This window comes from Stenella coeruleoalba (genome assembly GCF_951394435.1).
Source record: "Stenella coeruleoalba genome assembly, chromosome: 4".
In the NCBI taxonomy this organism is placed as follows: Eukaryota; Metazoa; Chordata; class Mammalia; order Artiodactyla; family Delphinidae; genus Stenella; species Stenella coeruleoalba.
Window position 1 is genome coordinate 59,762,863 of NC_137149.1, and position 554,125 is coordinate 60,316,987.

At 34.7% G+C, this 554,125-nt stretch overlaps 1 protein-coding gene, 1 long non-coding RNA gene and 2 pseudogenes across 4 annotated transcripts; 3 read left to right on the forward strand and 1 right to left on the reverse strand.

Moving 5' to 3' along the window:
• The first annotated feature begins 23,697 nt into the window (after positions 1–23,697).
• LOC307185963 lies at positions 23,698–468,853 on the forward strand. The gene is made up of 4 exons (XR_013828218.1): positions 23,698–23,842; positions 27,492–27,650; positions 380,559–380,630; positions 467,588–468,853. It is a non-coding gene; the product is annotated as an uncharacterized lncRNA (long non-coding RNA).
• Positions 354,153–355,541, forward strand: LOC307185893 (elongation factor 1-alpha 1-like; annotated as a pseudogene). Its single transcript has one exon. The product of its transcript is annotated as an elongation factor 1-alpha 1-like (transcript).
• On the forward strand, positions 431,129–432,526 carry LOC307185813 (short/branched chain specific acyl-CoA dehydrogenase, mitochondrial-like; annotated as a pseudogene). Its single transcript has one exon. The product of its transcript is annotated as a short/branched chain specific acyl-CoA dehydrogenase, mitochondrial-like (transcript).
• On the reverse strand, positions 435,733–437,590 carry LOC307186005 (NF-kappa-B-activating protein-like; the record flags this gene model as incomplete). The annotated part of the gene is made up of 1 exon (XM_079920648.1): positions 435,733–437,590. One exon carries the CDS (start codon positions 437,588–437,590, stop codon positions 436,346–436,348), a length of 1,245 nt encoding a protein of 414 aa, XP_079776774.1. The 3' UTR covers positions 435,733–436,345.
• Positions 468,854–554,125: the final 85,272 nt, after the last annotated feature.

A 554,125-nucleotide genomic window follows, 5' to 3' on the forward strand; every position in this document is an offset into this window, starting at 1 on the left:
TCCCTAGAACCTAACAGCAATTCTCCTATAAATAACAGGAACTCAAGTATATGTTGTATATCTGAGGGGCATATCATTATTTTTTTTGAGTAAACTGAGAGATAAATGAAAAATAAATAAAACATGATCTCCTGGGTTGGATCCTTTTTCTCTAAAGGATTTATTAGGGCAATCAACAGAACAACAGACAAAGGAATAATCTCCAAAATACACAAACAGCTCATGGAGTTCAATATCAAAAAAACAAACAACCCAATTAAAACATGGGTGGAAGACCTAAATAGACATTTCACCAAAGAAGATATACAGATGGCCAAGATGCTCAACATCACTAATTATTAGAGAAATGCAAGTCAAAACTACAATGAGGTATCACCTCACACTAGTAGGAATGGCCATTATCAAAAAATACAGAAACAATAAATGCTGGAGAACGTGTGGTGAAAAGGGAACCCTCCTGCACTGTTGGTGGGAATGTAAACTGATATAACCACTATGGAGAACAGTATGGAGGTTCCTTAAAAAATCTAAAAACAGAATTACTGTATGACCCAGAAATCCCACTACTGGGCATATACCCTGAGAAAAACATAATTCAAAAAGAGACATGTACCACAATGTTCACTGCAGCACTATTTACAACAGCCAGGACACAGAAGCAACCTAAATGTCCACAGACAGATGAATGGATAAAGAATATGTGGCACCTATATACAATGGAATATTACTCAGCCATAAAAAGAAACAAAATTGAGTTATTTGTAGTGAGGTGGATGGACCTGAAATCTGTCATACAGAGTGAAGTAAGTCAGAAAGAGGAAAACAAATACCGTATGCTAATGCATACATATGGAACCTAAAAAGAAAAAATGGTACTGATGAACTTAGTGGCAGGGCAGGAATAAAGACATAGACATAGAGAATGGACTTGAGGACATGGAGAGGGGAGGGGGAAACTGGGGCGAAGTGAGAGTAGCATCGACGTATATACACTACCAAATGTAAAATAGATAGCTAGTGGGAAGCAGCAGCATAGCACAGGGAGACAGGTCGGTGCTTTGTGATGACCCAGAGGGCTGGGATAGGGAGGGTGGAGGGAGGCTCAAGAGGGAGGGAATATGGGGGTATATGTATTCATATGGCTGATTCACTTTGTTGTACAACAGAAACTAACAAAGCATTGTGAAGCAATTATACTTCAATAAAGATGTATTAAAAAAACTTGATGAGGTTTGAGCATTTGATAATAATTTATCAATGTTATTTCTTATTATTTTGGCTGGCCATTATGTCAGCAACTTATCTGCAAATGTTCAGGAAAATAAAGAGTTACTTTAAAAATTCTCATAACTATTCTGTATACTTGAAGTTATTTCAAAGTACAAAGAAAACTGACCAGGGAATATTGAGTTAAGTTTAAAAACTAACAGCATAATCATCTGTATGTCAATCTATCTATCTAATAAACAAAATTTTAGCCTTAAATCTAATCATTGACATGGTTGAATCAATGTTGTAACGTTAAAGATACATTTTTAAAAATGCTACAGAAGATTTCATTCCTGTTAGGGAAATCATTTCTAATTATCTTTAAAAAAAATTAACCTGAAGTATTTAATCCTATCAGAAATTAATAAAATCTATTTGAATGGCTGTCTGACAGCAGATGAAAAATATAATCCTAGAAAACATCTCTCTTACTATGGGGCACTCACTATTCTAAATACCATATATAATTAAATTATTTCATTATCATTAATGCCCTAAGTTATTGATCCCAATTTTACAGATGAGGAAACTTTAAGGCCCAAAGCAGTAGATAAGGGATCTCCAACTTCTATAACAGGCCAATGTCTTTTAAGTTGGACCAATTATGGTCAAAGAAAAAGAAGAGGGTAGGGAACATATCTTGCTATTTGCCAATTTCTTGGTCCTTTTACTTCATATTTGAATCAGTTGAGAAAGTTCAAAAAGACTATTTGTGTTCCATCAACATCTGCTCAGCATTCTTGAATTAAGTACCAAATTATAGCTAATAGAGAAGTTTTGACACTTTAATAAGCATATCATCTCATTCTTAGAATGACATAAGAAAAATGACTATAAATCAATTGTATTTATTTTAAATAACCTCATTTATTACATTCTTTTTACAAGCATTATAGTTAGAGTACTAAGTTAATACAGAATTCTGCCTTAAGTTACCATGAAGAACAAACATTACATTTGGGTTAAGGAATTTCCTATCAGTATTTTTTAATGCAAGTTTAAGTTCTTAGAACCAACAGAAACATATGCTCTTCCTTAAAGATAAATTAGGCACTTTGGGTGGATACATATCACATATTGCATTTTCAATATTTATGCATATAGATTGTTTTCTAAAAAGTATCATTAGGCTAGATAACATTATTATAAGCATATTTTGTGAGACAATTTATATTCTGTTGAATATTAGTGAACTTTACATATATATTAAATGAAATAAATGAATATAATATTCCTAACTTCTGTAACAATACATGAATAATCACACATGACTATGCCCTCTAAGGCATAATAACAGAACCATACAAGAACTTCTGTAAATGATCTGACCTTTAAACGTGAGGAAATGTCATCTTTGTCTCCCTACAGTCTCCCTCCTACAGTCAACATCTAGCATTATATTTGTGCATAATATTTGAGGAATATATGAGAAAATATATTAAACCAGCATGGTTTTCAATAATGAGGTAAAACTAAAATGGCTATGTAAATTGGTATATAGAAAAAATAGAAACAAAACAAAACAAAACCTCTACCCAACATGTTTTATTAATTGTTTTGTTTGGAATGGTTCAATAGTGGCTTAGCTGCTATTTATCTATGCATTTATTTACTCAACACATGGTTTATGAATATCCTGAATTAAAAATAAAACAAAAATCAAATATTGTAAACCAAAGCATGTCAAGGTTCTCTTGACCTCAAAAGAGCAAAACCTCTACTCTGATCTTTTCCTAATTTTTTTCTGAATTGTATGATTTTAAAACTGATTTAACCTCTATTTTGGGGACAGTGGAGCTGGGAAGTGTAGATGAATATATACATATTTATTCATACATACATATTCATATGAGATAGATGGGAGTTTTATAGACTAGCCTAATAAATCAATCACCCCTCAGTAGTATTTCTATAAAATGTATCCCACTGTTTTTTAAACTAACTTACCAGCTGATTTTGTAGGGAAAAAAACTGTTCTAAATTGGAGATAGGCTTGGAATAATTTTGTTTGTTTGTTTCAGGACAGTAACAAAACAAAACCGGCATTCAAGATACCCTGATTATGAAAAGATTAGGCAGAACACCAGAGCACAGATGAGTTTTAGGGCAATGAAAATACTCTGTATGATACTATTACGATGGATACATGTCATTATACGTTTGTCTAAACCTATAGTATGTACAACACCAAGAGCGAAACCTAAAGTCAATTATGGAACTTTGGATGATAATACATCAAGGTAGGTTCATCAATTGTAATGAAAGTACCACTCTGGCAGGGGGTGGTGTGTGTTGATAACAGGGAAGGCTGTATGTATACGGGAAAAGGAGGTATATGGGACATCTCTGTACATTCCTCACAATTCTGTCAACCTAAGACTCCTCTAAAAAACAAAGTGTATTAAAAATGAATATAAAAAATCTTGAATAACCAGACTTGAATCTCTATGTCTGCAGTACTTCTCTAAGAACACAGTTTTTTATTTTTCATACTACATAGTCTGAGCTATAGTATTTATTATGTGACATGGCTAAGAGTAAAAGTAAAATCTTGACAATACCATGTGCTCTAAATTTGGTAGAGTTTTGAAAATCTATATCGTACACAAAAAATTATAATAGATCACCTCACTTTAGTCAGTACCACAGTTTAAACTGTTTTTAGTGAGATGGTAGATATTTTTTTCCAAATTTCTATTAATCATAGGAGAGAAATTCATCTAATCTCTTCTGAATCTTAATTTTATGTCATCCAAGTCTGAGACTTCAGTAGTTGTCACTTTTTTAAAAAATTTCCTCATACGTGCCCTGTCATTACCTTTCATTACTACTGGGATTCTGTTTTTTTTTTTTTTTTTTTTGCGGTACGTGGGCCTCTCACCGTTGCGGCCTCTCCCGCTGCGGAGCACAGGCTCTGGACGCGCAGGCTCAGTGGCCATGGCTCACGGGCCTAGTCGCTCCGCGGCATGTGGGATCTTCCCGGACCGGGGCACGAACCCGTGTGCCCTGCATCGGCACGCGGACTCTCAACCACTGCGCCACCAGGAAGCCCACTTCTGGGATTCTTAATCACTATTTGAAGTTCTCCCTGGGACATTTCCTTTCTAAACAGTACAGAATTTGCTAGTCAAAGTGCTCTTTAATTTGCAACCTCTGAGATATTCACAAAAACTGCTAATTCAAAGCAGGTGAAGATACTCTGACTCACAGGTGCAGCTGGATTGAGCTGTGTAGGAGGGTAGTATAGATAATCGTTTGCTAATGTCTTAATTTACTTTTAATGGAGAAAGTGAAATCTTTATGTTTGTTTTTTTCTCTTTAATTACTTGTACCAAATTTTCACGTTTTAAAACTAAACTTTGGGGCTTCCCTGGTGGCGCAGTGGTTGAGAGTCCGCCTGCCAATGCAGGGGACACGGGTTCGTGCCCCGGTCCGGTAAGATCCCATATGCCGCGGAGCGGCTGGGCCCGTGAGCCATGGCCGCTGAGCCTGCGCGTCTGGAGCCTGCGCTCCGCAACGGGAGAGGCCACAATACTGAGAGGCCCGCGTACCACAAAAAAAACCAAAAAACCCAAAAAAACTAAACTTTGCACAATTATATAAAAAATTACATGTTGTTTAATGTTATTAAATTCTTAGATTCTACAATAACTAATCACCTTAATGAATACAGTTTGGGGATCTTCAAAGACTCAAATCATTGTCTGCTGTACAAGCAGTGATGATGGTAAACTCTATAAAAATGTGAAAAAAAGTAGTTCCCGAGTAGAGCTATTTATTTATCACATAATTATCTCTCATTAATAGAAAACAACAATATTATAAATGAAAGAAAAAAGTCATAATCCTCTAAGCATTCTTTTCCAGCTTAATATTAAAATGTATGAAATTTTAACTCCCAGCAACGATAATACAATTTTAATTAACAGTTAAATCTGTACTGTGCATACAATATATATAACACAGTTATAAGAAGATTATTCATCATATTGGCTAGATATGTGTTTTATAAATATGAACAAGGTTATATTTTATATTTTTCTTCTGAATATTACATGAATTCATATGACACTTTACTATTTATAAGTCACTGAATTTATCTCCTCATATTTATTTCTATATTATTTTAGCTCTCTTACTTGTTGGAGTGGCTATTTTTAATATCTGTGGCTTGAGGTATCTTATAAGGAGAGCATAATAGATTGGACTGAAAAAATTTTTATCAGTGTGTCCAGTTTTACCTTGGTTAGCCTATACTGAGAATGTTTCCAACAAAAAAGTTATTGGGAAGCCTGAGTGGTTACCAAATTATTAAATCCTAAGGTCATATTAACCTTGTTGAATTCAGCATTGCCATGAGTTTGGTTCTACGTCCAGATGAGTTAGGATCTTAATTTCTTCTGTATCAGAGTGACTGAAAACATATTCACAAAATATTTAACACAGTAATATGTAACCCACAATGTCAACATGTTAAAGTACACTTATTCCAAAGTAAATAAAGAACTGAACTGTCTATGTGCCTGTCAAACACATTTTCTCCTTTTGAGTAAGTGACATGCTGAATACAATTACCAAAATGCTTTGAGCATGGTATTAACAAAAGGAGATATAGATATTGTTAAAGGTATGGGCCTCTGGGATACTTACAAGCCATGATTTAAATAGTTCAATGTTTGATTAATGTCCTACTTGAGAAGCATATTTCTACAATGACAACAAAATTCTAACAAAAATCTTTTTAAAAAGTTGTGCTTGCTATTCTAGTCACTATACTGGGAGAAATATAGATTATAGCAACAATATTTCTTAAAGCCTTCTCCTGTCCATCTCCCAAGCGAGATCCCTAGTCAAAGACTCTCCTCATGCCCTCAGACTTTTCAGGCTCCAAAAAACTTGGAAGATCAAGAGATTATGTACTCCTTGGGCAGAGAGTTCCTTGAGAAATAGTTTTTGTTCTGTTTTCACTACTTTTTTATCATTAATTTGAGGATTCTGATGTTGCTGCTGCTGTTGATAATGATGACAATGATGCTGAAACCCACCACTGTGGCTCTTGTTATCCCGCTACCTGTTTCTCTTCCACTGCACACATCCCACATACCTATGACTAAAGACTTATTTCCCTTAGTTTAATTTCAAGAAACTTCAGGCCAGGTGGCTTTAAAAATTGACAAATTTCCATGATTAATTAGAAGCAATTCCAGAATTCAAATTCTATCTTTCTCTAAATCTAGGGTTTTTAATCATCATAATAATAACAGGTCTCCAGAATATCCACCAGAAGTTTTATTCCACTGATTTTTTTATTCTGTTGGTTTTGTCTACTCAACTTCTTGACTCTGCAGTCAATTGACTTGTACAGATTAGGTTATATAACTCTAGCTATGGTGGCACCCTTTGCTGAATTCTAAGCAGTTCTGAGTTACAAGAACTCTGAATATAAGTAGGCATGCATCTCATTGGCTTAGAATCAGGACTACATTATTGATATTCCTATTCTGAATTTATATTTGACCTATATTTTGTTCTCTTTTCTGTATACCAGTCTTTTCAGACCCAAGGACACAAACTATATTTAGAGTAGCTATATCTTTGATACTTATGTCTGGATCTTCTTCAAAACCCTTATTTATGTACTTGTATCAGTCACGGTACAATGAGGAGAGAGAAATCATAGAGTAATTTGAACAGGGAAAGTTTAATATATAAATTAATTAATGTTAACAGAGAGGAATAATAAGGAATGAAAGACAACTGTACAGAAATAGATACAAGGAGTTCAAGAAAGAGTCCCCTCTTGACCCTCAAAGGATGAGTTTCAGAGATTTTTGTAAATGGAACCAGTGTCACTCATTGGGAGAAAATGTGATATGGCACCACATCAGGGGAACTTGATGACTTGTTGAAAATCTGCCACTTGGAAATTTCTATAAATCTACCACTTAAGAGTGTTGGACAAATCAAAAGACTTGCATTTCATATATATTTTTTTACTTCTTTATTGCCATCCATATAACTTGGTGTAAATTAACCTTGAGTTTCATTCTTACCTATAATGAGCAACCCCATCATATTCAGTCAATAAAAACAGCTAAGAGCCTTATAAATTATGAAACTAACAAATAAAAACATTACTGATTGAAAGCATCAGAAAGCAACTAAGGTACCAGGACTTGATAGTAAAGACCCTATCTATAGAGGTTCACCAAGATTGAATTCAGAGTAGCCTTCTCCCTGAAAAGCTATTATTTGCTCTCCTTATCTTTAGTTGTAGAGCCTGATCAGAGAGTACGATCAGGAAGGAACTTGTGTTGTTTCCACTGAACTGGTGCAACAGATAGTGAAGTTCATGGATGCCAGAGCAACCAGGAATTAAGAGGACAGAACAGCAGAAAAATGGAAGGATGGAAGTCAATCCAGGCCTTCTATATACAATCCCTCAAAAGGCATTTACCAGTTCCTAAGTTGGACATGCCTAGAGTAAAAAGTCAAAAACAACAAAGAAAAACGGCTACTGAGAAAAACAACAAAACTATACCAAGGTCCTGGCAGTCTCAGAGTTCTAAGGCAAACACTGATATAGTTGAAGTCCTAAAAAGGAAGTCAGACCCTGCAATCACTCCAGGTTTATAGTTCATAGTTCTAAAGGGCTATGCCCTAAAAGAAAGGACATGTAAGAAATAGATGAACCTTCACAACTTTAAAGCTTCAAGCATTCACAGTCATTGCTGTAGTAAGGTGATTTGTTTGTGTGCTCTCAGTAGAGAAAAAGATAGTCTTTTTTGGAGGATGATAATATTATCCAGAGACTTCACAACTTTTCACTTAAAGTATCCAAGATAATACCAAGCATGCCAGCAAATAAAACTCGATGAAAAAAAAAAAAATAGAAAGACCAAACATAAGCCAGGTATAGAAGACTGATTAAATTATAAGAAAAATAGAAAAGATGAGTGTGGTTGAGTTACACTCTCTGATCAGCCTCTTAATCTGAATCACATGGACTTAAAAAAAATAGAATTGCTAGAACTTCAGAATGCCAAATCACTTGAATTACATTAACAAATAGTTTCAATACAAGAGAAAATGATGGCCTTCTTAATAAACGGTATCAGAATAATTGTCCCATATGGAAAAAAAATTATGACTTCTAGTTCACACCACATACAAAATCAATTCTAAATGGATCATAAATAATCTGAAAGGTGAAACAATAAATTTTCTGCCACATTGCGTAGAAGAGTGACATTTAAAAAGCATACTATTTCCTCAACATTACACAATATTTACTATGAAAGAAAAGAATGATAAATTGAACTTTATTAAAATTAAGAAATTCTTAATTCATTAGAAAACAATTTTGAAAGAATGTGTAAATGGCACTCCACAGATTAGAGTGAGATGTTTGCAACACACATAACCAATTAAAGATTCATAGAAATACATAAAAAATAAGTACAAATCAATAATGAAGAGATAAACAACTACATCTAAAATAAAAATGAGCAAATCAATTGAACAGGCACTTTAACAAGATGTTATCCAAAGGTAAGCTTATAAAAATATGCCTAACATACTTAGTTATTAGCAAAACACAGATAAAACTATAATAAAATATCATTATAAAAGAATTAGAATGATTACAACTAAATAAAAAACAGCAATGCCAAGTGATAGTAGGGCTATAGAGTAACAGGAACTCTCAGACACTTCTAGTGAAAGTGTAAATTGTTACAAACACTTTGAACTGTTTAGCAGTATCTACCAAATCTGAACATATGTATACTTATGAATCAATTAAATTCTTAGATATATTTTAGAAATTTATGTATACACTTCACAGAAATCTGTGTATGTTACCAACGTGCAAGAATATTTAAGGAAGCACTATTCGTAGCATCCCCAGACTAGAAATTACCAAAATTATCACAACAGTAAAATAGGTAAAGTAGGATGAAAAACTTCAGAATTACTACTAAAATGGAATATTATACATTAATAGGAACAAGCTATAACTATGTACAACAACACAGATGAACCTCACAGTGTTTAGTAAAAATGAAATCCATAGAAAGAATAGTGAACACCAATTATGTTTGAGAACATGCAGGGCCTTTTTACGGTAGTAGATATTAGTAGAGTGATTACACTTTTGGAAGGGCTAGTAACTAAGTAAAGTCATAAGGGAATATGTTGGAGGCTGGTAATATTCTAGATCTTGATATATTTGATATTTATACAGGAATGCTTAGTTTTAAAAATACAGTGATCTATATGCTTAAAAGTTATTCATTTTAATTTGTGGGGTTATACTGCAATTAAAAAGCAAAGGATAAAAACAGTTTACTATGTTTAGATCTTACCTCATTTACTAAGAAGTGGCTGAACTTAAATATCAAAATGAGTGTACAAATTTCTATGATTTTGCAATAAATTTGAGATAGTTAAACTCCTTTTGTATTTTGGGCTACATTTATAATAGATTGCAAATCACTCTATTCCCAGATGACTTACTTTACTCAGAGCATTTATGTACCATGTTATCTTATTTCACACATCTAATGTTTTGTGTCTGATACAAAATCCTGTCTATGGACAAAATTTTGAAAGTACCAATATGAGTGTTTAATTCCCCTATGAAAATCCATTTGCTGAGGGTTAAACTGAAAAAAACATAGCAAGGGATAATGTAGGGGAAATTGTGCTTAGTTTTTTTCATATTCAGTATATTATGTTGCTAGGAAAAATGTGTGTGTGTGTGTGTGTGTGTGTGTGTGTGTGTGTGTGTGTGTTTTAATAATTGGGTTCTCCATTAATCTTATTTAAAAGGGAAAGATTTATATGTTCCAAGAAAGTTTTAATGGACTATGAAAATCACTGATTTCAGAGGACACAGTATGGCTAAAGTCTGAGAGAGATTGGAAGATAAAATGTCACATTAAAAACAAAAGAAAAAAATTATTAACTTTTCTATTTTCTCTACTTGGCCCTATCTTGAAATGTAAATGAAGATCTGATAGCCTATATTGATAGATGTGTACAGATCCACATGCTTTATCAACTGGGTTGGAGCTTTATTTATTTATTCTTTTTATTTACCAAATATTATTTTACTGTATAACATGTGCCCATCCCTTAGGGTGACAGAAAGGTTTGACCTGCTCCCCTTTCTAATTATAAAGCCCCACTACCTACTTATAGGTGTTTGACAAGTACAATTGCCAGACACAGTCTTTCCCCTAAATACTGTTTGGAGTCTAATCCAACACAAAGTAGCAAAGTCAATTGAGGCTTCAAATTTCTGTGCTATAATATATGAACATATTTTTAACTGGTATTATTACTTAACCAAAATTTGTAAAAGTCTAATTTATCATCAAAATTTATTACATTACTTTATAAAAGCCTTTTTAAAAAAAAGAAGCAGGCACAAGAATTAAGCAGTCAAAAAGAATTGAATGAAATTTGGATTGTTCTGGTGATATCGATCAGTGGTTTACTATCTATAAATATACCTTTAAACAACATGTCTTTTTCTTATTCAGAATAAAGACACTTTCAACCTTTTAGTCTCCAAGTTAGGATCACACTTCTCAGGGACTGCTAATATTTTCAAATAATACTGGTTCATTCTTACTGCGTTTTTACTATGTACTGGATATTTTGCATAGATTAACTCCTATGTGGAATTATCTACGGTCCAGTCATTCTGTGTGTTATAGAAAGTTGAAGTATCAGGTGTACCATTATCTCATCAATTGACTGAAATTGTTACTAAGAAGCCTATCAACTTGTCAAAGTTAAAAGTACCACTTATTAGCACTGATACCAGACATGTGTGTTACATTTAACTTTCATAATTAAATTCTAAGAGTGCTAATAGTATTTGTTTCACACATGACTTACCTCAATGCTTTGTTGTGATATATATCAATGTGGTGAGGGAAAAGAAACACATGTCAAAGGAGTGACTTTTTTAGATAAGAGACCATATATTCTTCAAACACTGGAAAGGTTCCTAACCAGGAAATTGTAAATTTAAAGGATTCCAAATTTATAATTTTGTTTTTTCTTAAGCTGTGTCCAATTAACAGGCACATTATGCAATCACATTCATTTAAATTCAAATGGAAGTCCTTTAGAACATTTTATAAGTTATCCACTGTATTTATTGGTTGTGCTATAATCAACATATTAAAGTTCAATCATTCTAAAAGTAAATTTAAAAAAAATATTGAGGATTTCTGTTTTTCAGTTACAGATGTAAGGAGCCTGGAAGCTAGCACTTCAAACTAACAACAAGTAAAAAACCAGAGAGACCGGAAAAAAAAAACAACAAAACTCTTCTTGGATCAGTAAGAGAGGAGAGGATGCAGAGCAAAACACTGACCCCAATATTAGAGACAGAGTAGTGAACATGGGGAGTCACGACTTACCAGAGCAGAGACTCAAGAGTGAAACTGCCACAGGAACCGGTGCCAGGATAGGAAAACTGAAAATGTAGTCAACAAACTGCTGAAGGCTCAGTGTGGACAACTCTGAGAGTTAAAAACTTCATGAAGAACCAGTCGGCAGTGGAGGGGGTACCCCACAATAATGGGAGATTTGCTTCCAGGAGCTTGGCCAGGTTCCCACAGTAAATATTGGAGAAAAATCCCCTCCTGCTTCCTGCAAGAAGGGAAAAGGAACCATTTTGAAATACGCCAGGGCACTCTGCTCTTCTTAACAAGGCCTGCGCTCAGGTGAAACTAGTAACCAGAACCTAACTTGCTGTATTGTTAGAGCCTAACTGACATAGGGAAGGGAAATAACACAACTCCAGCCCATGTGAGCCAGCTTATCCCATTTAAAGATTGAGAAAAAATCCAGAAATTCTTGTGAAGCTCACAGTCCAGAGGCATAGGCTGATACCTAATCATTGGACCACAGAACACTTCCACTCTCCCCGCACCTTACCTGCACATTATTAAAGAACTATTTATAGCAGTCTCTTTTGCCCAGTTCATCATGTTTAGTTATCAAGAAAAAAATGCAAGCCATACCAAAAGATTTAAAAAATACAATTTAAGAGGCAGAGCAAGCATCAGAACAAGAAATGGTAGCAATGTTGAATTATCAGACTGGGAATTTAAAATAACTATGATTAATATGGTAAGGGTGTTAATGGATAAAATAGCATGCAAAAGCAGATGGGCAATGTAGGCAGAGAGATGTAAATGCTAAGAAAGAATCAAAAAGAAATACTAGAAATCAAAAACACTGCAACAGAAATGAATAATTACTTTGATGAGCTTATTAGTACATTGGACACAGCTGGGGAAAGACTCTCTAAGCTTGAGGATATTTCAACAGAAACATCCAAACCTGAAAAGTAAAGAGAAAAAAGACTGAAAAAAAAGAACAGAATATCCAAGAACTATGAGACAACTACAAAATGTGTAACATTAATATAATGGGAATATCAAAAGGAGAAAAAAAAGCAGAAGAAATATTAGAAATATTAATAACTGGTAAGTTCCTCAAATTAATGTTAGGCACCAAACCACAGATCCAGGAAGCTCTGAGAGTACAAAATAGAATAAATACCAAAAATTCTACACAGAGGCACATAATTTTCAAACTACAGAAAATTAAAGATAAAGAAAAAAATCTGAAATAAACCAAAGGGGGAAAAATGCATTGCCTATAGAGGAACAAATATAAGAATTACATACTTCTACTCGAGAAACTATGCAAGGAAAAGAGAGTGGACTGAAATGTTGAAAGTATTGAAAGGAAAACAAACAAACCCCCCCCCACCAAACCAGAATTCTGTACCTAAGAAACTATCCTTCAAAAGTGAGGGAGAAATAAAGACTTTCCCAGAGAAAGAAAAATTGGTGGAATTTGTTGGTAGTAGACCTGCTTTGCAAGAAATGTTAAAAGAAATACTTTAAATAGAAAGAAAATGATATTTTTTAAAACTTTTAATTGGTCTAACAGATAACAGTTTGTTTAAAATAATTAATAGTAACAATATATTTGATTATGCTTATGTATATAGTGTGTATATATATATATATATATATATATACAGACACACATATATATGCTTATATAATGAAGTGAATTACAGCAATAAGACAAGGGATGGGGAGAAAAATTAGGATTATGTTGTTATTATAAGGTACCCCCACCACCTGTGAGGTATGGGGGCGTGATTTGAAAGTAAACTTGGATTAGCTATAAATGTATGTTGCAAACTCTAGGGCAACCACAAATAAAGTAAAAAAGAAGTATAGCTGATTTTCTAAGAAAGGAAAGAAAATGGAATCATATGCAGTGCTCAATTATAATCTAAAAAAGCAGAAAAAAGAATGGAAGATAAAAATTAGGAACAAAAAATAAGGACAACAAGTAGAACATAATAACATTACACGGCTATTTAAATGACAAAAATCCATAGCACTGATAATACTAAATGCTGATAAAGGTGTGGAGCAACAGAAACTCTTTTTTATTCATTGCTGATGAGAATGTAAAATGATACAGATATTGTGGAAGACAGTTTGACAGTTTGCAAAATTAAATATACTTTCATCATATGAGCCAGCAATCACACTTCTTGGTATTTGCCCAAAGGAGATAAAAACTTACACGCACACAAAAACCTGCACACAAATGTTTATAGCATATTTATTCATAATTGCCAAAACTTGGAAGCAACCACAATGTCCTTTGGGAGGTGAATGGAAACATAAACTGTGGTACGTCTATACTATGGGATATTATTCAGCGATAAGAAGAAATGAGCTATAAAGCCATGAAACGACATGTAGGATCCTTAAATGCATATTACTAAGTGAAAGAAGCCAATCTGAAAAGTGTACATACTGTATGATCCAACCATATAACATTCTAAGAAAGGCAAAAGTACTGAGACAGCAAAAAGATCTCAGTGGTCACCAGGAGTTGGGGAGGCAGTGGGATAAACAGGCTGAGCACAGAGTCTATCTGGGGCAGTGAAACTGCTCTGTATGCACTATATGATACTATAATGATGGAGACCCATCATTACACATTTGTCAAAGTCACAGAACGAATGGACAACACCAAGAATGAGCCCTAATGTAAACTATGGACTTTGGATGATAATGATCTATCAGTACAGTTTCACTGATTCTAACAAATGTACCACTCGGTGGAGAATGCTGACAATGTGTGAGGGCTGGGAGTATATAGGAAGTACTCTTAATTTTGCTGTAAACCTAAATTTTCTCTAAAAAAAAATAAAAGCTACAAATAAATAAAAAAATTGTTTCCACAATTTTTTCATTTTCTAATTAGAAACAAATTTTATGGTAGTAAACATGACATAGATTTCTAACACTAGTTTCCCAATGTTTTACCGGTATAACTCAAGGTATTAATTTGAACACATATAGATCACATAGATTCCTTAGTAACTAAAACAGATCAGCACAAATGTCATAATGAATTATCTGCCAGTTTTAGGTGGAGGGAATTTGAAAGTGTCAACTATTAGATCATTTATTAATTTATTTGCTCACATTTTTTCTTTCCCTTGAGGTTCTGCTCAATATAATACTTCTGTGTAGAAATTCAAATCCATGAAAAAGTATGACTATATGAAAATGACTCTTCTCCCCAAATTAATCTAACAAATCAATGAATTAAAAAAAACTTTCAATGGGATGTTTGATGGGTTCGACAAGCTAACTACATACTGAAAAATATCAACTAATATATTTACACAGGAAAATATGCAAGAATATCAAATGAATATGAAGAAGGACTTGTTACATGAGGTAACATAGTAAACTGTAAAGCTGTAAAAATTCAGAGTAAGTTACTGATGCAGGTAAGAGAACATTATCGTGGGTAGAGTGAGGACAGTACTTTCACTCTTTATCCTTATATGTGTCAGTATTCCTTTTCTTATTACAAGAGAATGCATTTGTATATTATTTGTACAATTTAAAAATTTAAGAGGAATAGCACTACTTGCTAACATTTTCGAGAGCTATGTGCTATGTATGAATTGTTCCAGGTGTTTTCACAGGTCTTGCTGAATTCTCACAGCAGCCTTATTGTCCCTATGTTTCAGAAGAGAAAACTGACACTAGAAAAATTAATTTGCCTAAAGTTGCACAACATGGAAGTGTCAAAGCTGGGATTTGAATCAGGCAGCCTGGCTCCACATGCTGCACTGTTAACCACCATATAATGCATAGAGTTCCCTGAGCTAAGAAGGCAATATATCCAGTTTATATTAAGAAGATAATTAAGACAAGTTAAAGAAAAATGTGTATGTTAAATTTTCAAAATAATAGGGATATATATACACACGCATGTGTAAACATAAATTATATTTACACTGCATAATGTATAATATTATATATTTAACATATTCAATTTCCATGAATATAGAGGATTCAAGATAATCTATTTATAATAAAATATAAATAGTGTGTATCAGTTCGCTGCTGCCTAACAAATTACCACAGACAGTAGCTTAAAGTAACACCTATTTATCAGCTTATAATTCTCTAGGTCAGAGTCCAGCAAGGCATGACTGGGTTCTTTGCTCAGGTTATCACAAGATAGGGTTTTTATGTTGCAGCACTGAAGAGTGAGACAGGCTGTTCTCATCTGGAGGCTTGGAGGAAGATTCTGCTTGAGAGCTCATTCAGATTGTTGGCAGAATTCATTGCCCTATGGTTGTAGAACTGAGGTCTCCATTTTCTTGCTGTCAGCTGGAGCATTTGGTGCCTAGGGGCCTAGGGGCCAGGCCACCTGCCCTCTTGCCATGGGCCTCATTCTTCTTCAAAGCCAGCAATGGAAAATTTCTCATGGCTCAAATGCCATTCATGATTTAAACATATCATACTTCCTTTTTTGACCACTTAACCCAGATTTAACAGCCTCATGTAATTATGTCAGGCTTACCCCAATATTCACCCTATCTTAGGATCAGCTGATTTAGGATCTTAATTGCATCTTCAAAATCCATTACAGTAGTGCCTAGATTAGTGTGTGGATTAATTTTCTTAATTTTAAGCTTTGGTGCCCAGTTGCTCAGTCAAACACTAGTCTAGATGTTGCTGTGAAGGTATTTTTAAGATGTGATTAACATTTACAATCTGTAACTTTAAGTAAAGCAAATTATGCCCCATAATGTGAATGGGCCTCATTCAATCATTTCGAGCAAGGCCTTAAGAGCAAAAGACTGAAGTTTCCTGAAGAAGGAGAAATTCTGCATCAAGGTTGCAACACTGAAACCCTGCCTGAGCTTTCAGCCCTTTGGCCTGTCCTAACAAGACCACAACATTATCTCCTACATGAATTTCCAGCCGGCTGGCTTGCCCTGTAGATTTTGCACTGTTAGCTTCCTTAATTGTGTGAGCCAATTCCTTAAAGGCTCTCAGTCTCATTCTTAACTCCTGACACTTACTTTCCACACATTCTTGTTTAATCTTTTTAGTCACTGATTTTTAACAGCAGGACTTAGTAAAAAAAATCATAGATATAAAGAGGATTTTTCTCTGAGATAGGGTTGCTATATTTAGGAAATAAAAATAGACAATACACAGTTAAATTTGAAAATCAGATACAGAATGGATAATGTTTTAGTATAAATATCTCCATAATACTTATACTAAATACTTACACTAAAAAACAATCCATTATTTATCTTAAATTCGAATTTAGCTGGTGCCCTGTATTTTATCTGGCAACCCTACACTGAGAACATTTTTTAATCTTGAGATTTCAATGAATCTCCCTGCTTTTCTTTTTGTTTGCTTATTTAAAATTTGGAAAGAAATTGTTTAAATATTTAGGATGATACTTGTATATGTAATGGTTTCAGCAGTCAGCATATAATTAAACCAGTTGTGTTTTAGATTGTAAATACTTTCAAAGGCAATAATACAGAAGCTCATGCTGTTTTGAAGCCATTTTAAAAAAACGGATACATATTTATGTATATGGAGCTTGCAGAAAGTTTAAAGATTCTGTGAGGTATTCTGAGACTTTCAAAACAAATGGCACATATTGCTAAGTACACATTAGTTAGCAAGCACTGCAATTCACTTGTGTAATAATAAGCTGTTCAAACAACAGTATTATGTACTCCTCTCCTTTCCCAAGTTCACTGAAGACACTAGCTCTGCTCTTGAACTTCCTATTAATGAAGATGGAAGCAGTGTGAGAAGGCAGGTTCACTTGTCCTGGGCTTAGGAAATACAGATCACAATCATGATTGGGGTGTACCACCATTTGTCCAAGAATCTTTCAGAATGAACGTTGATCCATTTTTCAAATACAGAAAACAGCAACAACTTCAGATAAAACAGAATCAACTTCAAATGGATTACTGTCAGGATTAAGTGAGAATATATTTGTGAAAATATTTTATAAAAACTGTACATTATTGTGAATGTTATTGTGATGCAGTAATGATTCATTTGTTCTTCAGTTGAACTATAATCTCAACTCACTGATTTAAAAAATGTTTCTTATGAAAATTAGCACATATTTAATTTTAACTTTTGTCAAGTAATATTCTCAAAAAAGATTACTGACATTGCAGACATTCTATAGAAATCTAGTTATTATCCTGTTACTGACCAATAGGTTTATTTAAATAAACATTGTACTTGAGGTTAAATGAATAAACAGTTCTTTTTGTAGCATGATCATTTGTATAGGCACTGTGTATTTTATTTTTTTTAATTAACAGACTTTCTTTTTAGAGTGGCTAAAGATTTACAGAAAAACTGAGCAGAAAGTACAGAGAGTTCTAATATATTCCCTTCTCCTTGCCCCATCAAAATCCTCTAATATTAGTCTTTTACACTGATGTGTACTTTTGTTACAATTGATGAACCAATATTGATACATTATTAAAAAACTATAGTGTATTTTGGAATCCACTATGGGTTTTGTCAAATGCATACTGTCATATATTCACAACTACAGGATCATACAGAATAATTTCACTGCCTGCAAATTTCCCTGTGCTCAACCTATTCTTTCCTCCCTTCTTCCTCCCAACCCCTGGCAACCACTGATCTTTTTACTAACTTGGTAGTAATGCCTTTTCTAGAATGTCCTGTAGTTGAAATCATACAGTATGCAGGCTTTTCAGACTGACTTCTTTCATTTAGCAATCTGCATTTAAAGTTCCTCTGTGTCTTTTCACAGCTTGAGAGATCATTTCTTTTAGTGCTGAATAATATTTCATTGTACGGATGTACCACGGTTTGTTTTTCCATTCACCTATTGAAGGATATCTTGGTTGTTTCCATGTTTTGGAGATTATGAATAAACTATAATACAAACATTTGTGTGCAGGTTCTCACGTGTACATAAGTTTTCAACTCATTTCAGCAAGTGCCTAGGACTGCAACTGCTGGATTATAGGCAAGGGTATGTTTAGCTTTGTAAGAAACTACCAAACTGTCTTCCAGAGTGGATATTTAATTCTATCTTTCCACCAGCAATGAATGAGCTCTTATTGCTCCACCCTCACCAGCATTTGGTATTCTTAGTGTTTTGGGTTTTAGCTTAATAGGGGCATAGTCGTATTGGATTGAAGGTGTGCTAAGACCAGGTTGACTGTTCCTGGTCACAGGCCACAAGATAAAGACAGCAATAACTGAAAAACTCAGCACCGGAAACATTCTGACAACTTTTGTGTATACTATCACACATGGCAGAAAGCATGAGAAACCAGAGCAAAAAGTTTTAGCTAGATCAATAATCATTCTGTACCAACAGTACGAGCTCACCATAGGCTAGCCAGACTGAACTTTACGTAAAAAACAATGTTTTCAAAATTTACTTTTCCCCAAACATGGTCTTTGTGAAACAGCAATATGGCCAAGGAAATTTATGTGCCAAGGGGAGTCACTATAAACAAGTTCCTGGAGCTGCTGCTTGCTGCATTTAGCAGAGAGTTGGAATTTGATCTTAGGGATGTCACTTACGCAGCTGGGAATGAGTTTCTGATTTACAAAGATGTTTGGTTGAATTTTCCTAAATTCTGATCTTGTAATATTTTTATTATGTAATATGTTTTAGAAATTCTTCTCCAAGAGATTTAGGCAGTTATGGGGTTTTGTATCACATGCTCTCTATTATCCAAACACAGTGATGTCTGGGTGGGAAGAGGCTGTCGCTGGGTACCAGGCACAGTATGAAATGACCTGTGCATTTGCAATATGGATACTCTAAATCTAAAAACCGTATTTCTCAAACTTACTTGCTGCCAGGATTCTAGATGTGTAGAAGATGGAACACACACATGAGACCGGAAAGCAGAAAATTTAAAATGTTCACAATAAATTGATTTATCTTTCTAGCATGGTTGGAGTAGTTTTATCTGGAACAAATCAGGCAGACATTATAGTGTTCAATCCCTATTTACTTATTCATCTCCTATTTCACAAGCTTTTAGCTAATGCTTGATGAGTATCAGATGTTTTTAATATTCATTCATTTAATCTTCATGACAACATTAGAAGACAGGCACTATTACTTTTTTGTAGATGGAGGGAACTGAAGCACAGCTGATATCCTAACAAGGCCAAGGTCACAGGGTTAATGAATGGTGAAAGCAAGATTTGAATTTAGCTAGTCCTGCTCCAGAGTCCACGCTCTAAACCACTATGCTAGGCTACCTTTTCTGTTATCTTTCCTAGCCTCCCTAGAATCTCAGATATTGAGTAATGTGGTGGTGCATCAATGGAATTTCCAGAAGAATCTTTAGAAGAAATATTTAGAAAAGTATTATAGTGTATCTCATTGTTATTTATAACTAGAAAAACAAATATATATATATACATATTCCGAGCTATGCAGTACTTAAACTTTGCCTATTTGGGAGATTCTGAAAATTATTTAATATGACCCTTTCTTCATAAATTAGCATGCGTATTATTGCCTGAAACTAAAGAATTATAAGCAATACGGTAATTGGTTACAAAGGTGCTTGCAAAAAAAGACACTCTCAGGGATATTTAGGATTAGTGATTTCACAAGGTTGAGATTAAGTCAGTGAGGAGTCAATTAACACAAAAAAGCAAGACACTAATAATCCATGGCATGCAGTGGCAAAATACTTAGTTTAAATATTACCTAAGGTTGCCTGAAATGAATTGCCTATTGAGAGCTAAGCTTTAAGAGATGTAGTGGTATTAGGACAGATGATCATGACAATGTTCTCACAGGGCAGTAGGGTTGAGGGAGGGAGGGAGGGCTGGCAGCTTCTACTATGCTACAAAGATGGTGACCAGCTCAAGATTTAAATTCTCACCTCAAAGCCTGGTGAGAACACCAGGATTTTCTTTTTCAATAAAGTAATCATTTATCGTTAACGGCAAGGTTCACATAGGCATAAATTCAAAACTAAAATCTAACCCTTCAGTTTGGTGAATTATGGCACTGCATTAGTTTCCTAGGGTTGCCCTAACGAAGTCCTAAAAAACGGTAGCTTAAGACAACTGAAGTTTACTGTATCCCAGTTCTGGAGGCTAGAAGTACAAAATTAAGGTGTCAGGAGAGTCATGTTCTCTCTGACCGCTCGGGAGCAGAATCCTTCCTTGCCTCTTCTGGTTTCTATTATTTGCTAGCAATCCTCGGCGTTCCTTGGCTTGTAGATGCATCATTCCAGTCACACGACTGAATTCTCCCTGTGTGTCTTCACAATGCCTTCCCTCTGTTGCATGCCTGTCTCTGTGTCCAAATTTCCCCCTTTTTATAAGGACCCCTGTCACATTAAATTAAATTAGGGCCCACCCTAATAAGCTCATTTTAACTTTATTCTCTCTGTAAAGTATACCTATTTCCAAATAAGGGAATATTCTGAGGTACTGAGAGTTATGGCTTCAACATATATTTTTTGAGTTACACAATTCAATCCATAATAAGTGTAGATTGAACATGTAGCCTTTTCAAATATGTTAAAAATTAGAACACCTATTAAGTGAAAGTGGGATAGTGAAATTTGGAAACAGGTCATTTGATAGGATTTGAGTGACAGGAACATGATTCTAAAACCTCTCCAAAAACCTCTGGCAAAATATGATAAGGCTTTCTAGCCTTTTTTCAAACAAATATAATGAATCCACATGAGGAAATAGCATTGATGAGAATGCAAATTCCCCTCATACTCCTTTCTTATCTTCTTTTATTGCCACCAGATCTACAATATACATCACACTCAAGATGTTCCAAGAGAGAAACTGCAAAGCCAAAACTTGTATAAAATGGTTTATACACCAACATAATTGCAAGATTTGGCTCATACATTCAGGCCAGGAACCTAGGAGTTATGTGTGGATATTTTTAGATTGCTAGATGGAGAAGAAAATAATAGTATATTAGGCCAAATTTATTAATGTGGAACACTTGCCAGAAATTTCTGAATCAATCTACTAGTTTGAAAAGCTAGGAGTGGTTTCAACTGCTGATTCATTTCTTGGCTTAATCTGGAAGTTATTAGTGGTTTATTTTATTGGAAGTTGATTCCATGATAAAATACAGAGGAAGATATCCAAACACTTAGAGAATTGAAATGTTGGAGTTAATGAATTATATGTGATACAACATTCACCTCCTACCTATGTCCCTGAGAGAATTCAGAGAACACTGTATTTTCCAAAGCACTGAGAAATACACTGATGAGTAGAATATCAGCCTTACAGTCCCTTAAAACGGTTCTATTGTTATAGAAGAAATGCTACCACTGAAGTAGATTCTCTATTTGGAATCGATTGATGGATTCCTGGAGTGGCAGAAACAAAGCAGTAACACAAAATTGCTAAAGCAACGCTGTCTTGGTTTCTCTAACAGCCAACTACTTGCATTTGTAATCAGAACATCAACTTCATGAATCTTTGGCCAACCAGTGGTATGAGGCCTAGGACTAAGTCTCACCAAGATCTTCTTTGATTAACTTAACTGGAGTTGGGGAGAGGGGGAAGGAGGGAGCCCTCTAATTCTGGAGACTAATTTGAATTTCCTTAAATGGCCCTGATGTAATTCCCAGCCCTGAGGCAATTCATAGATACAGAATTTCTTCAAAGAAGCTGAGGCTGGGTTTCATTTTGAAAGAATCCTGAGAGAACTCCATAAGTACATCTTCCTTCCAGTGTTCCCCGATGGACTTGCAGTCATTTATCAGAGAAAATGTTCACTGGGGAAAGCACATTTTGGAAGAATTTTGGAAATGTTCTCTGAGCTGACACTTACGTCCCTGGGAACAGAAAATTCTACCATTGTCCACAAGCCAGAAGGGGCTTATCTTGATAAATGATTCATAAAGAGCTCAGTAGCCCTGGGAAACTGTTTTATAGTGATTTCCTCAGTTCCAGATTTATAACTTTTTAGACTTATTTTATTATAAAATAATTGAAGGTTTACAGAAAGATGCAAAGACAGTACAGATAGGGCCAATAAACTCTTTACCCATTTCTCCCAATGGTGACATATTACATAATTATAACCAGGAATTTGATGCTGGCACAATATGTGTGTATAGTTCTATGACATTCATTACGTACAATTAAGGGCATCCAAAATACAAAACTATTCCATTAAAAAAAACAAGTTCTCCCTTATGCTACCTCTGTAGTCACATCCACCTCCATACCCCTAATGTGGAAGCACTAATGTGCTTTCCACCTCTATCATCTGTAATTTTGACATTTTGAGAATGTTATACAATTGAATTTAAACTATCGGCCCATAAACAGATCCAGTATATTTTGCTGAAATAACCAGGTGCGAAACAACTTAGAGGATTCCCTTAAAAGTTCTTGAAGGGCAGTTCCCTCTCCAAGGGAACTTGGAGGAACTCTTCCTTCCTCCAGCGAACATGGAAGGAGCTTTTTCTTCCCTTTCCTTCCTTCTCTTTCTTTTTTTTTTAACAATATATGCTTCCCTAAAATTGTTATTTTATTGAAACAGAGTACTTATTATTTTGTAACTTTTTAACAGACAATTTAAATGTACCCAGGTTGGGGTTTTGATCATTCAGATCACAGTGTTCCCCCACTGCTCTGCCACCCTACCGTCCCTGAATGTGAGCTGCTCCTTTTTACTTCTTGTTCCCCAGTCAGAGACACCACCTGCGTTCTCCACCTGCCCCAACCCTCCCATTCTTCAGATCTCAACACACAGACCTCATTTCGTCTCACGGTTTTCTGGTTTTCTCTGCTTTCTCAACTTATACACGTCCCTTTGTGCGCCGAGGGCTGACAACAGGTTACACCGCGGTGCCGCCTTGAACCTGCGTGGTGCGTGCGGGTGCGCGGCGCGGACGGTGCGTGGTGCGCGGTCGGTGCGTGGTGCGCGGTCGTGAGCGTGGTGGGCGTGGTGAGCGTGGTGCGCATGCGTGGGAAAGAGCCGCGGCGTTCGTAAAGCTCCGCGAGCAGTCGTCTCAGTCCCGCCAAGTGTTCACCCCACAGGCCGGTACCCCAAGGCGACTCAGCTGACATGTCGTTAGATCCGTGGGGCTGGAAGAGCTGACCGCCCTCTGACTGATGGAGTAACTTGTAAACAGGTAGGGAAGAGAGAGGTGGGGGTCCAGCCTTGGGCCTGTATGTCTGGGGTGAGGGGCAGAGTTTCCTCACCTAAGTCAGAACGCTGCCGCTTAAAATATGGGAGGGGGACAGCAGCAGCAGCATCTCCTGGACATGTGTTTGAGATGCAGGATCTAAGTCAGAATCTGCAAGTGAATTTGCATGTTGCAGTGTGAGAAGCACAGGCTAGTCGTCTTTCTGGTTCATGTGCGCATTAAAGTTTGAGAAGCTCTGGCATGGGAGTCTCCCAGGATTCCAAGTAGAAGTCAGAACACCAACAACTAGCATGAATGATCGTAATAGGGTGGAGGTCAAATCCTTACTGAGTGTTCTGGAGCCACAGGTGATTCCCAAAACAAAAGAGATCTCTCTGATAGTGTAACATTTGAGCTGAGCACCAGAATAAGCGAAGCCGTAGCCAAAACGGTATCCAGACAATAAGCGGCAAGTATAAAGGCCCTGGAGTGGAATGTGCTCGGTGTGTGTGAAAAAACAAGGAGCCTGTGTGTCTGGGGCAGAGTGAGGGAGACTGTGATAGGAGATAGTGGGGATGGATTTTATTGACCTTGTAGATCATGGTAAGGGCTTGGGGTAGTATCATGAGTGTAATGGGATGCCATTGGAGGATTTTGGGTAGAGAAGTCACATGATCTGACTTTTAACAGGTATCTCTCTAAGTGATGTGCTGAGAATAGTCTGAGGGGGAAAGACAGGGAAGGCAGGTCAGAGGCAACTGCACCCTGGAGAGAGATGAACAAGGTGGCTTGGAACAGGGTGGAAGCAATGGAGGTAAGGAGACACGCTTAGAACCTGGTCATATTTTGAAAGTAGAACTGGCAGGACTTGCTGATGATTGATTGATAGTGTGTGGGAACAAGAGAAGAATCTCCCCAGGGCTATTGGGTACAGCTGGTTAGATCAGCCTTCTCCGAAGGCTTCATATATCCCCTTCTGAGGCTGCCACACACTGGGGAAGTTGTCTCTCTAACAGGAAAAGAAAAAAAAAAAGTTCAGGAAAGTTATCTCACAAAATGATAGAAATTATGAGGGTAATTTTTAAAGTTTTATTATTTGGCAAAATGGAAGGTTGGCAACACCTAAGATTTTGTTATTGTTGTAATGGTAAGGGTCAATAAAATTCAAAATCTGGGGACCTCTGAAATAGAGGCTGGTTTGTGAGGTCTGTAGCGTTTTTTTGGGTTTTTTTTTTTGCCATGCTGCGCCTCCTGCTTCTCGTTTATATATTGCCTTGTACTGAGGTTACATGTCTACAAGTCAATTCTCCTCTGCCGTTTTGGACAGTGACTTTTTTTCTTCTGGTACCTTGTTCGGTAACTACTTGCTGAATAAATTAATGAATGAGTGGATGACTTTCAGGAGCTAAGAATGTGGGCTAGATGAAAAATCATTTTTGCATGGTGTTTAAGAATCATATTTTCATTAATCATAGTATAGTATATAATTAAGTCTAGGCACAGATCCTATCCAAATCTGCATTTTAATAAGGACTTATGCATTGTGAGTGTCTAACAGGAGCTTCATAATGATGATCGTTCTGTGAACACCATGGTTATCTTCCTTAACTTGGCTTTATAAGACTTGTCCTGTGAGAAGTATGCAGGAGGACCTCATCCCACAATCAGCCTTGTGCGGGAGGTGGTCTTGCACAGTTCTGAAGAGGTGTTTCAGAAATTCCCTCATCCATGAGAGGGGTTTGGGCATCAGAGGGCTACTCCAGATAAAGCTGGAGGAGAAGATAATGCTTCTTTATGCAACTATTTAAAGAAACCGTTATTTTTCACTAAGAGGGAGAGCAGGGTGATTGTCATGTGCTGAAGCGGGGTGGGTGTTGATACCACTACCAGCTAGTTCTGATTCCATTGTGAGAATGTGTTAACCAGGGCTAGGAGGGCTTTAGAGCAACATCACTTCCCAACAGTTTCTTGTTTCATTGTCCAAACCTTCCATCTTTTAATTTTATTGTTTTAATGACCAAACCTTGCATCTCCAGCTTAGACATTTCTTGTGAGCTTTCAGACTCATAAATCCAAATGACTATTCAACAACTCTTTATTCATATTATTCAAAGTCATCTTAAAACACTAAATATTTGGGCTTCCCTGGTGGCGCAGTGGTTGAGAGTCCGCCTGCCGATGCAGGGGACACGGGTTCGTGCCCCAGGCCGGGAAGAACCCACATGCCGCGGAGCGGCTGCGCCCGTGAGCCATGGCCGCTGAGCCTGCGCGTCCGGAACCTGTGCTCCGCAACGGGAGAGGCCACAACAGTGAGAGGCCCGCATACCGCAAAAAACAAAACAAACAAACAAAAAAAACACTAAATATTTTCAGGTCTTATGCCCTCAAAAATTCACAGAGCCTCTTCTTGATGTCTCCAATTCCCATGGTTGGCAGGAATAATTACCTCATTCCTTGCTCAAGCTGGGAATCCTTCTTAACTCTCTTGTTCATTTTTCACATCCAGGGTAGTAAGAAGAATTGTAGGCTTTGTCTCCTAAATGTCTCTTGAATCTCTCAGATTGTCAGCAGCTTCACTGCCAAACCTTTAATCCCCCTCTAACTCAGCTATCATCTCTTGGTGGTTCTCCCATGATAGCTGGTCTTCCCAAACAACCCTGGTCTCCTGCAATCCCGTCTCCATGCTCTTAGACTTTAGGTTTGAGCAGCAAGGACTTCCTTGACCAGAGTATCCAAAAGGGCCACATAGCCCACCCCATATAACCCTATATTCTGCTATATAAGTTTCCTGTAGCTGTTGTAACAAATTACCACAAACTTGGTGGCCTGAAACAACAGAAATTTGTTTTCTCATCATTCTGGAGATCAGAAGCCCAAAATCAGTATCACAGGACCAAAATCAAAATGTTCGCAGGGTCACACTCCCTCTGCATGCTCTAGGGGAGAATCCATTCTTTGCTTCCTACATCGTCTGGTGGCTGTCAGCATTCCTTGGCTTATGTTCACATCACTCCAGTCTCCAAGGTCAGAATCTTCAAATCTCTCTCTGCTCCGTCTTCATATTACCTATTCCTGTGTGTATGTCAAATCGCTCTCTATCTTCCTCTTTTAAGGTTACACTTAATTGCCTTTATTACCAGCTTGCTTAGATAATCCAGGATAATCTCCCCATTTCAAGATCCTTAATCACATCATTAAAGACTTCCCCTCTCCTTTTTTGACCATAAAAGTTAACATTCAGGCCTACAAAAATGGAATCAGGCAGCCACTGAGGTCCTGGGATCAGACACATTCCTGCACCACTGAGGACATGAACTTTCTTTGAACTGTACCAAACCCAAGGACACCACATGCCATATTCAGGATGACATCTATAAGCTGCAGCCTTATGGTCTCAAGGTTCCCCCTTGTAACTATGCAGTCATTTCAGACTCCATCCAACTGTTGCTTAACAAGAACCCTCACTTCTTGCCAGCTCCAATTATAATTATTGACAAACAACTTATGAAACAAACTATGGCATTGCAGCTTTTGCCTTTATAGCTTCCTCCATTTTGTAGTCTGGGAGAACACAATTTAAGTGCTTCTTGAATCTGTGTCTCTGGGGCAGCAGTCCTAACAAGTCCCCCAATAAACACCTCTTTATTTTAATCAGGTCTCCGTTTCTGAAATTTTGGTGAACACAGCTGGCGTAGTTGGCAGGATCTGGAGTGACCCCCCACTCAGCCGTCCAGCACCTTTTCTGACTCTACGTATGGTACCTACACGAACCCATTGTGTCCAGCCTTCTCTTCAATTGCATCAGAACTGCAGGGTGAGTGCTCCTGGATCCGAACCTCCCATTTGGTTGAGGTTCAGGTCTTTATTTGAGGATTTCTTTTAGGTTTTTCTATCTCAAGATTCGGGTTCAAGGTTTTTCCATCTTGTGATTTAGGTTTTCTGTCTTCACCGATTGGTAAGAGATTTGGGTTTCAGGATTTCTTTCTACTTTTCGTGAGTTCTCAGAATAATGAGAAGTTCTTACAGGAAGAATTTAAAGGAAGATGCACCCTCCCCCCACCCCCCACCAAGGAACCTCTGCCAGCTTTATATTTAACACCTGTGGATCCCCGTCCTGTAACTATTTATCTAAATGGGTCCATTTAACCTGGGACTACTTAAATTTACATTGTCCAAGGTGGAGAGTTCTCAAAATTCCCAAATTAATCTATCTTCGTACACCACTAGAAAAAATATCAGAGTTAGACAAAATGAGTGGGAAGCCTATTTTAATTGGTATCGAGAGGACTCTAAGCTTAACATTGAGAAAATTACTTCCCTCCCAACTGTAGATGAAAAGTTGACTCAGGCTGTTTCTAAACTTAAGAAATCAAGTGAACTTCCTCACCCTCTCCAGTCTTCTCCCAAATTCTGCACCTTCTGCATCCCTTTACTTACCTCTTTCCAATGAAGGGTACCTTGATTGTGAACAAGCAGTCTGTAGGGTTTTGAAGGCAGGAGACCATATTATTAGATATAGTTTAATGCCAGTGAAGTCTTGTTTTGGGAGGTGGATTAGAGGGTAGTTATTATATTGTTAAAAATACTTACATATATACATGGAATATGTATGCTATGCAGGGATCAGTGATGAGCTTGTGAGACTGTACCATGAACTAAGGAGTATATTTATGCAGTTCTGAGCAATTGAGATTAAAAACAAGGATACTCTAAACTGCATTTGTATATACATACACTCACATACATATGTACACACACCCCCACATACAATACACACATACATTCACTATTATGTAGCATTTGAATATAAAAATTTAAAAATACCTTTTACAATAGCATCCCAAAACATGAAATACTGAGGGATAAATTTAACAAAACGTAAGACTTCCATAGTGAAAACTATGAAACATTGCTGAGAGAAATAAAAGAAAAACCTAAATAAATAGAAATATATATGGTATAGATTGAAATTCAATACTGTGAAAATGTCAGTTCTCTTCAGATTTATCTATCAGTGCAATGCAACCCCAATCTAAATCTCTAGGTTTTTGAAAATATAAATTTACAAGCTGATTCTGAAATTTTTATAGAAATTCAAAGGATCTATAGTTAGAAGTAAAATTGATTAGATATTAGGTATATGGATTTTTAACCTCATTAGGTAATAAATAAATGATAATTATTTTCCAAAGTTATAGCAATTTACACTTTCACCAACAGTAAGGAGAGTCCCCACTGCTTGGAACTTTCTTGCTAATTCATGATGTCAAACTTTTAAATTTTTTGCCAATCTGATAGATATATAATAGTATCTCTTTGTAATTTAAATTTGAATTCCTCTGATTTCTAATATTACACATCCTTTTTAGCTTATTGGCCATTAGACTTCTTTTTCGGGGGTTCTTTCACTTTTTTCTTTGTAATAGATACAAAGAAACTCCTAAAATCTTTGATTACTTAGTGTTCTGTCAGTTATATGTGTCATCAGTTATTATTGTAATAATAATGTTGCATAACAAACAAAAATCAGTCTTTAATGGCATACAAAATAAACATATATTTACCCCATCAACTTGAGACTTGGATACCTAGGCTCGGCACCCTGGCACTTTCTGTGTTTTTGCTAGGTTCATCTACACATCTACACATCTAGTCTGACAGGATTTGGCTGATCTATTAATTATAAAATAATCCATGTATTAATATATTATTTAATTAATCACTCTTTTATTTAATACTTAGTTTAGTTTCTAATTGTTTTCTATTAGCAGAGCTATAATGAATATTCTTAGAAATTTTGCACATGTCTGAATTATAAGTTCTTTTTTTTTTAACCAGGGTAATTGATTTTGTTTAATTCATCTATGCATCCAGCAGAAATTATGTATTTTGAATCTATTATATATCAGTAGAGAAAATGAGGAACATAAAAAATTATGCATGTCAAAATCCTTGCCTAGAAGAAGAGATATATAGGATATATATTAAGTATATGCTCCAGAGAAACTCTTGTACATATATAATAGAATGTTCATAACAGCATTGTTAATAATAACAAACACTGGAATCCAACAAAAGGCCTGTTGATACTATATTACACTGATCTATTGTAGTATAGCTATTTATCAGAATACTATACAACAGTGAAAATGACCAAACTACAGAAAGATGAGTCATAATGGTTAAATTGCACAAATAAATTGTTTAGTATAATAACAGTCGTAAAAGAATGAAAAAGAGTGTTTTGATTTAAATAAAATTTTAAAATATGAAAATTTAATGTACTTGATGAGTTCATACATAGGTTTAAAAAAAACATAAAGAAAAAGCATAAGAATAATCATCTCAAAATTCACAATAGTGGCAGTAGATAGGGAAATGCTGTGGAATGGGCCATGTCGAGTGGCTCTAAGTTACTGCAATGCATATTTCTTGAGTCATATATAATTTATAGATAACCAGAAAGAAAAGAAAGTAGGTAGTTACTGACATTCCTTTACTATATAGAATCGTAGAGGAAAATTGCATTTCAGGAAGGGTAAAAAAAAAAAAAATTCAAAGAATATAGATTAGATTATTTAAAAAGAAAAGCAAATTTTGTGTACTTGACTTCAAAATTTTATATAAAGCTAGAGAGATGAAGACATACTGTATTTATGTAAGAATAGACAAATCAGTGGAACAAAGTGGAAGTTCCATAAATAAATTGACACATATATGATGAAATGATTTTTCAGCAAAATGCCAAAGCAATTCAATGGGAAAATAATTTTTGTTTTTCTAAAATTGGTGTGGTAATAAGTGGATATCCATATGACAGGGAAAGACAGAATCTCGGCTCACACCTCATATCACACAAAAAAGTTATTTCAAGATCAATCATAGACCTCATCATAAAAACTAAAAATGTAAGTCTTATAGGAAAAAAACTAGGAAAATATTTTCATGGCTTTGTGGTTACACATAAATTTGTTAGAGAAACCATAGAAGGCACTAACCATGAAAAGGTTGTTGATAAATTGGACCTTATCAAAAGTTAAAACTTTGACTCATTAAAAGACATTGTGAAACTTAGTATGTCAGCCATAGATAATGAGAAAATATTCAACTATATCATCAAGGGAATGGTTTCAAGAAACAAACATACAGAAAACCCTGCTAAAATTCAATAATAAAAAGACAGCCTAATTTAAAAGTAAAAGCCTTGAACAGATACTTTACAAACTAAGATCTATGGCCAATAAGTTAATGAAAAGATGCCCAGCATCATTAACCATTAGGGAAATTCAGATTAAAACCATTATGAGATATGACCACATAATTACTAGAGTGGCTAAAATGAAAAAAAAAATGGTGACCATATCAAGTATTGCAGAGGTTGTAGAGCAACTGGAACCCTCATACATTACTGGTGGGGGTCTAAAATGATATAACCACCCTGGAAACCATTTGGTAGTTTCTTAAAAATTTAAACTTATGTATAGCCTGTGCCTCACAACTCAATTCCTAGAGAGAGATGAGATATATGTCCACAGTAGCCTTACACAGAACTATTTATTGCAACTTTAATCATACTAATCCAAAGCTAGAAACAACTAAAATGTCCATAAGCATGTGAAAGGATAACCAAATTGTAGTATTTCCATTCAGTGGAATACTATCAATACTTAGGACAAGGTACCCAGATATTTGTTAAACACTAGCATAGATGTTGCTGCAAAGGTATTTTATAGATGAGATTAATATTTAAATCAGTAGACTTTGAGTAAAGCATATGTAAAGCATATGTTCCACCACAATGTGGGTTGGTCTCATCCAATCAGTTGAAGGCCTTAAGAGAAAAAACTGACAACTCCCAGGAAAAGGTAATTTTTCCTGCAGTCTGTCTTGGGATTTGAGCTGCAACATCAACTTTTCCCTGGATCTCCAGCCTGCTAGCCCACAACTGCATGAGCTGATTTGTTAAAATACAGCTTTATCTTAGATCTAAGTATCTATCTATTAGGCACACAATTTTATATATAATTATTATCATTATTATATACACTCATCATGTTGGTTCTCCAGTTTCTGTTGAGTCTAATACAGATTTTGGTACCAGAAGTGGTTCCAGAGGAACAGAATCTTAAGGATGAGTTTTCTGAATTCGTTCTGGAGATTCTGGAATTGTTTCTGTGATCTGTTAGATTTAAAGACACTAACACTATTTGCAGTAGTAAAAAGAGCACTGATAGTCCATAGTGTGACGTGGCAATAGACACATGCAAAATATCACCATTGGATACTCCAAATACTTTATAAGAGGTAAGCATCTAGGTGACCATATATATGATACCTTTGGACATTTTTGTCAAACAAACATGTCTAATGAGAATGGCTTGTTGCTCCTAACTTCACTAGGCAAAGTGGGGAAAGAAAAGGATGAGTGTAGGAATTCAAATTCCCAGCTCAAGTGCTACATATGTGACCTGAAAGCGTCTTATGTTTTCCCTGAAAGAGTCCCTTATCTCCTATAGCCAGGTAGGTGAGATTGCTGAAAGCCAAACCCAGAGTCTTTTCCTGCAAGTAGCTGAATTACAATCAAATTGAAATCACAACCTTTCAGGGTGCCTAATGTTAAAGTGAATCCGTTGATTAGGAAGGAATGGGATCCTTAAAACTGAAATGGGGACACATGAAAAGATCCTGATGAGGTTGAGGATGTCGAAGCCTTAAATTCCGATGTGTCTTCTTCACGTATAGGATTAGACAAAGCACTGCTGTCTGAGGGTATTAACTCTGCTTTGCCTGAGAAAACTTGAATGGCCTCCCCTGAGGTATTTGCCTTGCAAGACCCAGCCGGTTCTCCTCAGGACCCACCCCCACTACTCTTCTTTTCTTCTAGGCCAAAAACTAGACTCAAATCCCAGCAGGCCCCTAAGTGTATGATAAAAAGTGTGACCCATGAGGAAGGATGCTACACTCCAAAATAACTGCATGATTTTTCCAATGTGTTATAGACAGAAAGCCAGGGAATAGCTATAGGAACGAATATTAAGGGTATGTGATAATGGTGGAAGGAACTTAAAGTTGTATCAGGTTGAATATGAGCCCATTAAGCAGAGATTCTGGGTTTAATGTTGCAGCTAAGGGTGTTAGAAAGATCTCTAACGTTTTGTTAGGCTGAATTGATTGAAACAAACACCAAAAGATGACCCACACTAAATAAATTAAAATGCCAGACCTCCCTTGGTAATTGTAGAGGAAGGGATTCAACGGCTTAGCAAGATTGTAATGTTAGAATGGATTCATCATTTAAGATCCACCCTGGGAGAGTCTCGAGGACATACCTTTTACCTTGACAGTGAAAATAAATTTGTGAAGGGTGCCTCAGTGTCACGGAGCTTCAGCTCTGATTGCTCTTCTTGTATGTCACAAATTACAGCAAGAATTGCTGCCACTGAATTGAGAAGCATGAATGAAATGGAGTAATTGGATCCCAGGGTGGGAGGAGCCAGGTGGCAGCACTCAATTGCCAGAATTAAAAGAAGTGGGAGGGCTTCCCTGGTGGCACAGTGGTTGAGAGTCCGCCTGCCGATGCAGGGGACATGGGTTCGTGCCCTGGTCTGGGAAGATCCCACATGCCGCAGAGCGGCTGGGTCCGTGAGCCATGGCCGCTGAGCCTGCACATCCGGAGCCTGTGCTCCGCAACGGAAGAGGCCACAACAGTGAAAGGCTCGCGTACCGCAAAAAAAAAAAAAAAAAAAAAGAAAAGAAAAGAAAAAAAGAAGTGGGATTACCATAATGGACAATAGAGTCAACACAGCAACCTGAATAATCTGACATGCAGAGAGCTATGGTCTTGGCAAGTTGATCAAAGTGTTTCTAGGAGTGAAATAGATAGGAAGCCTAAGTTCTTACTTGCACTATATAAGGGGAAGGGTTCTAGGTCAAATAAACAAAGTTCTAACTTGAATTATAAAAAGAAAGTCATGGTCTGTCAATAAATTCCCACATTAGAGCAAGTTTGTAGATCCAAAATTTCTTGAATAAAATGGAGAAACCAAGTGCCCCTGAAGAACTCTGCTACACTGCCAAAAATTTATACCATTATTCTTTCTCCCATCCTTCAGCAAAGGGACCTATGACCTTTTACCAGGGTAACTGTGCATTGGAGAAAAGGAAATCATCAGAAATTTCAGAGATTACTGGACATTGGTTCTGACTGGCACTAATTCCAGGAGACCCAAAACATCCTTGTGGTCCACCAGTCAAAGTATGCCCTTATGGAGGTCAGGTAATCGATGGAGTTTGAGCTCAAGACCATTCCACAGTGGTGCTGGTAGGTTCCTGATCCTGTCTTGCAGTTATCTCCCCAGTGCTGGAATGCATCATTAGCATAGACATAAATAGCAACTGGCAGAATCCCCACATTGGTTCCCTGAGCTGTGGATTGAGGACAATTATGGTGGGAAAGCCCAAAGGAAACCATTAGAACTGCTTCAACATATAAAAAATAGTAAGCCAAAAGCAATACCAAATCCTGGAAGGATTGCAGAAATCAGTGCCACCATCAAAGACTCAAAGAATGCAGGGATGGTTACTGCATCCCCATTCAATTCGCCTATTTGGCCATGAAGAAGACAGATGGATCTGAGAGCATGGCAGTGGATTATTGTAAGCTTAATCAGGTGGTGATTCTAAATGCACCTGCTGTAACAGATGTGATTTAATTGCTTGAGCAAATTAACACATCCCCTGGTACTTGGTATGTAGCTATTGCTCTACCACACGCCTTTTTTTCCATTCGTCTGTAAGGCTCATCAGAAGCATTTTGTTTTCAGATAGTAAGGCTAGCAATACACCTTCACTGTTCTACCTCAAGAGTGTATCAGTTCTCCTGCCCTATGTCATAATTTATATCACAGGGATCTTGACTGCCTTTCCCTTCCACAAGATAGCACACTTGTCCATTAAATTGACAACATTTATGCTGATTGAACCTACTGAGCAAGAAGTAGCAAGTACTCTAGACTTATCATTAAAATATTTGTATGTCAGAGGGAGGGAAATAAATCTGAAAAAAAATTCAGGGGCCTTATACCTCAATGCAAATCTGGGAATTCCCTGGCAGTCCAGTGGTTAGCACTAGGCACTTTCACTGCCTTGGCCCTGGGTTCGATCCCTGGTCAGGGAACTAAGATCCCACAAGCCAAAAAAAAAGAAAATTTGAGGAGCCCAGTGATGTGGGGCATGTTTAGATATCCCTTCTAAGGTGAAGCATGAGTTATTGCATCTGGCCTCTACTACAGCCAGGAGGGAAGCACAACACTTAGTGGGCCTCTTTGGATTTTGGAGGCTACATGTTCCTTATCTGGGTGGGCTACTCTGATCTATTTACTGAGTGATCCAAAAATCTGCCAGTTTTGAGTGGGGCCAAGAACTAAGGCTCTACAACAGGTTCAGATGGTTGTGCAAGCTTCTCTATCACTTAGATTACAAGATCCACCAAATCCTGTGGTGCCTGAAGTGACAGTGGCAGATAGGGAAGCTGTTAGGAGCCTTTGGCGGGCCCCTATGAGTAAATAGTAGCACAGGCCCTTAGGATTTTGGAGCAAAGCTCTGCCATCCTCTGCAGATAACTACTATCTTTTTGAGAAACAGCTCTTGACCTTTTACTGGGCCTTAGTAAAAGACTGAAGCCTTATCCATGGGCACCAAATTACTTTCCAACCTGAGCTATCAAGAATCGGGTGTTTTCTGACACACCAAGTCATAAAGTTGGGCATACACAGCAGCACCCCATCATCGAATGGAAGGGGTATGTATGAAATCAAGCTCAAGCAGGTGCTAAAGTCCCAAGTAATTTACATTAAGTAAATTAATTTACTTAATTACATTAAGTAATTACAATTACATTAAGTAATTACAAGTAATTTACATTAAGAAGTGGCTCAAACGTCAATGATCCTCACTCCTGCTACACTACGTTCTCTCTCCTAATCTGCACCTAGGGCTTCATGGGGTATCCCCTACAATCAGTTGATGGAAAAGTATAGAAAAGTCATGCCTGGTTTACAGATTTTTCTATGTGAAATGTAGGCACCACCCAGAAATGGACAGCTGTAGCACTATATCCCCTTTCTGGAATGTTCCTAAAAGACAATTGAAAGGAAATCCTTTCAGTGGGCAGAACTTTTTTTTTTTTTTTTAATTTTCCTTTTTTTTTTTTCCTTGCGGTATGCGGGCCTCTCACTGCTGTGGCCTCTCCCGCCGCAGAGCACAGGCTCCGGATGCGCAGGCCCAGCCGCTCCGTGGCATGCGGGATCCTCCCAGACCGGGGCACGAACCCGCATCCCCTGCATTGGCAGGTGGACTCCCAACCACTGCGCCACCAGGGAAGCCCCAATGGGCAGAACTTTAAGGACTGCTCCTGGTTGTTCATTTTGCTTAAAAGTAGAAATGGCCAGGCAGACATTTATATACTGATTTATGGGATACGGACAATGATTTGACTTGGAAGAAACATATTTGGAAAATTGATAACAAGGAGGTGTCGGGAAGAGGTATATGGATAGAGCTCTCTGAATGGGCAAAGTATGTGAAATATTTGTGTCCCATGTGAATGCTTACTAAATGATGACTCCAGAAAAAAATGATTTTGATAATGGAGTGGATAGGATGATCTGTTTTTTGGATGTCAGTCTCTTTCTGAAGGTACTCTTGTCATTGCCCAATAAGCTCATGAACAGAGTGGTTAGTTGGAAGAGATGGGAGTTATACATGGGCTCAGCAACATGGGATTCCCACTTGCCAAGGCCAGCCTGGCTACAGCCACTGTTGAGTACCGATCTGCTAGTAGAAACTGACACTGAGTCTCTGGTATGGCACCATGAACAAGGGTTATCAGTCAGCTGCCAGGTGACAGGTTGCTTACATTGAATGACTTCCATCATAGAAGGGACAGCATTTTGTTCTTGCTAAAATAGATACTTACTCTGGACATGTATTTTTTTCTTCTGCCTGCAAAACTGCTGTCTGTTGACTTATAGAATGCTTTATCCTCTGTCATGGTATTCTATGCAACATTGTTTCTGATCAAGGAACTCACTTCACAACGAATAGTATCACAATGGGTCCAAACTCATGGAATTCACTGGTCTTACCATGTTCCCTACCATTCTGAAGAAACTGGATTTAATGTAATGGTGTAATAAATTTCGAAGAATCACTTACAACACCAAGTAGGTGGCAATATCAGGGCAGGGCAATGTCTTCCTGAAGGCCGTATACACTCTAAATCAGTATAGCCACAATGCATGGGTCCAGAAACCGAGGGGTGGAAATTGGAGTGGCAGTACCCACTCTTACCCGTAGTAACTCACCCATAAAATAAATCACTTCCTGTTCCTGTAGTCTTATGATTTACTGAACTAGAGGTCTTAGTTCCAAGGTGAAGGAGACCTCTATCAGGAGGCACAACAATGATTCCATTAAACTGGAAGTTAAAATTGCCACCTAGACACTTTGGGCTCCTCATGCCTCTGAATCAACAGACAGAAAAGAGTATTACTGTACTGGCTGAAGTAATTAATTCTGACTCCCAAGAGGTAATTGGATTGCTACTACACAATAAGAATAAGGAAGAGGATGTCAAGAATACAGAGATCCCTTAGGGTACCTGTTAGTATTACCTTGCCCTGTGATTAAAGTCAATGGATAACTATTACAACAACCCAATTCAGGCAGGACTACTAATGACCCAGACACTTTAGGAATGTAGGTTTGGGTAAAGAAACATGATCAGTTGAGGACGAAGAGAATACAGAATGGGTAGTGGAAAAATTTATAAATACCAGCTACAATCATGTAACAAGTTACAGAAATGATGACTATAATAGTTACGAGTATTTTTCCTTATTTTATTATGAAAATTTCTTATGTGTATACACACATACATATACATATATAGATATATCTTTGCTTTCTTCTTATTCTGCTACCATATAAAATAGAATATATTAACTTTATATCACAGTATTTAAGTATCATTAATTTTATAACACAGTATTTAAGTTATTACAGGATATCAAGAATAAAAGTAATGAACTAAGGACTTTGCATCCTCTTCTGGGGAAAAAGTAGCGCATTTTCACAGTTTGCAGGATAGTTGTATCATGCTTGGCGGAAGCATAAACTTGTTTTTGTCTTTATTTGGAGATTAGGTGTGGTTAATGTAATGTGCACAGGTTCCAAGCTAATAAAGAGTGGAATTGTGTTGGTTACTTTTATGTGTCAACTTTGCTATACCATGGTATTCAGATATTTGACCAAACGTGTTTGGATATTGCTGTGAAACTATTTTTTGGATTAGACTGACATTGAAATGAGTAAACTGAGTAAAGCAGATTAACTTCCATAAGATGAGTGGGCCTTATCCAGTCAGGTAAAGGGCTTAAGAGAAAGATCAACCTCTCCTGAGAAGGAGGGAGTTCTTCCAGCCAACTCCTTTAGGACTCAAGCTGTAATACCAAGAATGTCTGAGTCAGTCCAACAAGTACAGCGTCCTGACTATTGGAGTTGCTGGATGAAGACAAGGATAAATGGAGGGATAAGGTAAGGAGAAAATTATAAATATTATTGCCTTGGGACTTATTTCAGAAAGAAGAAATGTAGGTGCTAGTTAAATGTGTTATTTCATTTGTTATGTGCATATTTATATTTATTAATTTTCCCTTTCCCTCTTCTCTCTTTCTTCTGTAACTGTATTCAGAGGATGAATCTTGTTATTAAATATATAATTTAGTCCTTATTTACAGTGTCACAGGATTGTAACTGAATTTAGGGAGGAATGAACATTAGCCAGAGAAAGATACAGTGACTATTGAAACATTACCTCTTACCTTTAGGTGAAAGGGCAAGTGGATTTCATTTTTATGAAGTAAAATGGTGTTTCGTTAGACAAGGATATATTGGGTTGGCCAAAAAGTTCGTTTGGGTTTTTCCATAACATCTTACGGGAAAACCCAAATGAACTTTTTGGCCAACCCAGCAGTTTTGTCATTGTTGTCTTCCATATGGTGACTAAGTACATGGATGTTGAGCACTCAAAATAGTGAAAGTAAAGTGTATTCTATGCATTAGCTTACTCTGTATCTATTCTTCTTCAACATTTTCTTTCAGTAAAACAATATTTCTCAGGCTTCCTTTTCACTAGGGTAGGGTTCTAGATATGGTCTAGGTTAGGCCAAGCAGTAGCCCCAACATACAACCTGGAAAGAAGACATGAGCAACGTGGAACACTGCATGTTAATGGGAGATGTGTATTTCTTCTAGGCATACTGCTAGAACTATTTGGTTCTTTTCACTTCCAGTGAAGGGTCACTATTTGGTCTATAGCATCATAAATGGCAAGAGAAATAGCATGGCAGTAGTGGTTTTCTGATAGAATAGTCTTGTAGTATGGAAGAATATTGTTGGCTGCAATGGATTTTTCAAAGACTACTTAAACTAATACATCTGTTTCTGCTAAAACCATCGAGAAAGGTGAGGATATCTGTAACTCAGAAACTTAAGCAACATAGAGTGAATCAATTTTCTATATTATATGTTTTCTATATTATAATAACTGAGAATCTTTATTTAAGAAGCATACTAATCAGAAATGCAAACCAAAACCACAATGAGATATCACCTCACCCCTGTGAGGATGGCTATTATCAAAAAGATAAAAGATAACAACTGTTGGTGAGGATGTAGAGAAAAGCATACCCTTGTGCACAGTTGGTAGAAATATAAGTTGATGCAGCCACGATGGAAAACAGTATGGATGGTCATCAGAGAATTAAAAAGAGTACTACTGTACTCTAAATCCCACTTCTGTATATTTATATGAAGGAAACAAAATCAGTATCTAGAAGAGATCTCTGCACACCAAATGTTCATTACAGCATTATTGACAATAGCCAAGGTATGGAAACAACCTAAGTGTCCTTCAATGGATGGATGGATGGAGAAGATGCAGTTTGTATGTATGTGTATATGTATACATACATACATACAATTAAATATTATTCAGCCTTGATAAAGAATGAAATACTGACATTTGTGACATCATAGATGAACCTGGAGGGCGTTATGCTTAGTGAAGTAAACCAGATAAAGACGATACTATGTGGTCTCCAAAAACAAAAACAAAAACTGATTTCATAGGTACAGAGAATAGAATGGTAATTTTTATGGGGCTTACGGGGAGAGGAAATGGGGAGATGTAAGTCAATCAGTATAAACTTACAGTTATAAGATGAATAAGTTCTAAGGATCTAATGTATAGCATGGTGACTATAGTTAATAATATGGCATTGTATTTTTAACATTCACTGAGAGTGGATCTTAAACATTCTCACCAAAAAAAAAAAAGTTAGCTATGTGAAGCAATAGATGTGTTAATTATTTTGATCTTAGTAATCATTTCACAATGTATATGTATATCAAATCATAATGTACACTTAAATATATACAATTATATTGGTCAGTTATTCCTTAGTAAAGCTGGAGGGGGGAAGAAACATCAAAGGACAAAGCATGTTTTAAGACTATTGTAGTCCATGTACATGTTCCTTTTATTTTGTTGACTTTTAAATTTAGTCATCTTCATAAACCTTTTAAGCTAACTTTCTCATGACTTAAATTCACCTGGCAGCCAATTTCCAAAAAGCAATCACATAGCAGCATTTCATTTTTACCAATGGAGAAATCACAGGAGCAATTTCTTTCATTTTTCCAAACAAGTATAGCTATTCTTACTAGAACCACTCCAGTTAAAGATCACTTGCTATTTCGGTTAGAATGCCTCTTTTCGGAGGTATATTTCTCAGCCATTTAAATTTACTTTAAATGTGCAGTTGATATCTTTGGGTACAATTATTTTATTGGAAAATTACATAAGTTTATTTTCATGGCATGTACAAAAAATAGAATCTGTTTTAAAGGGTAACACTCAGTATCTATCATTCCATGAGAATTTGTGGGTTTTTTATTTGTAAATTATATATTTTAATAAAAATGGGTCAATAATATCTACTGATTTTAATGAAATTCTTAGAATATAGGTATCATTTCAGATCGAACTCTTCTAATGCAAGTTTAACCAGCCCATATGGGCCTAAGGTTTTATTTTTGAAATGAGTTTTAATAACAGATTAAACTATTTAAATAGATATTAGCTATTTCAGATTATCTCTTACTCTCATTTTAAAGTTGATTATTTTATAAAAACATTTAATCAAAATTTTCAAATTTATTGCTGTAAAATTGTTTCTATTTTTTTAAATAATATTTAATGTCTTCTTGATCTATAGTAATTCCCCTTATTTAATTGTCAGTATTAAGTTTGTTCTGTCTCTTTTTCATCAGTCTAGTAGCTAGGACTTTGCAAATTGGCTTAATAGTTTCAAAAACTCAACTTTTGTCTTTGTTGATTTCCTCAGTTCTATATCTGCTTTCTATTTTATGCTTGTTTTTATCTGTGTTAGTTTCTTCTGTTTTTTACTTTGCTTTTTGTTGTCTTGCTTTAAGATTTATTTATCTTCTAGAAATAATCTCTGGAAGTAAATAATAAAATTTATATAATATGGAATTTAGGTTTCATGTTCAATTTCTTTTGTTCTTATGAACACTTTAAGTTGCCTTAAAAATAAATTTTTTAAATGTGTACAAAGTGTGCCTAACAAAATGCTGGAGTAGATAATTTCTTGATGTGACAATACTGTAACTTCCACAGAGGAATAAGTACAGACGAGATAATATATTGGAATAAAATTGGTGGTAGGATCTCTTCAATAAGCTCCACTTAATTGACACACACCAGCATGCTTACCTCAGCAAACACTGACTCTTTTCACCATGCTCTGAGCTACTAACACCAATTGAACTGAAGGCTTATTGAATGTTGTTTGTACTTGTTCCCAAATATGGTTATACAAGTAGAATTTTACATTTTAATTACATATTTTAATAAAATATTTGATGGGCAGTTGGAATCAGAGTCTGTAAGTGAAGAGAATGTTTCATTAAATACTAAATGAAACTAAATAACTAAATATTGGGGGAAGTCCAAGACAGTTAAGTTGTTAATAAGAATGGTATCAAATTAAATGCTGGCCAACACTATGAAATAAAATCCAGAAATAAAGTAATACAATTTAGATTAATTATTCTGTCAGTGTGTTGTTAAATGTCTTTAAGATGTAACTCTCGAAAGAAAACTAAAACTAGAAATGATAAAAGATTCATCATGGTTATGATACCACAGGACAATCAGTAAGACAGATTCAGTGGAAAGACAACAACAAATAAAAAACCCTTAGACTTACTGAAGTGTTTGGCAAATAGAGAACATTGAACATCTACTAAAGATAATATTAGCTTATTTGTGGCTTTAATCAACATGTCATGGGCTGTTGACTCTATGAACAGGAACAAGTGTATCTGTTTTGGAGTAGGCTACTTTCCTAATTACAGATATTTCTATGGAAAGTATATCAGTAGGACATCCAGTGTCAGACCAACGAGAGTGAAAACATGTTTTAGTGGTTACATGTTACCAGTGTTGAAAAGCAGAATTTGTGCATACAGCTGTTGCAACATCTCTTTAAAATTTTCTTTAACAAACAATAAATGCTGGAGAGGGTGTGGAGAAAAGGGAACGCTCTTACACTGTTGGTGGGAATGTAAATTGATACAGCCACTATGGAGAACAATATGGAGGTTCCTTAAAAAACTAAAAATAGAACTACCATATGACCCAGAAATCCCACCCCTGGACATATACCCGGAGAAAACCATAATTCAAAAAGATACATGCACCCCACTGTTCACTGCAGCACTATTTACAGTAGCTAGGACATGGAAGCAACCTAAATGTCCATCAGCAGAAGAATGGATAAAGAAGATGTGATACGTATATAAAATGGAATATCACTCAGCTATAAAAAGGAACAAAATTGTGCAATTTGCCGAGACGTGGATGGACCTAGAGACTGTCATAGAGAGTGAAGTAAGTCAGAAAGAGGAAAACAAATATCGTATAATATTGCTTATATGTGGAATCTAGAAGAATGATACAGATGACTTTATTTGCAAAGCAGAAATAGAGACTTAGACATAGAGAATGGATGTATGGATTCCATGGGGGGAGGGGGGTGGGATGAACTGGGAGATTGGGATTGACATATACACACTATTGATACTATGTATGAAATAGGTAACTAATGAGAACCTGTTGTACAGCACAGGGAACTCAGTGCTCTGTGGTGACCTAAATGGGAAGGAAATCCAAAAAAGAGGGTTACGTGTATACATATAGCTGATTCACTTTGCTGTACAGCAGAAACTAACACAACGTTGTAAAGCAACTATACTCCAATGGAAATTAATTAAAAGTTTTCTTAATCATCTTAACATATAAATAGGATATCATGAGCACATAATACACCCTATGAGCTAATTTTTGTTATGTTATATCCTTGGTAGAAGTCCTACCAACTTTTTTTTTTTTTAGGTACAGAGATTTCCCATATACTTTCCCCACCCCACTCCACCCCCACAGCCTCCCTCAGCATCAACATCCTGTGCCAGCATATAGTACACTTACTACAAGCAATGGCCCTGCACTGATAAACATCATTATCCCCCAAAGTCCACAGTTTACCTTAGGCTTCCCGCTTGGCGTGGTACCTTCTGTTGTTTTTGTCAGTTGGATAAAGACATGTATTCACCTTTGTAGCAGCATACAAGTTGGTTTCACTACCCTGAAAATCCATGCTTTGTCTATTCACCCCTCCACCTCTAAGCCTGGCAACCACTCATCTTTTGTCTCCATAGTTTTACCTTTTCCAGAATGTCAAATAGATGGAGTCATACAGGATTTAGATTTTCAGATTGACTTCTTTCACTTTTTGATATGTATTTGTGATTGCTTCATGTCTATTCATGTTGTGATAGCTCATCAGTTTTTAGCACTGAATAATATTCCGTTGTCTGGATGTAACACAGTTTGTTTATGTATTCACCTACTGAAGGAGATCTTGGTTGCTTCCAAGGTTTGGCAATTATGAACAGAGCTGCTGTAAGCATTGTGTGTACATTTTCAATTCCTTTAGGTAAATACCAAGGAGCACAATTGCTGGATCATATGGAAGATTATGCTTAATTTTGTATGAAACTGCGAAAGTCTTTTTCAAAGTGACTGTACAATTTTACATTTCCACCAGCAATAATGAATGCCCTTGTTGAACCATATCCTCAACAGCATTTGGTGTTGTCAGATTGGGATTGACACATATACACTAATATGTATAAAATGGATAACTAATAAGAACCTACTGTATAAAAAAATAAATAAAATAAAATTCAAAAATTCAAGAAAAAAGTGTTTTGGACTTTGACCATTCTAATAGGTATAGTATATCATTGTTATTTTAATTTGCAGTTTCCTAATAACATGATGTTGAGCATCTTATTATATGCTTATTTGCTATATCTTGTTGGTGAAGTGTTAGTTCGAACGTTTTACCCATTTTAAATTAGGTGCTTATTTTCTTACTGAGTTCTAGGAGTTTTGTGTATATTTTGGGTAACTATTCTTTATCAGATATGTCTTTGCAAATATTTTCTCCAAGTCTGTGGCTTGATATATAGTCTTGCACTGTGCATTTTGGTCTATAATCCATTTTGAGTTAATTTTTGTGAATGGTATGAGGTCTGTGTCTAGATTCTTTATTTTTTCTTTAGTTTTTATTTATTTATTTATTTATTTATTTATTTGCATGTGGATATTCAGTTGTTCTAGCACCATTTGTTGAAAATATTATCTTTGCTCCATTGTATTACCTTTGCTCCTTTGGCAAAGATCAGTTGACTGTATCTCTGTGGGTCTACTTCTGGGTTCTCTCTTCTGTTCCATTGGTTTATTTGTGTATTCTTTTGCCAATACCACACTTTCTTGATTACTGTAGTTTTAGTAAGTTTTGACATTGAGTAGTGTCGGTCCTCCAACTTTGTTCTTCCTCAATATTGTGTTGGTTATTCTGGGTCTTTTGCCTCTGCATATAAACTTTAGAATCAGTTTCTAAATTTCTATAAAATAATCTTCTGGGATTTTGATTTGGATTACGTTTAATCTGTAGATCAATTTGGGAAGAACTAATTTGACAGTATTGAATCTTCCTATTTATGAACATGTACTACCTCTCCATTTATTGAGTTGTTCAATTTCTTTCATCAGAATTTTGTATTTTCTTCATATATATCTTGTGCATATTTTGTTAGTTTATACCTAGGTATTTGACTTTTTGGTATGCTAATTAAAATGGTATTATGTATGAAATTTCAACTTCTACCTATTCATTCTTGGCATGTAGGAAGGCAATTGATTTTTGTTCATTAACTTTGTATCCTGCAACCTTGCTACAATTACTTATTACTTCCAGAAGATTTTGTTTGTTTGTTTTGTTTCTTCCATATTTTCTACATAGACAGTCATGTCATCTGTGAACAACTCAATAAATGGAGAGGTAGTTTATTTCTTCTTTGCCACTCTACCTTTTTATTTGCTTTTCTTGACCTTTTGTATTAGCTGGAACTTTTGGCACAATGTTGAAAAGGAGTGGTGAGAGGAAACTTCCTTTCCTTTTCCCTAATCTTAGTGTGGGAAACTTTGAGTTTCTCACTATGAAGTATGTTAGGTTTAGGCTTTTGTAGATGTTTTTTTTATCAAGTTGATGATATCCCCTCTAATCCTAGTTTCCTGGCAGTTTCTATTATCAATGAGTATTGGAGCCTCCTCCCCCACCAAATTTAACTTTATACATAATAATCTCACTTAACAGGTTACTTCACTACATGCTAGTGCAATTTTTGTTTTGTCAAAAGAATACAGAAGTAACGTTATTTTAAGCTAACTCTATCATGGATTTGTTGGTGAGATTTTACAAAATGTCGACTAATATCTACCCTGATGTTATATTAGGGTAAACTACTGTGGGAAACAGAATAATGCCTCTTCTCCCCAAAATGCCCATGTCCTTATCCCTGGAACTATGAATTTGTTACCTTACATGGCAAGAAGATTTTTCTCATGTGATAAAGGTTAAAGATCTTGAGATGGAGAGATTATCTTGAATTACCTGGATGGGCCTAGTATAATCATTAGAGTACTTAGAAGGATGTAGATAGTCAGAATTAGAGTAGAAAATGTGATAACACAAACAGAGGATACAGATATTAAACTGCTGCCTTCAAGGATGGAGGAAGGGGCCGTGTACCAATGCATCCAGGTGACCTATAGAAGTTAAAACAGGCAAGGAAACAGTTTCCCCCCTACAGTCTCCAAAAGGAATACAGAACTGCTTACTATTTTGGCCTTTGGACCAACAGAATTGTATAACAAAATAAATTGGTATTGCTTTAAGTCATTTGATTTGTGATGTTTGTCATGGAAGGAATAGGAAATTTAAACTACCACTTTTCATTATACTATTGTGAGATGAGTTTGGGAAAACTGGTCATTTGTTTGACTTGGAGAAAATTTACATAATTTAAAGCAAATCCTGGCTGTTCTATCAGTTCATCACAGAGAATTGCTTTTTATTTAAAGAAATGACCTCTTTTTTGTCACCTGTGCTTACTATAGGGTTTATCTGTTTATACAAAACTAAGTCTTGGTGTTACATGGCTGTATTCAATAAGCAAATCGACTAGCTGTTACATCCAACCCAGTATTTATCAAAAGTTCAGCTGAGAAAATAAGTAAAACTATTGGGAAAAACACTTAATTTCTTTTCATTTGTGCTATAAAGATACCAAGATTCAGTAATATTAGCTGGTATTCAGGTTCCTATAACAGTATTGCTTTTTTCTACCCATATTCCAGTCTTCCTTTCCATTGTCTCATGAATAACTGTCCTTGTTTAATAAAGGCTCTGTTGAGTCATTCCTGAATGATGTTAGATCCTGGTGGATAAATTGTTTCTTTTATATTTTGTGGATGTTTTAGACATAAGATTTCCTTTTTGAGTAATCTTTTAAAAGCTTTAGAGACAAGCTTGCATTTAATTCATGGGAAGAAAACTATATCCAACTTTGAAATAGTCATTTTATCCTCATTCTTAACTCTAGTTATTCTCATCCCTATTTTTATATCTTATATATTATATTTAATTTATTAATTTTATCATATTTTATGAACTCTTCTTATAGGCCAGTTTAAAAGGTTTAGGTACATAACTAATTAATTAAATAAAATTGGTGAAAATACATAATAGCAAACCTATATTTTTGAAAGTTGGGTATAATGATGACAAAGTAACAGGATTCATTTGTATTGGTAAAATTTTCCAGCAGCACAATTGAGTTAATTACTCCTATTTTCTTACCGGAAGCATTATTTATTATAATTTCCTGTGAGTTTCTTTGAATAATGTTAGAATTTTCCTTGATCCCCTGGTATTCAGAGAGTTGAATGATCAATTTTTTTTTGGAAACTTACTGAGTCCATTAATTATTATTTTATATTTTGATTTCACTTGTTCTGTTTTACTGAAACATTTTTGTTTTACAATAAAATTTGAGCTTATGAAGGCAAAAGCTATTTCTATTTATTTCATTTTTTTAAGTCTCTCATTATGACTTTCTTGCTTACATTTTTGTTGCTTTCTCTGGGGGTTAGCACAATTAATAAGCCAAGTTATGAGAACAGAATTTGCTCTAAGCATTCTCAGTATAAAAGGCTTAATATAGGAATTAAAAGTTAGATGACTATCAGAAAAGCTGAGGGCAGAGTAAAAGTCAAGAGAGCTTCTGAAAAGTTCAGAAAGTTGCCAACCAAGATCAAGGAAGCACATATGGAAGTTCTCCCTTGAGATAACAAATTAAGGATGTCAGAATCACACTGTAAACTGCTCAGAGTCTCCCTATTACTCAACCAATCCCTAACTTGAATATAACAAATACATGCAGCTGTGAATCCAATTTGCATCCTGATTTATCCACATGGAGAATCAAACTTTACAGTTTCTGTTCAGCAGTCTCAACCAACAAGTTGTGTGTGTGTGTGGGTGTGGGTGTGTAGAGGGAGAGAGGGATGGGGGGAAGGAGAGAGAGAAAGAGAAATAAGCTATTTTTAAAAATTGGCTCATGCAATTGTGAAAGCTTGGGAAGTCCAAAATGTGCAAAATGGGTCAGCAGACTGGAGATGAGGGAAGAGTTGAACTTCAAGTCCAAAGGCAGTGTACTGGCAGAATTTCTTCTTCCTTAAAAGAGGCTAGTCTTTGTGCTATTAAGGTCTTGAATTTATCGGATGAACCCCACCCACATTATGGAGGTCACTCTGATTTTCTCTAAGTTCACCAATATAAATGTTAATCTCATCCAAAAAACTCACCTTCACAGAAACATCCAGAACAAAGTTTGACCAAATATCTGGGCATCATGACTCAGCCAAGTTGACACATAAAACTAACCATCACAGCCATACTACAAGCTTTCAGTTTCTTTGTTTATTTCTTGTTCTCAGAACTTAAAACCATGAGTTTAATGCTTTATTTATCCAAGTTTTCCAGTGTGGTAAGGAGTTATCTCATATTATAACCTCTTTGTTTTATTTTCATCTGTAAGATTCTGTTATTACTAAAATGTACTACAATCTCAAATCTCACTCTTCTTTAGGCCCTTGAATACATGCAAATAGAATTTATGTAACTATTTTGGCCCTTTTCTACCAGGACCTCATTTAATATTGGTAATGAAATCATTACTACCTTTTATTTCTAATCAGATCAAAGAACTTATTCCAGAGCCCCATGTTTAAGGTTCTATTCTTTTGAGACCATTTTCAGTATCTTAAATTGAATTTATACAGTAAAATGTATGCCAGTTAATATATTCCGAGTATAAAATATTTAATATAGGAATTATGGACTTACATAATAAAGGCAAAGCTGAATAGTGAAGGACAGGGATGCAGGTGCTAGAAGTCAGAGAAGCTGAGTCTGAAGATCTGATCCTACAACACCAAGGAGTGTATTTCTCTCAGTCTCCCAATAAAGCTGTTGCAATCTTCAGGAATTAATGCCCAACTATACAGGAAATGTGTTTTGAAGAAATATAAATGCAAGATTCTCTTCTGCAGTTCAGAAGAGACCTTTGCGAGGGATGGCAGTGTTGCCAAGTTTATAACAGTCACCCATAAGTTCTGGGCTTATCAGCTAGTGCCCAAAACAAAGCACATTAGTTTTTAAGAATCAAGTCATTCCTCTGATCAAAAAGTTTAGCGTCTTAGAATGCTTTCCAGATTCCTAGAGAATCTTAACACATCTATCATGGTCCTGCATAATCTTGCCATTGCCTGTGTCCAGAACTTAATTTTCTGTCACTGGCTTTATTAATATACTGCAGCCATACCAGCTTGCTTTCTCTTCCTCAAAATTGCCAAGCTCATTACTGTCTCAGACCTTGGCATAGGCTGCTTTCTCTGTGTGGAATTAATGCCCTTGGAACTGACCATGTCTGACTTTGCATAATCATTCAGATCTCAGCTCAAATAGACAATTCTCAGAGAGGCTCTTCCTGACACATATATCTTGCCTCTTCCCAGTAATTCCCTCTAGATCAGTCCCCTGTTTTATATCTCAACTACCATTTATATCTGAAATTATCTCAATTATTTAACATTTATGATCGCTTCTTCTCTATTAAATATCAGGGATGCAGTTTGTTTAGTGTTGCTTTCTTGGTGCCTGGATCAGTTTCTAGAGCAATCTGTGTGTATTTGTGTGTGTGGATGTGTGGTTATCTACATATACACAGAATAAACACAGATGTAATTAATCAATTAAATCTCTGTATCTTAACTCTTTTCACATAAAACTGAAGACCCACTGGAGACTTTTTTAATTTGGCAAAATCTCTGTCAGATTCTGGAAGCCACCCAAAGAAGACATACTATCTAACCAAAAGCAGTGTGCTTGCTTTTAAATGTAACAAGGGAAACCCCAGTACCTAGATATTTCTTCCAACTGTATTACAGATGCTGGCCTTTTTGATGTAGAATTCTTAGAACTGCTATAGTCTACAGATGCTCAAATTGCTTAGTGAATCTCCATCTTTGTACTTATGGTAAATGGCTCCAGTTCCCCAAATCTGACCTATAGCCTTCTGTTGACTAAGCTAGCTGTCTGGCCACCTTCTGATTTCTGTGGGATTGTTTCTCCTCAGTTGCATGTTTTCCTAATGTCTTTGACCCAAATGTGAACACAGAAATGCCTATTCATTGCCCACAAGGACAGTGGCTGCACCTTCAGCAGTACTTTAATTAAAGTCAGGAATGGCCCAAGGGAAACAGATGAATATAGAGACACATTTACAAATGCTATTAAGTGGAGCTTCTCTAATAGGCCTTGGACCCACAGACCCAGAGACTACTGCTGATCTCTGTCATCCTAGGAAGATGCCTCCCTACCCATTCCCAAGACCATGCTATGTGACAGCATCTGGCTTTCCTTCTCCTCACAGAAGTATCTTTGAATATGCCTCGGAAATTACTGGAGCAAACTTTTTTTAAAGGTGTTTTCAAGGTCTAATTGACATGCAACAAACAACACATTTAAAGTACAATTTGATGAATTTTGACATAGCTAGACTCCCCTGAAACCATCAGCATAATCAAGATTTCTTTGACTCATGAGTTATTCAGAAGTTTATTTAAACTTTAGATATTTGGGGATTTCTCAGTTTTTCTATTATGGATATCTGATTTATTTCTGTTGTGATCAGAGAATATGTATTACTTGAATCATTTTAAATTTATTGAGACTTTTTTATGGCCCGTATATAGTCTATTTTGATAAATTTTCCATGTGATCTTGAAAAGAATTTATATTCTAATGTTACTGGAAAAATTACATCAATTTAGTTGATAATATCTTTTAAGTCTTCCATATGCCTAGCAATTTTCTGTAAGAGGTGAAATTTTTACTACAATTGGAAAAATGTCTATTATGGACAGATCTTGAAGATTACCAGATTTTGTTTCATATTGTCTGAAAATATGCATTTAGGTACATAAATATGATTGGTTAATTGATTATCATTATAAAACAGATCTCTGAACCCCAGTATTATTTTTTTTTAACATTTTTATTGGATTATAATTGCTTTACAATGGTGTGTTAGTTTCTGCTTTATAACAAAGTAAATCAGCTATACATATACATATATCCCTATATCTCTCCCTCTTGCGTCTCCCTCCTGCCCTCCCTATCCCACCCCTCTAGGTGGTCAAAAAGCACCGAGCTGATCTCCCTGTGCTATGCAGCTGCTTCCCACTAGCTATCTGTTTTACATTTGGTAGTATATATAAGTCCATGCCACTCTCTAACTTCGTCCCAGTTTACCCTTCCCCTCCCCATGTCTTCGAGTCCATTCTCTATGTCTGCATCTTTATTCCTCTCCTGCCCGTAGGTTCTTCATAACCTTTTTTTTTATTTTTTAGATTATATATATATATATATATATATATATATTAACATACAGTATTTGTTTTCCTCTTTCTGACTTACTTCACTCTGTATGACAGACTCTAAGACCATCCACCTCACTACAGATAACTCAATTTTGTTTCTTTTTATGGCTCAGTAATATTCCATTGTATATATGTGCCACATATTCTTTATCCATTCCTCTGTTGATGGACAATTAGGTTCTTGCCATGCCCTGACTACTGTAAATAGTGCTGCAGTGAACACTGTGGTACATGACTCTTTTTGAATTATGGTTTTCTCATGGTATATGCCCAGTAGTGGGATTGCTAAGTCGTATGGTAGTTCTGTTTTGAGTTTTTTAAGGAACCTCCATACTGTTCTCCATAGTGGCTGTATCAGTTTACATTCCCACCAACAGTGAAAGAGGGTTCCCTTTTCTCCACACCCTCTCCAGCATTTATTGTTTGTAGACTTTTTGATGATGGCCATTCTGACAGGTGTGAGGTGATACCTCATTGTAGTTTTGTTTTGCATTTCTCTAATGATTTGTGATGTTGAGCATTCTTTCATGTGTTTGTTGGCAATCTGTATGTCGTCTTTGGAGAAAAGTCTATTTAGGTCTTCTGCCCATTTTTGGATTGGGTTGTTTGTTTTTTTGATATTGAGCTGCATGAGTTGCTTGTAAATTTTGGAGATAAATCTATTGTCAGTAGCTTCATTTGCAAATATTTTCTCCCATTCTGAGAGTTGTCCTTTCATCTTATTTATGGTTTCCTTTGCTATGAAAAAGCTTTTAAGTTTCATTTGGTCCCATTTGTTTATTTTTCTTTTTATTTCCATTTCTCTAGGAGGTGGGTCAAAAAAGATCTTGCTGTGATTTATGCTATAGAGTGTTCTGCCTATGTTTTCCTCTTAAGAGTTTTATAGTGTCTGGCCTTACATTTAGATCTTTAATCTTTTTCGAGTTTATTTTTGTGTATGGTGTTAGGGAGTGTTCTAATTTCATTCTCTTACATGTAGTTGTCCAGTTTTCCCAGCACCACTTATTGAAGAGGTTGTGTTTTCTCCATTGTATATTCTTGCCTCCTTTATCAAAAATAAGGTGACCATATGTGCATGGGTTTATCTCTGGGCTTTCTATCCTGTTCCATTAATCTATATTTCTGTTTTTGTGCCAGTACCATACTGTCTTGATTACTGTAGCTTTGTAGTATAGTCTGAAGTCAGGGAGCCTGATTAAGTAACAAAGATACAATAATCCACTAATATTGGTTCAAAATGTATTAGTTAATTACATTAGTATGGTATAATGTAGCTTGAATTCATCTAAAATTTTATTCATAGCAGTTATAGTCACAGAGCTAAACTAAAAGAAGCAGGACAGTAAGCATTATTTTTGTCAAGGGTTCTTGAAGAATGTACTACTATTAAAACTTCATTGACATCCACCAGCATAAGTTTCTTTGGATTATGTCAATTTTTTCAGAAATAGTATGAGTCAGAAAATCATTGTCACCTTTCATGGAATAACTTGAAAGTGATGTGATCTTCTTTCAGAGCCTAACTTGATGACATGTTCTAAAAATGTGTTTTCTAGAAATCTCGTTATATTCTGTTTTTCAGTGTATCTCCTATGTGCTTTTATGTATTTTTAATTGTGTTTAATTCTGGACACTGACATTTATTTTGATTGATGTCCTGTTATTTGTCATGAAATATAATAAACCTTTGGAATTATTTACACTTTTCAATAGCTGTGTCCCTCTGGTAATTCCAGGCATTCTTCATCATAAAACCTGACTTTAAGACTTACTATAAAGCTACAGTATTCAAGAGAGGGTGGTATTGGCATGAAAACAGACCAATCAGTAGAAAAAAATAGAGAACCCGGAAATAGCCCTGAACATATATGTAATACAATTTTTGACAAAGTTGTCAAGGCAATTGGAAGGGGAAAACATAAAGTTTAACAAAAATGGGGCTATGACAACTTGATATCCATATGCAAAGGAACCATACCTTGCACTATATGCAAAAATTAATTCAAAATGAATCATAGACCTAAATATAAACCCTAAAATTGTAAGGCTTCTAGAAGAAAATATCAGGAAAGTTCTTTGTGACCTTGTGTTAGGCAAAGACGCCTTAGGTGCAACACCAATAACATGACCCGTAAAGAAAACGTTGATACTTTTGACTTGATCAAATTCAGAAAGTGTTCTAAAGACACTGCTAAATTAATAAGAGGTAAAACATACTCTTAAATATTACCCAGCTTTTTCAATCCTGGGTATTTTCCCAAGAGAAATGAAAGCATGTCCTTAGAAATTTTGTACCCCAATTTTTTATAGCTGTTTGTGTTAATCAAAAACTGGAAATAACATAAATATCCTTTAATACATAAAAGAATATACGTGTTTCATATTTATACAATAGAATACTACTAAACTATAAAAAGAATAAACTATTTACTCACATAACAAGGATGAATTCCTTTATCCCTTAAAATATTTGCTCTGACCCATTTTCTCTGATCTCTTCTTTTGGACTCTTGAGTCCACATATTTTAGACTGTTGGATTTTTGTCACCGATATCCTGGATATTCATGTGTATTGTCAGTGTTGTATTTCCTATAGAGAGAAGACTGTGGGACATGCATATATTTGGTGGGTATTCACATCATGTTAATCACAATATTGGATGGGTGTGTGTGATACATATGTTCACTCCCACTGAAGAGACAACATACATAGAAACACATGTTCACACACAAACACATATTCTTACACAGACACACCCTTTCGGTAGTATATTACTGTGCCTTAGAGAAAGTGTGTACTTAAATGATAAAAATATAATGAAATACATTTAAAACAATCATTTTCTTCTTTTATATTCTACTTACATTCCTCCTTTGCCTTATCTTCCCTCTGTAAAATGATGAAATACCTAAAGACTATAGCAATTAGGTGAAATACAAATATATTGAACACACAGAATGAAAGGAGTTTCATTTGTGTGCTATACTAGCTTAAATATAAGCCATCTTATAAGTGTTTGATATTCTGTTTCTATTCTGACACAGAAAACTCATTTTCAACTTAAGGTATCCACAACAAAAAAACCCAATCTGAAGAGTGACAATAGTAACATTGCTGTTTGTAATGGTGTATCTAGAAAGTTGCATGCTTATGGCATTTATTTCTTTAAAAAGCACTATGTTTAATAGTAATTTATACTTTAAATTACTATGTTTTGGTGAATTTATACACTGTTACAATTTTTTGAAACGTTATTTTGCTCGTTCTTGTTTATTTGGTTGAACACTTGCCTTGACAGTATGTTCACTGTTTCACGGTAATTTAATTAATAAGTCCTTTGGCATAATGTAAAACTTATGCAAAATGTAGATATAAATCTTTTGTAGTAGAGTGAGCTTAATGAGAGAAGAATTAGGTGTGACAATCCAGTTGCTTCTTTCAAGAAGGGATAGCTAGAAAGCCAGTTGACCACCATTTAAATCTAGTTTCTCTGTATAAGCAGTATGTGATGTTCTGCTTATCTCTAATGTCTCATAGCCTCAGTTTCTCCAATGTAAAATGAATATAATGATGCTTAATTCAAAAATTTGTAGGGATTAAACTAGAGATTACTTATAACTTTCTTGTCATACTGCAAACATCAGTATATGAAAGCTATTCTGTTGCTCAGATCTTGTTGATCTGAGACGTCACAAAGTAGTTCATTTCCTAGGAAAAAGAGATGAAGTAGTCCCTTCTATTCTTCTGAACTTCTTTTCACATTCTGTGATTACAGCATTTCGGATGAAATATGCATTAGGTGAAACTGAACACAAACACACACACCCACATTCAGGCGCAGTAGGGTGACATAAAACGTCCAAGTTTACAAGGTCTTATTGAAAAGAGGAGAGCAGAAGAGCAGAAGAGATTGCATGTGACAGAATATACAGTAGCTTAGCAGTCGGATGTTAGTGGCATTATCTGAACAAGGTAAACCCAATACGTTGGCAGAGTTTAATTATTGACTTAATACTGCATTTTTGTCAAAATTTACATTATCTTTCCAGAAGTATGTGGACTCCTTTTAAGTGAATGTTGACAAATACTGAGTTCTGAGAAACACCCAGTCACATTCTCTGCTGAAGGGAGGAAGGACAATTAGTGGTGTCATGATTTTGACAATATTTCAGCCTCCATATTTCTATCTTCCTGGAAAAACTTATCTGCATAATAAATGATACATCAAATTCTGTTTTATAATGTTTTAATTATTCCCTGTGTCATCTTATCACTTAGATTTGAAGTAACTGTATGGAAGAATTCTTATTTTTTTTCCATTGTGTAGATTCAGTAAATGTACGATTTTTGATGCTTTTATTTTCAAGTGAATTTTCAATGCAGATTATATCTACCAAAAGAGAATTCCAAGTGTAAATAAATATATTTTGATTAACATCATTAAATATATTATACCTATAAACATTAAAACTAGATTGTTTAAATGTGAAATGATCACAGGCTTAAATGTTTAGAATTCATTGTTCCATATTATTTAAAATATAAGACATTTCATTTAAATTTTTTCATTTATTTTTTATATATTTCCCTTAATATACAAATTAAATTTGTAAATATCAAATGTGGTTCAGTTTCTATAAGAGCACCTTATTCTTATTGGATATCTTCTTTATTTTAATATTTTTGATAACTTCATCCGTTTACCTACCATATGGATTATATAATTTTAATAGAATTCTACTTTGACAGAACCAAAATTAGAGCGTTTTTGAAAACCCATAACCTGTAAATTTCAGAGGGTAACTATAGAGAATAGTCAAATTATCTACCAAAACCTAAACCTTCAATGCTAAGAAAATATGTCATTGGCCAGATTGTTAAATATCCAGAAAGTTTACTCAAATGGCAGTTGAGCTCTTTTACAAAAACAGTATTTTATTATGCCATCAATTTTGCTTATATAAATCTCTGGATTATGTTTGTTCTTGAGTTCTATTGCTATTACAAATGAGCATTTGGTATTCATAGTACAGGAAAACGTATGAAGAATGGTTGGAAGTTAATTTATTTTCATATTCTTAAAAGCATGTGCAAACAGGAAAAATAACTGCTTCAGAATTGTCTATTATGCACATTATAATTTCATAGTTGTTTCTCGCATCGCTTACATCATGACTGCTAATAAAAAAATAATAATTCTAGCATAACTCTAACAGTGACTGAACTGCCAAAAATATCACTGCCAATGAATTAAATCATGTTGTTTACAATAATTTGCTGATTTTTAATCTGAAGAAAGTACACTGTGGAACTAATACTGATGCTAATTCTGCATTTTTATGCTCTGAAATGACAATGATATTATGAAAAATGAATCTCGTTTTAGTGTGCATTTTGGATACAAAGCACAAAGACATTACAAAAGACATCTTGATAGAAGTCTGTTAAAAAGTAAAGTTTTTAGAAAACCTAAATATTTCTTCTTATTTATATACAGCTTATTGAAGTCTGTTAAAAAGTAAAGTTTTTAGAAAACCTAAATTATTATTCTTATTTATACCCTACACTGTCAATTTTGTGTGTGTGTGGGGGGAGGGTGGAACATATAATAAGTGGTACAGAAAGAAAGAAATATTTATTTTTTATGGCTATATACTGAAATATATGTCAGAATGTATAGAACACTAACAATAAAAAATGTGTGATAGAACATTAAAATGTGAAACTTAATTTTACAAGGTAAATATAATACTACAATTTGTAGCATTTTAGCAATAACACCATTTGCCCTTGATTATTTAGTAACTAGTTGTTAATTTACTTGATTTTATAGCTCTTTGACCCTTGCTATCAGTCCTTTTGGATACTTTTTAGCATATGAAAGGCATGGAAAGAAAGAACACCAAACTTAAATTATCTAAGATTATTATTATCATTATTATTATCTTCATTTGTGAACAATTCTATCATTATGCTTAGTGACAAAGCTGAGTAAAATAAGATCTGGAGAAAATCTCCCAAATGAAAATTAGCATGTTCACAAATGTCAAAGGAAATCAAGATTAGAATGATCTTTAAACAGTTTTCTACTAGTAAGGTTTCATGGGTTTCTCAGTTGGAGATTTACAATTACTTTTCAAAATGGATAAATCATTTGGTTCAACTGTAAACTTCGTCCAAAACTTGAAAATGTCTTAACACAGTTAAATTCAAATTCTATAACTTGTAAAGATCCTCAAAAGGTATGTGCTTTCTTAAACTCTATATTATTTCACTTGATTTATTCAATACTCTTAAATGCAAAAATGAATGATATAACTTGATTTCTCAAATAGATGTTCTTTCGGTATCTCTTTGTTTTTGAAATGATCTAACGCCAACATGTAAAAATTACGTAACTTAATAAAATCATAAATATTTTAAATTTAGAACATGCATGGTATCCAATAGTGAACTTTTTTGTTAATTATGTATTCCCCATTTAAATCTGCATTGCTTAATATACATGTTTAGTTTATTCAAAATGAAACTAAGAAATTCCTATTGCCCACAATATAACACAGATATCAATAGAAATTAAATGATAAAACCTGATTAGTGGGCTTCCCTGGTGGCGCAGTGGTTGAGAGTCCGCCTGCCAATGCAGGGGACACAGGTTCGTGCCCCGGTCTGGGAAGATCCCACATGCCGCAGAGCGGCTGGGCCCGTGAGCCATGGCCACTGAGCCTGTGCGTCTGGAGCCTGTGCATCCGGAGCCTGTGCTCCGCAACGGGAGAGGCCACAACAGTGAGAGGCCCGCGTACCACAAAAAAAAAAAAAAAAAAACAAAACCTGATTAGTACCTAGGATTCTGTACACATATAATCATGTTGTATATAAGTAAATAAACACTGTTTTATTTTATTCCCTTCTAAATGTATGGTTTTATCTATTTTTTGGCCATTTGTAACGTTTAGGACCTGCACATTCTTGTTGTGTCGTGAGTCTTGGGGGGGGGAATATGGTTGTTCTTTCACCATTTAATATGATTTTATTAGTTTTTTACTCTTGTGTTACAAATTACCAAGAACTTGGCAGGTTAAATCAGTATACTTTTATTATCTTATACTTTCTGTTGGTCATGAGTGGGGCATGAGTCTTTTGATCAGGGTTAGGGTGAACTCAGTTTGTCAACCGGCTGTTTTCTGATCTGGAGGCGTCAGTGGGGAAGAATTTGCTTTCAGCTTATTTCAGTTTGTTGGAGAATTCATTTCTTTGTTAATATCATAGTAATCGTTCATATAATTGTAGTGTTGTTTTCATGAAACAATTTGAAAAGTATTACCTCTTAATTTTTCAAAGAGCTGGTGGGACATGAATATTGTTTATTTCTTAAATATCTGATAGAATTTATTGGTAAGTGTCCATCCTTATTGCTGGTAATGTTTCTTTTTCCTCAGTCTACTTGTCTAATATGCACATAGTCACTCAAGATTTCTTTTGGTGAAACATTTTATGGTGTATAATTTTTCACCTGCTTTTTTTATCTTTCTGTTTAAAGTGTATTTCTGTAGACAGTATATGATTTGTATTTTTTTCTATTGTTACAATCTCTGTTTTCAATGGGAGTTATTAGATTACTTACTTTTAATATAAATGTGTTGCTGTTGTTTTTCTACTGTCTAAATGTCATATAGGAGGAGTTTCAAGGAAGCGGGCTCAACCAAGCAGGTGGGGGGCTGAGAGAGAATAATGACCTAAGGGAAAGTGCCTTTATTCGGGGTCAAGGTGGAATGCACAGTAAAAGTCATGAGGGGACTTCACTGGTACATTTAAATATCACTATGTCACAGTCAGGGGAGGGTAAGGAGGGGAGCTGGTGGCAGGGACCAGACATATCACACTGGTGCACTTGATCACCCAGGCAGGGTGCTCACAGCCTGTTTGTGGGGATGTCGAGGCATCAGGAAAACATCAAATTTAAAACATTTACAATGTAAATTTACAAATTGTAAATTTGTAAAATTTGATGTGATTGTCAACATCGTAAACAATACTAATTGGGATGGATAACACTTGTCACCTTGGTTGTGGAGATGTTAAAGATGAGTGGGACAACTTGAAAAAGTGGGCCAACTCTGACAAAAGTAACAGCTAGGAAGAGTCCTATTGGGCATACGAGGAAGGTTTGAAACCTAATTCACAACCAGGCATATCACTTTGCATGATCACCAAGAGAATTTGTCAAGTATCTCTGATTTTAAGGAAATCTGATAGAAAACTTTGGCTATGTTATAAAGGTTCTTTACCTTTTGGCCTATTTCTCATAATTTTGCCTGTACCTATTCAGAGCTAATAATGAACATACAGCAGGATGTATGGGACAAATCATTTTTTCCTGGCTAGTAAGTAGTCAAGAGCTAGTATGTCATCTTTTACTATTTGAGCTGGAGACTTATAGGCTTGTTGCATACGGAACAATATTTCATGCACTGTTTGAATGTGACGTAAAGGGCCACTGAAAAGTGTTAGTTGACAGTTATGATTTGATTTTGTTGACAAAGCCTGCTTTACTGGTGTCAATAGTAGTGGCTACTGTGACTCTGGCAAGTCCTATTAAGATAGGAATAAATAGTCTTCATTTTACCTGGCGTCCTTTGGTTGATGGAAACAGGGAGGTGTCTGGTGGATAAAAAACTATGGAAATCCCCAGCATAGCAACTGCACAATGGAGTATGGCTTCATTAGGGTAACCCTGCTGGGGAGTTGGCAAGGAAAAATATAAAAGGTGCTGTGCCTGTGAATTTGGGCCACAGTAGAATCTGAAGTTATAATTATTCATAACATAATGTAACTGAGAGAATGTGGTGTTGTGTTTAACCAAGGGGAAAAACTGGTTGTGTAGTGGTCATGATTGGAGGTGCAAGGCAAGAGAGAGTTGTGGAAAGCTGGAAAAGGATAGTAGGAAAAGGCATCAGGAAGTGGGTGGTCCTCTCTTCAGGGAGTGAAGGGGTTGACTAATATGAAGCAGGTGCCTCATGGGGAAAGCAATAATCTCCATTAATTTTAGTAACCTCTACCAGAGGTTAGGCCTTCCCTTTAGGGGAAGGTTAGGCCTTCCCTTTAGGCCTTGTAGTGTAGGGATGAAAGTTTTAGCTGAAAGCAAAGAATATACCAAGATGACAGCCTAAGCAGACAGTGAACTTAGAAACATAATAAAATCCCTAATATCAAAGGATCAAAAGCAAAAATGTCCTATGACTTTAAGGCAGTCTGTGGACATTGCTTGGGCAGAGACCTCAGTGTCCAAGTGAAATTGTCCCTGGCACAGGGGATGAAGTCATCTGAGGCAATGTCATCTACAGTGGTGAGCTCCTGCGTTACGTAGTGTCATCTGGTACGTGGCGCTGGAGTATCCTTTCCAGGTGAGTATCCACTTGAATTGATGTGGGTTTCTGGATTGTAAGCCAATGGAAGCACCCAGACCAGCAGTAATAAGACCAACAGTCAACAGAATGGTATGCAGATGTACTTGACATGGTTTTTGTTTTTGTTTTGGTAGAAATCTAGGTTCAAATGGATCCCGTATCAAATGAGTAGCTGACCAGCCTGCAATGAGATCTATAGTTAATAAGCCCCAGGAGATTATGTGCCCAGGATCTGGGGGGGGGGAAGAGCTAAAATGTATAAAATTAGGTTAAGACCTGAGAAAGATAGAGAACTCTAGGGGGTTATTTGCTATATTGGAATTTGAAAAGAAGTTCTTCAAGGAGAATAATATGTCTCCCAATTAAACTAGTTATATGGGAACTATCAGGCACGTGAAAGTTCTACTGAATATTTCTTTCAAGAGTCCAATGTCTGTGAGTGTATTTATGGTTACCAAAGGGGAAAGAGGGAGGAGAGATAACTTAGGAGTTTGGGATTAACAGATACATACTACTATATATAAAATAGGTAAACAAGAACATATTGTGTAGCACAGGGAACTATATTCCATATCTTGTAATAACTTACAATGGAAAAGAATCTAAAAAAGAGCATATATATATGTATGTATGTGTGTGTGTATATATATATATATACATATATAACTGAATCAGTTTGCTGTGCACCTGAAATTAACACAACATTGTAAATAAACTATACTTCAATTAAAAAAAATAGTCCAGCATTAGTATTTTGAAAAGAGAAAATGTACATTTTGGTTGCTACCAGTAATGGCTGTAATTCCAAAGAGGATAAGGAGTGTCCTGGCAAGGCCTTGTTTTACAACCTTAGTATATGTAGAAACATGTGATTTTGATTTATATTTTGGGTAACTGGGGGGGAAGAGTCTCCCAGTGTTTTTTGTTTGTTTGTTTGTTTGTTTTAACCCTTAAAGAAGCCATTTTTAGGCAGTGATTCAGTAGTTTATAATAAATGTTAAGATGGGGTCCTTGTTGGCCAAGGCATATGGCACTAAGATGATTGACTGAAGTTTGGCCACGTATATTGTTTCTTGGGTCCCATCCTTTATCAAAGACATTCTAGCTAAGGGATCAAAAGCAGCAATATTCCACAAAGCTTCATCACGTGTAATGGTTATTCCACTAACTCCCATTGCTGTTCTCTCAATTAATCCTAAGCAGTCACCAGGTAGCCAAGGAGTCTGGAGGAAGGATGACCTGGGGAATCTGGTAATGTACTGAGTATGGAGGAATGCATTCTCTCCTGAATGTGGAATATACCAGAGAGTCCAGGTTTGACTTCATCCTGTCTTAAGGAGCCTCAGTAGCAGTGCTGAGATTGTGAAGTGCTGTTTTCATGACCCAAGGTAAAGAAGCATCTGGGTATGGAGGGTCATAGGCTAATGGACTGTGAGAGCCTCTATTTCCAGGAGAGTCCACTAGGTAGCCAGTCATTTGTTGCTTTAATGGTTTATAGCCCAAAGCAGTTTCTTACATTAGAAGCCCTGGGGCAACTAATGGCCATAGGTTATCCAGGGACCCTAGTAGGCATGGGAAGAAGTTGCCAAAGCATCTACCGTGAAAGAGTTTCTGATGACACTATCATCAGTGCTTGTTGATTTTAATTTGTAAGTAAAATTTGTAAATGAGGAATATGTTGGCAACCAAAAAGGACTAAAAGATGTTGGACTCACATGTTATTAATAGGTGTGTCAAATTAATCTCTTTGGAAGAGGATGTTATCAATGTAATGTCATACCTGTGTTCTTGGAGAAAGGTGGATGTAGTGAAAATATTGTCTGCAAAGATTGTGTGTGATGGCAAAGCCCCTGAGGTACTCCATGGGTAGTCTGGAAAAGGTGTATCATGTCCCTTCAGAGGCAAAAGCAAACTGCAGTTGCGAGGCTGGTGAAATAGGCACTGAATAGAATGTGTTAACCAAATCTATATCAGCAAATTATGTACTGGTTATTGATTGAATGGAATCAATAATTTTAATAATACTGTATATTAGGTATGCAGGTCTTGATGGATGGGAACACAGGCCTTTATGGATGGGAACGTAGTTGTAGTAATCCACCAAAAAGTTTGCTTTATTTTTCCCAGATTTAAGAATGGGCAAAATTGGGCTGCCAAATAAAGAAGCCATGGAGATAATCACCCCTTTGTTGATTAGGTTTCATATAATAAGTTTTAATCTTTAAAAGCTCTATTTTAATTTAGTTTGCACCATATTAGCTGGGTGGTCCTTGGGGTTCCATTTATCAAGTCAATTTGTAAGTGTCAAACACTTTAATTTTAATTTATTATTCATTGTGTTAGAGCTCAATATGGAATATTTTAGGGTTCCATGGGTACTAGAACTATGAGAAATTTAGGCAAGTCTACAGTGAGGCATGTCAGTTTTTCCTCTATTTGTATTTAATTAACTTTTTTAAGATTATAGGAGGCACTGTGTCTAAATTTAGTAGAATCCCCAGGTATAATTATAATTTGAGCCCTGGTATAAATTAAATCTATGAAGTTTTGTCAACTGATGCATTTTAGCTAATGTTAAAGTTAATTGAGAACCTATGTTGTATAGGCACAAAGTCTAATCTCTGTCCTCTTTACCTTTTGTTACACAAATTCTTTATATAGATTTTATATATAAATTTTGGATTTCCAATTGGATCAAATTATTAAACTTTGTTTTAATTTTGTTTTTTATATATATATACACATGTATACACATATGATGTATTATATATTTTATAAAAATATATATAAATGTTTAATTACATTATTTAATTACATTTTATTTTCTCCCCCTATATCTAGGAATTTTTAAATTGATACAGTTGACACATTCTGTTAGTTTCAGGTGTACAGCAATGATTCTATATTGTACATGTTGTGCAATGATCACCACAGTAAGTCTAGTTGGCATCTATCACCTCACATAGTTACAAATATTTTTTCATGTGGTGATAATTTTAAGATCTACTCTCTTAGCAACTTTCAAATATGCAATTCAGTATTATTAACTACAGTCACCATGCTGTATATTATTATCCCCATGACATTTAAAAAAAATCTTTACTGGAGTATAATTGCTTCACAATGCTGTGTTAGTTTCTGTTGTACAACAAAGTGAATCAGTCATATGCATACATATATCCCTATATCCCCTCCCTCTTGAGCTTCCCTCCCACCCTCCCTATCCCACCTTTCTAGGTCATCACAAAGCACTGAGCTGATCTCCCTGTGCTATGCAGCTGCTTCCCACTAGCTAACTATTTTACATTCGGTAGTGTATATATGTCAATGCTACTCTCTCACTTCGCCCCAGCTTCCCCCTCCCCACCCCCGTGTCCTCAAGTCCATTCTCTATGTCTGCGTCTTTATTCCTCCCCTGTCACTAGGTTCATCAGTACCATTTTTTTTTTTTTTTAGATTCCATATATATGCGTTAGCGTACAGTATTTGTTTTTCTCTTTCTGACTTACTTCACTCTGTATGACAGACTCCAGGTCCATCCACCTCACTACAAATAACTCAATTTTGTTTCTTTTTATGGCTGAGTAATATTCCATTGTATATATGTGCCACATCTTCTTTATCCATTCATCTGTTGATGGACATTTAGGTTGGTTCCATGTCCTGCCTGCAGTAGTGCTGCAGTGAACATTGTGGTACATGTCTCTTTTTGAATTATGGTTTCCTCAGGGTGCAAATATTTTCTCCTATTCTGAGCGCTGTCTTTTCATCTTGTTTATGGTTTCCTTAGCTGTGCAAAAGCTTTTAAATTTAATTAGATCGCATTTGTTTATTTTTGTTTTTATTTCCATTACTCTAGGAGGTGGGTCAAGAAAGATCTTGCTGTGGTTTATGTCAAAGAATGTTTTTTCTGTGTTTTCCTCTAAGAGTTTAATAGTGTCTGGCCTTACATTTAGGTCTTTAATCCATTTGGAGTTTATTTTTGTGTATGGCGTTAGGGAGTGTTCTAATTTCATTCTTTTACATGTAGCTGTCCAGTTTTCCCAGCACCACTTATTGAAGAAACCATCTTTTCTCCATTGTACATTCTTGCCTCCTTTATCAAAGATAAGGTGACCATATATGTGTGGGTTTATCTCTGGGCTTTCTATCCTGTACCATTGATCTATATTTCTGTTTTTGTGAAAGTACCATACTGTCTTGATTACTGTAGCCTGTGGTATAGTCTGAAGTCCGGGAGCCTGATTCCTCCAGCTCCGTTTTTCTTTCTCAGTTTGCTTTGGCTATTCAGGGTCTTTTGTGTTTCCATATGAATTGCAAGATTTTTTTGTTCTAGTTCTGTGAAGAATGCCATTGGTAGTTTGATAGGGATTGCATTGAATCTGTAGATTGCTTTGGACAGTATAGTCATTTTCCCAATGTTGATTCTTCCAATCCAAGAACATTTTTATAACTGGAACTTTGAACCTTTTGACTCCCTTCACCTATTTACCCACCATCCACCTCCTGCCTCTGGCAACCACCATTCTGTTCTCTAGAACGGTGAGTTCAGTTTTTGTTTGTTTCAAGATTCCACTGTAAAAGAGATCATACAGTATTCTTTCTCTGTGTGACTTATTTCACTTAGTGTAATACCCTCCAGGTCCATCCATATTGTTGCAAATGACAAGATTTTCTTCTTTTTTAATGGCTGATTAATAGTCCATTATATGTATAGGTAGATAGATAGATACAGATATCTATTATAGATATCTATATATATCACATTTTCTTTATCCATTCATCCATTGATGAACACTTAGGTTGCTTCCATGTCTTGACTATTGTGAATAATGTTGCAGTGAACATGGAGGTGCATATATCTTTTTTGAGTTAGTGTTTTCATTTCTGTTGGATAAGTACCCAAAAGTGGAAACACTAAGTGGTAGCTCTATAGGGGTTTGTTTTTAAATCAATAAGTTATCTAGGGCTAGCATTATGTTTGCTAGACATGGCATTTGCTAAATATGTTGTTTGTTTCCTTTTTCTTTTTTCTCCTTTCTTTTTTTTTTTTTCCTGCTTTAGTCTTTTAGCTTCCTGAAACCTGAGTCATTAGTTTCTGACTCTGTCTTGTAAGAGGAAAAGAGGGAAAGTGGAAGAGCCCAGGTAAACCTCTTGGCAACATTTCCCTGGGATGACCCCTGTCTGCCGGAGAATGTTTCCCCCTTCCCACCTCCTCTTCTTATTTTCTTAAGCAAAATCTTTTTGTAATTATTACTTGTGTATCTTGGTGGTTATAAGTATTTTCTCTCTCTTTAGATGTTTGGCAGGGGGTGGGGCCTCTTTAGGATGATCCAGTCAACCTCCAAGGGGCTGAGGTATATACATTTAGGAGAACAGTAGTAACCTCAGCTTTGTCTCTTATTTTCTTTTTTTTGTGACAATTTAATTTTAAGGAGGAGATTCTTAGCATGTCAAATGATAGCCATGCCAAAGCAGATTGACTGGGAGATCTGTAATCACAACTGATCTCAAGAAAAATTATGATTTTATACATTATCAAAAAAATTGTCATTAGAGTAGGGACAATATTTTCTTGAAACTTTCTACATCCTAACCAAACAAACTCCTCAAAGGTTGGCTTTAATCTTTGTTAAATTAGATTCAGTGAACTCACTAAAGGTGGATGTCCCCCTACTACTAGTACATGGCTATGCAAGAGTTGTCACTGATGTCACTCCATGCTGATTGGCTCTTTGGAAACTGAACAGCTTCTAGAATTTTGAAACTTCTGTAGTATATGTTCAGCTCAGAGCTCCCTATACCTTTTCTCTCACAATCTACAGAGTTTTGTCCTTCCTATGCAGAGATTATTACTTAGACAATTCAAGAAATCCCTATTTATATTTAAGGACTTCCTCCTCTTTGGTACCCTGACCTACAAATTTTCAGCAGCCTCTGCATCCCCAACTCTTATCTCCATGGCGGCCATCATATTTCTGTACTCCAGCTTCCTACATTACAATCTTGAAGGTGCCTATAAAAGGAAAGCTGAGCAATTGTGTGTTTCATTTCATATTTTTCCCTTCCCACAGAATTTGCATTTTTGTATTGGATGTTGTCCAACATCTAAAAACATTTGCTTTATATATTTTGTTCAGTCTTCTAACTGTTTATGCATGGAGGGTACTCTAAAATGATTAGTCTGTTACGATCTCAAGATGACGTTGACCTTTATTAATTTTAATGATAATGTTATGAGGAACTTTAACAGTTAAACAGAATCTGACACATATATATATAGGCATTATGTAGGTCATTTCTGTATTTTTTGCCACTATAAAACCTATTTTAAAATAAAAGTAATATGCCCCACATTGAAAGTGAGGACTAAGACCCTTTCAACCTATTCAACATTTTCTTTCATCCATATATTCTGGACAACATATTAACACAAAACAAAACAACAACAATTTTTTAAAAACACAGGAAGTTACCATAGAAGCCAGTATCCCACCACAGAACCCAAGAATTTAGAGCACAGTGGAACTTAGTGATAATTTTGGTAAACTCTTAATTTTATAGAAATTGAAGCCTAAATAAAAAAAATACTTAAGTTCATAACAGAAAATTACTAATGGCTTTTGCTATCAGACCCAGGATTTAGATTAATGGAATTTAGGTGTAGATACTGTTGAACTCTTCCCATTCCAAGCCCAAAATTTAAAATATTTTATATAAGTAAAAACAAGAAAAAGTAAAGAATTTAAGTAAAATGTTATAGGTTTTTTTTTGGATTCGAAATAGCTTTAATTAATTTGTTTTTACAGAATAAAGTTTTTAAATACTCAGCTGAATAAATATTTGGTAAGCATATCTGTATTATTATCATAGCTTAATTGAGAATAAAAAGGTTATTATGGCTCAAATTATCATTACATTCATAAATAATATTTCAACATTTTATCATAAATTGCTTAAACTTGATTTTGGGGGGTTTATGCCAACATTTCAAGCCATAAACATATTTAATTTTTCATGGAACATGAGGAGCATAATAAATTAGGTAAGTGACAGAATGCTCAGTTAAAATAACTTATGACTGGGAAGATGGAGAGAATTCTGTTATAGCCTCTACAACTATGTGTGTGATTATTGGCTAATTCTGAAACACTATTCAATCATTCCACAAATATTTATTGAACTCTTCCTATGTCCGTGGCTCTGGAGCTACAGAATGATAGAAAAATGCCCTCATGAGGCTTATACTCTACCAGAAAACAGACAATTTGATAGTTTTTTTACACCAACTTGTACAGAATGTGTTATTATATGTATGTGTGTATTCTTCAAAATTAGCACTTAGTATGGGGAAATAAAACTATATACAGAAATATAGACCAAGGAAGACCCCTTGATAAAAGGATGTTTAAGTTGCAGCCTGAAAAACATTCATGAATGATCCTTAAAAAGATATTTTGCCCTAGAGAGAATAGAATATATGAAGTCCAGGAGAGGAAGAGAAGTTTGCTATTTTTTTTTTTGATAAATGATTATTTAGCATATATATGCCAAGCAGTATATCAGGCTGAGGGAGTTGGTAAAGGTATATAGTATACAAAAAGCTACATTTGAGGTAACACTAATGAAGGCTGAAATGGAAACCAAGTCATCTTGATATATACCAAAGAGCTCAACTCCCTCATCTTCTTATATACAGATCAGCCAAGACATTGATATGAATATAAGGAGGCTTCTATGTATTGAGCCTAAGAAGAAGGTCGTCTCTCCATTCCATTCCAGATCACTCCAGATAAGTGATCATGAAAAGGTCAGGCTCTTCTTTAAAAACTAAAGTTTAAGTTGAAGAAAGAAATAGAGAATTAGTAAGTGCTCCCTCTAAAAAACATAAGTCTACTTAGAGTAAACATTCCAAAATAAGAAACTTCTGTTCAATATGTAAGGTGTATGTAAATCTTTTTCTGGAAATGACTTTATTTTGTGTATGCCAGGAAATCAGCATTTGAAACCTTTAAGAATAAGGAGTTTATATACTATGGAGAGTTTACTAGGTTGATAATGCCTCAGGAATTCTCTTGAGAAAGAGCCAACTGGAATTCCTTAGAATATCCCAGTGTTTTGTTGTTTACATGACATTTCTTGCCAAAGTTTATACAATGCTTTTATTCATGACAAAGCAGCCTGTGGAAATATTAATATAAAATTGTATCTGACAGTTGTAGGCTAATCAGTTGAAGAGCAGCAGTGTTGTTATACATACTGAGAACAACGGATAATTTACCTTAGGAATTTTGCAAGAAAAATATTCCATGTGATACTAAAACTTTATCATTATTATTAATAATATAAATTTTCTTGATAAGTGTCTTTTCTGTGAGGGTAACAGGTTATTAACTATTTTTACCACCAACAGTGTTTTCCTAGGATTGTATACATTCAATTTACATAGAATAAAATCTAATTTTTACAAGTACCCTTTGTATATTATTCTCTGAATAGCAGAACCATCAATAAAGTGTTCTTGCCGAATGATTTCCTAGTGTTCTGCAAATTTTATAGAATTTATGATTATAGGTTTTGAAGAACTATGCATAAAAACATGATTACATATATAAAATTCAGAACTCCTCCCCTCCCATTTGACTTTGAAATTTTGATCGTTTATTTGAGAAATGAAAGCATAAGTACAAGAGAGAGGAGAAAACATTCTATGGCTGGCTCAGAATAGCCTTTATCCCGCTAGTCTTCAACTTAGAATCATTAACTTCTTAAAATGTCCATGTTTACTAATCGCAAGTGTTCTCATCAACATTGTTCCTAATTATAATACTCTGGTTTCCAAATCCCACAGAACTTTATACTTCAGTTGTTTAATAAAAGAAAAGAAAAGAAAAGAAAAACATTTCCTGACTCTCTTCATTGATGTCTCCCATTGATAAATTTATGGGATCATCTTCACTGGTAACCAGAAAATAATATAACATCAAATACTTTGGCTACTTGAGTGCTAATGGAATTAGCAAATACAACAAATGATTTTATAACATTAACACCAAATAAGGGAGTCTGAAGTAAGGCATAGAACTTTTTATTTTATTTTTAATTTTTACTTTATTTCATTTATTGAAGTATAATTGACTTACTATATTATGAAAGTTTATAGTATACAACATATTTTTTCATTATTTTATACATTATGAAATAATCAGCACGATAAATCTAGTTACTATCTGTCAACATATAAATTTATAACAATATTACTGACTGTTATTCCCTGTGCTATAGATAACATCTTCATGACTTACATATTTTATAACTGGAAATTTTTCCGTGTTAATCCCCTTCACTTATTTCTCACATCACTCCCCTCCACTCTGGCCGTCACCAGTTTGTTTTCTGAATCTGTGAGTCTGTTTCTGCTTTTTGTTTTTCCATTTGTTTTGTTTTTTGTTTTTTGACTCTCAAAAACAAAACAAATGGAATGTGTCTTTCTCTGTCAGACTTATTTCATTTAGCACGACACCCTCAAGGTCCATCCATGTTGTTGTAAATGGCAAGACTTCATTCTTCTTTATTTCATTGTACATATATACCACATCTTCTTTATCCATTCATCCACAGATGGGCACAGGTTGTTTCCATATCTTGGATATTTTAAATAATGATGCAGTGAACATAGAGGTGCATATATCTTTTAAAATCAGTGCTTTTATTTTCTTCAGATAAATAGAATTTCTGGATAATATGGTTTTATTTTTAATTTTGTGAGTAACCACCATACTGTTTTCCACAGTGTCTCTACCAATTTACCTTCCCAAAAACTGTGCACAAGAGTTCCCTTTTCTCCACATCTTTGCCAACATTTGTTATTTGTTGTCTTTTTGATAATAGCCATTCTGACAGGTGTGAGTTGACATCTCATTTTGGTTTTGATTTACATTTCCCTTATGATTAGCGATGTTGAAAATCTTTTCATGTGCCTGTTGGCCATCTGTAGGTTTTCACTAAAAAAATACCTACTCAGGACATCTGCTCATTTTTAGTCATATTCTTTCTTTCTTTCTTTCTTTGGATATTGAGCTGTATGTTTTCATTGTATATTTTAGATATTAACCCTTTACCAGATTTATCATTTACAAATATATTCCCCCATTAAGTAAGTTGCCTTTACCTTTTGTTGATGGTTTCCATTGATGTACAAAAGCTGTTTAGCTTGATGAGGTCTGTTTTTAAATTTGTTTGTCCTTGCCTAAGGAGATAGATCCAAAAAATAATGCTAAGACCCATGTCAAAGAACATGTTGCCTATATTTACATCTAAGAGTTTTATGGCTTCTGTTCTTAGATGTAGGTCTTTAATCCTTTTTGAATTATTTTTGTTAATATGATGTAAAAATTAGTCTAGTTTTATTCTCTTATATGTAGCTATCCAGCTTTCCAAATATCTTCATATCTATTGAAGATGCTTTCTTTTCCCCATTGTATATTCTTACCTCCTTTGTCATAGATTAGTTGACCATGTAAGTGTGGTTTTATTTCTGGGCTCTTGATTCTGTTCCATTGATCTATGTGTCTGTTTTTGTGGCAATGTTACACTGTTTTGATTACTATAGCTTTGAAATATAGTTTGAAGTCAGAGAGTTTGATACCTACGGCTTTGTTCTTCTTTCTTAAGAATGCTTTGACTATTTTGGGGCTTTTGTGGTTTCATAAAAATTAAGGATTGTTTGTTCTTGTTCTTTGAAAAAATTCCATTGGTATTTTGATAGGGATTATGCTGAAACTGTAGAATACTTGAGTAGTATTGATTTTTAACAATAGCAATTCTTCCTGTCCATGAGCACAATATATCTTGCTATTTATTTGTTCCGTCTTCAATTTTTTCATCAGTGTCTTAATAGCTTTCAAATTACAGGTCTTTCACCTCTTTGGATAAATTTATTCTTAGGTATTTTATTCTTTTTGATGCAATTGTAAATGGAATTGATTTCTTAATTTTTGTTTCTGATAGTTTGTTAATAGTGTATAGAAATGCAACTGATTTATGTATATTTATTCTGTATCCTTCAACTTTACTATAGTAATTTATTAATTCTAAAAGCTCTCTTGTAGAGTCTTTAGTGGTTTCTGTATATAAGAAGTTATTTGCAAATAATGACAGTTTTACTTCTTTCTTTCCAGTTTAGTTGCTTTTTCTTGTATGATTGCTATTGCTAGGATTTCCAATATTATGTTGAATAAAAGTGGCAAGAGCAAGCATCCTTGTCTTCTTTCTTATCCAAGAGGAGAAGCTCTGAACTTTTCACTGTTGAGTACGAGGTTAGCTGTAAGCCTGTCATATATGACCTTTATTATGTTAAAGTATATCCCCTCTCTACCTTTGTTGAGAGTTTTTATTATAAATGGATGTTGAATTTTGTCAAATGCTTTTTCTGTGTCTATTGAATTGATTGTGTGGTTTTTATCTTTCATTTATTAAAGTGATATATTGCATTGATTGACTTGCAGATATTAAACCATCCTTGTATCTCTGGAATAAACCCTAATTATTCATGGTGTATGATCCTTTTAATGAATTGTTGAATTTGGTTTGCTAATATTTTCTGGAGGATGTTTGCATCTATATTCATCAGGGATATTGGTCATAGTTTTCTTTTGTGTAGCACTTTTGTCTTGTTTTGGTATCAGAGTAATGCCGAATTAATAGAATAAACTTGGAAGTGTTACTTTCTCTTCAGTTATTGGAATAATTTGAGAAGGATAGGCATTAAATCATTTGTAAATGTTTAGTAGAATTTATCTGGGAAGTTGTCTAGCCCTGAACTTTTTTTTGTTGGGAATTTATAGAGTATGCTTTCAATTGCATTACTAGTAATTAGTCTGGTCAGATTTTCTTTTTCAAATTATTTATTGGAATGTAGTGGTTTTACAATGCTGTGTTAGAGTTTTATGTGTACAGCAAAGTGATTCAGTTAAACTATCTATCTATATCTATTCTTTTTTAGATTCTTTTCCATTATAGGTTATTATAAGATATTGAGTACAGTTCCCTGTGCTATACAGTAGGTCCTTGTTGGTTATCTATTTTATACACAGTAATGTCTATATTTTAATCCCAAACTCCTAAGTTATCCCTCCCCCCTTTCCCCTTTGGATGAATTTCCAAAGTATACAAACAGCTCATAAAACTCAATATCAAAAATAAAACAAACAAATGCAAAAGAACCCAATCAAAAAATGGGTAGAAGATCTAAATAGACATTTCTCCAAGGAAGACATACAAATGGCCAAAAGGCACATGAAAAGATGTTCAGCATTGCTAATCATTGGAGAAATGCAGATCAAAACTACAGTAGGGTATCACCTCATACTGGTCAGAATGGCCATCATCAATAAATCTACAAATAATAAATGTTGGAGAGGGTGTTGAGAAAAAGGAACCCTCCTACACTGTTGGTGGGAATGTAAATTGGTACAGCCACTATGGAGAAGAGTAGGGAGGTTCCTTAAAAAACTAAAAATAGAGCTACCAGATGATCCAGCAATCCCACTCCTAGGCATATATCTGGAGAAAACCGCAATTCAAAAAGATATATGCACCCCACTGTTCACTGCAGCACTATTTACAATAGCTAAGACATGGAAGCAACCTAAGTGTCCATCAACAGATAAATGTATAAAGAAGATGTGGTATTGCTTATATGTAGAATCTAAAAAAAAAAAAAAAAGATACAAATGAACCTATTTACAAAACAGAAATAGAGTCACAGAGGTAGAAAACAAGCTTATGGTTACCAAGGGGGAAAGAGGGGAGGGATAAATTGGGAGATTGGGATTGACATATACACACTACTATATATAAAATAGATAACTAATAAGAACCTACTGCATAGCACAGGGAACTCTACTCAGTATTCTGTAATGACCTATATGAGAATAGAACCTAAAAAAGAGTGGATATATATGTATGTATAACTGATTCACTTTGCTGTACAACAGAAGCTAACACAACATTGTAAATCAACTATACTTCAATAAAAATTTAAAAAAATGAAGATGTGGTATGTATACACAGTGGAATGTTACTTAGCCATAAAAAAGAATGAAATAATGCCATTTGCAGCAACGTGGATGGACATAGAGATTATCATACTAAGTGAAGTAAGCCAGACAAAGACAAATATCATATGATATTGCTTATATATGGAATCTAAAATAAATGATACAAATGAACTTATTTACAGAATAGAAATAGACCCACAGACAGAAAATAAACTTATGCTTACCAAAGGTGAAAGGGGAGGAGGGATAAATTAGGAGTTTGGCACTGACATATACACACTACTGTATATAAAATAGATAACCAGCGAGGACCTGCTGTATAGCTCAGGAAACTATACTCTATTTTGTAATAACCTATAAGGGAAAAAAATCTGAAAAAGTACATATATATATATGTATAACTGAATCACTTTGCTGTACACCTGAAACAGACACAACATTGTAAATCAACTATACTTTAATAAAAAAGTGAAAAAAAATAAAATGCTTGGGGTTGATAATTCTCCAGAGTGGCATTGAGAAGACATGTAGTTATATCTTTGTATTATTTTTAAGTTTAGATTTTTTTTTAGCAAGTTGAGTTGGAAACAGTCTTGATATATAATCCACCATGATTTGGATCTATTATCATAGTTCAAAGTATGGGACAGATCTTTCCACTGTAATGTTTATCCTGTACAAGTAATGCTGGTAAACTGGACCTGATTTAGACTTTTTACAATTCATAGATAAGAGGAAAAATGTAAAGAAGTAGTAACTAAAGAAGTAGACGTGCTATCTTGCTCTGTGAAGGGAAGCCTCCTGTAGGAGATGCTATAAGCTCAAAATCCAAGCAAGCTTGGATTTCTTCACTAGGTCACCAAAGGGAATGTGAAGCCATGTGCTGAGGCACAGCTTCAATTGCCTAGACGTGAGGAACAATTTTTCCCCATGTAGATACAAAACATTAATATACAGTGATGATAGGATACTGTAACAAGCATCCAATATTAAACTATTGATGTGGCAGTTGCTTTAGGAAATATTTAAAGGAATAAATAAGTTTTGTTTTGAGAAATGATGGCTTACACAGAGCACAAACATACTTTTCGTATGGATGTGATGAGTGAATAGAAAAAGCTGCGTTTGTATTTTATCTAAAATTAATATTACAGAATAAATGAGAATCTTAGGATTTACAAAAGACAGGAGCTGAGGTGAATTTGAGGCAGTATAGACCCCTTTGGGGATTAATTGGAATTAGTGCTAACAATTAAGAAATGTTCATTGGAGGGGTTGATACACTGTAACACTTTGTATAATAGATTGACCTGGTTATTACATATAAAGCAGAATGAAACTTGGGAATTACAGTTGATCGCAGGGGAGTCCATGAAGGCATTCCTCCACTGGCATGATACCTGAGGTAAAATATGTTAAGCAGGCTGAGCATAATCAAACTTGCTAATACCTTTTCTGGTTCAATCTCAGAGACTAGCTAGGGGACTACATGTGGAATGAAATGCATTATTAGTCATCTGTCACTGCGTGGCAGATTACCTGTCAAATTAGCACTTGTTAAGTGGAGCACAGGATGTTGGATGGTGAGCCATGGTTCCACAGAAGACCGCAAAGGAAAGTGAAATATAGAAATTTATTATTCACAGTTCCTAGAAGTACCTGGCACACCTTGTGGGACCCCATGGGGAGGCTAAGGCAACGTGCAGACAAAGAGAAAGGAACTGGGGAACATGGCTTTATTAGATAAAGTGTTTTGGAGTTCCCAGATTAAGACCAAATTGGTGAATTCAAACCAAAAGAGCAGGCTTTCCCCATGGGTGGGTGGGGGGGATCTTATCAAAGGGTTACATAAGGTGAGTGCATTGGGAAGTAGAGAAGACTGTTGATTGCAAGGGCTGTTGAAGAAGTCATATCAGGGACTTATATTTGCTTGTGACTCTGGGCTTCTATCTAGGGCATATGCTTACTTGAGGTTTAAGGATCCTGCAGGCCACGTGGCCAAGTAAAATGGATACAGAGGCAAAAACACTATGGAATACCTTAGCTACTCTTGACATTGCCCCCAAAAGTTAGTGTGTTAAAACAACAAGTAAAACATTATCTTACAGTTTCAGGGGAACAAGAATTCAGGAGTAATTTACATTAGTGAATTTTACATGTGGTTGCAGTCAGCATGTCAGCAGGAGCATTGTTAATATGAAGTCTAATCTGTGGCTGAATGATGTAGTTCCAAAATAGCTCTCCTACAGGTTTGTGGGCAGAAGCCCTTGATTCCTCACCATGTGGGCTTCTGCTCATGAGATGGTACCTGACTTTCCCCAGAGCAAGTGAGCCTCAAGAGAAAACAAGGAAGAGACTGTGGATGTATTTTATGACCTAGTTTCTATCTCCAAAACCACCCACCACTATTTGCACTTCATTCCATTTGTTAGAAATAAGTTATTGAGTCCATCCCACAGTCAAGGAAAGAATTAGGTTCCAGCTATTCTAGGAAAGGGATATCAAAGAATTAGTGAACATGTTCTTTTTTTTTTTTTATGTTTTAACTTTATCGAGGACTAATTGGCAAATAAATTAAATATATTTGGGCTTCCCTGGTGGCGCAGCGGTTGAGAGTCTGCCTGCCGATGCGGGGGACACGGGTTCGTGCCCCGGTCTGGGGGGATCCCACATGCCGCGGAGCGGCTAGGCCTGTGAGCTATGGCCGCTGGGCCTGCGCGTCCGGAGCCTGTGCACTGCAACGGGAGAGGCCACAACAGTGAGAGGCCCGCGTACCGCAAAAAAAATAAATAAATAAATATATTTGAAGTGTACAACATGATGATTAGATATGCATGAACATTGTAAAACAATTACTAACATAAAGATAATTTAACACATCCTTAGCCTCACATAATTAACCTAGTGAAGATGTTTTAAAGCCATCACAGATGCAGTATATCTTCATGTGGTGCCAACAGGTTATGTTAATTTTCTTGAAAATGGGACAAAATCAGGAAATATCTGATTGTGATAACCAGCACCTGTATTATAATTAATTTCCTTATGGTAAAATATTAGCAGAAAGTCATAGACAAGTAGTTTGTGATATGAAGAAGTTATTATAACACATGGCATTCTGAGATTGACTGGTCAGTCCAGCCAAAGTGAGAATGACATACGTTTAGGCTACTCAGATATTGCCAAACAATGACAACAAAACCACGAAAACCAAGAACGACAAGAACAAATATGTAGCAATAAAATCTCTGCTATCTCAGAAACAAATACCCTATGCTAACGCACATATATGGAATCTAAAAAAAGGTACTGATGAACCTACTGGCAGGGCAGGAATAAAGTCCCAGACATAGAGAATGGACTGGAGGACACGGAGGGGGAAGGGGAAGCTGATATGAAGTGAGAGAGTAGCATTGACATATATACACTACCAAATGTAAAATAGATGGCTAGTGGGAAGCTGTTGCATAGCACAGGGAGATCAGCTCAGTGCTTTGTGACCACCTAGAGGGCTGGGATAGGGAGCGTGGGAGGATGGCTCAAGAGGGAGGAGATAAGGGGATATATGTATACTTATATCTGATTCACTTTGTTGTACAGCAGAAACTAACACAACATTGTAAAGCAATGATACTCCAATAAAGATATTTTAAAAATCTCTATTATTTCTTATCTCACATCAAGATGAATAAATAATTAAGGATTATTATTACTTGCACTTTAGAGGAATTGTATTTCAAACTTGGGTGTGCTTATGATATCCATGTAACAAGTGGCATGTAAAAATACCTTTTTTTTTTTTTTTTTTTTGCGGTACGCAAGCCTCTCATTGTTGTAGCCTCTCCCGTTGTGGAGCACAGGCTCACGGGCCCAGCCGCTCCGTGGCATGTGGGATCCTCCTGGACTGGGTCATGAACCCGTGTCCCCTGCATCGGTAGGCGAACTCTCAACCACTGCACCACCAGGGAAGCCCCAAAACATACCATCTTTAAATGAGGAAGAGAGAAGCAGCAGGATGAACTAACTGAACTTGGAAAAAAAAAAACTGTAGCATGGTTAGGTCCTTTAAGAATAGTTCTTACTCTAATCTACTTATTATGTTAAAAGAATCTGGTAGAGGATCTAATTCTGTCTGGAGATTCTAGCAGAAGTCAGTGAAGAACATTACTACTTGGGCATAGCATAACAAACTATACTTTTTAAATACATTTAAGTCCATCATCTTTCTGTAGTGTGCATGCATAGCTAGGAAATGGCTTCCTACTTAGGGACTTCCTTTTCTGGCTCTTATGCAATTAGGCATGCCATGTGAGTAGTTCTTGCCAATGCATGTAGGTAGAAGTGAACATACAAAATCTGGGTCAAGGTTTATAGAAGCAGGTACAAAATATCCAGTTTCAAAGCATTATATCTAAACCTGAAATATATCCCGTGAAGATCCTGGAATTTAGCATATATGGTACGAATGGTTGGAACTATAGGTTCCATCTCCCCTTGTCCGTCTCTGACCTTGCAGTGGGTGTGGCATGAATGTATTCTATCTGTGGAAATAAGTGTGTGCACAGATATTTCATGTGCTGCATTTTGCCAAAACCTTATTCTCTCCTTTATAATATACAGTTATAGCTAGAATGCACCTGCAGAGCTAGGTACTGCATTTCCCAGTCCTGTTTGTACTTTGTTATGATCACGTGAATAGTTTTGCTGATGAAAAGTGAGTAGAATTTTTGTGCCACTTCTGGTAAAAAGATTACTGAATAATTGGTGTACTTCCTCCATACTCTCTTTCCCTTCCAACATCTGAATAAAATGACAATAACATTGTGAGGGTACAAGTGACACAAATAATTATGTGGAAGAGAGTCATCCATCAATCAGGGACATCTACCTTAGACTCTTATGTGAGCAAGAAAAAAAAAGTCTATTGTTTTTGAGCTTTACTTATCTTTAGTTTGGTTTTTATAGAAGTTTAGTATACCTTAACTAATACAAAGTGCCATTGGGTCTTAAAACTGAAAATATTCTAACACAGCTACAATACTGCAAGGCTAGCTAACACTGGCTGAGAGTGAACAAGATGACTTGAAAAGTCTCAAATAGCTCGGGGACCAGATGTTTCAATGAAAATCTTTTTCTGTTATGAAATAATAATCCAAAAACATTTTTGGAGCTTCTTTTATGCCAGTCACTCTTATAGATTCCAGGGATGCAGTTAAGGTAAACATATACAGAAAATAGTTTGTACACTACATCACTCAGGGGAGTTGCATTTGGAATAGTGCAGTGTACTTGTCATGGAGCAATTCTCATAGATTAAAGTGGTAATTGTGACCCTAGCCTAGAATTATTGGTACTTGGGGAATTACATACAGTAGTGAATCAAGTGGACAGTCTTCTTGCTTTCATAAAATTTACAATCTAGAGTGAGAAATAGGCAATAATTTAACTATAAAGTAAACTATAAATCTCTGTAGTGTTTTGAATAAAAGTTGAGCTTAAGAACAGACTAATCATGGTAAAAGATGGTAATTTATATAGGGATATCAGGAAAGGCCTCATAGTGTGAGTAATATTTGAATACCACTTGATATGAGATACTACTAACCTATATATGTGGCTATTTGAGGGAAAAACATATCAGGCAGAGGGAAACACAAGTACAAAAGTTTTGATAATGGTATATGCTTAGTATATTCCATGAACAGCAAGAAAGACAGTGTGGAGAGAAAGTAGTGAGAAAAGTGGACAGTATTAGAAAATGAGTTTGAAATTCTACACATGTGCTAGATCATGGAGGACTTTGTGGTCCTCAAGGCCTTAAGAATTTGTTTTAATTTTAATGGGAAATTAACAGTGAGAGAAGCTCTCCCATAATACAAATAAAATATTTAAAGAAATAAATACTATTCACATTTTTCCAATGCTCCCAAAAGGTAATAAAAGTTATTCTTGGACTCCAACTTCCTGGATCATCATCTTGAAAGTGTCTATAGGAGGGAAGCTGAGCAATTGTGTGTTTCACACAATTAGCTCACTGACATTTTCTTTTGAGATGAAATTTGTCTATGAGAATAGGAGGGAGTCCATCATCAAGTAGCAGCTATTCTGACACCATCCAAGCCAGACCATCTTTATATTATATTTTGTTTATGGCTTTTTACATTGGAAACTTTAAATTCCAAAGAAAAAGATCGTTTGCTTTTTACTGGGAATATCATCTTATTGACTGAGAAGGGTTATGGTTGGATGTCTTGAATCATTCATCCAGTTCAGAAAATGATTCTCAAAGAAAGAAAGTCTAATCTGTCTAATGGACTGGTTTTTATGTAGTATGCTTGGCATACCAAACCCAGATACAGAAACATCCAATTGTGCTCCAAGGATTTATGTTGACTCTGGCTGTCTGTTCCAACAGATAGACTAGAAAGAGGTGTTGAAACATTTCTGTTTAGGGATAAAATTGTGAAAATGTGTATAGGCTTTTGAGTTGTAAATGTAGGTTGTTGGAGGAGTGAAATGCTGTAATATGAAGGCAGAAATTTTGGCATAGGCTTTAAAGATGACAAATTGGGTCTGTGCAAAAGTGGGTTCATGAAGTGAGTTATGTAAGCAGTAGGTTCAAGACAATATTTTTCTAGGTACCCCTGAGGCTGTTTATGTTTGTCAGGATTGCCCGTCTTGCCAACAGCACAGAGCAGGTTTTGCTTGGTTTGGCAGACATAAGTTTGAATAGGATACTTAATAAGTGTCAGCTCTTTTCCAAGGGCCATGAGCAAAATTTTACCAGAAAACACAACTATTGAAACTCAGTACAAGACATGTGAACATAGTTTTATGTGTTGGCATCAGTCAGAATGATGACATGCCAAGGGCCTAGGTACAGTAGATTATAGCTGGAAGCTACTTGTCAGATGTGGATGAACATGTTTGTGCCCCAGCAAGAGATCATTAATTTGTTCAACAAGTATTCACTGAAATGCTGCTAAAGGTCAAGCTCAGTTCTAACTGCTAGAGATTCAGAATAACCCATATTGTTCTAAATATGGTACCCAAACTATTTCTGGCTTTCACATGGCTATATCTATGTTTATCTATCTATCTATCTATCTATCTATCTATCTATCTATCTATCTATCTATCTATCTATCTATCTATGACTACAGATGGATTCTTATTTGCCAAAAGAGAAAGAGGAGTGCTCAATAGGAACTTTATCTATAAGTTCAATGTTGGATGTGCTGGCAGCTGGAACTAAATGTAGTGTAGGGTGCATCCTCATGGTACTTACAATATACTTGGTGCAATTGACTTATAAAAACATAATTAGGGAACGATTTTAGTCTATGTATGATTGAGTGCTAAAATTGGGCTAAGAAAAATTAATGCTGAGGAACCAAACCTCATGGGTGAACAATGCACCACGAAGCAAAAATCAGGTTAAGAAAATAAAGATTAGCTTACAGTGGAAGGGTGAAAAATAAATAGCAAATATTTTAACTTGCAAATAAATGTGTTCAAAAGTTCTCTAATTTTGTACTATGAAAACTTAAGCCCCAAATAAAGTTACCATTGAGAGTTAAAGAGAATATCATTTATTAAATATATAGAAATTCACATAACATACCTAAATATATAGCTTTGTTCTCCAGAAGCAGTCACTCCCCAGTAGTAACAAGCACACCTAGTATCCAGATGTTGGTCTTAATACCATTTTCTAGTAAAAAGAACCAAAGCTCCTTGGAGAAATGACTCATTCTAGGACTTGGTCAGAAAATATACAGAATGAGCCTGGAGCATCTGGTAGTGTCCGAAAGCAAGGAAGTGCTAAGGAAAAGAATGATGGGGGTAGGACAAAGGGACACAGAAAACTGTCAGGACAAGTCAAAGAGCTCTCAGTGGCTAAAGTTGGAACATTTTGAGCCATATAAAAATATAATAATAGTATTGGATTATACCCAAAATATAAAATAAATATCCATATGCCCATACTGATATAAATGACTGAATTCATACATAAATGGGGGAGGATAGATAAATCTCCAGTGTGTAAGAATGCCAAATAAAGTAACGCTTAGGGAGGTAAAGCCTGACTCCCACTCCTTAAGTGTGGAACACACATGGAGTTCCTTCCAAAGCATACTCTATGGAAATCGCAAAAAAAAGAGTAACTTTAGTGTAGAAACCTGGAAACACTACCTCAGCCAGAAAATCAAGGTAAATCAGCAGTGATAAGTAGTGTTCAGTGGTATGTAACCTTGACATGTTATATTGAAAATAGCACTTATCCTCTGTAGTGTTTCTCCCCCAAACCAGTAACCTAGGTCTAATAAAGAAAAACACATCAGGCATATCCAAATTTAGAGACATTCTTTAGAATACCTGACCAGGACTTCTCAAAAATGATAAGGGCAATAAAAACAAGGAAAATCTGAGTAACTGTCACAGCCAAGAGGAACCTAAGGAAATGTGTCAACTCAATATAATGTAGTATCCTGGATGGAATTCTGAAGTAGAAAATGGATACTAGGTAAAACTAAGAAAATCTGAATAATATAAGGACCTAAGTTAAATAATAATTTATCAGCATTTATTCATTAATTGTGATGTGTACCATACTGATGTAAGATATTACTAATGGGGAAACGATGTGGGGTATATGGGAACTCTCTCTACTATCTTCCCTATTTTTCTATAAGTCTATAATTAAAGTAAAAAGTTAAAAAAAAGCAACTTAGGCAAACCATAGACCTGGAGACAATATTTGTAAAATATGCATGTGATAAAAATATGTACTTAGAATATATAATTTTTACAACTCATTAAGAAGAGGAGAATTAACTCAATTTTTGAGAAAACTTTGGGGAACTATAGAAAAATTATCTTGATTGAGGTTATGTTACAAGACTGTATACATTTGTCAAAACTCATTGAACTCTATAATTTTTTTGATGAATTTCATTAAAGAGTATAGCTCAATAAACCTGTTTTTAGAAAAACGGAATAAAAATTTATTTAATTATTCAAAATGGCAGAAAAATTGAATTAAAAAAAACCCTCGGGCTTCCCTGGTGGCACAGTGGTTAAGAATCTGCCTGCCAGTGCAGGGGACATGGGTTTGAGCCCTGGTCTGGGAAGATCCCACATGCCACGGAGCAACTAAGCCTGTGCGCCGCAACTACTGAAGCCTGCGCACCTATAGTCCATGCTACGCAACAAGAGAAGCCACTGCAATGAGAAGCCCGCACACCGCAACAAAGAGTAGACCCCGCTCGCTGCAACTAGAGAAAGCCCTCACGCAGCGACGAAGACCCAATGCAGCCAAAAATAAATAAATTAATTAATTAAAACAAACAACAAAATTCATGGGGCAAATAGAAATACCAACATAAATATCAATAACCACATCAAATCGAAGTGGTATAAAAACACCAATTAAGAGGCAAAAATTGGGCTTCCCTGGTGGCGCAGTGGTTGAGAGTCCACCTGCCGATGCAGGGGACACGGATTCATGCCCCGGTCTGGGAAGATCCCACATACCGTGGAGCGGCTGGGCCCATGAGCCATGGCCACTGAGCCTGCGCGTCCGGAGCCTGTGCTCTGCAACGGGAGAGGCCACAACAGTGAGAGGCCCGCGTACCGCAAAAAAAAAAAAAAAAAGCAAAAATTCTCAGATTGGATAAAAAAGCAAGACTCAAATATATACCGTCTATAAATACTGCTTCAAATATAAAGACATAAAATTTTTAAAAGTAAAATAATAGAAAAGCATACAGTACTAAACTTCAGTAAAAATAAAATTGGAATGTTTATATAAACATCAAAGTGGATTTTATAATAAAATGTTAACCAGAGATAAAAAGATTATTTTCATGATAATGAATGGTTCAGTTTAACAAGAAAGCATAAAAATTTTTATGTCTATGTACCTAATAACATGAAAAAAATTCTCAAAATAATTTCTGTTGAATGACAAAAAGGACAAAAATAGTATTTATCGCATGTTTCCATTTATATAAAATGCTTGAAGGCACAGAATAGTCTATAGTTACAGAAAGCCTATCTGTGTTTTCCTGGGCATGGTGGTACGAGAGTAAATTGAGAGGAAAAATGATAAAATGGCAGAGCAAACTTTGCAGTGAGGGATATTTTTGTTGTCTTAATTGTGATGATGGCTTCATGGTTGCATATATATGTCAAAATGTATCCAGTTATACATTTTAATCATATATGTTGTAAACCACTTATTACTCAATAAAACTCTAAAAGTAAGAAGTAAAAATAAATTTTAAAATCAATACGCAAACATATCCTTCTTCTCAAAACATTTAAATGGGTTCCCATCATACTCAGAACATAATCTAAAAATATTGCCTTAGTAAAGTTCTGAAAGGATTTTCCTTCTGCCAAAGCCTCTAATCGCTTCTCTGGCCTTTCTTCCAATGCCTCATTCTCTCTAGCCTCACAAGACTTGTTTTCTTGTGAACACAGCATGTCAATTCTAATTTCATGAAATTTATCATTGCTGTGTTCTCTGTCCATTATACTTCTCCTTTTATTACTCTTTTAAATTTTCTTTGATTTTCTAAATATGCCATTATATAAAAACTATTGTTTATCAATATTGATTTTTTCTTTCCAGTGGTTAAGGATTTGCATGTTTTCTGCTCTACAGATTTAGATAAAAACTTCCAAAAATATAATAGTTTTAATAGTCTTAGTTCTGTTTTTTATACATACGAATCTACTCTTTCACTCTTAATGAACTATAAATGTTGATTTAATGTTATATCATTCTTACCTTTATTTGAAAATAATCTTCAGATATTTCTAGAATTAACCAAAGGCAAGTATTAATATTTATAGACAATATTTCATTATTTTACATATTAATAAATAGTCAAATACTGAATCTTTGTGTTACTTAATTCTGTATTATATGTGTAAGATGTTATTTATGTTTGGATTCTAAAATTTATTTGGATAATTGTGTCAGAATTTTAAAAATAATGACTCCTTATGTTTATTGTATTCTTTTTATCTTTTTCTTCTATAAGCATTATTCAATTTTCACAAAAATTAGTATTCCATCTTCTTCAGTTTTTTTAGAGTATTTCAGAAGAATAGATACTACCTCTTCTTTGTATGTTTGGTATAATTCCCCTGTGAAGCTATCTAGTCCTGTACTTTGTTTGCTGGAAATATTATTATTTCATTTTCACTACTACTGATCGGTCTGTTCACATTGTATATTTCTTCTTGATTCTGTCTTGGGAGGTTGCATGTTTCTAGAAATTTGTCCATTTCTTCAAGGTTGTCCAATCTGTTGGTATATAACTGTTCATCGTATTTCCTTATGATTTTTTGTATTTCTGTGGTATTAGTTGTTATTTCTCCTTTTCCATTTCTTATTTTGTTTATTTGTATCCTCTCTTCTTGTTGATGAGCCTGACTAAAGGTTTATCAATTTTGTTTATCTTTTCAAAGAACCAGCTTTTGATTTTATTAATCTTTATAATTTTTGTCTCTATTTTATTCACTTCCTCTCTTATCTTCATTATATCCTTCCTTCTGCTGACATTGGGATTTGTTTTTTTTCTTTTTCTAGTTCTTTTAAATGGATGGTTAAGTTGTTTGAGATTTTTCCTGTTTATTGAGGAAGGCCTGTATTGCTGTGAACTTCTCTCTTAGAACTACTTTTGCTGTATCCAGTAGAATTTGGAAATTTGTATTTCCATTTTCATTTGTCTTGAGGTGTTTTTTTTTGATTTACTCTTTGATTTCTTCACTGACTAATTAGTTTTTTTAGTAGCATGTTCATTAGTCTCCACGTTTTTGTGATTTCCCCTTTTTTCCCCCTGTAATTAACTTCTAGTTTTATACCATTATGTTCAGAAAAAATGCTTGACATAATTTCTATCTTCTTTGTTGAGACTTGTTCTGTGGCTTAGTATAAGATTTGTTGTCAAGAATGCTCCATGTGCACTTGAAAAGATATGTATTCTGCTGCTTTGGGATGGAATGTCCTGTAGATATCTATTAAATATAACTGGTCTATTGTGTCATTTAAGACCACTGTTCCCTTATTGATTTTCTGTCTGGAAGATCTGTCCATTGATGTAAGTTGGGTTTTAAAGTCCTCACTAGTATTGTGTTGTTGTCAATTTTTCCTTTTATATTTGTTAATATTTGCTCTATATATTTAGGTGCTCTTGTATTGTGTACATATATGTTGATGAGTATAATATCCTCTTCTTGTGTTGATCCTTTTATCATTATATAATGCCTTTCTTTTTCTTTTGTTTTAGACTTTGTTTATAAATCAATTTTGTCTTATGAGTATTGCTACCCTCACTTTGTGTGTCCATTTGCACAGAATATCTTTTTTCATCCCCTCATATTCAGTCTGTGCATTTTTAGTTCTGAAGTGAGTTTCTTGTAGGCAGCATATAGATGAGTCTTGTTTTTCATCCAGTCAGCCACCCTATGTCTTTTGATTGGAGCTTTTAGTCCATTGACATTTAAAGTAATTATTGATAGGTATGTACTTATTGTCATTTTCCTTATTGTCATTTTATTACTTGTTTTCCAGTTGTTTTTGTAGTTCTTCTCTGTTGTTTTTCTTTCTTTTTTTCTTTTTATTATTTTTTATGTATTTTGCCTTAGATGACCCAGATGTAGGAAGAGAGTTTTTCTTATTCCCAAATCATGAAAATATTTATCTATATTTTCCTCTAAAAACTGTGTCATTTAAACTTTTACGTTGAGGTTTATGAGCCATCTAAATTTAGTCTTTGTGTATAATGTGATATGAGGCTAAGTTTTTGGGGTTTTTTCATGTGAATACCCAGTTAATCCAGCACCATTTATTGAAAATACAGTTCTTTTCCCATTAGCTTGTTGTGGAATATTTGTCAGAAATTACTGTACATATGTGATTTTGTTTATGAAGGAGATTGCTGTGTACTTTTCTTCTTGCTCTCACTTTTTTTTAATAGAATGTCTTTTTTAGGATTTAGTATTAAAGATGTGCTGATTCATACAAAGAGTTGGAAAGTGTTCTTTCTTTATTTCCTGATGCAGCTTATGTAAGAGTTAAGTATTAAATAGAATTTAATACTTAACTTAAGTATTACTTACTTAATACTTACTTAAGTATTAAATAGAATTCACCAGTGAAACAATTCTGTGCCTGGAATTTTATTTGATGGAAAGTTTTTAGTTTTAGTTTTAGTTTTTAAAATTTATTTTTTTTTAAATTTATTTTATTTTTGGCTGTGTTGGGTCTTCGTTGCTGCTCGCGGGCTTTTCTCTGTGGTGAGCAGGACTATTCGTTGTGGTGGGCAGACTTCTCATTGTGGTAGCTTCTCTTGTTGCGGAGCGTGGGCTCTAGGTGCGTGGGCTTCAGTAGTTGTGGCACGCGGGCTCAGTAGTTGTGGCTCGTGGGCTCTAGAGTGCAGGCTCAGTAGTTGCAGTGCATGAGCTTAGTTGCTCCGCAGCATGTAGGATCTTCCCAGACCAGAGCTTGAACCCATGTCCCCTGCATTGGCAGGTGGATTCTTAACCACTGCGAAATCAGGGAAACCCAGAAAGTTTTTAAATAAAAATTCAATGTATTTAATAGATATCATGCTATGAATATTTTCTATTTCATCTTGTGTCATTTTTGCTACATTGTATTTTTAATGGGTATATCTTCTAATTTTTTAAAAAAATTGTTGTCATAAAAGTGGTTCATAATAGACCTTTATTAATGTTATGTCTATCAGACCCATGAAGGTATATCTTTACATGCACATCTCTTGAATTCTTGATATTGGTAAATTCCATACTCTAATTTATTTGTTCTGTCTCCCTAGAGGTTTACTTTGCTTTTAACCTTGTGTTTAGTGTTTCAAAGAGTCAACATTTGGCTATATTAACTTTATTGTTTGTCTCTTTCTTCCAATTTTTGGCTCACCTCCAGAGCCTTACGGCTTCTATTCACTTTGAAGTGCCATAAGGTCATTCAATTTTTTTATTTTCTCAAGAATTTATAGTCATTATAGATGCTGTATCAGAATTGGAAGCCAGATACTGGCATTTTGAAATTTAAAGAATAATCTATGTCATATGTAAAAGTGTGCAGTGAAATCTACATGTCATAGCATTTTGTCTCCATCATAATACATGAAAAAGTACTCAAGAAAAATTATATTAGTTTGTATTCTTCCAAGCATAATTCTCTTAGAGCACATGCAGTAGTGCACAAATGATTAATTACAATGAATGAACTTTAACATATAATTATGAAAGAAAATATTTTTGGAATGCATTAAATAATCAGAAAAATAAAAGTATTATATTTACTCTTCTCTATTTAGCTCACATATGTGAATGAATAATATTAGTAGAATGAGGAAAGGTTAACTATCAGTTATATTCATTAATTTGGTATGTTTGGATACAAATACTAAGAAATCTTATTAACATAATTAAGTAGATTGGAACTGAAGTATCTTGTTATGGTGTTTATCCTTTTTTTCTTTTAAATCTTTCTGTTGTAAGCACAATTGTATAGAATATAAAAGATTTTTTGGTCCTATTTAAATTTTGTTTAAATTCCTAATTGTATATTCTCCAAGTTTCACAATATTTTATTACTGAGGCATTGATACAAAGTTATTTACTTCCTCATATTTCAAAGGCATGTGTAAGAAGAGATATAGTAAAACATTATCCAATGAATGGCTACTTATTAGACATTACCCTTTAAATTAGAGACATCTTGTATAACCTAAAAATGCTGTGAAAATTAAAATATTGTTTTAAATACTCCATTGTCAATATATTTTTGATAAAATGTCTTTATCTTATTAAATACATTCTTTCTATATATGTATTTTTTAAAATACATCTTTATTGAAGTATAATTGCTTCACAGTGCCATGTTAGTTTCTGTTGCACAACAAAGAGAATGAGCCATATGCATACACATGTCCCCATATCCCCTCCCTCTTGAGCCTCACTTCCATCCTCCCTATCCCACCACTCTAGGTCATCGCAAATCACTGAGCCATTCTCCCTGTGCTATTCTGCTGCTTCCCACCAGCCAACTGTTTTACATTTGGTAGTGTATATATGTCGATGCTACTCTCACTTCACCCCAGCTTCCCCACCCCCACCCCCGTGTCCTCAAGTCCATTCTCTATGTCTGTGTCTTTATTCCTGCCCTGCCACCAGGTTTATCAGTACCTTTTATTTTTTTTTTTAAGATTTCATATATATGCGATGGCATATGGTTTTGTTTTTCTCTTTCTGGCTTACTTCACTTTGTATGACAGACTCTAGGTCCATCCACCTCACTACAAATAACGTAAATTTGTTTCTTTTTATGGCTGAGTAATATTCCATTGTATATATGTGCCACATCTTCTTTATCCATTCATCTGTCGATGCACATTTAGGTTGGTTCCATGTCCTGGCTATTGTAAATAGTGCTGCAGTGAACATTGTGTTGCATGTCTCTTTTTAAATTACGGTTTTCTCAGGGTATATGCCCACTAGTAGGATTGCTGGGTCATATGGTAGTTCTGTTTTTAGTTTTTTAAGGAACCTTCATACTGTTTTCCATAGTGGTTGTATCAATTTACATTCCCACCAACAGTGTAGGAGGGTTCCCTTTTCACCATACCCTTTTGAGCATTTGTTGTTTCTAGCTTTTTTGATAATGGCCATTCTGACTGGTGTGAGGTGATACCTCATTGTAGTTTTGATTTGCATTTCTCTAATAACTAGTGATGTTGAGCATCTTTTCATGTGCCTCTTGACCATCTGTATGTCTTCCTTGGTAAAATGTCTATTTAGGTCTTGCACCCATTTTTTAAGTGGATTGTTTGTTTTTTTTTGATATTGAGCTCCATGAGCTGTTTGTATATTTTGGAGATTAATCCTTTGTGTGTTGTTTCATTTGCAAATATTTTCTCCCATTCTGAGGGTTGTCTTTTTGTCTTGCTTATGGTTTCCTTTGCTGTGCAAAAGCTTTTAAGTTTAATTAAGTCCCATTTGTTTATTTTTATTTCCTTTACTCTAGGAGGTGGGTCAAAAAAGATCTTGCTGTGGTTTATGTCAAAGAGTGTGTTTTTCCTATGTTTGCCTCTGAAAGTTTTATAGTGTCTGGTCTTACATTTAAGTCATTAATCCATTTGGAGTTTATTTTTGTGTATGGTGTAAGGTAGTGTTCTAATTTCATTCTTTTACATGTAGCTGTCCAGTTTTCCCAGCACCACTTATTGAAGAGGCTGTCTTTTCTCTGTTGTATGTTCTTGCCTCCTTTGTCGTAAATTAAGTGACCATATGTACGTGGGTTTATCTATGGGCGTTCTGTCTTGTACCATTGATCTATATTTCTGTTTTTGTGCCAGTACCATACTGTCTTGATTACTGTAGCATTGTGGTATAGTTTGAAGTTGGGGAGCCTGATTCCTTCAACTCCATTTTTCTTTCTCAATATTGCTTTGGCTATTCGGAGTCTTTTGTGTTTCCATACGAATTATTTATATTTTTAAATATTGTGGTTGTAATTAGTTTGTTTAGTTCATAAAAGCCACTTGTAAAAGGCAATTTTTTTTTTTTTACCAAACAAGCAAAAAATTTGCCTTATTTTCCATTAGAAAGTATTAGATTTCATTATTAATTTTGAAAAATATTTTAACATTCATCTTTTTGATATACATTTTATTTCTGAATTCTAGCTCTAGTAATATATGGCCATGAATTTGACACTTAAGTAATAATTTTTTCCATGGGCCAGTATGTCTTGACTCTAGTATGAGGCTTAGTCTTTAGAAATGGAAAAGGTAAAAAAAGAAGTCCTTCAGATTGTATGCACTTCTTGATTAAAGGAGTCTTTGCTCATGTCAATATTTTACTTTCAAACTTGCTTCTTTGTTTGGGTACTTAGGACAATAGGGCAACACATTACAGTAAAATTCATTTAATTGAGATATATATATCTTTCTTCTACATAGTGAGGTTAGGTGGTTGTGAACAGTGAGGTGTAGGGAAGGAGATTGTGCACTGTCCCTCAGTTACATACACGTCCTCAAGCATGTGAATTTTAGGGGGGTTGTAGCTTGGAATCAGTAATCTTAGAAATCCATTGCCTTAAACAGTCCATGTCCTGTGCTCCTTGAAAAGTATTGTACTCTGGATCACATACCCTAATTGAAAGGCATACCTGGTCTTGATGAAATTAGCATAGCTGAGGCGTCTCAGCTTGTATAAATGTGGAGGTGATAGAAAGGCAATAAATGAGAAAGGGACAGGACTAAATTATAATTAAGGAGACATTTTTGGACATATCACAAAAGTGCATATGTATAAAATAACTGATATTCTTTCCTTTACAGCTGTTTATTGTTCATTTAGAAAGCTTCTAAAGCTAAAGTGTGATTTTTGCCCTTTTTTCTATTCAGTTTTTTTGTCTTATTAATTTATAGGAGTGCTTTATGTATTCTGGATAGAAGCCTTTTGAGAGTGATATATGTTGGAAATATTTTACACCACATTTGGTCACTTCTCTTTTTATCACTGAAGGAAGAAGAACTCTCTTACAATATTTTCCATCCATGTCAAGCCAGGGCAAATATTTTACTTTTTATCTTTTTGGCTATTAAATTAATCCTTTGACAAAAAGGGCACAAATAAGGCAACTGACTCTTTTATATGCAGTTTTTTATATTATTATCTTCCATTTTCTTATTTGGTTCTACAGGTCTATTAGGCAGGACTTCATTTCTTCTACAGCTAAAATTGTGAAACTCTTGCCAGCCATTTAGTATACAAGAAAGGGCCATTGCATATATTCTAACATCTTATATTTATATTAATGAAAGTATTCCCAGATATAAGACAAACGTACCAATCATTTTTGTTTTTACTGAAGTAGCGTTCTTTTACCATGACAGATAAACTGCATATTAAAAATCCAGACACGCTTTGTAATAGTTCTTTGTGTTTCAAATTTTCCATGACACATGAAAAGGAATATTTAAAATTAAGTTGAATTTATTGGAAAGGAGTCAATGAGTCAGAGCAAATGTTGAATTTTTCACTTAAATCTTCTCTGCACGTCCACTTAAACAATTCTCTCTTCCTCCAAATAGATTCATAATAATGACTGAAGTTTAATTCCAATAAATTAAATTGGTTTGTTGTTCGGTAAATGTACACTATAACTGCAGAACTAAAAATATATCTAGCTAATCACAACATTTACCAGTGTCAATGAGATTAAAATATTACATTATTATTATCATGAAGTTGAGAATTATTCTTAAGAAAAAGGCACATCCTCAAAACAAATGAGGAAAATTACAAATCCAGCACTAGCCTAAATTGAATGGATTCTTGTTTTTTGTTGTTGTTTTTTTGTTTTTGCGGTACGCGGGCCTCTCACTGCTGTGGCCTCTCCCATTGCAGAGCACAGGCTCCGGACGCGCAGGCTCAGCGGCCATGGCTCACGGGCCCAGCCGCTCCGCGGCATGTGGGATCTTCCCGGACTGGGGCACGAACCTGTGTCCCCTGCATCGGCAGGCGGACTCTCAACCACTGCGCCACCAGGGACGCCCTGAATGGATTCTTGATGTGACAATCTAAAAATCCCTTTCCAATTAAAATTTTAATTTTAATTTAGTTCAATTAAGACCTGTCCTCATAAAAGTGTTAGATTATTGTCACTCTTAGCAAGAAGTAGATTAGAGTTCTGTCCTTTAGATGAAACAATATGAGTAGTAGAACTCCCTTAAAGTCATATGCCGAACATGCTTTTAGAGATATAATGCAATGCTAAAGAAGAAATGTATTCTGTCGTAAGAATATAAGAATATGGTTGTATAGAACTTAAGAAGAAACTTCTTTGCCTAGAAAAACTTACAGTCACATTATTTTCACATTTGCCTTCCTTCTAAATAACTCAGGGTTTTACAGGTGTGTTCGTATGTGTGTGTGTGTGTGTGTGTGCGCGCGTGCACGTGCTACTGAAAGAGTTATGGCATATCATTTTTAATTAAATTTAAGCAGTATTTGTAGTCAACATCCAAAAACAACACCTAACAGAAAAGAAATTTTAAATTAAACTATGGGGTTTTGTAATATTCATGCTACTGGCTAGGTATGTGGAATCATTTTATTGAATATATGTGACTAATACAGCAATCATGTTGACTTACTGGGGAGATGTATCATTACCAAAAGAGAGAATTCAACTCATTTTAATTACTTGATTTATAAAATATAAAAAAGAAAAAATAAAATCTCTAAGCATGATTTAACAAAAAAATTATATGTCTCATGCAAGTATATATATACACACACACACAAACACAACTTGAATATCTTATAAATCCATATTTTGGGGAAAAAATAGTTTTCTGTAAAAATATTAAATATCACTTAAAATTTGAGAATAATTTTGATAATAAACCTGAATGGTGATAAATTATTTGAGATGTCAGGACTTCCCTGGTGGTTCAGCAGTAAAGAATCCTTACAATGCAGGGGACACAAGTTCGATCCCTGGAGGGGAAACTAGGATCCCACATGCTGCGGGGCAACTAGGCCTGTGCGCCACAACCGCTGAGCTCGCACGCCTCAACTAGAGGGCCTGCCTGCTGCAAACTACAGAGCCCATGTGCTCTGGAACCCACACGCCACAACTACTAAGCCCACATCCCCTGGAGCCTGCACACCACAACTAGAGAAGAGAAAAAACCCGCACGTCATAACTAGAGAGAAGCCCATGTGCTGCAACAAAAGATGCCGCAGCGAAAGATCCCACATGCCTCAATAAAGATCCCACGTGCCGCAACTAAGACCTGATGCAGCCAAAAATAAAATATAAATAAATAAATAAATAATAAATCTTAAAAAAATAATTAAAAAATTTGAGGAGGTTTCTATGCAATGTAAACTTCATTGTTTTTTGCTATTGGATTCCCCTATGTTTTTATTAATGTTGTTTTAAGTAGACTGGGAAGAAATTATACAGTATTTACTAATCAATTTTCTGATTCTGTAAGTTCTATATTTAAAAATTAGTGTCTATTTTTTTCCAGAAATCTGAGCCCTATGAACAATTCCAGGCATGTCTCACGTTTCTGGAGAAGAGGGCTTGAATTTTCATTTTACTTACCTATTCTTTATTCTTCCTTTTATGTTTCTGTCCATCTCATATAAACACATATACACAGAAAGAACAATCAAGAACTGAAAATTTCTGTGTCTATCCCTTCAAATTTTTCCTTTATTCCTTGAGCTTGGATTTAACACAGAACTTAATGAATGTATAAGAGTGGAATATAATTTGTTGAGTGCTATAGAAATCTGTAATGGTGCAGAATTCCATGGTTCTAGATTTTCTACTAAATTAAAAAGTGTCTAGTATGAAAATAGACCTACTACTAGGTTGTGATTTTCAACTGTGTTCTCAGTAATGTGATTCAAGAGGATGGTACAATATATCATGTGAATAAAAATACCTGTGGTTATATAAATATGGAACATATTGGATTTAACACACTTAAGCAGATTTTTTAAATTGGAAGACTTCTCGGAAAAGCCATCTCATAAAGTGTACTGAAATGCTTTATACATCCATACAGGCCTCATCTATTTGCAGAAAATCTCTGGAGGCAGGTGTGCAATACGGGAACATACTTTAGGGAAAAAAACAAACTATACTACCTATGAGAATAAAGTGTGTAGGCTGCTTGACTTAACTTTCTCACCATTACTTAAAAATCCAATGAATGCCTTAATTGTATACCACAACGATTGTCTTGTTCAACCATCCATTTATTTCAGAGATTCCTTACCATATTTCTAAATATTTTCCTATTTTTTATTTAAACTATGGACATTACAAAGAAGCATAATATAAATAAAACGATAATTTAAAATATTTTTAATTAAAAGTCAGCAAAATCCCAAATGTTTTCTTGAAATTGTTACATAATATATTGTATTTATGACATTTTATAGTTTACAAAACACTACCGCACATATTCATTTTATATCGCAAAATAATTCTTTATAATTATATTTATTTTGTAGATGAAGAAGCTAAGACTCAGAGAGTAAAATTATTTTACTTTGACATTTTACAAACATGTTAGCATTTATTAAGAACTTTTTCCTTCTTTTCTTTCTCTGCTTCTTTCAAAGTATATAAACTGCATCAGGATTCCTTCAACTATAAATGAGAGAAAATCAAGGTAAATTATTTTAGCGAAAAGGAGATTTAGTGGCCTCAAGCAACTGAGATCAGAAGTAGATATGGCTTCAGACATTGATACAACAAAAATATAATGATGTATTAGCCAGGTTCTCCAGAAAAATAGAACCAGCAGGGTGTGTGGAAACTCAGGAAAGAGTTGAAATTCAAGTCCAAAGGCAGTCTGCTAGCAGAATTCCTTCTTGTGCAGGAGTTGTCAATCTTTGTTCTATTAAGGCTATCAACTGATTTGATGAGGCCCACCCACATAATGGAGGTAATCTACTTTACTCACAGTCAGATGATATAAATGTTGATACCAAAATACACTTTCGCAGAAACTTCCAGAATAATGCTTGACCAAGTAACTGGGCACCATAGCCTAGCCAAGTTGACACATAAAATTAACCATCACAAGTGATGATCTTTTTTTTCTTCATCTCTTTACGTATCTCTCTCTCTCTTTATCTCTCTTAATCTCTTTCTGCATCTCTGTCTTACCTCTCTCTCTCTCTCTCTCTCTCTCTCTCTCCCAATGAGCACAGAAATGCCAGTCTCTCCTTACAAGTTAAAGAATATTAAGAAAATGAGTGAATTTCTTTTCTGGTTGTTTTAACATATTCTCAAAATCTTTGGACTTACTTAGTCCAACACCTTTTACAAATCATTGTGGCTATAAAGATGCAAAGTCTGATGATACTGGGTCTGAACCAGATCGCTAAGTATAAACATTGTAATCTCTTGGTAGAACAACAGAGGTACCCAATGAAAAGCCTAAATTATATCACTCCCATTTTATTAATCATGAAACTTTTAATTTAAAATAAACCATTTTATGTAAAATGTTAAGGTAGCTATTTTTTAAGTTAAACTAAAGCTTAATGAATAATGATCTTACTGAAATATTCTCATTCAGATGGAGTATATTGAAGAGAGGATCATAATAATAAATTGGTGTTAAGCTTCCCCAGCTGTTCTTTCTTGCCACAATGATGAAAATCTTTCTTCAAAATGGGAGCAAATAAAACATTTACAGTGAACCGAAGAGACAATATTTTATGTGTAAGAGCAAAAATTTGAATGAAAAGTGTATATTTCAATGTTTAAAGCTTGTGAATACTTTGATATTAATGGATTATTATAATTATTCAGTCTGCTTTATACTTCTTTTTGTTTAAAATACTCAATATGAAATTATCACATATTTTCAATGCCCTGAAATGAATTGGAAATAAACAGACACTAAGAGAAAACTGATTTCTAGTTTGTGCCAGTAAAAGTTAATATTCAGTTAGAAAATTATCCAATCTTTTTAAGTTGAACATAGCATTTATTTCCCGATGCATGCAGACATAAACATTCAAAGATATGTTCGAATGTCTCTAAACTTGTTAGACTTTTTTTTGTAATCTTTAACATTAGTTCTTAATTCCACTTGGCATCCTTCCCCTGTACGTTTTAGTCCCAAGCTTTAGAATAGTTTCTTTAAATGGAATGCCATATTTTCCTATTTGGCCCTTTTCTGCTTTTCAAATGCCTTTAGTCTTACTGCAAAATATGATCTGAAGACTTAGATACTATTTTTTTGCTTAACTGTTATATAAAATAATGCATGTTTTCAAGAACCCAGGCTTCACACTTCCAATATTATGATACACGCCTATCTCATCAGCCCAATTATATGCGGTGGTGAATTGTCTCTATGTAGATAAAATTCATACATTCCTCTTAATAGATCTTAGCATTACTTATCAAACTTATAATAACATTCTTCAAATTTCAGAGATGAGCATCTCTAAGTCAAAAACGACAAGGAAATTGTTGGAGTGTCACATCATAATTCCTGGATGATATTTTGAAAGGCCATCAATATAAATGGTGTGCATTTATTTCTGAATCTGCTTGAGCTGTTCATATATCTTTAGACCATTATGCGTGGAGTACCATGTAATTTGACTGTGTTGTGTGATAAACCTTTAGGATGATTTATAGATTTAAAACGACAATTAATTCTATAATGGGTGAACCAAGTAATGTCAGAATGAATCCATAGTGACCATTTAAAATGGAATTCAAGAAAAAGAACACTTTATTTGCTGCATAAAAGCCTGTGAGGCTTTGCTATTGAATAACGTAAGCAGAATGCAGCCATATAAATCTTCTTAATTTACATCTTGGGCTTCATTATGCATATTTGATAGCACTCTGCAGAACTTTAATTTATAGACTTTTGGAATTTTACCAATCCCGAAAGCAGTGCTAAACATGCCTGTTGGAACATTTAACTGAAGTAAGTCACTGGAGAGTTCCTCAATGAGTGTAGAATTATCAGTTATTTGCATTCCTTGTAGATTTAAAGCAATAGGGCCTATTAACAAAATAATGGCAAATGCTTTTTGAATGCAAGTATTGCTTGAGCCATTTACTATCATGCACACCTCAGAGTATATGTTTTCAAGTGTGCATTGAAATTGAGTTAGTTTGTTCACCTCATCTAAATAGGTGGCATGATACAGTCACATGTTGAAATGTGTGCCAATGAACCAACTTAAAAGAACCACCTGATATGATCTAGAGACCAAATCTTGAGTGTGAATTGGTCTTATCACTTACCATGTACATAATTGATTAGAATATACAAAATAAAATTGTAGTAACTTCTATTAAAGTGTTTTCAGTAAATCAAATTATTCCAACCTCAACAAGGTTGAATTATAACTATTTTTCATCTTTTTAAGAAGGTTCTGGTTCAGGAAGCTTAGCACTGAATGTGTACATTACCCTTTTATAAAACACAAGTGTTAGCTGTTTGTTTTTCTCACAACACTAACTACATTATGATTCATAAATGCGAGAGAAGTAGGCTGATGATGTAAAATTATAAAACTGACATTCCTTGAAAGAGAAACATTTATCTGTGATTACTTCACCTTGCCTTCATTTTTTCCTTCTAACAGCCTAAATATCTGCCTACCCATGTGTATAGTGGAATGATGAGTTTAATCTTAGACCACACATAATAGGGTAATTGATTTCTATTATGAGGCATATAATACATTTGCCATAGTAAAATAGCAATGCTAAATAAACCCTTGAAATTAGGATGCATTAGATGTTACCATGCTCTATAGGGAATTAGCCAGAGTTCTAAGCCTTGCCAAACACATAGTCGCTTTTTAATTCCATCAGGCAGAGGAATGTTTCTTTTGTTAAAAAATGTAAGTAATATATGTCTCTTGAGTCTGAGACACTGCCCTGTTAATATTAAGAAGCATTTGATGTGGAATTTGTGAGAACTAATATCATAATATTATTGACTTTTTAATTATAACTCAAAATTATTGTCATTTTGCTTGGGGTCCATTTTTAAATTCCAAAATTCTTACTTGACTCCTATGGATGGATAACTCTTCAGTAATTTAATATCAACATCTCTAAAATGGACATAATCATAAATGGTACTTCCTAGGGCAAAAAGTACCTTCACCTAGTAAGCTTTTGAAAATGAGGGAATAAGATTGAGAACTTGACTCTACACTCTGAATTATCATATAACGGAGAAGAATAGAGATGGGTGAAGACCAGTGTATAATGTGAATGACATAGCACATGTAGACCATTATGTATGAAATATATGAAATGATATTTAAGTATGTGGTTATACAATTATATGCATGTATGAGTCATTGTGGATGGTGTTGCTCAGCAAACAAAGAATAGGAGAGTCACCTATACACGTTGGCACCACTATCCAGACTCCACCTGGGACAGGGTATCTATTAGGGTTAATTTGGATATCTTATCTTCCCGGTAGGCAAATCCCAATCACATAGAATTGTATGGTAGGCTAACAAAGCCTGATATTGCTCATGTGTCATGTAGCTAAATCAGTTTGCACCACTTCCATGCTCACTGAGAAAAATTCCAATTGTAATTTGGCTTTGCTTAAAGCCTGTTCAAAATGAGAGAATGATGGTAAAGCTGATCTAATTCTGAGAATTATATTTCTCCTTATAAAAAACGAATTGACATCGTGGCAATGTGTACCCTTCTCTCATAAGCTTTGGTTATTATGAATTAGAACTCTTAAATTTGATTACTTTGGGGACACAGGTAATATCAAGTTTCTGTGCCTTGAAGACGGAGAGTTAAAACTACACTTGCCAAAGTCACACAGCTCAAAGCCATCTGGTGAGGATCTCTTTGGGCAACCTGTCAGTTACCCCTGGTAATGACCCTCTCATAATTATGATACAGAATATTCTATTTTCAACTGTATTCTCCAAGATATAACAACATATTACTTGTCTTGTTTTGCAAATATCAGTTGCAATGCTTCTAATAAAGCCTTCTAATGATACACACTAGTTGGGTTCAAATTTTGCTCCAATTCTTACTAGCTGAAGGATTTATGGCAAAGTACTTAGCTATTTTTTGCCTCAGTTTCTTCACTTCTGTAATGGTTAATAATGGTACATTCCTTTTAGGGTTTTAAGATGATTAAATGGCTGAAAGTTTGTAAGACAAGGCCTGCTACAGACTCTTACAGGCTTTTGTTAATGTAATTAACTATCCTTGGATCACTTTCTGCACATAAAATAGGTTGGCAAATTTTGTAATTCTGTCATTATAATGCCACTTAAAGCAGCAGTTCTTGCTTCTGGGAATGTATCCCTACTGACTTGATTTCATTCTTTAAACTCACATGTAAACTATTTTAATATTTTCCAGAATTCTCAGCCTGCCTAAAATATTTTACCATTCTGATTCCATACTGCCTCTACAGTTACCTTCTTTAAGACATTCATCTGATTATTAAACTTCTCCTCATATTTAACAGTCACTGAGTATTGCTTATAGAGTGAATTCTGAACTCTGCAGCAAGGCATGCTAGGCCATCCACAATCTGTTCCTAATCTCACGCTTCAGCCTCATTTCACATTATGTCCTTCAGAATCACTGAAGTCTAATTATACTCTTCTGCTGGTCCCCAAATGTGTCAACCAAGTTTTCAGGGGGGGAGTAACTACTATTCTGTTGTTAAGAGCTTGAGCAGTGAAGTCAGACTTCCTTAGGCTCAATTCCCAGTGATATCACTTATTTGGTTATGGCCTTTGGCAAATCCTTTAATCTCTTTATATTTCAATTTCCTGGAAAAATAAGACCAAGCTCATAGAATTAAATGAGATAATACATGACTCTTAGCACTCCTGTTTGATACTCATTATGTAATTGGTAGAAGACATCTGTCATTTTTTGGTTACCTTTGTTGTTCCCTCAGCCCAAAACGCTTCTACCATTTTCTTTAACAATCTCTTACCGTTATGCAAAAACCAAATTAAATACTAGTAGTATGTCAAATATGTCCTGTTCCTCCAAATACAACATAAGGTATTTCTGTTGTGGAAACCATGCATTGTGTTATTTTTACTTATGTTTAGAATTCAGAATTGTTTGTTTATATGTCTTTTTCTCAGACTAGACAGTGAATTCATTGAAGGAGGAGACCATGTCTTATTAATCTGTTTCCTCCAGCCCTTTCCCATCAAAAATGCTGCCTTAAAATATTAGACCTTCCAAAGAAAAGTACCCCTTACTCAAAACAAATTGAGGAAGGAAGACAAGTCAGGCCTCATGTCTCATATTTTGTTACATTTTCTACTTCACATTCAACCCACTGCTCTTCCTACATGGTTAGCTAGCTCTTTGACTTTGAGGAAATTACTTGTTCCATTTAAGACTCAGTTTCTTCCTCTGCATTGCACTCATAATGAGTGTACCTATTTGAAAGGCTGTCATGAGGATTAAATAAGATGATTCAAGCAGCACTGATTGTCCCCGTAGTGAGTGCTCAGCCATTCTTATGAATTGTTGCTATCATTATTACTTTTTGACTGAATTATGGTTTGGGATGAGAAAGAAGTGAGGCTAGAAAACATAATAATTTCTTCTTTTTAAAATTTATTTATTCATTTATTTAATTTTTGGCTGCATTGGGTCTTCACTGCTGCATGTGGGTTTTCTCTAGCTGCTGAGAGCAGAGACTACTCTTCATTGCGGTGCGTGGGTTTCTCATTGCGGTGGCTTCTCTTGTTGCAGAGCACAGGCTCTAGGCACATGGGCTTCAGTAGTTGTGGCTCACGGGCTCTAGAGCGCAGGCTCAGTAGTTGTGGCACACGGGCTTAGTTGCTTCACGGCATGTGGGATCTTCCCGGACCAGGGCTCGAACCTGTGTCCCCTGCATTGGCAGGCGGATTCTTAACCACTGTGCCACCAGGGAAGCCCGAAAACATAATAATTTCTTATTTCCATGTCTAATATAGGAAGAAAGGTATGTGTTTTGTGACTCTTATCACTACAGTTGCAAAATGGACACTGGGGAAACTGAGATTTCACCATATGAATGCAAAAAATGTTAATTGCAAATGTGTTTTCCTCAAGACAACTTAGAAAAAAGCAACATTCCTTGTTATTTATTCTTGGTTAAATCCTAGAAATCTTTCAGAAACTAAATACAGTACAATCAAATAAAACTAGTTCAAAAAAAAAGCAACCCTCTAATAAAACAGCATATGTCTACTCTTAAAGTATATAGGCAAGATGGTATGTCATTCCCCTTGCTACCTTTATTAGATTATCTTTGATTTGTAACATTGTTAGGTGAAATGCAGTCTTAGAACTATCTCTTGATATTTTAACATTAGGATGTTTTTATAATGATGTATAGGTAACATAGGTATCTGATCCAAGGAACAAACTTCATTAATTCCACTTATGCCACTTTTGTGATTAGTCCCTTTTCCCCCTAATATAAGCCCTATAACAAATGATATCTATGCATTTTAAGAAAAAAAATTACTTTGTTGATTTTTGATGCTGTTTTCTCTTTCCCTGTTACATGCTGAAGTGATTAGCAGAGGTTTTCAAAGTGAGATCTAAGATTCACATGGTGTGCTCAGTAAAAATGCAGGGATTTTGTTCCATTCCAAACCTGCTAATCCACATTTCTTGGAGTGAGGAGGCTTGAAGTCTAAATTTTATCTGGTTTCCTAGATGACGTTTATGCACATCAAAAAGTGAGAACCAACAAATTAGATGGATGCTATTTAGAAAAATGTATTTATGGATATTTTCCAGTTTTCAAACTGATTTATAAGAGAACATAAATACATTTTACAAGTTTTTCCCCCTACCATTTACTGTGGTCCTCACAGTTTTTAGAATTTTAGTATTAGGTTGTTTCTGAGGCCAGGTTGTGTTAACAACCAATTTGGTACTGTTTCATTCTGTAAAGTATTGCTTAGCTTTATACTGAATTCACAGTGCTGCCTCAGCAGTTTGAACTACTCTACAAAGCGATGACAGATTTCCTTGCTTTCAGAGTGTCCTTTGAAAACTAAAGCCCTTCTCTATAATTAGAGGTTTCTGTTATAAGTACCTTTGTAAATACACTCAATTCCCTTGTAGTCTGGCCTTTTACTGTATCTGATGTTGTCAGTACATGCAACAGGGATTACATTTTACTCATCCTTAACAACAGCAATAGTTCATTCATTTACCTTTCTTTTACTCCATTTTTAATTTTTTTTTTCTTTTTTTGAGGGCTTGGAGCCTGATTTTTGTTTGTTTGTCTGTTTTTTTTGTTTTAAGGCATAGTTCTATCACCCATTAAAATCTCCAAGTAATTTCATTAGGTCAGAGACTCATCTGATACCTGAACAAATACTACTTGCTTGTCTACATATTCAGTAGGTTGAAATTTAATTACTTAATTATCGTTCGGTGAATTAGGTCAATGGAAGCAGTCAATCCCTTCTCAAACTCCTTGTAACTCACAAACAAAACGCCATACCTATACCCAACAGCTCTGGTGTGTTTTGTAGCTCCAGAAATTTAACTTAAAAATAATGCATTTTAAAATTTCATCTGATTATTGGTCAAGTGTTCTTAGGAATGGAGAATGAATTAAAGAATGAAATCCAGGTTTCAATAATTTCTATATTCCATATACTATTATTCCAATGAATTAGGTGTAGTATATATATTTCACCATATATATACTTAATAAAAAATTATTTATTAAGTATATATATACTTAAAAATCAATTAAGTATATATATAATTTACTTTTTATTTATAACTAATTGAATAATTAGTTAACATCCTAATTAGTTAGTTCTATCTGATTAATCTTATGTTGTTACATAAGAAAATTGAATCATATGATCTAAATTTGGAAAAAATATGGTTTATATTGAAGTTGAAATTCATAATTTATATTATCTGTAAGGGAAAGAGGAAACTAATATTGACATTTTGGGCTTGTTCTTTCACATTTGGAATTAAAATATCAAGACCACTGATCCTTAAACAACTAAAATAAGAAAGAAAAGCACCCCATGTAAGAAAAGAAAGATAAGGACCACAAAAATATTCAGTAAAGCAATGAGTGGGGATATAGTTTTTCCTTGGCCCACATACTATCAGTTGATTGGAACATATAGTGTCAGCAGATCCTTCTGAAAATAAATGTTTGTGGTATTTACTTATTAAGATCCAGAGATGGAAAGGAAACTTATGAGGACCAACTCTGAAACTTCATGAGTGTGAAAATCAGTGCAACGAGGACACCAAATAAAGAGATACATCTTTAAGTTTGATTAGGTCCCATTTGTTTATTTTTGCTTTTATCTGTTTTACCTTGGGAGACTGATCAAAGGAAATATTGCTATGATTTATGTCTGAGAAGGTTTTGCCTATGTTCTCTTCTAGGATTTTTATGGTGTCATGTTTTATATTCAGGTCTTTAAACAATTTTGAGTTTATTTTTGTACATGGTATGAGGGAGTATTCTAATTTCATTGATTGACATGTAGCTGTCCACCTTTCCTAACACCACTTGCTAAAGAGACTGTCTTTTCTCCATTGTATAGTCTTGCCTCCTTTGTCATAAATTAATTGACCGTAGGTTTATTTATGGTTGCTCTATTCTGTTCCATTAATCTGTATGTCTGTTTTTGTGCCCATACCATGCTGTTTTGATTACCATAGTTTTATAGTATTGTCTGAAGTCTGGAAGGGTTATGCCTCCATCTTCGTTCTTTTTCCTCGGGATTGCTTTGGCAATTCTGAGTTTTGTGGTTACATATAAATTTCAGCATTATTTGTTTTAGTTCAGTGAAAAATGTCACAGGTGTTTTGATAGGGATTGCATTAAATCTGAGGTTGATTTGGGTAGTATGGCCATTTTAAAAACATTAGTTCCTCCGATCCAGGAGCATGGGATATCTTTCCATTTCTTTGAATCATCTTCAGTTTCCTTTATTAGTGTTTTCTAGTTTCCAGCATATAGGTGTTTCACTTCCTTGGTTAAGTTTACTTTTAATTTTGGGGCTTTTTTTGACACAGTTTTAAATGGTATCTAAAAAATAATACAAATGAATCTATATACAAAAAAGAAACAGACTCACAGACATAGAAAACAAATTTATGGTTACCAAAGGTGAAAGAAAGGAGGAAGGGATAAATTAGGAGTATAGTATTAACAGATACAAACTATTGTACATAAAGTAGAGGAGCAACAAGAATTTACTGTACAGCACAAGGAACTATATTAAATATCTTATAATAACCTATAATGTAAGATAATCTGAAAAAAAAATATATAGGCAAAAAAAGAGATACATCTTACTCCAGAGCATGTGCAGAGCATATGTAGAGGACATATTAAATGAGACTAGATGAGTGGACATTAGTAGGAAATCCAACCAGAGGTGGATGCATTGACCAGCAACAAGTGGTGTATCTATTGAGTTATCCATCCTGTAACCTTTTCAGGGAGCCCATATTCCTGAATGAGTGCAGAGGAGGGTAGAGGGATGAGTGTCTAATTTTAACTGGTGGATGCTTTTCATAGTCTTCCGGTTTTCTGGCTATAATCGTGCTATTCATAGCTTTGTCTGTGAAAATACTTGTGGTACTGACTTCAATCTGAACTTAAGACTAAATTGAAAAAAATATAGATTTTCTTTTTTGTTTTCATTCACTTTTTTTCTGTGATTCATTCTTAAGACTTATTGCTAAATAACCAAGAATGTTTTTAGCAATGCAAAGACATGCTTCCAAAGTAAGATTCTCTTGTTCCATAATTGTTTTTACTCTTCCCCAAGGAAAGTTAATTGTGATTAGAAACTAATAGTAACTAATTTGATGTAATTAGTATCAGTTTTTTGTGATTGATTCTTTTTTTTATGATATCACTTATAGGTGGAATCCAAAAAGTAAAACAAACTAGTGAATAAATAAAAAGGAAACAGACTCACAAATACGGAGAACAAACCAGTGGTCACCAGTGGGGAGAGGGAAGGGAGGAAAGTCAGGACAGGGGTAGGGAATTAAGAGGTGCAAACTATTATGTATAAAATGAATAAGATACAGGGATATATTGAACAACACAAGGAATCTAGCCAGTATTTTATAATAACTATAAATAGAGTATAACCTTCAAAAATTGTGAATCACTATGTTGTACACACGTAAATTACAGGATATTTTACATCAGTATGTCTTAATTAAGAATAAAATAAAATCCACAGCAACATTTAGATTAAAGAGTTTCATAGGAACACATATGCTGCTACAACACTGGTATCCATAGGAAATGGTGTCTCCTTCCTAGACCTTCCCTAGAAAGCGCTGCTGCCTGCCTTGAATATGGCAGAAGCTTTCCCCACTCTGGCAGACCCCACTGGCATTGACTCATTAACACTCATTAACATTCTAGAGTGGTACCCACGGCTTGATGAATGTGCTGAAGACTGGGTGTGATTTTCAGTGATTGGCTTGCAGCTGGGAGGAACCACATGTGCCTCTAGGCACAGGGTCTGCACTAAGCGCAAATGGCTCTCCCTTTACTCCCAGGGATAGACTGTGCTTTCTTTGCTCTGCACAACTTACAGGAAATTGAATGACATCCCATATCTTATACTGTGGCATTCCAGGAAATTGGTAAACAGACCCTATGTCAGTCAACAGCCCCTTAACTGAGAACCATGGTGCAGAGTGTCCTGGGACAAGGCCAAACAGTTACCAATTTCTTAAAAGTTTAGTTGATTGCTTATTTTTTAAAAATGCAGTCTTAGAGACATTCAAACTCCAATAATTAAAAAAATGTAACTCTTAAAATAGAGTTTTTAATATATTCCACAATATTGACAAATATAAACCATCCAAATATTTGCTAGATTTCTCTAGATTAATTTTTCTGGTAATCAAGTGTATAAAAAACAAATGGTTTGCTCTTTAAAATACTTTTTATATTATCCTTTATTTTGAAGTTTTTACATGGCTTGCAGATGTAATACTAAAATGCTTGTGTTTTCAAATGACTGATTACTTCCATCTGCTCTTAACCACATTTCTCCTATCTCTTTTACAGTTATCCAAAGGCATTCAAAGTTTTTTCTTAATCAATTTCATAAGTTTTATAGACATTTCATGAAGGCAAAAGTTCAAACAATAACTTTGGCTTTGACACATGATATTTTATATTTTGCTTTTCTCCTTAAGGTCTTTAGGGTGGTTTACAAAATCCAAACCTTTCAACAAATATACATAAAACATGCTTTTTTACATGCATATGCATAGGGAAATTAGCAATAAATTAAGGACAGAAAAGGTTAAGATAAAATCTGAGAAGAGGTTGGAATCTCAAAATGAGGAATTATAAGCTTAGAGGAGCAATACAATTTATGCCCAGATTGTGAGTGATGTCCAGAAAGGAAAATGAGAGAAAAAAAATCCAAGCCTTGTGTCTGCGTATTAGCTTCTACAAGAAAATCTGGTAAGAGGATCTGTTCAGTATCTGTTTGCACTGAAGAAAAGCATATAAATGACCCAAACATATTAGGGAGTTGTTTGAAATTACCCACTAAATACATATGTAGATTCGATAAAAACCATCCATACCTGCTTTCATTTCCAATATTCACATATTTGGCACCTATGAGACAACAGGCTCGAGGAGACTATAAGTGATATTTTAGTCATAATTTGATAAATGTGTGAATCATTTTTAAAAAATCAGAAATAGAAAAAATATTTCTTTGTATGTATGTCATTCAGTTTAAGCTAGATTGTGCTATAGAATAAAACAGTCCCAAATTAGTCTATGAGTTAATTCACATCCACTCTCACATTCACATGTAGGTTTGTGAGTGTCTATCTATACACTCAGTCAACAGTCACTACATCACTGCAGACCTAGGAGCCCTTTCAGAGCATCTGTCCTTCAAGGTATGGCTCAGCTGCCTAGCCTGTTTTATACGTATGGCTTATCCATCTCACCCTGAGCGCTTCTTTGCCACCAGAGCAGAAGATGACATAAAGGTATTTCTGTCTATCTATAACTATATCTAAATACCTATCTATCTATCTGTCTATCTCATCTGTCTTTGATTTATGTATATATGTATGCATTTATTAATGGAAAACCATAACTTTAAAGATAAGAGAGGGAGTATTGGAAATGGCATTTTTTTCCTGTTAAGTATTAATGAACATCATTTTCTTTACTGTCTTAAAAGAGTTCTGTCCATCACTGTTGACATGGCATATCTAATGCATTCCATCAATTTAATGCATTTGGCATGATTTACACATATTTGTAGTTTATGTTTCAGTGTAAAGTCTCAACAAATAATCTATTGGCTAGAATTTTGTCATTAATTATGCACCATAAAAAACTTTCCACAGCATTCACATTGCTCTGTGACATGCTTTTTGGACAACAAAACTATATTCTGTTATAGGGGCCATTTTATCTTTAAATTACTTTATCAACAAACATTTATTGACCACTGACTATGGCATGAACTAAAATAAATATTTCAGTAACTAGGTAGAATAGTATTCTATTATATTAGAAGATATATGATGGATCAGTTAATACTATCAGGATTTTAGAAATAATTATATTCTAAAGAATGTGATTTTTTTATTTTTAGTGATTTCTGAGTAGCTTGTACTACGCCTCAAAACTCATTAATAAGTTCCAAGTTGTCAAAACATCACTTGAAAGTATAGAGATATACAATCAGATTATTAGGAATATATTATTCTTTAAAGGAAACTTCCAGGAAAAAAATTGAGTGGAATTGTTTTTGAGATACCTGTATAAGGATATGGGCCCATTGACCATGGTTAACTAAATAATAAACCACTGTATTTTTTGCTACTGAGAATATGTACTGTTCCTTTTTCAAGAGCATTTTTTTCCTCCTGTTTTATAGAGCATTTCGGAAACAATGAATTTATGTGATTTGTTTTACCTCTAAAGAGCTTTCTCATGTATTTAATTGAACTACTTTTTTTTTATTTTTATTATGATAAATATATATAACATAAAATTTGCCATTTTAATGTGTACAATTCAGTGGTGTTAATTACATTCACAATGTCATGCAACCATCACTACTATGTAAAATATTTCTATCACCCCAAACAGAAGCTCTGTAACGCTTATGCAATAAATCCCCATACCCCTTCACCCCAGCCCATGGCAATCCTGAAACAACTGCCTTTCTCTATGAATTTGCCAATTCTAGATTTTTCATATATTATTCCACTTAGCATAATATTTTCAAGGGTTATCCCCTTTGTAGGAAGTATCATACATTCCTTTCTGAAGCTGAATATTATTCCATTGTATGTATTGGGTGGGCCAAACAGTGCCTTCGGTTTTTTAAGTAAAAATAAAAAACATTTTTCACTTTCACCAAGGACTTTATTGAACAACATATTCACCCTTCCGTTCACTACCTTCTGCCATTTATCAGTCAGCTTCATAATTCCATCTTCCCAAAACTTTTTATCTTTTTGAGCAAAGAACTGTTCCAGGTGCTTTTTACAGTGTTCCAGGGAATTGAAATTTTTTCCATTAAGAGAATTTTATAAAGACCAAAAGATGGAAATCCGAAGGTGCAATGTATGGTGAATATGGGGGATGAATCAGAACTTCCCAGCGAAGCTGTAACCATTTTTGCCTGGTCATCAAAGAAACATGTGGTCTTGTGTTATCCTGATTGAAGATTATGCATTTTCTGTTGACTAATTCCGGACACTTTTTATGGAGTGCTGCTTTCAGTTGGTCTAATTGGGAGCAGTACTTGTTGGAATTAATCATTTGGTTTTCCAGAAGGAGCTCATAATAGAGGACTCCCTTCCAATCCGACCATATACACAACATCACCTGCTTTGGATGAAGACAGGGCTTTGGTGTGGTTTGTGGTGTTTCATTTAGCTTGCCCCACAATCTCTTCTGTTCCACATTATTGTACAGTATCCACTTTTCATTTACTGTCACAATTTGTTTTAAAAACGGAACGTTTTCATTACGTTTCAGTAGAGAATCACATGCGGAAATACAGTCAAGAAGGTTTTTTTCACTTAACCTACATGGAACCTAAACATCAAAGTGATGAACATAACTAAGCTGGTGCAAATAACTTTCAGCACTTGATTTGGATATTTTGAGTATGTCAGCTATCTCCTGCGTGGTATAACATTGATTGTTCTCAGTCATTGTTTCAATTTGATCGCTGTCAACTTCAACTGGTCTACCCAACCGTGGAGCATCGTCCAGCGAGAAATCTCCAGCACGAAACTTTGCAAACCACTTTTGACATGTTCGATCAGTCACAGCACCTTCTCCATACACTGCACAAATCTTTTTTTTGCGTTTCAGTTGCATTTTTATATTTCTTGAAATAAAGTATAATATGCCGAAAATGTTGAGTTTTTTTCTTCCATCTTCAATATTAAAATAGCTACACAAAATTCACCAGTTTTGATGTCTTTTTTTAAATGCACGCTGATGTGACAGCTGTCAATACAATCTAACGAAATTGTTTCGAATGAAGTTAAAGACAACTAAGTGCTGCTGGAGCCATCTTACAGAAAAAAAAAAAACGAACGAACCTTGTAGCCAACCCAATATATACTACACATTTCATTTATTCATATACCTCTGTATGGACACTTGGATCATTTCCACCTTTTGACTATTGTAAATAATACTACAATAAACGCTGTTATAAAAATATCTGAGTCCGTCTTTTTATTTCTTTTGGGTATGTACAGTTGACTCTTGAACACTATAGGTTTGAAATGTGCAGGTCCACTTATATGTGGATTTTTTTCAATAAGTACTTACTATAGTAATACACAATCTGGCTGGTTGAATCCAGCTGTGGGTTCGAAGGATTATAAAGTTATACCTGGATTTTTGACTGTGTGAGGGGTCAGTGCCCCTAAATCCTGAGTTATTCAAGGGTCAACTGTACTTAGAAGTGGAATTGTTGGTCATGTGGTAATTCTATGTTTAACTTTTTGAGGAACCATCCAACTGTGTTCCACGGGGGTGCACAATTTTACATTACATCAGTGATGCATAAGGATTCCATGTTTCCCACATTTTTGTTATTTGTGGTTTTTTTCTAGTTAAAATATTATTTATTATAGCCATCCTAATGAGTATGATTGTGGTATTGATTTCTGTTCCCTACTGATTGATGATGTTATGCATCTTTTCATGTGCTCATTAGCCATTTGTGTATCTCCTTTGGAGAAATATCAACTCAAGTCCTTTGCCCACTTTTTAAATTGGATTTTGTTGTTGTTGAGTTGTAGGAATTCTTTACATATTTGATATATTAAACCCTTGTCAAATATATGTTTTGTAAATACTTTCTTCATTCTGTAGATTCACTTTTCACTCTCCTAATAATTTTCTTTGATTCACAAGTTTTTAATGTTTAAAAGTTCTAAGATCATGAACTTACACCTATGTGTTCTTCTAAAAGTTTATTATTTTAGCTCTTCTAATTAGCTCTTTGGTCTATTTTGAGTTAATTTTCATATATGGTATGAATTAGAGGTTTAACTTCATTCTTTTGCCTTTGAGAATCCAGTTGTCCCAGCACTATTTGTTGCAGAGACTTTTCTTGAATGGACTTGTCTCTCCTGTGTACAGTCAACTGGCCATACATGTCTAAATTTATTTGTGGATCTTAGTTCAATTCCAGTGGCCTGTGTATCTATCTTTATGCCAGTATCATTCTGTTTTGATAACTATAGTTTTGTAGTTAGTTTTGAAAACAGGAAGTGTGACTCATCTGATTTTGCTCTGCTTTTTCAAGATCATTTTGATGATTTGAGGTCCTTCGAAATTCCTTCTGAATTTGAGGATTGACTTTTCTATTTCTTGAATACTTTTTAATCATTTATATTCTTAAAAATATAATTACTGGTAAACCTTCCAGAGAAACAAAATTAAGTCACATTTTCCCATATTTTAAAGAAAGGTCAGCACTGAGGTATGTGCATTTAGATCCCTATCTTTTTCACCTTACTATGGCTTTTTTTCTCTGTCATGTTAGTGTCATAGTCTTCAGATTGTCTTGTTCACTCTTTCTAAACTTCTCTTTATCCAGTGCTCTTTGCAGAGTCTGAAGTAGTTAGGTATATAGAATACAGTAGATGGTATGGCACTCTGTCAGATCATTTTCTTTGCAACTGCCTAGGAGACAATAAATAATATGTTACACAGTTCTTCTTCCCCTTCCATTTTACCCTTCTGTTACTGTATTTTTTTTCTTTTTTAATGTTACAGGAAGTGAAGTTACAATGATTTCATGATCAATAATCAATAAGCTTTTACATTGATTGTTATTAAATATACCTGGTATATTGTGCAATTAAAAAAAAAAGCCTACCTAACTAGTGAGTGAAAACTAAAACAGACTAAAAACTGTAAGTCAAATGATTATATAAGATCAGGGAGAAAAGGTGATAGGAGTTAAACACTGACTTATTATATAACAGATACTGAGTTATTAAATAAATGTTAATCTATTTTAATAAATTAGTATTTTATTTTAATATATTTTATATTTATTATACATTGTACATTATAATTTTAATAAGCTGAAATAAAATAGATTATTAAAATTACTTAATAATCTATTTCATTGTTTAATTCCCCACAACAAAGGGAATACTAGCACTGTCTCCTGGAAACCATTATCAAATATAAGTCTTAGAGTGGATTTATCTAAAATTCACAGTTACTCAGAATATATTTGCTTGCCTTCAAAGTCCTTGAGCTTTTCATTTTACCCATTGTCAATAGAGGTTATCATAACATTTTACCATGCACTTCTTTAATAAACTGTAAAATTTGGAAAATCAGAAATCAGGACAATATGACTTAAGATCCTAGACATGTTTCAGTTACTAAGTTGTCTCTCACCTCAAAAGTTAAAACTAATATCATACAATAATAGTTTTGTACAAAATACTATATTTAATATTCTTTTTTATTTGTCTGTTATCTTAATAATATAAACATTAAAATAAAATGAGGAAACATCTGTCTCTCCTTAGGCAAATCTACATTTTTTAGTGAATAGGCGTATCAAGAATTCTACCTAATCACAGTTGGGAGAAAACCAACAAATTAAAAAAAAAAAAAAGACATATTTACAGGCAATGACAATACTTTTAAACTTAATTAATTTTGGTGAAACACTATATTAACTAGCAATTTAAACTGGCAATATCTTCTGCTCACAATAATGTATTAAATAAGTGATTCTTTCACCACAGCCTTGAAATTTTTGACCTTCAAAGGTCTTACACAAAGATAAACACATCTACTGTGATACCTAGGTTGCGCCCACCTGCTTTCTGTGGTGATAAATAGTCTTTCTTCTACATCTGTAGTGATTACGTTTTTCTGTGAAGCATGAAATATAATTACAGTGAGATTAGAGAGCATTACCTACATGTGTTATAATTGCCCATGAAATTAGCAGTTTTCTGCTAAATAATACCTACAGTGTTTAGTACTTTTTTTATTCATCTTGCTGAACTAGAAAGAGTTATGGTTTGTTGTTTACATTAAATGATTAAAAAACCTAATTTTTAGAAATCTCACTTTATTGCTCTATAGTTTTACTTTTTTACTAAAGAAAATTAACTGTAAGATGCCATGTTTGTTTCAATTTGTATTCATTAAAATCCAGTTTGAAATCCCTAGCTGAAGCTTTGCTAAAATGTCATCTGTCCTAATGAATATGTATAAAATAAAGTACAGGATAAACCTGAGAATTTTTTTTTTTCTAAGTACTCTGGGCTCTTTTGGAATTGAATGCTCTTGTACTAACTACATAATCAAAAACACAGTGTGCATGGTATCAAATTGTTTATTTAAACGGATAAATCCAGAGGGCGAACAGCTGTTGTGTAGAACAAGCACAGTGGTAAGTTTTAGGTAATAGGAATTTAGAGTTTAGTTATACGTTGTCCTTACACTGTTCACAATGGAATATTTTACTTTATGTATTAGAAACCTAATAACAATCGGCTTTTACATGGACCCAATTAATTCAACATCCACATGAAAAAGAATGGAAGGAAATTATCTTCATTCTCACTGCCTCTACCTTAATTGCAGGCCTTTATCACTTGCCAACTGGGCCATGACAATCACATGCTAAACACTCCCTTTCTCCAGGTTATCTCCATCCTAACTATTCTCTACACTACTGTCAGTGAGGTAAAATATGTTCATGCTCAGGTGACATTCCTCATTAAAATGTGTCAATTGGAAATTTGTTCCTACCGTCCTCTTTACCATGCCAGACAGTCAGGGAGAAGGCACTTCTCATAAGCAAATGAAAACTGGAAGTAGTTAGAATTAACTAGAAAGGAAGCACCCGAGGGATTCTGAAGACTAAAGCTATATAACCTAAAGGAAGTCTGGACTACTCAAATCAAAATAATGAATTTAAGTAATACCTACATGGTGAACCCTCCTTTCCCCATTGAAATCTGAGATAAATATTTATGTCTTTTAGGTTGGAAATCTGATTATTCTTTCTAGAGAAATTTAGAGGCACAGAAATCTAGTATTTCTGAGAGTTGTAATTTCCCCCCTAAACTCTTAGAGTAAATGAGTCATTATATTGAGATTCATCAGTTAACAAGTTTCTTCCTTTTTATACATAGCTTCTAGTTAGCTTTTTTTGTGTGTGTCCTACACTTAACTATAAGTGAACAGCATAGGTTCACTTGATATTTAAAGAACATTTTCAATGAAAAACTGAGACCAAAACAATGAAAGTATAAAATAAATTATAGGGAATGACAATTCTAGAAAAATAAAATTCAGAATCCTTTTTAGAATCCTCAGAGTGTTAAATAAGTTAGTATATTAATGATAATACCAGAATGCTATGGGAAAAAATGACATCTTGAGAGTGAAAATATGCTCTTCAGTAGAAATTATTGTATATGCTTCCTTTTGGATAATGGGGCTCAATTTATATTGTCACTGCAATTAAAGAATATTTTTTCCAATGTTCTCGCGTGGACAGGTATGCCCATGTGAATAACTTTTTATGACAAAGATGTAGGTAGAGGTGTTGCTTTGAGATTTAGGAGGAAGTTGCTTTAAATAACTAACTGAAGTATTAAAAAGTATAGTATGGGCCTTCCCTGGTGGCGCAGTGGTTGAGAGTCCGCCTGCCGATGTAGGGGACACGGGTTCATGCCCCAGTCCAGGAGGATCCCACATGCCGTGGAGCGGCTGGGCCCATGAGCCATGGCCGCTGAGCCTGCACATCCGGAGCCTGTGCTCCGCAACGGCAGAGGCCACAACAGTGAGATTTCCCTTTGCCTTGTGTGTAAAAAGAACCCTCTGGGAAATTAATACAAGCTATTTTGTCCTGTTGGGAGATGTTGTCATTTAAATAAGATTTAAATATTATTGTCCCAAAAATATGAAAGCATATTTTTTTAAATATTATAAAAGAATAAAATAGGCAAAAAGATTACTTGGAATTGTTTCTGTGAAATGAGTACAGTGTCTAGTAGACCCTTAAGGGGTGTCTTATTCTGTAGAGGTCTTTTCATTTCATAGATTTAGTCTATTTTGGAACTATGTAGAGATAGAATTTAACTTATGGAGAAATTGGTGGCCCATGTTTTCTTATTGAGGTAATGTAAATGGTTCCATACTGAATTGTCTTTTAAACAAACGTTAATATCTTACTGGAGCTGTCGTTAGTTAATTATATAAATAATATCTTTAAAATATATTCGTTTTATATTTGTATGAAAGAAATGATTTTACCTCTTCTTTTCTTTAATTGTATTTTAATGTGTTAGGATGTTGTCAGGAAAAAAAAATGACACTATATTTCCTGGGAACTAGAGTGACCCAAGATCAACTTAACTGATACTCCTGTGTGTCCATTTATTATGGAAAGAGTACAGAATTTGAAATCACCACCTCAACTTTTAAATACAGGCATGAGTCTGTTTAGAATTCAGTCCACAGAAGGTTTCATTTTAGTTTGCTGCTCACTTGAAATGAGTTGAAATAGGTTAAAGAAACTAAAACGGTTTTAATAGGATTTATTTTTCTATTATTAAGACTATTAAAGTTTTCATCAATAATTTGAGAAACAAAATTTTTTAAAATAGTAAAGTCAGATTGTAATCACTGAATTTAAATATGTATGCATGTATATTTATATATATACACATATATACATGCATATATTGTGTATACTTATATGTATATATGTGTGTATGTGTATACATACGATACACACAAATATGCATGTATGTATATGTGCATATATATATATATTATATATAATAGCCTCCAAACAAAATAGAAATTTAGTGAGTTTTGAAAATACTCATCAACTCAGTTGTTAAAACTGCATGCACATACAGGAGGAAAGAATAAGTGTAGAACTTTGAAGAGTTATTTAACTTTAGTCTTTATATCATGCCTAATGGTATAAAATGAGCGAATTCTTTACTGTTTAGACCTGAACTGCTTCTAAAATCTCGAAATCATGCTTACTCTTTTCTATGATTTCATTTATACTAGAACATACTTTCTCTCATTCCCATTTTTCCAATGGAACTGTATTCTTGTTTGAGTAAGTTCAGAAATCACCATTCTTCAAGTAATTCTCCCAAATAAACTCTAAAAAGTGAATTGCTTTCTTATTTATGCCAACTCATCCTTGTACACATTTTTAATGTTTTGCTTTTCATATACTATTGCATTTATTTTACATCTGTTACCACTGAAATATTCTTTGTTGGCAGAAATTGTTTTACTTGTATTTATTACTATTATTAACATATTACGTAGCACATATTGAGAGGTAGTCAATGGCTACCACAAATATCTCCCAAAGATTAAGGCTAATAAGAAGATAGGTTTATTATTTTCTTTTTTCATAGTTTTTTTTTAATACAGTCTTTTTATCCTAGTAAAGGAAGTTTATTTATTTATTTTTTTCATAATGATATTATTTGGATCTCCATGAAAGCAGCATAAGTATTTGGAAATTATATAGACCAGAAATCAAAAACAAGCTGCTAAATCTTTTAGAGTTCCTTTACTCCTGGTTCGGAATGCTTACTACAGCTGCAGATGGTCAGGAAAGAGGTGAGGAAGTTGGAAGGATTCACTTTGGGCTGTGGCCTCTGCAAAGAAGTAGATGAAGCAGTGATTTTCAAGGACCAAGACTGTTCTTAAGCCTAAAGCAAAAACATTAGTCAAATAAGCAGCAAGATTTGAGAAGTATCAGCAGACAGATGCAGACATCGTACAAGTAGGAGTAAAAGAACACTCACCTTACCAGGTGGCTTCTGGACTTGGATATCCAACCAAGACTTTCAGGGTAAAAAAAATATATGATGTCAGTGATCTAAGAATAGTACTAAGTACAGTCTTCAGTCTAACTACTTATAAAGTTTTCAGCAATTAAAAATTTTATTTTTAATTTTTACTTTGTTTAATTTAGCTTGTCCCTGAGGCAGTTAATGAGAGCTAAAGACAGCTGCTGATTCATTGAGAAACATGCTAGAGTTTAACTGTTTCCTTTAGGCAGAGTTGGCACTTGGTTTGTTGGGTGGGGATAGTCCCTCTATAGCTTCAATGAATTTTGAATATTCTGTGTCATTTAAAAGTTCTTACTACTTACAGCAGCATGCTACAAATGGAAAACAACAGCATTTAGCACAAGACATCCTTCTGTCCAGATCCTGGCTCTGTTACTCACACTGTCTATATTAATGAGCAAGAGAATCTGAATTTCAGTTTCTTCATTGGCATAGTGAGCAAGGTAACATGTCCTACCTCACAGGAGTTTTGTGATTTTACATAAGATAAGGCATGCAAAGTCCACAGATATAGCAGTTTTAAAACTGGTAATTCATCTTTTCTCTAAAGTTACTCAGTCTGCCTAACGTGTTAGATTCTGTTCTGCCCACTATTATCATATAAATTGTGTATCCAGTAACAACAGAGATACCTAGCAAAATAGGTTCTTGTGGAAGATTTTGCGGCAATGACTTTTAATGAAACGTTATTGAGAAATGATAAGACAAGATACAAGAAGAGACTTTTAAAGAGCTTGCACATTGGAACTTGGCCTCTCTTGCTACTCTGTGAATCCTGAAGCCATCATTGAACCAGCCTGGGCTAGGCATGGTGAATGGTGAGAAAGAGGTGACCCAATAATTTCTGTCTTCCATGCTGACAGCCAGAAAGCAGCCAGACATATGAGTGAGGTCGCCTGGGACTGGACAACCTGCATCCGGACTGTCAACTGACTGCAGGAACATGAGTTACCCAAGCTGAGTCAGGCCCAGATTAGGAGAAGCACACAGCTGAGTCCAGACCAGTGCCAACCTGCAGAACCATGAGATACATAAATGGTTGATCTTTTAGCTATCACAGTTTTCTGGTTTGTTACACAGGGACAGATAACTGATGTATCTCTTAGCATATTTCTGAAAAATAAGTTAATTGACTGAAGACAAAAATGTGGAGAAAAAAGAGGAAGAGAAGAAGGATTATAAATGCCAGATGCATTAATTTAGGGGAGTAGAGGTGATCACTGGGGGAGAAAAAAACTCTCCAAGAGCACCTTGGAAAGGCTTTTGTATTAAATACACCAAGAACATGAATTAACATTTAAGAGCATTTTATTATCATTAATTAGCATAGATAACTTACTCCATCCATCTAAGAACTCATTGGCAAAACTGAATGTCACAGTAATAATGAAAAGAGCAGTATGCCAATTTGGTACAATATTAATCTTGAAGAGAGCAGGGAAATTTGAATAGGAAAGATGATCTGTAGTGAGACTGTAGTGTATACATATTCCTGAATTAATAGTTGACATATTTCAACCTTTTCCAGGGTAACGTGGTGTTATAGAAGAATAATAGGAGATTCATATAGCTCCATAGTATGTTTTATAAGCAATTGGTTATTCTTTCTTCACACCAGCAAAACTATGTTTTCTGGCTTTAAGATACAGTCTCAAATTTGGTGCAATGTGCCTTGGTAAACTAAAAGAAAAACTGAGAATGGCAGTTTGTAGTCAAAATGAAAAATTGCAAACCACAGAAACTATAAATTTTTAATGGTGGCTTTTCTCTTGGGAAAATTGGTCATTGTAGATGGAGCTCGATCACATTTGTAGCACTTGGCTCTTGTCTCTCACAGTCCTAGCCTCATTCTGAAAAAAAATGTTATTCAAAATTTTGTTCACAAAATGTGAACATATACAATTATGTCTAAAAATTAACTTTTCAACAAACGTGATAGAATTTACACTGTTAAATTAGTATCTGCTATTTGAATGGTTACATCAAGAAGCTATGTAATTACTTTAATAATGTTGCTCTTATTTATAATATAAGTTATTTAGAATTGTTTCTGGAGCCTCAGGTTCAAGTTCTGTATTATTTATTTATTTGCTAGAGAAATCAAGCTTCTGTACTCCCATGTCAGTGAACATGTGCTATCCATATTGATGGCACTAATGTTCAAAGAAACTGCAGTTATCTCTACCATACATTAAACAGGCCCTTCAGGCACTAGAATATGTGGTTTGCCTCAGGGACAGGCTTTGAGATGCTTTCAACCTGTAGTAGAAAGTGATTCTCACACTGCATATCCACGATCCTATTCATCTATGTCCATCACCCCAATCAAAAGCACTGATAGTGGTGAGAGTTTCTTTCTGACAATAAGCCATCACTTAGGTTCCACACAGTTTCTACTCGTATCCTTTGTATTTGAGCTCAGATTTATCTGATTCCTTCCCCTCCATGTCCCACGTTCACTGTGCTTTACCAACTGCACAAAATACAAAGAGGAGATGAAAATAAATCTCCTTGTCCCTACAATCGGAGATAAAATGGAAGGAGCATGAGTTTTGGAATCAAACAAAACAACCTTCAAACCCTATATTAGGCACCTGCTTCATGATTTCACACCTACCTTGCTATGCTATATGGTCAGGCCACTCAAAATGGCAGTTCTCTTGCTCTCTGTCCATCCCCCACCCGACCAGTGCCTGCTTCACCTATACCCTACTCACTTGACTGACCTTCCTACGTACCTGCCCCAGGCCCTAGCTAGTGATAGCTGTTCTAAGGGGTGGTGAGGGGTATGCCCCCGGCTGATTTCCCTGATAACTAATGAGCCGAACTGATGTAATTCCCCCTATAACTGGCAAGCTCCCTTTCCCCTCAGGAGCGAAGCCTGCCAACATGTCCTGCCCACCGTCCACCATACGTGGTGGAGCGTTGCTCCATGACCTTGCCTCAGACATGTAAGCTCCCCCATCCACTAAACCACTGATGTCTCTGTTACTGACTCTGGGCTCTTTTCTTCGGTCTAAAAGTTGGGCAAGTGCAGGCCTTTGTAGGCCTGCGGGGTGCAGCCCAACACTTGCAGTGTTGCTGTGAGCATTAGAAACTGTGTATGCAATGGACACATGGGCTTTGTGACCAAATGGCCTTATAATTTCATATTTAAGGAAACCTCTCCATTCTAAACACAAAATTATGATCAATAAAATTAGAATAGAGATAATTGAAAGTACACTAAAAATTATAACTATCTCTAGATACAAAACAGAAAGCTAAAATGTTAATTAGAAGTGAAGTCACAAGTATATTGAACTCCTCACACAAAAGCAGGCAGGGGAATCTAGAAGCTTTTATCATGAGGGAAAGTTATGACTAGTAATGCTCCAACAGATTGCAGTATTAATTTATTTCACCAGGAGTAAATTTATCACTTTTTTTCCCATTATGTTGCCTGCCTTTCTTAGTATAGTATTTCTTTATCATTTTATTATTTTTTTTAATTTTGTCAGAACGTCTAAACAAGGAATTTATGTGAAACAAGTGTCTGGATTTCATCCTATTATATGATTAAGGTGTGGGTTAGAGTTTCCTCAACCATAAAATGAGGCTAAGGGGGAAAAATGTCTGAGTTATGCCTGTGCTCTTTTTTTTCCTCAGTCTGATTATTAAGAGAAGCAGAAAGAAACAGATGCAGTAAACTAATCATAATCTGTGCCATGAATGAGCCTACTGGCTCAGTGGCCGGATCTTTGATGTCTCTGTATTTCTACAGAATGGGAGGCACTACTGCCAATAAAAGTCATGATGTGGAGGGGCTTGGAGGAAGTAACTTGAAAACAACAAAGTACAGTTAAAGAAGAAAGAACACACAAACTCCCACTCAAAATGAACCTACAAAATAAAAAGAAAAGGAATACTGATACTAAAGAAGACAGCCCACACACACACACACACACACACACACTCACACTCACACTCATATGCATTGCACCACAAGTTTACTCCCAGTAAAATATAAATAACAATAACAGTTTGATTACATGAACATTCACATGTTCATATCTAATCTCTAAAAAAGGAACCATAGGTAAGAAACCAAAATAAACCTTAAAATACATATAATAAGGAAAAGAGCAATCTATTAAACATGGAATGGAAAACCATAGATACTGAAATTTGTAAAAATTGGCATATACAAAACGTATAGGTTGGACAGTGTTCAAAAATTAGTAAATTGGGAGTGAATAATATGAAGTTTACCAAGAATTCAAAATAGAGTTAGGATAAAAATAATTTTTAAGATATACAAGTCTTCTATACAAATATTGTTTAATTATAAAGGATTAAATAGTGATGTCATCATAATGAACCAGAAAACCAAAAAAAAAAAAAAAATCCTTAATGATAATAGTAATAACACAACAGCAACAATGACAGTATTATTGAATGCTTACCGTATACCAGGCCTTGTTCTAAGTGCCTTACACATTTTTATTAAAAAAAAAAAAAAAAACAAGCTTACATTATATACTACCATTATACTTGTTTTAAAAGTGAGAAAACTGATGCAGAGATATGTCATTTACACAGCTAGTAAGTGGTAGAATTTGCATAAACGTTTGCTAGTATTCTTGATCTTAGTAGTATGCCATACCACCCCCTTATAAATATGGCAAGATTTTTCCAAATTCACTTATGTATTAATTAAATTATAATACAAAATTATTCTTTGCTTTTTTAAAATGTACTTAGTGAACTTGACAATTGACTTCTAAATTTCACATAAAGGAATCGAGCTAAATTTAAAAGCAAAGGCAATTTGTATAAGAAAGACTAAGAAAGGGTGATGGTTTAACATTATCTTATATGAGGATTTATTTTATATTGGAATTTATTTTGCCCACCATTTATTTGCACTGATAAATTAAACCCTATTTCCCAGGCCACCTTACCTACTGGCTTCAGGCTGGCTTCAGGATGGATGGTACTACAGAAGACTAAAGAGTGGGAGTCAGGTAGAAGATGGATTATTTCTGTTCCTTTCTCTCTACTTCCAGGCAGCATCTCTGGCAGTGACTGCATCTTCCCCAAGGTTCTAGCTACACCCAGGCCAAATTGTTCCTACCATCTTAACCACAGGACCTTGCAAATACCAGCTCTTCCATGGCTCCTTCCATTCTTGGGGGTTGTAATGCCTTTCTGCTGTTGCCAAACTCTGGGTTGCCTCTCCATTCCCTGTCAGTTCTGCCACCTTTACAAATAATTCCCATTTGGCATGGTTTCTGTTGGCTTGATCAAATCCTGGGTAATACTGCAATATTAATTAAAACAGTATGATATCGACATAGATATAAAAAAATTGACAGAAAAGAACCACATATGTGTGAATATTTGTGACAGAATTAGCTTTATAAATTAGTCCAAAAACCTTTATTATATAATAACTTCCTTTGGGAGCAATTAATTCATCACATGCAGAAGGAAAAGTATGAAATTAGCTCTTCACCTCTCACTGTACATAAATATTTTTCTTAGTTCTTGACCTCACACTGTACATAATATATTTCTCAAATACTAAAGACAGAAAAATAAAATAAAACTTTAACATTGTTAAAAATATAGAGAGAAATGTATATGTTAAGTAAAAATGAGTTTCTTCAATAAGACACTCAATTCAAAAAATTAAAAAGGGAATTAATAAAATTGCTAATGTTAACATTTCATTTTGACAAAAGATAACATAAAGTTAAAAAAGTAAAATGAAAGAAACAAAGATTTTAGTATCAATAATGTATAAAGAATGTCTAAAATTCATTAAAAAAGACAATTCAATAGAAAAAAGCGAAAAACTTACATGCAGTCAGTTCACAAAATGTGTGATTTGAATGGCTAATAAATATGTGAGATGATGTTTCCTTCTACCAATAATCTAGAGTATATAAACTAAAAGAATAATAAAATACCTTTTCAAATTTAACAAAATTATACAAGATGTTTTTAAACATTTTCTTAGCATATGCTATGGGCAAAATAAGAGGAGATGCAAAATAGGCTACTTGCATTTTTGCTGATGAGATGCAAATTGTTAGAGCACTTTGGGAAGGTCTTCAGCAATAATTAACAAAATTAAAGACATACATATCCTAAGAGTTGGGAATTCTGCGTTAGGCATGAAATCCAAAGAAAATTTTTCACACTTACACAAGAAAACATGCAAAATTTCTTTTTGGCGAGGTTGTAATGGAGGATTGGAAGCATCTTGTATTTATACCACCAGAACAATGGAAATAGGTTTAGTGGGGTGGTGTGTGTGTGTTTTATATAACAGTAAAAAGTAATGACTAAATCTATATGAACCTGGGTTGATATTTTTAAAAAATGAATACAAAAGGCAAAGTACAAAATATATATTCAGATGATAACACTAAGGGAAATTTTAAGAAGACAATACAGTATATTTTTACACTGTACATGGATAGTAAATACATAACAACAATGTTAGGAAGGCATATATGTTAAATTTAAAATTCTGCTAAACGTTAGGTTGGAAAGAGAAGAAATGGGATAATGACCAGAACAAAGAGGACTCTTTTGTATGAATATTATTTCTTTAAAAAATATATATATTGGGAAACACGGAAATTTTAATACTTTAACAATATAGATGATGTTTGCATGTATTACATATAATAAAATTTAACTTACCTATATTATAGAAACAAAAGTAGAAAAATCAAAATTTCTTTGCATGTTAAAAAATAAATTTCTGGGTAAAGTGATTATGAGTAATATTAACTTATTAGTTTATGCTTCACTATAGTTTATAATAGCATTTTTTTATAATAAACAGTGATCCATTTTACAAACAACATATAAGTTAATTATCTCAAATGGCATCAATGGGTATTTGAAACTGTTTTTACACTAAATAATAATCATAGTAACATAATTTGCTCTCTATGTATTTTAATATATCTTCAAATTATATCTCTAATGTAATCTATATGTGTATTTTACATATAAGAAACTGTTTAAATGGTATTATAAACCTCTCTTGATTTTCCTTTTTTTTTTAACTTTTTATTTTATACTGGAGTACAGTTGATTAAATGCTGTGTTAGTTTCAGGTGTACAGCAACAACAAAAAATGATACAAATGAACTTACTTACAAAATAGAAACAGACTCACAGACTTAGAGAACATATTACCAGGGGGAATGGTGGGAGGGAGGGATAGTTAGAGAGTTTGGGATTGACATATACACACTGCTATATACAAAATGAATAAACAAAAAGGACCTACTGTATAGCACATGGAACTCTGCTTAATATTCCATAACAACCTAATTGGGAAAATAATTTGAAAAAGAATAGATACGTGTATATGTATAATTGAATCACTTGATTTTTCTTTTGTACAAATCAATAGATTAATTTAAAGAATAGTTCTTTGCTAAAATGGTGGATAACAAAGATGATCAAATACAGTAGCACATTCAAATTGAATCATTAATCTACCTCCCTCTCAATACAATATTTTCTTCTTATATATATATTTTACATAATGACACTTTGATAACAGTATTAAAATATAACACTTGGTAGATGTTTGCAAATTAGATACTTTTAACTATTGTGTGACTATGAATAGAGTTACAAAACTCCTTTACAGATAAAAGTAACATGTTTGTAGGACTAATAAATGTATTTTTATTATGCTGGGGGCTATGACAAAAATATGTGTCAGTCTAAATTATTTAGTGTCTCTTTACCCTCTAGGTTTAATAAATTCTCTTAACAGCACAGAGCATATTTTCACTTTTGTAGTATTTTTGAAAATAAATCTATTTCTAACATTTCTGAATTAATTTAAATAGATTTTGTGCTGAGGAAATAATTCTGCATTGAAATGAGTTGCATTGAATGATAATACCACATACAGATGCCCTCTCTAAATATAGTATTTTTCTCTAGAATCTTAGTTCAACAAGGTCTCCTGTTGAGTTTAAAGCAATTGCCCAGGTAACATTTGTATCTTTTTTTTTTTTTCCTATTAGTGTTAATGAGAAAGTTTCTTTGGTCTTTCCTTTCATTGTTTGGAGCTAATCAGTTTAAAAATCACTGCCCAAATGTTTGTTTTTGGCCTGGTAAACTGAAACTTAAATATTTATTTTGAACCTATCATCACTACTTCTTCTGGTTTCCACTTCTTGTATCAGATGAGCAGACAAGTGACACAGAGCAAAATATAAATAAGATTTGATTTCCCAGAAAGTAGACTTAAAATGCTTCTTCTAGTCAGATACTCTGCTAGAAACTGTGGAGTCAGAAAAGAATATATAGACATGGTTCCTGCCTTGCGATTCTAGTGGTGCTACTAGTCTAGTGGATGCTGCCTGTTTTTAAATATACTGAAAAAGAATTTAAAACAAAATGTTTTCTTCTCTTCCTAGAAATGGATTTCAAAACTTTAAGTCTGTCATTTGAAATTATTAATAGAAAAAACTGAAATGAGAGACGGTATTTTAAAACCAACTTATCAATTATTTCTCAAAAATAAACTCAAAAATTTTATTTGAGCTTTTTCATCTTTACTATGCGATGATTACATGTTGGGTGGTTTACAGTAATGCTGAGATTAAAATCAGCAAATGTGCATATATTATATATTAATGACTAAATTAAATGGTTCATATCTGTATTATACACACAATAGGGCTATATATGTATATTTATAAATGGGTAGATAGAGTTAGATAGATAGGTAACTAGCTAGCTATCTTCATATCATTTTGATAAGTGATTATTCTCCAAAAGGAGAACGAACTAAGAATATTTTTTGTAATAGTAATCTTGAGGTGGATATGTGAATGAAGCTGATATTCAGATGTTCAAACTCCTGACAATAGACATGTGATCGGGTTAACATTTAGAATGAAGAGTGCAGTATAGCTTCAGTGTGAAATGTTCTAGTTATCAAAACACTCTAAGCCTTCATTTCTTTGCCTGTAATGTGTAGATAATAAACTAAATTTTCTCTCGAATGTAAAATCTATGTGTGAAGTACTTTGTTTTATTCAGTACTGCAGCCCAGACCTAGAACGTAGCCTTGCATATAAGAAATTGAATACACATTGTTGAGTAAATAGCAATCTGTGAATCAGTCAATCAATGGATGCCTTTCACAGAGAAGTTTTGAGTTGACCTTAGGCACTTTGCATAGTACCTACCATATAAGCACCCACTAAATAAAATGTCTATTATAATTCTTACTATCATCATTAATAATATAGCTTTTCTAGGTTTATATCATAATTATCATAGAGTGTATAAAATTGGAGGTCATGCCCTTTCCCTTTATAAGATTTGAGTTGTTTTCCATTTTAAATTGCTTTGGGGTTATAGTCACGATAAAGATTAATATAAATACAGAATTTTATTTGACAGTGTATGGAGGCACAATCGAAGTGACAATGTGAATGAGTACAGGCAGAAAACAAAATAAAAGGTAAAACATGTTTATAAAAGCTAGCTTTCTTGTTTTAAACATCATTTAGGATAAAATGATGAATCTGTACACGTAAGTCTGCACAAAACATTTTCTAATGGCAAGTTAAGGAGTCTAGACTTGGTATCATATAATCAGTAGTGATTCTTAAGCCGGTGGCAATATGATAAATATGTTAGAGTAACAAGAATAATATGGTGCAAAAGTAATAAAAAATGATTTCAGCTTTTAAAGCAATTTGACATCTTCTGTCAGAATTTTGGTATTTGTTTTGTTTTTTGCCTCAACAATTTCACTTCAAGAACTTAAACTTTGGACATCATCTGTTCAAATTTAAATTGTTAGATATAGTCAAAGCATTGCTTATATTGCTGAATCATTTAAATCACCTAATAATGAGAGAGTTATTAAACATATTATGGTAAGTGCATTAGGTAGACTAATTTGTAGTCATTAAAAAGAAATGAGGGAGGGTGTTTAATGTAAAAAAGAATTGGGAATGTGGGGGGGAATTACAAAGGATTGCCTTTATTGCTTCTATAATTTCTATGAAAAATGTGTTCCTATCTAGTCATAGCACAAAGTTTCATAAAAGAGAGTTTGGAGATACTAATGCACATGTAAGAAATTTGTCTATACTTTTTAGATTTTCTGTTTCAAATATTCTTTGCTTTTATAATAATTTTTTTTAAAAGTCATTTTAAAAGGAAGTATCAGGCAGCAGTATGCAGGGTGGAATCTAATAAGGCAAAAATTGAACTGGATGCTGGAACAAACTGAAGATGAATGTGACAAGGATGTGGCTTTGATAAGGTTCTGAGTTCTATTGACCTACTAGTGAGTTGCTAAGTTGAGACGTAGGATGCTGTAGAAATTCAAGAAATGGTTTTATTGTTGTTTTTACAGTTATTCTTTATGTTATTTGGGTCAAAGATTCTTAAGTGAAGTTTAAATTTGAAATGACAGATGAATATTTAATTAAACCTTATGTGTGGAGCAAAACATATTTTCTCATTTATACAAATTAACACATATTTATATCTTAGGTTTCTAGAACAGACAGTTTATTTGTATGTATTCTCGGTTCAGAAAGACATAGGGTGAATATAGAGACACATAGGATATAATATAACATTGTTGAAATAACAAAGATAAGTAATAGTAAGATAGGGCCATATCATGTCATTAGCAATAAGGGTAATACAGTACAATGCAAACCTATTACATGAGATGGTTAGGGCACCAATTTTGTTTTTATTATTCCACGAATCCCATCAGTGAAAAGAATTCAGGTTAATTGCAAAGTAGCTAATGCCTATGATATCAAAAGGCCAGTTACTTTACAGACTTAATATTAGAATTTTTTTTACCTTTGAGAAATCATAAAAATCAAACTACATAATATAATTAACATCATCCTCAACAATATTTCTTACAGTGGACCAAACAAGAATTTTGCTCGTATGTTTCCTACAGCACTTTTTAAAAGGGGCATATGCATCAGTGTGCAATTCAATAACATTGACTCATTTTGTGTGTGTTGCAGGGATTGTGGTGACAGAGCAAAAATAGAATATTAAAAGGTCCACATATACATTTCCTGCTAATGTGGATTGCAGTGTTAATTTTGGAGAATTGAGTGGAATAGGCTTTCTCTCATATGTCGTTTCTTAAATTATACTTTTGAAGGTGGGTAGTTTTGAGATTGTACCTAGATGGAAACTATTATGCATTGCTCATTAAAAACAGACCCAAACACCTTAGCAGCACTGAATAAAACATAAAACTCTGACATATTTTGAAAAGCAGAGTGAGGAAAATCTATTAGAAAATAACCAATTTATTACCTACCTTGCTTTATTACTTGGTAACTTGGCCATTTCAATTCCTGGTATCATGACTATTATCAGTCAGTATTTCATTAGATACTTCATATTCAGGTGATTGAAATGTAGTGTGAAAGGAATAATTATTTAAATGTTTGCACAGTGATAACAAAAATATTATATATTTTAGAGATGGTAAAAAAGAAGAGACAATAAATGCAAGAGCTTTAATTATTAATATAGTCTCTAGGAATTAATAAGTTCCTTTCTATATTTTAAGTTTCATAAATACATTTACATATTTAAATATATTTTATTTGTTTATTTTTATGCCATTCCTCTGATGTGAACAATATTAATATTTTAGTAGAACTCCGGTCTTAATTACAGAGAGGATAATCTGAAGCCCATTATCTTAATTTCAAGAAGCAGTGTATTAAACTATACTCCTTATAGCTCTATACGATTTTCGGTAGGAGAAATTTTGTCCCCTAGGGCACATTTGGTAATATGTGGCAACATTTTTGGTTTTCATAACTGTGGAAGATCATGGCATCTAGTGGGTAAATCTAGGGGTGCTGCTAAAAATCCTGTAGTACACAGGAAAGGCCCCCAGACAACAAACAGTTCTCTGGCCCAAAATATTAAAAATGTCAAAGTTGAGAAACTCTGCTCTATATTTTACTTATTTATTTTACATATCCTCTATCTTTTCATAGACTCTAGGATCTTTAGGAAAAGTATCTCTTGTATCCTCAGTTGCTAGGAGAGTGCCTGACACACAACAGACAGTCAAAAGCTAGTAGTTACAAGAATGTTAAAATTAATGAAATGGGAAGTTTTAAAATTCACACATAGTGGATGGACCTAGAGTCTGTCATACAGGGTGAAGTAAACCAGAAAAAGAAAAACAAATATTGTATATTAATGCATATATGTGGAATCTAGAAAAATGGTACAGATGAACCTATTTGCAGGGCAGGAATAGAGACGCAGACGTAGAGAACAGACACGTGGACACGAGTTGGTGAAGGAGAGGGTGGGACGAATTGAGAGATTAGGAATGACATGTATACACTACCATGCGTAAAATAGATAGCTAGTGGGAACATGCTGTAAAGCACAGGAAGCTCAGCTCGGTGCTCTGTGATGACATAGGTGGGTGGGATCAGGGTGGGGGGTGGGAGGAAGGTCCAAGAGGGAGGGGATATATGTATACATATAAATGACTCACTTCATTGTACAGCAGAAACTAACACAACATTGTAAAGCAATTATACTCCAATTTAAAAAAAAATTTAATAAAAAATAAAAATAAAATTCACACAGATATTCCTAGATAATTTTACTTTTTCCCATAAACTGTTCTAAATATATTACAAATAAAACCAAACAAAAATTGTATTTATAAAACCTTTTCAAGAATATTTTAAGAAATAAGTTTATACTTTTTTCAGAAGGAAAATCTTTAAAAATCATGATATTTATGACAAAATGTAAATGAGTAAAAGAGCTATATTAGCCACAATTAAGATACTGCAGTGGAAATTTTGTATTCAGTTATTCCTGAACCTAGCTCGTTTATCGCTTTGATAAAGACTTGTCCAAATAACCCTCATCTCTTTCTTCTCTGAACCTCTCTATCACTTTTAGACACTGCCACCCATGTTAACCTTTAATAGTATTAGGATATATCTATGTCTTAAAGAATGGCAGCAAGTTTCATTAACACAGATACTCATTGGAAGGCTATTGGACAGAATTTCTGACAATGTACTAAAAACAAAACATCATACCAACAACTCAGTATTAGTATGACTCCTTTTAATTTTCTATAAAGCACATATACTTTAAATTTGATCATCTTTTAGAATTACACTGAGGTTTGCAAGCTTAATGTGAGAATCCCATTTCAGCTGCATTCAGTATTTTCAATTCAGAAGGAATTGATTATTCATCTTAACTTAGAAGCATAAAGCATGAGAGAAAATATATTTATTGCCATAAAACCAAAGAAGTGTATGGGAACATACTGAAAGCTTGATGAAAATTAAGAGAAATTTTGAAGCATTAGTAACTGCTTTGACACTGAAAGGCATCGTTTTGGAATCTATTGCTCATTTATTCGCTATGGGTATAGTGAGTTCTAAAGTTGGCTTTGTTCTTTTTGTGGTATTTCATGTACTATAACAATTAATTAACTAATTAATTAGACTGTGAGTTATTGAACAATTATTTTTTTTTAATCCTTGTGATAGCTTCTTGGCAGAGGTGATAGATTTGACAAAATAAATGAAAGAAGCTCCCCATGCAAAAGAGCTTTTATCCTAATGAGAAAAGCAAACACAGATGATAACACAGGACAGCATGTGGATTCTTAGATAATCACGTTTATTTTCAAACTTGGTCCTACAAATTAATTCTGATCATTACTTACATTTTCTATTACTAGGGAATAAATTGAATAAAAGGCCAGTGTTTCTGAGTAGTTTTATCCTAATTACTATGACCTATATATTTTAAATATATTCGATATATATAGGTTGACTTTAATTTCTAGTTTTGGCCAAATACCTGATTTTAAATATTTCTTTTTGAACTTATATCTGTTTTCAATCCCAATTTTCTTTGACTTATTTCTATATCTGCTCCTACATTTGAACTGTCATGCCTTCGTTAGATTATGTAATCTTAGGAAAAATTATTAAAACAGGAAAAAATGTCCTCGAGGCAAGTCAGAACAAATAGTTGAATAAGTAAGAATGAATGGAAACGTACTTGGAAATATTATATTGTAAAAGCAGTCAGTTTCTGGAAAATATAATTAATACTGTAATTAAAATTTATATGAGTAAAATAGGTATCAAAAGCTTAGCTCAATGAGAAAGAAGTGTGAAGGACAATTTATACTCTTTAAATTAAAAATCACTGATGTTAAAGAAAACTTTTTTTATAAATGGTAAAAGCACAGATGCAATAGGGAGATGCAAAATTGACTATAGTCAGAGTAATAGAGTGAAGAAAATAAATGAGTATATCACAAAAAGTGGAAATTAGGTCATGTCTCATGCTAAAAGTCACAGAACTGGTCAATTGTGTATCAGGAGAGAAGTAGTATATAAGAGATAGGAAAGTAATAGAAAACCATTTTTTAGTTATGTAACACCAACAGGTCATGAAAGGAAATTTTGTCATCGCAATATAATATAAGACAATATAGATAACAGAAAGATGAAGTGTATTTATTGTTTTCTAACTTTGTAATTATTTCTATTCTTACTAAATATTAACCGGGATGTGAGATTGAAAATAGAGAATTAGAAAGAAAAATGCTTTAGATTACTATCAACGCATACCCCATTGTGATCTATTTCATTTAATCCAGTATTCTTAGTCCTTAAAATTTTGCCTCATTACCCTATGATCATCATCATCCAAACTGACTTTTTTCCTACTATGTGTGCTGGACTGTTTTTATATCAATAAGGTTATTTGGATTTATGTTTCCCAGGTTCCCATTCCAGAAAACAGTTAGACAAAATTGAAAATATGCAATATTTAGGAGATAAAAATAAAGCAGCAGCCATTTTTCTCTGAAGGTTGCTGTTGATGAAAGGAAATGAGAGGCTGAAACAGATGTGCTAGTGGGGTGCAGTTCTTGCTCTTTCTTGCGTCGCTAAGAGCTCTCCTTTCTGATTGCTTGCCCTGCTGATATAACAGTCACTCTTGCCTCAAAAGTAGACTTTTTTTTCCCCCCAAACTCAGGAAGCCAGTAGCCATAAAAAGAACACAAAGCCAGGATCAATAAAATTAAAACAGAGATAATTAAAAGAATAGAGTGCACTAAACAATAATAACCATCTTTAGAAACGTAACAGAAACCTACTATGTTAACAAGGGGTGAAGTTACAGGCATGAATGAATTTTTCATACAGAACAGGCAGGAGAATCTGTAAACTATTATCTTGAGGGGAAATTTTTGAAAACAGTGCTCCAACAGATTGTAGTATTGACTTATTTCACCAGGAGTAAATTTGTCTCTCTCTTTTTTGTCATTATTTTGACTGCCTTTCTAGTACTTCTTTTTTTTATTTTTTTAATTTTATTTGTAAGCACATTTAGACAGAGAATTTATGTGAAGCAAGGGGCTGGATCTCATTAAACTGAGGATGGCAGTTGCCACAAAGAGACAACATCCTGCCATAGGCTTGTACACCATGTCTCTATCATGCTCCTTCTCTAGAAGCTGGATGAACCTAGCCTCTAGAATTTCCTGGAAACCCCAACTATATCACCTACACAGGGATGGGTTACTGACCTATCTTTGATCTTTATAGCCCCCTTTTTAGATCTTTAATTTCCTTGCTCCTCCAAAATTGTGTAAAGAGGAATTCCTTATTTCTTTATACCCACAGTGCTCATGCTTCGCTAACTGAACTCTGACTAACACAAGTAAGCATCATATTCTAAGTTCTATCACGTACAGCTTCTTATTCTATTATAACTACCCTTTCACCATTTTCTGTTTTAATTGAGTTGCACTATGAAAATAATTTTCTTTCTAATTAGCTAAGCCTAGTTTTGAAAAAAAAAACCATCAAGCATATCTCTGCTTTCCAAATCAAGCTATTCATTTAAATCACTTGGACAACTTTCTGAAAAATACAGATACTTGGACCCTATTCCAGACCTTTAAAATCAGAATTATTTGATGTAGATCCCAGGAAACTGTATTTTAAAAGACTCATCATTGAGGTTAAGGTATCAGCTGTGTTTACAAACTACAATGATATAGAATTATAATTAAATTTGTTATTTTAATAATAATAATATGGATTTGAATCCTGGTTCATCCACTATGTAACTTGTGAAAGTTTCTTAATCTCTCTAAACATTATTTTCCTCATATTCAAATAGAATTATAATACTATGTAACAGATTAGTAACAAAGTAGATTACAAAGTTACTGTTTAATTACTAATGATTAATTATGATTAGATAAGCTAATGATTATAAAAATGATTTCATTATAATAATAAAATTATTGAATAACAGAATCAGTCTAAAACACCATATGATCAATTCTCAACTTAAATACTTCCAAATTATCTCACTGTTACACTAACAAAAACAAGTCACAAATGTGACTTATATCCTGTAAAAAAAAAAGTATAGTTATCCTAGTAATCCTTTGCTACCTATTCAGGCAATCTTGAGGCCATCCTAGAATTTTTCTTTTCATTATAGTAAACACTTTTTCTGAATGAAACTTTTATTTTAGTGGGGAAAAGAGAAGAAAATGAACAAAATAATTAAGAAACAATATAATAGGTAGAAAGTGATCATTGTTAAAGAGAAATATAAAGGAGAGAAATATAGAAAGAGTATCAACTTTGCTGAGGACAGAGTCAGATGTAAGAACAAAGTGGATGCCTGTTGGATATAGTCAGAAGGACCATGAAAAATATTATAGGCAATTTTTATAACTCATATATACAGGAGAGTTCATACTACCACTTTATTCTACCACAATACCAAAAGTTTTCTTGAGAAATGTATTATAAAAATACTAAAAAATAGCTAATTCATAGACTAATTTTTTTTAATTGACAATGTCATTCACAAAAAAAATCCTAATTTTTTTCCCCTGTGGATTATAGATGTAGGCATTTGCCAGCATTAAACTAGGATTCTAAAGAGGTATTGTTAAAATAATTACATTTTAATACTCTACAATATCTAACCACTTTCTAAAAATGAAGAAGGTGCAAAAAAATACTATGAAACAATAAAATTTAGTCCCTGTTTTTGATAAAAGTATTTATCAAATTAGGAATAGACAGGGATTTGCCATAGTTAATAAAGGGTATCTTCAGAAAAGAAAAAAATATCATAAAACAACATATTTAAAGGTGATATGCTAGACCTTACTCTTTGATATTGGAAATTAGATAATAATGCTTATTTATAAATGCTTCCATTCAACAGTTTACTGGAAGTTCTAGCCTCAGGTAAAGGAAAAAGAAAATAAGAGAAATTGAAGAAATAAAACTACATCCTCAAGTGACATGATTATAAAAGCAGAAAATCTTAAAAAATCTACAAATAAATTATTAGAACATTTATTTTTTAAATTTATTTATTTTATTTATTTATTTTTGGCTGTGTTGAGTCTTTGTTAATGTGCACGGGCTCTCTCTAGTTGCAGTGAACGGGGGCTACTCTTCGTTGTGGTGCATGGGCTTCTCATTGCAGTGGATTCTCTTGTTGTGGAGCACAGGCTCTAGGCGCATGGGTTTCAGTAGTTGTGGCACTCAGGCTTAGTAGTTGTGGCACGTGGGCTCTAGAGTGCAGGCTCAGTAGTTGTGGTGCACAGGCTTAGTTGCTCCGTGGCATGTGGGATCTTCCCAGTCCACGGCTCAAACCCGTGTCCCCTGCATTGGCAGGCAGATTCTTAACCACTGAACCACCAGGGAAGCCCCTAGAATGTTTATAAGTTAGTGAATTTATGAGAATGGCTGGATACAAGGTTAAAGTACAAAAATTTGCATGTTACACATGCTAAATAAACAATTAGAAAATAAAATAGGAAAATAAAACCATTTAAAGTGACATCGAAAAGCATCAGATACATAGGAATAAATCTACCCAGAAAAACATACAGTGCCATTAAGCGATATAAAAACCTAAATAAATGTAAAGCTATACCATATTTATCTATTGATAAGTTTAACGGTATAAAGATAGCATCATCCTCAAATAAATTGTTTAATGCAATCTAAGGTTTTTTTTTGCTTTATTTTTTTAAATTACTGTTAGGATACTGACAAACTCATTTTGAAATTTGTATGGTGATTCAAAGAGCAAAGAATAGCCAAGACAATCTTGAAGGCAAATAACAAGAGGGTGGGACTGTTTTACTCTCTTAAATATAAGTATTTAGTATAAAGCCATATTAATTAAAATACTGGGCTTTTAAAAAAAATTTTCATTGGAGTATAGTTGCTTTACAATGTTGCATAAGTTTCTACTGTACAGTAAAGTGCATCTTATATTCCCTCTTTTTTGGATTTCCTTCCCATTTAGGTTACCACAGAGCATCGAGTAGAGTTCCCTGTGCTTTACAGTACGTTCTCATTAGTGATCTATTTTATACATAGTATCAATAGTGTTTATATGTCAATCCAAATCTTCCAATTCCTCCCACCACCACCCCCTTCCCCCTTGGTATCTATACATTTGTTCTCTATGTCTGTGTCTCTGCTTCTGCTTTGCAAGTAAGGTCATCTATACCATTTCTCTAGATTCCACATATATGTGTTAATATACGATATTTGTTTTTCTCTTTCTGAATTACTTAACTCTGTATGACAGTTTCTAGGTCCATCCATGTCTCTACAAATGACCCAATTTTGTTCCTTTCTATGGCTGAGTAATATTTCATTGTATATATGTACCACATCTTCTTTATCCATTCCTCTATTAATGGACATTTAGGTTGCTTCCATATCCTGGCTATTGTAAATAGTGCTGCAGTGAACATTTGGGTGCATGTGTATTTTTGAATTACGGTTTTTCTCTGCATATATGCCCAGTAATGGGATTGCTGGGTCATATGGTAGTTCTATTTTTAGTTTTCTAAGGAACCTCCATACTGTTCTCCATAGTGGCTGTATCAATTTACATTCCCACCAGTAATGCAAGAGGGTTCCCTTTTCTCCACACCCTCTCCAGCATTTATTATTTGTAGATTTTTTGATGATGGCCATTCTGACCCGTGTGAGGTAATACCTCATTGTAGTTTCGATTTGCATTTCTCTAATAATTAGTGTTGTTGAGCATCTTTTCATGTTTGTTGGCCATCTGAATGTCTTCTTTGGAGCAATGTCTATTTAGGTCTTCTGCCCATTTTTTGATTGGGTTTTTGTTTTTTTGATATTGAGCTCCATGAGCTGTTTGTATATTTTGGAGATTAATCCTTTGTCTTTTGCTTCATTTGCAATATTTTCTCACATTCTGAGGATTGTCTTTTCATCTTGTTTATGGTTTCCTTTGCTGTGCAAAAGCTTTTAAGCTTCATTAGGTCTCCTTAGTTTTGTTTTTATTTCCATTACTCTCGGAGGTGGGTCAAGAAAGATCTTTCTGTGATTTATGTCAAAGAGTGTTCTTCCTATGTTTTCCTCTAAGAGTTTTATAGTGTCTGGCCTTACATTTAGGTCTTTAATCCATTTTATTTTTGTGTATGGTGTTAGGGAGTGTTCTCATTTCACTCTTTTACATGTAGCTGTCCAGTTTTCCTGGCACCACTTATTGAAGAGGCTGTCTTTTCTCCATTGAATATTCTTGCCTCCTTTGTCATGGATTAGGTGTCTGTAGGTGCATGGGTTTATCTCTGGCCTTTCTATCCTTTTCCACTGAGTTATATTTCTGTTTTTGTGCCAGTACCATACTGTTTGATTACTGAAGTCAGGGAGTCTGATTCCTCCAGCTCTGTTTTTCTTTCTCTAGATTGCTTTGGCTATTCGGGGTCTTTTGTGTTTCCATAAAAATTGTAAATTTTTTAATTCTAGTTCTGTGAAAAATGTCATTGGTAATTTGATAGCGATTGCACTTAGTCTGTAGATTGCTTTGGGTAGTATAGTCATTTTCAAAATATTGATTTTTTTCAATGTAAGAACATGGTATATCTCTCCATCCATTTTATGGGTAGTAAGATAGAAAAATAGATCAATGGCAAAGAGTAATGTTTAGAAACAGATCAACACATGGGTGGACAATTGATTTTTGACAACAATAATATAGTAGAGTGCTGAGGAAACCTAATAAACTTCAATAAATGTTACATATAGAAAAAAATGGTATCTGACAGTTATTCCACACCATATACAAATAAATTCCAGGTCCTATATATATATGTAAATTTGAACATACAATAGAAAAAAAATAGTCTCTTCAATAAATGGTGCTGGAAAACCTGGACAGCCACCTGAAAAAAAAAAGAAAAGAAAGGAAAATAGATCATTCTCTCACACAATACAGGAAAATAAACTAAAAATGGATTAAAGACTTGAATGTAAGACCTAAAACCATGAAACTCCTACAAGAGAGCATAGGCATTATGCTTTTTGTGCCCTGGTCAGCAGTTGGGAATTGGTTTTTGGACATGAGTCCACCTTCCCCGCAGGTTGCCAGCCTCCTGAATAAAGCAACTTTTCCTTTCCTACCAACATTTGTCTCTCCAGTATTGGCTTTCAAGCAGTGAGCAGCTAAACCTGAGTTGGGTTAGAATATTGGTGGGGATGTGGACAAAAGGAACCCTTGTGCACTTTTAATGGGAATGTAAATTGGTATAGCCATTATGGAAAATGGTATGAAAGTCCCTCAAAAAATTAAAAATAGAGCTACCATTTGGACCAGCAATTTTACTACTGAGTATATACCCAAATGAAATGAAACTGTACCTCAAAGAGATATCTATCTACACTCTGCATGAACTACATGTCCATTGTAGCATTTTTCAAAATAGTCAAGATACAGAAGAAACCTGTGACCATTGGTGGATGAATGGATAAAGAGATTGTGAGATACACACACACATATATGTACATACACATATATATATGTGTATATATATGTACATATACACTCATACATATACATACACACAAATAGAATGTTATTCAGCCTTAAAAAAGGAGATTCTACCATTTGCAACAACCTGATGAACCTGGAGGACATTATGCTGAGTACGATAAGTCAGAAAGAAAAATACTGCATGATCCTACTCACATACAGAATCTAAAAAAGTAAAATACATAGAATCAGACAGTAGAATGGAGGTTACCAGGAGCAGAGAGATTGATCAAAGTGCATAAAATTACCATTATATAGGATGAATAATTCTATAAATCTAACATAAAGCATGATGACTACAGTTAATAATACTATATTGAATACTGGAAATTTGCTGAAAGGGTAAATTTCAGGTGCTCTCACTTCACATACAAAAATGGTAGCTATGTGAGGAGATAGATATGTTGATTAGTTTGACTGTAGTAATTGTTTCACTATATGTATGGTGAAATATATATTCATCATGTTGTACACCTAAAAGATAATTTTCATTTGTAAATTTTAGTTAAAAAAAGGAAAAAAAGAAGAAATACAGTTTAGAAGACAGATGTTGAATGAATGAATGAAAGTCACTTCACATTTCATGGTTTGTTATAAATGCCTAATGCATGATATCTGTTACTATCCCATATAATTTAATGGCCATGTACTTTTAATTCCTATAGACACACATAGTCTGAAAGAACAGAAATAAAACAAAATAAGAAGAGCCCTAAATGAAAGAGAAGAGGGGAATCATACAGCAGATAACTTGTAATGCCCATTGCTTTTATTTTTTTACTTTTTCAAAGTAGTGTTAAATTCACTTATTTTAATAAATAGTAGAAATGTGCATGATGTAGACAGTGGAAAATTAAATGAATTCCTTACAGCCCATATTTTTAAAGAATGCACAGGGATGAAATAACGATGGTAGGAAGGATTATATAGAAAATGATTTGGAATAATTTCCTAATTTATATTAATAATTCTATCTATGTCCGCTCTTAGAGGAAAATGGGGAATTAACTAAATGCTCTCTTCCACAGAGAACAGTAACAATTTTATTCATTATTCTACATTTTAACAACATCTATGACTTTCTATCCAGAATTCTTGAACCAAGCACTTCCTGAGTGATTTTATAAAGTTGTTGGCAGGTCATACGAGAGAAGAAACAGAAATCATTGTTTATTAAGTATGAATAGCTTTTTGCAAAGTGCTGCATCTTTATCTTAGTTAATCTTCTAACTGATCTTTCTTGCAAGGTAAATTTATATTCCCCACTTTATGAATAGACAGGCTATATTATCTGCCTGAGTTCAAACTGAAAATGTATGGTAGAGCCTGCAGTTGAACCCATGCTACAGAATTCCACATCAACAGCCCTTTCTGCTCTGCCACACAGCCATTTATATAACATGTAGAAATTAATGGTATCAAGTGTAGGAGAAAGAGAGCAGGAGGAACTTTCAAGTAATGTAACCTCTTGTGGAACAATGGGGTGGCCTTGAAGGAAAGGACAATTTTAAACTTGATTTGGAAGAAAATGATTGTTGAAAGTGGAACATTATTCTCTAGGGCATTCATCCTTCTAGATTCCTAGATTCTGTACTCATACATGTAATATAGTATTTATAGCATAATTAATAGGTATTTTCAAGGTATGGAAATTTAGCCTTACAGAAAAATGCATTGATTTGTGCTTAAGTGGTTTTTAGGAAATTCAAGTTTGTTTTTTTTAAGATGTTTTTAAAAGTTTAACAGAAGTGTTTTAAAGGCAATTTAAAGAAAGAGAAAGCAAATGTAACTGTATCAATTTGTGTTTAAAAGCAGTGTTCCTTCTTAGACCTCAGATAATTATGTACTTTATGTTATAGATGCAGAGAAGCATCTCGTTTCTCTCAAGCAAAATATATAGGTTAATATAATTTAATGATTAAAAATTTAGATGTTGTTAAATCAAATCAATGTGAACTTAGGAAAGAGAGACTTTTTTAAAAGGACTATTGCAATAAGGGAAAAGAGACTATTGCAATATGGATATAGAAAACAATCTCATGGGCAGGCAGAAGAAGATTGTATATTATAGGGAAAGGAAGTAAGTCTAGAAAGAATAGGCATAGGCTGTGGGTGGCATGACTAGAGGACAGTTCATCATGGACTGTTTTTCCTTGTGTTCAGCAGGTTCTCAGGAGAGGACATTAAGGAGTGATTACATACTAAGGGTCGGTCAAAATTCAGGACCTGGAAAAAGGAAAAAAGCTTAACTAAAGTTTAGTCAAATTAGTTAACAAGCACTTTTTTTTTTGAGCAGTGGCCGGCAGCTGTTCAGCTAATCTTTTATGAGGCAAATAATGGTTATTTGGACAATCCGAGTCTGACCTTGTCATATGTAAATGAGGGGGATATTCATGAGTCTTATGGAGACTCATGGAGAAAGAATGGTTCTTTGCAGTAAGCTGTTTCCTGAACAGAAAAGGAGGGGATTCCTTAACCTTGGCTGATTCCAGGAGCATAGAACTCAGGCTAACAGTTTTACATTGTCAATGTCAATCATTTTTCCCCTGTGCTATTTTTCACAAAACAAAGTCAAAACCTCTAGCCAACTTATAACATACTTGCAAACAATTAAGACATGAAAATAATATAAGGTCTGTTAAATCAATTAATCAAGGAGGCCATTAGACTGAAGTGGCTCTAAAACCCTGGTAGCCTTATGTAAGCAAACCAAAATCTAAGCCAGTAAATGTCTCCAGATTATTGTTAATGCAAGTTGTGTGCCCAATGCACAGTGAAGCCAAACTGAAACGTAAGCATTTGGAGCAGAGAAAGGTTTATTGCAAGGCCATGCAAGGAGACTCATGCCCTGAAAGGCCTCAAGCTCCCCAAACGGTTTCAGCAAAGCATTTTTAAAGGCCGGAGTGAGGGGTGTGGGTCTCAGGGTACGTGATCAGCTTGTGCACAATTCTCTGACTGGCTGTTGGTGAGGCAGCAGGAAGATGTCACAGGGGTTAACATTATCAGTCCTTATTAGATGTGAAACTGAGTGGATGGTAGTGCTGACAATATATAAAGTATGAAACAAAAACAAAAGCCTATAGGGAAAACTTGGATTTTCATAGTTTAAATTTGGGATTCCAGAGTCAGTGAGATGTTTCCATAATCATGGAGGTCATCTAGGAGGGAGATATAAACTTAAGAATTATTAGCACTTAGTTATTAGATTTTGGCATAGACTTAGTTGAGATCACCTAGGGAGCTGGCAGAATGAAAAATCATTTGACTTTGGATGGCATTCTATAAAACAAAAATATAGATGGTGGGCCAAAATGTAGTACATGCAGCAAAGAAGAGTTAGTTAGAAAAAAATTTACAATATGTTATAAGCAAGGGAAGTAGAGGGTCTCAGAAAGAAAGAGTGAGCAAAGGTGTCAAATGAAGCAGAAAATTAAGGCCTAAAAATATCCTTGGTATTTGACATTCACTTCTTTGGTAGATATACACTGAAGATCTACTGTGTGCTATGCATTACCAACACAGAGGTGAAAAAAATAGACACACCCTTTTTCATCATGGAGATTACAGTCTAGTGGGGAAGAAAATCATAAAAGAAAAATTATTACCCTAAATCATGATGAGTACTTATTAGAAAACGAAGAGTGGGAACAGAGAAAAAGGAGTTCCCTAATTTATATTTGAAAGTTAAGACAGGCTTCTCCGAGTAAGTGACATTTAAATTGAGATCTGAACGATGGCAGCTTAAAAGTGACCCTAGGGATTATATTTTCAAGGAAACTTAGGGTAATACTCAGATTGCAGTGGGTTGAAAAATTAATGTTACATGAGAATTCAATTCAATTTAAAGAACAGTGAAAAGAAGAAAAGTGAAACTTGGTAAAGGTGATCTGGTATGTTAAGGATTCTTGGAGGAAGAATTTCTAGACAAGGGGACTATTTTCAACTAAAGCTATCAAAGCATATGTTGGAAGAACCCCATGGAGGTGAATACAGCTAGAGCATAGATAGTGAGGAGGGAAGTAGAGAGAGATAAGGTCAAAGAGGCAGTGATTCAAGGAGGAGTGGGAAATAAGTCAGTGCTTTATAAATCATTATAAGGACCTTGGATTTTACTTTGAGGAAATGAGAAGTCTTTGCAGGTTTTGAGCAAAGTGGAATAATCTGATTTACAGTGAGGAAGAGCATCTTGGCTGCTATTTTGGGGATAGGCTGTAGAGGGAAAGGGTAGAAGGGAGAAGACCTTTTAGGAAGCTAGGTAAAAGATGGTTAATAACTTGTACTAGAACAATAGTAGAGGAGATGGTGAGAAGTGATCATAGTCTTCATACATTTTGAAGACAGGTTCAACAAAATTTTCTGATATAGAGGATTTGAGAAAGAGAAGAATTAAAAATAATTCCAAACTTTTAGACCTGAGCAATTAGAAGAATGTAGTTGCCATTAAATGAAACGAGGGATGAAGAATTAGAATTCAGGTTTAAACATGTTAGCCTTAAGATATCTATTAAACATGATCTTTTATATATGAGACTTGAGCTTGAAAAAGAGATGTAGGCTAGAAACATAAATTTGGTTGTGGTAAACAAAGAGATGCCACTTAAATGGATGGAGCAGGATGAGATCTTCTAGGGAGAATGTTTGGCTAGAAAAGAGAAGAAAACTTGGGGTGGAACCTAGGGTATCCCCAACACCTAAGAGACCATTGACAGTTAACTGAAACCAAGCAACTATTGAGGTGAGGGAAATAATAAAAATAGCAACAGAAAGCCAAAAGAAAATATATCTAGGAGGAGGAGATAACACTTTGTCAAATGCTGCTTGTAAGTCTAGGAGGATGAGGACCAAAAGTTGAGCTTTAGATTCTGCTGCACAGAAGTCACTGATGATCTTGATGGGAGAAGTTTCAGTGGGGTGATGGGGGCAAAATCTTTCCTGGAGTGAATTTAAGAGAGAATGGTACAAAAGGAACTAGAGACAGCAAATTTAGAAAAATGTCAGAGTCATGAGATAGTAATCATCAGGGAGGTGGAGTCAATAGTATTTTTATGTGTTTTTAAACATGAGAGAAATAGCAGCATTTTGTCTGTTGACATCAATGATCTAAGAGAAATAATAATTGAAAAAATGCCATGTGACAGAGAATTATTGGATGAATGTCTCTGAGAAAGCCAGAGGAAGGAATCCAGTGAACAAGTAGAGAGTCTCGTTTTAAAAGGACTATGTATACTTCATTTGGTTTACATAGTGGACATAGTTTAAATGCTGGGAAGGTGACATAAAGTATGAGGAATAAAATACTTTATGCTGATAGAAGGAAGTGAGTTCAGTAAGTACATAGACCAGGGCTTGCCAAACTACATCCTGTGTGTCAAACCAGCCCTCCACCTAGTTTTATAAATAAAATATTATTGGAACAAAGCCAAGTCTGTACATTTACATATTGTGTTTTGCTGCTTTCACATAATAAGGGAAGACTTGCGTAGTTGTGGTAGAGACTGTATAGACTCTAATGCCTAAATACTTACTCTCTGGCTCTTTACTTAAAAACGTGTGCTGACCCCTAGTATAGACTATTCTTTCTGGAAGATTACTTTGCTGTGGGAAAAGAAATTTGATACTAAGTAGGGATGATACAAGGTCCAGGGATTTTTTTTTGCTTTTGTTAATTGTTTTTAAAGGACAAGGTATCATGTTTATGGGTCGAAAAAAGGAGGAAGTGAAAGGAATAAATTGAAATGATACAGAGAGAATTAATGACAAAAAAGAAAGAAAAAACACTCTAGAGGAGTCCACAGAGACTAGGTTTTTAAAGGAGAAATATCAGCAGCAGATAGACTTAAAACAATAAAGGGAAGGAAACCCATGAATGCCTCAGTGAAGGTGTAGGTTTTCCCTCATGTCTTGTAAGGTCATTTCCACCATAAATATCTGGCAGATTTTTTCCATTGATTTCTTTATTGTTTTAAAGCTGAGTATTTATTAGTGTGGTTCATTAGGGTAAAAAATATATTTGTTTTACCTAGTTGTGTGCATATTTGAAATGATCCTCATCTTTCAGCCTCATTTTTTGAGGAAACTAATTCAATACGTAATATCTGTCAGCTTTAAATAACTTCTTTATAGGCTCAATATAGAATTGATCAGAAATTTGAATAGAAAAATTGCTCATTTGTTAAAAGAAAGTGTCCAGAAAACAGAAAAAAATGAGCAAATTTCCAAAAATCATATTTATTTCCAAGTAGAAAAACACAGAATTTCTTTGATGCAGCCAGATTGAATGACACTGCTTCCCTCCTGAGAAGCAATACCTGTTCTTTCATCTCCAGTGGTTACCTCTGACACTGGATTACCCCTTCTTGGACCTTTGTCAACGTGCTGATAGATTTTTGACCCTTTGGCCACTCAGCATCTCCAACTCTCATGTTCACTGAAAACAGATATCTGGCTTCCCATTGTCTTTTTGGACTCTCCTCTGACCTGCTTTCTATGTAGTGTCAGTGCTCTGACATTACTTATCACACTGTAGTGTGTTGCTTCTTTCACCTTAGACCCTGACTGGCATGACCTGTGTACATATACTGGCAGATCACAAAGGTCAGAGAACACCTGATTTTAAAATAATAATAATGTTTGCAGTACTTTAAGCAGAGTGGAAAATGCTGAACTGAGGGTTTGCTGCTGTTACAGTAAGAAGGGTATTTAATAACATTAGAATAACAAGTTATGAGGGAGAAAGAAAGACAGAGGTTTGTGCAAGCAAGAAATTGTAAATCGTATTTGTCACCTTCTTTTCCTTTTTACTAATTATTTTCTTACGTTAGGCTGTCTCTTCTTAGCTGGTCTCCTTTGTGTGCCATTCTGTTCTGAACCATGTTCTTATACTCTTCATCTGCTTCATTGTCATAGTACTTCTAGGATAGAAGACTCTTTAGTTTGATTTACTCTCTCTCATTCAACCATTATACTAAACTCCAACTAAGGTCCCTAAATTGTGCCAGTTGGACTTTTCTTCACCAAAAGCTATGTCCAAAAGATGTCCAAAATTCCTATGAATATTAGTTGAAAATTCTACTTTATCTAAATTGTAGGTTTTATATTCAAGTTTGAATTCTACAACTGACCATCTTAGAAAAGGTTCACTGCCTAATTATTTTGTTATTTTCTTTAAGATTTTTTTAAAGAAATATATAGAGTTATTTCAGAAGTTTACATTAATTCTGATATAATGACATTTTTCATAGGTGCATTTTGTTTGAGTCATAATGGGTTTGGATTTATGGTTCTTATTATGACTCCTTTTAATTATTAGCCTACTTTTTAATCAGAATACTGCATGTTAAATACAGATTTATGATTTGTCTTGAAAACATGTCCAATCGTCATCATAGGGCTCACAGTCCTTCTCAGAAACACTAAGGTAAAGCAAGAGTGACTGCCCACTTTAGATTCTTGTGTCCTTAGAGTGCCCAGCAATGTGTATTTTTTAATCCACTCATCTAAAATTTCATTTACATTATCTCCCTGGTTCCTACACAACTTCTTTGGCTTAGCAAACATACAGTAATCTGAGTATTAAAACTTATGAAGAAAATGTTTTGGAAATAATCTCGTGCCTTGTGCAATGGTTAATGATAATTATATCTGAAGATTTGTGGCAAATATTTTATATATTAGAACACAGGGAAATAAGAGTAAATCATCCAATACTGGTTTAATTTTCTTTCATAAACTGTTTGGAAGTAAAAATATAAGACAGAGAAATTCATAGTCATAAGTGTACATGTTGATGAATTACTACAAAGTGAGCACAACCGTGAACCATCACCTAGATCTGGAAATCAAGCATTACCATTATCCTATAAGCTGCTTTTTTTATTTTTTACATCTTTATTGGAGTATAATTGCTTTACAATGGTGTGCTAGTTTCTGCTTTATAACAAAGTGAATCCGTTATACATATACATATGTTCCCCTCTCTCTTCCCTCTTGCATCTCCCTCCCTCACACCCTCCCTACCCCACCCCTCTAGGTGGTCACAAAGCACCGAGTTGATCTCCCTTGCTATGCAGCTGCTTCCCACTAGCTATCTATTTTATGTTTGGTAGTGTATATATGTCCATGCCACTCTATCGCTTTGTCACAGCTTACCCTTCCCCCTTCCCATATCCTCAAGTCCATTCTCTAGTAGGTCTGTGTCTTTATTCCTATCTTACCCCTAGGTTCTTCATGACATTTTTTTTTCTTAAATTCCATATATATGAGTTAGCATATGGTATTTGTCTTTCTCTTTCTGACTTACTTCACTCTGTATGACAGACTCTAGGTCCATCCACCTCATTACAAAAAGCTCAATTTCGTTTCTTTTTATGGCTGAGTAATATTCCGTTGTATATATGTGCCACATCTTCTTTATCCATTCATACGATGATGGACACTTAGGTTGTTTCCATCTCCGGGCTATTGTAAATAGAGCTGCAATGAACATTTTGGTACATGACTCTTTTTGAATTATGGTTTTCTCAGGGTACATGCCCAGTAGTGGGATTGCTGGGTCATATGGTAGTTCTATTTGTAGTTTTTTAAGGAACCTCCATACTGTTCTCCATAGTGGCTGTACCAATTCACATTCCCACCAGCAGTGCAAGAGTGTTCCCTTTTCTCTACACCCTTTCCAGCATTTATTGTTTCTAGATTTTTTGATGAGGGCCATTCTGACTGGGGTGAGATGATATCTCATTGTAGTTTTGATTTGCGTTTCTCCAGTGATTAATGATGTTGAGCATTCTTTCATGTGTTTGTTGGCAGTCTGTATATCTTCTTTGGAGAAATATCTATTTAGGTCTTCTGCCCATTTTTGGATTGGGTTGTTTGTTTTTTTTTTTGTTATTGAGCTGCATGAGTTGCTTGTAAATTTTGGAGATTAATCCTTTGTCAGTTGCTTCATTTGCAAATATTTTCTCACATTCTGAGGGTTGTCTTTTGCTTTTTGCCACTTTCCCAGCCACTAGCTTCTTGTTTGCTTCTTTGAACTTTATATAAATTCAGTCTTTTGTGTCCAGCTGCTTTCTCTCAATATCATGTTCATGAGATCCATTATGGCATTGTGTTGTAGCTGCATTTCATTCATTTTCTATTCCTGTGTATACTATCCCATTGTTTAAATATACCAGAAGTCATTTTAATTATGCTATTGTTTGATATTTGGATGTTTCTTATTTTTTGGACATTACCAGTATCTCTGCTGTGAACATTCTTGAACAAGTATTGTGGTGAACATATCTGCACGTGCTTATTGGGTACATACCAGGAGTGGATTTTCTGGGACATATGCTATGCCTAGTGCCAACTTTAGTATCCACTGCGCCAAATTCTCTAAATCAGTGTTGTCAACTGACACTCCCAAAATAATTGTATGAAAGTTCTAATTGTTCCACATCATTAGTAAAATGTAGTGTTATCAATCCTTTAAACATTTAACCATTTTATCATCTGTGTAGTGATATGTTTTATAAGCACTAATTTTTTTTTTGGATAAGATGACTTTTATTTATTTATTTATTTTTAACTTCTTTATTGGAGTAATTGCTTTACAATAGTGTGATAGTTTCTGCTGTATAACAAAGTGAATCAGCCACACACATACATATATCCCCATATCTTCCTCCCTCTTGCATCTCCTTCCCACCCTCCCTACCCCACCCCTCTAGGTGGTAACAAAGCCCCAAGATGATCTCCCTGTGCTATGCAGCTGCTTCCCATTAGCTATCTGTTTTATATTTGGTAGTGTATATATGTCCATGCCACTCTCTCATTTCATTCCAGCTTACCCTTTCCCCTCCCCATGTCCTCAAGTCCATTCTCTACATCTGCATCTTTATTCCTGTCCTGCCCCTAGGTTCTTCAGGACCTTTTTTTTTTTTTTTTAGATTCCATATATATGTGTTAGCATATGGTGTTTATTTTTCTCTTTCTGACTTACTTTACTCTGTATGACAGACTCTACATCCATCCACCTCACTACAAATAACTCAATTTCGTTTCTTTTTATGGCTGAGTAATATTCCATTGTATATATGTGCCACATCTTCTTTATCCATTCATCTGTCAATGGAAACTTAGGTTGCTTCCACACACACAAAAATAAACTCAAAATGAATTAAAGACCTAAATGTAAGCCAAGGTACTATCAAACTCTTAGAGGAAAACATAGGCAGAACGCTCTATGACATAAATCACAGCAAGATCCTTTTTGACCCACCTCCTAAAGAAATGGAAATAAAAACAAAAATAAACAAATGGAACCTAATGAGACTTAAAAGCTTTTGCACAGCAAAGGAAAACATAAACAAGACGAAAAGACACTCCTCAGAATGGCAGAAAATATTTGCAAATGAAGCAACTGACAAAGGATTAATCTCCAAAATTTATAAGCACTAATCTTTTTACTGGAATTATCTACATGTTTTTGACTTTCATCAAGTTTAAGAGTTCTGGTCATATGGGTTAATTCATTCTTGTAGTTCATAGATTAAAGACCATTTCTGAGTTATTTTTAAGAATATGCTAAAACATTTCTAAGAAAATGTAGAGGCTATTAGAAGTAAGAGTCAGAATTGATATTTCTAAAATATTCCCCACTTAAAAAGAAAAATAAGAAGAATAGCTGAAGTATTCTTGTGTTCAATCTCAAAGCCTGAGTACTAAATGCCCAGTAAGGAAAAAAACTGGTCAAAACTGGGGAATGGCTGTCAAAGAACTGAGAGTCACAGTAATTTGGGCAAGTCAGAATGAAAGACCAGAGAATCCACCACCTAAGGAAAGAAGAGGTGGTCAGGAAAAACAAGCAAACAAACATATGTAAGTAAGCAAGGGTTTATTTGAGGAAACTAAGCAAAGATGGAAACGACTAAGAAAAGAATGCTAACAAACAAAAGGCCTAGAACCTAAGACAGAATTTTGGTATCCAAGGGTCAGAGTAACCATAAAAATGACATTTAAAACTTTGACCCTGAACTACCACTGAACCTGGTTAACCTCTAGGTGTGAAGGTGCAAATGTTGGCAAGTGTATTCATCTTATTTGAGTTGAGGGTGCTAGGGAAGGAGTCTGACAACAGGTGTACTCAGGCACTAATCAAAATACAGGCATGAATAGCAATGTTGTGGATACATACCACTTTAGAAATAAGCGATGACTTAATCATCAAGGGTAGAATTCCATTTCTTCTGCAAATTTATAGAATTCTAATTCCCAGCAGGCTCATTATTGCCCTCCTTCAAGTTAAGGAGTCAATTTGAAGGTTTAACTTTGCAGAAAGCCAAAACCTTAGCAAAACCTTAACCTCCATTTTAACTATATTGAGTTGCCCTTGAAAGTTTTCTACTAACATAAAAATAGTGTCTCATTCATGGGAATTATAGCAGTGAATGATTTTTAATAAGCAGTAACAAAGTAAACAGTGGCAGGTAGGAAAAGGCTTTATTCTACTTTCACTAACATGTCCAGTGGGGTAAATTTGAAATTCTTTTATAGCAAGATTCCTGCTTCAGATAATAGAACTAAACTGAATGTTTAGTTTCAAAAGGTTTCTACAGCATCTCACAAGTCAGTTCTTAAAAGCCCTCTTCAAAAACTCAAGGAGAGTGCTTCCCTGGTGGCGCGGTGGTTGGGAGTCCGCCTGCCGACGCAGGGGGCATGGGTTCGTGCCCCGGTTCGGGAGGATCCCGCATGCCGCGGAACGGCTGGGTCCGTGGGCCAAGGCCGCTGGGCCCGCGCGTCCAGAGCTTGTGCTCCACGGCGGGAGAGGCCACGGCAGTGAGAGGCCCGCATACCGCAAAAAAAAAAAAAAAAAAACTCAAGGAGAATTTTAAAGTTTAGAAGGTTTAAATCTATATATATAGATAGATTTTAAAATCCTTTGAATATTACCTTTGCATAAAGAATATAATGACAACTGAGTATTTTAATTGTCTAAAAATTTTTTAAAAACCTAATGCCTACAGAAAATCATGCCATTCATGGCAAATAGTCACATTTGTATACCAGTTTATAATGCTAAATGACAACTGTATAGATTAAAAATATAATTAAAAAAGTATTTGGGAATTTTGCAGTTATTTATCCCTATTTTTTATTTCAATAAGAGCATATATATGCATTTATGTATACAAACACAGTAAGTATACATGTGTGTATGTATATATTTGTATTTCTCACAATATTTTCAAAAAAGATAATCCTTGGTTACTTTATATATTAAAAAGCAATGTTTTATATTTTCATTGTGTATAGATAGGTTTTAATTTAAGCTATGACAGAACCCCAAGATAGATATTTACTTCTCTCCAACGTAAAAGTTGAGATACATAGTCCAGAGCTGGTGTTTGCTCTACAGTGTCAGGGACTCACGTTCTTTCAATTTCATTTTGCCTTTTTGTGCAGCCTCCATTCCCATGTGATTCAAAATGGCTTTTCCAGTTCCAGTTACTAAAATTCCTCTTGATGTTGACAAGAAGATAATATAGAAGGAAGGCACATGCTTGCTAAGAGAGTTCTTAAAGTTAGCACTCACAGTTTCTACTGCCATTCTTCTTGTCACAATGTAAACTTATGATTGTGTCCTAAAGAAGAGGCTGAAAATACAGTCTTTGTTCTGAGTGGCCATAGGTACAGGTAAGTGTGCTATTAATATGAAAGAGGGTCATTGAGGAACATTTTGCAGTCTGTGTTCACCACCTGCTATCAACAGTGGTGATGTTGGCAGATGTATCTATATATATTTTAGTATGATATTATACTAGGAGCATGTGAAAAATATATATATTATATATCACCCAAAGTAGAAAATAAGCATTGTTCTGTTGTTGAAGGTATTGAATTAGAAGACTGATGCGTCAATTGATTATATTAGAAATGTATTTTTATGAATGCACTTGGGGCAAAAGTAACACTAAGAAAATTTTTTTAAAGCACCATTAATCCTTTAAAGCCAACCTTAAAAGGGAAAAATTAGCGACATTTAAATGACACTCCAGAGTCTAACACTGTTTCAATGTCACTTTCAATGTTGACATAGCTTCAGATGAAGATATAACTTTTAAGAGTCATTTGGGTATTATAATGAGAAAAAGACAAGTAAAGCTCTATAAAATCCTCTAAATACTCAATTAAGAATATTAGGAGAGAAGAAACCATTATTGTTTTCTCAATAAAAATTGAGATTAAAGCCAAAAATATTTTTTCACAAAAATTTGATCCAGAAGTTACACTCACATGAATGTAAGCACCAAGATAGAGTCACCACCATACCCCTATAGCACTTTATAGTACCAAAACGTTTACAGTAGCTTAAAGGATCAATAACAGTCAACTGATTGAATAAATTATAGTTCATCTGAAAATAGAATATTAACCATTAAAATGAAGTTGTTAATGTATATCCATTGGTATAGAAATATATTTAGGCTATAATACTGTGTGACTAAAAAAAGTACAAAACATTATATGCAATATGATCCAGATTTGCAATACATGTGTATAATATAATATGGATTCACATGCATTAACATGTCTAGAAAAAATAAATCAAATGTTGACAGCAGTTAGCTCTATGTAGTGGAATTTTGATAATCAAAATTTTGTATTTTTTTCAAATTGTGAGACTGACATGCTGCCTGCTGTGCTAAAAAGATAGTAATATTTTCTATTTTTCAACACATGTATTATCTGAAAATTATTACAAAAAGCATAAGATATAATCAGTAGTATAATTTTAATGAAGTAGAAAATATTTGAGATATTTACTTAGGTGAAAGGCAGATTATATACTAATATGCATGTGTGAACCCTCTTTAGTAAAAATAATGTAATATGCATTATGATAAATCAGTAGTATGTACAGCAGACATTATCTGTGGTCAGTGTTGTGATTAAGACTCGTAGATGATTTTTATAATAAAATTAATACTGTATATTTTTAGATGTAGCCATATTATTAAGCATTATTTTATCATTGTCAAGATGTATGACTTTTACAGAGTTTTGGCTAGAATAAAAAATATAAGTCCATTGCATGTTCCTTCTAGTTCTTACCATCTGTTCCTATACTTGACCATGAGAGCCTAAGAGAAGGCTGTTTCTGCCACAAAAGTATCTAACTGCTGACAGGAAAATCCTAGGTAATTGGCCTTCAGTAGTCTTGACTATACTAATAGAGGTAACACCTGAAAATACTTCTATTCAAAATGTTCTGATGGAATTACATCAATTATTGTGAATCAACTGAGCCTGAAAAGCATGTCTAGTGGCAGGAGCCAGCATGATGCTACTTCATCACTGGAGGCTGTGCAGGCTCATCAGCCCCTCCAGAGGGCCCGTACTATCTCCCCCTTACCCCACACATGCAATTGCTAAGATGGGTCAAAACCTTCTCTTTACAGTAGTACGGTTTAGCCAGGAGCCTAGGTACAGATTCCAGTAGCCACTAGAAGTTGGTTTCTGTCTATTGACTTGTTAACTATAAAATCATTTATATTTGGAAATTTTATTTTGAAGTGATACTGCATTAGTATTTGTCAAGAGCTGGTTGTGGAACCCTAACTAAAAAGTGAAAGGGAAATTTTTGGTTCATCTGGTCAAAAAATGGGAAGTGCCTAGGCAGAACTTGTTTCAGGGACCTGTGGATTCACATCTAAAATGACCGATCTCTGTTTCTCTGTCATTCTGTCTATCTCCCTTTTTCTCCAATTTTTCCCTCCCTACTTCCCCCTATTTCTGGTTGGTGCTATTTAGTTTTCTCCAACTGTTAGTAAAATTTCACCACATCCATAGGATCCTTTCAAAACCTTTCTCTCAGCTTTGATGTGTACCATATAAAATGTCTGAGGAGAATGTACTTTACATATCCACAGCCTCACACATCCCACATGTGAATTTTATCTTCCAAACAACTCCTGAACATGTCAATCTCTGTGTACTTCTAGCATGTCCACTTAGGCCAGCTGATGTTGTCCCTTGCCTGGATTTCTGTAGTAGTTTCTAAATGTTCAACGTCCTGCATGCCCCTCCCCCCATCACACACTGCTAAATAATTCTCCAGACTTGAAGTAACTTCCCAAGATTTCCCCCCAGGACACATAACCATTCTCCAGAATGAAATTAGAGAAATATTTTCAAATTGAAAGTCTAATCATGTCCCATTCTCATAGTCTTATATTAAAATGCATCCATGGTCTCCCAGAATCCTGACCTTGGCCTGAACTGCCCTTTGGTAAATGGCTACCCCTTCCCACTCCAATTTCTTCTTTCAGAATGCATCCCTTATCTTCCCAGTGACTTTTCTTTTTCTATTCTTCTTAAGTGGACACGCTTGCTAAAGGATCTTCTCCCTCTGCATAGACTTTTCCTTATTATTTGAAAAATTGATTCTAATTTTCTTAGATCTTAGATAAATGTATTTGTTTCCTGTTGCTACTTAACATTACCACAAACATAGTGGTTTAAAACAACATAGATATATTACCTTACAATTCTGCAGGGCAGAGGTCCATATCAATCTCATGGGGTTAATATTAAGATGTTCCTGCTGGAGGCTTGGGAAGGATCCATTTTGTTGGCTTTTCCAGTTTTAGACATAGCCCGGCTTCCTGGGTTCATGGCCCCTTCTCCATCTTCAAAGCCTACAGTGTAGCATCCTCAAATCTCTCTCTCTGACTCTGACCCTCTGCTTCTGTCATCCCATTGTCTCCTATGAATTTGATTCTTCTGCCACTTTTTTTGGCAACTTTTGCAGTTATATTGTGCATACCCAGATTATCCAAGATAATCTCCCCATCTCAAAATTCTTAATTTAATGACATCTGTAAAGTCCTTTTTGCCATATAAGGTACCATATTGATAACTGCTGGAGATTAGGAAATGGTCATCTTTGGGAGAGCATTATTCTATCTACTTCACTAACATCATTTCTTTCTATGGAAAGTGTCTCAGAACTCATTTTTTAGATGAAAACTCCCTAATATGTTCTATCAATCTTCATTTACTTGTATCCTTCCCAAACCTAGACTCTTGGTGAACAAATGAATTTTTCCACTTAATGTTCCCTTAATATTTGATCTTATCAGCTTAGACACAGAGATGTAGCATTATGATTGGCTCATCGTAAGTCACATGTCCATGTATGTAGTCAGGTGCATTGAATCTGTTACCAGAAGAAGGATGAGGAGGTGGTTGGCATTCACAAACATAAGCTACTATATTGCCATTTTCTATCCTGTCTTCTAATTTTCCGGCATTAACACAACTCTCTTAGATTCAAATAAGGCCAACAGTACTGAAAAAGTGAAACTGAAAGTTGACTTACCAGTAAGTATGGACTAGAAATTTCAGGAGTTATTCTAGCTTTAGGAAAATTCTTAGAAGTTCTTCTGGGGGGGTAATACATATAGGAATACTAGTTGGCAGTTTTTAGACACAATTTGATCAAATATTCAAAACTATACTGTTTCTGGGGACTGAACTTGGGAGTGTCAGTGTTGGGTACAGCCAGGTAGAATATGGAATTACAGGCAGAATGACAGATAGGTCCTAAATTCCTAGGATAAAAGGGTGCATTTTAAATCAGAGTTTCAGTGTCCCAATAATTATTGATAAAACAAAGGCAAGACCACACTCTTAAGAGAATACGAAGGAAATAGACAGGTCAGTCGATAAAGTCTCTAATTAAAGGCTGTGGCATTTCAGGAACGCTATAAATCAGAAACATACGCACACACACACAATTTTCATCAGTTCCTAAATAAATTAGTTTTTAAAAATCTATTGAAAGTAAGGTCGAAAAAGATACCCTGGTGGGTCTATTTGCAAGGTAGAATTCTGCTGTGTGTGAGAAAAACAACAAATACTTAATACAGGTCTATACTCAGAGCCAGAGGCAAATTCACCGTGAAGCTAAATAAGCTTAAATATCAGATCAGAGCTCCTCACTTTTTGGATGTCTTCCAGGCACCTTGCAGGGACCTTAGCAAAGTGTCCATATGGTCATACTTTTGTATAAAATAGGCAAAATCAGGATTGTTTTTTATTGCAGTTGGTTAAAACAACACTCCAACTTAATCTTTATTATTTTTTTTTTTTCTTATTTACCCTTGTGCTAGTTACATTAGAATTGCTGAGAACATTTTGGGGGAACCAGTTAACAGGAAGTTGAGTTGGGATTTCAATTCATTTGCTTTTCCTGTATATATTTGTATGACTTATAGTTGCCTTTGTCAGCATTTACATCACTACCAGATGTCTGATGTAGGAATGACTTCCAGGGATACTCCTGACCAATTCTACTGATACTCCCACGTTATTACATGAAGATTCATGGCCAGAAGTTGTATGACAATAAAAATATGTCCCTTGACAATCAGCACTGGCATGTAGGTAGTACTGGTATGTAGGTAGAGAAATAGAAACAAACTATGTATAGTATAGAGACAGAAGCTACTCTTTCCTTTTTTTATTGAAGTGTAGTTTATTTACAATAATGTGTTAGTTTCAGGTATACAGCAAGGTGATTCAGTCCTATTTTTTTTTTTTAGATCACTTTCCATTATGGATTATTACAAGATATTGAATATAGTTCCCTGTACTATACAATAAATCCTTGTTGCTTATCTGTTTCATGTATAGTAGTTTTTATCTGTTAATTCCAACCTCCTAATTTATCTTTCCCCCCAACTCCCTTTCCCCTTTAGTAACCATAAGTTTGTTTTCTATGTGTGTAAGTCTCTTTCTGTTTTGTATACAGATAAATTTGCATTACTTTTCAGATTCCACATATAAGTTATATAATATTTGTCTTTCTCTGTCTGACTTACTTCACTCAGTATTATAATCTCTAGGTCCATCCATGTTGCTGTAGATGACAATATTTTCATTCTTTTTTATGGCTGAGTGGTATTCCAATTGTGTGTGTGTGTGTGTGTGTGTGTGTGTGTGTGTATTTCACATCTTCTTAAACCTATCATCTTTTGACAGGCACTTGGGTTGTTTACATGTCTTGGCTACTGTAAATAGTATTGCTATAAATATCATGGTGCATGTATCTTTTCAAATTACAGTTTTCATCTTTTCTGGATATATGCCCTAGAGTGGGATTGCTGGATCATATGGTAGCTCTATTTTTAGGTGTTTTTTTTCTTTTTTTAAGGAATCTCCATACTGTTTTGCATAGCGGCTGCACCAGTTTACATTCTTACCAACATGTAGGAGGGCTCCCTTTTCTCCGCACCCTCTATAGCATTTATTGTTTGTAGACTTTTGTATGATAGCCATTCTGATCGTTGTGAGGTGATACCTCATTGTGGTTTTCATTTGTGTTTCTCTAATAATTAATGATGTTGAGCATCTTTTCATGTGCCTGTTGGCCTTCTGTATGTCTTCTTTATAGATGTTTCTATTTAGGTCTTCTGCCTATTTTTTGATTGGGTTGTTTGGTTTTTTGTTATTGAGTTGTATGAGCGGTTTCTGTATTTTGGATATTAACCCATTGTCAATCACATTGTTTGCAAATATTTTCTCCTATCCCCTAGATTGTCTTTTTGTTTTGTTGATGGTTTACTTTGCTGTGCAAAAGCTTTTAAGTTTGATAGGTTCCATTTGTTTAATTTTGCTTTTGTTTCTTTTGCATTGGGAGACTGATATAAGAAAATATTGTTATAATTTATGTCTGAGAATGTTCTCTCTAGGAGTTATATAGTGTCATGTCTCATATTTAGGTCTTTAAGTAATTTCGAGTTTATTTTTGTACATGGTATGAGGGAGTATTCTAATTTCATTGATTTACATTGTAGCTGTTCAGCATTCCCAACACCACTTGCTAAAGAGACTGTCTTTTCATCATTGTATATTCTTCCCTCCTTTGTTGTAGATGAATTGACCATAAGTGTGTGGTTTTATTTCTGACCTCTATATTCTGTTTCATTGATCTATATATCAGTTTTTTGTGCCAATACCATGCTGTTTTGATTACTGTCGCTTTATAGTATTATCTAAAGTCTGGAAGTGCTATGCCTCCAGGCTTTGTTCTTGTTCCTCAGAATTGCTTTGCTCACATGCCCGCAGAAGTAACACTACTTCTAGCTGTGTGGTGTTGGAGAAAACCCGTTTCTCAAAATACCCATTGTTTACCTTATTACTCTGCCTCAAACATATTTAACCTAAATGGTTATGTCACTTAATTTATACCAAGAAACAAATAAATTCCAAATGGAATTAAAGTAAAATCTGTGACACTTCAAACACAGATGACTCATTTTGGAGAACAAGTGTTAACCACTTTTATCTTTGGAAGAACTGTCCCACACAAGATGTAAGTTTATCCTGAAGGTGGTGATGGTGTCACCCCTGATTATAGGGACAAGAGATGAGCTACCACATTATTAGTTTAACTCAGGGCCAATCAGAGCTTGGGGCCAGTTGAATCATTCAACGCATACTTCACATCCAATAAAGATCTCAAATTTAGACTTATCAAGTTATATATAAATGAGTTTTACATATGTAGTCACAGACTATTGAATATAAATAGGGTGTTTCTCATACAACTTTAAATTTATATACCATTACTAGATTTACCACCTAAAGCCACAATGAATTAATTTTATTTAAAAATTAAATTCAATAATTATCTAGTTAAGGGAAAATTGTAGTGCATTTTGTAGCGAGAAACATATTTCTAACTGCATACATTCATAAAGACATTAGAGAAACCCTAGTTTAAGATAATAATGCTCACTTCTACATAGAAAAGGACATTAGGGAAGACTAAGACACTCTCAAGCAGAACTGGCCCAGTAACTGAAAAGAGAAAGAAAAATTGAGAGACAGAGAGAGAAAAAGAGAGAGGGAGAACCCTTCCATTTACAGATATAATTCGTGGGAAAACATAAAGGGAGAAGAAAACACAGCATAAACACAACACCTTAAGAGTGTCCTGGACAAAGGAGAATTTGAGCTTCGACTTGGATTTATGTTGTAAAGATTAAGTGTGAAATCCCAGGCATATAGAGAGCCAAAAAGGTCAGAAAGATTTTAGACTGCATTGATGTAATTATAATAATAATTTTAGAGAATTTGTGAAAAGACAGGTGGAATAAGTAAGGTCAGGTGTTAAAAGGCATGCTAAGAGAAAACTAAGAGAAAAAAGGTGAAACTTATGGGATAAAGAGAAATAGAGGCTAAGAAGTTTCAAAATCTAAAAACAAAAAAAGGAACTTCCAAAATATGACAGTGAGACCTGACAGTGGGTACATTTTATGAATCTGTACAAGCAAACATGAAATACAGATTGTAATCCCCAGACTCCTAGGACAATTTGGTAAAACTTTACTTTTTTGCATTTAATTATTATGGTAAAAAAATAACATAAAATTTACCTTCTTAACCATTTTTAAATGTGCAGTTCAGTATTATTAGTATATTCACATTGTTGTGAAACGTCTCCAGAACTTTTTCATCATGCAGAACTGAAACTCTATATCTATTAAACAACTCCCTTTTCCCTCCCTAACCTCAGCTGCTGGCAACCATCATTCACTCTCTGTTTCTGTGAATTTGACTACTTTAGTACTTCATGTAAGTGAAATTATACAGTATTTGTCTTTTTGTTACTGGTTTATTCCACTTAGCACAAAATGTGTTTTACACATACAATAGAATATCATTCAACCTTGAAAAGGAAGGAAATCCTGTCATATGCTGTCATAGTAAGCCTTTACTTTTATATTAAAATGTCAATTTCTTGACTTCATGCTTGTAAATTTGCTATTTTGTACTGGCTTAAATGGTCATCTCAGTAAATACATTTTAAAAGAAAAAAACATAGGAAAACCTTATCTGAAATTCAGTATCCCTAATAACCTGTATAAGTCATCCACACTGTTTGTCATATACTGCCACATATAGAACAAAGCATAGGTAGATAGGTAGGTAGGTAGGTAGATAGAAAGATAGATAGATAGATAGATAGATAGATAGATAGATAGATAGATAGATAGATAGATAGATAGGCAGGCTGACTCATCACTGGATCACTGGTTTGGACATTTTATAGAGGGTAAAGATGATACCCTGCATTGCTTTTCAGTCACCTTCAGAAGTTAGCAGTGTTCTTGAGACATTAAATACAAATGCAGTGGATCAAGTATCATTCCAACAACCTAACTTCATTACATTTGCGTGTATAAAACTGGAGGATGTTGAACCTAGAAGTAGACAAAGTGACGCCAATGATGATATATGTTTTAGTGGAAATGCAATTTATGCACTTGAGCACAGCCCCACTTGGTGAAAGTCATTTTGGGAAATGAACTTTAGGATATGCTACTTCAAAACCACTGTGTTTAGTTGATAGTCCATAAATTCTCTATTGGAGATATTATGGTCTACAGTGGATTCTGCTTAATTGGCATATCTCAGTGGAAATTGAAATGCCAATTAGACAATGATTGTCTCATTTAAATACATAATTGCTCATATGAACTATCAGATACATTTGAAATTTAGAAAGGATTTTTGAAATGCAAAACACTGACCAAACTGTATATGTACATAATTAAGACAAATTAGAAATGCAGATGTTGGGCATGATAAAAAGCATTATCATCAAGGCATAGTCCCATTTTTTTTTCAGCAGTTTAATGAATATTATAATCCATCTGGTCAACACAAACCCAAAATATACCTAATAACCCGAGTCAAAAACTGAATTTAAATCTGTTTTGATATTATATGCTAATATTTTAGAAATCCACCAAAATATGCAGAATTTCTGCTTTTTAATACTTAAAACTTTTTTTTTTTTTTTTTTTTTTCGGTACGCGGGCCTCTCACTGTTGTGGCCTCTCCCGTTGCGGAGCCCAGGCCCTGGACGTGCAGGCTCAGCCGCCATGGCTCACGAGCCTAGCCGCTCCGCAGCATGTGGGATCTTCCCAGACCGGGGCACGAACCCTAGCATCAGCAGGCGGACTCTCAACCACTGAGCCACCAGGGAAGCCCTTAAATGTTCTTAATTAAAGCATTGATTTAGGGCGAATTAATTTCTTATTCCAGGGACAAATAATATTTTTAAATTTCAAAAGAATTTTTACATTTAGAGTGTAAGTCAATAGGATGCCCCTTTCATATAGGAATCTGTGTACTAAGATAATTAATATGGGCAACTGTATTTCATGAAAAAAATTCCTATTCGCTAAAATGAATCTTTACAACCTGGAGAGCATCAAGAAATTCATGAAGGATGATATATTGAGAGTTTTCCCTACTTGTTAGTAAGGCATTAATAATGATTTACTAAGAATTTTGCCCTTAATTCACTCCACAACTTAAAAATTTTCGTGGATATATATATATATATACACATATATATGTATATATATATACATATATATATACACACACACAGTCTATAAGTATACATACATATATATGTATACTCATAGAGTACTTTTAGTTATGCTAAGTGAAAGGACAAAGTCTCATTTTTTCTGCTAGTATTAGTCAAATATTTAAAATAGTGAAAAAGTGATTTTCATTACTGTGTGGTACTAAAACTCTGTATAATCAATCACATATCCTACAACAGTCTCATTTTTTCAATCTTATTTTATATTTTATAAAACACTTCAATGAGTTTCACAGCAGATTATTTCTTCAGAATAGATCTTAAATGTAAAGTTATTGATCACACGATATGAAAAATTCGAGTTTTGATACAAATTTACTTACAGATTTTTTAATCAATTTATGATCCATAAAAAGTGAATAAATATTCCTGTTTTCCTAATCCCTGATAATTGCTATAGGCAAATTTCCAAAATGGCCCAGAACAACCCTGCCCCCTGGTGTTCAACTCTTGTATAACATGGACACTCTGGGGCCCCGGGAGCCTGTGGCTATGCGGGGATTGTGGCTCCATTGACTAGGTTATATTATAAGGCAAATGGTGATAGGATAGTCATTCCTGTGATCACATTCCATCAGGCAAGACTCTGTTGTAGCTGACTGGAGATGAAGAAGTCAGAGAGAAGGGATCCTGCTGGCCCAGGAAAAAGCAAATAGTCATTTTGTAAACTGCCCATGGGGGTGGGAGCCACATGGCAAAGAACTTAGGGTAAACTTTGAGAGATAAAAGTGGCCCCCAACTGATAGCTAGCATGAAAACAGGTATTTCAGGCCTACATCTGCAGGAAACTAAATTCTGCCAAGAACCACATGAATTTGAAAGGCGGCCCTGTCCCACCCCCGACCCCGGGCTCCAGAAAAGAACAGAGGCCAAGCAATCCTTGATTTCAGCTTTATGAGATCCCAAGCAGAGAACCCAGCTAATCAGTGCCCGTCATCTTTCCATCTAGCCCAATTGCTCATGTACTTTCATTCAGGCCAGAGTTAACTGCAGAAATTTGTTGCATAAAAATATCACTGTGTTTGACCACAGTGCACTCAGTTTGTACACTTTAGTGACTATTCTTTAATTTCATACAGACATACAGTACATTAACCCCTTCAGCTATATCTTGTCAGCCTGCTCCTGCCTTTACTTTTCTCCTTATTTAACTCAGACTCAAAGTTTAATACTTTAATAACACCTATAAAGGCTGTTTTCATTTTCCATCGCTGTATCATAAATTACCAGAAACTTAGAAGCTTAAAAAGAAACACGTTTATTATCTCACCATGTCCAGGAGCCCAGGCACGGTTTATATGGGTCCTTTGCTCAGGCTGTCATGAGGCTGCAGTCGGTTTTCTGACTTCATCTGAAGCCGAGGCTCCTCTCCCCAGATCCTGAAATTATTGTCAGAATTCATTTTCTTGCATCTATAGAATTCATAGTATCTTGCATCTTCAAGGCTAACAGGAAAATATCTTTGAATTCAGGGAAGGCCTAAGTCCTCCTTTATAGAGATAAACAGATTGAGCAAGTAGGACTTGCTTAAGTCCTACCCAGGTTAATCTACATTTAACTCAGTGTCAAACCAATTAAGGCCTTAATTACACCTGCAGAAACCCTCAATCTTTGCCACATAGTGCATCCTAATCACAGCTGTACCAGCAGTGGGAATCTTGGGAGCTGTCTTAAAATGTTGCTTACCATAAAATTGCTAGGCAATAATATATACATATTCCTTGACCCTCTGTCCTTTCCATTTTACCTCACTAACAAAAGAACAACCCTGAGTGAACCCAAAGTCTTCTTTCTTCACTTAAAAGCTGGGTCACGGGAACTTGGCTACATCACATTACAAATCTTCAACCCAGATATCTCTTTTGGGTCATATATACAATCACCTTTTTATAGCTCTTCCTAAACGTCTTAGTGACACTTTATATTCAACATGTATATATCTAATTCGTGTTCACTCTTTTAACACCTGATCCAACTCTAGTCCCCCCTCACATAAAGAGCATTGTAAAACACCCCAGTGCTCAAGCCAGAAATCGGGTAGTCAATCCCAAAATATCATAGTCCCTCAGTCCCACGTCCTCTCAACCATCAAGATCTAGTAATATTACCTCATTAGTATATGTTAAGACTATCCATTCTGTCCAGGGACTGCTACTTTGGGCTGTTGTATGAGCAGGAGATAAACTTTTGATGTGTAAAGCATAAACATTTGGAACGATTAATACACTAGTTAATATACCATGAGCAATGCAGATGTAGGTTCCTTAAGTAGGGTGTTGCAATAATAAAAATAAATATATATAAATAAATTAATATATTTATAGATATAAATAAATATATATAATAAATAAATAAAAATAAGTTATATAACATTGGCTTAGCAGACAAGTTGTAGTTGGACAAAGAAACTAACATAGGAAGTTTGAATTGGGGGATAATATTATGCTATGGTAATCTTTAGTAAAAATCAAAACCCCCAAATAAACCAAATTGGTTGCTTATAATTACTTAAAATTAATTATAGAAGAGGCTGCAAAAGAGAATCATAGATGTGTGTGTTTGGTCATCCCTGGCTATATTTAATAAGGTACTAGAAGAAAGTGATGAGCTCATGAAAAGACTAGATGTTCTGAAAAGAGAAATGCAAGAAAAGAATAATAGAATTTAAAGATGGAGGCTTGTGTACTTGGTAAAGCTTCTGCCTCTTGATTCCAAATAATCTGAAATAGGATTGAAAAACTTTTAAGTGTAATACAAAGGTCCATTAAGATTGACTTTGCTAGCAAAGACCAAATTAAGCTTGTAGTTTTTCCACCCAAGCAATGCTATTAAATAGTGTATGTGGTGGGCGGGCAGGGGGGGGAAATTGAGGCTAAAAAAATAAGTTAATCACTACTGAGAATTATATGTAGCTAATGAGTTTGGTGTAATAATTTGTATGTTACTGACTGGAGGCAGATGGATCAGAAACACTCATATATAGATTCTCTGACCTTGAGGAGGTGGAGCATAGCTCTTTACTCCTTAAGTATGGGATGCCCATAGTCACTTACTTCTGAAGAGTATGAAGGGGGATGGGGGGGACAGTAAAGTTAAGGTGGAGAAACCTAACACTTCTTCAGCCATGTAATTAAGGTCAATAGCAGTGATAAGTCATGTTGACTGTATGTACCCTTGATACATTGTGATCAAAGTGGCATTTAACGTTGGTGGTCTTTCTCCCTAAAACTCAAAACCACAGTTTAATCATGAGGAAAACATCAGCAAAATCCCTATTAACAAGTCTACAACAATATACCTAACTGGAACTTAAAACTCAAGACCCTTAAAAGCAAGGAAAGTCTGAGAAACTGTCACAGCTTAGAGAAGAGTTCACAGCTAAGAGAGACTACTTGAGCTCTTTCCTTGCTCTATACATATATAAAATAGGACTTTTTTCCCCCTTTCACAATACTGGTGCCTATAAATGTGAGATGATTCTGTAGTTTTGATGATCATGTGGGGAAAAGACTACCATGTTTTTCCATTATGAAGAAACTATCTTTAACTTTGGTGATCCGGTAGATTTTTTTCTTTCTTTTTTCTTTTTCTTTTTTTGATATCTGCTGTGTCCTTAATTCAGGGGAATCCAGTTTTTCTAAAGAATGGAGTCTCTTGAAAACATACACGTTTTGAAATACTTTTTTTTAATAAGTTTTCTTTAGAAATGGAGACCCACTGAGATGTATAGTGGGACTCACACCCATGCCCTGACTAAACTGTGTTGCCCAAGAAGTACACCTAGTATATCTCCGGAATCCAGACCTAACAAGTTATATGAGTCAATAATTTCCCATCATTGTATAGGCTAGAATGCATTATGTTTTCCGTCATTTTCCACTGACATAGACCTAACTGATAGACTAATAACAAATATTGCATCTTTAATGACAACATTTTCTCGGTGTTTAAATAAATGTTTATTAAGGTGATTCAAAATAATAGGTATAGTTTATACCTGAGATTTAAATCCATAAGGTCATTTGCAAGCATAAAATATATTGTTATTTTCCACTGAGAATACTATATTAGAATGCAGAATTTAAAACAAGCTCTTTGGAAAGAATGATTATTTTCAAAATGGCAGCTTTCCCCCATTAATCTAAGCTGAATTAATTAATCTAAGTTGAATGTCAGGATAAAACAAGAAGAAAAGTGCTACAGATTGTAGATTTGAAGCTGTATCATTTTAAGGGGTTTTAGAGCAATACAAATATCTGAAATTTCTTTGTGCTTTTCCACTGGTAAATCATATAAGTATTTCACTTTTTTTTAATTACCTTCAGATCTCTAAGTTATTTTAAATTTAACAAAAATGTATGGAAATATTTTCATCATATCTGCAGAGGTAACTATGCTAAAATAGATGAGGCATTGCTTAATTATTCCTTTATGTCTTAAATTAGGTTAAGTTCTCAAGTGAAGTGGGTAGGTGGGAGGATTAGTGTCTTTGTTTTAGCTGCAGAAGTACAAGCTAATTTGCTGCAATTCAACTGAGTATGAGATAGAAGGGGAAATTCTGTTTTTAAATAGGTTGTGAGGTCAAAATATTCTAATAATGAGATATATAGAGTTAAAGTTTACCAAAATTATTAAATCATGAATTTATTTAAGACAGTCAGGAATTAATATAGTGAGCATTGTATTATAGTATTCTCTTCTTTAACTCAGCAAATTTCTAAATTAATCTTCATATAAGGCATGGCTTATTCTTTGGCTGTCTTGATATAGTTTAGCAATTAAGATGTTAGTATAAGTTAACTTTTTAACTATATTTTAATAGTCAGACCATCTGATTAGTAATAGATGCTTTCATTTCCTGATCTATTTGTTCACGGTAAAAAGCTTGGAATCATCTTTGATCCTTCTGTCTTTTTCAATCCCCATGTTCAATCCTCAACTCCCATTGACTCTATTCAAAACTTATCTAGAATACACTTACTTATATTCACATCTACTGTCATCATCCTGCCACCATCCACAATCATGCAGGCTCCAACATGGTGTCCCTGCTTTCATTTTTGCCATTCATAAACCATCCATAATTTGACAGCCAAAGTAATCCTTTTAACATATAAGCAAAGTCATATGATTTTTCCACTCAACCTCAATGGCTTCCCATCTCACAATCAAAGCCAAAGTTCCTACAGTCGTGTAAAATGTCCTGTGTGATGACCTGCACCCTTGTTATCTCTTGGCCTTCAACTCACCCTCTGTAATTCCCCTCCTGCCATTCAGTCGTATAGCTGCTTCTGAAATATGCTGGTGATTTTACAGCTCAGAAATGTTCTGTTTTATCTTTATATTTTTCCCTAACACATATACACACAGTTTACTCCCTGACCACATTCAAGTCATTGTGTTTATGTCATCTTATGCACAAATGAATATTCTATTTGAAACTTAACCCTCTCCCAGCTATCATCCCATTCCTTTCTGACTTATTTGTTCTCCATGGTGCTTACCATATAAAACACTACGTCTTACTTTTTTGTTTATTAACTTCCTCTCCTGCTAGAACGTCTTCTTCAAGATGGCTGTATTTCCTGTGTATTTTGTTTACTGTATCCCAGCATGTAGAACCTGCCATGTAATATATGCTTATTTGGTATTTTTGAAGGTGTTGGTAAACATAAGTCTAGCTAATGTAATGATTTTTTCAACTATAAGACTAAAACCAATTTAATACGTAATAAATTGTCCTTAGGCTGTACCTTTCATATATTGCCTACGGTTTCTAATTAAACCCATATAAATAATGTAAACTAGAGTTCAGGGGATCTTACTATTAATTGTGCTTTTAAAAGCCAGTAAAAGAAGGTAATAAAATTTAAAAAAAAAAAAGTCAGAGCCAAGTAATTATTCCAGTCAATTAATTGGTATATATCAAATGCATGAATTATCTACTAATGAAATTCTCTTCATTATGCTCATCATTAGAATTTTCTTTAATCCTAAAGGGCACTAGCCCAATATCCTCTTTTCTCTTCATACTTTTACACAATCTCCCCGTGTCATGCATAGAAGGTCACCAAGTTAATTGGCTGTTGAGTACTTAAAGTAGCTAATTCCAGTTTATAAGTTATCTGATTTTTAATTTTAAAGTTCTTTGGTCAAGGTTACAAGATTAGCATAACCTCAAATCAAGAACATGTTTCTGGGCAGGGCAATGCTTCCCTAGTCAGTAGCTCAGTGAAACTATTGATGTTGATGTAATTGCATAAAAATCCATTTGGATTTACTCAAATAGGAGAGTATGATATATGCTTTTCCTTATAATTTTTATGTTAGTCTTGAAACATTTTTCAGGGTGTTGTGACTGGGGAGTGAGAAATCAAAGGGTAGTGATAAGTAAATATCATAAGTCTGAAGTCTTTCAGCACTTACTTTACATTAGTAAATAAGCATATTTGGTTAGTCATTTTGGCTTGTTAAGAAATAGTCCTTTCCGTTTTTACATTCTAAATACAGTTTGTTCAGAATATATTTACTTGTTTAATTCTCATGCGAACGTTTGAAATGTAATGTTTTATCCTCATCGTACAGATTAGATTAGGACTCCAAAATTCTGAGTATCATATGATTTTTGTTAGGGATCAGGAATCAAATAATTCTGACCTTGGTGCCTTTACTCTTTCTTCTACACAGGTTGCAAACTCATACTGGTAATCAGGTAACAGTAAATCAGTGAATCATACAGGTGTATCAAAATAGGAAGATGAAGAAGTTGGCAATTCAAGAGTGCAGGCTAAATCCATAAGGACAGCCAAAACTTAAATTCAGTTCATTGTTGCCTTGCTGCACACTCAGAATTGCAGGGCGTTCTATTTTAAGCTTGATTGTAGGTTTTTAAATAGACCGCACTCATTTTTTAAATGCTGTATTATATTTCTGACTAGGTGAACTTTGATTAAGAACTGCGGGGTTGGGCTTCCCTGGTGGCGCAGTGGTTGGGAGTCTGCCTGCCGATGCAGGGGACACAGGCCAGTGCCGCAGTCCGGGAAGATCCCACATGCCGCGGGGCGGCTGGGCCCGTGAGCCATGGCCGCTGAGCCTAAGCGTCTGGAGCCTGTGCTCCGCAACAGGAGAGGCCACAACAGTGAGAGGCCCGCGTACCGCAAAAAAAGAAAAAAAAAAAAGAACTGCGGGGTTTAAGTGTTTCACTATACCATATTCTTATCACTAATTTAAATGTATAGTGGACAATGTTCTTCTTAATGCTGTCAGTTCCCAAAGAATCATTATCATCATAACTCATTAAATTCTGTTCTCTTGAGCTCCTCCAGATGAATGGTTTCCAAACTGAGTCCTACTCAATTCTAGGCTCCACAGAAGCAGCTAAAGAATCACTGTAGCTAGTGAGAGAAATGCTGAGTATTCAAGTTGGTGACTCCCTGATCTTACTACAGACGGTGTAGGTTTTCATTTCTTTGTTTTGGGAAATAATGACTTAAAGTATTCTTCAGATAAATGTTTGGAAAGTTAATGTTCAAAGTTGTGCTTCACGGCGTCTTAATTCCAACTGAAATAAAAATTATTAAAGGCATTGGTGACTTTCTTTTTCTAATCTAAAAATTGTTATCATGGGGCTTCCCTGGTGGCACGGTGGTTAAGAGTCCGCCTGCCAATGCAGGGGACACAGGTTCAAGCCCTGGTCTGGGAGGATCCCGCAGGCCGCGGAGCAACTAAGCCCGCGCACGCCACAGTTACTGAAGCCCACGCACCTAGAGCCCGTGCTCCACAACAAGAGAAGCCACCGCAATGAGAAGCCTGCACACCACAACGAAGAGTAGCCCCCGCTTGCCGCAACTAGAGAAAGCCCGCGCACAGCAACAAAGACACAACACAGCCAAAAATAAATAAATAAAATAAATAAAGTTATATAAAAAAGTTGGCATCATGTGATTCCAAGGATTTTAATGAGAATCCTGGAAGTAGCTCTCTAGCTGCTTTTCCTACAATGCCGTATAATGGGGTCAGAATGTCTGACATGTAGAGGCTGCTTGATTCCATTTTGCTCAGTTGATTGACCGACCCTCTATGTGAGGCAAGGTGGAGTTTTCCCAGGAAGAATAAACCAGTTCAAAGGTGTTTGACTTTCCTACTAGTTAAGCTTTCTTCAGAGTGGAGTGTCTGGTCATATAGCAAGTTGTATTACTTGTCTTAATGCTTATATGCTTTCCTATAAACAATTTGTATGTTTTGGTGTTCCCTCCCACCCTTTTGTCTTAGTCTTAAGACCCACAGCTGCTTTATTACATGATATGAAGTCCCCTTCTCTTGACTACTTTTTCATGGCTGAGAAGTGTGTATTTTTTCTTAGCTTAAAATACTGTAGCTTCTAATTTTACTTCATTTATACATTTACTTTATTTAATGAAGTTGCCAGTAATTTATTTGTAATTTTATATTTATCCAAGGAAATCATTAATCATTTCAATATCTAAATAAATATTAAAGGGCCATCTCTATAATTAAGCTGTTCTGTAATTTTGGAGTTGACAGTTTAGCTAGATGTTACAGTAATGTAATAAGAAGTGTCAGTTTGGCATATTAATTGAAAGCAAGGTACTAAGGAAAACTTGACATAACAGTTTGGCCAGAAAATGATAAGATAAAGAGATTTAAAAAGTAACATCATTAAAAAAAAGACTCAAGAATGTTTTCAAAAATGGAGAAAAAAATGGGAGATTCTTTCCTTTCCTTTCTGTTAAAAAAAATGGAAATTACCTAATTTTGCCCACTTTTCCTTTATTCATTAAGACAAATGGGTATCCCTACATCATGTCCCAGTTGACGTTAAGATGAATCTAACAGTATTCCCCAAAACTGCCTGTCCTACATATTCCTTATCTATTCTGTATTTAACTCAGTTGTCACTGACTAACAATAGAATTTTTGTTCTTTGCATTTTCTATTCACACTCATCGTCTCAGTTGTTAGATCTCATGCTCTCCTAATAGTCTTCTCCAATTATCTTTTAGCATATTCTTTTTTTTTTTTTTTTTTTTTTTTTTTTGCGGTACACGGGCCTCTCACTGTTGTGGCCTCTCCCGTTGCGAAGCACAGGCTCCGGACGCGCAGGCTCAGCGGCCATGGCTCATGGGCCTAGCCGCTCTGCAGCATGTGGGATCCTCCCGGACCGGGGCATGAACCCACGTCCCCTGCATCGGCAGGCGGACTCTCAACCACTGTGCCACCAGGGAAGCCCTTTTAGTATATTCTTGCTGATGCTGCACATCTGTATTGTACACCCCCCTTTATTAAAGAGGAAACTTCACCCTTATCTGAGCTTTATGAAACCTACACTTTCACCCTTTGCATTTAATCCGCATCTGTTCTGAGTTAGCTTCAATTCTGCAGGGGAGAGACAAATTTAGATAACTTGATGCAAATCCATTATTGTGTCCTACCTGACAAGAGGAAAGTCAGAACAACTCTTATTGACTGGACTTGGAAATATGGTAAATGCCATGGAAATTCCGCTTTCGGACGATAGGTGTCTACTTTTGGTAGCCAGTGATCAGAGTTGAGGTTTAATCTGGACTTTCACTTTTTATCTCTAGATACAGTCTTTCTCTATTCTCTAGAAAAGAAATTACCCTTTAAATACTTGGCCTTTTCCAGCTGCTATAACCTATTTATGGACTGTGCTAGCTATTATGTTGTGGAAAAACCTGAGAAGACAATATTTCTAGAATGCTGTTTGACTGGGCTGCCAGCAAGTTTAAAAGCACTAGTCCGAAAACAACAATCCTCTTCAGGGGAGACTATAGCAGATTACCCGGCACCCTTTCCCCTACTGCTTTATTTTTTTCCCCATAGCATATTCTAATCTCTGATACTCTGTATGATATATATATGTATATGTATATATATATATATATATATATATATATATATATATATGTCGCTTCTTCTCCCGACACCACCACACTTGAATAGAATTCCATGGGGCAGGATATTGTTAATTTTATTCAATGCAATCTCCTCAGTACCTAGAACAGTCCTACTATAGAGTAGGCACTGAGAAAATTTTTACAGAATGGATTAATGAATTCCTAGAACTTATTCAGGTATGCTAAAGAGCTCTGATTATACTGATGTAGTGAAGACTGCCATTGAACTTGACCTGCAACATCAACTCTTCTCATGATCTCCAGCTAGCTGGGCTGCCCTGTGGATTTTGGACTTGAGAGCCCCTTTCTCTCTGTCCTTCTCCACACACACACACACACACACACACACACACACACACACACACACACACACACACACACACACACACACACTCTGTTAGTGCTTCTCTGGAAACCCTGGCTAATAGATCTCTGGATATTAAGATACTCTAACTGATTTTATTAACTTACAACACAGTGAGTTCTTGCTCCTGCTCCGTATGTTGTTGGATTAGTGGAGTTTCAATTATGGGAATTCAACTTGAACATCATCGAAGTCATTATTGAGAACCCCAAACCTTCCAATAGTGAAGAAAATAATTGGATTCTATTATGAAACCAGCCTCACCCCATCCCCAGAAAAATAAAAACAATAACAACAACATAGACCAGTCACTCTGAGGTATACACTGGATTCTCATTGAGATAAAGGTGGGCAATATTTGTCTCAGTGATAGTGCCATGAAAAATTTGTAATTAAACCATTACCTCCATTACCTGCATGTGTGAACCCAGTAAGAGGTGCTCACATTCTAGTGACAAAACAACAAATATCAATCAAAAAACGTCACCTTTGTGAAACCATAAACCAAGAATGACTCAGTCTCTGGTGCTTTTCATCAGCCTCAGCCACAGCATTTCAGGAATTCATGACCCAGTATAGCCTTGATTCTATGTGTTATAATCTTACCACACCCACCCCTGACCCCTTCCAAAACACGATGACCAACAGTCTTCATAGCATGACCTTAGCTGATATAAGAACCACTGACCCTATGACTACTTAAGCATGCTGTTCACAGCAGAAGTCAGTTATATAGTGGGACCAGAACCCATTAATCAGTGACTGATTTAATATGTGGTGACTTTACTTTATGAGAGTCCATTACCTCATTTCTTTAACATCTGAACCTTCAAACTGGAAACAACATAAGCAAAGGAGAAATCTCGGACTTATGAAGTGAATACATTTTTTTGTGTGTGCATTTTGTACAAATTCTATCTTCAGTAGGGATCACAAAAGGAAGACCCTTGAACCAGATGTCTTTTCATTCAAGCAGAATGTCAATAAAAAGAATATGAAGAGCTCATCACTCTTGAAAATTTGTATTTTTTAAGCCATAGCTGAAGATATCTATATTGTGTAGCCAAAATAAAACAGTAACTACACATACAAGCCTCTGGATTAAGATGCAGAATGGGCCTGTTCATGGCCCATCACATACATGTCTGTCACTGACTTACTTATAAGAGCTCTACATCTTTCATGACCCCATCTCTGAGATCAACATAATTTATTAAAAATGTTAAATGTGCTTTGCTAAGTCTTTTTATGGTTCTGTGTATAGAATAAATATATCCACATCCTGCCTTAAGCATGTCGTAGACATAGATAGTTTCAAAAATTACCATTCACTGACATACTGAGTGTCCTGTGACATCACAGTGACATTTATAATCAATCTAATCCCACTCACAATTTCTGTTAGGACATGGTCTCTTGAATAATATCCCTATCATCTCTTTGGTTTGCCTCAGCAAATTTATCTCATTTTATCAAAGAAATTTTCTGTCTCATAAAATGATTTTAACACCAACAGTCATCATAGGTTTTATTAGGATATTGAAAAATGTTGTTCAAAACTGTCCCTCTCTATAGCTGCCTGTCCATTAGCCATCACTCATAGTCCAATTGCTGCATAGAAATATCAAGTAGACCTTGGGAAAATGTCTACACCATCACAACTTTATGAGAATGAAATTGAAAACTACCAACCTCACATCTTCTCTGGCCATGACTACGTTTTCCTATAGTAATTCACTGCATATGCTTCTACTCTTAAAACACCACTCCAAAATAAATGTACCTTCCATCCTGCCACTTTTCTATAACAAGATTGCAACAAAACATCAATGTTTAATCAGTACCCAGGTGATACTGAGTAAGAGTAGGACACACAGGAAGAGCAATAGGACACCCGACAACATGTCAAGAGAGTTACCTATTATATGCTGATAGAAATTGAATTTTCAAAGATCAAATGTGATTTCCAAATCCCACCTGGCCTTCCATCTGACACATTCATACCACCTGCTTCTGATGAAAATTGAAAGATTGTGTGCTAGGGCTGGTCAAATATTATCAAGTCAATCAAATACACCACCTCCTATCTTCAGTTGCCTTGAAAATACAAACTCTTTTTAGCTTCCTTGATTCCATGCTACTCCTAACTCCCCTAGATCCTGTGCTGCCTTCCATTTTCATCTATTAAAGCTAATGTGGACGTAGTAATATGGAAGTTTGACCATAAAAAACCTACTGAGATTGAAGTAGTTTTCAAGGATGCCCCACTCCTATCCTTGTTGCAGCTTGTTTGCCATCAATCTATTTTTTTTAAGCTAACATTCAAATACTTGGCTGTATGACTCTGATGTTAACTTCACCTTTAGCAATTTGGAATTGTTTGCATTAGATCTCAATTGGCATCTGAGTTTTAATTTGGCCTAATTGATTCTGACTTTGCTTATGGATCTTTTCTAAGTTTAAAACAGTGGGATATGTCCCTGTTTTTCTGAACCTTATTTGGGGTAAAAAGAGAGGCAATATCGTAAATGATTGAGCCTTTCATGGACTATAGCAAGAATAAATATGATTCTTACACTTAGGCCTTGGGAAGATCACCTTAGAAGTGGTACTGTCACTTTAGCCATGTGTATGAGTTATAGACAAATAAAGGATTCTATTCGTGGTGTCTCTAGGAATATGATATTTAATTTCCATGTTCAGAATTGGTTGTATTAAGTTTTATACCTTAACTTCAGACCTACCTGTCTTTTTCAGCAATTTACAAAAGTGCTTGAGGGGCGATAAGAATGTGGGAAACATGCTAGCAATGGCAGTTTTCCATGATTGCCTGGGGAGTTTTTAGAAGAGGGCTTGATGAAGATTTTGATATTGAAAGTAATCTATTAGTCTGGTAAGGCAGATGAAGAAAGGAGGATTAGAGCACTGTATTCAGTCAACTTGTGCTCTCATCTGTATTGACTAGACTTGTTGCTGAAGAGATCGAATTAACTAGAATGTAATATCTGTACATCAGTTTATATGTTTTGCAGACACAAGCATTTATATTTGTGCCCAACAAACATTAGTGATAATTATATATCTCTATATATAATTACCTACGTAGATAATTATATATATATATGTAACCTATATGATCAAAATATAAGGACATTATCAGTCTCTGTTTATTTCTATCTATATGTATTTTTCCTAGGAATTCCTGAAGCAAATGACCATATATGCAAATTCATAAAGATCAGATGAAAATAAATTTGCTAATTACTCGAGCCTCTCAGGGTGTGAAAACAGCCTTATCTTCTTTTTCTCCTAAGTTTTAGAGCTGATTAAATTGAATAGTTCTCCAAGGTGGCTTTACCTAATAATTAATGCAATGATTTTTAAAGTATTTACCTCCAGGTTAACGCCTGCTCTGTAAGCTTTGGGATACCTGTGTCTTATTTTGTAGATAAATGTTTAGAGCAGAAATCCAATAAGACTAATCAAACCTGAGGCATTGTTGCAGGACATTAATTTACCTGAACCTATTAATTCTTGTCTGCTTTCAAACGATATTTACTTATACAAGGGTCTGGAAACTGAGATAAAACCAGTGCAAAATGCATATAAAATGGCAAATAACATCATATAGATGGGTGTGTGTGTGTGTGTGTGTACATATATACGTAAGTATATGTGTGTGTACAAATATTTATTAGGAATTCAAATCAAATATAATACAGATTTACCCACATATAAATGTTAAAAAATATTTTATTATGATCTCAGAAATTTATAGTATTTTTTTAATCCATTAAATGTACATTTGCTCTAAATGTACAATGAGGATTTGAGAAATTTGTTCATTGTTAATGGTGTAAGTGCCACCTAAAAACAATGTGTACTACTTAAGGTCCGGTAATTCTCTGTAACATTCATTTGCATACTAAATATGAAATCAGAAAGTCAGCATTTCCCAGATACATTAAGAGCAGGGATGGGCCTGCAAATGATACATATATTTTATTTACTTAACCATTAGTATACAATCAATGTCAGTTGAATCTGATTTTAGTTCTTGAATTTCTTTTTGAGTATTTACAGCTCTTTGTTAGCATTGGTATTTTAGTATTTTTTATTCTTAGAGATTTTCCTAAAACAAACAAAGAACAAATTTTAAATAGAACATAAAATGTATTCTACATTACAATTGCCACCATTGGGTGATTTTGTAAATATAAAATACATTATAAATTTTTGTAATAATATTATTTCTATGTATTAAAAATTTGATGTTTAATCATCATAGGAATTGTTTACTTATTACTCAGCAATTATCCCAACTATGCTAAAAGAAAGGCTACAATATTATGAAAAGAAAGGAAAGAGAATTGCCCAAAGGTAATACAATGTTGAAATAAATTATCACTTTTTCATTATCCTTAATTTTTCTTTATTGCCAAAAATTTTACATCAGCTTTCAAAAAAGGTATAAAAGAACTCTGGAGACATTTTTTGTAGTAGTATTTAATTTTTTTAGGCTTCATTAAACACATATGAGAATTCAGATTTTCATTTTCTTCCATAATAGCAAAGAGAAGAAAATTGACAGAGGAAGATTTATCACAGTTATTAGACAAATTATAAGATGACTGCAAAGGGACAGAGAGCTGTACCCTAACCTCTAATGATGACAGTGAAATTGATCATATAAGCACAATCTCAGAGTATGACTCTTCATATGATATTATCTTAATTGAATTTTTATACTCAAGAATTAGTAATTAAACAATGCACTTCTAAGAAAAAAAACTTAGTAAGTTACGCAATAGGAAGACCTTCATAACATTTATAGAATGAATCTGGATGGTTCTATTGTGCCAAAAGCATGTGACAAAATTAACTTTTATGATAACTGAAATCTACTTAATATTCAGAAGAGGGCAAATGCTGAAGGTGGGTGTGTGTACAAAAGTGATTGGAAATAAATACACAACGTATAAGTGAAAGAAATAATTGGATAGATAATTAAAACTGGTTTTATAAATATGAAATAAAATAAAATATGAAATATTTTTGGAATTATAGAGCAAAGGAGCTGGCCATTCTCTCTTCAACAAAATTATGAGCCGTTAAAGTTTTAAATTACATTGCATTTTTATGCTGTAAGTGCAAGAAGAACCCAAAGTAAGGATAAGCTGGAGCATATTAGAGCTGTACTGGCTCTAATATGGAATCAGTATTTACAAGATGGCTACATTTGCAGGCTTATGGATGAGAGTTGATGAGAAGTTAGTTGTATTCAAAGGATGTTGCCCATTTCAGGTATTTATACTTTCAAACCCAAGAAATTATGAAGTGTAATTTATGTTTAGTACATTTAAGTTCTCATTAAAATTTCTAATAAATTTGCTTGTCATTACTGTTTTACTTTTGTAAATTACACATAAAATGACTTTTAAAATCTAATCTTCTTATAATATGTGTAATGAACTCTACCATACATGACCAAATAATTGCAAGTTTTAAATAACTCTGCAATTTAGGAAAAAAATGCAATTTAGGAAAAAGGACCACTAATAACAAAGTTAATATCTGGGATTTAATTTAACTTATGTTCGTAGTCACTATCACCTTATGTTGTTTAAATATTTTATGGCGTATATGAATGCATTACTTTACAGTGATAAGAGTGGATTAAAATGATAATTTGAACAACCATACAAACCAGAGTAATTCAAATAAATTTATGTTAGATGCTAAAACTAAAATTCAAAGAACTTTAATGATTAGTTCATAATTAACCAGAGTACTCAGCCATCTCTGTTTCATTCATTGTATTTTTACTATTCTTCCATTTTCATGTCATAATGCAATTTTTAAATAATCTTAACATTGAAAATAACTTCAGTAAAAGGAAAAAAATGCAGTTGCATGGAAAAATAATATTTTAAGAAATTGTCTTTTCGATACTCACTGACTGACCTCATGCCCTAATCAGCTCCCAAAGGTCCCACCTCCAAATATCATTACACTGGGGATTAGGTTTCAACATATGAATTTGAGGGGCTATCCCTTATGCATGTGAAGTTACAGCAAAAAGATGACTATGATTTAAGAAGTAGGCTCTCATCAGACACCGAATCTGCTGGCCCCTTGATCTTGGACTTCCTAGCCTTCAGAATTGTAAGAAATAAGTTTCTGTTGTTTATAAGCCACCATTCTATAGTATTTTATTATAATGGGGCAAATAGACTAAGACAGAGTAAAATCAATTTTTTATATGGAAAAAAACAATAAGGTATGGGATAGGCAGGATAGGTCTCCCCGAAACTGTGCATCCCAGAACCTGTGAATATGTGACTTTATATGGTAAAAAGTACTTTGCAGATATGATGAAGGTTATGGATATTGAGATAGGGAGATTATCCTAGATTATCTAGGTGGATGAAGTGTAATCAAAACACTGTGTTCAAAGGGAATTGTGGCTGCAGAAGAGAGACACAAAAAGTGCAACATTATTGACCTTGAAAATGGAGGAAAGGGGCCATGAGCCTAGGCTCCTCAGTAGGCTCTAGAAAATGGAAAAGGCAGGGAAGTAGTTTCTCCCCTACAGCCACCAGAAAGAGAAGCAGGACCTTCAACACATTAGTTTTAACCAAATGAGTGAGTTGTTTTAAGCCATTGTGTTTGTGGCAATTTGTTATGCAACAGTAAAATGTGAATGCAATATGTGAAGGTGATTTCCCCCAAACATGTACCTCCATGTTCTGGAGTCTAGTAAAACTGAGACTTTATTGACATGAGAAGAGACGGTGAACAGCCAGGGCAAAACAATCGGAAGAAAATGATTAGGACAATATTCTCCTTCCTTAACATAATAACACACCACAACTTTATGTCTGATTTAATGATTCCTTAAACAATACTTAGCTCTAAACTGCATTACATATGGACCATTAACTATCTTATACTATCTGCTTTTCAGATAGTTTCCCAAATCCATCTGCCCTCTTTTAAATCCATCTAAAGCATGGTCTTTCAGTGAAGTCTTTGTGAATCACATCAGGAAACAAATTAATGGCATTTTGTGTTTATGCCTATTTTTATAAATGTACTTTGTTTAAATAATGTAAGCATAATTCATCATTAATTAACCTTAGAACATGATATTTGCTGTATTTCCTTTATATCTAGGCTATTATTCCAATTGTACAGCACTAGTTTCTTCAAGTATTTAAAGAAGAAAACCAATGTTGAGTTTCTCTGTGGAAAAGTATATAGCCAACCCTTCAATCAGAATCAGTAATCACTTGAAGATAAATATCTGAAGAAAACTTGTTGATAATCAGATTCATGTGTAAGGGTGATTCATTATGGAAGAAGCTGAGAAAAAATAATTATATTTGTCAATACCTTCAATTCTATGTGATAAGAAGAAAATTATTTGTTTTTCTGTTAATTGAACAAATATATTTTAAGTGCCTACAGTATTTGAAGCACAAGTGATATGCTCAGGGATGCATAATGATCTAGAGGGACCTGGTTCTGACCTGGGAGAGCTGTACTAAGAGATATTTAATTAAGTTTTATACTTGTATTAACCTCTTATAGACAGTATACATTGTATCGGGATTCTAAGATCTGAAATTTGATTTTATGGATCCAAAGCACTGTCCTTGAACAATTATTTCACTATTAAACACCAGTTCCCTCATTAAAAAACAAACAAACAACCAACAACGTAATTTTAACTGTACTTACCTAGCAGGAAGGAGGAGGTAAGGTTCAGAGGTCACAGTGTTCTTCAAATATGTAGCACAAACCTGATTGATCTAATATTCTGCACAAGTGTCTCCCTATCTTTGTGTGTTGGAAAAACTCAAACTTGCCAATTAGTGTCCCAGTTTCCTTTGAGTTACCACACATACCTTCTAAGAAGTTCTCAGTTTTTGAGAGATAGTAATGGTGGTGGAGACCATCTGGGCTGAAGATGTGACTGAACCCAGTTAAGGCCTTTATATAAGCTTTTAAGATTCTAGCAGGCAGGTGCCAAGATGTAGTCATCTACATACCAGACAAGCCTGGTATGTAAGTTTCCTGGCTTGTTAACTCTGCTGCTGACCAGTCTGTAGTGATCTGCCTCTTTCTTTGGTCTTTCCTTGCCCTCCATGTACAGAGACCAGTTTCAGATTTCAGCCTGGGAAGCTGCTTTGGTTGCAAACCAACAACTGGCAAGCCAGACTGAAAAATGAAATGGATCTTGGGAAAGAGGCATTTGTAGGGGAAACTTCCAGTTAACTATCTGCTTCTAGGTGGGCAGGGTTGGCCTGTATGTTAGATGCTTGTGGACCACTGTGTGAGTACTGGGATGCCCAGAAAAAGCAGGCTGCTTTGATGCACTAGTTTGAGGAACTGTGCAGAGTGCTCTGTGGCAAAGAAGGGAGATGAATGCTAGGCAGCAGGCTGGCCTCTACTGTGGGTAGGTCTGGCTCTCCACCCATGCCCAACCAGAGGCTGAAGCTCAAGTTAGATTAGTTGCATGAAGAGCTGAGGTTAGAGAAGGACATGTGGGTGTCTGCTGCTCTGTAGCTTCAGGCTTGCAGACATGGTTGGAGAGCAAGATAATGAATTGGAAACCCTAGCATGTTGTTTTGCAGAGCAACGAGTATTACAGACCTTCCTGAGTAGGTCCCCCGCAAGAGTCCTTTGGCCTGGAGTCATTCAAGCCAATAGAACAAGACCGAGTTCAGTTCAGAAGCAAAGAAAAGCTTTATTCTTCGATCAAATAATGGAGATGTGTGAGCTCCTGCTATAGATTCCACAGTCTCTTGGACAGGTGGTAGGCAGGACTGCTTTACAGGGATTCCGTCAGTGGGGTAGGGGTGGAATTCTCACGGGGCTGGCACAGCTGTGTTGCTTAAGGCTCCAGATTGCATTGCTAGACTCAGCGTCTCTGCACATGGCCCACTACCGTCTTAAATTGTGGTGTTGTGCACAGTGCTTCTGCACACACAGCCTGCCAAGCTGTGATGTTGGTGCAGCAGTTTAGTACCAGGAACTCTGGTCTGAGGCACGGGGCTCTGCATGCAGCCCTCTGTGAGCAAGTGAAACTAGGCTAACCACAAAGGAATAGTTAAAAAAGGTTACATTTCATTTCATTACCCAAATTCTATTTTTATTTTCTGGGAATTGTTAATGGGCTTTGGCGGTGATGAACCTTCATCTGTTTTTGTTCTTATTCTTAAGGGGCGTGGAGGGACAGTGGTCTGTCTTCTGTAACCACTTCCTCTTGAATTTCAGCATTGTCATAGCCTGGGTGGAGGAGCAGAACTTCTCTGCAGCAGCCCTTGGATATGGTTGATTGTCACCAGGCCTCAGCCCTGACTGTTCGTATCCCTGAGCAACCATCGGGGATCTAACCCTTTGGAGACAAAGGATACCAGGCAATTGAAGATACATGGCCCAAATGTTAGCAAGAGAATAATGGTCACATGTGAATTTTTTTTCTAAAAATGAAGGCATCTACGTCTTTGGCCTGTAGGCAAAAGTGTGCCCTAATATTGAGGCTCTGCTGTAGCCTGAATATCCCTGGTCATACTTTGGTGTTTTTTCACAAGAGAAGCTTCAGGCCAGAGAGAGATTCACACGAGTAGTCAAGGGGATCCATTGCCCCAGGTTGTTTCCAGAGGTTGGGGCTCGGGGGCCCTCTTCACTGTGTGTGACATCCGCACAGTGATCCCTGCAACCTGAGGACAGAATGAGTGGTTAGGATCACCAGGTGAGGTTCGTTCCACTTATGAGTGAGCTCACCTTGCGGGCTGCCGGTTTTCCAGGTTTTTAGGCGTACCCATTCTCCTGGCTGAAAGGGGTGGAGGGCTGGTCAGTGGGTGTGGCAGCACCTGTTTACCGTATTCCACCAGAGCTTTCATGGTTTCTCTACCTGGAGAGCACATTTGAGTTGTTCCATTTCGAGGGGGCTAATGGCTTCTCTCTGGCTTGGGGAGTGGGTCTATCATAGATGAGTTCAGATGCATTTAAACTTAACCCTTGGGGCTAAACACACGTGGAGCAGGGCAGTTGGAGTTTCCAGACGTAGCTTGGCTAAGGCCTGTTTCGAGGTCTGATTGGATCTCTCTACTTTCCCCCATTGGGATCTCCAGGCTTAGTGCAAGGTCCATTTTATTTCCAGTGCACTAATTATCGCCTTTGTCATCTGAGACACAAATGCTGGACCATTATCACTTTGTAGGGATCCTGGGAGCCCAAACCTGGGGATTATTTCTTTTAGTACTATCTTAGCCACTTCAGCTGCCTACCTGAAATTGCCCAGTACTTTTGGCATGACAGTGAAATCAATCTGTCAGTATTCTCTAGGATATATTACTCTAGTCTAAACGGGATTTATCTGGGGAGTTTTGGGTGGTCTGGTGTTGGAGTTGTTCATTGTGTAGATGGGGCATGTCTCAACTATCCTACTGATTATCCTTTTCATACCAGGAGTTACCATGACCTCAACTAACCAATTGATTAGGGCTTTCTTCCCATAGTGAGTTCCTTGATGAGCCTCCCTGACGTCTTGACAAGGTACAGTTTGGAGAAAGAAGTATTGCCCATGTTCGTTAACTAGCCACCCATGACCTCCTACATCTCCTAGACTGGGACTTGTCAAATTCTTCCTTTATATAGATTGGGAAATATCTGGATGGATCTGGCCTTTGAGGTATGAGGAGTTGTTGCCAAGTTACTGGTTCTAAGGCCTCCCTTTTGGCAGTTGCATCTGCATTGTCTCCCGTTATTATTTCTGCACCCCCCTTTTGGTGACCCCTACAATGAATCACTGCCACCTTTTTTTGGAAGCCGTACTGCTTCTAAGAGCTTCAATTTGCTTAAGCCATGTTTTGCCTGTTTATTCTCCACGGTAAGTATACCTCTTTCCTTCCAAATAGCCTCCTGTGCATGTAGGATGGCATACGCATACCGGGAATCGGTGTAAACCTTTAAGATCGTATCTGTCCTGAGCTGTAAGGCTCAGGTGAGGGCTATCAGCTCCACCTTTTGTGCAGAAGTCCCTGGGAGTAGGCTTCTGGCTTCTATGACCAGGGTCTGGTAGGCTACTACATATCCGGGCAGCCTTTTTCCTTCTCTCATAAAACTTCTCCCATCTGGGAATGATTCCTCTTCAGTGTTTGGGAGAGGCTCACTTCTAAGGTCAGGGTGACTAGATCATGTCTACGGTCTCTATACAATCATGGTCCAGGGGCCCCATTTCTGTGGGTAGCAGGGTGGTAGCGTTTAGCATTTGGCAGGTTTTTATGGTAGCCATGAGTTGCCTAAAAGTGTAGACTGAACTTGAATTGACTTTCCTGAGGATAGCCATTCTGTTTCCTTAGAACTTACTAAAGCCTGAACCTGGTGTGGGGTCCATATAGTGGCTGGCTGACCAGACATTAACTTTTCAGCCTCCTTTAGCAGGATTGTAGTAGCCGCTACTGCCAGTAGGCAAGGAGGTCATCCCTTAGTGGTTTGATCTAATTATTTAGATAAATAAGCACCCTCCCAAATAAGGTGTCCCAGTTTTTGACCTAATATCCCAAGGGTAATTCCCCTTCTCTCAGGAATGTAAAGCTTAAAGGGTTTAGCTAAATCTGGGAGGGCCAGAGCAGAGACCTGAAGTAATTGCTTTTTCAATTCTTCACACATTCTGAATTCCATTCAAAAGGATCATCATCCTTTCCTTTCACTTTTCATGTACAGGCCTAGCTATTAGACCAGAGCTAGGGATCCAGATGCCGCAAAACCCAGCCATTCCCAGGAAATCCCTAAGCTGTCTTCTACTTTTCAGAGGGGCGAGGCTGTAAATGGCTTCTTTCTTTTCCTAGGGTAGGCTTCTCTGACCTGTGAGAATGAATCCTAGGAAGGTCACCCTAATCTGTGATATTTGAGACTTTTTCTTGGATACCTTACCTCCTTTATGGGCTAGGTGGTTCAGGGTGATTACAGTATCTTGTCAGAGGCCTCCTTAGTAGGGCTGGTGATCAGAATATCATCTACATACTGGACGAGGAGGATGTGCCTAATTCAAAGTATCTAAACCTGTAATCTAATCTGTACATGTCCTCTTAACTGTTAGTTGTGTTATTGATGATTTTATCTTGCTTGAAGATTGATTCATCCTTTTTAGTTTGATAGAAATAAAGTTTTTTTTTCCTGCTTAAAAAAAAAAAAAAAAAAAAAGAGGATTCCCTCCTCCAGTATGTGGATCTTTCAGATCTTTAGCTAAAGTTTCTCCAAAGATAGTGGGGGAATTTTTGAACCCTTTGGGCAGGACTGTCCAACAGTATTGTTTTTGTGGTGTGTTTTGGTCCTGCCACTCAAAAGCAAAGATTTCTTGTGAGTCTGAAGCTAGTGGGATACAGAAGAAGGCACCTTTTAAATATAATACTGAATTCCAGGCCCTGGTGGACGGTAGAGTGGCCAGCAGGGCGTCAGGATTAGGGACTACTGGATGTGCATCCTCAGTGGCTTCATTAACTTCCCTGAGGTCCTGTACCATCAGGTGTTCCTCATTTGGTTTCTTTATGAGGAGAATGGGAGGTGTTGCAAGCTAACTGGCATGGTCTACTAAGGCCATGGTCAATTAGGCCCCATGCAATAGGAACAGTGCCCAACAAGGCCTCCTGACAGTGAGGATACAGTTTTCTACCAGGACATGTATGTCAGGGTTTTAGATGGCCCATAATGGGACTGGTTCCTACAGATTGTCCCGCCCATCCCTGGGCCCAGACCTCAGAATTTACTCTGGGGAGATCAACTTGCTCTATTCGAGGAGGTTTGTCCTCAGCCTTTAACATTATCATATTGTGCCCTTTGTCTACGGGGATGCCGATCTCCAATTTATGTGATAACTTTTTCTATCAGGGGTGTAGGACATTCGGGGACATAGAAAGTAATGAATGAGCATGTGTTTGTCTAATTTATATTATGATGGCTCTATGAATTCCTGTTCTTGGGCCTTCCCTGATAACCCCATAATTTTACAGCTCTGTTTGTCTAATTTATATTATGATGGCTCTATGAATTCCTGTTCTTGGGCCTTCCCTGATACCCCCATAATTTTACAACTCTTGTGACTTTGTCTGATCTTGTATTCAGAGCCGAGTAAGTGGCACCGGTGTCAACCAAGAATTCAACAGGCTTTCCCCATTTGTCCAGTGTCAGCCAGAGTTCCTTGGGGGTCAATTGAAGTGCCAGCTTAGGAGCCCCCTGGCCCTGTCATTCTTCATCTATTTGGACTATCTGCCTTTGAGGGTGGTGGCTGGAACCTACCATTACCTTCCCCCTTCAGGGGTGGTGAGGGCATTCTCCCTTCCAGTGACTCTCTTATTTATTTATGGTGCACTGTTTGGGTCTTAGTGTTCTTGGCTTGCTGTCCCTCTGTGAGGGCCGGGAGTCTCTCACCAAAGTTGACAATCTCCGTGGGTGGTGAGTCCAGATTCCCATGCTGACCTGTTGACATTGGAGGGCAACAGCCAGCAGGTGGGCTTGCCTGTGGGCTTTTTTATCCTCTGACTTTTCCTCCTCTTATATCTTGGTTATTGAACAGCAAGGCAACCTCAACTAGGGGAGAGGTAGGGGTATCTTGTTCTATTTTCAGCTTCTGAAGTTTACACCTAATGTCGGGGGAACTTTGGGAAGTGAAATATGACCCCAGGATTGCATTACCTTCCACTGAATCAAGGTGTCAGTGGTAGTATAGATTAAGAGGCATTCCCTTAGGTATTCTAGGAATGCCAAAAAGTTTTCTGTTGGCTCCTGATTGATTTCCTTTATCTTATTCCAACCTACAGGTTTCTTTTCTGCTACCTGAATTCCCTTTAGCATCATATTTTTATAATGGGTCAGTCTCTGTCTTCTACCCCCTTCTCCATTGTCTCCGTGGTGCCAGTTGGATTCATTATCTGGGACTTCTTGAGTCCCTGGTCTGAAAGTAGCATGACCTGCATTGTTTCTGTTCTCTTTGCCTCCTTCCTCTTGGGCTTTTGAAGACTGTGGCCTTTTCTTCCCCTGTTACGAGTACATTGAGGAGTCTCTGGATGTCAGCCCTTGTGGGTCATGGGTCTGAAAGATTGCCCTAATCAGATTTAGGAATCCATCTAGATCTTCCCTCAGCCCCTTACTATGACTTTTCTAGTTATGCAGATCGGAAGTAGTAAATAGGATGTGTACCTGCATGAGCCCTTCTTCTCCATCAGGGACCTGCCTCAAAGGGAGCACTTTTCTTGGGAGGCATGTACTTGCCGGACTGTGTTCTGGAGGAGGGGCTGGTATGGAGGGGATCCCTCCAGCCTGTGGCCCAACTCAGGATACATGAAGGAAAGGGGTACGGAGGAGAGGTAGGAGGTGGCTTAGGGAGGAGATCAAGAAGACCCTCTAGGGGAGGGCCAAGGACTGGTAGAAGGCTCTTAATCTCCTTTGGTATCACCTCAGTGGAGGAGAGCCCACATCCCTTTTGAAGGCCTTTGTTCTGATATAAGGCCATAAAAACCTGGACATAGGGAGTTTCATCCCATTTATTTTGTCTCTGGCATAGCAGGTCCAATTGTAAAATGTTGTTGTAATTCAGAGACCCATTGATGGGCCAGTTTTCCCCATCTCTCGGCCAGTATCAGGGCCAAGTTATATTATATAGGGAAATTAAATGTTTCGGGGTCAGGGAGTGAAACCTGAAAAACTTCCAGTTCTGTAGAATACACCGTAATGGGATATCCTTCAGTATGGTGGACGTTTGGTTCCCCATACCTTAGATGGTCTGTTTTGGATTTGTTTCCAACCACCAAGTGGTGTGGGGGTGGTTGGAGTGATTTGTTGGCACCCAGAGGCCACATTTGACCCAAATAAGGTTTCTGTTTTGGGAAATTTGGAACCAACACCAAGTTGTTAATGGATCCCTCAAAAGACCAAAATAGGAGTCATCCAAATGGTGTGGACTCTGATATAACTGGGGGTTCCCCTTGAATTTGTAACAGCCCAGGCTCGAGATTGTCCATCCTCAGTCAGAATATCCCACAGGAGGTTACAGGAGACTTCCTCTGGGCCAGAGCAGCTTAGCCACGTTAGTTCCTGACCAACTTGGTCCCTCAGGGAGTGGCACAGCTGTCTGAGGCAGCGGGGATGGGGTGGAGTCTTCTCTTTCTTGCTTTTGGGTGAAAAGGAGGAGTTTTTGGACTTCCCACTGGGTAAGAACTAAAATCATGAGGGATTCCTGTAGGGTACTCACCAGATCACTGGGGCAGCTGGTATTCTGTGCTGATACAGGGAGGAGAGCCTGTGGAACCTTCATTGATAAAGCATCGCCCGAGGTTCACCTCACAAGCAGAGTGGGGAGGAGGGGTCTCCAGTTGTGGGTGTTCCCTGTTCTTGCCAGCAGCTCTCAGGGCTTCTCAATAATGGGGTTTATGTCACTGGTCTCATATATACCTTGGGACCCTTTCACCCATGGGCATCCCCAGTGCCTTTTCCTGAGCTTGGATACAGCATCCTTGTTCTCTTTTGTCAGGTCCTTATTACCTGGGCCTTTTCTCCTCCCTTGGCTCATGGGGCTGGCCACTTTCCTTTACCAAACCAAAAATGACTGGAGAATGCTACTGTTGACCCCTGGAAGTCAGTGAGGAGAGCAGAAAGCCCTGGTGTAGCCTCCACTGCCTTGTACAGTGGTCAAGAGGACAGCATTACTGGTGAGACAGTGGACAAGACTGCCTTCACTCCCTCTTGTCCACAGGTCCCCAACATCCCTGGGTGTCCAATACCACAGGAAAGCCAGCCAGAGGCAGCGGGTAGGCACGCATGAGTTTCAGTCTCCCATCCCCAGCAATGCCACAGTATGACCCCCTCAAGGGGGCACAGTCCAGATTACTCTGGGGGCTACCCTGTGTGTGTACCACACCCGGGAAATCAGGTTGCTGGGCAGGGTTGCTCTGAATTTGGCTGCCACCATCCTACTTCGTCAGAGTGAACTTAAAGACCAGAGTCAGTTATCCTCACGCAAACCTCCCAAAGCCTCTACTGTCCCGTTGGAGCCAAGGTAAGCCCAGAGCTTAGTGGATAGGTGCAGATGAAAAGGCCATGGTACATCCCATCTGGTCACCAACATTTTATTACCAACTCTTCTGAGTTGGTCTCCAGCCTTTGTTTCCTTCTGCCCTTCTTTTGTTTCCTTCTTCCTTGTTTGAGCCAGTAGAACCAGACTGAGTTTGGTTCAGAAGCAAAGGAAAGCTTTATTCTTTGATCAAAGAATGGAGAGGTGAGAGCTCGCAATGTAAAGTGCACGCTCTTCCCAGAAAGTCCTAGGCAGGGCTGCTTTAGGGTTCTTGTTGGTGGAGGGTGGGTCTGGTGCAACTGTGCTGCTTACGGCACTCCAGATCAAAGTGCTGGGCTCAGCATCTCTGCACAAGGTGCACTGTCGCCTTCTTGAATTGAAGTGTCCTATGCAGTGATTCTGTACAAGGCCTGCCAAGCTGAAGTGTCGGGGCAGCTATTTCATACTAGGAACTCTGGTCTGAAGTGCCAGGGGCAAGGCCACTGCACAGGACACCCCTATGAGCAAGTGAAACTAGACTAAGCATGAAGGAAAAGGAAAAAAAGAAAGGTTAGACTATTTTATTACCCAGATTCCATTTTTTTTCCTGGGAATTCTCAATGGGCTTTGTGAGTGACAGGACACAGCTGCTGTAGATTAAGGTCCCAGCACTTATGACAGAGCCCGACTGAGACACTAAGAGGTAGAATCCCTGTGAAAGTGAGGAGAGCTGATAGAAGAATGTTGTGGTGATTGACAGTGAAATGAAATGCATGAAACACAGGTGCCCTCGACCCCAAATACAAAGGAAAACAGAAGTACAGCAACAACCCTAGCCAGTGGTGCAGCCCCCAATTCAGGAAACATTCATGATGAGAGAATCTTTATTGATATAGCTGCCAAGTTCCAGCACTAGGCTAGGGACAGTTTCCAAGCATGGTTAGTGCTGCTGTGGGATGGAGGGGGCAGTGGCATTTCTCTGAAAGCAGGAAACAGAGAAATGAGCATTGTCATCATACATCCTGCCTGCTGGCAGTGCCTGCATGGTGCTTGGGGGTTCAAGATACCTACTCTCTTTTAGATTGAATTATACTAGCCTGCAGGGAGGCTTAGCCCAGTGAGGCAGACCCTGGAAATCTATAGAGGAGATTCAACAAATTCTTAGGGAGTTGAAAATGAAACAGGCCATCTACACCCCTGTCTTTGAAGGCCCTTACTGGGCCACATTCACTATAGGAATGAAAGCCAAGATATTCCAGTCAGCCCCCAGCACCTGGTATGGGATGCTGATATCCATGACCAGTCATGGGACAAGACATTTATGATGATGACATTTATTATGATGTTAGGCAATCCATTGCTGATCTGGGAGAAATTACACATCTGTTGAATGGGCACAGGCTGTGGGAAAGATCTGAGACAGAGAGGAAGCTCAAGAAGTCAAAAGGCTATACCAACAACTGTTAAAGTGTCCAGTAAAAGTGACCCAGAAGTGAATATGGTTTGACCTCATCGCTGCCGGGACCCCAACAGCAGGTCACTCTGGCTGATCAAGTCTTGGACCAACGAAACAAAACTTATTCTTTCAAGTCCCTGAACAGCTGGTACCCAATGGAAGACACTGTTGACATCTTTCGATGCTGTAACAAGGCTGGCTGTGGCATTCCAGGAGGCTGTCCCACCTAGTGAGACAGTGACACACGTCTGCTTCCCATGGTCACAGGCACATGACAGAAGAAGTGGATGCCACAATGGGGCCATTGACTTTCCTGGGAATGGCTAGTGATCATGATATGGAGGGTCAAGCTCTTCTCATACCTCTCTGGACTTGGTATCCCTGACTCTGGCTGCCTTTTTCCTGAGTCTCACCAGGAGGCATCATGCTGCTTCCCACCCTGTGATGTACCTGTATCTGCTTCCCATTAAAACACAATGTTCTGGGGCTTCGCTGGTGGCACAGTGGTTGAGAGTCCGCCTGCTGATGCAGGGGACACAGGTTCGTGCCCCGGTCCGGGAAGATCCCACATGCCGCGGAGCAGCTGGGCTCTTGAGCCATGGCCGCTGAGCCTGCGCGTCCGGAGCCTGTGCTCCGCAACGGGAGAGGTCACAACAGTGAGAGGCCCATGTACCGTAAAAAAAAAACAAAAACAAAAACGCAATGCTCTGTTGCCCCATGGAAGGACTTAAAACCTAAACAACTGTTCAGCTTGCCCCTACCATCCATGATGGCCCACTTCTCAAGCAGAGGCCTCAGCAGTACAATTCTGTTCAGGGCAGGTATAGGAGGCAGACTAAGATTTTTCTCCCATGAAGAAATGCCTGGTATAGGAGGAAGACTAAGATTTTTCTCTAGGTGAGGGCCACTGGAAGCCATTGGAATAAAATGGGCCCATTACATTGATGGTATAATGTTAACAAGACTTGCCTCTTCTGCAGAACAGTCTGTAAACTTTGCTGGAACATCTGTGAGGGAGAGGATGGGCAGTAAACCCACAGAAAATTCAAGGCCCAGGTACCACTATAAAGTTTTGGGTAGTCGTTTGGTGGGGAAGACATGCATTGTTGCAGAAGGGTGGTTGATAAAGTGTCAGCCTATCCAACCCCTAAGAACGTGAAAGACATTTAACCCTTTGTAGGGATTTTGAGAGTTTTGAGAACTTATTTGCAATCTGGCACAGTGTCTACAACCCTTAAAGTGCCTATCTTGGTAAGGACTTCCCTTCATGTGAAGGGATTGGGTTGAGAGTATGTTCTATAAACCCACCTCTGCCATGGTTCAAACTGCCACTTTCACTAAGTGGCAGCCTATTTCCAGAGGAAGAACACTCTGTCTGCCAGCACACTGTCTCTAGAAATGCAGATACTACTAGGCCCTGTAGAGTATGTAGATCCTCCAAACGCCCTGCCCCTATTCCTCTGGTGGCCCCTATGACCTATAGAAAGTGAAGGAGATTCCCGCTGATCCCTGGTGTATAAATGGACCCAGTTTGGGGCAACCCTTCCTCGAAAACTGTAGGTACTATTCAGCCCAACACTGACACCATCTGGATTGAAACAGGAATGAACTATAGCAGCCAGTGGGCCGAATGTTTGGTTGCTCCTTACTCATGACAGTTGGGCTGCTCTAAAGGGATTAACCCTATGGCTTACATAATGGGAAGCCAAGGAGTGGATGATCATGAATAAGCCCTTGTGGGGTTGGGATATGTGGAAAGACATTTGAGTTTGCCTGCAAGTGCCTGAGGCAGTCTTGGCTTCTCTGCCCTGGCTCATAAGGCACAGACACCCCCTGGCGATTAGTAAGTTGATGCCCTAGACCGGGTACAAGCCCTAGCAACTGACCCCTCAGTAGATACGGCAGATTGGGTACATAGAAAGAAGGGCCCCCATAGGGCCTACGTGTGATGGCATATTGCCAAGGATGCCGGATTGCCTTTGAAATACAGTGACTTGGTTAAGGCAGTAACAGCACATGCTCTGTGTTCTAAACAATGCCCAGGGTAACGGCCAAAGGCCACCCACTGGAGTTCCCAACTGGTGAGGGATTGTATAGTTGATTATATTGGCCCCCTTCTTCTGAGTGAGGGTTCCAAATACTCGTATGCCTAGGTTTTTGTGGACACTGCATATGTCCTAACCCAAGCTTCCCCCTGTTGCTACCCAAATCAGGCTGCCACCATCAGGAAGTCAGAGAAGCTGGATACCATGTACAGGTGCCCTCATCAAGCACATAGTGATTGGGGGTCACATATCAAAGGTCATGGCGTGCAAGACTGGGCAACAGAACATGACATTGAATGGAGGTTCCATCTCACCTATGACCCACAAATAGCAGGATTGATAGAAAAGAAGAATGGAATATTAAAGTAGCAGATTAAATTACTAACAGCTAAAACCAGATTGAATGGGTGAACTAAAGTACTATCTCAGCCTTTAATACATTTGAATGACCAAACAGTAGGTCTGTTGCCCCAAATGCCAGACTGGAGACCCCTGCGGAGACACCCAACATCATAAAGGTATGGAAGTCTCAGGAAACAGCCATTGCCCTGAGTCTCAGCATGGCTCAACATGCTATGCTGCTGAGAACACCAAGCCTCATGGCTCCTGGGAAAGGCATTATCTACTGGAATTTGCAATTTGATGTCCTACCGGGAAGGATGAACTACTTTGCACCCCTGGTTGAGGGGGGACTACTCAATCTTCCCTGGGATCCCGTTGTTCTACTGCAAGCTGGATCTGTGGAAATGCACTGTATCTGGAATGGAACATGCACCATTGAAAGAGGGGAGAAAGTGGGACTTCTTTTTTGTTTTGTTTTGTTTTGTTTTTGCCTCTGAGTCTTTGTGGGATTTTTTTTTTTAAACTCAAACAGAAAGTCACAAAAATTATAATCATCCTCATCAGTTCACTCAGTTCTATGTAATTAATTTTTTTTTTCATCTTGATCTTTTGTTAGCACTTTTATGAATTCATCAGTTTTCCATTAGAGTTCTGAAAATGCTTATTCATTCAGTTCTGCAGTATAGTCAGTTACCAAAACCTGTACTTCTCAGAGTCTTTTCCATGAATTCCTTGAAGATGAAACCCTTTTATAGGAACATTTTGCAAAAGCATCAGAGTACACCCAGAACTGTCTATAAATGACAAAAGATTTAAAAATGACCACGGTTAAAGATTTGATGAAAGTTCATAATAATGCAGTTGACAAGGAAATTTAGTTATTTCTGAGATATACATTTTAAAATAATAACTAGAATTATGACTTATAACATTATACGAGAACATATAAGATTTTTAGAAATTTCATGTAATGTTGGAAACATTTATGTTAACATATTTCCATAAAATAACCCAAAGAAAGTTTAGTATTAGTTGTTTTTTTGTTTGTTTGTTTCTTTTTTATACTGCAGGTTCTTATTAGTCATCAATTTTATACACATCAGTGTATACATGTCAATCCTAATCGCCCAGTTCAGCACAACACCATCCCCACCCCACCACAGTTTTCCCCCCTTGGTGTCCATACGTTTGTTCTCTACATCTGTGTCTCAATTTCTGCCCTGCAAACCGGTTCATCTGTACCATTTTTCTCGGTTCCACATACATGTGTTAATATATGATATTTGTTTTTCTCTTTCTGACTTACTTCACTCTGTATGACAGTCTTTAGATCCATCCACGTCTCAACAAATGACTCAATTTCGTTCCTTTTTATTGCTGAGTAATATTCCATTGTATATATGTGCCACATCTTCTTTATCCATTTGTCTGTTGATGGGCATTTAGGTTGCTTCCATGACCTGGCTATTGTAAATAGTGCTGCAATGAACATTGGGGTGCATGTGTCTTTTGAATTATGGTTTTCTCTGGGTATATGCCCAGTAAAGGGATTGCTGGATCATATGGTAATTCTATTTTTAGTTTTTTAAGGTGCCTCCATACTGTTCTCCATAGTGGCTGTATCACTTTACATCCCCACCAAGAGTGCAAGAGGGTTCCCTTTTCTTCACACCCTCTCCAGCATTTGTTGTTTGTAGATTTTCTGATGATGCCCATTGTAACTGGTGTGAGGTGATACCTCATTGTAGTTTTGACTTGCATTTCTCTAATAATTAGTGATGTTGAGCAGCTTTTCATGTGCTTCTTGGCCATCTGTATGTCTTCTTTAGAGAAATGTCTATTTAGGATTTCTGCCCATGTTTGGATTGGGTTGTTTGTTTCTTTAATATTGAGCTGCATGAGCTGTTTATATATTTTGGAGATTAATCCTTTGTCCATTGATTCGTTTGCAAAATATTTTCTCCCATTCTGAGGGTTGTCTTTTTGTCTTGTTTATGGTTTCCTTTGCTGTGCAAAAGCTTTGAAGTTTCATAAGGTCCCATTTGTTTATTTTTGTTTTTATTTCCATTACTCTAGGAAGTGGATCAAAAAAGATCTTGTTGTGATTTATGTCAAACAGTGTTTTTCCTATGTTTTCCTCTAAGAATTTAATAGTGTCTGGTATTACATCTAGGTTTCGAATCCATTTTGAGTTTATTTTTGTGTATGGTGTTAGGGAGTGTTTTAATTTCATTCTTTTACATGGAGCTGTCCAGTATTCCCAGAACCATTTATTGAAGAGACTGTCTTTTCTCCATTGTATATCTTTGCCTCCTTTGCCATAGATTAGTTGACCATAGGTGCATGGGTTTATCTCTGGACTTTCTATCTTTTTCCATTAATCTATGTTTCTGTTTTTGTGCCAGTACCGTACTGTCTTGATTACTGTAGCTTTGTAGTATAGTCTGAAATCAGGGAGCCTGATTCTTCCAGCTCCGTTTTTTTCCCTCAAGACTGCTTTGGCTATTTGGGGTCTTTTGTGTCTCCGTACAAATTTTAAGATGATTTGTTCAGGTTCTGTAAAAAATGCCATTGGTAATTTGATAGGGATTGCATTGAATCTTTAGATTGCTTTGGGTAGTATAGTCATTTTCACAATATTGACTCTACCAGTCCAAGAATATGGTATATCTCTCCATCTGTTGGTATCATCTTTAATTTCTTTCATCAGTGTCTTATAGTTTTCTGCATATAGGTCTTTTGTCTCCCTAGGTAGGTTTATTCCAGGGTATTTTATTCTTTTTGTTGCAATGGTAGATGGGAGGGTTTCCATAATTTCTCTTTCAGATTTTTCATCATTAGTGTATAGGAATGCAAGAGATTTCTATACATTAATTTTGTATCCTGCAACTTTACCAAATTCATTGATTAGCTCTAGTCGTTTTCTGGTGGCATTTTTAGGATTCACTATGTATAGTATCATGTCATCTGCAAACAGTGACAGTGTTACTTCTTCTTTTCCAATTTGTATTCCTTTTATTTCTTTTTCTTCTCTGATTGCTGTGGCTAGGACTTCCAAAACTATGTTGAATACTAGTGGTGAGAGTGGACATCCTTGTCTTGTTCCTGATCTTAGAGGAAATGCTTTTAGTTTTTCACCATTGAGAATGATGTTTGCTGTGGGTTTGTCATATATAGCCTTTATTATGTTGACGTAGGTTCCCTCTATGCCCACTCTCTGGAGAGTTTTTATCATAAATTGGTGTTGAATTTTGTCAAAAGCTTTTTCTGCATCTGCTGAGATGATCATATGGTTTTTATTCTTCAGTTTGTTAATATGGTGTATCACATTGATTGATTTGAGTATATTGAAGAATCCTTGCATCCCTGGGATAAATCCCACTTGATCATGGTGTATGATCCTTTTAATGTGTTGTTGGATTCTGTTTGCTAGTATTTTGTTGAGGATTTTTGCATTTATATTCATCAATGATACTGGTCTGTAATTTTCTTTTTTTGTAGTATCTTTGTCTGGTTTTGGTATCAGGGTGATGATGGCCTCATAGAATGAGTTTGGGAGTGTTCCTTCGTCTGAAGTTTTTTGGAAGAGTTTGGGAAGGATGGATGTTAGCTCTTCTCTAAATGTTTTATAGAATTCACCTGTGAAGCCATCTGGTCCTGGACTTGTTTGTTGGAAGAATTTTAATCACAGTTTCAATTTCATTACTTGTGATTGGTCTGTTCATATTTTCTGTTTCTTCCTGGTTCAGTCTTGGAAGGTTATACCTTTCTAAGAATTTGTCCATTTTTTCCAGGTTGTCCATTTTATTGGCATAGAGTTGCTTGTAGTAGTCTCTTAGGATCCATTGTATTTCTGTGGTGTCTGTTGTAACTTCTCCTTTTTCATTTCTAATTTAATTGATTTGAGTCCTCTCCCTCTTTTTCTTGATGAGTCTGGGTAATGGTTTATCAATTTTGTTTATCTTCTCAAAGAACCAGCTTTTAGTTTTATTGATCTTTGCTATTGTTTTCTTTGTTTCTATATCATTTATTTCTGCTCTGATCTTTATGATTTCTTTCCTTCTGCTGACTTTGGGTTTTGTTTGTTCTTCTTTCTCTAGTTCCTTTAGGTGTAAAGTTAGAGTGTTTATTTGTGATTTTTCTTGTTTCTTGAGGTAAGCTTGTATAGCTATAAACTTCCCTCTTAGAACTGCTTTTGCTGCATCCCATAGGTTTTAGATCATCGTGTTCTCATTGTCATTTGTGTCTAGGTATTTTTTGATTTCCTCTTTGATTTCTTCAGTGATCTCTTGGTTATTTAGTAACGTATTGTTTAGCCTCCATGTGTTTGTGTTTCTTACGTTTTTTTCCCTGTAATTCATTTCTAATCTCATAGCATTGTGGTCAGAAAAGATGCTTGATATGATTTCAATTTTCTTAAATTTACTGAAGTTTGATTTGTGACCCAATATGTGATTTATCCTGGAGAATGTTCCATGCACACTTGAGAAGAAAGTGTAATCTTCTGTTTTTGGATGGAATGTCCTATAAATATCAATTAACTCTATCTGGTCTATTGTGTTATTTAAAGCTTGTGTTTCCTAATTCATTTTCATTTTGGATGATCTGTCCATTGGTGTAAGTGAGGTGCTAAAGTCCCCCACTATTATTGTGTTACTGTCGATTTCCTCTTTTATAGCTGTTAGCGGTTGAGGTACTCCTATGTTGTGTGCATATATATTTATAATTGTTATATCTTCTTCTTGGATTGATCCCTTGATCATTATGTAGTTTCCTTCCTTGTCTTTTGTAACATTCTTTATTTTAAAGTCTATTTTGTCTGATATGAGTATAGCTACTCCAGCTTTCTTTTGATTTCCATTTGCACGGAATATCTTTTTCCATCCCCTCGCTTTCAGTCTGTATGTGTCTCTAGGTCTGAAGTGGGTCTCTTGTAGACAGCATATATATGGGTATTGGTTTTGTATCCATTCAGCAAGCCTGTGTCTTTTGGTTGGAGCATTTAATCCATTCACGTTTAAGGTAATTATCAATATGTATGTTCCTATGACCATTTTCTGAATTGTTTTGGGTTTGTTTTTGTAGGTCCTTTTCTTCTCTTGTGTTTCCCACTTAGAGAAGTTCCTTTAGCATTTGTTGTAGAGCTGGTTTGGTGGTGCTGAATTCTCTTAGCTTTTGCTTGTCTGTAAAGCTTTTGATTTCTCCATCGAATCTGAATGAGATCCTTGCCAGGTAGAGTAATCTTGGTTGTAGGTTCTTCCCTTTCATCACTTTAAGTATATCATGCCACTCCCTTCTGGCTTGTAGAGTTTCTGCTGAGAAATCAGCTGTTAACCTTATGGGAGTTCCCTTGTATGTTATTTTTCATTTTTACCTTGCTGCTTTCAGTAATTTTTCTTTGTCTTTAATTTTTGCCAATTTGATTACTATGTGTCTTGGCGTGTTTCTCCTTGGGTTTATCCTGTATGGGACTCTCTGCGCTTCCTGGACTTGGGTGGCTATTTCCTTTCCCATGTTAGGGAAGTTTTCGACTATAATCTCTTCAAATATTTTCTCTGGTCCTTTCTCTCTCTCTTCTCCTTCTGGGACCCCTATAATGCAAATGTTGTTGCATTTAATGTTGTCCCAGAGGTCTCTTAGGCTGTCTTCATTTCTTTTCATTCTTTTTTCTTTATTCTATTCTGCAGTAGTGAATTCCACCATTCTGTCTTCCAGGTCACTTGTCCGTTCTTCTGCTCAGTTATTCTGCTATTGATTCCTTCTAGTGTAGTTTTTGTTTCACTTATTGTATTGTTCATCTCTGTTTGTTTGTTCTTTAATTCTTCTAGGTCTTTGTTAAACATTTCTTGCATCTTCTCGATCTTTGCCTCCATTCTTTTTCCGAGGTCCTGGATCATCTTCACTATCACTATTCTGAATTCTTTTTCTGGAAGGTTGCCTATCTCCACTTCATTTAGTTGTTTTTCTGGGGTTTTATCTTGTTCCTTCATCTGGTATATAGCCCTCTTCCTTTTCATCTTGTCTATCTTTCTGTGAATGTGGTTTTTGTTCCACAGGCTGCAGGATTGTAGTTCTTCTTGCTTCTGCTGTCTCCCCTCTGGTGGATGAGGCTATTTAAGAGGGTTGATGGGAGGGACTGGTGGTGGGTAGAGCTGGAAAGTGGGACTTCTGATCTCACATATGCCATCCCCAGTCCACCTACTCACCCCTGACAGTGCTGCCTCCCCTGGCCAACATGCATGTTATGCACAATCAGGTCAAGATCCTAAAGCTATAGCCACAGCAACATCTAAGGATCAGGCTACATGTGTAATTATTACAGAAGAAGTTGACCTTTCCATGTGATCCCTACTAAATACCTGTCATTTTGACCTTAGACCTTAGACTTCTGCTGCTGCTCCTGTGGTGTCTGGTTATAGGATAGGCACATTCTCTTTAACACTGGTACACTGATTTGTCTGCTGTTTTTGTCCCCTCCATTGTCCTGGAAGACATTATAGCACATATAGAAGCCCTTACTAAATTCATCCAACAAGCCTTAAATGATAGCCAACAAAGCCTGTCCTTACTGAGCACTAAAATATCTCTAATGAGAAAAGTTGTCCTCCAAAATAGGATTTCTGCTTCACAAGAAGGCACCTGAGCCATTATCCAAACAGAATGTTATGTGTTCATATCTGATGAGTCGATGTGTTATCTTTATTAAATCACTTGAGGACACAAGTGAACACCGTCAGTGATCTTGTCCTGAACCTAGGAGGCTTAGTAAATCAATGGTTTGAATCATAGGGCTTCTGTTGGAAAAAACTGTTACTTATTTTGGGAATCCTTATCTTAACCTATGTTTCTCTTACATGTGCCTGTATTGTTGCTATGGCATCTGCCTCCAGTGTGGCCAGATAGCTGTCAAATGAGCCACCTCCATGCTCGTAAAACTCCTTATTGGCCTCTCAGGGCACACTGTGGAAGAGGCAGAACATATAACATTGGAAGATCCAGTCAGGAGGGGTGAGGTGTTGAAGGAAGTTATGGAGAGGATGTGACCACAAGTTGACCTTTGAGCTGGACTGGGCAATCAGAGGCTCCTCTCACCCCTCCCCTGTCCTTGGAATGTACGTTCTGCCCACCAGTCCCACAGAGGGAGTTGTTTTCAAGGATGCAGCCTTGATTCTGGTGGACAGTCGGGGAGATCTACTCATCTTGTGGCCATCCAAGACAAGCCTTTGTCAATAAGACCCCTTGCTTAGTAACCCTGCAACCTACAAATCAGGAGTGGTTTGTCTCTTTCTCTGTCTCTCCTCGCTCTCCATATACAGGGGTCAGTTTCAGATCATACCTGGGAAACTCCCGAGATTTCAAACCAACAGCATATTATATGTATATGCATGTATATGTATATTATGTTCCTTAAGCCAAACAATTATTACTCTAGTTTTATAAATGAGTGATATTAGGGGACAGTGCTCCGTGAATAGTTAGACATTTCTGCAAGCTTGGGCATTTTTTGAACAAAGAGCATTGGCATCAAATTTATGAGAAGGAATGAAAAATATACAAGTTTTAGCAAAATGCAAGCACAAATTACTTCAGGTGAAAAGAGACTATGCTCGTTTGAGAAACAGGAAGATAGCTGATGTGGCTGAAGAATAATGATCTCTAGGAAGGTTATGAGATGAAGACAGAGGTAGGCAGACAACGCATGGCTGAGAGACGTGGCAACAAAATGAAATTGTGTTGTTAGTGCAGTGAGTAGCCATTTGATGTTAAGCAAGAAGGAAATATGGTTCAATTTGTTGTATAAAGAGCTCCCTGGTTACTGTGTGGATATGGTTAGAAGGAGAGAAATATGGAAGCGGGAAAAAACAATTAGAAGACTTTTTGAATTACTTCAGGTTAGAAAGTTTGTAAATTGTCCTATTTATCCTGTTAAATATTTTGTAACTTTTGTGAGCAAATTTACATTTGCAAAGTTTTTTGAAGTAAAATAATTCTATATGATTTTTCTACAAGAAGATTGCTGCTTCTGTCTCCTTTTTATCCCTCCAATACACTGCTGTTCTTTTATGTGATGTTCCCAATTTAAATACAATCTATAATTTGGAATATGAGGATTTGGTGCACTTTCCACATCCTGGTTTTTCTTTTTCTTCTCACCTAGCACTAAAACAAGATTTCATGCTTTCCACTACCCAGATTTACAACAAAACAGACTAGAAATTGAAACTCAAATGCAAAGAAAGCAACTGTATATTCTTCCTTTTTACTTCACTTGAGTTCATTTTCTTCTTAAGCATGTTTGTTTGTTTTGGTGTAAATATTTTCTTTCTGATAAACAAATATTGAAATTATCACAATTTCAAACTGCTCTAAAACTAAAGCATTCATACGAGAGAGATGTTTCTTTGTCATATAATATTTGTGCTGCGTTCATAATTACTTCATTATTTTGTATTTATTTTAGTATAACTTGTTAAATAATTATTTTATTTATGTCTCTCTTGGTAAAACTCCTTTATAAAATGACATGGGTAAAATGTAGACTCACTTTCTATGCAGTTTATTTAAAGTCAAATACGTAAGCCAATCTATATGTATAAAAAGTTGTAATCACTTCTTACTAATGTCACATATCATCAGGAAACACTGAGTTTTCTAATATGGAATCAGATTGTGATATTTCCTTACATACAAATCTTCACTGATGTCTCTTGCTCATGTGTTGATGTCAACATCTTATGCCAATGGGGCAGGAAGGGAAGAAACCTTCCATCACTTGTCTTGTACCTGAATCTTTAAAATTATCATAAACAATTTCCACTGTGCTCCTACTACTAATGGATTTAATTTTCAGAATATGCCATGATGTATTTAATCCATGTTTTTGTGTATACAAAGCATGTTTTATCAAACGCTATTCTCCATTTTTCGAATGGTGAATATCTATCGAAATATGAAACCGTTACTAAGCATTTTTTGACCTGTAAAGCTTTTGATAATATTTTATAAAAAAAAATTGGAGTTTTCATACAATCATATATCTCCTAAATGACCCATTGTAGCACTTATAACAACTATTGTAATTGATGTTTCATCTCTTTGTCTGCATCTCATGACTGAATTCCTAAAGGGCAGTTATGACTATAGTTCATTCACTTTTATATGCCCAAGTCTTAACTCTGACAAAGACTTGGTTTCAGGGAGAAAATGATTAATGATTAACTGACTAAATAAGTTGATTAAACAATGTTGATCCTGTGTAGGATTACATCTTGTGTAATAATCTACTATGCTTCAGAGAAGTAACCATATTTAACAAGTTAGTAAGAAAACTTAAATATAGAATAGAAATATATATATATATATATATATATATATTTTTTTTTTTTTTTTTTTTTTTTTTTTTTTTTGCGGTACTTGGGCCTCTCACTGTGTGGCCTCTCCTGTTGCGGAGCACAGGCTCCGGACGCGCAGGCTCAGCGGCCATGGCTCACGGGCCCAGCCACTCCGCGGCATGTGGGATCTTCCTGGACCGGGGCATGAACCCGTGTCCCCTGCATCGGCAGGCGGATTCTCAACCACTATGCCACCAGGGAAACCCGAATAGAAAGATTTTTGAAGAGACAAGTTTATTTGATGGATGTACTTAATTTGTAACTTTATCTTTTTTCCTTATTTCTTTTTATGTATGTATGTGTATTTTCCACTTAGCAAATTTTAAAAAAAAACATGAAAATCAGATTTTATTTCATTCATCTTTTTGACAAATTGCTTACTTTAAAAAATTTTGTTTCTGAGATGGGATTTTGTTTTATATATGAAAAGTGCAACATTTGCATTGTCTGACTAACCTCAAGTAGACAGTGAAATATAAAGAAGCAAAGACTTTACTTTTATTCCTTTGTCTTCCTTGCCTTTGCTTTTGTACCCTTTCATGGATTAATCACTTTGAGGTCAATTGTGTAGTCATTACTCCTCTTGGCAAACTTCTAACTGAAGTCAATTAATGAATCAGCTGAGAAAGCAGTAGCTTTACTAATTCTTAGTGCTTAATCAGAAGAAAAATCTGCTTTAATTTTATTTTATTTTGTCAGGGGTTAGAATCCATGCAAATATACCAATCTCTGGCCAGTTTCTGAATCAAATAACTATTAACCTGAATTAATAAAATAATTAAATCAGAGAAGAATATTAACTAGAAAAATGAATAACGTTGCTTTAGTAAAAGGTTTCACAATCGAGAAAAAGCATCCTTCCTGGAGCTGGTTAAAGGCTGGAATTCTTCCTTAAGTGTCTATTATGTATTAGGCCCTGAGCTAGACACTATGATTTTTCACTTTAAATTCCTTAACTCTCTGTCAAAGAGAAAACTAAGATTTCTGATGAGAGGTTAAGAAGTTTAAATGCAAACAGAAAAAATAAAGCATGATATTACTATATGTGAAGTTCATTTTAAAAGAATCTTACATAATTTACAACCTCATAAATAATTACGGAACATGTTATGCCCATCAGAAATCACATTTCCAAACATTACTAATTAAGTTCAAATGTCACATCCTCTACTATCAAGTATCTAATGGTGTAATAAATCACCCCAAAAGTTAAAATGTTAGCCATTAATTTACCTCACATGCTAATGGTTGGCTGTTAGGCTGGGTTCAGCTGGATGGTTTTGTTAACCTGGATCACACTTGGCTGATACCAGCTGGTCTCTTTGTGTGGCTACAGTCAGCTACAGGATAGCAAAACTGTGCTATTTTAGGGCAGTTGGCTCACTAAATCTGGGTGTAGCAGGTTTAAGATTAGATGAAGTCTCATCATCTGGCAGGCTAGCCAGACTTGTTCACAAGGTAGTTTGACTTGAAATCAAGAAAGAGTATGATAGTATGCAAGATATCTTGAGTTCTGCACTCAAGATCAGAATAGTATTGCTTCTGCCACATTTGATTGACCAAATTTAAGTGGTAGAGAAAGGTGTTGCAAAATCACATGTAATAAAAGGGCATGCACAGAAGGAGAAGTTAAGATTTGTGGCCATTTTCACAATCTACAAAATCCTCCTTAAAGTTTTTGATAATTTCCAAGATTTATTGTTTTCTGCCTCTTAGTTTCCATATGACTCATGACATTAGAATCCACATGATGCCTTTATAAAAATGAAAAACATAATGATATTATAGTATTTTGTATTAAAATCTTTTGCAAAGAGGTGTTATTTTCTCCTATTAGGCAATTATATAGAGTGCATAGACTTCATTTTATGCATTGTGTCCATCAGGGTTCACCAGAGAAATGGAAGTAGTAGGGTGTGTGTATGAGAGAGAGAGATTCATTTCAAGGATTTGGCTCACATTATTGTGGAAGCTAGCAGGATGGAGACACAGGAAAGAGTTGCTGCTGTAGCTCAAGTCTGAAGCAGACTGCAGGTAGAATTCTCTGAGGAGTCAGTCTTTTTCTTCTTAAGGCCTTCAAACCTTCAACTGATTGGATGAGGCCCATGCACATCATGGAGGGTAATCTGCTTTACTCAGAATCTACTAATTCAAATATTAATCTCATCTAAAAATACCTTCACAGCAACATCTGGACTAGCATTTGACCAAATATCTGAGTACCATGACCTACCCAAGTTGACACGTAAAATTAACCTTCACAATTATCATCTACTGTTCTCCACAAAATCTTTCAAATGTTAACATTTTAACTAAAAATAATATTTCTAATAAATACTTAAGTAAAGCAATAAGTGAATGAATGAAAAGAATATCTAAGCAAATAAGAAAAACTTCCAATTCTGTGGAGGTAGAGTTAAGAAGCACTTCCCTTCCTCTTTTGTATATTATACCTAAATAGAAAGTTTGGTGAGAAATGCAAACTTAATCTCCATCTTCAATGATAATGTAAACCATGATATATCAGAAAGGGCTGCCAAATGCAGTTAAGATCAAACCAGGGTGACAAAAAAATGCCTAGAGAGGACATCTGCTTTGCAAATCTTAAGCAAAGACAGTAGAGCTCAGTTCTCCAAAGCAGGTGCCACACCAAGCAGGGGGGAAATCCAACAATCTCTTATTTGGAACCACAGGAAAGGGGTACACAAGTTGGCATCAGGATTCTCTTGGACCCTGTCACTAATGAGTAGAATGGAAGACACATCAAAAGAAGAAGAATAGACATCCCATCTTTGCCAGAAGCAATCTGTCCATGAAACTGAGTAAAGTTAAGCAGGGGCAGGGTCGGGGGAGAGGAAGAGAGAGGGAGATAGAGAGAGATTGAGATTACTTTTTAAGTAACCAGTCAACTACTAACGCCTGTTTGCTGAGGAGTAAAAGTAAACACACACACACACACACACACACACACACACACAGAGGTCTGTTTGTTGAGGAGCTTAAATGAGAACAGGCGAATTTTTCCAGCAAGAGATTGTGTTGGTTCCTTTATTCACTTTAGACATTCTACAAGTGGCTTGGCAAGAAAAAAAAAATTACCTTAGTCACTCCAAATTAAGGTAAATAAGAATAAAAGGATGCAACATGATATCTATAAGAAGAAAATATAAAATAGCAGATTATGATCACTCACTGAAAAATAATGCTGCCCCTGAGCAGATAATAATTATGACCCAACGTATTGCCATGAAATCAGGGAAATAAATGAATAAGCAATGTGATTTCAGCCTACCTGCTTTCACAACAGTGTGAGCCAATTTCCTGGAAGCAATCTCTAAGATAAATAGATAGAGTCAACTATCCCTACTGCTATAATAAAGCATCATGTCCATGGAAAACCATAGAATTGCAAACAAATTCCAAGGCTATTTAAAATATTCCAGATCATACAAAAGCAAGAAAATAACCGTAATAAAACCCTTTTATAAAGATATAGAAACCTGACCCGACTCAGATGTCATGAAAAATAACCCTCTGACCAAATCACATGTAATAATTTTTAAAAATCTAAATGAATTTTTAGCAATAAGAATCCAGTAAGTCATTAAAATCCAGTAAGTCACATGGTTTGGATTTATACCGGGAACAAAATGACTAGGAATCGTAATTGGCAAAAAGGATATAACCTTATGATTGAAATTATAGATGTTGAATTTTTTAAAAAGTTTTTAAATAGAGGAATTAGAAAATAAGAGATAAAATTACTATTGTAGGCAGAAGAATAAGAATATTAAATATCAAAGGCATGATTTGTTTTACTTGCAAATAAACATTGCTACCATGAAGATGTCAACTTTCCATAAATGATTTCTATACAATCTTAATAAAAATACCAATAGGATTAGGTTTTTTGGTGTTTCTTCACTTTGAGAACTAGATACATTGATTCTAGAGTTGATACAAAAATATTGGGAAAATTGTCCATGAAAATTCTGAAAAATTGAATTAGTGAAAGGTGACTAGACCTAATATATAATTATTTCCATGTAAATGAATCGAAGCCATGTGATAGTAGCCCAAGAAGAGAGAAACCAATCAATGAAATAATAGACATTATTACATTATCTTGTATTATATATTGTTTTGTCTTGTATCATTTTATATCAATAAGTAAATGATTCATTTTCCAGTAGCATTTGGAAAACTTAGATAGTAGCATTTTCCCACTTGGGGGGAAAAAAAAGGAAATAAATTCAGAATTACTTCTTAGAGAAATAAATTCAGAAAAGATAGAAGTTTTGAACATTAAAAATAAAATCCCAGAAGGATTAGTAGAAAATATGTGAGAATTTTGATGTACTGTATTAGTGGGAACGATTTTCTGAGGATGTGTTTAATTTCATAAGCCAAAAAAGAAACCATTAATCAATGTACATACACACATACATGGACATATATATATATATATATGCATATTTATATACATGTATATATGTATATAAATATATATAATTTCTAGCAAAACACTAAAAACCATGTTCAAAATATTTTCATGGCAAAACCAACAAAAAATAATGCAAAAGATTAATATAGAAAAAATATATTTTCTTAAAATATAAAAATATACATTTATACTTGTACATGTTTGCTCACAGTATATATGATAAATGTAATTTAAATATATATATATATATAATATGTAATTATATATAATTCCATCATGTATCAGCATACGGGTACATTCTATTTCATATTAAAGGAATCTATAGGATTAAAAACTAACTTAAATATTAAGTGACTTAATTTTTTAGATCTGTAAAATATTCTCTCGTAAATATTGCCTATTAAAGTTTACCAGAGAAATAATTTTATCTAACACTTACAAAACCATAGGAAGTAACTTAATTGATTGCTATAAAAATTTTTTTTTCCAATTTGTTATTTTCACATAGGAAACAATTTATACAAATGTTTATATCTTTAGATATTTTATGACTCCTTAATCATCATATGCATTTGGAAAGATTAAAATCAAATTAATTTGTCTTGATTAATGAGGTAGCATTTTTTACTTTATAAAAGTCATTTCTATTTTAATTCATCTTTGCACCAGTTTGATAATTTGGCCCTGATGTGGTGTTATGAACTATGAACAGAACCTTCTGATTAAGTGCTATCCTGTGAACCTGATTTTGTTGTAATAAACTGTAAAGGCTGATAGCTCTTTAAGTATCTAATTAAATTTTTAAATGATTGATCTACTGAAAAAACAAATTAGGAAACATATCTTTCTAGCAACGAAGAACTAATTAAAATAATTTTTACATTGTTATCTTTGTTTTCTTTCTGTTGCTCCTCACATGAAGATTTTCTTTTAACAACAAATCCTCTTTATCATTAGCCATAACCTCTCTTTGTTTTCTCATCAACAAAATAGTATTAAAAATAAACAAATACAATGAATATACCTTGGCCTCTTTCATTCTTGACTCAATTTTGTTATGTGTTAATTGGAAATACAAATCTAAAATAGCCTCCTAAATTGAAAGATAATCTCTTTTTGATTGTTTTACTGAGAAGATAATCTGTAGAGTAAAATATATTCAGGTCTAACCCTGATCAAATATATATCTGTACAAAAGAAAAATTAATGTAATGGGAAGATTTTCAAACTGCATATGGCTGCTCTTTGTAATATGACCTTTCAGCATACAACATACTTTTATCTCTCAGGAATATATTATTTTTGTGTTGTTAGCATTGACCTAAGTCATACATTTTTGGTTTAGGTTGATTAGATGTTCATACTGTGGTTTTGTGGGCTTTTATGGAATTGTAGTTAACTGGGTTCAGATTCTGTTTTATCACTGATTAGTTAAGTGACTTTGATTAAGTGATTATGTAAACAGTCACATGAGATTTCTGTCCAATATTTTCTAATTCAATATATTTATAAAGCTTTTTAAATTTCTTCTTTTGCCTTAGTTTTTGTTTCAGCTATTATGTTTTACAGTATTCTTTTTTGTTACCATAGATACTTTCAGAAACAAAATGGGAAATAACAAGAAGCATAGAAAGGAAAGAATGATGTAAGAGAAACAGGAGGAGAAAAAAAGGAAAAAGACAGGGAGGATGGAGAGGAAGTTAATTTGTTTATGTTATTTTCTGTTTGATTTCTGGACATTTGGGCTAATTTGCTAGATCCACATATCTCATCATTCACCATGGTAGATTCTAAATTTAAAAATTACTAATGAAACCAAATAATTTCTTACAGAAAACTTCTCCTTTATATTTTGGGAGGAGAGACTAGTTTTGTAACAATGACTCAAAATCTTGAGGGAATAGCAAGTTTGAGGGGACAAATTTGAGTGCATTAAAAATGTGTTGGATAGTGATATATATCGTGTATGTAAGTACATATGTGTTTACCTTTGCAAATTATATCATAGGTGAGAGTCAAGCAGATCTAGTGTAGAGAGTGCCCCAAGTCAATTAAAAAGAGCAAAAAACTTATGGAAGAACAGACAAATGAGCACAGTTCACAGAAAATGAAATTAATATGGTTACATGTCTCTTAAACTTATGAAAAATATTCAATCTCATTCATATAAGTGTAAATATAATTTAAATTTAAAATGAAACTGAGATCTCAATTTTGGTTTAGCTTTATAAACTAAAAGATTTGAAAATATCCCAAAGTTTAACAACATATACCATTTTGAGGCTGCTAGGATTCATACACTCTTAGACTGGATGCAAATGGGTGCCTCTATAATGGAGACAAAAACAGCAATATCTAACAAAACTACATGTAAACTAAAACTTTGACTCACCAATTATCTTCTAGCATTGCATCTCAATTATGAACCAGTAAATATGTAAACTGACATATGCATAAAATATTATTTTTAATTATAAATGACTAGAAAGAACTGAAATGTCCTAAAATTGTGTATTGGTTGAATAAACTATGAAATGCACAATGAAAATCAAATGCAACCCTAGTAACTCTCGCACTTCCAAAATGTTTCTTTGTGAATCATAATTTATGTAACTTACCTATTTATTAGTAGTTAACCCTCATTAGGAAAATAGTGACCCCAAAAGTGTATATGTCACTTGTTTTTTTCTGCACTATTTTTAGGTAAATTAAAGATCATATAAAGGAAGTCTTTAGGGGAGAACCTGGGCTTTGAGCTGAATACTAAGGGATGATAGTATTTGGGAAAATGAAAAGTACAAAGAGGTAAATACACATAAATGAAAGGTACAAGCCATTTTTAGGGGAGAGAAAGCTCAGTAATTTCCAAATGATCATTTCAAAGGTTTGTGGAGTGGAGGGCAGACACTCATATATATTCAATTCTAGAGAAGCTGTTAAAAATGAAATGACCACTAGCAAATTAAATTGTGTTGGGCACAAAGTATATTCACTTGCCATGTTGCAAGCACTGTAAAATCGTTCACTGAATTTTCATAGCAATATTTATCCCCAAATTACATTTGTGGTGAAGGAAAATTGATGTGAAATCAAAGCCTACCCTGGTCATGACTGCTAGTGGCTTAGCGTACTACTTTATTTTGCTCTTAGGGCTACATTTCAAACTGTTTTATTTGTTGGGGGAAATAGTGAAATCAATAAGAATACTCTCAAAGTCTATAAATGACTTACTGTGAATGAAAAGAATGGGGTTAAAGTTCCTTTATCTGAACAGCATCAAAAGAAATACAAAACAAGTTAAACAAACCAAAAGAGCATCTATAGATCCATTATTTATAACATCAGTTTTGCAAAATAGAAAACTGATTCCAAAGTACTTTCTGTCATTCTGAACGAAATATATCTTTGTGACGTGTTTTGAACTCTAATCCACATTACCATTACAAAATCTATAGAAATCATCTAGCTAGGCAGTTATGTCAGAATTTTTATTGGAAATGTAAAACAGTGAAGATTAAAAAAACTTTGGATCAAGTGCCTGAAATTTTTGGAAACCAATTGTGGTTTTCCAATTGGCAGAGGGTTTGCATGGAATTTCCTAGTTTTTCCAAAAATTGGCTAAGATAGTATACTCATAGATCAGCTCCCAGATATCCTTTCAGCCACATTCAGTGCTGAGAGTTTTAATTCCTGGATTATTTGAAGTATTTGTGCATTTAGATTATAGCAAATTGTAGATACTTGCTGTTGTGGTTAACTTTATGTATCAATTTGACTGGGTTAAGGGATGCCCAGAGAGCTGGTAAAACATTATTTCTGGGTGAGGGTATCTCTGGAAGAGATTAAAAGAGAGAAAATAATTATGAAAGAAGAAAAATTAACATTGACTATATTTAGACTTCATTATTAAATGTGCTTTTATTTAAATATATTATTAATGTAGGAATTCTTTCAATAATGATATTTGAGAATTATGTTCCAGATTCTTTTTTAGGTTCTGCAATTGCAAGAAAAATTTGTTCTTACTTTAGTATAGTTTACAATGTATTAATGAAAACTTTGTATTACTGAAACTGTTGGAGATAGTTTTGATTCCTATAGTATTAATAAATTATGTTTTTGTAAGTAAAAGGAATCATTGAGCCAATAATAATTTAAATACCACTTTTTTAAACATCTTTTTTGGAGTATAATTGCTTTACAATGTTGTATTAGTTTCTGCTGTACGACAAAGTGAATCAGTTACACGTATACATATATCCTCACATCCCCTCCTTCTTGCGTCTCCCTCCCACCCTCCCTATCCCACCCCTCTAGGTGGTCACAAAGCAGCGAGCTGATCTCCTTGTGCTATGCAGCTGCTTCCCACTAGCTATCTATTTTACATTTAAAAAACCCTTTTCTTATTTAACCAGGTATTAGGGGAAATTAAGCTTCCTGCTTCTGATGTAACATGTTTGGAGAAAAATGACTCCTGAGAAGCGGGTCTGGATAATTTGATAATTTGCAGTAATAAGGAAAATTGATAATTTACAGTAATAAGGAAAGTACTGTCAAGGTCTCAGCATCGGTATACATGAAACTGTTGTATAGTAGTTTCAGCTCTTCCCGAGTAGGTTAAAAGACAAGTACACTGCACTTTTAAAGAGGAACTTTATGACATTTCCTGTCAGTCATATTTACTCCACGTGAAAGAACATCATGAGCTTGATAGTACTCTCTCCCAAGAACAGAGATTAGTTTGGATTGAGTGAGTTAGTTTCTGCCAGTTCTTTTTTTGCTCTCTATAAGCATTTATTATATTTTAGTGTATGGTGTGAATAATCTCTAATTTGAAACATGCTTTCAAGGCTAATGAAAATTTTAATAAACTGCTCCAAAAGTCATTTGAAACTGTTTATCTCAATGTCATTAAATAAAATGACATCAAATGGAATATATTGTTTTGTAACTGAAAACTTAGAGAATTAGAAAGCCTGTGTATTTAGTAAGAGGAGTCAGGGGTAAAGAGTAAAGGAAAAAAAACTGTCTCTCTAGGACTCATCAATAGAAACTTTGATATGATTGAAAAATAGAAGTAGCCCCTTAATTTACAGGAAGTTCAGTGTGAAAGAAGGGAGGACAAAATAGTACTCATGGATGAGGGTGTTTCTGGCTTTTCAGTTAGAGAATTTACATGATTTGAGATGTTCATCATAAAACTTCAAAACATTTTTTTTCCTTTTTCACTTCTCAAAATTAGCAGTTGGTTCACATATTCAATTTAAGAAATTACAATATTAGTGATGAAATTTCTTGAAATACAACAGTTTTAAATGAAGAACTTGCACATATTGTGTTACAAAACTCATGGTCAGAAAATGACATTGCATTTCTCCTTATTCAAGAAGAAATTATCTGATAATTGACAAAATGACTTTTTAGAGATTTTAATATATGCTAGATACCAAAATTATAAAACTTAAGCTTCAATTCATTATGAATTTATTCCTTGAGCAAATATATAGTCTGTTCAAATATAGCTACTGCCAAAATGCAATCATTTATGAATTGTTTTTAACTTCGTAAAATGTCTAAAGTAAGTAATTGAAAATTGAAAAGTTTAAGGCTAACACTAAAAGCAGAACTAATTAACAACTATTTTTTTCTTAATTTAGAACCTGTGAAAGCATACATAGGAAAATTACATTGCTATATACTGAAGCTTTCAAATTAATTTCACCTGGAATGTTAGGAGCACGAAAGGACTGAGATTAAAAGACTCACTTTTCCTTTATTAAATATGTTCATAAATATAAAAATTTCATGATTCTAATTTTTAAATTCTAATTCAGTAATGAATTTTTAGATGTGTCATTTTTTAACGGAGTTTATTTACCAACAGTTTACTCAGAAAGTAAACATGCCTAGTTAATTTTAATTGATATTATATGAAAAATAATAATTTATGTATGTTATATTGGATCTCTGAATTAGTACCTTTTTTGTTATTTCTTGCCTTTCTTTATTGAATCTCTTTTATACCTAGGAAAATTTCCCCCTAAGAATGTGAAATTATGTCATAAGCGTTTCATGTGTTTAATACATGGTGATATAGATTTGGTGTTTACATCTTATTGAAATATATGAATAGGCATATAATGCCTTGTTCTAAACAATAAACTCATCTTTAAGTGAAGACGTCATTGCTTTGCTGAGTTACAAGGAATTGCATGCGTCAATTTGTCCTGATGTACTAGAGAAGAGTTTTTATTTTGTTTTGTTTTTGTTGTCTCCTTCAAATACCTTTAACAGCCCCAGATTTTTTTTAAAGGAAACTACTTCATCCAGTCTGCTGTTGAAAAAATAGCCTAGCAGTTCTTTATGCATTGGTTACTATATTGTTGCCATGTAAATCATCTCCCTAGTCACAGTTGAGTAGATTACAGGATGGATATCAGCCAATAAGGGAAAAAAAATCCTCCTAAAGAGTATCAGTAGTTATTTGGGCCAAATCATATTCTTTATGAATAAAGGAACTGACACTGGAGGATATACATACAGAAAAGACAATACACACATATCATGGACAATACAAGGCATGATGAACAAAGTTACATATTATCAAAAGTTATGATTAATGAGCAGATATGAGGGAGTGAAATGGAATAAAAAATGAGGTTGTTTGTGGCCAGATTAGAAGAGCAAAAATAGAGAGGATCTGAGTTATCAGGGTGGAAGTCCAAGAACACCAGCTGTTCAGCCACCAGTAAGATTACCTGATTATATTATATAGCATGTTGGAAACATATGCATGCTTGGAAGAAAAGAGTTTCTATCAGAAACTTAAAACAATTGTATAAATTTGGCTTAAAAATTCAAATTTTATGTATTATATAGTCTCCATGGAACATCACTGATCTAGGAAACTAGACTGTATTTCTAATTAATTAAAAACATTAGGGCTTCCTTGGTGGCGCAGTGGTTGAGAGTCCGCCTGCCGATGCAGGGGACACGGGTTCGTGCCCCGGCCCGGGAAGATCCCACATGCTGCGGAGTGGCTGGGCCCGTGAGCCATGGCCACTGAGCCTGCGCATCCGGAGCCTGTGCTCCGCAACGGGATAGGCCACAACAGTGAGAGGCCCGCATACCGCAAAAAACAAAAAACAAAAAAATAAAAACATTATTTTATTAAGCACCAAGTATATTTTATATACTTGACATGTTAAATATAACAGCATGAATTTTCTTTATAACCATGTTGAAAATGAAAAAAGAACAGTGGCTTTACATTTTGTTGCTCATTTGGATTAATTTAGCAGAGTGGATCTCACAATCTGATGTATACCGGAAGAACTGAGGAACTTGTTAAACAATGGCTGTGACTGGCTTATTTCACTCATTAACGTCTTCCAGGTTCATCCACGTTGTCACAAATGGCAGCATTTCCTTCTTTTCATAAGGCTGAATAATATCCCATTTTCTTTACCATTCATCAGTCAGTGGATACATGGGTTGTTTTCACATCTTGACTATTGTGAATAATGTTGCAATGAACATGGGAGTGCAGATGGCTCCTCGATATTCTTTTGGATATAAACCCATTGATTCCACTTACTTGGGAATCTAAAGTAGTCAAACTCATAGAAGCAGAGAATACAGTACTGGTTGGCAGTGATAAGGTGTTGGAGGAAATGGGGAGTTGTTGTTTTTCCATGGGTATAAAGTTTCAGTTATACTAGATGGATAATTTCTAGAGATCCACTATACAACATGACGCCTGTAGTTACAGTATGGTATTGTGCACTTCAGAATTTAAGAGGGTAGCTCTTATGCTGTGTTCTTACCCAGAAAAAAACAACAAAAAGCTAAGGACACAGGAAACTCTGGGAGGTGCAGATATATCTATTACCTTTATTTTGATGATGGTAACATGGGTGTTGCATATTTCCAAATTCGTCAAGTTGTACAACTTAAATATGTGCATTTCTTCTTATATAACAATTATACCTCAATAAAGCTGTTAAAAATAAATTATTGATATGGCTGGGCTCTAACACAGAACCACTTAATCAGTCTAAAAATGTAGATCTGTGTTTGTTAAATATGCTACATTGTAATTCATATACATGGGCAACCTAAATTAAAGACGATCTCATTAATCTTTCTTTAGGGTTTGACTTAATAATTAAACTTAAAATATATTTGTTGATATATATTCATGGAAATAAAAATTTTAATTTATAAAAATGGCATCATGTGAATTATAACATATTTATTTAATTTTAGAATCAGCATTTTGAGATATTACTTAATTCTTCTGAATCATAACTTATATTCAGAATTCTTACATTTCTTGAATCTAGAATGTCCAGTACCAAATTAATTGTTTCTGTCGTATCAATTTGTTGGAAGATAAATTGTATGTGCTTATTTTGCAGAGAAAGATAAATAGGTATTATGGCACTCTTTCAGACATTAACAAATCAAATCAAATAAGCAATCAAATCAAATCAAATAAGCAATCAAATCAAATTAACAATCAAATCAAATCGAATAAGCTACTTACATTTCAACTACATTGTAAATCAGTAGGACATAAGATTTAAGACTCAGGTTCTGCCCTTAAAATATTTTTGCACTGGGGGAAGATCAACGAACTAACAATTGAAATTTTTGCCTCTTCTTCCAGAGTTAACAGAAACCTCCCTATTTTTATTTTTAGTGTATACTTCTTTTCTTTAGTTAACTTCTCAACAACATTTAATACAGTTTATCAACCCCCTTAACTTGGAAAGACTTTTCCTTTTCTTGATACTTTCTTGGTTTTTTCTCTTATATCACTGGCCATTTATATTCATTTTTTTGTTTGTTTGTTTTCATTCCTCCTCCTAAGATGTTAGAGCTTTAGAAGTTCTTCTCAATCTGTTTTCTCTCCCAAGATGATTGCAAACAGTCTATACATTTAAAATATAATACATGCATGGCATACACACACATATACATTTTACATTTCCTGTTCATATCTCAAATCAAATTCATAGGAGTCACAGCCCTAGTCTCTCTCTCACCTTTCATACACAGTCTGTTTTCAATATGACCTCTTCTACCTCTAGCACATGGCCCTTATTTGCCTGTAACTCATTTTCATTCCCAGGATTCTAGACAAAATCTCCCAGCCATGTACTATGAAACACTGTGCTCCATGGAAAACAACAAAGTTGTGAGTAAATAATTTTTAGGAAATGCTGCTCTGATTTAGAATATATTAGCATATTGAGTCACATTAGCACTATAAAATATCAAGCACATTAGCATATTGAAGATTCCAGAGGAGGGACCTTCAAGATGGTGGAGGAGTAAGACATGGGGATCACCTTCCTGCCCACAGATACATCAAAACTACATCTACATGTGGAACAACTCCTACAGAACACCTACTGAATGCAGACTTCCCAAAAGGCAAGAAAATCCCCATGTACCTGGGTAAGGCAAAAGAAAAAAGAAAAAACAGAGACAAAAGAATAAGGACAGGACCTGCACCTCTGGGAGGGAGCTGTGAAGGAGGAAAAGTTTCAATACACTAGGAAGCCCCTTCAGTGGTGAGGAAGCTGGGGAGGGAAGCTTCGGAGCCACGGAGGAGAGCAGAGCAACAGGGCTGCAGAGGGCAAAGCGGAGAGATTCCCGCACAGAGGATCGTGCCGACCAGCACTCACCAGCCTGAGAGGCTTGTCTGCTCACCCACCAGGGCAGATGAGGGCTGGGAGCTGAGGCTCGGGCTTCGGTTGGATCGCAAGGAGAGGACTGGGGTAGACTGCGTGAACACAGCCTGAAGGAGGCTAGTGTGCCACAGCTATCCAGGATTGAGTCAGGGGAAAAGTCTGGAACTGCCTAAGAGTCAAGAGACCATTGTTTCGGGGTGCATGAGGAGAGGGGATTCAAGCACTGCCTAAAGGAGCTCCAGAGATGGGCACGAACTGCGGCTATCAGCGCAGACACTAGAGACGGGCAAGAAACGTTAACACTGCTGCTGCAGCCACCAAGAATCCTGTGTGCAAGCACAGGTAACTATCTACACCTCCCCTCCTAGGAGCCTGTGCAACCCACCACTGCTAAGGTCCCGTGATCCAGGGACAACTTCCCCAGGAGAACACATGGTGTGCCTCAGGCTGTTGCAACATCAGATTGGCCTCTGCTGCCACAGGCTTGCCCTGAATTCTGTACCCGTCCCTCCCACTGACCTGAGTGAGCCAGAGCCACATAATTAGCCACTCCTTTCACCCCTCCTCTCTGAGTGAAAAAAAGAAGCCAGAGGGTGACCTACATGCAGAGGCGGGGCCAAACCCAAAGCTGAACCCCAGCAGCTGTGCGAACAAAAAAGAGAAAGGGAAATTTCTCCATTCAGCCCAGCAGTAGCAGATTAAATCTCCACAATCAACTTGATGTACCCTGCATCTGTGGAATACCTGAATAGACAACGAATCATCCCAAAACTGAGGCAGTGGACTTTGGGAGCAACTGTAGACTTGGGGTTTGCTGTATGCGACTATTTTCTGATTTTTATGTTTACCTTACTATAGTTTTTAGTGCTTTTTATCATTGGTGGATTTGTTTATTGGTTTGGTTGCTCTCTTCTTTTTTTGTTTTTTAATTACTTTTTTTGTTTTTTAATTACTTTTTTTGTTTTTTAATTACTTTTTTGTTTTTCTATTTTAATAATTTATTTTATTTTTATAACTATTTTATTTTACTTTATTTATTTATTTATTTTCTCCCTTTTCTTCTGAGTCATGTGGCTGACAGGGTCTTGGTGCTCTGGCCGGGTATCAGGCCTGAGCCTTTGAGGTGGGAGAGCTATGTTCAGGACATTGGTCCACCAGACACCTCCTGTCCCTACGTAATACCAAATGGCGACAGCTCTCCCAGAGATTTCCATCTCAACACTAAGACCAGTTCTACCCAACTGCCAGCAAGCTCCAGTGCTGAACACCTCATGCCAAACAACTAGCAAGACGGGAACACAAACCCACCCATTAGCAGAGAGGCTGCCTAAAATCATAATAAGTTCACAGACACCCCAAAACACAGCACAGGACGTGGTCCTGCCCACGAGAAGACAAGATCCAGCCATATCCTCCAGGACACAGGCACCAGTTCCCTCCTCCAGGAAGCCTACACAACCCATTGAACCAACCTTAACCATTGGGGGCAGACACCAAAAACAACGGGAACTATGAACCTGCAGTCTGCGAAAAGGAGACCCCAAACACAGTTACTTAAGCAAAATGAGAAGACACAGAAATACACAGCAGATGAAGGAGCAAGGTAAAAACCCACCAGACCAAACAAATGAAGAGGAAACAGGCAGTCTACCTGAAAAAGAATTCAGAGTAATGATAGTCAGGATGATCCAAAATCTTGGAAATACAATGGAGAAAATACAAGAAATGTTTAACAGGGACCTAGAAGAACTAAAGAGCAAACAAACAACGGTGAACAACACAATAAATAAAATTTAAAATTCTCTAGAAGGAATCAACAGCAGAATAACAGAGGCAGAAGAATGGATAAGTGATCTGGAAGATAAAATAGTGGAAATAACTACTGCAGAGCAGAATAAAGAAAAAAAGAATGAGAAGAACTGAGGACAGTCTCAGAGACCTCTGGGACAACATTAAACGCACCAATATTTGAATTATAGGAGTCCCAGAAGAAGAAGAGAAAAAGAAAGGGAGTGAGAAAATATTTGAAGAGATTATAGTTGAAAACTTCCCTAATATGGAAAGGAAATAGTTATTCAAGTCCATGAAGCGCAGAGAGTCCCATACAGGATAAATCCAAGGAGAAACATGCCCAGGCACATATTAACCAACTATCAAAAACTATCAAAAATTAAATACAAAGAAAACATATTTAAAAAGAGACCTGTTTGCAGAAAACTGTAAGACACTGATGAAAGAAATTAAAGATGATACAAACAGATGGAGCGCTATACCATGTTCTTGGATTGGAAGAATCAACATTGTGAAAATGACTATACTACCCAAAGCAATCTACAGATTCAGTGCAATCCCTATGAAACTACCAATGGCATATTTCACAGAACAAGAACAAAAAATTTCACAATTTGTATGGAAACACAAAATACCCCGAATAGACAAAGCAATCTTGAGAAAGAAAACCGGAGATGGAGGAATCAGGCTCCCTCACTTCAGACTATACTACAAAGCTACAGTAATCAAGACAGTATGGTACTGGCACAAAAACAGAAATATAGATCAATGGAACAGGATAGAAAACCCAGAGATAAACCCATGCACATATGGTCACCTTATTTTTGATAAAGGAAGCAAGAATATACAATGGAGAAAACACAACCTCTTCAATAAGTGGTGCTGGGAAAATTGGACAGCTACATGTAAAGAAATGAAGTTAGAACACTCCCTAACACCATACACAAAAATAAACTCAAAATGGATTAAAGACCTAATTTCAAGGCCAGACACTATAAAAGTCTTAGAAGAGAACATAGGCGTAACACTCTATGACATGAATCACAGCAAGATCCTTTTTGACCCACCTCTTACAGAAATGGAAATAAACACAAAAATAAACAAATGGGACCTAATGAAACTTAAAAGCTTTTGCACACCAAAGGAAACCATGAACAAGATGAAAAAACAACCCTCAAAATGGGAGAAAATATTTGCAAATGAAGCAACTGACAGAGGATCAATCTCTAAAATATACAAGCAGCTCATGCAGCTCAGTACAAAAAAAAAAAAAAATCCAATCCAAAATTGGGCAGAAGACCTAAATAGACATTTCTCCAAAGAAGATATGCAGATGACCATCAGACACTTAAAAGGATGCTCAACATGACTAATCATTTAGATAAATGCCAATCAAAACTACAATGAGGGGCTTCCCTGGTGGCGCAGTGGTTGAGAGTCTGCCTGCAGGTGCAGGGGACATGGGTTCATGCCCTGGTCCAGGAGGATCCCATGTGCCGCGGAGCAGCCGGGCCTGTGGGCCGTGGCCGCTGGGCCTGCGTGTCCAGAGCCTGTGCTCCCCAGCGGGAGAGGCCACGGCAGTGAGAGGCCCACATACCGCAAAAAAAAAAAAAAAAAAAAAAAACTACAATGAGGTATCACCTCACACCATTCAGAATGGCCATCATCAAAAAATCTACAAACAACAAATGCTGGAGAGCGTGTGGAGAAAAGGGAACCCTCTTGCACTGTTGGTGGGAATGTAAATTGATACAGCCACTATGGAGAATGGTATGGAGGTTCCTTAAAAAACTAAAAGTAGAACTACCATATGACCCAGCAATCCCACTACTCACATATACCATGAGAAAATCATAATTCAAAAAGAGTCATGTACCACAATGTTCATTGCAGCACTATTTACAATAGCCAGGACATGGAAACAACCTAAGTGTCCATTGACAGATGAATGGATAAAGAAGATGTGGCACATATATACAATAGAATATTACTCAGCCATAAAAAGAAATGAAATTGAGTTATTTGTAGTGAGGTGTATGGACCTAGCGACTGTCATACAGAGTGAAGTAAGTCAGAAAGAGAAAAACAAATACCGTACGCTAACACATATATATGGAATCTAAAAAAAAAAAATTGTTCTGAAGAACCTAGGGGCAGTACAAGAATAAAGACACAGATGTAGAGGGTGGAATTAAAGACATGGGGAGGGGGAAGTGTAAGCTGAGACGCAGTGAGTGACATTGATATATATACACTATTAAATATAAAATAGATAGCTAGTGGGAAACAGCTGCATAGCACAGGGAGATCAGCTTGGTGCTTTTTGACCACCTAGAGGGGTGGGATAGGGAGGGTGGCAGGGAGACGCAAGAGGGAGGGAATATGGGAATATATGTGTACGTATAGCTGATTCACTTTGTTTTACAGCAGAAACTAACACAACACTGTTAAGTAATTATACTCCAATAAAGATGTTAAAAAAAAATTCCAAAAAGATTTTCAGTAAATGCGGATTTATAAATTTATGTATCCCAATGTTTCATCACTGTTTTTGACCATGGAACCATTTCATTCTACATAGTAATATTAATATAGTTGAAACTGGTGACCTTGAAACACTAGACCATTCAAAAATCTAAAGGTATTCTTGTAAATTATATTTGGCTATAGCCATCATATACAACAGGATAAGATTGAAGGATTCTGCCTTTGTTTTTATTAACCATGAATAGTATCAATATCTTAAAAATATTTTCCAACTGCCTCTACATACCATTCATAAATAAAAACATTTTCTTAAATTCTATATTTACTGGCTTAGTTCCTTTGGCCTAGTTCCATAGCCAAAGGAACTATGTCTCAGCCCTGAAATTTGTTTAAAAAATTAAAAACAATCAGTTCTGGATGGTTTAGACATTGACCTCTTACAAATGAGGAAACAAGGGAAAGAAAAAAACTCATTATGATTTCAGTGCAGTGCCATGACTTTTTTCGCCACAAATATGAGGCTCATGGAAGTCAGTGATAAATAACATTGATTTGGAAGCTTAGAAAGGCTTCTGAATTTCTGATTCTTAAAATTTGATAATTTTATGATCTCAGCTCAGTAAATTAACTTCTCTCTGTGTCAATTGCCTCATCTGCCAAATGGGATTTTTAGTAGTATATTTCCTAGAATTGTGAAAACTGAGTCCATTAAATTTTCTTGGAACAATGCCTAGTACATAGTAAGCACTCAATAGATATTACATTATGATAATGAAGGTTAATTTGAAAAATTTACTAGATGTTTATTAATTTAAATATTTATTGAAATAAGACTGGAAATTATAATTTTATTTTTACTTTAACATATACGTAGTGAACAACATCACTTTCCATGAATAAACTGACAAATGTATTCCAAATAAGTTCTTAATTACAGCTGTCATTTCTGGGCTCAGAGTGAGAGTAACAGCCACCTGCTCTAAAAGTGACACTAGCCATATTAGAACTCAGTGCAAGAGACTGTAAGGCATTTACCAATCCACTTTAATTCAATGTTAAGTTTAATAAGACAAGAATTTAATACTCCGTCTTTCAGTAGAAATGATATAATGGCACTGGATGTATGTCTTTCAATATATCTAATGCCTTCATCATATAAAAACAGGTTATGTATAGAAATAATCTGTAACATAAAATATTAAAATAATAAATAAAATATTACTCCTTCCGTCAAGAAACAATATCACTGTTAAAATAATTGGGATACTTAAGCTTTGAACATAAATGTAGCGTGCATTGGTATGCAGCTGAGGATTACAAGTTTAGCAAAGAGAAGATTTAAATCAAGATAATTCTGCTTGGAAACTTCTATTGTATCTTTTTCTACATTGATAATCAGGTTACATGATTCATCATCATTAACAGTTTTCTTCTGAGAGAAATATTATACAATACTTTGAAACTAATCTATATACCCTGAGGATTTTGTTTGTTTGTTGTTTGCTTGCTTGCTTTATAATACTATAAATACCCAAATCAAAACACTACTGCAGATACATTGTGTATAACAACCAGGTTTGTCACAGTGGTACACTGGAGAGGACTACCTTAGGACTGAGTGGAGAAATCACTTTCCTTTTCCATTTTCCAATAAGTAAATGAGTGGTTGTTAAAAGGCAGGTATGATTAATAGTTCATATATGGTTTCAGGAGCTTCTAACAGCATAAGAGTGAAATCAGTTATCAACAAAATATAATAGCTATTTTGCAGAGTGAGTGGGATAACATATAGCTTGAGAGACTTTTGCTTGTGTTAAGAGGTCAATTCTTTCCAGTTTGAAAGAAAATATGTTATTGGATTAGACGGACTAAAATAAATAAAATAGGCATAAATAAAGATCAAAGAATCAGCAGGGTTATTTATTTTCCCCCAGCCGTATGAATATTCTTGCCCTTATGATGGACACCTTTTAGTATTTTTGGATCTCAAACAATAGTGTAAGTTGTAAATACTTTTGTAGTTGTTTTACAGATACAGATTTGAGGACTCCACTGTCAGAGATTCCTATTAGTAGGTCTTGATTGGGGTCAAGATATCTGATGTGTTTTAAGAGCTGCATAAGAATATGATGCTAACTAGCCCAAGGTTTAGATGCAGGTAATATCACTAGTAAACAGAGGGTACAGAAAATAAACCTGATAGATTCCAAAAGTATCCCCAGAAAAGAAGCCACTACAAGCAATGGAAACACTTCTCTGCTGGAAACACATGTATTATGGAGCCTTGCTACTCAAAGTGGCATCAGATAAAAAGACCAATAACATCTGCTCACCAGGAAGTATTTTGGAAATGCCCAGTCTTAAGCCCAACACCTGTCTTACTGAACCCAAATCTGAATTTCAATAAGATTCTCAGGTAACACATTAATGTTTAGGAAATAATGAAATAAAAGGAACAGAAGAGGTACATCTGCTCTGTCATTCTACTTTTGATCTGGAAAATATGTGGTCCTATAATGTGATTTCTGCATAGAAATAAATCCTGCCATTGTATGTGTGCCATTTGGTTTTTGCTTGTTTGTTTTATTGGCAACATATTTTCTTCCTGAAACATTATTTAACATTTATTAATGTGACTACATCGGAAAATAATTCACATTTATCTTCAGGTGAAGAAAAATAAAATATGCTTATCAGTAAAAGGACAGGCTATCAAAATTCGTAAAACCTCAGGGAAAAACTAAACTCCTGCTCCCTAGATACTAATTTTTCATTTAGTAACTCAGTGCACTAAATGGTAAAAATCCATTGTTTTTAAAATCTATCAGATTTAAATTAGAACTCATGTAGCGTTAATGTGTAGATCAGAAAGGTGGTAGACTGACTTGTTGAGAAGCTAAGGCCTAGAAATAGTAATAGATTGCTCTTTTGGATTTTTTAGGCCTTTAGCTATATATTCCACTCACAGAAAAATTAACTTCCTAGAGAATTCTATCGTGTTAGAAAATGCCATTAACTCCTGATAGTCATAAACACATTAAATAATAACCGTTGATGTTGCTTTGACAGCTCTAAAGAATTTGTATGCAGTTTTAATGATGGAGAACCTCACTCATCATAATTTCTGAGTGTGGAATTGATCCTTGGAAGAGAGGCTGATAATTTGATTGTTCTATAATGTGCTAGTGCGTAATTTCAGAAAGAGAAATCATTTTATGAAGAAACGAATTACATGCAAATGACTCTTCACAAGATGTTAATAAAATTAGAAATACTTTTCAAAAATGAAGAAAAAAATAGTGTGAAGTAAAATGCCTTAAAAGGGTAGATGGTTAAAGAATACTATAGATATACTGTTATCCTGGGAAAGTGCATGAAGGAATCTATATCAGGGAAAGGAAACTTGTGCTGTTTCATTTTTTTTTTTACTGTATCAAGAATATCTTATTGTCCTTTACTTAACCTTCTGAAACCTAAATGACAATATGAATTGTGAAAATTTCAGTTCATATTGGAATTAAATTGGTCTTTGTGGGAGACATATCACAAAGTCTCTCCAAATAGAAAAAAGAATTCATACTTTACTTAATAAGAGAGCAGTGAAAGAAACATTCCCATCTTACAATGCATATTTATATCTTGTTAAAAAGCATTATCAAAAATAAGCCAATATCGTCTAGAATGTTAGAAATGATTTTAAAGAAAAATAAGTTGGGCTTGATTTAACTGTAGTAAAATAATATTTTATCTTAATTATCATTGCTTTTCCTTTTTTTCTATATGCTCTCTTTTCTTCTCTTTCTGAATTACTGAAGCCTTACTTTGAATAAAGAAATTGAGGTGGACTGAAGGTGATCAGGTTTAGTCTTCTAAACTGTGTAGTCCTGTTATTTATCTCAGACATCAAAAAATTGTCATGTGAATATTCAAAGATGTGAAAATCAAAGCCAATTCCCCCCCCCAAAAAAAATCCACTTAGGAATCCTTACTTTGCAATTAAAAGCATATATATTTTTGTTGAGTAATTAATTAATTAATTTTATTCTTAGTTTTCTCATTAGAAAAACAGGATTCTTTCATATATACTATCATAATGTTGCTTTCAATAGCTTCCCATGTTTATTTCTCATCTGCTTTCACAGAATCCTATCCTTTCTTGACTTTCTATACTCCCATGCTGATTTTTTTTCTCTTTAATCTCTTTCTAAAAAATTTTGCAAATATTTCTTAAAAATTTTAGAAAATCCCAAAATGCCTAAGTCATAGAAAATGTTCAGTAAATATATTTTTTAATTAACTAAGCTTGCTTCAATACCATTTTTCTCTGTTTCTTCCTTTCTATGCAGATTTACATGCCTGTCTCTTTCTCTCTCTTTCAGAACTAATTTCCTGGACCACACACACACACACACACACACAATTCCAAGTCTGGTAAATATTATTAAGAAGTTCATATTGCTATTCAACCTGTTTTAGGGACATTTGTCTTTATAAATTAGGTCAGGTGATGCTTCCCTAAGAAATGGGACTTGTAGATATGATTAGGCAAGTATCAGAGATGCCACTTGGAAAATCTCAATAAAAAGATTAAGAAGAGTGAGTGTTGACTATTAAATTTAGTAAGAGAGAAGTTATTTATGGCTTTGACCAATAGGTTTACCAGAGAGTAGGGAGAAGCACATGTGTGATTGATTGGAATAAAGAGATGATAAAACATGGGAATTTAAGTCTTACATTTATGTAGCTCCTATTAGGAGTTTTGCTGTGGAAGCGTTCATGAAGATTTGGGGGAATGGATGGAGGAATACATAAGATCAAGGAATGAGTTTTTCTTTTGTCTATCAGTGTGTTTTAAAATGGTGGTTCCTGAAGCATGTTCATTTGATATTAGGAGTGATACAATATAAAGGGAACAAATCCTGACACCAGTGGGCAGGAGAATTTTGTGGGTTTAAAGGATAGTGAATGTGGTTCGATTTTTTTTTTTTTTAAAGTGGAGTGGCCTCAGCTAGATATGGAGAAGAATTCATTTACTAAAATGGAATAGATTGTATATGGGTACAGTTGCAAATATAAGTATTTGATGGTGGAAAGAATCAATGGAAGAAGTGCTTTTCATTTGATGAATTTATTTGCTCAATGAAACATGATTTAATATCTCTAAGATTGAAGAGTGTTGAAAGACTGAGGAGAAAAAACAGTAAAACAAAATCACTGCAGGAAGTTAATACTATTGAGGGAGAATTTGGAAGCAGGTGAGGAGTAGGGAGAGCCTTGGAGTTAAATCAGGTTTGGAATTTTCCAGATGACCTCACTGAGAAAGATAAAGGAAAGGGAATTAAATTTGTAAACTGGTAAGCATTTCCACTTATTGACAAAGTAATCTAAGCATGGTAAATAAAGAATTAAAAACATAACAGAAATAATAGAGAACATAAAAAGTGATGGTGTCAGTATATCACTGAGATACCTCAGTGAGTCAAAGGATTTTTGAACTGGCAGTCCTAGAATAAATAAAGTAGAATGATTCTGGGTGATAGTCAAAGAGTGGATGGTTTGAAATAAATAAATACTATGAAGGGGAAGTGACTTTGGTTTTAACTAGATTTTGTATTACCAATGTTTTTAACATTTCACTGCCTTCCAGGTAGGTTTTAGATATAGACTAAACTCCTTATCTTTCCCTACAACTAACTTCCTGTTTTAGTCTGACACATCCCTACTTTTCCAACCCTGTTTAGATGGAAAAAGAAATTATTTTACAAGATTCTCCTATTAAATCCTACTTCTGCTTTATATCCCAGGTACTCTCAGCTTTAAGCTTGTTTCTGACATGCAAAAATTAACCAGACAACCAGAGAACAGATTAGGGATGCTGGTTCTGTGCCTTCTCCATGCCCTTTTTTACCTTAAATTACCATATATTACCTAAAATTCCAATTGTCTCTCTTACATGTCTTTGTGCCTTTGAGTTTCTTTCACTATCATATAACCGTACTTGGAGTACCAAACACAGTGGGGAGAACATAACATGCTACACATAATTTGTTTTTTTCAGAAACACATGCTTAAACTTGCTAAACAACAAACATCTTCCTTTCTCTTGACTTGCTATGTAGCATAGGTTTGTACCCTGAGTAATCAGAAATTTCGCTGGTGAAACTAAATTTGAGAGACTTCCAGATCCTCTTATCTTCATTAAAAATACATGGTATTTTATAAGAGCTAATTATTGTTTCATATATTTGTTTGTTCTTAGCCCAAGGGACAAACAGATGACAGGGCTGCTTTAGAAGGTATTATTTTAATTTAATAGAACATAAATTAGAGATAGGTTGATTCCAAGTATATTTGAAACTACATAGAATTCTAAGTATTCTATGAAATCAAAGAAATGTCATAAGTTGGGATGCTGAGAAAATGATTCTCTCTCTCTATACACATGCACACAAACATGTATATAAGGGTCATGGAGATTTTTATTATAAATGCACATATACGTATGTCTGTGTGTAGTACCAAATATCTGTGCAGCACAGATGGACATTTTAAAGATTCCTATTTTTAAAAAATTATGTTTAGACAATATACAAATTGTTGATTTCTGTTTTTATAGGGCTTTAATAACAGAAGTTAATTTTCTCTATGTATATTGATGTCTTAACTGGTGTTAACACAACACATATTTTAAGCAAGTAAATCAGTTATTTTTTTCCTAATTTCTGAAAATGCATCCATGCATCATGAAAGCCAAAGAATTAAATGACATATAAGAAACTTCCTTAAAAAATGATCCATTTTTAATCCTATGTAATGCAATATCTAGATTCATGTTGGTTTCTTTATGGAAATTTTTTTAAGTAAATGTATTTTCTAGGTATATTCTTAGCACATCTCTTGGCAGAAGAAAAAAAATGATATTTAGAACTAATGGTATTTATTTTTGATGAGATAGGCTATTACTAAATATCCTGGGGTTCATATTTAAAATACAAGGTCCATGTATTCCAGGCACATATAGAATTCATGGAATATGATATGCACATTTCTCTGGTCTCCAAAGATTCTACTGTATTAGAAGCCAAGAAGAGTATAAGCACATGTTTTGTATATTTTCTAACTCATGTCACCTCCTTGCCCTCTTAGATTTTGTGACCTTCTTTCAAATAAGAGAGATTTTTGGAGGAAGTTTCGTACGATCTAAGTAGTTTCATCAGTCTTTCCCAATACACAACCAACCTTGAATTTTTATTAGATTGCATTATTTTTATATTTTAATGGCCCTGGAAAACTGAAAGAAAAAAACATAGACATGCAAACCACTTTTATAGGCTGCCTTAACTCACATAAAAAGTATTATTGAATTTTTCAAGACTATTTGCAACCTGGATAGATACAATATTGTAATCTGGTTGATTTAGCTATATTTAAGGAAAGTCATTTGCTCACTTATCACATAAGTAATAAATTAAATCATGCCCACATAAAGAAATGAAACAATGCCTCACTACATTAAATGGGTGGTATAATTTGCACCCTAATTTCAAGGAGGGTAATAGGGAAGGCAATGGTAATACTCTTCCATTCCTTATCATATCATGTATGTATCTTATTTTGTTGAGAAACATTCAAGATGATATAAATAAAATAGAAAAATTTGTGAATAATATATTTTACTATTGAAATTTGTTCTTAAAATGCCAAGTAATATCTTACTACAGGTAAAGAATTCAGATATTTTTGTATTTTCAGGATCTTCTTAATGTCAATAAATATTTAAATAAGAGTCTCTAATATGAAAATGTGATTAGAAAGAAATAAAATAATTCAATTGCAGAAAAAAATAGATGTATAAAAATATAAGTGGGCAAACAAGCCAGCACATGCTAAATAACATGTGAATTAGATGGACATATTGTGTCTTAGGAGTCCAGAGCTGTCAATCTCCATTTCTGCTACCATTTTTCCAGCCTTTTTTTTTGCATTTAATATCTTGTATATTTAATTGTTTACTACTCCTTTCTCCACTAAACTGTCAGATTCTCTATTTTGTTTGTTTTACATTTCATCTGGCTCACTTCTGTACCTACAGTGACTAGTCAAATGCATAGTACCTAGTATTTTTTCAATCAGTGTGTGTAGAAGACATCAATTCAGAAGTGAGAGATGAGAAAAATTTAATGAATATTAGAGGCCCATTGGTTTATGTTTTTCAAAAAGAAGAGAGATGGAGCACATTTGAGGCCCATAGTAGTATCTGTGTTGGGAATGGGATGACAGGTGGGCAGACAGGCATATATATCAGTTGGCTTAAAGGTGAGATTCATGTATAGATTACCAGGAGATAAACTGGAAGTGCCTTGTTAAACCAGTGTAGGTCACTGTGAATCTAGGTTATGGGGTTTGGATTATATCCAGCAATAATAAATATACAGATAAGGAAAAATATATCTGACATGAATAATACACTGTTTCCAATGTAAACTATCCTATTAAAGATACATTTCCAGGACTTCCCTGGTGGCGCAGTGGTTGAGAGTCCGCCTGCCGATGCAGGGGACGTGGGTTCGTGTCCCACATGCCGTGGAGCGGCTCGGCCCGTGAGCCATGGCCGCTGGACCTGCGCGTCCGGAGCCTGTGCTCCGCAACGGGAGAGGCCACAACAGTGAGAGGCCCGCGTACCGCAATAAAAAAAAAAAAAAGATATATTTCCAACAAAAATATAAAAATTTGAATTATGTTGGAAGTAAACAAATTGGTAGTACAATGATTTGTTATGGCTGAGCTTATGACTAAGCTAGTTTTTGTTTACTTCTTGTTTTACTTTTTTTTTAAATCTAACTCCCTGGCTAAGCATCCTATTTAGATTTGCTTATACAGCTAACTATTACTGTGAATAACTTCCAGAATGGCAAATTAGCCTGGCTAAATTAACCACCAGAATTCTAGTCTAATCCTGTAGATGTATTCCTGATAATTAACAATCTGTGAGCAGCTGCATTGTCCGATATCCAATATACAGCACAAGGAAAATGATATTTGTACGTTGTGGGTTTCGTGGATTAAATGAAGAGCACTTTTTTTTTAATTAATAGCTACACTTTTCATAAATTTTATGAGTTAATAGGGTTCAATTAATGTTGCCAAGTGGTGTGCTTCATGCATATGTCTCTGGGGTTTTGCGAAGTTGAGAAGAATGTATAATGAATGGTTGAGCAGTTATATTGGTACCCTAGTAATTAGAGAACGAGTAATTAATGTGCATCTGTGTTAGGCTCCTGGGTACTGTCAACGACCCTGTAGTGTGAAAAAAAAAGAGAAATTATGTGCTTGGCAAGGGAATACAGCTTTTCTCTTTTTCTTAAATTTTAGATCTACATCTGTGTTTAATTAGAAGAAGAAATGAATTCCCATTAACACCATTAGGCAGCACGCTGTGATTGGTTAAAGCCTACATGGACTGTGAAACTGATCTAGACAGCCAGGAGATTATAATGGAATTTTTTTTTTAATCTCAGAAGAATTGTTTTTTAATAAAATAAGGATGCTGAATAGTCCCCACCTGGCTCTCTGTAGAACACCTTCTGCTTTTTACTTTTGGCTGCTTTCTAAAACTATGAGTGATTTAAGCAAAAATCTTCTGAGCAAAAGTGACTTACCATACCAACCAGTGGATTTTTTTTTTCTAACTATAAGGGGCGAGGTGCAATAGCATCACCTTGTAATAGGCTCAGTATACAAAAATGTCACATATATTAATGACAGCATAAAATAGTTTACTAAAAGACAATAGTCATGGATGTTACAGATGACTAGCTGTGCTGATGCTTTAGTTTCCAGAGAGATTCAAATTAAATTGCTTTTATCTCCTGAAGCAGAATAACATTTCATATTCCACATGATAATAAAATGTATCCTTAGGGCAAGTAGTGTGCCTGTGCTTTTAAAATGAAAAAGGCATGATTTAATTAGTATGCAAGAACATAGAGATTTTAAGAGAAAGATGATTCTCTTGAGTGTTCTTGTTCAGTGGCCCTCTATAATTCTGCTTTTTGAGAGACTCCTGAGTGGCTGTATTTGTGATTAAACATTGCCTTTACTTGAAGTTTTGGTAATATTCTGCCAAATATCCCACTGGGATATTAACTTGAAATGATGACATTCACTCTTTCATATATAATTATGCTAGAAACTTGCTATGCACTATTGACTATAAAGTTAAAATTTTGGGGAAAAAAAGTTCAGTATTGGACATCAACAAACAAATTATATAAGTAGGTTAATGGTGGATAATTTTACCCACAGGAAAGTTCAATGTTTGCATTTAGATGTTAGTTTTGAAGGAAGATACAAAGTATTTGCTACATCTTATTTAAAGCTATAATGTTTAAGGAACATATATCATAAATTTGAATAATTTCTCCAAAAATATTATTAAAGTAGAAAAACATATAATCAAGTACATAGTACAAATTATTAAGATAATTTAAAATTATAATCTCTATTTTCTTCTTGCTTTAATATTTGATGATTCACTCAAGATTTGAAAAGTATTTTTTGACTGAAATACTGGAATGAGTTGCATTTTAGGTTTCTAAATTTTTTAAGAATTGCATTTTATAAGCTCTGTAATCAACAAGTCCAAGACAAAACTTGCCTGTCTGCTTACTAGGTGATATGACCTTATATTAAGCCACTTGGCTTCTATCATTTTCCTTCCTTATTTAGAAAAACTGAAAATAATGTCTATATCACAAAGGTCATTACAATGTGGAATGATGGTAAACATGTATAGTGATGATGACTATGATGACAGAAGCAAGAACTACTGTTGGTAGATTATTACATGGCAGTTTCATCACAAGTGAAGTAGATTGAAGATGGCCTTAAACTACTTGCTACTCTTCCCATTGACAAGTGAAGTTGAATTCACCTCTGCTTATATGTAGACCGGCCTTTGTAAATTGTCTGACCAATGAAATACAGCGAAACTGGAGTTCTAGGACTACTGAGGTAGGGTCAGAAGAAGCCTTGAAGCTTCCATCAGGCCTCTTGGAAGGGTACTCACTCGCAAGAGGTTCCCTTATGAAGTCCATCTGCCCTTCCCATGCTACATGGAGAAGCTGTGTATAGTCATTTTGTTTGGAAAGACCAAATGAGGAGAATGCCTTGGTGGTCCCGTGGTTAGGACTCTGCTCTCACTGCCGAGGGCCCAGGTTCGATCCCTGGTCGGGGAACTAAAATTCCATAAGCTGTGTGGTGTGGCCAAAAAAAACCCCAAAAGAACCAAAAAAGCAAATGGGCCTCAGATGATAGTCAGCACCAACTATTACCACTGGATGTGGTCATTTTGCAAGTCTAGCCCCTTCAAGACTTCAGATGGCTGCAGCCCCACCTGACACTTGACTTTAACAGCATAAGTGACTCCACATGATAACCATCCAGTTGAGCCTATTCAATATATAGACCAGCAAGAGATAATAATGAATTATCATTTTAAGATTTACACAGCAACAGCTAACGAAAACAAGAATACCATTAGGTAAGCATTTTAGTATGCTATTTTGCTTATTATGAAATTGAGTCTTAATAAAGTCCAGTAATTTCCCTCAGTTTACACAATAAAAAGAAAATAATAATTTTTTTTAGCATTTACTATATGTCAAACACTGTTCAATGAATTTTGCATATTTTAACTCATTCAGTCACCATAAGGTTAGTTCTTTTACCCTGATTATCTGCTTCATTTTCTAGATAAGGAAATTGGGATGCAAAAAGCTTAAGTAACTTGGCCAAGAAATAATAGAACTGGTATATTAATCTAGGCAGATTAGTGTGAGTTGCTCTCTACAACTACTGTACTCTCTCTCAAATAGTTGAGGTTGGATTTGAACCCATCTGTGATTGCTTTTAAACCCCACTAAATGCTTTGTTTATATCATGGTTTCCCTATCTCTCATACACCTTCTAGGATCACAGTCTATGTTAGCTAATCTAGATGAACCCTGTATAGGTCTGACCCTACAACCTGAGCTACCATCTGGGTTTTGTTTTTTTACTTTTGTTTCCTCCATTAGGACTACAAGATCCATAAGCACAGAAACTATCTCTCACTTTCTCACCTTTGAATCTCCAGTGCCTAACAAATTGCCTGGCATAGACAAGGTGTTCAATAAGGATTATTGGAATGAATGACCACAGGGAGATCTTGGCTACCTAAGAGATGCTGAACATATGAAGACTGAGCTATTCTTGAAGGGTCAATCCTGAAGCCAGATCAGCTTTTCCAGTTCCTATCCTGGCTTCCTTATATGCCTCCTTCTCTACTCCCCCTGCATCCTAAACAAGAGTGCCAGAGAAAGCATTCCTGCATTATTATCAACCTAATAAAACAATCCATTCTCATAATATTAATATATGAAAATTTTTACTTGAAAATGATGATAATGATCGATAGCTATCAGAGGCAGTTTGAATTATTTTTTGTGTACTGATAAAATAACAAAGCTTAAGTGCCAAGGCTTCATCAATTCAGTTTTGAACATTATTGGCACAGAGTCTTTCAAAAAAAATTTGGATGTATGCATTTTGTATTGAAAACAAGAGAGGTTACTTGACTATTAAATCGCAGTCATCTTTAACTTTTCTCATCCCTTTCCATCTAAGATATTTAAAGCTAAATAAATTAGGGGAAGTTAAATTATTAAACTATTTGCTCCAAACAAAACACAGGCATTTCTAGGCAAACATAACTTGTATGCTGGTTTTGAGTTGTTACTCAGATCTCCAGAAGCCAAGATGGTCAGTTCATTTTTTTTCTCTCTTGTGCCCGTGGAAACCACAGTTTCCTCTTGCTATATTTTGTTTCATTTTAAAATTATTACACAAAATTGAAAAAGACCCAGACAAATTGTAGTCAAATAATTCTGTGCACTTGCTTCATATCAAGGGATAAATAAGTTAATAAAAAAGTTATTATTTATATATGGCATCATAGTATCTGCAGCATTCTGAAATTTGATTTAATGAAGGTCAGCATTATAATGAAATTACAAATTTTTAAGTTTTTCAACAATACTTCATGGATGATAAAAATCATCATAAGCTCTGAATCTGCTTTGCTACTGCTGGAGCTGAATTTGTAAATTCTACAGAAGTCAGTTTGTCTGTGTCTGTGATAAATTAAGAGGGTAAAATATAGTGAACATTCTAAAAGAACTTCATTGTGCCAAAAAGATACTTAATTTTTAATCTTCAAGGAGTTTTAAATGCCTTGCTCAGAAAGATATAGAAGCAAAAGTAATTTTTGAAGTATACCTTTACAGAAAATTCCATAATCAGATGGATATATGCTTTTGTTAATATACTATTGTATTCCCATTTTAGGATAAGTTAGCTATCATATTTTATGTGTCTGATAATAGTTGCTTCTCTCAGCAATGTGTATTAATTTATTTTTAGTCACAGGAGTTTTTTTTTTAATTTCAAATAATTTTAAAGACCACAATTAGATTTTATATTCATTAAAGAGAGCACAGGTTTTAAAAGGTTGAAAAAGACCATTTTGAAAAAAGAAACCACAGGGGAGATCTCATGCCAACTATCATATTTTAATTTAGTACTTGACTATGTGCCCAGAAATAATGTAGTCAAAAGATGAAAACAATAGGAAGTCAAAAAAAAAAGCTATACATTGAATTAGTTCCTATTTTCTAAGCAGTGTCTGCCAATGACTTAATAAAGAAAAAATTTCTAAGTATATCTGAAGGCTTGAGACCTTGATTTTCACATACCCTACTATAATCCCCTGTGTCCAAAATTCTTTGTCATGTATTCTGTTTCTCACAATTTAGGATCTATTCGTTCTCCTCCTCTGTGTTCTACTCCATTTACCCTCAAGTTGGAGTTTCCCTGTAATATTATTATTCTTAAAATAGAGAAGGGAGATTTTTAAATTATTTCTTGCATGACTTACATATGTTCTTATTGCCCTATTGAAGCTTTGAACTATGTAGTCAATCTAAAATCATTATATACCTATTTCAATGAAGTACTATCCAACCACTAAAGAAAAATTCTCAAAATATTATATGTTCATTTACATTGTTAAAGCAAAAGCTAGTCCCTAAAGACAATCTTAAAATCTCCTTTTCTCTCCCATTTATTTTTCCTTTATATGTTCTAAAGCCTTTCTTACCAATTCCCAACTCCCAAAGTCTTAAGCCATTGATAGTACTTGGTATGTTTTTTGTTTGTTTGTTTGTTATATTTTCCTCAGTCTTTACTTCTGTACATTTCTCTACCTCTTTTAGATTTACCAGGGTACAAAGAAGCAGTGAGACAGGGTGTGAAAGGAGGTAAATAAACTGAACTAGCAAATCCAAAGTCTTATTTACTGGAAAGGAAAAGAGGCCAGGATGCATGCTCTCATGCCCTTCCAAATTGTAATGGTGGTTGTGTTTATCTCCTAGATTCAAGAGCAGTGAGTCTCCTCAAATTATCCGTACAGTATATCTATGTAGGTAACTTAAAATCAGAAACATGCCATAAGACTCTAAGGACTTGAGTTGTAAAACATTCAATTATCATGAAGAGTAAAAGCATATCTAAAGCATTTGAGGCTACTGATATTTTCTTCCCAAAATGATCTTTTGTCCATTAAAAATGGAAAACAGTTCTGAGTGCTTTTAGATAAGTTTCTCTAATGCAACCTAATTAACACCTCCCTATCAATGTATCACATGTATTTAATTATATCTTTTTATGGAGGATTTTAAAGCAGAATATTACAAAAACATGTTTTTGCTGTAAGGTGAAAAAACATTTCATGGTAACATATTTTTTGGCAAGTTTGATTCTGGTGTTGATATTTTCTCCATGAATTTAGTCAGATGCGAGATCTTTGCAAATGTTTCACTTACCTGTCAACCATTAAATGCTTTTCCCTAAGGGAATGAACATATTTATCATTTTTGTAGTGAGTAGTAACTAAAGACAAAAGTCACTGAATCAGGGTATTCATATTATTCTTCATTAAATGGTAAAGCTCTACCTGGGTAGAATTCTTGATACAAATTATTAAGACAAAGAGGAAAAAAAAAAGAACTAAACATCTTTCTCTTTCGTATTGCTTTCAGATTGTTAAAGAGTGAAAATAAAATCTTACTTCTTAGTATGTTAAAATTCATAAATTTGCTAAGATAAAACTATATTGGATGTTCAATAACAAGAAATGTTCTTTGTGTAGCACTTACTATGTTTTGAACATTGTGTTAAGTGTTTTATGAACATGGTGTTTCATATTTAGAGTTAGGAACTGCATCTTTATTTTAGAGAAGAAATTAGTGAATTTCAGAAAGGTTAAATTAAATTTCCATGATTACACAATTCTTAAGGGTAGAAGATGAGATAAGCATTTAAATTTCGACTTCTATTTAAATCACACATTTTCCAATGATTTGATACATATATATATCGTGAAATGATTACCATAAGATTAGTTAGTTAACACATCTACCAGGTCATTTAATTATCTTTCTTTTTTTTGGTAGGTAGTGAGAACATTTAAGATCCACTCCTTTAGCAGCTTTCAAGTGTATTATATTGTTAAATATAGTCATCATGCTGTACTTGATTCCCTAGAACTTGTTCATCTTATAAATGGAAGTTTGTACCCTTTGACCAACCTCTCCGCTTTCCCCCTAACCCCTAGCCCCTGACAACCACCATTCTACTCTCTGTTTCTATGAGTTTGGCTTTTTGGATTTCACATATAAGTGAGATCATACAGTATTTGTCTTTCTCTGTTTTACTTAGCATGATTCCCTCAAGGTCCATGCATATTATCACAAATGGCAGTATTTCCTTCTGTATTATGGTCAAATAATATTATATATTATTATATAATGGTATATATAATAATACAAATATCTCACATTTTCTTTATCCATTCATCCATTGATGGACACTTAGGTTGTTTCTGTGTCCTGGCTATTGTGAATAATGCTGCAATGAACATTAACATTCAGGTATCTCTACAAAGTAGTGATTTTAATTACTTTGGATTATATACCCAGAAGTGGGAGTGCTGGGTCATATGGCAGTTCTACTTTTAATTTCCAAACGAACCTCCATGTTATTTTCACTAGTGGCTGCACCAATTTACATTCCCACCAACAATGCTCAAGAGTTCCCTTTTATCCACATCCTCATCAACACTTGTGATCTTTTGTCTTATTTATAATAGCCATTCTGACAGGTGTAAGGTGATATCTCATTGTGGTTTTGATTTGCATTTCCTTGATAACGAGTGATGCTTGAGCACCTTTCCATGTGCCTGTTGGCTGTTGTGTGTATTCCTTGAAAAAAATGTTCAAAGAGATTGAGTCAGTAATCAAAAACCTCCCCCTAAAAAAGTGTCAGAACCAGATGCCTTCATTAGGAAATTCTATGAAATATTTAAAGAAAAATTAGTGCCAGTTCTTCTCAAACTTTTCCAAAAAACTGAAGATGAGAGACCACTCCCAAACTCATTTTATGAGGCCAGAATTACCCTGACACCCAGACAAAAGAAAAGAAAATTACAGGAAAACATCACTGATGAATATAGATGCAAACATTCTCAACGGCACATTACAAGGATTATATGCATAATCAAGTGGGCTATATCACTGAGACACCAGGATGGTTTAACATCAGCAAATCAATTAACGTGATACAGCACATTAACAAAATGAAGGATAAAAATCATATGATCATCTCAATAGATGTGGAAAAAACATTTGACAAAATTCACATCATTTCATGGTAAAAACTCCCAACATGTTTGATATAGAAGGGACATACTTCAACATAATAAATGCCATGTATGACAAGCTCACAGCTAACATCATATTGAGATGAAAAGCTAAATTTTTTTCCTCTAAGATTAGGAATAAGACAAGAGTGTCCATTCCCATTACTCCTTTTCAACATAGTGCTGCACCTCCTAGCTAAAGTAATTAGGAAAGAAAAAGAAATAAAGCACATCCAAATTGAAAAGGAAGAGGAAAACTTGTCTCTATTTGCAAATGATATGATTTATATGTAGAATATCCTAGACTCCACCAAAAAAACTGTTAGAGCTAACTAACAAATTAGTAAAACTGCAGGATACAATATAAATATACCAAAATTAGTTGTGCTTCTGTACACTAACAGCAAACTATGTGAAAAAGAAATAAAGAAAACAATCCCATTTACAACAGCGTCAAAAAGAATAAAATACTCAGGAATAAATTTAAGGAGATCAAAGATCTGTATACTGAAAACTATAAGACATTGATAAGAGAAGTTGAAAAAGACACAAATAAATAAAAAGATATTCCATGTTCATGCAACAGAAGACTCAATATTATTAAAATGTCCATACTACCCGAAACCATCTACAGATTCAATGAAATCCCTATCAAAATTCCAATGGCATTTTTCACAGAAGTAGAAAAAAAAAATCTCTAAAATTTGTATAGAACTGCAAAAGACCCCAGAGATCCAAAGCAATTCTAAAGAAGAACAAAGCTGTAGGGATAACAGTTCCTGATTGAAGATTATATTATAAAGTTATAGTAATCAAAACAGTGTGGTACTTGCATAAAAACAGACACATAGACCAGTGGAACAGAATCAAGAGCCCAGAAATAAATCCTGCATGTAAAGTCAATTAATATTTGACAAGGCAACCATGAAGACTCAATGGAGAAGGTGTAGTTTCTTCAATAAATGGTGTAAAGGAAACTGTATATTCATATACAAAAGAGCAGAAATCTACTCCTATCTAACACCACTCATAAAAATTAACTTGAAATGGGTGAAAAACGTCAATGTAAGACATGAAGTTGTAAAACTGCTAGAAGAAAACATAGGGAAAAAACTCCTTAACATTGGTCTTGGCAATGATTTTCTTGGATACGACACCAAAAGTACAAGTAACAAAAACAAAAATAAACAAATAGTGCTACATCAAACTAAACAGCTTCTGCACAGCAAAAAAAAAAAATAAATAAATAAATAAAATGAAAAGGCAGCCTATAGAATGGGAGAAAATACTTGCAAATCATATAGCTCTGAAGAAAGTCCTTTCTGGTGAGATGACATTTGAACAGAGATCTTGAGAAAGGCAAGAAATCAGCTAAGAAGATGGCCAAAGGAAAAATAGACCAGGCAGATAGGAAAACAAATGCCTGGGCTCTGAGGAAAGAGCATGCCTTATTTCTTTAAGGTCATAAAACGTGCCATTTTGGGTTGAGAAGAGTGAGCTAGGGCATGGTGTAGCATTTGAAGTTAGAATGATAGTTTGGAGACAGTTGGGTAGAGGCTGGTCAAATACGGTAAGGTATTTGTATTTTATTCCAAGTAAAATGAGAGTTATTAGTGGAATTTAATAAATAATTACATGATCAGACCTACAGTTTACTAGTATCACTCAGGCTGCTCTGTTGGAAAATGACTGGGAAGTGTAAAGAGGAAAGCAAGTAAACTGGGAAGAAGCCTATTGTAACAATTCATGCCTGAAATGATGGTATCTTGGATGTTAGTACTGTTGGTGATAACAAGGTTAAAGTCTGGATTCCACAAGTAGAGCTGAAAGGTTTCTTGACGGATGAGATAAGTAGTAAGTGAGAAATAGAGAAGTCAAAGATGACTCCAAATCTTGTGGACTGAACAAATAAGAGAATGTAGTTGCCATTTAATGACATGGGGTAACATTATAAGAGGGAACTTTTACTTTTAGATATGTCAAGTTTGAGAAGCTTGGTAGATTTAGAAATGGAGATAGCAAATATTCTGTTTGATATCATTCAGGAGTTCACAGAAGGTGTTGAAACAGGAGATAAAGACATTGGAGTCATCAGGGTAAAAATAATGTTTAAAGCCTTAGGAATGGATAAAATCATCTAGGAAGTGAATAAGCAAAGATATGCAAAACCTGAGCCCTAGGCCAGTCTATTATTTTAAAGGAGGAGGAAGATAGCACTAGCAGAAGTGAGAATGAGAGGCAGTGAGGAAAGAGAAGAACTAAATTAGAGAGAAATCAAATGGCTCTAATTAGAGGAGAAGGAGGATGAAAGGGGGGAAGAAGAGAGGAGGGATAAGAAAGGACAAAGAAGAAACATCTAGTGAAAGATAAATGATTCTGATAGTTAAGATAAGGACTGAACATTGAATTAGCAAAGCACAAAGTAAGAAGTTTCTGTAGATTTTCTCAGTAAAATAAGGAGCAAAATTCTCAGCTGAAAATGTGGAAGAAGAAACTGGTGTTAATGTTTTGAGGAGAGAAGAGAGTGAAATGATCCTTTCAAAATTAGGAATGTGAATCATGCAAGGCAAAGTAGAATGAAGGGCAGTTTTCTCTCATTGCTCTTGGCATGACTAAACAATTCCTTCTAAGGCAATCTGCTCATGCTTTCATGAACATGCTTAGCACTTTTGTTAAGGTTATTCACTTCTCTGTCTCTTCTGTTAGACTGTAAGTTCTTTAAAAAAAATGACCATTTTTTAGATTCCTGACAATCCTGTTTTTCATAGAACCATATCAAAGAATTTTCAGTGAAAAAAAGGGTCCAGAGTTAAGTGGCAGCCTCAGGTCAGGCAAAGACTAAAGAAGAGCCGTGAATTTTAGCATCGTCAAATTATAAATACATTAAGAAGTGTCATCAAACATTCAAGAATTTGTGCATGGATATTAGGCAGCACAGAGCTAGAGATTCTACTGCAACTGTGGTTAAAAAAATAGAAATTCATAATGATGTATGTAGAGAACAGCAGATCTTAAAGGGTTTAAGTGGGTGTTAGGATATGAACAACATAGAAGATGTTTTATAATGAATTTACTACCTTCGATAGAATTTTCATCTCATTCTTGCCTAGTTTGAAAATTATTCCAAGAGTGTAAGTGGTCCTAAAGTGGAAGCAAATAAAGTCATCTGATTAAATTGACTCATTCCAGTATAGATTGCCACATGAAACTGACCACTCTAATAATAATATTTTCATTGTTGTCTAAAGCAAAGTGAGAGTATCATAAGAAATACTGAAAAAATTTGACATAATTGATATAGACATCTAAATATAAATTTATTCAAAATAATTAAACCCAGGCTTAAGAATGGGAAATTATGAGAGTGATAGCAGAAATTTTTCATTGATTAGATGTGCTGGATCCTGTTGAGATATTTCCTTGGATTTACTTGACAGTGGTTTTTGCTTGATGCTACTGATGATCTGTCAGGATGATTGTCTGGACTTAGAGAATTCTTATAGGCTATAGATGGAGCTTTATGAGCTTCATCACCAATACATGGTAGTGGACACTTGTTGTGGCAGTGTCTGGTGGTCCTCTATAGCACCTAGCCCTTTTCCTTCACATCACTTATGTAAACAACTGGCCCTGGCTTGGGACATGCTTCCTGCCCCTCTTGTCCCTGAAGCCAGAGACCTGAAGTGTTCACCTACTGCACGTTGCAGCAAACGTTTCATCCCACACCCACCCCACAATGGGACCTGCAAGACTGAAAGACAAAGGAAGGTTGTGAGTGTTGCTGGCACAAGCCTTAGAGACTGCCACTGCTATCTTGAGATCTGGTTTTCCTGGAAACTACCCAAAAAAGAAGAATGCCTGGAAGTGCCTGGATTGACACCTTGTGGAGTAAACTTTGACCAATGGGAGATGCAAGCAAGTAGATAATTAGACTCTCTTTCTGCTCTGAACAAAGTATTCAATAAAACAGTTGGTTATATTAGAAGACATCCTGTAAAACAGAATAATCAGCTGCACTTGTTATAATTTCAGATTAGTGATACAGTCTTATCTTTGCTTCTCTTCTTTCCTTTCCAGGTCAGGACTAAATTCCACTTAGATTCTATTTTTCCTGGAAGCTAGTCTAAAATGAGATTCCTTTATACATGCATTTAAATCATTCTTAGGATAAGGTCTATTTCTTAAAGTCTGTATGAAGAATAAAAGCAAATTTTGTTGCAGTTTTTCTTTATTAAGTCTAAATAAATCTCTTTTAATAATGAGGACTTTTCTTAAAAGTAAAGTATAGGAAACAGTTTATGGGATAAACAGATTGAGTTAAAAAAAGTAGTGTTATTCTAATACGGCACTTAATTCCCAGAGTAGGAAAGAGAGAGAGAGAGAGAGAGAGAGAGAGAGAGAGAGAGAGGGAGGGAGGGAAGGAGGGAGGGGGGGGAGAGAGAGAGAGAGAGAGAGAGAGAGAGAGAGAGAGAAAGGGAGAGGGAGGGAGGGAGGGAGAAAAGAAAAGAAAGAAAGAAGGGAAAGAAGGAAGGGAGTAAGGAAGAAAACTCCTTGGCTATTACCATGAAATCAGAGCACCACAGTAAATACATGAATTTAATTCAGAAAGTCTAATCTCATTACTCCAAAATGATTCACACACTTGTTCCTTTATTTAGTCATTCAATTGACATGTATTTTTGAATGACTATTGTGTGCCGGGTACCATACCAGCTGCTTGCAAACTGTTAATGACTGAAAAAGAAAGGTACCTGCTCTCTTAAAGCTAACATTTTCTTGGGTAAGGTTATGCAATATACATAATTAATAAGCAAATAGATAGTATGTTACAAGATTATAGATTTTACTGGGGGGACAGTAAAGAAGAGAAAGGTGGCTCATTGCAAGCAGTAGTTGGAAGTAGTTGCAGTATTAAATAGAGTGACTGGGATAGGCCTTGCTGAGAAATTGAGATTTGAAGAGAGGCTTGAAGGAGCTAAGTCGAGTAGATGTGTGGGAGAGAAATATTCCAAATGGAGGCATCAGCTCATGCAAAGGCACTGAGGTTTTGTCTGGATATAACCAGGAGGCTCAGTGACCAGACCTTACAGAGTAAAAAGAAAGTAGTGTATATAAAGCTAATGAGGAAAGAGGCAAAATGTGAGATCTTTGGGGAATGATAAGGATGTTGACTTTTCCTCTGAATGGAATAGGCATTGCAGAGTTTTGAGGAGAGAGGCAATATGATCTGCCTTATATATTAAACGTACATTCTGTTGGCTGTATAGGTAACAGGCTGTGAACATGAGATTAGAAGCAGTTAAGAAAGCTATTTTCAGTAATCCAGGTCAAATACGGTGTTGGCATAAGCTAGGGAGATTGCAGTGCAGATGTTGAAAATGTTAAAATTCTGAAAGTAGGGCTAATAGGATTTTCTAAACGGTTATACATGAAGTGTGAGAAAAAGGCAAGAGTCATGATACTCCAAGGACAATTGCAAAAATGTACTTGCTTTTCACTCAGAAGGGAAAAGTGATGGATATTTTGGGTGGGGGAGGTGAAGAGATCAAGAGTGTAGTTTCAGACATAGTGAGTTTAAGGTCTCTGTTAGGTATGCAAATGAAGGTGCTAAGTAATCTGTTGAATATACAAGCCTGCTTTTCAGAAGAACAGTTTGGACTGGAAAGATTATTGGAGAGATTTGAGCACGAAGTTGGCATTGAATATTGTAACACCAGATGACACCAAGAGGAAACTAGGTGTAGATAACAGGGTAAAGATTTTCTAAAGATGAACGATGAAGGGTTGGGGAAGAGAAAACATCAGAGGTGACTGAGAAGGGGTGTGAAGTGAGGGAGGAGAAAAGGCAAAAGTATATGGAATCCTAGGCAAATAAAATGTTGCAAGGAAGCTAATAATCTACCATGTCAAATACTGCTGCTAAATCAATAAAGTGAGAAATTAAAATTTACAATTGAATTTACCAACATGTATGTAATAGGTGACCTTGAAAGGGGCAATTCCATCTAAGTAATGAGTATAATCATGATTAGAGGGGGTTTAAAATAAAATGAGAGAGAAATTAAAGACAGTGAGTAAAGATAAAAATTTCCTGAAGTTTTGTTTTAAAAAGGAACAAATAGGGCTTCCCTGGTGGCGCAGTGGTTGGGGGTCCGCCTGCCGATGCAGGGGACGCGGGTTCGTGCCCCGGTCTGGGAGGATCCCGCATGCCGCGGAGTGGCTGGGCCGGTGAGCCATGACCGCTGGGCCTGCGCGTCCAGAGCCTGTGCTCCGCGGTGGGCTGCGGCAGTGAGAGGCCTGCGTACCGCAAAAAAAAAAAAAAAAAAAAAGGAACAAATATATGGTTTGCTTAGCTGGTAAAAAAATGGATCAAAAAACTTCTTGAATGATGAGTATAGATTCGAGGGTAGATGTGATGTTTTCGATCTGTGACAAATAAACTGATAGCCCACAAATATACCTACATCTGGCAATATATCTGGCATCTATGCCCCTGAAAGTGTGGGCACAACTTGTGATTTGCTTTTAATCAATAGAATATAACAAAGATAATGGGGTGTCGCTTTCATGATTACATTACATAAAATTTTAACTTCGGTCTTGCTAGTAAACTCTATTGATTCTCTTTCTTCCTGGCTTTGATGACATAAGCCATCATATAGCGGTGCTCAGGTGGAAGAACTAAAGGTGCCCTTGGACTGACAGCCAGCAAGGAGCTGAGGCCCCAAGCTGAGAATGCTCAAGAAACTGGATCCTGACAATAACTGTGTAAGACTGGAAGAGGATCTCTCCCCAGTAAAGCCATAGATGACACCCCAGCCCTGACTGACACTGTGAGTGTAGCATCACGAGAGACCCTGAAGTAGATTATCCAGCTAAACCGTGCCCGTATTCCTGACCCACAGAAACCCACAAGCTACTCCAGCTTTCTTTTGATTTCCATTTGCATGGAATATCTTTTTCCATCCCCTCACTTTCAGTCTGTATGTGTCCCTAGGTCTGAAATGGGTCTCTTGTAGACAGCATATGTATGGGTCTTAAAACTTTTTAAAGAGAGTAGGAATGATTTGGGAGTTGGCAGATGATGATATCAGTGAGATAGATATGCTGGATGAGATAATCACATGGCACATGATACAAAACTGGAGGAGAGTAGTGGAAGTGAGAGGAAGAATTGTCTAAAAGAGACAAAAACGAGCAGCAATAGGACCTCTTTCCAGCTTTAGGCTCAGTGATATGAAGACTGAGGAAGAAAAAGCAACCAGCATTTGAGGGAACTGCAGAAGAAGTGCTACACTTGAGGCAACATATGATTTTTTGATTTACTATTCAGCTTAAACGTGAAAAGATGGTTTGGAGAAAATATTGAGGATATAGCAGATGTTGCTTCTTATGGATGTTAAAGTTCAGAGGGCGCTGTCAATACCCTTCAGCCAAAGACCATAAGGAACACACATGTATTGAATAGTTCAGTAAAGTTGGGTTTATTGGCTTGTCAAAACCTGTTGCACCATAATGCAACATTGGGTATTCAGTGAGAGAAGGGTAGAAAGGATTTTTATAGGATTTGGTCTTGTGTTAGATTTTTTTGCAGAAAGTACAAAAAAGGGGAATTTTGCTCTGGACTGGATTGTTTTAAAGAAGTGCAGTAATTCTTTAATTTGGTATTTTATTAACTCCTATCTAGAAAATCAGAAGAAAAGAGGCTACATCTGATTAGGAAAGAAGCACTGGTGACTCCTATTAGCCAGTATAAGAGACTATTTAGTCAATTTGATGTTTAGTATAATGTTCTTCCTTTTGTCTGTGTTCAGACATAATTATGAAGTTGTCTGGGTTTTGTTTTTATCTATCCAGTCACAGTGTTTTTGTCTTACGTTGGTGTTCTGTGCAGTTTTATATTCAGTAGGAGAACACCATGACCTAATTGTGAGCTCTAGGCCATCTCTTGTCTATCAGGAGATGCATTTTCCTTTCCCAGCTAGGAAAATGGCCTTAGAAGTTGGGAAGGAGTGTGATAAGGAACAAATTAACATAGTTATATATACAGGAATTAGTGTATAAATATGAGGGTGAGTATAAGAGTCTAAGGCTTTTTGTGATGACTGTTATGAATAGGGATGATTAAGGTGCATGATTAAGCATAGTATAATATACTAACTCATTCAAGAGAATATTCTGTAACTGTTGATTATGATAATAATAAACATAATCATGTTTTTAGAAGCTATCATCTATTTAGTGCCTTTCATTAAATGTTTTACTAAGTATATTACATATAATTTAATAGTTTATTTAATTATCGCAAGGTAGTTTTATTTTTATTTTTTAATGAGAAAATCAAGACCCAGTAGTTTAAGCCTCAAAATCACATCCTTAATCCTGACTCCAAAGCTCTTAACCACTGTTGTACTGTCAATTCTACTAATGATACAATGTTCAATAAAAATATAGACTAGAGAATTTCAGGTAATCTGAGGTTGCAGCAATATACAATTAATATTTACAAATATAAACAAAATGAAAGAAATCTTGGAAAAAAATAACAAAATGTTTAAGATTGAGTAGTGGAACCAGGAGCAATTTATTTTTATTTCTAATGGTGCTATAATATTTTTGTGCAATTAATAATAATGTGTACCTACAATTACTTGTCAGAATAAAGGTCACTTTTAAAAAAAATTTTAATTTTGGCTGTGATGGGTCTTCATTACTGTGTTTGGGCTTTTCTCTAGTTGTGGTGAGCGTGGGCTACTCTTTTTTGTGGTGCGTGGGCTTCTCATTGCGGTGGCTTCTGTTGTTGCAGAGCATGGGCTCTAGGTGCATGGGCTTCAATATTTGTGGCATGTGGGCTCAGTAGTTGTGGCTCAGAGCTCTAGAGCGCAGGCTCAGTAGTTGTGGTGTATGGGCTTAGTTGCTCTGCAGCATCTTCCCGGACCAGGGATCAAACCCGTGTCCCCTGAATTGGCAGGGAGATACTTAAGCACTGCGCCACCAGGGAAGTCCCTGAAATAAACGTCATTTTAAATAAAAATCTTCCATTGAATTCCCCAAGATTCTGGGCAGTAATAATCCCTTGAGCTAACTGTATTTTATAATATGAATATAATTACATTAGCAGCTAGAATAATTTTCTCCACATTTTACTGGCTGCTGTGAATCATTTCAAGTTAAATCCAGGAGATTATTTTCCAAAAGATTTATCCAAATGTCTAACTACTTATAATTAAGCAGTAAAGAGTATAATGTAATTTCTTTGCTTATCAGATAACTCAATTTAAAGATGAGCATATGCACATATATTTAAATTATTGCAATATATTATTTAATAGGGAATTTAAATGCAGTTGCTGTGTTTTCAGTCATGCTTTTTTTTTCAAGTATATGTTATTGTTTTTGTTTTTGTTTTTTTTAAATAATTGAGAGCCATAGATCTACAGAAAAATACACAAGGACAGACAAAGTATGAGTATTTCAATTAGGGACTCAGTTTTGGAAATTATATATTATATATATTAAGTACAGTTTATAGATTTCATGATAACTATATGCCCTGAAATTAATCAACTACAATTTATAGGGAACTTAGAAGAACAAAAAGTTTATGGTAAAAGTATATGATAAATAACCTAGTTTCTTCATCAAATAAATTACAAGGAAAATTAAAACATGACAAATAGAGGGAAATATATATATATATGAAGAACCTAAAGAGACATCAACTAACAGCAATGTTTAGACTTTATTTTGATCCTGATTCAAATAAAAAAGCTATAAGTGCAAAAACAAGAGAACATTTGACATTTATAAGACAACTGCATATTTGAACAAAAGATATTTTATATTAAGATATTATTACTTTTTAGTTATGACAGTGTTAATGTGGTTACTTTTTTAAACTTCTTAACTTTTAGAGATACCTAATGAAATATTTATGAATGAAATGATATGATATTGGAGGACGTAGCGGGTGGGGTATAGATGAAACTATATTAATCTTGCATTGATGACTGTTAAACCTGAGTAACAGAAATTAGGAAATTATTATACTAGTTTATTTTTATATTGCTTGAAATTTTCCATTCTCAAAATGAATAAGAATAAAACTAAGTCATTACATATAAAAAAATAGCACAAACTTTGACTACATAGAGATCACAGAGGAATTTTTTAAAAATAACTTTATAGATATTTATATTTTTCTTTTATACCAACTATATGACTTATACTGGCTTTATTACTTTTATTAGTTTATTATATTTGTATCTATTTCCATATTTGGTCTAACCTTTCTCCATGTCTAATTAGTTCGTAAGTGTATAATAACTCTAATCACATAATTACTCAACTGACAAACATTTGAATGTCAATATCAAAATATTCCAAAGAAAGCAAACTGAGACCAGAAATCACTTATTAAACTGCTTTCCTTAAAGAAAAAAAAAATTGTTGTGGACCATGACTCTTGTGCTTCCTTTAATTAGCATAGTTATTCAGTTACCCTGGATTTTAATAAAAGCTCAATCAGTCCATATATGAGGGCTGACTATTAGGATGAATGCATAGTGGGATAGGTGGACGGATTACTTAATGGGTGGAATAGCATGGAGGAACATTTTTAAATGGTATGTTTAGTCTGGGAAGCTGAAAACTAAGGAGAGGTATTTTATTTATCTGCAAATATTTGAGGATATCTATTTTAGAATTGAGCGTAGACATGTACTTTTTGCTTTATTTTTTTAAAACTTAATTTGTTTTATTTATTTATTTTTTGCTGTGTTGGGTCTTTGTTGCTGCATGAGGCTTTCTCTAGTTGCGGCGAGTGGGGGCTACTCTTCGTTGAGGTGCGCAGGCTTCTCATTGCAGTAGCTTCTCTTGTTGCGGAGCACAGGCTCTAGGCGTGCGGGCTTCAGTAGTTGTGGCACACGGGTTCAGTAGCTGTGGCTCGCAGGCTCTAGAGCGCAGGCTCAGTAGTTGTGGCATATGGGCTTAGTTGCTCCGCGGCATGTGGGATCTTCCCGGACCAGGGATTGAACCCGCGTCCCCTGCATTGGCATGTGGATTCTTAACCACTGCGCCACCAGGGAAGCCTGTACTTTTTGCTTTAGATAGCAAATGGGAGCTGCTTGTATGAGATTTATAGGACCATAGTTGCTTGAATATAAGGAGAAATTAAATATTTAGGGATGTCTAGCAATGAGTATGCTGCTTCTTAAACTAGCATGTTACACTAAATTATTGACAAAAATTACTTCTGTCAAAGGTGCTATACAGATAATTTACGTTCCTCCATTGAGAAGCCTGATAGAGACAATCTATCTAGAGGCAGAGTTTCAGTTCAACTCTGTGATCCTATATTTTAAATTACTACAAAGAAAAATTATTAAGTATAAATATGTCTTTATTTACTCAAGAAATGACTTAATATTGTTAGATCTTGGATTTAAGTACTGTTTATTTTATAGCTTGTCCTAGAAAATGAGTGACAAAAAAAATCACAGTATAAATGGTAGCACATTTAAAAATTGTCTTCCAAATGTCAATAAAGAACATTAATGTTTGGAACTTGAAACATAAGCTTCCACTGAAGTATAACTAGAAAGCCTCTGATTCTAAGCCATGATATACTGACACCTCACAAACCTCTAAGTTATTGCATGGAGTCCAGTTTTCCATATTTATACCAGACTGTCATTAGGTTGAATACTTTGCATCACACACACTTCTACTCTTTATTGTTTGCTTTCATTGTATTCATTTTTAAACAGACATTAATATATTATTCATATACCATATAATTCATCCATTTAGAGTACAATTCAATGTTTTTTAGTATATTTATAAAGTAGTATCCTATTGCTGCAATCAATTTTAGGGCATTTCATCATGTCGGAAAAAAACTTTGGGCCCAGTAGCACTACTGATTCCACCATTTCCTTCACCCCTAAGTTCAAGGCAACCATTAATATACTTTCTGTCTCTATAGAGTTACTTACAGTAGGTATTTTAGATAAATGGAATCATACAAATGTGATCTTTTATAACTGGCTTGTTTCACTTAAAGTTTTAAAAGTTCACCCATGTTATAGCATGTGTTATATTAATATGCCACATTGTATTAATCCATTCAACAGTTGATGGACATTTTTGCTGTTTCTATTGCTGTTATTATGAATAATGATGCTATGAACATTAACATACAGGTTTTTCTCTGGACATGTTTTCATTTCTCTTAGTTATTTACCTAGGAATACAATTTCTGGATCACATGGTAACTACTATGTTTAACATCTTGCCAAACTATTTTCCAAAGCAAATGGTGTCGCATTGTGACTCTTATTGGCATTTTAATGAAGTGTTAATCATCTTTTCATTTGCTTGTTAGCTATTTGTCTAATTCTTTTGGCAAAATGGCAGTTCAGATCCTTTCCTATTTTTAATAGTCTCCTTTTTATTATTGAGTTGTAAGAATTCTTTACATATTCTGGATATAAGTCCTTTATTGGGTTTAAAATTAGCGAATATTTTTTCTCCCATTCTGATGGTTGTCTTTCACTTTCATAATAGTATCCCTTGTAGTGCAAAAGTTGATCATTTTGATGAAGTTCAATTTATCTATGTTTTCCTTTTGACATTTGTGATTTTATGTCATATTTAAGAAATCTTTGCCTAATCAAGGTTTACTCCTGTCTTCTTCTAAGTATTTTACAGTTTTAGCTCTTACATTTAGATGTATAATTCATTTTGAGGTTTTGTTTTTTTTTTATGTATAGTGTGAGGAAACAGTTTGACGTCACAAAAACTGTGGCTGTACAGTCATTCAAGCACCGTTTGTTGTAAAGATTATTCCCTTTCATTCACTGAATTGTCTTGACCCCCTGGACAGAAATTATAACTCTGTTTTATTTCTGGACTCTCAATTTTGTTCTATTGATCTATCATTATGTCTATATTTCCGATTTCTAAATCATTTTTCTTCTATTTCCAGAATTTACTTTTTCAAACATTTCCCCCTTTCCTATACCTCAGCTAACCAGTTCCATAGCCATACTCTAGATATTGCTCACTCATATCAATACTAACTTCATCACCTCTAAAATCTTAATTTCAATTATGACACTCTGGTCAACATCTCCTAACTCACTTGCCACATCAAAATTCTTCAATTCATCAGGAAATCAGGTTCATTGTCCCTTTCCTTTTTCCATATTACTCCCCTGATATCTTACGTTATCTTCCATTCTAGCTGAGATTCCATTGTTCATCATAACACTCTCACATAGAATGTAACTCATCAACCACTATCTCTCCCCTACTCAATTCTTGAAACCCCAACTCCAGTTATAACTCCCTGTGCATCATTTAAGATGACTGGAAAAAACTATGCTACTTGCTTACTGGATGCTTAGCAATGGTCTATAGGAATCCCACTTTTTTCCCCAGTTAAATTTGTTAAATTCCACTCTCTGAAGTGAGAATTTCAATCTCTCCTAAAAATTCTTCCTCCTCTTCTCTACTGCAGAGGCTTGTTGTTTATTCAGAAAATAGAAGTATTTGGACAAGAACTACACTATCTATTCATTATGCAATCTATCATCTCTCCTTCACATGTATCCATATACCCTGACATCCTTTCTTTACTAAGAGAAGACCTCTTCTGTTCCCCAAGCCATCTCCTGCACTTCTATAATATATCCTGTGAGTTCTACACAATGTAAGCAATGCTTCTGCTGTTAACAGCCTTTTAACTGGAAACTAAGTATGCTAAAACATCTACCATGAAAAAATATCCCTGCAATAACCCACTTCTCACTAGCTGACATCCCATTTCCTTGTTCTTCTTCACAGAAAAGACAAAGTCAAATACATTCTTCATTATTTGCTTTCTCAACTCTTTTCTTCGAAATCCTCTCTATAGCCCACTTCAATCACACATATATCCCCTCCAATCTAATTAAAAACCCTTAAAAACCTCTTCTGTTGAGGTAACTAAGGATTTTCACTTTATCCAATCATGATAAACCATCTTAGTCATTTTATTCAGTCTTTGAGAAGCGTTACTGGCATTCTTTCTTCCTTTGGTTTCGGGAGTATCACATTTTCTTGGTTTTCTTCTATACCTTTATTCACCTGCCATTAACATCTCTCACTTGAATTATTGTGGGAGCTTCTTAACTGGTCTCCTTACTGCTACTTTTGTTCCTTATAGTCTACCCTAATTTTTCTTAAGATTTGTAAAATTCAAAGTATTTTGGTGTAGATCTTGTATATTATTTTCTATAAATTAATAAAAATTTTCATACAAAACAGATTTTAAATTTTATTTTAAAAATTTCCAACCTACCAAAAAAGGTGAAAGAATAGAACATTGAATATCATATGCCCTTTAACTAGAATTACCAATTTTTAATACTTTACCACACTCATTTCCATCATCTCTCTCTTTCTGTATATGTGTGTACATTTTTTTTAATTTTACAAAATTTTGTAAAAATAGTACAATTGAAGTGTGTTAGCCATTAAAAAAATCATATAACAGAGCACTCTGTCAATATATAGGTCATGCTGTGAGACCTCTAGGATTATCCTTTTTTTTTAAACTAAATCTTGTAATTGAGTGTTCTTCTCTATTCATGCTGAAGTATGCCTTTAACATGCAACCAAAGACTTTTTTTAAAAAATAGTTGGTTCTTCTTTGTGTTAACTTTATAAGTCAAATTAATGACAGTATCAGTACCTCTAATTTAGTTTTGCCACAATTTGATCACTATGAAACCAAAGTTGACATAAGAAAATAAATGGGCTCTAGATAGTATATATGTTGTATTGGTGAAAAATGTGTGTGTATATTTATATATCTGTATATTCCAATGTAAATGACCAGGTCTTATAAACTTATGAAATGGCTAAAAACCCAACTTGTTTAACAAATGTAATGTAACCCCTGCCAAAGGTCTGATGGCCACCACAGATTTGCTGTTTGACCCATGTATGCTGTGCCTTTCTGAGGAGGCTAAGAATATACCATTTTTCCATTAAAAAAAAAAAAAAAGAAACTCAACTGCCAAGTGATTGGTGCTTCTGTGGATTCTCACTTCTGTCACCTGGCATGGATCAACACACCCAAGAAACAAGGAGGACTGGGACCCATGAACATTCCCTTGATATCAGACCCCAAACGCACCATTGCTCAGGACTATGGAGTCTTAAAGGCTGATGAAGGCATCTCATTCAGGGGCCTTTTTATTATTGATGATAAAGGTATCCTTCGACAGATCACCATAAATGACCTTCCTGTTGGCCATTCGGTGGATGAGACACTGAGACTAGTTCAGGCCTTCCAGTTTACTGACAAACATGGGGAAGTGTGCCCAGCTGGCTGAAAGCCTGATGTCCAGAAGAGCAAAGAATATTTCTCTAAGCAGAAGTGAACACTGGGCCATTTTAGGGCCAGGCTGCAGTAGGTGGCTATGAGAACAAACCTCTCTTGTACTATTGTCATGCTTAAAACACAAGACCTTATACTCAGCCCAGATGTGGTGTGGGACAGGACAGGCCTTTCCTGCAGGGGTTGGGGAGGCCAGCCTTTCTTTCTCTGGAGGGAATGGCCTGAGCTGTATTATGGGGCAGGAAAATTGATATGTGTAGTAGTAGGGTATCACTTTTGGTCTTTTGTAGTTTTATTAAACTTAAGCTGAGAAAAAAAAAAAAATTCACTATTTACAATAGCCAGGACATGGAAGCACTTTAAGTGTCCATCGACAGATAAAGAAGATGTGGCACGTATATACAATGGAGTATTACTCAGCCTAAGAAGAAACGAAATTGAGTTATTTGCAGTGAGGTGGATGGACCTAGAGACTGTCATACAGAGTGAAGTAGTCAGAAAGAGAAAAACAAATGCCATATGCTAACCCATATATATGGAATCTAAAAAAAAAAAAAACGGACCGGGGCACGAACCCGTGTCCCCTGCATCGGCAGGCGGACTCTCAACCACTGCGCCACCAGGGAAGCCCAAGAAACTTTTCCGTTATTTTTTCTTCTATAAGTTTTACGGTTTCAGATCTTATATTTAAGTCTTCAATATATTTTTAGTCAATTTTTATGTATGGCATAAGGTAGGGGTATTTTTTTTTTTTTTTAATCCCCTCACTTGAATCTGGAAACCGATTCTGCTCAGCTCTGGACTGCCCTTTCCTTTCCTCATCAGGTCAAAGTGCCTTCTCTTCCCTCAGGTGTTTCCCACTGGTTTCACTGTAACTCTTTGTAGTCTTACATTTTTCTCTGACCTCCAGAACATCTCCATGATTGGACTAGGAGCTTGTGCTGGTTTTCCAACTTGTCAGCAATAAGCATCTAAGCACTTACTTTTCATTATGTGATAAGATGTTGCAAAAAATGTGATAAACTTATAGTTGTAAAGCAAAATTAGTCTGTTGGAAAAATGCTCAAGTGATCATTATGTTTTAGCTTTAATGAGGTACTCTATTCTTTGAGACCCAATTGTTTTTACAGCTAGGAAACACCACAGCACATTACTTTCAGTTAATTACAAGAATTTTAGAGATGAATATACCAAAAGGAGAGTTCATAATTATCATAGAAAACTCTCCAGATAATTTAAATAAGATATATTTCTAGCAAAATGTTTCTCTTTAAACTAAAGTTTAGAAATCAATCTTTGATACTGAGAGAAATGTCTGGCTAGGCTTTTATGTAAATACTTTAAAAATATTCTTGATAGAACAAAGTTAACTGTGGGCTCTTAGATCTCTGTGCCATTAACAACAAAATGGGTAGTTAAATTCTGGCTACTCCTAAAATAACTAGTAATAAGTAAAAAGGCTAAAAATTTGGAAAAAAGCAAGAAAGGAAATAATATGACATTTTAAATAATATACCACATTTTGAGATAAATTGTTTTTATGAGCATAATTATATAAAGGAAATACTTGAAATTATATTCAAGCTCTATTTTATAAAATAAACTATGACCGTCAAAATTTACTGTATCAAAGTTTGTAGTTTGTATTTTTATTCAAATGATGGCAGCATATTTAAAATTATACAAAATACTATTCCATAAGTATCAATTAGAGTAAACAATTACAGCATATACATGTATTTAAAAATTTGGGTGATTAGTTCACACTTCACTCTAAGAACTAACTGAATTGTTGGAGAATGCTTCCCATTAAAGATACGTATAGGGCTTCCCTGGTGGCGCATTGGTTGACAGTCCGCCTGCCGATGCAGGAGACACGGGTTCGTGCCCCAGTCCGAGAAGATCCCACAGGCCGTGGAGTGGCTGGGCCCGTGAGCCATGACCGTTGAGCCTGCGTGTCCAGAGCCAGTGCTCCGCAACGGGAGAGGCCACAACAGTGAGAGGCCCACATACAGCAGAAAAAAAAAAAAAAAAAAAAGATACGTATAAATCAACTTTAAATCTTCTTTAAATATAGTGTATTTTAAAAGAATATCTCACCTTTGCAATGCCATTTTCCTTATGATATAAGCTTCTCCTTGTTTTTAAAATTTATATCATTGGCTTGCATTATCTGAGTGTTCAGTTTACACTAGTGAAAGCTGTATGGGGATATATTAGATATATCTTACATCTTAAATTTTATATTTCATTAAGTGATAAACACATGAAAAACTCCCATACATATGTATATATGTATGTCGGTGTATATGTGTGTGTGTGTGTGTATAAAATATGAAAGCAAACTATGAAAAAAAAATTTTCCCTTTTCTTAACTCCATGTTAAACTTGCACATTATTCCTTTCCTTCCCTTCATCTCTGCTTATACAATAGCTATAAAGTAGACTAGCAGAATACCAGATTTCCTCACTGTATGCCTAAAATAAACGAGGACATCTTGTGTCAGGGCTGTTTTGATCAGCACTGTGTAAGCTCTCTGAACAGTTCAACCACAATAAATACAGTTGTGCTAAAATATATCTAGATAAACAAAAGTATAATGTATAATTTCTCTATAGGACTCAATCCTTATCAGAGATTTCTTCGAGTATAGCACATTAGGTAAATGGCACTGGGTCCTATTAACTATGTTCTTTAAATGTCACTCTTCAGAAGTTGAATAAGGAAGCATTATCCCTACAATATCATAAAATAAGCAAATATAGTAACTACTAGATCATACAAATTTTACTCTTTTATTTTTTTAACATCTTTATTGGAGTATAATTGCTTTACAATGTCATGTTAGTTTCTGCTGTATAACATAGTGAATCAGGTATATGAATACATATATCCCCATATCCCCTCCCTCTTGTGTCTCCCTCCCACCCTCCCTATCCCACCCCTCTAGGTGGTCACAAAGCACCGAGCTGATTTCCCTGTGCCATGTGGCTGCTTCCCACTAGCTATCTATTTTACATTTGGTAGTGTATATATGTCCATGCCACTCTTTCACTTCATCCCAGCTTACCCTTCCCCCTCCCCGTGTCCTTAAATCCATTCTCTACATCTGCGTCTTTATTCCTGTCCTGCCCCTAGGTTCCTCAGAACCATTTTTTTTAAATTCCATATATATATGTTAGCATACGGTATTTGTTTTCCTCTTTCTGACTTACTTCACTCTGTAGGACAGACTCTAGGTCCATCCACCTCACTACAAAAAACCCAGTTTCGTTTCTTTTTTGGCTGAGTAATATTCCATTGTATATATGTGCCACATCTTCTTTATCCATTCATCTGTCAATGGACACTTAGGTTGCTTCCAGGTCCTGACTATTGTAAATAGTGCTGCAATAACATTGTGGTACATGACTCTTTTTGAATTATGGTTTTCTCAGGGTATATGCCCAGTAGGGGGATTGCTGGGTCATGTGGTAGTTCTATTTTTAGTTTTCTTAAGGAACCTCCATACTGTTTTCCAGAGTGGCTGTATCAGTTTTCATTCCCACCAACAGTGCAAGAGGGTTCCCTTTTCTCCACACCGTCTCCCACATTTATTGTTTGTAGACTTTTTGATGATGGCCATTCTGACAGGTGTGCGGTGATACCTCATTGTAGTTTTGATTTGCATTTCTCTAATGATTAGTGATGTTGAGCAACCTTTCATGTGTTTGTTGACAATCTGTATATCGTCTTTGGAGAAGTGTCTATTTAGGTCTTCTGCCCATTTTTGGACTGGGTGTTTGTTTTTTGATATTGAGCTGCATGAGCTGCTTGTATATTTTGGAGATTCATCCTTTGTCAGTTGCTTTGTTTGCAAATATTTTCTTCCATTCTGAGGGTTGTCTTTTCATCTTGTTTATGGTTTCCTTTGCTGTGAAAAATTTTTAAGTTTCATTAGGTTCCACTTGTTTATTTTTGTTTTTATTTCCCTTACTCTAGGAGGTGGGTCTAAAAAGATCTTGCTTTGATTTATGTCAAAGAGTGTTTTTCCTATGTTTTTCTCTAAGAGTTTTATAGTGTCTTCTGTTACATTTAGGTCTTTTATCCATTTTGAGTTTGTTTTTGTGTATGGTGTTAGAAAGTGTTCAAATTTCATTCTTTTACATGTAGCTGTCCAGTTTTCCCAGCACCACTTATTGAAGAAGCTGTCTTTTCTCCATTGTATATTCTTGGCTCCATTATCAAAAATGAGGTGACCATATGTGCATGGGTTTATCTCTGGACTTTCTATCCTGTTCCATTGATCTGTATTTCTGTTTTTGTGCCAGTACCATACTGTCTTGATTACTGTAACTATGTAGTTTATTCTGAAGTGAGGGAGCCTGATTCCTCCAACTCCATTTTTCTTTCTCAAGATTGCTTTGGCTACTCGAGGTCTTTACTGTTTCCATACAAATTGTGCAATTTTTTGTTCTAGTTCTGTGAAGTATGTCATTGGTAGTTTGATAGGGATTGCAGTGAATTTGTAGATTGCTTTGGGTAGTATAGTCATTTTCATAATGTTGATTCTTCCAATTCAAGAACATGGTATAGCTCTCTGTTTGTATTTTTAATTTCTTTCATCACTGTCTTACAGTTTTTTGCATACAGGTGTTTTACTTCCTTTGGTAGGTTTATTCCTTGGTGTTTTATTCTTTTTGTTGCAATGGTGAATGGGAATGTTTCCTTAATTTCTCTTTCTGATCTTTCATCATTAGTGTAAAGGAATGCAAGAGATTTCTGTGCATTAATATTGTAGCCTGCTACTTTACCAAATTCATTGATTAGCTCTAGTGGTTTTTTGGTAGTATCTTTAGCATTCTCTATGTATAGTATCATGTCATCTGCAACAGTGACAGTTTTGCTTCTTCTTTTCTGATTAGGATTCCTTTTATTTCTTTTTCTTCTCTGATGGCCATGGCTAAAACTACCACAACTATGTTGAATAATAGTGGTGAGAGTCAGCAACCTTTTCTTGTTCCTGGTCTTAGAAGAAATGGTTTCAGTTTTCACCACTGAGAATGATGTTGACTGTATGTTTGTCATATATGGCCTCTATTATGTTGAGGTAGATTCCCTCCATGCCCCCTTTCTGGAGAGTTTCTATCAGAAATGGGTGTTGAATTTTGTCAAAATCTTTTTGCATCTATTGAGATTATCATATGGTTTTTATCCTTCGATTTGTTATATGATGTATCACATTGACTGATTTCCTATATTAAAAAATCCTTGCATTCCTGGGATAAACCCCACTTGATCATGGTCCATGATCCTTTTAATGTGCCGTTGGATTCTGTTTGCTAGTATTTTGTTGAGGATTTTTTCATCTATGTTCATCATTGATATTGGCCTGTAGTTTTCTTTCTTTGTGACATCTTTGTCTGGTTTTGGAATCAGGGTGATGGTGGCCTAGTAGAATGAGTTTTGAGTGTTCCTCTCTCTGCTGTATTTTGGAAGAGTTTGAGAAGGATAGGTGTTAGCTCTTCTCTAAATGTTTGATAGAATTCGCCTGTGAATCCATCTGGTCCTGGGCTTTTGTTTGTTGGAAGACTTTTAATCACAGTTTCAACTTCAGTGCTTGTGTCTGGTCTCTTTATATTTGCTATTTCTTCCTGGTTCAGTCTTGGAAAGTTGTGCTTTTCTAAGAATTTGTCCATTTCTTCGAGGTTGTGTATTTTATTGGCATATAGTTGCTTGTAGTAGTTTCTCATTATCCTTTGTATTTCTGCAGTGTCAGTAGTTACTTCTTTTTTATTTCTAATTCTATTGATTTGAGTCTTCTCCCTTTTTTTCTTGAGTCTGGCTAGTGGTTTATCAGTTTTGTTTATCTTCTCAAAGAACCAGCTTATAGTTTTATTGATCTTTGCTATTGTTTCCTTCATTTCTTTTTCATTTATTTCTGATCTGATCTTTATGACTTCTTTCCTTCTGCTAACTTTGGATTTTTTTGTGGCTCTTCTTTCCCTAATTTCTTTAGGTGTAAGGTTAAGTTGTTCATTTGACATTTTTCTTATTTCTTGAGGTAGGATCGTATTGCTGTAAACTTCCCTCTTAGAACTGCTTTTGCTGCATCCCATAGGTTTTGTGTTGCCGTGTTTTCATTGTCATTTGTTTCTAGGTAATTTTTGATTTCCTCTTTGCTTTCTTCAGTGATCTCTTGCTTATTTAGTGGCATATTATTTAGCCTCCATATGTTTGTATTTTTTACAGATTTTTTTTCCTGAAATTGATATCTAGTCTCATAGCTTTGTGGTCAGAAAAGATACTTCATACGATTTCAATTTTCTTAAATTTACTGAGGCTTGATTTGTGACCGAAGTAATGATCAGTTCTGGAGAATGTTCCATGAGCACTTGAGAAGAAAGTGTATTCTGTTGTTTTTGGATGGAATGTCTTATAAATATCAATTAACTCCATCTTGTCTAATGTGTCATTGAAAGCTTGTGTTTCCTTATGTATTTTCGTTTTGGTTGATCTGTTCATTGGTGAAAGTCAGGTGTTAAAGTCCCCTACTATTATTGTGTAGCTGTCGATTTCCCCTTTTATGGCTATTAGCATTTACCTTATGTATTGAAGTACTCCTGTGTTGGGGGCGTATATATTTACAATTGTTATATCTTCTTCTTGGATTGATCCCTTGATCATTATGTACTGTCCTTCTTTGTCTCTTGTAACATTCTTTATTTTAAAGTCCATTTTGTCTGATATGAGAATTGCTACTCCAGCTTTCTTTTGATTTCCACTTGAATGGAATATCTTTTTCTATCCCCTCAGTTTCAGCCTGTATATATCCCTAGGTTTGAAGTGGGTCTCTTGTAGACAGCATGTATACGGGTCTTGTTTTTGTATCCATTCAGCCAGTCTGTGTCTTTAGGTTGGAGCATTTAATCCATTTACATTTAAGGTAATTATTGATATTATGTTCCTATTACCATTTTCTGAATTGTTTTGGGTTTGTTTTTGTAGGTCCTTTCCTTCTCTTGTGTTTCCTCCCTAGAGAAGTTCCTTTACATTTGTTGTAAAGCTTGTTTGATGGTGCTGAATTCTCTTAAATTTTGCTTGCCTGTAAAGGTTTTAATTTCTCTGTCGAGTCTGAATTAGATCCTTGCTGGGTAAAGTAATCTTGGTTGTAGGTTTTTCCCTTTCATTGCTTTAAATATATCCTGCCACTTCCTTCTGGCCTGCAGAGTTTCTGCTGAAAGATCAGCTGTTAACCTTATGGGGATTCCCTTGTATGATATTTGTTGCTTTTTTCCCTTGCTGTTTTTAATATTTTTCTTTGTATTTAATTTTTGATAGTTTGATTAATATGTATCTTGGTGTGTTTCTCCTTGGATTTATCCTTTAGGGGACTCTCTGTGCTTCCTGGATTTGATTGACTATTTCCCTTCCCATGTTAGGGTATTGATCAACTATAACCTATTCAAATATTTTCTCAGAACCTTTCTTTTACTCTTCTTCTTCTGGGACACCTGTAATTCGAATGTTATTGTATTTAATGTTGTCCCAAAGGTCTCTGAAAATGTCCTCAATTCTTTTCATTCTTTTTTTTTATTCTGCTCTGTGGCAGTTATTTCCACTCTTTTATCTTTCAGGCCACCTATCCGTTCTTCTGCTTTAGTTATTCTGCTATTGATTCCTTCTAGAGTTTTTTTAATTTTGTTTACTATGTTGTACCTCATTGTTTTTTGCTCTTTAGTTCTAGGTCTTTGTTAAATGCTTCTTATATTTTTTCCATTCTATTTCCAAGATTTTGGATCATCTTCACTATTATTATTCTGAATTCTTTTTCAGTAGACTGACTCTTTCCTCTTCATTTGTTTCATCTGGTGGGTTTTTACCTTGCTCCTTCTTCCACTGCATAGTTCTCTGTCTTCTCATTGTTTAACTTACAGTGTTTTGGGTCTCCTTCTCGCAGGTTGCAGGTTTGTAGTTTCCGTTATTTTTGGTGTCTGACCCCAGTGAGTGAGGTTGGTTCAGTGGCTTGTGTAGCCTTCCTGGTGGAGGTGACTGGTGCCTGTGTTCTGGTGGTTGGGGCTGGATCTTGTCCTTCTGGTGGCAGGTCCGCATCCGGTGGTGTGTTTTGGCGTGTCTGTGAACTTAGTATGACTCTGGGCAGCATCTCTGCTAATGGCTGGGGTTTTGTACCTCTCTTGCTAGGTTTTTGGCAAGGGGCTTACCTCACTGGAGCTTGCTGGCTGTTGGATGGAGCTGGGTCTTAATGTTGAGAGGGAGATATCTGGGAGAGCTCTCGCTGATTGATATTATGAGGCAGGGATGTCTCTGGTGGTCCAGTGTCCTGTAGTTGGCTCTCCCATCTTGGAGGCTCAGGCCCAGCATCCGGCCAGAGCACCAAGACCCTGCAAGCCACACAGCTTGGAAGAAAATGAAGAAAAAAAGAAAAAAAGAAAAACAAATAGAATCCCTAACCAAATGGTAAAAGCAAATCTAAACAGACAAAATCACACGAAGAAACAGACACACACACGCTCATAAAAAGAAACAAAGAGACAACAACAACAACAAAATCTAAAAGAAAAAAAAAAATCAACAGACAGAATCCTAGGACAAATGGTAAAAGCAAACCTAAAGAGACAAAATCACACAAAGAAACGTACATATACACACTCACAAAAAGAAAAAAGGGGAAAAAATTTAAATTTTTTTAAAATTAAAAATAAATAAATAAAAAATAAAAGGAAGAGAGCAGCCCAACCAATAAAGAAATCCACCAATGATAACAAGCACTAAAAACTCAGATAAACATAAAACCAGAAACAAATCAGATGCAGAAAGCAAACCCCAAGTCAACAGTTGCTCCCCAAATCCACTGCCTCAGTTTGGGGAACATTCATTGCCTATTCAGGTATTCCACAGGTGCAGGGTTTATCAAGTTGATTGTGGGGATTTAATCTGTTGCTCCTGAGGCTGCATGGAGAAATTTCCCTTTCTCTTCTTTGTTTGCACTGCTCCTGGGGTTCAGCTCTGGTTTTAGCTCTGCCTCTGCATGTAGGCTGCCCTCAGTCATCTGTTCCCTGCCCAGACAGGAGGCGATTAAAGCAGCAGCTGTTTAGGGTTCTCTTGCTCACTCAGGCTGTGGAGAGGGAGGAGTACGGTAGTCATAATTGGAATGTGGGGCAAGCCTGCGGTGGCAGAGGCCAGTGTGTCATTGCAACAGCTTGAGGTGCACCGTGTGTTCTCCTGGGGAAGTTTTCCCTTGTTCATGGGACCCTGGCAGTGGCGGGCTGCACAGGCTCCAGGGCAGGGAGGTGTGGGTAGTGACCTGCCCTTGCACACAGGATTCTTGGTGGAAGCAGGGGCAGCATTAGCAGTTCATGCCCATCTCTGGGGTCCAAGCTGATAGCCGCGGCTCATGCCCTTCTCTGGAGTTCGTTTAGGTGGTGCTCTGAATCCCCTCTCCTCGCGCACCCCAAAACAATGGTCTCTTGCCTCTTAAGCAGTTCCAAACTTCTTCCCAGACTCCCTCCCAGCTAGCTGTGGTGCACTAGCCCCCTTGAGGCTGTCTTTATGCAGCCAACCCCAGTCCTCTCCCCGGGGTCTGACCTCCAAATCCCAAGCTCAGCTCCCAGCCCCCACCTGCCCCGGTGCGTGAGCAGACAAGCCTCTCGGGCTGGTGAGTGCTGGTCGGCACCGATCCTCTGTGCAGGAATCTCTCCACTTTGCTCTCTGCACCCCTGTTTCTGCACTCACTTCCATGGCTCCAAAGTTTCCCCCCACCCACCCCCCTGTCCCCGCCAGTGAAGGGGCTCCCTAGCATGTGGAAACATTTCCTCCTTCACAGCTCCCTCCCAGAGGTACAGGTCCCATCCCTATTCTTTTGTCTCTGTTTTTTTCTTTTTTCTTTTGCCCTACCCAGGTACCTGAGCAGTTTCTTGCCTTTTGGGAAGTCTGAGGTCTTCTGCCAGCATTCAGTAGGTGTTCTGTAGGAGTTGTTCCACATGTAGATGTATATTTGATGTATTTGTGGGGAGGAAGGTGATCTCCACGTCTTACTCCTCCGCCATCTTGAAGGTCTCCCCCTACTCACTTTTATTGTTAAGGAAAGTCATTTAAAATATGAAATAAGACAAAGGTTAAACAGTATGTCTTTTCAGTATCATACTGGGGCACTGTTTAACAAGCCCTCTAAAGGATTATTTAATTCTGTAGAAGAATATATTTTGATTTACTATTCAATTAGAGCCAAAATACCATAAAGTTACATGTTATGTTGTACGTCTTATATAGTAGAGTTGCAAAGATTTCCTCTCCCGTAGAAGATACCATCGAAGGCTATCTGTTGGGGTTTTTTTTGTTTGTTTTTTGGTGTCCTTGTTTTGTTGTATTTTTTTGTTTGTAATAATTGCTGTGTATAATTGCAAATATGACAAAGGTTTGGATAATTCCTAGGGTTCATGAGACTCTACAGAACATATTCAGGTATTGTAATAAAGGCAAAAAATACAGGACAGCAAAAGAAGGAGAGTTCAGGGCTTCCCTGGTGGCGCGGTGGTTGAGAGTCCACCTGCCGATGCAGGGGACATGGGTTCATGCCCTGGTCCGGGAAGATCCCACACACCGCAGAGCAGCTAGGCCCGTGAGCTATGGCCACTGAGCCTGCGCGTCCGGAGGCTGTGCTCCACAACGGGAGAGGCCACTACAGTGAGAGGCCCGCATAGTGCAAAAAAAAAAACAAAAAAACAAAAAAACAAAAAACAAAGAAGAAGAGTTCAGAAAACTTTGGAGGAGGTCCAAGAGACATCAAGGCTTATGTTTTGTTATTTGCACAAAGATATGCATAGCCTTTGGGATGAACTTTCAAGATTTGTGCAATGAAATTTGGTTTCAGAGAACCCCAGACAGATGTTTTCAGCAGTGTATTTTATGTCTCTCTGGTCACTTAGCCAAGCCAAGTTGTGCAATCTGTTACTCCAGGAGATAGTCATCCATAAATAAACGTTTCTTATACCAGTGAGCTTCAGACTTTAAACAGTACATCACAAAATAGTAAAATAGTAAAGTAGGCCTTATTTTGGCCAAGAATCAAACCAGATATCCCAGTATCTCCAGAGATAAGCATAGAGCTTCCCTCATCTAACTATAAAATAACTCTATCCTGAATAAGAACATTAAACAAGTTATAACCAACCCAGCAATCTTATTTTAACAATTTCTTAATGCCTATAAATACCAGAAACTCAAAATGTTTTTTATAACAGCTTTTTGAAATTGTAGTTTCCTCATTGATGTGCTGATAATCTTTGGTAAGCACTTATTAATATTTTTATGTCACCTACTTAATTTTTAAAGATTATGTATGAAATTATATTTTATTTCATTGCAAAATATTTTTCCTTTGCCTATCACTTCTTTTCCTTCTATTGCTGCTTTTGATTTGTTTTTTTATAGTTGCTTTGTGTTATTTGGCTAAGAGAAAGAAGTTCCCAGACTGTGTGATATGATCCGTGCTCTTAGATCCTTTATGAATGAGGTTCCAAATTATTTTTTATAGAATATACTTATAAGAGAGAACTCAATTTATTAAAGTTACTTGCTTGTCCTTGAGTAATTATGCTTCCATGAGATAGAAAATATTTTCCTCAGCATTATCTAGAAGCAAAATTTATAGGGATTGCATAAAGCACAGTGACAGACTCTCCTGTGATATTTCTGTTTGTAGCTGTTACATTCATTTTCTCTCATCTTCTGTGTTAATCCTTATGCTATTCCAAATGAATGAGTTAAGAACAAGGCAACCATAATCCTTTCTTTCCACTTTAGCTCACCAGCAAAGATGCTTGCAGTGAGGACTTCTTTCTTTAATCAAAATCTCTCAAAGGAACTGGAATTTTTCTTTATTTATTTACTGCTGTTTTCCCACTATTAAGTAGATGGGATATGGAGGTTAGGCACAATGCTTTAAACTGATATGAAATATAGTATATTTATTTGTTACATGAAGTGGGTTTGTTTTTAGACCATTAAAATCTAATCTAATTTTGAATGTGTTTTTTAAGATATGTTGAAAAATGCAAAATACATAAATAGACCATGACTTAGAGGTAATAAATTTTAAAATTAAACAATTTTTAAAGTTGCTCCTACATATAAGCCATTCTTTTAGAGGCTCTGGATATAGTATTGAACAAAACATATAAAACATTTGCTCTCATAAAGCTTACAGCTACATGATAGGAAACAGAAAACACATGATAGGAAACAGAAAACACATAGAGAAATAAATATTTGTTTTTCTTTCAAATAAGGTTTATGAGAAAAAATATTCCAGAGTGAAAAGGATAAAATATGTACATAGGTAGGGAAGGTACTATTTTTTATGGGCTAGTAAATGAAGATCTGTCTCAACAATGTGATATTTGACCAGAGACGTGAAGGAAGGGAAGGTAGGAGCCTTGGAGTTACCTTAGAGAAGAGATTCCACCTATAGGGGAGTGCAAATACCCTGAAGCCAGAGCATATTTGGCATGAGGTATGAGCAAGGAGCGGTAAGGTGGCAAATGACTAAGGTAGAGCAAGCAAACGGGGATCAGATCAGAGGAATAGCAAGGAACAAAACATGTAAAGCCTCATAGGCCAATTTGAGAGATGGAAAGTCATTGAAGAGTATAGAATAGGGGTAACCTGATCTGATTTGAATTTAAATTGCTTTGGCTAACACATGGAGAATGAAGCGAAGAGGATGAGGACAGAAGAAAGGAGACTAGTTTGGGTGTTATTACAATCAATGAGACAAATGGTAGCTTGAACAATAATGCTGTTGGTGTATTTGGTGGGAAGTGATTGGAACAGAAAATATGGAAAGATGGAGCCACGAACATTTGCTGATAATTTGAGCATAGGAAATGAAACAAGGAGACCAGTATAGCAGGATAACTTTAGAGTTTTGTTTTTGAGTAATCTGAAAAATTAAGCTGCCATTTACTGAGATTCATGGAGAAAATTTGAGCAAGTAGAGGGTGGATCAGAAGTATGCTTATATATAAGTATTAATCAGATTTATATCTCAGTTATATATATCTTAAATTTTTTACTTCAGTTCATTATTTCAGAGAAGTGAAGAAAAAAGGAGAGAAGAAGAGTGGGAGAGAAGGAAGTAAGAGAGAGAAAGAGTCATTGCTGAAAATAGGGATTCATGAAATAAATAATTAAAAATAGCAGGATGATTTATGTCAGTAAAAATTATCTTACATCAATATTTCTGTATAATCATGGGAAATTAGTTGATTTATTTGATTCGTAAAGAGACTTTTTTTTTTACAGCACTGAATACATTTTTACAATGTTTGGAGAGGCAATATATTTAGGATCCATTTGGCTATTCTAATTTAATAACACACTGCATGGATAAAAAGAAATTTGGAAAAATCCATTTGATACTTACAATGGTAGCCTGGCTTTGTCTCAGATTTCATTTTGTGAGCTTATCTTTGTTTTGGGTAAAACTCATTTTCAGAAGAGAAGTGGTGGTAAGGAGCCAGTAATACATATATATATTTCCCATAAACTTCTATGGATATCTTCATTGTTATTGATGAAAATACAGCTCTGATATTTGAGGTTATGAGTTTCTGAATGTATACACCAGGAAACTAATCTCCAATGAACTACATTTTTACTAACATCCTTTGCAAAAACACACACATTTACATAAAGGATTCCAGCTGCTTTGCTGAATTTTCAAACATCAGCTAAGTCAAGCACCCCACTAGTCACAGGTGACAAATAATGCTCGAACATCTGCTTGCTAACAATATAATCTGGCTCATTTACTATCACCAGTTTCCTGGTATTGTGCCCACAGGAGATGTTCAATAAATACTGAATGAAATGCTTCTACCTGTTGAGAAGAATAAATAAACCTGTGGGGTGGGGGAGTAATAATGCCACGGCCTTTTTTTTCCCTTTTAGAAATAAGAGTGCAGACCTCGTGAAATTTGTGAAATATAGTGGACATCATTGTGTTTTGATAGCATGGTCTGAGTTTAGGATGAAGTCTAGTGCAGGAAATCTAACATAGGTCACTGCCCCTGAGAATGTTTCTTGGGTTTGGGAGGATGATAATTTCAATTTCTGCTCAGTTTGTTTCCAGAGTAAGCAGTGATCCCAATGATTAAACTTCTACCACTGGGGATAGTTAGAATTCAGAGTTTCAGCTAGCTGTGAATGAGTCAACAAATTGCAAGCCGTTTGGAGTATTGCCCATAAGAACAGTTAGTTGTAAATGTTCTTAGATAAGCCACTGAAAATACAATGAAATAAGGCATATTATTTTTTCAAGGATAGAACATATTTTTCATTAAAATGTGTAATCTTAAAGTATTATCGGCCATATTTCAACACTTTATTTTGCATTATCTAATATAAGTGTTTATTTGAAAATCCAGCAAAATATTTTAATTATTTGCATTTTAATTTAAAAATGTAGATAAAGATTACAGTTACATACTATGCACTTCTTTTCCAACCTTTTTCCAGTGTACCTTTAACATACAATAACTTCTCTCAGGCAGGCATTTCATAACTTTCCTTTCTCTAACATGCCACGCACATACATACACTCCTTCTCTCTCTCTCTCTCTCTCTCTGTGTGTGTGTGTGTGTGTGTGTGTGTAACTCTCTCTCTGAGGATTATCTTGCTTCTTATTTAACTGAGAAAGTAAAAGCTAACAGAAGTGAACTTTCGTATTCTTCCGTTATATTATGTAATAACCTACCTACATCTGTACCCATAATCTCTGCTTTCCCTCCTCTCAGTCTTACTGCTCCTTAGTGCAATAGCCAACATCCATGTCATCATGTCATCAGTGTCTTTGATTTAACAATGATCCACTCTTTCATTCATTATCAATAGTTCTCAATAAGAATAAGAACATGTTGTAATATAAAAAATCCTTCCTAGATTGCTCTCATCACCCATTCCAACACAATCTCATCATCCGTTTTTTAGAGTAAAACTGTACAAAATATCTGCCTACATGTTTTCTGTCTTGAGCACATTCCTCTCTGCTTTTGCCTTCATCACTCTTTTGAAATTTTTCTTACTGGGATCACCAGTAACATATTAGGACAACTAAGAGTCAGTTCTTGGTCTTTATTTTACTCAACTTTTCAGCAGAATTTTATATAATTGACTTTCCCTTTCATCTTTAAATACTTTACATACTGTGGTGTCTGGGACATAACAATTTCTTGGTTTTCCTTTTTCCTCACTTTTCTGTTTTGACCTGCAAATAGATATTGGAATAAATTTTGGAGAGACCTTCTATAGGTGACAACTTAAACTTTAGAAAAGATGAGATTCTTTAATGATTCTGCGTATGTGAAAAGAGGGTTCTAGAAATAAGTTCAGTAATAAAATAAAATTTAAACAATTTGAGATATGGACTGAAGATTTGCATTGGATCTTAAAATTAGATCATTAATTGAGAACTTGGGGAACCCTGATACAGAAGATTGATTATTATGGAATTTAGGGTGCTGAGGGAGAAACTTCAATCAGTAGGCTGTCTAATAGTTCCAAACATTAATGTGCATATGAATTACCATAGGACATAGTTAAAATAAAGATTTTGATTCCATGGGTCTGTATGTGCCTCCAGAATGAACATTTCTGAGAAGCTCCCAGGTGATGATGATGCTGTGCCTAGGAGTAGCAACTATGAGTAGCAAGAGCCTAGATCTCTTTCAGGAAGTTTTGTCATTAAAATAAAATAGAGAGGAAGCCAGAGGGTCTTAGAGACATGTAGACATGTATAACTATTTTTAATGAGAAGTGGGTGGAACATTTTTTTAATCAATGTAGGATGACTTTTGTGGAAAATGGAAGATATGAAGATACAGGACAGAAAAAGGAGTGGGGGTATGTAACTCAGGGCTTGATGAGAGAACCAGTAGATTTTATATACATATATAGGAGAAGGTATATATTTACATGTAATAATGATATTTTATAATTATATAAATTATATTTATAAATTATTTAGTGTATTATATATTATTTAATATAATTATATATCTATATAATATAATGTACAATATATGTTTTGTAGTATAATACATAATATATTAATTTTGTATATTAAATATATATATATATATTTAAAGAGATTTGTTACTACAAATTAGCTTACATGGTTGTGGCAACAGGCTAGGCAAATTTGAAATCTATAGAGCAAGCTATGAATAAGGAAGAGTAGGAGGGAAACTCTTGGGAAGGGGTTATGCTATAGTCCAGAGACAGAATTTTCTCTTTAGAAAAACTTCAGTTCTGCTCTTACATCATTTCAAATGATTGGATTAGTCTCACTCAGATTATCCAGTATAATCTACTTTGCTTAGAGTCAGCTAATTGTAAATGCTAATCACATCTACAAAATACCTGCACAGCAATACCTAGGTTTGTGTTTGAGTGCATGCCTGTTGGTTCTAATGTGTTTTGTGTGTGTGTGTGTGTGTGTGTGTGTGTGTGTGTGTGTGTGTGACATAAATGAAAGTTACCTGCTGAGCATAAAGTATGTGAAAATGGAGAAAGAAACTTAGAGGGAAATATTTGTCTTATGTATAGAATCTAATTTTTGAAATTAAAATAACTAGTTGGCAGACACTTCTCCAGTGCCATTGGAAAACAACATGCACTGATTAGAATGTTGCTGGCCAAATATTCTCCTGTTTTTAAATTTCCCAATCTTCTCTTTATTATGCTATCCAGAAAAATATACTTTGGGATTGGTGTTATCTATATTTTGCTTGATCTCATGTAAAGATATTTTAGTTTTTAAAAGTAGTTTGAACAAAATAAAATTCAGGTGGTTGAAATAGATAATGAAGTATTAAACACTCTTCTAGTTATTGTTTGTTTGTTTGTTTTCCTTTATGGAGATGCTTAAAAATAAGTAGCATACAATTTCAGATTTATAATGTTATTACGCTCCTAGAGGAAAAGTTTCCATTCTGAGCTGAAATTTTTCAAATGGTTAAAGATTGGTTTATAATCCCTTTATGCAGCAATATTGGTAATTCTTTTGAGTGTATTTTTGATATGTCATAGTCTGCAAAACAAAACTTTCACTGGAAATATTTATTCTTTATGGTCTTTGTTCTTTGCTAATAAATGGAAATTCTCTAATAGACTCTTTTAAAAATAAGTAATGTATTTTAAAAGATAAGTATGATCTATGTTGAGTGTCCAAATCTTTGCTTAAAATGTTAATTTAAAAATTAATTTGTTAACTAGCAAGAAGAATATCCATTTAAACATTCTACTTCACTTTGAAGATTTTTGAAGAGCACTCAAATAGATATACAAAATTACAATAACAATTAGTTGATCCAGAATGCAGATCTATATAGTGTTTGGCTTGGTAGCTATCCTAGCAATTAAAATATTTTCCAGTATTTTCAAATTGTAACACTGTTACTGGATTATCTTAGTTTGAATACATCTGAATAATAGTCTTCTAATAGCCAGTATCAAATTATTAAAGATTGTGCTAAAAATAATTATTCATCAAGCATTGTGAAGTATCAATCATTATGAAGAATATAATTAAATATATTTGAAAGAGACGTGTCTATAATATTTTAGAATATAAAGATCTTTTGTTATTAAGTTATCTAAGATAGAAAACCAAATACAACATATATTTTCTCTTATAGATAACCTGATTAAGACAATATAGCTGACATTTATTTATAATAAAATCATCTTTCTTTCTTAGAAATTCTAATATATCAAGGATAATTTCAATGAACAGTTACAGCCAAATTTCTTGAACGTTTTTTAATAAGAAACCAGAAATTCAATAAAAAGCAAGCTAATACTACAGATAAAATAAATGAATGCTTTTAATGTTTGTAGAGGACTGTAATCAATAGATGAAATAATATATTTCTAAAATGTTCTCTAACTTCTGGTTATAGCATATCTCTCTTGCTAAAATTTACTTCCTAATTAGATAGTTTCTTTCTGCATTCTTCCTCATACTTCTATCTCTGTGACTTTCACTTCCAATTAATTCCCCCAAATGTTGCCAGTTATATTTCCAAAACTTAGATGTTATCAAAATTCACCTAGCTGTAAATATTCAGTAGCAATATATGTGAAAAGATAATGGTTTAATCACCAAGGTCAAAAACAAATAGCAAAATGTCAAGTATCAAAATATTTTAAAGCTATAAAATCATCTTAGATTTATTTAATTAATTACTACATAAAACGTGACATAAATAAGCATTTTATTCTAAAAGAGACTTAGTCAAAAGAAAAAAATATAACAAATTAACTAGATAATAATAACTGTAAAACATATTTAGCTACATTTAAATTTACTATAATTTAAAGTTATATTTACTACATTCTAGGAATAATTCTAGGTTCTTTTAAATGCATTAACTCATTTCATCTTTGCAACAACCTATTCTAGTAAACAGTATGTCTATCACAAGTATATAGATGAGGACACAAAGACAAAGGTTTACGAAGTTACCGGACTTCATCCAAAAGTAAGTGGTCTGGACAGTTTGGCTCTAGAATCTTGTTCTATTGGAATATGAATAAGGGTTTCAATTCAATGAAACCATTATATCTTATTGTTACTAGTAAGATAAATGAGCAGTAATATTCTGAAAATTCAATCAGGAAAACAAAATAAAAGAAACAGATATGGAAAACATAGATGAAAATATATATTAAGGTATAAGAACATTTGATAGACCCAGATATTAGAACATCATTAATTCATGACTAAATAAGAGAAAGTGATTTCCAAATACAGGAAGACCAAGTTAAATGAAGTGCTATTGTAAAAAACAGAAGAACACAAAAAACAAAAACTACAACATGCAGGGTGCAATTTTCAGAAGTGGTTAAAAAGGTGAGAGAGATTGTCCACAGAATTTCAGTTAAAACTACTAAATATAGGGGAGTATTCTTATATAATTTTTAAAAATCTAACAGAAAGAAAAAGAAATGTGGAGGCTTCCAATCCAAGAGGAAAGAACATGACATAACCAAGTTTCCATTAAAAAAAATTACTGAGTTATAATTGTACAAAAGTCATGAAAGTTGTATGTGAAGTCGTACAAAAGTTGAGTTATGGAGAGTTATGGAGAATGGTTAGGAGGCCATTTAGAAGTAGAGGTAAGGAAGTCCTAAAATAAGGCAGAAAAATAAGTTATAATTTTAAGATAGCTGTGTAATCCAGGACAATCTTTTTCTATCAAGTTGGCATTCCTATATAATTCCTTCAACTTTGCCAGAGGCCTAGGAAAGTTACTCAAAAGGAAGGACCTCTGAAGACAAAGGATTGTCAAACAGAGATATTTAAAATATGCAAATACCATTGAGTTTAAGTGCTTTGAAAAGCAACACAAAAATGGGAAGAATTTTAGCTCCAGAGTCTGATTCAGCCTTTTTTAATGCTTATCCTAAGCGACATTATATCCAGAATGTCAGTTGTTACATGGAAAATAAAAATCTTGTTGCCTCAATATTTGGGGAAATGTTGCCCACCCCCCATCCCCTGAAACACAAACAGGTTCAGAACTGCTCATAGGCTAAAGTGTTTTGTGAACCTCCAAGTAGAAAACCTTACTATAAATGTTTCTCATAATCATCTGCTCTTCTTGATTTTTTTTCCTGAGTTAATCCAGGCCTGGTTCTTTTTGGACTGCAACAGAAAAAGAGTGTAATTGTGGGAAACAAAATAAACCAAAAATAAAAAGAAGAAAGCTGAGCACACAGAAAAAAAGTGCCTTGGAATCTCATAATGATCTGAAAATTGAAGAATATGGGAGAAAGTATAGGACTAAACTACAGAGTTTGGTATCTCCCTTAAGGAAGTTCGAAGCTACTGTTGTTGGTTAGAAAGATCTGTAGGTATATAGGTGGAATGATTACATCACCATACCTTATCTTCCAAATCTATACAGTAAATGAAAAAAGTGGAGCAATAGTTGTTGAGCCTGTCAAAAATATGCAAAGGTGCTTAGTGCTCTCTATCAAATGAGACAGATACATGTGTGTGTATATATTTAATATATATATATTTAAATCTATAACTCTGACTATCTGTCTATAAAGAGGCTGAAATTCTACTCTAATTAGCACTGCCATGTATTCACATATCTCATACTTTATAGATGTCCTCATTTTTAACTTATCCTTAACTAGAAGACCATTTCAAATACATTACTATAACTTTGGAAATGATTTTAATGCACATCTTCAAATAATTCTGATTTTTATAGTTGTTATTTTTATTTATTTGAATTTGTATTGATACCTCACAGTGATTACACTTTTGAATTCCTATAAATCTAATAACATCTAACAAACAGGTGAACAGTCAGTGAATAAATTTAAACTGTTTTCAAATAATTCCTGAAGAATTTCCATAGTTCTCAGTAGTAAAATAATAAATAGTAGAGGATTAATATGTAGAACTGCTCAATGAGATACACTTTGGGTATGCTTACCTCCTGAAAACAATTTCTAAAATGGGTTCAGAATTTTAACCAAAATGAACCTCCATACCTCTCCTGTCACCAAACCCTCACCCCTTGCCCCTGTACACTATTCGTTTTCTATTGCTTCCTAATAAATTAGCACTAACTTAGAGCCTGAAACAACACCTGTTTATTATCTTGTGGTTTTCGTATGTTAGAAGTCCAGGCACAACTGAACAGAGTTCTTTGCATCAGGTCTTACAAACTTGAAATCAAGGTGTCAACTGACCTGCCCTTTCTGGAGCCCAGGGTCCTTTTTCAAGCTCATGTAGTTATTGACAGAATTTACTCCTTGCTGCTGTAAAACTGAGGCCCTGTTTTCTTTTTGACTGTCATCCAGAGACTGATCTTAACCTGTGTGCTTCTCCCCTCAGCGACTTGCCAGGTGGCCCCCTCCACAGGCCCTCTCACACTTCCAATCTCTGACTTTTCCAACCTTCTTTTTAAAAAGGCATACCTGCTTAGTCCAGGTATCCTCAGGCAATCTTCCTTTTGATTAATTCAAAGTTGACTGATTAGAATCTAATCAAGTGAATGATAGCCCATCTTATTTATTACACCTGGGCACTGGAGTCTCGGGCGCTGTCTTAGACCTTGCTTACCACAGTAGAAATACCTTTGCTATTTTGTTTGTACCTTTATTGTTGCCATGTTTGTGCCATTATATACTGCAGGTTTGAGGTAATATTAACTTCAGCAACGATAACATATTAAAATAATTGTTTTGATTACATTAAACTGTTAATTTCTTTTGCGGTGTTGATTTGTATAAACTCTCAAAAACATCACAAGATGAATGTATTTAAAGCAGAGCCATTACCTGAGTTTCTTTGAAGTGTCTTAATGTTTCTCACAGGTGATTACTTTAAAAGTCACCAGTTTTAATCATATTGTAAGGATGCTCTTAACCTTTGCAACACTAGACGTTGATGTTTTTGTCTACAATATATTCATATTCCTTTCTTAAAGGGATACTAACGACAAGCTGATATTCTTTTGTACATTCATAATATGGTCAAAACCAATAATTGTCTTTTTAAGGGTCATCGTTTTCTTTTTAAAGTCAGATGAACAAAAATATCTTAAAGGGTTATGACAAATGAGTCAGATTCCCTCATTACATCCTTCTCTGGGTTTCTAGAGAATTTTATATGTCAAAACAGATGGCATTTGGCAAGCAAGTGCCTGAAACTTAGATGTGTTCACCAGAGGTTATCTTGGAAATATTTCTGTGAGTGCAGAGGTAAAGTCACTTGTTCTTGACAGCTTTTCCACCACGAGACCATGTTAGGCAGCAAGTCGTACATAAAGGGTACTAATGAGGTTAATAACAAGAATGTTTACAAACTTCCCACTAAGGAATATACCTAGAAAAATAAGAAAGGCAGTGTACCTGGAATTTCAAAAGACTGAAAGGAGAATTAGTTACCATGTTTTGAATTGCAAGCAATTATTTTAAAGTAATCCATTTGTTCCTATCTGATTTTCCTTTAAATCCATATACCTTCTGCTTTTACCCTCTAGAATTGTTATTTACCCTCATATACTTTTGCAAAATCTGCATTGGCCCAAAGTGACATTTAATGAAAATGAAAATACTCATAAGGATTTTCTGTTGGACCATGCCTAAGTCAGTCAATATAGGTCTATTCTCAAAATACAAATACTGTATGTTGATGAGAAGAGCAGTACTGAAGAGTATATTAATTCTGACATTCAGTACTAGAAAAAAATTTTGTAAGACAAACTAAAGAGTAATGATAATTTTAATATGTTTACAGTACTTAATTTACGTAGAATACTCCCAAGCATAATTTAAATAATCTCATATAATTCTCTAGGTCCCTTTCAAATTCAGAGATTCAAATAATGGAAATTATAGTACAATTTGTAATTTCAATGATTCATGACATTTAGACACATTATTTGATCTCCAAACAAAAGTGCATCTGTATAAAAAACCAGAACATTTCTTTGACCAGATGCTCATTAATACTACTGATGTTCGGGCTTCCCTGGTGGCGCAGTGGTTGAGAGTCCGCCTGCCAATGCAGGGGACACGGGTTTGTGCCTCGGTCCGGGAAGATCCCACATGCCGCGGAGCGTCTGGGCCCGTGAGCCAGGGCCGCTGAGCCTGCGCGTCCGGAGCCTGTGCTCCGCAACGGGAGAGGCCACAACAGTGAGAGGCCCGCGTACCGCAAAAAAAAAAAAAAAAAAATACTACTGATGTTGAAAAGTACAGGTCAAACAGAAAATTAATCTTAATAATACTTTAATTCTAATTAATTAATAACCTCAGTGATTTGTTTAGCCATAAGGTGTATGTTTTCTTTAAGAAGGATTCTAGAAGTAACGTAAAAATGTTAAAATCTGATATTTCCAAGAATAGTTACATATATCTATGTCTTTGTATCTGTATCTTATATAACTAATTATATGTTAATTTTATTTATGATACTGTTATACTGAATTAGATGGCAGTTTAAAGAAAGAACAATATTTAAGAATCATACTACTCTTTTACAAAAATTATTTGTCATATGGCATCAATATTCTTTGCAAAATTCCTAGCATGAGGGACAAGATACCAATAAGTCAAACTTACAGAATTTACTGTTAGTTTTTGAGAGAATGTTTTTGTTCCAGTTCTCAGCTAATGATATGCATTTGATACCATGAGGTTTCTACATGGCAGGTCAAGAGAGATGGTTGAACAAATCCAGTCCTTATCATGCTCTGAACACATAGCATCTGACATAGAATGCTAAGGACTATTTCCTGAATGTAAATTGCTTCTAAATGTAGAAAAGTACTATTTTTTCCTAGATGAACAACTTTTCATTTCCAGACTTTGGCTAACTGGGCTTCTGTTATCACGTATAGTTTTTCAAATAGAGTATAAAAATCATAATTTAAATTTCTAACAAAATCTGGAAATTGGAAGATTCAAAGTTAAGGACATAAATATTGACCAATACAAAGTCCATTTTATTGAAAATGTAAGTAAATATTAGAAAAATAAATTTAAGTGGAAAGTCTGTAGAAAATTCTGCTGTCATTAATAACAGATACTGTTTATGTAGCATTTACTCTTTGCCCGTCTCCAAGTATTTAACACAGATTAACTCAAGAATCCTTTGCAAGTCTGTGAAATAAACACTGTGATATACTCATTTTATAGATGAAGGGATTGAGACACAAAGAGGTAAAGTAATTCAGGTAAAGGCAAAGCTAGATTTTAGTCACTCTGCAGGCTCTTAGATATTATCATAAGAATTGCTATTATTGTTTAGTATTATCATCATCATCATCATCATCATTATTTTGCCTTAAGACAGCAAAAGAAATATCTCGTTTGTAACAGGAAGGATTTTTTTTTTTTTTCCCAAATATGGGTTGCTTCTGGGTAAAGAGATCAAAGATCAGGGACAGTTTTGCAGATCTGTTGCTTTACTGTCTGTCAGAGCAGGATCCAGTTTAATCAATGTAATTTATTGTGTTACATATTTTTAGAAGTCCACTGGTACAATAAAAATAAACATATTTTTTTTCCTTTGGAGACTTGCATAGCTCTTTGTACAACAGCTGCTTAAGGAACAGATCAGTCTTCAAGCCACTTAGAATATTACAAGACACTTCATAAATTTGTTCCAGCCATTTCTCACAACATGCCTTCATATATGCACTGATCTCCAGGTCTATTAACTATTTAATATCTAGCAAATGTGCAAACATACTCTTGTGCTCCTCCTCCGGTCTACGTGAGATGGTGCCTGTTCTTGGGAAGGTTCTTCCAACATTTCTGTGTTTTAGAACTTTTCTATAACATATGAGATCATAGAGGTGTCCTTCTGTCTCTAACTTGGTGGTGCCATTTTTCATATGGTATTACCATTAATTCAACTGATATTCATTGTGTCATTAACCTAGTCTGGGTGCTGGAGATAAAGTTAAAAGACATAAATCCATTTCTTAAAGAAACTTAAAATCTAATAGGGCAGATAAGGAAGTAAGCAGACCATTTCAGGTTAAATGAATAGTCTAGTTAACTTGACATTTATATGATTCACAGGGTGATGGATCCATTAAGCTGTCAAAGATTGATTAGTAACGTAGTAAATCACCCAACTAACTCCTTTTATTCAGACTACTACTCTGGTGTCATGATACAGTTTTCTCTGATGTACATTAATCAGTCCCCTAATTAAAACTGACCTTTTATTTAGTCTTTAATATATGAAGCTAATGTACCGATTTAATAACAGCAGAGTTAGGAGAACTTACCCAGCAGGTGTGGGCCAAGTACAGAGGTAAAGTGAAGTCATTTAACTTGATATTTGTCAAAAATAAGATGATATTCTATTATTCCTCAAATTATTCAGGACCTGGATGAGGAAGAGGGATGTTAAGAGGTCCTAACACTAAAGAAAGAGAAATTAAAATGAGCTGCTTGTTTTTGTAGGTGGTCATGCTGATAAAGTTTTAGAGGAAAAAGAAATGTGTAGATAGGGTTTTAATGAGGTTGGCTATTTGACCCTGAAACTTGGACTTCTGTAGGACAGTGAGGCCTTTTCACCTTGGTAGAGTGTAAAGATCAGGTTGACTGGGTTTTTACAATTGAATTGAGGCATAGGAAAGAGATTTTAAACCTTAGGGTACCTAGTATATTGACCTTGGCTTTATCCACAGCTGAGTGGTTGTTTTTGTAGAGCAGTGGTTCCCTAGATTAGCAGCATTAGTATCACCTGGACATTCTCAATTTTTGGTTTCAATTAGGGTCACCTGGGGGCAGCCCATACAGACTTGTTGAGGGTAGGCCCCAGGTGTCAGTAGTGTCCTAAAACTCAAGGGGTGATTCCAAGGTGCAGACAAGATTGGGAACCTTTAAGCAAAGATGAGGACCTCTGGCAATTTGCAAACATTGGCAGCCTCAGCAAAATCAAAGATGCCTGTGTGTGGGCAGCAGCATCAAGAAGCATAAATGAAGGCAAGAAGAACATGTCAGTTACAAGCTGTTGGGTTCTAAGTGCAATAGACTGGATGTTTCTGTCCTCCTCCAAGTCATATGTTGAAATCCCAATCCCCAGTGTAATGGTATTTGGAGGTGGGGCCATTGGGAGGTAATTAGTTTAGGAAGGTGGAGCCCTCTTGAATGGGATTAGCTCCCTTATAAAAAGGGCCCCAGGGAGCTCTCTTGCTTTCTTTCCACTGTGAGGGATTTGTGGAGACATTGACAATCTGCAACCTGGAGGAGGACTCTCACCAGAACCTGACTGTGCTGACACTAATCTCAGACTTTGACCCTCCAGAACTGTAAGAAATACATTCTTGTTGTTTATAGCCAGTTTACAGTATTTTGTTGTAGTCCAATTGAGACAGTTAAATAGGGACTGCTGGGGCATATATTCAGTACAGGCAGCATATTAAGTTTAGCAAATAAACATACAATATGCCATTTACTTTTGAATACTAGTTAAAGATAAATACTATTTTAGTATAGGTAAATAAGTATGTGTCCCAAATATTGCATGGGACTTATACTAAAAAAGTATCTGTCTGAATTTCAAATTTAACCAGGCCTCCTGTTTTTTATCTAACAACCCTATATTAGTGTGATACAATAGGCATTTTAGGCCTATGTTTGTAAAATTACATCAGCTGTTCCAAATTATTTTCTGTATTAAGGGCCGAGGGGGGATTGAAGGAAATTGTTTAATGTAGCTTGTCTATGAAATTAGGTCCTTGAAAATATTCAAAGAATTGCTCAGTGAGCTTAAGGCAGGCAGGTTTGTAGATACTGCTTGGTCCTGAAGAAAATATATTTAAGAAATTTGTGGAATTCTAAAAGTGTTTTGCCTAGCACATGACTGAGGTGTAGATCCACACTAGGCCTCCAGTGACAAATATAGCATTAGAAATTTTAATTCAAGAATCTGAGTGATTTTCCAGCTGAAGTGAATGTGGAATGGTAAGCATAACTTACAAAATGCAAAATCATGACATTCGTACAAGTATAAAGTGAATGTATTTCAGTCATGTAAGTTAACTCATTAATGAGGAAAACATTAAGATATTAAAACTAACTCAAAATATGAACACACTCACACACATATATAAAGAAAGTTGAAATAAATTTGCTAAAGATGCAAAGCTAGTAAATATCATATACATAGGGCAATAAAATTTAATATTTGGGCTTATATTTTCTACAGAGCAAAAATCAATTTTATTTCTGTAAACAAAATTTATATGCATTTATATTTACATTATTATCAATTTTTCACCACTTAACTTCTACGCCTAAGAGTTGTGAAATAGAATAATCAATAGAAAGACAATAAAAGTACAAAACCCTATACAATCAGATAATCCTCAGAGGCGCACTAATCAGTACCCAGCAGTGACTGAAAAGATACCCAGTAATATCTTTGGTCAAGTTCTAAGTCTTTGAAAAACTCTCCTGACAATGGTAAGGCAAAAACTTTCCTGAGCAGGCATATTCCTCAGACTCTGGGACTTTGAAAATGCCCTTCTCACAGAGTTAAGGATGCTCTGTCACCAGATAGAATCCTCATTCAACCCTCATTACCTCCAATTTTAGGCTGAAATGATTGCATCTCTCAGTGTTATAATTGTTCCTGTTTCTTCTCTGCTTTCTTGCACTATAATTTTTGGTTTTGCTTTATTTTCCCCTATGTGGACTATGATATTTTCAAGCTCTTTACTCAGATTTGCAATAGATGTAACTGCCTTTATTTTTCAATATTTCAACCTTATCTCTATCTTGATTTTATTTTGTATAGTAGTGGGAACAATCTATGAAATCTGAAGAAATTTCTGCAATTCAATCATTAAGTTACATTTTTACTGTATTTTCTGCCATCAGTCAGTACTCTACTCTCCAAACCCTACATCTAAATTATATCTAATGTATTAGCGTGGCTTTGGGGAAAGACATTTGTGCGTGTTCAACATGCATCTCCATTGAGATATACTTTAAACCTCATTGAACATGACCATTCCTGCACACTGGAATTTCTGAGGCATGACCTTTCCCAAATGGTTTCCAACCAAACAATCTGTGACTTATTTATTGATGGTATCACTTTGTCAAAGCTTCAAGCTCTTTCTACGTTAGCCTGGTCTTAGTATTGTATTTATGTCAGATTTTTGACCACATAAGTAGAGTTTGGGAGCAAACTCCCAGCAAACTTTTGGGAGTTCTAAGGAATTCTATAAGGCTGCCTGTAACGCATCAACCTAGGCATACCAAATCTCAAAGTCTAGTCTCCTTTGCCATGGAAACAAAGAATTTTGGGAGCTTGTGCCTACCATGGACTTACAGTGGAAGTAGTGCTTAGCTTCTCTCTGGTTTAGAACTCAGACCCATCAGAAGGGTCTCTCTCCACCCCCATGCCACTGCACTGTGCTCAGCTAGTGACAGAAGTAGAATATATATCCACAGCAGCACCTCAGTCTTTGTTGATTTCCCTTTAGACATTCCTTCTTATGCTAAGCAATGGTATCTTCCTCTGGTCTGGGCAAATGGGAAAACTCTCCCTTTGTGATATATATTGGAGTCTTTCAAGAGCCTTCTTTTGTAAAAACAAAGTCCTGGATTTTGTAAAGCAAAAAACTTTGTCATGGGACTATATTCCTCAATGTCAATTTGAAAGTCAGAAACTGAAAATTGCTTTTTTTCCACCTCCATGTCTCTGCAATAACCATTGTAGTACATTCTAGATGGTAAGCCTTGGGTTTCCTAGCTACCTCTCCTAGGGAGAAGTACAGAGAAAAAATTGCAACCGTGTGAAAATACGCATGGGGGAGATAAATTAAGGAGGTAGCCTATTTTGTTTTCTGAACATATAATCAAGAAAGTCTAAACCCTGTAGTGAATGCTGTGATGCACTCTCCCCATCCCCCAGATTCCAAATTTAGGACCAAGGCATTCCTTCCCCTGGTTGCCTGGAGAGTTGCTAGCCAAAGCTTTCTCTCAGCTTAAAAAGCCACATCATCTAAGGTTAGACCAGCCCCCAGGAGCAGTCTGTATTTAAGGACAAGTAGGAGAACAAAGGCCCAGCCCTTTGCCTCAGTAAAGCACTTCTGAAAGACCATTCCAACTCCAGAGCTTCCTCAGGGAGCTGCTGAGGTCTTTGTTACAAATGTATTTGTACTTCATCCTTTCCCTCTGATGACACTGATTCCCTCACTTCTTTCGTGTTATTCTGAAGAGCACTCCCCAATAAACCTTCTGCATGTGCATCTCTATTTTGGGGAAATATGTCTAAAAACTCCCTAAATTAAAAATGATATACTTGTATGTATAATCTTCTAGCTGACCAATAATTATTTGTCATAAAAGAATGGATCAAGAGACAATAGTCCACAGTTTAAAAACTCCTCCTCTTCCTTGCTTCCACCCAACCTTCTTTTCTTTATTCCTTCTGCCTTAACTGTTCTTGGACACTCTGATGTGTAAGTCTGATCTGCCTCGGAGAAGAGGAGTTTGAATGGGCCCGAGAGCCCCATTTTATTTGTTTCCTCTTTTACCTTCCAAGGACAACTTTACAGAACTCCAAGGAATCCCAAGGCTTTAGGAAACACCTTTACAATATCCCCTGATTCAGCTACTTTAGGAAACAGAGATCTTGCCATCCTCCCAGAGCAATGGTTCAGATATTAAATTGTTATATCCACGTATGCATGTTGTTTCAACAGTTTTAAGCACATGTTTTTATTTTAATAAATGTTTATTAACTTAGTGAATTTATAATGTTTTCCAATCACTTTAATTTTATTTAAGTACCTCTCTAATTCTATTAGTAGTTATAAGATCAAAATAATTATAGAACATTGCTGTTAGAGCCAAAACATAATCCTGTGCATTTGGTTAAATGTAAATATTTTAATCAAACCCTTTTGAGAAAAGGAAAAAATGAGTTGATGTTGGAATGAATTACTATTATTTGTTGGCCATCTCTCTGGAATTAAGGGGGAAAAATCCCTAACCACCCAACAGACATATTTATGCAAAGATAAATGTGTTATACCCTGTTCTTAACTTTTCATTATTGTACAAAAAGGATTCTGGAGAGAATCTCGAATTCAAGAAGTCAGAAATGTTGACTGACTTTCTGGGGGTAGTTTGATTTTTATAATAAGAAATATGAATAAACTGAGATATTGATAATCATGTTATTAAGACACTCATATCTTGTCACAGTCTGTGGCTTCCACATTTAAACTGTGGTAGACACAATTGTTGGCTACTTAGCAGCCATATACAAATCTTTCTTGCCAACAGAAACCCAGTCTGTTCACCACCATTCAGCTGAAACTGTCCTTCAGGAGAGAAGAGGACAGTGCCCTCCTGCCTAGCCCCATGGAGGGAATCTTGATGGGTTTAGGCCATACCTGTTAACCTCATTCTCATGGCCAATAATTAGTTAAGGCATAGGCATGTGATAAAATACTGGCCAAAAAGAAATGAGTGATAATTTGTTCTGGGTGGATTATGGGATATTTCTCTTCAAGCGTGAGCGCACGCATGCGCGCGCGCACACACACACACACACACACACACGTGCATGTGCAAACACAACCCTAGAATCTACTCCCTGGACATCTTGAATGAAGACATGATACTTAGAACTACTATGTCCATCTTGCAACAATAAAGGTAAAAGCCAGTGAAATTTTATAGAATTTGAAAGGTCTGATACCACTGAGCCACTAAAAACCCAACCCTGGCAATACTATCCCATGGAAAAAAGACTTAACTAATGAAAGCCATATTCATTTCTATAAACCCACTTTAGTTTGGTATTCTGTATCCAAAACCAAGAATATCCTAACATATATTTCACAAACATAGACGTTGAGGGCAATTTGAATCTCCTCTTTATATGATACCTGGATTTCTCCCACTGACTTGAGAATTCTTAATATATCCAGCCAACTTTGTACTTTTGTGAGCTTATCCCATGTTCAGCAGACATTTGTGTACATATCATATGTATGTTACACCATTTAGTGCTGTTGCTCGTACAGTTGTAAGCCTCTGTAGCATTTTAAACAAGGGAATACATTAGTGTCCTAAGGCTGCTGTAATAAATTACCATGAGCTAGGTGGCTTAAAATGACAGAAATATATTCCCTCACAACTCTGGAGGCTATAAGTCTGATATCAAGTTGTCAGCAGAGCCATACTCCCTATGAAGATGCTAGGAACATATCTTCCCTTGCATCCTCCTAGCTTTTGGTGGCTGCTTGCAATCCTTGGCATTCCTTGGCTTGTAACTGTATTACTCCAATTTATGCCTTTGTCTTCACAAAGGCCATCTTTTCTCTGTGTCTCTGTGTCTATAAGTAGCCCTCTCATTATAAGGATACAGGTCAGTGGCTCTATGGCCCACCTAATCAGTATGACCTCCTCTTAACTTGATTGCATCTGCAAATACCTATTTCCAAATAAGGTCACACTCACAAGTTCTGGGTGGACAAGAAGTTTGGGGGAACACTATTCAACCCAGAATAGGGAGTAACGTGACCTAATAATACCTGTTTCAAAAGATTGCACTTGTTGCAAAGTGTACCACCTTCCTGTTTCTCTAATATTCTGCATTTCTAACTTGATATAGGGATGGAAATCTGATCACTAAATAAATTAGAGTTATATGTAATTAATAAGTCCTATGAGAAAGACAAAGCTCTTCCTCAGTACTCAAAAACAATTTGCATTAGATAATATATCTATGCCTTTTTTAGGTTATTTTGTGGCTACTGTGTCTTTATTTTCAGATTTTACCTATTTTCTGGTTAGGTGAAGTTATCCATGTGTTTTTCAGATGAGCTATTGCTGATTATATGCAATTCATGTGTTTATTATACCAGTATTCATTCAAAAAAAGCTTATCTCCAGGTAGTATTATTGGCTCTGGGAATACAGCAATAAATAAAAATAACAACAGAAGTAAGAAAATAAAGTTCTTGCTTATATGGAGCTTAAATTCTAAAGGGAAAATGAGAAAGTTGGACATTAAACAAATATCTAAAATATAGATAAATAAAATAGTAGTAAGCAATGCCAACCAAGAAAGATAAAGGAGGACAATAAAGAACTAGAGGGTCTTTCATTTTGGATCAGGTGGTCAGGGAAGACATCTCTAAAGAAGTGACATTTGGTAGAAATGTTAATGATATGAGAGCTAAAAGCCATTAATGACCCCACATTTTCCTCAGGATAAAATAAAATTTCACATTCTTGGAAAGGCCTTTTGAGATCTCTTCATTGATTAACTCCCCAGCTTCATCTCTTTCACTGGATAACATAATTAAGAGATTTTTTTTAAAAAGAACTTCTTACTAGGATCAACATGTTTTCCATCAGTAAATTTCGGAATGTGACTTATGCTCACAGAGTTAAAGCAATTTAACTTTAAACTTTAGAACACAGACATGTACACATAGTATTTTATTTAATGTTCTCATGTAATGAAAACATCAAATTTCAAATTATGAGAAACTTCTAAAGCCTGATATTTAAAATGTATCTTTCATGCAAACATGTAATTCTGTTTGGCCTTTTTACATATGTAATTTATAAATTTGTATTTAGTTATTCTTAATAACCAAATTCATTTAAGCTATTGAATTCGAATTAATATTTTGAAGTTCTGTGCCTTTTTATTTTTCTCACTTCTCCTAATACAGTTATAAACCATGGTTAGTATTTTAACTTTTTCAAATCCCAAGAGAGTTCAAATCCTTCTTCATTCAGTGGTAAGTGATGATACAGATAACAATGATAAAAATCTTATATGGAGGAACTGTGAAAATCTGTCAATATATTCCAACTGGAAACAGAATGTCTAAGATAGCAATTAGACAAAATAACATATCCTTCTAGACAAGGGTCTTAAAAATCAATTAAGTTAAAATGTTTCTAAAGAATAGTTAAGTCTAGTCACTTCTTAGGCACATGTTCTCAATTATTTGAGACAAAATTTAGCAAGGATAGAAGTAGTGTACTTAAGTCAAACTCTGCTGACAAAGCAAATGCAGAAACTTATCAAATGTAGAAACTATCAAATATCTTCAATAGCACCATCTTAAATTACAAAAGTACATGACTTTAATGGGGGTAAACTACTAGCAGAGGGGTGGGTTTTAACAACCACTTTAGTATTAATTTAAGTTTGAAACAAATAGGAGCCCTGAACACATGCCAAACAGAATATAATTAATATGAGGCTTACATGAGAGTCAATTTGGTCAATCACAGGTGCGGTAAGGATTAAAATATTGAATTACAATGTGTGTCATCATTGGGGAATAGTATATAATTGCAGTCTGTTAAATTATTTAATATTTCTAGTGCATGTGATTCATCTAGCACACAGAACTTGTTCTCTAATTCTAGTTTGGAAATTGGAGCACACATTTTGGAGTATATGGGTGTTGTGGGGTGGGAGGTATGGGGCTGAGAGTGTTACAGGTATTTTAATGATATCAGATGTGGAAAACTGTCTCTAGCTTAAAAGCCCTTGGATGGACAGGGAGGCTGTACCACAGAGCTGAGGAAGGCATATTGTGTGTCCTCTTACACACAAACGCACAAAGAAATGCTCAGCATTTTATGGGCTCAGACCCTGGCTATGGAGGACCCAAGGATATTGAAAATTTATTGTGTCGGATATACATGTGTGGAGACTTCATTCCTTAGATACGTTTCACGTTCTTTCCTTATTGGAAAGTTGTCCTTTTGTAGTGTTGGCAAGGGCAAGTGGAGGCCCTTTTGACTCCTTGTGATAAGGTCTATGCAAAGGGAAACAGTACATTGTATCCTTGTTAACAGGGTACACACATAAACATACCTTGATGGTGTGGCATGGTGACCCTCCTCTCTTTCCCCTCCTCTTCCTGCGAGGCCAAGGAGCCTCCCTCCAGCTCCCCAGCTCCCCTTCCTCTGCTTATTCCCTCCTGTGAGCCGGAACAGTTAGCTTTGAGGAGAGCCCTTGCGTGTTGACTCTGTCTGTCAATAATCACTACTTCAACTCTTTGGTATATTTCCTTTTTTCCCCTTTGTTTTACTCTGGTTTAACAACAGAGCCTCAGCCAACAACTGCCTCCGTGTGTGGAACCAACTGTTTGCTGAATTGGTCTGTGCAAGGCACACAGCTATCTCATTCCCTGGATGGGGTCAGGCCAAAAAAGGTCAGACTCCTGGGTCCAGCAACTAGCTCTGTATATGTCCACACGCTTCTAGTTTTCTCATGGCTTCCTCCCCATCTGGTGTGAGTATTCTTCACCCTCACTGTAGACATGTAAACAGTGTCCAGATTAGAAGATCCTGACTAATGGTAGAGGAAAAAGGAGAGTGAAAGATGAGGGAAAACACGGAGGGCAGTGGGAAGACTAAGACGGAAGGCAGTGACTTCAGTGTCCTTTGGCATCTACCACATACTCAGTCACTAATGGTGTCATTTAATGAATAAATCTTTGAAGAGATTAATACAGTTCCTTATCGTGTTGACATATTGATAGCTATATCACACAGAAGGGTCACCTCACAACTTCTATAAATCAACGGATGACTAAAAATTTCTAGAATATATTGATTTGTGCCACAGCTTAAGTCACATGTTAAACACTTTCTAAAAATCTAGTTTAAGTTGATTTCAATAACAAAGGTTATGGTGGTTTTATGCTGATTCACAGATTTATATTGATTATTCAATATTCTGAGTATTATCCATGTACCTAAATGAGTGTTTAAAGAAGGAGTTTCTGACTTGGACCTAGGTCTGTTAACAAGTTCTGAAGGTGTAGATAAAATTGAAATGGCTGGAAGTGTCTCAGTTACTGTGTATAAATTTGAAATTTCCAAAAATCTTAGAATGGCCAGGTTATGAGTGAACTAATCTTCTTTAACGATATAATGAGTTTCTTTATAACTAATTTCCAGTTTACTCTGTAACAGATGATAATAACTTAGTCATATATTTTTCTTTATGAAATGACATATGAGCATCAGTATTTTTATTGATGTCAACTGAATTTATAAAAATGATTTTCTGAAGACAGAGCACATAATCAACAGATCTTAATATCTTTAGATGATGGGAAAGATATGTATAAACAAAAAATGAAAGTAATTTGTCACTAGCTTTGGTTTTGTTTACTCTTTTTATATTGTATTTTGTTGTTCTAATTTCTGGCTTATATGGTAGATTTTAAAACTGAAAGAGAGAGGAAGATAAATTGATATAGCTGTAACCAGGTGTGGAAAGTCTATTATCTAGAGAGTTTTAGGATGGGCTGTTACTTGCATTTATCTGTGTCTCCATTTTTCTTTTAACCTCAAAGTTTCATATTGGTGTATGCTCAAGGGAAAGGTCAATTCTTGATTGAATACTTTTCTGAAATGGGTTGGTCTAAGGTCATCCATTTTTCAAGGATTCCTAGAGAATTTATTCTTGTCTGATATGAAGTCTTGTTCTCTTTTTTATGGTCAAGGCACCACATTTCATCTCACAGCACACTAGGCTAGCTTTCCTGGACTAATCCCTTACCCCATAGATGTTGCTTCTTGCCACCTTTATCTCAAGACTATAAACCCAGCATTCCCCAGATGGGCTTTCTTGGTAACAGACCGCTTCATGCTCTCTACCTCTCACTTAAAGAAAAATTTCACTCTCCTGAACTTTCCCTGAGTTTCAAAACATCTGGATCAAGGGTTAATGATAAGAGGAATGAGAATAGCAGTCAGGCAGAATTGGCAACAATTTAAACAACAGTTCGGCCATATAGCAGAGTCACTGGACCTTTAGTCCTTCCCTGAAGGACATAGATAGCACTGTCCGATGCACAATCCTAAATTGTTTTTACAGAAACCAGACTCTTGTTTCTAGTACTGACCCCTTAGAAACTAGTGCAAATTATAAGTCACGATTTATTATACACACACACAGATTCATATGCAATACAAATCTGATTCTATTTTTTATTTAGCCAAAATGGATGGATTATATACAATTATAAAATAAAAAGATTATTTTCTTGTAACTAGAATTAACTTTATTTCATATAATTATTGGGGATATTACATTTATATAAGCTTTATATTTTAGTTTGAAAACAGAGGGTTTTTTTTTTTTCTTTTGTGGACTCTTAGAACACCTGAACATAAATATTTGTGAGAAGAGATTTGTTTAAGCTACTATACCAGAAGTGCTCAACAGTAGCTGCAGGGATTGAACACAGAAAGCTAGACAGATACGATTCTGGAATAGCCCTTGGCTACAAAGGACTAATTAGTCTGACTGATTACACTCTTCTAAATAGTTTGTTTTGGACCTAACTTATGGGTTACAGATTCTTGTTAAGACATTTCAAAGAAAATTTGTTTTAAGTTTCAAGAAGTGTTTCGTTGATAGCCTGATGATAGCCTAAGAATATTAAAAAAAGTGCAGGTTTCATCTAGGGAGTCATGAAAAGAGATGCGTAGAATTAACTGCAAAGCAGATGTCCCATTAATACAAACAGCTCTCATTCGAGATACTCAGAGACACAAAGACAATTATTTTAGAAACATCAAATTTTGAAATTTGCTCAATCTACAGTAAAGGCAAAAATGAGACACTCATTTGCCAGAGGAAGCCCAGAGCTTGTGAACATTTGTATTTTTATCATTAACTGTAACAGAGAGAGTATCCAAAGCAATGGCAAATGATTCTGAGCAATCTCTCCCTTTGGAAAATAAAAATGCTCATATTGCTCCTATCATTAGGTAAACAAAACCCAGAAACCTTTATTAAGCCCTTTTGCCCTCAGCTAATGTCATATCTTTTACTTCACCTCTAAGCTTTGTAATGGTGTATTGTATTCAAAATTTTTTTTCTTAATCTTCCCATTCCCTCCTAAGTTTATTACTACTGAAGTATTGTTTTTCTAAAATTTCCAGTGATGAACTTATTGTCAAATTCAGTAGATAATTTTGCTCTTTATGTAATTGCTCCCTCTCTGAAATTTTTCATATTAATCCATTTCTTTCTCCTTGAAACTCTCTCTTCGTTATGGTACAACTTTCTTCTGATCATTCTCTTCTCTCTCTTGTTCTCTTTTTCATTATGTCCCTTATTTTACTTTTGCTTCCACAACTTATTAGTACTTCCATAAAAAGCAGTCCTAAAAAAAAAAAAAGCAGTCCTTTATTAATTGTTCTCATTCTACAGTCTCCCAAAGTAAATGCCTCAACTGCCACCCATATTAATCCCCAGATCCTCTTTCTCTGCTGCGATATAGGCTTTTACACAGTATCCACACCCTAATTTAGGCAACTTCAGCCATTTCCCAAATTACATAACCACCATTGTATTCACTCCAGTCCATTTCCATCAGGTCATAAGAGAATTGTTTTGTAAATTGCAAATCACTTGCTCAAAATTCTTTAGAATTTCATAGTTTTCAGGGAAGGATGCAAACTCCTTACGTTTGTATATACAAAGTCCAGCCCTTTTTCTCCAGTTCTGTATAATTTTCTTTACAAACTGTTTAATTAAATCACATGAAAATATTTCCTGGTTATATAACACTATTCAGTCTTGAATTGAGAATCTTCTCTAGGAACTGGACCTACAAAGAGAAATAAAACAAATTCTTCAGTTTGGGAGCTCTCATTCTACTAGAGTGCAGATGCTAAATAAAAAGGTGATTACAATAAAGAGTGATAAGTGTTATAATAATAGAGATATGTACATCTACTTAGGAAAAGAACTTATTTCAGACTGGTCTGGCTTCCAAGAAGAGGAAATGCATGTCTTAAGTCTTAAGGAATTTGAAATATTTAGATAAAAAACAAGGTAAAAATAAGGTACTTAAGGACAGGGATCATTTTTTTAAATGTTTTAAAAATAGCATTTTTTATGCTATTTTTAGCATAAACTTTTATCTCTAACTTTTATCTCTAGCCTAGCACTTCCCCTGAGCTATGACTTTCGTGTTAACTACTTTCTCAATATCTCTACTTGATGTTTAATAGTCATCTAATATTCTCACTAATGTTAAATATTTACTAATATCTAATATTAATCCCTAAAATCAGTGGTCTCTAGATAGTTCTATGTCTTCCTTACAACTTCCTCTTTTCTCACTCTACCCCTTCTCAAAAAATGGAAACTCCATTCTTCTAGTTGCATAGGCCCAAAACTTTTAAATCACCTTGATTCCTTTTCTTCTCTTACATCACATCCAATCTACTTGCTGTTTTCTCCATCTGGAAAGTACTTTCCCCATCTCACTGTTTACTGCCTCACCTTCAGATATTTTGCTCAAATGTCCTTTTTGTCTTTTGAAACTTACCCTAATTATTTGATTTTAAACTGCAAACACTTTCCCAGCCATCTTTGTTCCCCAATTCCTGCTTTATTTACCTTTGCAGCACTTAACACATCATATGATATATATTTACCACTCATTTGTTTATTATACATTTTCTACCACTAACATGCACACTCTATGAGAATAGGAGTTTTTATCTATTTGGTTCACTGCAGTATAGCTAGTGCTTAGGGAGTTCCTGGCACATATTAGGTGTTCACTAAAATATAGACAATAAATATGTGAATTCATTATTGGACCATATTGCTATTTTATGAATGACAGTGCTTTTTGAAAATTTGAAAAGTTAAATGAACTGTACGAAAGTATTTTGCCACTGTACTCTAAAATAACTAAATCAAATCGACAAATAATCCCTCACTGATAAGAGTTCTTTGGGATCTTGTACTTTTTCATTGGAATAAATGATAAATGGTCTTTATCACCATTTTTTTGTGCTTTTTAAATGTTTTAAACAGGCACTCTGCTAAACGTTTTTGATATATCATCATATTTAATTCTTGCAACCAATCTATGAGATAAAGTAAATTATGTGACTCAATTAATATTAAGAGAGTTTAAAAATATGGCTGAATTGGCAGAGTAAAAATTTGAATCCAAGCACTCTTACCCATGAGTACATGTTTAAGCTACTCTCCTTTATATAGTTTGACGGATGTAAAAGAATAAGTGTAATAAATAGAACTTTATTTTTTCTTCATAAAATTAAAACATTTTGGATTCTTCCGAAGTCTCAATTCTGTTATCTTGATAACCATGTATTTTTTAAGATGTTAAGTAGACCTCATATGGCATCAGGGAAAGTGAAGACCAGTTTTATATAGCAAAATCCTCTATATTTTTTGTATATCTACATAAAATATATTTTGTGCATATTCAGTAGAAATGTCTGTATATAAAGTTACATTCCCTTTGCTTTCTTTGTTAATACTGTATAAGAATTTGCTCTTTATCTATTAAAAGATGTAGTTTTCTAATAAGTAAACTATCTCCTTTCAATTTTCCTCAGTAATTTGTACCAGTTCTTTGCTACCACATATGTTATGAATTAAAAATGCCTCTGGTCATGTTCAACCTCTAGATTTTAGTTAAAGAAGTTTTAATGGATTGAATTTAAAAATTACTCTATGAAAATATTCAACATCTTTTTTACACTTTGTCTTTGTACTTCACCTTCAAAAAACACTTTGATAATCTCTGATGGTAAAGTCTATGTAGGTCTATTTATTTCTAACTTTGTTTCAAAGAGCTGAATTGGTAGTCTCCTCTGGCCCAAATTTAATTAAATACAGGTATAATTTTCTAATTTTCCATCAAGTTGGTTTAGCAGTGTTATATTACTCTAGGGCAGTTTGGCTTCTTTTTTGTTTTTGTTGTTATTATTTGACAGCTTGTGTCAAAATTGATTCTGATTCCAAACAGATGGAATTTTCTCCTTTATTCAGTGTCCTTAACTACCCAAAGACCTACAATTGACAAGATGCAGCTAACTCTCCCTTCTGATGATTCTTAGACATTTCAGACATCAAAGTTCCCGCCTGAAAAAATTAGTTTCAGTCACTGTAACCTCTAAGTAAATGGATTTCTCTTCAAATGTGTGGGATCTTTTTTTTCTTCATTGTGAACAGCAGATTAGTCTCCTTTGTACTAAATTACTGTCTGAGGGAAATGAATATCAGAAATTTGGCCCATACAATATTCCATTTGCTTGTCAGTGTCTACCAGGTCTTTTTGGCAGAAACAAAAAGGAATAGCAAGCCAGTTTGAATAAAATGTTCTGTATTAATCAAAGGGAAACACCAACACATTAATTTTGCTTCTACACCATTAAATTATAGGCATGACAAAATATGGACTTAAAACACTGCTTTATAACAACATCTTCAATAGAGCCAGTGCTTTACCAAAATGTTACACACCTCATGTTTGTAATTAAGCTGCCATACTTGCATTGAGTTACTCCAAATTCTTTTTCATTTATAAGCAATACAGACTTTTGAGTAACATCTATTGAGTTTTCCCAAAGAAAAAAACTAAAATGTGCAGGCAGATGGTCAAGCTTATTTTTGAAGCCAGACTAAGAATTCTGAATCTCCCAAATGTTCTGATTTTTTTCCAGCAATTTGTATTGATATATAACACATACTCTGGTGGGAGGACAGGTTCATCATCTTGTGGACTAGCTCCATTTTTCTAATGCAAAGACAAGTATTGGGGGAGGGGGGATTTTCAGGGGGGATTTTCACTTCACTTGTTCTCACTGTTATTTCAGTTTAAGGTATCTTTTGAAGGTTTTAATCTGTTGAAAAAGGGGTTGTCTTTTCAAGGTAGATAAGAAGGATTGAACAAACCTTGAGGCAACCAGTGCAGAAAACTGTCAATAAAATGCCCTCAACTTATGCATTTAACATAAATTCTGAACATAGTTAATGAATGATTGCACACTTGAATGGAAATAGAAAGACTTCCTGATTTGGCTCATCTTCTATTCTCTCTTTATCAGTTAGCTTTTGAGACACAAAACCACACCAAATCTTAGTAGCTTAAAACCATACACGTTCAGATTACAACTCTGAGAGTCAGTAATTTGGGCTGGGCTTACCTGGGTGGTTCACATGTTCTCCATTTGGTTCACTCAGTTTTGTACAGTCAGTCACCAGTCCTTTTCATCTGGGATAACCTAATCTAGAATGACCTCCCTCTTCCTCCTGGATGTTCATACAAATGGGTGGTTTGTTTACCTAACAATTGGGTTATCAAGCAAAAAGTGTAAGCACCAAGGCACACAGTCTTCAAGCTTAGGGTTAGATCATGTTTGCCAATGTCTCCATGGCCAAAGAAAGTCCTATGGCCAACTGATAGGAATATGAGCATTTCTATAATCTGTCACTGACTCCCTGGCTTTATCAATGCACTATAATCAGCTAGACTGTCAATTAATTGAAACCTTGCTGTTCTCCATGAGAAATATTTATCAGTTCCTTCAAAGATAATCCTATGACTAACTCTAGTCCTCCAAATCCTATAAGTATCCTTTTCTAACCACCTTTTTTTTTTGATATGCCCCATAGTTATCCTGAAGTGCATTCTAATAAAGCTAATAAAATTTAGCTGGTATGGCTAATAATATATTTCTTGTGGTCTTTGTGATCAGTGGGCTTTATTAACACATGTTGAGCCTCTATTAAGTGTTAGACTATGTGCTAGATGATAGCATACAAACATGCATAAGGAATGGTCTCCATCGTTGAGGATTTGATAGTCTAGTTAGCAAGAATATCCTAAAATTTAAATTATGAATAACATAGATAAGATGCTTTTGTGGTCCATAAATATGTGCTTTATAGGAATTATTATTTAGCCCTTAGCCAGAGAATTTTTAATGAAGATCTGATCCCTTCCTTATGAAGAAAGAGTCCAAACATGACATGGAATCAAGGAGCAGTTTTACTTAAAAAAAAAAAGTATTGTCTACCGTTTCCTCCAGGTAGTATGATTTTACCTAAGAATCTACTGTGGGACGTTTCCAATTTTAGTGGATCCTCTCCCAAAAACATTACTAGATCCATATAGTGCAATTTAAAGTCTCTCAGTGCAGTAAGCAATAGCCAGAAGAAGACAATTTAATATTCCAAGACTGAAAGCTTCTACCATTTTCTATCAAGAAATGGCATTTTAAAATATGGTAGAGCTGGCACTGGAGGGGGGGCTCCCGCCAGAGCGACGGCACATGCCCCAATAGTTGCCGCCTTGTCCCCCTCATGCCTGAGCAAGACCCAGTCCGTCACCACCTCCTACTGGCTCCTACTGCCACAGGCACTGGAGGAGGATCCCAGCTGAGCGAGCATGCACACCCCAGTGATTGCCTCCTTACACCTAATGCCTTACGCCTCACAACCTAACCTGACACCTAAAGCAACTAGAGAAAGAAGAACAAACAAAACCCAAAGTTAGTAGAAGGAAAGAAATCATTAAGACCAGAGATCAATGAAACTAAAAGCTGGTTTTTCGAGAAGATAAACAAAACTGATAAACCAGACTGATCAAGAAAAAAAGGGAGAGCACTCAAATCAATAAAATTAGAAATGAAAAAGGAGAAGTTACAATGGACACCACAGGAATACAAAAGATCATAAAAAACTACTATAAGCAACTCTATGCCAATAAAATGGAAAACCTGGAAGAAATGGACAAATTCTTACAAAGATACAATCTCCCAAGACTGAATCAGGAAAATAGAAATATGAACAGAAAATCAAAAGTACTCAAATTGAAACTGTGATTAAAACTCTTCCAACAAACAAAAGTGCAGGACCAGATGGCTTCACAGGCGAATTCTATCAAACATTTAGAGAAGAGTTAACACCTACCTTTCTGAAGCTCTCCCAAAAAACTGCATAGGAAGGAACACTCCCAAGCTCATTCTACAAGGCCATCATCACCCTGACACCAAAACTAGACAAAGATATCACAAAAAAAGAAAATTACAGGCCAATATGACTGATGAACATAGACAAAAAAATCCTCAACAAAATACTAGCAAACTGAATCCAACAAAACATTAAAAGGATCATATATCATGATCAAGTGCGATTTATCCCAGGGATGCAAGGATTTTTCAATATCTGCAAATCAAACAGTGCAATACACCACATCAACAAATTGAAGGATAAAAACCATATGATCATCTCAATAGATGCAGAAAAAGCTTTTGACAAAATTCAATACCCATTTATGATAATAACTCTCCAGAAAGTGGGCATAGAGGGAACCTGCCTCAACATAATAAACACAATATACAACAAACCCACAGCAAATATCATTCTCAGTGGTGAAAAACTGAAAGCATTTCCTCTAAGATCAGGAACAAGAAAAGGATTTTCACTCTCACTGCTATTACTCAAAACAGTTTTGGAAAGTCCTAGCCTTGGCAATCAGAGAAGAAAAAGAAATAAAAGGAATACAAATTGGGAAAGAAGAAGTAAAACTTCCACTGTTTGCAGATGACATGCTACTATACATAGAAATCCCTAAAGATGCTACCGGAAAACTAGTAGAGCTCATCAATGAATTTGGTAAAGATGCAGGATACAAAATTAATGCATAGAAATCTCTTGCATTCCTACACACTAACAATGAAAGATCAGAAAGAGAAATTAAGGAAGCAATCCCATTTACTATCACAACAAAAAGAATACAATACCTAGGAATAAACTTACCTAAAGAGGCCAAAGACCTCTACTCAGAAAACTATAAGATATTGATAAAAGTGATAAAAGATGACACAGATGAAGTGATATACCATGTTCTTGGATTGGAAGAATCAATATTGTGAAAATGATTTTACTACCCAAAGCAATTTACAGACTCAATGCAATCCCTATCAAATTACCAATGGCATTTTTCACAGAATTAGAACAAAAAATCTTAAAATTTGTATGGAAACACAAAAGACACTGAATAGCCAAAGCAACCTTGAGAAAGAAAAATGGAGCTGGAGGAATCAAGCTCCCTGACTTCAGACTATACTACACAAAGCTATGGTCATCAAAACAGTATGGTACTGGCACAAAAACAGAAATATAGATCAATGGAACAGGATAGAAAGTCCAGAGATAAACCCATGCACCTATGGTCACCTAATCTATGGCAAAGGAGGCAAGAATATTCAATGGAGAAAAGATAGTCTCTTCAATAAGTGGTACTGGGAACACTGGACAGCTACATGTAAAAGAATGCAATTAGATCACTCCCTAACACCATACACAAAAATAAACTCAAAATGGATTAAAGATCTATATGTAAGGCTGGATACTATAAAACTCTTAGAGGAAAAAGTAGACAGAACACTCTCTGACATAAATCGCAGCAAGATCTTTTTCGATTCACCTCCTAGAGTAATGAAAATAAAAACAAAAATAAATGGGACCTAATGAAACTTAAAACCTTTTGCACAACAAAAGAAATCATAAACAAAATGAAAATTCAACCTTCAGAATGGGAGAAAATATTTGCAAATAAAGCAACCAATAAGGGATTAGTATCAAAAATATACAAATGGCTCATGCAGCTCAATATCAAAAAAAACAAACAACCCAATCAAAAAATGGGTGGAAGATCTAAATAGACATTTCTCCAAAGAAGACATACAGATGGTAAAAAAAGCACATGAAAAGATGCTCAACATCACTAATTATTAGAGAAATGCAAATCAAAACTACAATGAGGTATCCCCTCATGCCAGTCAGAATGACCATCATCAAAAAAATCTACAAACAATAAATGCTGGAGAGGGTGTGGAGAAAAGGGTACCCTCCTACACTGTTGGTGGGAATGTAAACTGGTACAGCCACAATGGAGAACAGTATGGAGGTTCCTTAAAGAAGTAAATATAGAGCTACCATATGATCCAGCAATCCTACTCCTGGACATATATCTGGAGAAAACCATAATTCAGAAAGATACACACACCCCAATGTTCACCGCAGCACTATTTACAATAGCCAGGACATGGAAGCAACATATGTCCATCAACATAAGATGTGGTACATATATACAATGCGATATTAACCATAAAAAAAGGAAGAAATAATGCCATTTGCAGCAACGTGAATGGACCTAGAGATTGTCATACTGAGTGAAATAAGTCAGGCAGAGAAAAACAAATATTGTATGATATTGCTTATATGTGGAATCTAAAAAAAGGCTACAAATAAACTTAACCACAACACAGAAGTAGAGTTACAGATGAGGAAAATAAACTTATGGTTACCAGGGGTTAAGGGGTGGGGAGGGATAAATTGGAAGATTGGGATTGACACATACACATTACTATATATAAAATAAATAACTATTAAAAACCTACTATATAACACTGGGAACTCTACTCAATACTCTGTAATGGCCTATATGGGAAAAGAATCTACAAAAAAGTGAATATATGTATATGCATAACGGATTCACTTTACTGTACACCTGAAACACAACATTGTAAATCAACTATACTCCAATAAAAATTAAAAATATAAATAAATAATTTTAAAAATTAAACCATAAAAAATATATTTTTTAATTAAAAAATAAAACATAGTAGATAACCTAATGTTTTAAATACCATCCTTATTTTCAGAATGTCTATTTTCTTGATATAATCTCTCTAAAGTTAATGTTTGGGAATATTAGATAACGCTAAATGAAGATGCCATTAGAGGTTAAACACACTTTAAATTCTATTTTCCGTCACTAAATATGTCTTTATCTACCTCTTTTTTAAAAAGAAATCTTCATTTATATTTTCATTCCTTTCCAGGCCCCAGAATGAGAAAAATTACTCTTTTATTCTAAAACAAAGTCTTCCTTCTCTGTTTCTTCTCTCTTCTCTCTGGATTGTCTTGGGTCATGGTTCATCAATTAGCCCTTTTATTTCTTTGTATTTTCAGTCTTGCCCTGGCTGTGTGGGCCCTTTCCCTTCTGCGACACCCCCCCCCCAAGAAAAACACTCAAAAAACAGACTCTTCTAGGTGTTGATAGCTTTGAGAAATCTTCCCTTTATACTTCCATTTCAAGCTATCATTCTATATTTCTTCTTCCTGTGTTTGATAAAGGCAGTTCTAGTAAGAACAAGCTTCACAAAAATCCTTCTACTACTACGTGTTACATCTTTAAATGTACTACTTAAACTTGCAATGCCCTCACTTCATTAAAAATGGCTAGGACACAAGGTCTTGTTCATTTGGCCCCAGTCCTCAGAAATCACATGCTATTCTGCATTCTTCACTGTTCTCTTTGCTGAGAAGAGAAAGCAGGAGCTGTGGATGATGGTAAGAGTGAGAATTAGTTTATCCTAGTCTCTAGCAGGAGAGGATATCTTTTGTTGTCTTCTCAGGTGATTCTAAGAGTATTCTCATTCATATGAGTGTGGTTGACTTTAAGGGACATACCACCCATTCATTCCTTATATTATGGTACTTTGAATCATTATTTTGTGTGCATTTTTCCTAAATTACTATCTTATATTAAGGAAGGATTCATACTTTACACTAATTTGTTTTTCTAGTACGTCGCACAGGGTCCTAAACCTTTAAGATGATCAGTAATTTTGGTGTCTATTGATAAGTCAGTAATCTCAACATGCTGGTGTGTGGAAAGTTATTTGGAACACAGTATTAAGTGGGAGACAGGCATAGAGATGGGAAAATCGGGTTTGGTAATTTTAATATGGAAGCATTTCCTTATTGTATCTTTTTAGCTTTGTTCTAGAGAGAGACAAACAGCAAATATTTTAGCTCATTCCTTCCATTTTTTCCATTTCCTTCAAAATAACTAAGCTATTTGTAGACTAGCAGTTTGATACATCTACCAAATCGTTACAGAAGCAAATCAGAGACACAAAGGAGGGAAAGATGATGAATTTGAGAAAGTATTCATTTTTCTTGAGTTTCCCAGTTCCTTCCAAGCAACCAAGAGTGTTTACGCTTCCTATTGTTTTCAGTTCTGGCATAGTCAAAGCCAATATGATGTGAATAGAAATGAATATCTTTAATGGAAGAATCAGGTTATGACAAAAAAACAAAACAAAAACAAAAGCAAGGTTGTATTCTAAATAAACTATTTTAGTACCCTTGGTTCCATACTCTGTGACATGTTCTTAAAGCCCTTGGAAAGATTCAGCTAACAATCCAATTTGTATTTCAAAGCAGACACGGTAAAATCCTAAGGGAGAAATTCTGTGACTTACCTTGATTAGTTCTTTAAAATCAAAATAAACATGAAAGAAAGACCAGTTCATGTGAAGAAGAATATAAATAATTTCTATTGCAATAATAATAATATGGTGTAGAGTCAATGCAGAGGTAATACCGGATAATATTTCTTGCTTAAAAAGACTTGTTTCATGTCATAAAACACTTTACATTCAGATACTATTTGAAATTAATTATATATCCTAATCAGGAAAAACTGCAAAGTAAATATAAATTAGTTTAATTTATTAAATGTTGAAAATAAATGCTGTAATAAGAGTTAAATTAATAGGTGCATTCAAAAACATACAGCCCATTCAGCATAAAGTGTGAATCTATGCATGTGTGGCAGAATAGCTGGTGGGTACATCTGACCTGTTATTAGAAATAGCTGGTTTGAAAGCTAATACAAGAGCTTGGTAATGCTCTTTCCTCAAAGCATAATGCAGATTTATCATGCTTTTCCTTTGGGGTAGATGAAGTGCTGACGTAACAATTCATTGCAAAAATCAGTATGTTTAAATCCAAAAGGACAAACTAGTTCAGAAACACTTTGCCTCTTTAAAGGCAATTTTCAGAGCTGCCGCTACCCTAGAACTTTGTCCAAACTGTTTCTTCCTCTTAAAAAGCACTATAAATAAATCTGTTCTGTGACCTTCAATTCTCATCCTCTCCAGCATGTATAGCTTGTTATTAAAAGAGAAAAATATCTCCTTTCTTACTTAAAAATTGTACATATGTACAATTTATACGTTACCTATCTACCTTATTATACTTTCTAATCAGCTGTCTAAATTTGCTTTGCATATGACCTCTTTTTGGAAAACATTCACTTGTCTCTGTGTTCCTTGGAAAAAGTGAGGTTATTTCAAAAGTTTACATGCACGTGTCTCTGTGGGCAAACACACGTGCACGTGCATACACACGCACGCACACACACACACAAGAGTGCTTTAAAAGTTTTCCCTCTGACGTTGTCCCATGCTCATCCAGCATTCCATTTCCCTACACTGAAGCAACTGACTTCAACTTCTTGTTTCATCTTTACCAGCACTTTACTGTCTTGAATCCCCTTAGCCCAGCATTAGATATTCTCATCAAAATCTTATCCAATAGAGGGAGATGCAGGAAGATGGCAGTGTGGGAAGACATGGAGTTAGCATCTCCCCACAACTAGAGCACCTGCCGGCCGCTGGTGGGGGACTCTGATGCCCAAGGAGATGCGAGGAACCCCAAAGTGAACCCGTAGGACGTAGGGGGACTGAGTGGGGAGGAGAACTGGAAGCCAGACAGGATTGGTGCCCCTGAGGCCAGGGAGATCAGGAGAGGCAGGAGGGAGGGACTCTCCAGGAGGAGCAAGAGAGGAGTGGAGGACAATCGACTGGCCCACTCGGGTTGTGGAGCCTGCTGAGCTCCCAAGCCAGTAACCCCCCTCCAAGTCCCCATCCAGGCCATGTGGGTCTTTGGGGGCATAGGAAGGAGGCTGAGGGGAGAATGGGAGAGGCAGGTGGGAGGGACCTTCCGGGAGGAGCAGGAGAGGAGAGGAGGGCATTTGCCCCACGCACTCAAACCCAGGAAGCCTTCTGGGCTCCCAGGTGAGGTCCCCTGCCTTCTGAGATCAGGGGTGGGGGGCACACCTGGGCCCCTTCTGTTCCTTGAGCTTAAGCCCCACCCCCCACATCCCCCAGGGCCTTTTGCAGCCCTGTGGGTCCTAAGCATAGGCCCCACCCACCACCCAAATCTCACCCTTGCTTAGACCCTGCCACAGCCAAGGCCTTCCCCACCCAACTTTTTTTCTTTTCCCTCCTCCTCTTTTTTACTACTGTAGTACTGATGTACCTTCTGGTTGTTGGTTCATCTATATTTTTATTTTTATATTCTTTCTAACATATCTGTTAGTTTCCTAGTCAAATTTTATTTTTTACTTTGTTATTGATTTTTTTTTGATGCCCCACGCTGCTTGCAGGATCTTGGTTCATGAGCTAGGGGTCAGGCTAAAGCTTCTGTGGTGGGAGCTCTGAGTCTGAACCGCTGGACTAAAAGAGAACCTCAGAGCGCAGGGAATATTCATCAGACTGAGGTCTCATGGAGTTCCTCATATCAGCACCAAGACCCAGCTCTACCCAATAGCCTACAAACTCCAGTGTTGGAAGCCTCAGGCCAAACAACCAGTAAGACAGGAACATAATCCAACTCATAAAAAAAAAAAAAAAATGGCAAAAAAATATGTCACAAATGAATGAGCAAGGTGAAAACCTAAAAGACCAAATAAATGAAGAGGAAAAGGCAATCTACCTGAAAAACAATTCAGAGTAATGATAGTAGAGATGATCCAGAATCTCGGAAATAGAATGGAGGCGTGGATTGAGAAAACACATGAAGTGTTTAACAAAGATTTGGAAGAACTAAAGAACAAACAGAGAGATGAGCAACACAATAACTGAAATGAAAAATACACTAGAAGGAATCAATAACAGAATAACTGAGGCAGAAGAACAAATAAGTGAGCTGCAAGACAAAATGGTGGAAATAACTTCTGAGGAGCAGAATAAAGAAAAAAGAATGAAAATAATTGAAGACAATCTTAGAGACCTCTAGGACAACACTAAACGCACCAACATTCGAATTATAGGGGTCCCACAAGAAGAAGAGAAAAAGAAAGGGACTGGGAAAATATTTGAAGAGATTATACTGGAAAACTTCCCTAACATGGGAAAGGAAATAGCCAGCCAAGTCCAGGAAGCACAGAGAGTCGCATACAGGATAAACCCTAGGAAAAACACACCAAGACACATATTAATCAAACTAAGAAAAATTAAATTCAAAGAAAAAATATTAAAAGCAGCAAGGGAAAAACAAAAACTAACAAACATACAAAGGAATTCCCATAAGGTTATCAGCTGATTTTTCAGCATAAAGTCTGCAGGCCAGAATGGGGTGGCTGGATATACTTAAAGTGATGAAAGAGAAAAACCTACAACCCTACAACCAAGATTATGCTACCCAGCAAGGATCTCATTCAGATTCGATGGAGAAATTAAAACCTCTACAGACAAGCAAAAGATAAGAGAATTCAGCACCACCAAACCAGCTTTACAACAAATGCTAAAGAAAATTCTCTAGGTGGGAAACACAAGAGAAGAAAAAGACCCAAAAACAATCCCAAAACAATTAAGAAAATGATAATAGGAACATACATATTGATAATAACCTTGAATGTAAATGGATTAAATGCCCCAACCAAAAGACAGATTGGCTGAATGGATACAAAAAGAAGACCCATAACTATGCTGTCTACAAGAGACCCACTTCAGACCTAGGAACACATACAGACTGAAAGTGAAGGGATGGGAAAAGATATTTCATGCAAATGGAAATCATAAGAAAGCTGGAGTAGCAATACTTATATCAGATAAACTAGACTATAAAATATGAAGACTGTTACAAGAGATAAGGAGGGACACTACATAATGATCAAGGGATCAATCCAAGAAGAAGATATAGTAATTATAAATATTTATGCACCCAGCATAGGAGCACCTCAATACATAAGGCAAATGCTAATAACCATGAAAGGAGAAATCAACAGTAACTCAATAACAGTAGAGTACTTTAACACGCCACTTACACCAATAGACAGATCATCCAAACAGAAAGTAAATAAAGAAACACAAGCTTTAAATGACACAATAGGCCAGATAGATTTAATTGATATTTATAGAACAGTCCATCCAAAAATTCAGAATACACTTTCTTCTCAACTGCACATGGAACATTCTCCAGGATAGATCACATCTTGGGTCACAAATCAAGCCTCAGAAAATTTAAGAAAATTGAAATCATATCAAGCATGTTTTCTGATCACAAAGCTATGAGGTTGGAAATCAGTTGCAAGAAAAAACCTGTAAAAACACAAATACATGGAGGCTAAACAATGCTCTACTAAATAACCTAGAGATCACTGAAGAAATCAAAGAAGAAATAAAAAAAATACATAGAAACAAATGAAAATGAAAACATGATGACTCAAAACCTATGGGATGGGGCTTCCCTGGTGGCACAGTGGTTGAGAATCTGCCTGCTAATGCAGGGGACACGGGTTAGAGCCCTGATCTGGGAGGATCCCACATGCCACAGAGCAACTAGGCCTGACACTATAAAACTGTTAGAGGAAAACATAGGAAAACACTCTTTGACATAAACCACAGCAAGATCTTTTTTGACCCACCTCCTAGACTAAGGGAAATAAAAATAAACAAATGGGACTTAAACTTAAAAGCTTTTGCACAGCTAAGGAAACCATAAAGAAGACCAAAAGACAACCCTCAGAATGGGAGAAAATATTTGCAAATGAAAACAACAGACAAGGATTAATCTCCAAAATATACAGATAGCTCATGGAGCTCAATATCAAAAAAACAAACAATCCAGTTAAAAAATGGGCAGAAGACCTAAATAGACATTTCACCAAGGAAGACATACAGATGGCCAAGAGGCACATGAAAAGATGCTGAACATCACTAGTTATTAGAGAAATGCAAATCAAAACTACAATGAGGTATCACCTCATTCTGGTCAGAATGGCCATCATCAAAAAATCTAGAAACAATAAATGCTGGAAAGGGTGTGTTGAAAAGGGAATCCTCCTACACTGTTGGTGGGAATGTAAATTGATACAACCACTATGGAGAACAGTATAGAGGTTCCTTAAACTAAAAATAGAGCTACCATATGACCCAGCAATCCCACTTCTGGGCATATACCTTGAGAAAACCATAATTCAAAAAGAGACATGTACCACAGTGTTCACTGCAGCACCATTTACAATAGCCAGGATATGGAACCAACCTAAATGTCCATCGACAGATGAATGGATGAAGAAGATGTGGCACATATATACAATGGAATATTACTCAGCCATAAAAAGAAATGAAATTGAGTTATTTGTAGTGAGGTGGGTGGACCTAAGGTCTGTCATACAGAGTGAAGTAAGTCAAAGAGAACAACAAATACCATATGCTAAGACATATATATGTGTGTGTATATATATATATATATATATATATATATATATATATAGAAGCTAAAAAACAAAAATTGTACTGATGAACCTAGTTGCAGTGCAGGAATAAAGAGGTAGACATAGACAATGGACTTGAGGTCTTGAGGGGGAGGGTTAAGCTGGGACAAAGTGAGAGTAGCATCGACATATATACACTACCAAACGTAAAATAATTGGCTGGTGGGAAGCAGCAGCATAGCACAGGGAGATCGGCTCGGTGCTTTGTGATGACCTAGAGGGGTGGGATAGGGAGGATGGGAGGGAGGCTCAAGAGGGAGGGGATATGAGGACATGTGTATGCTTATGGCTGATTCACTTTGTTGTGCAACATAAACTAACACAGTATTGTGAAGCAATTATACGCCAATAAAGATCTATAAAAAAAATCTTATCCAATGGTTATCTTTGTAAAAATATATATCATGAGGGATATTCCTGTTTAGAACCATTTGCTAAGGTAACTACAGTTTCTTACTCTTTAACCTGGCATTAATAAGCCTCCATTTTCCCCACATGTATCTTCTGAAAGGCAATATTGCCTGGTTTTGGAGAGCTCAAGATCCTGGAGCCTAGCTGTCTGCATCAAGGCACAATTCTGATGCTTGCTTATGAGAACCTCAGCAAGCTATTCTGTAGTTTTGGGCCTCAAATTTTTCCATCTCTAAAGTTGGGATAATAATTGCATTTTCCTTGTAGAGTTTTTAAAATAATTAAATGAGTTAATATAGTTGAAACACTTAAATGGTGCCTAGAACATAGAAAATGCTATTTGTATGTCTAATCCTATTTTATACACTATACAAATTCAAATGATTCTGATTGTTCTAATTTCATTATACCTTATTTTCTCCCAGATTTTGACATTTGTGTGTACCTGAGTTTGCAACCTCCTATACTTTCTCTTAACATCTAAAGACATATTTTGCATGTTTCTAAGTATGTTCTGTTCCACATAAAGCCAAGTATGTTTTTTTAATTAATTAATTTAATTTTTATTGAAGTATATAGTTGATTTACAGTGTTGTGCAAGTATGGTTTTAATGTAAGGGCTTCAACTAAGGAAAACCAGACAGGCATGCAGGAAATATTATGAAAACAACACCTCTTGATTATCCAATGCTGACAGTAAATGATAAGAAGAGAGTAACTGTTTATAATGATTGCACCTGGAACTTTACTTCTTTGAAAACATCTTTGAAAATTTTATGTGTTAATACAAATCACATGTTAAATTATTGAAAAATACAAAAATGGTGAAATTTGTAAAAAAAATCTTTTGAAAAACTAATGCATTGATAAAGGAAGATAAAAGGATATAACACCAAAAGAAAGAAAAAGCGCCCTACTAAAAAATGACAAGAAACAAGAGAGCAAACAAATTATAGCAAAGGAGGAGAGTCATGCCTAGTCCTGTAAAATGCACATGATTAGCAAAATATAATCAACTGGGAAAAATGCAACTTTAGAAATATTCATTATACTTTTGAGTATCATAAAGCAATGTCATTAAGAGTAAAAGGCAAGGAACAAATTTATACTTCATTGATAAATAATTTTATGTGATACACTACACTAGGAACCTACCATGGTTTATAGATTGTTTTGAAATGTATTTAATGTATATTATTTAAAGTGTTTGTCTACTTTCATTAGGCTCTGAGTTCCTTGAATATTGCATCTAGCAATTTGTTGATATGAGTGACTTAATGAAGATTTGTTCAATTGAATTGATTTTAGCCTTTTGGTTATAGTATATAAATTGCCACTTAAAAGGGCTAGATAGTGCTACCAAGTTCTTTTAGCCTTATGGTCTTCAAAGATCTCCATTCATAAATGATACGTATGAAATTGAACTGCTATACACTGCTCAACAGAAAAATGTTGGGGCAAAATCTGGATGGGTGTAAAGATATGAATGAGTGGCATTGCCTTTGCAAATTATGTTATATATAAAATCTATTACCATCATTTAAAGAGTGACTGAGCATTATTTTCAAGGTTTTCATTAATTTTGTTACCTTCTGATATTTTGGGAAGGGCTTTTTGATTCTTAAATTGTTAATGCTAAGTTTTTCATTTATCTCTGTAATTTAGTGCTATAACATATGTTAGAGAATGGATATAGGAACTCTTTTTTTTTTTTTTTTTTTTTTTTTTTTTTTTTTGCGGTACGCAGGCCTCTCACTGCTGTGTCCTCTCCGTTGCGGAGCACAGGCTCCCGACGCGCAGGCTCAGCGGCCATGGCTCACGGGCCCAGCCGCTCCTTGGCATGTGCGATCTTCCCGGACCCGGGCACGAACCCACGTCCCCCGCATTAGCAGGCGGACTCTAAACCTGTGCCACCAGGGAAGCCCTGAGGAACTCCTTGTACTCACAGTTAATACCTACTTAACTGTTTTCTCTTTTTTGGAAGGTTCCCTAAAATTTAGTTGTCATAGGATTTCCTATATACTAAAATATCTAGGCACTTCTGGCCTTTGATATTGATGTAACCTAAATAGCCAAATCGATTTTAAAAATAAGTTTGAAGTTTTCCAGCAATTAGACATTTTTCTTAAGACTCTTCATAATGGCATAAATATTAATAAATTTGTTAGAACTGGTTGGTAGTAGGGCAGTGTTTTTAATCTTCTTTGAAGCAACAAGAGACCCAAATCTCCCTGGATTAAAATAATATCTTTTTATTTGTTGGTGGAAAAAGACATTTTTAATGAAATGTTTGATTAGACAATCTCCATTTCTCTTTGAAGGCAATTCTTACATATGAACTCAAAAATCCCTCTTCTATGCCCGTAGAACTGCAGATTGTGCCATGGTTAGATCAAGTTCTCTTTGATTCCCACCTTAGTTGAACACATTCTTTTTCTCTAAATGCGGTGTTTTGAAGCCTAAGGAGTGTTATATTCACAGGCTTTTTATTATACGTATAAGTTTAACATTTTGACAACAGTGTTGAATGTTGGGATAAGTTTAATATGCATGATCTATATAGTTAACAGACATCGAAGTTTTTTTTTAATGTTTTAAAGTCTATACATTATACATAAACATCATTATATAACCAATATCACTTTCTTTTGATTATTGAAACAAAAACTCCTATTACTTGACTGAATCACAGTTTTGTTGTCTGAACTTCTAGAGTCTAAGGATGCCAAATTATCCTATGTAGCAAATCTTTGTTCACAGTTAATTTTTCCATTTTTATAGGCAGTTCTCTACCTTCAAACACCAATGGATATATGATAAAAGTAATTTTTGATGGATGTTTCATTGAGGGTGCAAGCCTTGTCATTACGTTAAATAATCTATGCACATTTTTCTTTTCCATCATTTCTTCTTTGAAATTTAAAAAATATTACAGATATTATGATGTTTCCAAACCATCCTCAGGGATCGCTGTTCTTATTGTCAATCCTTTCTGAAAAGGGAAAAGGAAATTTGTTATAGAAAAGCTTTTCCCGCCGAGTACTGTTATTTTGTCTTCTATGTAGCAGAACATTGAATCTATCATTTCTAAGAGTGCTCTGAGAATTTTATAATTGTAGCACTTAGATTTAAGAGACATAATTTATCATCATTCTCTTGGCAATTGCTGTAGTATTTAAGTCAAATTCAAAAGTACTTTTGGAATTTCATTTCTGAAGGTTATGTTGACCTTTCATTTATGTTGAATAAGTAACCTAAGTTTCTCTTTCATTTGGTAAATCTAGTCTATGTTATAAAGAAAAGTGTTTGTATTTTTATTTCTTTTAAAAATATATTAATATATTGTCGTTGAGAATATATTCTGTTTATTACCCCTTTCGGCATGAGGTCCAACCGTGAAAGAACCACTTCCTATGGTCCTTTTGCCTTAGTATATTTTGGTAACTCTTAAAATACTTTCAAGTTTAACAGAGTTAGATTTTAATACGTTTATGTTATCTGTACTTATCTAAGTAAATGTTTAGTTACACACATGGAAACTGTCTCTATGTCTTTGTACAAGTTAACCTCTGATGCAGAGATTTATAGAGATATTTGTTTCCAGGTGTAGTTAATATTATATTTTCATTGCTGCTTAACATTATAGACCCAGATATGCTTGCAATTGTTGATGGACTAGTTGCCTTTCAAGCAAAAAAAAAAAAAAAGTGATAATGTGTAAGTCCTGTTGTATATTTCTTTTGTTTATGTACAGTCATGCATTATGCTTTTTTAAAATAATGATGTGCTTTATTAGCAAATTTGCATACAGTGTATCCCAATGGATTAAAAAAAAAAGCTTCCAAAACCATTTGGTTATCTACTTTTACTGTTTATCAAATTATTCCTTTTATTTTCAAGTTTTAGCATGCTGATGAGTACCCTTCATAGTTTTAGTTCCCCCCAGGTGAATATCTTCTTTCTTTGCCACTCCAGTGTTTCCTGTAAGATTAGCTATTACGAGTCCTTAAAATTAACTGATCATATGATTACACTATTCAGAGCATTAATATTCATCGATGCCTGCCATTTAAGGAATTCCATATTCTGGTACTGTCCAACTTTGCAAAATTGTAATTCATTTGTTTTCTATATATTCTCTACACCAGTCCCAAAGTGATGGTATCAAAGTGTTTATTACATGTACTTGAGGAGATAAAAAGCTTGCGCCAGAATGTAAATCAAAATACTTTATAGGGCTTCCCTGGTGGCACAGTGGTTGAGAGTCTGCCTGCCGATGCAGGGGACACGGGTTCGTGCCCCAGTCCGGGAAGATCCCACATGCCGTGGAGCGGCTGGACCCGTGAGCCATGGCTGCTGAGCCTGCGCGTCCGGAGCCTGTGCTCTTCAACGGGAGAGGCCACGGTGGTGAGAGTCCCGTGTACTGCAAAACAACAACAACAACAAAAAAAAAAACCTTTATAAAGCATACTCTAGTTAAGCTTCCATTACATTTTCATGGTAAGATTTTCTTGATAAAGGGAGCAGTGTATTGCTTTACCTGCTGAAACAAACTCCTTATTTCTTCATGATGGTTACAAACAATTCTTGGATCATTACTACTCCATGTATGACACTTTTAGTTACTCTGCTTGTACTCTAGATTTACACATGACTACCCAGGGCTTTTCTAACTTCCCTAGGAAAATTCTACCTATATAATTTAGCTGATGCTACTTTCTTATATAAGAAAGATCTATCTCATTCCCTCTATGAGTGATTTACTCATCCTACAATTTCACAGTTTTCCAAGAACACTGCTAAATTCAGGAGATATAGAAATAATTACTATATTTCTCTGGCTGAAAAATTTCACTTGTTTATATCTCTGAGCATGAGTGAGCTTTAAATTTATGAAACCTTAAAATTACCATTAGCCAGTAGAGAAATAGTTTTCATTACTTGGGTGTGCATACAAGTAGTTCTTGAGGACATGACTGGACAATTTTAATATTTTGACATAATGTTCCACATAAGGGTCCCTTGAGGAAGGAATATGAGTGTTTATTATTTTCTAATATCAAGAAAATACCAGAATGAATGTCTAAGGCTTAGAGAAAATCCAAGGGACAAATATGGAACACTGTTTTAAGAAATATGGTATGAACCACAATCATTACTTCACAGAAGATGACATTTTATAATAGAACATGGCCATAAATGATTTTGAAAAGTGATTAAAAGTAGATCTTTGAATGTGAAGAAATTTTAGGAAATCCATAACTATTTATTTCATGAATATTTTTCTTTAAATGCATACAGAATTAAACACTAACTGTATGCCAGAAAGGCATTTTACATAATTTAACTAAATCAGTACCTTTACCATAACCCTGCAAGTTTTACAGGTAAGAATAATGTGAAAATGAATGGATTAATAACTGTGAGGCTCCCAGAACAATGCTTGGCCCATATCAAGTATTATATTATTGCAATTATTTCCAATTCAGAGCTGAGGAGTCTGAAACAGTGAGGTTAGTTAACTCTTTAAGTCATGGCTATCTCATGGAAAACCTGACATTAGAACCCAAAGATTCTAATTTTTAATTTTTATCCTTTACTGCCCTTTAGCCTTGAGTTACACCAATAGTCAATAACTTCCTGTGCAGGGGATGAATAATTCAACAAACATGTACAATCAAACATGTAGACAACAATGTGCTTGGATAGCTTTGATAGAGGTACATAGAACATGCTGTTAAAATTCTAAGAAGCATTACCTTCACCAGACTTTGGTAAATAGCAGGGATGGCTTCTGGTTGGAAGGATTGTCCAAGGCAAATTTTGAAACAGGAATAAAACTTAGGTAAAGACTTGGTGTTGACAATAAAGGAAGAGGTGTTTGCAACAGCAGTCATCCTGTAACATTCTCCCACTTGTTTACCTCATAGAAATAGAATAATACTTTCTATTTCTTCCCTCTTTATTTTTCTCCTTAGTATGTATCACTATATATTTTACTTATTTTGTTAGCCTCTTCCACTAAAGTGTAAATGAATACGGGCAGGTATTTTGTCTCTTCCACAGCAGTATTCCCAGTGAATAATGGAACTGCATGTGGTTCATATTGCTTGATAATTGAAATCTTATCAAGGTCTGTGTGTGTGTGTGTGTGTGTGTGTGTGTGTATTGGGAGTGGGTGGAGATAACTTTAGGCAGGTAGGCAAAGACCATGGTAAGGTATGCTGTATCAAAGTGTTTGGACTCTATATTTTAGGTGATGGATCTTAATTAAGATGGTGATGTAGTCCACTTTTTAGATTAGAAATGTCTATTGAAACCATTTGGAAAATAAATTGGAGAAGTATAAAGAAAGGCTTGGACACCAGTTAGGTAATTAATACTGTAATCTAGGCCATTAAATTGTAACAGTTAATGAGAACTATTGAATTGAGACTCTAGATATTCCTTATAATCCCAGTTGAAACTGATTTCTCATATTGCACAGGAAAGGGAGGGTTATGTTAGAGGAGCAGATATAAGCCCTGTACTATTATCTAGCATCCTTCTCTGACAAGTTTATTTATCTCATGTTTAAGTGACTTGGTTGAACTCTTAGTAAGCAAATTACTTATAGTGATTTCAAGAGTGTGCAATAGGGATTACGGTATTTAACTGTTGACTATTAGGAATAACTATCCTGTTAAAATTGTCACATATTTGGTAGTCACATACTTGATTTTCCAACTGACATTCCCTCTCTCATCCAACTTCCTCACATCATAACTTTTTTTTACTATGTTTTATCCCATTTCTAGAACCACAGGTTTTATCAAAGAGAACAAAGGAACTTTTTCTCCTAAAGAAGAAAATACTCTGTTTTGGGACATTTGTAGCTCTGAACTTTCCAGATTTGTTTTGTTCAATATAATTCACATATAAAGGCAATTACTTCAAAGCATCTTCTGATACTTTCTTAAGATTATTAATGACTTATAAGGTTTTTTTGTATGTAATGAGTTACAATCCAAAATTTAGTGAGGGGAAGCAGTAAACACTGTTGTTTTAGATAATGTGTTATATATTCGAGATATGACATGAAATGTTTTGTACTGCTTGACTGTGCCATCATAAATTTCTTAGCAAATATTAACTTTTTATAATGTTTGCCTGTATGTTGCATGTAAGTATAACATTTAAATCATTTAAGAAGTTCTTGAACATTAACTATCTTTCATTTAATATGGATAATTAAATGATTTACAGCCATAGTCTGTATAGCATTGATACAGGGCTAGGCCAATGAACCAATGATAGAAAGTGAAGAAATACTCCTGTACATGTATGGAAACTTGGTATTTGATAGAAGGGGCAGTGCAAAATGAGTAGACTGTTCATTCTGACTAGTCAATAAATGGTTGTGGGATAATTGACAATTGAGAAAAAAAATTTTCTTTTTCTCTGTTTTTTTAAAATAATTTTACTTCATATGTATGTAATATAAATAGTATGTAGTATTTTATAACTTATGTAGACTAGTGTCTTACTCAGTGGTAAGGAAACATTTCTCCAAATTGATCCCTTGTTAGCTGGGCTCCTGTGAAAGACATTGGCCTTCTGCATAGATGCATAGAGACAAGCAGCCTTAGTTGACTACAAAGTTTGGCCCATAGCCCTTTCCTAGCCAAGTCCCTATCATGAGGGAAGGAATGAGGGACAGAATATCTCCCAACCATAAGCAGAGATAGCAAATAATGCCCCATCAAATAGCTGCAACATCAAATACTAGACCCCAGCCCCTGGATTGTACCACAGGTGGGACTGATGTTGTACTGGCAGAATAGGGCTAGAGCCAAGATTCTGCATGTTATATTTTAGGACCAACCCCTGATGACACCAGAAGTAGGTTCCCTGATCATGCAGCTTCAAAGCCCCTCAGTCAAACGTTGGGGTTCCTTTTTAAGTTCTCTTTAAGTGTGATGTCTGGCCCTGCCAGATAGCTGTGCAATGTCTTCAAGGATGACAGGTATTGGGTGACCTATGCATCTGCTGCTGATACTGCACTGGGAGGTTTCCCCATTCCAGGCTGCACCAACAGACCTGGGCTCAGAACTGCTTAGCTGTTTGCTCCTGTTGGCATGACACATACTATATGTAGGTAATTAAGGATTCATCACTTACCTACTAGACATTACGTTGGAAAGGTATGATAATTGCATGGAAATTTTAATAAAATCATAATGGAAAAGAATATGCTATTTTATGCAAAAAAACCCCACAACAGAACAAGGGCAAATAGAGTTCTACATAAAGAAGAGTTTAGCAGTTTAGCATCTAATTTTTTGTGTGTAAAAATAAATTTCCAGAAAATAGTTCTTCAGCTAAAGTGGAAGTATATCTTAATCTGATATAAGGAAAAATTTTACAAATATAAATTGGTAGAATTGCTTTAAAATAAAGTAAAAATTGTGGGAAACTGAACCTTGTATTCATCTAGTAACATCTAATCAGGAATCCTGATTAAATACATATAAGAAAAAAAATGGATGAGTGAGCAAAAGAATGATAGGCTCAGGGACGAATCATCCAGGTTTCCCTTGCTAGTGTTCAATAGCAAGCTGGAAAAGACATCATTTGGTACCAATAAATTTAGTTTAGCACGGGAACCTATCACTTGGGAAATTTCTCATCTCTTCATGTATTAATTTAGGAGTACTATGTGGAAATGTCAGCATTTTAAACATTTTCCTGTCAAATCTCACCATATTTGTTATTTCCACCCAAATAGCCAGGTACTAGGCAGGTACTATCAAGAGCCAGTTGTGCACCTGTAGTCATTTTCATTTAGCAAATGGTACAAAGCTAGTGTGAAATGGAAAATGCCATCTTTACAAATGTATTCTCACTTGGAAATTTCACATGCTTTATGTGCCCTGCCCCAGCAGTGCTTATATTAATCCCATAATGCAAAAATGTCTAATTAGAACCAATTTGATAAGCAGCCAGTTATCTGCATTAAACATATGTGTTACTATTCGTTGTACAAGTAAACCTATTATTTCCAAGAGAAATCAGAGTCATTAGATCATAAAGGCTTACTGAAATAGAACTCTGCTAAGTAAAATTAGGGATTTCTATTTTAGAAGAAAACATACATATCATTTCAAAGTAAATGACACATTAATAGACATAATTAGCACTATAAGGTGTTCAAGTATCTTGAGAAGATTAATATGAGTATTGAGTTTGAATGTGGTAAATTGCTTCAGAGGCCATCTACATATTCTATTAAGAGGGTTTTAAGCATATTAATGCTTTAAACAGGCTTAGGAAGTAACAGATATTCTTTGAAGCAAGAAACAAGAAAATGAATATAAGAAGAGAATTGAACTCCCCAAAATTATCAGAGATGCCTTACGAACTAAACGTCCTCCTTTTTGATCTTAGTGACAAATTACTGACTCATAGCATCACAAAATAATTCATCATCTGAAACTGAGCTCCATAACCATATCTTGCTGCTTCTCAATTTCATGGGTGCACCATTCTTTCAGTATTGTGCAGGGATTTACATTCCTGATAGTAAGATTTCAATGGAATGATACAGTTTCAATAATAACTAGAGTTCTTATCACACTATTCACACTTCCACTGATAGTTAATGGGTACTATTTCAGCATCTTAATTGCTTCATGAAATAACTATTTTAAGCAATTTATTCTTATGAACTTAAAATAATATTTCATTTTCAGATAATGCAATTGCTGTCCATGAGGCTTTCAGGATAAAGTTCAAACTCATTAGACAAGCTGATACCTAAGATACTTCAGGATCACTGTCTTCATTTGTGTTGTAATTTCTTCTGCCTTTCAGGTTCTCAAGCCCCACCCATTTCAGTTGTGCTGAAATTCTTACAGATCGAGCTGGGGGGTTGCTACTTCTTTGCCTTGTCCTTTCCTCTCCACTTGATTTCTTTCATTCACCCTAAAAGATTCAACTCAGCCAAATTTCCCAATATTTTATTTTGTCAAAGAACTCAAGAGTTTATTAGATGCTATTTCCTTGTTCTGATTTTACTTTCTGCTTATCTAATTATGACACTAATCCTGCCAGTATAATTCCTGATTTACATGTTAGTCTCTACCTCTAGATTTCAAAATCTTCTAAGACCAGGTGGCTGTTTATCTAACTTTGTACACTCAATATGTAACATAGTCTTTGTTTCAATGTAGGTGTGCTGAATTTTTTAAAATGAAACTAAGTCAATATTACCAAATCAATTATACAAAAATGTCAAATGATAACATAGGGGACCAAGCCAATAGAGTACTGATCTTAATTCTCACCTCCTAATTTGAAATAAGTAATGCAGTTCACAACAATGCCAGGATTATTGATTGACTGATTGATTATTCATTCACTCAACAAATATTAACTGAGGGCCTGCTATGTGCCTGGCACTTTGTGTGAGGCATTATATAAATTTGTTAAACAAAGATATCCAGGCTTAGCCAACACACTACTCTAGTCATGTAAATAATAATGAAAAACTAAACCATATAAATAAAAAGTTTGAATATATTGAAATTTCCTATGTGTGAACTGTGTGCTGTCAATATAGACTATGATGTTCCAATAGTATATTAGTAGTGGTAGATTCCAAGAGAAGAATGATAGAACTGGTCTCATGTCTCTGCCAAGACTTTCCATTGATTTAATTGCTTTGTGTATTGTTTCACCATTTCCCTGTAGGCCTTGCTTTCTTCTGTTAGACCATACAACAGTCTTTCTAGCAAGTTATCCTTAAACTTTGCACCAGGTAGTTTTGTTCATTGGTTTCATTCCTCCTCAGGACACAGTTCCTCATCCAGCCAAGCAGAAATTCTACATCCTTTTCTTAAAGGACCTGATATCTTCTCAAGCACTTGAATAGATGTTTTAAATTGCTCATGTTAAAAGAATAATCAGCTCACTAAAATGGAATAAACACTGGTAGGTGGTTGGTAGTGAAGGTACAGATCATCAAGAAATACATATATAGAGAATAAAGATACTAAAAACTTGCACTGTTTTTACCCTGTCCTATTTCCCAGATATTGTAGCTATTATATTATCAAAACCCGTCAAGAAAGGAAAATGTAACATTCCCATAGAAAATATCAGAATCCTTGACTTATATGGAAAAAGAAAGATGAAAAGATTTTTAGTAGGCTAGTTAATAAAGCCAGATATTTAACACAATATCTCATTAATTATTCCTACCTAGGTCCTTCCTAGGTTTGGTAAATTTATTATTTTTTTGAATATGAAACTAAATTATATGTTAAGCTGACCCTCTTTACCCAAATGCAAATTAAGCTTTATTCCCTCCCCCCACTATTGAAGTTATTCTAGTACTTTTCTTAAACTTTTCTACATAAACCAAATCTGAATGACTTCTGTGTCTCCAAATATAACTAGAATTTACTGATGTTATGTTAAATGTCTCATTAATAGTAATAATATCAATCCAAATTTTCAATGTGAAATGTGCCATTGCAAAAAATTAACCATGACAGCTAACAATTTGAATTTTTATTTTTGATTTACTAATTGTTATGCTAAAATATCAGTAAGTCATGCTAAAATATCAGTAAAATGTCAGTAAGCACTTTATCAAAATTTAACTTAAATTGAAACATATTACATGTTACTTAGGTATTTCTGAATTGGGACATGTCAGATAGTTCCTTCAGTAAAGTTGATTTCTTCAGAAAATATTTTCCAGCTAATCTCGAAAAGAACAATTCCCACGAGTGAGGCAAAAAATTAATATTGAAAAGGTTATACTTAATGAAATTGAGGGTAGAACTGGTATTCAAAAATAAGAAAAATTAGCTTGTTTAGGCTTTTCTTTGCACATTCAGAATAAAAATGTGTTACTCTTGGCTGGAACAGTGTTAATCACTTACAAATGTTTTTGTCCATTCTATTTTTCCTAGAAACTTGATCCACTGATTTTTTCCACTTAAAATCTCAATCTAGTTTTTTATCTAATCCTGATTAGGATAATAGAAATATCAACAACTACATCTACTCATATGATGGGGCTTAAAATTTTTAGGTTTTACTCTCAAATTTGGAACTCAGTGACACACTGACAATCAGAGTTATTGTTTTCTAAGTTGCCCTTGATGCCAGTATGTTTACAGTATCTTTTACTAGGGACCACAGCTCTAAAGCCATGTTGTACCAACATCACTGCCTTTTTCTTTTGACTTTTTCAGTCTTTCTCTATGTTGTGCCACCCCTACTGCTATGTTTAATTTATTATTTTGCAATATATACTATATGCCCTGCAAAACACAGCACTATTAAGAACATCAGACCTTTGACAGAGACCCATATTCCTTCTTGTCTTTTTCCTGGATGGGAAATATGTTTCTTCTACTCATAGATAAAAGGGGCCACTGTCTTTCTGATCTCTGGATTCCCTACCACTGTAATCCATTCACCTGAATGGTCATGTGCTATTATGCAAAAGTTATTATGGTATTAAAAGTTATTATGGAGAGTAAGGGATTGTGTAAGAATTAATATCACTATGGCTGAGTGTTTGGCATAGTGTCTTTCACCAGGGAGATGATAAAGGAGAAGGAATTTTCTAGGGAAAATGTTTAATTTACTTTTTGACTTTCTGAATATGAGTAGCCTGTAAGTTAAATGAGCCAAGATTCTTGACAGGCAAGGAGATATGTGGATGGGTATCTCAGAATAGTGATCTGGGCCAATTAAATGATTTAATTACCTTATAGTAGTGATAGAAGTCATGGAAGCACAAGAAAAAGTTGTTTGAGCTGAACATCATCATATGTATTTTGGTGTCATCAGCATAGGAGTAGAATCTAAAATCCCACCGTTGACCAATATTCTAAGGTTATAGTGATTATTTCTGTACAACAAATCATCCCCAAAAGTAGTGGCTTAAGGCAGCAGTCCTTTAGCACAGCATCCTTTTTGTCAGTAATCTGGACAAGGCTCAGCTAGGCAGTTCTGAGTATGGCTGTGTTCACTCATGTGACTACAGTCAACTGTTGAATTGGGTAGAGGCAGGTTGATTTTGGCTGGTCTCATGTGTGATGGTTTATCTCTGCTCTGTGTGGTTTCTCAACTTCTATGAGGCTGGCCTGGGGTATAAGCAATGCAGACAGAAAGCAGAAGAATGAGAGGCCTATGGAAGCCTAGATTCAGAACCTGTACAATTTCATTACTACTCTATCCTGTTGGTTAAAGCAAGTCACAAAGCCAGCCCAGATTCATAACGTGAGGAAATAGACTCCATTTATTGATGGAAGAGACAACAAAATCAAATTGCAAAGGATATGGAAAAGATATTGACATTTTTACAAATAAGCTATCACAAAAGTGAAAGAGTAGAAATACATGGAAGAGGAATACCAGATAATCATATGTGCACTAAAATTGACTAGAAGAATAGATGAAATTCAGAAATTAAGAATTCAAATGAATTGCTAATATTATCATGTATTACCATTCTAAAAATTGACTCTTTTGCTTCTAATAATGTGCAAAGATAAACGGCTGCTAGATAGCAGAGCTGTTTGTAAACAATTCCAAGAAAGTGCTTTTGAGAACAGTTTTCTGTACACTTCACTTTGAGTCCTTTTTTTTTAATATCCTGTGTATAAAGGTTTTTTTTTTTAAAGTTTCTTGAACGTGACTTGTTCTCATTGCATCTTTTCTACTTCACTTTGTTTTCTGGTTTTTTTTAGATGTTGGGGGTAGGAGTTCATTATTTATTTATTTTTGCTGTGTTGGGTCTTCGTTTCTACGGGAGGGCTTTCTCCAGTTGTGGCAAGCGGGGGCCACTCTTCATCGCGGTGCGTGGGCCTCTCACTATCGTGGCCTCTCCTGTTGCGGAGCACAGGCTCCAGATGCGCAGGCTCAGTAGTTGTGGCTCATGGGCCCAGTTGCTCTGCGGCATGTGGGATCCTCCCAGACCAGGGCTTGAACCCGTGTCCCCTGCATTAGCAGGCAGACTCTCAACCACTGCGCCACCAGGGAAGCCCAAGGTTTTAAAATATATATGTAGGCAGTTGTCACTTGAGAGGAAATATTGGGTGGGACTATTTTTATACTGGGTTGATGGCTGAGCTACAGAGGTGATTCCTTATAATACCTGGTTATATGAACATTGACAGCCAGAAAAAATAATAGTTGTATCTGTTCGCTTACTCAGCAGTGGAGTAAAGGTAAAGAAAAAAATTAAAATGAGAAAACAACTCTGTAACAAGAAATATACTTTTCCCAAATGATTTCCAAGAAATGGTTTAATTAAATACGGATGGCCACAATGTCAAAAGTGCATATTATCTATCACAAAACAGGGTTACAGAACTGAGTAACTGAATATATTATCAAGAAGTAATTCAGGGACTTCCCTGGTGGTGCAGTGGTTAAGAATCCGCCTGCCAATGCAGGGGACACAGGTTTGATCCCTGGTCTGGGAAGATCCCACATGCTGCAGAGCAACTAAGCCCATGTGCCACAACTACTGAGCCTGTGCTCTAGAGCCCACGAGCCACAAATACTGAGCCTGCGTGCCACAACTACTGAAGACTGTGCATTCTAGGGCCCGTGCTCCGCAACAAGAGAAGCAACCGCAACAAAGAGTAGCCCCCACTTGCCGCAACTAAAGAAAGTCATGTGCAGCAACAAAGACCCAACACAACCAAAAATAAATAAATAAAATTTTAAAAAAAGAAAAAAAATTAATTCATATCAGCCCCTGATTTTAAGCCACATGAGGGCAGAGATAGTATTTTGTTCACTGTTGTGTATCCAGTGTTTAAAAGTGTACCTTCCAAATAGTAGGCATTCAATAAATATATGTTAAATGAATGAATACATGCAAGAATAAATGAATAGTATAGGCTTGCTCTGATTAGGGCAATTGCATTTGCAAAATATCGTCCATGTGCTAAAAAAGTATATAAACTCCATTGACCCTTGTAGAATTAGTGTGTAGTATGTGAATAGCAGAGAATTTGCTTCTAAATGGCCAGTCAGAAATATGAATATTAGCAGTCTTTGATCTTACAAATATATGTAAATTTATATACTTCATCTGTTTGTTCAGCAATCATTTGTTGAAAGCTTAATTCAACAAAAAGTAGAGGATGTCCTCATATTCTCTCCTGGTCTAGAAGGTTGGCGAGTTGGTCTTGAGCTCCCTGGGTAAGTCATATGTAAGCTGCATATGCAAAGTGCAAAAAAATGCAAATATAAACATATAATAAAATCTAGTTATAGATGAGGAAATTTAGAATCAGTGAAACTGGATTATGAATAAGTTAACTTCCAGAGAGGATGGGCAAGTTGTGTGTTATACAGTTCTAGCAAATGAATTAACATTTTAGCCTTTATGGGACAAAATATCTAGGAGATCAATTTTATTTTGTGGTTTGTAAGTGAAACCTTTTTAATATTCAGTGGCATTTTATTGATTTTAAAGCAAATTTGGACACAGTAGTCAACATCAAGCAAATTCAATAAATAGGAGAACACATTTTCACATTTTATTGAGAAGTATGCAGTTGGGCATTAGCAACAATGATGATTAATACCCAGAGTCATGTGTTATAAAGATTATGATAATTTGGATACTATATATTAAGAAGCTATAGAGAAATTAAGGAGAAATATTTTATGCTAGCGATCATTTTCTTTTATCAAAGGCAATGATATTGCCTTTTGTTTTACACCAAGTTTTATTAAGTACCTACATTTGAAAACTCTAAAGTTGCTTAGTCTAATAATGATGTAGTTCAGGGACTTATTAGTAGAATTTTAAATTGGTGGTTATAATGGCTGTGTTTCAACATACTTTTTTTTTTCATCTACCCACATTCTGTTCCTGTAAGTATGTGTATTGATAACACGTCTTCTTGGTTAGTTGTCACATCATTATATAATGTCCATTGTTATCTCTTGTTAACTTTTTTGACCTGAAGCCTATTTTGTCAGATACGAGTATGGCTACACCCACTTTCTTTCGGCAGCCGTTTGCTTGGAGCATCATGTTCCATTTCTTCACTTCAAGCCGATGTTTATCTTTAGAGCTGAGATGAGTCTCCTCGAAGCAGCCTATAGTTGGGTCTTGTTTTCTAATCCATCCAGCCACAGCATGTCTTTTGATTGTTGAATTCAATCCATTTACATTCAGGGTGATTATAGACAGATATGGATTTGGTACTACCATTTTATCTTTTATTTTCTGGTTGCTCTATAACTCCATTGTTTTTTCTTGTGTTTCTGTCTGCTGTTTTAGCTTTGTGGCTTTCTAAAATTTTCTGTTTCCTCTTTTTATTAAAAAAAAAAACTTTTGTGTCTCTGCTGTAGGTTTATTTTGTGGTTACCATGAGGTTTGTATAAAATGTCTCATAGATAAAATAGTCTGATAGCTGCTAATTTTTATTTGTCTATACGAGATCCATTCTTTTCCTCTTCCCCTTTTATGTTTTTGTTATTTCAAGTTATCCCTTTTTATGTTGTGAGTTTGTTACCACATTGAAATAGCTATAGTTATTTTAACTTATTTTAACTTTAACCTTTATGCTATAATTGTTTAAGAGCCTATTCTGGTTTACAGTTGCAATTTTCCTATTAGTTCTGTCTAGTTATTACCTTACTCACAGATTTGTGTACTTTTGCCTTTTTGTTTCAGGTAGAAAATCTCCTTTCAACATTTCTTGTAAGGTAGATCTAGTGGCAGTGAACCCCTTCAGCCTTTGTTTGTTTAAAAAAGCCTTTATTTCTCCTTCATATCTGACAGGTAACTTTGCTGGATAGAGTGTTCTTGGCTGACAGATTTTATCTTTCAATATTTTTAGTATGTCTTTCCACACTCTCCATCTCTCCTGGCCTGTACAGATTCTGCTGAAAAATGTGTGTTTAGCCTAATTGGGGTTCCCTTGTAGGTTACCATTTTCCCCCCGGCTGCTTTTTAAATTCTTTTTGTCATTGACAATTTTAATATTATGTATCTTGGAGACATCTTTTTGCATTGAGATAATTAGGTGTTCTCTTAGCTTCATGGACTTGTACATTCAGCTCCTTCTCCAGGTTTGAGAGGTTCTCAGCTGTTATTTCTTTAAATAAACTCTCTGTTCCCTTCTCCCTCTCTTCTTCTGAGATACCCATTATCCTTATGTTGCCCTTCCTAATGGAGTAGATAGTTCTTGGAGAATTACTTCACTTTTTAAAAATCTTAGTTCGCTCTCCTCTTCTACCTGAATTATATCTAGATTTCTATCTTTTTAAAAATTTTTTATTGGAGTATAGCTGATTTACAATGTTGTGTTAGTTTCAGGTGCACAGCAAAGTGAATAAGTTATACATATACGTATATCCACTCTTTTTTTAGATTTCTTTTCCCATATAGGCCATTACAGAATACTGAGTAGACTTCCCTGTGCTATACAGTAGGTTCTTATTAGTTATCTATTTTATATATTGTAGTGTGTACATGTCAATGCCAATCTCCCAATTCTCATTGATTCTCTCTTCCAAGTGGTCTGCACTATTTGCAATGCTTCCTAATGCTGCTTTTTTGTTTGCTATACTCACACGGGACTCATGAATGCAAAACAACATTGGCTATCAGAGCTAGGTGATTTGGGGACCCATACCTCAGGTGATAGCCTTAAAGTTAGGCCATTGTGTGTGTAGTCCAAACCTTTCATTCCTCAGAGAGAAGCTGGGAGTTGGGTGTTCCCTTCTGATTTTAAGTCACTGTTCAGGGAATTGGGTTTATAGGAAGAATGTGTCTCAACCTTTCCTATTTGTTTTGATGTGGGTATTTTCACAGTCACCGGGTACGAAAGAGTCACTCAGCTAGTTTCTGAATTTCTCTTAGAGGGAGTTGATCCATGTGTAGCTGTATATTTGGTGTGTTATTAGGAGGAGGGAATGTCAGAAGCCATATGTGTCACCATCTTGATCTCAGGGGTTTTAGAAGCTCTTTTTGTTGATTGAGAGAATCTATGAAGCACACCCATGAATACTTCAGAGAAACGTGTGTGTGTGTGTGTGTGTGTGTGTGTGTGTGTCTGTCTGTCTGTCTGTCTGTCTGAACTGTACTTAGATACCTTCAATATTTAGTGGCATTAAACAAACATTTATTCCTCATAGTTTATGAGAACTTAACAAAAGTTTTAAAAATCACATGGTTGGTCTGCCACATGCTTTGAACTATGGTTTGTTGGCATTGCCCTAAATTTATCTCTGCTCAAAACTGTTTCTTAATTTTAACATCATTTGATATCTGTAGAGGATGAGGATTTTTCAAATCATAAAGTCCTGATTCTTTCATGTTTAAATTCCTTCCTTTAGTGTAATTCTCTCCTCTCATATCTTATTATAAGCAATAAGAAGAAATCAGATGATATTTTCAACATCCTGGCTGGAAATTTCCTTAACAAAATCATCCAGTTCTTTAGGTATTGATTTTTTACTTTCCACATTACTGCAGTTTTATTTATTTGTTTATTTAGCCAAAATCATTGGGGAGGTATGAATAGAGGTTGAAAGTATTATTCTGACAGAAGTACCTCCACATGGAAATATGAAGCCAGGGAAGTAGAGGTTAGCCTTAACATTCCCCAGCTCTCCTTTCACATCCCCTCCCCTATCTTAACATATTGGGCTTAACCAACAAACCTCTGCTTGTTAGAGATGCATCTTGTCCTTGCAGAGGAAAACAGGAGTTTATAAGCACAGGCCAGCTCCTCTTCCTACCTTTATGAGGCAGCTCCAAAAACTAGCATCCTCTGCACTTTGTGGATCCTTCTGAGCTGCTACAGTTTGACTTGGCCCTCAAAAGTCCTGAAGTGACTTTGAATATAATACCAATTTTTCCATCCCAAGAACTTGGAATGCTCCAGGATAGTATTTCACTACTATTCTGTTCCCCATAATACACTGTCAAAAATACCTATTTAAAGGTTATATAATGAAGTAAAATCATATCACAGCTATATTATTATAATATTATGGCAGTAATATATAAATGCCCCCAACATAATCCTTTCAAATTACTAAATAACCAGTGAAATATCAGTCAAAACATACTATTTACTTGGCAATGTATGTTAATAGTCCAATACTCAGATATCTAAATTGATGTCATAAGGAATTAAAATCCATAATTCACCTACACAATTGCTTATAATATTGTAGTTCCAATGGCTATTAACCAAGGGTTCCTACAGTAAGCCAAATAACTGGGACCTATGGCTGCAGTGTGAGTTGTAGCTGTGTAGTACTTCCTGTGAATGAATGTGTATATTTCATTACTAGATTATTGTGGCAGCACATGTATTTCATGCACCCAATCCAGCTTTTATTAGAAATAAAATGTTCCACATCTAACTTATATTTATTCTTTCCCAATTGGTTCTCAACATATATAATGCCAATGTACATGTCTGTGTCACACTTTTCATATATAATTGTGATGGGAATAAGCGCTTTGGGCATTGAATCATTGTTGCTTCTAGTTTTGTGAATTTGCTTTGTCTGAAGGAGTCTTGTCTTCTATTGATGCAGACAACAAGATGAAGTAGACATTCCCTTACAGGTTATCACAATGTCAGAGAATTAGAGACCAACAAATAACCACCTTAATATTTCTCTTTTTAGATCCTGAAAATATTTTAAACTTAATAGAAAGAGGCAAGTCAGATGGTAAGAATTCAAAAACAGATTATATTTATCACTTAAAACCATTTATATGTAGCAAATGAAGTTTCTATGGCTAAGCTCACTACAAATTTATGCTACTTACTTGTAAAATCTGTTTCTCTCATTTATAAAAGACTAGAAAGAATAATAATACATCAATTTCAAAAAGCAAGATCATTCCTATATGTATGGCTTCAATAAGGATGAGATATTAACCTCACTTAGAAGTATATTAATTCATCCAAAGAACACTTAGTAATTTTTATGAATAATTTACTCAGGCAGCTTTTAAAGTCATTCATGACACAAGTTTGCCTCTCCTGTAATCTACAGATGAATATATCTAAGTAATTTAAGCAAACATAACTTATTTTTATTAGTCAGAGATGGCATAAAGTCATGCCATCTACTTACTTATGTGCAGGCTAATGAGTTTTATTCATTGAATAAGTAATCAATACTGCATATTCAATTTGGTTCAGCTTTTCTGGTGAAAATTAAGTAGTGCTATTCAAATTATTTAGCCCTTTTCCTCTCAAAATCTCATTTTCTGTAATAGAAAAGATGTCCATGAGCATGATTTTCACTGCTGCCTATAAGATTATCATCATGAATGATGTGGTAAAAGCTTCAGATTGAGCCATAACTCAGAGATAATGTTTTTCTCTTATTTTGCAATTGATAACTTCTATCTTGAATTTTTGGGGTGTAGGCTTAATGACCAAAGTGTTGTAGAACTATACACATTTCACTGTTATGCCCCTCTACGTTTTTAATGTATGAAATTATTAATCATTTATATCTTTCAGCAAAGTACTCAATACTAGTTAATTCAATGTTAAACTTGAAATTCATCACTTTTTCAGAGATAGCATCTTTCTCATCTTAAAATTATAATTCCTATTTAATAAGCATATTAATTACTGCTTCTGTATTTATAGAATATTTATTTTGCTTTTCTCCCAAATCAACTGAGGAAGCAATGCCTATAAAACTAACCCCCAAAGCCACATCTTTTAAAATTATAAAGTGTTAATAAAAAAAAAGTTTGTCTGGTCATGCAGACTTTTTCTATGTAGAAGGTAACACATAATGTATATCCACCTGCCAATAATTATGCAGCACTTGCTCAAAGTGCACTTGTTATTCATGTGCATTTTCTTTTGCAATTTCAAATAACTTTCTAGCTCATATTCTTTGCACATCAAAATTTACTGTCGGTCCAGCATATAGCCCATTGTGGAAGTTTGCAATAGAAAAAATACATATACTTAATATTCTGGAGATAGGTCTTCTTTTCCTGACACTGTCAGAATAGCATTGTTTTGTGCTTTTCATTCATTTCCAAGAGAGATTTTTTTTCTCTTGAAGTGTAGAATTGATGGTACAGGGAAGCTTAAGTCTTCATTTAAAGGCCCACAGATGCATTGAATCATTACTGGTCTAGTTTATATAAAGTAGTCTGTATTCACAGCATAAAAATATTGGTTAAATAAAATTTAGTTTAAAAATAGCCAAAACAGAAGAAGAAAAGCAATAGACATATATTTCTGAGAGATGTCTTGAATTTGGGTGGATAAGTCTTCAAATATAAAACAGGTTAATAGAATAGAGGTTAGAGTGCCTTTATAGATATAGAATACATAACTAGGATTAATGAAAGGAAGCTACAGAGACAGTAGACCAGTAGTAATAAGAATTCTTTACTTCTGTTGCCATAAAACAGATTAGTTGCTGTGTTCTCTCAATGTCAGAGATGAAGAAACATAAGTGGCAAGGTAGCAATTAATTACAAATCTTATAGACGTGGTTCCAGAATTGGCAGCAGTTAGAAGAGATTCTTGATCAGATTCAATTTATTTTCCAGACTCTTTGATTTTACATTGTCTATATGGCAGAGTCAGTATATTCTAATCTCTAAAGTAAAATGCCATCAAAACACCACTGTAGTTAGAGGCACAGTGATGTGAAAGAGAAGATTCTGGATCCTCACTACCTGGATTCCAAAATGAGCTCTATCACTTACTAAACCTCACATTAGACAAATAAACTGATATTTCTAGGTCTCAATCATCTCACAAAAATTGAATAGGACCTATTTTTGTGAGAATCAAATGATGTTATGTTCATAAAATATTTAACACATACTAGATAGAAAATCAATGTTAATAATTTAACACTAAATTCTGAATAATATTTGCCTCATGGTATCTTCAAATATCAGTTTTAGTGTCACAATTTTCAGTTGAGCTCTTCATAAATTTAGTGGGATATTTAATAAAACCTCTCTACTCCCTTTATTGAAAAACTTACTCAAAGGCTGATGATCTTTAGTCTCTTTCCTCACCTTGTGTTTTTTTTTCTAAAATTAGAATTTAAACTTTTAAATTTACATTTAGGCATAACTTTATCCCCAAATTTTGGTAGGTTGAACTTTTATTTCTATTCAGTTCCACTTATTTTATAACTTTCCTTATGACTTACTTTTTAACCTATAAATTATTTAAAAGTATGTAGCTAAGTTTTCAAATATTTGGGTGGTTTCTAGATTTCTCATTTTTATTGACTTCAATTTTCATTGTATTTTGGTAAAAAGAAAAAAAAAAGAAAAAACAGAAATACCCTGTACCATTTAATCCTGTAAAAATTCATCAAAATTTGCTTTTATGGCTCAATATATGGTATAAATTAGTTTAAAAAAATGAATTTTCAAAAATGTGTATATTTGTAGTCAGTAATAGTGCTATATTAACTATCAATATATCTAGGATAGCTGATAGTTTCCTATCTCTTATGACAATTTTTTAATCTAGTTGTTCTATTATTTTCCTATAGAAGAGTATTGTATTCTCCAATTATGAATCTGAAATTGTAATTAGTCCATGTAATTTACATATTTATGTTAGTTATGTGTCCCTGATAAATTACCCACTTATTACAAAGGATACAACTCAGGAACAGCCAAAAGAAAGAGGTAGGTAGAGTAAGGCATGTGGGAAGGGAGGTGGAGCTTCCATGCTTCTCTGGGCATGCTGTACTCCCAGCACCTTAATGTATTCACCAACCCAGGAGCTCTCTGAACTCCTTTGGTTAGGGCTTTTTATGGAGGCCTTCCTATGTAAGTATGAATGATTAAATTATTATTATTAATAAAAATTATTATTAATTCCACCTTCAGCCCCTTCGCTCCATCACCAGAGGTCAGAGAGAAGGGCTGAAAATTTCAACCCTCTATCCATAGTTGTTTCCCCTGGCAACCAATCCCCATCCTAAGGTTACCCAGAAGCCCCATGCAATCAGTCATCTCATTAGCATGCAAAAATGTACATAACTTGACAGATTACAAGGGTTTTAGGTGCCATCTGCAAGGAAACAGGGGCAAAGATGAAATATACATTTCTTATGTCACAAAGGGACTTTTGAAGACAGTTACAGTGCTAGATAGGTGGCAATACCTTGCAGGACTGTGGCAGGGTTCTCCTGGAGCATCAGCATCGATATATGGTGCTGTTTCTCCCATAGGTGGGATTCATAGGTTCAGGAATCAAGGGATGAAAATGAGAGCAGCATCACTTACTGTTACCCCTAGTGACCCACTAGCCAAATTTTTGCTTCCTGTCCCTGAAACATTATACTCTGCTGGTCTAGTGGTCTTAGTTCGAAAAGGAAGGATGCTTCCACCTGGAGACACAACAATGATTTACTGAACTGGAAGTTAAGACTGCCGTCTAGCCTCTGTTGGGCTCCTCATGCCTAAAAATCAATGGGCAAATAGGGAAGTTATTGTGCTGGCTGGGATGATAAATCCTGACTATCAAGGGGAAATTGGGCTACTACACCACAACAGAGCTAAGGAAGAATTCATGTCCTGAATACAGAAGATCCAAGGAGTCTCTTAGCGTTACCATGCCCTGTGATTAAAGTCAATGAAAAACTGCAACAACCCAAACCAGGCTAGACTACCAATGGCCCAGACCCTTCAGTAGTTAAGTTTTGGGTCCTCTCACCAGGTAAAGAAAAGTGACTAGCTGAGGTGCTTGCTTAAGGCAAAGGGAATATGGAAAGACTATTGGAAAAAGGTATTATAGCTATGAATACCAGCTTTGACTGCATGATCAGTTACAGAAACAAGGAATGTAATTGTCATGAGTATTCCCTCCTTAATTTGTTATGAATATGTTCATGTGTATGTATATATATATATGTCAAATATCTTATCCTCATCATATAACATAAAATACATTGACTTTATATTATAATATACATTTAAGTTATGGGATATCAAGGAGAAGAGTCAACATCTACAAGGAATTTGCTTCCTATTCTAGGGAAGAGCTAGAGTATTTTCAGTTGTATCCAGGATAGTTGTATCATGTCAGGTAGAAGTATAACCTTGTTATTATCCTTATTTGTAGATTAAGTATGGTTTAAGGAGATGTATATGGGTGACAGGTTGACAAGGGGTATACTTGTGATGGATAATTTTATGTGTCAAGTTGACCAGCCTAGCAGTGCTCAGCTATTCGGTCAAGCATTATTCTGGATGTTTCTGTGAGGGTGTTCTCAGATGAGATTAACATTTTGAAAACATCATTAAAATATATATTAAATAGAGATGATAAATAGGTGACATTGAGGATGTAATCAAGCTCTGTAGTAAGGTCTTCAAATACTTAAACAATGCAACAGCTATTTTGGAAAGAATGGTCCCAACAAATGAAGCTTTTATATCAACATTATAAGTTTGAATTATTTTGTTTGTTGGAGCCATCCATGAAATGTCTGGCACTGAGCAGGATTTAAGAAAGATTGGACACTGTCATCTCTCTAAGAAAAAGAGAAAGCCATGGTTCATATTTCCCCTGGCAGCAACTTTTAATCTCCAAAGAAATCTAGATCGTTCAAATTATCCCCCAAATCTTAAGATTTAAATCAATAGAATTTGAGTAAAGCATGTGCCTGCCATAATGTGGGTGAGCCTCATCCAATCAGTTGAAGCTCTGAGTAGAACAAAAAAACAGCATCCTGAGCATTAAAGAAAATTCTCCAGCAGATTGCCTTTAGTTCTTCCTGGTTTTCCAGTAAACTGCCTAGTAAGGAGACAATACATACACATGCATGTATGTAAAATTGATACTGTCTCAATCTAGGGCATGTCATGGGCATGTTGAATGCGTTAGGAGCACTGACCCTCCATGCAGTTGAAAATTCACAAATAACTTTACAGCTGGCCCTCTATACCCACAGTTTTGCATCTTCAGATTCAACCAGTACTGTAGTATGTACTAACTGAAAAATATCTGCCTATAAGTGGACCCACACAGTTCAAATCTGTGTTGCTCAAGGATCAACTGCATATTAGTATTTCTTATCAAAGTAACTAATTTGCCATAAACATCTTGCTTCTCTTAAAACAACAAAATTTATTTTTTCTCTCTGAAGTTGTCCATGCATTTCATGCTTAGGAAAGAAATGTAAATATCTTTGCTAACCGATAATTTACTATAAAAAAAAACTTTACAATCAATTTTCAATAAGAAAAGAGATGGTGAAGTTAATTCTTTGGGCATGTTTTATTAATGAAATCATACTAGTATTCCTTTTATCATAATCCTATGTTTTATCTTTTCAGTTACCTTTTGTAAAATTCTTCCAGAAAAATATAATTGTTATCCAACTTAAGACAATTTTCTCCTAGTAGTAAAGTTCCCCATTTATGGTCTTTTCATGTGCACTCTTGCTAATTCCTTTTCAAAATATTTTTGTAGACATAATCTTTTGAAATTTCTACAGCTTATCAGTTACATGTTAATAATGTAAGTAATTATAATAAAAGCTTATGCTAATCTCTCCTAATACAGTAAAATAATCTATGGTTGGATGTCAAGGCTATTTCAGAGTGGATTAGTTCGTTAGATAAGCCAGCTTATATGTTTTTGCCATGACCCCTGAAACAGCATGGTATGCTCTGAAATCAAATGTTTAAGTGGATTTTGAATTCATTGAAATGAATACCAAAGGAATAGTATATAGGAGATCAATGTAAGCCTAAAGGGAAACAGCTATTTCAAGATAATTTACAATTATTGAATACAGAATTCTGCATCAGCCCTATTTGCCTTCCCGTGCGGGACCACTGACTTTGCAACGGGTGTTTTTGGTATTAGGGGTGTTTTTGGTTTTGTTTTTTGGTTTTTTTGGCAATACTGAGGAAAATAGAGCAATGCAGAAAAGGTTGTAAAAGCACTAGACTACAAGTTATATGCTCCTAAAATATTTGAATCTCAGTTTCTTTATACATAATATGAAAATAATTATGCCTACTCAGCAGATTGTTCTAACGTTTAATGATAAATTATATGCATATCTGCCCCATGTCTATAAACTTGGTTTATATTTAGCATGTAATTTCACGCCATGGAATGTAACTTCACAAATCCTCAAAACAGTAAAATATGACTAGAAACAAACAACAAACTACCCAATGTTCCTTTAGTACGTATCTGACTGCTCTGCTTGGTTAATGAGTAAAAGGGTCAATGAAAAATTGTCCACTTAAATTTGAGTGTTTCACCTATCAAAGGAGTTATATGTTGTCTAATATTCTAAATATTGTGACAGCTACATGTAAAATAATGAAATTAGAACACTCCCTAACACCATACACAAAAATAAACTCAAAATGGATTAAAGACCTAAATGTAAGGCCAGACACTATAAAAGTCTTAGAGGAAAACATAGGCAGAACACTCTATAACATAAATCACAGCAAGATCCTTTTTGACCCACCTCCTAGAGAAATGGAAATAAAAACAAAAATAAACAAATGGGACCTAATGAAACTTAAAAGCTTTTGCACAGCAAAGGAAAACATAAATAAGATGAAAAGACAACCCTCAGAATGGGAGAAAATATTTGTAAATGAAGCAGCTGACAAAGGATTAATCTCCAAAATATACAAGCAGCTCATGCAGCTCAATATTAAACAAAACACAACCCAATCCAAAAATGGGCAGAAGACCTAAATAGACATTTCTCCAAAGAAGATATACGGATTGCCAACAAACACATGAAAGGATACTCAACATCACTAATTAGAGAAATGCAAATCAAAACTACAATGAGGTATCACCTCACACCGGTCAGAATGGCCATCATCAAAAAGTCTACAAACAATAAATGCTGGAGAGGGTGTGGAGAAAAGGGAACACTCTTGCACTGCTGGTGGAAATGTGAATTGGTACAGCCACTATGGAGAAGAGTATGGAGGTTCCTTAAAAAACTAAAAATAGAACTACCATACGACCCAGCAATCCCACTACTGGGCATATGCCCTGAGTAAACCATAATTCAAAGAGTCATGTACCACAAAGTTCATTGCAGCACTATTTACAATAGCCAGGACATGGAATCAACCTAAGTGTCCATCGACAGATGAATGGATAAAGAAGATGTGGCACATATATACAATGTAATATTACTCCGCCATAAAAAGAAACGAAACTGGGTTTTTTGTAGTGAGGTGGATGGACCTAGAGTCTGTCATACAGAGTGAAGTAAGTCAGAAAGAGAAAAACAAATACCATATGCTAACACATATATAAAGAATCTAAAAAAAAAAAAAAAAGGTGAAAAACCTAGGGGCAGGACAGGAATAAAGACACAGATGTAGAGAATGGACTTGAGGACACAGTGGGGGAATGGTAAGCTGTGACGAAGTGAGAAAATGCCATGGACATATATACACTACCAAATGTAAAATAGATAGCTAGTGGGAAGCAGCCACATAGCACAGGGAGATCAGCTCGGTGCTTTGTGACCACCTAGAGGGTTGGAATAGGGAGAGTGGGAGGGAGATGCAAGAGGGAGGAGATATGGGGATATATGTATATGTATAGCTGATGATTCACTTTGTTATAAAGCAGAAACTAACACACCATTGTAAAGCAGTTATACTCCAATAAAGATGTTAAAAAAATAAAATAAAAAATAAATAAAATATTGTGAAAAAAATTTATAAGTAACCTTTTTCCGACTTAGAATAGTCAGATTTAAAAGAAAGCTACGATCAGTAACTTTTGTTCTCTTGCGACACACTGAAGTAGCCAAACTTCAGTGAGAAAAACTAAGGCCCACAAGCAAAGAGAAAGCAAAAAGGAGAGATGGATATGGAATGCCACCAACATCTGATACATTGGTTGTAGTTTTACCAGAGACCCAAATATAATATATCACTGGGATGTATTATGTTTTTACTTTTCTTTGTTTCCCACGAGTAATAATGGATCTTTCTCCAAACTATGAATGCTGATAATAGAAGCAAAAGTAGAATAGAGAAGGAGGATGTATGATCCTGCATAACTGCTCTGCTTGAATGAATCAAGAACATACACATACATGCGCACACACAAACACACACAGAAGTTCGTTTCCCTCTGATGAAAGTACAGGCATTCAGAGACATGATACAGATTTCTCATTTAGGCGTGTGCATGGAAAAGCAGATGATGGATGTTTCCCTGCTAAGTCCACACCATGTTTCCAAGACATTAGTTCTGTCGTGTTGTTGTTTTTGTTTTTGCTTCTCAATTATTTGCCATATTATAGTAGTTCATAAAGAAATATCACATACACTGAATTTCAAACCACTTCAAGTTTGGGGACAGTATCTCTCCACAGTATCTCCAGAACATTAACAGAATGCCAGGCAAATAGTAAGATTTCACAATATAATTACTGAATACATAGTTGAATACCAATATGTGGTACGGAAAGGTGTTAATGCATCAATGGATAGGCAGTGCTTGAGAGGCTGTATGGGGTCTAGAACTAAATTATTTGGTCTTTGATTGTCCTTCCCATTTCCAGAGTGTTTGAATAAATGCATTGGAATCAATGTCTTTCTAGGATTACCTCAATAGTAGCAAACTTATGGTTGCCTCAGATCCTTCTGGTAAGTGGCTACAAAGGTGTTAACAGTCATTCTTTACCCTAAGATGAGCAGTCCTCAAAAAATCAAGCATGTTTGTCATCTGTCTTCCTTGATGACTGAGGAATACCTGATATATAACACTAAGCCTTCGGATAGCATTTAGAGAATCCCCCAGGAAAACATTAATTTCTATTGTTCAATAGTTAAAAGAATGCCTAGGCATTTTGGTAAGCAGAGCTTATTAGTGATTAATTCACACTGAGAAATGTTGTGTAAGTATTCCTTGGGGCACGTGCCATGTGGAACTGATGCATGCTAACTTTATTTTTCTTAAATTTTAATACTGTAACTGTATATTTTATATTATCTCATGCACAGCACACTTGTCACTGACATGTGCAAGGTGCCTCAGCATACCAACATGTTTACTAATGAGGTAACACATGCCACATAAGTAAATATTAAATATGGAATTCACTCTCAGTTAATTGTCTTATGCCAAATGTTTCAAGTAAGTGGTGAATATGCAAGATTTCCATTACATAATCCCAACTTGCACTTATTAGTACATTGTTCATTTGAGGTTTTCTTAAATTCTGGACTGATTTTGAGACCTCAGTCAAGTTCCTGAAATGTCCCCTTATTATCGAAGTTCAAACTGAACCAACTCTTATTTTCAGACCCATATCTTTACTTTTTGCCGTAATTCTTTTCTCCCAACGTTACAATATACACATGGCTTTATTTAATACCTTCATTAATCCAGTAGAGTAGATTATCAACCCATTCTTTTTTTATAGCTTTGTAAATTAACTGAGAGAGCCTGCCTCTGAAATAAACATCTCACATCTTAAATCACTTCTGGAATGTGGTGGAATATACTAAATTTAGAAATTCTGAGCGAATGACCTTTGCTATATACAAAAAAATCGTAATATAATTTGCAAAATTTTGGCCTTTTCTCTAAGTCCTCATGACAAAGTATCTTAGTAAAGGGAGGCATATTAATCGCAAATAACGTCTTGTAAATGATTTTGAGCTTCCCAATACCTATTCTTTCTTTAAGTTTTTATTCAGCTCTCCAAAAAATACACATAATATGTCTCAACATTTATATATTTATCCTGCCAGAGTACCTGAGGATTCTTTAGATTACCGGTCTTATTTTGACAGTTTCTTAAAATTTATCTTTTATGTACCCATTGGCTATCATCAAAATTTCAGGAAATCCAAATGTCAGAGTTGGCTGTGGATTTATTTAGAGTAAGAATAAAGAAAAAGTGATGTGGAGCTGAAAACTATATCAGCTCATGCTTTGTCTGAAGGACATAAGGTAAAAATTAAAGAAAAATATTCACATGGCCTAATACATCTCTGAGCTCAACTGATTGTTGTTGAAAGACAGATCTGCAAGGTTTTCAAGGTATTTTTTTCACTTCTTTAAGGTAGAGGTAGGATCTTTATTTTATTGCATAGGATACTTATTCTGTTCATCTTTTTGTCTTCTTCCAGAAAGTGAGAACTCTCTCTGCACATTTCAGTATTATTTACATGGGAAATACAGAGCCGTACATAGGTAAATAACTTAGATTGTTATCACAAATATACATAGCTCAAAGTATACAACCCACATTCTCCCTGTTCACACATAATAAACACGCTAAAACAATCTTTTATAACACAGAAGTAGTGCATGGATTAGAATATTAAAACAGTCAGTATAGTGAAAAATCAAATATTTGTGTGAACTTGACTTTCTTGGAAGAATCAAAAAATAGAATTTTTATTTTGAGATAGGACAATGATGGAGACATTACTATACTGTCATCCTATCCCTGAAATACATCACGAAAAATAATCAGTAAGAAAGCAGGATTCCCTTTGATGAACTTTTAGGTAAGATGTTTAAGCTGTATGTATCATAGCTTGTACATGTTCTATCTGTTCAACAGAGTTCTGATAAGCATAGCATGAAACAGTGTTTTTAAAAGTACATATTTTAATTTAGGAATATGAAGAAGTATCAGTAAATATATCTGGATCTTACATAGAGTTCATAACCATAGTAGCTTAAAATACTAAGTTTAGTATTACTTTGGTTTGGTAGACACTGTCCCTCTTGTGTGTCATACCAGCTCTTCACTGTCCCCTCAGCTCCTTGTCTCCCACATACATACTGACCTGGCTTCCTTAGGCTCTCTTAGGTTAAACTTAAGGTTTAAGCCCTGATACTCAAGCTTTATTTATTTATCTCTGAATTTTATAGGAATCATTGACACCAAAATCTCTGATTTAATAAGTGATTTTGTGTTTGTATAGACCCAGCTGAATACACTCATATGAGGCCTTTTCAAAAAAATCAGAGCTTCACTCTCTCCCCGCCAACACTAACCCAGCCCTAGTCTCTTTCCCTCATCACCTACATGACTACAGAGATTATTATTTTTTTAATTGCCAACTATGTCTGATTCTTGATCAAAAATAACCATTTTTCTGGGTCATTGGATAAAAAGGAGTCAACCATATCTAACAGAAAGCTTTATATTGTGACTAGACAGATTGTAAATCTCTTTAGAAGCTGAAAAACTATGCTGTCTTGAGAAAAAGCAAGAAGAAAATTTACCTTTTTTTTTAACCAGGATAGAATAATTCTTAACAGTGAAACAATGTTTTTACACTTGCAAATGAGAGCAGAAATTTCAAGTTCGATGTTCGCAAATGAAGGAGAAACTTGTTGCCTTCAGAAAAATAAAGCAAGATTGGAAGGTTATTTAACTCATGAATTCAAACAACTGAAATTGACTGTCATAATAATTGAAAAAACCTCATAATAAACACCAAAGTCTTGGCTACAAGACCTTTGTTACAGTGAATTTTTTTTCATGCATTTACCATTCTTGAAATTAGGATGACATCAACTTCAGTTTCTAAATTATTTTGTTGTATAGCAAATTGTATGGTAATAGAATGAAATTCTGACCTGTACTAGAGAATGAACTATGTCGGTGTACATAAAACTCAGTGTAATTAAGAATTCTGTTACATCTACAGCTTTTCGTATGCCAAGTCAGACTGTAAATTTGAAGAAAACAAGATAGAAAAGTTGGTTAAATAGTATATTAAAATTTGTTGAGTTCTGGTAAGATGCTTATTGTATGAGTAGGTTACATTTTTTCAGTTATTTTGAAAATGTGTTTCAATGATTCCAAATAACCTCTAAGAGTAATAAAAGCCAGTGAAACTGAAGAAATGATGCTGCCGCTTAGTGAAGTTGCTAGCTCTTCAGTACAGGCAAGCCATTCATCAGAAAACAGAAAGGACAGAGGTTAATTAAACCTCTAGTTTAGAAAAAACAGAAGTTATTTACAGTGTTAATATAGTCACCTAGGTTATCTCTTTTGGGATTGGTAGTAAATCCTCAGTCAACTGCTCACAGGAGTCAGAATGATAGTGTCAGGGACAACATTTACTCATTTATTAAAGTGGAGCTAAAATAAAATACCCTCCTGCTGTAGAATTCTAACCTGTAATTCAAAAGAATCTTGTGAGCGGTAAAACAACTTCCTCCTCCATTCAGCTCTTTCCTATTTGTAAGCAAAAAGTTGATGATCAAGGTAAAATAGAATAAAAAACTAGCTTCTGCTGCCCACATTTACTGGAATAATATCAGAAAAAACTAAAAATAAAGATTTTTCCTTAAAATATAAATTGAGGTTGATGAATTTCTGTATAGACTGGCATAAGCAGATTGGGACAGAACCCACAAATTAATTTAAATCTCTGATTTCAGGCTGTTCCTCATCTTCATATTAAAACCAGTGAAAACTCTTGGGATTATAGAATTAAGACCATTTAGCCCAGCCACCAGCCCTGACAAGTGTGAGGTGCTTGCTCGATCCTTTACAATAGCTGCTATCTCCGTGGTTCTGTAGTCAGCTTCCATTCTTACAAAGGACACAGTCTTATGTTTAGCAAGTTCTACCTAAATGTGTTTTTTTTTAATATTTGTCTACTTATATTTACCAACTTTTGATCTAAATTCTGCCCCTGAAGACAGAATAACTTGGTGACAATAATTATAATATGAAATGGAGAGCAATTTCAGAAACACATCAGGTCTCAAAATATCAGTAGAAATATTTTTTTAGTTACTTATGAATTGAGTCCTACATTTAGGAGATTACATAAGCTATATCTTTCTGGCCTAATCTAGCTGATTTTTGGATTTTGGAAACATTCTATAGCACAGTGCAAGTACATAGCAATACTTCATGACTATAGGATTTTGTGAAATTAATGGAGACGATATTGGAGAACTAAAAAGCCAATTGCAATCAATTGGGTAACATTTACAAGCGTGAAGATATGATTGTTTTTCAAAGGAAAATTATTTGAAAATCAAGAGTGAATGAAGCTGGGGGAAATGAGTTAAGATCTTGAAAGTTTGCAAAAGTAGAAATATATGATCATGCTGTGAAACTCAAATTATACTGTGATATAATCTGTATGGAAAACTGTATAAAAATTCAACATGGGGCTTCCCTGGTGGCGCAGTGGTTGAGAGTCCGCCTGCCGATTCAGGGGATACGGGTTCGTGCCCCGGTCCGGGAAGATCCCACATGCCGCAGAGCGGCTGGGCCCGTGAGCCATGGCCGCTGAGCCTGCGCGTCCGGAGCCTGTGCTCTGCAGCGAGAGAGGCCACAACAGTGAGGCCCGCGTACCACACACACACACAAAAAAAAAAAATTCAACATGATTCATTCTGTATTTTAAAGATTTTGCTTAACTCACATTATTACTAATGTTCTCTTCATTTTGTTTGTTTTGTTTTCTAGATAAATTCTGGAACTATTTTTGAAATCAAGCATGAGCACTGTCAGAAATATTTTTATTGACATGCACATTTATTAATTTTATACAGTTACATAGGTATAGAATATTTTTGAATTTTTTATATCTGGGACTTTTAAGATAAAATGTTATATTAAATTCTAATATAACATTTAGGAGGAACTCTTGTTTACAAGCATGTGGCAAAACCTGAATCTTATTATCTTAATCCCTGGGAGCTCATGGCATACAGATTGAAAATAAATTAACAATATTCAATTATGTGAACACAGCATAGTTTATTTAACAGCACTTTTATTTTTGAGTATTTTAAAAATATACTATTTGCAAGGATACAAATGAACACCTTTTGCCATCCAGTAATTCACATTTCTTTCGTTATAGTCTATGCATAAGTTTTAAAAATAGAAAACGATTCTAATAAGGTTTTAAGGCTTCTGATTATATTTGATTCTATTACCAAATTACTTTCTAGTGTATATATTGTGACCATGCCAAACAGCCTGTGTTCTCTTGCTGTTTTACTGCTGCCTGTGTTGGATGAGGGTGTCCATTATTCTCTCTGGAGTAATGCTCTAGAATAGATACCAGTTTAAATATTTTACACATTGTTTGCCACAGACTTATTACATTTTTATATATGTAATAAGGAACCAATATTTGTTATTCCCTATATTTTAATATAATCTTCAAATATATTAGATTTGAAGTTTAAGAAGAAAAGAAAAAAATTCTGGAGACAACAATGAAGGGCTGTGTTTTACATAGTGTTCTCACTATGTAAGATTGAGAGTTTTACTCTCTGGGAGTCTTTTGTTTCTGTGCAAGTTCCAACTGTGGCACTAGATAGCATTCTGTGCTTGGATATTTTACCTATTTCTCTGAGGCTCACTGGCCCTAAATAGTCACCTCTTTGAACCTTTACCTGAAGCACTGAATCAGAATCGATAGCTCCTTCCTTTGCGTCACCTCTTTGAACCTCTACCTGAAGCACTGAATCAGAATCGATAGCTCCTTCATTTGCGTCACCCCTAAAGAGCTTATATGCCTTTTATTGTACCCACTACTGCCGTGCATGCGTTTGCTTGTGTGTGTCACTTATATTAGATTTCTATCTACTTGAAGTTTCATTTATCATAGTGTTCACAGTCCATGGCACAAGTATCTGGCTCATAGTAAAAGTTCTTTTAGTAATACTGATTTGACTTGTTTTAATGACTAAATACTTAAGCTTTTCACATATTAAGTTGATGAGACCTCTATAATTGTATAACTTAATTAAAACATCAGAAACATTGTGAAACATAAGTCACCAAAATTCCTGTACATCTGTTTTTCACTATTCCCATGCTAGTTAGTCTCAAGAATATTAGCAAATTTACAGACACTGACTTTGAAACAAAGCAATCCTCAGAGGTCTACTCTGTTATCAATTCTCTTGGCACTGCACCTGACTTTCTGGTCTTTTTCATTAGTCTATCTCATAAATATCTCTTAACAATAGTGTTACCTTATCTTGATCCTGAAGTATTTTGAAATATATCAGTAATAAAAACAAATAGTTTACTTCCTTGTGAGACATCAAAACAAATTATATCAAGAGAAATGTCTGGTTTCACATGACATCTGATAGTAGTCTATCATGTAGTCTTTCCCAGCTTCTCACTAAAATTCCCATGAAGACAAAAAAGAAAGCTGAAAGTTTAAACATTTAAAGGTATTATATAATTACTTGGAAGATTTCACAAATAAGAAGAACAGAGTCAATTTGGAAAAAAAAAAGTGTATCATCTATAATTTACTTCACTTAAAAGCAGCCCAGTTTACCTAAATATAGATGGATAAAAGACACTTTGGTGCCTCCAGGGGGCACTATTTCCTTTCATATAGAGAGCCATAAGTAAAGAACAGAGCAGGAAAGCTTGTGGGGTCCCCAAAGCTGGTGGATACCACCTTATTCACAGACCAAGATAAGTAAGCCAGGCAAAAACAGAGGCAGGACTAGACCTAGTGTCTCTGGATGTGACTAATGACAGTGTTAGCAGGAAGCAAAAACTTTCAAGTTTCAGAAAACGAGCATGACCTTAAGAGTAGATCCCAGCTTGGGTACAAAAGGACTGCACTTGCTGAATATCCACCAGGCCAGAAGGCGTAAGATCAGGAGTTTAATGAGGTCGCCTGGGTAGCTTTTCAAAATACACATACTTGCATTCCACCCCTATCTCTAATTTTAGAGTACAGTAATTTCCAACTTTTTGTGCATAAGAATCAGAGGAGAACCTATAAAAATTCAGAATTCCAGAATTTGTTTTTTTAGTAAGTCTGAGGTGAGCTTCAGAGTTTTAATCACATGAAATAAAATGTGTTCCAGCCACAGGTGTAACAGTTCTGAGCCCTCATGGAGCCTACATTCTAGCAGGAGGTAAGGTGGAACTCTAGACAATAAAAAAAACAAATTATGTATTGTTAAAAGATAATAAAGGCTCTGGAAAAAATAACTAATAACATGGTAAAGTGGGGCCAGAAAAATCAGAGCAGTAAAAGCTGCAGTAAGAAATGTGGTAGTTATGGTAGCTGTTGAAAAGTGGCCTTTGAGCAATTTGAATAACATAGTCAAGTATTGCTAAGTATAAGTGGTCATGGAAGACCCTCTTTGTGGAGTTGGGAGAGGAGACTATTTTTTTTTTTTAACCAGGAAATTCTCATAAGCCTCTCCTCCCTCCTCCCAACATTTACCTACCTACCTCAGAACTCTGAGGATGTTATTTCATGAGAAAGTAGACCATTGAATAAGTTTACTACAAAAGATAGAGTAAAAACTCCTAACAAAAATGTTTTATATAGAGATTAAGAGGAAATTTTCAGAAAGGTTTTCAAATCCATAGTAAAATATAATGTATAAAAATGTAGCATTTATAAATTAAAAAATATATTTAAGAGATTGAGGAAAAATAATTGGAGAAAAGATAACTCATCATATAAATAAGTACTTGGAGGAAAATAAAATTTTATTAACAAATCTAAAAATATCTAGAAAGCAGAATTGAAGAGTAGTGTAGAAAATAAAGTTGAGATACTTTCAAAGACATTGAAGAAAAGGAAAATGAAATGAAAGTATGAAATATGTGATATAAAATATAGAGCTGTATAATATACTATATCTAATGTAATAGTGTGCAGCTTTTCAAATTTTACAGTAATTTATTACATTTAAAAATACAAATATGTTTTAAAAACACATATAACTTAGAAAATAATGAACATGTGTGAGGTTACAAATCTCAAAAATTAATTACTTCATAGTTTTATTGATAGGTTAAAATAAACTGCTAAAGCAACTAAACTACTAATAAAGCAAATGTAAGAATAAGATACTTGGAAAATCTAAGACAATCAAGTGAAATACACTGAAGCTAATGTAAAGTATATATTTGTTATTTTTTAAGGTAGTTTTATTAAGTTCTAGTAATAAGCAGTTAAAATCATAATGACAAGCAATCTTATTAACAGTCACAATAAAATATAGTAGCTAGGAATAAACTGATTAAAAAATTTTGTGATCTAGATAGATATATACATACATACATATATATATAGAGAGAGAAATACATAGATACATGGATAAATTAGGTAGAGTTCTATTTTTCTATTAAGTTTATGCTTGTTCATAAAATATATCTGTGTGTTTTGTTCTAGACGTATATGGGCATTGATTTGCTATATCATATATACATCTGTGAATTAATAAACTGAATGCCTGTTTTTTCAATCAGGAAATTTCAAATAAGCCATATATTCCCAGAAAAAGAAGAGAACAAACCATAAACATGAAGTATTAATGAACACCAGAAATAAACAACAAATAGTACTCAAACCAGTGTTTCAATATGATAGGTTACACTACCAGAGTTCTCCGGAAGAAAGCTAACTGAGCACAAACTCCAACTCAAGTATTCTGAGATATAAAGACTTCTGAAAGGGCAGATCCTGTTAACTTCTTTCATTCTTCTGTATGGAAGATTAATAGGGTTTTGGCAGAAAATAAATGGCAAATACAAAGGTGTAATTGAGAGTTTAATAAAGATACTCATTATGAAGGTATAAGCAAGTTTAAGAAAATTAACAAAGGAGAGTGATATCCAATATTAATGGGAAAGCATTGTGGGATATGGTTGTGATCAAGTAATTCTCTTTGTAGTCAAACTGTCAGTCATCTATAAAGGCAATATAGAATATTTGTGACAAACGGCTAAAAAACATAGCACATAAAATATAGAAAAAACCCTTGCATATATTTTATAAAACTAAAATTTATTAAAAATAAATATTCAAGGATGAAGAATCCATGACACAAACAGTACAGCTAATTTCACCCAAAATCTAAGAAATTCAAATTAAATTCAAATAAAAAAAGGAATTGCTAAATTTAGCAAGAATATTTTTTAAAGTTCTAAAATATCAGCCATGATATTGTTTGAAGAACTTTTACTACAATTACATAAAAATATTATATATTTTATATAAAGTTTAAAAAGCATTTATTTTTAAGTTTGTATTATAATATACTTGCATATTACTTTTTACTGTATTGTACAATAGTATTTTTCCCTTTTAGTATAATTGTTTCACTGTTCATTAAATATTTTAATCATTCCCATGACCACATAATGTTATTTATATTCTTGAGTTCCTGACTGTTCTATTCTGCTTCATAAGTCTCATTGTCACCAAGATCCTTATTCACTGAAAAATAAAGACTGGATACATAGAAAAATTTGCAAGGACAAATGCCAACAGGATTATGTATTTAAATATGTTTCTCTATGGTGTTTGCATATTTAAAAAATTTTTTTCAGTGTGTGTATTTCATCCCAAACTTTTTAAAAAAATATCTACAAACTATTAGTTATACTACTTTAATAATTGTACCCAATGGTATTTGTAAAATAGAGTGTCTACAAAAGAAAATCTATTTAATAAATGTTCAGATATATCATTCCACTTTTTTTTAAAACCCTCTATGTGCGCTAGTATGGGAACAAGATTCAAACTCTCGCTTATGAACTCCTATACTTCTGTATTGTTCTATTTTAGACTGTGCTGTAATTTTAATAAGTTATGAAAGGTCAGTTTAGTGAGATTCCAAAAAGTTAATGCAAGATCATTGTCAAGTATTGATAACAGGGCTCCTTCACCTCTGTTAAGGAACTCAGGCATTTATTGGCCAAACTTTCCAGATAAACATACAGCTTTTCATCTTATGGATCTCAGCAGCAAGTTCTCTCTCTTTTCACATTAGTATAACATTATCACCCCAGATGCCACACTTGTGTGCCAAGTCCATCAGTTTATTCTTGTTTATGAGTTCCTTATTCATTTGTTCAATTCATATAACTTTGATGAATTAAATCTGTGATCGAACCCTTAGAATATAACTGGAAAATCTTCTCATCTCTAAACCGATAGTGATATTACTAATTAATTTTTATGATACGTTGTAGCATCAGAAATCCTAAGGTATGTAACAAAAGGCACCCCTCAATAATGTCAAAAACAATAAAAATTACAAATCTCTTTCTGCAGAATTATGGTCCTGATTCAAGTGCTAATAAGTATATTAATTTTCACTTTTCATTTTGATCCCAAAATATAATTCCTATTTCTTTAGATGTTAGTAAAAACATATTATTCTCTGAAAACTGAAAACTTCTATACATTGGTGAAATGAGGTGGTTGGCTGTGGCCAGTTCTAACTGGACAGGACTCTGTTGTTTAACATTTGCCATGATGATTGGCATTAATAGGTTCCTTGGCTGGCAGCACTGTCAGACAAAGGAAAAACTATGTGAGATGGATGCATGAACTTCCATTCCTCCCAGAACTGAGCACTTGTATCCAGCACTTAGGAATGTAAGCAGAGCACAGGAAGGAGTCACCTCTGCATTTAACATTTTGCGGGTCCTGTAACTAGAGAGTCAGTTTTCTGTTAGCATTCTCACTTCAGACCTCCAAGTTTGTTTTTGAGAATTGCACAATATTAAGGCTGCTTTCGGATATTTGAAAACATTGTATCTCTCTAATGCAATGAAAAGGGTCACAAATTAGGCAGTGGTAAATATTGATGGATATGCTGTTTCATTAAATAAAAGTTCAGGATTGTTACAGTATATATCATTTTAAAAACACATGCAAGTAGCCCAAGTAAAAGCCACAATTAGAGATAATAATTGTGCCCTGCATATAAGCAATATAAGCACTCTCTATCCTCTTGTAATCTTTTTTCTAGAAAACGGAAATACTCTTGCAGTCATAAATGCAGGTGGTTTGCTGTTTTGTTCAGTGCCTTGCTATGCTTCTCTCTGGGAAATCATCTCTCTGGCCCCATGTTTCCCTCTTGATTTAAACTGAATCATGAAAGCTTATAATAATGTAAAGGTGGAACTGGAAGAAAGGCTAATAATGATCTAAATAATACTATAGTCCATGTTGTAACCATTGACAATTACATTTGACCTGCAACATGAAGTATGTGAGAAAATATAAAATATGGAGGATTTGATGGACTGGAGTTCAAAGGAGATCAAAGAACACGAGAGGGATCTAGAATGATAGGAGGTACTGACCAGAAAATGGAATTAAAAAGATGAAATTAGAGGGAGAACACATGATAATGAGGAGAAATGTTCAAGGAACTGAGAGGAGCTAAAATTATGGGAAATGTCAAGAATAGCACAGTGATCAAATCAATAATGGATGCATAAAGATTTACTTGAGATTTTGCCAAGTCAAGAGGAGGAAGATTCAGTAAGTCACTACTGAAGGTAGAGGTGAGAAAACAATAAAGCTGTAAGGTGATAATCCCCCATTTAATACATTTAAATATTTTATATATTTTAATCTAGATATGCTATATTCTAGATGTAAAAAAAATCAGCTTTTTTTAAACTTCCAATAAAGTGCAGAGCTTCTTATCCTTCAAAAACTAAATTTCTGCCTCAGAGCTCCTGCCACTTTCTTTTCCTTACATAATCGCCTATCTCCTCTGTAATTTTTTTTCTAGTTCTTATTAGTTTTTTTTTTCAGCATCTTTATTGGAGTATAATTGCTTTACAATGGTGTGTTAGTTTCTGCTGTATAACAAAGTGAATCAGCTATACATATGCAATATCCCCATATCCCCACCCTCTTGCATCTCCCTCCCATCCTCCTTATCCCAGCCCTCTAGGTGGACACAAAGCACAGAGCTGATCTCCCTGTGCCATGCGGCTGTGTCTCACTAGCTATTTTACATTTGGTAGTGGATATACATCCATGCCACTATCTCACTTCATCCCAGCTTACCCTTCCCCCTCCCCGTGTCCTCAAGTCCATTCTCTATGTCTGTGTCTTTATTCCTGTCCTGCCCCTAGGTTTTTCACCTTTTTTTTTTTTTAGATTCCTTATATATGTGTTAGCATATGGTATTTGTTTTTCCCTTTCTGACTTACTTCACTCTGTATGACAGACTCTAGGTCCATCCACCTCACTACAGATAACTCACTTTTGTTTCTTTTTATGGCTGAGTAATATTCCATTGTATATATGTGCCACATCTTCTTTATTCATTCATCTGTCGATGGACACTTAGGTTGCTTCCATGTCCTGGGTATTGTAAATAGAGCTGCAAAGAACATTGTGGTACATGTCTCTTTTTGAATGATGGTTTTCTCAGGGTATACGCCCAGTAGTGGGATTACTGGATGATATGGTAGTTCTACTTTTAGTTTTTTAAGGAACCTCCATACTGTTCTCGATAGTGGCTGTATCAGTTTACATTCCCACCAACAATGCAAGAGGGTTCCCTTTTCTCCACACCCTCTCCAGCATTTATTGTTTGTAGATTTTTTGACGATGGCCATTCTGACTGGTGTGAGGTGATACTGCATTGTAGTGTTGATTTGCATTTCTCTAATGATTAGTGATGTTGAGCATCCTTTCATGTGTTTGTTGGCAATCTGTATGTGTCTATTTAGGTCTTCTGCCCATTTTTGGGTTGGGTTGTTTGTATTTTTGATATTGAGCTGCATGAGCTGCTTGTGTATTTTGGAGATTAATCCTTTGCCAGTTGCTTCATTTGCAAATATTTTCTCCCATTCAGAGGGCTGTCTTTTCATCTTGTTTATGTTTTCCTTTGCTGTGCAAAAGCTTTTAAGTTTCATTAGGTCCCATTTGTTTATTTTTGTTTTTATTTCCATTTCTGTAAGAGGTGGGTCAAAAAGGATCTTGCTGTGATTTATGTCATAGAGTGTTCTGCCTACATTTTCCTCTAGAGTTTTATAGTGTCTGGCCTTACATTTGGTCTTCAATCTATTTTGAGTTTATTTTTGTGTATGGTGTTAGGGAGTGCTCTAATTTCATTCATTCATTCCTCTCTGCAATGGGAGAGGCCACAACAGTGAGAGGCCCGCGTACCGCAAAAAAAAAAAAAGAATGAGGTGATATTAGAATTTTATTTATTATAAACTAGTTCTGAAAATTTTTATCTTAATCTATTCATACCACATAATTGTTTCTTGATAACTTTAACAATTTGAAGGGAATAATGGTAAACACCATCGTATATGCTCTAGTATATAACCTCATTGGTTAACATAAAGCATGTCATAAAAATAATGATGATAAATACCAAAAATACTCCTGTTATTACCACTTCTGTAACTACTACCACTATTACTATTATTGTTGCAATTTGTTAAACCCCTACTGTATGCCAACTACTGAAAAGTGGAATTGACTTAAAGTACAATCTCATTTTCAGACTAATCATAAAGTTTAACAAGTAAGTTGTAGAATAACTAATATATTGTTGAAATGACAGTGATGAGAATAAATAAATTTTTTTCAAAATTAAAATGTATATATATATTTAAGAATAAGAATTCAGTTGGTTAAAAATACACCATTTAATAGAGATTTCATCATTTTAATTTATATGATGCCATCAATTTAAATCAAATTATAAAGATCCATAATGATTATCAATGTGGCTGAATCACTGCAGAAGCCAAAGAATGCTAACATTAAACAGTAAATGTCCTTTGCTAACAATATAAATATTTTATGGTTCCTTTATTTTCCTTTATTATAGACAAATAAACCTGTCATTAATTTAATATTCTATTGTAAACTACAGGAAATACCCTAGTTTCCTTATTGGAGACATTAGAGAAGCATAGTATAATTTTGTAGTATTACTCAGTTTTATTTTGTTCATTTTTAGCACTGTTTTTATTCAGTTTTATCTGTTGTAGAAATGGAATTGCTTTACATATTGCATAGTCTGAAATAAAATTAGAGGTGATGTCGTTATTTTTTCCTTATCTCAAAATATTCATGTTATTGTCTTGAAGATGAAGATGGCAGAGTAGAAGGATGTGCACTCACTCCCTCTCACGAGAGTACTGGAATCATAACTAATTGCTGAGCAGTCATCAATAGGAAGACACTGGAGCTCACCAAAAAAGATACCCCGCATCCAGAGACAAAGGAGAAGCCGCAATGAGATGGTGGGAGGGGTGCAATCACAAAAAAATCAAATCCCATAATCACTCGGTGGGTGACTCACAAACTGGAGAACAATTATACCACAGAAGTCCACCCACTGGAAAGAAGGTTCTGAGCCCCACGTCAGGCTTCCCAACCTGGGGGTCTGGCAATGGGAGGAAGAATTCCCAGAGAATCAGACTTTGAAGGCTAGTGGGATTTGATTACAGGACTTTGACAGGACCTGGGAAAACAGAGACTCCACTCCTGGAGGGCACACAAAAAGTAGTGTGCACATCAGGACCCAGGGGGAAGAAGTAGTGACCCCATAGGAGACTGAACCAGACCTACCTGCTACTGTTGGAAGGTCTCCTGCAGAGGCAAGAGGCGGGAGGTGGCTGTGGCTCACTGTGAGGACAAGGACACTGGCAGCAGAAGTTCTGGGAAGTACTCCTTGGCATGAGCCCTTCCGGAGTCTGCCATTAGCCCCACCAAAGAGCCTGTGGGCTCCAGTGCTGGGTCGTCTCAGGCCAAACAACCAAGAGGGAAGGAACTTAACCCCACCCATCAGCAGAAAAGTTGCTTAAAGTTTTACTGAGTCTGCCCACCAGAGCAACACCCAGTTCTATCCACCACCAGTCCCTCCAATCAGGAAGCAAGCACGAGCCTCTTATATAGCCTTTTCCACCAGAGGGCAGACAGCAGAAGCAAGAAGAATTACAATCCTGCAGCCTGTGGAACAAAAACCATATTCACAGAAAGACAGACAAAATGAAAAGGGAGAGGACTGTGTACCAGTTGAAGGAAAAAGATAAAAACCCAGAAAAACAACTAAATAAAGTGGAGATAGGCAACCTTCTGGAGAAAGAATTCAAAATACTGATAGTGAAGATGATCCAGAACCTCGGAAAAAGAATGCAGGCAAAGATCGAGAAGATGCAAGAAATGTTGAACAAAGACCTAGAAGAATTAAAGAACAAACACTTAGAAGGATTAAACAACAAACAGAGATGAACAATACAATAACTGAAATGAAAAATACACTACAAGGAATCAATAGCAGAATAACTGAGACAGAAGAATGGATAAGTGACCTGGAAGACAGAATGGTGGAATTCACTGCCATGGAACAGAATAAAGAAAAAAGAATGAAAAGAAATGAAGAGAGCCTAAGAGACTTCTGGGACAACATTAAAAGCGCCAACATTAGTGTTATAGGAATCCCAGAAGGAGAAGAGAGAGAAAAAGGACCTGAGAAAATATTTGAAGAGATTATAATTGAAAAGTTCCCTAACATGGGGAAGGAAATAGCCACCAAGTCCAGGAAGTGAAGAGAGTCCCAGGCAGGATAAACTCAAGGAGAAACACAGCAAGAAGCATAGGAATTGAATTGACAAAAAATTAAAGACAAAGAAAAATTATTAAAAGCAACAAGGGAAAAATGACAAATAACATGCAAGGAAACCCCCATAAGGTTAACAGCTGATTTCTCAGCAGAAACTCTACAAGCCGGAAGGGAGTGGCATAATATATTTAAAGTGTTTCAAGGGAAGAACCTACAACCAAGATTACTCTACCCAGCAAGGATCTCAATCAGATTCAACAGAGAAATCAAAAGCTTTACACACAAGCAAAAGCTAAGAGAATTCAGTACCACCAAACCAGCTCTACAACAAACACTAAACGAACTTCTCTAAGTGGGAAACACAAGAGAGGAAAAGGACCTACAAAAACAAACCCAAAACAATTAAGAAAGTGGTAATAGGAACATACATATGGATACTTACCTTAAATGTGAATAGATTAAATGCTCCAACCAAAAGACACAGGCTAGCTGAATGGAAACAAAAACAAGACCCATATATATGCTGTCTACAAGAGACCAACTTCAGACCTAGGGACACATACAGACTGAAAGTGAGGGAATGGAAAAAGATATTCCATGCAAATGCAAATCGAAAGAAAGCTGGAGTAGCAATACTCATATCGTATAAAATAGACTTAAAATAAAGAATGTTACAAAAGAGAAGGAAGGATACTACATAATGATCAAGGGATCAATCCAAAAAGAAGATATAACAATTATAAATATATATGCACCCAACATAGGAGCACCTCAATACATAAGGCAAATGCTAACAGCTATAAATGAGGAAATCTACAGTACCACAATAATAGTGAGGGACTTTAACACCTAAGTTACACCAATGGACAGATCATCCAGCATAAAATTAATAAGGAAACACAAGCTTTAAATGACACAATAGACCAGATAGATTTAATTGATATTCATAGGACATTCCATCCAAAAACAGCAGATTACATGTTCTTCTCAAGAGTACATGGAACATTCTCCAAGATAGATCACATTTGGGTCACAAATCAAGCCTCAGTAAATTTAAGAAAATTGAAATCATGTCAAACATTTTTTCTGACCACAACGCTATGAGATACAAATCAATTTCAGGGAAAAAAAAATGTAAAAAACACAAACACAGCAAGGCTAAACAATATGTTACTAAATAACCAAGAGATCACTGAAGAAATCAAAGAGGAAATCAAAAAATACCTGGAGACAAATGACAACGAAAACAGCATGATCCAAAACCTATGGGATTCAGTAAAAGCAGTTCTAAGAGGGAAGCTTATAGCAATACAATCCTACCTCAAGAACCAAGAAAAATCTCAGATAAACAACCTTACCTTACACCTAAAGGAACTAGAGAAAGAAGAACAAACAAAGCCCTAAGTTAGTAGAAGGAAAGAAATCATAAAAATCAGAGCAGAAATAAATGAAATAGAAACAAAGAAAACAGTAGCAAAAATCATTAAAACTAAAAGCTTGTTCTTGGAGAAGATAAACAAAATTGATAAACCTTTAGCCAGACTTATCAAGAAAAAGAGAGGAGTCAAATCAATAAAATTAGAAATGAAAAAGAAGTTACAACAGACACTGCAGAAATACAAAGCATCCTAAGAGACAAGCAACTCTATGCCAATAAAATGGACAACCTGGAAGATATGGACAAATTCTTAGAAAGGTATAACTTTCCAAGACTGAACCAAGAAGAAATAGAAAATATGATCAGACTAGTCACAAGTAATGAAACTGAAACTGTGATTAAAAAATTCCTAACAAATAAAAGTCCAGGACCAGATGGCTTCACAGGTGAATTCCATCAAACACTTAGAGAAGAGCTAACACCTATTCTTCTCAAACTCTTCCAAAAAGTTGCAGAGGAAGGAACACTCCCAAACTCATTCTACGAGGCCACCATCACTCTTGATAACAAAACGAGACAGAGATACTACAATTAAAAGAAAATTACAGGCCAATATCACTGATGAACATAGATGCAAAAATCCTCAACAAAATACTAGCAAACAGAATCCAGCAGCACATTAAAAGGATCATACACCATGATCAAGTGGGATTTATCCCAGGGATGCAAGGATTCTTCAGTATACGCAGATCAATCAATGTGATACACCATATTAACAAACTGAAGAATAAAAACCATATGATCATCTCAATAGCTGCAGAAAAAGCTTTTGACCAAATTCAACACTCATTTATGATAAAAACTCTCCAGAAAGTGGGTATAGAGGGAACCCACCTTAACATAATAAAGGCCATGTATGACAAACCCACAGCAAACATCATTCTGAATGGTGAAAAACTGAAAGCATTTCCTCTAAGATCAGCAGCAAGACAGGGATGTCCACTCTTACCACTCTTATTCAACATAGCTTTGGAAGTCCTAGCCACAACAATCAGAGAAGAAAAAGAAATAAAAGGCATACAAATTGGAAAAGAAGAAGTAAAACTGTCACCGTTTTCAGATGACATGATACTATACATAGATAATCCTAAATATGCCACCAGAAAACTCCTAGAGCTAATCAATGAATTGGTAAAAGTTCCAGGATACAAAATTAAGGCACAGAAATCTCTTGCATTCCTATACAGTAACAATGAAAGATCAGAAAGAGAAATTAAGGAAACAATCCCATTCACCATTGAAACAAAAAGAATAAAATACCTAGGTATAAATCTACCTAAGGAGGTAAAAGACCTGTACTCAGAAAACTATAAGACACTGATGAAAGAAATCAAAGATGACACAGACGATGGAGAGATATAACATGTTCTTGGACTGGAAGAATTAACATTGTGAAAATGACTGTACTACCCAAAGCAATGTACAGATTCAATGCAATCCCTATCAAATTACCAATGGCATTTTTTACAGAACTAGAACAAAACTCTTAAAATTTGTATGGACATACAAAAGACCATGAATAGCCAAAGCAATCTTAAGGGGGAAAAACGGACCTGGAGGAATCAGAGTCCCTGACTTCAGACTATACTACAAAGCTGTAAACAAGACAGTATGGTACTGACACAAAAACACAAATATAGTTCAATGGAACAGTATCAAAGCCCAGAGATAAACCCACACACCTATGGTCAACTAATCTATGACAAAGGAGGCAAGGATATACAATGGAGAAAAGACAGTCTCTTCAACAAGTGTTGCTGGGAAAACTGGACACCTACATGTAAAAGAATGAAATTAGCACACTCCCTAACACCATACACACAAAAAAACTCAAAGTGGATTAAAGACCTAAATGTGATGCCAGACACTATAAAACTCTTAGAGGAAAACATAGGAAGAACACTCTTTGACACAAAATACAGCAAGATCCTTTTTGACCCACCTCCTAGAGTAATGGAAATAAAAACAAAAATGAACAAATGGGACCTAATGAAACTTAAAAGTTTTTGCACAGCAAAGGAAACTCTAAACAAGACAAAAAGACACCCCTCAGATTTGGAGAAAATATTTTCAAGTGAATCAACGGAGAATGGATTAATCTCCAAAATATATAAACAGCTCATGCAGCTCAATATTAAAAAAACAAACAACCCAATCAAAAAATGGGAAGAAGACCTAAATAGACATTTCTCTAAAGAAGACATACAGATGGCCAAGACACACATGAAAAGCTGCTCAACATCATTAATGATTAGAACAGTGCAAATCAAAACTACAAAGAGGTATCTGTCACACTGGTTGGAATGGGCATGGTCAGAAAATCTACAAACAACAAATGCTAGAGAGGGTGTGGAGAAAAGGGAACCCTCTTGCTCTGTTGGTGGGAATGTAAACTGATACAGCCACTATGGAGAACAGTATGGAGTTTCCTTAAAAAAACAAAAATTGAATTACCATATGACACAGCAATTCCACTACTGGGCATATACCCAGAGGAAACCATAATTCAAAAAGACGCATGCACCCCAATGTTCATTATAGCACTATTTACAGTAGCCAGGTCATGGAAGCCATCTAAATGCCTATCGACAGACAAATGGATAAAGAAGATGTAGTACATATATACAATGGAATATTAGTCAACCATAAAATGGAACGAAATTGGGTCATTTGTACAGATGTGGATGGACCTAGAGACTGTCACACAGAGTGAAGTAAGTCAGAAAGAGAAAAACAAATATCGTATATTAATGCATATATGTGGAATCTAGAAATGGTACAGATGAACTGGTTTGCAAGGCAGAAATAGAGACACAGATGTAGAGAACAAACGTATGGACCCCAAGGGGGGAAAGCAGGGGGTGGGTGGTGGGTGGGATGAACTGGTAGATTGGGCTTGACATATATACACTGATATGTATAAAATAGATAACTAATAAGAGCCTGCTGTATAAAAAAATAAATAAGATCCAAAAAAAAAGAATCTGTAATTTTTTTTTGTCATGTACTGATTATAGTCTAAAAAGAAAATAGAAAAGGGGGGGGGAATGTAAAAATTCAGTTTTGTTATTATTTCTCCCATCATTTCAATTGCTGAGTTCAATTACCAAAAGAAATGAATCCATTTAAGTTTGTAAAATAATGAAACATGGCTTTCTATCAATTGATACAATTGACTGTTAGAAAACTATTAAAATACAAGAATATATAGATAACCCTATATGTGCTTGCTACTAGTTGTTTTATAAATATGTACTGGACACTCTTCTAAATTAAGACTTGAAAAATTTACCCATTGTTAAACATTAGTATTTCCTTTAAACACATGGGCATATCTATGTTCATATTCCACATCATTCTGATACTCAATTTTTCTTCTTTCTACATCCCCAGAGAGCACATATGCTATTCTGTCTCATTCTTTTTTGTTCGAGCTTTTAGCACAAGAGCAAACTTGCCACAGAGACAAGGCAAGAGGGGGTGAATGATTCTAACATTTCATCAAGTTCTCAATGTGGATCCATGTACCAAAATCTTTACTGTTATAGGGATGCTAGCATCTTTTTTTTTTCATTTAATATATATTTTTAACATTTTTATTGGAGTGTAATTGCTTTATAATGGTGTGTTAGTTTCTGCTTTATAACAAAGTGAATCAGCTATACATATACATATATCCCCATATCTCTTTTTATTTCGTATATCTATCTAAAATAAATTCAGTATATTTTAGAAAATATATACATCTGAGAAAATTGGAGTATTTCTTTAAATGACTGAATATGCAGTTTCTAATAAGTAATAGCAACTGCACAGTACACCTGTTCAAAGAATAACTGAAGGAATAAATTAATGCTTGAAAGAAATATCACCATGTGTTTCTTATTGCTGTTTTAACAAATTGCCACAAACTGAATGGCTTAAAATGATACAAATTTATTTATTATCTTGCATTTGTGAAGATCAGAATTCCTAAATGAGTCACATTGAGTTAAAATCAAGATATTGACACATCTACATTCTTCCTAGCGTTTCTATGGGAGAGTTTGTTTCCTTGTGTTTTCCAGCATCTAGAGGCTGCCTGTAGTCCTTGATGCATTGTTCAATTCCCTTATCTTCAATGCTACCAATGTCAGTATTTCTCACACTGACGTTTCTCTGGTTCTCTTTTCTCTTTTAATGTAATCACCCTTGTGTCACATTTGCCCCACTGGGATAATATAGGATAATTTCTTTATTTTAAAGTCAGTTAATTAGCAACCTTAATTCCAACTGCAGCTTTAATTTCCTCCTTTGCCATGTAACCTAACATATTCACAAGTTCCAGGAATTAGGACATGGAAATCTTTGGGAGGGTTATTATTTTGCCTACCATACTATGATACTATGTAATTAACTTAAAAGAGAGACAGACCTGGTAAGGAAGAGTTTTGGAGATTATGATAAGAATTTTAGACTATTTTAAATGGAAACAAATTAAAGAATTTAAGCAAGAGAAGCATCAGCAATTCAACTTGTCCTTTTAAAAGATCGCTTGTATGCAGTGTACACAGTTAATAGGAGTTAAGAGTGGATTTTCTAATGAATTTCATGAAAAATGTGAGAAAAAGAAAAATTAACAGAGCACAGATCCTAAGGTGTTTAAATCAAATTTTGGACTCCCACTTAACTAGCTGAGTAGCTTTGGAAAATTCCGTCTCTGTTCCCTTATATGTAAATTGAGGATGACAGTGGTACCAAACTCTTAGTTTTTGTTTTCTTTTCTAATAAAACTAAGGTAATGCATGCAAAGAGCCTAAAGTGTTAGTACATGAATTCCTTAATAAGTGTTAGTTTTACTAATAATTGTTTAGGAGGTAAAACTTACCAAATGACTGAATGTGGATTTAAGGCAAATATTGATAATCACTCCCAAATTTCTGAAAAATCAAGGCTTCTTTTTAACGGTAAAAACTAGAGTTGGAGCATATGTGATTAATGTACTCCACAGATTTCCTTTTTTATTTGATGAACACAAGATGCTTGAGAGATCTCCATCTACAAATGTTGAGGAAAAGTTGCATGTAACTATTGCTCAGATACAGGTTTGGAATTGAGAGGAGAATCAACATATGTTTGCTTATGCCAATTCTGTCTTTCTTCATATAGAAGATGCTATATTTGTAATATGCACCATTATTTTTGTACCACACAGAAAGAAACAATAAATAAAAATTTCCAGTAGAAATATGACATGCAGTTAATCTAAAAGTGAATTACCTTTTTGATGTTAAATATGAAAGAAATTTACAGCTCAGAGTCAATATAATAGAGTTGACTATTTTTGACAACTTGTGGGGAGATTAAATCATCTAGGTGAGCAGTCAGAGTGAAAAATGAAGGTTTGGGGGAAATATGACATGTAAGAGCAGAGGTAGAGGCATGAGAGATGGAGAAATAGAAATTATGGGTATGGTCAGTTTCTCTTTGAACTTAGCTGTCAGTGGAAGGGAGCTGGAAGAGAACATGGTGTCTGATGAATCTTATTTTCCCTTTTTTAAATTTGGGAGCAATCAGCCCATCTTTGAATATTGAATATCGATTAAAAGGAATAGGAAGGCTTTTTCACAGTGGGTTTACCACCAGAACACAGGTTTCATGAAAACCACTGCTAAATCTAAGGCAAAATGGGAAAGGAAATAACTCATATCAACATCATCATCATTGGACATGTAGACTCAGGCAAGTCTACCACTACTGGCCATCTGATCTACAAATGTGGTGGGATCAGCAAAAGAGCCATCAAAAAATTTGAGAAGGAGCCTGCTGATATGGGAAAGAACTCCTTCAAGTATGTCTGGGTCTTAGATAACTGAAAGCTGAAACTGAGCTTGGTATCACTACTGATAGATATCTCCCTGTGGAAATTCAAGACCAACAAGTATTGTGTGACCATCATTGATGCCCCAGGACACAGAGACTTTATCAAAAACATGATTACAGGTACATCTCAGGCTGACTGTGCAGTGTCCTGATTGTTGCTGATGGGTGCTGAATTTGAAGCAGGTATCTCTAAGAATGGGCAGATCTGTGAGCATGCCCCTCTGGCTTACATACTGGGTGTGAAACAACTAATTGTTGGTGTTAACAAGATGGATCCACTGAGCCACCCTACAGCCAGAAGAGATACAAGGAGATCTTTAAGAAGTCAACACTTACATTAAGAAAATTGGCTACAACCCCAACAGAGCAGTATTTGTGCCAATTTCTAGTTGAAATGGTGACAAGAAGCTGGAACCAAGTGTTAACATGCCTTGGTTCAAGGGATTAAAAAGCTACCCAGTAAGGTGGCAGTGCCTGTGGAACCATGCTACTTGAAGCTCTGGATTGCATCCTGCCACCAACTCATACAATTGACAAGCCCTTGTGTCTGCCCTTCTAGGACATCTATAAAATTGTTGCTATAGGTACTATCCATGTGGGCTGAGTGGAGACTGGTGTTCTCAAATCCAGCATGGTGGTCACCTTTGCTCCAGTCAGTGTTACGACTGAAGTAAACTCTATTGAAATGCACCATGAACCTTTGAGTGAAACTCTTCCTGGGGACAACATGGCCTTCAATATCAAGAAAATGTCTGTCAAAGATGTCCATTGTGGCAGTGTGCCTTGTGACACCAAAAGTGACCCACCAATGGAAGCAGCTGGCTTCACAGCCCAGATGATTATCTTGAACAATTCCAGCCAAAGCAGTGCTGAATATGCAGCTGTGCTGTATTGTCACACAGCTTAAATTGCTTGCAAGTTTGCTGAGCTGAATGAGAAGATTGATTGTTGTTCTGGGAAAAAGCTGGAAGATGCTTCCAGATTCTTGAAGTGTGGTGATTCCACCACCATTGATACGGTTCTTGGCAAGCCCATGTGTGTTGAGAGCTTCTGTGACAATCCTCGTCTGGGACACTTTCGTATTGGTGACATGAGATGTGGTTGCTGTGGGTGTCATCAAAACAGTGGACAAGAAGACAGCTAGAGCTGGTAAGGTCACCAAGTCTGCCCCAAAAGCTCAGAAGGTTAAATGAATATTATCCCCAATCCCTGCCACCCATGTCTTAATCAGTGGTAGAAGAACAGTCTCAGAACTTTTTGTCTCAGTTGGCCATTTAAGTTTAATAGTAAAAGACTGGTTAATGATAAAACACATCGTAAAACCTTCAGAAGGAAAGGAGAATGTCTTGTGGGCCATTTACATGTGTGTGCGTGTGTGTTACTATTTTAAGTTATTAGTTTTTAAAATCAGTACTTTCTAATGGAAACAACTTGACCACAAATCTGTCACAGAACTTTGAGACCCATTAAAACAAATTTTAATGAAGAACGTGTGTCTTCTTTTGGTCACCATTGTAACTTCCTATAGTCCTACTTAGGTAAAAGACTTTAATAGGAGTTTCCCAAAGCTTATTTATGGTGTACCATCAGCTGTAACTTCAGAATTTGGTAATTCTGAGTTAACATTTTTTTCTGCATAGGGATTTCGATTTTTTTCACCTTGCCAAAGTGGGAGGAATCACCTGTTTAAGAACATAGTGAAGAACTATGGGAAGAGTCTGTTGGTGCAACATTTCATAGGTTAGGACAGATAAGCAAAGAGTAACTTTGTTTATATGTAAGATGACTTATAAGAAGGACAAATTCTGTAATATTAAAGTTTGAGTGATATATTTAAGCTTCTGTATAATTACATCAATATTGAGTAAACTTGTTGGTATAATGTCAAATTTTAGTTTGCAGTTCTTGGAATGTGCATTCTCGCATTTACAGATATTAAAGTAGTAGAACCTAAAGTGTGAGGCTTCAATAGTATTGAGCACTGCCCTGCTACAGTTAATTGTATCCAGCTTCTAGGAAAAAGAAAAAATACTGGAAGTTGAGAAATAAAAAGGACTAGGAGACAGGAAAAAGTGAATTGTATAAAAGAATGGGGAAGAATAATTGACATTCTGTAGAAGGCAAGTTACATGGAGAGAAGAGGATAGGCTTCAGGACACATGCAGAGTAGTTTTCCCCTGATTGGTAGAGACAATTCTGCCACTATAATGGGAGGGAAGGATAGAGTACCTGCAGAGATGCTGGAGAGAGATGTGGCAGGAGGGTGGAGGTGTTCCATTGGGTGGCTTGAAATCAGTCAGTGAAAGATGAGGAAAGGTCATCCACTGAGAGTAGTGGGGCAGAGATAAGGTTGAGGGATCCCATGAGAGGAAGTATATGGAAATCATTGTAGCAAAGAGTGAATGAATGAATTAAATAAGAGAAATGTACTAAAATGGACAAGTGAAACTGGAAGTTTTGTTGAATGTAGTGATAAAAGACATTTACCTCATAGGGTTATTGTGAAGATTAACTATTTGGCCTGGCATATAGTAAATGCAGCTATTATTAATATTGTCATGTTATAAATTCCAGATTATAAAATATTCTTGAGTGGAATTAAACACTTTAATGCAAAAGAATCACTGAATTGATTTTGGAAAAAATAGCAATGATTTTAGGGAATTTGCCTAAGAAGGAAGATGATTCTGGATAATAGAATTCAAGCGAGGCAAAGAGAAAAGCAAAGGCAAGAGTATATGTCTCACTCTGTCCATGATGATGGACATGCAAATACCTAGGCTAGCAACAGGCATCTGGTTGAAAAGGTAAAGTGTAAACCATGTTCTAAAACCACAATAAACCATGGACTCTCCACAGGAGGCCAATAGGTGGCAATGCCGAAGTTGCACGTACAATTTAATTACAGGAGCTTCAAAGGAGTAGAGTTTATTAAGTTGGAGTAATAATAGCCATTAGGTAGAAGCATGGGTACTGTGACAGTTTAGCAATGCCCATTTGGATTGCAGTACCCATGAGAAAGAGGGAAGGGGGTTAAATGGAACACTTCATGTCTAACCATGGATAGCTTCACATCATGTTTATTCCTTTTGGCAACAAACATGTTTAAGCAATATGCTGATCAATGAGGTAGTCCTAGGAATAATGTGAAGGACAGAAATGGCAAGTCTCTATCCTCAGTCATTTGCCGTGGTAGTGAGAAAAAGAAGCTGGAAAAAAGGGCCACATCAGCCACGAAGGGGACACGCTGTATTTTTTGAGGCCACATAAAGGAAGATCCTGAGACTCTTCGAGACTTAAGAGCACAGTAGATGTCAGCCAAGCATAGACCTCAGGAATAATGTCTTGGGAAAAGGAACCCATATGCAATGGTCATGAACAGAACAGAATGCAGCACGCTTATAAAATTAAAAGACGTTTTGGCCAGAGCGTTGAGAGGGAGAGGAATAAGTGTTGAAAGATGAGACTGGTGATTTAGGCAGTGGTGAAAAGACAAAGTATTGCAGGTTTAGTTAAGAACTTTGACTTCTCTGAAACTAAAACCAGTAAGAAGTATATTATATTACACATGGAAGATATATGATGATATTTCCAGTAAAAAATGTGTATCACACTTGCTGCATTGTGGAGAGTACCCTGGGTGCAGGTGACACACCCTATGGAAGTATATAGTCAGAGAAGTGGTGGAGAGCAAGAGAGGAGGATGAAGTGTGTGTGTGTGTCTGTGTGAATATACATATGAGTTTACACATGGGAAATATCTCTCTCTGTCTTTCTGTCTCTGTCTCTCCTTTTGTTCTTCTCTCTCACACATACAATATAAGCAACAAGATGGTGATGAATTGGAAGTGGGAGAATAGGCTAAAATTGAAACAAATTAGATATTGCAGACATTACCATAACTGGAAGTGCAAAAATATTTATATTTATCCATAATAAGAATAAAATTGAAATCAAGAATCAATGTGTAACTATTTTTGAAAATATAAAGGGCAGCTCTACACAGTTTGATATTAAAATCTAAGGAAAATTCCACCACAAGTATGTGAAAAATTTGGCAGTTCATATGAAAGAGCTAAAAGTAAAGAAGCTGTACGTTATATTTTAGAGACACTCTTCAGTCTCCACTGAAAAAGCAAACAATATAACAATCAAATGTGGCCTTTACAGAACAGGGCTTTGTTAAAACACAGTTACTCTTCTGCATCTCTCTTTACTGGAAGGTTTTAATACATTTCTTTAATACCTTCTAGTTTACTGAAATATATATTTACTAAAATGCCCATAGAGATAACTTTCTTCTCACTTCAGTCCAGCCTCTATCATCATGAGGTACTTCACTTCCAAAATGCATTATGACACTTGTGTCATATCCCCTCAGCCACATTTCTCATGCTTGACAGAGTCTGTTCTCCAAGATTATTGTGACCACAGCTCTAAATTTCATCAGGTGTAATTTTTAAACAATTTTTTTTTTCAGTTTGATCTCACTCTGCACAGCAAATTTTATTCTGAACCTTTCATCCAAATATGTAAAACTGGTTTTCACTAGATTGGTAGACAAATATGATTTAAATTCTTTTTAACAAGAGTTCCCAAACCATATCTTTCATTATTTATGTGTTCCATTCAGATTATAAACTGACACTGAGAATCAAGGATTTAGTTGATACAAACATTTTCGTAAAATGTCAGCAATATAAAATTCCTGTCCTCACCTACTTCAGTATTTTTTCTATAAATTGGTCAGTCAGAATTCAAGTAAAAGTAATTTATTTTCAAAGTTTGAGATTGTATTAATCATACTTTATCTTTTTTGTCACATTTCTTGCCAACATTCCCAAATATTTCAGGCAGTGAGAAAGTATTTTCATTAACTGAGTATAAGAATCAATAGGCTCCATCTTTTAAACTACACCACTTTTATGACTACTGACAGTCAGAAGGGAAAAGAGTGGCAGATTACACTGCTATCAATAATGCCAGTTTAGAACTCTATAAAAGCAAAAAATAAATAAAATAGTCGATGAAAAATTTGTGCTCCCAAGAGGGGGTTTTAAAAGTTTAGAAATGATCTTTGTGATGCCCGTTGAGGAGTTTGATCTTTCTGACATTACAGTAGAGGCTCTTGAAAATAAGTGTACAAGATAGATCTATGTATAAAAGACCTAATCCATTTATAGACTGAAATAGTCCATTTACATTTTGTTTAAAAGGTATGAAGGGGCAATTGAAACAAGTTACAATTGACAAGAGAATGGATTTATGTAGTAGTTCAGATAGCTGTAGGAACTGGTTTTTATCATGGTTGACTGAGTGTGAACCACTACTTTCTCTTTACAAGTACTCTGATTTGAATTCTCATTAAGCTGTGTAAAACATCAGACTTTCAACTTAGTATGTATTCTAGAAATAAAGCTATTAAGTTTTCAGCAGCCATGGAAAGCCTATAATTTATATCTTAGATGATGAGTCTTCAGATGGCTGTAAAACTGATTACATTTACATTTTTTGATTTAATCATTTCTGTTAGCATTACAAAATGATAGCACATTGTTATACAAAGGAAAGCTAATCTTTCTGACTTATGGAAAATAAAAATACTACTAGAAAGTTTCCCTGGTTTATGCTCCATTCTTTGTTTCTGCAAATACCTGATAGTTTATCCTATTTATTTTGAAACTAGCATAATGTTTTTACTCTTTAATTCAGTGCAATGACCATGAGCTTGAGTTCAGCCCTACTCTCATTATAAAGTGCTACTTTGATCTAGTATTCAAAACTAGATGGAACTGAAGGCTGGGAGAGTAATTTATCATTTTGTGAGTATGACCACACAGCTAATAAATGGCATACTTGGTTTCTACATTTTATTAGCTAAATCTACCATATTTCATGTATATAACTCTGCCTCTCCAGGTCATTTGGAGATTAAAATTTACCAAAGTATGGGCCTATACAATCTCTTATAACGAATTATAGATTAACCTATCACTAAGTACAAATTTATCCATTTCAAACTAAATATACTCAGTTGAGGAGATAGGGAGTAGGTGGGAGATCAGAGTTAGTGCCTCTGTTTCTCTTCCTTTAAGAACACATTTGGACTGGGAGGAAGATGTAAGTAAGTTCATTTTCCCAAATCAAATGAACTGTGTCATGGATTTCACCTGGACAATTTTTGTAAACATAATATTTCATGTTTATAAACATTTTAAAACTTATTTATAAACCAAAACAGCTCAAGGAAAATGTTAGTCTCAGCAGAATCAATTTTTTTTTAAGTAACCTGAATTTTTTGTGGTTGTTATCCTCATTATGCTAATTTGTAAGCATAATATAAGTAGTAACCTCATTTTGTAAAAAAAAAAAAAAAAAAATGCAATAACTATAATTTTATACTCTCTGCTAAGCATAAATATAGTAAAACAAGTACCATATGGCTCATCATTATAAAAGTTAGTATTTCCACTTGCTTTGTAAATCTCTTCAATTTTATGGCGCATAGAAAGAAAACTAATTGCTAAGTGAGGTCATAGCATCCTCTTTCTGAAGCACTAAACGTTCATAAGCTCAGTATAAATTTTTTTAGGAGAAAACTAAGCTATATTTGTAAATGAAGACTATTATGATGTAATTATTATTTATTTCTCCAGCTTTTTATGAAATGTATGTTTACTGGGCAACTGTCAAACAAATTTCATTATGGTCCTTTTTAGCCAAATAAGATGAATTTATTAAGAATACAATAATGAGCCTTTTTAGTAATCCAGTGTAAATTAGTTTTCACATGAATGAAGACTTTCACATGGCCAGAATTAAAGTCTTTATGAAACTGATATAAAATGATTTAGTTATGCAAGCATTATATTTTGTCTTAACTTTTTGTTAAATCAGCAATTAGTTTGAATCTTACAAATTGTATTTCTTTTGTAAGATTATTCTTTATTTGCTAATTTCATCAGTATGATAGATATGCTGTATAAAGAAGGAAATAACATCATAGACAGTTTTGGACTTAAGGCAGTAGAAACTGTTTCCATTGCTTACAAACTATTATTAATGTGATTCTGGCTCTAGGTGTGGTCATAATAAACATAAATCAAAATATTTTAGGAAAGTTGCAATATAACTTTTAAATATTTGGCAAATAGACTATTGTTAGCTTCAGGCTTCGGTGGTGGTGATGGTTGTATGTGTGTGTGTATGTGTATTGAACAAAATTGGCAATATACTTTTTTATATATAATTTAATGAGTGACTGTGTTAAAAGAATTTGAAATTATTGTGTGTTTTTAGAAAATGTGACATGTGTCACTTATGTAGAATAGAAAAAATATAGTCATTGACCTTTCATCATTTTATTTTGTATATTTCAAAAGGCTTTCATGGTCTTTGTATTATTTTTGAAGATAAATATGTACATCGTTATTACATCAGTTACATTATAAACATGAAAGAAATTAAAAACCACATACACAGTAATATTAGGTTAACGCTAGATTTTAGATTAACTAGTAGCATACAAGGAAAATCAAATGTTTCTGTGTACTTTGTAAAAAAAATGACACTTAGATATTTTTTTCAGTCCATGCAATTGGTAAAAATGTCATATAGGAAAGATAAACAGCACTAAGAGAAGGTAATAGGAAAATTTGTGATTGGAACACTCCATTTGATCTTAATAAGCCTGATTCAGATTTTCAACATTATATCTTCTCACTATTTTGAATAGTCAGTGCCGTGTTGCTTGCCTTCATGATCTCAGCAGGAGCTGATTTTCTAATCTGACACACTAATTGGATTAAAGTGACTAATTGATTAAAGTATTTATATATGCATTTTCTCAAAAGTATTTCTACAGTAGTAAGAATTTCTATATCACCACTGTAGAGCAACTAGAAAAATGTATGGGTAGAAGGACTATACATTTATAACACTTATAATCACTCAAATTATGTCCATTTAGATTCATACTTTGAACTCCAGGAGGCACCAAAAATTGTTTTTTTGACACTAAAATTATATTTCAATGCAGTTTACAAACCTACTGTATATTAATTAGAATAGTGCTTAGTGAGACAGAAATAATAAATTATTTATATTCAAGACTTACACCTCATAGAACCCTGAAACCACCCTTAGGTGATTCATAGGATCCTGAGAAAATGCCCTGCTGCCAAAAAATACAGATTTAAAGTAGTTCATCACTTTTTCTTACACTACATGTTTGAGTACTTCTCTCTATACAGTTATCAGTTGATCAGAAAAATTTAAAAATCACTTTTATATCTGATAAATTACTGTTATTCTGATTTAGTGATTAAAAGATGGAATTGAATAAGTGATTCATTATTTGATAATCATATGGGATATTTTATCCTTTAAAACATGGATAAAAATAAAGTTAGGATACTGCAATGGGAATATAATGAATGATAAATGTTCAGTGCATAACAGAAAAAAAATTAAGTAGTTTTAAATGTAATTTTTATTTTCCAAGGACCTAAAAACGTAATTTAATAATTTAGTACATAATTTAAGCCCTGAAATTAGAACATTCAAAGATACAAAATCAAATCTTAATATTGTCTTAACCAGTTCCTATCCACCTAGGAAGATTTAATTATTTGCTACTTTTTATTCATCTATTACATGGTAACCAAGTGTATTTTCTAGAAGTACATGTTAAATATGTTTGTATTGGAATAAAATATTGAGTATTAATAAGTATGGCAAATTACAGGTTAATATTTTCCCTTGTTTTATAAAACATTTTTCTATTTTATTTTAACACAAAATATAAGATTTCAGTGCGAAGACTATTTGGATACATGAAAAATAAATTTAGTTTAGTTTATGTAATTGATCTTATTACTTAAGACTCATTTTGAAAAAAATACATCTGAATTAATTAAAATTACTTAATTATAATGTTTATAAATATATACCTTTTTTGGAAAATAAATATGACAATATGTTATATATCAAGAACTCATACTATTTATAATTCCAATTCAGTAACTATTTTTATGAATTTATCCTAGGGGAATTTTATCAAATACTTCTGTTTGAAAACTTAATTAAAACATTATTTTTACTCCACATTATATACATTTATAGAGCCAGAACAATGTTCTAACATGCTTGTACCACCAAAGCTTCATTAAAATAATTGGATAATTTGATATGCAATATCATATTTAATTTTCATTTCCTTTGACACACTTTAATGTTTGATACCCATAGTATCTATTCTCTGAATTTGGGGTTTTCTACTAGTTTCACAGATATTTAGGATGTATTATATGTGTTATAATACCTGGAATTATATATAGTATATTTAATACTTAAAAATTAAATATATAAATATATTTGAAAAATTAAAGGTCTTTAATTACTGACATATTCTATATTTCATTATTCTTATGCTTGAATTTTAAAGAAAAATGCATCTTCATACACAACTTATAAACATATTTGTTATGCTTGTCATATTATTTGTAACATGTATTGTAGTATGATATTTAGCATGAGTAATTTAGAATATGAGAAATACTAAAATTTAAATATTCCCAGACAGATCATCATAAAATCTTAATATGAACAGTATTTTTATAATATCTTCCAACTTAAAATTTGACGAATGTATGGTTTTATAATATAGTTAGAATCAACACAAACTAATGAAATTGGCATCCGGTATCTCTCAAGTTAAAAAAAAAAGAGAGAAATTTCAGAGTTTAAGAATGGAATAGTAGTATTATTTTTTATAAATTTATTTATTTATTTTTGGCTGCATTGGGTCTTTGTTGCTGCATGCGAGCTTTCTCTAGTTGTGGCGAGTGGTCACTACTCTTCATTGCAGTGTGTGGGCTTCTCATAGCGGTGGCTTCTCTTGTTGCAGAGCATGGGCTCTAGGCGCACGGGCTTCAGTAGTTGTGGCACTTGGGCTCAGTAGTTGCTGTACACGGGCTTAATTGCTCTGCGGCATGTGGGATCTTCCCAGACCAGGGCTCGAACCTGTGTCCCCTACACTGGCAGGCGGATTCTTAACCACTGCACCACCAGGGAAGTCCTGGAATATTATTATTTAAACTAAAGCTTGATATTGTTTATTTATAAATACAGAACTAAATCATCATCACCAGAATCTTAATGAATCTTAATGTTCTCTCCATAAACACTTTCATATAATCGAGTTTATTTTGTAAATGAAGATTAGCTAATATATTTACAACATGCCGTGAGAACCCATTTTTAAGCTTTATTGAATTATAACTGGTATACAAAAAAATTGCATACATTTCATGCATACATTTTGATGAGTTTGGATATATGCAAACACCCATGATACCATCACCACAATCAAAATACTAGACATATTCATCACCTCCAAAAATTTCCTCATGTGGTTTGCTTGTTTTTTGTTTTTTATCGTAAGAACACTTAACATGAGATCTAACTTCTTAACATACTTTGACGTGCACAATACAGTATTGTTGACTATTGGCACTATGTTGTACAGCAGATCTCTAGAACTCATTCATCTTGTATAACAGAAACTTTGTACCCTCTGAGCAACTTCCCACTCCCTCCTCACCTCAGCCCCTGGCAACCTCCATTCTACTCTGCTTCTATGAGTTTGACTATTTGAGATACCTTGTATAAGGGGAATTGTGCAGTGTTTGTCCTTCTGTGACCGGCTTATTTGACTTACTGTGACCTCTAGGCTCATCTAGGTTATCACAAATGACAGAATTTCCTTCTTTTTTAAGGCTGGATAATATTCTGTTGTATGTACATACCACATTTTCTTTATCCATTCACCTGGCAGTAGACATTTGGGTTGTTTCCACATCTCAACGATTGTGAATGATGCTATAACAAAAGTGGGGCTGCATATCTCTGAGATCCTGATTTTGAAAACAAAGAGGAGCAACTGATAGCCTTTAGGAAAATAACTAAATTTGCTAAAAAATTTTAAAAGGATTTCTGAGCCATATTTATTTGACGAAGCTTTTATTGTTACTCTTTTTAGGAAAAACATGTTTATATTTTCCAATAATGTTGGTTCCTCATGTTTAGAATTTTCAAGACAATTCTAGTGTGTTAATACAAAAACTAATTTTTCTGATTGCTTAATGTTTCATATCAGTGATTATCTGATATTCTTATTTCTGATAGTAAATGTGTGATAACATAAAGCACTTTCATTTTATGGAAGCTCTGTGTTCCATGCTGAATATTCAGGAAAATTTTGATTATATAATATATAATTTACTATTGTAAGCTTATATCACTTTTTTTTCAGAAAGTTAAAAAGTGAGGAAAGTGCAAATGATTGAAGGATTCATAGATTAAGTAGGCCAAGCATAAATAGGGAATAGTGGGGACTGTGACATTCTGGGAAGTGCATGCTTGTTTCATCTAAAAGGAAGAATCACTACTGAGTTCCACTTAATTGTCACATGGAAATGTGGTACCATCATTGACAGTTATTCTAATTATGTTCTAGAGAAATAGGGCATTTAAATTTTTATTTGAAAGTTTCCATTTTTTAAATATTAGCTATTCACCTTTTAAAAGATATAAGCCTACATGATAGAAACCAAATAAAATGCATCTCAGGTCAGGATGCAACATAAAAGGAAATTTGTAATTACAGTGATTAAACAACTGTAGGAAGTAGAAAGAGAAGTGGTATCACGGCAATTACAATAAAAGATTTCAGTGAATTCTAAGTGGGTGAATATTTAGAAACAATATACGACATAATAATTTCAAAGAATGAAGCAGGAATAAAGAACAAATTGATAGCATGGAAAAAAGAAGCAGTGATATGGAGGATCTACTTGAAAACAATACCTCAGAATGCAGAGAAAAAGGACAAAATTTTGGAGGAAAAGACAGAGACTGTGCAATAGGTGGGACTGGCCAGATATAGCTCACATATGGAAAATTAGTGTGTAAAAATATTTTAATAGATATGCTGCTAAATATAATACAGAAAAAGGAAGATTTATTTTCTACATCTATACATACATTAATAGATATAGATTTTCATATAACTTTAAAGCATGGAAAAGAAAAATCCTTCTAGAATCTAGGCATAAAATTGTTTTTTGCTATCAGGGAAAAATAATAAAAACAAACTCAGTCCACAACCAATCAAATTGTTAAAAGATAATGGAATAAGATGTGCAAAGTTTCGTGGATAAAAGTCATCATAAACATACGAAGTTGATCACACACCCACACTTGCAGCACATGGACACTTACTCCTTCAGTCTCAGGGACCCTTGTGTTCTGCTGTGAGTCATGTACTCCCAAGTCAGGCCTCCTTCCATCTCATTTTTGAGACCATCCTAATGAGGTGTCTCTTAATGCCTGGCTACTACTCAGGGAAGCCTGAAAACAAAATCCCCTGGGTGGAACAAAACTTTGGCTTTCTGTTGTGATGAGGATGCAGCCAGGAATACTTACAGCAGCAACAGCAAATGTAAACTAATTTTTATTGTAGTATCTTTAATTAAATATTACTTTAGGTAGTGTAAATATATAGCCCAAAGCTCCATATACTTGTTGAAAGGCTTTCCACTGTCTTTTCTTTTTCAGTTAACTCCTATTCTATAGTGCCCTGAATATTGAGAAACTAATACAAAGATAATGCTCTAAAAATAGAAATATAATAAAATTTCAATAATCAAACCTTTATTATTTGGGCTAGTTATTATGGCTTAGGAGAATCATTTTTCCAGTTTATGATGTTTTCTTTCTTTCTCTCTCTCTCATCTATTTAACTTCTGAAGTAGATCTTAATAATCTGAGAGAACATATATATACATATATAGCCATATACAATCATTTGCATATATTAGTATGAATTTGTATTGTTCTTTTAAACAAATACGTGCAAGTAAAAAAAATGGAATAATAGTCAACAAATAAGAATCTAACTAAAAGCCTTTGTTTGTGTGCATATGTATGCTTTGCAATGTTTAGGTGAAATAAAATACTATGTATATACTCTGTGATTTTGAAAGTCAACCTGCTTTAAGCTGTCTCTAAAATAACTTTTATGTTCACTATTTTACTTTAAAATGTAAATATCAAACTTCAAATTTGTTGTGACTAATAGATGAATTCAATTACATCTCTTTGAGTGAAAAGAAATATTCATGATGCATTCCAAGATACAAAGTCATAACAGTACAGAAATGTGAGGATATTATTAGACAAATTTTTAAACTTCAGGAAGGGTAGTCTCAAGGAAGATAGTTGCTAAATGTTGATGAATTACAGGTTGCTCACTGCATTAATTCCCTACAGCAGCCATAAAATATTACCTCAAAATAAGTAGCTTAAACAAACACAAATTTATTCTCTCACTGTTTTGGAGACTAGAAGTCTGAAGTTAAAATGTTAGTAGTACTATGCTCCCTATGAAGGCTTCAGGAGAGAATCTTTCCTTGCCTGTTCCTAGTTGGTGGCCCCCTGGAATCTTAGATATTCCATGACTCATAGCTATGTCACTTCTACCTCTGCTTCCATCTTCACAGGGCCTTCTTCTCAGTGTGCCCTCCCTTTTTCCTATAAGGACATCAGTCATTGGATTTAGAAGTCATCTAATCCAGTATCACCTCACCTTAACTTGATTACATCTGCACAGACTCTATTTTCAAATAAAGTCACATTCACAGGTACCAGGAATTAGAACTTGAACATATCTTTTGGGGAGATACAATTCAACCTACTACACTAACTAATATCTAGAGTTCTAAAAGAAAGCAAACTTAGAATTGCCTGTGCCCCAGTATCAGCGGCTTAGGGCTGCATCAGTGAGAAAAAAAAGTCTTCTGCAATTATTCAGAAGCCAATTTTAAGAAGGAAAGGAAGTTGAATCTTCTCCTTGCTACATCCAAACTTTTAAACATCCAAAGGAGGTTTTGTCTCTCTAGAACTCAGTTCAGCCCAGGTAATGGGAGATGCAAGAGGCAAGAGATGTGGGGATATATGTATATGTATAACTGATTCACTTTGTTATAAAGCAGAAACTAACACACCATTATAAAGCAATTATACTCCAATAAAAATGTTAAAAAAATAAAATAAAATAAAAGTGAGCTTTTGTGGAATGGGCTGGCATATTTCAGACTGGATTAGAAATAAACCAATCAGCTGTGGCAAAAGCAGAAGGAGGGCTCAAAGGAATGCTGTCAGGAAATGTAATTTTTAAAAAAAACTATTTCTAGTAAGATATGTATAAAATACTTTTCAAATCTATCAGAAAATAATTACTTTATATTCAGGAGAATAGATAACTGGGGGAGAATATCCTGCCTCGGTTAAGCAGAATGATCCTTTATGAATACCTGTTTGACACCAGAAATTTCATTATTTGACTAATGATTAAATTCTGTCCTTTCAACTTAACTGATAGCACTATCATAGAAGAAATGAGACAATCGATGATGTGGAAACACACACACTCTGATAGTTGGCAAACACTAATCTTGAGGATGTTTCTTCTTCCAAAATAAGTATTTCATTAAAATATATGGATACATTATATAAAATATGTCAAGTAGGGCTTCCCTGGTGGCGCAGTGGTTGAGAGTCCACCTGCCGATGCAGGGGACACGGGTTCGTGCTCCGATCCGGGAAGATCCCGCATGCCGCGGAGCGGCTGGGCCCGTGAGCCATGGCTGCTGAACCTGTGCATCCGGAGCCTGTGCTCTGCAACAGGAGAGGCCACAACAGTGAGAGGCCCGCGTACCGGAAAAAAAAAAAAAAAAAATGTCAAGTAGAAGAAGATCACTGCTCTAAAAATTCAGGAAAAAAGGGTACAATACAAAGTTGGCAGATGTGGAGTTTAATGCATAATCACATGAGTTTTAGAATCAGAGAAACCGCCATTTATATCTCGGCTTTAGCATTTAGCAAGTGTATAACTTTGGACAAGAAATTACTTTGTCATTATAAGCCTCACTTTTGTCATATATACAACTTGAATAATAATACAAATGTTATGGTGGTAGGAAAATAATATGTGTACATGTGTGTGTGTTTACACCAAACAGCCTAAAGCTTAGCCAAATGAAGGTTCAGCAGTTGTTATTTTTGCATTAATATTATATCCATGAGAAATATTTTCTAAAGGAAAGAGGAAGATTTTAATTTTGTCTCACATAGAAAATGCAGGACATGCAAGCTATGATGAAAATGAAGTGGATATATATGCAAGGAATGCAGACAAAATAAAAATTCAGACCTCAGATTAAATGTACAGCACAGATAGTCGGAGCAGAATTGTCAGTGCCAAAAGAAAAATTCATTACATGAAGGTCAAAAATAAATAATGCAGAGGAAGAGGTCACAGAGATAAAAATAATGCTAGGCATGAAGATAGCTGTAAGAGATCTCCATACTCCCATTTTACAAAGAAGAAAATTAAATTTAGAAATATTTTGTGACTTTCCCAAGGTCACCAACAATTGGTAGCTGAAGAAGCAGCTTCATAACCAAATACAATTGCAATATACTATGTCAACCTATAATATCTCATTGAGTATTTAGTATTTCTGAACAGTAACCGTTAAACATTAAAATTTAACTAAACATTATATTTAAGATTAAAGCATTTCAGATATTAAACAGCATTTATTTCAAAATACTTACACAGTATTTCAATTCTTTATTTTATTAGTGTCTAAGTCAGTTTCCCTATTGTTATCTCCTTAGCTATAGTATTAAAGGAAGTGCTACAAACCATTCTTATCAGTTCATTTTCATAATTTTTTTGTTTCTTGATATATTTATATATGACTATGGTATCAGCTAGGACAACAAAATATTATTAAAATATGGTCATTTTGAAATCAGATTAGACCTTTGATCATGCATTTAAAAGCCTTCACATACACAAATGTCTCTTTCCTATGCTTTTCTCCATTTAGAAGACAGGAATATAGTTGGGAAATGGTCTAAAACTAATATAGGATACTGCTAGTTCATATGCATACAGTAATCTTTTGGCATCTAAGATTACTATGGGGAAAATTTTACTATATTGATTAGAAAGCTATTAGTAATGTTTGATGAAGTATTGCTCGCTTATTGAAAAGTAATTGAAAATATAAATGTGAAGTTTCTGATGAAATGAATAATGTTTTACATACTGCATTTTTAAACTAAAATTAATCTCTCAGTTCTAAGCAGAGTTTTCCAGAGATCATTCTTTCTGTCTTCTTACATAAAAAAACATTTACACAAATGTCTTTGGACTTGGGTGCTTTTGCATGGTAAACCACTAAAGAAAATGATTTGGCAGAAATTTAGCCACTTGTTTCCCCAAAGGAAAAGGAATATTCATTAATTTATCATTCAACACATGCATTGAATTTTTGGCAAGCACTATTCTAAGAACTGAATTATAGGGAGAATTACATTATTACATTACATTATTATTCTAAGAACTGAATTATAGGGAGAATTACAGCAGACAAGATCTCTCTCTCCTTTTTTTATTGAACAGTAAACCAATAATTAGATAACATAATTTAAGTTACTGGAAGTTCAGTAAGAAAATAAATAATGTTATACAGTAAGTATCTGGGGCCTATGATTCCTTAGCTTGGTCTGAAAAGGCACTTTTTAAGGCAGTCTATGACCTAAAGCCTAAATAATGAGGTAAAGTCAGTTATGTGACCAATTAGAGCCAGAGTTCTCAAGCCCAGGAATGGCCTTGAAGAAGGCAGGAGCTTGGTCAGAGTGACGTGGACAGTGCCATGAGTAAGGGGAGAGCTGTGGGACCTTGGTTCACAAAGGCCACAGGAGCCAGACTGCACAGGCCTTTAGGGACCTGATAAAAATTTAGATTTATATTTTAAGTATGCAGGGAAGATAGCGGAAGATGTTAAGATAGAGGATAACATGATGTGCTTTACTATTTTTAATAAAGTTACTTTTAGGATGGTTTTCAGTACTTCAGCTGAGGGACAATGGTTTGGACTAAGGAATTATTTGTGAAGATGGACAGAAGTGGTTGACCTCAGAATATATTTTGGCAAGACAGACAATAAGACTTGCTAGAGTCTAGATGTCAAGAGAGGAACAAAGTGGATTCAAGAATGGTTCCCTGGGTTTATCTTGTGCATCTAGGAGCACAGGAGTTGTGAGTGGCTTTACTGAGTTGGGGAGAATGGGGAAAGAAGAGGTTTACTGGGGATGAGGTGTGAGAAGGTATCTAGAAATCTGTTTCTGCCATTTAAATGTCTTGCCATCTATTAGATGTTTAAGTCCACTTAGGCCAATTCTTTGTAAGTATGAAAATGATGAATCACAACTAAAAAAATAGAAGTGTCAAACTCTAATTAATAGCAAAGACTCTTTGATTATTACAGCTCTAACTCCCAGTAATTGACTATTTAACAACGGTCAAATTGGCCTCAACAAAATTAGTCTATTTAACAGCAGTTCATTAATTATGACATCCCTATATACTGTACATTTTAAATACTATTGTAATATTCCTAAAACATTAAAATAATTCATAAAACATTAATCTACCCTATGTGGAACCTTAAAAATATTGATATGAAACCTTAAAATATTGATATTGTTATACAGATGTGACCTCCTTTGTTTTAAATAAATCAATAAGAACACCAAGCTGCCAGTCACATAAGACATATTATATTATATATAATTAAGAACCAGATAAATGTTATTTTATACTAATTTATATTTTTCCAGATATTTTTATTCCTTAAAATCCCTAAGAAATAAAGGCTAGTATTATTCTCATTCTTAAAGTGATACTGATCTGTGGTGTTGACAAGTGCTGTTTTGTAGCCTGTAAATAAAGAGCGAAGACTTCCTGATTTCAGCAGGGTGTAGGCCTGTCTAGGCAGCTAGCCTTCCCATGGATCTTCTTCTCTACATAAACACGTGTGCTTTAAATTTAATACTTCAATTTTCTAAGAATGTTTAGGCTATGCTCAAAAGGAGTCTGAATAAATCATCTTAGATGAGTTATTCAACTACACAAACAACTCTAACACCTTATATTTTTAATATCAAAAATATTTGATATCTAATTTTTTTAAATATCAAAATAATTAATATCAAATCGTTTATATAAATTAATTGATATTTATATTTATTTTTCATTTATTGCATGTTGGCTCGGTTTTATTTCATGTTTTCTTTATCACGGGGCCCAGGCTAAAAAAGGAGCTGCCTTTATTTGGCATATTTTGAGCTGGGAAAGAAAGGAAAAACAATGGTAGAACCAAGCAATGACTTTTAAATTTCTCAAGAGTGACATAAATTGCTTCCACGTATATATCCTTGGCCAAAGCATATAATGTGGAAATGTAAGACTTCACTGGGGCATGTAGCATAATTCTACTTCAGGAAATGGTAAGGAAACTTGAGAAGAAAATATAATCAACCAGTATCTATGATCCAATTCTCTTCCTTAAGTTTGAAAAGATACTTACCCTCTCCTAAGGGTGAAAACCCAACCGTCTAATCCAATAACAACATCAGTCCCAAAGTCCAGAATTGTATGATAGTATCTATTTCTATCTAGTTATGCCTGGCTGCTTTTGATATTGAGACCTATGAACAATAGCAAGAAGCAATCCAAACAACCAACATACAACAAAAAATACAACAACAAGAAAACAAATTATCTGCTCTCTGCTCCTTAATAAAACATGAAATACACAATGATGGAACAGGGACAAGACAAATGCAATAAACATTCCCATTAAAAAGGGAAAGAATGGAAAGCTTAGAGCAGTAATCAGTCAATTGCAATTCTGAAATTTCTCTGGGCAAATATGAGTCTCAACTCTGGAGCTTTGCCAGGCCCCAGTTTTGCTTCCTGGGAAATTTCACCTAGCCTGTTCTTTGCCATGACTTTTGGCTGTGCTATCCAATAAGTCTTTCATTTCCTATTATCCTCCTTGGCCATATATAAATAATTAAATGGGAAATATTTCGGTATTCCAAAGGGCTTCCTACTTGAGGGGGGTTGGAAACCAAAAATTATATTGAATTTCAGACAATTGCGATCGCTTTTAATCCAGGTCGGTAGTCCTTTTGGCCATACACCTCTCTCAAAACCTTCATAACCTGTAAAAAAAAAATTATTTGCTTTCAATAAATTTGACATGCCTATAGCAATAACCATACTGTTATTAAATTTAGCTTAATTACATCTATAGTCAGTTTAATCAGACTTTGTTTGAGAGCTGCATTTATTGTGTTTTCTTTGAGCCATTTAATCCAATAAAGGCGCAGACATAAAGGATGGACTTGAGGACATGGGGAGGGGGAAGGGTAAACTGGGACGAAATGAGCGAGTGGCATGGACATATATATACTACCAAATGTAAAATAGATAGCTAGTGGGAAGCAGCCACGTAGCACAGGGAGATCAGCTCGGTGCTTTGTGACCACCTAGAGGTGTGGGATAGGGAGGGTGGGAGGAAGACACAAGAGGGAGGAGATATGAAGATATATATATATGTATAGCTGATTCACTTTGTTATAAAGCAGAAACTAACACACCATTGTAAAGCAATTATAGTCCAATAAAGATGTAAAAAAAAAAGTACTTAAATGCCATCTTAATCAGAATTTTTTTCTGGGGGTTTTGGGCCACATCCTTGATTTTGTTTTTGGCCATGATGCTGCACTTGAATTATCCTTGCCACTTAGGGGCTTTCGGTTTTTGGTTAACAATGATACTAATTTCATCTTCAAGTTCTGCAAGTCTTGGAATTTCTGGGCTTTATTTTTTTACATTTCTTCTTGCATCTGGCCTATTATTTTCTAAATTCATTGGTTTCTTTAAGTATTTTGTCTAGGAGAGCCAAGAGCAACAATGTCAACTACTAACATTGTTTTCCCTTATTTCCACCTAAAACCGCAAGTTTATTAGATACACGTTTTTTCTTTATATGTTATCACAGGCACCATTTACCAAGCATGCTGCCACTGCACAGCAGCATGGAATGCCATCTCTAACATCCAGTTACAATGCCTCTAACATGAGATGCTGCCTCTTCCCAGGTCAAAGTCACATATCATAGATTTTCTCACATTGGAAGCACCCTACTTCTAATTACTTATTTCTCTATCAGTCAACATGTGATAGTTTTTTAAAAATCTTTGTGGGCTAACACAAAAAATGTTTATTTCTGTCTTATTTTACATGTTCATTGATGATTTCTTTGAATCTGCTCCACATGTCCTTCAGTATAGGACCCTACTGGAAGAATATGCTATCTGAGACATGCCTAAACTTTTTGCAGAGGGAAACATATGAGCCATGGTAGAATCATAGGAGGGATCTCTTAAAATTTCTGCCGAAAGGTGATGAATACCATTTGCTCAAATTTTATCAAAGCAAATCATATCACCAAGCACGACAGCAGTGGAAAGTAAAGTTTAATCCTCCTTCTGGGTGAGACACCACAAGTCACATGGTAAAGTCAGATGTCAATGGAGCAGGTGAATATGAAGCTCCTAAAAAAGGAAAATAGAAACTTGGGAACCATAGTACAACTTACCAAAGTCCCAATACTAAATTCTAGTAGAAAAAAATTTCAAGCCAGAACAAGAGAAAAATATGAGAAAAAAACCAGCATTTCTATCTTCAATTTGGACAATATTTGGAGAACTATTATCTCCAAAATAAATTCATATAGAATAAACATCGATATAGTTAAAATAAAATCTCATCTGAAATCTTATCTGATTTTTATTTATCTTTAATTAAGCAGACTTGCCCTTAAAATTCAAAAAAAAAATCTAAGTACCCATAAACCTGTAAAATAAATGCCAAATCAAATGTAAATATCACCGCAGTACTTTATTAAACAACAGGTATTTTTGTAAATATATATATATAATGTATTTTGCATTTATAATGTGTGATATTTATAATCTGAATCAAATTTGAATTATATTTTTAATTCATAACAATTGGTTTTAATTTTAAAATAGAAAACATAATATTTCAAATACATCTACAATGTGAAAGAGTCCAGGCTAGCCTACGAGATGATGAGAACCAAGTCTCTGTTGTCCCAGCCAAAATCCAGCAAATACAAAACATGTGAATGAGGCCATCCAGTGCAAGCCAGTCTCTAGATAACCTGCCTACTGTAGGGAGCCCATGAGTGAACCTAGCTGGAATCAGCTGAGCTTGACCAAGAGGAGAAACACCACACAGATCATGAACTAAAATAACATTTAAGCCAATACGTTTGAGGATCTTTTGTCATGCAGCAAAATTACCTGGCACTATGTTGTAAGATATTTTAATAGAAGTCAGTCAATTAATAGTTTTCATGTAATTTTCAAAAATATGTAAGAGTCTCTTCTTGCTGCCTTGCTGTGGAGTAGCATAGGCAACATCCAAATGGATTCATGTCTTTCTTTGTCTTATAGACAAAGAAAGATAGAGTACAGTATACTGAATCAATATACAAGTGTTCTTAAGTAATTTTGTTTGATGGTGCATCTGGGTTATGAGTAATTTTTCCCTTAATAATTAAAGGAGTATTTTAAAATATTATTTACAAATATTTTGGGATAAAATGGAGATTAAAGTTCCCCCTCTATCATTTTAGGAAATGAAAGAGGAAAATATAGTTTCACATGAAGTTTTCTATGGTTATAAAACACTGAGAGATAAAGAAAGGAGAGAGAGAAGGGAAAGAGAAGGAGTCAAGTTATATCACACAAGAAGGCACTGATGCTTTGTATATCAATATGCCTTTCAAAACTTCATCGATTTAACATTAATTAACCTAGTTCTTTTATTTTACCTTTAATTATCTTAACATCCTCTACCATATGCAAAACATAGAGAAATTAAAACACAGGTGACCAGTTGAAAAGAAACATATAATCAGCAAGAAATGGCTATGTTTTGGCAAGATTGCATTTTCAAATATATTCTAATGTGCTTGAGCCCTATAGCAGACAAGAAGGATTGAAGTTAGCTTGTGCTTTAAATTACTTTAAGGTTATCTAGGACATTCTTTGAAGGCAACCTAATAGGACACCAAGTGTTTTGTTAGATCTGCAATAAGCAGTTTTATTTTACATCAAACAGAGGTGAGTTTAATAGTTTGACCTAATTTCTTATGAACAGAGCTCTTTGTATAAAAGACTTGAGATTTTGCTCCAGTATACTCAAGGACATTAGGAAAATAGCTCTCTGTTATGGTTTTCCTTTCAGGTTTAAGAATTGAACTAGCCTAAATGACCTGTTCTTCATAAAATGCCCTTTTAATTTGCTGATTTTGCTCCCAAGACATACAAGTCTGCTGATGTACTGATCACTAAGTTCTGTTGGGATAATTATTTCAGAATAATTTTCCTGAGTTGCAAGGCAGGTCAAAAGGGAAACATACTTTAGTGCCTAAAGGAAGGGCACTGATAAATGTTTTCAAATTAATGATGTAGGCAGAATTTAAAAGTTTGGATAACTCCAAATAGTTGCTATGTTAAAATCATTGCTTACTTCTAAATAAATACTTTATTCTGAGCCCCTGAAGGAAATGATCTCAAAAGCATTTAGGATAAAATGTTTTATAAACCAACTTATGTGTAAAAATTGGTGCCAGAGAAAGGTACTTTATCAGTGTGAGAAATCAGAGTTTGGGTTGGATGTGTTCAATCTTAACATATTTTAATAATATTTCTCCTTTCCTGTCAAATGTAATGTAGTTCATAGACATAAGTATTTTATCAAAATAGTAAGATTTAAAGGAGGCTGAATTTCACCATTCTGTCTACAGTTTTGTCTGCAGAGAGATTGAGAGATTTGGTTATTAAAACCCATCACATTCAGAATTTCTATATGTCTTACAGAAAAAGACACAAGAGTTAGCTGTCAGATCTGTCCCATCTTAATGGAATAAGATGCAAGATTTAAATTATTTCTGAAAATAAATAAATACACTTTTGCACACATATGTCATATGATCTTATGCAAATAATCTAGCAATTTTCAGGCCCACTGAATTCAAGTTAAAAGAAAGAGTCTGGACTACTCCATGCCTCTTGTTTTACTACAGTTATTTAGTCTTAACGATACCAAAAAGATAAGAACATATATTCATAGAGATTAAATAAATACTGGAGTATGTATAGAAATGGCCTACATTTAATGAATAATAGTTTTCAGATACCTCTCTAGCCTTCCAAAAAGTCACATATGCTAATAGTCTTGTTCAGATTAAATGATTCATTCAATAATTTGAATTCTTTTTTAAAAGTTCATATATGCTGTCCCCAAACTTTTCATATCAGTAGGGTTTGGCAATTTACTTTTTCTGTAAATGGTCATATGGTAAATATGTCCTGTTTCATGGGGCATACAGTTTCTATAGCAAGTTGGCTGTTGTAGCCCAAAAATATGCACAGAAAATACATTAAAACAACAAAAAAAGGAAATTTGTGTAACTGTTCCAATAAAACTTTATTTACAAAAACAAGCAGCTTGGCCCAGTTTTGCCAATCCCTATTAATGAACATGAGTATCCTGAGAGGCATTAGTTGGATGGTGAAATTTTTCTGTTTTCAAAGAAACCTGGATAGTTCAGCAAACTAAACCCTTTCTTTGAGTTCTATCACTTATTAGCATATCAAAAGTTCTGAGATTAGTTTTAAGGAATCTCTTGAAATTTCTTTAGCACAGAATTTTGTAATGTTATCAATTACTTAACCCTTTTAAAAATTGGACTTTTCAGCTATTACTGAAATATACAAATGAGGTCAATAATTCATGTTATCAAATCAGCAATCATTGATTATACAACTTTAATTGTAATTTTAAAACTATATATTAACTAGAATTCTTATAGAAATCCATCTCAAAACACCTGGGGCAAAAGAAAGGAGAAATTTCTTGAATTATATAATTAAAAATTTTCTTCCTGACTATATGTTTGTACCAAAGTGAAGGAAGAGCTCTGACTAGCAGAACCTAAGACATACATCTTTCCCTAGTGTGGATCAAGGGTGGTGACATCACAGGGACTACAAGGATTGAGTTTCCCCATAGGAAAGACATATTTCTCCAAGAGTAAGAGGGTTAACTAAAGTTATAGTTACTTCATTCCATTCTAAACTCATTTTATATCATCCCAGCAATTTTTCAATAATAATTAATGCTCATCATGTGCTATAATAACTAAGATTAAACTTCTTTCCAAAGGAGTTATATGAAAACCAAAACTTTTTATAAATTTATTTAAGTCCTAAATATAATTGAGTTATTCTATGCTTTCCAAATATACCTGACTGTTAATTCTCCCACAACTTTGTGTTAACAGACACTTTGCTCCTTCTTTTAATAGAAAACCTATAGTTTTTCATTGTAAAAGTAAAATGAATATACTGTATAGACTGAGTCATAAGTAGCAATATTAGGTGAACTAAATGGCTAGGAAATAATTATTTAAAAGGTGGGTTGAGGAGAATTAATTTTATCAAATGGCTTTCAGATATTATTATACAATTTGGTTTAGTTTACATTGGTAATTGAAAACATTCCTAATAATTTTATTATTGTCTTCCTAAAATTAACTTGGTTGTGAATTATCCTTTAAATTATCATTTTTACCAATGAATTAATGGGGTATTTGCCAGTTAATTTTAGAGGATATGGGCATAAGCATATATTTTCCAATAATGGACACATATAACACAATGAAGAGGTGGACTGAGAGTTATTAAATAATCAAGAAATTATTAATAAACAATTGATAGTAATGCAAAGTCTGAAAACATGGGAAATATTAACTTTAAACAAATTTTGATATGCTTTTAAAGTTTAATCAGTTTAATTATGCAAATCAGTCCTTATTTTTATAGCTTCTTCCATATAATTTTTAGAACCAATACCTTACCTATGATAACTTTCAATTTACTGTTAGTTTTTAATAGAGCAAAAGTTAAAGGTAGTTGTTATGCAGAAAAATAATTAAAACTTACGATTTAAATGGACTAAAAGAGACTTCTCAGAGCAAGATGATGTTATACATAATTACATAAACGAAATTAAATAGCATATAGGCCCTGAATTTGTAGCAGACACAAATTACTACAAAGAGAAACTATGAATTTCAATTCGTGCTATCCTTCAAAATCTCCTAGGTAAAGTTTACAGGCTAAAAAAAGTTGTTAATGTGATTAAATATGCCAGAATGTTCAGTAATGAGGCCAGAGATCAAAACTAATCATATGAATTATGAACAGGGAAGAACCTGGAGAACTATGATGATATTGGATATAAAAAATTAAAACTAAAATTACATGAACTGTGGTTTCAAGAATCAAGAAAAATAAGATGAGAAAAGTTTTTAAAAACATATGTAGTCTATCTCCAGCTATTAATATATTTAATTCTTTCTTATTTATTTTATTCATTTAACTAACTCATTGTTATTGGACACTACTATATGTACCTAAAATAACTAAAACACTTAATGAGCCAAATCTTGTAGATAGAAGCTTGAACCAGAAGTTCAAGAAACTCAAGTGACTTAATTTTATTTTGGGTGTGATAATGCTATAGTGGTTATTTTTTGTGAAATCCTTATCTTTTAGAGATACATATTGGAAATTTTAAGGAGTAAATTATATGATCTCTTGATGCTTGCTCCAAAATGATATGGGGTAGGTGAGGGTTGGGTGGGGGTAGAGGTGAAGCACAATTGACTATGAGTTGTTAATCGTTGAAGCTGGGTTAGGTGTATGTGGATTATTACACCATATGCTTATGCACCTGTTTAAAATTGTCCATAATAAAAAGTTAAATGAAATAAAACCTACAAAGTGAAAGAAAAAAAAGAAATATTTTCATCTCCATATATAATTGATTTCCACACTGGTCATGACTGGAAGTTCCTAACTTGCTGATCAGACTTAGGTTGATTTTCATTTCCGTTTTTTAATTAAATCTTGCAATTTCATAACATTTTCATAAATTTTGAAAATTCAAAAATTACACTTTTATCTTCAGAAGTTAGTAAAGTCTCATATTTTTAATGAAAAGAAAAGAAAAAGAAACTCAAGTGAGCTGTTTTTTAACTCAACCCAATTTTTTCCTAAAAAAATGTGTAAAAATTGTATTAGCTTTCTTACTATATCTTTCCTATGCTAATGTTTTTTAGGAACTCCTCCAAGACCATCTCAAGTCTTCAAGCACCTTGTAAGCAAATCTCACATTTTACCTCATTAATCAGGTAATTTTTCCTGAGTTTGCTTCTCCTTTTCCTTCTTAAATAATTTTTCGAGTATCTTTTATATCAATTACTTGTAGCTAGATTACTTTATATTAATAACTCCTATAAACTGCATAATATAAAGGAAGTGATAGTATTTGCCGGAGCTCTCTGAATGCTATACAGTCACATTTTATAAAATACTGAGCTGTCTATGATTTTCATCTGAAGACATCATTGGAAAGAGGAGCTAACTGAATAGACAATGCTTTTTTGCCAAACCCAAAACATCTGATTTAATATGGAATGTCTTCTCTAAATAATATTAGTAGAGGGGAATGTAGGCCACTGCCAGGAATTGTAATACAATAATAGTATTTACTGAGAAAATACTCTGTCCTATTTTTCACACACACAGTTACATTTAATGCCCCAAATAACTAAGCAAACTGATTTTATTATGCTAATTTTCCACATGTGAAATGTGAGGCTAAGAAAGTTTGAGAAACTTGACTTACAGAAAGGAAGCCTGTTCATACATTTAACTATCACAAACTAAAGAAGCATAAAAATATTGGTGATAAATTTAACTCTTGTATTCACTGTAATATTTACCTCCTAATTATATACATTACATAAATTACTATCAAAGATTTCTTCTAATGGTTGTGTTTATCCTAGATGCAGAATTAGGTTAATCCTATTTTCCTCTATACAGCCCTCTGTTATTTTAAAGAGTGAATAGATGACTTAACTTAAAATTTATTATCTATGATCCACATTCAGGAACCTACTTCTCAAACAACTATGAAATTACTTGTTTCTTATATTTCCCATATTCTCTTCCCTCTACCCTGAACCTAGTACCTCCCCAGATGTTTTTCTGTTAGTTAGTTTCATCATTTCCCTCCTACTTAAATTTTTCAACTTTTATTACACATATATGTATGTTCAAATGATACATGATTTAGTTTTGATTGAACATTCTATAATATATTACATTCTTTCTTCTCTACTTCCTTTTTGGCAACTCAGTTTTAAGTTACTAGAATTCATATTGTTGTGTAACTACCCCTAACTTTATGCCATTATGTGAATAGACCACAAATTATGTGTACAATTTTCCTATCAATGGGCATTTGAATTATCTTCAGGTTATTATTTCTATTATAATAATTATTATTATTATAACTACTATTTCTGCTGTAACCATTACTAACAGAACAATAGTATAAATATCATTTTCCTTTTCTTTTGGTTCAAATATGCTAGAATTTATCTTGATTATTCCAAGAAGTGCAATTGTTGAGTAGTAGGGAATGTGACTGGTCAACTTAAAAAAAAGTAAAGCTAATTCATTTTCTAAAGCATTCTATACTCCCCACCCCTTCAAAATGAACAAATAGCCCTATTGATCCATATATTCTCCAACATTGGTGTTATCAGAGTTCTTAATTGCTTCCAGTAGAATGCGTAAAAAATGCGATTTTAAAAGAAATTTCGATGCACATGTCCCTTATCACTAATGAGGTTTAGCTTCTCTTCAAATCTTTTTAGCAACTGGTGGTTCCTCTTCTGTGAACTAACTTTTTAGGATTTTTGTCTATTTTTCATTTGTATTATTTATCTTTTGTATTATTGATTTATAAGAGTTTGTGATTCTTAATATCAATTACTGACATGTTCTGTCAGTTTGAATACATAAAATGTAAATATCAATATGAAATAAAGTATATAAGAGGAATATGGAATTTGTGTGTGTGTGTGTGTGTGTGTGTGTGTGTGTGTGTGTGTGTGAGATAGTTGGGAGGCTAAGGCTAAATAGATCATTCTGTTTGCATCACTTTCTCCGCAACTGTTAGTACTGAACGCAAATATCTAAACATTTAGGTAAACATGTGTTCTTACGGTGAGTCTCAATTTAAAATTTATCCTCAATCTAAAATTACTTACTGCTAGTAGTAAAATAAAAAATATTTGCTCGCTACTCTTTTGATCAACATAATACTTCAGAATTAGAGGAATTTTAATATCATATTACAGTAGGCCACTACCTTCCTATGTTTTTATCAACTGCCATTTGGAAACAATGTTGCCTTCATTTCTATGAGACATCAAGTAGGTTTACTGGGTAATGTCCTAGCCATGCATATCACTTCAATTTTGCATGGGTTAGCAAACAGCATTTTCCTAAACTTTAGAATATAGCTACATCATATTCATATTTTTATTGTCTGGTTAATATAATACGAATTGTTCACCTTTCAAAATGTTTTATGAGTCTCTAAGCCTTTGACCTTTTTATTACATTTTTATTATCACACCATCTAGCTAAATTATATTTCCGTTGCCCTGCTGTCGATGATCTTCCTCACTCTGGTCATAAATCTTTCCCTGTTGAATTCTTCCTGTTACTGCTAACCTAGCATTGGAATTGATTCATAGATATTCATTTTCTCCTGAGCACTTATCAATACTTTCCAGGTTCTCAGTCCTTTAATGAATTAAGATTTCCTTAAAATTCTATTTCCTTTGGTGTCAAAATGATGATCAATTATCTGGTTCACTTTTCCCTTTCAATTTCTGAATTTAAGGATTTTAGTATTTCTCTTTCTGATATTTCAATCAAAGACTGAAATCATTCCATTTTAGAGTAATCCATTTTGGATATTGAAAAAGCGTAACTTGTCCAATTTTCTATGAAGAAGGATTATTTTTGCATTTGAGCAAATTCGTCTCTTGCTTTACCTCATCCGCTTAATACCTTGCCTTGCTGCAATTGCTAGTCACTTCCGCCCCCCACCCAATATACTGCCTACAGAAATGCTGAAATTCTGTTTTGTTTTCTTTTCTCAGGTTCCTTAGTTTTACCACAATCATAATTGTTTCATTAGGGAAAAAACATTTTGGAATATTCAATTTACATGTTATACACTCTATTTTCTCTAGTTTTATAGAAACAGTATGTGTAATATTTGGGAGAAGGGGGCATTGTTTTGCCTAGTTACAACAATCTGCAGCTTTCTAGTGGACATTTACCTCTTTATGGCTCAATGATTCTAGTTAAAATTGGTGTAAAACTATTTGATGGCCCTATATTTCATAATCCTTGAAAGTCTGGGCTCAACCCACCTTTCCAACATTCCCACTCCAGACATTTTCTTATACACTCTAGGATTTTCTCCTCCATGATTCTGGTTAGTTTATTTGTGCATTCCTAGAATTACCTGAGCTGTTCTTAAGATTGATAGGTATTTGTTATGAAACTTAATGCGTATATTTTTGTTAACTCAGCTGAATCTTTCGTTCCTTTTTGAAGATCTTGCCAATTATGCCGTGTAGTCCTACACTTGTCTCTTCTCTCTTTCTGATGGTATGGTTAGAGTCAGAAGTGTGAAATACACACGTGTGCCATACGTGTGAAATACACACATATCATAATCCAGGGTTTTTTTTAATGGATTGAAAGGAGGGAAACCTAGTCCTACGAGGAGCAAACAGTGTTACCTCCACTGTTCATTCTTTTCTTAATACTTTTAGGACTGTGTGAGTTGGCTGTTGAATAGAAGAGGGCTGACTGAATATTTAATATAAAATGTAAACCTATCATTCATTTCCTCTAGTTGTATTTCCTCATGACGTACAAGACAACTGAGAAATACATTTGACTTAGGAGGGCATTTTCAAAGGAGTATGAGGAAGATTTAGTGAGGTAAAATTTGGTGAAGGTCAAATTCTACACAACGTTGTGCAAATTGTATCCCAATTTGTTTTGATGGATTGCACTTGACAATTAATTAGAACATTGTGAATAAAAATTGAAAGGTAGATTTCATTAAAGAAAATATGGTTCAGCCCTAAAAGCTCTATGGCTTTAGAATAATAACATTGATTATGATAGTTTCCAGAAAGTTAACTCAAAAAATATCTCACAAAAGTTCAATGTAAACACATTTTATTTTAACTTCTATATGATAGCTTTTAGATTAAGTTTCAACTGAATACATATGTATATATATCCATATATCTATATATATATGAATGGATATGTATATTCATATGTGTATGATTTCAACCCAGATTCTCAGTTCTTTAGTTTCCTTACCTCCTATAGTATTTTCTTTTATTCTCCTTCCACATTCCACTCCCATAGTTATCTTAAATTTACTATCACTAATAACTACACCATCTCTAAAGATTTAACTTTAATTACTGCACCACTAGGCCACTACTCTTAAGTACTTTTACTCTAGAATCCCTCATTGCAATATTTTTTAAATCTTTTCAAGACTTCCAATCTATTAACATTACTACTTTTATAAAACAAACAAATAATAACAAATAGCATGATGACTTCTCTCATTTAAAATCTATAAATGCACAAACTGCAAATGAGCACTGAGGAGCAAGGGGTTAAAACTGTTGGCATGTATTGTGTTGCTTCCTTGGGAAGGTGGGGAAACTCCTTTGAGGCAAGGGAAGAAAAGAGAACATGCATCTAGGCTAATATCCTTGTCAACTGCACTTCCAGGAAAGTAAATCGAGGGTATTTATTAGAAGGAAGGACATATCTATAGGATGTTCCCTGCCTAAAGTATATCTTATACTAAATAAACCTGAGACATGGCTCACTGGATAAAGTCATGTAGCTATGCAATTGTCTATAATATAAAACAGATATGTTCCATTACGTAAATTCTGCCTGCTGTGTGAGGTGACATGCAGACCTCATTAGAGACTTCATTTATTATTCTGGGCCAGAGAGGGCATGTCTCGTACAGGAATATAGGACCAACATAGCTGTCCTCAACATCCTAGCTCTCTCACTAATTCTTCAGCCCTTCTTAACTGACTAATTACTTGAAATTATTAGCAAATCTTGATCTCTGATTCATGTAATTCTGGTTATGTGTCCTCTGATTTGGCTCATACACTTAATGTTTTACAGGAATCTTCCTTCACGTTAGTGAGTATGTTTACTTCTGTACTTTCCAAAACAACCATTTTGCGTCCTCTCTTCCCTCTTTAAACGTCTAACCCACCAAAGGAAGCTTAAGGCTTTACTCTACACTAGTTTTAGAACAGGGATGTAATCAAGTGAGAATTCCATAATCCTCCATATTCAAATTTACCAACCCGCCGGCAGCAGCAATTAAACCTTCTCCTTTTCCTCTTCCTAAAATGAAGAACACATTTCTGCATTTGTCTAAGCCTAACTCCTCTTTGTGCCCTAGATTCAATATATTCTAATCACTTTAGCATTTTGCTCTGACAAGTTTTCTTTCTTTTCTACATCATCAAATTAACTCTTTCTACTTGTTCATTTTCATTACCTAACAACGTGGTCTATTATTTTCTTAAGGTGTTCTTACATTTTCTATATGACCTCTTCATTTGCTACTAACCAGGTTTCTGCTCTTGTTCTAGATGACCCACTGAAAGAGTTGTCCCAACCAGCTCCCTGTAATCCCCTACCCCGAAGTCTCCCCTTAATCCGGAGCAACCAGACCTCTTACCTCATCATTCCACATCAATCCCTGAAATCTGTGTTGCAAACTATCCTCTATGCTCTTGATGCTTTCCTGTTTAATAGCTTCTCATTGAAGTAATCTTTCACATGTCTTTGAAAAACTTGTTTCATTTGACTTCTGTGACAATACAATCTGTTTTCTGTCTAGACCAGGCTGTCCCTTTTTTATTTCTTTTACTGAATATATTTTCTGTTTAGTCTTATAATTTTGAGTACCCCAAGCCTTGTGCCTGTGCCTCCTTCTTTTCTGTGCTTTCTTCTCCAGATCCTTTCATTCAGTGCCGTCAACAAAATTCACATCATACATACAAAGATGATTTTGCTCCTAAGCTCTACACCTATATTTCAATTGCTGATTCATTTCCACTGGAATATCTGTTAAGATATTATACACTTAACTTGTCCAAGATCAAATTATTGTACTTGATTCCCAACTGGTTCCTCTCTCTTCCCAGTAATCCTTACCAGTACTAATCAACTGCTCAAGCTAGCATCTTTAATCTCTCTCTCTTATCAAGCCCTTTACTCTTGTAGTTCTCTCTGCTTTGAAATCTAACCACCTCCAACAACCCTAATTTCTTAACTCATATGTTAACGCTGTTGAGTGTTTCTCCTGTTAACTCTATTTTACTGTAAGCCTCCTTTCTCGTTACAATTTCTTAAATGATCTCATTTTGTTTTTTTTAGATAATTATCATTGTTGAAATTATCTTGTGTTTATTACCATGTTTATTTTCTCTCTCTCCTTACTAGAATATGTGAAGCATCAGAGAAGGGGCCTTGTCTGTTTTGTTCAGGGATATTATATAGCACATATCTAGCATATGAAAATCACTTACTTAGGAATGAATTGATACATTTCCAGAAAATCTAAGTTTGACTTACAGATCCACCAATCGGTAGGTTCATGACCTTTTAAGGTTACTTAAGCACTGTGAACTTGTTTCCTTATCTGTCAAAATAAAGGTATTAATACAGCTTTGCTGCTTACTTACAGAATGCACGATATAGTACCAAGCACAGTGTCTTATACCTAGGATTAACACACATATTTTCATTTCCTTCCCATTCTTCTTAGGCAAAGTGTACATAATGTAAACCACCTAGTTGAAATATGGATATGGGTAATTCAAATTATTAGCTTATATGTAGAGATCTTTTAACATACTAGGCACTATTCTAAGTGCTTTTCGCATATTAACACATATATTTTCATATAATAACCCTACAATATAAATCCTACTGTTATCCCCATTTTATAGACTAGGAAAATTGTGAGGTTTGATATTATCAAAGTTGACTTAGCTATTAAGGGATAGGTTTCCATTTGAGCAGTCTAGCTCTACAGAAAGTAGAGCTTACATTCAGGATATACTGTTTCCACTTAGAAATGAAGTGTTCATGCATCTTCATGCTCAGTGTGTGTGTTTGCAAATGTGTGTTTGTTTGTAAGAGAGAGATGATAAATAAGATTAAAAATTACCAGATTTGTGTTTCATAAATTTTAAACACATGATTTAGTATTTTTTTACTCCTTTAAATTTTCCAGAAACAAAAATGGTCATTGTTCTATGACCCCTCTTATTTGCAAAGGAAATAGAGAAGTGGTGGAAATAATAAAATTTCCAGTACTGTCAATCAGGAATCACCTGACCAGGTCTTGATATTAGCTGCTATATTCTTATTTAAATGTTTATGTCATTAAACTACACTTCTTTATTTTACTGCATGAGATGAAATTAAGTGGTGCCAAAACTTAGTCACAACATCCAATTATGTGGGGCATTCTTTCTTTAAAACGTTATTCAACTGTTTTAGACTGTGCTTTCTTGGTGAAAATTAAGACTTTTTAAAATACCAATTTTTTTTTTCTTATTGAAACAAAATAATACCTAAGTTGCCTAAGCAGTTTTATAGACATAAGTAGATGTGCAAAGGGCTTTCTGGGGGTGGAACTGTATGATCCCCATTACAGTCAGTGGAGATCATTGACTTTAACGGGAATCATGTAGCGAGAGGCTCATGCAACACATCACAAAACTTGAATTAGGGCCGTTTGATTTAAAAAAAAAAAAGGAGCCATATTGTACTTTCAAAAATATACTTGGATTTTTTGTATTTTTATGTATTCATTTCCTGTATTACATCTTTAGAAAATTTTTAAATGAAGGAAAATACAAAACAATTAATTATGTCCCTTTTTTATAAGTGTATGTCTTTATAATCAGTAAAGATAACAGTGTTGTAAAATCAATTCCTATTGCAACTGATTAGATATCTTTGTAAAAAATAGCACAATAGTATACTTTCTTCCCTGAAAGCAGTCACCCAATACAATAAAATAAACAAAAAGTTAATATAACTACTTAATGAAACAAAAGGTACAACATTTCATGAGAGGAAGCTAAATCAGAATATATATACATATGTGTATGCACACACCCAGCTCTGTGCTAATTGTTTTAATTGCCATAGAAACTAGGGTGTTTTTTAATACATTTTTGCAGTGGAAGAAACAGGAATTTACACAACTAGTTTCATATTACACCAAGTCTTCAGTTGTTCTCTCCAGAAACAGGCTCTGGGATGAAGATTCCTGTGCCAGGGTTTCTAAGTGGTTACAGGGAGAATCAATCAGAAAATGTGCAGAAGAAACAGGACAGGAAAGGGAGAGCACCGAGGTAAGGGTGAGATCTCAGGCAAAGTCCCACAGAAAGACATTTCAGCTTGATTCCTCCATTCTCTCTAGTCATTAATTTGGGACCCGGGGGGCTACAAATTCCCAGTAATGTCTGGGTCTCTCTGGATATGGGCAATGCAGGCTCAAGTTGCTTAAGAGCTGCAGTCTGACTGTTAGAACAAGAAAGCATACTGAAGTGTGTGCTCGAGGGGGAGAGGGAGAGACAGAAAATGGTAATAGGGATCTAGGAAGATCTGATCAGAATACCAATACTGTAAGCCAGGCATAGCCAATAAGCAGAAGAGCCAGGTTCTTAACCCAGGAATTCCATTCTTAGAGCCCAAAGCCTGATTTAAAAAATTAGAAGTGCTAAACTAGCCTTTTAATAATGCAGACAGAGGTTGTGTTCAGGCAACAGAAAAATCTGTGGGACTTTTTCCACACTTCAGAATGGCTGAGGAGGTAGTTGTAATTAACATACATGCCAGTGCTCCATCTTTGCAACAAGTCCACATTATTTTATGTAAATGTATTTCTGGTTGCTGGTCAAAGGGCACAAACTTTCAGTTATTAAATAAACAAATTCTGGGACCTAATGTACAGCATAGTGATTATAGTTAATACTGTATTGTGTACTTGAAATTTGCTAAGAAAGTGGATCTTAAGTGTTCTCACCACACAAAAGTAATTATATGCGGTGATAGATATATTAGTAACTTATTAAATGATAATGGTAATCATTTCATAACATATATGTCTATTAAGTCATCACATTTTTACACCTTAAAAAATCACATGTACAATCTAAGTATATATACAATCTTTTTTGTCAATCATATTTCAATAAAACTGGAAAAATAAATAACAACAAACAAAAAAGTAAATATATTTTTGGAATCTTTATATTTCCTTTATTTACATGATTATTCTTGTGCTAATGACACTTTTAAAATTACTAAAGTCTCACAATACATCTTTATATCAGGTGGACCTACTTAGTCTCATTTGCTCTCAATAACATTGGCTATTCTTGGTCTTGTGAAATTGTGTACAAAAATTAGAATTGACCTTTTCAATTCTATACACATACATGTTAAAATTTTTTCCACAAGATTTTTATCGGGATAACTTTGAATCTAAGGATCTGCTTGGAAATAATGGACATCATGATGGGATTTAATTTCCCAAACCATTAGTATATTGTATTACTACATTTATTTAGTGAATTCCCTATAATTTTTCTATTAATTATTCATTCTTTATGTTTTCCTCTGGACAATATTCCCAATAATTAATTATTTTTCTACCTGTATCTCTCCATTACAGTCATTTTTTGAGTTCTTAATTTTGCTTATTTTATATTTCAGGATTAGAATTTCACTTGATTTTCTTTTATCATGTTTCTCTTTTATAGCACCCATTTCTTTATAGCATCTGTTTCTCTATCTTGCCTTTTAATTCTTTGAACATAGCAAGCAGATATACTACAGTTTATTTAAAGAATTCCAATAACTGGACCCCTGGTTTTCTGTTTCTGTGGTCAGTTTCTTCCCTTACTTTTCATTCATGCTATATTATCTTCTTATATGCCTGGAATTTTTTATTGTGTGCTAGATACTGGGTTTGCAAAATTCTTTCAGTAAATAATTTGACGGCTAGGGTAAGTTTCTCTTCGTCCAGAAAGAATTCTATGTTTGTTTATGGATTTTACTTACCTTGAGGGTGAAGCACTTCAGGATTCCAACCAGGGTGTCAGGTTCTACTGAGCTCCCCCTGCAAATGCTTACCTCTCTGCGCCGTTGTTTGTACCTGGAACCTTGGGCAATGATTTTTTATATAGTTTTATTTCTTACACATCTTCAGTCAAAATATTAGTATTTATTCATTTTGTGTAGTGATCCTCAATGGTAGATTTTAGATAAAATTGAAAAAGAAAATGTGCTATTTTGAATCCTTGAGAAAAAATGGTGTTGGATCAACAAGCTGTATATTGACAAAAAACTTTTAAGGGATATTATTAAAAAATTAAAAATGATGTTATTTCCCACCTGTATTCAACATCTATTTCAAATGGAGCATAGATTTATATTCAGTTATAAAAATTTAAACCTGAAATGTTTTAGAAGAATACAAGAGTGATACAAAGCTAAAATCCCCCACTAAAAAATCAAATATTTATAAATTTCACTATATACAAATTAAAATCTTTCATATGATTAAAACATAAAGCTAAAAATCACTGGAGAAAATATTTGCAAGACATATTAAGAAATACAACATTACTAGCACCCACTCAATCATGGAAAAAGATATTCCATGAAAATGTAAACCAAAAGAAACCTGGAGTAGCAATTCTCATATCAGACGAAATAGACTTTAAAATAAAGACTATTAGAAGAGACAAAGAAGGACACTACATAATAATGAAGGGATCGATCCAAGAAGAAGATATAACAATTGTAAATATTTATGCACCCAACATAGGAGCACCTCAATATATAAGGCAAATACTAACAGCCATAATAGGGGAAATTGACAGTAACACATACATAGTAGGGGACTTTAACACCCCACTTTCACGAATGGACAGATCAACCAAAATGAAAATCAATAAGGAAACACAAGCTTTAAATGATACATTAAACAAGATGGATTTAATTGATATTTATAGGACATTCCATCCAAAAACAACAGAATACACATTTTTCTCAAGTGCTCATGGAACATTCTCCAGGATAGATCATATCTTGGGTCACAAATCAAGCCTTGGTAAATTTAAGAAAATTGAAATTGTATCAAGTATCTTTTCCGACCACAACGCTATGAGACTAGATATCAATTACAGGGAAAGATCTGTAAAAAATAAAAACACATGGAGGCTAAACAATACACTACTTAATAACGAAGTGATCACTGAAGAAATCAAAGAGGAAATCAAAAAATACCTAGAAAAAAATGACAGTGGAGACACGACGACCCAAAACCTATGGGATGAAGCAAAAGCAGTTCTAAGAGTGAAGTTTATAGCAATACAAGCCTACCTTAACAAACAGGGAACATCTCGAATAAACAACCTAACGTTGCACCTCAAGCAATTAGAGAAAGAAGAACCAAAAAACCCCATAGTTAGCAGAAGGAAAGAAATCATAAACATCAGATCAGAAATAAATGAAAAAGAAATAAAGGAAATGATAGCAAATATCAATAAAACTAAAAGGTGGTTCTTTGAGAAGATAAACAAAATTGATAAACCATTAGCCAGACACATCAAGAAAAAAAAGGAGAAGACTCAAATCAATAGAATTAGAAATGAAAAAGAAGAGGTAACAACTGGCACTTCAGAACTACAAAAGATCATGAGAGATTACTACAAGCAACTCTATGCCAATAAAGTGGACAACCTGGAAGAAATGGACAAATTCTTAGAAATGCACAACCTGCCAAGACTGAATCATGAAGAAATAGAAAATATGAACAGACCAATCACAAGCCCTGAAATTGAAACTGTGATTAAAAATCTTCCAACAAACAAAAGCCCAGAACCAGATGGCTTCACAGGCGAATTCTATCAAACATTTAGAGAAGAGCTAACACCTATCCTTCTCAAACTCTTCCAAAATATAGCAGAGGGAGGAACACTCCCAGACTCATTCTACGAGGCCACAATCACCCTGATACCAAAACCAGACAAGGATGTCACAAAGAAAGAAAACTACAGGCCAATGTCACTGATGAACATAGATGCAAAAATTCTCAACAAAATACTAGCAAACAGAATCCAACGGCACATTAAAAGGATCATACACCATGATCAAGTGGGTTTTATTCCAGGATGCAAGATTTCTTCAATATACGCAAATCAATCAACGTAATACACCATATTAACAAATTGGAGGAGAAAAACCATATGGTCATCTCAATAGATGCAGAGAAAGCTTTTGACAAAAATCAACACCCATTTATGATAAAAACTTTCACAAAAGTAGGCATAGAGGGAACTTTCCTCAACATAATAAAGGCCATATATGACAAACCCACAGCCAGCATCGTCCTGAATGGTGAAAAACTGAAAGCATTTCTACTAAGATCAGGAACAAGATAAGGTTGCCCACTCTCACCACTCTTATTCAACATAGTTTTGGAAGTTTTACCCACAGCAATCAGAGAAGAAAAGGAAATAAAAGGAATCCAAATCAGAAAAGAAGAAGTAAAGCTGTCACTGTTTGCAGATGACATGATACTATACATAGAGAATCCTAAGGAGGCTACCAGAAAACTACTAGAGCTAATCAATGAATTTGGTAAAGTAGCAGGATACAAAATTAATGCACAGAAATCTCTTGCATTCCTATACACTAATGATGAAAAATCTGAAAATGAAATCAAGAAAACACTCCCATTTACCATTGCAACAAAAATAATAAAATATCTAGGAATGAACCAACCAAAGGAGACACAAGACCTGTATGCAGAAAATTATAAGACACTGATGAAAGAAATTAAAGATGATACAAATAGATGGAGAGATATACCATGTTCTTGGATTGGAAGAATCAACATTGTGAAAATGACTCTACTACCCAAAGCAATCTACAGATTCAATGCAATCCCTATCAAACTACCACTGGCATTTTTCACAGAACTAGAACAAAAAATTTTACAATTTGTATGGAAACACAAAAGACCCCGAATAGCCAAAGCAATCTTGAGAACGAAAAATGGAGCTGGAGGAATCAGGCTCCCTGACTTCAGACTATACTACAAAGCTACAGTAATCAAGACAGTATGGTACTGGCACCAAAACAGAAAGATATATCAATGGAACAGGATAGAAAGCCCAGAGTTAAACCCATGCACATATGTTCACCTTATCTTTGATAAAGGTGGCAGGAATATACAGTGGAGAAAGGACAGCCTCTTCAATAAGTGGTGCTGGAAAACAGGAATGAGATTAGATCACTCCCTAACACCATACACAAAAATAAGCTCAAAATGGATTAAAGACCTAAATGTAAGGCCAGAAACTTTCAAACTCTTAGAGGAAAACATAGGCAGAACACTCTATGACATAAATCACAGCAAGATCCTTTTTGACCCACCAGCTAGAGAAATGGAAATAAAAACAAAAATAAACAAATGGGACCTAATGAAACTTAAAAGCTTTTGCACAGCAAAGGAAACCATAAACAAGACCAAAAGACAACCCTCAGAATGGGAGAAAATATTTGCAAATGAAGCAACTGACAAAGGATTAATCTCCAAAATTTACAAGCAGCTCATGCAGCTCAATAACATAAAAACAAACAACCCAATCTGAAAATGGGCAGAAGACCTACATAGACATTTCTCCAAAGAAGATATACAGATTGCCAACAAACACATGAAAGAATGCTCAACATCATTAATCATTAGAGAAATGCAACTCAAAACTACAATGAGATATCATCTCACACCAGTCAGAATGGCCATCATCAAAAAATCTAGAAACAAGAAATTCTGGAGAGGGTATGGAGAAAAGGAAACACTCTTGCACTGCTGGTGGGAATGTGAGTTGGTACAGCCACTATGGAGAACAGTATGGAGGTTCCTTAAAAAACTACAAATAGAACTACCATATGACCCAGCAATCGTACTACTGGGCATATACCCTGAGAAAACCATAATTCAAAAAGAGTCATGTACCAAAATGTTCATTGCAGCTCTATTTACAATAGCCCAGAGATGGAAACAACCTAAGTGTCCATCATTAGGTGAATGGATAAAGAAGATGTGGCACATATAGACAATGGAATATTACTCAGCCATAAAATGATATGAAATTGAGCTATTTGTAATGAGGTGGATAGACCTAGAGTCTGTCCTACAGAGTGAAGTAAGTCAGAAAGAGAAAGACAAATGCCATATGCTAACACATATATATGGAATTTAAGAAAAAAAAAATGTCATGAAGAACTTAGGGGTAAGACAGGAATAAAGACACAGACCTACTAGAGAATGGACTTGAGGATATGGGGAGGGGGAAGGGTAAGCTGTGACAAAGCGAGAGAGTGGCATGGACATATATACACTACCAAACGTAAAATAGATAGCTAGTGGGAAGCAGCCACATAGCACAGGGAGATCAGCTCGGTGCTTTGTGACCACCTAGAGGGGTGGGATAGTGAGGGTGTGAGGGAGGGAGATGCAAGAGGGAAGAGAGATGGGAACATATGTATATGTATAATTGATTCACTTTGCTATAAAGCAGAAACTAACATACCTTTGTAAAGACATTATACTCCAATAAACATGTAATAAATATAAAAATAAATAAAATAAAATTTGTATGGAAACACAAAGCTCCCTAAGGAGCCAAAACAATCTTAAGTAATAAGAATAGACTAGAGGAATCACACCTCTTGACTTCAGACTATATTACAAAACTACAGTAATCAAAACAGTATGGTATTGGCACAAAAACAGACACATAAATCAATGGAACAGAATAGAGAGCCCAGAAATAAACCCACACACTTATCGTCAATTAATCTACAGCAAAGGAGGCAAGAACTATACTTTCATAATACAGGAGATAACTCAGACTTACCCAGATAATACAGATTCTCTTCAGTGAGTGAACTAGAAAACACTTGTTCTTCAGAATTAACAGGGAATACTTAATTGACTGTCTTTATCTTGGCTCTAGGTAGAAGGCAAGAAGTATAAGTTCAACAAAAAAGAACAAAATTTCCCTCTGGCCATTCCTAAATAAAGGACACTTTTCTATGAGTTTAAGCTATATTTAATGATATCTTTGCAGTTAAAATATAAACAATAATAAAAAATATCAACAACCATAAAAACAATAATAAAAATATCAACAACCTAGCAACCTAGAAATTTGACTTAAAGTTTAATGTGAAGCCTCAGTGCCTGGCAGAAACAGAAAGCAAATCTCTCTGGAGGAAAACAGTTTAAAGTTATTCCTCAAAAATCTGCCACATGTAATATTAGAGATAGTATGAGCAAATAATTTAAAAATATTACTAAAGACAAAGAGAAACATTGAAGGTTTAATATTATTTGAAATATAACCTCTATATTGTATCTACATATTGAAATTATTAAATAAAAATATAAATGACACATTTCATATGTTCTAAGGAATAAAAGGAGATGAGTGAAGTATAACAAAGGTAAAAGAAACTAACAAATAAAGCAATGTTGGAAAATAATCAATTGGAACTTGAAATATGATATATGACAATAAAAATTAGCACCTCAATGAACAGTGAGGAAAGACTTAGTAAATTGGAGGATAGAGCTGAAGATATTATCCTAAATTCAACAAAGACTATCATAGAACTAGAAAATATAGAAGTAAGTTTAGGAAAAATGGAGAAGAATGTAAAGCCCAACATTGGCCTAATTAGAGTTCCAGGAAAAATACTTTGAAGAACAAAGAAAATGTAATCATTCACAAAATAATAACAAATACATTTCCAGAATTAATCAGTGATACCTATTAAAAGATTCAGATAGTCCAAACTTTTCCAAATAGTAAGGTACAACACATACACACACACACGAACACATACACAACACTCATCTGGGTTATGAAGAGATCTATTTGAAATTATCTACTCATAGTTCAACCAGTGTTCCTTAGGAGTATCTTCTCTAAACCTCGATGTCAGAGCAGTTCTCACTGCTTTAAATTTGATATCATCACATAGCACTTTCGTAATGCTTGCTGCAATTGTATATGCATGTTTTTATTATTTGTTGTTTATTTCTTTTTCTAAACTTTGAGCTACATGAGAACAGACACTGGTTTTATCATCCTTATCATTTTATTCCCAGTGCTTAGCACAGAGCCTGATACATAGTAGGTAATCAAAAACATATGATTAATTAAAAATTGATAAGAAAGATTCTTTGAAAAAATGAGTAATACCTGAAATATTTTAATACTTTTATTACTGCTGTATTTGACACGAAATATGTCCCTACTATGAAACAATCACATGCCCCTGTCATTTAATGCTCTTGAATTAAGTATTATTATCCACATCACATGTATGAGGAAACTCAGAGTTTAAGAACCTTCCAGAACATTAAATAGCCAATATGTGAAAGAAAGATGGCATTTGAACACAGACAAAGCTTGTGCCACCACAGGGTGAACACTAACCTCAGGGGCACCGTACATTATCTGGATGCTGGCTTGTCCACCCAAGGGGGCCATATGTGAACACTGCTCCTGCTGTGTACCTTTAGCTTGCTTTCAGATCTGTCAGCTTGGTAGACTTGGTTCAGCTGGACCTCATATCTGATAGTTTTACTAATAAACTCTCAATATAAGCATACCCTTGATTCAGCTCTTCCACTATGGGAACCTAGCCAAAGGAAATAACTACTAGCAAATAATTAGAAAATCTCTCAATGACCAAAAATGGAGGACTGACTTCATATGCAATCACTGAAATGTGCTGACTGACATGAAAAGATAGTCACAATATATAGTGAAAAAAGGTTAGAAAAGCGTATGATATGAACAAATTCTATTTAAAAGATCAAAATTACATCTGCAGATTTGGAAGAATGTACACCAAATGCTTAATTTGGGCTGTCTCTGTGCACATGAAATTTGGGGTGTTTTGGTTTTTAGCTTATACATGTTTTCTGAGTCTCCTATTATTTCTGTCAGTTGTTTATTGCCACAATGTGAAAGAAACAACAAGAAGAACAAAACTCGTGGTTATACAAATATTGGATTGGCCAAAAAGTTCCTTCAGCTTTTAAGTAAAAATAAAAGACACATTTTTCATTTTCACGAACTTTATTGAAGAACTTATTCACCGTTTTGTTCCACTGCCTTCTGCCATTTTTCAGGCAACTTCATAATTCCATCTTCCCAAAACTTTTAGCCTTTTTGAACAAAGAACTGCATTTTACAGTCTTCTAGGGAATTGAAATTTTTTCCACTAAGAGAATTTTGTAAAGACCCAAATAAATGGAAATCAAAGGTGCAATGTTTTGTGAATACGGCAGATGAATGAGAACTTCCCAGCCAAGCTCTAACAGTTTTTGCCTGGTCATCAAAGAAACATGCGGCCTTGCATCATCCTGATGGAAGATTATGTGTTTTCTGTTGACTAATTCCGGACACTTTTTATGGAGTGCTGCTTTCAGTTGGTCTAATTGGGAGCAGTACTTGTTGTAATTAATCGTTTCGTTTTCCAGGAGGAGCTCGTAATAGAGAACTTCCTTCCAATCTCACCATATACACAACATCACCTTCTTTGGATCAAGACCAGCATTTGATGTGGTTGGTGGTAGTTCGTTTTGCTTGCCCCACAATCTCTTCCGTTCCACATTATCGTACAGTATCCATGTTTCATCGCCTGTCACAATTTGTTTTAAAAACGGAACGTTTTTGTTATGTTTAAGTAGAAAATCGCATGAGGAGATACAGTCAAGAAGGTTTTTTTTGCTAACTTATGTGGAACCCAAACATCAAAGCAATGAACATAACCAAGCTGGTGCAAATGATTTTCAGTGCTTGATTTGGATATTTTGAGTATCTCCCGCGTGATATAATGTTGATTGTTCTCAATTAAGATCACTGTCAACTTCAACTGGTCTACCCGACAGTGGAGCATTATCCAGCGAGGAATCTCCAGCACGAAACTTCACAAACCATTTTGGACATGTTCAATCAGTCAAAGCACCGTCTCCATACACTGCACAAATCTTTTGCATTTCAGTTGTGTTTTTACCTTTCTTGAAATAAGTAAGTATAGTATGCCAAAAATGTTGCTTTTTTTCTTCCATCTTCAACATTAAAATGGCTACACAAATATTCACCAATTTTGATATTTTTTTTTTTTAATGCACGCTGATATGACAGCTGTCACAATACAATCTAACAAAATTGTTTTGAATGAAGTTAAAACAAATGAGCGCTACTAGAGCCATCTTATGGAAAAAACCAAACGAACCTTTTGGCCAATCCAATATAAGCATTTATCTAGCTCTTGTTACCATGGATGGACTGAAAGTCAGCTGATCCAGGATTGGGACATCTGTGGATTGTGCTGATCATAGCTAAATTTGCTCATGCTTTAGGCTAGGAGTGGGCTACTCTTCGGGGTCACCTGGGCATAAGGGCTCTGCTCTGACTATTTATTATCCTCTTTTGAGAACACTGGACTAGTCTAGGTATGTCTTTTTATGATCGTGGCAGAAGCACAAAGCAGCTGAAGGGTAGCAGAATATGCCACCACAAAATATGCTTCTTTGGCATAAAGATTATTTCGAGAAACAGCAGACATAGGAGAAGCTTTGAAAACAGAGTAGAAATTACTCTTTTCTAAGAGACATTTACATTTACAAGGAAAATCTCCATTTGTGAGGGTGTCTCCATCTCTGTACCAGGAAGAGGAGGATGACCAAATCTCTAGAAACTCTTATCAAAGAAGATGGTACCGACTTAAATCTGCATAATAGCAAAATATCCTTGTTTACTGTGTTTTTCCTGTAACCTCCTGAAATCCTTCCCCCCCTCCCAACATCCTCTTATTATCTTTACCTGGAGATGGAATTAAGGTGGAGGCTTGGGCCATTTGGGGGAGTTACTCAGTTTTCCTGGGTATTTTCCATATAAACAGGAGGTATACAAGTTATTAAACTTCTATTTGTTTTTCTCCTGTTAATCTCTCTTTTATTACAGGAGAGTCTTATCCAAGAACCTAGAAGGGTAGGGGGAAAATTATTTTTCCTCTACAATTGTTTTCCAAAGACATTTAGAGTTTGTATTCCAAATTAGGGAATGCTTTCCCCCTTTACTAAGTTTAGTTTTATTTATTTACCATATAGTTTCAAGTTTATAATAATTTACATTCAGAGAAATCTAGATTCTCTAAATATAGAAATAGAACCTGTCTACTTCTCTCTGTTTCCTCCCTCTTATAAATTGAGAGGTGAAACCCCAAATTTGAATGGAATAATGGTCAAAATATGAATGCACAGTTTGATTAAAAGAAATACCAATAGCCTTAAATGTATAAAAGATGCTCAACCCCTTGCTCCTAATAAAATAAATAAAAAATCAGCATATACTGAGATACCATTTCTCACCTATCAGATTGATTAAAATTTAAAACATATTCTGTTGATGAAGTTTGGAGAAATTGGAACTCTTATATCTTGCTTGTGAAGAGACAGAATGATACAAACTCTAGAAAGAGGAATTTGGCAATATCCATTTATCTACCTATTTATCTACCTGCCTACCTTCCTACTTATATACATTACTAAGCATAAATAATATGGAATATATTACAAAAATAGAAAATAATATATGTAAACTGTATTAACTGTGACATACATCTTGGTGATTCATGATTTTGAGCAAACATAAACCCCTAGACACTTTATGAATTTTTAAGGAACTTTAAGAGTCATGGGCTGTTCAGGTTCTGACATTATGTTCTTATCTAAATTAAATATTAGTTAATTATTAACCACATTATTAATTACATTCTCTTTCAATAAGTATATACTTTTGGAAAGACATATAACTCATAATGACAGGTGAATGAACAATAAAACCAAATGAAACAAAAAACTAATTATAAAAACTGTTTCAATTAAAATAATCTTTGAAAAATAACATATATAAAGGAAAAGGAGGGTAAAATGTCATATTTTATTCTTATTGATGCAATATCAACTGGCTTCATGGTATCTCTGTATTACATGATTTTTGGTTACTGTTTGGATTATATAAGAATAGTAATTAATAAATCTTCAGTTGTCTTTAGATATTTTTTAGTTTTATCTCTCTAAAAATCATCAAAATATTAAAAAGCAAAATTATATATGTGTGTGTCTATATGTGTATGTATACATGTGTGTACAGTACCTATAAACTTATAATAACTTAAAAACAGACATAGTTAACTGAGAAAGTAATACTAAGTCAGAAAATAATCAGTAAGATTGAGATCATATTGTGTTTCTATGTTATTATTGTAAGAATATTGAGGTATTGAGTTCTATTAGTTTGAAATGGATGCCCTAACAAATACCACAGACTGGGTGGTGAATAGAAGAAGAATTTTTCTCACAGTTGTAGAGGCTAGTAGTCAAGGTGTTTGGTTTCTTCTGAGCCCTCTTTCCTTGACTTACAGATGGCTGACTTCTTGCTGTGTCCTCATATGGTCGCTCTCTGTTATTTGTGTCCTGATATCCTTTTTCTGATAAGGACACCAGTCCTATTGGATTAGGGCCCACCCAAATGACCTCATTTTACCTTAATTATCTCTTTAAAGGCCCCATCTCCAAATACAGTCACATTCTGAGGTACTGAGGGTTAGAACTTCTTCATATGAATTTGGGGGGAACACTGTTCAGTCCATGATGTAAATAAGTGTTTTTCTCAAAAACACAATTTCTAGAATTTTTTGCTTTCCCACAAAGGTTAATAAAATTGTGTTTATGAAAGGAACTGTGCTTGTTTATTAAATTAAAATTAACTCAAATACTTGAAACAAATGGATTTTAGAAAAAAGTTAAAGCTGTTAGATAAAATGAAGAAACATAGCTGATTTCCTTATTAGTGTATACTTAAATTTATCCCTGTTTTGTCTTTTAAAAGAAATGAGTTTTCAATGAGTGCATATAAAAAGTATAATCTAAATCAGGGGTCCCCAACCCCCAGGCTGTGGACCAGTACCAGTCCGCAGCCTGTTAGGAACCAGGCCGCACAGCAGGAGATGAATCATCAGTCACCTCTGGTCCATGGAAAAATTGTCTTCCATGAAACCGGTCCCTGGTGCCAAAAAGGTTGGAGACTGCTGGTCTAAGTGAATGATATTGAAATTATAAATAACTTAATTTAAGCAGAGAGCACTATATTTTCATATAAAATTACATATTAATACAATGCTATTAGGCACATTTATTTCTCTTACATTTTGAAAAATATTTTACTTTATATATTACAATATCATTAGGTGTATTTATTTCTCTTATTTACTTTAAATGGTTCTAAGACTATAAAATAAATTTAGATAACATAACTTCTGGTGTTTTTCTTTCCTTTCTGTGGATTCAAGTTACCATCTGACATCATTTCAACAATTTTTCCTTAAGAATTTCTTGTATGTAGGTCTGCTTGCAAATTCTCTCTCACTGTTGGTTTGTCTAGAAATGTCTTTATTTCACTTAATTTTTGAAGAATAGTTACAATGTATGAAGAATTTTTGTTTGACAGATTTTGTCTTTCAACATTTGAATATGTCATTCCATTGTTTTCTGGCTTCTGTTATTTCTGATGAAAGCTCAACCATTATTTGATTCATTGTTTTGTGTATGTGAGGTATCATTTTTCTCTTGCAGCATTCAATCTTTTCTCTTTAGCTTTGGCTTTATGCAGTGTTGTTATAATGTGTCTCCATGTGATTTCCTTTGGTTTGATTTTATTTGGAGTTGAATGGACTTCTTGGAGGTATAAGTTAATGTTTTTTCTCAAATTTGAGAAATTTATAGCCATTATTTATGCAGATCTTTTCTCATGAATCTTTATGCTTATTGTCATCTGGATTCATTTAACATTCCTTCTGATCCTTATTATCTATTTAAATTGTGAAATCGGCTACTTTTCTCTTTTAAAATAAACTTTTTAAACTATGGATAACCATAAATGATTTTCTCTATGTGAGCAAATCTTTTCAATCATACTTCCACAATTATGATAAACTTTTTTTCTTTGCTTTAAAAATGAAATAAGGATAAAACTTACATTTAAAAAATGAGACATTGGATTCCTAAACATAGTTCTTAATATTTACCCCAGGATTCAAATAGTTAGGCTTACCATCTCTTTCCATTCTCTCTGTTCGAAACAAATAAAGACATATTTTGCCTAGAGTAAAAATGAAAGTGAAGCTTTTGCTGTAGAATGACAATTATTGTCTAGGATGAGTCATGTAGTTTAAACAGCAAATTCATCCTTTTGGCTGTAGGCATAAATAAACAAGATAATCACACACTATTAAAAAGCAGTAAATTTTTCCTGTGTTCAAGTTGAAGGACAGTTTATTGTAAAATAGATGAAAAGGGAGTTAGAATTATATCGTGGGAAAAAAATCCATGATTTATAAAGTAAAGACATCAATGTAATGACTGATTTAGGTTAATAAATGTGGCTCAAATTTAAATACAAATATTGTGTTTATATTTGCCATGGGACTTAATATCATGAAGATATAATAAATTCTGTCATGGATCACAACTTTTCTGAGCAATTTACTAAGAAATCAGTTAGTTCTCTGTGTAGTTCATTTTTAGATATGTAAACAAATGATTAGTGAATATTCCAGTGTTAAAGAGAGAACATAATTATAATTTTCATATTATAATCATTTTATGTATTTATTTAATGTCCATAAAAATCTATTTCATATTTATTATTATCATACCTTCATGATACAAATACTGAGTCACAGAGAAATTAAGTGACATAAAGAGAAGGTGTCAAGCTAGGATTTAAACTCAGCTTGTTTCCAGACCCTACACTCTCAGGGCTCTCTGCTTTAGTATACAAGAATTTTGAAAATTAATTGTAATATGAGCATGAAGATGTCTTCACAACAACATTAACTCTTGTTAATGCTAATAATGTGTATGATTTTTCATTTTTAATACCAACAACTTATATGTATTCACCAATTATATTTAATTGGTTAATGTAGTTGATAATTCTGTTTTAAAATTGTGAAATGGGAGGAGGACATTCAGGAATCATACATTCAAGCTCACTTTTCACTATTGAATTATTTAAATTTATTCATTTGCAAATGTATTGATTGTGCTAGTCACTGGAGATATAACAGTAATGAGGATTAAAAAATGTTGCCTTTATGAACCTTAAATTCTGATGGCAAAATCAGAATAAAACATGTAAACCTACATGTTTCTTCTACAAAGAAGAAAACTACAGATTTTAATAGAGTCTTTGCAGGATGATTAAAGGGTGATATGAAAGACCACACAGGGGGAGGATGCTAATTTCAACAGAGTAATTTACCTGTGAAATTTCAGCATACAGAAAAAGATCCCCCCTGATCCCCTAGGTTAAGTGTGGCAATAAGCATAGAAGGACATATACCAGTTAGAAGAAACAAGTGAAAAGCCCACAGCTGAGAAAATAGTTGCATATGGTTAAGAAACTGGGAGACCAGAATATCTGCAGAGTGGTGCGACTTGGAAACTATGATACAAAGGTGAGATAGTAGTCAGAAAAAGACTCATGGATATGTATTAGAAGAAACCAGTATGTAATTGCTGGAAAAGTCTGCCGTATTCACAATAATGGCTTCCTCTCATATTCCTGATGTTGGACCTGGTCTCCCAGAACCAATTGATTGGTTCACCTTGAACATTCATATTTACCTTTCTAGGAATTAAGATTAAAAATACAGCGCACAACATTTGGGCATCACAGAGAGCTGAGCCATATCATCAATGGCATCCATTCCATGAGCCTCTTCAGCTGAGAACCCTGGAACAGGTGGAAGTATGATTTTTGGATTTTAGGCATTAAACGGAAGTTAGGAGGAAATAACATGATAATTAATTTCCCTCCCAAAGCCCTCACACTGAAAATATCAAGATAGTTTCCAGTTATATTTTTAAATGAGATTATAATAATCCATAAGGCATCTGAGAATGAGTATATTCTCCCCCTTAAGATTCTTTTTTGGTAACTTCCAGACGTATGGAACGGATGTCTTCTAGATATGATATATTTATGTAAATTAATAGCATTACTTTTACTCTTCTTATAATTTAACTATAATTTTTAGAGTGCTTATGATTCAGGTATTGGCTATTTTGCCATACAAATTATATTGATCACTACTTTTCATCTATTATTACCTTATAACTCATCTCATTTCTTTTACATCATTCTTGTATCACATCACATTTTTAAAAATCATTAGCTACACTCCTTAAACTTATTTCATAGAGTAAGAAGAAATTAATTTTCTACCTTAAGCTGACAACTTTTGTAAAGAACATTTTGTTTCTAAATATCTAGAGATAGAGCAAAGTTAGCTTTGGAGTTAGAATAGTTACACAGCAGGCAAGTTCCCAGGTTTTATACAATGCTTTATACAAGAAAATTTAAATAAAAGGAGGTAAGACCACTGGACTTGGGATAAATCCATTGCCTTCACGTTTTCATGCTCAGGATATATATTTTATTTGTTAATGATTCCAATCCTAAAAATTAGCACAAATGAACAGTCCTGGATAAGGATGATTGATTTTATGTTTGGTATTCTAATTATTATTTCCTTGCCTAGGCATTCAAACTCAATTAAAATATGCTCTTACAAAAAAATAACCAGAGCCCTGTGCATGCATTTATATTAATCTTAAAATAAGAATTCCCAGTACATCAAATGGGCAGTGACTTTATATGTATAGAAAAACCACCATAAAAGTTAACGGTGCCTCATGAAATAATAATAGTACTTATTAAACTATAAACAGAGAATTACACATATTTATATAGTCATTTAAAGCTTTGCTTGTATCGTTTTATTATGGCTGGAGAGAAAACTAAATGTTTTTTTTTTTTTAATTTTTAAACAGTGGCAAGTTTTACAACCTTTCATATTTTAAGTGCACAAATTATTTGACCACATCAATAGTGCAGAAACTATAAGATATACAGTAGCATTTACAATTAGAACTTCAGTCAAGAAATATTTCTTAAACTAGATATTATACTAGGCATGTGATATATAAAGAAAAATTTTAAAATAAGTAATCCTTTTCTCTCAAGGAGTTTTTTTTTTTTTTTTTTTTAAAGATGTTGGGGGTAGGAGTTTATTAATTAATTAATTAATTTTTGTTGTGTTGGGTCTTCGTTTCTGTGCGAGGGCTCTCTCTAGTTGTGGCGAGCGGGGGCCACTCTTCATCGCGGTGCGCGGGCCTCTCGCTGTCGCGGCCTCTCTTGTTGCGGAGCACAGGCTCCAGACGCGCAGGCTCAGTAGTTGTGGCTCACGGGCCTAGTTGCTCCGCGGCATGTGGGATCCTCCCAGACCAGGGCTCGAACCCGTGTCCCCTGTATTAGCAGGCAGATTCTCAACCACTGCGCCACCAGGGAAGCCCCAAGGAGTTTATTATACAACAGAAAGTGTGTGTGGGGGGGATGTATATCATACATAAAGCATATGTATATGATGATATACTTGTTTGATTCAACTCTGCTTAATTTTAAGCACTATTGTTTTCTTAAATAGACATATATATGTATGTATACACACAATTATATATGCAAAAATGGCATCGAATTTTATTTTCTGAATCAGATAATTTAAGTACATTTCTTAGAAAAATTATAAGAAGGAAAATCCCTTTGAGCTGAAAATAGGAATTGATACTAATCATATTTAGCATATTTTTGTAGAATTTCTTCTAGACATAATGCATATTGAATACATGCAGGATGCAGGATTGTATAGTCTTCTTTAGGTGGGGCATAATGAAATATTTCTAACCATTCTGACATGCATAAATATTGTTCAAAGCAAGCCTCATAGTCATATCTGATTTGAGGGGAGTAAAGGAGTGTAATTCTACAATTGCAGAGAAAGAAGCCATAATTATTTAATTGAAACTCTGATGTATATAACATATACACAAGAAATATAAATATAGGTAAGAAGGAAAAAAATGATCATTACTCATCAAAAAAATTATTTGATTTACTAAGCACAAAGCATAGGAAGATGAAAACCACTGGAAAATTCTGAGATTTAGTAAGGTGGTCAGTTGCACCAATAAATGTGAGAGAAGAAATATTTTTCTTAAATTTTAATAGCACATAGCAGTATAATTATTTTTAAATTCCCACTTACATTTTTAAAACATAAAATCTAGAAATATAAACTTCTTTAGAAATGTATAGAACTTATATAAATAAAATTATAAAAGTCTATTTTAAGACCTAGGATAAAATTGGTTTATTTTCTATTTTGTGAAGAATTTTAATGTCTCTAAATGTATCCATATATGTAGTGTAGTCACAATACAAATATCAGAACAATATTTTTTAGAGATGGAAAAATGCTCTAAAAGGTGTAATGAATATAGCTAGGAAATTTTATCTAGAGAAAAATTGAATAATTGTAAAGAATTGGTCTCGTGTACTATCCAAAATACATGGCTTGGGCTTTAGCGTTCTGAGTAGACACAGGAACTAAACCATAAAACTAGAGCAGAGTTCTGGACACTTCCTACCATGCTAAGTTTCAGTCCTCTAATTTTTGGATCACAAGAAAATCTAGAGGTCCTGAGAGAGGAAAACGGAGCATATCAGGACTTGGAGTAGTGACCAACCAGTACAGAAGTATTGAAATTCAACATTTACACAAGTGGTTTAGATGTACAAGACAATAGCTATATACCAGCCCTGACTGTGGTTTTGGTGCCATATCTAAAATGCACAGGAGGAATTTGCTAAAACGTATAGAAACTCATCAAGTTATTTTAAGATGCATGACAAATATGACTTCTTATAATCAGATGGATTATGAAATAACCAACTTCCTAATCAACCCCCCCATCATTATAGTAATAATCGTGAATTGAAAAGGGATCAAAGAATTACCTTGTTCATCAGCCACATACATTCAGTCTATCATTTTAAATCTCTCTGTTGTACTCTCAGATTATATTTTTAATCTATGTTTTTAATCTAATTCACTTTCTCTTCACCTCCCCAATCAGCAAAATTCCAATCAACCACCCATGAAAGCAACTTTTCCCTGCTTATCTTCTGCTGGTTTCATACTCCCTTCTCCATTTAGCACAGAATGACTTTATTTTTAAAATTTTAAATCATATTTCCTTACAAAAAATCCAGTAGATTTTTCTTTCTCATATTTAAAAGTCTAAATTCCATACCATAGAGATAAGGATATTTATGATCTGATCCCTGTTGAGCTTTCCCCTTCATCTCATGCTAGTTTCTCATCATAATCTGGTCACACTGGTCTCTATATATAGTCTGTCTTTGCATAGTTTGTTCATTCTGCGTGGAAAACATTCCATCAAAGTGTAGCAAAGTGACGTTGTCTCATCTTCATATCTGTACTTAAATGTTACGCTCTCCAGGAGGCTGTCTCTGAACATTGCATGAAGGAGGGGCATACCTTTCATAATATTTGTGTATTTCCCCAATGGCATTCATCTCAATATGTACTTAACTTTCTTTTTTAGGGGATCGTTAATGTTTTAGTGACTCTAATTTAAATTTTTCAATTGAGTTATAGTTGACATGCAGTAAACCATGTATATTTAAAATGCACAATTTGATAAATATTTGACATATGTACATGCCAGTGAAACCATTACCACAGTCAAGACAGTAAACATGCATATCTTCCTCAAGAGTTCCACCACACCCCCTTGCAATCCCTCCCTCCTGCATCCGCCACCTCCGGGCAACTATGGCCTGCTGTCTGTGACTCCATCAGTTTGTGTTTTATAGAATTTTGTGCAACTGGAATTTTATAGTATATATATATTTTTTTCCAGTCTGGCTCAGCAACAAAGAGCCAGAGCTAGGGATTCACACAGCAACATGGATGAGTCCCAAAATAAATATAGCGCTTACTTTATACGTTCATGTCTTTTGTATTTATTTGTCTGTGTCTCAAACTGGAATACTAACTGTTGACTGGTAATAATATGTTTAGATTCAAATAAATGAACAAGATAGGGAATAGCTTGGTCAAAGATTCTTTACAGAAGGAAATGTCACCTATTCTGCTTGCTACCTTTTATGCTTAAAATTATGAAAGATTATAAAATGAGACCATAACTATGAACTTATTCATCAATAATGTACCTGGGCGAAAAAATATGATCAGAAAATGAAATATTTGAGATTCCAGTATACTAAATGAGTTTGTATGTTTCCAGTATGAGTACTAGATGGTAGACTGCTAAGCATTGCCATGTTTTATAATGAATATAAGTAGATATCTATATTTTTATATATATGCTCCAATTCAAGTTGAGAAACATGTGTAAACAGTTATGAGAAAAATAATTTCACATGACTGGTTTTGGATTCGACTCTAACTTTGATGACCATTATATACTGGACCAAAAAATAAAATGGTTATTTGATGGAATGACCTAAATCACACAGAATCTGGAAGAGTTCAGTCCTTGAAAGAAGTGAACTGCAGAGAGTGAAGTCCACATTTATGTGGCTTGGCCCCTAACACCACTCTCCAGTTGATTAGCAAGGGGTGGTAAGAGCTCTCTGGGAAATCTTCATTGTCACTGGCTTAAGGTGTCAGAGGGATTCAGAGCTGTCACTGGGGGGAGAAACCTGGAAAGGAAGGTGTCACATAATGTGAATACAAAAGCTCTGAGTATAAACCCCCTCACATCCTTGGCTGGATGTGCACAAGATACTCCAGTGAGCCCAGGGTAGAACAGCTGAGGTCCCACTCCCTGTGCTTTGATCTGGGATTCTTCCAGGCAATAAACTGAGACAGACACTGGGCTCCACTTGCTTATTTTCGCTCTCTCAGTGATCACTGCCTTGTGCTGCTTGTTACCTTGTTTCTAAAAACAATTTTTCCATATATTTTTCCTGGATTTTTAGTTATTTCAGGCAAGAATTGTTACTTCATTGTGGCTGGAAGTGGCAGTCCTCCTCATTATGCCTTTAACATTGCGTAAGAAAGAGTTTTAGGAAGTTTTTGAGTAAATTTCATAATATTCTCCACCTATGTTATAGGTTATTTTAAAACTACATTCAACATATTATACACATACCAGGAGAGTTTATATCATGTAAGCAAAGAAGATGCATACTTTTACAATATCAAAAGTAAAGTGATTTATTTCAAAGTTTTGTTAAAATATGAACTTTTGACTTTTTGGAAACTAGTTTGGGATCATTTCCTAAGTAACACTTTTATATTCTTTTTACTGGAGCCAAACAAATCAACAAGTGGTTATTGTGTAGCATGAAAATTTATCTCTAATTCCCTTCCAAATGACCTTGCTGAGGTTACGGACAAGAATTTACAGAGTACAAGCATATATGAAACTGGGACCATTGAATGGAAGACTGTCAGGTTAAATTACAAAAATATATACATAATAACCTGCCAAAAATGAGTCCAGTGATATTCTTGATGCCTAGGGGATACCTAAATTTTAACATATTTTCTCAGCCCTCAAAGTGAAATAGATTAGAAGGGAAAAAGTCAGAAAAAAGATTATAACATATTCATCTACCACTGGAAATAGATGGAATGAATAGTGCCTCCCCAGGTAGCCTGGAAGGTTCCCCTTTTACCTTTGTTTCTGAGCTGTTTGGAAAGTCCTGACTACCCAGGCAGGCACGCCTTTTGTTCTTTCAGCGTCTTGAAGTGAAAGCTCTGGAAGACTCCCTTAGTTTCTATGGATTACCACAGAATTGAACGCCAAACATCAGAGACACTGGGGATGTGTTTAAGATACACGTTTCAGCTTCTAAGGAATCAGTGATTTCACTTGCTCGAAGTAAAGAGTAAATCAAGGGCTTCACTATCACCTTCCAGGGATCAGCAATTCACAAGAGTCGTGGGCCTTGTCTCTCTCTGAAACATGCAGGAATCGTTCAAAAATTAGTGAAAATAGACTGCATTGCCTCTGAGTTCCCTCTTCTGACAAACAACATTTATTGGCTCTCCAGACCAGTGTTCTAATTTTCTTTTGTTTTCTCTCCTTCTGGGAGGTTGTTTCACATCTTCCAATATTTCTACTAAGTATTAGTTACTGCCATCATACTTTTAACTTCCATTTTTTTTTTGGTAAATAATTATTACAGCATTTTTTTCTTTTATTAGGGATACTCAAAAGGCTAAAAATATTACTGGTGATCTTTTAAGTTTGATTACTCCAGCTTTATCTAAGCTGTTTCCTTCAATTTACATTTGTTTCTTGTTTTTCTTTTGTTTCTGCATTTAATTTTAGATAATTTTCTTAAGATATTTTCCTTAGAATATTTTTTTCTTAAACGTGTGGTGATCCTTACGGGTCACTTTGTATTTGTGATAGAAAACTAAGAATCTGATTGAAAAAGACCACTCCCCATCAATTCAACATACACACACTCCATTAGAATATCTTTCTGAATTTTCTTTTGGGTTCATCACATTTCAGAGAGGAGACTATTCCAATATCATATATGGATTGTAAACCACCTGGTTACCAATTTTGTGCTTAGCACATGGGGAAAGTAAGTAGTGGTCTATACATTCTCTAAACATTCCTTTAATGTCCAGTCTGGGTCCTTCATTGTGCCTGATGTCCAGAAATATTTTCTCTCACCTTCTGCAGAGATTAAATCTCCAGACTTCTCCCAAGGGGTAGAGGAATATTGGGGTTCAACACAGGGTTGTAGAATTAACCTGGTAGATACATTGGTCTTTTTCTTAAAAGACTGCCACATAATCCTATCATGCTTATTCCTCCATCACATCTCCCCACTCATATCTTCTTCAATCTTCTGACGTATTTATGATATGAATTGGTTTTCTTTTTTTGTTTGTTTGTTTTGTTTAGATTAGAGATTTTGGTTCAGGTAAGCCCAGTTTCCATTCATCTAACGTCAAACCAGATCTCAAGATACATACTGCTGTTCTTTCCTTTGTTATGTCTTTGTGGGAAATACCTTTAAAAACTCCATTATGGTCATTTGGGGATTTGCAGACATAGTGGAACTTAATGTTCAATTCACTGATTTTAATCAGAACTTTTACTTTTCTTAAGTACTTTTGATTTTCATGTTACACTAAGTAAAAATAATTCAAATGTGGTAAAAAAAAAAAGAGAAGTGTAACACTTTATAGCTATAGCATAACTACTACACATATGCATATAAAGGAATACATTATGAAAATGACTCTCAGACACCCTATAAGCTCATCCAGCTATAAGAAGCCCGCTAAATGGAAGGTTAAATAGAAAATTCCTTTGTTATTCTTTTCATAGCATATTTTTAGCACAGTGGGTCAATCTGTAGTAGTATCTTACCAGCATAGATTTAAAAATAAAAAGAACAATGTGCAGGGCTTCCCTGGTGGCGCAGTGGTTTAGAGTCCGCCTGCCGATGCAGGGGACACGGGTTCGTGCCCCGCTCCGAGAAGATCCCACATACTGCGGAGCGGCTGGGCCCGTAAGCTATGGCCGCTGAGCCTGCGCGTCCGAAGCCTGTGCTCCGCAGCGGGAGAGGCCACAGCAGTGAGAGGCCCGCGTGCTGCAAAAAAAAAAAAAAAAAAAAAAAAAAAAAAAAAAGGAACAATGTGCTGAAATAGAAAATGGAGATTCCCTATTTATTTTCCAACAATACACAGTAGAAAACTTATTTTAAATGTGTTGTTATATTTTCACTGTTATTATTCTGAGACAATCATTACAAAGAGCCAAAGGATACATATATATTTCTGGAAGTTTACATTTTCTTTGTAAAGAATTGCCCGATTTTATGCTTACCATTTACTAGACACAGGCACTATATCCTGACTCTAGAAGAGAGAACTAATTTATTATTAATAGAGCTTTATACAAACAAGCATTCATGACATCAGTTTGCCCTTTTTAAGTGGACCTCTGGGCACCACGTGACTCGTTTATGAGGTAGCTGTATGTCACACGATTGAAAAGATTGCAAATTTACAAAGTATACCACGGCATACACACACACACACACACACACACACATATTATGTGAATTCCTTTTCGTGAGAAGCAGTTCCTCATTTGTATGAGAATAAGTATTGCCCTATTAATTAGGAAAGGTTTTCCCAGTTAAATAGATTTTAGCCTAATAGCAGGGAGATAATTATATTGAGACATCATGATTGGTTATAGATTGTATTAATGATAAAATACTATAAGAGGCTTAATCTTTAAAAACAAGAAGAATGCTAGCAAAATATCAGATTATCAGACCCGACTATCATATGTCATGGATATAATGGAAAAAATCTGGAAGTATTAAATCAGGCAAGCCATTCTTACCAAATTTAGAACACTAAAAAATACATCAGTGACTACTATCTTGCCTCACCACACAATGTTTATTACACCTGACATAGGAATGCACCTTGTGAAGGAACAGCCACATGTTAATTGTTATAAAAGTTGACTAAATATTAAGAACATATTTTATTTTAGAATTTTGTTTCTTTTTAATTCTATTCATGAACTTCAGATGTATATACAGAGCAAGGCATGTAACAGAATGAATCACACTGCTAGACTTCAGAACTCTGCTCAGCTAAGTCTTAACGTCCTATATTGTTCATAATGTAATCTGGCAAAGTACGATAATGGCAGTAGTAGATAACAGTAATTTAATACTCATTTCTGTCTGCTCTAAATGTGAGATATATTTGCTGTACATGAAAACAATAGTTGTTTAGATTGACTAAATATATAATTAAGTCAATCTACATATCCTATCTACCTCAGAAACTCTTTTTAAAATGTAATTTATCATTGCCAGTAAAAATAAATTTTTCTCATTAGATGTTTGCTGTCTTGAGAGAATATTACAATAATCATTTTTCTAGTTCTTTAGCAGGAGAATAATTTTAATGGAGACATCACAATAAAATGTCTCATGAAAAAATAGAGTGCATTGAAAAAATTAACATTAATAATTCTTAAAATGGGCAAACAATGGCAGAACTATCTTCTAAATGATCCAATGTGAGGAACACTTTTTATGTCTAAGTATTTTCAGACAACTGCATGATACCGTTTATGCTCTAAGTATTCATTGATTTAGAATGTACTTAATTTAATGGAAACAATAGGAATTTACTTTGAAAAAAATGATTAATCACAGCTACCTCTACATATGAAAAATAGCAAAACAAATATCTGTAAGATTATTCAGAACATAGACAAAATTTTACAGTTATATAGCTTAAAAGCATTATAGTAATTCAATGGTCCCCTCGTTGTCCACTGCCCATAAAAGATGTCCCTTTCTTAGCCAATAAAAAATTCAAATTTTTTAGAAAGCGTAATTGACAAAGTTTACCAGGATATTAAAATATGTAATTAATCAATATCATTAGATAATTTAATTAAGCCTATAATTAATACTTTTATGTTTATTAGAAATATAATTCTATAAAAGAAAAAATCATAGCAAATAAAACTACATGCATTAACATATAGTAAAAAATATAAGGGCATTTTTATTTATTTATTTATTTTTGGCTGTGTTGGGTCTTCGTTTATGTGCGAGGGCTTTCTCTAGTTGCTCCGAGCGGGGGCCACTCTCCATCACGGCGCGCGGGCCTCTCACTATTGCGGCCTCTCTTGTTGCGGAGCACAAGCTCCAGACGCACAGGCTCAGTAGTTGTGGCTCACGGGCCCAGTTGCTCCGCAGCAGGTGGGATCCTCCCACACCAGGGCTCGAACCCGTGTCCCCTGCATTAGCAGGCAGACTCTCAACCACTGTGCCACCAGGGAAGCCCAAGGGCATTTTTAAGAGAAATTTATTTTGCATCAACTTTAAGTGAGAGAGATTTGTTTGATTTCTAAATAACGTTTCTGTTCAATTCAGCTTTTAAAATTGACACATTTTAAATATCTAAATTATGCATTAGGGCTTCATTGTTAAGATTGATCAAAAAAAATTGAGCAGGCGGCTTCCCTGGTGGCGCAGTGGTTGAGAGCTGCTTATGGCTAGTTGGGCCAGAGTGGGGTATTATCAGGGAAGTCCCAGCAGCTGCTGAAACTATTCGTTCCTGGGATGCTCCCTGTCTCTCCTCTGCTCAGCACCAGCTGCCCATTTTCACTTTCAGTTGGTGGAGATGGGAACGTGCATTTGGATGAACTGACAAGCTTCAGGACCAGGTTTTCCCATTGGAGCATGCCCAGGCAGCCTCCTTCTATGGCCAGTTGATTCTGATGTGCATCTGCCATTGAGAATCATTTGTGGGCACCAGGCACCATTTGGGTAAGGGGTGCTCTTTTGGGCCAGTTGGTTCTGACGTGCATAAGCCATTGAGAGACACTTGTATTTAAGGGAGTGTCTGATTAGGGCCTCTACTGGTCAACCTGTGATGGCTGTGCATGTGTACTTTGTGTTCTGTGTTGTGACTAAGTTTTTAAAGTGAAGCTATGAGACCTCTAGCTTTGTCTGTTTATATGTCAGTGTACACATTATACATACGCCATGTCTCTACCCCTGGAAAATATTATCAAAATTGAACTTATAAAAGAGCCCTATTTAATTGACTTAAAAATAAGCACTTACAAACTAAACTCTAAAAAATATAGGGGGAACTAGACAGAATGAGTTTCAGGTTTATGTGAACTGGGAAATATTCAATATTAAGTTAATACCTGGTATTAAAGTTAGTTTCTTGATCTAATTAATACAGACATGTCTTTAGAGTCATCACTATTAAATATAATACTTTTATTGTACTTAGGTTTAGTAGAAGTCAAATGAGATCTTTTTATTTCTGTTACAAATTTGTCAGCAAGAAAAATAATTTGGTATGATGAAATTCTTATAAGTAAATTGAATGCAAATGAGATAAGAGCTTTTGGGACAAAATAATATGGATACAGAAAGTGATGGAAGCTTCGAGTTTGGTAACAAATATAATGTTGCAAAAAGAGCCAAAAAGCCTGATTGATTATTCCCCACGTGTTTTACTTTTTTTTTTTTCAAAACATTAAAAGCACAGAAACTAATATTATAGACACAAGTTGTACACAGCACTCAAAATTAATGTGTATTTTTCCCCTGCTCCAGCCCCCATCAGATATTTCCAGGAAAAAAAAAAAAAGTATGTATTGTTCCAGTGCATATTTCTATATATTGAATATATGTATAGCCATAAACTTTATGATGATACTTTTTATGAACATTTGTAATTCACATGAGTTCTGTCCTATTATCCTGCCTCATAGAAATTTGCTGTTTTCATTTAACATAATGAAAACACATCCATGTTGATACTTGTAGATCAAAGAATTTTTCTCTTTTTGCTCCACAGAATCTCATTATATGATTATGAGGAACTCTTCCTTTGATCATTGTTTTTTTTTTTTTCATAAATTGCTTGTCATAATTTTACACTGATTAATTTTATACCCATTTTTATACTCATATGTCTTTTGCTTATTTGAACATTTAGAATGTCTTTTGTTTCACAAAATATTTATTTTTAATATGGTAAAATTTATCAGATCTTTAATATACTTGCTTTTTGCTTTTTAAGATATATATCCATATACCAAGATAAGAAATTTTTCTCTAAGTTTTAACTGTTATCATGTTTATATAATTTTGAGTGATTTGATATCTAATGTGTGCTTTTCATATATTTAGTTTTTCTAACTTTTGGAAAATTTACTAAGTAATCTTTTCTTGATTACTTATAAGGCTTCCTCTCTCAAATTAGAGCAAAATATATGTATATTTTGTCCTCCGACTCTGTAGTCTTGTCCACTAATCTATTTCCATAATTTTGTATAAAACTACTAGATTTTAATTAGTATATTTTATAATATGTCTTGATTTCTAGACAATGTGAAAAACTGCCTTCCATTCTTTGTGTTTCTCATAAGAGACTTAGCTTTGAATACCATTTGTTATAACACTATTGTGTTTTCTTTTGCTTCAAATGAAAATCTACTATGTCTTTCAATCATGGTTTTCAATTTTCTTTCAATTGTGTTTTGTGTAATTTTTGTTAGATTCATTCTTAAATATATTTTAATTTTGTTGCTATTTTAAGTGATGTCTCTACAGTCTTACTTTATTTTGGAATAAGTTAATATTGTTTTTCTTGTATAACTACTTCCTTCTCCCATCCTTTTCTTCCTTCTTATCCTTGCACTATCTCTCTCCCCCTCTGTCTTTCTCTCATCTTATTGCCTCTGAGATTCAATAGTGTAGTGATGGTGGGCAAATTGTCTTGGTGGCAATATTCTTGTGATTGGGATCTCTCTTTTTTTCTTCCTACTTCACCTCACTCGACTCCACACCAAGAGAGTTTACTGTGTTTTAAGAGCTCATGTAATTATATTGGACTCATCTTGATAATCTATGCTCTTCTACCTATTTTAAGAGCCTTAACCTTAATCTCAACTGCAAATTTTTTTTTGCCATGTAAGGTAACATACTCACAGCTTCCAGTGATTAGGGCATTGACAGTTCTAAGGGGAATTCTGCCCACTGCACATAGCATAAGAGAGGGAATCATAGCTCTTGACTCACAATATAAGGTACAGAAGTTTATACTTGAATGTTTCATAAGAGGTTGATAAGGATATGAAAAAATAATGTTACAACACTTAAATAACACTACTGTGAAAGACACTGTTGAAAACATTTCATTTTTAAAAATTACAATTTTGTGAAGTATGATTGGTGTCCCAGTTTTATACATGAGTAAACTGAGGCACAGAGTGTTAACATATACAGCACTAAAAAGGAAGAAAGAGAGAGAAGGAAAGAAGGAAGAAAGGAAGGGAGAAAGAAAGGAAGGGAGGGAGGATGAGGGAGGAAGGGAGAAAAAGAAAGAAAGAGAAAGAAAGAAAGAAAAAGAAGAAAGAAAGAAAAAAAGAAAAAAGAGAAAGGAAGGAAAGAAGAAAAAGTTGGTTTTGATTTTGCTGAAAGAGATGACAAAAATAAATTGTTTCATAAACTGTATGGTTCAGCTCTTTAGTATTTGTCTACCTTCAAGAGACAATATGTCTCAAATTGATATAATTTCTCTAGCAAGGTTACATTTATAATCTCCAGTACTATTCATTTTCATCTATACTGGGTTGCAGACAATTCCCTTTCACCAATGACGCTTATCAATAAAACAGGCAGATGTGGAAGAAATTGCTGTCTTAAATTATAGGAAACTGTCATGAAGGATTATTTTTCACATGCATGAGTCCTCAAAAGGCTGTGCAAGATCATTCTGAGTGACAGGAGACATCCTATCAGACATCCTGTCAGTATGAAATATCACAAAAGCTATGATAAAAACTTTATGCTACAGCAGACTACTGCACTTGAATTAGGTATACAGTGTATCAGAGGGGGGAAATATTATTTAAATATTATATAATTCTTGACTAAATACATTATTTTTAAAACATAAATTCATTACAAAAGTGGAAAATTAGCATAGGAATTTCTAAAGCAGTATCTTTTGAGAATGCAAAGCTAGTCTTTCTTGACTTATATTTTCCGATTTTTCTATCAATGATTCATAGTTGAATTTATTCCTTACAAAGGAATAAATATTAGATAGGAAATTCTCACCACATTTCTTGGTATATTGTATCTAATTTTTCCTTTAATGCTTTTTGGGTCAAAATTAAATTTAACCCTCTAGGTGTTTATACGTTATTTAGAATGACTTCCTCTCTATGTTTGAATTCATTATATATCTGTCTTCCCATCCAAATAGTAAGTTCTTCGGGAATAAGTGTTTTATTATCATTTGCAAAGTGCTGGCACACAGGAGCCATTTAATACATGCTTGTTGGCTGACTGAATAAATCAATGGAAATTTATTACCTTCTGTATTATGAAGAGAAAATGAGACAGAATGAGCAGTTGAGTAGAACAATATTTGGATAAGAAGGTGTCCAAAAGGAAATGGTCAACATTGCTAAATCCTACAAAAATGATTAAGGAGAACAAAGACCAAGAGGATATAGCTGCCAGATTATAATGAGAAAGAGTGTGAAAGCAAGGTAAAGAGAGAGCAGTAGTAGGTGTAAAAAGCAAAATAATATATCTTGTCGAAAAAAGAAGTAAAAAACTGGTTATAGATACAGTGCACAGCAAGGGCAAATAAGTTTGTTTGTGAGAGAGGGACTTAGGTTAATGCAAAAGGAAGGAAATAGTATATATGCAGTCAGCATGGAAATAAATAGAAAGAACTTGTTAAATTTACTTTTATGGCAATTCTGTGAAGTATTCTTATACTTTAATTATATTCTTTATAAAGTGGCATTCTCCTAATTGAATCAATAATTTTATAAAAATTGGCACTGCATATGTTTAAAAAGGAAGGAAAAAACATTTATAAATTAAATTTAGTGATCAATTTTTTGTTTGTTTATTATGCGTCATTTCACAAAGCAATTCAGATGGTCAGCCACAGCTAATAAGGACACATCATATTTCTCTTTATAAAATATTTTACATGAATGATATTTTGATCTAGTGAAAGGTTATCAATGTTAGAAGCAAGTAAAAGAAAACTATTTTGCAAACTGGAAGTCAGTTCAGGGCAGAAAATACATATGGAACATATACTTTTTGATTGCAGACTCTGTGCTAGGTAATATACTACAGAGGTGCCTAAGAATTACTGTCCGGGATAAGCATATACTTTCATGCGAGAGACAAATGAATAAATGGGTCCACTCTAATATAGGCATTAAAATAAAAGCATGTATGGTGTAATATGATGACAAAGAGGGGAAGGGCATTTTAGAGAAATTTTCTCGAGGTGTCGATAATTGATTGGAAGTGGGAGGAGATGAAGAATTACAGGATAGACCCTAGGTTACAGATTCATGTACCTGGGATAAATTTTTGCCATTAAATTAACAGATATATGCCATTAAATATATATATGAAGTTTAAGTGACATCATAATAAGTATTCAGTTATAATTTGAACTGTATAAGCTTAAGACATCTTTGAGACATACAGACCTGACTTATAAGCAGGTAAATAGATGAGTTAGAAATGCAGGTTGAGGGCTAAAGAGAGGCATTGGAAATCATTAGCATATTGATGGAATATTCAGTCAGGAGAGTAAATTAAAACAAAGAGAAAGAAAAAGAAGTACAGTGGACTAGTTTACAACTCCTTCGGAGATTCAGTGTTTAAGGATCAAGTATAAAAGTGGATACAAAGGACTGGGGATGAAAAATCAGACAAAATAGTGTCATTAAACTAGAAGGAACAAAGAGTTTAAAAACTGACCATTAAACAGTATTAGAGAGTCTCAGTAAAATATGCATGCAGGGATCCATGTTAGAAAAACAGCTTTAATAGAGTGGAAGAAATAGAAGCTGTGTTAATATATCTGAGGGTGGGAAATGTATAGTAAAGCAATGAGTGACTGGATAATTTTTACAATACTTGGCTGAGAGAGAAGTCAAAAATCCCAGAAAACCTAAAATAAAAATGTAGGGAGGCTATAAAGAGACAATTTAGACAAGAACCCCAAATGACTCATGTATATAATGGATGCACTGAATGAGTTGACTTTAATGGGGCACAAATAAGCAATGGCTTTATTTTTATTCTACTCCTGTGTTCAGTTAGGCTCTGCCAGTTCTCTCACATCTACTCTTTGATGATCTCAGTGAATCCCAGAGATTTCCTTTTATTTTTGTTTTGCAATTGGTCTAATTTTGGTGGTTGCTATTTATCTTAAGATATTATAAAGTCCTGTCCAATGCTCTGTCAAACTTTAATCTAACAGCAAATACAACAACTTATTTTATTCTGGGCTCACAGTAGAACTGTGGCTTAGCATCCTTCCCAAGAGAAAGTATGGGAGCATGATTTATTCTTCTTTATACGCTTTCAGTCATCTTCCCTTCCCTACCCTGAAGCTTGTGTTTCTTACAGAGTTGTATGATGGGTGTAGTTAATAGAAAATGGGAAAAAGCATTTCATTTATGTGGTGTAAGTAGTAGTTCTTTCTGTGGATATTGATGCTCTTTGTGAACAGGAAATACAATTTCCTGTGTGATACAATTTGAGGGCTCATTCAGATAAGCCTATAAGGTTCAGCAGATAATCAGCTAAGTCTCCTCTCTTCATAGTCATGGCAGACTTCACCAAGGAGCTGTCTCGCAGACCCTGTGCGAGGCTTGCTTGAGTTGCCAGTAGCAAGAACCCTGAGGGGTAGGATCACAAGAAGTCAACTTTCATGAAAATGCACTTCCCACATAAGGTATCTGTCTTTCTATGCCTTAATAAGGCCTCCCAAAAATGTAAATTGAAGAAGGGGATCCTAGAAACAGCAACATTCAAATGCCTGTGATAGAGCTCTCATTGAAGTCTAAATTAAAGTAGTGGCAGTCTTATAAGGATTTTACCTGTTTACATCATCCCTTAACCTTTCATCCCAACTTATAGAAGAGCCACTAGTGCGGGAATGGATGGAGGCGGTGAGAGAGAAGGAATAACGAGAAAGCAGCTTGTGCCTCTCTTCTGCTGCAGGTTCTTGAGCTTAAGATCAAGTTTCAAACTGGATTTGGAAGCTTTGAATTGGATGTGAGATTGATATCTTAAATTGAACTAGACTGAAAGTTTTAATGCTTGAGAATGTACTTAAATTATCAAATGAGACATTTAATAACAGAAAGTGACTAATGGGCTAAATACAGGATCAGACTGTTCAGTCAGTTAAAATCAGAGATCTCACTGGGTGTCAAGCTTTACTAAATAAATTCAAGGACATAGGCAAGCAAGAAGGTGCAGTGAAGCAGAAAGATGTCAGGGAAACTGAGGCAGTTCCCCAGGCCCTCACCTTTCTGTGTCAGATATGCATCTCTGGCACAGGAGAGATGAGGTTCCTAATGAGTTTATAGAGTGCTTGCTTGCTTCACACAGCAAGAATTGCAATTATGACACACCTCCATTTTATATCAGAGATTGCATAGCTTACACAGAATTCTCCAGGGTATCAAGTCTCAGAGAACCTAAGTTCTACTTAGTACAGGTTATTCTTAGGCAGAGTCATCCTATGAAGCGCATTTTAATGATAAGTTCTCTTCCCCTCAGCAGATATCTTTTTTTTTTTTCCTATTTACTTGAGAATACATTTACAAGGAAACTAGTCTGGTTGACCTGTTTTATGTATTTTTTCCTCTGGAGGTGCTCCCCCTGTTTAACAGAATGAATGACATTCAGATAAGCTATTTTAGTTTCTCAACTGGAAAGCTCTGGAATCTTCCCAAGATGTCATTAAAAGGAAAAAAAAAAAAAAACACATTAACAACATAGTGTTGAATGAATAACAAGGGCAGAATAGCAAAATGCCATTCACATATACTTAACATGTGTAGTATACACATAAAACAGCAGTATGCATTTTGCAAGGGCACATCGTTTTTCAAATATATACATATGTGTTTAAGTAAATGCCAATGGGGATCAGAGTATCCATGGATATAAAAGGAATACAATTAGTATTAAATATTATAACAAGAGGGACATTCTACTGATGGTGATAAAGTGCTTTACACTAATGAAAATGGTTACTCAATCTTTTATACCTGTGGTCTAAAAATAAATTTAGGGAGGAAGAGGAAGAGAATAGGATAGTCTATTCCAAAGTGTAGATGGTGAATCTGAGGACGGTTTTATTTTTGGAGTGTAGATATAATTGTTACTGTTTTGTTTTGTTTTCCTAAGGATGGGAAATATAATGACATGTTTAGAATGAGAGAAATGGACCAGTAGGGAAAGCAGTCACAGCATAGAAAGTTTCTCAGAGAGCTAAAGTAGGTAAAAAGCTAATGATTGGACATATGAAAATGGAAACCCCAAAATTCTGATTTCAAGTTCAGTATTTTTTGTAGCATATTTGTAATTTTGTCCATGAAAATGTAAAATCATTCAATCTATTAGATACATGGAATTATCTCATGTTCAATCCTGATCTGTTTATAAAGTATCAATTTTTGTGTTTATTTTGACTTATTGTACAAGTTGAAATGTTTACTCAAATATGCTTTTAACATGTACATCAGGCTAATGTTATGACTATGCTGTGAAAACTCTGGAAAAGAGTATAGGTATATTGAAAAGTTGTATCAGATTTAAGGCTAGACATCTTCAGCAAAAGTTTATGTTCGAGTCACCATATTTCAAATTATTTTTATGATATGTACTGACTTTTACTCAATTACGGCACATATTTTTATTTTTATAGTTAACTCACTGTATACATTAGACATTTTACAAACAGTTAAACAGAATTATAAAACCAGTATTAATTATTGCATGTGCTTTAATTTCTTTTATATTACTTAGCAACTTAGAAATATTATGTTTTCTTAATTCAGTAAAGGCTTATTCTTGGTAGCATTTACTATTATGAAAGTGCATAGTTTGATATTCTATGGTATGAGTAAGCCTATCTCCAGTGTCTAAACTCTCAGATATGAAATTTTATTTTTAAATGAAGACTATCCCATAAAATGTTCATATTTTTCCATAACTACACTATAATAATCCCTATAATTTCACATTCAATCTGTAGTCATTTTTCATAAATATACAATAATTATAATAGAAAATTCATCTATAATCTCAAATATCTATATTGACTTAAATATAAATTCTAAATCCCTTCTTACAATAAAAATTGAGTGATTAATCTTCATATAGGCATAGTTCAACTCTGTATATGAATATACAGGTAAGACTATCATCATTCCTAGAAAAACCTACAAGTAATCTTATTGGTGACATCCAAACATGTTTTAAGAAATTCTCCTTTCTTAGTATGACAAACGTGGTATAAAGATGATGAGTTTACTACAGTGTATATCTTTCCTTCCTTTCTTCCATCTTCTCTAGTTTTAGTTTTCTTTTTTTTTTAATCATTAAAACTGCTAACTGCTTAATGAATGATCAGAAGCAATGATATAAGAAATGAAGAAAGCAATAATGGTCAGAGAAGAAAATTATTTAAAGAAAAGTAGCATCATGTAAAGTTACTTTATCACTGAAGTGGACTTCTACTAAAAAAAAAAAAAAAGTGGGGGAAACAAGAGAGGTTTGATAAATGGATGCAATCAACTACAGATAAATGACCACAATGATCTGACTTGTTCACTTATGAGCTTCTGAGAAACAGTTAATCTCAATGAAGCCTGCTGGGTTTTTCTTTGCTTTTGGTCAAATCTTCATATAATTTATTCTTTCCTTGAACACAACTAGTAAAAGTGAACAAGAATACAAATTAACCATTTAATAGTTTCCAGAAACACACACACAGGTAACCACTTCTTTTTTTCCTCATTTTAATACAAGTATGTCATCATTATACTGTTTTCTATATTAATGATTTTATATTTCTGATGTAGCTGTTTCCCTATCTATCTACCTACCTATCTATCTAATAGAATTGCTGTCCATGTTATGAATATCTACTTTTAATCAAGTTTCTTTTCTTATACTGCAGATAAATATTGCCATTTAAAATTACTTTCTCAAACTAGTTACTATTTCATCCACATTAGTTCATCTGCTACTTTCCTTTATTATTCACTCTTCCTGACTTTGTGCGAGTTTTACCATTTAAAAAGCCTTTCCCTACTTTTTCTCCTCTTCACCTTTGTATTCATTACATTATTGAGCCTTCTCAAAAAACTTCTAGATTAAATGTACCTTACCATGATTATGCCTTTATTTTCTTTCTGTTTAGAATGTATGACCCATATAATTTATTACTTAGAATTATAGTATTTTAAATGTACTAATGCCAATCAAATGTGCTTATGTTGTTTAAAATATAGGTTTTAGGATTTTTGAAATCAAGGATCAACATTTCTGCCTTTTTCTATTAATTTTCTTTCTTCCCCCCGAATGCCTAGCCGACACCAAGAACACATTAAGGACATTCAATAATTGCTTGTTAAATGAAAGAGAGAATGAATATTTGAGAATTGCCTAGAAAACTGTGAGAGTATCCTTTTGACCTAAAAACATTATACTAGCATCTTCCAGGAATGCCAGAGTTAAGAATATAATTACTAATATCAACAAAAATTTATTTTTTCTGGATAATGTTTTGTTTTCTGAGCAAAATCCTGATGTACTTTGAAAGTTAGGCCTGATGTTAACCTCAAGGGTATATGATAGATAGAGAACCAAGTTCATGGAACCAAGTTTGAACCCAGGAACCCAAACTACCCATTCTTATGTCAGACCATCCTTTTTTATTTTTGAGTTCTTGACTCCCTTAGCTTTATCCCCCTTTTCTGTGAAATTAAGGGTTTGAGTAGACAATCTTTAAGGCTGCTTCTAGTTCTAAACTCTTATACTTTATTAACCACAACTTGTTGCCTCAGTTGGCTCAGAGGTTCAGCTTAAACATCTACTGGGGACATTCTAGCTTTTAACACGGAGCAGAGATAAAGGAAAAGGAAAAGTGGGTAGGCGTGTTAACAAAAGCAAGCTGAGAACAAGAAAAGGTAAGGGCAATTAAAACTCCCAGAATAACCACATGGTAGTTTGTTTCAGTTCAATTTCTTTTCTGTTGTATTTTGTTGGCAAATATGGCCGTTAATGAAACATAAAGACCAAGCTTTATTTTAATAGTTTTCCCTCTCTTTTCTCTCAAGTCTCTCTGTCTCTCTTTTATATACCATAGCTCAATCTAATATTCCACCCTCTTTTCTTCCCCTCTCTAAAAGGAGGCAAACTATACTGACAGAAGAAAAGATTAAAATGTTGCTAAGTGGAATGGTCAAAAAATTTACAATTACCTGGACATTTTAAGAAAGATGAAATTAGTTGTTGATACAGATGACATGAATTACAGATAATTCATTTGTCCAATACCTAAGCCCTTATATAGGCATCCTGGATCTTGGCAGGTGAAAGGGGTGTTTATATCTCAGGAAGCCATGAGAGTATCTAGTGCCTAGGAATATTAATTTTCTTCCTCTGACAATAATGTTGTGAACTTTAGTTCAAATTATTTTCCTAACATTCATATACTCACTGCATTTTTTTTGTTTTACTTCCAAAAAATATGAAAGTTGAATTGCTAAACAAAAGCAATGAGTTCCATTATACTTTTATTATCAATGAGGGTCCAGTTAAGAGACAAAAAATACACTAGTAATTTAAACAAGGAATCTTTATTATAAAGAATCATTAACTTATACAAAGCCTTTAACTACTAAAAGAGATATAAGGAACTCTGTGGAGTCCAGAATTTGCAAGTGCAAATAAACACGTTATACTATTACTAAGTTGAAGGATACTGGACAGTGAAAGAAACTGAGGACTTAGGAGAGGTTCCTCCACCCAAGGCTGAGATTTCAAACTCTTTGCAGAAGGCATGGCTAGAGAGAGACAAGCAGTCTTCCAGTGGCAACAAAGCTTTCTAGAGGATGCAGGCCAGTGCTGATCTACAGAAACGGTCTGCCATTGCCAGAGGAAGTGGGCAGATGTGAGCTGGTCTGTAGAAGTAAGTTACGTGTTGGTGAGGCAGTTGCCTGAGGTCTCACTCAGCTGGACCTTCTTTACAAGCAACCTCATAAAGGATAGTCAGTTGCTTGATGATGGATGAAGTTCATCTGTAAAAGCAGCCAGCCAGGTAGGAAGAGCATGGCTTAAAAGTAAGGGCACAGCTCCTGTGAAAGACAGTGAGGCTAGAAACTGTCTATAAAGTCTCATGAAGTGAGAGCCACCAAGCCTCACCTCCTGCACTAGATAAAATATGGAGGCAGCACCCAACCTGAGGGAAGTGGCTTCTTGTCACTATCACCTCACTATGTCGCTCCAGCACTCATTATTGAAACAAAAGCCCAACAATGTACCAGCTAGAGAAACAGAAATACGTACAGGGTCCACAAAACTGGGAAAAAGAAGGTTGGGTTTGGAGCGGAGAGACTATAAATGATAGCTGGCCCAATCTTTTATCACTGAACACCTTGCCTTAAAAAAATTGAACTTATTATCCCTAGAGCTTACCGGAGAGGGAATCTAGATCAGTGCTTTATTCTACCATTTACTTTGCCATTTATTGTACCTTTTATGTTCCTCATTTAAAGTAATCTGGAGGCATGCTAGCATCATTTCAATACCAAAACATATGATGACAGTCTATTAGGTTGAAAGAAGAAACCTGTGTTTACTTGATTTCAACCAAATATTTTAATAAAATGCTTATTTTGGCAGGTTCAGGCACTTCACTAACCAATAAAATCTGTGCACGTATGCCTTTCTAAATTTCTTCCCCAAATATATGTTTATATTAGTGGGGATATGGGATTAGAAATAGGAAAAACATATATACGTATACATATAAAACATATATACATGTATACATATAATGAAAAATCATTCCCAAATGTGATTTTAGCCTATATTTTGGTCTTATTCTCAAGAGATTAAAGTTAAAGACATTACTGATTATAGAATTTCAGATATTGTTCATTGCATGTATTCAGTTAAAAGAAGATTTATCAATGTCCAGAGACACTTGTTCACTCACTAATATTTCATAACTGGATAGTGGCAGATTGGTCTAGAACTAAAGTCTCATGCTTTAAATCTCAGTTCTTTCTTCATATTGTGTGCATTAGAAAGAGCTAATAATATGTACAGAGTTTACCATAGCATCCTTTCAGAATTAAATAATACTGCCTCTCACCGGCAGGGATACAGTGACATAATAAAACATTACTTAAAGCTCCATATTATGTACATTGTACTTCACATAAAATAGTTTATTTTAATCTAAGTAATATAAAATCTCTAGCTCAGATTTCTTTAAAAATTAGCAGAACATGTAACCTGATGAGGAAGCATTTAAAGGGGACATAATATGTCAGGCCTGTCTTCTAAAATTTAAGCCACTTCATTTTTCCTTTTTTTTTAAACTTTCTTTGCTAAATATAGGTTATTTGATCTTATTTTCACATTCACTTGAGATCTTAAGAAAATAATTTTTTCTTTGGTTCATGAAGAAATGGCAGGAGAAAATTAAGACTGATAGCACAATACATCAGAGGCTCAAGAAATTACCTGAGATATCTCTGCACAGCTGTGTGACAAATGCCACTCACCTCCCTTGCCTCCTTTAAAATGTTTCTTTGTTTGATATAAATGATATAGTAGTCACTATGTAAGGACAGACTATGACCAGAAGTCAACTGCATTAATGTAGCAGACACTTTATTCCTAGGATATATGATTTACCTCTTCTAAAGAAAAAAAAATTGCCATATTCTGGCATACTTTAATCTGTCAGATTTGTGGGTCAGATGACTTCCTTAAAGCGGATGGGAACAATTTATTCATAGGAAGCCAGTGTACTGGACTTTAAGGTAGGGTGATCCATTCATATTTTTAAAAGTTTTAAAGTTACATTCAGATAGGAAAACGGCCAGCGTAGAGTATAGGAAAGACATTTCAGGTAAGAATGTTAGAAAAAATTTTCTTCAGAGAATGTTATACTTTCTCTCAAGAATAAGCATACTTAAATATGAATCAAATATATAACCCAACTACAGAGAAACATTATAAGATCATTGTCTGTTCCCTACCAAGGCAACACTTCCAGGCACTGTAAGTGATGTCAGGATCATATAGCACCAATAATCACACTCTTTGGTTAATGTGAATTGGAGACTTTGAAGCTGAGAAAATTAAATAGGGTATATTGATTTAGTATTTTTGAGCCTATATTCCCCAGAATTTAGAGGAAGAATGGAGCCCATAACTTTTATTTGGTGCTATTTTTGGTCAGTATTTTATACACACATGCATATATATATATATATATGTATATATATGTATATGTATATATACAACCATAGTATTCCAGGAATTGTGCCAATACCACAAACATTTATATAGAGAACTGTTCTGGTGTTAATACAATTGCCTATGAAAGGATCTTTAGGAAATGCTAGCTATAGGCAAAATACCATTTTTCCCCTTCTAATCCAAACAGGGTATTGGAACCTTCATATTTGAAGCATCGACACTTACCTAGATACAGACTCATTAAAAGTCATTCTTAGTTCTGTCAAAGCTGTCAACATAGCATCTTACTCAAGAAGTATTTTTTGATCACTCATAGTGTAACCTTAAACACTTCAACAGAAAGTTACAGAAATAAAGCCAATAAGTTTGATTCATTCAATGCAGAATGCATTTAATGAAGCACTGTGATCATAAACTCTAGCTATTATCTACCTCTTCAAGTGGGTGAAAACTAATACAACTTTCACCCAATATGTGCCAAACAAAAGGTGCAATGAAAACTGGCATTGAAGTATATGAGCTTTCAGACAACAGTATTAGTCACATCTTACACACTGACCTTTGTAGTGGCAGGCATATTCAGTAAGCTGTTACAAGGAGTTGGCATTTTCAGATGTAATGAATCTCTTTAATGTCTGTCACCTGCTTAACAGGACTACCATCTCTTGACTGATGAGTTTCCAGTGATGTAAAAATCCACTCAACTGCTTTATGGATTTTGCCACTATTCAGAAGACACAGTGGCTATCTCAAAGAGTTAATAATGATATTATTTGCAGCCCCAAGACACAATTATCTGTAAGAAGACAATGGAAAGAAGTGATGATTGACTAAGTTAAACTCTTTAGGTGTAAGTGCCAAAGGAACATGGCTATTATTCAGAACAAGTGCTTCATATGAATAAAACTTCATTCTCAGGGGGCTCCAAGAGTTCAGAGGCTAGCATGTTTAAATTAGGCTCTCTCTCAGTTCAATGTCAGCTCCTAATCCTGTTTTTGATTGAAAGGTATATGGCTTTCAGCGTTCATTTTTATTCTGATTTATCTTAATATGCTCAAATTCTTGAATTTAATGAAATGGATTAATGGTGGACAATTGTGCTCTTCATTCCTTCTCTGGCTTATCTGAGCAACTATCCACAGTTTTCATTAAAACTTTTCTAAGTTGGAAATTAGGTTATAATATCTGACTGTATTATCTAACATACCTCAATAGTAAGATGTGCTGTTTGTTAATTCATGTCCTTCTTTTGTATCAGTGCTTTAGCACAATATGGAATTAGTGAAACCTCAATGTGATACATCCTTTCGCTCACCATAATAAGTTGCTCTAGCGCATACTTACTGCATGAGAGATTGTAAAGTGATTTATTTTTAAATTTCTTTACAATCACTCTTGGAAACCCAAAGATTAGGCATGTATGCACATGTATTTGTAGATAACTATAGCTCAGAAGTAAAATTTGAAAGAAAAATACTACAGGTTCATTATATACACAAAAGAATGATTGCCAAGTCAGAACGTGGTTTTTTAACATATTTTAAATTTATCACCATGTGTAGCACTCAAGCTTTGTTCATTTCTCCCAACACTACAAAATAAATAACAGTATAGATATATTTTTAGATGGGGGTCTAGGAAGGATAATTAAAATGCAAAATTTACAATTTATTTATGATGAGAATAATCCACAGATCTTTATATACATCATAACTTTTCATGTTATTTTAACTATTCATGGTTCTTGTTACTTTGATCTATTGTTAATTTAACAAAAAAAATCTTAAGGCTTGAAGAGACCTTAAGGATTTTCATAGGGGCTAACAAGTATATTTCCTAGATGAGGACTTTGTGGTTAATAGAGGCTTCATAGCTTGTCTACAACAAAAGGAAAGCAGCATGTGCAGGCCAAAGACTAGAACCCAGACCTTCAAACTTTCCACTATTTCTTTTCCTCTGCATTACATCCTTTTCTGTGGAATGGTATGGAAGATATATTATGTTATTCTTTAGTCACTATGCTAAAGACTGAATATGTATGCCCCCTCCCCACTGCCCAAGTTCATATGTTGAAACCTGATACCCAACGTGATGATATTTAGAGATGGGACCTTTGATTAGGTCATTAGGTCCCATGTCAAAATACCATCACATTGAATGAGATCAAAAGACACTCTGAAGAGACTCTTACAAAAGAGATTCCAGAGAGTTCCCACTCCCCTGTTACCATGTGAGGACACAATGAAAAGACTGTGTATGAACCAGGAAGCTGGCTCTCACCAGGCATATCTGCTGGTACCTTGATCTTGGACTTGCCAGTCTCCAGAAGTATAAGAAATAAATTTATTTTGTTTAAAAGTTACCCAATCTATGATATTTTTGTTAGAGCAGCTGAAACAGACTAGAAATACACTATCAGACATTTAATTTTCATTTCGCTTATCTTGTTCTGTCCCATAAACCTAATATTTTTCTATTTACTGTGTACATATACAAACCTAACAAATGCTCTTAACTATTCCTCTCCTGATAAATGTGTTGACTGTGGGTCTGCATTCAGTAAGTCAAAAGAATAATTTGTGTATCAAGTAGTAATATTACCCTGGTCCCAACTTAATTCTGAGTCACAAAACCTTAACAGGAGATATAATAGGAAAATAGTTTTGTCACTATTGAAAACGTGTGTGATTTTTAGATTTTAAAATAGTATATATCTTTAAAAATATATCTTATGCTAAAGAAACTGCAGAAACTTAAAAACATAAATATGCTTAAAACGAAAAGAATTATAGGGCGATTGTCCTGGGGCACAGATGGAGGGAGTCACGGTTCGGCTGCCGTGTGGCAGCGCACTGTTAAGAAGAAACTTCCCAATTTGCCTGTCTTCCTGGAAAAATCCTCCTGATGTCTTAAAATCTTCCCAGCTTTGAGAAGCTGGACTCAAAGCAACAAATAATGGCCTACCCTATGCCACTCTGCAAACATTTACAGATGAAGAGAGGATGATAAAGAGCACAGTTAAAAAATTTGTCCAGGAACAAATTGCTCCTTTGGTTTCAAAAATGGATGAAAATTCAAAAATGGAAAAATCAGTAATATGAGGATTATTTCAACAAGGGTTGATGGATATTGAAATTGACAGAAAATATGGAGGAACAGGAGCTTCATTTTTTCCTCTATCCTAGTGATAGAGGAATTAGCCAAAGTTGATGCGTCTTTGGCTCTGGTATGTGACATCCAGAACACAGTAATTAGGAAAATATGGAACAGAAGAACAGAAGGCTATCTATTTGCCCAAGCTAGCTACGGAACAAATGGGAAGTTTCTGCCTTTCAGAGGCTGGAGCAGGTAGCGATTCATTTGCTTTGAAGACCAAACCTGATAAAAAGGGAAATTATTATGTCATCAATGGGTCAAAGATGTGGATTAGCAACTGCAAGGATGCCAAGCTCTTCATGGTGATGGAAAATGTAGACCTTACTCTTGGTTATACAGGAATTACCTGCTTCTTGGTAGATTGTCATACTGAGGGCCTTCATATAGGGAAACCAGAGAACAAAATGGGAAGCAGAGCTTCTTTTACTTGCCCATTACCATTTGAAAATGTCAAGGTTCCAGAAGCCAATATCCTGGGACAAATTGGACATGGCTATAAGTAAACCATTGGGAGTCTTAATGAAAGTAGAATAGGAATGGCTGCACAGATGCTGGGACTGGCTCAAGGATGTTTTGACTACACTATTCCATATATTAAAGAAAGGGAACAGTTTGGCAAAAGAATATTTGATTTTCAGGGATGCCAACACCAAGTGGCTCACATGGCCACCCAACTAGAAGCTGCAAGATTACTCACATACAACGCTGCAAGGCTTTTAGAAGCTGGAAGGCCATTCATTAAAGAATCATCTATGGCCAAGTACTATGCATCAGAGATTGAGGGCCTAATAACTGGCAAATGTATCAAGTGGATGGGAGGAGTAGGCCACACCAAAAATTACCCTGTGGAAAAATACTTCCGAGATGTGAAGATTGGTACAATATATGAAGGAACTTCAAACATCTAGCTGAACACCATCCCAAAGCACATTGATTTGGAATACTGACAGCCATGGGAGTGGGACCCCTCCCTGGTGTCACTGGTGTAAAATTTTAAACTATTGTGCCTTGTTGGGGGCTGTGTTGAATGATTTTATTTAGGCCCTTCACCTTGGATCTGGAGGTAGACCTTTCCTGTTTCCTCTTTCCAATCTGCTTAACTTAGACGCAGAAGATCATTTTTAAAATTTGGAAAGAAATGCATCCATATTTTCTCCAAAACTATTTTTAAAACTCTATATGCATTATCATTCTAGCTTCAGGGTATACAGAATTTCACTCTATTAGAATTTGGAAAAATAAAGACAATATAAGTATTTCTTGCAGACATGGCTATTTTATATTCTTGTCATTGTGCATCAGTCAGAGAGATGTTTGTGCTAGTTGGCAATTCTATAGAAGAAATAGATTCAATTCTAAGTTACTAAACTAGGTGAAACTGATAAAAATTTATTTAGAAAAATCTAAAAGTTTTAGTTCTGAATATCTGAAAATGAGTGGATTATGTAATCAAAGAAAACATTTCAACAAAGGAAAGCAATATAATTTGTTACTATAATTGACCAGTATGAAAGGTGCATTTCATTATGATTTCAGTAGATCATTTTAAAAACAAGTCTCTACATTAGTTTTCAAGAATGAAGTTTAAATAATTTGGTTTAATAATTAGAATATACTCAATATTATAATATTCATTTTATCAATGATACAGTATTTTTCCGTCTTTAAATTGAATACTGTTTTCTCAAACTTAGTTATTGAGCCTTATCATGAATAGTAATTCAGAAATTATATTTTGGTTCAGTGATTCTCAAGGGGGGATGCCTTTTCCCCTTAAAGGAGTGTATTAAAATCTTGTAAGGAATGAGGGATAGAAGGGAGCTGTAGAGTTCGAAAAGCATATTTGGTAATAGAAAAAATGACGTTTCTGGGAAGGCAAAAATAAATCTGTTGTTTTACAGTCAAATTATGGAAAGGCAAAGCTCAGCAAATACACGGCTGGTGATGCCATTTCTTCAGTATCAGGGATTCTCAATCAGGAGAAGAGACCTTGTAGGGTAAAAATCCTCAGTCCCCTCAGGAGGGAGGAGGACAGTGAAGGGTGTTTTATATTTTCTGGAAGGGGGCACGGGTTAGAGATGTTGGAAAATGTTTCAAGGCTCATAGAGTTGTTGCTTAAAGTAATCACTGCTGTCAAAGGGGAAGCACTTTAATGAAAGAATAATGTTTATTAAGGAAACGACATTTTCAAAGTAATTTTGCTTTGCACATTCATGTTCATTGAATTGGATTAATTTCTATAATGGATACTGTAGTTAAATATTCAGAACTGTGTAAATACAATTGAGATAGGAATTACATTAAAATAGTAGGAAGAAATACGGACAAATTTATTTCTTAGATTAAAAAAGATAAAGTTTACTTGATTTTCAGATAGGGAGCTGATGGAAGCCAGTCATTCAGTGTTTTAGAACAAAAAGACAGTAATCTGATAAGGAAAGTAGGAGATGGAGGAAATGCCCTAAAGGGGGGCTTGGACATCTTTAATTTCTGTGATTATGTGAGAGAGGTGGGCTTTTCAGATAATGGAATAGAAGCCAATGTTAGTAAAAAGAATCCCAGCTTCCTCCTGCAGAGTTACAAACACGTGAAACTACAATAAGCCTCCTTCAGATTAGCAGCATGAGAGAGGCTCCCGTGTACATCTAGACCGTGAATTTATAGTTCATATTGATACAGTTCTAATTGTGTGTATATTTTTTGTGCAGGTTCACAAATAACAGTTGAAAACTATGTATTGTAGTTAATATCTGTACCTGCCTTCTTCTATTAGTGAATTGTGTTATTGTACCATTTACCAAAGAGGATGTTGTGGGTTTCCTGCATAGTTCTTCCATTATAGCTTTTCTTAATAACCATGACTTTGGGGGTCTTGAGTTTGTGTCTAGTGGAGGACAAGCTTGTTTACCTCCTGAAGCTTGTCATTACTGTTTGTTAATTTGAGGATAGGGCTGTCCTGGGGCTCAGAAGGAAGAGACTTGAACACAAGCAACAAGTTGTATTTGTGTGGTAGAGCTGGACTCAACCCAACTGCTAAGTTAGTATTGTTAGATATTTCACTTTACAACACAAAAATGAATCAGTGTCAAAGATTTTAGAATTATGGAAAGCTAAATCTATAAAAAGTTTAGAGAACCATCCAGCCAACTCTCTCATTTTAAGAGTGAATGATTCATATAGCCCAGAATACTTGCCCAAGGTCATCCATCCAGGGCCAAAGATAAGACAAGGATCCAAATGTACTAGCTCCCAATTCAGTGCCCTTCCTACTGTTTACTACTGTCTCTGTTCAACAAATTTTGGATTTCCTCCTTGTTATGTCTCAATACTCTTATTGATTTAAGTTTAACTGATAAAGAATTAACACTTCAGAAGTGTTAAGATTGATCAGTGTCATTACTTACATATTTTAATCACCTGCCAAACACACTGGCTCTGCTAGGATATAACTGGTATGTCAAATGTAAAGATTATTGTGTGTGATCACTTGGTTTTATGATTATGATGTGTTTTAGTAAATGCACTAGTTATATCCTTGCTGATGTATTTTTGCTGATCTTTCTTTTTTTTTATTAGCAAATCTCATTTTTAATTCCAATCACACATACCCATCATTTTGGCATTCAGTGCTACATATATATTTTACATAAAAATCCCATTTCTTGAAGAGGATGAACAAATCCTTACATGCCTCTGGTAATATCATTTTCCACTAAAAGTTTGATGTCTTTTAAAGAACATTATTTTCCACTTGTTAGAAAAAATAAATATCTTTCAAAGCACTTTAAAAATACAAAAATTTTACATGTGTTAAAATGTTATAATTTATGGGGTTAAATAAATGCAGTGTACTCTTCAAAAACACACTTAAAAAAAAACTTTAAAACTATTATAAGGAGAGAGGGCATTTTATAACAGCAAAGTCAGAAATTCCCCATCACTCAGATAATTTAAATTTATCCTAGGCACATAATAATGCAGCTCAAAACAACCTTAACAAAAACAGCCAAAACTTCTACTATCCCCTCCCCTTCACTCGTATGTCCTAACAACTAAACTTTAACAAAAGGAGGGAAGGAAAAAGATCACGATCTCACAGTCCCAGAATTTTCCATTTCCCCCAAACTTAAAAGCCAACAGTAGCCATAAAAAAGTGAGAAAGTGAGGGGTTCTATATGAAGTTACAGATTAAACTGAATGACAGATGTAAAAAATAAACTGAAAAGTTTAACAATGCTTAAAATGAAATCTGCTTATTACAAAGGACAGACTTTAAAAACGTTTAACATCATTTTAGCTTCATCCTTATGAAGCAACCAAGTTAAAACAATGAAAACAATGACTCATTATATTTTTCCTTATTAAACTCCTGATCATTGTTGACTCCCATCCATTTCTAGTATTCAAATAATGATCTAAACACAGCTCAGATAGAAATAATGTACTTACATTGGCACAACAGGAGACTTCCCAATATTTTATATTTGAAATAACCATTTTTAATAAGCCTATTAAGAATTTTAAAACTAATGTTCACGTTTTCAATTCAACAAGTCTGTGGGTTAGTTTGCTTTTTGGTTTGTTTGTTGGTTTTGGGGTGGAGGCATCAATAAGCAGCTTTTTATAGAAGGACTGAAAGAATTAAATAGAAGGCACAGTAGCACTGTAAAGCTTTTTCAGATCATGGTAATCTTTTTGTGTGTATATATGGAACCCAAACTTTCTTTTTTGTTGTTAAAAATGTCTGATGAACAATCAGAAAATCCTTATTTGTCCTCTTTCCCTTTAGTTTTTCTGTATACCATCTCTCGAAAACTGGCCAGAATCTTGTTTTCTCTCTTTCGTCTCTCTTCTTGGTTAAAGGATGCAAGGGCTCTCTTCTCATCAGCACTATAGATCTGGTTCTCTTTTCGCAGTCGCACAGCCTCCATTCGGCGATGCCTGCTACCACTCATTATGTAACCCGAGCATTCAAATGATGCAATTTCTTCACTTGTCAAGCCAATTTCACCTCTTCGTGGGATACGTTTTCCAGCTTTTACATATTCAGCCATAGCTGCACCTTCACCAGGTAACAGAGCATGGCCATAGTTCAAAGGTTTATCATCTTGAGAGGCAAGTGTTTTGGGAGCCTCTGGACCAATCAAATCTGGGGGTTCTTCAGGCTTTGATCGATCCTTCCAGGGATTCTCCAGAAACTCTTCTTGGGACTCTTTAGAACATGAATCACTGGAATCTTTTCTGCTCTTCTTAGACTTATTTTTCTTATATTTCTTCGATCTGCGTTTCTTCTTCTTTTCCTTTTTCTTGGCTTTCTTTGCTCTCCTTTTTGTATCTTCATCACTGGAGTCTGTTTCAGAATCAGAGTCACTGTCACTATCATTAGAATACTTCTTGTGTTTTCTTTTAGATGACTTTTTCTTCCTCCTTTTCTTGGACCTTTCTTTTAAATGACTAGACTTCTTCTTTTCTTCTTCTGAAGTAGAAGCTGAAGTGGTGCTTTTCTTTGGCTCTTCGTCCTCTACTGGTGTATGTTCATCAGAGTCTGGTTCTGGATTCTTTGGAGAAAGTCCCCATACTTCAGGAGCTCCTAATTCTCCAATCCTCTCTCTCTCACTTAATCTCTTCTGCCGCAGGCTCTCTTCCCTCTCCTTGTCCAGGAGGCTAGGCCATGGCTTGTCGCTCCCGCAGGGGCGTGAGTAGCCGCCATAATAGGCGGAGGAGGAGGCAGAAGCGAAAGCGGCTCCCCGCGGCGCGGAGGGCCGCTCTCGAGAGCTGGACCGCGAGCGGGAGCGGTAGGACTGGTTTTGGGAGCCTTGGCTGGGGCCACTCAGTTGATGGCTAAGGCCATTCCGGTCCCCGGACCGAGAGCAAGAGTGCGAGCGAGAGCGGCGGCCCCGCGGGGAGCGAGAGGTTTTGCTGGGCTTAGGGCTCTTCGACAAACTGCGACGCTTCCCCCCGGAGCCCGAGACCTCCCACTCCGGGCTGCGGGAGCCAGACACCGGATCCATAGCTGTTGCTGGGTCCCCGAAGCCGTGGGAGAAGGGGGCGCTCTCGCGAGCTGGGAGAATCTCCGTTGCCTTGGCTCCCAGGACCAGCAGCCGCGACACAAACCCGAGCCCGAGAAAACCTTGGAAACAGTTCCGAGTACGTCGGCAAATTCCTTCCCCGGACCTAGGCGGTCCTGCCAATGGGACGGGATGTGTGTATCCGTATCTGATCTTTCATAAAGTGAAACTTTTGTTGTAATGGTACATATCAATCAGACTGTAATCAATGTTACAAAATCAGCATTCTATGGAGAATGAAAAAATAAAGCACTAACTGGAAAAAAAAAGAATTATAGAGCACTCCTGCTGCAGTATTTTATGACATATTTTGGAAAACCAGAAGCAGAGTCAGAATCAACTTTGAAGACTAAGAGAGAGAAAGCTTAGATTTTCAGAAGAACATATAGCCTACATCCTCCAATCCCCTCATTTTAATGCTAAAAATAAGGAAATGATCCTGATCCTAAATTGCTATGGTCATGATGCTGGACCCTGACATACATGCCAATCTTCCAAGAGTCAACAAAGTCAATAAAACTTCTTAAAGTGTTAAAAGTGTTCAAATATTTTAGACTTGGTCTGACATTGGTATACTTATTTTGAATTTGGCTTTGATAAATTCATATTAAGTTTAAAAGACAATTATTTAGTTAAGTGGTACAAAAGAAATCAACAGTTTTTAAAAAGAAGGAAGGAAAACTGTTCTTTTGTTATTACATCTGAAATATATGGCAAATACGTAAGTCTGGTACTTTAATAACTTTCTACCCTGATGTGAATTTCTTCACTTTCAATGGCACTTTACTACGTCATCTTTAAAATGAACATAAAATAGCAAGTTTTACAGGATATCACAACATATTCCCATGAGACTCCAAATCCACATAGGCTACTGAAACACCTAAAACAAGTACTAAGAAAATAGAGAAAAACAAAAGGCACTCCACAAGTAGGCGATGATCTTGAACCAAACTGAAGCCCTCTGGGAGGTCTATACTAAAAATTAAATATTAAGCAATAATTTAAAATAAAGTTTGGCTTCATTTGATTCTGATGTATTATTTCAAGTTTATTCCTCTTTTTCTAAATTGAATGTTCTTGATTCTATCATTACAGCTAATTCAATTAGTAAACCTAAAGTCAGGTAGTAAAGAGATACATGTAAGGGATGTTAAGTAGAAAAAAAAAATTTGGTTGAATTGTTCGTGGAACAGCAGTATTAGTTGAAAGCCTTTTATTCTATGATGAAATTTGGTGGGCTTAAAATTAATCCTAGCAGAAATCTGTTTCCTACAGAGATCTCCTCAGAACCATGTACCCAGTATATAAATCCTCAAGAGCAACATCTAATAATTCAATTTTTAAAAAAACAAAAAACGGAACAAAGCAAAGCACAACACTGTAATATCTACTTTCAATCCAGCCATTACGGCCAAAAGAGGATGGGCCAGTTTTCCATCCTAAAATCAGCGAAATAGAAGGAAAGAAATATGAGTGTGTCTGTGTGTGAGTGTGTGATACGAACTTTGCACTGCAAAGATTGAAAGTTAAGCAACTCTAAACATAATTAAGAATTATATCTGCTATGATTCAAGTCATTTACACACCAACGGATATTCAGAAATCAATATTGGCAGTGCACAGACTTGAAACACATGAACAGACATGAGAAAAAAAGGAGCAAAACACCAACGTCATCCCAAACAGTCCACAGTAACCTCTGTCTAGGAGGAGTAAAAAAGAGACTGATAATCAACGCTAAAAAACAATTGTAGTTATAATGGCTATATATGTAGCAATTTGATTAAATGTAGGTCTATATTATTCTTTATGAATGTACAGAAAATTTTGAATTTTGTTGATTCAGAGGTCCTTTATTTTGGTATACTTTTCCATGATGTAAATATTTATAATAATCCAAATATTTAATTCTACACTTATCATATGAGTGAACAGATACATATTTATTTATATGATTTAGGTTTACCTTTCCTATCAAAAAGTAATCATCTTAAGGGAAAAAAACTCTCCTATTCATCTTGTTTTAGTACTTAGTAAAATGTCTGACATATATAGTATGTGTTAAGTGAATGTGAAATATTAATGGAATCCATTATATAATACAAGATTGTATAACATACTTATATCCATTTTATATAAATCATTACCTAATATGGAATCTGTTCTTTTCACCTAATCAATTTTTTTCGTAAATAAAAAGTAAGCATCATCATTTTTGCAGGTTGTTGCCTGTACATTATCTATCCATTTAAAGCATTGCATTTACTCGCTTAATCAGGCCGTCCTCTGCACTAATAATCATAATAATCATTGTTGCATATTTATCATATTTTAATTTTCACACTGGTTTTAACAACTTCTAGTAAATCTATTCTAAATATCCCTTCTTGGGGAAAAAACATTCTTTAGAGTACTACATTAGTGCTGGTACATTCACTTTCAAAATCTTGACATTTTAATAATGTTTTAAATACAACATCAGCATAGCAAACTTCCTAGCAAGAACAAATACGGCTGTTTCTACAAAGCAATTAAAATCAGTACTCAAAAATATGTTGCCACAAATATTTCTTTCACAGAATAAAAAAATAAATTATATTTTTGAAAGAAACATTTAGAAAATTATTTCTGTCCAAATTTGAACTTACATTTTAGTAATGCCCTAATTAGATACAGTTGCCTAATGTTACGTTTAAACTGCTCCTTCAACTCTTCCTGCTACATTTCAAATTTTGAGCACACACCTGAGTTAAAAGCTCTATCATAGTCATCTTTGCTTCTACTTTCAACAGTTCTGTAAAATAATTTAGCTTTTTGTCAATATGGTTATTAAATCAGGGTCATACTAAAGGCTGATCTAGCCCCAGGAAACACTCAAATGTACTAGATTCAAAGCTGCGTAATTCATGTGTCCTCGTGGAATTTTTAATTGATAAGAAAAAAATCCAGTCTCAGGTATTAGTTTCAATATTATTTAATGTATTTATATATCACATTATCATTAACTGTCAATTGGGGTCATATACAATTTGACATGAATTATTACTATATTAAATATCATGTAACAAATGATTAAAGATAGGTTTTTGATAATCATTGCTTATAGGCTGCCTTTCTTAAAATAATTTATCCTCCCTGAGAAACTGTTGAAATCAAAAGCATGTACTAAACATGATACACTGTGTGATTAAATCTTTACATTTATCTATGTCTGAAAGTTAATAAAACTCTAGAGAAATAATAAGATTGCTTTCATTAAAAGTAGAGACTTCAGCCATTTCCGCAGAAGCCAATAATCTGTCATACTGCAAATAAGAGGAGCACAGTTAGCAGCAGAGGAGTCCTATAGGCTTTATGCAGAGTGTGCTTTGTTCAATGACAGAAAGGAAAAACTACAGCTTCTCCTAGACAGACGCTCCATATTCATTCCTATAGGGCATGCCAATTGAGAAACACATTTCTGAACTTTCTCACTCTTAACTCTGCCTTGCCATCTCTGGAACCTACTTTATTCGGGGTATATATCACATATAAATTATAAATACTCTATGCACATAATCATTCACTAGTGTTTTTTTTTATTACTATTTTTATCATGGCCTGGGTCTCTAAGAAAACTTCATTGCTTGACAACTAAAGTTTAACTGTTTAAACGCCACTTCTTAAATATAAACATTTTAAGGGAAGTATATTTAAATTATTAGATTTCTCTGGTTCTTTTCTTTTTGGATTCTGTGTTCATTTTAATTTTTTTTAATATCTTTATTGGAGTATAATTGCTTTACAATTATGCTTTACAATGGTGTGTTAGTTTCTGCTTTATAACAAAGTGAATAAGCTGTACATATACATATATCCCCATATCTCCTCCTTCTTGCATCTCCCTCCCACCCTCCCTACCCCACCCCTCTAGGTGGTCACAGAGCACCGAGCTGATCTCCCTGTGTTAGGCGGATGCTTCCCACTAGCTATCTATTTTACATTTGGTCGTGTATATATGTCCATGCCACTCTCTCACTTTGTCCCAGCTTACCCTTCCCCATCCCCGTATCCTCAAGTCCATTCTCTATGTCTGCGTCTTTATTCCTGTTCTGCCCCTAGGTTCTTCAGAACCTTTTTTTTCTTTCCGTTTTAGATTCCATATATATGTGTTAGTATACGATATTTGTTTTTCTCTTTCTGACTTACTTTATTCTGTATGACAGACTCTAGGTCCATCCACCTCATTACAAATAGCTCAATTTCGTTTCTTTTTATGGCTGAGTAATATTCCATTGTATATATGTGCCACATCTTCTTTATCCATTCATCTGTCAGTGGACATTTAGGTTGCTTCCATGTTCTGGCTATTGTAAATAGAGCTGAAATGAACATTGTGGTACAAGACTCTTTTTGAATGATGGTTTTCTCAGGGTATATGCACAGTAGTGGGATTGCTGGGTCATATGGTAGTTCTAATTTTAGTTTTTTAAGGAACCTCCATGCTGTTCTCCATAGTGGCTGTATCAATTTACATTCCCACCAACAGTGCAAGAGGGTTCCCTTTTCCCCACACACTCTACAGCATTTATTGTTTCTAGATTTTTTGATGATGGCTATTCTGACCGGTGTGAGATGATACCTCATTGTAGTTTTGATTTGCATGTCTCTAAGGATTAGTGATGTTGAGCATCCTTTCATGTGTTTGTTGGCGATCTGTATATCTTCTTTGGAGAAATGTCTATTTAGGTCTTCTGACCATTTTTGGATTGGGTTGTTTGTTTTTTGATATTGAGCTGCATGAGCTGCTTGTAAGTTTTGGAGATTAATCCTTTGTCAGTTGCTTCATTTGCAAATATTTTCTCCCATCTGAGGGTTGTCTATTCGTCTTGTTTATGGTTTCTTTTGCTGTGCAAAAGTTTTTAAGTTTCATTAGGTCCCATTTGGTTATTTTTGTTCTTTTTTCCATTCCTTTAGGAGGTGGGTCAAAAAGGATCTTGCTGTGATTAATGTCATAGAGTGTTCTGCCTATGTTTTCCTCTAAGAGTTTTATAGTGTCTGGCCTTACATTTAGGTCTTTAATCCATTTAGAGTTTATTTTTGTGTATGGCATTAGGGGTGTTCTAATTTCATTCTTTTATATGTAACTGTCCAGTTTTCCCAGCACCCCTTATTGAAGAGGCTGTCTTTTCTCCATTTATATTCTTGCCTCCTTTATCAAAGATAAGGTGACCATATGTGCATGGGTTTATCTCTGGGCTTTCTATCCTGTTCCATTAATCTATATTTCTGTTTTTGTGCCAGTACCATACTCTCTTGATTACTGTAGCTTTAGAGTATAGTCTGAAGTCAAGGAGCCTGATTCCTCCAGCTCCATTTTTCTTTCTTAAGATTGCTTTGGCTATTTGGGGTCTTTTGTGTTTCCATACAAATTGTGAAAAAATTTTTTCTAGTTCTGTGAAAAGTGCCATTGGTAGTTTGACAGGGATTGCACTGAATTTGTAGATTGCTTTGGGTAGTCTAGTCATTTTCACAATGCTGATTCTTCCAATCCAAGGACATGGTATATCTCTCCATCTGTTTCTATCATCTTTAATTTCTTTCATCAGTGTCTTATAATTTTCTGCATACAGGTCTTTTGTCTCCTTAGGTAGGTTTTTTCCTAGGTATTTTATTCTTTTTCTTGTAATCGTAAATGGGATTGTTTCCTTAATTTCACTTTCAGATTTTTCATCAGTAGTGTATAGGAATGCAAGAGATTTCTGTGTATTAATTTTGTATCCTGCTACTTTACCAAATTCATTCATTAGCTCTAGTAGTTTTCTGGTAGCATCTTTATGATTCTCTATGTATAGTATCATGTCATCTGCAAACAGTGACAGCTTTACTTCTTCTTTTCTGATTTGGATTACTTTTATTTCTTTTTCTTCTCTGATTGCTGTGGTTAAAACTTCCAAAACTATGTTGAATAACTTCTCTGTTTCTTAAACAGAGTGTGTGGAACTTAATTTAGTCTTTCCTTATTACTCCACTACTATGTAAGAAAATCACTGCAGATTTAATAATCTCTTGTGATACGTATTTAGTGGGGTCATACTATGAATCTTGGATTCCTGAAAAATCCTCTAATGATGGCTTATCTGTTTTTCTTGCTTCCAGTTCACAAAGGTGAATTTCACTTCTTGGTGATAGAACATAGAACTTCTCCTAGATCCATGACTAAATCAAATACCATATCAATGTCTTACCCTTCAGGAAATCTTTTTCACTATTTCTATTACTTCTAAAACTTGAGACTAGCATTTAAAACTTCACATATTTTTCATGAAGAATTAATGAAATACAAACACCCCTTCAACTTACTTTAACTAGAATTGTTCCAAGTTTTGTTTTGTTTTTGTTATTATCAGAGCAAAAACATCTGGACCTAAATTTAACTGAAAGCCCAACATTGAAAGCTTTGGAGTTAATGGTATCCAAGATGCAATCTGATATCAGTATTTTGATTATTGCACTATTTCTATTGTCTTGATTTCTATTTTCTTGATCAAAAGAGGTCAAATTTTGATATGGTGAGGCCTAGAATCCACCTCAGTTACTGTGGAGTATAAGAAGCCAAGGTTTTCACCATGTAGTGACTGATAAAGAAGCAAGCAGATGCAGTCCATAATTGATAACTATGTCTGTTGATAGCAAATAAAGTGGACTAAAACCACAGTGCTTTTAATCAGACCAAAGGCTTACACTGATCTCAGCAGAAATTTCATTTACAATATCTAGACTGCTGGGTTTCAATTTTGGCAAATCTGTATAGTTTAAAAGGATTGGAGAGCAAATTATTCTGAACAGTACTTGAGACATAGGAGATCAGTTAAATGGCTGCTTTCCTATTGTTTTCTTTTTGGTATTACTTAAAGGAAATCATAAAATCCTTTGCTTTGATCAATAAATCTGTGTGGAAAACAGATGTTTATGTGGACAAGGTAAACCATCTGGCCAAGAGTTTTCATTGTGGGAAAGATTTAATTAGGAATTAAATTATATTAGGGCCATAATGGTAATCAGACTTCCTATTTCTTCTTGAGTCACTTTGGGTAATTTCTTTCTTTCAAGGAAGTTGTCCATTTGTAATAGAGAGGCTAACACTAATTTGGTCTAATAGCTTATAAAACTCAACCCTCTCACTTTGCTTTCTGCCCCATATCTATGCAAGTTGATATGAAAGCTCAGATGAAAGCTGGATTTTGTTGACATTATCTACTATTTCTGTTTCATTGATTTCCATTATTATCTGTACTATTTCCTTTTTTTTCCTTAATTAAGGGTTAATTTGTCTCCTTCTTCTGACATATTAAGATGGGTGTTTACACAATGTATTTAATAATTTTATCTCTCTAATTTGAAAGCATTTGAATAAGAGTAATAATTGGTGGCATTTGAAGTAACTAATCTTCCCTGAAAACCACTTTAGCTGCATCCCTAAATTTGAATAGGTTATGTGTTCATTTTCATTCAGTTTCAAAATACTTTCTAATTTCCCTGTGATTTTGCAATTAAAAGTTATGGTTGTGGTGGTGGTAAAGGTTTATTTATTTTAAAATGTCTCGGGTTTTTCTAGAGATTTTGTAATTAAATAACATTATGGAGAGAAACATCCTTTATATGATTTTTTAAATGTTTAAAATTTGTTGATACATGTTTTATGACTCATTTTATGGTTTAATTTGTTGAATGCTCTATTAATATTTGAAAATAATATGTTAGCTTTTTTAATGGAGTGTTCTATAAATCATTTTAATTAATTTTTTCAATTATTTTATATTTATTAACATACTCAACATGTCCAATCATCATTTGTTTGTGTCAATCTCTATTTCTATCTGGTATCATTTCCCTTTGGCCTGAGAATCTTTTTTTTTTTTTCAACATTTATTATTTAAAAAATCTTAAAATCCTACTTTTCCTTAACATATATTGAATTGCAGAACTATTGGTGACAAATTCTCTTTGCTTTTATTTTTGGAAATATTTTTCTTTGCTTTAAAGGATATTCTCACTGGATATAATATTCTCTGTTGACAGTATTTTTTTTTTTCTTTCATCACTCTAAGAAACTTGTTGTATTGTCTTCTGGTTTGCATAGTCTGGAGTCATCCCTATATGTGTTCCTCTGTACAAAAAAAAATCTATTTTTCATTTCTTTAAAGACTTTATCACTTGTTTTTAAAGCAATCTTATTGTGATATGTTTTGTTGCAGAATTTTTTAATTTCTTTTTTGAATGAGTTCCTTGATATTTATGTATTTGTAGACATATTTTTCAATGAATTTGGGAAAGTATCACTCAGTATTTTTTTTTTTTTTGCGGTACGCATGCCTCTCACTGTTGTGGCCTCTCCCATTGTGGAGCACAGGCTCCGGATGCGCAGGCTTAGCAGCCATGGCTCATGGGCCTAGCCACTCTGCGGCATGTGAGATCTTCCCAGACCGGGGCACAAACCCATGTCCCCTGCATCGGCAGGCGGACTCTCAACCACTGCGCCACCAGGGAAGCCCTCACTCAGTATTTTTATAAGCACCTACACTCATGTGTTAGATCACTCAAAATCAATCTACAGATCACTGAGGCTCTTTTTTTTAAAGCTTTTTTTTTCAGTCATTTTTCTTTCTCTGTTTCAATCTGAATACATTTCATTGCTATGTTTTTAAATTCCCCAATACTTTCTTTATGCAGTGTTTAATCCACTGTCATATGCAGTAAGATTTTAAATTCAGATATCATATGTTTTACCTCTAGGAGTTTTACTTGAGTCTTGTTTTATATTTTCCATTTGTTTGCTCATTATGTTCATTTTTTCCTTTAAGTACTTGTAAATAGTTTTTAACAGCAGTTTTAACATCTGTGCTAATTTCTTATTCCTAGTTTTCTAAGGACTGAATTTTATCTCGATGATTTTGCTTTTTGTTATATCTATTGATATTTGATTAGATGCTAGAGTCTGTAATTTTGATTTTCTGAATGTCTTTATCAATGTATTGATAAAGTTTTTTTTTAATCTGTATTATTTGTTAGGTTAAATAAGAATAACCCATTTAAAAAATATTTCCACTACTTCCTATTAATACAAAGATGAGAATAAAAACAAATTCATCATATCAAAATATTCCTCACAGTGTGAGATTTTTCTACCAAGTAAACAAGTTGTGCCATTTTCTAGGAGTTTACTATTACAAGTTTATTTAATTGCTAAGAAGTGAAGTTTCATTTCTCAGTAAGAAGCAGTTCAGGGCCACCTGGACATCCAAATCAGTTTATTATTGTTTTCTGTAAAGCTCAATTTCTCTAACAAGTTGCAGGGAGTCATTGCCCAAAAATTGTCAGAACCACCACTGCAACTTCTAGGCCAGGAAATTAGGTAATTCTCTCCTAGAGGAATTTTTTTTTTTTTTTAATGCAAGTCAATACATGAAGACTTATAGGGATTTCTCACAAAACACATTAGAAAGTTTGAGTCTTGTACAGGAGATACCTTCTCAGGGAGTGTTGGAGAAAGGAATACTCTCAGTTTTTGAACATGCAAGTGGGAGACTTATCCCTCTAGTGAAGTTGGTGGAATAAGAAAAAGGGAGGCCTAGAATATAGCTCTTATCCAAACTCTGTGAACCCAATTGGATATATGGATTGAGATCTGTGTATCACTTATTAGGAGACATTAGTAACTGGAGTACACCAAAGTGAGAATTCCTAGCATTGTAACATCTTGAAAATTTTTACTACATTTATTCTGCATAACATTTGTGGGTAAAATTTGATCAAAAACCTCACATTTTTTCTTCTGGAGCCCTTCATCTACTATGTATACTGCCTCACAACCTATCCTAAACGCCTACTCTTTGCCGTTTCAGAGGAGAAAAACCTCATTCTCTCCCTGACTTTGATGACATGTTAGCTACTGTATAAAGCAGAAAAGGGGCATGGGGCATGCCATATATTAATGGACTTAATTTAGTTGGAGTGAAGGCAATATTAAGGCAGGAGAGAAGGACGTTAAGATGGGTACAAGCATAGGTAAATATCCCTCATCTCACTGCTTCTTTAAATTAGGTCTTACATAAATAATGTTTTTTGTAAATTCAGAGGTTCGATTATCTATTGGGAATAAGGAGGAGAAAAGGGGAAATTTAGTAAATAAAATTTGAAATAAATGTTATGGAAAATGGGAGATTAAACTAAATGAGAAATATAGTAGGATTGCCAAACATTTTTGATAGTCTATTGGAGTCGTTAATCATTAATTTAGAGTAGAACCAATTTTCCTCGTATATTACTTTCTCTCAGTGTTCTCTCATCTTCTCAGGTAAACTGTCCAATACAGTGACACAAAGACACAGCAAATGAATATTAAAATATGGGTTAAAATTGACTTCTTTTCATTCTAGCCCATATGTTTAACAACTTTGTACTAAAATATATGTGTATATAACATATATGTGTATATACTTAGAAGTTACAGCCCTTATAGTGAAGAGTATTATTCAAGTATGTTAATCTTATATCAATTAATAAAAAAAACCTAGACACATTTAGAAACTCTCACCATCCATCAAGTTTTCTTTAGTACACCTTCCTTTATATACATTAAATACTAAAAAGGCTTTTTACAAAAACAAAATATTTTATAATTCTTCTTACCTTTAAGGTTTAATGTTTACTATTGGAGTTACAGAAAAATTATGAAAATGCTTGAAACTTTGCACCAAAGGCAATGGCTGCAAAAGCTTGTTATTGAAATGGAGCAATGGGTTGCAAAAAAAAAAAAAAAAAAAAAAAAAACGAATTGAAACTCAATCAGCATCTCTTTCTCTCCACCTTCCCCCAGACTTGTAGAAGATAGAGTTTGAGAATTACCTACCCTTTCTTTAACATGTTTTGTATAGCATGTATGAAAAGAAATCATCTGAATATCATTATGAATTATTTATTCTCTCTAATCCAAATTTAAACTGAGACCAACTATAATTTACCTAAAAATACTAAGAACTCGTGAGTAATAAATTACACAAAAATCCCATGTAAATGTGAATACTTTTAAAAAAGAAACCTATGGAGGGGGCACTGTGGAAAAGACTTCTAAACAAATGCCAGCAAATTTTTGACTAGAGGAGGGATTGATAAAAATGGAATACTCAAAAGCAGTTTCCAAAAGCAGATGGAGATTCAAATTAATAAAAACCAAAACTATTAATTTGAACTCTACAATAGAAAATAAATTGCTTTGCAGAATTCATACTCCCAGCTAGCCAAAATATTCATGCAGAAGCCAGAGAAACTGGCTGGAACCTTTAAAGTAGATACCTGCTTTAGATAAGAGTTGAGAAGAGAAAATTAACCCTAATACTTCATGCCTTTCTAAATTGACTTTTCAGTAATGAAAAATGATTCTGGAATATCAATGTCTGTGTAGGGTATAGAAAAAAACTTTAAGAGGAAAAGACTTACAGCAGGAAAACCAACAAAAGTGCTCATTGTTACTTAAATTAATTATTAAGTCATTAAAAATAATCATGTCCCCTGATTTGGAAATCTGAATTGTGATCACAGCTTTGTGAAAATCAGTCACGTTAGTGTATTATTGATGGTTCGAACTCCCAATTATGAAAGACTCAGAAGACAGCTAATGGCTCCTATCACATGAATTTGTAGAGAAAATTAAATATAATATATTACTTAATGAAGCATAGAGGCTATTAGTGCTATTACCTGTAAACACTTGCAGAAAATGAAAAAGAGGATTAGTTTTGTGTTGCTCCAAACCCTCAAGTGACATATAGCAAGGTCAACTGGAAAGGATGAGGAATATTAGAATGTTGTGAACAGACAGTAATAGAGTTGAATTGTAAACAGAAACAACCCTTAAAAAGAAGGAAATATAATTCTACTTAGGACATTCTTTTTAAAGAGAGTACATATTCAAAGATTACCATGAATATTTCCATGATTTCAGACATAAGAAAAAAATAGCATCATGACTTTAATTTTATCTTGGGTCATTCTAAACTTTATATTACTTAAAGAAGGTAAAATGGATAGTATATTAGTCAAGATTCTCCTGAGAAACAGAACCAATAGGAGATATACAGATCTTCCTTGACTTATGAGAGGGTTACATTCTAATAAGGCCATCATAAATTGAAAATATTGTAAGTCAAAAATGCATTTAATACACCTAACCTACTGAACATTATAGCTTAGCCTAACCTACCTTAAACATGCTCAGAACATTTCCATTAGCCTACCGTCAGGCAAAATTATCTAGCACAAAGCCTATTTCAAAGAAAAGAATATCTCACATAATTTATTGGATACTGTACTGAAAGTGAAAAACAGAATGGTTATATGGGTACAGAATGGGTTTGAGTGTATCATTTGTTTACTATTGCGATCACATTGCTGACTGGTAGCTGCAGCTCACTGCCAGTGCCCAGCATCATGAGAGTAGCATAATGCATATTGCTAGCCCAGGAAAACATCAAATTCAAAGTACAGTTTCTACTAAATGCATATCATTTTTGCATCTTCATAAAGTTGAAAGATCATTAAGTCAGGGATCATCTGTCTAGATATCTCCAAGTATTAATAAATATATTTATTTATAATTGGCTCACACAATTATGAAGACCAAGAAGTTTCATGATCTGCAGTCTTCGAGCTGGAGAACCAGGAAAGCCAGTGGTGTAATTAAATCCGAGACCATAGTCTTGAGAACCAAGATGCCTATGTCTGAAGGCAGGGGAAGATGGATGTCTCTACTCAAAGAAAGATCGAATTTGCCCTTCTATCACCTTTTGTTCTATTCAGACCCTGAATGGATTGTTTGATGCCCATCCACATTGGTCAGAGTGATCTCTTTACTTAGTTTACCAATTCAAATGCTAATCTATTCCAGAAACCCCCTCACAGACACATTCAGAAATGTTTTACCAGCTATCTGGGTGCCTCTCAGTCCAGTCAGGTTGACGCATAAAATCACATCTAGGTAGTTAAGTCAGAACATAGACTTTTAATCTGGATCAACCTGAATCGAACTCATGTCCTGGTACTGGGGTGCTGGCCAGTTGAATACATCTCAATAGATCACTTTTAAACAATAATGATGGTAGCTTCTATAAAATGAGAATAATAAAGTGTTTGAACTGACACCTTTATTGAAGAGACAATAAAGAGACTATAAAAGTCATCTCAGCAATAAACAACAAGTTTCATCTTTATTGGGAACTCTAAATAATTGATACTGATGGCCCAGAGCATTGTATGGAAAGTTTGAGTCACTATTGAAACTTAACAATGAAAAATATAATCATCAATTAACAGTGTCTGTCCTGGACACAGGATAGGAAGGTGTGTGTACTATGGATTTACCAATCCCAATCTCTTGTAAGGGTCTCTCTCCTTTGAAACTTCTCACCTCTGTCTTAGAAAACAAAAAACTGAAACCTAGAGAGATCATATGTCTGATAAGAAGGAATGTGGGACTAGCTGTTAATCTTTCTATTATTATCATAGTTTATTCCATTTTTGTTGCTACTTCTTGGATTCTTAAAGTAATAAAATAAATTTATTTTTGTATGTATTCCTCTAGAATTCAATCTTATCACTCAATTTCTCTCTATTCCAGTATTATCAATTTAAATTTAGTAAGCACATTTTATTTATTATTATGCTATTGTAAAAAAAAGAAATATAACTACTAAGGGTTGAATGTTTAAGTTAAAACGCTTATGTTTAGTAATAATGTCAATAAGGCACTATGATTATAAGAACACTTAAAAATCAAATGGAGAGATGAGACATAATCAAGAGACTTGAACTTATCTTTTTAAAAATATTTGATATTTACAACAAGCTAACAAGAAACAATTTCATTTTGACAAAATCACATTATTTCAACCTATATTTAATTTGAGTAACTCCTTTGAGTTAGCTACCATTCCAACAAATTTAAATTCATGATATGGTGTCCCACAGATAGAGCATAACTATAACACATTGGTTATTTCACCTTTTCCTAGGATCAGTCTATGGGTGCCTTCTGCTCTTGCTTTATTGGCAAGTACACTATCCCTTGAAATCCAATAGGAACCATATCTCCTTATGGGCCAAATGGCTGATTTTTAAAGTGTTAAGTGGCAACTTCTTTCATCATATCCTGAATGACAACCTGTGTTTCCCTTCTCTTATTCCATAATATTCCCTCTGTTCTTAAACACGTATATTTTCTTGTGTTATCCCAGTCTTTTCTGTGGATCTTCTACCATGTATATTGTGAAGTCATAAGGAACCCTCCCTTTTGCCAAACAGTTAAAGCAATGATCTCTGGGGGGAGATTGGAAAAAAATAATAATTTTTAATTTTGACTTTGTTTTATACAATTTATATACTTATATTATTTTAAAATAATATAGTATATTTACTTTGAGAAAAATGGAATATTTTTATAAAGTTTGCCTTTGTACTTTAAATTTCTTTGCAGTTTTTCTTGGCTCTTTATGGAAATATTAATGAAACATCACAATGAATGGTACATAATATTATTCATGAGATTCTAATGAGAAGCATGATATATCTATTACTTATTTGATATTAAAAAGATATTTTATAGACTTATATTCAGAGCTTAACATAATTTTGTTATTTCATTTTCATATCTCTTAGCTTTATACTTAGGCAATTTCTTTTAGATTTTGCTCTCAGAATCATAATATGCATCTTTAATTTATCATAATATATTTAACGTTAGTACTGTACTATTTCATGTAAAATGTAAGAAACTTGCAAAAGCAGTTTTAATATGCTCTATTCATAGTACTTTGTCATACATATTACATCAACATATGTTACAAACCTAATACAATATTATAATTCTTTCTGAAAGCAGTACTATATTTTTAAGAATAGAGAAAAAATCTACATTATGCATATCACTATGTAATATTTACCATTTTGGGTGTTCTTTACTCTTTCTTATAGATCTGAGTTTTCATCTGGCTATTTTCTTTTAGCCGAAATCCCTTCATTTAGTACTTCTTATGTGCAGATTTGCCAGCAAAGAATTATCTCACTTTTCCTTTATAGGAAAATGCCTTTATTTTACCTTCATTTCCAAAGGATACGTTTGTAGGATATAGAATTTTTCAATGACAGGACTCTGATCCCTTTCAACACATTAAAGTTGTGATTCTACCATTTTCTGTTATACATGTTGTCTAGTGAAAATTCAGCCATTATCTTTACGTCCTCTATGTAATGTCTTTTTGTCTCTGGTTGCTTTTAAGACATTTACTTTTTAATCTTCAGTTTTATATTACTTGACTATGATGTGCCCAGGTATGGTTTTCTTTGTTTTTATTCTGTAATGGTGCCTTGAAAATCTCAGATCGCAAGTTGTAGTCTTTGAATAATTTATGTAGAACTTTTTCTTTAGGTTTAGAGGTTACTTGTCTTCTGTACATGGAAGACAAAATAATACCCTAACTCCATACCTACCATTCACACTCTGTTTTCTAAGGTAACCACCACCTGGTGAATATATTTTCTAACTTTTTTTTTAATGCTCATAAACACACATATGTTTGTTTTAAAAAATTAATATTACACTTATTGCTCTGTACTTGGTGCTCATCATTTAATGAAATATTATAACTATCATTCCAGGTAAATAGTTAATAAGTAATGTCTAGACCATTTTATTAAATAGTGGCATGCTGTTCCACATTAGATAATTAGCATAATTAATTAAACCATTCCTTTATGAATATTCAAGTGGTTTCCAGTTTGTTACCACTTTGTTTAATTATAAGTAAAGTATGACTATACTTGTGTTTTAAAAAGACCACTCCATATCCAGAAGACAGGAAATCTTAAACAAGGAAAAGTCAGCTGTATAAAAATTATTTACAAAGTGGCTTAAAGATTTGAAGAAATCATTTGGAAGGAAATAATATGTACAGTAAGACTAGCTGGGACAGAAAGGCAAGGAACATTCTAGAAAAATACTTCTGTATGGGCACATTTGTGTGGGTGAGTACAGACAGTTCGTTATTGAAAACTTGAAATTGGAGACAAGAAACGATAGAAGATGACATCTAACTAATATTCATGGTCCAGACAGTAAAAGTCCCACAAGTGAGTTTGTTCCAAGGACTACAGTTTTTTGTTGACTTTTTCTGTTTCAAATATATCAAAATAATACTGTTATTTAAACTTGTATGTTTTCATTTTTTTCCTTAGTCTGTGAAAGGAGCATAATTCAACTCAGTTTTACTTTTCTTCAGATTCCTAAGGGTATTCTCATTTATAAAGCAGAAAAGAAAATGAATGTGGGTTAAATAATAATCATTTAATGTGAAATACAACTATCAATTACAGAAATTCATTAATTAAAGTAAATATTTGCCAACAGTTCTATATCCTTGCATTATTTTCAAGATTTTCTATCAAACACACTCATTAAATTTTATATATTAATCAGAATGTTTACTGTTTAATTTTGCCCATCATTGCTTTATATTTAGATTTTGAAATCTTTTTCCACTATAATTTTGAAGCAATTAGCTCACAAGAAAAAAAAAATAATTTGCAGGTTTGTGTAACTGCACAGATGTTAGTCTGCTACACTAGGAAGAAAACAATAGCAGGATTCTAAGATTTTCCTTCAAAGAGAAAATAAAGAGACAAGAACATGCACACATTAAGTTGTTCTTCACTTGATAATTCCTATAAATCTATTTAAAAGTTGCATACAGTAGACTGAGCTTAATAAAAGTGTGGTACTGAAAATTGTTTCTGAGCTCCTGAGATTAGTCTACGCAACTTTTAGAAAACTAATTAGTATATGGGAAAAAATGTAATTAAAAGAGACATACTAAGCCATTGTGGATGGTTTACTCTTTTTATTTCTTACTCTTACATGAACTTAAAGGCAGAAAATCAAAAATAAAGAAATTATTTTTCATTCAGCTGTACCAAAGTTTAAGAACTTAAATTTGAAACAGCTTTATCAGTTGACTTTTCTCTGTTGAGAGGGTTTTAAATAAGTTCAGTTGTGAAGACCATTACAAAGGTGGACATAAACCTCAAATTTTATACAAATATTTAATTACTCCTAACCAAACTGCCCCTCAACTTGTTCTGAAACATTCTTATGCAAAGGATACTGTAAATTACATATATACATTTATATTAGAGAGAGGCTCCATTAAGTATTTTAATTTAATATTCATTGAAATTATCTGCATGTGTAAAATTAAATAATTTTTAGTGTGTATATTATTTTATTATTCTGCATATCTGCTCTTCCAAGTACTGATCTACTGACATTACTGGTCTGTACACATAAAAATATCAATTCTGTTGACAAAATTACATTTAACTAATTGGTATCATTATTACTTTATCTAATAAATAGTTTTGAAATGTACTAGATGAATTGCATGACCTTATACTACCTAGTCATTATTAAGACATCTTCCCACTTCTTTCCATCATTGATTCTTAAGGAGTTTTCCTCTCAGCCTGCTCTTATGTCATATTTTTAATAAAGTGGCGAATACATGACCTTATTCATCCTTGACTGTGAGGTACAATGGCAAACCAGGATTTCCACTGGGATGCTATGGCTGGCATCTTCACAAGTAAGGTCAGATTACCAATGACGGAGCTTTAGAAGTTTCAGAATTCAAGTTCACCCTGGATAAGTTTGGATGCTTATCTGAAGCTTATTCAAACCTTCTGAATCAGTAAAATTGAGCTGTAAATGTCACAAAGCAGACTTTCTCATGAGATTTACTATACTTTAACTTCTGTTCCAAACCAGGAAAACCAAGAGGATATTTTCTCTTGCAATGTCCTTGTGGCTCTTTTTCAATCCATAAATCAAAGGGTGAGAATGGAAATGCAAGGGAAAAAACAGACAGAATCTAAATTTACTTTCATATGTATATATATATATATATATATGTGTGTGTGTGTGTGTATGTGTGTGTGTGTGTGTGTGTGTGTGTGTGTGTGTATTTACATGTATGGAGATTTTATAAAATGCAGTTGGCAAAATTGGAAAACATTCTATTCTTATTGAATTTTTCAAACCTAAAATGTGTCTGGGTCCAGTTTTCTCATTCAATGAGTATGTAGAATTAATAGAATTTATGTCATTAATGGATTTTCAAGATCAGTCAGAGAATCAGTCTATGAAACTGCACTTCTAATCTCTAAAAAGCCATCCCACAAATGTGGATATTGAGCAAATCTAGAAGGAACATTTAATACCTAATCTCCTTCAAATCTTATGCCAAGAAGAAATAATATAAATTCAGGACCAATGTCATATGTCTATAATTTTAGTTATCTATCTACATAAACTTTACATTTTTACATATTTTTATTTCAAATACTGGTAATTAAATGGAATGCTTGGCATAGTGACTGATAGTAGTAACATAAAGGTAAGTAAATCAGCTAGTGGGCACACTTCCTGCATTTGCCTGTCAAGTTTGTCACTTTTTTGCCCTTGTATCTTGGCAGCCAACAGAATCTAAGAGCCTCTGGTTCCTAATCTGTAAATACAGATAATGATAACACTTAATTCATTAGTGTTGGTGAATTTAAGAGATAAGCGCTAATCTCCTAGCACAGTGCCAAGCGTAAAATTAGTATTAATGTCATTATTATTATTTATCTAAACTTATTTCTCTATGCTTATATTAAATATTGTACCCTATGTGTCATGAAGTGTAGAGTAGGGTTTATAATATTTTAACTTCCTACATTCAGAATATTACATTTTCTACAAAATATCTTTCTTTGAGAGTCTTGTCATCTCTCTACTACCCTCTACTATTCCACTTTTCTGTCTTTCAATATCGTTCCAGTTATTCCCTACTCATTCATCAAGGACATAAACTTGTGTACCAATTCATACATAAATTCTTACAGATACCCTGTGAAATGTGTCAAAAACAGGAACTCTCCCAATTTTGAAATCAATGCTGATTGTATATGGTGAGCAATTCCTTCTCAAACTAGATACGGAAAGATAACCTAAGAATGGGTTAAATTAGAGTAGCTTATTTCCCTCTATTGTGAAAATTAAAATGTAAGCCTCATTTGTTAAAAAAAAAATCAGGAAATGTGTTACTATTTTCCAGGAGTACTATTGCTAAGTTTTACTATTCTATGTGATATTTTGTAAATAACCCCACAGTATCTATAGGCAAAGTTCCATAACCTGAGGAGAACTGCAATATAGTAGATACCTATATGACCGGAAGAAGACTACCTAAAAACTTAGAAATGTATAACATGTGGTGTAGAACTTTCTATATTATGAGTACTTCCTGACCCAGAGCCATTCAGTTGTGTGTCCAGGGTACAATAACTTACCCTTGAAGGAATCACTAGGATGAGTCACAAAGAATTGGACTCAAAAGGCTAGAAAGACTAAGAGGACTCTTTTTATTAAAGGGCTTATTTTAGTACTATTTACTTCCTGCTGATCTTTTATAAATCTTTCTAGTCTCATAAATCTTTAGTCTCCTCTCAATCTCTTTTTCATATGTTAATATATTTTAAGAAAGGGAAACTGATGCCAATTTTCTTCTGATATTATTGCCTTAAGGAACAAAAAGAGAACACTCCAGCTTTAGGAAAATGAATGCTCATACAATGAATTGCATTAGTAAAGTAACACCACACTCTATACCTACAGTTAGAGCAACAGTTATTTCTGTATTCCTATACAAATTGATAGAGTTAGTACATTTATGAATTTACTATCCCAAATGCTTTTTTTCACAGTCATTTTTTATCATGAGAAAACATAGATAATTCCCAAAGACTCTTAAATAACATTTAATAAGTGAATAAATAGAGCCAAATGCACAGCTTCCACTTTTTAGTCATTGAACAATTTTTTTTTTTTTTGATAGTTTGAGGTTATCTGAGGGTGAACTGAAAGGAAAAATAGAGAAAAGAATTAAGAATAGAATACTCACTTCTCAGTGCCTTGACCTTCCTCCATTTGAGAGCCTCAGCACTTCTCCATTGCCTCATGTTGGGTTCCACCTGTGGGTTCCAAAATTCTAATAACTCTTACTATAAAAATTTACTCCTTCAGATCTCTCAATTCTTACTTTCATTTAACCTCCTTTCAACTCAGTAAATCTTCTAATGCATGGCCTTTCCTTTCTCTTTGAGTCTCACTTTCACAGCACTAGCTACTAGTCTCAACTTACTCTGAATAAACTACCTTATTTTGCCATCAATTCAATTCTCTCACACTGATAACTTCAAATACCTAAGCTTCTTGTTCATCCACACTAGTGGGTGGCCTTATTTCTTCAGAATCCAATCAATGCCCGTTCTTATTCTATTTAGGGGAAAAAAAAAAAAAAGTACATTAGTTTCTCATGCCTGTTTTAACAAATTACCACAAATCTTGGTACCTAAAACAGCATACTTCTCTTGAAAACAATCACACTTTTCAGGGTCATCCAAAATCAGTTTTCCTGGGCTGAAATCAAAGTGACAGGAGGGCCAGTTTCCCTCTAGGGAGTCTGGGAAGATCAATTCCTTGTCTTTTCCAGCTTTCAGCTACATTTTTTACATTTCTTGGCTCATGGCTCTTTTCTTCATCTTCAAAGACAGCAGCATAGTATCTTGCTTCAATTCCTACATTGTCTTCTGTCTCTGTAGTCAAATCACCCTCAGCTTCTCTCTTATGAAAACACTCTTGATTATATTTATGGCCCACCTCGATAATTCAGGATTATCTCACCATCTCAAGAGCCTTAATTTAATCACATCTGCAAAATTCCTTTTGCTACAAGATTCCAGGGGTTAGGACCTGGATATTTGGGGAGGCCATTAGTCATCCTACCAAAATCCAGGTAGTTTTCACTGCTGGAGAAAAATTATGATTGTGTTGGTGGGTGCTATTACAAATCCTTGGTCTTCAGTTTCATTTAAATCTCCAACCACTGCCATCATTCTACTTTATGGTAAATTAAGAGTCCCAAGGTTCACTGTACCATTTCCTACCTCAGTTGCACTGGATGACTTATCCACAGGGTTACTTTAGTAAAATCTCTGCAGCCAGTACCTCATATTCTGCTCTAATTCTTGGATTAGGATTATTTAGTCAAGCATACAAACAGAATTTTGGACCTGTCCCGATCTCTTGTATTCCCTCTACCCTACTCTTCTGTAAGATTTCAGTGTTCCATATTTCAGAAAAAATGAGAATATCTGAAACATATTATGCTCTTTCATACTTTTTCACTTGTGATTTCTTCTTTCAGCAACTTCTCTTTGCATCTCACTTAAATGATTCTACCTTGATTAGTTCCAAGTCATAATCTGATATTTCCAGTTTTTGATTAAATACTTATAAGTTAAAAATTAACATAGACTATTACCCAATAACATATGACACCTCAGCCTTTTTTATTAAACAGTAATATTACCAAAGTATGACATAAGTTTTTATGTACTCCACCATACTCAAGCAGAGTACTCGAAATCATTTCTACTTCCATGAAGCTTCATGCTGCAAGCCATACATCTCAATAAGAAAAATCTTCAGTCATATTTTTAAAGAGGTAATATGTTTAATTAATTTAAAAAGAAGAAGAAGTTGTGTATAGTTTGGGAGGATGAATTAAATCATCTATGCTCTAGATAAAGCAAAGATTTGCTTTGCTAAAAGAAAAAAAAAACAAACAAAATCTATACGTAAGGATAATGGGAAATAATGTTAAGATGACTTCTGCAGAGAGAGCCTTCACAGTAAGCTATAAAAATTTGAAACAGAAGACAGTAAGAGTCAACCTACAGCATGGGAAAATTTTCATAGTATCTATGTTGATCAGAGAGAAAATTTTATTGAATAAAAATAGGTAAATATATTAGTTTATATACTATATATAACAAATATTTTTAAGTGTTTTTAAAACTATACCTGCTATGACATTTTTTTAAGCAAAGGCAGGGGAACAAAAGAACCCATAAAAAGAAAAACTACTGGCCAGGGATATGAAAATAAGGAAGTATATTTAAGGTATTTGGAGGTAGAAGTAGGAGAATAACTTGGCAATAAAACATATTTAAAATACAACCAGACTTCACATTCTTGCATAAGATACACCAGGAAGGCTTGATGTAAATCTATATGGCGAGGAGTTCCACTTCAATATTTGGCTTCAGGAAGACTATAGATAGATATCAGGAATCTGTTTTTGTATTGTTTTGCTTTGTTATGCTTTTTTTTTTTTAACAAGTCCTTATTATGACTCTGATGCACAACAAAGTTTGGAAGACTTTTTAGTAGTTTAGTTTTGTAGGGTTTAAAAGGATGAGAAGGGGCTAGAGGGAAAGGTATTTTAGACAGTAATAAAAATAGTCAGCAATTATTTGAGCATGTATTTTTTGAATACACTTCTTCAAAATCTTTATATATACTATCCCATTTATTTGTAACAATGCAATGTAGTATGCTCTTTATCACACCCATTTTATTGATATATAAACAGAGAATCAAAAATATGAAGTAAATTGTCTTGAGTGATAATGTTGAATCAGCACTCAATTCTGGACATTAATACCAGAGTCATCACTTAGTAAATGTGGGACAATGTTTTGCTGGTGACCTCAGATAACCAGCCCCAAAGGAAGTTTTAGAAAGGAGTAATGCAAGAGACATGTATAGGAAGGTAACCTGTACATTCTTTCCAAGAACATACATCTCTAATGTGATTACATGCATGACACAAATGCATAATCATTCAAAGTCCAAATTTTCTAAAACAGTGCAATAATGTAGTTTCTCTGTTGAGATGAAGAGATATGTATAAAGGTATCCACAAGTATTCACCCCCCAATGCCATCATCCTATATTTATAGCCTACCACCTGAGTAAAAGAGCTAAAAACCAAAAATGACATGAATAAAGTACCTAAATAAGACTTCACACTTAAAATGGATTTTATCAATCTATCCAGTTTGTGCTCCTAGTCAACAGCTTCAGAACAAATGCCCTTTAATTTTCTAATTTTTGATATGGGATTTAAACAACAGATTTAACAGTTGAGACTACTGATAGATTGGAGTAAAGAAAATTAACTTTGCAGTCGCAGATTTTAGAAATATATGTATATGTATGTGTTTATCTCTCTCTCTCTTTCTCCCCCTAGGATGCAATGAGCACTGAAATCTAGAGAAAGAAAATACTGTAAAAGTTTACAGGATCCATTGAGACCCCACACATGAAAGCATTCATTTTTCAATCCCCGTGGCTATTTGTTTGCTCTCATAGATGTTTTTGAAGCTTTAAGAGATTATGATTAAATAAGATTTTACCAAGCGAAATCTCAGCTCTTAGCTTCAAAAGTCATCATGAAAATACTATCCTAGCTGCCAAATTCAGCTGGCACTACTGAACAGTGCTTTCACTTACAAAATTTCAATTTCACTGTTAAGAAAAACAGATGACACAAATTTCCTATTTTACAGTAAAGCAAAAGATTGCCTAAAACAGTCTTTCCCAAACTGTATGCCAAAGAGCATGGTTACACAGGCTTTTAACACCAGAAAACAGATTTTTTTTTTAGGCAAATACATTTAGGAAATTCTAGGTAAAAAAAACTAAATAAATTGCTTTTCTGTATTACTTAGCAGAACCATATGAAGAGGTTTTGTTAATCACTAAAGGAGTGGGGAGTAAAACATGCAGTCTTTTCTAAACATATTTTTATACAGAATTCTTGCTATTCTACAACATCTCAAAAGAGCATTTCCTCAGAAGCCACATTTTAATTTCCTACAATTTCAATTGATACACAATATCAGGTAGAATACTTACTTTACTGCATTTGATTTCAAGATTTATAAAACTATTACAGGGATTTTTCCCCAAAATTGTGAATAGAAGATGATAACTATTCTCACAAATACATATCAATAACCATTACTAAATATTTCAGTAGGCTTCTAATGTTCCTATCTGCCCTTTTGCCTTATACTGCTTTTATCCACTCTTGAGGGAAACTACTCATTCCCTACTAAAATTATATGTAAGTACTGAGAACTTTAAGTGCAGTTCTTCTTTAAGTACCATTGTGTGGTTATACAACCTACTGATGACCTATCATAGTACCACATCAGTCATTCACACTGATGGTTGCATATGTATTGGGCAGTCATGGGGTAGAAGAAGAGAACATCAGTTGTTCTGCCCAGCATAGTATTCATCCTATCATCACTTTGTTGGTGGGAATTACTTGTCTGAATAAGAATCATGTGATATATTAGGGCTAACTCAACCCACCTGATCATATAACTGGAACCAATTCCCTATAGTCTAAGTATGATTATGTAAAAAATTGTGGGGTCAGAGTTGAGAAAGAGAGAGAGAATTAATCTTGGCTCTAAAATTTATTTGAATAAGAAACTCAAAGCCATATTGCATAAAGTTTCAATGGTGAACAGAGATAATTAATTGGGCACTGTACTGTCAGGGTCAAGAACTGGTTTATAATCTGGTCATTAGTAATTTCTTCCAACTCTCTAGTGAGCTATTTTGCAGAACACACGCGTGATTGTCATTTCGTTGTGTTCTTGATGACAATAAAATATGTATCTTCTAACTGTGTTATTTGACAACAAATATTTCCAGGAGCTCTTTGTATTTTTCACTCCAAACATAATTGTTATGATCAGTTTCATAAACTTTTCAAGAAAAATGTGACTTTTAACACCTTTCCATATCATACTTGAATGATAATACTATGGTGAAACAATTTACAACCAAGTTAAACAATTTAATATTGGAAAGCAATATATTATGTGTATTCTGGAGAAAAACTCATTTGACTTCTTAGAAAGGGCACTCTATGCCTTATATGTAAAATGACTCAACATTTTGATGACTACTAGAGATAATTTCGTAACACAAGAGATGATGTTTAAATGGGTTACATTTCTTTAAAATATTTATTTTCATCCTGTTGACATTTTTCTTTTTTATATCCTTTCCGTTTTTAGTTCCTGATAAGACTTCTTATCATTAGCATATCAAAATTCATGTTTTAGTTACAGGTTTCTGTTCAAAAATGGTTCACTTAATCTTTTTCATTCATTGAACAATTTTAACCTCAAAACTCATTTGATTTGCTTCTCCATTTTATTCAGTCTTTTCCTCAAATATTACCTTTACTTAGAGATCTTCCAATGACCACCTTACTTAAAATAATCATTCTCTATCACTCACCATCTTTTTACCTTGCTTTACATTTCTCTACAGTAAATACTATGTGAGATGTTGTTGCATATTTATTTATTTAACTAGTTATTGTGGTTTTTCCCACTAGAATATAAGGTTCTTGAATTTGGAAACTTTGTCTTGTTCACTGTTGAATATTTACCTCTGGGCACACACTAAGCTCTCCATTAACTTTACTTTCTTAATGGCTAAATTGTAGTATTCATAACTACTCAATGAAGAAATATATTTTTATTTTTAATTGAACACCTTTGGAGTGGTTTAAATATTCTGTGAATTGAGAAGCTAGAGCAACACAATAGTATACATGAAAAATGGTAATTTAAAAAGTGTAAACTCTAGCATGCAAATGCTATGAAACTGTATTGGTTAAGATGAACTGTATCTTATTGATGAAATTTCAACTGATACATTCAATTTTTGTAGCATATGTTCCACCTTTAAAAGCATAAATATCCTTAAGATAAGTCTTACATATCAAATTTGTAAAACAACTGCCTTTACTTGCCTTTCCTCTTAAACTAAGCCACCTATGAGCCACTTCAGAGACCAACAGGGACCACCTGATTTTCATTGTCCAACTTTTGGAAAATATTTCCTCAAAACCAAAAAGTGGTTCTTTCTCATCTTTGCCTCCTCAGTATCTATAATAGTTTTCAGCACATATTAAGTGTACTTTAATGTTTCTTTTCAATAAATTAAGAAAGTAATAAACTAAAGAATATATGAGGGCTTCCCTGGTGGCACAGTGGTTAAGAATCCGCCTGCCAATTCAGGGACACGGGTTCGAGCCCTGGTCTGGGAAGATCCAACATGCCGTGGAGCAACTAAGCCCATGTGCCACAACTACTGAGCCTGTGCTCTAGAGCCCGTGAGGCACAACTACTGAGCCCGTGTGCCACAACTACTGAAGCCAGCCTGCCTAGAGCCCATGCTCCACAACAAGAGAAGCCACCGCAGTGAGAAGCCTGCACACTGCAACGAAGAGTAACCCCTGCTCACCACAACTAAAGAAAGCCCCTGCTCAGCAATGAAGATCCAACGCAGCTAAAAATAAATTAATTAAATAAATTTTTAAAATATATATGTATTTGTGTGTATATATATATATATGTGTGTGTGTGTGTGTGTATACATATATACTTGTGAGGAAAATAGGTTGATTATAGAATAGATTCCCTTTTGTTAATCGTAATGGCAGAGTCACCATCTGCTTCTGATTTTTTTCCCTTATCACTGCCCAGTTCTCAACAATGGAGGGGAGTCTAGGCAGAAGTATCATGATAATAACTAGATTCTCCATTTTCTATGTATATCTCTATTGTTAGAATATAATCTCAAAGGTCGAAATCGTGATTAAAGAAACTTCCTATTTTTCATCACCTTAAATGACATATACTATATATATTCTAATGATAATCGTTTCTCTTATGTCAGTTTTCTGATTGCCAAATAATGGTGATACTCTTAGGCTATTACAATTTATAGCAGATATCACTGCTTTCAGAATGTATTTTGAGAAGAGTGACCCCAGGTAGAGAAGACTAACTTACTTTAAATGTTTGTTGGGAATATAGTACTAGCTGTAATATTTGAAGCTGATACTTTTTTGTAGGTAAATTTGCTCTGTGTAATGTCAGAAGTTAGTACTTTCCTCCTCTTTTTCTTAACCATCTTTTCTTATGGTTCCCATAAACCTTTTCTTCTATCTGTCAATATATCAAGAAAAATTATGATAGTATTTATTAACTTCTCATAGGAAGTTTACATAAATTTGATAATTTTCCTAGGAAAAAAATTGTTGTTGAATGTACTTATAATTTAATGAGTAGGCAAAGGCTTACCATGTGAAACTATTTTTTATTTTTAACATACAACCTACACTGGGGACCAACTATGCCTGAACCAGCCCTCAATAGAAAAAGAAAAAATCATCCTTTTCATTTCCATTAAACAGAAAAGAAAGGGAAATAACCTAAATATTTTCCTATAAAATTATAGTTTAAAAAGGATGCTGATTAACATATATGCTGTAATTTCACATTAATTCAGTTTAATATAATCGTATGCATAAGTCATTAATATGTCTTGTTCTGTTCAATAAATAGAGCAACTTCCTCTCTATCAGTTGTAAGTGTACTCAGTTTTACTTTTATTTAGAATAAATTTTATGCCTTATTCATTCCTTTAATTGCTTTTAATTGGCTATAGGTTTATGCTGACTTCTATCTTATTCACTTATTTCCATCGTTAAATTCTATTTGGATTGCAAAATATCAGTCATGAGGCAATTATCTTTGAACTAAGTGAGTTATCCCTTACAGTCTCTTAGTTAATTTATTTTCTTTCCCTCATAGCTAAATAAGCCTTCAGAAATTGAACCTTTTAATTTAATGAGGAAAGGATCATAAAGAAGTTGATGAGTAGTGAGAAGAGTTGAAGACTGACCCATGCATTTTTTCAATCTTAGTGCTTACCCATTTATATAGGAAAGACCTGGAAGAAAATACCCCTCTCAGCAACACAGGATTATCTGCCAGTAGATTGATTAGTTTAGCCTTTTCATAGAGAAATAATAACTAGCTTAACCAGCGAGTGCTTTGGAGTGAGGGACTATATATGGAAAAAAAGTGGGAGAGCAGTCAAGGAGGTACTAAGGCACTTGAATTTTTCCTGTGCAAAATTTATTATAACTCAGAATTCTCAAGAGACCCCTGGGAAATATCATGCTCTGCATGATAATCCCTCCCTGATGTATCCTCGTGGGTATCTTCAGCAGAGTAGAGTATTCCCTCTGGTTGCATTTATTTACAAACATTTTCATTTATCCATAACACATAAGAAAGTGTTATCCATATTACACAGCAAACAGTTAAGAATTTAATGACTATAATTAACCATTTTAAATTAAGGTTTTGTTACAAAGCTCTCCAAATTTTCATGCAGATATTCACTACAAAAATAATGACAGCGAATTTGCCTAAGTAGGTAGAGAAGTCATTCATTTAGTGTTCCTTCCATTATCTTAGAACTTCCTAAGAGTGGATTCTCCCCACATAGCTCTCTCCTTTTGGAGACTGACTTCATATTTCAGAAATGTAAGTAATAAATATGTATTGGTCACTTAATATATGGAACATACATGCTAGGAAGAATAGTAGTCAAAGTAAGAATAAAGCACAACTTTTGATCTCAGAGAGGCTACAAACTAGTACAAAACACACACACACACAATTAGAATTCTGTCTAATACGTGATAGGTACCATTATTTACTATGGACCATTTCACAAAGAAGGAATCATTTTGCTGTGGGATTAGTGGGTGGTTTATTTTTTTCAGAGGTCTTGAGAAAAGAGTATGTTTTCAACTGACAAAATGGAAGCAGATCTAGAATGTACAAATGAAAAATAATTTTATGTTTCAGCCATGTTTCTACTGCTTTTGAAAGTGATTTAAGTTCCCTGACTTTTTTACTTATCTTTTAGTGATTAAAATAGCTTTTTAACTTCTAAGTTATTGTCTGAATTAAAATAGGTGTATGAGATATGCAAAGGATTTTAAATAATTTAGGTTCTCTGTAAATATAAAATAATGTTGAACTATAATAAGAAAATGACTGTTAATTATTGGGTCTGACTATGTGCTAGACCCATGTTGTTTTTACATCACTGATCTGAATCCTTACAAAAATTATGAGGAAATTAATTAAATTATCCTTATTATTCTGATAAGGAAACACTTCTGAGAGGCTAACCAACTTTCCCAAGTCACTCAAATAAGAGTTAACTAATAGTTTCTCTTTGAATAAAGCAGAAATTTTTTAATTGCACTTTAAAAAGTAAAACTGGAGACATGTCTGAATTTTAGCATCTTATTTAATATAAACTCATTTTTGAATAGAAATATAAATAGTTTATAGCACAGGGAACTCTGCTCAATACTCTGTAATAACCTAAATGGGAAAAGAATTTGAAAAAGAATAGAAACATATATATGTATAACTGAATCACTTTTCTGTATACCTGAAACTAACACAACATTGTTAATAAACTATACTCCAATATAAAATAAAAATTTTTTAAAAAGAAATATAAATAGTAAAACAGCCAAAAAACTAAATGAAAAAATTATATTATGAATCAAAAATTGATTTTATACTATACTATTGAATAGAGATTCTGTGTTTTATATTTTCTATCTCATTCAAGTATATTGTGTTTGCAAGTACATTTTATAGCAAACAACAAAACACTGGTCACTGCATAAATGAAAAAAACAATCAAATGTGTAAAGCTTTCATAGAATTGTTAATTATCATCAATTATCGATATTATAATATAATAATAGTTGATGTTATAATTATTTTAATCTCTAAATTTTAACAAAAAGCTATAGTGTTTACTTAAATACATTTTAAATATGTCATATCTCTCAATCTGGATTTCACAAAAAGTGTGTGTTTATAAACCCGAAACTTTTTGTTAGAAAAAAATGATACTAAAGAGTACTTCTTAAGAAGCAAAAAAAAAAAGATGTGTGTGTGTTAGAAAAGGCTGTCATAAAGAATACAATAAAAATGTACCCTATCTAACAAATAATGGTAATTTATGCTTTTCTTATATTATAGGAATGAAAGAGTGAGCAGTTCCTCCTCCACATAGTTTTCTTCAAGGACTTAAACTAAGGTAATCTTTTCCAAATTCTACATATGACTTCCAATGTTATGCTGGACACCAATATGCAGGTGACTCAAAGGAAGAGAAAAAAAAAAAGTGGAAGCTTATAACGATGGCTCCCAAATTATTCGATACTTCTATCAAAATATGAGGTTTATGTCCTACCCCATAAATCTGGGTGGAGGGCTTCCCTGGTGGCGCAGTGGTTGAGAGTCCGCCTGCCGATGCATGGGACACGGGTTCGTGCCCCTGTCCGGGAAGATCCCACATGCCGCGGAGCGGCTGGGCCCGCGAGCCATGGCCGCTGAGCCTGCGCGTCCGGAGCCTGTGCTCCGCAATGGGAGAGGCCACAACAGTGAGAGGCCCCTGTACCTCAAAAAAAAAAAAAAAAAAAAAAAATCTGGGTGGAATTCAGTTAATCCAGTGTGTTATGTGTAATGCTATGTGACTTCCGAGGCTGGTTCAGAAAAGGAGATGATAATTTTGCCTGGTGTTCTCAAGGTGTTTACTCTCAGAGAAGGCAGATACCATTTAAAAATTCCCACTACCCTGAGTCCATCTTACTGGAATGTCCCATGTAGATGCTCCAGTCACAATTCTTGGCTGAACAGAAAGTCTAATTGACAGCCGGCATCAACATCTAGCCACGTAAATGACTTAAGATCTCCATGAAGTCAAGGGGATCGTTCAGGTGATTGCAATTTCATGAAAGACTCTACCCAAGAACAGCCAAACCAATCCTTTCTCAAATTTCTGACCCCCACCCCCCCGCAGAATTTGAGAAAAATAGTGGTTATTTTAAACTGCTAAGTTTTGCAGCAATAGTGTCCATTAGAAAAACACAAGAGGTTTGTATGACCTGTGTCTGAAAAAGGCACATTTAACATCTGTTAACATATTGTTTTAGTCTGTTGGGACCAGTATAACAGATTAATACAGAATAATGCAGATTGGGTGGTTCATAAACAACAAACACTTATTTCTCATAATTCTGGGAGAATTGGAAAGTCTAAGATCAGGACACCCGCAGATTCAGTGCCTAGTGAGAGCCCACTTCCTGATTCATAGACAACTGTCTTTTTTCTGTGTCCGTACATGGTGGAAGAGGTGAAGGAAATCTCTAGGGTCTCTTGTATAAGGGCATTAATCTGACTAATGAGGGCTCCACACTCATGACCTAGTCGCCTCTCAAAGGCCCCATTCCAAATATCATCACATTGGGGATAAGGTTTTAATATGTGAATTTTGGAGGATACATTCATCCTACAGCAGATATCATTGGCTAGAACTCAGGAACATAGCCACACATGACTGCAAGGGGAGACTGGACAATGCAATCTAGATGCTCAAGAATGTTAAAGAGGAATGTGAATTTGGCAAGCATCTCTTAATGGACATGTGATAGAATATTTGTGTTGGGAATGAGAAAGGAGAAATAAGCAAGAGAGTATACACCGCCCATCATTTATTGGTTTCAATTCTTCTTCTTTAATGCTTTGAGGAAGGGGATAAGGCACAGAAATGCAAGTCAAACTTTATGAAGTATTTTTCATAGCAAATTTTTATAACCACCTCAAATACTTTTCTGTAGTCTAGTTTGAATGTCCTGGAATTAAGCTTTTGGTAGAAATTCCAAATTGCCACTAGTTTAGTTATTTTATTCCCTGTCTCTTTACTTTTCTAATAATTTAATTTCCATTTGTCAATCTATTCAATAGTCTTTGGGCTACCTTCCTGATTTTCATATAGCACCACATATACAGCAGTTACTCAATAAGTGGAAATAGAAGAAAAGTAATAGTTATTGAAAACTCACAAAATGTCATGCACAGTGTTAGTTACTATACTGGGGTTATTTCTTTTAAATGTAAAACAATCCTTCAGGAAATTTATTATCATACTCTGTTTCACAGATGAATGTATTATTTCACTGAGTTTCACTGAACAACTTTACCGTTGTTATCTATTTCTGCGTAAAGTCATGTCTTTGAATTTTGTCAGTATTGTGAAGATTATCATAAATATATAATCTTAAGAGTTTTAATTATTATTTATATTGTATAAGCAGCATTAGGGGAGTAACCAAAGAGATATTTCAAACTCATTTCACTTTTGCCAAAATGAATATATCGCAAAAGCTTTTTTATATTGTAACATTTTTCAAATACCTCGCACAAAATAATGCTCAAAATCATACACAGCTAGGTTAAAAATTTACTTTTGATTCATAAAAGGTAAAGAAAACACTGAAATTAGAAACTGACTATAGAAGTCTAGGAGGAAATCAACTATGTCTCCAGCCAATAAAATTATCCAGATTAAATCAATATGATTTTTAAATGCCATTCTTGTCAACTTGATTGTAGACTCTGCAATGGCAGGGTTTTCCTAGTCTCATTCCTTATATCTCAAATGGTTAGTGTGTTGACTAGTCCATACTACCTGCTCAGTAGACAAATAGACCAAAATGTTAGGCCTGACCAGACATCAAATGCAGCACTACCCTTCGGCACAGAGTAGACTTCACCTAATCAAATTAGTCTCTGAACAGTAACACTCACTCCAGATATTTTTAAGCTTCTCATATTTTAAGCACCTTACACACTTTAAAGATCTAGTTAGTGAATAAAATCCAACCATGTCTGACACCAAATTCCATTTCCTTTCTACTACATCTTTCTGCCACAATGTAATATTTGAAATTTTACTGTATATGTGAATTAGATATTTTTATTCAGTGGACTCTATTCAGAATTATTTTGTGTACTTTTGTTTCATACATTAAATAAGGGAAGGTTTTGTCCCCAGGTACCAAGTGCTACAATTTAACAAATTGATTTTAAGTTATATTTTATGTATATAATTGCTAATGAGATTGCTTTTTCCATGTCATACATTCCCTAAAATTTAAAGTTTCAGCTAACTAATTTTATTGATTCTAGAGGAAAACAAACCAAAACAAAATTCCATTTTAAATAGATGACCCTCTGTATAGCTTAAGTAACTACTATTAGAATGAGTGGAAACACATTTTTTTATACAACTCTCACTAGCTAACAATGTTGGGAAGATGGCAGATTCAACATATCCCTGTGGCTATCCTCTCCCAGTGCCTATCAAAATATTTACTGTTTCTGTTGAAGCAAACAGACCAAACATGAAGTTTGAAGGTTGTGAGTAAGGCCTAGGACCCAGATAAGCAGAATATTTCCCTCTTGAGAGCCTGTGAACAAGCATTGGAAAGTATCAAACAGCATGAATTCTGGGGAAACCTTGGCCTTGTGGTCTCTCCAGAGTACTCCAAGACAAATTATTCAATAAAGAAAATGACCAATTTTCCCAAAATGGAAGTTCCCCAAATCAAAGAATCTCAACTGTAGATTGTTCTTCAACAATCCATCTTTCTTTCAGATACACAGACTAACAAGTAAATCACATCAGTCAAATAGGTCTGTTCCTGACTTCTAAGAATTTTCAGAAAAGGGGATCCATGCAGATAATTTTGTGAACAAAGACACAAGTCTTCAGAATCTATCATAAATTTTAGTGAAGTAAACAGTAGACATAATAGAAAGTTTTAGAGAAACATCAGGAATTAGTACTTGATTAATGTCATGGGGATGATACACTTTCAGTGTTTTGTGGGATGACCAAAAATAATCCATTTCTCTATTCATGAAGTTAAAAAAATATTTAGTATATACCCAAAGCCATGTTTAGCCCCTCTAGTAAGTTTCACTACATGCATTTTTCAGAACTTTTAACAGAGTTAAATCCATGGAAAGTCTGTGAATTTCAATTATTCATGACCCATGGATAATAGAGACTTGATTTAAATTGACCATAGAAAATATTTATACTAATGATACTAAAATGGACTGGTTTGAGGACAAAATTACATCCTGTAGTTTATCATGTTTTGCATGTACACGCCTCCTTACTTAGAGGAAAAAGGAAAAAGGACATTATCATATTTAAAAGTCATTATAAAAAACTTACATACTAAAGGGGAAATACAGAAGCTGTCTTTTTTTGAATTAAGTTAAACTCTATCCCTTCTGGTCTACAAACTTTATTGCCACTTTTACTTTATAAGTTCTCTTTATACAGAGTCTTTTGGGTATTAAACTGCTTTTTCTGCAAGTCTAGTTGCTTCTTATAAAACCTTTTTCTCTTGGTTCATTGATAGCTCATCAACCAACAAATCTCAGTAGTGACAAACTCTAATGACTGGAACACATATCTTGATTTCTCTCAGAATCTCAATATATTTCTGATTCAATACTGACTTTACCATTATTAGCTCATCCCCTCTCTTACTGTCTTCTTTCATCCATCAAGGATAAACTACATGTCAGGCCCATAATCATTTGAACCAAGAGAAGAGAAAGGAATAAAATAACATTAGTTCACTGTAACCTTGCTATCATTCAATTTAGCTTACTCTAAAATTTATTTCTCAATAATTATGTCCAATAAGAAACTACACTTTTCCACTTTACTAATAAATGCCTGAAAATTGAAATTATTTCTCATTTGATAACAACGAAAGATATGTTCAGTTTTTCTTTGGTATGCCTCAAACTACCGAGTTCAGAAGAAATCTCTATAATAAAATGTCATATTATGGGTATCATCTGGTGATGATTCCAATTAGCATATCAAGCTAAGCTTGTATTTCAAAGTATTGTGATGCTTCAATTGACTTAATAGTACACAGTGTGTATGTGTCATGAGCCATGTCTATTAAGGAAAATTTGAATTTCATTACAAAATTATTCCCTTTTTTCATCATCTAACAGTTTATGCTTAGCAATCAGAGCAACAATTTCTATAGTCTAAATAAATTCAGTGCTGAATTTAGGCTCTAGGAATATATAATAATATTTTCATTAATTTAAAATAATAAAACAAAGTTATAAAACATTACATAGATCATGATAAAATTATTTTATATCCATATATATGAATTACATTTACATATATCCTACATTTATATATATAATATATAAATATATATTCACAGATATATTCACAGATGGGATTTTGTTCCACTGTAAAATAAACCTAGCAAGGAAAATAATTGTGGACTAAATATTTCCCATTTTATACAGTATCATGTGTGTGTTTGTAGTAGGCAGAATAATGACACTCCTCCCCACCAAAAATGTCTACCTCATATCTGTAATCTGTGAATAGATTACTTTAGGTAAGCAAAGGAGGTTAAGGTTGCAGATGGAATTAAGTTTGCTAATAACCTGATATAAAAGAGCCTAGAACATAAAAGTAGCTTAGATTTTCCAGGTGATTACATTAGGTTACACTCACTTTTACATTAGATAACCTAATGTACAATAGGTTACACTCACTTTTACTTTATATAAACTAATGTAATCACAAGGGTCCTTAAAAGTGAGTGTCAAAAGATTCAGTGGGAGAGTGATGCAATATGAGAAGGACTCTCCCTGCTCTAGTTTGCTTGAATATGGAGGAAGAGGTCCATGAGCTAGGAATACAAGTGGCCTCTAGAAGCTGAAAAAGGCAAGGAAACAGATTCTGCCCTAGAGACTCCAGAAGAAATGCAGCCCTACCAACACCTTGATTTTAGCATAGTAAAACTTGTATTGAATTATAACATAAAGAAATGTAAGATATTCAGTTAGAATTTTCTCAAGTAACTAAGTTTGTGATATTTTATTTTAGCAGCAATAGAAACTAATGTTATGCAATAGGAAATTAGTATGCTAAATTTCAAAATATTTTAATTTAAATTATATCAGTAACTTATTCAATTTACACAATTTAAGAATAATTATACTATTTATTGTTTACCTTAAGATTAAATCTTTTTACCTATTTATAGTTAAAACTTTTTCAGATATCATTTACTTAAGGAAAACAAATTACTACCAAATAATACATAAAGCAGAATAATTTTTTCCTAATTATAAAAGTATATGGTATCTATGCCTGTGAGTGTTAAAGGAGAAGTAAAATTATTTGTTCGCTTTAATATAGCAAGTGAATGTATAGTTCTTTCATAGTCCTGCCCAAAGAGACATATGGCCCAAAAGGACTAACTCATACTGGGGAGATAGAAATACCCAGATCTTTGGGAGCTTTGGATAGAAAGTCTTATTTGAGACAAAGCAACTAACATCAAGTGACTGAGAAACCAAAGCTTCCCATTATTAGCTCAGTTTGGGCAGAGACACTAAGTCAAATAAGTAATTGGGCAGCCTCAGAAGATTATATCACTGGAAATGGTATATTCAGAATTACCCTCTAGGAAAACCAAAGAACACAAATAAGTTGCATAAATAGGTCGTCTCTACCTACAAATCACCTATCACTATTGCATCAATGCCTCTCCCTCAACTTATACCTATGGTCTCATGAGTGGTTCCCTATAAAGAGCTAGAAGAGGAGAAAAATGCTGAGCCTAGTTCCCAGATGGGTTGACTCAGTTGGAGTAAGGCACAGATAGAATGCTGGTACACTAGAGATCTACTCAAAGATATCCCTAAAAGACGGAATATTATGAGAAAAGAACAGTTGAAGAGCTCTGGGCAGCAGATCTGGTCAGTCATTTTGTGGACAGTGAGAAGCATTCTGATGTAAAAGTACAATTGGATCCCTGGATGATGGTGGATGGATTGACTTTTATCAAGGTTTGGAAGAAACAAGGTGCCGGGTAAAAGGAATGTTGATAGAACTGAAGAAGTGAACAGGAAGTGTGAGGACTGGTTCATCACACATTAATGCTCGTCAGGGAGCATCCCCTGCTGTTATGTGTGTAATTTGTATTAGAATTTGTAAAGGATTATGCTTCACTTGCCCGCAAAGTGAATTTGTTTTACTAGCATTTTCACCCCTACTTTGTTAAATTGTAAAAATTTTGTCATTAAAAATTGCATGATCATATTTCTTTAAAACTTATTTTGGACCTGTTATTTTTGAGAAAGCATTTTGATAAAAATTTTACCTAGGGCTTCCCTGGTGGTGCAGTGGTTGAGAGTCCGCCTGCCGATGCAGGGGACACGGGTTCGTGCCCCGGTCCGGGGAGATCCCACATGCCACGGAGCTGCTGGGCCCGTGAGCCATGGCCGCTGAGCCTGCGCGTCCGGAGCCTGTGCTCTGCAACGGGAAAAGCCACAACAGTGAGAGGCCCGCGTAATGCAAAAAAAAAAAAAATTTTACCTAAAAAGAAATTATCTTAGATCAGGCTGTGTATTAGTCAGGGTTCTCCAGAGAAATAGAACAAACAGGAGATGATAGATAGATAGACAGATAGATTGATGATACATAGACACATAGATAGATACATAGTATAGAGATAAAGAGATTTATTATGAGAAATTGGCTCACATGATTACAGAGGCTGAGAATTCCCATGATCTGCCACCTGCAAGCCGAGATCCAGAAAACTTGGTGATATGATTCAGTCCAAGTCCAAAGACCTGAGAAGCAGGGGAGCAAATGATGTAAATCTTAGATTAAGGGCTGGGGAAGACCAATGTCTTGCTCAAGTCGGCAAGCAGGAAGAAAAAGAGATGCATTCCTCCATTCTCTGCCTTTTGTTCTATTCAAGTTCTCGAAAGAGTGGATGATTCCCACCCACATTGGGGAAGGCAATTTATTTTATTGAGTCCACCAATTCAAATGCTAATCTCATCCAGAAACACCTTCATAGACACACCCAGAACTAACATCTAACCTGGACATCCCATGGTGCACTTAAGTAGACACAAAAAAGTAACCATCACAGGCTGCTATAACAAACTACCACAGACTCAATGGCAGAAACAACAGATATTTATTTCTCACAGTTATGGAGGCTAGAAAGCCCAAGTTCAAGGTGCTGGAAAATTTGGTTCATGGTGAGTGCCTCATTCCTGGCTTGTAGACAACCACCTTCTATGTGCTCCGCCATTCTTCAGTGCACGCCTTGGAGGGAGAGGACACACTTGTGTCTCTTTCTCTTCTCATAAGGACACTAATCCCAGCATGATGGCGCCACCCTCATGACCTCATCTAAACCTAATTAATTCCCAAAGGCCTTACCTCCAAATATCACCACACTGAGGGTTAATACTTCAACATATGAATTTTGGGGGGACACAGACAGTCCATAACACAAAGTAATGTAAGCCAGTTGTTTGTGTTTGAAAGAAAGCCTGTGGAAGCCCTGATAGAGATCTCTGCTAATACTCCAAGCTACCAGAACCTCTGATCCCCCAGGAAAAAAATGTGGCACAGAAACTCAGCCAGCCCTACAATGAGTAAGCATTAAGCATCAATCTCCCTGGGACTTTCATGGATTGTGCTGAACTGGGTTTTCTGTTGGATGCACACACTGTGAGAAAACTCCAACCTTCTTATGCAGACTGTAAGAAAAAATTTTCCTAACAGAGGTCACTGACCTGCCAGCAGGAGAGTCAGAGCATCTGAGTCAATGGCAGACTGACCATTGTTAATACAACAGTGTCCTTATTGTCCTTCTCACCCTCATTAACTCACTGGTTGCCTAGCTTATAGGAGGAACTAAATGTAAATGTTTCATAACCAAGTGTGTGTATCATTAGTAATTTCTACCAATGTTCTCTACCCTTGGACATCTTGAACTGAAGATTTTTACTTTTAACTTTCAGCTAATAGCCACAATAAAACAACTGCAAAATAACCAACAAACACCCAGGTGGAAAACGTAACTAATTCAGAGATATGAACTACTTTCTGGTCCTGACAACACATGTGATTGTCCAAAACGCCATGCAAGGAGCAGTCATGGAAGCCTTGTACAGGCCTAACAGCATGTGTTTGCCAAGACTGATCTAGTTACTGACCATTCTGTTTGCATGGACAGTTAGGAGACAAGGGAAACACAGCTCTCAACATGGCACCATGTCTCAAGGAGAATGTATTGATACTATTGTTCTGTTCCTGCATAACAAATTACCACAGACTGAGTGACTTAAAAGAGTATTTATTACCTCACAATTCTGTAGGTCAGAAGCATGAGACAAGTGTGAGACCCTATATAGGCCGTATAGGATCTCACAAGGCAAAAATCAAGATGTCCACCAAGCTTAGGTCCTATCTGGGGGCTCTGGGGAAGATCCACATCTAAACTCATGCAAATTGTTAGCAGAATTCAGTTCCATGTGTTTGTAGGAGTCTAACCTTTTCTTGGCTAGCTGTCAGTCAAGCTTCTCAATTCCTAGAGGCCGTTCTCAAGGCCTGGCACTTGACCCCTCCAACTTCAAAGACAGCTAAAATATGTGAGTTGTTTTCCTGTTTCAAGTCTCTCTGACTCCACCTTCTGCAACCTGCAGGAGAAAGGTCTGCTTTTAAAGGGCTCATGTGATTCAGTTAGGCCTACCTGGATCACTTCCATTGTGATTAACTCAAAGTCAACTGATGGATGTAAATAACTGATATCCACATGAATTAACTACACATGGGTACTTAAGATTTAGCAACTTCACTACCTCTGCAAAATTCCTTTTTCCATGCAATGGAACAATCACAGGCATGATATCTCATCATTTTCACAGTCATGGGGATTAGGAGTAGACATCTTGGGGAGACATCTTTGAATTCTTGTCATCAAAGAGAATAACCAGCCACTTGTGAAAAAAATAGTTTGTATCACACTCTTCCCTTCTGGAAAAGGCAGCAGTTCTTTCTGACCACCACTGACAGTTATTCTGGATATGGTTAGCTTTTCATGTCTACAGCAGTTCAGCCAGACTAACTATCCAAGAACTCACCAAGTATGTGTTTTATTGACATGGGATCCCAGATAAGACCACCATGGACTAAGGAACAATTATATGGCTAAGGAAGTGTGGCCAAAGGTATATGATTATGGATCCACTGTTCTTACCATATACCACATTCCTGAGAAGAATGGTAGCCTGATGAAACACTGGAATAGCCTCTTGAAGGTACAGCTAAGGAGCTAAATAAAGATGACATACTATGAGGTTAAGAAAGTGTCAGGATCTGGTATATGGTTTAACCATCTGGCATTATATTGTACTGTGTCACCAATGGTTAGACTCCATGCATCTAGTTTCCCATTAGTCCTAGAGATACCCTTGAGGAATTTCTACTTCTGATCTCACAATTTCATACCTTGTAGGTCTAGATATCCTGCTTTCCAGAGAAAGGAATCTTTCATTACAAGACACAATAAGATCCCCACTAAACATGAATCTGCAGCTGGCACCTGATCACTTTGGTCTCCTCATACTGATAACTCAGTAAGCAAACAAAGGAGTTACCATACTTGTAGGGTTATCACCTTATTTTAGATATACATATATATGCATTTGTATATATTTATATGTATATACACATACATATCTATATGCATATGTATACATACATAGCAATATATAACTGTATGTGCTTATATATACATATATATACTTATTTAACTTTTCAAAGGAAACATTTCTTCTAAAATGTGGTCCATATTTTTTACCAACATCATATTACTAATGATATATACTTGTTACAAACACCAGTAAGTCCTTTTGCTTCATGGAACACTCATAATAATCATTTAAAATCAATAATTTACTCTGTACAATGATCCAGGAAATATATTAATAATCACCTAGATATATTAGAATCAATATATATAATATATACATAATATATAATAAATATATAATAAATCATTGTCATAAAATGTTTTATACCTTTGAGGTTAACAAAGGAATAAAACATGCTTAACAGCTCCAAAATGAAGAGTGAGAAAGAGAGATTTTAGATTATAGTAAAATGAAAGATGGGGACAAATTTACTTGTTTGAATATATAACTGAAAAAGAAAATGTAATATTCTAAATTTACATAATCATCATTAAAAAATATACAAACAGTAAATGCTGGAGAGGGTGTGGAGAAAAGGGAACCCTCTTGCACTGTTGGTGGGAATGTAAATTGATAAAGCCACGATGGAGAACAGTATGGACGTTCCTTAAAAAACTAAAAATAGAACTACCATATGACCCTGCAATCTCACTACCTGACATATACCCACAGAAAACCAAAATTCAAAAAGACACAGGCACCCCAATGTTCATTGCAGCACTATTTACAATAGCTAGGACATGGAAGCAACCTAAATGTCCATCATCAGAGGAATGGATAAAGAAGATGTGGTACATATATGCAATGGAATAGTACTCAGCCATAGAAAGGAATGAAATTGGGTCATTTGTAGAGACGTGGATGGACCTAGAGACTATCATACAGAGTGAAGTAATCTGTGAGAACTATAGAAAAGTATGAATAAATAGATGTTGAGTTGGCATTTGGGATAAGTGCAAATATTTTCATTCACTGCATCTAGTTTTCACTTAGAAATCTGTCCTTATGACTTTCCGGTTTTGGTTTGCATTAACACAATTTTTTTTCCAGAAGTGCCATCTAGGCACATTATAGGAATTGAAAAGAAAAGAGTTTCGGAGTCAGGCTGACTCCAAAGTAGAGGTTTGAATCTCAACTCAAAACACCAAATTTGCTGAGATATGTTAGACAAACTGATCAAATTTTTCAAGTCTTCATTTTCTTATCTATAAAATGTGAAAAATAAGAACTCTACTTTCTAAAGGATGCTTAGACAGGTGTCTGACACATAGCAAGTATTCCACAGATGTTCCTTATCATTGTTCTATTATTGTTATTAAATGAAAAAATAATGAAGTATAAGATCAATTGAAGAAACATTAAAAAATAATGTCTCTTAACTATCAGTTTTGTGGGCCATTGGTTTTGAAAATAAAGATTAAATCAGCCATACTCAACCCAAAATAAAAGTTATGTCTTTCTAGCTATGGTACAATTTTCAGTACCTGGATTCTACTTTATGACTTAAAGTGATTTTTAAAAATAATGTGTCCTGTGATATTACACATAGGGGAACGCTTTTCTTTTTTAATTAAAATAAAATTTTTTTGGCCATGCCACACAGCATGTGGGATCTTAGTTCCCTGACCAGGGATCGAACCAGCGCCCCCTGAATTGGAAGGACAGAGTCTTAACTACTGGACCACCATGGAAGTCCCAAATAGGGGAATTCTTGAGGTTTCCAGTGTATGCTTTTACTTATCAGTTATTTTTGAGGTAACAGAATAATTTTATGACTTCAAATATGAAGATTTAAGTATATATCCTCCAAGAATTCAAGAGAAATTAATATTTCCAAGCATTCAGCAATTAATTCATATTGAAAGTACACTGTTCCAATAGATTTGGTTTATTTTCAAATTTTCTACATATGCATATTTGAGAGCAAAATCGGTTTATGTACATACATTAGTTTTATTGCATTGTACTGTGGTACACACACACAAAAAAAGCATTTCAAATATTTCATTTAAAAAAAGTCAGTGCAACAAAGTTTGGCTTCTTCAGATGTATTTTGCCTAGAGGTTCCTGAAATATTTATATAAAGCCCTTAACAAGATAACAAGAGGTAAGAGAAACAGTAGTTGTTATTGTTAATACTGGATTTCCAAGAAATAAATGTCCTCCAATTCAGAAAATTTTCAGTTCCTTATAAATATTCATATTACTCCTTCCTATGTATATTTATGGATGCATATTTCTAACAACGTTCATTAAAACAGCCAAGGAGACATTCAGTTGAAAATCTCCAACTTAAAACACAGAGGAAATTTATCTCCATGAGATAAATACTCTGCTCATGCATATGATAGAGTGTGTGTATGCATTTGTGTGTGTGATTAAAATTAAATTTAATTTTATCCCAGAAAGCTGTAAACTAAAGAACATGTAACTGATCTTGTTGAAAATTCAGGAAAATTTAGAATTTCTACTTACACTTTTGTTCTTCACTTACTAGTGTTAAACATTGTGCTAGGCTCTAGGAATATAGAAGTGAGATATGTACATTACATACATACATATATGTGTAACGAACATACATGTAAATGTGTATACACACACATATATATCTAGTATATATATCTTCTTTTAAGGCACTAGTGAGAGATATATATGTAATGAGGATGACAGTGCCAGTGAATATTTTTTTATATATACTGATGTGCAGGCATTGAGAGAGAGGAGAGAGGAAGAGAAGGAGACAGCATGGCAACTCTACAGCTATGAACTCTTCAGCAGGGAAATTCACACATGCATAAATTCATTTCTTATATATAATTTTTGGTAACCGTGAGAATCTTGAAGTCACTCTATTGTCTTACTAATTCTCTTAAGGTAGTGGTTAATCTTATGTTCACTGACTTCTACTATTCTGACTTTTGTGATATTTTCCACCGTTCCATTCTTGCTGACTCTCTAGGCCATGGCGAATGCAGTGAGATGCTATTTGTGTCATCTTATATTGGGCATGAAGTGATTTAATAAGAGCTGCTGTTATCGATGTTATGAAAGTGTAGATGGACATACTATTTCCAGTTTTGACAGAGGTAATTCTTCCACAGCCAAATGTGTTCAAAATGGCCACCCCATCTCTGGTCACACTGAGTGCTAGGAGCAGCAGAAAGAAGGTAACTGGCTGCCATGCTTTCAGATCAGCATGGCACAGCTATGGCATCAGCAGACCAAGAAGGCAATGTTTTCTAGAAGTTGATGAAGAAAATCAAAGCCCTCCTCGAAAAGCAGTAGCTTACTATTTGCATCACTAAACAACAATATTTGTGTACCTACTCTGTGCCAGGCATTGTTCTAGGAGCAAATGCATCTCTGAACAAAACAAACCAATTTGTGTTTTGCCCTGATGTTCATACTCTAACTTATTCATAGACTTTATCTTGAGAAATCACTAAGAAAAGTCTAAATATAAAACTAGACAAAATACAAATGATTTCTTCCAAGGGTATAATGAGGTACAGAAGACTCTCAAAAAGATCATTTGGCATATATGCATTCTTCAAAAGAGGAAACACATTCAGAAAGCCTAAATCCTTATTCTCAAATATAGTCCAATAAGATGTCATATGTCACGATAAAATCATCTTAGAAAATGCTCCAAACATCTCTCCTTCTTATCAATTAAAAACACATATTAGGGGATTAAAGTCTTTGAAATTTGCTGTAGTGCAAAAACTACTACACATGATTGAATCCCATGTTTTTCAAACTTGAATTTCCTATAAATTTGCTTTTCACTCATAATCTGTCTTACAGAATTAATATTTCATGGAATTGTTTTTGAGGCACGTTGGTTTAGTTAACACATCTACATAGAGTCACATAAACCTTCAGAATAAGATTATACACTCTTGCCAAGGTAAAGATATTTATACTGTAGGAAGAAATTGGGCAGAATGGTTTTATTTCTTAATTATAATCTATATTCATATGTTATGTCCCTTACCAGTAATCATTCTCATTTATATCATGAATGAAATATGGTCATCAAAAGCACAAGTCACAAAGGAATCAAAGATATATTAAACTGCACGGTAAATTATATTACAAATGTTACTTAAAATGTCATTAAAATTATCCTTTGCATAGGGATTTTTTTTATTGTTTTAGCTTAGGAATAAAAATAAAAGTAAATCTTTGACCTCAACCATGTCTATCCCATATGGTATTTACACTGAGACAAAGATATTGTGAGTTTTCAGGCAACTATATCCACTAGGGAGTCTCACTTTAAAATACTCAGCTCTTCTTATTTCTAACACTGGAAGCCAGTTCTGTAGAACCATAAACCTACTTTAAGGGCTACTACTAAACTCTGAGCCTGCATTTGGGAAGAAAAAAAAGAAATCCAGGTCTAGCTACTTAACCCATCTTAGTTTATTTATGGTGAATAAAAATTATATTTTCAGAAAGGACCTGAGGTCTTCAGATTGATTCTATGAAGTGTGATTGTCATTGTAAATTATGACATTAGGCTTTTCATAGATTACAGAAGGTTTTAATAGTCAGGAATAATAAATAACCCCAGACTGTCCACTTAGAACGGCCTTCACCATCTTACTCTGCAGGTCACTTGAATAACTGTCAGGAAAGCAAGCTATTAGAGGAGAATTATCTTTGATTAAGCTTAATGCTTTCTCTTAACTATTTTTCTTAACTTCAGAGAAGATATTAATTTATATCAATTGACTAGGGTGTTCTGTAACAAGGTCATCCATACTCAAAAATAGATTAATTTTTAACCTGTTTCAGGCATGAGACAACTTAAAGATTCCAAACCACTTTTTAAAAAATGTATTTTATTTATTTATTTTTATACAGCAGGCTCTTACCTAGTTATCTATTTTATACCTATTAGTGTATATATGTCAATCCCAATCTCCCAATTCATCCCACCACCAGCACCCCCCTCCATTTTCTCCCCTTGGTGTCCATATGTTTGTTCTCTACTGTCATTCAGAGTGAAGTAAGTCATAAAGAGAAAAACAAATATCGTATATTAATGCATATACGTGGAATCTAGAAAAATGGTAGAGATGAACCGGTTTGCAAGGCAGAAATAGAGACACAGGTGGAGAAAACAAATGTATGGACACCAAGCCACTTTTTGTACTAGCAGGATTTTAAAAATGAGTCAGAATAAAGCAAAGCAGATGATGAGATATGGAGAATAGGTACAATTCCTATATCTTAATAAACAGTAAAATACATTTAGAAAATGCAAAAAACTGAGAAAATTGTTTCACCCAATAAAGCTCCTTATTTCTTGAATGACAAAGAATAAAACAATAAAATATGTGTCCTTATGTAGCTTATACCCACAAATATAATAACTTAGTAATATTTGTTGATGTTAATTGTTATAAAATAAAAAATATGAAAGAGAGCTAAGAAGTAAGTACAAGGTAAATTTTGTTAACAATGTTATTTATTTATTTAAAGTCTTTATTGAATTTGTTACAATGTTGCTTCTGTTTTATGTTTTGGTTTTTTGGTCACAAGGCATGTGGGACCTTAGCTCCCCAACCTGGGATTGAACCCCCACCCCCTGCATTGGAAGGCAAAGTCTTAACCACTGGATTGCCAGGGAAGTCCCCAACAATGTTATTTTTATTTATTGTTGTTATTTATTATTCAAATAATCATTTGAAGAAACATCTATAGGCATTTTAGACAAGACGTTAGAATGAACACAGTAGTTATATCCCTCACTGGGCACTCCCACTGATAGAAATAACTGAAACAAATAAAAGAGAGAAAACCTGTATCAAAATGGAAAAAGAAACCTTTAGGATAGGTGCTATTGGTGTAATTGATACAATTTCAATGACAAGAGCTTGATAGAAGCACTGAGAATCTGTCTAACCCCATCTCCAGTATTTCACTACATCTGATGCCCTCTCCCTCTACCATCTAAAAAACAGAACAGCTTTTCACGAAATAAAGACTGAGGATATTTTTGAAAATGCTCTCTGATCTGCCCAACTAAAAGGATGATGGAGGTAAGGAGTCTGGGCTCTCATCTCTTCTGACTGGTTAAAGAAGGTTCTCAGCGGTCGAAGATTTCCCCCTACTGTAGGAAGTCATGCCAGTTGAATTTAGCTATGGCAACTTGGTATTGTGAAGAGCAAAGAAAAACCTCAATAAAAAAAGCCTCAGGATTTATAACAGAAGTCAAGTATCAGGTTCTGTGTATTTCACAAAGATATTTTCAGTTTTAAAAGAGGGCCCCCAAGGCATTCATGGTTGCCTATAAATTCAGCTCTTTTTGTTTATTGCTCCCATACTCCCTCTTTGAACTAGAAATTTACCGTCAAATTTTTACTTTTTCATCCCCATCGCTCGAGGTCCTCTAGATAAAATGTGTCAGGAATGTCACCCAGTAGTGAAAAACCCTTTCGACCCCTAGATACATATATAAACCAGTTCAGTGCAGGTATTGACCACACTGTACAAACGGATAACATCAAAGCTTAGTCGTTTCCACCCATTAAACAATCTTACTGAAGACCCAAAGAAAATGGAAGATGCCATGATCTGCAATGGATTTACTCCTGGCAAATATGAAGTAAAACATACACCTAATCTAAACAAAATTCCAAAGAAAATTCTATCTATAAAATCTACACAGTAAAAGGAAGATTTCTAAAAGTAGGAAACACTGTATAGGTAAATAACGTAATTATTGAGTTAAAACTATAATGGTGTCTGTGAAGAGCAGGCCAGATACTGATAAAATTTTAAGAAAGAGATTACTAAGTTACCCATAAAGAAAGTTGGAAAAATTTCCCAAATCTGACAAAAAAATAATAGAGAAGTCTTTTGATTTTTCAATGAGAGAAAAATAAATATGAAGTTTTGAAACTAAATTTAAACTATAATTATACCATGTGTATGGTTGGTTTTAATACTGTCAGTTAATAGCCAACAAATTTATTAAAGAAAGTTACGTAGTTGATGTATTTTCTTAGATTACACAAATGATCAATAAAATCTCAGTATAGAAGTTTTAGAGCAAAGGAAATAAACTGCAGCTGAAGCAATACAAATGAAGCCAAAGGAAGGAAGTAAAACACTGTCCTAACATATTGCCCAAAACTTGACAGTAAGTTGTGCATTCAAAATTAATTTTAAGAGAAACACTCCTGAAAATGGATACTCTTGTATATTTCTATATTGTCTCTGCCATCAGGGAGGAAATTCAGTCATACATACAAATATTTTAAATGTGCTTTTTAACCTATTATTTATATTTCTATGAAATTAATCTAAGAACAGAATCATAAGTATGGAAAAAGACAGGTTCATCTTTGTTCACTGAAGCTTAGTGCAATCACCTTAAGTATTAAACAATAAAATTATATCTGAAAAATATTTATTCAATAATTTTAAAAGAATTTTTCAAACTATTATTTGATCTATAAAAAAGATCAAATACAAGCTGGATGATAGTATCAACCAGTATTTGTTATAGCTATTTTATAGCAGTGTATCTAAATAAATCATAGGATATACTATTGACCAAGTGTTCTCTTGGTTTGAAATTATGGTAGATTTTGATTTTCACGTTATACTTTCTATATTTTCATAGTTTCTGCAAAGTGCATAAGCAGTCTTATGTAATCATCAAAAACTATATTATTTAGATAGATGTAAATAATATAGTTGTATTATATGATGTATCATTTTGAAGTTTTCAAGGATAATTTATCAAATAAAATGAAAGAATCTATAAAAATCAGGAAAGAAAATATTGTTACCCATAAAGGAACAAAAATCTAAGGAATATTGTTGATTTTTCTGCAATGCCAAACTGTAAGAAAAAAATTTATAAATAACTGCAAAGTGCTGGAAATAAGTTTGTGATTCCAAAGCAATGTGAGCATAGCCATAGAAATTCTCAGACTTATGTGATATCAGAAAATGCATCAATTATGTAACCTTCTTTAATAAACTTTTTGGCTTTTAACTGACAATATTAAAACCAGTCATACATGTAGTCTAATTATAGTTTAAGTTTGGATACAAAACCAATTAGAATCTGCAATGTAAGAAAAAATTCAAATAGCATAATTTATGACTCCACATAAAATTAACAAAGTCAAGTAGATATATGAAAACCTGGAAACATATCTCGAAAAAGCATTAAAGTTACCTTTTAAAATATCGTCTTTGATAGGCGCTTAGTTTGACAAATATAAGAGAATCTCTGAAAGGAACTCCAAAGTCGTCAACAGAATTAAAAGAAATGTGCCATTTCTTCAAGATCTTTGCAGAGGGTAGTAGTAGAGCAAGGCCATATAATAGAATTATAATATAAAAGAAAAAAATGTAACCTTATAGAGTGGAATAAAAAATTTTTAAATAATATATGTTTGAAAAGTGAAATAGGTCCATAATAGAAAAGTAAACATGAATGTTAATAATAAGTATAAAAACAATAAACTCATCTATTAAAAGTGAAAGACTCACAGATTGGACTGTAAAGATAATTATATGGCATCTTTCATAATAACACTTTCTTAATAACACTCCTAAATCATCTACTAAACACTCAGACATATGATAGAGCTACTGGAAAAATAATAATTACCCCATAACCATTGGCTATATTTTTTATATACGAGTAGAAACATTCATAAAATATACCAGAGAAAAGGCCAATTAACAATAGTAACAAAAGATATGAAGTACCTAGATAAATTTGACAAATGCCAAAAGACTATGTTAAAACTACTATGATGTCAGAAAAAAAGACTTGCAAAAAATCGACATAGATAGGAAAATATTATATATAGTAAAGAGGTAAAGTCCTCCAAATTCACTTATAAACCTAAGGTAATTAATCAAACACTACTAGGAATTTGATTTACTTTAAAATATGACTAGACACTTGGGTGATGGTCAGCAAAAGAGGAATTGCTAGCACTCACCCCAAACCCAGAAACCTCAAGCTGAACAACTCTCTGTGCAGGAGAAGACCTTCACAATAGCCAAGGATTCCAGGTGAGAGTTGATAGCACCTGAGTGAAACAGAGAAATAAGAAAAGACACATTGAGAGAGTAGAAGAGGAATTCACCCTACCCCCATCACTGGTCCCCAAAGGGCTGGCAGCCTAGCACGGAGACACCCTTCCTGTGGTGAGCACCCAGCTTGGACTCCAGAGCTGACCTGTCCCAGCACCAAGCTGACTCACACAGTCTTAGGCAGCTCCCAGTGACTTCAGACCACTGGCTCACTGTGCCTGCTGGGTCCAGTGGCCCCAGTAGCTCCCAAACGGCTCCCGTCTCACACCAGTGTGCCACTCCAGCGGCTCCAGGAAGCTCGTGCAGCTTCATGGGGCTTCCTTGGTTCCAGGCTCCTAGAGGACACAGTGACTGGAAGCCCTCAGGCCACTGGGAACAGTCCAGCTCCAGGGGTCACAGGTAGTTCCCATGGCTCCAGGCAGCTTTGAGAGGACTCCTGTGAAACCACACTTCTGTTTCACCTGCACCAGCAGGCTCCCATGGCCACCGGTAGCTCCCATGGCAACAGGCTCTCAGTGGGCCATGCTACATGGCATGCAGGATCCTAGTTTATTGACCAGGGATTGAACCCGTGCCCCCCCTGCAGTGGAAGTGCAGAGTCCCAACCACTGGACTGCCAGGGAAGTCCCAGTGGGCTCTTTTCTTTATCCTCCCACTAAATAGACACTTGATGATATATATGAAACAAACATATGAAGACTCTGAAAGCTGGATAAGTAGAAAGACCAACTAGGGACCTCAAAACCAAAGGAAGAACACAGTGATGAGTTAAAGAGAAAACTTTTAGATAACAACCAGTTTATTCTATGCAAAAGTCACAAGAAAAACATATGGCTTGATCCCCATGCATGCCAACAAAGGCCAAGAGAAGAGCCTAGACTTCTACCCTGGCTCAGCTGAAAGTAGGCAGCCAACACCCTCTCCACTCCCTGCCAGAGTGGTAGCAGAGACGACTACAAAGAGAGCCAAGACTTTTATCCCCATCAGGCATTAATGAGCCCTCTCCCTTGTGGAATCAGTGAAGACCGTGTGAGATGTCTGGACTTCAACCTTCATCCAACAGTAATGAATTCCCCTCCCTTTCCCCAGTGGTATCAGAGGGAGCCCAGTGGATAGTCAGAACTTTCACCACCATCCAGCAATAATGAAGCCTCACCTCCCATGTGTCATTGAAGGCCACATGAGAAGCAGTAAGTAGGCATACATGCCTTTCCCAACCAGGGCAGTATAATGGAGGACAAGTGGACAGCAAAATGACTAAATGTCCCAGGAGTAATGAGGATCTCCCTTGTGTATTAGATGTGGCCAAGTGGGGAACGTGGACTTCCATCTCCAACTGGCAGTAAAGAGGTGGTAACTCCCTTTTCCTACCAAAGTGGTGTCAGAAGAAGCCAGATAAAATAGAAGGTTTAAGTAAAAGCCAGAGTCTGTAACGTAATACTCAAAATGTCCAGGTTTCATTTGAAAGTCACTCATCATACCAAGAACCAGAAAGATATCAAACTGAATGAAAAAAAAGGCAATCAAGATACCAACACTAAGATGACAGAAATGTTAGGACTAGCTAAGGGAGCTTTTAAAGCAGCCATTTAAAAAATATTTCAACAAGCAACTAGGAGCCTGCTTGAAACAAATGGAAAATAGTCTTAGCAAAAAATACACTATCAGTAAATAAATTGATGATACAAAGCAAAACCAAAGGGAAATCTTATAACTGAAAAATACACAAATTCTAGTAATTAGAATGTCTACCACAACTATGTTCATGAATCTGAAGACTCAACATAGATAAGATGTCAATCCTCCCAAATGGATATATGAATTTAATAGAGTTCCTATGAAAATCCAAGCATGATATTTTCATAGATACAAAAAATATAATTTGAAAATCTATATAGAAAACAAAGGAATTAGAATTGCTAAAGCAATTTTCAAAAAGAAGATTGAAGGGGGAGGAATCAGTCTATATGGTTTCAAGACATTTATATAGCTACAGTAATCATGATGATATGGTACTGACAGAGGGGTAAACATAAATTAATGGAAGAGAACCCAGAAATAAACCCAAACAAATATGCCCAACAAGGATATAAAGATGGAAAATAAGCACAATGAAATAACAACATCATTAGCCACTAGGGAATTGCAAGTTTAAACTATAATCTACAGAGCGTATCTGAATAACTAAAATTAAAAAATAGTGACAACACCAAATGCTGATAAGGATGCAGAGAAACTGAATCACTCATACACTGCTAGTAGGAATGTAAAATCACACAGTCACTTTGAATAACAATTTAATGATTTCTTAAAAACCAAATATGCTATTATTATACCACTCAGCCATGTGCTTCTGGGGATTTATCTCATAGAAATGAAAACTTATGAACTCATGTTCACTGTACATGAATGTGTAAAGCAGCTTTATTTGTAGTAGCCCAAACCTGGAAACAATCCAGATGCAGGTTAATGGTTAAACAAACTATTTCAGCAGGTTAATGATTAAACCAACGATGATATATTCATACCACGGAATACTAGTTATCAAAAAAAGGAACTAACTAACTATTGATGCACACATAACCTGAATAAATCTCCAGAGAATCATGCAGAGTGAAAAAAAAAAAAACCAGTCAACTGCAAAAGGTTACATACTTTGGTACTCTATTTATATAATATTTCTGAAATGAAGAAATTATAGAAGTTAAGAATAAAGCAGTGGTTTTTCAGGGGTTACAGAAGGGAGGAGTTGGGAGGGAGGTGGGCATGGTTATAAAAGGGTAACATGAGGATCCTCATGGTGATAGAAATATGCATCATGTCAATATTCTGGATGTAATGTTGTACTATAAGTTTGTAAGATGTTGCCACTGGAGGGAAACTGGGAAAAAGGTACATTGGATCTCTCTGTATTACTTCTTCAAACTGCAAGTAATCTACAATTATTACAAAATAAAAATTTCAATTAAAAAATATAAATTAAAAAATGTATGGTAGAAATGCCAAAATAAAAGTCTGAAATAATAAGTAGAAATATAAACCACTTTACATAAAATTATACCATAAAAAATTACAAAAACAACTGTAAATTATAAAAAATTTTGCTGCAAATAGGTAATAATAAACTGATAATAGAAAAAGGTAAACCAAAGAAGAGAATTAAAGAAGAAATGTATAATTTAAATAAACCTAGAGAAATATTTCATCTCAATGGTAATTGATGGCTTTTGACAAAATGCCTTTCTGTCTCCCAAATTAACACATTTTAAAGTTAATCGTCAGTGATAGGGAGTGTTTGGCAAATTCTTTGGGGTCAGATATATTCATTTCTAGATGCTTTTTCTTTGAAAGCAATTTCTCAATTTGTATCAAGAGTTTTCAAAATAGTTGTTACCATTGCTCCAGTAATTCTGTACATAAGAATCTATCCTTAGATAGCATTAAAAATCATTATCAAGCTACTGGAATTTTTACTGAATGCTTTGACTTTGGTTTTATAATCCATAAAGTGAAAATGATAATCTATCAGTGTTTTTGCAAGGACAGAATAACTTAAAAGCTCTTGATTAAATTCAGAGTACCATATGACAGGGAGATAGAAGTAAGAAAAAGACAGCAATGTCTACTGAGTTAAGAGAAATATACAAGAAGAATGGTTCAGGTGAAGCTGCATTATCCATCATCCATCAACAGGGTAAAATGCAAAGGGTCATTAAAAAAAAATGGTCATAGTAGGTCTCAGACTAAATTTTCTCTTCTACAACAAAGGATCAAAATCTCTACAAAGAATTCTGGTCCAAAGTATTGACAACCTTTTCTGAGGTTTTGCTGAGTAGATATTTTCTAAATAGAGGCCTCAGAGAAAACTGACATCAATTACAATACAACACCACTTCCATTAAAAGAACTGTAGAGGCAATGACAGCAGTGAGGTACAGTAGTTGCATATGATGTGTTTATTTCAAATTCCCTATAGAAAGCATGGCCCAAACTGAACCTTTATGGGAATGAAATGACTACCTTACACTTTCATAACACTTTATGCATTTAGAATTCTTCCCTATGCATTACCTACATTTCTTAACTGTCTTATACATTCTATAACCCAGGTGCAAGTCTTACTTCTCACATCTATTTTATTAATAAAATAATTATGGAAAGGAAGACTCAGAGAAACTGCATGCTTTGATGTTAAACATATGGCTAATAAGAGACTGAACCAAGATTTTAATCTAGGTCTTCAAACTTGAAAAATGTTTCTCTTATCTCCTCTTATATTTACATAAACATGCTGATATTCTTCTCTTTCCTGAAACTTTCTAGAAGCACTATATTTGAGAAAGGATTTGCATTTGGGAATGGAGACTTGGAATAAATCATTTGGGAGGAAAATCCATGGCATTATTTTAAATAAAAGGTGGTTTAAAAATTAATAGTGTTGTAGATTAAATATGCCCACAAATTTTTCTCCCATAATGAAACAGAGTCTCTTTGTCCAGCCTTTCAATGTGGGCTGCTCTTATGACTTGTTGTGACCAACAGACTGTGTCTGAAGAAATATTGTATAACTTCAGAATCCAAGATTTCAGAGATCTTGTAGCTTCTGCTCTTGCCACTTCAGAGCATCACTACCTGTGCAGAGGCTCAGGATAGAATCTATCAGGATGACAGATCTAACTGAGGGAGACTGTGCAGAGAGAGGCTCAGCTGTCACAGCCTTGCCAATAGAGCTTAGGCTCCACACATGTGAGTGAGGCCACCAGAGACTACACAGCCCCCACCATCACACCCAAGACTACAAAACCTGAGTGAGCCCAGCTGACAGGCTGTGAAGCAGAAACTCCGTGTCCATACTGAGTGGTGCCCACATCACAAACCTCTAGAATCATGAACTAATAGTTATCGTTTTAAGCCACTGAGTTTTGGGATGATTTGTTATTCAGCATTAGGTAACTATGGCTGATGGTAAAAGCATTTAGATCATCATAACAGACCATCATCATCATAGGCTTTACATTAGAAGGATTTATATGAAAAGCATAAGTAAAATCTGTTCTCTGAAGAATTTTTGGAAGACAATTGGATAATTTAGTGATGATGAAGCTTCATTATTCTTGAATGAATTCGAATTGTGATAAAAGCTCAGCTAAGTAATAAATTATAAATAATGCTAATGCACATCATTTATACATATACTATCTTATAGCCATTAAATAATACTCATGAAAATAATTTGCAGTGAGTTATTCTGTTATCTAAGGAGAGAATGGGAAAAAGGAATTGACTTTTTACAAAAAACATAAACGAAATGAAAAGCCACTATTAGTACTTCTAGTCTTATGCTTTGGATTATTGTCCATAAACATGCACTTAATCCAATAACTCATATAACCACATATTTTTGTAAATCAATAGATCAAGAAGCCTGCAGTTACCATCTTCATCTTCCACTATTAAGCTATTTCATTATTTCTCAAAATAGAAATTACATCTTCAGTTAAAATACTATAATGTGAAAGATTTATTTATAAACAATTACAGCTTTCATGTTATCCCTTTATGTCCACATGTCAAAGTAAACTTGAATCAATAATTTGCTAAAAAATATATAGTTGCTCTAATATCATGGCTTTTCTCTACATGAAAGGTTCAGGGCTGGAAACCAAAAGTGTTAGCCCTGAAACAAATACAGGGTCAATATAACCCTGAAGAATCAAATTGCTTGAACTTCTTTCTCTCCATTTCCAATTAATCTGTCCTTTATTAGTTAGCAGAAAAAAAATATAATAAGGAGAATATCAAATAATATGAGGAGAAATAATAAGTAACAAATAAAGAGGAAGTATCAACAAGTCTAGAAAAGAAAATTATAATCAAATGCAATTTATGTAACATAAAGATCAATTAAACAAAAAACTAATAAGGTAGGAAATGTACTATTTTTATGTGTCTGTTCTGTATTCTGGCCCCTAAATTTCACCTGGGACTTTACAGAGGCACAGAGCACTGGAGAGAGATAAAAGGAGGAAAGTGAAAGGGAGAGAGGGGAGAAGGGTGAATAGAGTTGAGAAAGAAAATTTCTGTTTACTGATGATAGCCAAAGCAAGGAATAAATTAGTTCCCTTGGGAAATTCATTCCATTGTGGAAATGGGACAAATGAGTAAAGAAAAAAGACTGAAAAAAGCTTAGACTCAGAAGGCACTAGAGAGTCTCACCTGTAAGATGGGGAATTTCCAGAGATCAGAGTGCCAAGGGCTGATTAACTTTCCACTCATCAAAGACTTCATTTAGTATACGAGACTTTCAATAGTGACATCAGATAGGCCATAACTTCAAGTGCAGCTAAATTAGCCCTAGAGTACACACTTTTCTATAAACTTAAAAGAGTTTAAAACTAAACCTTGAAAATATCAACTTGATCTGTAAGTTATTTCACTACCAACCAGAGAAATTGTCCAGTACTCCTTAGAAGACTGCAATATAGACTAACACTCAAGAATGAAAAATTCATAACATCTGACATGCAATAAAAAATTACTGGACCAAAGAAGAAGCAGGAAAATGTAACTCATAAGAATATCAGTCAATAGAGAACCAGAAATGACAAAAGTGAAATAATTATCAGACATGGATATTAAAATAATTATTATAATTATGCTCCATAAGTTCCAGGATATAAAAGAAAATATTAACACAATCAGGGAAGTATGAGAAGATAATTTTTTTAATCAAATAAAAATTTCATAGGTTAGACACTGCAGAAGCAAAGATCCGTGAACCTGAAGATATAACAACTGAATCCCATAAGAAAAAAAATGAGAAAAATATAAGGCAAAAAAATTCTCAGTGTTATATGGAACAATATTAGACACAGTATGAGTAATTGTAGTCCTATATGAGGAGAAAAGAAAGGGAGAACAAAAAATATATTAGAAGATATGATGACATAAACTGTCTAAATTTCTGAAAAGTATAGATTCATTGAACAGGAAGTTCAGTGAACCCAAAGCAGGAAAAATACAAAGAAAGCCACTCAAGACACATCAAATAAAGTTCCTGTGTTCAGTGATAAAGAGAAAATCTTAATAATAGCAGGAGGATAATAAAAAACATTATGTACAGAATAATAAGGGTAAGAATGATTTCAGAATCATATTAGAAACTAGCACACTGAAGGAAAATGGAATTCATCTTCAAAGTGCTGAGAAAAAAGTACTCTATCTTGGGAACCCAGAATTCCATACTCAGAAAAAAATTTTTTTAAATAGAAACAAAGGAAGGCAATTTCAGAGAAACAAATGCTGAGGTAATTGCAACTACTGTTATCAACACATTTGATGCAAATGACACTCTGCCCAGGAAAACACTGCCCAACAAGGACAGAATACCGATTCTGTTCAAATTCTATGAAGTAGTCAGCAAGATAGATGATACATTAGGATATAAAATCATACGTTAGGATATAAAATCAATCTCATTTAAAAGAAATGAAATCATACAGAGTCTGTTCTCTAATCACAACAGAATTAAATTAAAAATGAAAATCAGAAAGATATTTGGAATATTTTCATTTATGTGAAAATTAGATGACAACGTGTTTATAAGTAATCTATAGTTCAAAAATAAACATAAAATGGAATTTAGAAAGTATTTTTACATAATTAAAATATACATCAAAATGTGTACGATTCATCTAAGCTGTATTTGGAAATAAATGTATAAATTTAAATGTTTATATTAGAAAAGAAGGTAGATCTAAAATCAATTAAATATATTTTCAGTTTAAATTATAGACAGAAGAGGAAACCAGACCCAAAGTAAATAGAATGAAGGGAACTATTAAAATGTGAGCACAAATCAATGGAAAATGTGAAAAGTTATTACAATATGATAAAAAATAAAACTCAACACTTATACTATACACAAAAATTAACTCAAATGGATCATAGATATAAACTAAAATTTCAACTATAAACCTATTAAAGCAAACAACAGAGGAAAATCTTTAAAACACTGAAGTAGGCAGATTAAAACACACTGACAAAGATTATCCATACACTAATTGATAAAATGGGATTCATCAAAATTAAAGACTTCTATTCAAAACACACCATTACAAATGAAAAGACAGAAAAATATTCCTAATATACATATGGCAAGTTATACTATCCAGGATGTATAAAATACTTTTATATCCAAAAATAGAAACAGAAACAACCTAATTTTTTAAATGGAAAATTTTGACAGAACACTTCACAAAAGATAGTATGTAAATTGTCCAATAAGCCCATGGAAAGATGTTCATCATTAGTAATATGCAAATTAATACAAATAGAGTAAGCAGTATTTATCCATCAGAATGGCTAAAATAAAGAAGACTGGTTCTTAAGAAGACTGCTTAATAATAAGCATTAAAATAAGCTGAAAATGCAAAGCAACTAGAACATGCACATATTGCTTGTAAAACTCAAAATGGTACTTTGGAAAACATGTTGGCAGTTGCTTAAAAGGTTTAATGATACTTACCAATGACCCAGTGATTCCTCTCCTAAGTATTTACTCAAGAGAAATGGAAACATATAATGACACAAAAACCTACACATGAATATTCTTGGAAGTTTTATTTATTATAATAGCCAAAACCTAGAGGAAACTCAAATGTCCATCAGAATAAATAAGACAAATTTTATATATTCCTAAGTAGAATATGAATCAGCAGTAAAAGGGAACACACACATGCACATGCATACACATGCACACACACACACTACATAAATATGGATGATTCTCCAAAATGTTATACTGAGCAAAAGAAACCAGACATGAAAATATTGTATAATTCCACTTACATGAGACTCCAGAAAGGTCAAATATTTTCTGCAGTTATAGAAAGAAATCTGGTGCTGGAGATATGGGTTGACTTGGAAAGAGAAATAGGAAAATTGGGGTGATGATGGAAATGTTCTATAGTATATTGATTATGGTTATAGTCACACAGTGGTATAGATTTGTCAAGATTCATCAAACTGTACACATAAAATATATTCCTTTTATTTTATATAAATTGTATCCCTATAAATTTTGAAAAAGTAAAACTAAAATCTTTGATGCCCCTACAGCCGATGTTGAAAGATCATTTTGTTGGAATGAAGCACTCAGTGTAGTATTCAAAGGGGCTATATTTAGAAACTAGAGATGAATTGTTTCCTTTGGCATTTGTAACCACTGATAATTCATATTAATGCTTCATACATTTTTAATAATGCAGGTATTTTGTTTGGAATTTAATATAGCTATAGTTTAATGTTTATACAATTTTATAAGTTACTGAAGGTGTCTCTCATAAGAACAGATACAAAAATTGCTAGGCACAAGTTTTCCCATTTTGCTTACAGAATTAATTGCAATAGTTTCAGGTAGAAAACAATATCCAATGTACACTGTGTATACAGAGGACTATATTAGGTTACTGTGGGAACTTTAAAAAGAAAAGACATAAATTCTGCTTTCTAGAATAAGAAAATCTTCTTAGGAGAAAAGAACACATAGTAAAGGACAATTTACTAAGTAATACATCAACTAGGGAAAAATTAATGTTGTATAGTGTGTGTATTCCTCAACACAGCTTTGACCCACATTAGCAGTCTCACTTTGGGCTCTTACTTTCACTGTAACTCTTGATTTCTTGTTTAAATATGGAATATTACTCATATTATTGCCTCAGTCAGAAATCTTTCAATTGCAAATAAAAATGTATTCAAAATAGCTTAAGAAAAAAGTGAGTTTTTGAAAATAATACATGGATATTTCATGGAACTGAATACAAGGGACAGGATTAGGCATTAAAAAGCCAATAGGTTACTGAGGCCATTCTCTCCTTCTCTATGGGTCTGTGTGGCTTATTGTCTGTCTCTGACTTTGTAATGAATTACCATCTAGTCTTTTTGTCCCCATAGAGATTTATTTGCCCCAGTTTATTCTTGATATAATTTATCAGTTCAAGTGTTCAGCAAAGACCAATTAGAATCATGATACTCAAAGACAAACACTTATTAAAGAAACTGGTTGTTCCTGATGGGGCAAGTGGTCCAAGTTGGTCCAGTCCTCAGTGGCTACTGAGGACAAGCATATGTGGTCCAGGGCAGACTATAGGATAGTAGGAACAGATCATCTTTCAAGTATAGGCTTAAGAGACAGCTTGACATGAATTTTGCATTTTACATGCAAGAAGATTTCAAGTTCATGTAGGAATTAAATAAGGTAACTGTGGGAACTCAGTAGAATTTTGAGACAGATGCAATAAACACTAGTTTCTTTATCTTTTTCATTTCATTTGTTTTCTTTTTCTTTCCTCCACTTCTACCTACTCTTCTTTATTCCTACTTTCCAGTTTCTTTCTTTACTCATTTGTTTCTTTACTCATTTTCTAATTTCCTCTTTTTATTATGGTTTTCATTCCTTCCTTTCTTCCTTCTGTCTTGTCGGACTGCCTTTTCAAAAACAGTGGTGGTTGAGAGGAACCAAATAACACAGATTTTATTCAGAGAGCTAAATTTTCAACCATATATTCAGAAGTTTAACTTGAGTAGAACTAATAGCACAGCAAGAATATCACTTAACTCACATGTCTAAAGAGGGGCAAAAGGCTATAGTTCAAATTCCAGTATAGCCCCCAAGAAGACATGACCATTAGATTCCATTTTTTTCCAACTGACTTCTTATCTTTTAATGAGAAAACTGTTAATCAGTGTATGTCAGATATTCAATCAGACTTTAATGAACAGTTACCATGACTCTTGACCAGAATTCATGGCAGAATATCCACCCACTGTAAACATACACTGGAGAGAAGAACAAGGTGGGTTAACAAATTGTCAATGACATCTGTAATCTATTACTATTAGAACCAAATCCCATATCACTTTTACACATTTAATTTTTCTCCATTGGCTTATGGAGTTATATGTATAGTTTGCTATCTCTACCTTCAGCTCTCCTTCCCCAAATACTATATTCTTTTCTCTTAATTTCTACAGCTAAGATTTTTGGACATTGGATAGTGATAATAAGTTCCTAAATTTTAATATATATGTGGGCTTCCCTGGTGGTGCAGTGGTTGAGAGTCTGCCTGCCGATGCAGGGGACATGGGTTCGTGCCCCGGTCCGGGAAGATCCCACATGCCGCAGAGCGGCTGGGCCCGTGAGCCGTGGCCACTGAGCCTGCGCATCCGGAGCCTGTGCTCCGCAACGGGAGAGGCCACAACAGTGAGGCCTGCGTACCGCAAAAAAAACAAAATAAAACCAAAAAAAACACAATAATATATATGTGCACAAGATCACATTTTTATTTCTTTTTTCTTCATTATTATACCTTATATTGCAATATATGTTGTCTATTCTAAGTAAAACATCCCAAGAATGTATGCACCACAAGATAGTAACAAATAAATGAATATACTCAATACATACGCAACAACAGTAAATGTACATACTTGGTAAAAATTACCTATGAAAGAGTGCTACAGAATGAACCATCTCAAACATTCCCAAATATTCCCTGCATTCTGTTGCTTTCCTATGAAAATATGGCAAAGCATTATTACTGGGGAAAAAATCAGAGCTGGGAAACTTGCCAGTGGGATTAAAATGTCTGAAAAAGGTACGGACAAAAACGTATTTGTAAGTGTCTCTGCTCATACCCATGGAACTGATACACAACAGTAGAGGTAGTAAAAGTAAATAACAGATATGACTATTTCGAAAAGTGCTTTTAAAATATTATTTTTACCTTCTATGAAACTGAGATATATATACCTGGTAGCAGTTTCAAGTCTTCTGAAAATCTTACATGCTTTACAACTTCAAAAAGGATATACAGAGGTATAATGGAGTATATCCTGAGTTTTCCTTTTAATTCCTTATTTATGTGATAAAAGATTTAAATTTAGCAAAAAAAATTTTTTTAAGAAATATATTGATATCCAGAGATTCAGAATTTTTTCTGATCTCTTATGGCCGCCTCTGCACTTAGATGCAATACTCTACAACACTGAAGAAAAAGGATTTCTAGAGCTGGTGACTGAAAAAACTGCTATGACTTAGGTCTTCTGGCCCTGAAATGTGTTCAACTATATAATGAAAACTTTTCTAAACTCATTTCTCCTCCAGCAAATATCTCTCCTTACAGCTCTCTCCCAGCCTTCCCCCAGATTCCTCAGTTCAATGTTTCATGAAAAAAGGCTTGAGTAATTTTCCTGGATTTTCTACTTAGGAGCTCTGTACCCCTGAGTCTCAGTTCTTTAACCTACAAAGTGGTGGTAACATCACAGTCAGTTATTCTGTAGAATAAAGTAACATATGAAAGTTATTTTGAAGTGTCTATGAATCAATGTATATATTGTGAAATGTTTACCACAATAAGGTTAGTTAAGACATCAATCACCCACTGCCAGGGTCCCGTGATCCAGGGACAACTTTCCCGGGAGAACGCACGGTGCCTCAGGCTGGTGCAACGTCACGCCAGCCTCTGCCGCCGCAGGCTCGCCCCGCACTCTGTAACCCTCCCTCCCACCAGCCTGAGTGAGCCAGAGCCCCAGAATCAGCGGCTCCTTTAGCCCCGTCCTGTCTGAGCGAAGAACAGACGCCCTCTGGCGACCTAAACGCAGAGGCGGGGCCAAATCCAAAGCTGAACCCCGGGAGCTGTGCGAACAAAGAAGAGAAAGGGAAATTTCTCCCAGCAGCCTCAGGAGCAGCGGATTAAATCTTCACAATCAACTTGATGTACCCTGCATCTGTGGAATACCTGAATAGACAATGAATCATGCCAAATTGAGGGGTGGACTTTGAGAGGAAGACTTACTATTTTTTCCCCTTTTCCTCTTGTTGTGAGTGTGTATGTGTATGCTTCTGTGTGAGATTTTGTCTGTATAGCTTTGCTTCCACCATTTGTCCTAGGGTTCTATCTGTCCCTTTTTTTTTTTTTAACTTAACTTTTAAAAAAACATTTTTTCTTAATAATTATTTTTTTATTTTAATAACTTTATTTTATTTTACCTCACTTTATTTTATTTTCTTTTATCCTCTTTCTTTCTTTCTACTTTTTCTCCCTTTTATTCTAAGCCGTGTGGATGAAAGGCTCTTGGTGCTGCAGCCAGGAGTCAGTGCTGTGCCTCTGAGGTGGGAGAGCCAACTTCAGGACACTGGTCCACAAGAGACCTCCCAGCTCCACATAATATCAAATGGTCAAAATCTCCCAGAGATCTCCATCTAAACAACAACACCCAGCTTCACTCAATGACCAGAAAGCTACAGTACTTGACACCCTATGCCAAACAACTAGCAAGACAAGAACACAACCCCACCCATTAGCAGAGAGGATGCCTAAAATCATAATAAGTCCACAGACATCCCAAAACACACCACCAGACGTGGACCTGCCCACCAGAGAGACAAGATCCAGCCTCATCCACAAGAACACAGGCACTAGTACCCTCCACCAGGAAGCCTACACAACCCACTGAACCAACCTTAGCCACTGGGGACAGACACCAAAAACAACGGTAACTACGAGGCTGCAGCCTGCAAAAGGAGACCCCAAACACAGTAAGATAAGCAAAATGTGAAGACAGAAAAACACACAAAAGATGAAGGAGCAAGATAAAAACCCACCAGACCTAACAAATGAAGAGGAAATAGGCAGTGTACCTGAAAAAGAATTCAGAATAATGATAGTAAAGATGATCCAAAATCTTGGAAATAGAATAGACAAAATGCAAGAAACATTTAACGAGGAACTAGAAGAACTAAAGATGCAACAAGCAATGATGAACAGCACAATAAATGAAATTAAAAATACTCTAGAAGGGATCAATAGCAGAATAACTGAGGCAGAAGAACGGATAAGTGACCTGGAAGATAAAATAGTGGAAATAACTACTACAGAGTGGAATAAAGAAAAAAGAATGAAAAGAACTGAGGACAGTCTCAGAGACCTCTGGGACAACATTAAATGCACCAACATTCGAATTATAGGGGTTCCAGAAGAAGAAGAGAAAAAGAAAGGGACTGAGAAAATATTTAAAGAGATTATAGTTGAAAATTTCCCTAATATGGGAAAGGAAATAGTTAATCAAGTCCAGGAAGCACAGAGAGTCCCATACAGGATAAATCCAAGGAGAAAGACGCCAAGACACATATTAATCAAACTGTCAAAAATTAAATACAAAGAAAACATATTAAAAGCAGCAAGGGAAAAACAACAAATAAAACACAAGGGAATCCCCATAAGTTTAACAGCTGATCTTTTAGCAGAAACTCTGCAAGTCAGAAGGGACTGGCAAGACATATTTAAAGTGATGAAGGAGAAAAAGCTACAACCAAGATTACTCTACCCAGCAAGGATCTCATTCAGATTTGATGGAGAAATTAAAACCTTTACAGACAAGCAAAACCTGAGAGAGTTCAGCACCACCAAACCAGCTTTACAACAAATGCTAAAGGATCTTCTCTAGGCAAGAAACACAAGAGAAGGAAAAGACCTACAATAACAAACCCAAAACAATTAAGAAAATGGGAATAGGAACATACATATCGATAATTACCTTTAATGTAAATGGCTTAAAAGCTCCCACCAAAAAACACAGATTGGCTGAATGGATACAAAAACAAGACCCATATATTTGCTGTCTACAGGAGACCCACTTCAGACCTAGAGACACATACAGACCGAAAGGGAGGGGATGGAAAAAGATATTCCATGCAAATGGAAACCAAAAGAAAGCTGGAGTAGCAATTCTCATATCAGACAAAATAGACTTTAAAATAAAGACTATTAGAGAGACAAAGAAGGACACTACATAATGACCAAGGGATCGACCCAAGAAGAAGATATAACAATTGTAAATATTTATGCACCCAACATAGGAGCACCTCAATACATAAGGCAAATACTAAGAGCCATAAAAGGGGAAATCGACAGTAACACATTCCTAGTAGGGGACTTTAACACCCCACTTTCACCAATTGACAGATCATCCAAAATGAAAATAAATAAGGAAGCACAAGCTTTAAATGATACATTAAACAAGATGGACTTAATTTATATTTATAGGACATTCCATCCAAAAACAACAGAATACACATTTTTGTAAGTGCTCATGGAACATTCTGCAGGATAGATCATATCTTGGGTCACAAATCAAGCCTTGGTAAATTTAAGAAAATTGAAAGTGTATCAAGTATCTTTTCCGACCACAACACTATGAGACTAGATATCAATTACAGGAAAAGATCTGTAAAAGATACAAACACATGGAGGCTAAACAATACACTACTTAATAACGAAGTGATCACTGAAGAAATCAAAGAGGAAATCAAAAACTACCTAGAAACAAATGACAATGGAGACACGATGACCCAAAACCTATGGGATGCAGCAAAAGCAGTTCTAAGAGCGAAGTTTATAGCAATACAATCCTACCTTAAGAAACAGGAAACATCTCAAATTTAACAACCTAAAGCAATTAGAGAAAGAAGAAGAAAAACACCCCAAAGTTAGCAGAAGCAAAGAAATCATAAAAATCTGATCAGAAATAAATGAAAAAGAAATGAAGGAAATGATAGCAAAGATCAATAAAACTAAAAGCTGGTTCTTTGAGAAGGTAAACAAAATTGATAAACCATTAGCCAGACTCATCAGGAAAAAAAGGGAGAAGACTGAAATCAATAAAATTAAAAATGAAAAAGGAGAAGTAACAACTGACACTGCAGAAATACAAAAAGATCATGAGAGATTACTACAAGCAACTCTATGCCAATAAAATGGAAAACCTGGAAGAAATGGACAAATTCTTAGAAATGCACAACCTACCAAAGACTGAATCAGGAAGAAATAGAAAATATGAACAGACCAATCACAAGCACTGAAATTGAAACTGATTAAAAATCTTCCAACAAACAAAAGCCCCGGACCAGATGGCTTCACAGGCGAATTCTTTCAAACATTTAGAGAAGAGCTAACACCTGTCCTTCTCAAACTCTTCCAAAATATACCTGAGGGAGGAACACTCCCAAACTCATTCTACGAGGCCACCATCACCCTGATACCAAAACCACACAAGGATGTCACAAAGAAAACTACAGGCCAATATCACTGATGAACATAGATGCAAAAATCCTCAACAAAATACTAGCAAACGGAATCCAACAGCACATTAAAAGACTCATACACCATGATCAAGTGGGGTTTATTCCAGGAATGCAAGGATTCTTCAATATACACAAGTCAATCAATGTCATACACCATATTAACAAATTGAAGCAGAAAAACTATATGGTCATCTCAATAGATGCAGAGAAAGCTTTCGACAAAATTCAACACCCATTTATAATAAAAACGCTCCAGAAAGTAGGCATAGAGGGAACTTTCCTCAACATAATAAAGGCCATATATGACAAACCCACAGCCAACATCGTCCTCAATGGTGAAAAACTGAAAGCATTTCTACTAAGGTCAGGAACAAGACAAGGTTGCCCATTCTCAACACTCTTATTCAACATAGTTCAGGAAGTTTTCACCACAGCAATCAGAGAAGAAAAGGAAATAAAAGGAATCCAAATCAGAAAAGAAGAAGTAAAGTTGTCACTGTTTGCAGATGACATAATACTATACATAGAGAATCCTAAAGATGCTACCAGAAAACTACTAGAGCTAATCAACGAATTTGGTAAAGTAGCAGGATACAAAATTAATGCACAGAAATCTCTGGCATTCCTATACACTAATGATGAAAAATCTGAAAGTGAAATTAGAGGAAACACTCCCATTTACCATTGGAACAAAAAGAATAAAATATCTAGGAATAAACCTACCTAAGGAGACAAAAGATCTGTATGCAGAAAATTATAAGACACTGATGAAAGAAATTAAAGATGATACTAATAGATGGAGAGATATACCATTATCTTGGATTGGAAGAATCAACATTGTGAAAATGACTCTACTACGCAAAGCAATCTACAGATTCAATGCAATCCCTATCAAACTACCACTGGCATTTTTCACAGAACTAGAACAAAAAATTTCACAATTAATGTGGAAACACAAAAGACCCCGAAAAGCCAAGGCAATCTTGAGAACAAAAAATGGAGCTGGAGGAATCAGGCTCCCTAACTTCAGACTATACTACAAAGCTACAGCAATCAAGACAGTATGGTACTGGCACAAAAAATATATATAGATCAATGGAACAGGATAGAAAGCCCAGAGATAAACCCATGCACATATGGTCACTTTGGCTTTGATAAAGGAGGCAGGAATGTACAGTGGAGAAAGGACAGCCTCTTCAATAAGTGGTGCTGGGAAAACTGGACAGGTACATGTAAAAGTGTGAGATTAGATCACTCCCTAACACCATACACAAAAATAAGCTCACAATGGATTAAAGACCTAAATGTAAGGCCAGAAACTATCAAACTCTTAGAAGAAAACATAGGCAGAACACTATGACATAAATCACAGCAAGATCCTTTTTGACCCACCTCCTAGAGAAATGGAAATAAAAACAAAAATAAACAAATGGGACCTAATGAAACTGCAAAGCTTTTGCACAACAAAGGGAACCATAAACAAGACCAAAAGACAACCCTCAGAATGGGAGAAAATATTTGCAAATGAAGCAACTGACAAAGGATTAATCTCCAAAATTTATAAGCAGCCCATGCTGCTCAATAACAAAAAAACAAACAATCCAATCCGAAAATGGGCAGAAGACCTAAATAGACATTTCTCCAAAGAAGATATACAGACTGCCAACAAACACATGAAAGAATGCTCAACATCATTAATCATTAGAGAAATGCAACTCAAAACTACAATGAGATATCATCTCACACCAGTCAGAATGGCCATCATCAAAATATCTAGAAACAATAAATGCTGGAGAGGGTGTGGAGAAAAGGGGACACTCTTGCACTGCTGGTGGGAATGTGTATTGGTACAGCCACTATGGAGAACAGTATGGAGGTTCCTTAAAAAACTACAAATAGAACTACCATATGACCCAGCAATCCCACTACTGGGCCTATACCCCTGAGAAAACCATAATTCAAAAAGAGTCATGTACCAAAATGTTCACTGCAGCTCTATTTACAATAGCCAGGAGATGGAAACAACCTAAGTGTCCATCATTGTATGAATGGATAAAGAAGATGTGGCACATATATACAATGGAATATTACTCAGCCATAAAAAGAAACGAAATTGAGCTATTTGTAATGAGGTGGATGGACCTAGAGTCTGTCATACAGAGTGAAGTAAGTCAGAAAGAGAAAGACAAATACCGTATGCTAACACATATATATGGAATTTAAGAAAAAAAATGTCATGAAGAACCTAAGGGTAAGACAGGAATAAAGATACAGACCTACTAGAGAATGGACTTGAGGATATGGGGAGGGGGAAGGGTAAGCTGTGACAAAGTGAGAGAGTGGCATGGACATACATACACTACCAAACGTAAAATAGATAGCTAGTGGGAAGCAGCCACATAGCACAGGGAGATCAGTTCGGTGCTTTGTGACCACCTAGATGGGTGGGATAGGGAGGGTGGAAGGGAGGGAGACGCAAGAGGGAAGAGATATGGGAACATATGTATATGTATACTGATTCATTTTGTTATAAAGCAGAAACTAACACAGCGTTGTAAACCAATTATACTCCAATAAAGATGTAAAAAAAAAAAGAGACATATCACCTCACATAGTTGCAGTGTGTTTGTGTGTGTGTGTATGTGTGTGTATGTGTGTGTGTGTATGTGTGCTGAGACAATTTAATATCTACACTCTTAGCAATTTTCAAGTATATAATACAGTATTGTTAACTATAGTGACCATGCTATGCATTAGATCTACAGAACTTATTTACCTCATAGCTGGACCTTTGACCAACATCTCCCCATTTCCCCTCCCCAGTGACATCTACCATTCTACTCTTTGTTTCTATGAATTCAGCTTTTAAAGATTTTACATATTCTAGTAAATCTTTATTGATAAATAAAATAGATATTCTTTGTTGGATAAACCAGTTCAATGAAGTTTAACTTACTTTCTGTATTGAAAATAGTAACTCCCTTATTGGGAATAATTAGGAGATCAGTATCAAAGCACCCCACACTTAAAAATATGTCATATTTCCCCATGCTTAGCCATTCTTTTAATCTCACACAAATCTGAATGTAATTAGAAATAATGATATATCCTCCAACCTGGGTTCAAAGATGGTTGCCAAAGAGTCTAGGAAACACACACTTTGTCTTTCCAATTTTACATTGACCCAGCTATGCTAGCATTTTTGTTAGCACAAAGATATATATGAAACACATCCCAATACGTATGTGATACACATTTTGACATTTAAAATGAAGCTCTATGAATCATTAATTAAAGTCAAAATCAAACAACACATCTTCACTCCAGCTTTCTTGTTGCATTTTCTCTTTTCAGTGTTTTCCTTTTTAAAATATACAAATATAAGTAAAGTATGAATAATTATGAATAATCATTTATAATATCACATTATATATATTCAACAATTAAAGAATAAATGCCATGTTTTAGAAGCCTCTAAATAATAGGTACTGACAAATCACAGTAATATTTTTATGAGAAGTATCCAGAAAATGTTTACTTTAACAAATTATAGCATTGTACTTATAAAATTTTGAAGGGACTTCAGCTATAGTTTAATATTCATTTTAAAGGTAAAATGTTACTTTCTGAAATTTGACAAGACAGCTAAGCTATTATTGATTGTAAATTACTTGGACACCCTTTTCCTTCTTATTCTAATAAGCTAATGTCAAAATATGTAAAAAAAAAAAACATAGTCATTAATGCTAATGATTTGTTCCTAGAACTGTTGACAGAGAAAGATTCTAATTTGTATTCAGCTACAATCTTAATAGAAAGCTGATCTTTTGTAGAGCCAATTTCAGAAGAAAGTGTGATGTACTTATAATGGTATAGATTCATCAGGAAAGATAATGGCCAACCTACCGCCATCTCTTTAAGTATAAATAGTAGTCATATTAGATGCTTCCCAATATTCTAGATACTTTTGTGCTATTTTAAGGAAAGAGTACCATCTTCTGACTCAGATGGCAGATTCCTAAAAAGTAGCTTTTCTCATTTTTCAGAAGCTTTAAATATATTTTCTTAATTGTATTAATTATAGTCATTACATTATTAGACTTTAGGGTAGACAAAAATGTGTATTGTTTTCTTTCTTATGCATTTTCCTCCATAAGAGACTCTTCTTTATTTAAAAAAGTCTTAATAATTTTGAAAGAACATAGAAATTGACATTTTAAGCAGGAGACGCTGGTTCCAGGGAAAAAAGAAATGCCTGAAGACAGGGTAACTTCATGAAATATATGCATAAACAGGTGCAGTATCATATTTCATGAAGTTACCCTGTCTTCAGGCATTTCTTTTTTTCCCTGGAACCACTCTCCTGCTTAAGTAAGGGTATTTATATGTTGCTGTTGCTTGTTTATCTTAAAAGATGGTCAAATATTTCATGAGTTCCAAATTGAACTGATATAACTTGCAAGTTATTTCAGCTGCAAGAGAACAGACCACTCTCCTACTGTCACCTGAGTTCAGAATAACCAGTAGAACTAACAGAATAACTAATACAACAATAACTAATAGAACTAATAGAACAATTCTGATGGTTCAAGAGGGAAAATCTCTGTAAACCCCATGCAATAGTAAGCATGTGCTACTTATCATTAGGGCAGAGGTGCATTGCTTTATGTAGTTCTCAGAGCCATCCCATGAGAAGTGGTTATATCCTCATTTTAAAAATAAAAGTATTGAAGTTCATCCAAAGAAGTCAGGTCCATTGTACAAGTTACTCATCAAGCAGGGGAAGAATGAAAGTTCAAACTCAAACCTGATGATTCCTCAACTCGATGTTAGTTTAATATCTCCAATATGAATAAAAGAATAGGTATAGTCAGTATAAATTGCTGAGGAGGATGTTAGGAAAGATAATTTAACATCTGAGACAGAAATGAAGGATTGAGAGAAACTCAAATCATGGGACTTTCAGGACTGAATCAGTGCCAGGTGAGCCAATGACACCCCTGATGAACTCATTCCAAGATAGTGTCTCTCTTTCTTTCTCTCCCTCTATATCTCTGTCCCAACTTAACTATATACCAGCTTTGGCTGCTCCAAGTAATTTTTAAAAATATTACCATTAAAGTTCTCCATGCACATGTAGTCTTGCCCATGAAATATACTCCATTTTTTAATGTCTTCTGGCCAGGGTCAGTATAGATTCTACTAATATATCACTTGGACTCATACAGACCCATATTTCTTTTGAAGACTATACAGCAGGGCCACAGTACTGCCATGAAGGATCATGGATTTGATCTCCCTTGTTCTGATTGACCCTGACTTCCCTTAAATCACCGAGCATCACTCTTACCAGCTTTAAATATGTTATAATACTACTTATTTCACAAGATGTTTGCAAGAATTAAAGAAGATGATATTCATGAAACAAATAGCTCAGAAGCTATGTTTAATAAAATGTTCATGAAACTTTCATGCTTAATCCAGCTTTTTCCTATTTGCCTACAATTCTTCCCAAGGACTGTCATTTCTTTGAGCTGTAATTCAGGACAACGTCAAAAACACTAGAATTTTTGCTGAAAGAAAAACCTCTTGCCCTGGTGACAATATGTCACATTTTTATTATGTACCGTGTGCTCACTTTATTCATATTCTGTGTCTTTTGGAGACCTACAGGCACAATAAAATCATTGACTCTTTTCCTTTAGAATTAGTTGTCATGTTTTTCATTGTGTCCCTCAGTGTTACAATACAAAAATAACTTCATAGTATAGACGCACATCTCTCCAATCCCTAAGTCCACAACATTCAGAGAATGAGTAGGGCTCAAAAATAGCTCATCATCATTTCTAAAGCTCATTTCCCAAAACTATGATGTTGTGCATTCATTGATTACATTGAAATTACATATTTCACCTCTTATTAGATAATGACCTTTTTGTTCTTTCTTCTCCAACATCCATTCTATTAGAGGAGATCTTGTCTTGCCTGGTGCTTTTACAGTTAAAGCTGATGGATTTAGTACAGATTGTCCAAGTCATTTTATCTTTACTTACAAAGGAAACCTACTGGGTGATGAAACGATGCTTTATAACACTAGCAGTGCACTCATTTGTAGTTATTAAACACTCAGCAGGCTCCCCACCACACTGACATTTGTTCCCCAGTCAAGGCTCCTGTTTGACATGGTCCCACTGTGTAAGGTGCCATTTACTGAAAATGAGAATTCAGCTTGGATAATTAATAAATGTCATGATGCTCTCAAACAAAGGCATAACTTGATATATGAGAAATAAAATGCACAATACAAGGACAAACAACATGAACTTTCTTGTTTGGCTTGTTAAAGTTTATAATAGCTTAAGTGGACATCTGGCCCTGTCTTTTTCTCAGGACAAAAAGCCACTCTGAAAAATCCCTAATGGATGGTGAGATGGTGTGAATTTGGGCTAGCATACCAAGGGATTATGAGCTCACAGGCTACTAGAGTATGAATTTTACACTGATGAAAAGCTCTACCTCTGACTTACTGTGTGCCTTTGGACATGTAGCTGGACCTCCATAAGTCTCTATTCTTACATTTGTAAAATGAGTATAGAAATGCATCTAGTCTTTCCCAAAGTGTAGCTAGCAAACCAATGGTGGAGCAAGAGCTTATTTTAGGAGACATATTAATAAATTTTCTAAAATTTCCATATTTGCTTTATTTTAATCAGGATTAGAAAACAGTATGACTAGCCATATCATTCCCATTCTTTCAAGGATAATAATTCTCAAGAGGAAGCTAAAGTAAGTAGGAATATTCAGTCTGCATGAAAGTTTTACAAAATATACTAAGTAAATAATAATAGAGGTGAGTTAGAGAAATTGAAAAATCACTGTATTTGTACATAATAATTTGTTATAAAATCATTTGGAAAACTTTCTGGCATGACAAAAGTTGTTATTGTTGCTGTGTTTATTGGTGGTGGTAGTAGTAATAGTGCAAATAGTAGTAATAGGATATTGAGGGAAAGTCTGCATCCAGTTATTGGTTTGTTTCTGATTTTTGTTTTGTTTTAAACTCTTTCTGCCCACTTCCTCCTTGAAATAAATTCAAAACAACTCTACAATATCATAACAAACAATAAAGAGGCTACATTTGAAACAGTAAATTCCTGCAAGTTTGATAACTGTCATTGCCACCCATCTCTGCAACTCCAAGTCACTGACCTCACACAGCAGCCAACTAACTATTCAGGAGGTTCAAATGGACTTGACTTACAGAGCTAATGCAACTCAATAGCAAGGCTAAAATACTAAATAATATGACTTGTGTAAAAACTTCATAGACCAAAATATTTTTGGTCATCTGTCATTTCATTTGATATTTACAATGATAAGAGAAAGACAAGTAATAATATGCCCATATCTAACAAATGAGAAAGATGATATCTGGTGAAATTAAATGCATGACCAAAATATACACAAGTTGTTCTGGAAAAAGAATTCTCTCTTATTGTATGGGAAAAACAATACTAGAGTTTTAGTTTGAATAGAAGAGCCAGAAAAAACATTGAAAGCAACATAGAAAGATTTTACATTTTAACAGCAATTTTTCCCTTAAGTTTAACTTCTTTGCCAAGAAACAAAATTTTATTTTGAAGATAAATGTATCTTCAAAATGTACAAAAGTATGTGATACAAATACAGTTAGAGTCTGTTTGAAAATAATTTTCTTTTTTTAGGAGAAATGAAATGAAGCAATTAGAACATTGACTCATATTTTATGGGATTACTGGAGAACACATAAACCCATACTGCAAATTACATTAGACAATACTAAGAATTATTTAATTCTTATTTTATTAATTAAATTGCATGAAATTATTTGCATCTTGAGGAAGTGGCTACTGTTTGCAGCTTTGCCCCTTTGCTACACAATCAGCATGTAATCTTTCTTTTTTAAAAATTTTTATTGGAACATAGTTGATTTACAATGTTGTGTTACTTTCTGCTGTACAGAACAGTGACTCAATTAGACATATACATATATCTACTCTTTTTAGACTCTTTTCCCATGTAGGTCATTATAGAGTATTTAGTAGAGTTCCCTGTGCTATACAGCAGGTCTTTACTAGTTATCTATTTTATATATAGTAGTATGTATATGTCAATCCCAATCTCCCAATTTATCCCTCCCTTGTTTCCCCCCGGTAACCATAAGATTGTTTTCTACATCTGTTGCTCTATTTCTGTTTTGTAAGTAAGTTCACATGTATCATTTTTTTTAGATTCCACATATAAGCGGTATCATACGATATTTGTCCTTCTCTATTTGACTTACTTCACTCAGTATGACAATCTCCAGGTCCATCCATGTTGCTGCTAATGGCATTATTTTTATGGCTGAGTAATATTCCATTGTATACATGTACCACATCTTCTTTATCCATTCATCTGTTGATGGAGATTTAGGTTGCTTCCACATCCTGGCTATTGTATATAGTGCTGCAATGAACATTGGGGTACATGCTTGTTTTTGAACCATGTTTTTCTCCAGATATATGCCCAGGAGTGGGATTGCAGGATCATATGGTAGCTCTGTTTTTATTTATTAAGGAACCTTTATATTGCTCTCCATAGTAGTTGTACCAATTTACATTCCCACCAACAATGTAGGAGGGTTCCCTTTTCTCCACACCCTCTCCAGCATTTATTGTTTGTAGATTTTTTGATGATGGCCATTCTGACTGGTGTGAGGTGATACCTCATTGTAGTCTTGATTTGCATTTCTCTAATAATTTGTGATCTTGAGCATCTTTTCATGTGCTTTTTGGCCATCTGTATGTCTTCTTTGGAGAAATGTCTGTTTAGATCTTCCACCCATTTTTTGATTAGGTTGTTTGGTTTTTTTTTTGATATTGAGCTGTTTGTATATTTTGGAGTGTTTTCTTTGCTGTGCAAAAGCTTTTAAGTTTATTAGGTCCCATTTTTTTAATTTTTGTTTTTATTTTCATTAATCTAGGAGGTGGGTCAAAAAAGATCTTGCTGTGATTTATGTCAGAGTGCTCTGCCTATATTTTCCTCTAAGAGTTTTATGGTATGCAGCCTTACATTTAGGTCTTTCATCCATTTGGTGTTTATGATACTATACATAGAAAATCCTAAAGATGCGACCAGAAAACTACTAGAGCTCATCAATGAATTTGGTAAAGTTGCAGGACACAAAATTAATACACAGAAATCTCTTGCATTCCTATACACTAAAAATAAAAGATCAGAAAGAGAAACTAAGGAAACAATCCCATTTACCACTGCATCAGAAAAATAAAATAACTAGGAATAAACCTACCTATGGAGGCAAAAGCCCTGTGCTCAGAAAACTATAAGACACTGATGAAAGAAATCAAAGGAGACACAAACAGATGGAGAGATATATAATGTTCTTAGACTGGAAGAGTCAGTTTCATCAAAATGACTATAATATCCAAAGCAATCTACAGATTCAATGCAATACCTATCAAATTACCAATGGCACTTTTCACAGAATTAAAACAAAAAACTTTACAATTTGTATGGAAACACAAAAGACCCTGAATAGCCAAGGCAATCTTGTGAAAGAAAAACAGAGCTGGAGGAATCAGACTGCTTGACTCCAGACAATAATACAAAGCTACAGCAATAAAAACAGTATGGTACTGGCACAAAAATAGAAATATAGATTAATGGAACATAATAGAAAGCCCAGAGATAAACCCAGGCACCTATGGCCAACTAATCTATAACAAAGGAGGCAAGCATATACAGTGGAGAAAAGACAGTCTCTTCAATAAGTAGTTCTGGGAAAATGGAAGAGCTACATGTAAAATAATAAAACTAGAACACTTCCTAACACCATACACAAGCATGCAATCTTTAATAATCTTTAACAATCTTTAACTCACATTGACAAATAGCTGTCATTATTATATCTCACTTTTCTCCTAGGAAGATGCAGGGATAGTTTGGTTGGTTTAGCTGAGAGGCCAAAAGATTAATTCAAGTATCTAAACACTTATTCTCTAGAAAGAGGTAATTCCTCACACTATACTATGGTTTTGATCTGAATGATAGTCCCTTGTTTAATTAATTCCTCCTATACCACCTGTACACCTATTGTTTAAGAAACATTAAAAAGAGGGCCCCCAAACTTTCTATTTTTCAAGATTATCTAGTTTTTATATATTTGCCTTACATGTACAATGCAAATATATAAAAACTAGATAATCTTTAAAAAAAAACAAATATATATATATATATATATATATATATATATATATATATATATATATATCCTTTTTAAACTTAAGAGTTTTGCTACTTCATCTACCCTGCAAACATGTTCACCTTTTCTGACAATATCTTTAGGTGATTTTTCAACACTTAAAGCCAGGAAGATCTTCCTTTTGAGGGTAGAATCTTGAAATTGCATTCACCTTTTCTATTTTCAAATCCTGAATGTCATTCAGTATACAAAGAACCTTAGGCAGTTGACATCAATCCATCCTCCTTTAAGCAAGAATAGAACTAAATTATTAAATACAAAAGTTTAGCTTCAAAGAGACACAATTATAATAAGAACTACTTTTACTGTGTGCTACAGTGTGCCAGATACTATTCCAAGAGCTTCCCATAATGCAACAAAACAAATTGATAAATAGATTCTCTTAGGATCTGTACTTTATAGCTATGGAAACTAGTTCAATATGGTTAAATGATTTACCTACTATTCCATAATTGTTAAGTGCCAAATTGTAGTAGGCAGAATTACCACCTGAAGATATCCATGTCCTAATCCCTGGAATCTGTTATGTTACATAGATGCCAAGGAGGAAATAAGATTGCCCCTGGAATTGATGAGGTTAATATGCTGACTTCAAAATAGACACTATCCTGGATTATTCAGGTGGACCCAACATAATCACAAGGATCCTCAAAAGCAGCAAGAGGCAGAAAAAAAGTTAGTGTCAGAGTAATGCCATGTGAAAAAGATTTAACCAGCCATTACTCATTTGGAAGATGAAAGGTGGCGGTGAGCCAAGACATACTGGCAGCATCTAGAAATTGGGAAAGACACAAAAATGGATTTTCCCCTCTAGCCTCCAGGAACAAGGTTGCCCTGCTAGGACCTTGATTTTAACTGAGGGAGACACATGCCAGACATCTGACCTCCAGAACTGTATGATAATAAATTTGTGTTGTTTTAAGCCACCAAGACTGTAGTGATTTGATACAGCAACAATAGAAAGCTCATACTCAAGGACTGCATTTATTTTTTCTTTCACTCATTTATGAAATCTTTAAGTTTCTGTAATATGCCAGAAACTGTTTTAGTTCCTTGGGATACATCAGTGACCAAAACAGGTAAAATATATTTTCATGTAGCTTAAATTTTGTTGGATGTGAGACAGGAATATGAAGCCAAGTCGTCAAATTTTCATGCTATGTTATCCTATCTCTGAATAAATTTTGGAAAGAATGTTGCCCCTATTTAAAACTTAGCAGTTTTATTAAGAATAAAGATATTTTAGGCAGTAGAAATGTGTTTGTATCGTATTATGACATGCTTAGAATCTCCTATCAGTACACATTTACAGCCATATAATAAACCCTGGTTTAATCCACCAATTTTTGTTTGTTTTTTTCTGGCTGAAGCAGGTACTAGGGATATAAGCAAAGTAACTTTTAAAAATTATCACTGGAATTGATTTTAATAAACACTTCTAATAAGTATAATTTATTCAAATATACTATGGCAGGTCATCTCAACCACTGATTTTATGAAGACATAAAATCCCAGATTTTGAAAATATGGAACAAGTACATCAATATTACAATGAAAAAAGGAATGCTAAGTTTATCTCTTAAATACCATGAAAACATTGAAACACATCTTGCTGATAAATTTGATGAGACTATTATATTTTAAGTATTAAAAAAGTGATGAAGATCTTCCCTGGTGGTGCAGTGGTTGAGAGTCCGCCTGCCGATGCAGGGGACACGGGTTCATGCCCAGGTCCGGGAGGATCCTACATGCCGCGGAGCGGCTGGGCCCGTGAGCCATGGCCGCTGAGCCTGCGCGTCCGGAGCCTGTGCTCCGCAACGGGAAAGGCCACAACAGAGAGAGGCCCACATACCACAAAAAAAAAAAAGAAAAGTGATGAAATTTCATTCTGAGGCAACTATCTTATGGGTCTTACTCTCAGACATTCTGCAGACCTCATAAATCATAAGAATTCAATTTTAACTACACCTAAATTCCTATGTATTTATCAATTTTTTCATTTAATGATATGAATATTGCTGTGTGTTTCAAAAACTTAACCATTCAATAGGTGGAAATGTATTTTATGGAAGGAGGAGAAACTCTGATGGAAAATGTTTTCATGAAAGACATAACAATAACACAAGGCATCAACAACAAGTGTTTGAGGCTTTTCTCTGAGCTCACACAAATTTACAGTCATGTGAAAAGAATAACTTCATTATACTGAGTAATAATTAAAAGTTTTTTGCTGAAATAGAAAAATGAAAATGGAAAAAAAAACCCTCCAGGATTCTCTTTTAGTGTATTTTTCCCCGTAGAGGTCAGTTGTTTAAAACTGAGAAAAAAAAATACATTTACACAATTTTAGTAACCAAAATTTAACAGGTAACATGAAAAATGTAGTTTGCAAATTACTAAATAGATACCTGACACTTCTAATAAATGAGTTGTAAGCTTTTATAGTGATTTTCTTTTTAATTCTAAGGGGTTTATTCTTTCTATTTTTGCAGTATACAGTTGACCCTTGCACAACACAGGTTTGAACTGAGCAGGTCCACTTATGTACGGATATTTTTCAACAGTAAATATTGTAGCATTACATGGTCCATGGTTGGTTGAATCTGAGAATGGGGAGGGACTGTGGATACAGCAGGCCAATTATAAATTATACTAGAATTAACTCCTTGTTCAAGGATCAACTTTATATTTAATAAGTCCTGATTAGGTGTCAACCACTGTGAAAAATGCTGAAGAACAAAAGAATGGTGCAGTCTTTATGCTTTGAAAGCTTAGTCTAGCAGTCTAGTAGTTTTAAACGTTGTACGTGTGTTGGGTTGGGGTGGGCGAGATTTTGGATTTTTGCCTCCCCTGCTCCCCACACAAGGGGAATTTAGCAATATCTGGAGATTTTTCTTCTTTTTTTTTTGCGGTATGTGGGCCTCTCACTGTTGTGGCCTCTCCCGTTGCGGAGCACAGGCTACGGACGCGCAGGCTCAGCGGCCATGGCTCACGGGCCCAGCCGCTCCGCGGCACGTGGGATCTTCCCGGACCGGGGAACGAACCCATGTTCCCTGCATCGGCAGGCGGACTCTCAACCACTGCGCCACCAGGGAAGCCCGAGATTTTTCTTCTTGTCACAACTTGTTGGAAGGGAAGGTGCTACAATCATGTAGTGAGTAGATGTTAGGAATGCTGTTAACCATCCTACAATTTATAGAACAGGCTCCCACAACAAATACCATCTTTTTAAGAATATCACTAAGAAAATTTTTAACCTAAAATGCACCTAGTTCTGACTAGGTATTATAAACATTATAAACATAAAGTAGAAAAGATCAGGCCATTGAATTAAGACACCTGGATTCAATATTTAGTTCCTATATCACTCATTTCCTCTTCTGTAAAATTAAGAAATGAAGCTAAAGTGTATATTATGCCTGGTATAGAGAAGACATTCAATAAACTTCAATTAAATTACATTTTCATTGTGTTCTGCTCAGAGCAGAGCCTGAGGTAAGCACTTGTTTGCAGGGTTGGAGATGATCTATTGGTATGTTGGCGGGGTGAGCCCCGGAGGCAGAAAGAAGACAGCTTCAAGAGAGAGTCAAAAGAGGAAATGACCATAGGAGGATATATTATAGAGTTTGTTGAGATCACTGCTGAGAAAGAGTTGTTATACTGGTGGTACCATCTGAAAGTCCACAGAATTCTTCCCAGAGTTGTGTACTTTGGGAAGAAAAAGGGGGGAGCAAGGACCTTTATATCTAGAATGTTATTCACCCTTCCTTGAGAAATTTCCCCATGGATGTTAATTCCCTGGCCATTTAGCCTTGCTTGCATAAAATCTGAGGGCTGGTTGAGAGCCATGCTTTGGAGAAGACCCTGGGTTAGATAGTTGTACCACTTATGCTAGCGTGGAGGGGTGGGTCTGAGCTCCCACTGAACCATCTACTACAGAAATCAGATGTGAGTTGATGAAATATGGCAAGAGCATAATAAAATATGATAATTTAAAAAATAGCATTAATAATTTATATAAGAGCACTGTAAATACAATATACCAAATGGTCACATTAACCAAGGTTTGTGATTAATTTTATATTAAACTGTGAAGAATCCTATGAGAATATTAAATACAAAATGTAAGAATCTTATTTTTTCCTGATGATTAATAGATGATTGAAACTCAACAATCAAATGAAAAATACAAATCCAACAAATATTAAATAGCTGACAGAGATCATTAAAACCTTAGAATTAATCCACCTGTTAGTATGTGGTACTGTAGAAAGGTTATATATATATATATTTTTTTTTTGAGGTATACTTGACAAAGATTATGTATTTTTAAGCAGACAGAACAAAGTTCAAACATTGTCTCTAAATAAGCCAGTACACCATATTATTTAATTTGAGCTACTTTTTTTTACCATTAAAGGTGTGTGTTAATGAGCTTAGACAAAATTATTAAGAAAGAATAATTTATTACAAACTTGATAAGAAATAAGTGTCAAGAACTATAAAGGATCTCAAACATCATCCCACACGCAAACTAATAAATTAGCCTGTCTCAGTTCCATGGATGATAGAAGACATGGGATTCCTGTGTTAGAGACTGAAGACAGTTTAGTGCTGCTAGAAATAGCAGTAGATGGAGTATCAGTGTTTTTTCACTGTTTCCCAGAGCCCCAATTCCCACAGGGTGACACAAAGGGGGCCAGATAAGACCTGCATAGCTCATGTGTATTTTAGGGTGAGGTACCCTGAGCTTAGGGAACCCAAATCCTTTGGGGAAGTGAGCATGCTTGCCCTTTGTTCCAGAAAGAGTATTGTCTTTGTCTTGAAAGACTGCGAACAAATCTGTCCTTTGCCAAATAGGTGAGCCCTATCTCTACCTCCCATGGCTCCTCCCATGGCTGTTCACTATATACACATCTTAAAAATATAGTCCAGGACACAGTGCAGTCAACGCTTTGCTCAGGAGATGTATGGAAACAGGAGACACCCATAGAGAATTGCATTCTACAGTAGTTACTCAACACGGTATTAATCCATTCTATTTTAAAATACAATAATGCCTCAAGGTAAGAATACAGTTGAATGCACCCAGTTTATATTCATTTTTATACCAGAAATTATTGGAGGAATTAGGAAAAATGTTAGCAAATAAATTACAAAATACCTACTATACTTGATATCTTATGAAAATGTTGGAAATTTTGTTATTGATACTATCAATAAATTTTGTGAATTTCAAGATTTAAATTTTGTAGCACTCTTTTAAGATGTAACACAAATGAAACAGCTTAAAATCAAGAAGTAAAACAGTGATGTATAATAAGGATAAACAGTTGTCTCACTGAAGTCTATTGGACTGAAACAAGGAAATAAAAAACACTCCTGTCTCTCAATTTATTCCTCATAGCATCATTATTCTCTGACTTTGAGAACAGAAATTCTCTGCTGTACACATAAAATGAAAGGTGCCCACTTTACAATATCTGGTTACAGAAACCTAAAGAGAGACCTAGACTTTCCCTCCATATCTAAATTTCAGACACCTAAAGAAGTAAATGATTTAGCCCCTTCTGGACTAATCAATTATGCAGGGCTCAGGGATGTAGCACATGGTGGGATGCACTTTACATTGTTCAAGATGTATTCCAAGGTCCTTCTCTGTAATTTTGTGGGTAGGGAAGAAGGAAACAGAAAGAGGCAGTTCTCAGAATGCAGAGTCAGCCAAACTTAATGATTGTCTCTCACATATTTCCATTGTTCCTTTTTATATACAATGATTTCTTTACAACTTAGCATATAGTAAAACACACCCTTTATTTTGTCACCAATAAAGAGAGAGAAAAAAAGTGACTTGAATCTCTGCTATCCTAAGTGGTTTCCCCTGGGATAAAAGAGTTCAACTGTCACTTTCAGTAGCACATGATTTTTTATGTCTTAGACACTCAGTCATAGTAGGGGTATTAACACTAACACTAAAATGTAGAAAGCATTTTTCAGTTTACAAAGATTGATTTTCATAATATCATGCTTTTTTAGTTTTGGTGAGCCTGAGAGGTAAGTAATCAGTTTGAAAATCTGATAAGAGCAAAAAAAAAAATCACCATAAGCATAAACACTGTAAATATGACAATAGTCTATCTAGTCAGTCTTAGGGAAGAGCACCTATTTTAGTGAGCAAATATTTATATATTTAACACAGTAGAAAATATTGCTAGGCACAGTACCAGTGACATCAAATATCTTCATCAAATTGTACATTTGTTTAAAATATTAACTACTGTTTTTCTACTTTTGCTATTAAGGAAATAGATGTATGTATACAAAATAATACCACATATTTCTAAAACAATTTCCAAATACATAAAGTGCAGCATACATGGTTCAGATATTTTCAAAACTTAAAACTTGCATAATTTGTTTTGTAAATGAGCCATGTAATATAATTGATGATTATAAGATAAACTTTCAGTCATATTATGATCTGTTGAGTTTAAATATACGTTGATTATACATTTGGGTACTTAATAATCCCTTGCATACATAATGCTCAGTATTTGACTCCATATATATATATGACTCTCCTCTCATTCTTGCCTGCATTTAAATGCATTTCTTTACCCCTCAAGCCTAAATGAGAAATGTCTCTTTTAAGTTGAGTGACAACTACTCTGAAGAATCCAGCCCTCACTAAAATTGTCCAGCTAGAGGCATAAAAGATGAAGGATGCTTAGATAAGTGGAGGAGAAATGGCCTTATAGCATACTTCTAATTTTATATCTCTTCTTCATTTTTTAACTTCCTCTCACGTGATCATTGGTCCATTCAAAATCCTGATGACATTTTGATTACATTCACTTAAGAATTAAGAACCTGTCTCACGGTTTAGTGGCTTGGAAAAACCACTGTTGGTTGGAAAAACACTCAAAGAAACAAGCAAAGGTCTCCTCCTTCCTTTCTTTAACAATATATAAAAAATCTTAAGAGGATTATAGCAGATCTGTATTCTTGAGATTGTGATAGAAAGTTTAAAAGAAAATAAACAGAATTACCTTCAGAAAGAATTTTGAACCACAACCGTTACTGTAAAATCACATTACACAGCACTCTTTTGCATACATTACAAAACATGATCAGTCTATGTAGAAGGAAAAGTCACCTCCATTGAGGTAAATATAGGAATGAGAAGCAACTAGTTATATATGATGAGACCCAAGATTTTGATTAACATTTTATAATGTAAAATTGCTTGGATTTTGTAACAAGGCTTTGGAGAATATGATAAAAAGTCTCTTAGGGCTTTCAGTAAAATAGAATTTTTCTATGCTTGGGTACAAATGTAGAAATTCTACTGACAGGAAAGGGAAGAAAAGCATCTGGGACTGAATTTCTCCCCATGGAAATAAAAGAACATTTGACTCTGTAATGGAATAGAATGGAATGGAATTCAATAACATCTCTTTTAGTTACTGTGCTGGGAGCATTAATTTATGAATTTTACATAACTAGGATACTATTTTAATATGCTTGAGCTGTTCTCTTATGCTAATTTTACTGTCAATATTTTCTAGTTATCTTTGCACCAATATCTTACGTTAAGCCACGTTTTTCATTATCCTCAGACCTGGCATATGTTACCCAGTATTTTGGAAGTCTCTCAGGCTCAGAAGAGACTGAAAAGCTATCTGATTTCTGGAAATCCATGGAGGCGTTTGATGTTTTCTGGCACACAGCCAGAATAAACTGCTTACTTGGCCATCTCTTCTTAATGAAGGATACCCCGTGATACTCACTAACATAATTACATTATTGAGACGATAGATATTCCTTTACTTAATTCAGAAAAGTCAAGTTGGATTCAGGATACTAATGTGAAAGTTTAAAAGCCTATTCTACTCGTGAAATGAACTCAGACCTTATTTCTAAAATACAAAACTAAAGCACGGTGGAAGTGTTACACTATAATTATACTATTTTATTGACAGTATTTCATTCATTATTTTGTCCCCCTATCTACTAAATTCTGCAACTTGGTAGTCTATCCATTTTGGCTACTATGAGGCAAGCAGATACCAGATGGACATAGTTTATCTAAATCTAATCTTTTTATTAGACACAGTTCCTGGGTCAATTTAATTGGTTAGTAGATTTCAGGATTAAAAAGTCTATTCCCTTTCTTTTTCTTTTTGTTTTTTTAGATTCCATATATATGTGTTAGCATACGGTATTTGTTTTTCTCTTTCTGACTTACTTCACTCTGTATGACAGACTCTAGGTCTATCCACCTCACTACAAATAACTCAATTTTGTTTCTTTTTATGGCTTTGTTATAAAACAGAAACTAACACACCATTGTAAAGCAATTATACTCCAATAAAAATGTTAAAAAAAGTTTATTCCCTTATGTCAAATATATACAGAAATTCTGCACCTCATTTTACAAAATAGTGGCAAATGTGCATTAAAAATTCTAGGATGCATGTGTTTGTGTGTTACAGTTCAAGAAGTTTATTTGGAGCTTGCACTCTCGTCTCAGTCTTAGTACCACTGCTCATGGCAATGCCTTTAATGAAATTACTCTGGGAGAGGACTCTTTTTATCACCACAAAAGAATCTTAATAAATTATTTTCCCCAAAAGTATTAAAGAATGGATTTTTTAAAAGGCCATAGATTAGGTCACATCTCTTCCTGAATGATTGTTGAAACTTCCTTATTATTGAATCCAGGTCTTCTACTGGAATCAATGCATCCTACACACCATAGCCAGAGTGGTCTTACCAACTGGTCTGGGCATGCTATTCACCTATTTAAAATGCTTCAAAAGAATCTAAGCTGTATAACTATGTCTACTTTGGTTGAGTCATAATAGAAACATCTGTTATTTGCTTTTAAGTGTTCCTACCTATATCACTGGGATGCTCTTAGAGTCCCCATATAGCCTACATTCTATGATAGATCATCCCAAATCTTATTCTCCAAATCTGGTGAAAATATGACTAGCTGTATCTCAATTCTATTAATATTAAAACAAAACTAGAGAAACTTGCTTTTATTTATATAGCATTTTTGTTTTTTTCATATTTGCTCCCCAATAGAATATAATTCTCAGGTAGCACAAAACACATTTTATTAACATTTGGAGAAATCATGTAACCTAAGATGATGTCTGGAACAAAATAATTTTTTAAAATAAATTTAAAAATAGAATACATTTTTAAAAAATGATCTTGCAGGTATATCTGCAAACATTTTCACAATTTCCAAATTTAAATCTTCCTTCCAAAAAATAAAGATTAAATTCATTTAAAATTGTTTTATAGGAATTAAGAATCTTTCCAAATCAATAATATTAGACATTTTTCTTTGTTAATGTTCTGAAACAAAATGGCATGACTGAGACTCTTGTCTAGTTCCCAAGGTAATATTTAAAGGAACATATCCATTTCATTGGAGCATTTTTTGCATAGTTTATTGTTTGTCTAACATTTTATATAATTCTAACAAACAAATCTCACAATTATTTAATATTTGAAAAGCTCCCATACTGGTAATTTTCCCTTTAGTGTTAAATAATTATAACATTAAAATATCAATATTAATCATTGCACTTTACTTTTTAACTCATCTTTGTATGATTCTTCTTGTTGTATCATTATTTCCAACTGTAGCTGCATGTTGAACTCCCCAGGCAGCTTTTTAAAAAATACTAATCTTTAGGTTACATAGCATAGCAATCATATATGATTCATGGGTTGGTACATGGATATTAGTAATTTTAAATTCCAGCTGATTCTAATGTATAGCCAGGTCCAAGAATCACTATTTTTGTATGTCAGAAGTATCCACATTTCTTTAGGGGCATTTAGGCTTGTTATAAAAGATCTGCAGGAACACACAAATGATAAAGCCAAAGTTTTGATTTCCAAGAGCTGGTTGTGTTAAGAGAAGAAAGGTCTCAAAGCAATCATAATGGAAGTCTCTGAGGGAATCAAGGCAACAGTTTTTACTGCAACAATTTGGAAGATGTTAAGAGCCAGATCAGATTATTCCATTCTCCAGGGATTCACTGGGCTGAATAGTTGGAGAAGAAAAGGACATGATTTTGGAGCAGATTCAAGAAGCCTGAGACAAGGGAATCACATCAGCTGATGGAGAGAGAGAATCAGTATCTGGAAGTTGTCCAGAACCATGACTGACCAATACCAGCGACACCCGTGAAAGTTGAGTCAAAGCCTGCAAAACACCCATGACTATTTAAGAACGTACATTCTGTCAGCAGAGCTGGAGAGCTCTCCTAGCCGAGCACATCGTCTGGTTGGTCTTTGCTGAGGGTCTTCCATCTACAACTACCTACGTGCTGTCTATGGGTGAACAAGAAGCAATGATGTCATTTCATGCAATAAGACTTTGCTGTGACCCATTTGTAGTATCCCAAGTTGAAGTGTCACTTTTCAAAGCTCTGGGGCATACATGATAGCCCCAAACACAAAATAGCATCCTTAGTATTAGAAAGTTATTGCTCATTAGGAAAGGACCACGCAAAGGACCTGCACCTGGGTGGTACAGGAGGGTGGTGAATCTTTCCCAGTTGCATAATAATTCATCAGGTAATCCTATTTTACTAATCATGTGATTCCATTCTACATTATGTAAGAGTCCCTATCATGGCAAGATTTCATCTATTTTTGAAAGATTTAAAGAATTTTTTAAATTAGGGAAGTCAGTTTGACATAAACAATATTTAAATCAACTGCTTCTTTAAGTTCTGGGGTTGGAGAAATTGAAACAGAAAGGTACCCTCCTTTCCTTCCTCTGTCACTCCTTCCTTCCCTTTCTTCTTCCCTTCCTTCTTTGCATCCTTCTTTTCTTTCTTTCCTTCTTTTCTATTTTCTTTAATGATTTTTTATTATGATTTAATAATGAGCAGATTCTAGATATCAGCTTCTAAGATACACATCTGTTAAAGGGGCATATATGAGGCTCATTGTCTCTCAGTATTTTAAAGTTTCAAAAAGCAATGCAAATTGTAAATTCTTAGTTTATAGAAAAAAAAACAATTATAGCATCCATGTTAACTCCAGTTTAATAATTCATATTACAAAGAAGATATTCAGAATTCACAAATAGATGTTTCTAACTATACAAATAGTTATGCAAAAATCAGAAACAGAATTGTATTAGCCTATGCCCTGAGATTCATCATTTACACAAGCATTTAATTCTCCAGAAAATGCTTGTCAATTTTATAGTCTGAAAGATCAATTTCACATTATTCCCTACTAAAGAAAATTTTCAATTATGCAAGATCTTTTCAGTCTATAAAAAACTCTCCCTTGAATCTTACTTCTCTCTGGCTCCATTTCCATTCTTTCATTCCAGCAGATGACAGGTAATTACTAAAACAGATAACTTCTATAAAGATCACAATATGCTCTTCAATTTACAGTGCAGTTACAGATTTTTCCCTTCCATCTTGAGGTCCTAAAAGAGTTTCAAACCATCTACTTAGGCATTTGTTTACTAGCTACTTAGAAAACATAATCATATATTGATTATATATATATATGTATATATATATATTAAACCCAATGTACACCATACAGGCACCCAAGTTTTTAATTCAACAGCTGCAATTTTCACTAAATATATGCTATATAAATTAGAAATTTATTCTTTACCTGTAACTAATAAAAGAAAGCTATTTTAAAATATTACTTTTATATCTACAGTTAATACACCAAATAGTATACATCATTCTACTTAACCTTAAAACTTGTATTCACATGTAAAAGACAATTGTTTTGACTCCACAACTCACATACTATAGAAGTAACTTTATTTCTAGGCTTTCAATTTCTTTATTCATAGAGTGGGAAAATAAGTGATATAAATCTCATGTAGTTGATTCTATGATATATTTTTTGCACATTTAACTCCTAAAAATTAACATTTCTCTTACAGTCACTGTAAGAAAAAATTTTACCAGCTATCCAGATATTATATAGCCTCACTCATTGCCATTATTCAAATTTAACTCACCTTAGAAGTATTAAACTGACATTTCTATTCAAAGATTTTCACATGATTGGTCCTTCCTTCCAAAAGCAAAAGGTAGAACTCATTCCCCCAGCATTCTCTGCAGTTTGGGTGCAGGCATGTAACCTAGGACCCTCAATTAAGAACATCTAAGCTTCATAATTTTGGAATTGAGTGACATGAAGCAGCATGTTAGATGAGGAAGCAAGGATGCACAGTATTGATCATTTATGTGAGGATTAACATATCTGTTTTAGCAGCAATAGCAGTAGTAGAGTTTGTATCTATTCCCAGCAACAGGGTTATATGTGTCATCTCCCCCAACTCAATGGTCCAAAGCCTGGGAGCAATGGAGATTTCAGTAGATTTGTTCAGTTTCTGTAGTTCTCATGATTGGTTTTAAGGTTCTCCTGGAGAGCCTGTTAGTTACTTAATGTTCTCTGATCAATTCTCTTTCTGCTTAAAATAGGTAGGAACCAGGAACCTTGAATAATATACTTCTTATTAGATTGTCATCTCACTTATGATTTTTGAACCATGTAATTGAATATGAATCCTCGCTTGTCTTAAAAATTATTACATGTTGTAAAGCTATTAGACACTCAGAAAATTATATGTCATATGTCACACAATGAAATAAATAGCAACAGAATGGCCAAATAGTTCAGAATACTCAATTCCTTAAGGTAGAAAAATGTTTCTTGTGAGCAACTTACATGTCATAGAATATCATTCAAATGCTAAATATCTCTGGGTCATAAACTTCTGACTTCTTTCCCAAAGAAATTGTTAAACATCTAAGAATATTGAATTCAGCTAGTGAAAAATCTTTTTGAATAAATTTAACCAATATGAATTGAAATAATATCCTGGTATTCTTCAATCTGCCTTGAATTTTCCCAGGTACAAACTATCAAATCCAGGTTATTCTTAAAAATGTGAAGATACACACAAGAAAGTTTTTTGCAATTTTATGGTTTGCAAATGAAAGAACTGCATGACGCAGGTTGTCTCTGAGGAGAAATACACCTGGAAGATCAAAGTCAAGAGGAGAGACAAAAATAAATCCTCTAAACTAATTGGAAGCCTCTCAATCCAACCAGAACAAACATTAAACATAATCCAGCTCCTAGCCAGGTCAATATTAAACTTCATACTAAAGTCTGTTTACCTCAGTTCCTATTACCCAGTACAACATTTTTGGTTTCAACAAAAACTTACAAGGCTTTCCAAAAGACAAGCTAAAACACAGTCTGAAGAGGAAAAGCAAGATTCAGAACCAGACTCAGCTATGACACGGAAGTTGTAATTTTTAGACAGGAAATTTAAAACATCTGTGATTCATATGTTAAGGGCTCTAATGAAAGAATTAGACCACATGCAAGAACAGATGGGTAATATAAGCAGAGAGATGGAAACTCTAGGAAGGAATCAAAAGAAAATATAAGAACTCAAAAAAAAATTTTAACAGAAATAGTGCGTTTGATGGACATTCTTAAGAAGGTAAAAGAGAAAAGACGAACATGACCAATTTTAGAATTAAAATGAAAGAGAGGTTATTGCTACTGATCACATAGCAATAAAGAGTAACAAAGAACAAAATGAACAACTCTATGCCCACAGATTTGATAAACTCCTTGCTCACGAATTTGCTATGGAATGGACAAGTACCTTGAAAGCCACAAACTACCAAAACACACACAAGGAAAAATAATCATCTGAATAGGCCTAGAGTTAATAAAGAAATTGAATCAATAATCAATAATATTACAAGACCATTTATTTTTCTAAAATGAAACCCAGATATCAAGAAGTTTGTCTATAAAATATCAGACAACCCTAAGGCTTTGTGAGGAAATAAAAGACAATTAGTTATTTCTATGCCTAGATTATAACATATGTATTTTTTATTTTCTGGTTGTATTATTTTTCTGAGTTATACTTCAAAATAGAATATTGGCAGTTAACTTTTAAAAAGCAATTTCTTGCAGTTTGACCATTTGGTTACTAATTAAAAAGAGGACTGAGCCACTATTTGTATGTTAAAATGTTCAAAATGAAAAGTAACGAGAGATGATAGAAAAACAGAATCTTTTGAGTGGTCATTTATGGGTTCTTAGTGTATTAGTTTCTTATTACTACAATAACAAAATAACAAATTACTAAAAACTCTATTAGTGGTTTAAAACAACACAAATTTATGATCTTACATTTCTGGAAATCAGAAGTCCAACATTGTCTCACTGGCTAAATCAACATGCCAGCACACTGCATTCCTTTCTGTGGGCTCCAGGAGAAAAATCCATGTCCGTGGTTACTCAGGTGTAGGCGGAATTCAGTTAGTTCCACGCAACTGTTCTGAGGTCTCCATTTACTTGTTTGCTGTAATCTGGGGGCTGAATCTGGCAACTAGAGGCATCTTTCTCATCCCTGCTCATGGCTCCCTACTACTGGGAACTAGCAACAGGGTATGAAATCCTTCACATGCTGCCATCTGTCTTGCCTTCTTCTTCCATTGTCGTACGTCTCCTACCCACTCTTTTTGCTTTCTCCTGAAATTTTAAGGACCCATGTGACTACTACACTGAACCCACCTGGATAATCAAGGATACTCTCCATATTTTAAGGTCAACTAATTAACAACATTAATTCCATATACAACTATGATTCCCTTTTGTCGTATAATGTTAACATATTCACAGGTTTAACACCAGGAATTAGAACATGGACATCTTTGGGGAGCCATTATTCTGCCTACCCATTAAGCTTTCAAACAAGATATCAGGTCTTATTTCACCTTTCACAGAGACTGTTTTTGATTGAGATAATTAAGCCAGTGAATATAAGGTAGGATAAACTCATGCTGGGAAATACACTCAAACTTAGTGGCCTTTGCAATTTAATGGTGCATACCCTCATGGAAGACTTCTGCTGTCATGTTTAAACTTATTACCTCCTTTACTTGTTTATTGAAGGAACTGTCTTGATAGTGTGTGAAGTAGGAAACAATTTAATTCTTTCCTACTTCAGCTTTTAGATGAGTGATGTTGGAACTCTTTCTCCTGTGCCTGGACGATACATCAAATAGAGCCATAGCCTTTAAAATCATATTCAAGCACTAACAATTTTATTTGTGGTATTGTAATGCCTATTCCAAGCAAATTTCAAATTTGCAATCACATTCTCATCAAGGTTTCTTTATCTTTAGAATGCAGACACATTTCTCACCTATTGTGACAAATTTTAAGGTTCAATGTTCAATTACTAACAATCTGTAATATTTCATACTTGATGCTAAGACACAGAACTTGTATAAGATAGATCGAATGTGTATAGCAAGGTAAATACTATAAGCCTATTTAGTGTAATGATTATAAGAGCACTGGAGTCCCATAATCTGGGTCATAATCCTGGCACTTTCTTCAGAGTTCTGTGTCCTGGGGCAACTCTCTGAATATGTCTATGCCTCAATTTCCTCAACTGATGTAGCCCAAGCCATAAAGTTATTGAGCATTATTGAAGGAATACATAACAAGGCAGGGAAGAGTGCCTCAATAAAATATGCCCTAATTGCCTGTGGGATTTTTGTTGGTATGCTTGTTTTAATTTATTCACTTACATTTTTTATATGCTCAAGTAAAGGTATAGAGGTTTGGTATTAAGTTATATACTGACGAAGGACTAATGGCAGCCTGGATATATAAAACATAGCAGAGCTACAATCTTTTACATCAATATAATTTAAAAATTAGGAAATAGGCTTCTGCATAGAAGAAATTTTTTGACTACTAAATTAAAAAAAATTATCATTGTAGTAAATGTTAACTTACTTTTGGTCTATAATCTTTAAAATTGCATGTAACATGATAATATTAGTCATACTACTTTTCATTCCAACCCTTAAAATAATTAAAAACATACTAAGGCAAGTAATGAAATATTAATGGAACTAATAAACAACTATTTCCTATCCTTTCCTTTTAAAGTTACTTTAAAGAAAGTTTGTCCCAAATAAAAGGATTGTACTAAAATCAGTGAGCTCAAAGAAAGAAAGAATAATGTAAAATAGTCAACATTTGTTTAATGCGCCAGTTTATTGCTCTTAGTATGAAACTTTCCTGAAAACTTCTTTTTAACATTGAAACTAAGGGAAACATATAAAATAATAAAATATGTATATTTTATAAACTCCTTACTTCTTTCATTTAAACTTTATTTAAGCTTTTTTGTTGTTGTTTTTAGTGGGAAGTTCAATTCTTACTAAGTAATAATAATATTACAAGCCCACCAGGCAAGGAGCCTGGGACAGGAAAGTAAGTGCAAGCTAAGCACTTTAATTTTGCAAGTAGAGGGGTGTAAAATCCTAGACTATGATAAACCAAAAATAAATGAGGGAATTGGTATGAACTTAAAGAAATTAAGTTCTTGGCTAAACCTCCCTGGGAGTTTCAGGGTTTCGTTTATTAAATCAGTAAATCTAGGGAAATAAAACTTGACTTTACTCAGATATTATAGAAACTAATTCTTTCTTGAAAGCTTTCAAAAACACTGATTATAAGCCTGGTGTTAAAATTCCACAAATATCTATGTGCTTCATATTTGTATTAAGACCAGCCCTTATAAGTAAACAGAATAAAGAATAGTCAGATGTATTATGAATCTAATAGTTTCAGGGGTGACAATGAAATAAGAGGTAAAAGTTATTGAGTGCTTTCTTATATATATGCAGATATTGTGAACATCACAAGCAGTTCACAAATGTCATTTTAATTTCTCACACAGTGTCTTAGAAAGATAATGTAGCTTGCCTTATATTATAAAGGATCAAGGTACGATTCAAACTCACTTCCTTCTGATACCACAGTTTGTGCTCTTTAACCAGTAGTTTAGAAAGGATCCTCATCTAGATTTATCTTCTCCTCTCTGATGAAGTCTCAAAAGACTTACTATGCTGTCGTTTAAGATCTTAGTGGATAATAAATATAATAAAGGCTCTGTAAAAGATATATAGATTATATAGATAGGTAGTTATTAGATAGATATATAGAGAGACAGAAATAGGAATGGAAAAGATGGAGAAGCCAAGAAAAATAACAAATCTTTCATGAGCTCCTGATATGAGAAAAGCACAGTCTAGTAGTTTAATGTAAGTCATTGACTTATTCATAAAATAACTTGAGGAGTACCTCATGGTTTCCCCTTTACCAACGAGCAAACTGATCTCAGCTCAAAAATAGGAAGCAAAGGTCCCGTTGTACAAATTCTAGCTTCTTAGGAAGCAAAGGTGAAATTTAATCCCAGGTTTATCTGATTCAAAAAATCTCTTTAGCATAAAAAACTTACAAATAAAACATAATATTCTATATTCATATTTAAGAACACACAGACCCAGTAGGATTAAATTTTACTAATTATTTATATGTCAAAGACTGAGTTACCTCTAAGCTTATGCACTCTTGCATTTTCTTATCTAAACCAAAACTGCTGTTCTCCAAACAGACTTCTGCTCCCTTGTTTCCAAGAAGAATAGAAGTGGTATTTTAAACCTCTTTTTCTATGCTGGCAAAATTGGAGTTGCAACTGAATCTGGAATGTCACATGGGGCTGGGCCATGGATGGACAATATACTTCCTATGTATGACCATTAAAAATCTCCTTGGAGTAGAGCAATCTTGGCTGAGAGACTGTTTAAATATACACATCCTATATTATGTTGGCTATCCATGTGTTCCGTGGAAAATAAAAACAAAAATTTCATGTTTTACTTTGGGGAGTTATTTTTAAATTGTTTATAGAGTTGGAAATTAAACTCTCTAGGTGATCTTTTTTATTATCTTCCTAGGAAAAAAATAATTGGCTGTATCCCAGTAAATTCACTTCATTAGTTTTAATTTAAAAAAGAAGCTTTTTAAAATTCATAATGGCGTAACTTGGAATAAGAGCTCTAACTCTATTTATTTGATTATTCACTTAATAAATATTTATTTCCTGATAATCTTAAGAAATACAATGATGTTTGGATCACTTTTGTATAGCTGAAATTAAGTCATAGATGTGTACAATATTGCCTAAAGAAAATCTATGCAAAAAAAGGCTCTAGGACTATAACATTGAATGTAAGGAGATTGAGCCTGCAAAGAATTAGAAATAGTAGCCAGAGAGATATAGGGTGAAAGAGGAAAGCGCTGTCTCATGAGATTCTAGAGTCCAGAAGGTTTCATTTAAAAAAAAAAAAAAAGGGCTTCCCTGGTGGCACAGTGGTTGAGAGTCCACCTGCTGATGAAGGGGACATGGGTTCGTTCCCCAGTCCAGGAAGATCCCACATGCCACGGAGCAGCTGGGCCCGTGAGCCATGGCCGCTGACCCTGCGCTCCACAACGGGAGAGGCCACAACAGTGAGAGGCCCACGTACCGCTAAAAAAAAAAAAAAAAAGTGAGGTAAATAATAAAGGACATTGAAAAAATGTCTTTTGATATCAAAAAAATAAAGGCTACACTTGAATAAGTGAGGATGATTTTGGTGAAGTGATGAAAGCAAATCCAGATCTCGGTGAATTGAGGAGATGGTTTTCCACAAAAGCGAGAACACGGAAGTGTCAAAAATAGTAAGATAGAAAAGATGTGAAAGTCATTCTACACCATAACTGAGATTAATGTTTCTATTCTTAAATTAATGGAGAACATGTATTATTTTTATTAACAAATAAGATTATTCTGTAACAAAAATCAAATGTGATTCATTTAGTTTTTACTTTCTTGCAAAATTTATCTATGCCAATAAAAGTATAGTACATACAAATAACTCAATTTCATTTCTTTTTATGGCTGAGTAATATTCCATTGTATATATGTGCCACATCTTCTTTATCCATTCATCCGATGATGGACACTTAGGTTGCTTCCATGTCCTGGCTATTGTAAATAGAGCTGCAATTAACATTTTGGTACATGACTCTTTTAGAATTATGGTTTTCTCAGGGCATATGCCCAGTAGTGGGATTGCTGGGTCACATGGTAGTTCTATTTGTAGTTTTTTAAGGAACCTCCATACTGTTCTCTACAGTGGCAATATCAATTTACATGCCCACCAACAGTGCAAAAGTGTTCCTTTTCTCCACACCCTCTCCAGCATTTATTGTTTCTAGATTTTTTGATGATGGCCATTCTGACTGGTGTGAGATGATATCTCATTGTAGTTTTGAGTTGCATTTCTCTAATGATTAATGATGTTGAGCATTCTTTCATGTGTTTGTTGGCAGTCTGTATATCTTCTTTGGAGAAGTGTCTATTTAGGTCTTCTGCCCATTTTTGGATTGTTTTTTTGTTATTGAGCTGCATGAGCTGCTTGTAAGTTTTGGAGATTAATCCTTTGTCAGTTGCTTCATTTTCAAATATTTTCTCCCATTCTGAGGGTTGTCTTTTGGTCTTGTTTATGGTTTCCTTTGCCGTGCAAAAGCTTTGAAGTTTCATTAGGTCCCATTTGTTTATTTTTGTTTTTATTTCCATTCCTCTAGGAGGTGGGTCAAAAAGGATCCTGCTGTGATTTGTGTCATAGAGTGTTCTGCTTATGTTTTTCTCTAAGAGTTTGATAGTTTCTGGCCTTATATTTAGGTCTTTAATCCATTCTGAGTTTATTTTTGTGTATGGTGTTAGGGAGTGTTCTAATTTCATACTTTTACATGTACTTGTCCAGTTTTCCCAGCACCACTTATTGAAGAGGCTGTCTTTTCTCCACTGTATATTCTTGCCTCCTTTATCAAAGATAAGGTTACCATATGTGCGTGGGTTTATCTCTGGGCTTTCTATGCTGTTCCATTGATCTATATTTCTGTTTTTGTGCCAGTACCATACTGTCTTGATTGCTGTAGCTTTGTAGCTTTTCTTGATTGCTGTAGCTTTCCTCCAGCTCCATTTTTCGTTCTCAAGATTGCTTTGGCTATTCAGGGTCTTTTGTGTTTCCATACAAATAGTAAAATTTTTTGTTCTAGTTCTCTGAAAAATGCCACTGTATTTTTAGTAGTTTGATAGGGATTGCATTGAATCTGTAGATTGCTTTGGGTAGTAGAGTCATTTTCACAATGTTGATTCTTCCAATCCAAGAACATGGTATATCTCTCCATCTATGTGTATCATCTTTAATTTCTTTCATCAGTGTCTTATAATTTTCTGCATACAGGTCTTTTGTCTCCTTAGGTAGGTTTATTCCTAGCTATTTTATTCTTTTTCTTGCAATGGTAAATGAGAGTGTTTTCCTAATTTCACTTTCAGATTTTTCATCATTATTTGTAGTGAAGTGGATGGACCTAGAGTCTGTCATACAGAGTGAAGTAAGTGAAAAAAAGAAAAACAAATGCCGTATGCTAACACATATATATGGAATCTAAGAAAAAAAAAAAGGTAATGAAAAGCCTAGGGGTAAGATGGGAATAAAGACACAGAACTACTAGAGAATGGACTTGAGGATATGGGGAGGGGGAAGGGTAAGCTGTGACCAAGTGAGAGAGTGGCATGGACATATATACACTACCAAATGTAAAATAGCTAGCTAGTGGGAAGAAGCCGCACAGCATAGGGAGATCAGCTCGGTGGTTTGTGACCACCTAGAGGGGTGGGATAAGGAGGGTGGTAGGGAGGGAGATACAAGAGGCAAGAGATATGGGAACATATGTATATGTATAACTGATTCACTTTGTTATAAAGCAGAAACTAACATACCATTGTAAAGCAATTATACTCCAATAAATATGTTTAAAAAAAAAAGTATAGTACATACAAATAAGGAAATAAGGAAACGTAATATATACAATTTTCCAAACAAATGAGATTGTTTCAAAAAAAAACTTCTATTTGCTAATAGAATTCACTGATGCAGGAGACTCTTGAGTCAAATACCATGTCTGAATTTTGAAAAAGCCCTGTATAACTTTATGACCAATTATGCTACCTGTAGCTATGTAGATAAACTAAAGATAATTAAGTCTTCATGCTTCAGGATCTAACCTGAGAGCCAGCATGACTCTATTGCAATTGAATTCATTAGTTAAATGCTCTATTACTCAAGTATCACATAAAATTATCAAAAAGATCAAATATGGGTAGGCCTAGGGACAAAAATATCCATTGAGACATTTTTGGTACCTTTTCAATGTGTTATCTGAAGACAAAGCATCCGTACGCTAAATTTCTATTTGAATTGATTTTTACTCTCCAAGCAAGAAGAATAAATATTGCATAAAATAATTCTCAATAGTGCAGGAAACCAAATTATACATTTTGCCTAAAACTGTCTATTGAGGTTAACAGAAATGGCAGTATTGTTTCAGAAAAGCAACTATTAAAGCTAGATAAAAGGAGTTGAAGAGGCATGAACAGTGGTTAAATCTATTTTCTTTTTCAAGTAAGATTTAATTACTCAGTTCACACTTCTTCAACAGCACATACTAAGTTATAAGAAGTTCACAATTGCCCTTCCTCAACGAAAGCTATCAGAGATGAAAATAATGCAGTGAAAAAAAATGTTATAAATGCATGTAAATACTCCTACAACTATTGAACATGGGGGAGATTTAGAAGTAAAGTTACATAATTTTCAATAGTAAATTACTTAATAATCTGTTAAGTAATACAGATTTCTTGTATATAGGTTTTAAGTTGGTAGATCATCTATTAGTTCTATGATATAGAAAAAAACTATATATTATAAAAATCTGATTAGGTCTTTATTTGGTTGAGAAATCCTACCAACACTATATATTGTCAGTCTATCCTCACTTCATTGTAGTCTAACCATCTGTAGATGATCCACATTTAAAATATCGTAAATCTTTATCCTATTAGGTTTTTCCTAAAGCAATTGTATAATCCAAAGAAATAATAAAAGTATACCATTCTGTACAGTGTAAACTATAAAAATATTTCCATGGTAAAAATAATCCTGTTTATTATTAATAAATTATATATACTTATTTATAAAATACATAATTATACATATAATCTTTACATGCACTATCTAATTTAATTTTTCTCAATCTTGTGAAACAGAGACTATAATTATCTCAGGATGAGAAAGACACATATATATATCTTGAATCTTTTCATCCTGAACTCTAAAAGTAAATTACCTTTCTGTTTTATTCATGCTTTCTGTGTCTACTTCTTTGACAAGAAGAATATGAATATATATGTTTTTGGTTCCTGTTCGACTAAGTATGTTGAGGTCAAGTGTACAAGTTGTGTACTGAAGAAAGCATAGCCTGATATTAAGTAAACAGGATAAAATTTCCCTTTAAAGATGTGTTTTACTTTGAACTTGATTTAGTATTTTTGTATGTCTTTATACAACAATTTAAAATTGTCTCCATTTTCTACTTATATGTATACTTATTTCAAACTAAGTTATCTTTATTGAGAGAAACAGATATAGACCCATGATGCTGCTTTTCCCTATTTGATAAGAATTCCACATGTACTACTACTAATGACCTTAATATAAAGAACTATACTGCTGATAACCATAGTGATGATAGCTAGCATGTATTGAATATCTATTCTATGACAGAAACTATGGTAGCTCTTTACATGCATTATCTCATTTAATTTTTCTAAAACCTATGAGACAGAGACTATAATTTTCTCCACTTTAGAGAGAAGGAAACTGAACTTTAGGGAGGCTTAGTTATTTTCCAAGTTCACGTATATATCAAGTTCAAAACTCTGATTTGAATTTAGATCTGTGTTTTAGTAAAATGAATGTGCTTAATTACTCTTATATCAGGATATAAGAGCATTTTAAATTTGAATTCATTCTCCATTTAAAAACTCTTAGCACGACAAAATCCATTAGCCCCATTAGAAATGTAAGCTGTCAGAACCAACTTCACTTTTGCATTAGAATGTTTAGTGATGAGGTCATTGGTGTGACGTGTGTGTGTGTGTGTGTGTGTGTGTGTGTGTGTGTGTGTGTGTGTGTGTGTGTGTGTGTGTGTTCTAGCATTCTTGATTAATATGCTGGTACCTTTGCAGAACTTTGTTCACACAATTTTGCTCAACAAAATCAATATTTGCAGCCATACAAACTAATTAACCATCAAATGTCTATTCATTTGCTAAGGGATGAACAGATGCAAATGACATTTTTATCTAAGAGAATACACATCAGCAAGCATGTTTTTGTGATAGGCATGTGAAAGGTGAAAAATGAGACTCCATAATGCTTGAAGATGGTCTCACCCTCCACCTGGAGAAGTACTTTCACCTGCTCTGTATTTGAAAAACAAGGGCTCAAACCTAGATTTATAAGAAAGTGCCATAACTTTAAGTAGAGTAATGGCCTACACAGTCTTTGAATATGAAAAACTGAAAAGTAATTTTACTATACATTAAAAGAAACCTGTCTCCCTCAATACCCTGAAACTGGTATTGGTAGTAGAGAAAGAAAAATTTTAAAACAGAGACTTGTTAATTAATCTATGCAAGATGATGAATCCTAAAAATCTGGAAGAATATTAATCCATGAATCAGTTCTTAAGTCTTCTCCAACTGAAGAGATCTACGCTGGCCATGTTATAATTCAGTAAACCAAACATGGTTTAGCTGTTGCAATGCCATCATACAAGAAGAAAATTCAGTCTGTCATATTATTGCAACTGGCTCCTTGCTTCTACCCTTAACCCTCCTTCTAATAATCCATTCTTAGCTCAGCAGTTATGGTGATCCTTTTTCAAAATGCGACTTAGCCAATGGCATTTCTCTATTCAAATGCCTCCAATGGCTGCCCATTTTCTTCAGAGTAAAAGCCAGAGAATTTATAATGTTTAATAGGACCTAAGTTAGTTGTACTTCTTCCAGACTAATCTTCTCTTGTGCACTATTTTCTAGCAACAGTTGCCTCCTCAATATTCCTTAAAAATGTCAAGCATTCTTCAACCTCAGGGACTCACAATGGCTCTTTCTCTACCTAAAATATTTTCCCTTAACACATGCATATCTTCCCCTCTTGCATCCTCTCCTCCAAGTCTTTGCTCAAATGACACTTTCTTAGTGAGGATCCTTTGATCTATTGAAAACTTTAATGCCCATTACTCAAAATCTTCACTTAGTTTGTCTGATTTTTTTCTAAAGTACTTATGATTATCTTATATCATTTAAATTTTTGTCTGTCAACTACTATCAGAATGCAAATTTAACAAGAAAAGATTTTGTTCACTGAAATAAACATATACTTAAATCAGTGCCTGGCACATAGGAAGCTTAATAATATTTGTGTAATAAATGAAGAATGATTGATTGACTGATTGATTGAATTAGTAACCTTTAGTACATTCAACTTGCTAAAGTTGATCGATAGATGTAGATTAGGCAGAATGTCCTAATCAAGGAAATATTTAAGGAAAATGAAGTATGATCCAAATGCTGGAATTTTCAGGGGCTCCCCATTTCTCTCTACATCAGATTTTATTCTTAATATCATAAGAAAGCCAGACTATGATATCCCTTAGTCCAACAAATGCAGGTAGCCTATCAGAACCAATTTCAATTATGTGTTACAAAGATTAAGATAATGAAATTTTAAAATATTATTATATGAGATGATTGTAGATGTGGTTAAAACTAAGAAGGAAACAGAAAATGAAATGATGGAAAGTATAGACAAGCACAGTAGACTGTTATGAAATTTATTACACATACCTTAGACTGCCTGCTATTGCCACACAGGTCACTGATGTTCTTTTCATTGATTTTTCTTTTTAAATCCTTTTTTCTCTGTTCCTCAAATTAGATAATTTCTATTGATCTGTCTTCAAATTTACTGATCCTTTTTCTGCAATCACCAAAATACTATTAGGGTCATCCAGTAATTTTTTTAAAATTTAAGACACTATTTTTTTTCTTCTTTCCATTTTTTAAAAATTGAAGTATAGTTGATGTACAATGTTATATATGTTACAGGTGTATAATATAGTGACTCACAACTTTTAAAGGTTATCTATAGTTACTATAAAATATAGCCCCTGTGTTGTACAATATATCTTTGTAGCTTTAAAAAAATTTTTTTTAATTGGAGTATAGTTGATTTACAATATTGTATTAGTTTCAGGTGTACAGCAAAGTGAATCTGTTATACTTATACATATATCCACTCTTTTTTAGATCCTTTTCCCATATAGGACATTACAGAGTATTGAGTAGAGCTCCCTGTGCTATGCACTAGGTCCTTATTAGTTATCTATTTTATATATACTAGTGTGTATATGTCTATCCCACTCTTCCAGTTTATCTCTCTCCCCCTTACCCCTAAGACACTGTAATTTTCAATTTTAGAATTTCAATTTAATTTTTTTTCTTGTAGTTTCTATTTTTCTAGTGAGACTTCCCATCTATTTACTTATTATAGCTGTCTTTTTCTTTAAATTTTTGAGCTTTTATAATAGCTGTTTTAAAGTTCCAGTCTGCTAATTCCAACATGAGTCACCTTGGGGTCTGTTCCTATTGACTGCTTTTTTTCTTAACTATATACCACATTTTCTTGTCCTACACATGCCTAGTGACTTTTCATTTATTAAGGACATTTTCCCTGGTTCTATTATGTTCTCTAAAGATGCTTGCTTATTGTTGTAGCAGGCAGACAAATTAGTACATGATCATCAAGAATCTGTGGAGGCTTGATTTTAATATTGGACAGTGCAGATTTGTGTAAAGCATGAGTTGTTTATCAAACTCATCAAACTCAGCAGAACTCAAATGGCAAACTGTTTCTATTGCAATAGGCATCAGCTAAAATACATGCCCAACTCTTTTAGCTTTCTGGTGTCATTTTTAGCAGGAATCCCAAACATATGAAGTTTAGAGTCAGGCAAATATTTGAGGGAAATCTACTCACAGATTTTAGGTCTCCCTCCTTTCCTGGACACCCACTCACCCCCAACCAATGTTCATTTACTCTGACAGCCCTAAACGCTCTCCTTGGACACCTTAAGTCAATAAAACTGTACCTTTCTGCTTATATTTCATGCGGCCTCACGTCACACTGACAGGGGTGTGACTTTAGGGAAATGTAATATAATTGTGAATGTCACCCAGTGAGTGTGGTTTTCTTCTTTCAAAGGTTGACTCTCTTTTAATATCTGCTTGCTATTGCCATTCCTCAGGGTCTTTGAAGAGTTTCTTTATATTTTGTACAGTGTTTGCAATTGTTATTTCCATGAGTATTAGAACCAACACCAGCTATTTTGTCATTTCTAGAATGCTCTTGCTAGTTTGTTAAAATAAATCATGCCTAGTTGATTTATCATAAATTATGTTCATTGTCTCAGGTAGAAATGTTAGAATATTGAAGACAGTTGTTTATCTAGTCATAGATATGAGTAGACGTTTACCTGTATGGTAACCAATTCCTATATTAAAGGGAAGATTTACAATGCATTTTTCTTATTTATTAATTGCCTAATTAACTACTCTATGTCATATGCTGTACTTTATGTTGGGTATACACTGGTATTCAAAACAATTATGGGACAAAACTTTATATTTCATCATCTTTTGTTCTCTACATTTATGATAGGTCATTCAACAATTGATTAAATTATAGTTTATCTTTTGAAAACCAATGGATTAATAAGCTACATGTTCTTAAAAAACAAAATTCATCTGAGTAAATTTGAAAATCTAATTGGCTTTATTCAGCAATCAATGAATCAGGCAGCATCCCTTCTAGCAACTTGGGTGCTCTGAGGGCTTATACACAGTGGAAGGTTTTATAGGGAGAAGGATGGGGCAAGGGAGCTATTAGCAAAAGAAAAGAAAGGATTATTTTTAGGTCAGGACACCCTCTTTTCCCTGGAAAGAGAACAGCAAATGTTTTAAAGTGCAGATTGCCTCTTCTTCCTGGAGGTGGGCTGGTGATGGGGGAAGAATAGAGAGGGCCCACATGACTTATTACCTCATTGGTACTGACCAGAAAATTTCTGGATGATTAAGATTACATTTCTGAGGAAGGTTGAAACTATAGTTAGGTTAGGTATTAAATCTAGGTTTTGTATCATGGACTTTAGCACCATTTGGGGCCTGTGGTTTTTCTCTTTAATGATGTTTTATGCTACTAGTATTTAATCAAAATTATGTTTTTATTATTTAAATTAATGATTTCATTGTTTATTTCTTATCAGGAAGGATTTAAACGAGGGTTGCATCTGAGAAGCACAAAGATATAGAGTATGCCAAAAATATATAAATGATATTAGAGTCAGCTAAAGATTTTAATTAAAATAGGGAGAGATTTGCATATAGATTTTTTTATCACCCAGTAATTTTCCACAAAGAAGAACAAATGTACTAGAAAGTGATTTCTCCAATCATATGTTAATCATTTTGCATGTAACTTTTATTCATTGGTGGTAGGGGAATGTAATGGCATGAAACTCAGAATTGGATTTCAGAATATCTAGAATCAAAAACCCGAAGGAGCAGAAGGAAATTCACCTTAATAGCATGCAGCTATATATAGCATCTGGATATTATTGTTGTAAATACTATATATGTTTACAAATACGCCTATATAAAATATACATTCTTTTTGATAATTTTAAATGTTTAAAAGGCTGTGATGAACACAATCCAAAAGCCCTGCTACTGTACTCTGAGTGGGGAAAGTCCTGTAGTAAGGGGCGATTAACTTTCTCTAAAGTATGCTTCCGAAGAACAATTTCCTTTTGATGTTTCAAGTGCACAGAAACCTTCCTACACACAAATGCAGGAATCTCATTTGTAATGGCCAAATATCCATTTAAAAATGAAAAAGCTAATCATGAAAGTCTGGCCATTTATCAATTCCCTGATTAATTTACTGAACTCTATACCACTCTCTTCAATATATTTTAAGGGCAAAAGTTTTACATCTGGGTTTCCTGAATGGCCTATTTTACTTGCCAAAGGAAGTAAACATGGGAGGTATTTTGTCTCCTTGAAAAGGTTATGAAACTATTTTGTAAAAACTTTCCCTTGGGGGCTTTCCAAAAACAACTGAGCCAGTTCTATGTCAAAACACAATGAACACAACGTATAAGAAAACCAGACTTTTCGAACCAGCAGCTGGACTACCTGCAGCTCTCCTTAACAATTGGGCCAATTCTGCCTGGGAACAGAATGAACATGAGATATCAAAAGATCAAAATTGTTTGAACCAGCAGCTGTTCTACCTGCAGCAGTTAATCTTTCCTGGCAATCTGTTAGAGACACGATTCCTCAGGATAACAGGACTAGGAAATTTTTGCTGACTCTGTACCTCTGGGACATGCTCAGTAACAGTTCTTCCAGCAAGCGTTTGGAATGTGTCAGCTGTACACTTACACAGCATAGAAACATAGCGCCTTTTATTTCAATTTCGATGTAAAGAAGTGAATATTAATGGTCATTCTCACTCAAGGAATACAAACCCATTTATTGTTTACATCTTAATTTCACCAACAGGATATTTGAGATATTTTAAAGTGTGCTAGCAGTAATATTACCTAAACTAAAACTGATATTTAAAATAATGCATGCAACAATGTGGTCTATAATTTATTTAAAAATCAAAGGCTATATATAGAAAGACACATGGGTAAGCTCAGTGTGTCAGCCACTGTTCTAAGTGACATACAGATATTATTTCAACTAATCAAACACTAGAAGAAGTAAGAACCGTAAAGACCAAGGACCTGAGACACTGAGAAGTTATGTAATTTATCCATGACTACATAATTCACAACCAACAGAGCTGGGATTCAAACACATGCCATCTGAACACAGGGGGCATGTTCTTGATAACAATACCATGTTGCAGGGAGATGAACATTCACTGGAAACGTTTCCTTCAAAGAAATATAAACAACTATGCCTGAATACTTGGAATTTTATTTTGTTTAAAATGTATAATCTAGATGTTTACATATTAACTATGGTATTGAATTTATTTCTGTATTATATTGTGTCAAATGTAAAAACCATTTACAGTGTGTTTAAAATATTAACAATTTGGAACCATTCTCAAACCATATTAAGTGCTCAAGAAGTTGATCACAATTAATGTACAATTAAAAAGGACAATTTGACTATTACTGTTCTCCATTTTTCAGATTCAAGCTGTTATGATGTGTGCATAATAGGTACAGGCAATCTAGTAATAGTCTAAATTGTTTAATTTGTGAAATATTTTTTTTTATTGGGGTATAGTTGTTTTACAGTGTTGTGTCCATTTCTACTGTACAGAGAAGTGGAGTTCCCTGTGCTATACAGCAGGTTCTTATTAGTTATCTATTTTATACATATCAGTGTATATATGTCAATCCCAATCTCCCAGTTCATCCCACTCCTACCTTGGTGCCCATATGCTTGTTCTCTACAACTATGTCTCTATTTCTGCCTTGCAAACCAGTTCATCTGAACCATTCTTCTAGATTCCACATATATGCATTAATATACAATATTTGTTTTCCTCTTTCTGACTTACTTCACTCTGTATGACAGACTCTAGGTCCATCCACATCTCTACAAATGACCCAATTTCATTCCTTTTTATGGCTGAGTAATATTCATTGCATGTATGTACCCATCTTCTTTATCCATTCGTCCGTCGATGGACATTTAGGTTGCTTCCATGTCCTGGCTATTGTAAATAGTGCTGCAGTGAACATTAGGGTGCATGTATCTTTTTGAATTATGGTTTTCTCTGGGTATATGCCCAGTAGTGGATTGCTGGGTCATATGGTAATTCTATTTTTAGTTTTTTAAGGAACCTCCATACTGTTCTCCATAGTGGCTGTATCAATTTATATTCTCACCAACAGTGCAACAGGGTTCCCTTTTCTCCACGCCCTGTCCAGCATTTATTGTTTGTAGATTTTCTGATGATGCCCATTGTAACCAGTGTGAGGTGATACTTTATTTTAGTTTTGATTTGCATTTCTCTAATAGTTAGTGATGATAAGCAGGCTTTCATATGCCTCTTGGTCATCTGCATGTCTTCTTTGGATAAATGTCTATTTAGGTCTTCTGCCCATTTTTGGATTGGGTTATTTGTTTTTTTGATATTCAGCTGCATGAGCTATTTATATATTTTGGAGATTAATCCTTTGTCACTTTCTTCATTTGCAAATATTTTCTCCCATTCTGAGGGTTGTCTTTTCATCTTGTTTAGAGTTTCCTTTGGTATGCAAAAGCTTTTAAGTTTCATTAGGTCCCATTTGTTTATTTTTGTTTTATTTCCATTACTTTAAGAGGTGGGTCATAAAAGATCTTGCTGTGATTTATGTTTATGTCAAAGAGTGTTCTTCCTATGTTTCCTATAAGAGTTTTATAGTGTCTGGTCTTACATTTAGGTCTTTAATCCATTTTGAGTTTATTTTTGTGTATGGTGTTAGGGAGTGTTCTAATTTCATTCTTTTACATGTACCTGTCCAGTTTTCCCAGCACCACTTATTGAAGAGGCTGTCTTTTCTCCATTGTATATCCTTGCCTCCTTTATCATATATTAGTTGACCATAGGTGTGTGGGTTTATCTCTGGGCCTTCCATCCTGTTCCATTGATCTATATATCTGTTTTTGTGCCATTACCATATTGTCATGATCACTGAGCTTTGTAGTATAGCCTGAAGTGAGGGAGTCTGATTCCTCTGGCTCCGTTTTTTTTCTCAAGATTGCTTTGGCTGTTCAGGGTCTTTTTTTTCTCCATGCAAATTTTAACACTTTTTTCTTCTAGTTCTGTAAACAATGCTATTGGTAATTTCATAGGGATTGCATTGAATCTGTAGCTTGCTTTGGGTAGTATAGTCATTTTCGCAATATTGACTCTTCCAATCCAAGAACATGATATATCTCTCCATGTGTTTGTGTCATCTTTGATTTCTTTCATCAGTGTCTCATAGTTTTCTGAGTACAGGTCTTTTACCTCCTTAGGTAGGTTTACTCCTAGGTATTTTATTCTTTTGTTGCAATGGTGAATGGGATTGTTTCTTTAATTTCTCTTTCTGATCTTCTGTTGTTATTGTATGGGAATGAAAGAGATTTCTGTGCACTAATTTTATATCCTGCAACTTTACCAAATTCGTTGATTAGCTCTAGTAGTTTTCTGGTGGCATCTTTAGGATTCTCTATGTATAGTATTATGTCATCTGCAAACAGTGACACTTTTACTTCTTCTTTTCCAGTTTGTATTCCTTTTATGTCTTTTTTTTCTCTGATTGCTGTGGCTAGGACTTCTAAAACTATGTTGAATAAGAGTGGTGAGAGTGGACATCCTTGTCTTGTTCCTGATCTTAAAGAAAATGCTTTCTATTTTTCACCATTGAGTATGATGCTTGCTGGGGTTGGTCATGTATGGCCTTTATTATGTTGAGGTAGGTTCCCTCTATGCCCACTTTCTGGAGAGTTTTTATCACAAATGGGTGTTGAATTTGGTCAAAAGCTTTTTCTGCATCTATTGAGATGATCATATGATTTTTATTCTTCAATTTGTTAATATGGTGTATCACAATGATTGATTTGTGTATATTGAAGAATCCTTGCATCCCTGTGATAAATCCCACTTGATCATAGTGTATGATCCTTTTAATGTGTTGTTGGATTCTGTTTGCTAGTATATTCTTGAGAATTTTTGCATCCATATTCATCAGTGATATTGGTCTGTAATTTCTTTTTTTGTAGTATCTTTGTCTGGTTTTGTATCAGGGTGATAGTGGCATCGTAGAATGAGCTTGGGCATGTTCCTTCCTCTGCAATTTCTTAGAAGAGTTTGAGAAGGATGGGTATTAGCTCATCTCTAAATGTTTGATAGAATTCACCTGTGAAGCCATCGGGTCCTGGACTTTTGTTTGTTGGAAGGTTTTTAATCACAGTTTCAAATTCATTATTTGTGATTGGTCTGTTCATATTTTCTATTTCTTCCTGATTCAGTCTTAGAAGGTTATACCTTTCTAAGAATTTGTCCATTTCTTCCAGGTTGTCCATTTTATTGGCATATAGTTGCTTATAATAGTCTCTTATAATGCTTTGTATTTCTGCGGTGCCCATTGTAACTTCTCCTTTTTCATTTCTAATTTTATTGACTTGAATCCTCTCCCTCTTTTTCTCGATGAGTCTCAATAATGGGTTATCAATTTTGTTTATCTTCTCAAAGAACCAGCTTTTAGTTTTATTGATATTTGCTATTGTTTTCTTTATTTCTATTTCATTTATTTCTGCTCCAATCTTTATGATTTCTTTCCTTCTGCTAACTTTGGGTTTTGTTGTTCTTCTTTCTCTAGTTCCTTTAGGTGTAAGGTTAGATTGTTTATTTGAGATTTTTGTTGTTTCCTGAGGTAGGCTTGTATAGCTATCAACTTCCCTCTTAGAACTGCTTTTGCTGCATCTCATAGGTTTTAGACTGTCGTGGTTTTGTTGTCATATGTCTCTAGGTATTTTTTGATTTCCTCTTTGATTTCTTCAGTGATTTCTTGGTTATTTAGTAACGTGTTGTTTAGTCTCCATGTGTTTGTGTTTTTTATGTTTTTTTTTCCCTGTAATTGATTTCTAATCTCTTAACATTGTGGTCGGAAAAGATGCTTGATAAGATTTCAGTTATCTTAAATCTACCATGGCTTGATTTGTGACCCAAGATGTGATCTATCCTGGAGAATGTTCCGTGTGCACTTGAGAAGAAAGTGTAATCTGCTGTTTTCAGGGAATGTCCTGTAAATATCAATTAAATCAATTTGGTCTATTGAATCATTTAAAGCTTGTGTTTCCTTATTAATTTCTGTCTGGATGGTCTGTCCATTGGTGTAAGTGAGGTTTTAAAGTCCCCCACTATTATTGTGTTATTGTCGATTTTCTCTTTTATAGCTGCTAGCATTTGCCTTATATATTGAGGTGCTCCTATGTTGGGTGCATAAATATTTACAATTGCTATATCTTCTTCTTGGATTGATCCCTTGATCATAATGTAGTGTCCTTCCTGGTCTCTTGTAACATTCTTTATTTTAACGTCTATTTTATCTGACATGAGTATTGCTATTCCAGCTTTCTTTTGATTTCCATTTGCATGGAATATCTTTTTCCATCCCCTCACTTTCAGTCTGTATGTGTCCCTAGTTCAGAAGTGGGTCTCTTGTAGACAGCATATATATGGGTCTTGTTTTTGTATTCATTCAGCCAGTCTGTCTGTGTCTTTTGGTTGGAGCGTTTAATCCATTTACATTTAAGGTCATTATTGATATGTATATACTTATTACTATTTTTTTAAATTTTGGGGGTTTGTGTTTGTAGGTCCTTTTCTTCTCTAGTGTTTCCTACTCAGAGAAGTTCCCTTAGCATTTGTTGTAAAGCTGGTTTGGTGGTGCTGAATTCTCTTAGTTTTGCTTGTTTGTAAAGCTTTCAATTTCTCCATCGAATCTGAATGAGATCCTTGCTGGGTAGAATATTCTTGGTTGTAGGTGCTTCCCTTTCATCACTTTAAATATATCATACCACTCCCTTCTGGCTTGCAGAGTTTCTGCTGAGAAATCAGCTGTTAATCTTATGTGAGTTCCCTTGCATGTTATTTGTCATTTTTCCCTTGTTGCTTTTAATAACTTTTCTTTGTCTTTAATTTTTGTCAATTTGATTACTATGTGTCTTGGCCTGTTTCTCCTTGGGTTTAGCCTGCCTGGGACTCTCTGCCCTTCCTGGACTTGGGTGGCTATTTCCCTTCCCATGTTAGGGAAGTTTTCGACTATAATCTCTTCAAATATTTTCTTGGGTCCTTTCACTCTCTCTTATCCTCCTGGAACCCCTATAATGCAAATCTTGGTGCATTTAATGTTGCCCCAGAAGTCTCTTAGGCTGTCTTCATTTCTTTTCATTCTTTTATCTTTATTCTGTTCCATGGACGTGATTTCCACCATTCTGTCTTCCAGGTCACTTATCCACTTTTCTGCCTCAGTTTTTCTGCTATTGATTCCTTCTAGCATATTTTTCATTTCAGTTACTGTACTGTTCATCTCTGTTTGTTTCTTCTTTAATTCTTCTAGGTCTTTGTTGAACATTTCTTGCATCTTCTTGATCTTTGCCTCCATTCTTTTTCCGAGGTTCTGGATAATCTTCACTATCATTATTCTGAATTCTTTTTCTGGAACGTTGCCTAACTCCACTTCATTTAGTTGTTTTTCTCGGGTTTTATGTTGTTCCTTCATCTGTGACATAGCCCTCTGCCTTTTCATTTTGTCTACCTTCCTGTGATTGATTGTGGTTTTTTTTCCACAGGTGGCAGAATTGCAGTCCTTGCTTTTGCCATCTGCCCTCTTGAATTACAATTTTTTAATCAACTCATTTTACCACAGTCAGATTCTATGTAGCACTTTATGTAGAAATATATGAGAGTAATTTTTTTTTATTGTCAGAGGCCAAGCAACTTACATGATGAAATCCAGATTAGAAGTCCTGATTCAATTATAAATGCAAATATGACCTTTTCATAAAATATTAACGCTCTTCTGGAAGTTTAAAAATTGTACACAAATTTCATCGAAAGAACAATTCTGACAAAAATACTTCGATTTTAGACAGTTTTTATAAACATTATATTTCTCACTTTTGTATAAATGAGATTATTATAAATAATCAGTAATATCAGCACAAGTCATAAAATACTCAGTCCACAGAATACTTGTTGTCTCCTGGAATTTTCTTCATTAGGTCACTTTTAGTGAGTGACCCACTCACTAAAAGTGACCTAACGGAACCCATCTATTTCCGTACATTCTAAAGATCTCAGACTCTAAGGACAAAGCTGGGTTTGAACTTGAGCTTTGGCAGAATTTAGCTGTGTAACCCAGGACATGAAGCTACTGCTCTTGAATTCTTATTTGGATTATGGGGATAATGATAATATTCTTCTCATACAATTATATATGAGTATATATTAAATGTCATAATATACAAAAATACTTTTGTGTCAGGGACAAACACAACATATTCAGCCACAAGTGTGACTAACCACCCCAATTTGGCCACATTCACCCTAGTTTTGCCAGTGAAATCCCTCAGTCCCAAACCAGGACATTTGGCCACCCTACACAAGTCACAGAAATATACCTTACCTATATGTATCTTCATACTTTTGGGAACACAACTAAATTTTTTAAACTATAGATAAGAAGATAGATAAATAGACAATTTAGCAATATACTGTGCCTTAATTATGTAAAATTTAGCTGCCCTAGAAGTTCAACAGAATAATTTCAAAGATCATGGAGAAAAAAGACTCTTAAAGAGCAAAGCAGGTGCCTCAAATTTCATGAGCACAGTTCTTTGGTTTACTCATATAAGAAGCAATCAGTCTCAAATTCTACAATTATCCCCCAAACAATTCTATCAAGTCTTGTTATTGGCTCTGCAGACTAATGGCAGAATAGAAGAAAAATCATAGGATGAAGAAAAAAGGCTGCTGTGGACAGTCACACTCAAGATTGAATGTCTGGGTCCTCCTAAATGGCAGTATTCTTCTAACAATAGTACAGAAAGTTCAAGGCTCTCATAGAAATTATCACAATTGAGGATGAAACAGTAGGTGGACTTCATTCACACAGTTCAAATTATGAGCTGGAAACTGAGAAGAATACTGAAATACAAGCAAATCCAATACCATTTATTGAAGGAACAAGGATAGGAAAGACAGGCTGTCTGTCTTGCCTCAAGGCACAGCAAAAGAAAGTGCAGAGAGTTTACAACATGGAGTATTACATTGACCTTTTCCTGTAGTGTTATTACAGAAGGATGTATTTATTTATCTAACAAGCTTTTACTGAGTGCCTGTCATATTCTAGGAATACAATATTGAACGAGAGAGATGATGTCCCTATTCATTCTACACGAAAAGGACAAAAATATTTATGAACAAAATAATATTGAATAGTGAAAAGTGCTATAGAAGAAATAAGGTAATTCGATAAAGAAAGACTCAGAGGGCACTCAGGATGGGTCCCTCTAGAGACATGTCCCTTGATTTGAGATCTGAATGATGAGAAGCAAGACAGACAGTTTAGTAATATACGGTACATATACGAGATGGAAATAGCCCAAAGAGCTTCCCAGTTCAGAGAAAGGCAAGGCCTAGGTTTGGCCTGTGGAAGAGGAGAAGAGAAGAGACCACTGTGTAGTGGAGTAGTCTCTTGGGGGTGTAGTGTTGAGAGTGACAAAAGTCTGAGATGAGTTTTGGTCAAGCAGATGGAGATAAGACCTTGTAGACTATGAGGCCACGATAAGGTTGCTCTATGAAGTCAGGGGAGGGTGTTAAGCAGAGGATTAACTGGATCTGATCTACATATGTATTAGTTTCCTAGAGCTACTGCAATAAAGTACCACAAACTGCGTACCTTAAAATGACAGAAATTTATTATCTCACAGTTTTAGAGGTTAGAAGTCCGAATCAAGGTGTTGGCCACAAAGCACTCACTCCAAAGCCTTTAATGGAGGATGGTTCCTTGCTTCTTCCAAACATTTCTGGATATCCTCAGACATTTCTTGGCTTATGACAGTACAACTCCAATCTCTGCTTCAATCTTCTCATGACGTTCTCCCTCTGTGTCATCTTCACAGGGCCAGCTGCTATAAGAACACCAGTCTTCTTGACTGATTATATCTGCAATGACCCTATGTCCAAATAAGGTCACATTCTGAGGTACTGGAGGTTAGGACTTTGACATATCATTTTGGGAGGACACAATTTAACCTATAATGACATAGATAAGAGATCACTTCTGCCCCTCTATGGCAAAAGGAGTTTAAAGGGGCGAGAGTGATAGGGGACCAGTTAGGAAGTCATTGCCATAGTTCAGTTAAGGGTAAATTTGTGTCTTGCTCTACGTTATTAGCAGTGAAGATTGATAGATGATATTGTTGGCAGTTGGGGAGTGGGAATGGACCAGACTTGCTTGTGAATTAAATGTGAAGAATGAGCAAAGAAAGCATCATTTATAATTTTATAAATTTTATAAATTTTATAAACTTATAAAAAATTTTATAAATTTTATAAAATTTTATAAAGCATCATTATATATTTTGGCATTTTTAATGTTAACAACAAAAGAGATGAATGGTGGTTTAACCAAAATGGGAAATATTGGCAAAATAACAAAAGAAATCTGGGAAGTGTGTGTGTGTGTGTGTGTGTGTGTGTGTGTGTTTAATATGTTAAGTCTGATACATATCAGATCCTCAAGTGAAGGTACTTGATATAACAGTCTGAAGCTCAAGAAGGAGTTATATAAATGGGTGTTTCAGTTACATATTAATGTAATAATACATTAATGTAATACAATTAATTAATATTAATCCAGGTAATAACCTGGATGAGAAACCACAAAGAAGGACGCTAGGGCTGAGCCTGGAGGTATCTCAGCAATCTAAAAAGAGGGTTTATATAGAATTATTTCTGAGTCAGGTCAAGATAAATGAAGTTCTTCAGCAATATAGCTGTTAAAGAGAGATAAAAAGATGAAATCTAAGTAGAATGGAGATTCCAGGGTTCTATGAAATAATGCTATGTAGTGGTGGTATTAGTGGTAGAGTGTGTGTGCATGTGTGTGTGTGTGTTGGGGAAGTTGTCTTGAAGATTCTTTCCAATATAAAGGTCTTTTCTACAGAGACATGAATACACACTTGGTATTAAATGCTAGGAATAAGTAAAAGTCTGTGTAAGGGGCTATTTATATCTATGGGTAATTGGGGTGGCAGAAGTTAAAGAAACTCTCCTGTAATACATTTACTCTGTTTATTGGGAGGGGGGTTCCTCTGGGGAAAATCACATGACATAGTCTAATCTCCTCATAAATACACTAATAAATGACCTTCCTGGTAGTAGACTAATGATATTTGCTAAGAGAAAGATTGTTACCTATGTAATTCTCTTGTTTTTGGTAAATAAACTCAGAGTTTATGGATTTATGGAAAATTACACATAGGCTGGTGCATAAAATGGAAAGGTTTCATAAATTAAATGATCCAAGATGTGTCAGGTAATATTTCACATTCTTCACTTAGAGACTCAACCATTCTGTGCCAGAGTGCATATCTAATGTAGCAAAGGAAGGATCTGGGGAGACAACCTCGATATGCCTGTCCTCTCCTTGTGTTTCTTGTGCCTTTTGATAGCTTGCATATTTGAAGTTATTAGTAATACTAGTTACTGTATAATATTTCTGATTCTTGTGAATCTTATTTGCCAAATTTATCTTTTTTGTTAGGTAAGTAATTACTCTCATTCCAATCCTCTCCTGCCTCCTACAAGACAGTTCCCTTAGAGTTTCCTTCACAGAGGCTAAGAAACTGTGGAGTAGAAATGATCCTAGGGACACTGAGCTGTGTGTCACAGGGCCCCCTAACTTTTAAGTTATGGATGCTGTGGCTTGGGGTCAGAAAACAAGGGTTACAAAATAATTAGTTTGAATATTTGAGATCATATGTCTTAAAGAAAAGTTTCAATTCTATTTCTACACTATTTTATACTATTTATTAGTGTAGAAAATCTGTAATACATATTGGAAGGAGTCCAAGGTAGAAATTACTAATACTGTCAAACTCTTGGTGTTTAAGAAGTAAAACTGAGTTATCAGAAAAATTTAAATGTTTTACATTATTCATTCTCTGGAGGTCCCAGATAGTTCAGATTTCATTGTCCATACATTGAAGACAACTGCTAAGAGACAGCACTTTATATCAATTATTTGAAAATTAGTATCTGAAATACTTGATATAGAGAGATGGTATTTTCAAGTCACAAGCATTGATTTGAACTAGTATTTTTATTTATTTCAAAAGTTCTTCCCTTTTTTCCTTTCTTTAACTTTTCCCATCCCCCACCTGCCATTTCAACCATGTAGAGCTATTTGGGAAAATTGGTCTCAGCAGAACACCAGAGAACACAAGCATCAAATATCGCCTTTGGACTATGTAATTAAAAAAAAATCTTGTTTTATCAATAACTCAAATATTATTTTAAGCATTTAGTCCATGTAATAGTAACAAAATAAATGCTCACGTCAGTGTTTTCAAAATCACTCCAGACCTCACCCTCGACTATTCTTCTCCTTGGGGTGAATAAACTTGGGGGTCTGTATTTGGTGACCCACTGAAATCTTCAGAGGTCTGATATGTTCTAAAACTGCATGAATCCTGGCTTTTTCCTCCTCTTCTCTGCCATCTTCCACAAAGGGTAAAGCCCATCTTATCTCTGCTGGCACAGGACAAATCGGTTATTGCTTCTGTGGCCTCTTATCACTTCTGAAAGATTTCTGGAGGCTTGCCTCTGACTTGACAAATGGATGTGCCCTCTCCAGCCACACGGCAAGCTGCTGCTCTTCCAGTCCATTCTACAGAAAGTGCTTTAGGGCTCTCTCTCAATGCCCCTGGCACTGAGCAAAGCCAGTTCTCTTCTACTATTGCTCCGTGTTGGCAGAGGACACCTCTGTTGAGCTACTCTCTACTGGGGTTCTGTGAAAGGATTAGGACAGAAGTCATCTCTACACATTCATTTCCTAAAATATACACTCTAGATCAAAGTCTCTTCCCAGATATTTCCAACACTGTTAAATTCTATTATTTCTTCTGATGACACTTCCAGCCCAGTCAAAAAATCTTCCAGCCTGGTCACAAAACCAAGTCTAAGATAGAAAATCTAACCTGTAAATCAGGAAATGTTTCTCCAAAATCTAGTCTTTGTTTTTAAATAACTTTGACATTTAGCATGTAAATATACTCTAGGAGATAAAAAAATCTTTTTTTCAAATTATTATGATTTTTAGAAATTTTGAAACACTATTTTAGAATTCAAGAGGTGATAATTCACTCCTTTATGCTCTGGTGTTCCACTGAGGCCACATTTCCTAAACAGCTTCAGGAAGTAGAAATGGCAAATGAGGGGGTGGTTAGAATTAAGGAAGGAAAAAAAGGGGAAAGAATTATTGGAATGAGTAGTTATATTAGTTTAAATGAAGCTTATTTCCCTGCTGCAGGGTCAATCCTGGGAAAAGAGCAATGGTGGCATCATTTTTGAGTCTACAAATCCCTACATAAAAACAAGGAGAGGAAATAGATAGTAGAATTTTAAAAAAAGAAAAAAAAAAGCAACTCATGAACCACTCTTAAAACTAAACCAGGTGAAAATGTATCTTTATGAACTCAAAAATACAAGTCACAGTAAAAAACACCTGCATGGTATCAGCTTCTGTGCACGAGAAAGCAAGGGTAGCAACAAGGTATCTGATGGACCTGAGAAACAAGAGCTTCAAAATAATTAGCAGGTACTCAGTAGAGACCCTGGTGAGACAACGTCAGAACAGCAGCTGAAATGGAGAGATGCTGTGCCTAATCCAGAAGGGTGAGTGCAAAGGGTCCATGGGAAGACCTGTAAAGGATTAGAGTAGCCATCTATAAACTCTTGAACCTGAACATACAGAACTTCTTTCCAGGATAGGCCCCACATTGAGGAGAAAGTGCTAAGAGTTGAACTCAAAATTTAGTAGAAAACTGATATTAGAAAGTAAAAATCCACATAAA